Genomic DNA, 542,254 nt, shown 5'->3' with positions numbered 1-542,254 from the left:
AGAACTGGCAATACTGCCGTGAGCTTTCTCCAACGCCGGCATAGCATTGCTGTTTCAAGACTTTCCTACAAGCACCCTCTGAATGAAGCTCGGTGGCCCCGGCGGTTATCTTTTGGAGACGCCGAGGAAGCGGTTCTGCGATGGGAAGAAATAACCGAACTGTACGACGACAAGCACTTTTCCACGGCCGATGCTTTACAACAGCAAGCCAGTCTAGCCGAGTTCGCTCGCAGCCTGTACGACTCTATCGCAACCATCAAGCGTGAGGTCAATCCTTGGGTGGAGTCGAAGGTCAAGGCCGTCGATTCCCTGGACGAACACTACGCCCGTGAGCAGGAGGACCTACAAACTCTGTATTACCAGCTCAGCGAGGCTTACCATCGGGTCAAGCAGAGCTCGACGGAGCTCATTGCCGAAGAGCGGGCGCATATCACCGAAGCTATTAAGGAGGTTGAGGTTCTCGTGGCGCGACTTGAGTACGAGATCAATGGACTCGTGAGCAAGGTAGACGACGTCGAAGACGGTGTGAGGCTATTCGAGCGGCAAGTTGAGGACGTGGAGAAGCGCGCCGAGGAGCTCAAAGCGACGCTGGAAACAGAGAGCTGGGCGCACTGGTTTGTCAGAACGCTGACGGGCATCGGGACGGGACCGAATATCACGAGAGGGGCGTAGGAGATGGAAGATGGTGACAGTGGTCGCCGGGCTGCATAGCGTGGTTAATTTGGTCGCAACGGGAAATACCCATCAAGGACTTTACATCTTTATTCCGGAAATATCAGATGCTGTATTAAGGCGCAAGGATATGTATTCGTCGATCAAGAATGGCAGTGCTTCTAGAGAATTATCAATAATAGTATATTGGAGCTGTCCAATTTTAGCCAGACTTGGTACCAACCCTCTGGAGGGGTAAAAAATGAGGTGAAGCTAGGCCTTGGCATGAGTTGGCTCAACCTCTCGGACTGCCCTCCCTTTGGCCTTCCCTCCAGCCCCCCTCAAGAGAAGAACAAAAACGTCAGTATGATAAAATTTGTCACCGGAAGAGCCAAAAGCTAACCAGCCCAATAGTCCCTCCCCCAAGCCTCTGTTTCGGAATGGATAAGGCCGATGTGTCCTCTCAAAGGTGAAAACTACATTCTCCAGGCTGTAAAGTCGCAAGAGAGGGAGGAGACACAATGCGGAGCCTATGTGGTAGCAAACGCACTTATTCTTCCGGCGCTGGCTTCGACATTCTTTGCGAAGCAGCTCGAGCAGGAGCGTATCCCGAAGAAGGACCCGGACATGCTTGCTGCTGGGCCGCTGCAGATCAAGGAGGGCGAGTATGGGGAGAAAGAGAATAGGCCGAAGGCAATGCCTGTAGACCACGAAATGATATGAAGGGTCCATTGTAATAGGTTACATGCCCTTGGGCAGGGGGACGCTGCAAGCTCGGGCGGATCAGGGTTCACCAGGAAACGGCCATTCGGGAATAGTTACTAAGGTAGTTCCATCACATCACCCAGCTTCTGGGTCGACATCGATGCAGAGCCTCTGAGTAAATGCTAATACGGTTTATTTTCTCTATGCCACTTTTGTGTTCGTTTGCAGCGACTTATGACTGTGTTTGATGGTAGTCTTGAGCTTGACCACCATGCCTTCAGGTTACATGTGTACGCCGAATTCCGCATAAAAGTCATAGACGGCAAAAGACTCCCCTTGGGTTCTTCACGACCCAGGTCTGAAGAGGGAGAAAGAGTGGTCTCGTTTCATATTGTTGCGGGCTCAGCCCTCAGCCTCGTAGGCATGAGACTTGTGCTTGGGCTGGAATGTAAAGTTCGGGTGGGCAGGGCCAAGGAACATTTCACTGTCACATAGTTAGCAAATCAAGCCATTATATACCTGCTCGCCGAAAGAGTTTGCATACCTAATCTTGATCCAGTCGCGGTAGTTCTTGCTCGCAAGCAGCGTCTCCAGGTCGTTGCGTCCATTGTAGGCAGGCGGCCGGTCATTGAGGTCGGGCGGGAGGTACTCGAGCAGACCAATAGGGACATATCGGTGCGTGAAGCTGAGCCACTCCAGGAGGAAGCGGCGGGTAAAACCAATACCCAACTCGTCGGTACCCCAAGCCTCCATACCGAAGCGGCAGAACTTCTCAACGTAGGTGAGACGCTCTGTGGCCGACTTGTCGAGGTACTGGCCCTTCTCAATCTCCTCAAAGAGCCAGGGCTTGACAAGGGCGCCGCGACCGATCATGACGGTGTCAACCTTGGCCTTCTCAATGTGCTCAAAGTAGTCGACGTGGGAGTAGCAGTCGCCGTTTCCGAGGAAGAACATGCGCCCGTCCTTGGCGTTGGGAAGGGTAGACTCGTCAACCTCTTGAGCCGTGTCGGTAATCTTGTCCTTTTGCTCGTTGTATGACTTGATCATGGCGGCGCACTCGGCAATGTAGCCCCAGTCGGCCTTCTTGGTATACCGCTGCTCTCTGCTGCGGCCGTGGAGGGTGATGGCAGCGCAACCGGGAGCGCCGAGACGGTCGCGGTTCTCTCGCGAGCCGAAGGCAAGCTTGCCGATGATAGCACTCGCCGTGGGACGGTTCTGCTTAACACCAGTGCGGAGCTTGACCGTGATGGGGACATCTCCGGATACTGTGTTCATGCCGCGGACCATGCGCTCAAGCTTGCCATGGGCCTCGAGAAGGGCAGAGCCGCCACCGGCCTTATAGACCATGTCGATGGGGCAGCCGCAGTTGAGGTCGATGAGGCGCAGGTGAGGAATAAAGCGGTTGAGGAGGTCGGCAGACTTGACGCAATGCCAGGCCTGGCTGCCAGAGATCTGCGCTCCGAACTTGAGATCACGGGAGTTATCATAACCCTGGACAATGCTGGCGCTGCTAGGGTCAACCTTGGGCGGGCTAATCTCGCTCTCGTGAGCCTTCATCAGCGCCCAGTCATTCTTGACTCCTTGCACCAGGGGCATACCCAAGGCCATCTCGGAGTAGGTGAGTTCGGCGCCAAGCTCCACACAGAGACGACGAAAAGGCAAGTTGCCCTGGGTGGTCAGCGGGGCCAGAGCGGGCGTTTCCTTGCCAAAGTATAGCCTGCGCTTTTCGGAGGGCTTCAGAGGAGGGTCGACATACTGCGCCCGCAGATCCTCCTGCGTGCTAGTCATTTGGTCTTTGCGGCGCTGATGGAATTCGTCACCCAGTCTTGCCTCCTTGTTCATCCAGGTGATGTACTTGTCGGTTTCCGTGAAGTCGATGCGCTTACGGCTTAGATCGATCTTGATCTGGTTCTCCGTGTTGTTGTAAACACCTGGGCGAAGATCCTCGCGTCCGATCTCAACAGGGGCGCTACCATTCTTTGCGTCCTCGAGGTTCTCAACCAAAATGAGTTCCTTGCGGCCGTCTTCGTGCTCAACCTCCTTCATGTGGCTCTTGACAAAGCGGCACTTCCAGCCGGAGGAACAGCTGCCCAACTGCTCGAAAACGGGGCATTTGCCCTCAAAAGTGTCGAGATCCTCGCGGCGACCCTCCTTGAGGTACTTGCGCAGATCATGAAGCAAGTTGCACCTGTCGCCAAACTTGCACTCACGCGGAGAGAACTCAGCGGTGTAGGCACGACTGTTGCAGAGGCGGAGGGCATCATCAAAGTGACCGAAGCTGCGTTCCTTGTTCTGGCCTTTCTCCCGCTTCTCGCGTTTCTTCTTGTCGCGGCCGTCACGGTTGTCTCGGGCATCTCCCTTGCGGTCATTCTGCCCATCGCCTTGGTCACGGCCTTCGGCTGCATCATCATCGGCAACATCATCAGGTTCCCTCACCTGGCCCTCCTTGTAAACGAGGTACCTGAGATATAAGTCAGTTGCAAGAGTCTGTTGGGGGGTCTGAGGCGTACTCACTCAGCCTTGATGGGGGCCTGTCCGCGCCTTATGTCTCTGTCATCCTTCTTCGGTTGCGCAGTGGCATCTCCGCTTTGGGCTTCGGCAGGCTTCTTCTCCTCGGTGGCAGGTGCGTCACTCATCTGGATATCGGCCTTCTCCGAGAGTGTGGACTGGTTCGCGGCGCCATCTGTCTTCTCAACGTTCCCGTTCGCGGAAACAGGCTCCACGCGCTTCGTGGATTCGTCAACGGCAACCCGCTCTCCAGCAGCTTGCAAATCAGCGGCTTTTGCGCCGGCGTCGCCCGCCTGCAACGAGGCATCGTCCACCTTAATGCGCTTTGCCGCTCGCTGGTCAGACTCGTCGACCTGGGGTGCCTGGTTCTCCATTTTGATAGAATCTTTGTGCCAAATGCTTGATGAGATAAGTTAAAACTTGAAAACGTCTTCCTTGATGGGCGAATGACAAAATAAGTGAGAGGGTCAGTGGCGTTCGAGGTGAAGTTGACTAGGGAAAATACAAGGCGAGAGGGAACCGAACTGTTGCAAGGATGAAAGAGAAGGGAAAGCAAAGGAAAAAACTTTGCTCGCCGCTGCGTACAACCCGCAGTGTAAAAGGCAGGTGCTTTGGATGAGACTCGTAAGGTCAATTCGTCCAAGAACAATGAGTTGCCCGGGGTCTCGCTGCTGGTTCTTCAGCAATGGCAAACTCTGGGACGATTCACTTGTACCGCGGTGAATCTTTCGTGAGGTCGCGGCGGCATGAAAAAAAAGAAGTTGATGTCACAGGCTGAGCTACGTACGGAAAGTGGGGCTGCCTCCTGGAGGGGCAACTGCCTCACGCATGGTGTCTCGCCGCACAGAATTAGGCGCGTTGGCAGCAGGCGCGATTGCCTTGGTTTTAAACATTGCTATGAAATATCCTGTAATATTGTATAACGAGCATGGCGAATGGAATGGTTTATCGGATTGTCATCTCAAGGTGCCATCACTCAAGTGGGAAACCGAGCATGTAAAAAGTCAAGTCCCAGTATCCCTACCTAACTACCTTACTACTGAATGACGATAACCCTTCCCGCTGGTCCATGTCTTCATCCATGAACGTCCGTAGATGGCCTGAAGGTACGCAGTATCGCTAGCTGGTGTTGCAGCAGTCCAAGACAGGCCGGTTCCAAGAGCCACCTTCATTCTCCACCAGAGCATGGTGCTTATGCCCACCATATCGAAGAAATCCACCTGGTCTCCAGCTGCATTACGCTTTTGTCCAAGCCATGCCGAGACCTAGAATAACGAACTGCACCTGCTGGAGTTTGACCCTGCCAAGTATCCCAACCTGGCCATCACTCGACTCGGCTTTTACGCCTTTTGCAAGCATCGTCCGTGGTAACCAGACTCGAGTTGGCGCCCGTGTCCTTCGGGGAGTTCCACCTGCCGAGGGTATTCGCGATGGCGCCGGAGTCGTATTGGCCCGCCCCAAGAGCCCTGGACTGAACCTTCCGCACGGTTGCCCGACTAATTGTAATTCGTGATAATCCATCAATGAATGGAGATAATTTTGCTGTCCCTCTTCTCCCCAGCACGGCCTCCTCATCAAACGCTTCGCGGCTCGACATGTGCAGGCTATGCAAACCATTAGTCTTTCGTCTGCTTTCTGGAATATCAGATGCCCATGCCGGAGCTACTTACCGGACTGTTTAGCATGCTTTGTCTCTTGCTCCTGCCCTTCTTGATGTGGCTCTTTAGCGCACTCGAGTCCAGCGGCTTAAGCAGCTCGAAGCTGCAGAGCAACTCATTGGAGACGGACATGACGGCGCCCCAGTTGTCGAACTCGCCACAGTACTGATATCACGTGTTAGCAGAGACCACCGCAAGTAGGTCGGGTAGTACTTACGTTGGGGGCGCTGAAAACTGTTACAAGGACCCTATCGTTGAAGAATTCGTACCCGTCCTCAACCACCATATGCGCTCGGCAAATCAAGTCGAAATCGTGGGTCGCAAGGAAATCGAGAATTACCCTCTTGCCGAAACAATAGCTCACGCCTCTCTCGTTGGCCTCCCAATCTTGTTCCATATCGGCAGGATCAGACCACAGCAAATCGTTTAGAAGCCCGTAGTCGGGGACATCGGTGGGCCGAGCAATGTTGCGGATGTCATCCATGTGGCTCAGGGCCGGAGACAATCCACCGTGGACACAGAAAATCTTGCCAGCGACAACAGCAGCAATGGGCAGAGTGTTGAAACAGTCGATGAACGTCTTCCAGATCTTGACATTACAGCGGCGCTTGCATTCATCATAGAACCCGTAGACTCTGGTGACGTTAGCACACTCGTGATTGCCTCTCAGCAAGAAGAAGTTCTCGGGGAATTTGAGCTTGTAGCAAAGTAGCAAAAGGATTGTCTCGAGAGACTGCTTGCCCCGATCAACGTAATCGCCCAGGAACAGGTAGTTGGACGAGGGCGGGAAGCCGCACATTTCGAACATGCGAATCAGGTCCGTGTACTGCCCGTGAACATCACCCACAATCTTGACTGGGGCGTCGAGTTCCAAGAGAGCCGGCTGGGAGAGAAGAACTTCACGGGCTCGTTGGCAGATGGCCACAATCTCGGCATTCTTCAGGCACACGCTCTTCGTAACCTTGCCGGCGTAGCCTGCATCGAGGAGCCGCTTGATGAAGTCGTCGAGGTCGATGTCCTTGATCTCGCTCATGGCAACGCCTCCCTCTTGTCTGTCGCCGGAGTTTGTCGACACAGTCTTCGCAACCGGCGTGGCAGCACCGTCGCCGCCCTTGGCCAAAATCGACTTGCCCGGGAGCTGCATGTGGGTATTCAAACTACCTCCAGCAGATGGAGGCTGGTCTGAGACGTGATCGACCTCGCCCGAGGCTTGTGCGGCGCTCACATCGTGGTGCCCGCTCTTGATGGTGCTGGATTGGGTCGGGGACGGCGGCGGCTGGGAGTCATCGAGCGGGGATTCGGTATCGCCGTCAGGCGATAGGGGCGACGTGGCGGAGTCATTGCGGCCTCGCGAGGCACTGGACTTCGCGCTTTTCCCCGACTTGACCGAAGCGGCGTCGGACTTTTCGTCTGTAGGAGAGGTGATGACTGAGTTTCTCGGGCTGTCGGTCTTGCTCGCTCCGGGGATCTTGGATCGAAGAGCCTTGAATGAGCGCGACGAGTCTTTGGTGTCGGATCTGCCAAATGAAGGGTATGACTTGAGATCTTCGGCGGTGCGGTCACCGCCGGCGCCCTTGCCAGATGCATGGCCGCCTTCTTTGGATGGCTGGTTTCCCATAATGTAGCTCTGCTGCCGATGCAAAGGGAACGGCGGTCGGAGCTGTTGTCTGTCGGGTGTGCGCGTGTGCTGGCCTCGTCTTCGTCTGATGTATGGCTGGCCTACACGTCTCGCCGCAACAGCCGAGTCTGGCAGGGGGTCGGGATAAAAATACGATGCTGTGCTGCAATGCAGGTCCTAGGGAGGATGGAATAAACGATCGAGGATGGACAGGAAGCGGATGCGGGAGGGAGAGCGGCGTCCACTTGAGTTGTCCGTTTTGGGCGCGTTAAGGCGATTGCCTTTGATCGATGGCTGGAGAAGAAAAGGGTCGCCGGTAAGCGAGGAAGTGGGCGAGTGACGTATACGTGGCTCGCGGGCGGTTGTTGGGGCAAGCGATAGAAAATGGGTACAAGTCGGCGGCGCGGATGGAATGAGCTATTGAGGCATTCGCCCAAGACTGTGTGGTGTAAGAATTCTGGTCAGCCTCGTTCGGATCGCGTGTGCAGGAGATAAGGCGAAAGAAAGAGCCGAGTTGCCGCTGATGAGGAGTAAGAGTAGGAGTAGGAGTAGGAGGGACGAATGCAGGATGGGTGCTTAGGCGACAGGCATGGGATAAGCGGATATTAGGTTTGGCTCCGTACCTCGATGGGTGGGTAGATGCCTCTGCGGAAAGGCAGGACGCAAGTCAATGGAATGCGGGGAGGGACGAATGGAGAATAGCTAGCAAGCAAAGCGGGTAGAGCAGAGCAGAGAAGAGCAGCAGCAGCAGATGGCGAGTGAGACTTTTGTTGCTAAGGTAAGGCAAATGGGGAAAGTAAGGTTGGCCGAGGCGTAGAGCACGGCGCAGGGTGTGGGAGCGTGTGTGTGTGGCGGGAGGTGGTGGTGGTGACAAAGTTGGCCGATCAGATTCTGCAAAGAGGAAGTCCAGTCCCAGTCCAACCCAAATGGAATCTGGTGTCTGTGTCTGTGTCCCAAGGTCGTGGTTGGCGGCTGGGCTGCCAAGGGTCCAAAGATGGAGTTGGAATACTTTGGAGGGGGTAAATGGTCTCACGGAGGAGCGGTGCTGTCTCGCTATTTGTTATCGCTGTTTTCCCTGTCGACGGCGCCTGAAACTCGTGCTGGTCCACTGGGCTGGGCTGACCGGGCCTACAGGCTTGTCTTGCAGTGTCTGTGCTGTCTTTTTGACCCTGGTTGTTGTCGAGCCACCTTGTTTGCCTCAAATTGTCTCGCCTTGCGCAGTAGGGAGGTACCTTACAGGAAGCCCAAGGAGAATGGATGGGATATATTGGCCCAAGCAAATTTTAATACGGCTCATGTGCTTATCTGTGGTAACCTTGAGCGGGAAGAGGTGGCTGTGGATCGTTGTGTAACTGGGTGGTTGACAATGGCCAGACGCCCGAAGGAAGTTGGCAAAGTGCAGAGGTGGTGCTTGCTTGGACGATGCCCTTGGTGCTTGACCCCTGTGTTAACGTTGGACGATGAAAGATTCTTGGTGGACAGGGTTGAGAAGGAGACAAGAGATGTGCAGGCGCGTGAATAGAACTTGGCAAGCTGGTAGACTAGATTGGACGTCGAAAACCACAGAGTGTGGAAGAAGGAATGCTACCAAAACCCAGGTAGTGTTTGTTGTAGGAAGAGAAGAGAAGAGAAAGACGAACCCGGACAAGAGGTGAGGATGTCAACCCTCTGTGTGCGGCGTGATGCATATGCTGAGGCTGCAGTTGACGGCCAGGGTGCCTCCTGTCACGGCCACTTCATTCCCATGTTCACCAGACCCGCATCGGAAGCAGTATCTAATATTGAGGCCAATGAGATCAGATGCGGTGCAGCTCAGCACAGCACGGGGAACAACGCAGTGCAATGCAAGAAGATTAGCTCGTTCCATTCACATCGGAAGGCAGGCAGGCCCCAACATGCACTGCAGCGCAGTAGTGACTGACACAGTTCGTGCTGCTTGGGAGAAGAACAGCCACCGCCTATTGCTGGGCCCGGGCCTAGGCCTAGGCCTCCTCCGCCGTGCTGCACCGCTTGCACTGGACACACCAACCTGCCCCGCGGAGGAGCACAGGTGGAAAGAAGTACCTTTCTCTAGTATTTTTGCCCTGGAGGAACTTGTTTCCTCTTGCCACCCATCCCCTCTTCCTCCACAGTCCCGCATCCATTGGGCCAGGAATGGATTCGAGGCTCCCCAGTGACGACACTTGGCGTCGAGTAGTTCCTGTCTACCGTTTTTAGTGTGAGGGTTTTCTGGTCGTGAGAACCGCCGGCCTTTGCACTTGCATCATGTAGTTGGGACTGGTCGACTCGTGGCCACCTGATGGCATTGCAAGGACCATGGCACTGCTGGGAAATTCCCGGTCACGACATGCGCATCGAGTTTGGGCGTGGGAGGCAGCGGGCGGAGAAGGGAGGAGAGAGGGGTTGCAAACACAGGAGTGAGGTACTTCAAGGCCTGGCGCAGAGTAGCCAACGATGGAGGGCCCTGAAGGTCCGGAAGGAATCATAATCAGGTGAAGAAAAAGCGCTTGCTTGTTCCTACTTCCGCGGGGTTTGTTGACAGTCGGCTCTAACCTCCGTGATGACACTACCCGAGAGATCCGCAAGCCCACACACACACACACACACTTGTACATGGAATTCTGTTTGATAGTGTCGCCTATCACCACTTAAATCCGTCGTCGAATTACCCTACGCGTTTCCTTCTCCGTCCCCCAAACCCCAAACCCCATCTGCATCCGGCTCCAGTGCAGCGGTGCCATATGCGCCGGCTGCCCCCACCCCACAAGGCAAAGGCCACAAACAGCTATGAACTGAAGTCCTGGACGAGTGAGGGGGGGGTGAGGTGTGATGAGATGAGATGGGTACGGCATCAGATCTTTGGCTCCACGTCGCCGCGACGCCCTCCCCTCCTGCGACCTCTCTGCGGATTTTCGTCCACACCACCCGTAGATGCTGAACACTGGTAAGACCTGCCGCGACAGCCCCGCAACGTCGCCTGACTTACACCGTCGTGGCTTTGTATCAAACATCGACTGCCATATCAGGTACATACGCCCTGTCGCGAACACCTCGTACATTCCTTTGGTGCGTTGCGCTCCCCCCGTCCACGTGTGCATGTGCTGCAGCTACCGAGCGACAGTCGAGGGCCTCAAAAGAGGGGAGGAGGGGATGCTTCACCGTTGCCGGGGCCAAACAGCCCGGAATGGACAGCTGCACAAGTTCTGTTGGCTGCCATGGGACTGCAGCAGCCTTCAGGTCACAGATGCGATGCAATCCGGCGCATACAGCCAGCCAGACGGGCTTGTCGGCATGACTCCCAATGACAGTCTCTCTGACTAAGCCCGATGTACGCCGCATGCCGGGGTTGACCTCGTCTAGCCCAGAGTCGGCATTCCGAGAACCACACCATGAGCCGGCGGGCAAGAGCAAGATGATGCGGATGGGCAGATATTTTGTAATGCCGCCGCCGTGTACCGCGTGTCACCCGGCTTCGCCGCCTCGGGAGCACTGATCTGAGCCCCACCAGCAAGGACTCGGACCATGTCTTCTTGGAAAGGATGGAAGTCGGCAAAAGAAGGTTGCGTGGCTGCACTATACCCGTGTGCCGCTATTGCAGGCCTCCCCTGTCCATCCATGATTGAGGGGTCACTCTCAAATTTCGGTTTTGCCGCTGAAACGGGGGCCGATTCGAGTTCACTTTCCAGTTGAGATTTTTGCAGCTGTCATGGCGTGATGTGAGTGAGCCGGAACAACCAGAATGTTTGACGGCTTGGCCGCCTAGAGAAGTGCCGTCTCCGAGGCATTTGGTGACGGTCCTTGACAAACAGCGTTGCAGCCAAGGTCGAAACCTGCTCGTTTGTCGTCCGAGTGCCCCCAATTAAGGAAGTAAACAAAACGCCAACGGATGCAATAGGACGAGGGCTTTACAAAACACGGGACGCAAATAGCTCAAGTGCCGATATGCCATTGCCAAGAAAGTCAACGAACTCCCGTGGTTGACTTTTATGTCGACGAGCCAGGCAATGCGACGAACCAAAGCGTCTCGAAGCTGTTAGAGCCCGGTTCGTCTCTCTGCAAACCCATGGGCCAAAAGTGAGCCTGGTCGGCTCCACGCTGCCCTGCAAACGACGAGCTTGGCAGACGGAGCCACGATGGTGTTCGCAACAAAGGCGAATGCAGTGTGATAACAGCCAAATCAAGCTTGAAGTCATGGCGGGGGGAGGCTGCAACGTCACCGGACCCTAGATATGGGTTATCAACTGTCAATGCCCCTCTTTCGATATTGAAGCCCTGCCAGATGCCACCGATAAGCTGCTGGGTCGTTTACCTCGCCGAGGCTGGACGGGAGCTAGCGGGCCAGCCCCGACCTGGACTTTGAGCTCAACCGTGGTGGCGGTGATGGCTTCGTCACGCATCAAACAACAGGTTAGCCAATGACGATGATTCCAAGGTCGCTTGTTCGAGAGGCTCGGCAACCTTAAAAAACTGAAGGCCTCGGGATGGCCCCATATCGAACTGAGCCCTGCGTGGTGGTTCGTCGCCGAGGGTCGGGAATTGGTGTTCTGCCCCATAGATGGCGTGGCTCCCGTGATTGGCAGGTTGAACAAGTTGATTTCTAAATTTAGAGGGTTCCGCCTCAAGGCTCATCGGGTTTGCTAGTGGGAATTTGGTCAGGGCAGATTTTTGGAGGCGGGGGGGAGCGGGCCTGATGAGTGGGCGATCTGGCGAGCCCGAACATGGTCAGCCACCATGATTACCACCCCAGCACCCGATAACCGGCTGCGACCAAACGTACCCGTGGGGCTGAGCACCTTAACACACTGACAACTTTTGACACAAGCCAACCCGAGAGAGATGGCAAGGTAGGCACGATAGCCTCGGAACGTGGGTGATAGAAAACCCGGTGCCAAGTGCTGCACGTTGCAAGATACTAGCGCTTTTTGGTGCGGCGTGTTCTCTACAGAGGAAGGGGGGAAAAAAAAGAGGAAAAGAGCTGAGCCTCCGCAGGATGACGACCCCCAGGACCACTTTAATTGCGTGGACGTATGGAGACCGACTCGCAGCTTGGACGTGTCAGACAGCGAGACGATGCCGATCAAGGCAAATCTTGATGTCGACGCGACTTTTCGAGCAGGCGAGGTGTCTCTGGGGTGCCGTAGTTACTGAGCAACAGACCACCGATCGGCTGCCCAATGAGCGGTGATTGACAGCCAAGCCTGCTAATGGTAATGGTAGCGCAAGAAGAGAAGAGCCGCCGATAGATGGCTATTACGAACTTGGAGGAATTGAGGGCCTAGCAGCTCGTGGTTCTCAGAAGTCGTTCGTACACAGTGCACGGTGCTATGTGCCCGTCCATCTGAACTGCTGAAGTTCCCAAAGTCCGAGCGGTCCAGTTCAAGGGCGAATGGCCGACTCAAAGAGCAGGACGCGTACGATGGCATGAAGAGGCAAGGAGGCGGAGGAGACGTCCCAAGCCAAGACGACAAAGCCTCTCGGAAATAATCACAGACAGCACACTCTCCCTTTACGGCCTAGTCTAGGTCTTGCAATATGTTGGGGACGCCGTGACTTGACTGCGACGGGTCGGTCGAATGCCAGGGCACTAGTATATTCAGCTCTTGGTGTTTTTCTTGGCCCAGCCTTCGTCCTAGTCAATCTGCGGCAACTTTGCTGTAGGTAAAATTGGATGGGCTTCCTGCTCAATACCATCCACCCCCGCGTCCACCACGCCAGCGACAACCCATCCGGATATGATGAGGGGCGCATTCGTTCGTCTGTATCCGTATTCGAGAAGCAGTCGGTCTCTGCAGAGGCAGAGAGAAAAAGACGAAATGTCGGTCGGGGCTTGGAAGCTGGATGGCAAAGTTTGACGCCAGTGTCAGAAAGTACCCGTGCGCAGGCAGCACAGCCAAAGTGTACCTTTGGTTGGCGTCACCGGTGGTGTCTGCCCTATGGATGACATCCCTGTCGGGGCCTGCCAGCTCTCTCTACGCTACGGTACCTACCCAGGCCGGCCCTCCCCCATGCTCTCCCGTCTTTGCTGCCTGAGCTGCCGCCATCTGTACACAAACCAACATACCGAGTATAGTGTATCCCATCGGTCATCTCCATGCTTAAAGCCAAGACGGCACCTCGAATGCCTTGCGGATATCTGCGGACATGGATGATGATTCGAGGGCCGCGTCTGGTACAGTGCTCTCGCACGGCATGTGGGAGGAAATCACCACACAAGGCAGGAACAAGGTGGAGGGAGCACGGCGCCGACACCGTTGCTCGGGCGAGGGATTCCCCAAAGGTCATGGGTGTTCCTGGCAGGGCCGGGGGCTGAGTCGTGGCCGCTATTTGTGTGGAGGCGCGTTGCAGCCCGTCAGCTCTCGGCCGCCAGAGACACACCCAAACCAGCCAACAGCAGCCCAAGAGCTGTTAGGTGACGGGAGGCAAGTGGAGGTACCGAGTACCGTACGGAGCACCCTGATCACCCCGGTGCCACTTTACATAGTGCCACAGGCTGAGCTCCTTCACCTCAGTGTGTGTGGTTGAAGCTGTGCTGTGCCAGACCAGAGCTTGCATGGTGCGCTGCGCATCAGTCCGTCCCATCTCCACCAAATTATGTTGCTGTGTACTCGGTACTGCGCCACGTCCGCGTCCCTCCCCATGTTCCCTCCCAACCTGCCCTGCGCCTTCTGCCATGCTGCATGTATCCGCACCCGGTACGTAAGGGCACTTCTCACTCTTGTTTTTTATAAACATCAGCACTCGTCCATCTGTTGTCAGCCTCTTGCTTCTCACACTCATCACTCACATCCGTTTGCCTCTAACCTACCTAACCTCAAAGGGTCTACTTACTTCCCTTTTCCCTCGCCAACTCTTCTCACCCATCTCCACCACTACCAACAACTGTTTCTTTCCTACCTAGACCACTCTCGTTGAAGAAAGACACCGACCCACCTACCGAATCCGGCTTGTAGACTGACAGTCGCACTTGTCTCGACGACCTCGCTTTTCCATCAAACCACAGATAAATATCACACAGACAAAATGGGCGTCGGCCGGGTTATCTGCGTGGCTCTGCCATTCATCCTCTCCGTCGGCTCTCTCATCTTCCTGTTGATTGCCGCTCTCGGCGGTGTTTCCAACAAGGACTTGTACATGTTCCGCGTCAACCTCACGGACTTGGAGATTAGTCCTGCCTCGGTATCGAGTATAGTGACAAGAGACGCGAAGCCCATCAACTTCGGCAACTACCATGATCGCGCTCTGCTCACCGCCGATGGCGACAATGCCATCTCTAAGGCCGCTACCGAGGACACCCAGACGAGCAACATCACCGCCGCTGACCTCGGTCTCGACAACCTCTACGACATTACCCTCTGGGGCTACTGCACAACCGACACCAACGGTGACAAGACCTGCACCAAGGCCAAGTTTGACTGGGCTTCCGACTATCTGAACACCACCACCCTCGAGACCATTGGCTCCGTTGCCGGCCGCAAGATCGAGCTCCCCGATGAGGTTACCACTGCTCTCTCCGCCTTCAAGACCGCCACCAAGTGGACCCAAGTCGCCTACATCATCGCCTTCATTGCCCTTGGTCTCGAGGTCGTCTTCGGCATCTTCGCTAACTGCACTCGCGTCATGTCGTGCGTCACTTTCCTCGTCGCCTCTGTCGCCTCTCTGGCCGTCTGCGCTTCCGCTGCTCTCTCCACCGCAATGTCTGTCATCGTTGTCGGCGCTGTTGAGGGCACTGCCAAGTTTTACGGTGTCTCGGCCGGTTTCAACAACAGCTTCCTCGCCCTTGTCTGGATCTCCGCTGCTCTGGCCCTCGGCGCCGGCTTCTTCTGGATGTTCACCATCTGCTGCTGCGCTCCCAACCACACCCGCAAGGACCGCAAGCGCCAGAGTGACGGCGAGAAGCTTCTGCCCCAGACCGGCACCTACCAGCCCATCCAGGAGGAGAACGGCATTTACAAGCAGCAGCAGGCTACCCAGTACGGTGCTCCCCGCTACGCTAGTGGCGCCCGTGGTGACATGGCCTACGAGCCTTACTCCCACCGCTCTTAAGTTCTAGGACTTACTGAGGTGTGGTAATGTCTTTACGAGGAAGCACAGTGATTTGGCAAACAGTTTGATTTCAGCATTGTTGGCGTTGGGTAACGGCTCACTATCATGAGAACGAACGGCACGCACCGAGGTGGATACGAATGTTTAGTTTTTGTAGGGAATACGATCGTCAGGGGATGAGGACGATGACAATGCTGGATTATGGGGGATTATGGGGGATTGGAGATACCCTACCAGACTCTATGTCTATAGACTTCCCAATGTTCTTATTATTACAACAACCAAAAACATACTAGAGTTTTTTAACACACTTGTTGCAACGTGTTTGTGGAATATGTGCGTTTCATGTGACAGCTTCTCCATGAAGGGTGGCGGGATCGTGACAGCCATCTCGTGGTGTGCAGGTTCAAACAACGTGCATTCTTGACCCTATTGGCACTGTCGAAGGATTGCCTCAAAATTTCTCGCAAACGCACCAAAAAAAAAACTCCACCAAGTGGCAGAGGGTTGACTCGATCCACCGCATACACCCTGTGCTGACGGAGGATGCCCTTCTACACCAGCTCAGCCGCAAAGACTAGCATCATGATCCTGGGAGTTTAGGCAACCTTTACACAAGAAACACACTCTCTCAACCCGGGACTAGGACAACCCCTCTGGTGAGATTCTAAAGTCAGATATACCTGACTTGGGCAGGCCTTCCTCGGCTGCCGCTCTCCTCATGAACCATCACCATGCAGTTAGTCATCGAAGCACCCTTGAACCTCAAAAAATAGGATTCGCGCTTTTGCGAACAAAAACGAAATGATCTAGCTGACTGATGGACTAAAAACAGCGATCCGTAGCTGGGCCCCTACAGCGGGACCATCATCTCACCCCCGTCACCGGCCTCAGCTTCTTCAACGCCAGGGACCGTGAGACGTATCTCCTCGCAGGGGAGGACACGGGGCTGAAGGTCTACGATGACGAGGGCCGGCTGCGCTGCCAGCTCAACATCTTCCGCGCCCAGCCCATCCATGGCATCCACGTTGGGGGCGGAGAAGGCGGCCAGCGCCGCGTGCTGGTCTGGGGGAACCAGGCGGTGACGGTGTTCCCTGCCAGTGTCATCGAGGAGCTTCTCGATAGCAATGGAATCGAGGGAGACGTCCCCGCGCAGCTGGGAGTCGTAGAGGCCAAGGCGCCGGACTGGATCTACGACGGCGCCATGTCTCCCGAGGAACAGGACCGCGGCGTGCTGGTTACGGCGCACAACGAGCTTCTCGAGTTTTGGATTGGGGACGACGGGAGGACGCTCGAGTTTGGGCGCATCGCTTCGCCCTCGAGGCCGATCCTGTACTCGGCTAACTTGACGTGGATATCCAAGACCTCTGTGCTAGTGGCCGGAGGCACAGTCTTTGGCGAAATCCTTGTCTGGAAGTGCCACTTCTCCGACGTCGCGGCGGAGGCAGGAGAGGACAAGAAGCCGCTGTGCGAGGTTCTCTTTGTCTTTACAGGCCACGAAGGCTCCATCTTTGGCGTGGACATCTCGCCCGAGATTGACCTTGGCGGCGGCCAAGGAAAAAAGGCAAGGCTGCTCGCCAGCTGTAGCGACGACAGAACGATTCGGATCTGGGACATTACCGAGAGGCCCGAGTCCCCGCGCTTGCAGTATGATGCGATTGGTGACGCGAGAGAGACGGGCTTCGGCGGTACAGCCGCTGCCGCTGCAGCGGACCTCACGACGACGCAAGTCGCGTCTAGCGCACCCCTGACCATGTCCATGGGCCACATCTCGCGCATCTGGCACGTTAGGTTCCCGCAGTCGCTTGACGAGCTGGCCCGGGGCTCTCCGGCTACCGTCTACTCGTTTGGCGAGGACTCGACGCTGCAGACCTGGTCGCTGGAGGTTGACGTGGAGCAGTGGCGGCAGAAGTCTCTGGCCGCCGCGGGCGAGGATGATATCCAGGTCGCTGCTAAGATCATGCACAGGGAGACATACGCCCGCCACGACGGCAAGCATATCTGGGCCACCGCCCTCGCGCAGGTGGCCGACGGAGAGGTGCTGGTCGCCACGGGCGGCGCCGATAGTAATATCAATCTTCTTTCGGACCGCTCATGCGCGTCTACTGGGGCCGTGTCCAAGATGCAGGACTTGCCGAGCGAACTTCTCACGTTGGTGATGCGGGACGTAGTTGGCAAGCTGCCAGCCCGACACCCCGACTCTGCGGTCCCGTTGGAGACGAAGGAGGCGTTCCACCGGCTCGCCTTCATCTCCGAAGACACTCTGCTCGCGACCAGCACCACCGGCCGTCTCCTAGCCGGCTCGTTCGGGCAGGAGCTGGCATGGTCTCAAATTGAAACAAATTTTGCTACGCTGACCTCGCTGAGGCTCTGCACGACGTTGAAGAGCCCGGCACCAGGCCTGGCGCTCCTGGGCACGGCGAACAAGAAGATTCTCCTCTTCAGGGACTCCACGATCCAAGAGGTCGGCACGGTGCCCGGTAAGGTTGCCGACATCTTTTGCCTCGGCAACTCCTCAGCACTCGGCGACGATGCATCGGGGGAGGCCAGCCGGCCATCCAGGCTAGAGTTCCTCGTTACAATTCTGGGGGGCGAGGAGGCCATGCAGATTCTGACCCTTGATCTGGACACTGCCACGATAACGTCCATGGTCCCCGTCCCCCATCTAGACAGCAGGTTCGTTGTCACCGCGGCCTGTCTTGTCGACGACGTCCTGATCCTCGGCTCTCGACACGGCTACATGTCCGTCCTCCGCCGCGCCGAGGCCCACCTCACGCTGCTCCCGGCCCCGGAGCGTCGCTCTACCGATTCAATAACCGCCATCCACCCCTTCCCAAACTCATCTCATTCATCAGAAGCCTCCCACATCATTACAACAAGCAAAGACGGAAACTACCGCATCTACGAACTCTCCCCATCCTCCCCAACACCCCTCCAGCTGCGTCATGAGACCGCCCCGGCCGCAGTCTCCAACCTCGAAGACGCCTGGCTCGCCGGCTCCGACTTGATTCTCTGCGGCTTCCGCAGCAAGAACTTCATCGTCTGGAACGAGACGCGGCACGAGGAGGTCGTCCGCGTCGACTGCGGCGGCGCCCATCGCGCCTTCGCTTACACCACCCAAGGTGGCAGCGAAAACAGCAGTGGACACCATAGAATACGCTTCGTCTTCAACAAGGCCGCCACTCTGGGTGTGTACACCCAGCCCGACCCTTCCACCGCTGTCGTCCATCACCGCACCCTCAAGCGCGGCACCCACGGGCGCGAGACTCGCGCCATTGCGTACTCTGGGCGTCGCTACATCGCTACGGGCGCCGAGGATACGGCGATACGGATCTGGGAATATCAGCAACCACCGCACGCCACCTCCACAGCCCCCGAAAGAAGGGGGCAACTGCGCTGCGTCAAGGTCGTCAAGGTCCACACCGCGGGACTGCAATCCCTCAAGTGGCTCGGCGAGGACCTGCTCTTCAGCTGCAGCGGCAACGAGGAATTTATGGTCTGGCGGGCGCGGGATCTCGGCGACGCGGGGCTGGGGCTGATGCGCGAGGCGGTGTTTGCGGATCGGAGCGCGGACGGGGATCTGCGGGTCACGAGCTTCGACGTCGAGGGCCTGGGAGGGAACGCCGTTGCTATCACGATGGCGTTTTCGAACTCGGCCGTCAAGACGTACCGGTACACGCCCGAGCAGGGTTTCGAGCTGATGTTCAAGGGGCAGTATACTGGGGCGTGTCTGACGCAGACCCGCCACCTCCGCATCTCCGAGCAAGGTGTATTCGATATTATCACGACCGCGACGGACGGGCACCTCGCCGTCTGGCGATCCTCGGGGAGTGACTACGTCCTCCAGCACACAGCGCGGATTCACCAGAGCAGCATCAAGGCACTCGACCTGCACCGCCTTTCGTCGCCAGACCGCGTTGTGGTCCTCACTGGAGGTGACGACAACGCGCTGGGCATCACGACGCTCGGAGCATCCACGGACGGTGGTTTCGTGCCGTTGGCGAGGGCGGGCGTAAGAAAGGCACACGCGGCCGCCATCAACGGGCTTGCAGCGCTCAAAGAGACAGGCGGCGGACAGCTGGTCTTCGTGACGGCGAGTAACGACCAGAGAGTCAAGATGTGGCGGCTCGGATGGCGCGAGGGTGTTGAGGAGGTGACGCTGTTGGCGGACGAGTATAGCGGCGTTGCGGACGCCGGAGACGTCGAGGTTATTGGAAATGGGAAGCTGGTTGTCGGAGGTGTTGGGTTGGAGGTTTGGGATTGGGCGTCGAGGGTTTGAGTGGGAAATAGGCAAAAGAAGATTCACACCAGGTAAACTACGCATGAGGAAGATGAGCTTGAGATTATTGGTGCTAAAAGATCACGCAAGCTGCACGGTTTTCAAATAACTGCCGAGTCTGGTATTGTCGTGTCGTGAAGCTTCGAGCATCTGACTGCTCTGGGATGATGGTTTTCTTCGTCCTCTTTGTGTGCTTAGAGTCAATGAACATCGATCACGACGTCGCCGAACCAACAAAAGGACACTTTCCCGGTCCTGAACCCGCCATAGAATCGTGATATTGGTTGTCGTGGGAATGGAACGGCACAAATTGTTCTAGCTCCTACTTACCTGGAAGTCATTGGGTGAGAGAACTGGCGCCTAAGCTAGCTTCTGCAATCCTGATGCCGGAAACGTTGACGATTAATCATAATAATCATATGGCACGAGGGCATGCAACCAAATCGAAACATATTTGCGCCAAAAGCAGGAGCTTGATTACAACTATAGCTCAACACCACCTAGGCTTACTACGCCTGTTTCATTCATACAGGCCCTCGGTCTGCACTTTTAGATAGCCCGCTTCCCCTTATCTACTTTGCCTTCGTTTTGGAGTTTTCTTCTTTGTTCAGGTTGCCGAGTCGAATGACCGATTCCGTTTTTACTGCGCCTTCTTGTCACCCTTGGGCTGCGTCTGGGAGTACTGATCCGAGAGCTCGTCGTAGCTCTTGTGCAGACCGGCGCTCTGCTTCTTCAGTGTTTCAATATCACGATCCTTCTTCTCAAGCTCCTTGCGGAGCTTGGCAATCTCACCGGCGTTACCGGCCACAGCGAGCTTCTCGCTCTCCTTAGCGCTGCCCTTGGTGCCCTCGTAGCCGCGGACCTTGTCCTCCAGACGCATCACCTCGAGGATCATAACGTAGGTGCGGTTCAGGATCAGGGACAGGAAGAGGGTGAAGCCGCAGAGGTACATGTTGCGCTGGGAGTAGAACTTGCGGGCCTGGACCTCAAGGCGCTCGTGGCCCATGACGGCGGCGCTGTAAAACCTCAATATTAGTATTGCACACACCTTGTAGATATCGTTGAAAGGGGTTCGGTTTGTGGATCAAGGGAGTGCAGGGGGGGGAGGACGTACCCGCTGTTCTGCTTCTCGGTGGCGAGGGCGAGCTCAACCTGGACGCGGTATACGCGGTTGACACTGTCGATGAAGAGGATGAGGATGAAGACGAAAGTGATCTTCATCCAATACTGGACTTTGGCTACTATTGGGCTTTCGGAGATGAAGCTGCGAGACGAGACCACGTTAACATTCGATTGATGATTCGGAAGGGGAAAAGCACAAGAGGGGAAAGACATACGTAAACAACTTCCTCTTGATGGTGAAGGGAAGGGGAACGATCAGGAGCATGAATAGGCCCATCTCTGCCATGAGCAGCACAAACACCTATGGCGAAGGAAGTCAGCATTGCCATCGTCCAGGAAGGTTTGCATTCTAGTCTCGAAGGGACGAGAGTGCGAATCGAGCGCGAGAGACGTACAAGAGTGTAGTAGAGAGTCATCTTGGACGGTGCGGGGAAAGCTTCAGCTTTCGATATAGCTCGTCGAGAATGGTCGTGTGATCTCCGTCAAATAGGGAGATATGCTGTGCGTGGTGGTGAAAACACTCGGAAGCCCAAATTGACTGGCCCGACGGTGTTCTGGTTTTTGTTGAATGGGAATTTGGTGTTTGGTTGCAGTGATTTGTAGGAGAATTGTAGGTAAACTGGGCGGAGCTGACCTTTTGTAGCATGTGCGTGAGGGTGACGATGGGGCAGGTAATTCTGGCAGAGGTGGCAGGTACGCACAGCGAGGTACCCTCTTTCCACCTGAGGACCTTACGTAGCTGGACGGGAGAGAGATCTTGGCGAGAGACCAGGGCTGGGAGCAGCAAGCCGCAAAAAAAAGGACGTAAGTCAACAACGTCATCGGTGGCTCGTGCGTCTCCATCATTGAGGCACACGCAGTTCAGGGTGCAGCGGCAGTACCGGTAGTGCGCAGCTGTGCTCTGTTCGAATGCGGCAGAATGCGGCAGGTGTCGACAGATGGCCCCAGAGCCGGCACGCCCGTGCTGCAGACCTGGAGAAGACAGTCCTGAATGGGCATTGGAACAGAGAACTGGCTTGTCAATCTGACGTCAATCGTGAAACAATCTCTACGCGGAATGATAGCGGTACAAATGCGGATTACCTCGTAAGCCCACCCAGATTCTGATTTAAGCCACAGTAAATGGAAACGCATTGGCATCAGCGTAACCACACATGCTATGCCGTCAGCTGCAGAAGCCAGACTTCACGATGGTCCATGTGGTAAGAGCACGGGGCAAGGACGGCGAGTATGCAGTTTTCTTATCGTATGTGCAACCGCCGACTGTGTGGTTTCCCCGTAGATATTCATAACATATTGAGGCTAAAGTAAGATATCTAAGCGACTATATCGGCCGCTCCTAATGCCACAAGACTCATTCGTAAACCCGAACGCCCAGCTTTTGAAACCTAAAGCACGCATAAAACCCTGGAGTACGTCCTGAATCGTACATCTCTGACAAAAGAAACCTGTATAGTACCGCGACTTCATTGCTACAAAGGAGGCCGCCTCCTCCTAGACAGCGATTTTGCATCTTATTTAGTTATAGAACACACTCTTTTGGAAGCTCTCAGGAGAGACATCACCAATTTTCGAATTGATTTCCGGCGCCTTCTCGGGAGCAGCGCCAGTCAGCGAGTTGGCTCTGCTGCTATCACTCGGTGCACCCTTGAGGGCCAGAGGTTGGCCGGGTCGCTTGATGACCTCAAGATAAGTCGAGGGAAGATAACCCATACGGCCGTCGCGGGCACGGCATCTCCACCATTCGCTGGGGTTGCCAATAGGGTCGCTCTTGGAGAGGACAGCGACGAGATCACCCTTGCGCACCTCCATATCCACATCCTTGACAGCGTTGCCGGCTTGGGGTGTGAAATCGTAAATCAGGCGGCAGTAGTCGAGCTTGGATGGGTCAAGAGCCTGTTGTTCGCCGGCAAGTGCCATCCGACGGCGTTCCTCTTCCTCTGCGGATGCTGCCATGGTGTTTATCATCTTGCGCATGAGGTACGGGAGACCAAACGCAGCCAAGAGGAAGAAGAACAAAGGCTTGCGGGAGGCCTTGGGAGGTCCTAGTGGAGCGCCGTCCGGGCCGATAGGCTGTCGGCCCTCGAAACGGGCGAAAGCAGCAGGTGTGAGCGCAGTCGCGTCAGCCGGGGGTGGGCGGCCAGTGATTTTGGCGATAAGGGTGCGAATCCATCGCATCAATGTAAAGATGCCGAGGATGGATCCCAGTGTATCTCGAAGGTTGCTGAACTGCTCTGCCACTGACACCATGGCTGTGTCCATGTTAGCGATCTATGTCAGTCGTAATGGTGCGGGCATCATACCAAAAAAACTTGAGTGTGTAGCCATATAAGTGCTCTCCAACATCTGAGCAAACCCTCCAAAGGCACCAACAATGCCTTCGAGCATTTGGAACGTCGCCTGAGTGTTGTTGTTGAAACGGTTTGTCAAGCTGTTCGGGTCATTAGGGTTTCCTGGCATGCCACCCATGCCCATACCACCGCCATACATGCCTCCTCCATACATGCCGCCGCCATAACCACCGTAGCCGCCGTACATGCCTCCCATGCCTCCCATGCCTCCACCATAGCCGCCGTAGGAACCCATTCTGGAGTAAGGACTGCCGTAGGGCGAGGAGTAAGCGCCGGCACCGCCGTAGGTACTGTAAGGACTAGTCGTCGCACCGACGCCTGCTCTGCTGTATGCGGCGGCGTTCTGGTTGACGGCGGAAGAGAGGGACGCAGGTCGCTCGGGGATGGCAGGCGGGGCAGTACCGGAGGAGAGGGACGTAGTCGGGGTCGGAGTCGCGATAGAGGCCGCGGTTGGGGCTGTTATTGGTGTATCTGTTAGCAATCCTGACCTAGAGGCGTTATTGACATTGGTGGGATTTAACGCACTTGATGCAGTTGTAGTTGCACCGGCTCGTTCCCAAGGTTTTGGAGGCGAGGCCATGTCGCTTTTTCTCAATGGAACAGAAGTTTTTCTTGGATGATGCGTTGCTCGGCGTTATCTCGCAATCCGCCTATCGGTAGGTGGGTGGCGACTCGCGAGTCGTCTCTGATTGTCACCCAGGCTCCAGAAACGCGACGGCGGAGGATGGCTTCAATCAGCCGGGTCCTCTGATGAAAGAGCAATCGACCTAGATCAGTCGTGATGCCAAATGACGATGCAACGACGTTGGTGATGTGTCGAAGAGAGGGGAAAGAAGTCGGGGAAGAGAAGAGTCGCTAGGATGGCGGACGCAGATTGGGCTGCGCACTTGAATAATGGGGACGGTGGACGGGGACGCAGACTACAGTCACAATGCAGGCGGCGAGCAAAGCGACCCTGTGGCTCGTGCTTGGGTCTTGGGTGTTGGAAGCAGCTGGAGACCAGAGTTGGGGGCGCGAGGATGCGAAAAAGATGGGGTCGGGGGTCGGGCGGGTCCTCTGGGTGTGCTTTGCCTCGGTATTTCAATTCCGGTGTGCGGCCTACCTAGGCCTCACAACGTACCTTTTTGCCGCCGCTCCGCCACATACTATCTCTCAGGCCTCGGCATCTTCTCACAACAACATGCAATACCGGTATTACAAAATGCTTCCTTTGTGATGAGCCTTTACAGTGTTAAATGGCAGTGGCTTTTTCTGAAATTCTACAGCCCTTCGCTCCGTTTTTATCCCAGGGGTTTTTACTTATTTTAATTTTTATTATTTGCATCTTTTCCCACACCTAGTCCACATTGACATGCGCGCAGTGACCATACCGTTGCAATGGCACATGCGTCAGCAAGCAGACAAATGTTTGTCGGGGTCTAATGGAGCATATTGTACACAATATTTTCGAGAACAAGCAGTCAACGATTTTGAAACCTTTCAGAATTGGATAGGCTCAAACTTCCTTATTTTTATTACTTGACTGTGTATCTGAGATCCATGATGCCGCTCACTGCAGCCCAGCAAAGGCCTTGGCGTTCTTCACATGATCCTCCCATGTTGTCAACTTATCCTCGACAAGCGCAAGCGACTCGTCCAGCTTCTCGCCGCCGTAGTAGCCGAACTCGTCCAGCAACCTCATGTTCTGCAACATCTCCTCGGCGACGAAGCCCGGCATGCCCTGCCCCGTGAGCGCGCCCCGGAACTGATCGTGCGACAGCTGGTTGAAGCGCGCCGTCTTCCCGGCCTCCGGGTATACCTTCTTGAACACCTCAACGGCCTCACCCGCCGTTGTGTATCCTGACGACGCAAGAACCCGCTTGCCCAGAACCTTTTCGCGGTTCAGCACGATGCCCTTGACATACTTGCCAGTGTCGGCGGTAGCATCGAAGAAGGGGATGGGCGAGCTGGCTGGGATGGGCAGGTTGAGACACCAGGCGTTGTCCGGGGGTGTTTGACGGAACATGCCGCCGGGAAGGTTGGACATGTACAATCCTGGGAGGAAGAAGGTAGCAGGGAGAGAGGTGGTGCGGATATATTCCTCGACGGCGGCCTTGCTGTCGAAGTGGTACACATCGGGAAGGACGCCCTTGGACACTTTCCGCAATATGTCAGTAAGTTTCTCGTGCCTTGCGGTGGGATTGTAGAGATGGAGGGTGTACATACGCTTGTTGACGTCGAGGAGCGAGCTGAAGATGAAATGATCAACGCCAGCCTCCTACGCCATGTCAGTTTCCACAGAACGCTACAGCAATGGGGCCTAGGCTACGCACCAGAGCTGCGTCGGCAATATTCTTGCCCTGCTGGACCTCGAGTTTCTGGTCGAGCTTGTCCCAGTAGTTTGTCACGGCAAACACGGCCGAGGCTCCCTTGACGGCGGCTCCCAATGATGCCTTGTCACCAAGGTCGGCCTGTTTGACGAATGGTCAGCGCTGAAAGGTCCCCAATTGCTACAATCTTAGACAGCGATCTTCCCGGAGTGATAACTTACACTGACAACCTCCACACCCTGGGCCGCCAAAGCCTTGGACGAGTCCTTCGTCGTGTCACGGGTGACACCGCGGACTTGCCAGTCCTTGCTTAGCTTGGGGTCGTTCAAGAAAATGTTGACAACACTCCCGCCCTGAGCACCAGTAGCGCCGAACACCGTGATGATCTTCTTAGACATTGTAAGGGTTTTTGGGGGGTGAATTCCGTGCGTGGTCTTTCGTTTATGTCTGTTCCTTGATGTCAGAAGAGGGGAACTTGCCGTTTTATTCAAGGTGCTGACTGAGGGGTATGCTGCTACCTTGCTGGTGCTGGTATGTCTTACAATTTGATTTATGAGAACCAATCACAGTTCGTAGTACGGGTTGATATGTAGCGAGATGTTTGTTGATACTGTTGAGACTCTATCGGCAAGAAAAGCCAGCGGCAGTCCGGTCTTAATATACCTTCAGCTCCATGCCGACGGGCGTTTGATCCCATGTAGATAAATGCATCTCGACATAAGCTTCCAGAATAGGAATGGTCACGAAAGAACCCCTCATGTTTTGCAGCTCGGGCTCGCAGCAGTGCACTCTAGCAAAGATGCTCTCGCGCATACATGGATGGGGGGGACTCAACGACGTAAGCTGACGGCGTACCTACGGTGCTCGCGTCCTCCCTATTTCCCCAGCGTCCCCACCGTAGAGGGTGACACACCAAATCCTCCCCACACGCATGAGCTTACCAATGCGTCCACCGGCCTCCGACTACATGCGCTCGCTTCCTTACCGAGCCATTCTAGACGCCCGGACAAAAAGCCAAAATCCACGAGATTCTTACAACATCCAACCTCAATCCAAAACGCGAGTAGCGAAATGTCCGAATACAACGGCAACACTTACCGGAAAATTGGGCAATGATCTCTAAATCATGAATAAGCCAACAAAAACTCCATTGTAATACCCATGAAAGACAGACTGCCGTGTGCATCATGCATTTCAATATCATGTCATTTGTCAGGTACGGAGGGTTGACAGCTCGGATGTCCGTACATCCCCGTGGGTGCGAGTCGCGAGCTCTTGGCCACTAACCTAGCTATCCGACAACCATCACGACCACGACCACGACTTCAAACACTGCCTGGCCACTTTCTTCCTTTTTCCTTTGCCGTAGAAGATACCGTCTTCATCTAATTCTGCAGCGCAATTCAATCGGAAAGCCCTCTTCCATCATGTGGCTATAATTTATCTAGTTTTCTAGCTAGGCAATGCAAGCTAGTTCTATGCCATACGGGGTTATAGAGACTCTACGAGCGACGCGTACTTCTGCTGACGATGTCATCTTTCGATCATCGGACAGATGCGCCGCACCGGCTGCTTTACACGAAGCAGTAAAGCTTGGACTTTTCAAGTTGCGTCCCGCCGTCTGCATCAAACCAAGTGTCTCCGCTCGAGCATGTTGAAGTACTACCTTGGATCCCCCGAAATCCATCTCATCTCAAGTATCATGTTACATAGCAAAATGATTTATAACATTCGTGTCAATTCTGGACTGTTTTCTCTTCTAGGAGGGGGGGAAACCCCTGCTCTGTCCATCTCCATATAAAAAAAGGCGCACTTTTCCGGGGCCGGGTATAATCTTGGACGCCGTCTAAGAGTCATTTCGTTTCGCAATCACCACATGCCCCCAACGCGAGGGGTATTTGGTTTCCTCGTATATCGAAGAGAAGTATAAAAAGGCGACATTGCCAAGTCATCAGATACCGTGATCCAATGCAAGTCGCAGCTTGCTCGGCTTAGCAAGCAAGAAGAAAAGAAAGAAAAAAAGAGTCCAGTCATTCCTGTCCCATATATGCAATCATGTATTTCTTAGAACCTCATTCAAATCTTCTCAGAGACCGTTTAAGATGACAGAGCGAACAAGCTGACCTTGTTGTTCTTGCCGCTGGTGCTCTGGGTGGAGATGGAGTCGGCTGAGAGCCAGCTCTCGACCTGTGCGCGGGAGATGCCAGTAGAGAATTCAACATCGTCATCAAGAATCTTGACTGAGACCTGGCCGGAATCGCCGTCCAGTACGACTGCGACCTTGATGGGCGCGCCAGTGGGACGGTCAAAGTAGTCGGATGAGCCGCCGGGGACGTTGGAGTGGAAGGTGGACTTGCACTTGGTGTCGCCAGTGGCAAGTACCTCGAGGATGTCGAGCTCACCGCAGGCGGGCCAGCAAGAGCAGGAGTTGTACTGCGCGGTACGGGGGATACGAGCATTTAGGAACCAGAGCGCCGACATATCGGCGTTGAAGCCTGTGCTACCATCGAGAGGCATGTTCAGCTCGAAGAGCCAGACAGAGTCCTCGCCCTTGAAACCATCTATAATCATGTTAGCGGCATGGAAGAATTTCCGGTATTAGAAGTCGCTTACGGTAAGCAACGGAGCCCGGGCGAGAGTAGCCACAGCCACCGTCGTCGCAAGACTTGTCGCTGGCGATGAGAAACTCCTTGTTGGAAGGAAGGTAGACCGGGTCAAGGACCTGGGGCGAAGCGGCACCACCGGTGGCATCGGAGTTCAGGTATGACAGAGAGTTGCCAAATACGCTGTTTTCAGTCAGGACTTGCATGATCGCAAAAAAAAAAATCAGAACTTAGCACTTACTTGTCAAACTTGCCAGAGCCCTGGCCACCATAGTTGCCGAGGAAAACGATGCCATCAGCGACCGCCTTGTCAGCGTTGTAGTAACCAACGCGGGTGTAGTCGCCGCTAACACTACCGGAGCTGGAGCCTGAGCTGGCGGCCTTGGAGCTGGAAGCCTTGGGGACAGCAGCGGCAACAACGGGGGCCTCGGCCGGGGTAGGAGTGGAGCTGGGGGCAGTAGTGGGAGCGGCAGCAGGAGTCTCAGCGACAGGGGCGGCAGCAGGGGGAGTAGCCTCGGGGGTAGGACCGTGCCAGTTGTTGATCCAGGACTGAACGATGCCGTCGATGGTAGCGGTTACCCAAACGTCGCCACGCTTCTCCTCCTTGTTCTGCTCAACGTGCTTCTTGTGCAGGTGCTGGTGGCCACCATGACCATGGCGGCGAGCGTGGGTGTGAGAAACAGAGGGAGAACGCTTGGCCTTGGGCGACAGGTTGTACACGGCAACCTGCTTGAGGTTCATGGGACCACGGAAGACGGGAACAAGCTGGGATTATGTAAGTATATGCAAGTCAGACGCCATGCCTTTCATAGAAAACGCACCTCCTCATTGAAGGGGGCCAAAGGGCCGGAAAATGCGACATCCTCAAAGGAGCAGGATCCATCATCACCCATGTTGTTGACGGCCTTGTAAGTGCCCGGGTGGCCGACGTTGGAGTACAAGATCTGGCTGACAGCACCGCACCACCAGTTGCCGCCCTCCTCCTTGGCCGTGCCTGAGCACTGCTGAAGGGCCTGGCCAACAGTGGCCGAGGCCAACATGATAACAGTTGAAGTCTTCATGTTGTTCTAGTGTCGTTCGCGAAGAGATATTTGCAACGACGGGTGGAATACTGAGATCGCAGGGAAATTTGCGCAGGAACCTCTGCGTATTTGACCGGCCTCGATGAGAATCGCAAGTGGCTGGTAGAGAAAAATGACTCTAGAATGTTTCAATGTTGTATAAATATAGCCCAGACTGTCCTTTGGCTCGGCCTGGTGATGTGTGACTAGAGTGGATTGGAATGTTAAGTATTCAGTGAACCCTGTTCAACGGTGTGGCGTGTCTCTGATCTATTGTTGGTGTGTTAAGTTGGCCAATTGTTGAGTGTTGGCGTAAAGAATGGCTGGAGACGGGGAGTCTCTGGGAAGGAACGACGATGCTATTCGGGGCCGGCAGGTCGGAGTTGTGCATCAACACTTGATTGTGAGAAAAAAAAAACAGGAGAAGAGAGAAGGGGAAGTAGGCGGAGGAAGGTGCGGGAAGGTTAAGTTAATAAAGTAACCAAGGGAAACGAGGAAGTTGGAGGGAAGCGCATCTCGGGGAACAAGGTTAATGGAGCGTGGAGCAGAGCAGGTAGGTAGGTTCCAATGTGGTGGACTATTGCCCCGGCGGAGGGCAGGAGCGGCAGGAGCAACTGCGCAGGTGAATTGGCGCATGGCTATTCACACACCTCGTGCTTTTCTTCCCTGCCCTCCTCCTTTTGAGTTGGATTGAACTGGGCTTGTGGGTTATTTCCTGGAAGAGAACCCCAGGGACAGCAAAAAGCCGTTGAATAATTGGGTGAGCAGAGAAACGGGCCAGAACCGACCAATCCGGTTGTGATCTCTATGAAACACTGGCTTGGCTGTTCATGGGGTCGTACCTTGCAGGTTTTGGCCAGGGGGTGGCCAGGCTAACCCAATCTCGCCCCAGACCAGCGAAGGTACATTTCCTCACTCATCTTTTCAGCTGCTTCCTTCGTACTATCTGTGGTATGCTCACCATAGCGCTGCCTCTGTGTATTATGAGACCACCGTAAACGCCAAGGGCCAAGCCAGGCCGTTTCGCTCTTCTCATCCAGGAGTAAGGAGAGACAACCAACCATCGTCTGGCATGGAGAGATGGTCCGCCTGGGCGTTCTGGGCTCTAATCTTCAGCCAAATTTGATATCCAAGGGCAACGACCGAATTAGGCTGGCTTTTAGCAGAGCAAGGAGACGAGCCAACCCAAACCAGACCAGCAATTAACCAGGCCAGACCGGTCGAGATAGATCATCCGACCAGCATGAGCAAGTTCCATGACTCCAGGTTTGTTGGCTAGTAATGCCCAAAGTCAGGCATTCACTGATCAAGTGATACTCTCTGCATCGCATGGCTGCCGGTGGCTGGGGAATGGCTCCCCTCCCAAACAATCCTCTCTCCTATTCTCATCTTTGCTTTGCAATAAAGCTGAATCTCTCCAGGTCGACCGAATTCGCCGGCCCGGCGCTTGGGCTGACCATATTCTGGTCGTCAAAGGATCGGATCGCAGCACACTGGACCAAGCCCCAGCACCGGAGACGCCTTGTAAGGTGCCATCGCAGCGCTCTCGAGCCCCCCAGATCCGCCCGTCAAGGGATGTCATCCCCGCCTATTTTCGGGCACTTGGGGTGGCAGTGACAGCCTGGCGCTGCCCCCCCAAGGGAACTCTCAGCTTACTGCGGTGTGTAACTGGCCAGTTTTCAAGGTGTGTCCCCATCCCAAGTCGGGTGGGGGCCCACGCTCACCGTGGTTCATCCCAATCCGAGTGACATTTCGAATCCTCATCGCATCCTAGTCCATACGCTCATCCACTAACTTTCAGCCCACAGAGCGGCCTATCTCATCCGATGGTTAATCGCGCAACACATGCAGTCTACAGGCGGCATCCTAGCACTTCCGTGCCGTTCAGCCCATGCCCGACGCCGCGGAAGGACGGGTTGGCCCTCTCACCTCTGGTTTTTACTTTTACGCTTCCCCCATTCACATATAGTAGCAGAAGATGACGATCACTACCCCCCTTCTCATTAACCCACAGTGACTCCCGAGTCCCGGCCCTGTTGATCCATTCTAGATCCGCTCTATGACGGATATCCAAGGACGACTGAGTCGCAACCCAGTCTGGATAGCCGACAAAAAGCAAAAAAAATCCTGGTCCACGAGCTGTGGGACGGAAGAACTTTCCGAGCAGAAAAGAAACTTCAAACATAGAAAGCAAGAAAGAAAGAAAAAATAAAGAAGAAGAAAAAAACCGCTCATGACCCCTCTTCCAAGGCGCTGTACCACATGGCGGCTCCCCGGCATTGGTTTTTTGGACGACCACGTTTGTTGTCGTCGATGCGCAGGCCGAGTCGTGGAACTCGGCGCAACATGCTGTGGGCCTTGCGACAATGCAAAAGAGGGCCAGGTCCTTCCCGCGCCAGAGTCATGAGGCTTATCAGGAGAGGAGAGCGCTGGCCGTCAACGTGTCGCGGGCAAGTCGAAGCGGGATGAGATGAGATCGGAGGTCGCAAGAACGGTTGACGATAAAAGAAAAGCTAAACCATCGCCAACGGTCCACGACTTTGGCGTTCGCTGTTCCTGCATTAGTGGAACTGCTTGCCCGAGGAACTTCGATTGGCCGCCCTGGCTTCCATCTGCAGCCATGCACTCTATTATCAGCGTGGCGACTCCTTATTCGATAATATTACAGTTCTGGCCACCCTCTGTCTGCAGTCGTCGGTCGTAGGCGGCATGGCGGGTCAAGGACACACCATAGGTAGTATGCCGGCATATCGTCACACCCGGACGCCGGCGAGTCAATTGTCCAAGCAGGAACAACCGGAGCTATCTCATATGCACCTAGGTCCCACGAGACATTGACGACTCCATGTACTGGGCATTAGCGTTGAGATTGTGGGCCATCCGTCCCGAGTCTTGTCTTATCCCGTCCCTCCACGCAGTAGTAGCACACGGCATTTATGCGGTGTAAACTCAACCACACGTTAAAACCTACCAGAGTGATCATCACCTCCAAACTCTCTCCCACACCCCCGCCACGTGTAAACGCAAAGATTTTCCCTTCCCTCCCGTCCTATTGGGCCGAGGAACCAGTTTTTATTTTTGTGCCTTCTTTACACGTGCTTGTCCGGGAGTGACAACGTTGTGCCTGAAAATCATCCTGCTTGAAAAGCGGACTGACGCTGTGTCCATTCAGCCCTAGCCCGCTATTCCTTGATCGCCCTGCATGTCGAGCACCAAAAATTCTCTCATCTAAACCTGCGAATGCAGTCCGCTACTTCGTAAGCCTCGGGCAAGTGCCGCTGGCTAAATGTGACTCACAAAGCATTTTGGGGGCTTCCAAGCCCGCGTCTGTCGAGCACTCTCTCTTCTTCTTCTTCGTCTTTTTCCTGAACTATCGCCACAGCGGAGTTGCAACGTAGTGTGGGTTTAACAAATTAGACCAGGGATGGCGACTCGGAATACCATGTCTCTCTGAATCATTCGAATGCCCCTCTTCAAATTCACGACATCGATTCAATTCGTACAGGGGAGAATGACGAAAAGTACAGCCGCTTGCGAAACATAGTATACTATGTACATCGTACATCCATTCACTGAGATGCCTTGGCCTTCTTTCCTCGACGAGCCCTGGTATTCTGAACACTTTGCCCCGTCGTCCCATCCTCGTCCTCATCCTCATCGCCAACAGCAAATTCATCCCCTTCCTCCGCTTCCGCGGCCCTTGTCCTGGCCTTCCGCTTCCCCGTAGCCTTCGCCGGCACCACAGGTGCGGGTGAATCCTCTGGCCCTGCAGCTACCGGCTCGCCATTGACATTAGCCCTAAGCCTACTAACAACGTTGGCCATCCGCTTGCTCGTCGTGCCTTTCTGCCTCGGCGCAAACGCATCCCTGGCACCCACGCCGATAGAACCCTCAAAATACCTCGTGATATTCGTCTGCGTGCCCTCCATGTCGCGCTTGTTCATGTCCCGGATGACGGGGACGAGCACCTCATCGGTGCGCTCTTTGCTCCACCCGATCGTCGCCATCAGGAACTGCCGCAGCCCTTCGAGGTCCGGAACACCCCATTGGAAATTCTCAGGGCTGTTGTCGACTTCTGGGCGGAGGTACGCGTCCGTGACGGCCGGGTTCGGGAACCCGGCTGGTAGGAAGAGTTTGGTAGCCTGGGACTTGCGGAACTTGCGGCGGAAGGGTGAGCCAGCATCCGCCTCCCGGGGACGGTTGTTGAGCTGGATATCTTGCCACCACTCCCTAAACTCGGCGAGGCCGTCACTGCCCGGGAACTCGGAGAGGATTTCCACGGCAGTCACCGGACCAACACCAGGCAGTCCTTCTGTGTAATCGGAACCCAGTAGCTGGGCAATCGCAATAAGCTGTTCGCGGGACAGAGAAAGCTCTTTTTCGAGGTCTGAACCGAGGTAGCATTCGACAAACTTGTTGCTGTTGAACATGTTCTTGTAGATGCGGGTGCCGCCAAAGAGAAAGCAGTCGGAATCGTCGGTGACGATACCATCTACCAATCCAAGACGCACAAGCTCCGCGCATTGCGCTTCGGCCTCCATCGGCGCCGTGATGTACGGAATACCGAAAAGACGAAGAAGGGCTTGGCATTCAGTGACCATGACGTGCGTGACCTCGTCGGCATCCCGGCGGTCCTTCTTCTGTTGCGTGCGGAGCGCCTTGAGTTCCTTCTCGTACGCCTCTTTGTTCTCACTTTCCGACTTGTTGTTTAGCTCACTGGCGAATCGTGCGTGCTCCTCAGCTTCCTGGGCTAAGTTGGCAAACAGCTCCTCATCCTCGGGGTCGCTGAACTCATCGTCGCTTTCGGCAAACACATCCGCCTCAGTAACTTGCGCGGCATCGCCCGCTGTGTTGGAATCGTCCAATTCAGGCTCATTCATAAGTTCCTCGAATGTAAGCTCGGGCTCCTCTTCACTAGGTTTCGACTGTTCTACATCAACTGCGATATCTTCCATATCCGGGTCCGGGGATACTGGAAGTTCTGTAATGGTAGGTTGCAGATCTTCATCTGAATCCTCAAGCTGGGTGTCTTCAAAGCCAGATTCTTGTGAGAGCGACAACTTCTGAGATGATGCATCTGCATTTGTGGAGGGAGCAGCTGCCAAGTCCTCATCCTTTGATGATCCAGCATGGGCATCTTGGGCATTGTCTGTTGATGTTGCTTCTTTAGTAGAATCAGCTGCCTCCTGAACCGCAGCCTGCTTCGGGGTTGGTGGTACATCTAGGATCTCAACGTCGCTATCTTCATCATCAGAAGACTGTATCTCGATAAGCTGGTTTTGCCGTTGGCGTTCAAATCTTCGTTGCTCTTCAAATGCCGCATCTCTGTCCTCGGTGTTGATCTCGCTTTCGGCCTGCCTCTGCTTTTTTATCGATTCTCGAATATCTGTGTTGTCGACCATCCATGGAGGCAATGGTTTGGGGCGATCTTCTTGAGGTCCTCTCTCAAACCCGCCTTCGTTGTCGTCGTCGTCGGCAGGCTTCTCTTCTGCACCCTCGGCTAAGAACCCACCACCAAAGTCGACGTCGTCATTATCGTGCATCGGATTTTGCAAGCTTTGCGCAGGTTGGTTTCTTGGGGCCAGCTCTTCCGTCTTTTTAGACGGGGCCTTTATCGAAAATAGAGAAGGGCCCCAGTCGAGTTTGGGAAACGGCAATGGACCGTCAAATGGATTCTTGATATTAGGCACCGCTGGTTTCGGCTGAGCTCGCTTTTTCTGCCGGGATGCCTTCAAGGCTGCCTGCAGGTCCATTTCGTCGCCGCTACTACTAGAATTACTGGCGCGCCGTCTCGGAACGGCGGCGGTAGACCTGTTGTTGACGATGTGAGCCACCATGCGGCCACTCCTCGCGGCGATCGGTTTGGGCCCCTCAACGGCCCTCTGTTTCCACTCTGGGGCAGGCATTTCCACATCCTCGAACTGTTCTTCTTCGGAGTTTTCCGCACCTTTGCCATGCTGATTCTGAAGTGACATTGCAATAGCACGGTTAATATCGTCCTCCTCTTCGGGATGCACCCTCTCCTCGAGTTGGCCAAGAGGTGTGCCATCCTTCCGTCCTTCGGGTATATCGCCACCGACAAAGAGTGTGTCTTCGTCTTCTTCAAACAGCCCGTTGACATCCCCATCTTCGCGACCGGCGTACAAATGTTGTCTGCGAAGGGCCGCATCTCGAGTTGCCTGCGAGGCTGAGGCCGATGATATTTTGGGCAGCCTGTTTAGGCCTTCGACCGGAACGTCTTCGAAGTCGTCTTCATCGTCAGACACTTCGACTTTTTCCTTTTTCTGGAATTGAAAGTCTAGAGCATCGACATCGATGGGCTTGTGAGCCTCTCCCAGATCCTTTTCTTTGCTCACCACGCCCAACGCCCAGCCACCTTCTGCTCCTTCATTTTTCACCAAGATGTACTCTCTGTCCCTCTCGCCGGCAATCCTTCCACCTCCCGTCAATGTGAGATCAAGACCAGTCATGCCGGCTTCCTTCATGAGGCGTTGGGTCAAGTTGTTACGCTCACGCACTCTTTCGATTTGAAACCTCGAAAACGCCATACGGTCCGGGAACATATCGTCCAGTTGTTCCTTGCTCAGTCCCATTCTGAGACGACTCCGTAACCTCGCTGCGTTCAAAATGTTATATCTGTCGGCCGCAGGCAAGCTGCTGAAAAACTCGCCGTCGAAGTCAATCTTGCTGAAATCGTAGAGATTGATATCTTCGCCATTGTGGAATTGACGTGCATATTCTTCCAGTTCTTCAATGCTCATAATCCTAGGATCATCCGCTTTGGCCATCGATGCGATATCGCCGTCGAGCTCGGGCAAATGGTACGCGTCCTGCTTGAAGAACTTCCTCGTTCGCTGACGTTCCTGCTGCGACATGCCAACCTCATCGACGTATATAATCTGATCGTCATCGGGTATCTCTTCTTGAGGTTCCTCTCTCTCCCTTTGAATGCCCCTGTCCGCATCGCGTTTCCTCTTCTCCTCCTCTTCCTCGGCAATCCTCTGCATCTGCACAGCCAGAAGCTTCCCAGCCGTGCGCACGGCATCTTCCCTCCGACCCTCGCGACGCTGCTTCCGGCCCTGGATGGTCTGACGCTTCAGAACGGGAGCGCCACCGTCGAATACAAAGACTGGCTTGATGCCGAACCACAGAAGTTTGCAGATACGGCGGAAGAAGCCGACGACGTGTGAGTTGCGGAGCGCATTGCCTTCCTTGTCACGCACGGCTTTGAGGAACTGGTATATCCAGATGGAGGCGTCGACGGCGAGGCGCTTTCGATTGAGGGTCGCGAGGTTCGTCGGGCGCGCGCAGGGCTGCACGACTGTCCAGAGGCCGTTCACACCCATAACTGCGACGGGAGGGCTGGGGTCGGGAGGGCGATAATGTCGGTTCGGGATTCACGGAGGGGTAGGCTTGAAGGGGCGTTAGATGCTACGAGAAGCGCTCTTCTCATCTGCCGATGGGATATCGCATGATTGGAGGTGAGTGTAACTTCCTGGTCCACCACCAAAGACGTGGATCTCGGATATGCTGTCTTGAAAGCTCGGCAAGGTGATGACACTGTGAAAAGCGAGGGCGTCGCAGCTGCCTACAAGCCATTTAGCATGCATGGGAGCTCTGGGTAATGACGCGCTTGTCTCCACTAGAGGCGTTCTTATCGTGCCTTATCGATTGGACCCGTAGTATGGCGGCGGGGCAACGAGCCTCTGCCGCCGACAATGTCGCCCGTGACACGGCACAAATCCATCTGGATTGCGCCGTTCTCGTTCCCCGAAACCTTCAACGACACCCGGAGAGCGATGTGCATCGTCGCTGCCAAGGAGTCGCCATGGAAAAAGAGGATGGAAGAGATTTCTTGACTTCGCTCCTCAACAAGAACCTACGCATCGTAGCTGTTGATGGCCGCATGTTTCTGGGCCAATTCAAGTGCACCGATCCGGTAATATTGCCCGTCCTCCTCGTCCGTGACTGTATTGCTGATACTTGAACCCATTCAACAGGACCGAAACGTCGTCCTAGCCCACACCTACGAGTACCGACAACCCTCGGCGCAGCAGCGAGCCGAAGCAGCAAAGAAGGCTGTCGAAGGAACAGGCACCGCCACTATGGACATGACTTCTAGATACTTGGGCCTGGTCGTGGTCCCTGGACAGTACATTGTGAAGATCGAGGTGGAGGAGTTTGCAAGCCAGATCAAGGGGAAAAATCCATATGTTGATATCGTTGTATAAGTCATAGTGTTTTGACTGGCGTTTGTGGTATGTAACAAGGGCGAACATCAGGTTATGAGGAACCACAAACTCGTGGGCGACCATACACAATACGAAGACACAATATCATGTAAGGGCTGAGCATATTAAAACTATAAAAGATGATATTTTTCGTAACGACTCTCCATCCAAGTATACCATTGCAAGCCAGCCTCGAATAGATTACCAAGGCACCAATCTCCAAACACCAGGACTTAGCGCTATCCCTAATCATTGTTGGATTTCGAACATTACTGCAATTACGAGCTATGTGCCCAGAGTCTTTCAAGGTCGACAGTAGTACGGGAAACACGAGTGAAGGAAGAGTGTATGTGCCATGTCTTTATGCCGCAATGCTCTCGTGTTGGCGACCTCTAATTTCACCGTTCATGCCGTCGTCGGTACCGGCAACCGAATGGTGGATATCATCCTCGTCTTCCTCATCATCGGTGTATTCTGTTTCCTTGTTGTGGGCCGGCATCCACGATGAGTCGTCATTCAATGGAGCATCTTGGCCAGAGAGGTCGTGACCACCCTCCGCGCGCGCCTTGATGTTGTTCCTACGACGGGTTGATAGGGTGCGCGCACGGGTAGACAACTTGGAAGACACCGCGGCATTTGAGGTTACCCAGTTGGTCAAGGCGTCTTCGCAATCCTGAATGATGGCTTTGCTAGCCTCATAACCGTCATAGGCAGCACGGGTCTCGCCAGGGGTAACTGGGGTATCATCAATCAACTCGAGCATATGCTTCCCGTAGCCGGCGATGATGGCTACCTTCTCGCAGTGCTCTCTAAGGGCGTCGAATTGGTAAGTGTAGGCTGCCTTGATCTTTTCGCGCGTTATGTTGGACAGCTGGGCCTCCGCGACCAGCGACTCGGCTTCGGCCCGCACTAATTCCTGTTCAAGGACGACAATCTTGGGGGAGTTGGGTTCTTTGTATTTCAACTGGGCAATCTGGTCGGTGATCTTCTGTTTACCTGTAGACGAGTTTGGTTAGACCGCCATGCGATATAAGACTAAAAGGGCCTTGCTTACGGTCTCGGCTTGGTTGAACTGATGCCTCAATGTTGCGAATACTCTTGATCGTAACACGGTATTGGTCATATCGGTCGACATATTGGTCCTCAAGTTCGCCAATCTCGTAGAGTAGGACACCAAGCTTGTCGGTAACATCGGAAACATCCTCGTCACAGGCTTCTCCCCAAATAGATAGTTGTTGCTAGAGATGGAAGGGTCAGATGGTGTGAGGCATAGATGTGGTACCACTGGACAACTTACAGCAACCTCCATGCGCTCCCTGGCAACCTGTTCGAGGCTACGCATCACATTCTTCTCCATTTTCACCAGTTGAGACAGCTTCTTCGCGAGGTCTGGCCCGAAGGCGCCGGCGGATTTGTGACGGAGGGCATGGCCTGAACAACTTCGTTAGCCCCAAAGAACCGTGTGCAGTAAGCAGCGCAGGGCAATCTCAGGCAAAGAGCAGCGCAGGATATGAAAAGCGCAACGTACCAAAGCCACCACGGAAGAAGCGACCAGACTTAGTGGTGGAAGGTGGTGGGGGCGGGTTCTGTACACAGAGTCAGCATGATTTCGTGGGTTCGCAGCGAAGGGTCAGTATTGAGTCGGGGCGCATACCTGGAGTTGAGAGGCGGTAGGCGCCCTCGTCTGGCGCATGGAGTATGTGCGATGCATGTTGCTGACGGCGGCGGCGGCAGCGGCGGCGACAAGAACAACAAGGACAGGTTAAGTGCGCTCGTGGCGAACGATCGAATAGGTCGAGGGAAGAGTCAAGCTCTGATGCGATGATGGGCTGGGTGGTAGGGTATCGTGGGGTGTGACAAGGGGTGGAATAATCAAATGTCGGTCGGGATGAGGGTCTGGGGTGATGCGAAGCCGGGTGTTTATATGTAGGGTCCAGTGTGGTCTGCGGTTTCCTGGTGGATGTTGCGGAGGGGACGGGACTTGAGGTGGGCGGGCTGGCCTGGACGGTAATAGTGCACGACACACCTCGAGCGTGGTGGGAGATGACGGTTGGCTGCGTGCCCCTTCAGTGGTCGTCTCCCCTCTGCGTACCTCGTTCGCGTTGGCGACGTCATCTGTGTATTTAGCTCGTCTTTTTGGCGTTGTTCACGGCGTCACCCGGCTAGCCTGGTGCCTGCAGGAATACGCGGGTACACAGTCCCTACCCCACCGCCGTGGTACTCAAGGCGCTATTCTCAGCGGAGCTCATCGCAATGTCGTCGTCGAAAACTACAACCGCAGAAGCGCTGGTCATTGTCACTCCCTGTCCAGGCTGCACTAAGCCTACCTAAGGAACCCTACCTGAGCAATCCATGGCTATGCGAGGAGAAGAGCAGCGCGAACACTTGCATGTCCACCCGGATCCCTTCGCACAGCCGTGATGATCGCCATCCAGGATGGCACCGTCTCTTCGAACCCTTTACTCACCACAGGTTCGTAAAACAGGCGGCTGGGGATTCTTTAGACCGACATAGATCGAGCAACACGGCAAACTTCAATGCAAGCTGCAAGCTGCAAGACGCCTCCATAACCCATCTCTGTCTGTTCCTTTTCGCAGGCCGTTTATAGGTCATCCCAGGTATGTTTTTACTCTGAATTGACCTCAGCAAGATCGTCGACAGGCTATCAGCAGCAGATGAAGCAGTTCTGGTTCTGTCTTGGCCTTGTCCATGTTGTAACCAGTCCATGCAATAGATTTCTTGATAAAAGTAGCTTACAGTAGCGACCAACGTTAGGCAATAGTGATGCAAAGACTCCAACAGATAGATCCCTTCATACACAAACCGACCAACTTCGAAGGTCAGAACGCTCAGCAAATCAAGATTGTCATCCAAGGTGGAAGGGAGCCAACGCCGAATACCGTCCAGTTTGGCGCCCGTCATTTACACGCATTTCGGAGCTAAGCTCACTTTGATGGCCCGAGAAAAGGAGCCATGATTTCATCGATTACCTTTATTTACCAAACCATACATTTTAGCGCCAGCGTTTACCCCTTGGATCGAACAATAACTAATCGGGTCCAGTTGCCCGTGTCCTTGCATCACGGCATTCGGATGAAAACTTGCCGGCTGCTAGAAGTAAGCCGTCTCCCACCCAGTCATGAACAGACAGCGTCCTGGCACACGATTCAGCGTACATTTTCTGGTTTTCCAAAATCCTTACTCGTCAATTCTCCTACTTCCTTTCTCCGTTAGAACGACAGAGTTTGATTAGTTTTAAGTCAAATGAGCCAAACATTAAGCAACCCGTTCACTGCATCGATGGACACTGTAAGGTTTGGCGTCATTTAGTCTGGGTAGGCCCCCTTGGCCAAGGTATCCTACAAATCATGTGCTAGGTAGTCGTACGCACACTTAACGGACACTTTCTAGAGGCCTAAACTAGTTGCTGAAGAAATCGAGCAGTTCTTTAGTCAAACAATTGAGAAAGCAGCAGCAGTTTATTGGCCAAAGGCACCAGCACATAACAATTCGTGTTTTTTGGAATTGCGTGATCTTCCTGCATTCGAATGCCTGAGGACCGTCCCGTTCTAGCGCTTTGCTCTGCTAGGTAACACACACAACAACAACACTTAGAGAAATTTCCAAGACCCTGCACATAGTTCTGCTTGTTAGAACCCCATTCATCCAACAGACCCCTTTTTTTTACTATAGTGCCCGGGCAAACAACTGCAGGTGGTGCCTTAAGGCAGCGATGCGCCACCAAGCAAACTGTCCGGACAATCCATAATGAAACATCGATATTGCGATGCACTCTCAACAGAAGTCTAAAATATAAGAAAACTCCCTCTTTGAGATCCCGTATTTTTCCTTCATATGTACAAATAAGGTAAAAGAAGAGCATTTGTATTGGGTGTGTCTGGCCTTTCTTTCTACTTATGGAAATGGAGAGAAATGTGTTGTTGCACGGATTTCAATCGCTTTGTTTGAAGTGTAATCCTTGCCCCTCAATCCTTTTTGGGTCTAGCGCCGTGCAATCTCTCCCTCGAAGTCCTTCCGTCCATGGACGCGCTTAGCCTCGCAGTTCACCAACGCGTCTCACCATACGTATCTCATCTCTTCTCTCATCATCAACCTCATCCCAGGCAGTCCACTCTGGTGGCAAAAAACCACTCCTTCATTCATATCAGCCATCGTTTTACACCCGAACCCCTGCGCGATAGCATCGGCCTCTCATTCACAGCCGCCTGGCATGAGACTTCCTTAGCCAATGTTTACAGGCTTTGCTGACGCTGACAACGGGGAAGAGGATATGGTGAGCGACCGTGTCTGTGTTTGCGCCTGCACGTGAGGAGGATAAAGCAGCCACCAGATAGCCGGAAAGGAAGCTGTCGCCTCTGCTCCTTTCATTCACATACTTTGATTCGATATGTCTTCCTTCCCTTCCGGGTCCGACCGGGACACTGCTGCTTCAAAAGGTCCCTACGTCGACTCCTCCTTCGCCTTCTTCCATCGCGACCGGGAATCTATCGACGACACTAAAACTAAGCCTCGGTCGCAACCTCGGGAAGACTCTAGAAGCAAGTTCGATATCATCGACTTGACTCTCAATTCGAGTCCCCTTTCACGCCACCATCTTCGGGACGCCGACGGCGCACCCCAGAACAGACCCAAGGTTGAGGGCGCCCAAGGACCTTCGGATTTCTCATTAGGTTCCACGCGTTGTCTTTCGGACCCGAGCGGCGGCTCTACCGCCGTTTCCAGCAATGCTGCCTCGGTCTTGGACCCTTCACCTCCCCCTGTGTCAATTCAACCCTCGGTTTCGTCAGTCGACCTCGACGACGGCTATGATGCCGAGATGTCGCAACTCGACCGACCTGAAGGCTCTTTGAAGACCCCTCAGCAGGTGACGCCGCCATCGTCTACGCGTCCGTCGACTTATCAGTCCCCCAAGCAGAATGGGATTTCCAAGAAGCAGACCCCCAAAAAGGACACCCCAGATGTCGGGCATGTTATCAAGTTGCTGAGGGTTTATTCCGCCGACATTCGCAACACTCATTCGCAACTATGCCTCTACGCCCTCAACTCCACCAAGCCTGCCGAAACACGTGTCAAGACCGGCATTGACTTCTTCGCCGACGTGAAATTGGTTCCAGCGGAAGAGGAGCAAAAGGGGACGACCATGACGATCCGAACTAAGGTGAGTAGGACCATTAATAGCCCTCTCAAAGCCCCTAAACCGTTGATTACCAGTTGGACAATGACCAGCTGACCTTCTCACAGCAACACTTTCGTGGGAGAAAGTCAGACCAAGGCAAGGCTGCGCATTACCTGCCGGTATGCGTCAAGTCCAACAAGGCAGCCGTGCCTAGATATCGGTTTCATCATACAGAAATCGTCAAAAACGTTCTGTCTCCCAACTCCATGCTGAAATTTGTGCCTGTTATTCGAGACCTCGAACCTAATGAGGAACGAGGCTATCTGACTTGGCTGAAGGAGTTGGAGAGGATGGATAAAAGCTGCGGTTTCGAGACTCTAGGCAGTCGCGAGGAACGGGTTGTCCGAACCATCAAAAAGGAGAGGACAGCTACCTTGTCGCTATTCCTGGACTCGTGGCTCAAGAAGCTCGCTATCTACAATTGCAACCGAACCACATTAATCCGCCATATGGCGAGTTCGGGTTCCGACGATGCCATCACGCCACAACAGAAAACGAGTCTTGTGAATTTGCACAGCGATGACAACATGGCGGCGTCGCCGAGAGCCCTCAAGGCAGCAAGGGTATTCACCGAGGCTTTTGATCAAGTCTTCTTCCATGACGCCCCTAAGGGGAAGCAAATCTACCTGCGGGATGTTTTGAAGCTTGATAAGTCGGTTGATGAAATCGTCGACTCAAAGAAAACGGCCAAGGGTGGCCAGGACGACAATGAGAAAGTGGACTCCCTTGAGCATTGGATCGAAACTCACACAGTCATGGGATGCCTCATATGTTACAGCAATTCATGCGAGCATGGAGACTACAGTCTCGAAAACCACAAGCGAAACTTTTCCATGGACTGCATTGGAATGTATGGACGCATGTTCTCGGCCAACCGTGTTATCTCTTCCGAAGACCCAATCGAGCATATGGACCCTCCGCCGCCTTGCAAACGACAATGCTACCAGATCAACAACATTGCCAACTCTGTTGTTCAGTCGAGGCCATGGACTGAAGACGAGACTTTCCTGCTCCGCAGCTTCTTCTCGATCTTGGATCACAACAAGGTTCGGGTTAGGGCCCAGTGCGCTACTGCGGAAATTTTGGACAGAGAATGCTGGGAAGTACATCGCCATCTACAATCCCTGTGCATCAAACTTCCGCCTATTGTAACAATCGATCAGCCAAGGGTAAAAAACCTTACTTGGTACGATCGCAAGAAGAAGATGCTCGTGGGCGACTGGCAAGATCACACCAACTCCCATGACACGAAGGTTCGCCCGTCCAACGATCCGTGCCATCACGAAGGTCCTTGTACTGCCGACAACGAGTGCCCTTGTGTTCTCAACCATATCCTCTGTGAACGCTTCTGCCGATGCACCGAAGACTGTTGTGCGTACAAATTTACAGGCTGCGGCTGCCACTCAAGCGGCAAGACATGCTTGCAGAAGCAGAAAGAAGGCCGCCCTTGCATATGCGTGCAGTTGAATCGCGAATGCGATCCTGACCTCTGTGGAACATGTGGTGCTGCGGAACGTGCTGACCCTTCGAATCGACATGACGACGCACTCTTCCAAACGGGTTGTCAGAATATCGCCATTCAACGAGGCGTTAGCAAGGCAGTTGTCCTGGGCAAGAGCCAGTTGGATGGCTGCGGTTACGGCCTGTTCACGGCGGAAGACATTGCCCAAGACGAGTTTGTTATTGAATACACAGGCGAGCTCATTGTTGCGGATGAGGGAGTCAGGAGAGAGGCAAGACGTGGCGAGGCTTTCTCTGTGGAGAAGAGCACGTCGTATGTATTCAGTCTCTTGGATTATGAAGGCATCTGGGTCGACGCTGCTATTTATGGCAATCTCAGCCGCTACATTAATCATGCCGTGGAGAATGCCAATGTTCAGCCGGGTATTCTCTACGTCAATGGCGAATACCGCATTCGCTTTTCTGCCACTCGTAGCATCAAGGCCGGCGAGGAACTGTTTTTCAACTACGGCGAAAACTTCCCGAACCTTACCAAAAAGATGATCAAGGAGAAGGCTGACAACGAGGAAGAGGACGCAGAAGAGGGAGGGGCACCAGTGAAACGTGGTCGGGCCGGACGCCGTCGAGCACCCAACGTTTCTGAAAAGCCTGCCGCGCAGAAATTGACCAAGGCAAAGATTGCCAAAAGTGTTCGTTCAGGAGCTCGCAAAGAGGCGCCAAAATTGACAGCAGATGATTACGAGGCTTTGGCTGACTTCGACGCGGCACCGGGCCCGAGTCGGAAGCGGAAACGAGCGTCAAGGAGTGACGACGAGGACGAGGAATTTCATCCGTCTTTAGAATCCGAGGAGAATCCCGATGTGCAACGCGCAGAGAAGCGTACATCCACATCTCGACGACGAGGCGGAATCCGCCGTGTGAGATCGATTGGTTCCCACGTGGCATCGGATTCGGAGGTGGAAGACTCAACAAAGACGACGCCTCGTGGCAAGCGTGGGCCAGGGCGTCCTCCTGGCTCCCAACCCGCAAGTAACTCCCGACCGCCTGCGAAGAGTCAGGAAATGCTTGAGAGGTTGGGAGCGGATACGCCGCCCCCAAAGAAACGCCGCGGGCGCCCACCCAAGAATCCTCGTCCCCTGAGCCCAGCTGTTGAACAGAAAACCAATGTGAACCTCTCTGAGAACGAGATTCGCGCCATTCCGAGTGTGCCCCGCAGCCAAGCGACGGAGGGCGGCACGATATCTGTCGAGCTGGGCTTGACCCCTAGATCTGCCCGCGGACGTAAGGTTGCTGTTCCCAGCCTCAGCCAGCCAACTGAAGATCGAATGGACGTGGCTGAGGACGAGCCCGAAATAGACGTGACTCCCACGCGTTCCAGAAGTCGAAAGAACAATGCTGCAAACACGATTATGGCCCGGGCAACTTCACGAGGTGGCCGTACATCAATCTCGCGGGCTCGTCGTTTGACCACAGAACCGGATTCCATTATGGATTCAGATGAAGAGCCTTTGCCACGCACCCCGGCATCTAGGCGGAAACGCATGCAACGACGGACTCTGGAGCTACGGGAAGTCAATGACAGCGAATCCAGTTATAAGATTCAGGAAGCTGGCTCAGACTCGGACGATGACGATGACGATATTGTTGCTCTCAATCGTTCATCGCGAACGCGAAAAATGCCAGCTCGGTTTCGGTCATCAGACGAGGAATCCTGAGTGCGCCGGTATCTGATGTCTCGAGCAACGCTTCTACAATAAGCATTCTTTTTAATGGCGAAGGTTTATCGACCTTTAAGCTACGAAGGGAACGCATGAAATGACGGTGTGGAAAGCTGGGGGAAGGTAATCAAGGTCGATTTTCGCATCAAAATGGCATCCAGTTGGCGGGTTCACCAGAGTCTTCTTTAAGGGCTCAATTACATGGGTGACATCCGCCACTCGGCTAGGGAATGACATAAGCTTGGCGCATTCCGGAGTAGGTAGCATACATAATCCTGGTCACGGACAACACATGTGACATAGTATCTTGCAAGGACAACTGTATTAGCTTCCGAATACACAAACTTGCAATAATCGGAACCAAATGGCTATGTGTGAGGGGCCTGTGACGCAATTGTGTTTAGTTGAGCCCTGGTTTATCTGTACTACAGATAGTGCGCCCTGTTGAATTTGCTTCGAGATTGGAGACCTCTCTTTAGTTAGCTAGTCTGGCGTCAAAGCTGGTTATATAATCTGCTGTTTCTACGTCAAACAAGGAAAAAATATGAGGCATCGGGACTTGCCGGCCCTCTTCAAGGATGACGATCATAGGTTGCGATTTCTTCTACGTCTTGTTTGTATGGCGTAAACCATGCAATCGCCGTGCCTTTGCTTGGGCGTAGCATATTCTCTCCCTGCCTTAAAACATCATCAATATAAACAAATTTGCGGGCCTTGTACAACTCCAAAACACTGACCATCGATGCCCATTAACAATGAATACTACCGGACCGTCGGATGAAATCTGATGGGGTCTAAAAGCCGATTGATTCTTGTCTCCTCCGTCCTCCTTTCACTCGACTGTTGTTGTCGGTTGCAGTATTATGCGGCAGATCCCATTGTGGCCAAATAACGGGAGCGGTTGTTGTGGTTATATACGTTCGCTTGCTACGCCTAAAGGATGGAGGCCTCTCATTACCCCGACCAACTCTTCAAGCCAGTATGATTGTTGGCTATTTTAATTTAATTTAAAAAAAATTTAACAAGACCATGACATCTTTGCCATGGCGGTCTTCACCTCAGATTTTAAACAATCCTCTTTCAGAATGTTGGCCTGGCTTAACATTTTTGCTGCTTGGCTATTCGATTGTCCAAACTCGAATCGGTGGCAACCAGGGTAGACCCGGTCTTCCTAGACAACAAGGTTGAATTCCGTACAGAAGCCCTCCTAAAGCGGTAGCAAAGTTTCGAAAATAGGACTAATATACCTGATGACCTGATTTGTTCTTGAGGTTGTTACCGACCAACTCCCAAAATTTCTAAACAGCGAATATCCAGCAGAAAATATAAAATCACAAATGGGAGTTTTCATTATTATTCCTTTTTCTCTAAAAACCGCCCTACTTAACCTCTAGACGGCTTTTCAGCCACCGTACATCATTCGGCAAAGGTCAACAACGTCCCCTCCCCTAAGCAGTTGTTGAGCCCACAAAAGACTACACAGTTAAATTGGGAGTAATCCCCAAGGTTTAAAACCAGTGCGTGAAAGAATTTATACTAAGGCCTCCAAAAGCTGGCTTTTCAGGTCTATTTCATGTGGCTTGACACGTATCATTTCAGTTGTGCAAGAGACATCAGATATTCTCCCATATTTAACTACGTCACTGAAATGTGCGCAAGTATATGTAAAGCATTAAATTCCTTTCTAATGCCGAGCGAAAAAAAAAAACTCGAAGATGAAATAATTTATAGGACAAGTCTACAATGGTATACGCCCGTGTTATTCTTTGTACTCTCTATGTTGCTCCCTGTTCACAGCCACGAATGCAAGAACCAATAGGGACTGTGGGATTTGGTTTATTCCTCTAGGGGCAGCGCACACTAGTCTACAAGCGTTATCCAAAGATATATACTTCTGCCAATCTGCCTGTGCACCGTCTGCTACACGAGCAGATAGGCTTGAATTTGGCGTATTGTTGCCTGATACCAATCCCTCTTGCCTCATGGGACAAGACATAGACAGATGGATTGAATTACATGTTGCAACATACAAACCCGCATGTGACCGTTCAAAACGCCGTTTAGGTATATCGGCGAACAAGGGTCCTCCGAAACCGTGGCTGTCTTGGCCAGAAAGGACCCAGCGCATTGGTTGCCCACCATATGACTTGGATTGTTGTGTATTTGACCAAGCATGATTTTGTGCACCCATGGGTATTATGTGTGCGCCCTATCGGGATAGGAAAGCCAAGAGGCTGGAGGCAGGCAATGGTGGGATATTAGCTAACGAGTACGCGAACTGACGAGCTTGGGATATTTCCTGTGAACCCGGGGTTAGTTGACATGAGGACTCGTCGTTCGTAAGCGGGCCGAAAGTCGGTTTAGATAATCTTTGTTTTAACTCCGGTGACCGCCGAGCGGCTAATATTGTCCGATGCCAAGGAATGGCATCCACTGAATAAGACGCGAACAATGCAACCCAATCATTTTCGCAACACACGTCGCACCAACGCCCAGCAACCCAGACGCCTGTAACCCCAGTATGTACAACGAACACATCCATATAATACACTGGTCCCTCTTGGCCCCTTTGAACTACCTCTTGAAGATTCTCTTTTCAACCAGGCGTAGCCCAGTATACGAAACCGACGCAAAGCCGAACGCAAGTTCGAACCCAATGTCGCCACCAAGACTCCCACCAGCAAGCTTGCCGATGGGGCCAGTGAACCATGTCTGTGACATGCCGAGCACGGCACCCATGATGCCCATCAAGAATGCCGCCACGGCCGCAAATCCCGGCGGCAGACGAGACGGCGTGTCGTAGTCCTCAATATTGTAACCAGTCATGCCGCGACGGAAGATAACATGTTCGGTCAAGCTGATTCCCTCGTAGATGGCGAGCCAGTAAGCGATGAGGAGCATGAAGTTCTCGAGCCAGGCTTCGAAGCGGTCGTAGCCCGGAATGCTGATTGCGATATAGACGGCGGTGCCGGCAAACACCCAGACAAAGCGCGGTACCCGTTGTGTCTGTCTGGAGAGAACCTGCAAGGAGAGGGAGACGGAGTAGATGTTGGGGCAGTTGTTGGCGATGATGGAGAGGGCGAGGATGACGAGGCAGAACTGGCCGAAGCCGCCGAGGCGGGTGACGAGCACAGCCGCGAGAAGACCGCCGATTCCCGAGTTCGCATATGCGTCGGAGTACGTTGGATCGGAAACGCTGGCGGTCATGACGGCAGCGCCCAACAGCTCGGTGAAACACAGCGTGAAGAAGAGGCCAGAGAAAGTGACGAGGAAAACCTTGATCCGCGACGTAGATGCCGGGTAGTAGCACGTGTAGTCGGAAGCATACGAAGTCCAGCCCGTCGCGAAGCCGAATACGCTTGCGGAGAACGAGAGAACGGAGCCTGCTTCGGCCGGGCCTGTACTCAGGGGCAGCATGTTGTTGAACTTCCCTGACTGAGCGAAGACGCCGAGGACGATGAGAAAGATGATGGCGCAAGGAATCCAGGAGAACCGCTCGTAGGTGTGAACAATACGATAGCCAAATGTGCAGATGATCAGCGTCGATATGGCGATCACCAGAATACCTGCCCACCCAGGCATGTCGTTATTGACGGCGTGGAACAGCTGGGCACCGACAATGGTATTAACAGCCGACCAACCCAGACATGCCAGAATGTTGAAGATTGCGACTGGGGGAGGATGTCAGTAACGGCGTGGCAGAAGTTGCTGCTGAATACCTACTTAGCTTAACCGCGTAGAATCCATACCAGTAGCGGGAAAGAACCATCTGCCGAAGTCCGAATTTGGGGCCGAAAGTGGAAAAGAAGCACACAGGCATGACACCCAGAAAGTTGATGAAGATGATGGTCAGGGCTGTATCTACGTAGCCAAGGTTGAATACCGGAATAGCCAGGACGCCAATGGCGAAAGATGAGACGACCATGTTGGCCGAACACCACTGTAGAAGGGTCAGGATGTTTCCCCGGAATGAGCGCAGCCATCGGCTGGACTTACCAACGTTCCGACGTTGGCGATCGCATCGTTGATTCGTTCGTCCTCGGGGACCCTCTCAATGCCTCGTTGTTCGACGCCCAACTTGCCTGCCAACCTTTGCAGTCTCGCGTAGGTGCTGGTCCCGGTTGCGAAGTCCTCCTGATGAACAGCCCTGTCGTCTCCCAGGAAGCCTCGCTCCACGTCAGTTGCCGACTTTTTCTCCCCGCCGTTCGACCCGGCGTCGCTCTTGCTCTCGAATAAAGCCATGTTTCGGTTATAAGGGGCGGTCCCGTCTTGTTGATCCTGAAGTTGGATGAAGGTCACCGGCGGCTCATAGCTTTACTTGAACGTTGCCTTCCTAGGGAGATGGACAATCGTACGATGCAGGTTCTGCGGCGGAGACTCGGTTGAGACGAGCAGATACTCAAAGCACTGGCAAGCTGCGAGGGGATGAAAGATCCACGACGAGACCAGGACACATGGTGGCGAGCCGGGCAGTAATATTCATTGCGGAAAGTGGAGGAACCCTTATCAGGACGCGAACGGCGGCGGACCATGGATTACCCAGATTTCCGGACTCGAGATACAGCCTCACTCGTGGGGTTTTGCAGAGCACACACCAGCTTCTGACGCGAAACTGGTGGGGGACATGGAGCGATCAAGATAAGAACCGCGGCATTGAAAGCGTTTGACACCCCACCGACGCGTCCCTGACGGCGGGACTGGTGTGGTTCGGAAGTAGACCGGCACTTGGGAGCCGTTTGGGATAGGTTCGGTAAAGGGGACTGGAGCTCTGGAACTGAGCTAGAAGAAGAATTGGGAGGCAAAACTCGGGTGTTCCGGGCTGATCTGCCCAATGGCAAATTTGGTAAGGAAATGGATTCTGGGCACTAGTTGCAACAATGGATGCCCTTGGGCTGCTTTCGGAGCATGTGCAAGGCCATGGACATGCCGTGGAGGGTACAGATACCTAGGGGCCCACGAATGATTGGAAAGGAGCATTTTCTCTCGTGGGCAGCGCATTGCAGAATGCCATTCCCATAGAGAAAAAGAGGGTTAGAAAATAAAAAATAAAAGGGAATTACAAAAAGGTCAAGGGTAGGGATTGACCAGGCAACTATGCGACCTGCAAGTCCGTGAACCTGCGACGCGGGAGACAGATTAGGAGAGTATGTGCGGATACGTAAAAGTCAAAGAGGAGTGTTCACTGGTGGATCTCCGTGATAAGATAGGGAAATACACGAGCTACCATTGGTGTTTGAGCGCAGTGATTCCGCTATGGGGCCAATCTGGCTGCCGCAGAGCCGGTAGCATGAGAAGAAGAGAGATTGGTGATGGCTATCCTCCATGCACCCCATGCAATCCAGGAAGAGAGTCGGGGTTCCGTATGGGGAGGAACAGGACGGCGACCGCCCAAGGCCATGCAAACTGGGGCTCGCAGAGATAGGAACCTGCCGCTGCGCCTTTGCTGGAGTACTCAGCTCGACCAGCAACTCGCACGGCAGGATCCGAAATGTCACTGGAAGCAATGGTGAATAAATACACGTGAGGCTCTTTGCGGGAGGACGAGCCGCCCACAACTTCCAAGGTCAGGGTTTGGTGCCCGTAAAGCTTAGCTTCGGGAGGCTTAGAACTGCTATAGTGCTTCGATCGCACCCGTGGCGGTGCAGGACGGCGGCCCCTCCCCGGATGCTGGGCCTGGAGAACCTTACCCCCTAAGCAGGCGCCCTCCTTCCCGTCTGAATCGTCCCGGCCAATGGGCTATACGGAGCCATCGATCGATACCTTTCATCGCCAAGCATCACCGTCCTGCCGAAGCCCCAATCTCTGCACATTCCAACTGTACCGAGGATCCGGAAGAGCTACCTCATCCGCATTCCTCCCAGAACCTGGAAGTAAGTATTTTGAGCCTCTGACGGCATTTGATCGTCTCTCTTCCAATGTTCACGCCGACCATCCCATCCATCCAGCCTCCTCTCATGCGCGCACGTCATTTTAGCAACATCCCCGAAATACGCGGCTGATGAAGTGTGTATGTGTGTTTTTGTATTTGTCTTTGTATGTGTATGTGTGCCTGGGACATGCATAGATGGCAACGACCCTCAAATGCTCTGCAGGATTCCCCAGGAGGCGCGTGCAAACAGGCCAACCTGACTTTGTAAGATGCCCATTTGAAAGGACCACGGCGCATCCTTGACATTGCGCCTTGAGAAGGCACGCAGCAAGCAAGCTCTACCAAATGCTTCGTCAAGGCGTCGAGCCCGGGAGGTCGGTCACACGACCATCGACCACCACGTCGCGACTGTTGGACGCGACCACCACATCGCACCGTGTGTTCCAAGCACACCAGGCCCACCAACCACAGCCTGGCATGTCTTACATGAGCACACGGAGCACGGCTTGATCGTTGGGGGATGGGAAAGCGGCAGCGTTCATGTCTCCTTGCTGGCGGCAGACAGAGCGCATCTGGACACAGGGTTTGGGGGAAGCTCACGCAAGTCGAGTCTATGCACGTCGCCTCGCTGCGTGCACCATGTAGGACAGACTCATCGCCCTGAAACCCCATGGACGCAGGGAAGCAAGACTTCAATATATCGTCCGATAGCACGATTCGGCTGCTCCCTTCTGACTCTCGTGGGATACAGGTTTTACTTGCGACATTGTCCGAGCTTCCGCCGCTAGACCGCACACCTCTCCTTGCGCCAACACGGATTCTAAGTTGATTCGGCCGCTTGGGGCAGCGCCCGTTGTTGGACGCTCGCCCACCGTGCTGGATGCCGCCGTTCACGGACAGGCTCTTGCATGGACTCCGACGGACGCCAGAATCACTATTTCAACGGCCAGCAAGAGAGCGTGCGAGCAGACCTTCGACCTTCCGTCGTCGAGCATGGCGTAAAATCGAGAGCCGGTGAGATTGGGGAAGCGCGCTCAGCGAACACGAGAAGAAGTCATCGTACTCGCCAACCCACGGCCCTCCCCCCACGTCCCAGACGCAATCTTAAAAACAGGGCTCGGCAGCAAGCCACAACTCACTCAGGTTGTTTTTCCATCGTCTGATGTTCAACACCATAAGCAAGCATAAACATGGGTCACGTTTGCCGATGTTTGTTTCCTTTTTTTCCCTTTGCAATAGGGCTGAAGATCAGCTCCAGCGCCATTCGCCCATTCTGCTTCCCACGCAGCTCGATATGCCTCCGCCATTGACTTACGTCTTGTCCCCCCTCCTCAGCCACAGTTTCTATTTCTGTCTCACCTTTTCGCCGCCCCGACTGTGACTTCCGCGCCTCAGTTCCTCCTCAGTCTCTTCGTGGACCCAACCGTCCCTTGTCCTGGTCTCAGTTCGTACGGGTGGCACAGGCGTAATGTTTCCCACCTTTCGGTCCCTGCCGGCCGCTAGCCACTCTCGAGAACCTGTTCGCGACAATTGCCATTAGTCTTTGTTTTTTCCCTTTGCAAGGGCTCGGCGAAAGCGAATAATGTCGCTGTACGGTTCGAAGCGGCGCCCGCAACCCCTCCTCTTCCCACACTCACCCTTACATCCCCCATAGTCTTACGCAGGCAGATCTTATGGACCGTCGCACGCCTTGGCGAGCCCACCGCCGTCATTCTCTCCTCCGTAGAACGGAACACATGGGATATCCGCCCGCATGTGCGAAGCCGACGGTAACTGCTGCGGCAAGATTTGATGATAGCACCATGTGCCCGACAGGCTAGTGTCAAGTTGCCGTGTTTCAGTAACGCACGCCAAATCTAACTAAATATGAGATTCGGGGAGAGCTCCAGAGCGCACAATTTCTCCCCTCATCCCTTTCGCCCATCATTGCTTTCCAGAGCCCGTGTCTCTCGCCCCTAACGTCCCCCCTGGTCATACAGCCGCTCCATCGGTCTGCTAGGCGCGGGAGTTGGGCGTTGACTAATGTACGGGGCAATAAGCTGCGTGGTGTGGCGCGGACTAACGCCGTCGCCCATGGCTTCCACTGGGCTTCCCATCACAGCAACGCTCGTGTACGTCCTGTTGTTTGTCCGTATTAAAAGGCAATTCTCCGCCCGGCCATCTTCCAGAATCCGACCCACCACATTCCTTCGACTTTCCTGGTCCTATCCGGCTTTGATAAAGAAGTCTTTCGGCCTCCTACCTACCCTCTCTTCACTCGCTTCTAGACTGTTTTCTCCTTGTCTCTCGCTATCTTGAATCAAGCTTCAGCCCGCCTCCCCTCTTATCTCTCTTATCCGCCGTTGCCCACGACTCTTTTTTTGTTCTGGCATCGAATATTGGCAACTACCTGCCACCGTCAACCCACACGTGTCGACTCTGCCGTCCGGACAGGTACATACAGGGCAAATATGAAGCTTCCCACCATTCTCTCCATGGCCGCCACCATCGCGTCTCTTGGCGCCTTCGTCCAAGCCAGGCCTCTCCCATGCCCAGATGTTCGTCTCCCCATGCCTCGCATGCTCCCCTCCCCCCAAAGAATGTCGAAAGAACGCCCAGCAAGATCCTAACCCTTCACCAGTGGAAGCGCGATGATATCCTCAACGGCAAGGCCAGCCCCGAGATCTGCTGCTCATACGGCATCTGCAAAGGCGACGTTGTAGTCACAAGCGGTTGAACGAACCCCGAACCAAAACATGGGTGTCCCGGTAGCAGTACAGCTTGGCCCATCGTGACAACAACGGCGGCGGCGGCATCGCAAACTTACAACGGCGACGACTACGGCGTCGATGCCCAAGCCGTCAGCCATCACCACACATCCGCCGCCCCTCTCTCACCACATACATACAAATGCATACATCGGCGTTCAACGGGGCATATAGACGGTGCATGGGCGCGCCGAGGAAGGGGGGGTTGGAAGGCCCCACAGATTGGAGCATTCCTGCGGTCGAATGCATGCACGCATTCTAGACTGCCTTTTTGGGATTGGACGGGATGCAGAGTGCTGGCAACTCAGCCATGCCGCATCTTTCGGCATCTTGGAAATTTTTTCCTTCACCTCTACCTTTTTTTCTTTTTTCTTTCTGCGCTTTCTAACGAATGGAAATCCTTGGTCGGACATCCGCCCAAGTGTAAGAGCCTTGAGGCGGGGGGTGTTGGTGTGCAACAGGAAAGGCGACACCGGCAGAAGACAGGGAAACGTATCATGAATTTCTTAGTGGGTGACATTGACGGCTCGTCGAGGCACGCAATGTCAGACTGGGCTGAAAGCAATGGGAGACAACCAGACGATCGATCCGAGCAATAGCGTTATGAGAACACTGAATGAGGCGCTGCGGCATTGCCGAACATAGCATAGCGAGCAGTGTCATCAAACCACGAGCTCGGATAATAGAAAGAACCCCGATTTTGTTCAAGTGCACACCCCCAAGTTGCTGACTGTGGCGCCTATCGGAGACATTTCCCGCTGGCATGTTCGTCTATTGGCCACTGTCTCGTATCGCGGCATCGGGTGACTTCATAAAAAGGTAAGCGTACCGCATCTCTCACCAGCCTGGGGAACTCCGCCTCGCATCTATCCATATATACACTCGTGGTTCGAACCAACTGGTTGACTCACCCATCGGACCTTTGCATCACGAAGTGGCGGCGCAGTATCGTGTTGCCCAGACCACGCCCTCAAGAGGCTTTGCCGGCGAGGAAGGTCTCGCTAGTGATGACAAACCCATACGAGCCCTGCGATGCTTAGTGAGCGTCCTGTCCACCATGGCATCATCATGGTCGCAAGCACCATTGACGGGACAGGGCTGCAAAAGCCAACTCACAGCAACATTGTGGAGGCACACCTCTGGGGCCCCAGGCGTCTTCGTCCCGCAGCAGTCCTCGACCAGGACGCAGTCCCACCCACTATTGTAGGCATCGGTCAACGTGCCCAGGACGCACTGGTCCGTATTGACACCGGCGAAGAGCAGCGTGCGCTTGCTCTTGCCGGCGTCCGACTGCTCCAGATACCTCCGCAGCGGCTGCTCCGGGTCCCACATGCCCGACATCCTATTTTTGTCGCAGTGCACGTCCGCGGGATGGGCGCTCTGCTTCAGCGGCACGTAGATGTCGGCGTTCCACTCCCCGGCGACGAGGCAGCGCCCCATGCCGTCGCCGAGGTCTGCACCGAGGCCAAGGCGGACGACATTGTCGTCGGCCACCGCCGTACCGAGGATGAGCGATCGTGAGAAGCTGCGGTGGACGCTGGCGGGCATCTGCGCCAGGTCGTCGTCGGTCAGGCCCCAGTTTAGCCAAATTACCTGCGTCGCATCAAACAGTAAGCTAGGCTCGTTACCTTGCCCCGTCAACTTTCACCCTCCGGTAAGACGGGGGTGGTAACATCTGCCGGGTGCTTCCCCGAACTCCGACTGGCGGGATTGGCAGCCGTACCTGGATCCCTAATTCGCGGCATTTCTCAATGGTCCGCATGGTCTTCCCCACCGCGGCGAGCCCGGCCGGATGGTCTCGACAACTTGGATGCAGAAAATAGTTCTGCATGTCGACAATCACGAGTGCCGTGCTGTGGGGGGCCACCGATATGAAGGTCTCCACGGGCCCCTGGGTCGTACCGACCGTCCAAGCCGGGGACCGGCCCCGGGTGAGATTATAGGTCCGCGACGGTCTATCATAGTGCCATTCGTCGCCCGGCGGGCCAAAAGTCAAGTCTGGGCGCATGACAAAGATGAGAGGGTCCGAATTTTCTCCTCGGATTTTCTAGCACCGACTGCGGGTATGGCTAAGTAAGTGCTTTGGCCAATTGCGGGTATACGGTTTCGAGCGATTGGACGGTGTGTAGGTTTGAGAGAAGAAGGACGAAAATCATTCATGCAACACCAAGAACCACCAGATAAGAAATCCCGCAGCACAGCGCTTGTATCGGATGCAAGTGACAACCACTCGCCCTCCTTCGGGAAGGGACATGCGTCGGCGCGGCTATCGCCCGATCCCGGGCGCGCAGCCATGAGCCTACAGGATAGAGCGAGCAAGCCGGAGACTCATAACTCGACCGCATGCCGCAAGACGCTGCCTGACGGCAAATTTTCATAGATACAACCAGCTTCTAGTTGCGCATATTGGCGACCAAAGGCAGACCCATGCAGGCGCATATCGAAAAGGGAGGTGTAGGACCGAAGGGCCCAAGGCGCCGCCACTTGCGACGATCCAGACTCCCCGTGTTTAGGGCGAACGGGGGGGATTTCGGGGCCGACGGCCAGTTTGTCTGTACAGAGTAGACTGGGGGGGGTGAGGTCTCCGTAAAGCCAAGGGATCTTGCGTCGGGCACCGTCGCGATTCGTGGAGCGACATGGCCCTCAACAAGCGACGATGCGACGAGCAAGAGGGATGGAAGCAAAAAAAAAATCGGAATGCCAACGAGGCCCCTGGTTCTGATACCACGTGAACGCATGAGAAAAATCCCCGCGGAACGAGTGGCCAGGTGGTTGCCCCTCCCGGCGCGCCTGGACCTGCAAACTGCGAGACGTGCCGCTTCCAACAGCCTACAAGTAAGAGAAATCCTCGGTTTGGACAAGCGTGTCGCGGCGGGGGATGGTCGATGTCGGGTACGGATCGTCGTCGTGATTGGAGCGGGAAGTCGCAAAGAGGAAAAATCGGTCTTACAGCGACCGAACGATTCCCACATTGCGGCAGCGCCCCACCCCCTGCCAACAAGCTTCGACCCTGCGTGACGTTGCGACGTGGGGAACTGGGGTCAACTGTTTGCCTCGAGGGGTATGAGGGGCTGGATTAAAACATCGAGGGGCCGAAGAAGCTCCTGGTTGCTGGCCGACCATAGAAAAGCCCACGAGTGCAAGGTATATATCCAGCCGAGAAGACTGTCCCGACGTGTTTGCGCTCCAGTTCTGCTCTCCCTGCTTCGTCCGGTTCTGTCTCTTCCTCACATCCTGCTCTCGTAGCCACCAGCCGTCTCGTCGTCTTGCACCCACGTTTCATACCCCGCCGTGATCATCGTGGCAAAGAGATCTTCTGAACAGTTTTTCAAAGCCCTACAGAGCGCACACACACTCTCACACACTCTCACACCACACACTCAGCTCTCATAATGTCTCCCTCAGCTGTTGACCCTCCCGCGTCGGTCGGCGCCGTCAAGCCGTCCAAGGCCAACATTGGCGTTTTCACCAACCCCGCACACGACCTGTGGATCAACGAGGCCGAGCCCAGTCTGGAGGCCGTCCAGGCCGGGGAGGGACTGAACCATGGCGAGGTTACGGTGGCGGTTCGAAGCACTGGCATCTGCGGGTAAGTCCACTGGCAGCAGACGAAATTCCCCCGAAAGTGAGGACGAGACTAATAAAGACGCGCAGATCCGACGTTCACTTCTGGAAGCACGGATGCATCGGACCCATGATTGTCGAGGGCGACCACATCCTCGGCCACGAGTCCGCCGGTGAGATTCTTGCCGTCCACCCCAGCGTCACCCACCTCAAGGTCGGCGACCGAGTCGCCATCGAGCCGAACGTTATCTGCAACGCCTGCGAGCCCTGCTTGACCGGCCGTTACAACGGATGCGACAAGGTCCAGTTCCTGTCCACCCCGCCCGTCCCTGGCCTTCTGAGGCGATACGTCAACCACCCTGCCGTTTGGTGCCACAAGATTGGCAACATGTCATACGAGAGCGGTGCCATGTTGGAGCCCCTGAGTGTTGCCCTTGCCGGTATGCAGCGTGCCGGCGTGCGCCTGGGTGACCCGGTCCTCGTCTGCGGTGCCGGACCCATTGGCCTGATCACTCTTCTCTGCGCCAAGGCCGCCGGTGCCTGCCCGTTGGTCGTCACCGACATTGACGACGGACGTTTGGCTTTCGCCAAGGAGCTGGTGCCCTCGGCCATCACCCACAAGGTCGGCCGTGGAACCGCCGAGGAGGAGGCGCAGCGCATCGTCGAGTCTTTCGGCGGTATCGAGCCCGCCGTGGCCATGGAGTGCACTGGTGTCGAGAGCAGTATCGCTTCCGCCATCTGGTCCTGCAAGTTCGGTGGAAAGGTCTTCATCATCGGCGTCGGCAAGAACGAGATCAACATCCCCTTTATGCGAGCCAGTGTTCGTGAGGTCGACATCCAGCTCCAGTACCGCTACTGCAACACCTGGCCGAGAGCCATCCGGCTGGTGGAGAGCGGTGTCCTTGACCTCAGCAAGCTGGTCACACACAAGTTCAAGCTTGAGGACGCCCTCGGAGCGTTCGAGGCGGCCAGAGACCCGAAGTCTGGCGCCATCAAGGTCATGATCCAGAGCTTGGACTAAGCTGCGCAGGTGACATGGTTGGTGTTTTGGGCATAATATGGCGGTGTTGGCGATTTGGTGTCACGGATGGTTATTTGGATATATTTATAGAGGCATGTTCCCAATGAAATTCATATATAACAACTTGCGGGCGCGTAGGTCGATACTGTGCATTGTGTGAGAAGCGTGCTGAGGGAGCGAGTTGAGGGAGCGAGTGTGTGGTGATTGTGAGTCGCATTATTCATGTTGTAGACAGCCCTGTGATGGCATTGGTGACTGAAGCCGGGAGAAATGTACAAAAGGCATCTATCTAACACAAGAAATTCTCACCAGGGAACAGCTCCCAAACGCAGCTTCCATCCATCGCAAGACCCCATTCTTCCCCAGTTGCTGCTGTCAGGCTCATCTTCCCCCTTCCCTCTGTCGAAGCTCCTCCGCACTGAAATGCGGCCCCACTCCCCCTAGGGCGCTGCCCCCTATGATTGGCTCGCTATCAAAGCGGCATAGCCCGTTGGGCCGACCGGGCGCGCCTACGGATGCCTCTCTCCCCTTGGGCGTACGTAGGGTACATCGTTCCTTGTACCTGACCTGGCCTTGCCTTGCCTTACCTTAGCAATTGGATTTTTCACAACCTGCTTCGCCAATGCCCGGAAAGCACGCACGGGCCACCTGTCCGGCTCGCAACAACAGCACAAGCGAAATCTTCCGAGAGGTCGGAGGCAGAGACTGGCAACAGAGCTCTTTTTTTCAATTCACGCAAAATCACCCATCACCACCCCTTCCCATCAATTGGCCGCCAACGAAGCTCGCCCTTCGCCCCAGGAGCCACCCACATCGACGCATTCCGATCCGAGATCCAGATACCCCGATTTTAATCCCTCTTCTCCGACGTCGACGTCTTCCCTTCGGTCAAAATGTCTTCCGCCCTCGCCCGCCCGCTGATGCGGACCACCGCTCGCACCATCCCTTCCCGCGTCGCTGCCCGTTTCGAGTCGACGACGACCAAGAAGGCCACCGAGTCCGCGAAGGACGCTGCCGCTAAGGCCGGTGAGTACTCGGCCAAGGCCGCCCAGGGCCTGAGCCGCGCTGCCAGCGCCGCCGGTCCCGCCCTCTCTGGTGCCGTCAGCGCGCTCGGCAAGGTCGGCGGCCGCACCGGCAAGGTTATCGGCTTCATCGAGAGTATGTGTCACCCCGAGCGAAGGAAGTCCCGAGAAAACAAGCATTGGAGTACTGGGATGCTGGATTGAGGTGGCGACGACCAATTGCTGACAGATTGGCAATTATAGAGCAGGTCCCTTGGGTCATCTACTACTCCCGCGTCGGTCTTGAGTTGTCCAAGATTGTTTTCCGCGGCCAAAAGATGGCTCCCCCGTAAGTCAAAGTCCTGGTGAAATACATTTACCAGCTTCTGACGGACATATCAGTCCCGTCACCACCTTCCAGACCTACTTCCAGAACGCTCTGAGCGCCCTCAAGAACCCCAACGCTCTCCTGAGCTCCGCCTCCTCGACCGCCAGCTCTGCTGCCGCTAAGCCCGCCTCCATCGCCTCGCGTATCAACACCGCTACCGTGGCTGCTGGCGCCGTCGTCGCTGCTGAGTGCCTCGGCTTCTTCACCGTCGGCGAGATGATCGGCCGCTTCAAGCTCGTCGGCTACCACGGCGCAACCCCTGCTGCCCACCACTAAACGAGCGAACCCTTGAACCAACCTATCTCGCAGTGATACGAAGCGAGTGGTGGGGATGTTTGTTCCTTGTTATTAATTCAACTGCATCTAAAGAAAGAGCGGGATGGTGGTATCGGGATATAGAAATTGGGGAGGGGGTGTTTTGGAACCCATGACGTGAATTCTCGATGCCCGAGGTTGAGGTTCACGTGCCCAGTCATCACGGCTTCCAGTCGAGTCTTGTTCGACCGTGAAGGGGCTTGTGGCTGGGAACGCAGGAAGAGAACGATTCGAGGGCCTTGAATCCGGTCCCACACGGCATTCTCTCAACAGGCACCTTATTATTTCCTTATGTAGACTCTGTACATCACACGTCAAACGCAGCCCACCCACGCTGCGAAACCTGCCTCCTGCAGGTAAATAACAGGAAACCTTCTAAAATAACCTCCCGAGCGACGGTGATATCTTGGTGGGCATCTTGCCGTGTCTCTTGATGTGGGTGATTCCAGTTTTGAAGCCTATCCCCTGGTAACATTTTCTCGTTCTCTATGCAGTGAAGACGCTCACCCATGGGCGACTGACTCCCACAATCAACCAGCATGTCGAATTAAAAGGGGAACCATGGATTATATGTATTGTGCCAACGTCGAGAATAGGAATGCCGTTGCTGGACTCTACGGCTGTCCTTCAACTACTCGTGTTCAGAGTTCGCAAGCCTGGTGCGGTTTGCGTCAAACGGCCAGGGAATCTTAACAGTGTCCGGACTTTTTTATGATAGGGTCTTTGGCCTGGACCTGCAAACTCGGCGTCCGCTTTGGCTATGTCCATTGAACTTACTGTAAGCAACCCCCCCCCCCCCCCCCCCCCGGGACGGCCCGACCCTCATCTTCCACACATCTCTTTCTTTATCCAGGCTGCCTGCAGTTCTTGCCTTGCCACAAGCCGAGTCCAGGGCCTGACTTGGGTGCAGTTGAAGAAAGGCTCTTGTAAAGAAAGACAAGGCCATGTTCGTCAACCGGATACGACAAACGAACGGGGGCGGAACCTGCATTGTCCCGATGTGGTCTACACGCCAGCTTTCCTCGAAATCTCTACACGACTCTAGAGGACTCTGCCTAGCAGAGCAGCGCTTGAGACACAGAGCCTCGTCTCCGTGGCACATCTGGGTTGCCACCGAGCCACTTGGATCTGGGACCATTAGATTGGCCCCAGAAGGAGCGTCAGCCCTGCGTTTGCAAAGTCCGGTATTGGTTCTTAAAAGCCTTGCGTGCTCGTCTGATTTTATACTTCCCATGTATTCTGTGTGGTATTTTACGTTGAATCCCATGGTTCAAGGAAGTCTTCGTCCTTATTTGGGATAGCATTCCACGAATCATTGAATCATACCATGGCAGACCGGCTTAGATGGGAAAGGCGCTACTCAACCGCTTAAGCAATTTCGGATAGACTTGAAAACCCCAAGACCAATTCGATAGGCGATTGTGGGCATTGAATTTCCATGTGTTTCTCAGATTGCCTGCGAGACGTGGCTTGCCCTTAGGATCAATGGAGTATAAGAGAATCTGTCCTGGCTGCTTCGTTCAGGATCCTAGATTCGTATCCGAAACCAGTCCCACCTCGCAGGGTATCTCAACAGCAGAACATCCAAATCAGATATTGAGTGTTTGCGAGGTCGGTCCCGATAACTATGTGCTCTTCTTCTCCTCCTCCTCCTCTTACGCGGGTGCTGCTAAGGCTGTTAACAAGTCAAGGCTGTCGTGAGACCACGCGTTACCTCATAGTTGCAAGTTCAGTATTGACATTCATATTTCGGACTTTTTGAGTGACGACGCCATCTTACCTGTCACCACCCCATTTGTCGGGAAACGCCAGCAGCAACAGGCCGCCTGTTTGAGTACTGGCCTGGTTAACGTCTAAAACAACTTCAAACTGTAAGCCTCCTAGAATGTATCCCCCCTCTTAACACCTCTAAAGGTGGTAAACTGTAGTCCGCATAAACACTCCGTTGTAATCTTGATCCCTCGGTTTTAGATGATAAAGGAGGTCGTGCTGGTGCAGTTCTTTAGAGACCCTCTCAGGTGTTATGGCAGTTTCAAGAGAATTGTTAGTCGAAGCTCGATGCTTCCCTCGGACACAAAGAGAAAAGAAGGAAAGAATCAAATGAATTGAACCGAGTAGGAGTGTACCCGGGAAAGGGGGAAGAGTACCGTCATACAAGGCTGGTCGTTTCCCTGCTCACGCAGGAGAACAACGACCCTCCCTAAACGCAGCAGAAATGGGTATCAAAAACCCGCCCTCGTCCCCAACCAGTTCACTCAGAGCACGAAACCCACTCCCCTATTCTGAGCACTAGCATAGGTAGCATGGCCCTCAAAAAATGTACATCATTCGTTGTATGTCGTCTTGATTGAAGCTTACGTCACACAAGGGCTCCTCGCCTTTCCTCCCCCCCCCCCCGTCCAAGAACCCGGTCGTCGGACAAAACCCAACCCACAGTCATGTCATGCCACCAGGGGGTATCTCTGACCAAATGTCGCAACATCACCTAAGTGACGAAATGCACAGGGCGAAACAGGGGGGTTGGGGGAGGATACTTCCACGCAAGGACGAGGATCTGACTGTTTCCAACTGGGAGGTCGTAGGCTAAACTAGAAAGAGGAGGGTTTCCGCAGCCTCCCACACCTTTGGCCTTGTGACCACTCCCCTGGGTCGAAAGCAAACAGCCTTTCCTAGAGGGGAGGAAGGGTCGAACGGCCGGGAAGGTGGTGGTCAGCCACGCAGGCAGCCAGTGAAAGAAGATGGATCGGGATAGATGGAGAGGATATCGCTTCGCTAGGTTGTTTGTCCTGATCTCATATTTTTGTTGGAGCTCTCATCAAGACAAAGTCCCTGTGTCGTTGATGAGTCAATTGGTTGCCTTGGACGAAGCCATAGATACAGCCGGAGGGCTAGAACCCCCATCAGCTTCATCATACGTGTACTACTCTACGTGTTGATGTCAATGGTTGAGGTCTTGTCCTACTTCGCCGTCTCCGAGCAAGCTGGAAGAACGTACGCCACCATCTAATTGTAACAACAAAATCGAGACATGGACTGTTTAAAGGAGCACGCGGTTGAGCTCGAGGAACATTTCAAGAACCAAGGCCGGAAGGAGCATCTCCCACCACTAGTAGCCTTTACTCGGCCCCCACGCCGGCCGCCCCAAGCCTGCATAAAGCATCACAGAACAGAAGAAGAGCAAAAAAAATGTCAAGGTGTCTTAAACGCCGTCCAAGAATCGTTGGTTCACGCTGCAGCTGTAGACGGAGAGGGGTAGGTAAACAAGGCCCAAATGCCCCTCTTTGCCGCCCTCACCTAAACCCCCACCTCCACCTCACCATCAGCATCAACACAAACAAATCCTAACCTGGTACCAGGTAAGAGCGGGCTGTAGCCACGTCCCCCCCCCCCCCCCCCCACCGCCTACCGCCTACCGCCCACTTCCTCAATCCGCCCTTCCTCATTTCCAACATGCACAGCCAGTTGTTCCCGCATGAGAGAGCCCCGGGCGCAAAAGGTGACCCCGTTTCCCAAAGTCCCGTCTCAAATCGGCGTCCTGCCTGGTTGGATGGCTCACTGGCGGGCAATTTGCGAGGTCGGTCCCGCAATCTTGCATAAATCGATTCATATCCGACCCCCGCTCTCCCCTGTCACCAAGAAAAGAGAGAGAGCCCTACAACCAAGACAGACGCCTCTTTTTTACCCGGGCCACTCAACTCGGGATCCGTGTTCCCGGATCCATGCGTTATTCGCCCCGATGAGGTACAGGTATTTGGAAATGGAAAAGACCCAAAACCAAAACCAGGGGGCCACGATAGGTCGGGTTGGTGGAGAGGGGGAGGGCGCGAGGCCTTGAACCCACAAAAGAGCACTGATGACTACAGGACTCGGGGCGGTAGGATCATGTTCGTCATGCAAGCCGAGGGGCTGGTGCAGCTCGAGGCCAAACCTCGATGCCACGTTGACAAACCACCAAGAATTGCCATGGACGGACGAAAGCAAAACAGAAGAAGGGGGGAGGGGGAGGCTTGATCCGGGCCATTTCTGGGAGACATGCACGAGTGATGTGTCGAGTTAGTGACTCGCAGCCTTCGTTCCCATGACCCCATCCCATCTTGACCTGCGGGATCAGCCAACCGCATGAAGCAAGTCCTAGGGGCTACTATTCACAGACGACGATAATGCCAATTCGTTTCCTTCGGTGTATCGTCTGTTGTGCTCGTGAGGGCCATTGCTTCGCTGTTCATGGCCGACCATAGTTGTACCTTCATTCTGGTATCCTCCTCGCCTGCATGTATGCAGCCGTCGCCCAACCTGGAAGGACTGCAATGTTATCAGTACTGTTGGCGAGAGGGTACGACGACCAACGGGCATGAAAAAGATCGAATGATGCGAATGGACATGCGGGAGTAATGTAAACCTGCAGGTTGGTGTGGGGATGGAGGGAAAAATAAACCCAGCCGTTCCCAAGTCTCGAAGCGACGCGCAGATGTCTCCAAGTCAGGCGCCGGGTTGTTCGAAACCTCGGGAGAGGGGGGGGGGGCTGCATGGTAATCCTCACAGGCTGGGTGGAAGGCCATCCTCCTTGCAGAAGGGCACTACGCCATCCCGTTCGTCCATCGTAGACGACCAAAGGGGTGCCCAGTCCGATTTGACAGCATGCTTACGGTTCAACTGTGTCTTGAGCAATCACGTAGTGTCATTGACCCAGGCCGTGACGTCGACCGGGTCGTCATTAAGGGTCTCAAGTGGCCTTCGCGGCCGCGATTGGGTCATCTTCCATCCTAGTCCAGCTCTATTTACACAACTCAAAACGGAAGGGGAAAACAAGTACAGGCTGCAAATCCTAGCCAACCGCCAAATGGACGCGACTTCATCTGCAAACCAACCTCGGCCCTACTGCCATGAGGAAAGAAGAAAACATGCCACTTTGCGCAGGTCGACGTGTCAGTGCTGGTTGCTCGCTGCCCGAATATCAATAGCCGCTCCTCTATCCACACCATCTCGCCATCCCATATGCATGCATAATGATAACCAACGCCTCGGGCAAAGCCCCCTTTGTATGCCAAGAAGGAGTAGGATATGAAGAAGGCGGGAAATGTCCCAACTGCATGCTGCCAAGTGTGCGCCCTCAAGATCTTTTTTTTTTAATAGGCCCATTTCCTTCCTATGCCAAATGATTCAGTAGGAAAGAAAAGAGGTAATGCGGAGAACGGTGCGCCTGGGCCAAGACTCCATTTATCCCAAACAGGGTGGCAAATGATTTTCCGAAGTGCGAGGCAATTCCCAAGTAGGTTGGTTGATACTGAAAGTGAAAACGTCGATTTCCGAGGGGTTGGTGTGCCAAATCAGGGGGCATGGGGTTTCATTGTGACGACACAGCCCTTGCAACCGGGCTGGGAGGAAGGTTAAAAGGACCTGCTCCGTGGCGAAGGATACTCAGGCTCGTCTAACGATGTGCCTGCTGGGCGCTTAGAGATGTGGCGGCGAGGCAGTGACAGCAGGCCCACCAGAGGAAGACGAGAGATGGTGGCGTAAGGAAGAAGCCAGAACAGGGATTGCGATACTCGATGCGCTTCCAGCCGTAGTAAGTATGCAACTTGCCAATGTCTTGCAGGCGGCTCGTGGCGTTTTTCAGACAGAGAGATAGTCAACGACATGTTGCGGCAGCAAAGGTTAAGATTCGATGAGATCCCAGGGAGGCTGTGAAGCTGCGAAACGAGTTGCAGTACAAATGACCTAACCCAAACCCGCCGGTTTTGTAATGTTCGGCAGGCACATGGCCTGGAGGAAGGAAGCTGTTCCGTCTCATTCAAATGACGAGGCTAGGAGAAGCAGACGGCAGCCTCTCAAGATGCAAGGTGCCAACAGAGACCTCATGTGCTAGAGTGTCGCGTAAAAAAATTGCTGAGCTCGCCTTGTTGACAGCACAGCGCTGAAAAGAATTGGTGGCGAGCCCAAGATGTCAGAAATGTGAATGGTGTATACACAGGAAATATATCGCTATAGTGATCCAATTGATAGGCGTCGCTTCGCGAGATATCCGAGGTTGCAGGCTTGCCTCGTTTCATTTCAGGCCCAAGTGGGCTTGTAGCGGAAGGGTAACGGCAGGAAGATCACTAGCCGTCAAGGCCCATCGTGTGAGATGGGGGGCCCTCGGCAGTTTGGGGCTTCCCTCTTAAAATCATTGGCCGGGTTTTCTACCCGTCCAGACGAACCTGCGCTCGGTGGTCAGTACTTTGCGCTCAAGGAAAACTCATAGTTGCCGCAACGGCAATCTGCATGCGGAAACTCACATCCTGCAGTAGGCATGAACATGGAGCCGACAAATCTCCCTCTTGAGATCGTCCACTAGCCTGTCCACCTGGTGTTTTTGCCAGCCTTCCACCCGGATAAACGGTGCAAGAGTTAGTGCCTCCAGACCATGCGTCAGGCCAAGATTAAACCATCGACCAATCTCTTGTTCGAACCTCTCGTTGCTCCACGGGTTGATTGGTAGTTTGACAACACTCTCCGTGATGTTTGTGAAACCCGCAGCGTGAAGTTCAGCTCTTGTGTCGAAAATGTCTATGGGTTGCCTGTACGTCTGCATCGCATGTCGAAACGTGTTGCCCCAGATGACGAGAGGCGAGTCTGGTGGTAAGGTATTGTCGTCGCTGCGAAAAATCCATTCGATTTCCACTTGCTCGATACACCCTCCCGGCCTGAGATGTCTGAAGGACTTTCTGTACAGGTCTGGCCAGTCTCGTATGGAACCAAGCAGCATCTGGATGTGGACCATATCAAAGGTTTGCTCTGGGGCCGGCCACGGCCCCTCGACGTCGGCGCGCGTGAATGAAACACACGTGGGAATCCTGAAGAAAGATAAGCCGGCGTCCCCAAGACCACGGGAAAGGTGCGCAAAACATACACTTTGGGCTGGATGAAAGAAAGGTCGAGTCCCAAGACCCGGCCCTGGTTGTTCTCACCCTTGTAAAGCGAGCTGTGACAAGAACGTTAGCGATTGCAAATGCTGTGACCTGGCGTTGGATGGATAAATATGACAGGGATTCTTACTCGGCAACGTCGATGGCCCAAATACCAGTGCCCGTCCCAAGGTCGAGAACTTGGGCTCTGTCGGGCAGTAGCGCATCATGGAGTTTCTCTTTTCTTGCCAGGAAGATGAGCCTGTGGAAAATGTCGAGCCTCTCTTGCTCGTCCTGACAAGTAAGTGCGTTAGTATCAAGGTTTCTCTTCTCCCGAAGGAAAAATCCACAAAGAACTTACCGCGTCGATGGGCACCATGTATCTCCCTCGTCGGAACCCACCGTAGATGCGGCCATGATCAGAGTAATCCGATGGGGTATCGGGAGTCCCACTGTTGCGACAACGGATGGCACGTCAGCAAGTTCGTTTTCATGGATGCGACTAGAGCAATACTGCACTTGTGAGGATCACCTACCCGTTTTGAGACATTGCTACCATAAGAATGCTATAGTGGGCTGTAGAGGTTTTGTCGGCTGTAACTGTGCTCCCTGCTTGCAAATGGGTTTCATGCAAGTTGACGAGATCGTTCTCGAATGCTGGAGCTATCGCATCAATGGGGAGGGCGAGTATTGGGATCAGCAAGACGAGCCGTCACGCATCCAAGAACATGAACCGTGAGCCTGCAGAACTGCCAGTCTCTCCGACAGCCTTCGAGGCCACCTTAACTGCGATTGACGGTGCTTTGCAAGTTAGCAAGAGTGGGACATGCGCATGAGACGACCAAGAGCCAAAGATATGATGCGATGCCGGGGACCTTTGAAATATGAAAGGGGGATTGGGTCTAAAGAAGTGGGATTGAGAAGTGGGCAATTTAAAGTGTGCGTGCAGTAGCAAGTCTTGAGTGGGAAACAAAACGAAACGAAATGATGGTCGCAGTGCAGGCGGCTGCGAGTCGATGGAAGCACACGCTGATGGCATCCGGGGAACAGGACCGCCAACACGACAGCCTTTTATGGAGAATGTGACCCGAGCGAGAGCCCGTTGACGTGAGGGAGGCGGGAAAGAGGGAACAAGCTAGGGCAAGGCGTAGCAGACATCAGCAGAAAAGGGGGTGAAGAGGAGGCTGTGAGCAACCCAAGTCTTGTTTCTGTTTTGAGAAATCTGGGTAGCTTGAGAGCTTCTTGTATTCCGCGGAATGGGACACTGACACCGCTCTCTCACTCACACAGACACACACCAGCGCACATAAACAGCAAAACCACCACCGGCACCACAATAACACACAAGACACCGTCTGCACTTGCACCGACCGACACACACGCGCGAGCGCGCGCATACACAATGTTGACCACATCATTCTGCTTTCGTCTGTCAAGGGAGCCGTCGTTGCAGGACAAGGTTGCTGGCACGGCACGACAACTCACGGCCCAGCCAACAAGACGGCGGGCAACGATGCGACCAGAGACAACTAACTGCATGACGACTTTTGCCCTCCACGGCGGCATGGAGGGTGAGAGTGGCATGGATTGAGGTGCAGCAGCTTAGGGCAGAGAAGAGGGTCGGATGCTTGGCCTTGACAGCGTACCAGTACATGTACCTGCATGTAAACGGTCGCAACAATAGCCCGGGGGCTGGAGCAGCAGAGGAATTGTGCAGAATGCACATGTGCGCCTGTGCCCGTCTGTGGAGGTGCAGGCTCGCTCACCCGTCTTTGAAAGAGGCTTGCGCAGGGCAGAACAGCGCGCGGGATGAGGAAGCAGAACGAGATATGCGAGAATGTTGCAAACGCAGCAGAGACAAAAAATGCAGCAGGAGACAGCAACAGAAAGAGAGAGGCAGAGTTTGTGCATGTGTGTGAGCGAGGGTTGGAAAGAAAAAATTGAGATGAGGTTGAATTGGAAATCACCGAGACAAGACGACAGAAGGGAAAACAAACTGCAATCGACGTACATGGATGGACAGGGCGGGCGGGAGTCTTCTTCCTTGTCCTGCTGGAACGCCGAGGGTCTTGATTGGGTCGTACAGCAAGTTGGAGAGGTCGTACAGACGAGGTCCGGTGCTGCGGTAATCGGCGTCTTTCTCGTCGTGTGCAGATTGGCCAGAGGCGATAGGTTGCGAAACGATGGGCGGCGTCGCAAGAGGCGAGAAGCTGTTGGTCGGGTCAGGCTGGGTTGGGGTTGGAGTTTCGGAGCGACTTTGTTTCGATATCTTGGCGTAGACGGGTACAGAATCCAAGGCGAGCAAAACCAAAACAAGACGGAGAGATGGGCAGCAAGGCGGGCGGAGAGCTCGAGTAGCCAAGCTGAGGCGGGTCAGTATGAGTGGCAAGGCGAAATGCTGTCCAGATCGCGGTCAGGGTTCGGGTCGAGGTCGCGTTGAAGGCCGAAGTTGGAGGCCGCGGCCAATGCGAGGTGATGTGATGTGATGCGAGGCAAGACGAGACGAGTCGAGGTTGACGTCCCCGTTGGGCAGGTTGGGTCGGGTTCGTTTCGGCGGCGGGCGGGAGCGGGAGGAGCAGCGATCTGATGGGATGGGATGTATGGAGTAATAAAGAATGGGAAAAGGTCATCCAACAAGGCGACGGGTACAGAGGCAGAGCCACTGAAAGACAAGGACCTCCCGACCTGGGTACCTGGTGGCGGCAGAGGCAGTTGTGTGGGATGTTTTGTGTCCTGCGACGTTAGGAAGGGGGAACCCTAGGAACAAATCCAAGACCCGGACCCCAAGCCCGACCGATGCAAGTGAACAGGCCTAGTCAGCACCCGTCGGTCTACTGCATACGTCTCGCCTGCCCTGGCCTGCGTGGCGGCGGTGATGGTGGTGCTTTGGCCCTTGGGGACGGTATCGATGGCACAGTCGACTAGGTGCGGCGTACATGCGCCGTCGTCGGGTGTGAGGTGTCGTTGTAGTATCCGCATGCAAGGTATAGCAGCTGTAGTAGGATAGGGAAACACGGACAGGTACAGGTAGTGTAAGAGAGTCCGGTGGAGAAACGGCTGCGGCGTCAAAAAAGTGATCGGTTGTTGGTGCAAGAGGCATGAACCTTAAGGCAAGGCAAGGTATGGTAAGTAGGATATGGTATGTAGCCAAGGTACGGAGTAAGGCAGGCAGTCAGCCCTCTGAGTTGACGGGTGCTGGTCAATGATGGATGAATGACCCTCAAGATGGAACGAGCTCTGGCTGCATCTCTCCGCTTCCCATGGTTCGGGGGTATTCCGCTGTTAAGTAGAATTAGTGGGTTTCTTATTCTTCCTCCTCTTCTTATTCTACTTGTTCCTTTTTTCTTCTTCTCTCTCCCTCTTGCTCTCAAGTCCCGTCCCCCTGCTCCTTGCGCCGCGGTAACCATGTCCATCGCATCGCCGTCGTGGGACTTGGTTGGGAGGGGGAGCGCCCTCCCCCCCCTGGAGGGAACGCTCGATGGGATGGATGGAGCCTGGAGATGACGGCCTACAAAGCGGGAAACAGTGTAATCAAACCTCTGGGTTCCATTTCTTCTGGGCTTCCAGAGGCTTGCCGCCCACCGTGCTGTTGGCCTGTGCCGGCCTCCACGCTCATCTTGCCATGCCACTGTAGCCCCCTTCAATCCCAGGTATCGTGCATCGTGGTACTCGCTCACCTAGTTGCTAGCTGGGTGAAAGCACGGGAAATGCGGATCGGGACCTGGTCTCTCACTTGGCTGCAATCTTAACCCTGGGCTGGGTCCCCGAACATGGCAGCCTGGCTGGTGAAGGTATCGAGGAGCAAGGCAAGGTATACTCTGGAGTACCTTGGTATAAGAACGGAGACGTCTGTAATATTGGTCGGAAGAAAGTCGAGGTGGGAAAACATCGATGACAAGAACGACATGGGAGCGCAGGGTAGGGCATCCACCTGCAGGATCAGAATAGCGTATCCATACGTACCTCATGTACCTACCTAGCTACGCTAAGCTAAGGCCGGTGTGTAAGGCAAGGAAGGCACCCTGCGGATGCTCCAATGAAGGAAAGACGCGGTGGGCGGGCAACATATGACGAACATGCAAAAGGGAACTGGAACCCGTCTCCCGGGGCTCTGATTTTATTTTAGCAAGATTGACTTCCAGGTTGGTTGCGTTGGATTCGGTCTTCTGCCATGTTCCATCAGCCCAAGCCCAATCTGCTCGTCACTTCCCCTCTGTTTCTCTCTCTTCGCCCTCTCTCTTTCTTTTCTTTCTCCCCCCTCTCTCTTTCTCTCTGTGTCTCCCCTTTCCCCTCCCCTCCCCTCCCCTCCCCTCCCTTCCCGTTCCCCTTCCGCTTCCGCTTCTCATCCCCCTCCCGTTCCCCCTTCCCCCTCGCCCTCAGCCTGCGCCTTCCCTACCCTCCCTATTCTAAACTTCTTACCTTCCTTCGCATTCTCGCCTTCCCGGGTCTTCCTTGCCCTCGAGTCTCCTGCCTCATCCAAGCCAAAGTCCACAGCACGCCGGTCCAGCACTAGAAGCAGGTACGTACCCTGGCGTATGTCAAGGCAGGCAGGCAAGCAAGCAGGCACACGTATCGTACTTGAACAAACAGAGTGCAGCTTGGGGCTGCTTAACTTGATCGAGCCGGTTTGTCTTTTCCTGAATTGCTCTAGTGCGCGGCATCCAGCGCCACTGAAGGAGTCGTCTTTCAACCGCGACACAACACCGCACCACAAGAGAATGCCGTCTTGAGACCGCCGCATTGCCCAAGACTGCCCCGGCTCGGCCTTGTCATCACCCTACCTAGTTGCCGCCCTCTTGGTTCTGTTTAGGGACGAGGGCTGTCTCGATTGCTGGTCCTGCGACATCAAGGCGGGCCGACCTTCTTGTTGTCAGCTTTTCTCTCGCTTTGCTCCACGCAAGCCAGGGTCTGCCTCGTCGCTTTGGGTTCAGTCATCTCCTTTTGCGTGTCCAGCCTCCCTCCGTTGTATTCTACACTTTCTGTGCCCAGCGCTACTGTGCGTCTACCAGTAGGGTAGGTTTGGTGGAGAGAGTCAGGGGAGGGTATCCGCCCGCAGATTTCAGATTCCCACCCTCATGTTCCGTTGCCTCCAGTCACAGAGCTAAAAAAGACGAGACAGGGCAGCCATGGGAAGGAAGCATGAGACCTAGCCTGGATGGGAGCAAGGTGCCATGTGTCGAATACGTAGCTCATGTCCCACTCAGCATCAGGCAGCGCAGATGAAGGGTACCAAGAGTCAACAAGTCTCATTCAGGACGCTTTGTTCTGTTATATCCCCCCTCCCCTCATTCCAAGGATCCTAGCAGACATAGGTGCGGCCGACACCAACACCACCAACGGCCGCTGCCTATTTTCACATCCCGACAATTTTTCCCCCGTGAGCTACTCCACATTGCTGTCCGTCCGTCCAGTCCAGCCTAGGTATCCCAGCACATACGGTGAGAGCAGCAGTGTACATGGTGGTGGCCAACAGATTTATGTACAGGTGAACCTGGAGCCCACTGGGGATCCGACACATGTGGACGGTTCTTAGTGCCCGTCCAGTCTGTCTTGGGCCTCCCTTGCAAAGCCCAGGTTAATTATCCTGGGCCCACGGCGAAGAAACAACTGGGAGCCCTGGCAGAGCCTTGGTCCCGCAATCACCCCAGCCGCATCTTCAAAGTCCCCTGCAAGCCATCTAAGAGCTCCTTTTTCACCCCGGCCCCTTGTATTTCTTCCCGCGCCCCCATACCAATCGTGCGTTCCTCCGCTCAACCCTGGTTTGGTGAAACATGTTGTTGGACTCTCTCAAAGTCGAGTGTCGCGGCAAGGGTCGAGTGGAGGTCACCTAGCTGTCTCCCATCCTGGATCGAGCTAAGCGGGCTCGCAGTGGGCAAGGTACTCTTGTAGACGCTGAGAAACGGGACGCTCAAGTGCGTTGTCATCTTGTCAACTCACTCGAGGCATCCTTACCGCCCGCCGTGTTAAACCGGTCCACTGTGTTTCCACTTGTGCTGTTCTGGGCCATCTTTCCCAGCCACTCTGTCTGCAAATCAGAGACACGGCACGGCACGGCAGTTCCAACATCAGGTTGTAGCTCGACGGCAAAGTCCCCAAGCACATCCTGGCTCAGGTGAACGAGTTTCCGTAATCCATTCCAGTTCCTTCCGCGTCGTTTTCTCCTCGGGGCGACGGGAAAGAAAGAGGTGGGAGACTGTGGGCGGTTTCCTGGTCATGCTCACCGATCCGTACAGCTTGCCTTCATTAGCATTGGCATCTTTTTCCACAAAGGGCTTTCCAAGCCCAAGCAAACGAAATGCAGATGTGTGATTAGATAAGCGTATGGGAAAATGCGATGGTGCATGTTGACCACCTGCCATCTGCCAACGTAACTACCGCCGGAAAGGTCACCTTGCTATCGACCTGGTGCCTCTCCACTACATCGTATTCAACATGTCTCGTCCCAGCCATCGGCAGAGGTCACTGCTTTTGCTTCGTTGTAACCCATCCCATGCCGAGCACGGCAGGGCAATGCAGATTGTTGATCACTTCCAACAGGCCATCTGAAGCACTGGGCGGTGATGCACTCACTCGCCGTGCCCGGCGGCCTGCCTACCTTACATAGTAAATGTAATCGAGGCATGGAATCGAGTATTACACACAGACCGGTGTGACCCTCAAGTCGGATCTTCTCCGGGTTTTCCATTGCTTGATGCTGGGACCGCATGCGATGCGAGCCACACCGCACCCGCATTACCACCCCTCTCCGCTGCGCTGCACTGCACCGCACCACATCTGCCATGGTTCAACCGCCGCTTCCATCCACATCACAGACTTTGTCCCTACATACACCTGCAGACACGGTTGCTGCGGAGGTGGCTTGCTGGCTTTGCCCAATTGAGTGCAACGTCGACAACGAAACAAACAGACCATGTCCCGTCAACTTCCATCCAGTGGTACCGACTCACCGACCCAACGATCCACCCGATCCTACCTCGGTTCCGTCAGAAACACCACACCTTACTAGCCAGCTCTCATAATCCTGGTGCTTTGTTTCTCGCGGAAGCCGCTGGGAATTTCCCGCCAGCAAAAAGCTAGTGGACGAGCGGGACACGACGATCAGGAAACGGTCCCTATCTTCAGACGCCTTAGCGCAGAAAACGCACGAGGTACGTGCGGTGCAGCTAATCCATCTGACAAGCACACCCACCGCCTCCATTACAACGTCCCCAGCATGTGCACCCCGAGCTCCATCGCCAGCATTAGTGAGGGGGAGTTGTCACGATTCTATCCCGTTGAATTCCAGGCGTGTCGACTGCTAAGAACACACCTTTCATTCCTCATTCCCCGCCCGTTTGTTGCAACACCGAATCCTAACCGACCGGGCTAGGATTAGCGTCTGCAACACGGCGATGGTGGCCTACTCAAGGTACATCTGTCCACCACAACTCGTACCACCCCCTCGTAAGAAAGCCTCCCCCCTTCTTTGCAGGGGTGACGTCGGAGCACCCAGCCTCTCGGATCTCTCACCCACCCCTCTCTCTCTCTCCACGGCTTTGCGACTTGAGTCTCCCGTAACACCGACGAGTCCGACGAAGAGTTTAACCACTTTTGGTTGTAATGCAATGCCGATTCTCGTCCTGCCGCACCGAGGAACCCATCTGTGCTTTTGGTCCAGTCCAGATACCTCCGAGATCCTCATCAATTATAAAGACGATGTGTCTGAACCTCTTCAAGGGGACCTTCAGGGCGTTGGGGTGTTCTATGTGCCTATATATCTTGAGGCACCTCCCGCGCAAAAAACTATATTTCCATGTACTGAAGCAGCCTGCATAGCAATAGCTCGGAAACCGTTGGCATCCACCTGTCGAGGTACGGAGTCACAAAATAGCACTGGCAGCCTCTTGTAGTGTAATTGCAAAAGTTCAAAGCCGGCTGTCTGGCCAGATGAAGCCAGCAGGTTGGAAATCAAGTTTTTACAACACAGTCCACCAATGGGGGCTTGGCTTGAACTTGTATGCCCTGGTCCCCATCGCAAGATGCGAGGTGCCAGCGGCCGCTCTCTTGTCCCAGGTACCTGTCATCCGAATCCTACCAATCTGAAAGGAGGCACGCCTCAAGCCAACATCCCGTATGGCGCTTGGAGACCCAGTCCTGCTCCTCAAAGCCATTCAAACCAGGGCACCATTGGACCCATGAGATCTCAAAAGTGCTGCGGCCAGCATGCCGCTCCTTCGCGGACATTTGTTACTTCACGTGGCACGCACAATGTTACCCACGTACAGGAACGAGCACACCACAGCTCGTCGTCAGTCCCTTGGGTCTCCGAGACGGGCTTCTGGGGAGAGACCTCCTGAGCCCAATGACAGCAAGGCGCGTTCCCAACAGCCTGGCCGCATTGCATCATGCAGCCAGCTTAGTCCTGCAGCATGGCACCTCGCCTGCAGCGGTACTCGAGTCTGGACCCATCTTCAGATACATGCCCCCAACATTCCTCGAAACGGGAATCATGGGAAACTCAGGGAGGGGCATTGGAACGACCTCTGGTCTTCATCACCGGCTCGGGTCAAGCTGAAAGCTAAGGGCTGCAGCTCACAAATTCCAAAATGGCGCAGCCATAAGCCCATCTCGTTGTCTGGTGCCACTTAGAGATTGGGAGGCCTACACCCAGCCACGAAGGGACATGAAGTATCCGAGTCTATGGTCCCAACAAGCTGGCACCGATCGGCGAGAGCGGTATCATTTCCACGAGATAGGGGTGGTCCAGCGGCTAACGTTATCACCGTCTGCTAGCCCTAGTCGCCGGCCCCCATGTATTCTTTGTCTCACATGCTTCCAGCCTCGAGAGACGTGGACCCCCTTGCAAGCGAATCAACACGAGGCCACTGCGATTAAAATTGGCCTCGCGATCCTTTCCAGCATGGTATTGTTGGACCGAGACGATGGGTGGCCTTTGTCTAGGTCCCTACCAGATGATTGGCCATTGCGGGCTACAGTTCCACGCCTTTTCCGCTTCTGGTCGGCGCTGCATTCAAATACATCACAAGGTCCGTGGCGATGTCTGAGGCTGACGTCGGGGTTAGATGAGTTGGCAGCGGTGGTGACACTCGTTAACCCTTGACCCCTGAGCCTAAGGACCCGACACTCTGGTTCTGCACTTGGCCGCTACTCACCCCAGCCTCAGCCACTAGCCGTCACCTGAGTCACTACCTGGGCAAAAGGAAGATGAGCGGAACGATGTGGGCCCTGGTGTGGGCTTCTTGCGAACCGGAGGCTCCGCGGACGACGCGCATCGAGGATTCCAGGCATCTCCTATCTTACCGTGTCCCAATTTGCTGGGTTGACCTATCCTTGCTTCAACCCGGATGTTGGCACACCACCATCTCGCTCGCACAATTGGAACAGGGCAAGGCGGACCAGACACCATAGCAAAGGAAAACGCTCAAGGCATCCTCCGCCCGGAGTCTGCTGGTTTCTCGACAACGGACTAGTGTCGAGACATTGGACGGCACTGATGGCGCCAAACCTTAATCAAACATGATCAGTACAGAGAGGGACTTTTGCACTGACCAAGACCGGATCTGGGGAGGTGGCCTTGCCGCAGGACACAGACTGTCTACATTGTGTGTTGACTCGAGTCATCTTGGGTTTCCCCGCACTTTGAGTCAACCTCGAAGAGTACATCTCCACGAGTCACGGATTGGGGGCTTGCTGGTATCTCATGCCGCTCAGCGATTGCCCGTTTCGGGGGCATAGCATTCCGATACTGAGGAGCACCGGTATTTGTGTGTGTCCCGCAGCGCTGGTACGCGGAAAGGCATCCTCACATGGTCCGATCCCCAACACCACCCGCGCCCGCATCTGTAAGCAAAACGGGGCGAACATTCGCAACAGGGCAAAACTTATGACCTGAGATTCCTAGACTGGACTCGAAGCAAACACATGCCTGCACTATTGCTTAGTAACTGGTGTTGGTTACATCGTCTGACAGGCCAGGCATTCATACTGACGCGCAACTTTTAGGTTCAAGGGGGTGATGGCGGGCCCTTAGTCGCCGCAAGGGGTTTGCTTATTGGTAATGTTCATTCACGTCCGTACCTTGACTGGGTTAATCACCTTGTATACATAGTATCACCCTTCTGATTAGACACATCTAATTCTTCGCGACAGGAATTATTAGCCCTGGCTGGGATTTTGGTGGAGGGTTATCGAGAGTACCTTTCGACCAATGGGCCTGGGTTCATCCGTGCTCCGTTCAGAATGGATCACACCAATCCCACAGGGGCCACCCAAAGGACAAACATGGTCCAGCTCTGAGGAGAGTTCCCAGCCTATTCTCGGCAATTGTTGCGTATGTCAAGACGGCGACCCTTTGCCGAGGCCCATGGAATCCGAATCAAGCTGCGGCAATAACTCCTTTGAACCATTTAGATACCAAAAATCAGCCGCTTCTTAGCTGGAGAGACTTTCTCATCTACGGGATCTTTCTGGAAGCAAAAGTGGGCTTCTCGCCGCCACGAGATGCTCTAGAAATAGGAATATCAACCACAGGATCGATGTCCTGTGGAGCTTTCCGGGAATACTCAGGAACGGTACAACAAGCCTGGCATTCTCACTTTCTGTAAGGGCTGTCACAACAGCGGTCAAGGCCTTCACGGCGGTTATGGCGGGCTGCCGGTGTAATACCGCTTGCATGCCGCCGTTGGATCCAGCTCGCCGATCACAATGCACACAGCATGCGATCTACTGCGCCGCCAACGTTGGAGCAAGAGCCAAACCGAGCTCGTCGGCTTGCTACGCGCACCCCTGAATCTTGGCCTGGTTGACATTATGCGCGGTGCATAGCCCACCACGTACTAAACCACCAACCGGCCCTGGATACAATTGCATATTGTGGCTTGTCCGCACATCACGCATACTATAACGAGGTGGTCAACAACGAAATGCATGTTGCAGTCAAGTAACCTCCAGTACAGCCAAGTGCTGAAGGTCTTTTATCCAAGCCTACACTTGACTAGGCCAGTTACACTGTTTCTCTTTCGAGCAATATACGACTAACAACCGACACGAGGAGTGCTGGATAGCAAAATCTCCGAACAAAGCTGACCAACAGGGAGCAGAATCCTGGGTGCAATCCTGCAATAGCGGTTCCGGACTCTCGGGTCCAAGTTCACGCGTCAGCATCACCCCCCTACGTCGTGCTGACAAGCAGCCAAAGTATGTTCTGGGTTTAATTGGCTGGTTACAACGCCGTCGTTTATCAACCAGTCAAAGTTGATGCAGCAATCCCAAAATGGAGGGCACTCTATTCTCTCCGTGCCTACGGCTACGCCATTGGAGCCATCTATGGCCATCCAGCAAGTATATTAAAGTCTTGGGTCATGGTATTATCGCCGGTTTACATGTTGAGCTGGATGAATGCTGCCAAAAGTTGATCTCTGTGTCCAACTTTTTATACACTGGCTCAAAGATATGAGAACCCATGTCAAGTTGTTAATGGATATGCACGCCTTTGATTTATTGGAACTAAAGGTTTATGTACCAAAAAACCTCGAGGCATGGTTTGATGGAAACGGGAACGGTATTGACGACCTGCCTTTGCATGGATCAGCAGCGGTCGATTGCCCGTTGCTACCTTTCGCGCAACCTCCCAACTTCCCCAAGCCGGCGTCAATTACCAATTTGGACACTCCCACAAAAGGGAGCAACTGCGTCTGACCAGATGTGACCCGGAACCTAGGGGCCGACACGGAGTATAGACCTTGCCCATACACAACTGCCTCGTCGCCGTCCTGTTTCTAACTGCTGCCGAAAGTCGGCCATTGGTGGGCCACTGTGGTGCCACTAAACGGGCGTTTCGCTGTCGTCGTGCCGCCCAAGACTCGAATCCGTCCATGCAATGTTAATTCGAGATGGATTTAAGCGCCTTCCAAAACCATGTGTTTCCACAATTACACCTGGCTCGGGACAAGCGACGTGACAGCCTCGTCACACAGAATCCAGGCGTCTCGCCCATTCCACGGCGAGTGGGACCATCTTCTGTTGTACCCTGTTCTGTCTTGCTGTGCTACACGCACATCAGGGCCCCTCAACGGGCCGTACCAGTGCGCATGTACAAGTCAAGACTCGTGCGCAAGGCGCGTTCGATGAAACGACCGACACGATTGTCCACTGGGGTCAATTCCAGCATGGTAGTCGATCGATGCATGCCGCACGTTTTTAATTTTTTTATTGAGCAGCCGAACATGGGGGGGATGGAAAACGAAGGCAGTCTCGCCAGTGGAACACCACGAAGAAGACGACGATCGGGTCCCCATGGGCCATGCCGCCATGGGTAAATCGATGATGAAGCGGTCCTCAAACGGTCATGCAATTTCAACAGAACCCTGCTCGCGGAGAGGCGACCCTGGACGAGACTATGTCGTTGGCATTTCTGCACAAATGCCCGCTGCGGGCTCGACGAACATCATTCTGAGCAACGCGCATAAACACGCGGCTGGGTTGGGGTTTAAGTGGATGCCCCGAGGGATGCTTGTTCCCGTCAGATTATGTAGAGACCCTAGGCCCCTCGGACTAGCTATTCTGGAGAGGATTTCGTTGTCGTACGTGTTGCACCCCCGGTGATTATTCGGTGCTCATCACCGAGGGCCTTTGCTTCTTCTTCAGCATTGCAATTGCAGCTCCAGCATTTATTTTGTGTACCCGTATGCAGGATGCAACGTCGGTACTTGGTTTAGTACCCACCATCTCGGACTAAGACCGAGGTAAAGGCGGTGCTTTTCTCTTGTCCTTTTCTGGCGTAACGTTTCCTCACTCCGAAGAACAAGCGTGAAGAAGAAGTCGCGTTCCCGGGCTTCGCATCGATGCAGCTGGTGGTCTCCGAATGGCAAAGTGTCTGCACACAGTCTAGCTGACGGGGGCTTAGTTTCCTGTGTGCGCCAAGCGAGGCAGGGTAGCCGAGGTGCCAAGTCATGAAGTCACCGTCGCATCGAAGGATTTGAGCGGCCTATATCTGCTACTGATGGCGACAGGAGGTTTGTTGAGTGCCAGGAAAGCGCGGCGTAAATTATCGTCGTGGTCTGCCTCGAGAGTAGCATGAATGAAGGACGAACCAACACTGTCCGGTGTGCATCACCGTGAAGAGAGACTCTTCTTCTCAAGACAACTTGGTCACAATTACAAATATAAATAATTAGTAGTTAAATCGACCCATACTGCCGGGGTCATAGCCTCGAGGCAGGAGAGAAGAGTGATGATTAGAAGCTATACTCCCATCCCGGAATAATCTCCCGAAAACTCACGACCCAAGGGGGCCCAGTGCAAGAAACACGGGCTCTGCGATAATGAAGACGCGGCCTCTGATGCAATGGTGCAAGTGAACACAAGTGAAGGACTGTGTGCGACTTAGGCAGCTGTTATGACTTCTCAAGATGCGTTTGGGGCAGGAGCACAGCAAACCACCTCCCTCCCGTGAGTAGTATTTAGCTGCTGCACAACCCACAATCTTCCCCCCTTGGGGAGCTGCTCCGCAGGGTTGCAATTGCCTGCTGGTCCAATCTCCCATTACGCGTTTGGCGTTGTATGCGGCGTCGAAGCTGTTCCTCAATGGGCACCAAACCCCTTGGGAAAGAGTCAGCTGTGAGTTGGAATCGCATCGCGAATCCATCCGAGGCCGCTTGAGGCTGCTCGGCCAAGTCTCGACCATCAGGTTCCCCCTCCGACATGGGGCGGACAACCGTGTATCCACGCCAGGTTCAGCGGGCGGCGGACCGAAGTCTGAGGAGAGGGGTTATCCCGAGCAAATGCTGAGGGCTCCAATAGTCTCTTACCTGACGGGAATATACTCTTCAAGACGACGCGTTTTGACCGGAAAGTACAACCTGTTGGATACCTTTCACCCCTTCCAAGCCCCCCCCAGCAGAAGAGACGCACTGTCACTTGCAGATACTGGAGCTCGACAGAGGACCCAGCGCAAAGGTAGTTTTGTTTGTTTGTCGCTGCATCATGTACACGGGGAGAAGGGCACAGAATAAGTATTTGGTAGCAGTGAGAGTAGTACAATAAGGGAAAAAACAAAGGGAAGGAACATTGTAATAAAACTTCGGGCAGGATTAGATCCTGGAAAGAAATACGCGGCCAAAAAGAGACTTGCAACGGTGCAAATAGCAGCAGTGTTCTTTGCTGCTCTTCGAGTCGACGAGAGCACAAGATGAGCAGCAGTCTGAACGGCGCGAAAAGAAAGAGACGGAGAGAGAAGGCGAGGAGTGTCGATAACGGCGAGGTTAAGGAACAGCCGAACGAAGAGCCTACGGAACTAGTTGAAATCATGGTATTGTCTCTTTCGTCAACCAGTTGCGGCCTCGCCTCGGAAACCCCCTCCCCCAGAGAACAGGGTTGGTCGAGGGGCCATTCTGCAAGGCACGCCCTCTCCCTCTCTCCCCCCTTCATCTCGAATCGTTCCGCATCTCCTCGGGAAACGAGGGACATGTGATGACACCTAATGGGGCGGCAGCAGCGAGCGGGAAGGCAAGACAAGCCTCGACTTCGAGTGTGGGAGGTGTCGACAGGGGGCAACGGGCGCGGAAGAAGCTGAGAGCGTCTCCTTCTGGGGGCATGCCTCGAGATGGCAAAGGGGAAAGGGGGACGACCTGGCTGAATCGTGTCGAACATCGCGGCGAAGGGGGGTTGGTTGGCTGGTTGATGTCAAACGGTGCCCACCGGTCACGGGAAACCCTTCAAGGGCGGCTTGAGTTTGAAACAGAGACACCAAACCAAGCCTTAACATATCGATTACTCAAACCAATTAATTCCACCTACAACCTACGACCCACGGCATCGCACGAAAAGTCTTGACTATGTCTCCGAGACGGCATCCCCGAGACATGACGATGGAGTCTCACGAGGAGCTCACATTCACGAAGTACGAGGCGGTGGAGAATGTTGTAGCAGCAGGTTCTATTCTAGGATTTAAACCCATGGTTTGCTGTTGTACACTTTTTCGATTTTAGTGTCGTGAAATAGAAAGGAGGCCTGCATTCCATCAAAACCTCCCTAGTGCGCACGATGAAAAACTTTGTTCTGATCCTCCGTCCACGCCCCCTTTCCTTGAACGGACGGACTGGCTGACTGCAATGGCACCACTTTCGTCCCCTTATCAACAAAAAACTTTTTATCGTACTCTCGTTCTCATTCTCGATTCCCTGATGGGTCCGTCCAGGTTCTAAATTCTTTGGCAAGGGCAAGTCTCTTCTGTGCGTGGGATGCGGAAGCCAAAATGCTGGGATATGGATAAAAAAAAAGTCGCATCCTAGTCAAAGAGGGAAGACAAGGACGCGTAATCCAAGTTGATGCCTTGGAGAACCCTAGGCCCCCCCCCCCAAAAGAAACACCGTGTCGACGATGGGAGTGTGCAGCCGGTCCAAAAACAGAACAGCTGATGGTGAAGCTCCGGGTGAGTGACCACTTCCCCACCTATTTGCCGATCTATAATGTCGCAATTTCTGAAGCACTGAGCTCGAGCTTGATTTGCCTGGAAGGAAAAGAAACCAGTATATTTGGCCGGCTTGTCGAGGGCATGAGTTGCGCCGTCGGGCGGGCTGAATTACCACTCGTACTCGCCAGTGGCCTTGTGGAAGACGTACTCCTTGCCGTTGACGGTAAGAACTCCGTCCTTGAGGATGCACTTCCACTTGTTCTTGACACGCTGGACCTTGTCATACATGCAAAGCATGATGTGGCCTAGGCCCTCATCATCGACCTCATCCTCATCCTTGTCTTCATCAGGGTCGTCGAGATCCGAGTTGATCGCGTCTTCATCGACTTCATCATCATCGTAACCATCGTAAGGAGCAACGCCATGTTCCTTGCCCTTCGAACGCGAGACGGCAGCAGACTTGTGTCTCGTAGCCTCCTTGAGGGGTAGCATCAGCCCACCACCTTCCATGCTCTTGGCGTTTGCAGCGATCTGCGCATGAATCATGCGATCAATGTCAATACGTCCGAGCTCGCGTTGGTTTCCATCAGCATCCCGCTGAAGTAGAACGCCTTCGAAGTCGAAGTCGTCGCCAGTTCCGTCGGTCTGCGAGGGATTCACGCCTGGTTGACCGTTGCTTGGAGGGCGTGGCTGTTGACCTTGCTGAGGCACGCCAGGTCGGTACTGCTGCTGCTGCTGCTGGCCAGGCATCTGTGGGAGAGGGACTTGGCCGGCGGGTCTGGAGGTCGCCGAGGCTTGAATGGCGTTGATGGAGCCAGCACCCTTCTCACCAAACTGACCTCGGACATGCTGTGCGGCGCGATAAGCTGCGAGCCCAGCACCTTGAGGGTCTTGTTGAGCCGGGGGCATGGACACGTTTTGCACTCCCGGCTCTGGCTTGATGTAAGGCTCTTCTTTGACGGCCGGATTTCTGGCCTGCTCAGTAGGCGCCCCACCAGGAAGCGGCAAACCAGGCACAGGAAGTTGAGGACTCAACTGAGCCTGGGAGTATGGAGCAGCAGGTGGAGGAGCAGCGGTTGTCGGAGGAGGCGCCGCCGGAGCGGGGGCGTCCGGCTTGGGGTCCCATGGAAAGCTGGCAACCTCGAGCTGGGAGAGCTTCTCCTGCCAACCCTTCTTAAGTTCGTCGAGCACATTCTCATCTACTCCGCCCTCCTCGAAATCGACGCGCGAGGAGTTGATAACCTCGGCGATGATCTGCTCGTAAACTGCGCCGACAGCGTTGTTCGACATGGTGAAGTTCGTCGATCTCGATCACTCGGTACTTGTTGTAGCGTAAAGCCGGATCTGGCCTCAGTGAATGGCCAGTTGTATCACACCCGTCGTCACACCTGCTCCAGCGCAGCCCCTCCCGCTATTGGTATTTCGGTGCTTCGGTCGATTGTCGCGAGTGTTCAGTCGTCCCACTGTTCGTCGCGATTGCCGGATCAGAGTACCGTTGTTGAAGTGCCGATGGACGGGCGTCTGCCTAACCACTACTTCTCGCTGCCCAGAATGGCACGCGCACGCAGAAATAGGCAACTGCGACGTTACTGCGACGTTGAATTGATTTCTATGTAGAATTCTCTCGGTGTTCTCGTTGGGTTCGGACGGTGACAGGGTGTCTTGCTAGGCCCCTGCTTTTCGTTGGTGATGTGTATGGGTCAAGGTTACCTTTGTCCGGTAGATTTCCTTTTGAGGCTCGAAGCAGGCGCTCGCCTATTAGTCAGCCTAGGCGGCACCGGAAGGCTGAACACAACCAACCTGATGTACCTTACCTGCAACCTTAGTGATGGCATCATGCCCCACAAATCCGATAAGGCACGATAAGAGATAGATCATTGGGAATGCGGGGAGAAGCACCATACAGTGTATTGTTTCGGGCAGGAACAATCTGGTGTTTCTATACTGAGTGAAGCTTGAAGTCACGTCAAGGTTGTCTCGCGAAAACATTAAAAGCAGTTTTTCTTTATTGAGTGGCATTTTGTCACTTAACTGTTGCCGTAATCTCGGAAAGTAAGCGCGCATCCGTAATCCCTACAGTACGTTCCTTCAAAACCATTGCAAAATAATCCTTTCCCATGTCACCAGCATTGAATGGTATCGTCTGCCGTTACTCATGACCAAGCAATTTCGTATCCCATCGTGGAGAAGCCCTTTCATACCACGTAGAGTCGGATGCAGCAAAACCCAAACTCCTCGCTGAAGATGGCCCCAACCGCCGGGAACCCATGACCGACAAATGCCAGAGGAGAGATATACCTACATTTGTTGACGTCGTTGAACCGACATTCGCCAGGCTTGGCCAAGAAGCTGTTTACCGGATGGTCATCTGCTTGACCATGTCCGCCTTGGCCGATGAACCGCTACCGCCGACACCGGCACTAGCTCCTGCCTTCTTCTCGAAGACCTTCCAGAACTTCAGACTCTCATCGGCAGCTGAAGAACTCGAATTAGTACATGTCTACGGCAAATAAGAGTTTAGCTTGCTCAAAACTCACCTGCGGTAGCAAGCATCTGTCCGTCAGGGCTGAGGCAGCTGTGCAAGACTCTGCTCTCGTGCGCAGGGATCTCGACGTTGCGGACCAGGGTAGGGTAGCTCCAGATGCTGAGAGAGTTGTCCGGAAAGCCGCTGGAGCTGACAATCTCACGGTAGTGGGGGCTCCACCGGAGGCTGGTGACCTGCGAGCCGGTGTCGATGCTGTTGACGCGAGCGCCAGAGGTAGAGTTCCAGAAGTGGATGTGGCGATCATACGAACCGCCACCTGTGGCCAGAAGGTTCATGTTCCAAGGGCACCAGGCGAGGGCCTTGACCGCGGCCTTGTGGTTGGTCTTGGTAAACTTAGGGACAGACAAAGAGCGGGCATCCCAGATGGAGACGAGGTTGTCGTTGCCGCCAGTAGCAAGCTGAGCACCGTCCGATCGCCATTCAAGCCCACAAACCTCAGAAGTGTGCGAGACTAGTTCCGCTACCTTGTGCTCCGCAATACGGACATCATGGTTGAAGACAAGGCCGCTGCGGGCACCAGTGGAAAGGAGGTGCTTGTTCCAGCCCATGACGCCAACGCGGGTGTCATGGCCGAACATACTGCGAACCTTCTGACTCTCGGCGACGTCCCAAATCTGAATTTCTCCGGTGCCGAGGCCAACACCAACATACGCGCCGTCACCAGACCATTTGACACTGCTAACGTAGGTGTCAGGGCTTGTCTCGAGAAGGCAGCTTACGCTTCCCTCATCAGCTGACCAGACGTAGACGTTGCGCTCGAGACCGATAGCGACCTGGTTACCAGAGCTCCAGTCAAGAAGGTTGAGGTAATAGTCATCGATCAGACCAGGGGCATCAAGAACACGCTCCGGGGCAGTGGCGACGCGGCGGCGGAACTGAGCTGAAGTGCTACCCGCGGGCTTTAAGGGGCGATTGTATTGCTGCCGCAGGTCGATGGGCTTGGAGGACTCGGGCGGCGCGGGCTTGAACTCGAGGATACGAGTGTTGAGGCTGACACCACAGGCGCTAGCAAGAGAATCTTGATAGGCGACGGTGTTGGGGGAAGGGCGAGAGTAGGTGGCAGGCTCCTCATCGTCAATGTTGAGGCCTTCGAGGGCCGCAATGGCATCATCGGTAGCTGATGAGAGAACATTGGAGGCCTCGGTGGTGCCAGCCTTGGAGCGTTTGTCAGGGCGATCTAGCTTGCCGCTGCCAACGTTGGCGATGGCAGAACTGGCGCCACGGTTGGGAATGAATCGGTCGCCGCCATAGTTGACAGTGGTCTTGCCGGTCTTCTGTCTGAGAGATCCCTTCTTGGACTTGGCACTGGAAGGGGTCTTGGTGCTTCCGGTTCCGGCGAGGGTGAAGTCGGACACACCGAGCTCGAGGGCTCTGCGGGGAGTTGAGACGCCTCTGGCAATGTTGGACTTGGGAGAGTCTCGGTGAGACGACTTGGTCGTGGTGGATCTCGCCAGGTGTGCAGTAAGGTTTCCGCCATAAGTGGACTTGCTGGATGCCCGGTAGGTATCGTTGCCGGACTGTTTCTCAGGGGTGAAAGGGGAGGAGTTCAGGTTGGCTGAAGCAGAAGTGGAGTGTTGGCGTGGGGAAGGGGTCAGAGGCATCCGTCCGCCAGCGGTACGGGTAGAGAATAGACCCTTATGGGATTTGATGGGTGTTGATACTGATGCGGTTGCCATGATTGGTACTATATGTGGGGTATCGAATTAAAGACAAGGTTGTGAATCTCCAACGGGTGCAACTTGTGCGTCGAAGGAAGAGGTTGAGAGCTCCGGATATCAAACGAGCTCCAAGAGACTCTAGATAAAGGTTCCTGGATTTGGGTTCTATTAGTATTCTGTCGTTGTTGTATTGTTCGAAAAATCGAAGTAATGTCGTCACAAGAAGTGCTCTAAGTCGAGGAGGCAATCTTTGAGGTCTAGCAGACTTGATTGTTCTTGTGAAGATGTTTTTGTTTTCTTTTTTTGGGGTTGACCAAGACGAAAAGCTTGGGAAGCGTATTTGACGAAGTTTGAGGAGGGAAATCGGAATTGATGAGGTTTGATATGGAGAGAAGGGGACTCGAAGCTGGACAGGACCTCCATCAACTTTTATTTACTTGGTGCCCCACCAAGGTTGCGGCCGGGCAACGACGCATGGGCCAGTTCTGCGAGTTTGATGTGGGGCCTTTGACGCTGCACATTGCCAACAGTCACGTGGTTGGCTGGCCACTGCCGCCAGCCCGGACAGGCCAATGGCCGAGGGGCCATCCCCTGGCACACCATCTGCAGTTGCCACGACAGGACGCAGGCTGAAGACAGGAGGGTGGCCCGTGATTGCCTAAATTTCCCAAGTGGCCTCGGGTTGTCTGCAGGAACATCGGACCTCCACCATCGCAGTGTGCGACGACAGGCCATTTCATATCGCCTTCCGCTATCGAAATTGCCCCTCAGTGGAACAACGCCGGCGCCCTTTTCGTTGTACCCCTTTCTCCTTTCTCGGGCAGACTGCAAGTCGAACAAGCCATTTTCCTTGCGACCTCGGAGACGATTGAGATGACTTCTTAGCACCCTCCAACCTTGCTGCCCATCATGGCTCAGCCTCAGCCTCAGCCCCAACCGGCGACCCCTGGAGGTTTGTCACTCTTTGGCGGACCTGTATCTCAGGCCTTAACGCCCCCTATTCAAGCCTCGTCTACCCTTTCGCAATCGACATCGTCCCCGATGGATCAAACGCCGGCATCGGCGGCCTCGAGCAACAACACGTACATTATGCCCAACTCGCCCATCAAGAATAGAGGCACGTTGGATGGTTATCGACCCAGAGTCACGAGGACCCTTGGACAGCGACCGGCATGCTTGGTCAATGCCTCGGTCACGTATTGCGGCAATAACCATATATATGCCTTCGGGGGCTTCGACCAGTACACCGATGAAGTCTACAACCATGTTCTGAAGTTGGACTTGGTCAGCCATCAATGGAGTCTGGTGGACAACTACGGCGATATTCCCGGCGTGCGGATGGGTGAGTGGTTCAAGAGAGAGCTTTGCAATACTCCTTGTCATGATCTAATGTACACTTAGGTCACACTGCTACTCTATACCAAGGTGACAAACTGCTCGTCTTTGGCGGCGAAAACGAACATCGAACGTACCTGTCCGATTTGATCATATTCGATTTAAAGTCGGCGCATTGGACACAACCTCAGGTTTCTGGCCCCGTACCCAAAGGCCGGGCAAGGCATGCAGCGGTGCTACACGAAGACAAGCTGTTCATCGTCGGCGGTATCACCGGTCATGACAATTATGTTCTCGACGACATCTGCTACCTTGACTTGAAGACTTTCACGTGGTCCCGATCATGGCGCTTTGTAGGCCGGTTCGACCATTCTGCCTACATTTGGGGAGACAGAGTCTGGGTTTTCGGCGGCCTGTCCGAGGACATGGACAAAATTGGAGATCTTTGGTGGCTTGATCTCAAGGGTAGTCCAGCCTTCGAATCCGCGCCCCAAGTCGGCATCTACGACCGTCAAACTGGTACGAGTCGAGCTGTTGGCTCGCCACGACAACCTTACACCTTAACGCACCCTCCACCTGCCGTGGGTGCCTCTGGATATGCCGCCAATTCTCGATCGCAGCAGGTGAACCCGCCATCGTTTCAACTCAAAACGTTTGCTCCGATGGCTCCAGGGACCATTTCGTCTTTGAAGTTTGTTTCCGGACCGAACATACCCTCTCAAGGGTCAGGCATTCACTTCCATGTGTATTCTTCTGGTACATTGCTTGATTTTGTCACGCCGGCTGCGACGATTACGTCGAAAGAATGCTCCCTTTCTGCTTTGGACTTGGCGACACTTCGATGGCAAAAGTTGGCCGAGGGCCGTGAGATTTTCAAGCCGGGCTACCGCTGGCATTATTGCACGATGAATGAGGATGGCACCAAAGCATGGTTGTTAGGGTGCCCTACTGATCCAGCTGCGTCGGATCTCGGCCCTAATGGGTTTGAAGAATACCTGAGGTGAGGTTGTCCGGCGGCACTTAGTGACGGCTCTAATGCTAACATGCTTGATCGCAGCGACATTATGGAGATCGACCTCCGCCGGTATGGGTTTCTCGGCAACAATCTGTCTCTCGAGCCACGCACAGAGTCAAGGCCTACTACGCGAGTGGTTGACCAGCCTTCAAAGGGCCTTGGCTCTGATCTTGCCAGGCTCTTCGACCAACCCCCCGAAAGTGGGAGCGGTACCGACTTTTTAGTCACAGCCTTGGAGGGTGATTATGAGGATGACGACATGATGAGCCGGGCGGCCAATGCCTCTGCCGACCAAAATTGGCTAGCCCCCGACGCGCCTACATCTCAACCAATCCACGTACACAAGCTCATTCTCCAGGCACGATGGCCTCACTTCGCCCGACTTTACAATTCTCAGATGGCCGAATTTCATACCAAGAAAATGCATATTCCTGAGCCGTATACCGTGGTCAAGGCATTTTTATACTATCTGTACACAGATAGCATTCACGGCACCTCGGTCAACGAAAGCGGCGCTACTACGGACCTGTCTGACGTGGCTGGGTTGCTTGTTATGTCCAACATCTATGGCATACCTCATCTTCGGTTGCTGTGTGTGAATCGACTCTCTAAGGAGCTTGACGTTGACCATGCCTGCATTATCTGGCACTGCGCTGGGCTTGCGAATGAGGAATGGCTCCGCAAACGTGCGGCCCAGTTCTGCCTCACGCACTGGGGTCGCATCGTTCGGACACAGGGCTTCCTTCGACTGCCACGATCGGCTCTTGTTGAGTTGTCGCAGGAGATTGACATGGAAGGCCGTGTGGTAGGCGGTGACGAACTGGAGTATGTTGGCGGTCTTGCAGGGTCGCGCTTCGGAGATGGCTGCTCCATCGTCAGCCGTAAGGAAAGCGTAAGCAGCAACCATACGCAACTGCTCGATAGTGAGGCCGACGACGAGGATGGCATGGAAATGAGCTAAATCCATGCTAAACAAAATCATACCCGAAGGGTTGGCAACGTTTTCGGGTCAACCCCTACAACTCAAATCTGTCCCTCGAATGCTCGAGACAGGTCAATCAGCAAAAATTGGCGAGGCGTTTATTACAAAACAAGCTGGTGAACCCACTGGTATCGTGCCAGATCGGGAGGGACTGGCACTATATAGGATCCCTCCAACATATTACGGCTTACAGGTAACGAAGGAATGTCTTACGCGGAAATTATGGCAGCGAGAGGAGGTCTATCACACGGTCTGGTGTTGGCTGGTTTATACATAGCGTTTTGCTCTACTTGAGTACTTGGATCATGTTGCGATTGTGGCCTCGTAAATAGCGATATCCCACAAATACAATAGAGGCTTGTTTTCCACACAATTCGATTCGTTCAGTCTATGTTTTGGAGATTTTCAGACAAAAAACAACAATCAACTTTTCCCAGCCGGTCCCTAGTACAACGCCTACTGCCCAAACGCAATCATCATCAACAGAATAGCCTGTGCACAACCCTCAAAGCTAGCGAGGGGTGATCATCATCATCCCAAGAAAAAAGAGGACCAGTCGATGGCCACGATGCAAAACAGCAACCCTAGACTACTGTTTCTTGGTTCGCTGTCCAAACTCATACAAAGACCACCCAATCCAGACATATCTGCATTTCCCATGGCCTTTCTTTTGCTTTATCCATGCTTTACTGGACAATATCCTTTTCATCCACGGTCAATGGAGGCAACGCGAGACCGCCGCCCGCTACGCCGATAGCAGGAATAAAGAGAGAAGACACCCCGACGCGAGGTAGTCGACTAGTGACGAAAAAAACCTAAACCGGAAGGAGATCGCAGCAACAGTGGCAATTTCCCCGCGGCCTGTAGCTGTTTATCTTCAACCGTCGCTGAAGCCTGTATTAATCTAGAAAAGACTTTTATCGTGGTCGAAGAGTCGCAAAGCGTTGCTGGTAAGTCTATGAGGGTATAAAACGGATAAGAACAGACTCGGTTGACCTCAGAATCGAGCTGAGAACCGTCCGCAAAAGCAATCAAACGCCGCGCGATATGCCGCAAGCCACCTGTGTGGCCAAGATCTTTAATCGAAACTCCGGAGACCGAGGTCGGGGTGCCGTAGGACATTCAATGACGCCTTGACCATGGCCAGATCTCGGTAGCTACGTGGAGTTTCAATTTTGGCGAAAAGAAACCGCCAAACGAATTGGGCTGTCTCTTTACATCATCTGGTCTTCACCGATCCCAGGTAGATTGGACATCGAGTTCTCCATGAGACCGGGTAGGTTGGCAAGGTTATTGAGCCCCGCAGCTAGGAACTTGAAGTCGGGATTGCATGGTGCGGAGTGTCCTTTGTGCTGTATTTCGGTCAGACGCGTCATATGAGGCCAAACAGCAAACTTACGTATTTAAGACCGTTCAGATTCTTGTAGCGCTTGCCACAGACGTCACAGGAAAAGGGTTTCTCCTTTTCCATCCCCAGTGTACCGGGATACGGTGTGCTTGTTTCGGGGTTGACGATAGAGAAGGTTCCGTCGCCATTTTCGTGTAGTTGTTGCGTCTGATGGCCGTGTGTCTTGTGGTACCTATTTGAGTCATAGTTAGCCACACGCTCTCTGCTAGTGGGTAATTAGAAACGTACTTGAGGCCGTTCTGGTTCTTGTACGCCTTCTCACAGCCGATGACAGGGCACTTGAAAGGCTTGTGCTCCTCGGGAATCATCATTGCGCCAAATTTCTGGATAAGAGCCTTGTTGGCTGCACTGTTGGGCTGACTGGGGTCGAAGCCCATTCCAATGAGATGCGCCTGGATTGCTCGTTGCTGGTTGGTGAGCGCACCGCCGGGGCTGAACAAGTGTTTGCCAGGGTCGTTGATGCAGAACTCGGGGTTTGAGCTGGAGTTACCGAAGCTTACGTCTCCAAAGTTTGATCCGTTCAGCTCCATGTTGCCACCCATAGGCATCCCTGGCAGGTCTTCATCCATGTCGTCCATGGATTGCATTTGCGAGTTTTGGAGAAACCCATTATCAGACCGCTGTTGCTGTGGCGTTTGCTGCGTAGTAAGTGTAGGTGTATTCACCGATGATACCGTAGGGTTATGCTGCAGACCAAAGCTTGCGGCTGCTGGAGTTGGTGGCTGGGATGTCCGCAAACCTTGAGTAAGGCCCGAAGCGTTAACGTGCAGCTGCGGCCGTTGCTGTTGGCCAAACATTTGTCTAGTTTGAGACATTGTTCTCTGGCTGTCGTCCATTTCCATTGAGCCCAGAGCATCGTCCATTTCCATATCACCGACTGCATCCATCTCGTCAAGATGGGACATTTGCCCGTGCTGTTGTCCCGCCATATTCTGCTGACCAAGCTGCATCCCAAGACCCCCCATGCCTCCGCCGAAGCTGGAGCCTTGGCCATTTTGTTGGCCAAGTTGCGACATGGTAGTCGTATTCTGTTGCTGGGTCTGAGGCCTTGCACTGCTGGCTCTGGAGGATGGTTGGGTGGGTATCGCGGCAAACTGGGAAGAGAAAGGTGCGTTGCGCGCTGTATTCGGGCTGGGTTGTGTGTGCGATTCCTCATAATGCTGCAAAAGGTCGTGGAGGTTGGGCAGGTTCAGGCCGCAACAGGTGAAATCCTTCATGAAGCTGGCCTCAAGTTTTGGCAAGTATGAACCCGAGTGGAAGGATGGCGACGCTTGGTGGGCGAATGGTGATGTGCCAGCCATGGCAATGCTAACAGAATAGGTCAGCCTGGTGTACTTGCGCGCAGGCGCGGCCATGCTACGATGATGGGAGCGGTTGCTAGTCGCCACCGTGAAATGCACGAAGACGCAAAGAATCAATCAGATGCAGGGGCGCGGGGAAACATACTCATCGCGAATGAAGCTGCCGAAAGACATTCCTCCCCAACTTGCGCCGGCGCCCATGAGGCTGCCTGCAAGACTCTCACGTCGTTGACGGTTGACATGATCGCGGTTGGGGTTGGCCATGGAAATTGGCTTCGGGCCAGCGCTGACAAAAGAGTCCTGGCGACTCCGACTCATGGCCGAATCCATAGCTGGGCCAGTGGTCATATCGATACTCTTGGTTGGAATGGGAGGAAAATCGAGAGGTTCGTCGGGCAAAGCAAAGGGATTTCTGTCGAAGCTGGACTTGGCGGGGACTGAGGGGGATGTGGATGAATGGTCCCTGGTGCTTGTGGGTGTGGCAATGGTGATTGGCTTGGATGTCCAGAGGCCGGAGCGGGAATCACGCACGTCAAATGAATCGGTGGGTGTGAGGGGTTGAGGGGAGGGAGATTTGGGGGTGAGGGAGGTAGAGTTGGAGGAGCCAGGTGAAGGAGAAGCGAATGCGTTGTCAGAAGCGAATGTGGACGAGGAAGCCGACGCACGATAACTAATATTATCGGCGCTGGCGCAGTCACTTCTGCTGGGCGTACGCCTGTCCTCTCTGTGGGCGGCGGCGGTGGACCGGGTCGACGGGTCCCTTGGGTCCTCGGTACTTGTTGGGTTGAACCAGCGAAGGGCGCTCTTCATGTCAGCTGGAAGTAGCCGTTGTATTGGGTTAGGTAGGGGACCGTGGCACCCAGAACGTTTCTCGACCCTTTTTGTGGGTACTTATTAAGTCGGGCCACTTGCTGCAGCCGGCGGGTGTGCCCCGAAAAAGGAGATCGAGTCCGCGTCTCGACTAGCAGTGCTGCCGCAAGGCGTCCAAAAAAAAAAAGAGGGGTGAGGGGTGTTGCTTGTAGTCCCTTTTTTTTTTGTCTTGTTTTCTTTCTCTTTCAATCCGAGCTTTGTGTTCTTCTCGTCTTGACTCAAAGCTGAAGAAAAGAGAAAGAAGAGATTCGGCCGGTGTTATGTCAAAGCCGACTTGCTGGGGGAGTAGTGTGGCACAGGCTGCTGTGGTGGTCTAAGTACCTTGGACCAAGCTACCTGGTGGAATGGTTCACCGTAACCGTGGTCGAGCAGGGAGGCAAATAAAGGTGGGCTGGGCCGACCGAGGATGGAGGTGCCGGCGACAGCGCGTGTATTGGTAATGACCAGTAGAGAGGCGCGTTGAATGTCGGAGGCGACTTCGGCCAAGGGGCAAACGAAACTGACTTGGATGCGCAAGCCCTTACTTAGGTCTTGGTCTCAGAGGCAGAAAGACGTAAATCCGGTCTGTGGTGGTTGTGGCGATGACGGGTGATGGTGCCTATCCCCGACCAAATGTATGTACAGGGTCGCGAAAGCTGCTGCGAGAGTATTCGAAAAGGTTCCTGGCGATATGGATTCGGATCATCGAAGAGCGATGTGGTGTCTATGGAAGCGATCCGAGAGAGGATATACTGTGCAACGGTTGTTTGGGCGCTGTCGATGAGCTGACAACAGTTGTTTATTATGATTATAAGTGGTCGTCCTCTGGCCCGGACAAGGTTGCTGTGATGGGAACTGTGCAGCGGGTGTCGGTACAGATACAGTTATGAATGTAGACGGTCTGACTGCTGGGAAGGAATCGGCTCGTCAAGGCAGTGAAGTATATGAGATGGAAGAGCAGGCTTCGGGGAGTGTCGAAGTCGGAAAGAAGCAAGCAGGAGGGGAGGGGGGTTATGAATAAGAAGTTGGGCGGTATGGATGGAGATGTGCGTGTGTTGACTCGACTCAAGAACAAATCCGGGCTGTCCTGGTTACAGAGTCAAGGTACCTGTCCAGTCCGGGCGAGGTTGATCGGCCCAAGGTACGGTGAGGTGAGGAAAGGAGTGGGAGGGTATCCGTAGGGTAAGGTAGAGCACGGGAGGTGGTCCCTCGAAGCTCGGCCGATGTTTGGGGGTGTTATACCTTTGAAGGGAGGGGGGGCGCTTGCCGACTGACATGTACGGGAAAAGGGTATTGAGATGGAAACCAACCGTATTGACCCTTTCTTAGGTGCGTCAGGCACATGGATGCAACATCTTACGCTTTTGTCACTCCCTGATTGAGGCACTAGTTTGCTGCAACGGCAGTCCAATAATCTCTGGCGTCACCTCTTGCTTCTTCTTCTGCTTCTCATCCAATTGGAGCCGTAGATGCTGGGCCAGGTCCCGACCTCAGGCAAAAGGCGAGGCAGGATAGAGCAAAATGAGCACGGCCAGGAACACGGACGAATGGCACATTGGTCAACCACACAAAAGACACAGACGCAGACACAGACACAGACACACACGCGCACACACACACACACACACACACACACACACACACACCTTAACGGCCGATGACTGTGAGTGTGACTCGACGAACGACAAACGGTGGACGACGCAAGGTTGTTGATCCAGGATATCCGAGGTAGGTAGGCAGCTAAGGTAGGCTAAACAAAGTAGGCAGCCAAGTACGCCGTTTGTCGTCGGCCTTCATAGACGATTTCCGTACTTTTGAAGAGGCGGGAGTCGGGCAGTGTCCTTTCCTCTGTACAGTGTACCTGCCAACCAGAGGTACTTCCTTGCCTTCGTTGCGTATGTTCCTTTCCAACCGTGTGCAAGTAGTAGCGCCCCTACTCCGCATGAACGATGGAGGCGGCGACGGGCAGGAAGGAGGCAGGAGATGGCAGGCAGGTGTGTCCTGGGGCAAGACAACCTTGACGAATGACAAGGCAGGAGAAGGTAAGGAAAGGTAAGGCAAGGCAAGGGCAAGGGACCTCAGCCAAGGTAAGCGTGGCACGATCCACCAAAGAAGGAACAACTTATGAGGAAAAAGCAACGGATCGACTCGCTGGCACCCAGGGGACCAGAGGGAAAGGGAAAAAGAAGCAATAATTAACCGCGTACGAGGGCCCTGCCTGCACGAACACTCCCCATTCGCATCAAGGCGGATACCGTCCGTTACGTGTTTTGCGGATATCCGTTCACATCCACTGAAAGCAATAGCAGCGGCGACAGCATTTCATGCCCCTTCGATGCCGGAATGGGCAGCCATTAATCCTCGGTGTTCAACGGTACGGATACTTCGCTGCCCTACAACACACATCGTCTCTGGACACAGCACATCCAGAAACGCCTTTCGACCTATCTACCCAGCTATCATGTTGCACCGCATCGTAGAGCACCTCGCTACCTTACACCGCATTGAACCGTTCTTGGATCTGGGCATTGCCACACGGCCAGCGGCGCACATGGTCAAGTACCGGCACCATCCCGGACGGCCCCCAAAAGGTTCCATTTGGAGTCCCCTCTTTGGAGACGACGGGCGGGCGAGGGGTGTGCCTACTGCTGCCACAGCCCTGTCTGGCGCAGCGACTTACACGCTTCATCGTCAAACACCATCTCATCCGCCATCTATTTTCCCCTGTTCCCACCGTCCACAACGGCCCGTCTCAATTGCCAAAAGACGTAAGAGACAGGAAAGGAGGGGACCCAAATTCCGTGTTAGAGAAGAAAGTCTCCAGCACAGGGGGCGGAACGTGGTGCAAACCGTTACGTGATCGACCCAGTATCTTGGAGACTTTCTTGGATTCGAACAAGGTCATGGTCACTGTGTTAGATGGGACCCGTCAAGCCCGTCTACCTGCAACGCTACGCCAGGCCACAAAATATCCATTACCTCTACCACACATGACGGGTACGTATTGGCCGCGATGGGGTTATTTCATCATCTCTCACTCTCAAGACCACCAACTCGTGCACAGGCCCGATCCAGATTGCCAATCACGGAGCCATGAACCCGCCTGATTCGAGTAACCCGGAACGCTGGGCCCTGTGAGGCAGAGAGAGGCTGGCATGGCTGGCAAGCTGGTTATCCGTACAACAGACAACTGGGAGGTTGGTTGGTGGATAATGGATTTGCTGGACTGTCTTGAGACCGATCGTCGTCTTGCCCTGCCGGCTGGGACGTCACCCACGCGCAATCCAATCGTTGGGGTCAATCGTCCGATCATCGACGGTGTCCTGGGAAGGATGTGCATCTTGGACGATGTTTCCCCAATTTCTCCCCGACTTCTCCCCGACTTACCTGCGTACCGCACTCACTCGGGAGCCGAGAATGACTTTTGTGGCAGGCTTCCCACCGTTCAACATTGCCAGAAGCTCCGGCTGGCAAAACGGCCACAAGGAAACCTAACGTCAGCAAACTACCAAATTGCCCCGTGTTTTTCTGCATTGGTGGATCCTACGGTACCGACGGATGGATATTCCATGAGATGACTGGACAAGGCTGCCGCACAACCGCCTCTAAACTGCCATGCTTGACTCATAACCAGACATCTAGTGTCGGGGACAGGCCTGTTTGGCCACACCATGCTCCATGTCAATGGTTACTGCACACATCGGCCGCTGTCCGCCCTCGGTGATTGACCGTCGACGCCGACGACAAAGCGGAAGAAAATCCCGGGGCACTTCAACTGGAGGAGAACAAGACATAGAATACCGCAACACTGCTGCGTGGCAGAACGATTGGAAGCGGCCAAGGCGTCCAAATACTGGCAGGGAGGTATGGAAAGGGCGTTGAGTCTTGGATTAGCCAGCCACACCGCTTTCTGCTCATTGCAGAAGCAGCTAGATCATCCAGACGTCACCCATGAGATAAACGCCCCAAACCAAGCGAACTTCCTCCACGGACGATGACGGTTGACGAATGCCTAGCTAGTTCAACATGTCACATCCATGAACATCCAAGGAAACCTGTGAGGACGTTGGATAAGAATATGGCAGAAATGGTGCCTCTCCAACCGCGACGCCAGCAGCAAGGAAGGCGGTCTGGTTCTGATCTTTGGCCTCGCGGACCCCGGGATGGCTTACCTTGCCTCACGGTGGAGGCAACGGAACGCTGGGAACACAGTGAATACCTGCAGAAGCGGAACAGAAGCATCGCCCCACCTCCTACGTCGGCCCACCCGGGCCCTGACGAATGATGGTCTCTACAAAGGCACCCCCAAAAACGCGGCCAAGCTCAGCGTCGGGACGCCAGACCTGTACCTCGCTATAGCATCCCTGCTAGCCGCAACAACTAAAACGAGCCTAACGCTCGTCGTGCATACCCTGCTGCCTTTCCCAGAGTTCGCTCCCGTTCCGGATGAATTCACCGTCGCAAGGGTGGACTGCGCGAGGCACTTGACACTTTGCTGCTCAGGGACATGGCCCCTTAGCGTTGGCTGGCAGAAGCTGGCAACCTGGCAACCTGGCGCGCCGCCTACGACGAAGACCATTGCTAGCGCCGCAAGCCTGAATCCCAATTCCGCCGATACTTCTAACTTGTCTCAGGGCACAGGACCATTTGGAGCAAGCCTGAGAGCCTCTCGTCACTACCTCATGCTTGAAAGGCGGTGTGAGACATTGCCCACGGACACTTTACCTACCACGGTAGGTAGACGACCAGAGATCTACAGCATTTCCGTATGGATACGCATACTCCCTGGCCCATCAAATAACAGAACATGGGCTCGTTGTTTGAAAGACCGAGGCATATTCATTTCGCCTGCGGACTCACAGAGTGCGGGCTCTAGAATACATGGACCAGCGGGAAGAGATCGACCTTGTCCCGCAGCCGCGAGAAGCGAGGAATAACAAACGAAATCCGGCCATGATATTGAGAGGCCGTCGCACCGTTGCAAACGGTTGTTCTTCTGGGCACATAATTTTCTCATCCGACAAGCTTTGGATCACTCTCCCCAACCGGCATGCGTCAGCCGATGGAGGGTGGTCCGCCCTCCGCCAGGGCCTACCGTTAATCTTCCCTCAAACAAACGAAGCCAAGGGTGGTGGTTAGACGTAGGGCCACCTTTCCTGCCATGATTTCTTTTGAAGTTTAAACTTGAGAAAAAACGTGGTGCAGGGCAGTGCACCAGAGAGCCGTAGGCCCCCGAAGAATTGACTCACCTGTCGTCTTCTAACAGACGAGGTACAACACGAATTCTACCGTCGTGTCGGCAAGATACCGAATCTCTGTGCGATCTTGGGTTCGAACCTTGGTCTCGAACCTATCCGCCACGCTCCTGCCCAGTTTGCACCCACGACGACATGCCCCACCGCTGATTACGTCCTGCATGTGATGCTCATGGCTAGAAGGGATGTTTAATGGTACTTCTCAGTTGATCTTGTCAATCAAAGTCGGCATTCCCTTATCGTCTTCCCGACCCGGCCTACCGTTACGACATGCAACTCGACACCTGCGTGGGCATGGCCAGCGAGCCACTAACATTGACAACACCACCCACTCATCACCCCGCAGGTACGGAGTCCCGAACATTTGTGTTACAATTGATCAACCACCCGGCCGAGATCACGGAGACGGCAACAGTAACATCAGCGTTTGCCCACCGTTCGGCCGTCCACCAAGATGACAATACCTACGTGAAAGCCAGACACCACAGCGGGGTGTCGCCTGAAATGCCGCAATCTCGATACTGCATAGTCCGCTGTCCATCCCTCTTCACCCGCCCACCTGTGGGTACTCATGGTTCCGCATACGAGATGACATTTACCCTCTTGGCAGGACTTTTTTGCATGGAGGAAGCTTCCATGCCTTATTCCTGCTGAGCCTTGTGGCACTTTGAGTCTCTGGCTGCATCTTCCCTGGGCGTTGAACCTTCCAAAAAGCAGGCATCGAACGTTATTTGGGGGGGGCCTGGCTCGGGCATAACTAGCCTGTGCCCCGAATATGCCTTCCTCCTTTAAACGCCAAGTTTCACGAATATGACCTCAGAAGTGACGGTGTTGATTCCGCATCCACGCACCTTTGAATCGATTTCGATTCCATGTTCTTTGCCGATCACCCTCAGCTGTCAACAACTGATGAGCATGGCGAAATGGACCCGTCACGACCTCGGGATTCGTGCAGACTACATGGCACTAATGCCAGAGCAGATGGATCGGTACGTAATTTCTTCAAGGCCGGACTCGGTCCGGGCGAATGACTCGGCGCCAACCGATCTATGAGCCTACAGCCAGGTTCATCCAAGATGGAGACTTGGGGCGTATTGGGTAGAGAGGGCTTTGCTCAACTCGGTCCAATAACGTAAGGCGTTGGCCATCAGTAACCTCCGCACAACAACTCCATGATGCATGAGGCATGATTCAGACAGAGGGAGGCCTAGACCCGAGGGCCAGTGGTTCGGACGATTATACGAATGAAGAAACACTTTTGCAAGAGGCAGACTTTGGGTACTGGCGACGGAGACGAAACAGACTTGCCGCCCCAAAGACGTCATCCGGGGAGGAAACAGCTACGGAAGGCTTGCTGGTATAGTCTCATTGCCTGTAAATACAAATGCTGGCGGTCGCCGAGTGTGGTCGGTCTTTGTCGGGGTGTGGGCAAACGTGGCAGGGCGGGAGCGCACAGAGGACCCCGACTACTCTAGCAAGGATTGTGGAAGGTTTCTAGAAGACGGTTCGGGCTGAAGAATGAGGCGCACAGGAGTACCTAGCCCCTCACCTCATCAAAATACCCCGTGAGGACGGACCTTCACTAATCATCTTCATAGGGGACCTGGTCCTGGTCCGTGAACTGTTTACACACGCAACATGCGTGCCACGGAACGAGCCCTCATCCAACCAGCGGTGAGGATTACGGGGCACAGCTAAATGCAGCGCATAATCGCGAGGACCTTAGATCGGGGGACGGAAGTTGTGTGGATTGTGGTGGTGGACTGCATGACTTGGACCCTGAGTATCTCGAGGCTCTGAAACGAAAATGCATTCGAAACCTGTCGAGGGGTTAACCCAAGGTAGACTGGACTCCTATTTTGGCACCAACGCACATATGGCACCGCCATTACCACGCTGGCGATGGAGAGTTTGGACTTCTGCGGTTTTATGTCACAGGGAGCGGTGATAAGATGAGTTTCGCTCACCGCCTTTAGACACTCATCTGACCTCCGTCGAGATGAGTTGTTTGCTGTTTGCTGTTTGTACATTTACTTCGGGGCGATATTGCGAAGCACGCACGGTCGAAGGCATCTCCAAGCGCCAGTTTTCCCAACGACGCCGAAGACGGAGCCCCCGGGTTGGGTTGGTTTTACGCATTATAATCTGCCATCCGTTGCGGACTAAACCGACATGGATGCATACCCAATAATTAGCTGGATCGTTTTGCACTTTTGGCAATCTCTATTGAACATGGTCGAACCCGGGATCTGTTTTAGTGCTCAGGCGGCAGAAACGATGCTCAATGCTGTCGTCAATACGAATATTCTCTGCAAAAACAACCAACCGGCCAACAGCCAGGCCGCATGTCGGCAAGAAACCCGGCGAGGTTCATCTGGCGCACAAATCAGAGTGCAGAAGACGGAAGGAACAGTGGTGACTAAGAGGACAGGGCTCCTAGGGAGAAAAAAAATATCAGGCCATCCCTCTCCATGTTGTTCCCCCGACGAACAGGTTTCTACAAAGGCGTGAGCAGCACTGGCAAAAGGTGCAGGAGAGCCGGGCAAAGTGTTCGGGTGCGGCCGGTGAAGGACGGCCTGTTCGCTCTGCGACGGAAGAAGTGTCTCCTCGGCATGCCAGACCACCTTACGAAGATGACTTCTTCGCGGGAGCCCCGGGTCGAAAGGCGAAAAGAGGGTTCTGGCCAAGGCAGCCGGAGTGGACATACTCAGCTGAGTGATTCCCGAGGGCGACATTTCTCAGCGCCGCTTGAAGTTCCGGAATCGATTTTCGGCATTTGAATTACATAACGAGCGAGAGGTGCAGCAAACGGCGAAAATAGGAACTAGCTTGCCAAAGTGGTCAGACCGACGACCAGCTGGAAGTGCGACGCCTCGTCCGTTGTATGGCTAAAAGCGGAGATACTACCAATCAAAATCATCCTCTGGCTGCTTACTCAGACAGGGCGGAAATTTCTCGGTGTTTGCTTGGGGTGTCTCGCAGTTCGCCTAGTCCGCTGAAGGCCGCTGAAAGACCGCCTACGCTGTGCCGTGAGGCGCTGCTGAGCAAGAACCGGAACGGCAAAGGCCGGGCAACAAGGGTCCATTACATCATGCCGTAGCGACGACCTCATGGCACGATTCTGGGTCCTTTGCGACTTTTTTTGGTCCACGCGGCGTTCCATCTTCAGGTTTTCAATCGCCGTTCAGGCCTGTCATCAGCTCTCTGACATTTCAAGTCATTGAATATAAGACAACCGATCTTCATCTTCAGCCTCAGGCTTTTTCAGCTACTCAAATCTCCAATATCTTGAACACCTAATTAGCAACCTAGAGACTTGCGAAAACGAGCACCAACGAGCTTTATACGTGGCTAGCTTCGAACCCCAATCCGTCATCAACTCGTCACCAGGAACGTCGTACGACACCGTCTTCCCCACGACTCCCACCCAAATCCCGACAACACCAAAAACCACGGAGCTGCGCACATAAACCGATCTTTCCAAAGCCTCATATCTCTTCCTAGAATTCAATTCATCCCGCAACGGTCCGAACTCCCACATTTTGTTATCGCAATACGCAACCATGAAGGTTCTTAGCAAAGAAGAGGAGGCCGAGCACTATGCCGTCGTCGTCAAAGCCGGCCTCATCGGCGGCAGTGTTGGCTTGGGTGTCGGTCTCGGAGGCGTTCTCTTCGCGACCAAGCGCTACCCGTCCTTCCGCCAACTCACATTGCCCTTCCGCTCCTTCCTCGTCACCTCCTCTGCGACCTTTGGCGCCATCGTCCACGCTGACCGCGAGTCTATCCGCTTCGGAAAGGAGAAGGACCCTATGTACGGCTACCAGGACGCGACAGCGCGGGCCATCGCCGAAGCCAGGGCCAATGAGACACAGATGCAGAAGTTCAAGGAGTGGGGCCGCGAGAACAGATACTCTATTGTCTTCACCTCGTGGCTCGCTTCCATGGGCGTGGCCCTTGCCATTGTCGGCCGCGATAAGTACCTCACTGGCGCACAGAAACTCGTGCAGGCTCGTGTCTACGCCCAGGCTCTGGCCGTCGCCATGCTCGTAGTCACTGCTGCCTTTGAGATGAACGACGCCAAGAAGGGCACCGGCCGTTGGGAGACTGTCATGATCATTGACCCTGATGACCCGGAACACAAGCACCTCATTGAGAAGAAGATTCACAAGGAGGAATACGAAGGCCAGGATCTGTGGAAGGGTAAGCTCTCCAGAAACCATGCACTCTCGTTCATAGAGAGGCTTTTACTGACATTGCTTTGCACAGATATGGTTGCTGCCGAGGAGCGACGCATCGCTGCTCGCAAGGCCATTGAGCGGAAGTAAACATACACACACCTATCCGGAAACAACCTACGACACTGTCACATGATCACTACCTACCTATCTACCTATTCGGTTCTGTATGATTGCGAAATTTAGATTCGCTCTCCGTTTTCTTATGTCTAGTCAGCAGAAGCTATAGAAGCTTTACATACACATCTCTTCTCCCGGAGTTGGAGGAGAGCAACTGGTGGTTGGGTTGCATTGCTGGCGTTTAATGGGAGGGGTAAATTGGCCTGGCCGCAGGACCACCGTGGTGCTCAAATATCATGAGGGGGAGGGGGTGGAGGCGAAGCTTGTTAGAAAACCCAACACTGGTCGAAAGACCAGTACACGGGCAACTGAATAGAAATGTTTTCAAGTTCATGACCACAGTAGTCCATTGCGTCGAGTCTGCGGGATTGGCCACACCAATGCTGGCAAAAGTCGTATGGTGTACTACTTGGTGCGTACGGACAAGTCAACGCGGGCTTTGGCAACCGGCCTCCACCGTCGAGGCACTGTCGGAATTATCGCAATTTGATGTGGAAAAGGGTTGAATGCCCCTCGGGTTCGCTCTTAGACGCGGAATCGCACGCCATCATCACAAGCTTGCTTGGCTCACACAGCACCGTTGTGTCAAGCCATGCTTCGTAACAACCCACGTCCCCCTCGCAGAGAACTTTCCAAGTTGCCAAGTAAACCTACAGTCTACCCCAACTGAAGTCATGGCCCGACTCCAAATGATCACCAATTCCTTGCTCAATGACGTATTTCCCGTTTATCGCCCCCCCATCCAAAACCACACTCCTCGTTCTAGAGGGCGTGTAACATTGGCACGCGAGTCAGTTCAAGGTCGTCGATCTGGCCCAGAGGGAGATAAGCCCTTCACCCTGGCTCCGTTGAAACCATGCTACTGCACCATTTCTCACACGATCGCGGACAGACGACATGGACGATTAAGTATTTATGAAATTGGTACTGTATTCGAATAGGGAAAATGCATGCCTGCCTGCCGCCCACCGGGGTTTTATGAAGCCGTTCCATCATCAAGCATAAGTACTGTAACTAAGAAGCTTGTGGGGTTTTAACGATACAAGGTGAACAGTATAAAAAAAGAGGGGGCACGATTATAGTAGACAAGATAACAAAAGGCAGTAATAACGGAAGGGGGCCTCAGACCTCGATGGTGAAATGGCTAATTTGGGAATAATACGCATGCACGGCCAACTCCAACATCCAGACATCACCAAACACCTCGCTGCCGTCGAAGCCACCTATAACAAACAGGCGGCTGTCATACAGCACAGTACCGTGGTAACCACGGCCGCTAGGCGGCAAGCCGTAGACGCGGCGGCGATCCCATGTCATGGTTACGAGGTTAAGGAGGAGGACATCGTTGGAATACTCGTTGCCATCGTGACCGCCGACGACAAACAGGTAGGAACCTACGAGAGTGGCCGTATGCGACAGGCGGCGGAAGGTAGCGGGGATGGAGACGGCTTTCCAGATGTGTGCATCGACGTCGTAGACCCACACATCATTGAAGCACTCGCCGCCATCGGAGCCTCCAAAGATGATGAGCTTGCTGCCTACCATGTTGGCGGTGTGGTAGCCGCGGGGTTTCGGGCGCGTTTCCCGGACGCCCGGGGGCGGGGCTCGTTCTGGCCCGGAGACGAGCTTCCACGACATCTTATTCATGTCGCTAACGTCGAGACGCCAGACATCGTTGAGGGCACGAACGCCATCGCCGCCTCCAAAGACGTAGATGCCGTTCTTGTAGAGGCAAGCAGTGTGGGCACGGCGTTTGGATGGAATACGGTCGCCTATGATCTTTGGCCGGTGCCAGCGGAAATTTGTTGTATCAAGAACGTAGATATCGTTGTAGTAGGCAGGGCCATCACCACCACCGAATATCACGAGCTTCTTGCCGACGGCGGTGCAAGTCATTGCACGCAATGGTACGGGTATCTCGCCGGTGACGTGAGGTACAGACCAGTAAAAGGCATCAGCATCAAAGACGTAGAGCTCACTGAAGCAGGCACGAGAGTCGCAGCCGCCAAAGACAAAGATATTGGATCCAACTAGCGTCGTGGTATGGGCGCGGAGAGATGTATGCGGGGCACCGGAGACGGGTGCGCGAGACCAGTACATGCCTGACGAGGGAGCTGGAGGCACATCGGGCGCCGTCCGGGGGTCTTGGAGAGGAGGGAAGGGGGTATGTTGGCCCTTTGTTGCGGATCGTACAGAGGAGGCTGTGGTGGAGAGTTGGCGTGTCGACGATGATGAGAGGGGAAGTGAAGCTTTGCTGGCTATGGCGGACGTTGAGCGCATGGCAGCAGGACGGCGACCGTCGCGGTCGGAGCCTGTGCCACCAACAGATTCGAAGCCATCGCTGTTGTTGGCGGCTGAGGCATCGCCAGCGTTATTATTGGGTCGGAGGGTAGACGACGGAGGCTTGGGGGTATTCGCGGAGGTCGGGGTAGTACGGGATGGCTGTAAGGAGGACTGGGCCTGGGATGCGGACTGAGAACGTTGGCGAATGGACAGCTCGGGGGGTATGCGGCGGCGATCCTGGCTCTTGGATGAGATATGACCGGGAGTGTGGGAACGGGAGATGGGTCCGCCCGGAGCGGAGGGGGCGCGACGATGCTCGACGTCACGGTCGCTGAAGTCCTCGAGATCCTCGGGCAGGCCGCCGACGCCTAGTAAGGGACGCGGGTCGCCGGGCGAGGGGCCAGAGATCTTTGGGGAACGAACGACCTTGGTCTTGAGGGGGGACCGAGGGTTCTTGTCCGAGGACCTGGCCGAATCAGCCATGGTTCGGCGGGGGAATGGACATTGCCCCCCTCTCACGAGGATGTGGGTGGTCGTCCGGGGATTGCAAAGCGATTGCGGTTGGAGGGCAGGGAGGAAGGGAGCGATGGAGATGGGGGCTTTGTCGGTCAATTGGTAGGCCAAGGTCGTCGGAAGTGCTGTGGTTCGAGCGTGAGTCGTGAAGGATTTGTTTACTTTTCGTGGTTGCAAGTAAGATGACTCGGGATGTGTGGTTGTGGTTTGGTTGCAGATTGCTGCTGGAGAATTGGAGCCCAGCCGCAAAAGAGCCCACTTTGGACCTCCTAAGGTTGGGGTCCCAGCTTTCCACCTCCAGGTCGTAGGTGTTGCTGGGTGTGCCGGTTTGGGGAGGCAAGCCTAGGCAGGGTAAGGTGCGCCGGGTAAGGCGAGGCACGGTCTCGGTGATGGGCCCTTGTTAGTGCAGTCGGACCTAGTGCCCCATGTCAGCTACCTTGCTATGCTTTCCCTTAACTTCAACTTGGCTGGCTGGGCCCGATTTCGTCCACGTATCCCAAGCCCCCTCGCTAAACACGAGCACGGGCCACATTCGGCCCCTGCATTGGGCTGCTGTGTGCTTGAGCCTGGTGTCCCGCTGCTACCGAAGGCCAGTGTGTGGGTGTGATTGGTCGCGTGCATATCTGGGATCAAGTGGCCAGAACAAATAAGCTACTTCACATGCCCAATTCTCGACTGTTTACTTGCTGGTCTCTTGACATCGCGACAACCCGTTTAAGCCTTGGAAGATGTGCGACTATACATCAAACTCGAAAAATCAACACAATCTGATCGGATTTGTGCATCACCATGAAGTCTCATTCACAAAACAAACTGATTTCACTTATCTTCTGCCGGCAGCGGGACTATGCTATTGAATGCCACCTTGAGGCGCGCGCGTGGGCAGAATGAGGTTCTCGGTTGGCACTAAATCTGATAACAGAGTTCTCGTCTGCCATACTCCCCCCATCACACGGTGAGAAAGTGAATGGATGCTTGAAGGAACGTGCATGGCTTAAAGCGACGTTCCCTTCTTGAGAAACTTAGCCCAAAAATGGCAAGTCGTCATTATGCGAACCTTGCCCAGGCTTCAGTCATTCGGGTTTCAAATATTGCGAGGCTCGGCAATTATCTCATTTTCCTTTTACCCTTTCCCCCCCTTTCTTGCCGGAAAACCTACTTCACATCTCCGATATCATCGCAGTTGAAGAGCCCGACTTTAGCCGAAGAGCTTGGGGAACTTTCAATGAACTAAGCGGGGCCCCAGCCGACTCCTTCACCCGAGCTTCCACAACGTCATCTCAACTTAGTGGTTACACAAACTTAATCTTTCCGACCTTTCCTTATCTGAGCAGGGAGGCAATTCTTGCCGCTCCTGGGTTTTACTAATGAGACGAAAGTACTATGAGGCAACTCTGCCCTACTGGGAGGGGATGACGCAAATACATACTTCGAAGCCTGCGCCAATCAAGGAAGTCGGCTTCGCGAAATGGCAAGGGGTTAACACCGTTAGGAACCGTCAGCTCGACTTTAACGGTGATTCTTTCAAGGTTAGTAGATTCGACAGTGCCGACTTGTCGGATAAGACCCTTGTAAAGACAGCCTTTCCGGGGTGCTGAAGTTGATTTACGGGGTTTAGGAGTGATTGGGGGCTGGCGGAGTCCTGAGTTCGAAAGAATTGGTTTCGCAGTGTAACATGGAGCATGCACGGGACATGATTCAATCCCGGCTCTCTGCCAAGGCTAGGGGTCTGGAATCGCAAGACATAGTGCACGTGTATGGAGTAGCACAGGAACCACGATATCCCCATCTGTTTGATTGACATCCAGCCCATATGTGATATCTTTCTTGCGTCATAGTATTGCCAACTTTGACGGGTGACGAACAACGATGGGGAAGACATGGGCAATCGAAGCGATCGAAGCAATCTCACCATCTTTGCACGACTCAACTTCTCGCATGAACCAACCCATGCGGAACGTAACGCTGATTGTCAATGTCTCATTGGCAAGTTCAGACAGAATAATAAAACGACAAGGATAAGAAGGCAAAGCTAAAGCACAAGTATTGTGTACAAATCAAGTCAAATGCCGTATGTACCATATACTTTGCGCCCCAACAGCCGGGATTTGCAACCCAATCCATGGGAACATCCCATTCCGAGGAACGGCAAGATGATCAGCTACGTCAGACTTACCCACACTCACCCTCACCCTCCTCTCCCCGGAGGTCCAGAGCCGGAGGGGGTGTGGTCAGAGTGCTCTCGGAGATGAGAGGTCCAATAACCCGCCTGCCTTTGCGAGGTGGTTGCAGGCAAGCTTTCCGGCAGGCAGGAAACAAGGATGCTACAAAGGGGTTTCTGGAATTGGACGCGGCCCAGGCCATGACTCGCTCGAGGTTGGACTCCGTAGTTCGGAAGAGGTTCAGTCGGACGCCGGTGTTCGGGGGTTCCCCGGTGCGGTATGGTGGGTCGAAGAGGGGCTAGCGTTGGACTGGCCTGGTACTGAGCGAGCGGGGGACCCACAGTGTTGCAAGATTCTAATCAAACTCACCATAGAAAATATTCATACACATCCGATATGGTGTAGTGGCCAACATGATGCCCTCTCATCGTGGAGAGGTTAGGCATAGCCCCGAGTTCGATTCTCGGTTTCGGAATTTATACTTTTGATTTTTGTTCTGGATGGACAGTAAAGAAGGACTCAAGATGTTGACTACATACAACATCTACCTACCTACTACTACTTTCTATATTCGTGTGTTGTAGAGCAGGCTCTTACGGTTCGTCTCATATTTGCGGTGCTGCAAGTGAAGCCTACGTAGAACCCGTGAAGAACCCCGAGAAACACATGCGACCATACCCATTGGAGAACTCGGGATCCCGTCCGGTCCCCCATCGATAAACCAGTGGGGGCTGGCTGGTCCAGAGGGGTGACGGGCAGTGTGTAAAGTCGAAGTTAGGCTGCAGGTAAACTGCAGCCTTCTTCGCCATAAATAGGTACCTCTCTGATGATGATTCCTAGGGTTCTCTTCTGAACTCTTGTTGAGGCTATTGAGGTAATGATGTTTTTTGTGAACATGGAAGAGTGGAAGGTTGCCTTAGCTTTCCAAGTATTCATAACTGTGTAACATGCATAGTACACAACTACTGTGACAATAAATCAAGCCTGTTTCCTGTTATTCCGCACATCCGATGATCACTGAATCATATTCTATTTCACAACAATCGCATACGCTCACATCTAAATATTTCTACCTACATCGCTCTATCGCCGAAATAATACAAATGCTCGGTCTATCACACCATGTTTTCAACGTCACTCGGCAAGAAGCAATGGAAGCCAACACGGGATGACTTGCCTAGAGAGATCCGGCTTCTTATATTACAATACCTGGTGCAAGACGGTTGCACACTGGGTCGCTTGGCCACGGTGTCCCGAGAGTGGTAGACTGAGATCGAGCGATATAACTTCGCTCGAATCACACTGACGCCGTCACGCCTCGTCAACTTTAGTGCAATAATTCAAAGAAATCGGGCTCTCGTCAGCTACATGTGGTTCTGCTTGAAACTTGATGATTACGATTGCACCACGTGCGCACCTACCCATGGAATACTTATATGTGTGCAGTGGGGAGAGGTATTTGCGATCAGCGACACAGATAAATGTCCCATCCCCACGGGATTCCGGAATCTATTCTCGATTCTCAGCACATGGGATCTTCACGGCGATTTGATACTCGATATTAGTATCTACTCACCTAGCGATTCAGAACATTGGTTTAAAGATATGACTTTCATGCCCGACACCCCTTCGGATATGCCAGATGATTATGGTAATGAGAAAGCGATATCAAACTGAGACTATCATGACCCTCAGCATGGTTGGGTTGCCGGTTTTCGACACTCCGCCCCGCCTACATATGCTATCAGGAAAGTGTTCCATTCAGTTATGGAACAGGGGCCGTTTGATAGTGATCAGTCAGAGCTCCAATGGTGGGATCAGCTTCCACCAGTCCCAGCCGTAACCAGTTTACTCCTCCGGCAACAGAACCGCTCGAGATGGAAGCCGGCTTCACTGGCACAAGTTTGCCCGATTTCCCAGACTCCAGGAAGTCCACTACGAACCCTGGAGCGAACGGGACTTTATGCAGCGCTATACAGATAGTGGTGAGTATTGCTGCATAACCACCCTACCCTTTCAAGTTATTGCCCGCTCTGATATGTACGGGTACTCATTTATTAATAAATCGCAAACCTGCCCCAGCTGTTGGCCAGATGATCGCGCTCACCAGCCTCAAGCTTGAGCATCTCGCAGCACCCTTCATCGCAGATGCCAGCCATTTCTTCGAGATCCATCCCGCTTGGGAGTGGCCGAACCTAACTTCGCTTATTTTTACTTCAAAGTTACTCACGCCCGACGAGAATCCGATTGAGATTGGAGCTATGCTTCGGGCAGCAGCGGCAGCGGCTATGAGGATGTTATAATTAGAAACAATGGAGATTTGGAACGGGCGAAAGGGACTAGCAGCGCTCTTTAGGTATCAGGCGTTCCGCAACACACAACAAGTTGTAATTATTTGGAGAGGCACATGGAAGTTGGCTATGGAACCGTCCATAATCCAGGCTTGGGAAGCTGTGATGCATCGGTATGATGGTTGGAGACTAGACTTGGTTCAGGAACGGTTGGATAAAGGTGCTATCAAGTCTTACGGTGATGCAGTTCACTACTTGATGATCTCAAGCTAGGTCGTTCGGCTTATCTCGTTACAATAGATCTAAATAGAATAGAAAGCTCAGGAGGGCATAGATACTATATAATATTAATGAAAACATTTTAAAAAAAAAAAGTATAGCCCACAGGTAATAGCTAGTAGTGGGAGGTAGCCAAAGTAGAGTTGGGCAAAACAGCAGCGGGAATTGTATGTGGCAGCTATGGACACGGCAGGACTCTAGACAAAGCAGGATGGACAAGCTGCTAGATTAAGATTGTGGGGCAAAGCAGGGTTGGGAAGCGGTTTTAGCAGCGTCGGGTAAGGCCTGGGTATTGGGCAGAGCAACACTAGGAAGCGGTCATGGCAGCCATATCAGGATTATGGACGAAAAGGGCCAGGTAAGAAACGGCTGGCAATGACAGATGATGATCATCTCTGACAAAGCTTACATTTATGCTTGGCTTACTCGGCAGCGGTGAAAGTGGAATAGCAAAAACCCTCTGTCAATTTTGGAATATCCCGCTGGTTTTCCCTGCCTTTTCCGACCATTCACCCTGCAAAAGAAAATACCAAGCCACCTCCCAGAGTGCACGAGTGTATCGAATCCAACGCCTGTCAACCCTTTCGCCAGAGCCGTCAAATCATATCATAGCTCTCGGGGAACAATATTGCATTCGCCATCCCCACTAGTGCCTTCTTCGTCGGACCCCTCCCTTCCTCGTCCTCCCACGGCAGTAGCCCCATGGCCCTCATCCCATCATCACCGCCTGCCTCGCTGACCTCCTGCACACCGGGCCGACCCATATGCGTCGTCTCCCCCTTCCCGCCCCCAAAGTCCGGACTTGGCTGTCCGAGGAGAAACGCCTTACGTTGGCGGGCGAGGTACAGAGCGTTGGTTTGCGTCAAGGGGCAAGCCGGAATGTACATGATGGTAGCGGGTGCCGAAGACGCTGGCACCCTGTCGACGCCGTACACCATATCAGGATGCCACACGACGTAGTCACCGGGCTGAACGGGAGGGATGCGCACGAGGGACTTATCGAGCTGGAGGTGCGGATGAAGCGCCGAGTTGAGCTCCTGTGTGTATGATGGGACCGCACCCTGGATGATGCTCGTTTGGGCGAAGTCCAACGACCAATTCTCGCGCGAGAGGAAATTTGGAGAGGTAGGCGAGGAATTACGTGGGGAGAAGAAGGGCCGTAGCAGAAAATAGGCGGTGGCGAGCTGGAGCATTGGGCAGAGCAGGAGAGTGCCGTCGCTAGGGTTGATGTCGGATATGGAGAGCCAACCCTGGAACATGCGGAACATGCTGCATGAGCCCGCACCGTTGTAAAGATCTGACGTAACCTTGAGCCGGGTACTGCTTTCCCACGGGTCGTAGTCTTCCCATCGTCCTTCCCAGATGCGTTGATACGTGCCAGCGTTTCCGTAGCCATCGCTCTCCCACCGCTCAACGCTACCGCCATCCACGTGGGCATTGAGGTGCCAGGCTTCGTCCCCAGGAGTCCGTATCCGTAGGCGATCAGCGTATGCCACTGGAAGATCAACAACCACTGGGGCGTTGGCGTCTCGAGAGCGCCAAAGGCTCATCAAAAACCGCTGGGCGGCGAGAACATTCGGATGAGCCCGCCCCTTGATCTGCGCCGGAGACCAATAAATGCCGAATAGGTGAGGGTCGCGCGTCGGCCAGCCCTTGGTGTGCGGGTTCTCAGAGAGGTACGTCTCCGTCTCATTCCGCCAAGCATGGGCTTCCGAGGCCGGTACGACGTTGCGGATGACGGCACCACCTCGGCGCCGGAGCTTGGCAGCGAACTCGGTCACGCGGGCATGGTCTTGAAGCTCCGAGAAGTCAATGGTGGGAATTATGTCGGACTTCGTAATTCCTATCAACGCAATCTCGGCTCGAAGGGAAACTAAAAGACGATCCCATGATTCCACAATGGCGCGTTCCTTGCCCGCGACGAGACTCCGTTTGATTTGCGCAAACCTTGGGGGAAGCGGGATGGGCCCACCGTTCTCGGTGAAGATTTCGTCGGCACGCATAAAGCCTTGCGGATGATTGTCTAGGGCAATCGGGAAAGATTGTGACCAGAGCAGACTGGGGGTGTCAAAAGGTGAGAAGAACTGAGAGAAAAGGTCGTCGGGTATTGATGAGAAATCCGGGGGCTGTGGGGGCGGCGTGTCACCGCCCTGCCCGTATTGACCCTCGAATAATCCATCGTCCATGGCGTAGAATATATGGCCACAGAGTACAAAGTCGTACTTGCAGACGAACTTCGTGTCGTGTGCTCGTCGTGTAAACGAGTTGGGACATGTTCCCAAACGGAGGGCGTCGGGTCCGCTGCCGACTGGGTTCCGGGGTCTAGATCACGCGGGTCGGGAAAAGGTCGGGTCGCAACGGCTCAAAGGTGGAAGACACTGCTTCTTGCTGCCCATGCTGCAGCCGGGCCGCTGTGCCGCCACAACCCTCACCGGACCCTGTTCCTCCTTGTCAGGCCAATGGGAAATTTTTCGGGCGTTAAAGGCAAGTGAGTGAGGGTATGCAAACCCTCACTTACACGTCCATTTCTTGCGCAACTCTGGTCTTGGGATGCATGATGCATTGCCTATCAGCCCTTCCAGCTGTAGTTACATGCATCGCGGACCCAGTCCGGTAGATCCGTCGATCCGGAGTGGATCGTACCGTCCGGCCTGTGACTCTCATTCACCATGTCTTGAGTGGGTCCCATTCCATCCCGCCTGAAGACCTGACCAGAATAAGCTTATTATGCCACCTTCCCGCGTTTCGATCGTCTGACCGGAACCTTGTCCTCGATCATGTCGTCGGAGCTCTTTTTCCTCTTTGCCGGAACTGACTCCTTTGGCTTCTTGGGACTAGTCTCTGCTGTCTTGGCGGTTGAGTCATCCGATGTTGGCTTGGGGAGGTGACTCTCTTGCTTAAGCAAGACGTAGGCCACCTTCTCAACGTCCATGGCCGAAACACTTAATTTCTTCATGAGTTTTTCGGCCTCGTTGTTGAGGGCATCGTACTCTTTCATGTTGTACTTGAGCGATGTTTTTTGACCCTTGTTGCACAACCAGTAGTATGCCTCGTCAGAGAAGAAGAGGATTTTCTTAGGGTAGTGTACTGCAAGGAGAAGTGAAGCAGTCGCAGGACCAATTCCTTTCAGCTTGGCCAGTGTTTTCAGCGCATCTGAGAGACCCGATGCATCTTGATAGTTGTCGATGGCCTCCTTCACAGTTTCCTCAACTGTTGATGAATCATTGGATGACACAAACTTCATCAAAGTCGGGCGGAATTTTCCATGACGGCTGCAGCGAGAGTATTAGATACCCAAGTCGTTCATGGTCTTACACACCAAGCCACTCGCTCGTGATCAGCTTTCATGACTGAAACATGGCAACGGCAGATCAGGCCGAAGTTCCGCATATGTATGGTGAATTTTCGGGAACATGACAAACACAGAAAAGTAGACACTCACAGCTTCCAGTCAACGAGAGTCTTCACATCGTCGTGGTTCATGGCCCGCGTCGGGTCATCTTGTGAAAAGAGAGCGGGGGCCTTGGAGAAACGGAACTGATCCAGTTCCTGTAAGGTCTTCTGACCAGGCTTGGCTGAGTAGAGGAGTTAGTTTCCCAGGGTACAGTTCCTATAAGATTGCGGGGAACGCGATCGAGGGCCGACATACCGCCTTTGGAGGATGAGATGACGTCGATGAGAGACTCGTAGCTTGCAAGTAGATGCTGAAACTCTTTGCCGGACACCTTATCCGGTGACACGGCCGTGGAGCCTGCCATGTCAAGCACTTGTCGTTTCTGTCGACTGATGGGCAGTGATGTTGCTCTGACGGCGGGGGAGCGTGGTGAAGGATGATGGCACGTAGATGCGTGACCAGAGCGTAGGCCTTCCCCGTAGACAAGGTTAACGCGCCTGTAAAGCGAGACAACAGCCACGCGGTGTAGAATTATTGGACGCGTCCCTCGCAGAAGCAGATAGCAGGAGAAACCAAGTTAAGCTGTTGCCGGGATATACAACGATGTGGTATATGGCCGAAAGAAGCTAGGCGTGGTGGAGGGGCGGAACGATACAGTCTACGCGCAGAGACGGACTAAGCACTTCGAACGACGCGTGAAGCTGCAACCTCTTTCAGGGAAAATATGGGCCATTGAAACGAAACGGGCAGGCGCCAGACATGTGAATGAACATTGGATGAAACGGGCCCTGGAGCGAACTCGCCGGATTTGTGTATAATCCGACTTCCGTATTTCCATTCGCTGAACTGTACCCATCTCAGTCCCTCAGTGGAGACTGCCACTAAAGCCCCCGAAGGCCCGTGCCCAAAACAGTCTGGAATGCCGATCCATGCAGAAGCGCTACGGGGTCGTCCGAGAGGGAAAAAAAGTGTCAGTTCTGCGCCCGCTCCGAATCTTCTCTTTTCTCTCTTCCTAAATCTCACGAACCCCTCTGATCCGCTGTCCACTCCACGCACTCAGCAATCTCACAACAACCGATATTACCCAGAACTCTATTACTTCCGTACCAAACATTCAAAATGGGCAACGTAAGTACACGCGTCACCCCTCCCCCACCGCTGATCAGGGTCTTTGGTGGAAACAAATTGAGGGGCAGGCCATGCTGACAATTCGGGGGATTGCAGGGCGCAAAGGCACAGCAGAAGCGCGAGCGCAACGCGAAGGACAGCAAGTCCAAGGGCTCCCAGCTCAAGGTGGTACGTCTTTGCACGGCTCTATGAAGCCAAGATACAGCGTACACCGAACAATCCCGCTGACCATTGTAATCAGAACGCCGCCGCCAAGGACATTCAGTGCCAGATCTGCAAGGCCACCTTCCTGAAGACCACTAAGGCCCCTGCGTAAGTCTTTCATGTCCCGGTTTCATTTGTTTCCGGCGGAGGAAGAAGAACACATACTGACGGTTCAACCCTCAATAGTCTGAACGAGCACGCCGAGAACAAGCACAGCAAGGCCCTTGCTGACTGCTTCCCCTCTTTCGTCGCCGCATAGTCGAGAAGAACAGAACATGGAGAAATTGGAGTTTCGTGAGTGACGAGGAGTTGTGGTAGACTGGCGCGGCGTGGGGTTGAAAGAAGAGAGGCGTAGTCGGTTGAGTCGGCGCATTCAGCGAAAGGCGTAATTTGGAATTTGCTCTCTTTTATATCGGAAAACAAAAACATGAGCCCATGATTATACGCAAAGATTTTGCAACTACCCTCGAGACCAAGCGCACATGTGTGCCTATGTTGTCCAGGCTTACTTATCAACAACAACTTTCTACGCGCCCTGGAAAGTGTCACAAGACAGAAAAAGGGGCCGAGAGAGACAGCAATAGTTACTCTACGGTCGACAAGATGTTCTTCTGATCATCAAACTTTACTCTTAGGACTCTGCCACTGGCTCTCGTGCCTTGAATTCGAAAGAGTGCGACGCTGCTCATCACTATGCTTGTACAACGGCCTCATGCGCTGAGACATACAACGCCGTCATGAGCACAAGTCTCTACAAGCAATGGCCTAGCTATGTTTCCGCATGGTTGCGATGCGTGAGATGACAAGCTGTTCTGCTTAGAGGGAGCCAGAGAGTACATTCCATCCTTAATGCGCCTTGACAGGAATTGATGGCGCAACAGGAACCGCCTTCGCGCTCCCGTCCTTCACTTTAGCCGCAGCAGCTCTCGCTTGCTCCTCCCGGATCGCAGCTAAGATATCCGGATACCACCTCTCCCCGACATCCGGATGGCTCTTGATCCGGTTTCTCAACGTCGCCTCTCCCAATGTCTTCGCGACGCCGCCCTTCCTGAACGTGAACTCGACATCGTCGAGCCTCGTTCCGCCATTCTTCTCCAACACCAGCCGGCGCTGCTCTTTGATATCCTCGGGGACCTGGCCGACACCTACGGTCTCGAGGTCCTCAAAGTCGGCATCCCCGCGCACACCTTGGAAGAACGGGATCGAGAACCTCGCCCCCTCGCCGGCGGCGGGGCTCAGGACGCGATGTGTCGTCGACACACAAACACCCTGCGTTAGAGCCTCCAAGCCCTGCCCGATAGCAACGACAAGCGTCCCGTCGATGGGTGGCGCATCGATCCATTCACCTTTTACGTTCTGCACTTGCAGCCCGCGGTGGTGACTCGCCTGTAAGAGGTAGCTGCTCAGCATGCTGTCCTTATGCGGGCCGACGCCCTGGCCCTGGACGTTCGGGTCTGTGATACCGAGCTCCTGGACGTCTGGGTATTTTACGATCTTGAGCTTGTGCTGCTGGTCTACATCAAAGTACTTATTGAACGCGTCAGGCGGGAGCTTGATGGCCTCGGCGATGAGGGAGGTGAAGGCGATGGAGATCTTTCCCATGCGGTCCATGTACAAGGTGAAGATGTCGCGGAAGCCGGGAATGGCGGACTCGGAGGGCCACTGGTTTGGCGCCAGGAGGTTGTAGTATAAGGGGTCATCGGGGCTAGGGAGGGGGTGCTCAGTAGAGAGGTCGATTTGTTCCCGGTGGTCTATCTTGCCGGCTGTGATCTCGGCCGAGAGCTGAGAGTACCCCAAGAAAGACTTGGCGTTCTTCATCTCAATCCTGAGTCTGGGCATGGCGTCAGTTCATCTGAGCCGCTCAGGGTCCAGGCCCCCTAAACAGAAGCTTACGGTACTTTTCCTCGGTCGGGATATCAAAGAACGCCTTGCCTTCCGTGATCACCCTTTGGAACAACTCATCAGGTATGCCAACGTTCTTGAGATACAAGAACCCAACTTCCATGAGAGCATGGCGGAGGTCGGCTAGAAATTGGGGTTTCGTCTCGGGATCTTGCGCCAAGGCGAGATCGAGGATCGGGATCGAAGTGAACGACATTATGTGTTTCACGACGATTGTCTCACAGAATGGCTGAAACTTAACGTTCGCGACGAAAAAGTGACTTAGTCTCGGCTAGGCTGTTGAGAATGTGAGGAAGTGAAGGTAGTCTAAACAGACCACCTACTCCGCATCAATGTCTTGCGTAAGGTGTCTAAGGTGCTGTATGAGGTGGTCCGGGAGAAAGGAAGCGCGAGTTTGTGGTACAAGCACCTCGCTGTTAAGTAAGCCGGTGCTTAAGCTCCCAATTGCGTGACGGGATGACGTGCTGCGGCGGCGGGGCACTGAGCGATCGGTCTGCCCCGCAGTTCGGCGCCGCGGGGTACGGTGCCCCTCGGGATTTCGTTCCAAATCGGAAAACCACTGATAATTTACGCAAGTCAGCATTGGCCAAAATATCACGTCATGATGCTGATCCAAGTGCTTTAACAATCTTCTATTATCGGGTATAATGCACATAGATTGACAACTTTTGTTTATGCCGTTCATGACGCCAAAGGCTTCGTCGCCAATAACCCCGTAACCTTGTAGAACATGTCCTCGACGGAAGGCATGGCAAAGGCCGGCGCCGCATCGAACAACTCTGCCAACCGTTGCCTGTTGATGACGGCCGGTTGGGCATCGTCATCATCCAAATCCATCTCGTCTCCATTGACCTCTTCTTGCTCGTTATCGCTTGCCATCTCCTCGTCTTCAATGACGTCCGCGTCGTCCACGATCGCATCTTCCGCAACAGGTTCTCCATCCAACTGCATGTCTTCCAGCGGCCTCGAAAGAACGACGGCGGCAGGGTCCGAAGCCTCGGCGATGGTCCAGAGCTGCGCAGCATCATCAACGGCAATGAAGCCCGACGAATTTCCAGTTGACACGAGACTAGTTATGCGGTGGGGGATGCGCTTCACGCACAACAACTCGGGCTCCTCTGGCCTGAAGACAGCAAGTTGGGATGCTTGACCACCAGGCACGACGACGGCAAAGGTCCGCGACTTGCGGTCAATTGCCAAGTGGCTGAATTCCTTGACCGCAGCGGCGTTGCGTCCGCTGGGAAGCTGGATGCCGTACTGCAGCTCATCAGCCACCACATCGTACACCCTCAGGTCATCCGAGAGGGTGATGATGTAGGGAGAGAGAACCTGCAAGCGGCGAATGTGTCCCTTCCACAAGCTCTCTAGGGTTAACCTGACTTCCCCAGTCTTGGTGTCAATGACATAAACAGCGCCGTCGTTTGAGTTGCCGAAGGCAACGAAAAGCGTCGAGCCATCTTCGGAAAAGCATAGGCTGCCACTGCGTTCGCCCGCGGGCTCACCAGTAATGGCAAGTGCATCAGCTCCTACATTGCTTCCCAAACCAATGGCCACAGCGCATGACCACGACTGCAGAGCCTCACCAGACGTGTCCTTGGATGTGATACCGTCCTGCTGTCTTGCTCTTGATTGCCATATCCGCGCCATGCCATCATCCCCAAGGGTGGCAAATCTGTTTGATGTATGGTCCGCTGCAAGCGCAAGGACTGTCTCAGGTCGGCTGGTGACGTGGGGGCTGTTAATCCTGGAAGACAGAGCGAAGTTGTCATCTCCAGGCGTAGCACCCCAAAACTTCAGGTATACCTCGCGCCTTTCACGCACGAACTGGTCACGCGCTTCCGGGGCCACCTTCTCGAGATCACGCTTAGGTGGTTGCCAATCATCAACCGTGGCCAACCACTTGCCGTCTTGTGAGAATGCGACGTGAGTGATGCGAGGTTCTGAAATGGGGTTTCCTTTCGAGGTGATGTTGACATCTGTAGGTTGCGTCCTTGCGAGCGCCTGCTTCGAAATGCTTCGGAAGGACTCCATGTCGAATGATTGAAGTAGGGGAGCAGACTGCTGCTCGCCAGCCAACATTGCCTGCTGGCCTGTGCCAGTGCAAACATACAATCTTGATGGCTCTGCGGGGTTCAGGGCTGCAGGAACCGGGTGCCGCACCTCGTCAGACACTGACCAAACACGCTTGACAAGCAAATCCTTGGGCGTCGAAGTAAAACGGGCGGCTGACTGAATGCCAGAGATGTATGTTGTTGGCTTCATCTCGGCCGTAGAGAGGACCATAGCAGAGTTGTCATCCAAGTGAATGGCGTAGGATGCCCCAGAGGGTGACACAACGACGTTCTCGATGCTTCCTGAAAGATGAGGAAGATGATCCATCTTGCCGGTGTCCATCTGCCAGAGCACGAGGACGTTTTCTGAACCACCAGAAATCATGTAGTGACCTAGAAGATAAGTTAGTCATTGTTCATGGTATCTGCATTCGTTCCGCTCACCATCTTTCGACCACTTCACGCTGTGAACCGCCCTCCTGTGCCAATGGTATTTGCGGCCCTGCAGACCGTCCTTCTTCGACTTCGGCGCGTTGAGACTCTGCAGCTTTCGGAGCATGTCGTTGTAGTAGTAGATGGCACCTCGGGCACCGCCGGCAATCAGATCAAGAACAGGAGCTCCATCCTTTCCGGTTGTGACCCTGATGTCAAGGGAGCAGACAATGTCAGTCGAGTCGAAGGTGAAGAACTCGCATTCAAGGCCGACGTCCGTCTGAGAGATTTCAGGCGTCACGGTTCCAACAATGAGTCCCTCTCTCGTGGCTCCAACAATGGTCTTGCCGTCAACGCTAGAGCGCAGCAGGTGGATCCCATGGTCAATCTGCTTTGTCGCGAAGAGAACCTCGGAGGTGGGCTGGGTAAAGTCGGGGCCAAAGTACGCCACGATCTCGCCCTTCGACTGCTTCTTCAACTCAGATACGTATATGACTTCCGTCTTGCTCTTCTGCCCATCAATCACCGCGACGGACATGTCCAGCGCCGTTTGCGACTGGGTTCGGAACTCATCGTAAACCGTGGTTCCCTTCTTCCAGTTGACTCGCCAGACCCTGCCATCGGAGCAGGCAACCCAGAGGAAGTCAGGCTTGATTTGCGATTGGTGTGTGGCCACGATGGTGGGGGCAGCAGACTTGTCTGCATATGTGTTCTGCACCACTGGGAGCGCGATTCTTCGGATGAGGAGGGACTCGGCCACCGAGTAGATTTGCAAGGATGTGTTGTAAGTGAGAATAAGGTATCTGGACTGATGTTAGACTAGGCGACAAAGACACCAACAGGCGCACCTACTTCTCATTCTCAGCAAAGATGGGGTCGATGTCGGCCATCCGACCGCCCATTGGCAAAGAAACCTGCCATCCTGCCTCCTGAGCCTCTGTGTTTCCAAGCTTAACGAGCTCGCTCTCGATCTGGTCGTCCGTGAGATCCTTCTGGAGCTGAGAAAGCACGTTCAGGGCACTGTCGCGAAGGTCATCCGCGTCGGCCTGACCATTCTTGGAAGGCTTGCCGGTGCTCTGCTTTCCCCTCTGCCGATGGCGCTTTGCCTGTCCGTCCTTGTCGTTCGGGTCTCTCTTCCTCTTCTTGGTATCGGCGTCCCGAGATCTCGGGGTCGACGGACCGGCCATTGTATGTTGATGCAAAGCTCAAGAATCCACTGATTCAATGTCTTCGTATATGTCCGGGGCGAGGAGACAGAGAGGGGAGTTGCGGTTTTCAGACGTTCGGTAGTCTGGCTCGGATTTCCTACTTCTGTTCGCACACGACCCTTCCAGGAAAAAAAGTTCAAGAGTTTCCAGAGAAATTTTGGTCCCGCTCTGTCGCCAGGCCATGCCATTGGTGGATCTACCCCACAGTCAATATTGATAAGATAAGAAACGGAAGATTGGCGGGCCGACAAATTTTCTTTCCGCAGGCTCCCCGTCTGTAGTAGAGGGTCCAAACTTTCTTTGACGACGGCGACGATTTGCGATCGACGACGGGAGCATCAATTGCGCATCAGGCGAACTTTTGATCACCGACACGTCCTCTTTCCCTCTGACTCCTTGTCATTTTACCACGTCATTTACCTTACAATACCGGGAAGATGATTATTCCCGTTCGTTGCTTCTCTTGCGGAAAGGTCAGTGAATGCGCCACCCTTGACGCGAATCGACTTGGTGTCTGACTTTTTCCTCTAGGTCACCGGCGACCTCTGGGAGCGCTACCTCAAGCTCATCGACGACGGCATTACTGATGGGTGAGTCGACAATGTCTCCGTACCCAAGCATAACCCTGTAGGCTAACGTGCGCATCAACAGCGACGCGATGGATCAGTTGGGCCTGAAGCGTTATTGCTGCCGCCGCATGGTCATGACCCACGTCGACCTTATTGAGAAGCTCCTGAAGTATGCAGCGTCCCGTTGCAATCCGCCGTCTGAACACTTTATAAACTTACAATTATTGCAGGTACACTCCCGACGGACGTAACGAGAAGAAGATGTCCTTGAACCCGTAAACTCGTCAAGGGCAGGACAACACGAATGGAGTTTTGGGTTTACGAGCATTGCAAGGCGTTAGGGAATCTCTGAGGGGTAGAGCACTCAGGACAAAGAACAGCTAGTCTGCACTTGGCCTGTGACAGAGCTACGACTGCGACCGCGCACCAAGTCGGCTACGGTCGAATGCTCTCGTTCTTGGTCCCCCATGCGCCGCGAGACCTGCAGTAAAGGCGTGCCGAGGAAACGAGAAGGCAACAGTGATCTTTTTGGGCTACGTCAGTGCGGTTCCAGAATTGGTGGAAGCCCCGAAGAACTGCCAAGTGGTTGGGAAAGTCAGTTCGAAGGTCTCATCCTGACGAATACTCGCCGATGGGTGTGCCTCTTATCATGTGATTAGAATGCATGTCGGGTCCCGGTCAATGAAAATAACTCCGGCCCGCATTACCAGCCATGTTTGCTGGACTACCTGGATTACCAATCCAACCGCTTTATCTAATATTTTACCCCAATGGTGTATGTGGCTATATCATGCAAATTATTGGGCAGGCATTTGTACATTTGCAGCAATGCCGCGTTCCAACGTGGCTGCGATGCGTTAGTTGACCTGTTGGTGCCGTGCTTTGAGTCGACAGGGTAGGAGATCTTCGATGTGGCGGTCAAGGCAGAGAGAAGCGGCCAGTACACTCAGAGTAGCTTCATGGCTAGCTCGACCACCCACTCATTGCTGACCACCAACGTGAGCAGTTAAACCGACTTCAAGGTGTGTGGTGACGGGACGCTGAGTGACACTGGATAACGTGCACTATGGATCGACCAAAGAGCCTCAACCACTGAGCAATTGCGTCGTATAGGTTCGTTTGGGGACTGAAGTTTATCCCTGAAGTTCCGTGATTGGCCTAGTTTGGCAAGAAATCCAGAGAGAACGCGATTCGTCCTCTCAAGAGCCTAAGACGGTCAGACCATTGCTGCCTGATGTATTCTCAGCCTATTGTCATGTTTGGCATGGCCCGGTACGGCCGATGACTCAATTGCTTGTAACAAGAATTCCTTGAGCGCCACTCCGAGTATGGCTCTGCAAGACAACGGTGTAGAGAGCGTATGCGGGCCGTATGGCAATGGCCAGCTTCAGGACCCGAGGGTATGGAAATGGCGCAGCGTTGGTTTTGCCGCGAAGAGCTCCATCAATATTTCCGGAATAGGATGATATCCGCCGGCCATCATTTCGCGGTACGCGGTGATTTGTCCAAGGGACGCAGGCCAGCACCAACACGTCTTGGTTTAATGCACGACGTTCAGAGTCTGGAGATAAGCCCGCCTGGTTAACGCACATGCGTGAACAAGCAAACCACTCACAGAGACACAAGCTTAGGCCTGAGTCCCACATCTACATTGAATGAACCGTCGTAACCGCGATAGGATCCAACTTGGCGCGCATTGGGTTCTGCGAGTGGCTTTTCCTACCTGGGATGCAGGATATGTTGGCTCCCATCGGCTGCGTAAGAGGAAGGCGTCGCCGCATAGAGGTTCATGAACCGGAGACCATTCATGAAGCTGCTTGTTGGCGCCTATGCGCGTTGGCCTGCATGGGTGATGCGGTCGTGGCGTCAAGGATATGGCAAGCGGAGCCCCCTGGCTAGTCGCAATCCTGGAGGTCGACGACCGGGTCGGAAGGAATCGCGAGAGAAGACAATGGAAAAGTCGGTTGCTGCCTTGGCAATGCCTTGGCACTCTTTCTCCGGTGATATCAGAGAATGGGACAATGTATGGAGCCAACCATACTAGCATCGTATCTGATCCTTCCTTGGGCAGAGGATGTTGGATGATGTGGATGATCAACGTCTCCTATCGATGATCAGCAGCAACTGGTGCCCCGGTCACGGATTCCTGGGTGCTGGAGCTAGCACCCGCCGGGTCGCCGGGGTCGAGGTGGCTTACTTTACCAAGAGTCGTGCTAGCGCTGTGATCAGTGGAAGACACCTACATGAGCTCCAGGGTTATCACAGCACTAAAACGACGGCCGGGACGCAATTCTTCGAGGGAATCACGGCAAGGATGGCCAAAAGTAAAATATGTGCAGAGTCGACAGCATTTGGGCAAGCAAAGAGCCCGCCAATTCTGAGGGTGGTTTGCGGAGCGAGTTATTGTCAGGTGATGAACCTGGCTGCGAGACATCGACATCTCGTCCCGGAGTATGCCAGGGGGCTATCTCGAAGGAGAAAAGTTAACCGTAGAGGAAGATTGCCATTTTCCTCGCCAGGGGCCGGGGTCTCGACAATAATGAAAGGCAATTTTCTGGTTTCCTTTGATGTTGGGGTCAAAATGGCCGGGATTGCTCCGAAGGAAGAGCTTGGAAAGTGACGGGTATGACTGGGGTACTTTCGCTCTCAGAGCCATTGCGTTTAAAGCAGGAGCCCACGGTCCATCAATAACTTTGTGTTGCCTAGTCGGTTTATTATGTGGCCATGTTCCGTCAGTCCATTTGCATCAGAAAAAGGCCACGAACAAAAGAAATGCGATGGTATGATGGGCGAAGCAACACGGAGAACAAACTCTCGAGAAAGTCTCCAACCAACGATGAGGGAGGGGTACGTACCCGCCGTGCCAGTAGGGTTCGAAGCCGTTAATGGGTCTGGGTTTTCTTCCAGGCCCCCTGACGCTACGCTGGACCTTCAGACAGCAAGCCTGTCACCCTGCGTATGGCCTGTCAGACTTAGCGTGTCAGTGGAGGTCGATCAGTGTATCCACCTTGCGTTGACCGTGCCCCTAGCACCATTCATCGTAGCAAGGTAATTACTGAGGGAACCGCCGGCCCAAATTGTCGGAATTCTCACCTCCAGAAATAGAAGGAGCGGAGGAGATGCGAGTCTTCTGGGGTTCCTTTCCCAACCCACCCTACTGACCACACTCTTCCGCAGTTGGCACTCGAGTACCAGTACTCACAAACTCTCAAGATGACGGCATGCGCAGCAGCTTTGGGGGTTGAAGGCTGGGTACGTTCCCAACCTCTTTATGGCGTCTACCTGACCCAGTTGACGGGTAACACTTGGCCTGACGCCTCGAGACCTGACTAGGCGGAATCTCACGAGGCAAGCAATACCAACCGTTGGTTCGTATATCGGTGGCAGCGCATGCCTTTGTTTGTTTGTTGACCGACCGGCTCGGGCCACCATCGCCGGACCCTTGTCGAAAGTCAAGGTCGAGGCCACATTCGGTTCCGTTACGCTGGAGCCGGCAAATGAGGTTACCGCGGCCGGCGCGTGTAAAGCGAGCAACTGAATATACTGTATAGACAACTTATTTCCAACAGTTCTCCCCGCTCTGAGCCAGGCAGGCCAAGCCGTTTGCACACAGTCTCACCAAGGCGGCAAACAGGGCCCAAGACTGGCAGATGGCACGACGGACGGGCAGAGCTGTTCACGAACACGCGTGCGTGTCATTGCCCCCAAACACAAACACGCACAAGGTGCAATAACTTTCTGGTAGCGTGACTGTGTTTTGGCGTCTTCGATGACACGGCATCGTCGGATTGGTCCCAGATGGTCTCTTGATGGGGGAGAAGACGCCGTTGGGAGAGGGTTGCGAGAGATATCCGCCCATCCATCCATCCATGATGCGCGAGCGGGCACACTGCACGCAATCAGAAAGGGGACAAAAGCAGTGATCCAGGCATGCGAATGGTCGATGCCGTTGGGCCCAGCACACCGGCTCGGCCTAAGGATCTTGTATCTGCGGCCTCGTCTTGTTCGGTATACCCCCCGGGGGGGGGGAAGCTCTCTCTCTCTCTCTCTCTCTCTCTGAGCCCGGCAGAATAAACCAGCAGAAATATGGATTCACCAATACGGTAAATTAATATGTGTGCAGTACTGACAGCAGGTAAAGTTGTGTGTTGAAGTTGATGTAGCTTACCTCTTGTCCAGCATCGTTGCCTTCCCCAAACTTTCCAACCATTGAATCCAACAGCCTTCACAACTACTGCCTTATCCCAGCTGCTCGCTCCAATTCACCCCCAAACCCGCGGGCCACACCATCCTAACCCATGCCGCCCGGCCATTTCTTGGAGATTTGGAGTTGATCAAGCCATGCCCGGCCCTTTCTACCTTTCCCCGAGGTATCGTACCCTGTCACTCCTCTCTACCAGCCCGGGTCTTGTTTTTTTCTTTTTACTCTCTGGGTATGCTTCCCTTCCCTTTCCCCTCAAGCTTGAGCCCCTCCGACACAGGTGGGGCCCTTGCAAGTGCAGGGGTGCTTATGGTTCGCTGGATGAAGCGAGGCCCACCTCCGCTAAGCGCCGACGCCTGTCTGCTTCATGCAGCCCACAGCTCGACGACGCTCCTCCCACCCACCGACACCACGCTGTGCTCGCATCTGACTGGTCGAACCCGTCAGGAGGTGCGCTGCTATGCCCATGGGAGAAGACGCGCAGCTGCAGTCCTGAGTGGCTCCTCCTCATACTCGACATCCTTGCCGGTGCCTGCCCTACCCGGGCCAGGTTCGCGGAGCAAGTGAGGAAGAAGGGTAGGATGGTGGTGGTCATGTCCCGTCCCAACAGAGGCAGCTCGCGGATTGGTTCCGGCTGTGGAGCTCCCGTCCTTTAGACAGTCTTCTTCGCTGCCCTCGACAATATGGGCTGCTAGCATTCTCTTGTTGTCCTGTTGATCATGGGCTTTGATTCGGTCAGCGAACTCCAAGACGATCTGTTTCTTACACCCTTCTACCATGCGAGGTGCCTGTCCATAGGGCGGAGCGAAACTCGACCAGCCTCGCACAACACAAGCATTTCTGAATTTCTAGATTGTCTCTCTTCTATAGCACCTCAACCCGCACCTGCCCACTTCCAAACACAGAGAGCACGCAGCACATCTCTGGCTCTGGCTCTGGCTCTACAAGCCACTCGTGTTCTTGCTGCTCCATTGTGGCCTCCCCTTTCGCCTGTACCGCCGAACTACCTACCTACCCGCCCTGGGCCACTTCTGCCTGTGCAGCGGAGGCTTAACATCCACACCCGCCGCGTTGTCAACCAGCCGTCATCATTCTGTCCGTTTATTCTTTCTGTCAGCTTTCGTGTCTTGCCCGGCTGTCCGACACCGAATGGTCAACGAGAATATCGGTGGAGTCGCGCTAGTCATCCGTTTCGTCGAATCTTAGCCGCAGCTTTTGTCGACCGCCCCTCCTACACTGAAGCATCATTGCAGATACGCGCAGCTCAGCCTGATTCTGGTTCTTTTGCTGTCAACTCAGTTTTTACCGTCGAGGCGGTAGTCGCGTTGCCCGCAGGCTGATCAAATCCATCTTCCCCATAAATTTACCCTCCATTCGTCAGGTTCACTATTCTGGCACCCCTGCTGTTCGAACAGCAAGCGCAGACCCGCCATAACGCAGCGAAACCAGCCTGGCCCTGTCGATATTTCGCGTGAGCGAGGCACAGACACGGGCAGCCTGGGTTGGCCTAGAGTCCCCCGGCCCGTACCATTGCTCAACCCAGCCTTGAGGTACTAGCAGGCACAGCTCCTCTTAAACTGCTCTCCCCACCCTCTCGCTCCCGAGGTCCCTCATTTTCAAGCCAGCTGCTCCTCGTCTGGAAGCTTGGTGATCCCCAGGCCGTCGTCGACCAGACCTTCCAGCACAGCTTTGATCCTTCGCCTCATCGGCCCCCATTATCGAGACCATCAACCCAGCCAGTGCGACCCAACAGTAGGCCAAATCGACCTACAAGCGCGCTACGTGGGGCTCCCGAGGCATTCTTTGGAGCTGACAGCCGCCGACTACAAGCCTGCCGGACAGCAAAATTTCGCCTTGTGTCGGAGTTGGACGTTATCGTCATTATCAGCGAACCCTTCGGCTGATCATGGCACTCGAAGCCCCCCTTCGGTCGTCTATTGGAAGTCAAATATCTGCATTTTCCCATCACAACGATATGTCCGTCTCGTCTCCTGATAACGGGTCGTTTCAGTCGCCTTTCACCAACATGTAAGCCGTCATGATGACCTTGTGGCGCTGTTCCTATCCTTACTTACGCACATTTGTAGGTCGTCGAACGCCTCAGACTATTCCAACCGCAACTCACTCCGCCCGACATCCATCCAGAGAGTCCCGTCAACGAATCTAAATCTCATGAGTCCAAGCGACATTGTTGGTCCTTCTCCTGTCACATCGATTGGTACGGAAACAACGGAGATTGAGGACGAAGAGGCGGAAGAGGTTCAAGCTCGCTCTACCAAAGCTAATCCGCCACCACAGCCCCAGGTACTTGTCTCAACGCAGTAGAACATAGCTCTATGACTAACATAACACAGCTCATGATGCTTTCCACCAACATCCCCGATCATGTGCGTCAAAGCAGTAGTGAGGAGGCCGTATCAGTTATACATGCGCCAGAAAGCTTCCGCAGCTGGGTAAGCCATAATAGGGATAGGTGGCAGTGGCAGAGGCTAATATGAAGGCAGGCTTCGCCAGAGCCGACTGTAAGGCCAGACCAAGCTAGCGATATGCCGTCTCCTAGAACCGACACAATGAGTCTTCCATCGGTAACAGAACACACACTCAAGGTACGCCTTTATCACCCATTGGGTAGAGCAAGTCACTCACCGGCATGGCACAGTCGAGGTCTCCTGGGCTGCCCACCCCTCCACCCCTCTCCACGGACATTAGACCCGTTCGGTACAGCCTGGACAGCGCTACACCACGCGCGCAAGACCTACAGGATATGTTCAATGAGACATCCCGACTTAGATCCAGCAGCACAAGTAGCCTTGAAAGTGTGTTTCACTATTCCCCTTCCCCCGGCCGGTCTAACGCAGTACAGAAATCGACGAAGCCAGAGAAGTAGAGACCGACGTTGAAGCCTACGACGAAACATCTTTCGCCACTCCGGCTTTACCTCAAGAAGATGCGGATATCAGAGCGTTGCGAACCGCCCTTCAGGAATGTTGGACTCTTTGCAACACCCTGGCCAATCTGAGCTCAATCCACCGAACACGGATGTTCAATAGCTCAGGAACCCCCGACGCACACGAAAAGGCATGGATGGCTTGCTGGAAGCTATGCCAGCGTCTGTACGACAACAGGGACGAGGATGTTTATGACCACCATGTACGGAAGAACCTCGACCTGTGTCGTGACTTCTGCCAGTCACTCTTCGATGTCCGGCAAAAGAAGGATGAAGTCGCCGACTCCGTTCTACGGGTCAGTTTTGAACTCAACAACCAGTATGTAAATGCCGAGAGTGAAAGTGCCCCGGGGCGTGAAGCTGACCTTGCTTGCACCAGCCTATACAGCGCTCAGGATATCCAGAACTTGCCAGAACTCTTCCGCGAGCGGACATTGGACTTCTATATTACCCTTTGCCATCGCCTGATGAAGCAGCGGAGTGAGCTAGCTGATGAAACCGATTCCTTACTTAAGGCATGCTGGTCGCTTGCCGAGATGCTTTTCAGTTTGAGGCAAAACAAGCGCGACGGGAAAGCGGCCGACGAGGATTTATTGTGCTCCGCAGTACAAGCCTGCTGGGAACTTTGCGACCTTTTCAGAGACGGATGGACTCAAGTCCGTCCTGACAGAAACACGCCACGGCCAAGTCAGATGAGCTTTTTCGGCCATCAACAGCAATTTGATCAGCCTTCGGGGCGTGAGAGTAGAGCTTCAAACCGCTCATCATACTCAAAGCGAGAGAGTCACAAAGGTCTCCCCGAGGAGCGGCCTCGAAAGCCTCCCCCGGTTCCCGAAACCCCAGTGACAGAATTTGAAGACACACCGATTTCCCCGGAGAGTTCGTCTCCTAGAGTACCGAACATTCTTGTTCTAGGCACCACGTCAGATGGCGGGCGTGGAGGACGGTGGTCAAGCAGCGCTTCTCAGCTGTCCAGCTACTCGCAAAGCAGCAACAAGACATCCAGCACTGCGACGACGACCACAGCAGGCGAGGACAATAACAGCAGCCGTATCAAAGCCCTGATCATCAAGGCAGCCATGAACGTAGGCTTCACTCGAGACCCCGCGCTCGACAGCAAGGCCGAGAAAGCTGCTTTGCAGGCCTTCGTCAAGCAGATGCCTGCAGGATCTTTTGGCTCTCTAGCTTCACACTCAACGCTCCTACAACACTACAAGAACCTTGTGCATGCTGACTCATCGTTTCGCGGATCATCTTTGCTTCCAGCCCGTGGGAAGCGTATCTGGGCCCATGACCTGGCCAAGAGCGTTCACTACATGAGCCATCGTTCTAACCAGTATGTCTTTTTGCGCGACCTTTACAAGCTTGTCTTTGGCTTCCCGCCGGAAGAGGGCGAGTCTAGAAAGTCGAGCAGCATTGCCATCTGAGCATCGCCCCCCAAGAGCTTCTCCGTATTTCCGCATTCTCGGTCCATCATACATCCTTTTTTTTTTTTTTTTTTTTTTGCATTTTCGTTCATGATCACATCATTGCCGTCCCAAACATATATATAAAGAGTTGAACCAGCAGACGGGACCACCTCGAAGAATTTCAGTTTGGAGAGGCTTCAGTGCCAGGCACACACACTCACACACACAACACATACTGGGAGGGTAGCGCCGTCTGTTCGTCCCTACTGCACTTAGATACCCATTGTGGACGGATTTCGGCGCCAGGAGCTTGGGAATTGGGAGGCTAGAAAATCGCACATTTTGACATACACCAAGGAGGCTGGAGGGTTCATTCGTTCATGCGTCACAAGGGAAGCTGTGGCCAAGTTGGCGAGGAGGAATCATGCTATAGCTTACGTCGTAATGACCACCAATTTTCTGCCTTCAGGAGTCCTTCTCCCCATCTACTTCTACTTGGGTCTCGTAGGATTATCTGAAAGGGCTTGGTCCCCAAAGTAAATCTTCGCCACGGCTCTTTGATATGCCAAGTTAAGTATGCTTTTCCATATCGGACAACTTCTCCGGTGAATTACAACTTTGTTCAAGAGGAGAAGGAGGGTATAATTGAAAATTGCCGTCGGTGTTCTGTGTCTGAGTATCCAAAGAGAGCAGGATCTGCCAATCGAAGCCACTGGATGTGTTGGAAGAGTCCAATTGATCGCGTCCAAACTGCGGCGGTACCGCCGTTGGGGCAGCGCTTCCCAAGCCTTCAACGTTCCATCCATAACTGTTGGCGTCCGTCTGGCTGAAAGTGATGTTTTCGGGCCACTGAAGAGTGGGGTAGATCATATGGGCTAGCACCGGGTCTAGAGCATGGTCGTATTCCGTCGTAAGCGGAATTTTGTAGGTGGAATGATCGGAGACGTCGCTCTTGGGGGCGGCGTTGGCGTCGTTGATTAGTGAATTCCAAAGTGCTGCCGACTGGGGCTCCAAGTACCCGAGATCGGTGTTTGTGGACATTGACTGGGTATCAGAGCCGGTTATAACTGGCATTGAATGTGCTGCTGCCGCTTCCTGTGCCGAGTAGCGGTTGGAGATGTTGGTATCGGTCCCTGTCTGAGGCAGTTGGAGAGAGGCCGGCGTTGGCATCGCAATATCCTGGGTCCAGAACTCGGAATCTATTTCACTAAGAAGCTTACTCAGGGGCGAAGGGGTGCGTGTTTCTCCGTTGTGCTGGTTGCCATCGGCGTTGCCGGGCTGATCCGTAAGAGTGTAGGGACTTCGGCCGGGGGCCATGCCAAATGTATGCGAAGCTTGGCTCTCCTGTCCTACCTGCTGGTATGCGATGTCATTCGTTGACATCTCTGTTAAATCCTGGGGTAGAAGGTATGCATTAGCTGGTACCCATGGTTCAAGCTTCAACCGCTTGTTATCGTTATCTTGGACATCGTCAACAGTCGCAGTTGAGGGCATCGAAACGACGCCTTTCCCAGTGAAAGATGTGGGACACGCTTCCATATCCGGAATCGACCCAGCAGGCTGCTCTTCACGTTTCCTTTTCTGGTTCGAAGTGAACTGTGAGCAAGTATCGTAGTATTGGACGGCAGGCTGAAAACCGTACGGGTTGTCGTGGGCTACTTGGGGCAGCTGCTGGTACCCGTTGGGTATATCGGGAGGTTCGAGAGCAGCGGTCTGGTCGGGTGATATTTGCGACAGTGCATTGTCCTTAGACTGGGGCTTCACCCGCCATGATGGTGAGACTGATGATACATTGGTGGGCGTGGCTGAGAGGGCAACTGAGTAGCCCACCAGAGACTGCTCATTTGGGTGTGCCGTTGATAACGGACCAGGACAACCTATTTGCGGCTGGACTAGGTCCGGGATCGCCGCACTTGAAAGATGACTTATGCTACCGATATTTTGCACTGCTCCCCTTTTATTATTGTCAACCAACGTTTCAGCCACACCTTCGTGCAAAATCACTTACTGTTTGGGCGGCGGAACCGCGGTCTTCCTGTTCCCGCCGTTCTCCGGGAGCGTGCCATTGACCAAGGCTGTGCTGCCAAATGACAGTTAGTGCTGCTATCCTGCTCCTCGCATGTGGCATAGAAACCCGAGGGAGAGGATGAAAACACAAAAGGAGGAGCGCAGTAACCATGGAGAAGGACCGTACTTACCCAAACTCGGGGTCGTGGCCGTACTTGGCTTTCACGTACCGGAGCTGCGCTGCGGAAAGCGGTTTATCGAAGTGTTCCCGATACTTTTGCAGTATGAGCTCGCGCTTCTCTTTGGCCAGGGTAAGACGCAGGATGAATAGAATCTGGTCCTCGGTGTAAGTTATCTGGCCAACCATTTTGTGTGTTTGTTTAGTTCGATTAATAACGATGGGAGGGGTATCGTGGGTGCTTTAGTATTTGCGTTCTGTGACGGTTGGCTTGCTGATTTACTGGTTTGGCCAACACCTCGATTTGAAAAGTTGAGAAGCCTATATTTGGAACGAGCAATCATAGATTTAGTGACCGGGAAGCTTATTCTCGCTGCAGGAGCTACGATGAGTTGGTGTGGAGGTTGTGATTCAGTGACGTTCGGTGATTAAAGGCAGAAGAGGTCGCGAGCGGGATGTGATCTGACGAACAAGGTTCACATGATATGCAACTTGCGATGAATAGGTAGCTGTGAATATATCCTGCTCGGTGTTGCCGCCGTCTGTTGGTTGTTTCCGACTTATCTATCGTCCCTTTGTCTTGTCTTAATCTATGTCTGGTTTGTTTCTAAGTTCTATTTTTTCTTTCCTTTTGCAATCATGTCAAAAACACACCCGCTCGCTATTTCAGCTATCGAAGTTTTCTATACTTGCTGCTTGCGCGCAAAGATACCCCACCAGCATCTCACCAGGCTGCCCTCCTCTGCCTCGTCCCAGTCGTCCTGTCCATCGAGGTTTCCCTCCTCGATGCAAGTCAGAGGAAGCTCTTGAGTATCCATGACATCTTTGAACGATTTAAGCAGCCGCATGGTCGTCTCATCACGCAACGGGACCATTACTACGGCGCGTGCGTCGTCCTCGAGAGAAAGCTGCTCCGATAGAGCACCCGACAAAAGGTTGGGATGGTTGTCATCGTAGAGAGGATCCGCAGCAAGAACGACCTATAGGTGCAAATGAGCATCCCTGCTATTGAAGACATTACCATTGCACAAACCTTGAATTGGTTCCGCTTCTCAAATAGATCTTGATCAACTTCGTCATCCCCCGAGCCTCCCCATGTAAGGACACCCGCATCCAGCGACCCGCCAAGCTTCTCCACAGTTGCCCGGTTGGACTCGATATTGTGCCGCAAATTCGACATGATGTCTGGTAAGTCGCTCAGGATAACATGAACCCTCCACAAGGCCGCTGCTGCCAGCCCAAGAAGCCCTGTGCCAGACCCTAGCTCCAACACCGACGGCCGGGGTTGGCCAAGCGATTCGTCAAAGAGCCGGAACAGAGACGTCGAACCAATGGTCGGCAGGTGCTGAGCCAGAACGTACGATGACCCCCATGTTTTGAAGCCTAGCGAGTCTCCTGTAATGGGTGGCTCTCGGATGGTGAGCTCGAACGTCGGTGTGAGTGCGTCTTCACCAAAGGGCCATCGCCTCGTAATCTCGCCCATGGCTACACTCTGTAAGAGGCTGCGCAACCAGTTTCCGAGAAGAGCCAACTGTGTCCCTTACGTACCTGTTCGCCCGCAGCGCTCTGTCAGTCGGCGGCTAGCTTCTGACCAGATCATCTCTTTCTCATCATCGTCTTCGATCCAGGGGAGACCACTCTTGACGATGGAAAAAAGATATGCTGATACCTCACGGCGAAAGTAAGCCGTGTTCTCTTGCTCCTGAACAATCTCAGACCGCTTGCTTTTGTGACTCCATATCGGGGGGCTGAGTTCCAATTGCTTTAGTGTGTTGAGCAAGTCTTCACATGGCGGCTTCTGCCACATCTGCGGAAAATCCTTTGGTTCGAGTAACATGGTTGCTGATTAAGAGTCTATGTGCGGTTTTCTATTATGAGGTCGATTTATCCTTGAGAAATCGCAATAAATGAAGGGTCAAAAAGTCAAAGTCGTCAAACAAAAGAGAGGTGCGCGCTGTCAAGGAGTTAAAAAATAGAAAGGAAACGCGCGCTTAAAGTCACGGAAATTTTCTGTGGCGGTCTGGACTTATTCAAGGACCCCATCGCCAAAACGCACAACAGAGGCAACGGCAACCCCGATAAGAGCCCCTTATCGCGTTAAACTCCGGAAGCCCACAAAACGAGGGGTCTAGATCTGGCAGGTGGGGCTTAGACTTGAAGGGTCTTTCCCTCGCAAGGTTCTATCCTCTCGGCCTCTGATTGGGTAGCCTCATATGCAAGGCTGCCGTCAGAGATGGAAGCGACCCCACGTCACAGAAATATAAAAGGCTCCAATTTCTGCGTCAGGTTTGACTCCTCTTCTTTTCCCCCTCAAGCACCGTCCTCTTCAACGCTGCGTTTCTATGCTACAAACGGAGAGATAAGCGCGCAAGCGCGAATCTCTCATTCTATCCTGGCATATGAGAAATTCGGAGTAACTTCTTCAGTCACTACCCAAGTCGCCTGCCTAGTGCAGGATTGACGGGTCTGCCCGCGAGGGCCTGGCGTGACCTCACGTCTGCAATTGGCATCAGAAAAGCAGGGCCCGAGCCGTCCTCATGTATACCCTGAACCCCTTGGGGGGACGGGGAAGATGGGTTCTGGACTCGGTGTCCCTATGGGAGAGCCGTTGCGAAAAGATTGTGCAGAGCACTTGAGTGCGATACGCAGCGTCTGGATCCTGGCTGGCTTCGGCTGGCCAGGGACTTGACAATTCAATTCCGATCATTCTGTTGAGGACGGTGCTTCACCTTTTTTCCCCCAGGTAAGCAGTATCTCTTTCGCACCACCGCACCTGTGAACCAAGGATACTACTAACGAACAAGATGGCATACCTCACATTGGTGAAGGTTCACCATGCAATTCGCGCTCACTTCGCCATTCATCCATCGCCGCCGCTGGTCACTACTGCTCCTTACGTACATGACGAATCTGACATCGACACCATCGCTTTACAATGCCATTATCGACCACTCTGTTCACCGCTTCTGCTGCGTGGCCCTAACTTCTATCATATTCCACCTTAAATACCGCTTGACAATTTCTCTGATCGCCCTACTGGCGATCAATATCCTCGGACCCTGTTCGTTCGTTGCCTGTTGCTGGCAGCTTACCCAAAAGAACTTTCCAGTTACTAGATTCGGTGTCCGTTGAAGACCAGGCCCTTTCCAAACACGGGACCATTTCCTCGCAAGCAAGACGATCCGCGGGGGCTCTCGTGGCAAGCTCCATGACCTCCTCGACAGCACTGATCACACTCCTGAGCTCTTGCTCAATAGAATTGTTCCTCTTGTGACATCCAGGGACCGCAGGCAACCCCTCTCTCTCGGCAGAACGAAGGTGTCTCAAGCAGAGGCCAACCTGCGCCGCCACAGTGTCGAAGTCGACCGACCTATTGTTTTTGACCTTTGCCGCCTCCCTCTCTCGCTTCTCCGCTTCCGCTCGCAGCATATCGGCCCAAATCTTATCTAGTGTGTCTGTATTGGCGAAATCCTTCAGCTTTTCGGCTTGGGATTGAAAATTGTCGAAGACATCCTTGTAGACGTTGTACGCCGTATCGAGTTGCTTGTGGAGCTGATTGAGCAAAAGCCTGGTCTCGACAAGTCGCTGCTCACGGAAGAGCAGATCGGCCTTTGTATCGACGGGAGTTGAGGGCTTGCGCAGGAGGGCGAGGGTGCTCTCGACTTCCCGCTCAAGATTATCCTCATCGCCGGCTCCTTCATCACATCGCTCCTCACGTTTATGGCTGCCGCGGTTCTTTTGACGGCGCTTGTATCGCTCGGCGGTCGCGATGTCCTCGCTTGAGTACTGATCCATTGTGGGCAAGACCTCGCGGTTGAGCTGGGCGGGATGCACCGCAGACACGTAAAGATCACCTGGCAAAAATCTGTAAAAGTCGTTGAAGTGCCAATACGAGCGTGGGGGTGCTTGAGGGTAGTACTGTCGTTGCCCAGAGGGAGGTGTTCGGCTGTAATGCGACATTGCTTTGAGCAGCGGCTCTTACTGGATGGGAGCTCTGCTTGGCTCAAGCAATCTCGCTGTGGCAGATGCTCAGGTGAAGATCTTGCGAAGCTCTCTGGGGCAAGCGAGGGGTATTACACATTTATCTACGAATCCGTACACGAGGTGCCACGACCAGTCTGGTTTGCCGTCGCTAGTGGCCGATGCCTTGGTTCGTGATGTACGTGACAATGGCTGTCTAGCATTGGTACCCCGCGGTATCCTGCAGCGTACAAGGTGAATGAATGCTCTTCACCCTGCCACATTCGCTCGGCTTGTCCTCTTTCACCCGTTCACTTTGAAATCGAAGGCAAAAGAGGAGCAATAGCCACATCACGCATACAAAGGACGGTCCATGTGCAGGCACTTTGCGTATGCGAGCTCCCTTCCCCAACGCTGTGCCGCACCAAGACTGCAAACCGCCGGGAATCCATGACAATCACTTGGCTTGCTAGCCCCAAGGCAAACGGCTTGCTCTGGCATGACCGCAGGCCTTCATTTCTGCTCCAGCGCAACGGCCCTTTACCCCAAAGGAATCAAGAAGGGGGAGAGGGTCGTGGTTCCAGACATCCGCGAAGACCGTTTACGGACTGGCCACTAAAGACCTTTGGACATATTGTTCAAATCGTTTCTTTTTGGTCACCAAAGTTGCATCCGTGGAATAGTAAAAACGATCGATGCCTTGCCACCTGCGCGGCCGGGGGCAGGCAGCACGGGAGGGTAGTGGTGAGTCGGGCCCCCTCCCCCAGCCGCCGCCATCTCCAGACCAGCACCACACCCCACCCCCACCCCGGGAAAGGCTAGACAACGGCGCGGCGGGCCCGAGAGCCCGGCGGCGGGGCTTAGCTGCTCCCCTTCCTCCCCTTCCCGTCCCGCTTGCCAGCATGCAGGAAGTTGAACACGGACGGAAAGAGACAGGAAGCTTCAGAACATCCCGGCCCGCCCCCCTTGATTTCTAACTCATTTAGGGGGGAGGTATTTTTATCTTTGCTTTTGCCTTTTATTTTTTATTTTTTATTTTTATCATTATCAAGAAGAAAAAAGAGGAAGTAGGAAAACTCGATCTCAGACATACATACTCCCGATCATCCAACGAGAGGAGGGAAGAGTCGTCGCCACCAAAACCAAACATAATGTTGGCGCAGATTGGCCCGGACCCATTTTTATTTTTATTTGTTTTATTCTTTCATGGTCTTGGCTTGGGAGGGAAGGCATTCGGGGCCGAGCGCAAAGGACACACGCACGTTGCCTGCGCCATCCCGGTGTGCGTCATTCGCATGCGCATCCTTCGTCTCTGGTGAAGGAGAAGAAGTGTGACGCAGGGTAAATGAGGAGAGAGAAAGGAGGTTTTAGAAGCCAGACCTTTTGCCTACCCTTATACACCTTCAATCAAAGCACCCTCCCCCTCAACATCCTTGGGAGGGGGGGTTTAAAAAAAGAACATATTAAAAAAAAGGGCTAGAGTTCCATAAGAAGTTCCCGACCTCTTGAGAGCCCAGAAGAGTCAAAGCGTTTCAGAAACCATAGGTTTAGGCATGTTAGGGAGAAAACGGGGAAAGGGGAAAGGCCAGAAAAAGAAAAGGATGGAACAAGGAGATCAGGGGAAATAAAAAAAACATCTTTCCAAAATCCAAATGCGACCCCGTCTTATTACCGTTTACCGTTTCCCACGTTTTCCCACGCCTTGAAATGAAAAAAAAAAAAAAAAAAAAAGGGCCACTTCCAAATCGATAAAACCGAGTTTTAATGATTGCGGGGAGCTATGGTGGGAACCTAGCGACATGAGCTCATCCTCTAGTGGAGACTACGGAACGGCATGGCGGGAGGGAGAATGTTACGACGTCAGAGGGGAGAAGAGAACGGCCCTCCACCCGAAAGTAAACAAAGGGGAGCCACTGGGGGAGGGGAGGGGAAATTAGGAAATGGCTTCAACAGCCTCGAAACCCCCCCCCCCCCCCCCCCCTTCCCCATTTCCCTTGCCTCCCTGGTTCCATCATGCCTGAACAAGCGGCCGGCAAACAATGCTGCGCAATTGATTGCAAAGGAGGTCAGTACGCAGAGAGCCGCCACGCACGGGCGTTTTCGACGACGACGACGACGACGACGACAACAACAACAACAACAACAATAATAACAAAGCCAAGTCTGGACGTCGACGTCTTGTATGAACAAACGCTTTGTCTACTGCAAGATCAAACTCAACAGCGCATGTCACTACTTGATGACAAAGAAGGAGGGAACATGAAAATCATTCTTCAAGATGAATTTTATTTTTGATGTGTGACTACCGCCTGGTATCAAAGAAATGAAGAGAAGAAAAAGAAGAAAAAAAAGGGGGAAAGGCAGCTAAATCCTGGCCCGTGTCCACGGTGTTCCAGTTTGATTTTTTTTTCCAAGTCCATGCAATCCTATATGCTGGCCGCCAATGCCCGTCTGTCCTCTTTGATGCAAATGCCATCCCCAGTCCAAGAAAAAGAGAAAAATCATTTCGCTGTTGCTGATGCTTTCATGCGGCCGTCCTGTCCAGGAATTCGGCGAGATATCCCCAAGAATTATCGCTTGTAAATGAAACCCTCCAAAATGACGAATGTCTCTTCGCCAAGTCCTTTTTTCGCCGTCCCGTTCGTTTATCTGCTGCTGTTGGGCAGTCTGGGATGTCCCTCCTTGGCCGCCTTCTAAGCGACAGCAATGGCGGGCGGGCACTCCCTGTAAATTTCCGTCTTCATGAGCTTCAGCCGCGCGCGCATGTCGAGGAGATCGGCCATCTTGTCCTCGGGCGGGTGCTGCATGTCGGCAATCTCCCAGTGCAGAGCCTCATACTTTTCATAGAACATCTTGAAACGCGCGGCCTTGCTGACCAGGTCGGGGCTAAGCATGCGCTGGCGCTTGGGGGCCATCTTGGCCCGGGCGCTGTCGTTGGAGTCGGAAGATTCCATAACCTTGCGCTTCTTGGGTGGTGCCGAGTGTTCGAAATCAGATGCATTTGTGGGCGGCGACGAGGCCAAGGGTGAGGATTTGGCCGGCGAAGTGTTCTTGCTCTTGAGAGAAACGCCAGACGAGTTGCGTGATGACGCATGCGAGACATCCGCAGGACGCTGCTTCAGGCTCACGGGCGCCTTAATTGGCGCCTTGGGCTTCGCCCTCTTGGCCAGGGGGGCGCCTGAACTAGAACTGCTGTCCTCAGCCTCATCTTCCCGTTGTCTCTTGGGCGGCTGTGCCTTGGCCTGTTTGATGGACTCCCGCGGAGGCTGGGGCGACTTCTCCTTGGGCCGCTCAATCGACCTCTCCACTGGTCGTTCCATCGGCCTCTCGATTGGTCTGGACTTCGGCTTGGGCACAGCGATCTTCGGCTTTGGTGCATGTGCTGGCTCTGGCCTCTTCTTGGGTGCCGGCGCGGCTACGGGGGTTGGTCTGGGCTTGGAAGCCGCAATGGTCGCCATGGGCTTGTCTTCAGAAGACTCCGATTCCGAGTCCGAGTTGGTGACAAACTCTGCAGAGAGGACTCGGCCGCCCTTGCCAGGAGCAGGTGCTGTTTTTTCCTTGCTCTTGGTCGGCGCAGCCTTGGGTGCGGCAGGCTTCTTGTTCGTCGATAAGAGCCGCTTGGCCTGGGAATCGCTAGCCTTCTTCGGTTTCGCCGGCAACGGATTCGACGACGATCGTGACATGGTTTCGCCGCCCTTCATCTTGAGAACGTCTTCGTCGCCGGCGTCGCTTGCTGCATCGTCTGCTTTTTGGACTTTGATTTTGGGTGGTGGCGCAGCGGAAGAAGCTTTGGCAATGTTTGCTTGCAGCCTGCTGAGAATCTTGCCCTTTCCTCGTTCTTCCCTCGGCAGGAGTTTCTGCCACTCTGTTTCCGTTGTTGCCAATCGCATCTTATCGAACTGACGGATCGCGTTGTCGATCGCTCTCTGTCGGGTATCTTGGGTATCATAGTCGTATTTCCACACATCCAACTCTCTCCAGTAGTTCTTTCTCAACGCCCACATCTGTGTGTCCGGCTCGAACTGGGCCACCTTCTCCAGCGCAGGCTTGAAGTCGTCCTCCTTACCCTCCCAAAGACTTTCCAAGTAGTCATAGGGCCGCTCTTGCACTGCCAACTCGTGGACGATCATGGACCTCTGCTCCTTGAACTTCTCAACGACCTGTTGCGAAGAAGAGAAGATCGGGTTCGTCGATGGCGAGTTGACGGCTACCAGAGCCGGTGACCCTGACGGAGAAGATTTGCCGCCACCGTTGCCGTAGGAAGCCATACTTGACAGCAACTTTGACTTGGCAGACTTCCCTGTCGCCTTTTTGTTTGACGGTGGTAGCCTGTCCATAACCTGTGATCTGTTGCCCATGTTAGTTGTGCCATGACCACCGTGACCCAGTCACCGTCCACATACTGCTTCTTCGATGCCGTCGCCGCGGCGATGGAGTTCTGCAGATTTTCTATATCCGAGTCCATGCCGGACGACGAGGTTGAAGGGGCACCCTTCGCTTTTGCTCGCTCGGCATTTTTGGGAGCTTCGGAGTCGGGAAGCCGTTTCCATAACGACGAGGTTTGTGGTAATCGTGTGGCTCGTTTCGTCGATTCGAAGGGTTTCGTAAGGAAGAGGTCGTGGGAGAATGGTTCGGGGACTGGAGAGAGAATGTGGGAGCTGGAACCGTAGAGTAATGTCTGTAGAAAGAGGGCCCGTTAGTATGTACAAACGAAGGGCACTCCCGTTGACTTTAGGAAGGGGTATCGAGGGTGCGGCAAGTGCCTCCGACTGATGGCGGCACAGCGTTTGCCATGCACGTAAAGTAACTCCAGGCGCCAGTTCTTCCCGTCGGCAAGACAATGCGATTGTACAATGGAGTGGGAAGGGAGGCGGGGGCTCGGAATATCGGCAAAGACGGCGCTGGCTGCTACTTACCGGGCTGTTCCCCAGGGACAGTTGGAGGTCTTCACCACTCTGCACACACTTGATCATGTCCTCGAGGACATGGTCGGAGAGGTTGATGGTGAAGGCTTGCGGTGGTACAGGATTCCCCGAAGCTGCCGAGCTCTCAAGAATGAGGCCGGTATCCGGGACCTTGAGTGAAGGCATCGTGGATCTCTCGAGGGTCACGCGAATCGGTTGTGTTGAAGGCTGGTTGCACCTTGCATGCTCTGGCCCAGGTTGGAGGCGGGAGCAAGGGGGAGAAAGGTAGGTGGAGGGTCGAATTGGGGTATCGCAGAAGAGGAGAAGGTTGTAGATTTCGGTGGTTGAGTTGCGGCAGACTCCCGATTTGCGTTTATTATTCTCGCAGGCAGATTATGGGGCGGGTAGGCAGGACGTCACATTGTCATGGCGACTCGGAATGGGGGTTTGTTCAGGCTCGCAAGCAGTGAATGGGGAGGGGGTTCTGCGTGAGGCTGTGGCTGGCCTATCGTCGGAAGAAATATGTCAAGAAACAATTCACCACAATAGCGAATAGGTGAATAGGTTTGCCTTGGAGGCGGGAGGGTGAGGAGGAGATGAAGGTGAGGGAAGAAGTCGAGATCAGGAACAGGAGGAGAGTATGGATAGCGGATAGGAAGCACAGCCAGTCAGCCCAGCCCAGGTTTGGCCCCAGCCAAAGAGAATGGGCCAAGGAAGAGTCGGAGAGAGACAGGCGGGTGAGTGAGCCCAGCAGCCCAGCAGCCCAGCGCAGGCCGGACCGCAGCAGGGCCACCCACCGGCACTAATTAGTGTCGGTACGTCGAGGGGTACTTTGAAACGATGGCGGGCTGGATCGCTCGCTCTCTGAGAAGTCCACTGTAGACTGCTGAAGGAACTCGGGTTTACTGGGATGGTGGCAGTACCCACTTGGTGGTACAGGTAGAGGTGATGTACCTCTTCCATGCGAGACAGGGTACCGCGCCTGGCCAATAACGGGTACTTGGCGTATACTTTGCTGAGTTCATCGGCTGAGCGAAGGAAGACTCATGAAGGGGGGAGAGGGCAGGAGAGGAAGGAGGGGCCCACTCCGTGTGCGATCTCATGGGCAACGGGCGGCTCTGACTGGCTGGAGAACCGGTCGCGGCCGGGGGTTCTGGTCACTCTGGGAGTCTGGTGGACGCCTGGTGCTTGTACCTCTGGTACCTCTGCACCTTTTTGGCGGACATGACAGGGGTGGTCGGGGTGTGCGGGACCCACGAGAAGGGGACGTCTAAGTAAGGCACCCAGTCCCAGCTCGACAGAGAGCAGACAGAGAGTGGGAGAAACTCACCCCCAACCCGCAAGTAAGCCTGCTGCCGCCCAAGGACGCTCACGCTCAACGCAGGTCAGCCCGGAGAGGAAACCGAGGTGAGGCGGGAGAGACGCAACTGGATGGGACGGGCTGGGTCTGCTTAACGATGAGGTGTGATGGTGAGCTGCGTCAGTCGGGGCGAGTCACGCCGCCGTGGTGCCACATGGGGGCAGAAGACAATATGGGCGAAGACATTGAACGGTGGCCGCGAGACAACACAGAAGCAACAGCACCACTTGCGCGATAGTGTGGGCAATAATTTACTTGGGCACCATACGGATGGATGGATGTACCGGTATGGGCAAAATATACGCCAACACCCGCCTGGGGTGGAGGTGACGGGGGATAGCACCCGACAGCGGCGGTCCCAACCATCGATCCATTTAACCTTCACCGTATCCCTCTGAGCCTCTATCTCGTTTTCGTCGCCAAGGTAGTCCAAGTCACGGGGCCCAGGTCCACCTGACAGAATGATAGGGAGGGACAAGAGGAAACCGTAATAAATGAAGAAGAAATTGTTAAACACTCTCCAAAGGAGCAATGGGAAAACCATCGAGCCAAAGGCCCAAGGACCGCATCGTATCGAAAGAGACTGAGCTGCAGTAGGTAGGTAGTATTTGTATTGTATTTTTGGCTTCGCCTTTTCCCCTTTGGACCGAATGACCCCTGGGATTGATTGGATCTGTCGTTCGGCTGAGCTCCTCGTCTTGTTCCCACTCTTTGGGAAAGTCCCTGCCCCTTGCCGCTCGTCTCCCTCAGTCCCCGTTACTCTCATTTCATGATAAGAATCCCAAGGGAAGGGAAGCGACGAAAGAGAAGGGGGAAAAGGTGAGGGAAGGCGAGAGAGTGTTACTCGTTGCTCGGCGGGGCAACGGGAAACGGTAGCAGGCGGCATGTGGCAAACCCCGTCATGTCTTTGCTTCGCTGTTTCCACGGGGTCATCTTTTTGTTGAACATCTTTGATTGACGTTTTTATTCTGCGGGGAATAGAAACATGATGCAACCAACCACTGGTCCGCCTTTCATGGGAGAAGAGGAGTTATCCGTCGAGTAGCGCAGCACCTAACTCTCTGCACCCTGGGGGGGCATTCATGTTGCTTCTTTGCTTCGAAATGTTTGAACGACGGGCTATCCGTCCAAACTTGACACACGGCCGCGAACCTTAATGGGAACTGGATTGGGGGCACTCAAGGGCAAAACCGCTTTGTCCGGCCCAGCCCAGTCCCTGGTCGACCGCAGCTAGCGGATCTGCCACCCGAACGTGGCCCTCGCCGTCTCAACTGTAACATTGTTACATTGTTCCCTCCCTCAATCCTTCGGCCCCTCGCTGCCCGTTTCCTTCCGCTGTACATAGCATCTGTGCCCGTATCTCGACTCGTTTGGAGGCACACGGATATACTTGCATCCGCGAACGGGCGGTACAAAAGGATGCGACGAAAGGTACCTCACCTTTTTCGGACAGCATTGCTCGTAGGCAATAGGAAATGGCGAACTTGTTGCGTTGCTCCAACCCGTTGGCTGGATCCCTCCCACGCTTGACAGTCCCGCACGCGCACTTGTACCTATTCGTAGGGACGAGACCGATCCACTTCAGTGCAACAGTACGGATACGTACGGCGCTACCCTCAGGTGAGAGATGGTCTCCTGTCTCGTCCTGGTGCCATGGTGCTGCTGCGTTGCTCTGCTGTGTCTCCTGAGTGGGCTGAGTACCCAGCCTGTACCCGTACCATGACTGCAGAACTTGGCCTGTCCTTACCTTGCGGATACTCAGATTCCAAGTTACGACAGTATGTGGTGGGTGCACAGAGCCAGGAGCGGCTAGTGCCCACCCTGCCGGGCCTCGAACGGAGGCAAATGTCGCTCGTTTGATGATTGACAATGATTGCTGGCATTGACAACTGGGGGGGGGGAGCACCCGTCAGCCGGGTCGACCGTAAGGCGGGCATTTTTGGGGCGCCGTAGTGTGAATGAGAGTCTCACAGCAGGCAGGAGGGAAAGCCCAATAGAGAGAGGGTCGACGAGTCAGGAAACGAAACGCAGCCGTGGGCATTCGAAAGGCTTCTTCTCTACGTCTTCTTTACCTTGTTTTGCTTTGCTGGCCATGGCATGGCGTACTACTGGGTATGTAGCATGGCACGGCAGAGCGGCGGCGGGCGGACAACCGTACGTACCGTACCGCCATTGGTGCTGGCGGTGGCTGACCTCACCGGGCCTTGGGCTTCTTGGCGTGGCCTTTTGCGGCCGGAGCGTGGTTGGTGACGGATGCGATTGTTTTTTTGCTGCGCGTAACGTTGACTACGCTGTAACTGGTGCGTGCCTGCCGAGACCCCATCCCAGATCCTAAGACAGCCATGCATCACCCACGGCATGCCATCCTCGCATTCGTTCGAACTGTCACTGGTAAATTCGAACCTAGCATGTCGTTGCTCACGGCCGCTGTCGCCGCCGGCGGCTGAACGGTTCATTGCCGCACAAGGGGCAGAAGAATGAACTCGGGGCATTTGGATTCTATCATGCCCATCCAGACGGTCTAGACTGAGGACTCGGCGCAAGGGCGGAATGCGAGGTCGTGTGTCTCTTTGAAATGCGGTTGGGTGAGGGGAGAGGAGGGGAAACCACGCGGAAGCAATTTACGTCGTCAAGGCCGCCTCGTCTCTTGGGCGGAGTCACGGACGGACGGACGGTCGTACCTGACCTTCCCTTGCTGCAGCTGGTGCGGACCTCATGAGGGTCCCAATGGATCCAGTCTCGCTTGTCCTGTCACTTGCTTCCCTGGTCCGGCGCTCCATTGTTGGGCGATCGGTCGAGTTGCTTCCGCCATGAGAAACGGTTACATGTTTGTTGTTGTGCCTAAGTCACAGAGGCATGGACGACGAAATGGTTGACTGATGGATGGTGTACTGATTTGGATGAGCTGAGGATCTGGTTAGTGGGAGGGAGGCAAAGAATTACATCTCAGGACCATGACGAGAGACTTTTTTTTTCCTTTCTCTAAAAAGAAAAAAAATCCCCCCTATGAAAAAGAGAAAACATGGCAAACCTAGAAAATGGCATAGTAAAAAAAAAAAAAACCCCAAAGGAAGGGTTGAAACGAGACAAAAGTGAGCTGCTCTTTGGTACTGACGGCGAAATTAAGGCTCGTCGTCTCGTTACCTTTTCATCGCCCACCATCACGACGATGCAGCTGCCACTTGCAACCCACTCCTGCTGTTGCTCTGCTCTGGCCTTATTCCCGCTCTCGCCCAGCGTGCCCAAGTGGATGGGTGACGATGTGCCGGGGGCACGGGAGAATCACAGGTTTGGTTGCAGCCACGAGGTCATGTACCGCTGCAGTACCTGCTTGTGGAGAATGCAAGTGGATCCCTTGTGGGTGTGGGTGTACAGAGGACACGCCAGTGTACTTCATGTGTTCCTTTTGTCGCTGCAGTTCCTGAAGTATCTCTCGTACAATCACGTAGGGCGGCCACAACGCATCGTTTGGCGAGCGCGTGGTCCACTCAGCTCTTTGCTTGACAACGCCTCACCAGACTCAAAGTGCAGCTGGTCTGGTTCCCCGGAACGACGAAAAAGAAAAGAACCGCCCCCTCCCCAAATCGACGATGCTACAGACAACTCTTCGCAGAGATCGAACACTTTCTCCGCGATGTGCCCCCTGTCATTGTCACGCACATACCTGGCGGCTGCCAACAGTCACGTCTTGATGTCTTCAATCGGCGTTTCTTTTCATGTGCTCCTTGCCTGGAGACATGCACACCTCGCCTTGCCGCACCTTGCAACAGACACCGCCCACCGGGCATCGGACGAAGCTGTGAGCCATTCAGGTTCCCGTGGGATTCGAAAGAAAAACCGGGGGCAATACCAGGCCCAGTCAGCCTCCATAATAGCGTCCCCGAGGGCAGAAGGAGGCTAGGTTGGATAGTGTGGGATGGGGAGGTGCGGGATGATGGAAGATGCTTGAATCCATATGGGTCCGCCGGTTTGTCCTGGCACTTTCAAGTTTCCACCGCTCAAAAGCTCAGTAACTTTGGGATACGTGCGTGCCCTGCTTGTCCCCGTCGGCGTGCTAGGCATTGGAAGCCTCTGTGCGATGGACGCCGCCTAGGAGCTCCATCATGATTAAGAGTCAACGAAGTGATGCTTGACTTGGGAGTTCACACACCCGACCTTGTTCACTTCCGTCTTCATCCTCGATGTCGTCGTTGTCTCTGTAACAGGGGCAACGCGTCGTCGTCATTGGCCATCTCCTGTCGATTAGTGCTGGCTGGCAGTGCTGACTGGCAGCACGCTCGGTGACGGGCTGGCTACGCATGCAGACTGGTTGGATTGCCGGGGGAGACGGCTGATGGCAGCTGGAGATTGGGCTCGAACCTGAAGCTGAACTGCAAGTTTTCGCTCGCCTACCAAACAGAGCCGTTCTCCAAGTGTCTTGGCCGGTGCGTCTCAAATGTCTCAACTTCGACTGAAACACAGCCTTTCTTTCCTTGCCGTGTTCCCTGGCGACGGCCGCCGGTGAGGTAGACACCGATGAGGTACATCCCAGTTGGGAGTCGAACGGACGGGCGCTGTAAGTTCCCACTGCTTTCATTCGGTGGGAAACGCCCACCTTCCCGAGCAGACCCGTCCGCTTGCCTGCCAACCCCCCTTTGGCCGTGTCGATGCGATTCCTCTTTCTCTTCCTCTTCTTTGCAGATGTGTTCTGTTGGTAACCCTGTTCATGGTTAGAGAGACAATAAGAAACAGCCACCTTAAGCCACTCCAGCTCAACCGGCCGTCTGCATACCTAAACCCTGGGCCGCTTGGAGTGCATGTCATCTCTTGCACCAAGGAATCACCCTCTGAGTCGAGGAGTCAGGGTAGAACAGGGCGCCTGCCAGGACTACTTCACTTCGTGTCAGGTCAGGCACCTTACGCAGTGTCTCGGCCCCCCCATTGTACTACCAAGGTCTTCTTGCACAGGTTTTTGACAGCTTTCGCACACCAAGAGCCATCCCTACTATGCCGTCATCCGCCGCATTTGACCAACAACTGTTGCCCTGCCCGCCGCCGTTCGCCGTCACATTCGACTTTGTTATCCACCACCTGCACTTGAACGAGGACAGCCCAAAGAACCAAGCGGTTGAATGTCTGGGGCCCACGTAATTTGTGAGCTGCGAACACCCAACGCCCCGGTCGTTTCCTGCACAGACGGCATGGCTTCAGCCGGACTATGCTGAAGCAAAGTCCGCCTCTGCTGCACTGCACGATCCAAGACAGAACGACGGACGCATCGACGATCTCTCTGCACCAGAGGAAAGAAGCAACCAACTCGAATACAGCGCGCTCTATAGCACCCAACTCAACCTCAGCTAGTCTTCATCAGTGCCTTTCCCCGCGTTCCCGCCTCTGGGCGCGCCAGACTAATAATTACCCTATCAACCGCCCAGTGAACCCTCTGATCCTGGCCTGGCGGTGCGGCATGGCTTTGTGCATGTCTCATTCTCAACTCAATTCCATTTGCCACAGCGGAAGCAACAGTGGCAACCTAATTCGGTAGGGTGAATCGGCAGCAGGAGGCAGCAAGAGGCTAAAGGGTGTGGACTTCGTGAACAACCTTCGGGATATTTGCGCTGTGCTGGCCCATCAAGGATCCATATTACAGGCTGCTCATCTCACGAGAAGCCAGCAGCAACTTTGGGTAACATTTCCATCAAAGACAATTGTAGGTACGATTGGTAGTACGCCATGCATGTGCAGTATGCACACCAGAGCACAATGCCAAGTTCGTTCGTACGGGGACTATGGCGGTTCGGAAAGGCAGCATGAACGTCCAATTTCTGCGTCACCAAACAGCTCGCCATTGCCCCCGGGACGTCCTAGTTTATCTTCCGTCTCCGGTCGTTTGATGATGTCGGCTTCGCTCCTCGCGCTACCCTCAATATTGCCCCCATGCTTGTACCCATGTCCTGTAACGGGAAAGCAGAAACAGGCCTGGGCGGTTGGCTGATGCTGGGCTCTTCTGGGAGGAACATGGGTCAGTGAACCCCACCATCCGCGCGCGATACCTCAAGGAACGGCCGGGCGAGCGCCTGTCAACTGGATCCGACCACGCGTGTGATAGCCATGGACATGGCCGGCGGAGAGGCAATTGTCCCCCTGGTGACAAGTTCATGATCAGACACTGCCCAAGCTACACTTCCTGGCAACGACTCTATAGCGTCATACAATGTCTCGCACGTAATCCTGCGAGTCTGGTCGTCTTCGCCGCTACAACTAGTCAGAATGCGATGACAAACCTAAAGGAAGGCCGTCAGCTTACTGAGTGGCCCGAGATAGGGCCGACACTCGTGCATAGAAACGGACTTCAACGTCGGGCTGTGGGCTTGAGGAACAACCCAAGAAGAACGAGCACCTGGCATCCTCACTTATCTGATGCATGCGTCTGGTCCGAGCCGGAGCTTCTTCGTAGACCTTGAGAGCAATGATCTCGTTGGTTTTTGAAGAACCTCGAGATACAAAAAGGCCACCACCACCCTACATATGCCTCAGCGTCAAGTTCCCTACGCCTCACACCTCTAAGGATCAAGGCCTGCAGTAATGCACATTAGAACACACCATATACGCTCACATGTATGACCGGCCTTTTAACTACGCAGGCCCAACCCATCCTGTGTCGATTTAACTTTCGCCCCAGTGCATCCGTTGCGTCGGGCCCAATCCTCGTCTCATGTCTTTGCCCTCCGAATATGGGCGAGACAGACCTCCCCAGCTGCGTTCTACCCACCTGTCTGGAGGACTGGACTGGACCAGGAGACCCAAAAAGAGATTCATGGGTCAAACCGATGAATGCACGTCAAGCCGAGTGGGTGTAGGTGTAGGTACTGGCGAGGTACATGCATCGTCCCCCCCACCCGGCTGGCTGCCAACTTGGACCCTAGATGCCGTAACACAGTCGATAGACCGGTGAGCTGTATGAGTCCCAGCCCCAGGCTCATGGCTGCTCCTCGGCTGACGGGAAACGATCGGGACCATCCCTCAGACAATTGCGACAAAGACAACAGCACTGCGTCGGCCCTTTTGAGCATTCCTCCGATTTGGATCTCTGGCCGGAGGGACTGAGAGCAATTCCAACGCCCCGGGAGTTTGAAGTCAAGCCAGCCGGAGCCAGGAGTATGAGACACGGCAAGACATTTGGGTGGCACAAGGCCGCCAAACGGGGTACTCCATCCGATGACGGCGGGCCTGCTGAACGGCTGCACAGAGGAACTAGCATTGATGGGGATCCAGAGGGCAGACCAAAAAGCAGAGGAGAAACCCTCGAGCTGGGGGGACGTGTCTAGAGTTCGGACAAGTTAGACCGGCTGCTGTCCTGTGCGCCGCGAACCTTTGCATGCATGGGAAGACAGGCGGATCAGCCGACTTGCAGAGCCCGGGCTGCTTCCGCTCCGCTAACCGAAAACAGAGTCAAGAGCGAACCGAGCCAAACACAATAGAAATCGTGCCCGACGAAGAACTCGGGGTGTTCTATTCTATCGGAGAGGAATGGATATCTCGTTTCTCACGTCCCGTCCAATACGTACGGCGAGCAACGTAATTTGCAGCCAGAGGAGAGAGATGTGGTATATCCCATGTTTGGTACCTTTTTCCCTTTCTTCCGATACAACTCTCTCTCCGCCCCGGTGCTCGATTCGGGCCCTGCTGATCGTCCAGATCGTCCCCTGCAACAGGACCCTGAAATGGTTATCCCTTTCCCGAGAGCGTCCTGCTTGGTATTGGACGTTCCGTTCCCGCCAACCACACGATCCAAAACAGCCGCAACAAGCAACTTATTGCCGGATTGATTGTCCGCCAGAGCTTCTCTCTGCAACACCACCAAAAAGGTTGATGATGAATTAATTGTTCCGGCGGCGCCATTGGCCTTACCCCGCCTCCATTGACTGGTACGGGTTCCATCACACTTGGTGTACGTCACCTGTGCGCCCAGGCTTGCGGCATGCCGTGGAGAGGGGAACGACGGCATCGGCGGCAGATCAATTCATCCATCCACCATCCATGGCAAACCTCTGATCACATTCGACCCATGGGTTGCTGCGCTTTGCGGCGGGCCTGCACCTCGGGATAACATGGCGGCCGCCAAAAGAGAATTTCCGGAAGGTCGTAAAAAAAAAAAAAAAAAAAAAAAAAAAAAAAAAAAAAAAAAACCACCGACTCTTATGATTTGGTGTGGGAGGCGGTACACACACGCACGCACAAAAACGCTCTGCACCGTTTGCTAAACCCCTCAAATCTTTCCTATCCGCGAGGGATATGGCCAAATGGAAACGGTGTCGTGAGCAGCTCCGCCGGCTTCATTGTGCGGTCATCTACCAATCTGTCGCTATAAGCTGCCATTGCAGGTCTCCGTACAAGAGAAGCTCTGAAATATATATATGCGTTGCAGACAAACCAACATCAACCCCCCCTCCCCCTCTCTCCACTGCCAACGACCCCGTTGCATTTCTGCCCTTCCCGTTCGTGTCGATCCGGCAGCAGCCAGCCACCGGCTGCCCAGTAAAGCGGGCGGGCTCCTCTTCTCGCCTACACCAAAGCGCGTGGTGCGTCGGCGCCGCCTGGCCACCTCAGCTTAGCGCTGGTCTCTTGGTTCTCGCACGGGTCCTATCAGCCATGATCCAGGACCCGCGATAAGTGAGGGGCCGGCCGCTTCTGGCGTCAGGTGAGATGGATGGCTTCCGTTGTCCAGTACGTACCCTGTCCCGCAAGGTACCTGACAGCAAAATTGCCTGCTGGGTGCCTGGGTGCTCAAAGCCACTTTCGATGTCACCCCAGCCCGGACGGTGTGGGGCTCATGGGGACGAGATACATGCACCGCCGCCTGCCTTCACCCAACGATGAGTCCGTCCTGACGACGGCGAGCTTTTGGTCGTGTCCGTGGTTTAGAACAAAATAGCATAAACCCGACCCCAAAGTCTTCGCCGTGACTCAAATCCTGAACGAGTCACCAATTGCCCCTCCCAGTTGTCTTCAATATGCCCAGAGGCCCGGTTTTGTGGCCCGGGCAAGTCGGGATAGGCACACACGGGACGGTTGATTCCCTCTGCTTCGAGAGAACAACAAGCCATCCTTACTTTTTCGGCCAAGAAAAGGTAAATGAAAAAAAAAAAAAGGAGGCGGTCCCCTTTCGTTAAACTATGGTACAAAGGGTGCCGTGTCACGGAATTGGGGGGGCAATCCATAATCTACGGGAGAGCGACGAAACTTGAGACGAAAAAGCATGGGCCTTGGTTTCGCGTATGAATTAGTTAAATGGACAAACTGCAACTCTCTTGCAGGATGCCGGGTTTTGGGCCATTGAGAGTGCTGCCGCCGCTGCTGCCACCGACATTCTGCTCTGGGTACGACAAGTCTACATTGGCTCCCAAGTTCCTGGAACCTAGCTCACGGCGTAGAATCTCCCATTCGCTCCTGTCGGCTTGGACTCCGGCGCTGTTGATTCTGAGGTGGATGGTGTGTGTTTGTGATGCTGGGGCTGATTCGTCAGAAGCCTCTCCTGAAACGGCGTCTCGGCCGCGGTCCCTTCCCATGAATGTGATTTCGACCGATGTCTATTGAGGAGCCAAGTGGCAGAAGTAAGGGAGCTGATGCTCTGCTGATTGCTACCAAGTTATGAGGTCTGGTCCTCGGTGTGTCAACATCCACCCGTTCGCCGACGCTGGCCCAGGACATGGACTTGGCGCAGAATGTTGGCCGGCTTGCGCATGCCGCCGAGCATGGGCAACGGAGAGACACAGCTGATCTGGCAATAGCCACCTCTACGCTGTTGGTGGTATGAGCGGTGTATCTGAGGAGCTGTAGCTTGTGGGTTCATCGTCACGTATCTTCCAGCCAAAGACCGCCGTCCTACGATGCGAGCTATGCTGGAGATGAAGGGAGCACCACTCAGCGGCCTTTGGCTTGTTTGGCGTTCATGGAGACACCTGCCCGGCTAGGACGGCCTTGTGCAACGAGAATTGTATCGTGTTTATAGATGAATGGATTCAGTCTCGCCTGGCTGAAGCCAAACGGTAGGTTTAACTGCCCCAAAAACAGCACTTCGATACCCCCTTTTGGTTCACTCTCTCCCCGTCGTTGAAGTAATCAGCACACGCCTTTTGCACAAGTTCATATTCCCATTATTCCGTATCAGGCCCGTCGGTAGTGCCTCCCCTTAAGCTTTGTCTTGTACATCATATCTGCGAGGCGTCGTTCCAGGGGGATTCCAAGTCTTAAGACAGTGGTGGTCGGTTGATTTGTTCTCGGATAGTCGCTTCATTTATTGAGTCTTGAAGAGCAGGATTGCGCAGTGGCCGAGATAGAAGTAGATGAAGTGCTTAGTTTCTACGCGAAGGTCAGCTTCTGGCCCTCGTGCTGCCGGAATATAGGACGGGCATACCATGGGTAACGAAGCTGCCAAAGTTGCGGCCGACGATGCAGTGCCATGTAGGACCCTTGCGCTCATCGAACTGTTTAACCGAGGCCTGTCAGCAATGGCAATAGAAGCAACCGAGGGACAGTCGGGACTAACCGTTCGCTTGATGTGCTGGGCGATATCCTGTGCGTTGTCGTCCCTGTCAGTACACAGCGTCATTTGCTAGATGTTAAGCATATCGAAGATGCGCACCTTCTCGATGGTGAACTTGGCCATGGCTTCCTGGGCTGTGGAGGGGTCGTTAGTACGCGGCGGGGTCCTGCGGAGGGGCTTCCCCGGGGAATGACGTTACGTACCGACTTCAATAGACTCTTGCTGCATGTCCTCGGTCTGTAGAATTGTCAACTTCATGAATTGAAGACGTCGTCGCCAAGCCTTACCATGTCGGCGCTCTTGACTTGTGCTAATTTCCAGACTTTGTCAGCCTCGTCTGCCTAAGCCTGTATCACAGACCGCTCTTGTCTCTTGACGTACCTTCCAGCTTCTCCCGGGGAGCGGGCGAGCTGCTCTTGACGTCGGCCATTGTGGTAATCGAAAACGGTGGGAGTGGTTCTAAAGTTCACGCTGTCGTTGTCAGCCTCGGAACAGGGTGTCGGATGTTTGCGCAGCAGGTCTTCGGCAAGACCCCTTTTCTTGGTATCGCGTCCACCGCTGCTGCGCCTTCGGCAGGCTGGTAACTAACTCACTCGTTTGTTAAGTGGCTCTGAAGGGATTATTAGCAAGCTGTCGGAGCACATTGATTTGTTTACTTACATCAAGAAGCTTCAGATGTGGAATTGGGTTTGTAAGAGAATTCCGTCGGGGAATGGCTGTCGCGTGTTTTCACCAAGCCCGATAGAGTGCCCGCGACGGGAAAGGGTCCATTTGATCGAGTTGGGTTGCCATGAACGCACGGGCCTAAAGCCTCCTTCCTAATGGGACGCTACGGCAGTCATGCGCTAACGGTGACAAGGCGGGGCTGTCTATCACGTGTCGATACCGATAAGGATGGGGCGGCAGAAAAAAAAAACTTCTAGCTAAGTCCCGTTTTCCAACCTAGATGTCAACAAATCCTTCCCAACTCTTCCTCATACCACGACAGTATGGCCTTGCATTTATAGCCGCAACAACACCGAGCACTTGAGCTCATAATCTCTCTTCCTTTCACCCAGTTCTGATTTCTTTTTCTTATTTTTACTGAGATACCCCCTGTTTTTGTAATGGCTGCTGCCACAACCACAATGGAGACCTCCCGCATCTTCGTTAGAGGGCTGCCGCCCAACATCACCGATGCTGATTTTCGGAAGCACTTCTCGGCCGGAGGTCGTGAGGTGACTGACGTCAAGCTCATCCCTCAGAGAAGGATTGGTTATGTTGGATATAAGACACCCGAGGTTGCTACCAAGGCGGTCAAGTACTTCAACAAATCCTACATCCGCATGTCAAGGATCAATGTCGAGCTTGCAAGACCAGTACGTTTTGGACACCCTCCCAGCTAAACGCGCAGACCCCTAAATGCTCATGTCTCCCCCTCCTACAGATTGCAGATCCTGTCCCCCAAAAGGCGTGGGGTAGTGGTGGGCAGACGACTGTGGCAACACCGTCAGACTCTATTGCCCCTCCACCACCCAGTGACGAGAAGGATGCGAAGAAGAAGCGCAAGCGGGAGGATCTGGATGAATCGGATCCTAAGCTGCGAGAATTCTTGGAAGTCATGCATCCTGGCAAACACTCTGCAGATGAGACGTCAGATGTGATGGGCATTGCTGCCGTCAAGGAGCAGAAGAAGTTGCTCAAAGACGACGAGAGTGATGATGAATATGAGGCCATCCCGGGTCGGCCTGAGAAACGGCAGATGAGGGAGGCACCTAAGGGAGACGAGCATCCAGAGCCTCTGCTGGAAGAGGACGAGGCAATGCCGGACGCCGCTCCAGTTCCTGAGTCGACAGAAGACGTTCCTCAGGAGCAAGCTCCCGCCAACGCGGCCGCCACGGACGATGATTGGCTTCGTTCTAGGACGAACCGATTGTTGGATCTAGTTGATGACAACGAGGTACTCCTGCCTCCAGTCCAACAAGACAGTGGAGAGACAGTCGGAAGTGCACCCGCGGATCAGCCAAAGGAGCCTGCAAAGAGCCCCGAGAAGCCCAAGACCAAGACTGAAGGTGGAGCCGTGGCGAAGGACACCCCGGCCCCCTCTGAGAAGGCTGAAGAGGATGGCGCCCTCGCCACCATCAAGCGGACCTCTAGACTGTTCGTGCGGAACCTACCCTTTAGTGCCAACGAAGGTGACTTACGGGCGCACTTCGAACAGTTTGGGGAGCTTCAAGAGGTAAGCAAACATCGTCTCATTTCGCTTTCGCGCCACAGAGTGCCATTCAATCATGTGATGAATCCAGATAGGGACAGCTGACATCAATTGATGGTTGATGCGACCCTTGGATCGGTATTTTAGTAGATGCTTCGACTTTCTGAAAAATGATTGCCTTTTCAGCTCTTCTTGAGAACATCATGGCGAGACTCAGATTGCTAATCTCCTTAATAGGTACACCTGCCAGTCACTGCTGGCGGCGCTAGCAAGGGCTACGCGATGGTGTTGTTTACAAGTCCAGAATCAGCAGTCGCCGCATTCCAGTCGACGGATGGTCAGACCTTCCAAGGGCGACTTTTACACGTCTTGCCCGCTGAGGGAAAGCGTGATGCTGGGCTGGACGAGTTCGCAATCTCAAAGCTTCCCTTGAAAAAACAGAACCTGATCCGAAAGAAGGCTGAGGCTGCCTCTAGCACGTTCAACTGGAATTCGCTCTATATGAGCCAGGATGCAGTCAACGCGTCCGTTGCAAGCCGCCTGGGCGTGTCAAAGTCGGAGCTGCTGGACCCTACTTCGGCAGATGCCGGTGTTAAGCAGGCCATCGCTGAGACGTCGATCATCCAAGAGACTAAGGCATACTTTGCATCGAACGGCGTGGATCTCGATGCCTTCAAGTCACAAAAGCGGGGCGACACGACCATTCTGGTCAAGAATTTCCCGTTCGGGACTACAATGGAAGAGCTGAGAACCATGTTTGAGGAGCACGGCACCGTCCTGAGAGTGTTGATGCCACCCAGTGGTACCATTGCCGTCGTTGAGTTCCCGCAGCCCGCACATGCAAAGGCGGCTTTTGCCAAGCTCGCATACAGGCGCATCAAGGACACCGTCCTGTTCCTTGAGAAGGGCCCTAAAGACCTTTTCAAGAATGATGCCTCAGTAAACATGACGCAGGGCAAGGAGGATCGACCCACCGGTGTCCAGAAGCTGAGTGTCACGGAACTTTTGGGCCGGGATGAGCAGGGCGAAAGTGACGTTGAAACAACGTCGCTGTTCGTTAGAAACCTAAACTTCACCACGACCACGGAGAAGTTGGCAGAGACGTTCAAGCCGTTGGATGGCTTTGTCTCCGCCAGAGTAAAGACTAAGATGGATCCCAAGAAGCCAGGGCAGGTGCTGAGTATGGGATTCGGTTTCGTTGTCTTCAAGACAAAGGAACAAGCACAGGCCGCCCTCAAGTCCATGGATGGATTCGTGCTCGAAGGTCACACACTCGCCGTCAAGGCCTCGCACAAGGGCCAGGACGCGGCAGAAGAGCGTCGGCGGGAGGACAAGGCCCGCAAGGCAGCGGGTCAGCGAACCAAAATCGTCATCAAGAATTTGCCCTTCGAAGTCACCAAGAAAGACATCCGCACCCTCTTCAGTACATACGGCCAGCTTCGGGCGGTGCGTTTGCCCAAAAAGTTTGGCAACTCGACAAGGGGTTTTGCTTTTGCAGAGTTTGTCACACCCAGGGAGGCGGAAAACGCGCTCAACGCGTTGCGAGACACTCACTTGCTGGGCCGCAGGCTCGTCCTGGACTACGCGGAGGCCGAGGCGGTCGATGCCGAGGAGGAGATTGCCAAGATGCAGCGCAAGATTGGTGGCCAGGTCAACAAGGTCGCCCTTTCGCAGCTCACGGGCCAGGGTCGGAAGAGGGTCAACATCGGAGGCGACAATGCCGACGAGATGGATATGTGAGAGGAGGCAAGGAAGGGATATCAGGAACATCAACAACCCGAAGAGGAGAAAGTAAAAAAGAATCCAATCGGTGCCTTTGCAATGGCACCATCACCTCGCACCAATTTCTGTCCAGCTGTACCATTTTCGCGTCATTCTCGGTCCCGCAAGTGACAATACCACCACATGAAAAGCAAAAAATCAGGTACTGTTTTTCCCTGCTGCCCCTTTGGACGTTACTTTCTTTAACTCCAGTGGCTGTCCCCATATGTAATTCTGTACGCACATCTGTCTCGCTCATCCCTGGCCCCGAGACTTGGTCCATGCCCACCCCTTGTCACCCTTCCGATCAATTTTACCTTCCAGTCTGCCTCCTGCAAAAAATAAACCGTCCCGCTATTGGGCCCTTCCCCATACCATGCAGCGACGGGAACCAAGGAGTTGGTCAAACGGTGGGGTTCCAGAGGGCGAGTGCTACTCACTACATTTTTCGTCTTTCGTCACTGCCTTGCTCCGTGCTCCAAACATCAAGTGGCAATAGCCTCAAATCGTGGGAACCGCATCCACCATTGCCAGCAGACCTTGACAGAATGGGGGATGGCGAGGGGTACAAGAAACCAGAGACCCAAGACGCTTCTGTTTTTCATTTGCCTCCTCTGCCTGTTCGGCTACTGTTCCTGCTCGCCTCCTTGACCCGCACATCAGGAATGCATCTCTCCCCCTCCTTGGTGCTTTGTCTCCTTCTAATCTGACCAACATACCAGTGTCGTTGTACGCTACCCCCCTTATCTCCTCATGTTTCTAATTGCCTCCTCTATTCTTTCTTGCTTCCATCTGTTATCACGTATCTAGTTTTATAAGGCTCTGGGAGAGAGGCTCGGGCGCGGCCCACCGTAAGAAAGACTAAAAAGAGCACCGCTTTCTCTTCCCCTTCTAACTTTGCCTCTTCAGAGAGCAGAAACTTCAACCAGAGGAGTCTGGATGAGCGATTGTGGTGGTAGGTAGTGGGTGGCGCGTGCAGGTCCAAAATCGTAGCTTAGTTCGCCCAACTTAGCCCCCATGAAGCAAACGTTCCTCGGACCAACCCCCTTGCATGCCAGCGCCTCGATCTACCTACCCCTCCAGCTCCTTTAGCTCCTTCAATTCCCATGTGGATTGACCCTGGTCAACTTGACAGACCTCCATGCACACACTTAGGAGTGAAGGGCAAAGGGAAGTCCAACGGCCCCATCTTGGCCCTTTTTTTACTCGGGGGGGTGGCCAGCACGGATTGATGCCTTCTTCGAGTCGTCAAGTCATGTCAGTCAGATAGATTCAGGAAAGTCAGGACCAGGACGTCTTTGGATTTGCTAATACAGTCACCCTCCTCCCTCTTCTCCTCTGACAAGCACGCCCCCAGCCCTGTCCTTCTCCATGCTGCTCACTACATCCCGCCCTCTCTCTCCTTCCCTCTCACCCTGGCTAGTTCCCCTCGGAGCCTCGATCCGACCTAGCCCGCCGGAGCTTTCGGTTTACACCTACGTCTTCGTACTGTCCTGGAGATACTTGTCTCTCCCCCGCCATCCCTTCGCTCATTCTAGCCCCATCCCGCTTCAGCACTGCTGGCAGAGTGAGATCCGCTCTCCCCACTCAAGGGGTCTAGTCTCGCAGGAGTCTGGATTTTAGAGCCTCGAGCGGGGTTCACGAGCACATGTGCTATAGTTACTGTCCTAAGGAAGACAGGGTTGGGAGATGTTGACAAACTTACCCGGGGAATGAAAGAGGAGGACGATGAAGCAGAGGGCTACGAAGGGGTGTGTGTGTTGCCATCGATCTGGAACCCGGGGTGCCGAGCCAGAAGCCTCTCTCATATTTCGCCAGGTCATCGATCGCTCTCTCGGCAAGCTGCGGTGTTGCGGGCGTGCCTTTCAAGCGATCTCGTTCGTTCCCTCGCCTCCTCCTTTCAGACTTCGAGCGGGTGTACCTGAGCTCAGGAACTTATATTGACGTACGTCCCATGCCAGCTCCATTCCTTCCAACACCCTCGAGCCTGCTCTTCCATCTCCAGCATCTTTACATTTATGTGCTTGACAGCACAAGTGGGAGAAAATAGAAGACGCACCCAAAAATTGTCCCTGAATCTACGGAATCCAAACCAACGCTCCTTTATTTTCCGTTATCACAACCAGCAAACACCATATTCAGTTTCACTTTGCCATCATTCCTTTCCATTCCTGTCTTTCTCCAAAGAGAACCCACGAGGATTCCTGACCCCGGGGCATATTTCATTGGGAAAGACGCTTTGCAGTCTCTCCTCCACCCTTCACTTAGCAACAAAACCCTTGCCCGTCCCGTCACGAAATTCCTGGGGAGTCATTCCTTTCACCTTTTTTGCCTCCCAACTTTCTTCCATTCTTTCACCCAGTGGTCCCGTTCTTGTCAAGGAATCCGTTTACAATCCAGTTGGATCTTTCCCGTGGGGAAATAGAAAGAACGGACCAAGCTTGACACATCAACCACCCATACCATCATTCTGAAAGGAATCTTCAACAAGATATCACAACTACACGAGAGGCACAAATGGAGCACCCGCGCCCTGTGCTCCCTTCCCAGCCCTACTCCCCGTCGCCTATCTACAGCTACGACAGTAGACGATGTACGCCGACGGGGAGGCAGCCTCTAAGGGAGTCAACGGGCAATGCTCAGTCTGGCGGCTCTCACTTGGCCAGCCTAGCCTCGTCTTGTCGCAATAGCCCTCTCGGTCTCTTCTCGCCTGGCCTGACCAGCATACCAACTCCACCCATCGTCCCATCACAGGCGGGGGCGAACTATAGGAGCAGCAGCAGCCTCCGAAGGCCAGATGCCTTGCATCTGGCGAGACGAGGACGACATGATATCAATCCCATCTACTTTGCTCCGGAGTTCCGGCCTTACCGTGATAAGCAAGACCAAAAGGATCCCAACGAGAAACAAATCTGGCCTCGCGTGTTGGAGGATGCCTTTCTCGACTGTAAGATATCTCCAGTTCAGCGAAGTGATGCTATTTCTGACATCGCTCTTAGCTCTGCTCATTATTCCCCACATGGGGAGAAAGAAGTACAGCATGCAGGGGAAGCAGTTTGGGCGTAACATGCTCATTAGCGAGTACCTCTGGATTGCATACTGTTGCAGTTTGCAGCCTGGCCAGAAAGCAGAAGAGCGAAAAAGAAAGCAGGTGTCTAGTCACATCCAGGTTGTGAAGAAGATGTTTGAAAAGCATCGATGTTGTAAGTTCTCACTTGACGCTGACAACCTGGACGTAAACTAATATGCGACAGATCATTTCTTTTTCGTCAAGGACCCTGACAAAAGTGAAGCCCGCCTCAAGGATAACATGGAAGTTGCCTCTTTCAAGGACAATCCCGTCTTGATTGCTCTTGCTGAGGGTCGTCTTCCTGACGTGCGCCCCAACTATGAGTATTTTGCCCAGATCCTGGCCATGGACTCCCTCGTGGTCATGAGGCCGAAGACCGCCTGGATCTTCGTAGCCTCCACCAACGTTAGGATGGAAGATAATGGTAACGCATACGATCAAAATGGGAAACTTCTCGACCACGACTACTATCCCCACCTGGAAAAGAACCTGCACAAGGAGGACGGTCTGTCCCGAGGGCTCAATGGCAGCGTCCTCCTGCACGAATACAACCGCGAGCTGGCTCAAAAAGAGTCTGCGGCAGTCACCGAACTTTCTCAGGAATGGGAGGCGAAGTTCCCGCCTCTGCATAAATCGCTGGAGCATGCCATCCAAGACAACAAGTGGCTGGACATTTTGGAGATGACAGTGACACTTGAAATCCATCCCCGTAGCAACTTCCCTGCCGGCTCGGAGCTGAATGGCTTCGTAGAGCTGAGCATTTCACAACCTGCGCTTCAGAACCACCGTTGGAAGTGTATAACGAAGCTGGCAAGGCCGGAAGAGCTCCGCCGAGCTGACAACGAAGCTTGCATTGTCGAGCAAACGAGCGAGGTCGGTGTACAGTATACACACAGACCCGGGTGCCAAGAAAGCAAGTTCGAATGCGACTGCCGTAGCCGTCCCAGGCAGGACGTTCGCGTACCCTTCCCAGCAGCCGAGTGGGCCAGTATCCTCAGTACATGTGCCGGCTACCTTGAACCGGCCGATAATAAGTCTAAGACTGAGGAAGATGAGGAAAAGGCGAAGGCCTCGGAAGAGGCTGCGCTTGATGCGGAGCGCACAACAGCAGAGCTGATTCAGCAAGTCGGCATGTTCCAAGAGCTGTGGTCTTCCCCGCCTGACAATTCCGACCGACGAGTATGGACGCGTCGCGGAATCATCCTGTGGAAGTTCCGTACTATCCATGCATTTGACGACAAGTGGAACCCCATCTACGAGAAGCCGGCGCCACAGAAGGGCAGAAAGCCTGCGGACGAGGAAGATGAAGAGCAAAGCGCGTCTTCGCGACGTGGGGGCCGGTCGAAGCGGGTGTTCAACCCTCCCGGATCTACATGGCGGTTCCTGACCGCTCTGGACCCTGTCTCTCAGGCACACCAGCAGAATGTGTGCATCAACCCTGCGGCCGCACCGAGCCGCGATATGCTCATGGCCCCGACACCTCCTTATTCGCACCACCTCGCCGCTGTAATGAATGACAATCTCAGTTCCGCTTGGGAGTCAGTCACCATGCCCGGTCAACTGCCCAGCTTGGCATCTACTGGAACACTTGGACTGATGGATAACTTCTCGCACGGACTCGCAACGCCGCCCCCAACTGCATCGATACACTCGTCATACGCAAGTAGCTACGATGGCGCCCACGAGCTAGCGAGCGGGCCGCACCACCACCAACTTGACTTCCTCGCCGCAGCTTGCACCTCGTCAATGGACAACCAGAGCACGCTGGTCGCCGACATGGGGTCGGCTCCTGCTGATCCTTTCCTGTCGGCGACGGCGGGTATCCAAGTTTCAAGTGGCGTCGGTGTCGGCGTGTATGACGAAGGGGAGGTCGAAGGCATCTCCGATTGGGATACGGCGACCTCATCCTTCCATGGCATGAACCACTGGAACGGCTGGAACGAGTCTTCGGACGCAAAGACGCAGCAGTGGCAGAACGAGAACCAGCGCAGCACGGCTGCCAACGCGAACCTGTGGACGGAAAACAAGGACCACCAAACGTGGAATCAGCAGCCGTGGGCCCAGGCCGTCTCGGCAGTCGCTGCCGTGGCCGGCACAGACGGCAGATCCGGCTGGTCGCCAGTCGATCAGCAGCGCGGGCTGCCCTCGCTGGACCAGATCAGCCCGCTCAAGTCATTGGCCGGCAGGAAGAGGGCGCGCTCCAACAGTCTCGACATGGAGAATCGCGAGAACTACCCCGCCACGGCAATCCAGAAGTTAGTGCATCATCGAGCGCCGGCAGCTGTCATGGATGATGGCAATCACGGACATCGGAATTGGGAATGAAGTATCACACGATGGTTGAACAAATAAATCAAGAAGCTGGAAAGAAGGCAACTTGTCCTCGTGTAGAACTAGGAAGCAGTCATATGTAGCGGGCATCTGAGTAAGAAAAGGGGTGTTTGGGAATTTGCTGACTTGGTGGGATGACTGACGGCCGACTCATTTTATAAAACGCTCAAAAGACGGTCTCTTGAACGGGACAGGAAAAAAGTGTTTTGACGTATTAGAAAGAAACGACACCTTTGATACCATAATCATGTTATGCCGAGTGGAACTAGTATGGAGAATACTTGTAAGCTCAGGGAAAAAAAGAAAACAAATTGCATTGGTTTCCATATTGCGGTTACATTAGTCCGACAAGAAATCTTGTTTCTCCTGTCGCCGATCATGCCGACAACGTAGGTTTGGACGAGCAACTGGTTCAGAAAGCCGCTCGTCGGGATGAGATGAAACACCCAGAACGTGTTCGGGGAATGGCAGATTCTTCCTTGTCCTGTCCTTTGAACTCGAGTATCTGGCCGGTGTGGGGAGTTTTTATTGGACTTTTTTTTTCATCAGCGTTTGAGGTGATGGAAGCTTAAAGATCAGATGATCCTCATCGTGCCAAGACTTGTGTTTTGTGATACAACTGCCAGAATGTGGCTCCACGTTTCTTTGCTTTGACTATCATTCGCTTGATGCAGTTGAATGTGGACACCTTGTCGTGCCGCCCGGACATAACCACGATGGACTACCGGTACTCGATTATCGCTAGTGAGTGGGACAGGTCGTGGAGTTGCGTGTTTCATAGAAGCAAAAGGCGGATGAGACGGGCACGCGGATACCTATCGCAGTGTGTAATGTGAGCGCTCAGAAAAGGGCGATCAGTGGACAGGCGGAGGATGCTCGCAGGGTTTCCTTCTTCCCTAGGTTGGGACGGACGAGGGTTACGGATTGTGGTGTCAACAACGTGGACGGCAGGCGCAGATGAAACACTGCATGTCTGAACGTTGGTGACCGAGGTGTGTGATACTGCGAGGACGGCGAGAAAGGCGGAAAATAGGGGCTACAGACAGTAATCCTGTGACAGAAAATATGCAATCACGCAATGGCTTGTCGAAGAAGACGGCGAAGCCTCGATATCGACCCGATCGCCTGAAGTGAGGTTCGAGATAGTAGAGCAAGCGCTGTCAAAAACGCGTCTCAGCCACGATTTGACCGAAGCCGGTCCCCGAGATCTCGCGCTGGGGCAGACTTAAGTGGCAGTGGAGCACGAAGACGTAGACCGGGATGCGCACAGACAACGAGACAGGACGATTTGCGAAATCCCACCGAGGAGGATCAAATGCGATGTTTGCCGGGACAGGGCTTGATAGACGACGGATCCGGGCATGGGGCACGGGGGAATAGGTGACATTCTCTCAACGTTGAGAGGATAGACTAAGGTAGGGAGGGGCCATGAGAATGTGTTTCGCTTCGAGTTGTATTTCGCACTTCTAGACGCCGTCTCAGACGTCCAACGGTCCAAGCTTGTACTTAATCAGAAGGTTGCAGCTGCTTTGCTTGCCTGGACTTCGGTCCGTCTGGCTTGAACGGTGTTGGCTGGGGTCGTCGTGCCGATGCCCGTTGCCCGCTGGGATTAATGGTGTGGGTTGAATTCTTGTATACCCGTGACTCTGTTCGTAGCAAAAGGGACTGGGATTCTTGGTCCAAGGAGTGAGTGCACTTGCAATTGCGGATTTGGCATCAGAAAAGTCTGGCATCCATGGAGCACTGGTCAGCAGTCGCCCGAACGAAAGTGGGAACTGGACATTCCCCCCCTGCCGAGCCCATTCTCGTTGACCGTCTGGCGGCAGTCTGCGCCAACGGTATCCAATCGAGCAGGTTACCAGACCCTTGTTTCTGGCGGCGCGGCAAAGCAAAACAGAAATAAATGAAATGAGGCTGAGTCAGTCCAGCGGTGACGTTTGTGGATGCGAAAGAAGAAGCAACGACGAGAAGTGGACGACGGGAATGGCGTTCGCGGGTTGAAGGTGGAACGAGCAGAGAGCCCAGAAGCAGGCCAACTCTGTGGTGCCAATTTTGGCAGGCGCCGCAACGTGCAGGCGCTGGCTGCCAGTCAAAATGGCGGCGGACCCTTGCATCTGGAGCTCGCTTAATTCGAGCAAGGGCCGCATGGACCTGGTTGACTGGTTGAGGTGCATCAAGTCCTCTTGACTCTTCAAGAGGAGCGCGAGCCCCTTGTTCCAGACTTTGCAGTGAAGCATGGGGGCCGAGGTACTTTCCCCATATGTTTTGGCACGCAGAGATACTTGTTTCGCCGTTCGCCGCCCATCCCTGGTGCAGGACCGTGGCGGCTACTCAAGATCGGTGCCACTCCACGAGGGTCGGTACCTTACAGCAGCGGGACAGCAGCGCCGATTGGCGCATCTGGTCGCGCCCCACCCCGCGCAGAGCGTAGCGCAGGCCATCTCCCGTCAGGTTCCCACCACGCGACGACTGCCCGACCTCTACTAGTGTATGTCGTGCCTGTCGGTCTACCTCGCCAAGTCACCCACTTTGAACTTCAACCGTTCCTTGTCAAACACTACCCTTGGGTCATTCCGAGCATCGGGCTCGACTGGCGCCCAGCACCTCGCATTGGAAACATGCGCTTTCCTTCGTCCCATAGTAGGCCCCGTTCGACCCTATGGCCGGCCGCCGGCATTCGAGCGGTCCTGCTCGCTCTTTGGCCATAGCCCCCCCTGTCCGAGTGCCCATGCCCATCCAGTCCTCACCGTTGTCGTTTTGGATCGCAACTCCCACGATGCGCTGCATGGGTGTTTGCATGTCGCTTGAGGCCCCGTCTGCGTCGATCATGGCTCTCCTCCGCATGTCAAGCAGTAATGGGCGAGAAAAGTGTGAGTCTAGATGTGTAGGGATATCCAAGGCAAGGCGGCAGGTGTGAGCCATGCCACCGGGGTGACAGCCATGATATTAAACCCAGCCCGGCCTCGCATCCCAAAATGGTTTCGACCTCACCTCCTCACCCATCAAACGCCTCTTTTTCTGGCCTCGCCAATTTACCGGAGAAAGAAGAAACAATTGCATTGTTTCCTTTCCCGAGGCCCATTCTTCAGACCGCCTAATCTCCGTGGCTTTTGTCGTACGCGCTTGCGCTTGGTCTTGAGGCAGGCAGGCACCTTCCTTTATCCGTTCATTGATCCTTCCTCCGAACAAAAGTCGACTGCTCGCTCTTGCCTTGCCTTCAATCTCACCTTTCACCGCCGCCCCACGTTGACCGTTGACCGAGAGAATCGCATTGGGTCTCGACCATTTGCCCTATGTAGTTGCACAACGCGGCCGCCCTTTTTTTATTCTCTTTCTCCTTCTATTCTTGACTCAGCTGGAACCTGACTGCGCCGGTCGTTTTAATCATAACAAAGTTAACACTTCAACAAACAAACTACTTGTTCTTGTCCAGGAAGCACTCAGGCCGACAATATCTACCTTCCTCGCCGAGAATCCTTACTTAAAAGCCCTCGTGGTTTCCTAGACCAGGCTTCTTCTCGACCAGATCAGAACATCAAAACACAACAACCACACAAAAACAACAACCGCCTCACTTTCTATTCGACTCTTCTGGAAGTCTCGAAAATATTTCACTGCGCTCCTTCCTGCACAATATTCCAACTCTCTCGGTTCGTCTTACCTCCTTCTTTCCTGCTCGCAACCACCACAAACCCTAACTCTTTATTTTCTTCAGTCACTCACCCACTCTCTTTGTGACCTCTTGGAATTCATCATCCATACACAAATTCTCTCTCTCCCTCTCTCCCCCTTGGTCCTTTCGATCACTCTTCATCAGATCTTCACTTCCGTTCACTCTGCGAGTATCAAGTATATCTCCAAAAACAAAAAACAAAAAACCCCCCATTCACACAAACTCTCACATCCCATCCCCAAACAACATTCACAATGGCGCGCTTTAACTCACTCGCCCTGATTGTGGCTACCCTGCTGGGTGGTCCTCAGCTCGTCTCATCTCACACCTGGGTCGAGCAGCTCAACCGAGTCGCATCCAACGGAACCCTTGTTGGTCCTAATGGCTTCCCCAGTGGATGGACCGGCCGCCAGTCGGGAGCCTTCAACGACGCTACGTTTACCAACCGTATCCCGGGTGATGGCTTTGCGATGTGCAAGCAGACTCTGGGCCAGCAGGTTGGCGGCTTTCCTGCCCTCACAGCTGCTCCTGGTGACTTTGTCTCCCTTCGCTACCAGGAGAACGGCCACGTCACGATCCCTGACACCCCCGCCAACAAGCCTCTCAACCGTGGTACTGTATTCATCTACGGTACCACCGAGCCCAAGGGTTCTGATACCCTCTTCGATGTTCATCGACAGTGGACCACCGATGGCAAGGGCGGCGATGGACGTGGTCGACTGTTGGCCACTCGCAACTACGATGACGGCCAGTGCTACCAGATCAATGACAAGGCCATCTCTAAGCAGCGCCAGGGTCAGTTCCCCCACGAGGCTGCCCAGCCCAACGGTCAAGATGTCTGGTGCCAGTCGGCCGTCCAGCTGCCTGAGGACCTCACCCAAAACTCTGAGTACACCTTGTATTGGGTCTGGTCCTGGCCTACCCTCAAGGAGTCTGCCGTCGCAGCCTCCAAGAACGGCCAGTTCGCCGATTTCCCCTCCGGCTTCCAGGGGGACAAGCGCGCTCTTACTTCCGACGATGTCACCACCGCTGAGCTCTACACCAGCTGCTCGACCATCAAAGTCCAGGGTGAGAAGCTTGTCAGTGGTGTCCAGGGAGCTTCGATCTCGAACACTTTGGCTGCGTTCACCTTCTCTGATAAGACGGACTACAACAACAACGCCATCAAGGAGCAGCTCCAGAACCAGTTCCTTGTCAACGTCGATAGCGAGGCTACTCCTAGCAACGGCACTCAGAGCAGCGCTCCGACTACCGCCCCGACTCCTACCACCTCTGCTGGAGTCGCCGACAGCATTGGCAATGCTCGAATTGTCACTGTCACTGCCCCGCCCGTGACTCTCTATTCGATGATCACTGTGACCGTCCCTGCTCAGTCGACTCCCACCCAGAATCCTGCCGGTGGCGAGGGTGCTGCCCAGGCCAGCATCAGCCCCACTCCCTTCCTCAAGGGACGCCACGTCCGAGGCAAAGACTCTTGGAACTTCAACCAGTACAACTAAGGGACACATATTCTCAATGACCCTTTCTTAAATTGTCCTCCAAGAGTCAACATTCAAATGCCGGCCTAGCTTGCAGCGATTATCTCTGCATTCGCCTCGGCACGGCATTATTCAAGTTTCGGGCTTAACAACTTTCTTTGTTTTTCTTTTCTTTTTCTATTCATCGTCATGATCACCAATACCCAGCATGGCCGGCCACTCTACAGTCTTGGAGTTCGGGCTCTTTTTTTCCATTCAGCCATACAGCACATACAAAAGGTTACAGGCATCCGTTCTCTTCAGCTTTCCAGCATCGCGGTTACGGAATTGGACAAAAGTCATGGCAGGCGTATGAAGGCTACATTTCGGATTTCGAGCATCGCCCCGGGGGAAGATGGGCAAGGTTTTCTTTCAGGACTCAGGCATATAAACGGAATGGCATTTCCGGCGGCGTTGGAGGTTAAAGGATGATACCAACTTCTTTTTTCTTTCCTTGCTTTTCTTGTCTCGAGGGTTTTTTTCTCTCTTTCTCTCTTCAGGTTCGGTTCTTTCAAACAATTTTCACAGGTCTCCATGAGGTTTGTTCTGGAGGCCTTGAGGTATGACTCGGGGTTTTCTCCCTTGATGAAACGCTTCTATCTACGCCTATTCGGTCTTGTGTCTTCCTTAGAGTTAAGTGGCTTGATGCTGCGCTTGAGGGACATGCGATGGACTACGGATAGTATGGGACGGAAATGAGGCAACGCATCAGATGATTATGGAACACAGAGGCTACACACCAGGACTAGAGGTTTTAGTGAAATGGAAGCCAGTTCAACAACTTCCTTCGTATTCAGTATGCAACAGTGACGATGCGTGATTGTTTCGATCGTGATGTAGCAGGCCCACTGCCTGGCCTCCCTCAACCCCGTGTGCGGTCCACCTTTGCTGACGATATCTTATCAGTGACCATGAACCAAAGGGGCTGTGATGGCAGCAAAGGTAACAAGTCCGTCCCCAGGTAAAACATTGGGGGCTGGCACATAAAAGCATGTGCCAAGTGAGCACGGTGTTAATATCGCTAGCGACACGGGAGGATGAGAGGGAGAGAGTGTCTCCTCCCAATGGCGAAATCGCGGTGTTCCCCTCGACGAACTGCAGTTCTAAATTTGTCTCATTGTTGTTAAACAGGGTAATAGCCCCCTGCCGTAACGATGGCTAGGTCTAGCATTTAGATACTTGACGAGGCTGGCAAGGCTGACAAGGCCCCCGCGTGGTTAAGAAGAGCCTCCTCGGCCCTGGCGTGACCCTCTGAGACTTCTCCACCTTGAGTGCTTGTGTTGGTTGAACCCTTCCAAATCGGAAAAAACACGTTGACGGCCTAGGTGACCCTTAGCCTCCGATGACGAAGCCTGGCAGGCGTGCATTTCTTGCGTGCTGCAGTATCTGGGATTGAAGTTCAAGTTTGTACTTAGGGTGCTTCAACCGGATTGGGTGCACGACATCAGCCATGGACTTGTGACTTCTTCAACTCTCCGTTATATATGCATACGAAGGGAACGGAGATGTTACGTGATGTTCTGGTCGACGATGGCACGGGGCATTGTAATCCTGCAAGGACATAATGAACCTGGCTGTATTTGTATATATCTCTGCAAGTTCACTGTTCCCCGCTCCTTCTTTGGGGGTCAACTGGGCAAACCAAGCCAGGAACCGGAGAGCAGATGTAAACCGCAAGAAACCTGGAATAAAATATTCGGTGGATCTGAGAAGAAACAATGGCGCTCCTCTCCTTTCGTGGCTGGATTTGCCAGTCTCCGATGTGATCGTGCCTCTCCACGCACTCGGCCATGACTACCATGACCATGGAGACTAGCCCACGATCACCCCTGGTGGCCCCACGCTATGGATTTCTATTACCTTATCCGGACCTTGGAGTGCCTTTCTTTCATGCCCGCGCTCACTATCTGTGACGAGGAGGCAGCTCACATCTCGCCGCACTGCGCGATGACCACGTCCTGGTTGGGCTGGTCCTTGCCGCGATATCCCGTCTTGGTGGCCTCCATCATCTTGACGATGTCCATGCCGTCGACCACCTTTCCGAACACGACGTGCTTGTTGTCCAGGAAGGGCGTCGGGACGGTTGTGATGAAGAACTGTGAGCCGTTGGTGTTGGGGCCGGCATTCTACACGTAATAGTCTGTCAGTCGAGCATCATTACTGAAATGGAATACAGGGTGTGTGCTTGAGAAAGGGGGCTGCCGACGAGTCGCGCAGTGGAAGGGGGTTGCCCAAGGTAACGTACGGCCATGGACAGCAGACCCGGCTGGTCATGCTTCAGGTTGAAGTTCTCATCCGCGAACTTCGAGGTTCCGTAGATACACACGGAGCCGGTGCCGTCGCCGTTGAGGAAGTCGCCGCCCTGGCACATGAAGCCTTGGATCTGCAAGCATGTTAGTGTCGGGACTCCCACATCCTGACGTGGCCGAAATCGTTGCTCCGGCCGTGCGGGGGGATGGCAGAGTCAAACTCACTATCCGGTGGAACTTGGAGCCCTTGTAGCCCTGCGGCCGGCCCCTCGCGTCCTTGGACTCGCCGGTGCAGAACTGGCGAAAATTCTCGGCCGTCTTGGGCACGACATCATTGAAAAGCTCGAAGGTGACGCGGCCCAGAGGCTCACCTACGACGGGAATATGTTAGGAAAGGGTGTCAGACTAAACGGCAAGGAGGGTCTCCTTCGCCGGGGTGCTCGGAGGAGGGGAATCGAAGGCATAGGAGAGTAAGCCAAAGGGCCGAAGAGGCCACAACCACAAGGTCAGAATGCAGAGCCACGATTACCGTCATCGATGGCAGTGCGGCCATTAGGGAGTCGCTAGGGTCCCGTTTCAACGACAGGCACTTGCCTCGTGATAGCAGCCCGGCACGTAGGGCAGAACCTTTCCGACTAGGCGGTCTCTCTCGGCATATGCACACGTGCACGACCTCTGCGAATGGCTTCAACACCCCAAGGCTTTCTCGGCCCAAGTCCAAGACGTTGAAACCCCTCCCTTCCCCCGCATCATCCGAGAAAGACTGTGTCTGATAGCCTGATGAGGAAAGGTCGCTACATACCGCCAAGCGTGATATCAAAAAAGACCCTGTTGACGTGATGCGTTAGCACTGAGCTGGCGAGAAGGCGCAGACTGCAAATCGAGATAACGGGGCGCCCTTCTCACCCGCTCATGGAGTTGGGTGGTGTGGACTCGTGGAGCTCAGCCACCGATGAGACGACCACAGTCATGAACCCATGCTCGCGGGTGCGTCGATGAGAGGATAGGAAGCTGAGTGAGAGAGAAGGGCAGGAGGCGGAGCTCGATGCAGCCAAGACTCCGCAGAAATCCAAATCCGTTCGAGTGAATTGGGGCTGGGCGGGAACTCGGGGGAAAAAGCAGTATTGGGTTCGACTTACAGCGGGTTGCCGGATTCCGGGAGCTTCGTGGGAGGCATGGCTGGGTTAATCACTTGGGTATCCGTCGTGTGGGAACGGGGTTGGGAGAAGAGAACCGCTCCGTTCGTTCAGTGTTTGTTCTTGCGCGCGCGCAAGGGGGGGCTGTGTACGGAAGCGGATGGAAAAGGTGGTACCGAACAATGCCCTGAAATTGAGTTTGGGGATTCGCTGTAGATGAACCTTGGTGGAGCCGAGAAAGAGGGGACCTGAGCCGGGCTGTCGGAACGGGGGTGAAATTTGCGGAGACATCCGCCCCGGAGCGCGTCATCGGGATGCAGCGGTTGTGCGGAGCGTGTGGTTGACTGGAGGGATCTACCTAAATGGGCTTTTCTATTAATCACCTAAGAATGCCTCAGATCAGGGCCTGCAAGTCATCCTTGACCTAAGAGTGCTGTTGACTTGTTTCTTTCCTGATTATCGGTCCATCTGCTGGCTATCAAGAGATCTGGGAGGGCTTGCAATTCCAACAGCATCCCAACTATCGTAGGGCATGACCTTGTGGACAAACTCAGAATTAAAATAGTAAGTGATATTGTATGATTAGAGAATACATAGAAGAAACGGCGTAACTCGATTTTCCTCATACTATTCTACGTAGCAATTTGGAGGGTTTTGTGCCCGCCTCAGAATAGTATCTATTTGGTCGATGACTACATACTTCTTGCCCATGATACTATACGCCTGGAAATCGGGACACGTGTACAGCGGTGCGACCCTGGTTGTGAATATGTACTCCAAAGCGAATGCCACCTAATATGTTTCCATGTTAAGCTAAATTCAAAGGCAAGGCAGACATTAAGTCAGGTCTGCTTGATAGCCAACTACATTGAACTGTTTTCCATTCCGGCAACACATACTAACACCCTTAAACCACCGAAGCACCTCACGCAGATTTAACAATTGGAGAACTCGGGATTGCGTCTGCTCTCTGGTGTAGGGCTCGTCTGTACGTACACACAAAAGATGCGCCCCATTCGAGGTAAATGATGATACAAAGAATGTCAATACCGGGTTAAAAAACGCTCAGTTACTGTATCGACTCTTTCAATAAATCTACCAGATTGGCAGCGGGTTGATAGCGTCCGCAGGCTTCGCCATATATATGCTCCAGTGCTCCATGATGCAAGTGCCCTCCATACGCCAGAGGTCGACCCAGCCAAGGGGATTCGGGTTCCCATCCTGGTCGACCCGCTGGAAGATCCAGGCGTACTGGTTATCGATTCCCTTGTTGATGATGGTAAAGTTGACAGAGTTGGGTTCGAGGGTGTTGAGGAAGTCTAGTGCATTCTGTCTCCCGGAGACAACGTAAGGGTCGTGCTGGATGTAACCTTCGTCGTAGTGCCGCATGATGCCTTCCTCGTACCTCTGTTCGACGATGATCGTCTGGACCGCCTCCTCGAAGATGGCCCGCTGCTGCTCCGCGGTCGCTGGGCGTGATGGGCAGTACGACTCTGTGATGTTCGACTTAGTCGCTCGCTCGGCCGAGACGGCCGAAGCCAGTAACAGGAGAGTGGTGGCCAACTTCATGGCGGAGGTTTCAGTAAAGTCGAGTTTCTCTTACTCTACGAGGCTTAAGCGAAAGATTGTACTTGGAAATAGGTAATCGGGATGGTGGGAAGTGCCATGGTTCCTCCAGACAAAGGTCGGACTGCGCATCTCTTATGGACTTGGGCCATCGTGAAAAGCCGTCTCGCATGAAGCATGATTTGAAGCGAAGACTGCGAGGACGCTCAACGGCGGGACTATCCGTTGTTGATTATGGAATGCGGAAACAAATGCCTTCGCTAGAGTGGACTATTAATCTGTCTCGTTAAACTTCATCCGCCTTCTTCCCAGGGCCGTTAGATGACGGGTGGAGACGCTGGGAGGATTATCAGCAAACGCAACACGAACGCAGACTGTCGATAACAAACATGAGGTCAAGTCGAGCTGGGGTAGCGGTTCTTTGTCATCCGCTTACATAGATCTTCAACCCTAGCTGTCTCCTTGTCAGGCCCGCAGAGGTGCATCGGGATTGATGGATCATGTAGTACCGCGTTGCTAGCGGCTGGCGGGAGCGGGTGAGCGGCGCATGAGACAGCGAGATTGATATATTTCTTGGTGCCAAATGATTTAGAAACGATGATTGCCTTGGCTTTCACCCCACAAAGTGTGTGGCTACAGAAGGAGAAACAGAAAGAGCCCGTCAACGTGATATTATACCGGCTACGTAAATGGTTAATCTGCATTTTATCTCGTCGGTTTGAACTACTACAGGTAGCTAGTACTTGACTCTGCCATCCCACGAGGCTTAGGTTATGCGATAGACCAAACACCGACTCCCAAACCGTCTATAGAAGCCAGCAAACTTACTGTTGCAGCTGTCCAGGCCCAAGAGGTGTCCAACGGTACTCTCACATATTATTTACAGAGCGGTGTTGCTCATCCAAAGCGCGAGTGGGACCGTGATGCGCGCGCGGCTATTATTCATGCCAGAAGCTTAAATTCTCTTTAATTGCACTCAACTCCGGACTGCTCCGCAAACCACTATCATCTATAATTTGTTTGCGGAATCTTTCCCTTCGTTCCCATCAGCTGGTGACAAAGCCCGGATGCTCATTTTTGGCGATTAACATCCGCCAGTCCAGGAGAAAGACATGATAAAAAAGCAATGGAACCAGGCATCTAAACGGGTGAAAAACTGGACAGCTGGCTTACTCTCATATTGACAATCAACTCAGTTTACCAAAACTCCAAGGAAAAACCAAATAAGCATCAAAAGAAAACCAAAGCCGCAAAGATGAAGTCCTCCATCCTGTTCATGGTGTGCAGCGCCCTCGCAGGCGTGGTATACGCCGCCCCCAAGGGCGCGCAGCTAAGCGCCCCATACTGCCCATCCCGCCCAGCAACATCGGCGCAAGTCGAGCAAATCTTCTACCAAGCCGTCCAGAAGCTCTACGTCGACCGCAACGGCACCCAGTACGCCCTCGACCACCTGGCGGAGGACTACATCCAGCGCAACCCGTACGTGCTCTCCGGCCGCGACAACGCCGTCGCGGGCCTGGCCTTCGTGTCCCCGGAGACGGTCAACTTTACCATTCTCAACACGGCATTCAAGGAGAACATCGGCTTCGTCCACTTCAAGATGGATGTGAAGGGCCAAGAGAAGCCGACGGCTGTGGTGGATGTGCTCAGGTTCGAAGGGACCTGTATCCAGGAGCATTGGGACGTCATGCAGCAGAGACCTGACGATGCGGTAAACCCCTTGGAGATGTGGTAGAGATGAGCTGCACCTTCTTCAGAAGACGGTGGGGCAAAATAGGGAGGGGAAAAGAGAAGAAAGGAGGGGGAAGAAAACAACAACAAAAGGGAAGAAGAAAAAGGCCAATGTCTGGTGCCGCTGGACCCTGAAAATCTCGGAAGGGTTCGTCTCTCCTGCCGGCTCTCCCACGGACATCCCCCGTTCCGGAGCCGGGGGTCGCCGAAGATAAATTGCTGACAAGGTGCCCCGACCAGCGCTGACACTATGCGTACAACACGACGTGCAGAGTCCCTTGACTCGGGGATGTCATGGGCAACTTAGCTTGGCAAGGGCCCGCCAGACAAACAAAAATTTAATATTAAGCTTCTTCGCCTATGTTTACAAGGCAAAAAAAATATGACAGAAACCAAATAAAAAAATTAAAAAAGATTTCAAACTATACGAAAAAGCTTGGTCGTTGTTGAAACAATAGATCAGCCACACGAGCTAGTGTAAGCCCCCTCAAGAACCCAGCGGGCTGCCAGAAAATATTGATTGGCGTCGGGTTCGTCTTCGTGACCAGGGATTCCCCTCCGCAAAACCCACTCAGTCGTCCTCAAAGTGCCCCTCTCTCGCTGTTGAGCAAGGGGGCAGGCAGGCACTACGTAAGTGAAGCGACAATACGCGGTTTCTCGGCGTGCTGCACATGGACCCACGTATAGCGTGGTTTTCTCACCTTATCGCCCTGCCTTGTCTCCGAAGACTGCCCAGCTGACAGAGCGCTGCGGTCTGCTGGGGGATGCGCCGGGGACGAGGGGTTCCGGGCGCGAGGCCGCGTCACGGACTTCGGGATTGATTGCTGCCAATGCCCAGCCTCCCTTGGCCGGGGCTGGGCTCACGATTTGAAGGATTTGCCCCTCCACACCACCGGCCATCTTCTCCGCACATTTTTCAAAGTGCGCAACAATCTGGAAGGCCCGGAAAGCTTCCAATATTGGCCTTCTGGCTGAAAAAGAGGGAGGTCCCACGACAGCTTCCATCGTGTTGCCGGCGGGGTTGAAGCTAAGCGCCTGACAGTCGGGCTTAGCAGTCAGCCCATCCCTTAACCAGCTCCTTCTTGCCGTGCTGCGGTGGCATCGCACCGCCGTTATCGCAGCGAGCTAATCGGCAGGAAGCTTGCGTCCGAACAAAGCCTAGGCTGTCCCCCGGATGGCGCGGCGTCGAAGATCGACAGCACCTACAGGGAAGAAGAAGGAGGGGGGCGGGCACAAAGACTAAGAGCCATGTTGGTTCCATTATATGATCTCATCCACTCCACTGGCGGTCCAATTGGCTTCAGGCCAGCGAATCCATCCACGCTGTGATTCGCGAAGGAGTATTGCAAGACTCCAGGACATCACACAACGGGGGCCTCTGTTTTGTTTCGGACGCGGTTCCCCCACTTCATCCACGCATGGTCGGGTGGGTAGGTCGGTCGCCTGGTGCTGCCGTCCGAGGCGATCACCATTGCGACCAAGAAATGTGCTGTGGTGGAGGGCACAACGACACCAGGTCTATTGGATGCCGATGTTCGATAGTGCCTAGCGGCCAAGACTTCGCGACTTGCCATGCTGGAGCTATGATGTTGTGATTTGAAATTGAGAGCGTTCGCTCAACGCTCAATGAATGGGTGGGTGCTCCCTCCGCACAGCCCTGCGCCAGTTGGCCTCGGGCGAGGGACAAACAAGAATGCACATGATTACATTGCCGCCATTCTGCGATGGAAGATAAGCCTCTGAGCCTTCGCAGGAGCATGGCCTGATATTACGATACCGGGGTTACAAGACAGCTCATGCCTTTCATTGCCAGGGAGCCGGGGGCGAACAGCCGTTCTATTACCGCCGTAAGGCGGATGGAGAATGGTCAGATGTCTCGTAGGCACAGTTGTGCGGCTCCAAAATGTCGTGGGGTTTGGCTACTATGTACGGGGTGGTGCCCGGAAGTCCCGCAAGGAAAATCTTGTCGTGTGGTTGCTGCAAGCCACGGCAATCCGATGAGCCCGCTCCCAGACGACGGCGACGAGGGGTACCAACTGATCTGTTTGAAGCCTCAGGGTCCATCGGAAGCCGCGAGTTTGCCCAAAGACGTTTGGTGCGGTGAAGACAATGATGGCATGATCCTAGTTGCACTCGGGGCCCATCTTAATAATCACCCAGCCCTCCCGAAAACGCCTTTTCACACCCTCGTGAGATACTGCCTGCTGCTGCTGCGTCGGCTTTTTCTTTTTTCATTCTTTTTTTCTTTTCTTTTCAGTGGGCCCATTCCGCTTGCACACATGTATGGGAGTCTCCGCACCATTTGATGAGTGAGTCTCGTGCCGAACTAGCGCGGACTCACGTCGAACGGTGAAGGCGACAAGCCATGATGATTTCGCCGAGGCGCAGACCTGAGCTGACAACTGCGAACATGAAGTTTAGGGGCAAGAAAAACGTTTTGGCCAAGTGGGCGGGAGCCAAGCCGTTCTTGTCGCCGTCATCGACGGCGGGGATAAGTGGTGGTGTGTCCGGAGTTGGCGGCACTCACCTCGGTCAGCGTCATCAGTCGAAGCAGCCTGCCTCCCTGGGCGTCGGCCATCGTACCCCAGACACACCGTGAAAAGACTATTTGCTCACACTGTCGCGCTGTTATCCACGGATCAATCGGCTAATTGCGACATGTTTCTCGCGCAAGTTCACACAGGCATGTTTGCTACCGTTCGAAATGCTTCCATCCACCGAGAACCACGTATAGGTGCTAAAAAAATAAAAAAATAAAAAATAGCTCACCGCTTTAGCTGCCGAGTGTGGCGATTGGAAATGTGCGTTAACTGAGTGTCCAGAAACAGGAGTGACCCCAGCCGAGGCCAAGCTTTGCCAGGAGAGCGCCTGGGCGTTTACAGGGGGGGCTTGAAGGCCCGAGACGGTGTCAGACAGAGAAGTGTCTCCGTGAACTGGTCAGTGAGTCTCAAGGTGGCCGTGGTCTGGCATCTGATTAAATATTCGAGACATGCACACATGTGCTGCTTGCTACCATAGCGCTATTGAGCTTCCGTATTTGACATGCATCGAGAGCTGGGAAATACCGACAGAAAATATTCGCGCGACGCTTGGACTGACTATAATTGCACTGACAATTAACCAGACATACGGGCGCCCGAAGAGGACGCTGGTGCGCCTTTTTGTAATATTGACGACAGGGTCCGAGGAGTCAGTTGGACCGGACGGAGAAGAGCAGCATTGACGACGCTTGACGTATGTCCACACACTGTTGAAGAAGTCATTGTGGCAAAAAACGTCGTCCTTGTCTGTGATGCTGAAACATCGCGAAAGACGAGGTGAAATCAGTTGCTCGTCGGCCCTAGCGTTCCGGAGATGGCCATCTGAACCCAAAATGGTTGCAGCGGTAGACGGCTCGCTGTTTTTGTCAAGAACCGCCCAGCGCTACCATTTAAACGCTCTTGCGAGCTTCAGGCTGGCCGGTCGCCTTGCCAAAGCGCAATGCTGACATGCACAACGTATGATTGACCATGTGTGAGATGTTGAGACGCTGTCCGGACGAGGAGTAAATTGGACGTCGTATTCCGTGCAGCTTGGCTGAAATATTTCTTCTTTCGTATTTTGCATGCAGGTAGGTATCTGCTGCGCTTTCTTCTTATCCATGCGGAAAGGTGAGCCGTCGCCGTGGGTTGGGTGAAGACGGCTCGAAGCGCTTGCATTTGCCGGGCCGGGAGAGCCTAGTGTCAACTCGGCGGAGCGGTGCCGACGAGCAATAGGCACGGAAGAAATGTTTGATGGCGTCCGCTCCTCTCTCCTGTCAGGCACAATCTGGCGTTCTGGTCTCCAAGGTCGCACAATCCGATGGCTTGAGTCGTCTAAATCGGCCATGAGGAGGATGGATCTTGGACACTGGAAATTACCTAGGCACACAAAGTTGGAATACTGTTCGTGATAACCAGGGTAGAGCATCATAACAAACTGCCACCACTGGAATAAGCAAAAAACGCAAGTCCGACATAAACATCATGTCGAATGAATACCATTGTGTTATCAATTTGTTGGCTGCAACGGAACCGGAACAGGCGGTGCAGGCTGTTTGAATCCCGATTCAGTTCAATTCCAGGCTCAGTGGGAATGCTGCCAAATGGTTCCAGGAGGTATGGCATTGAGGAAAGCAATCAGATTCCCAGGCACGCGGCCAAGTTGGATTCGGCCGAGCAGTTGGCGAGACACGAAACCACTAAGCTGTCGTGGCCCCTGCCCCACCATTATCGGGTTTTCTTCTGGCTTCAGGCCGCTCGGTGCTTGCTTTTTCTTATTCTTTGCTGTGCTGCTGCAGCATAGGTAGTGTCGCGGCCTTCCACCCGGCGCCGCAACCCCACCTTTACCCTGCATTCTTTGGGGGCGTCATCTACACTACGTATCGGACTGGGGCGTCGGGGGCGGGCTGGCGGCGACGATGTACCTGGCGGGTGAAGCTGACCGGCGGCTTAGCTCCTCGTTTTAGTGGTGCGGGCTGTGGCTGACAAGTCGACAACGAAGACAAAGGACAACAAAGGCCAGACGATGTTTGGAGGCTGCAGTCGTTGATTTGCCCGTGTTCTTTATGTTCTTTGAACTTTGAAACCCGTCGCTCATTGTCATGCTGAGGAATCGGAATGAGCGTTGAATCCAAACCAGAGGCGGGAACGTGGATGGAGACTCGAGGCACGGATAGCTTACCAGCGGTGATATCGGCAAGGGCAAGACCCCCTCGCAGCAGGCTCGACCGGCCATGGTGGCCGTGGTGTTGGTGTTGGTGGTGGTTTTGGGATACTGGTTGCGCTGCGACCGGTTTTTTTTTTTTGGAATTCAGACACCCCGAAGCAAGGTACACAGGGGGTACCAGCTTCCCGGCGGTCTTTGGCGACGCGGGGTGGTAGTCTATCGTATCTCTGTATCTGTGTATCAAATCAGCATCACATTGCGCCCCTTGATTTGAAGTGAGATTTCCTTCAGGGTAAGGGGTAGCATAAACCCCTTGGGCCGTAGCTGGCCAGTATCAGCCTCCTTGGATCGAAGAGCGACGACAAAGAAGAACCGGCCCGGATTGTCCAGCATGGTAGGAGGATGACGGAGCATTGATCCCATTGAGAAGAAGCTGAGCTGAGATCAAGCAGCTGTGCCGCCATCAAACACCGCTGGCTGGCGGGGGAGAGCCCAGACCAGACCGGCATCTGGCCCGGCCAAGCATTTGGTTGCATGCACATCTCCCCTGGGAGTGGTGGACGAATGCAAAGTGCTTTCCCAATAGAGGACATTCTCCCAAAGCCAAGCAAAGGCAAAACATCTATTCCATTTCACACATTCTTAGCATCACTGGTGAGGGTGTCCAGTTCTCGATGGCTTCTTTGAGCCATGGACAAATAAAACAATGGGCCTTGTCTCTCTGCACCCGTCTCTCCCATTCTCCCCGCCTCTTCTTTGCTGGTTCCCCGGCCAAGCCCCCTGGCAGCACCATGGCAGCTCACCCTGTACATGGTATGAAAGCAACCACCACCCACTTGCTATGTGAACACTTAGACGAGCTGTTGCGCTAGGCCGGAAAAGGGATGGTGGTCTGCCCGAGTGCTGAGTCCACCACTCATGCTGTCTCTAGTGTACTGTTATCTTGCCCAAACGAGACTAGTTCGGCCATCCCGTGAACTGGAAACGAGGTGACTGACGGGCTTGAGTCCATGCCCTTGACTGCTCGCCCGGACTCGAGAGCGTCCATGTCAGTCACCAGCCCAATGCCTCAGACGTTCAGCTCAGTTACCTAGGCAAGTAATGTGGTGCGGCGCGGTGCGGTACCTGGTGTCGCAATGCTTGGCCTACCGCGCTGGATGTATACTGTACACATTCATTGTCTCCATCTCCCACGGCACCCTCCGGCCCCCTTTCCCTGCTGCGGCCTGGTCTCTCCTCGCAGCAGCTGGAGAGGAGGTGCGCACCAGCACAGCACAGCACAGCACAGCACAGAGTGGAAATGCCGGCTGGTCTGAGGCATCGCAGTGGCACAGTGTGAGGGCGCGAGGGCAGCCAACACCACGACCCTCGCCCGGGGCCAGGCCCACTCTTTGCTCCCCTCCACCTCCCTGCATCCAGTCCCAGCCCAGTCCAGTCCAACTCGGCCCTGGCCAATCCCATCTTGCAGCCCATTCCGTTCCATCGCTCTTCCCCGTCTTTCCTTCCCTGCTTGTGCTGCTGCACTACTACTGCTGCACTTGCTGGTTTGGGCGTCTGGGTGACTGGGTCTCTCCTGCTCCTCCTCTTCACTTACCCGCCCGCCGCCTCGCATTTCCACTTTTTTGTGTCGACCGGGCTGTGTAACTGTCCGTCAGAGTTCCATGTCCTGTTCCATACTTATCCCACTCCACCTGCACTTTCCATCACTCCGCACTCTCTTGCCTGCTTTTGTCAACCATCCACCAACCCCCATCCGACGTCGTGTCGTGATTTTCCTCTCGTTTCAATCCCCTCTGCTCACCACGCCCTCCACGGCTGCGAGTAGATTGGAAAGACGGCTTTCGGCATTCCAAACAATTCTCCTGGAGAGGGATAATTTCCCCCCATTCACTCTGCGCCTGTGTCGATTGCAGACCGCATGCGAACGGGGGTTCAGGTCGACCATTTCCGTCGAGAGACGCTGTTTTCGGCCCTCCTAGGTCCAAGGAAAGGCACCTGCCTCCCGGCAACACGCAAATAACTCCTCCATGATCTCGCCTCTCTTCCGACCGTGATTTACTCCTCGACATCACCCACCGTCGGCGTTGGATCCGTTTGACGACTTGGTCCACCAAATAACCCGTCACAATGGCTGTCATCAACCAGGTCTTGGTCGAGGTCTCCCGCTTCGTCGTGCGGCAGGTCTCCGAGTCGTCATCTCTGCCTGCTGCTACCACCGCATCCGTGGCGACTGCTAGCGAAACTGCATCTCCGACTACATCGACTACCGACAATCCATCTCCCACCAACTCGAACAATGGAGGCGGAGGCGGAGGTAATGGTGGTGGTGGTGGTGGCTCCACGAGCTCCCCGTTGCTCTTCTTCGTTGCCCTCGGCTTCGGAGTGGTCTTCACCAACCTATGGTCAGCTTAACCTGCCATTCAACCCCTGGCATGAGTCTCATCAAGTATCTAACATTTTTCTCAGGATCATCGTTGGCGTGAAGTACTGCTTCCGTTACAACGCTCGTAACAGAGCCATGCGTCTCAACGAGGATGGCGAGCCCATTAACCTGGAGAACATGCCTCGCCCGCATCGCCGTCGCCGCGAGAAGAAGCTGATGACGATGGATGAGGTCAACGACAAATTCCCCATGATGAAGTACAAGGCCTGGGTTTCCCAACGCGCGCGTGAAGGCCTACCCACTGCTGGAGGCGTCTCTGCTCCGCCAAGTCGAGCAAACAGTGTCCGCTCTGTCGACGGAATTGTTCCCGACTTGCCCTCGAAGGAACGCGAGTCCACCGATGATCGCCCCGCCACCAGTACTGACAAGGCGATCACATCCGAGAAGCCGACCGAGAATGCGGCGAAGAAGGAAGGTGACACCTCTACAACGCCTGCCAACGCCGACGTAACGCAATCCTCTCCGACTTCTGCGACTGCTCTCCAGCGCGTTCACAGTGAGGATGATGATGAAGATGACGAACATATTAACGCCGCCCTGCCGCCCGAGTTGATGGCTACAAGCGGTGATACCTGTGCCATCTGCATCGATACGCTGGAGGACGACGATGATATCCGTGGACTTACTTGCGGCCATGCGTTCCATGCTGTCTGCGTCGACCCCTGGCTTACCAGCCGTAGAGCCTGCTGCCCACTCTGCAAGGCTGATTACTACACACCCAAGCCGCGCCCGACTCCGGGTGATGGTGACCCCAACGCAGCTGGTGACATGGGCCGAACGGCATCTCGCACAAATATGCCCAACGCCCCGCCAACTGCTTGGTACAGCCTTAGCGGCGGACGCCTGAACCTTGGAGGAGGACGGAGCAGAAGTAACCGCCCTGGTGATAGCCAGTCCAACCGCCGCCGCCGCGCCCGCCAGCAGGCTGCATCTGCCGCAAACCAGAACACATCGCAAGCATCGCCGCCTGTTGCAGAGAACCAGGAGTCTCGCGGCCTTCTTTCGAATATCAGAATGCCCGCTTTCCGTAACCCTCTCCGACGCGGTGCCGCCCAGGCACAGACGGAGAGCCCGGGAGCCTCTGGGGCCAACGTTACTCCGTCCCAGCTTGAGGCTGGTGCGCAGACTACACAGGCTCCAGTCACCACCACGACGGAGGCGCGGTGACCGAAACTTTTTTTGACTCTATCGCCTTTTCGGCGATTGCGATCTTTTATTGTTGCGCTCTACTCGTGTACATCATACCCAGAGACCAATTTGCAGATCTCAGCATAGACCTGCGATGTTGACTGCATCTATACAGGCAACACGATGCCGCTTTTCATACCCACACTTACATATGACTCGTCTGGAGGAGGAAGAGGCCACACGGAACAAAAGGGGACGGTTGAGGGCTTTGCTACGATGCGGCAGAGGTGGATTTGCATCGCCGTACAGGTGGCAGGGCTTGGTTTGGTTTCTCTGGAATTACAAGGGGAGCGGCGGAGTTGCGGCGACATAGGCATCACTCGTCACGGAATAATGACAATTGACAACGTTCAAACAACTACTATCTCACCGTTCAAACGTGAAATGAACCTTGGGGCCAATGCGGTCGAAATTGAAGTGAGAAATTGCTTGTTCTAATACACGGGAGGATGAAATTATGAGTTCATATCTAACAAATGGGTATCATAGATACGACCCCTTCTGAAAACGACCACCAAAGTCTTTGGCTCTGTTGAGCAGTTCCCTCCGCTGCGCTGTCCCGATCTTGCCTCCCAACGACATGTCCTTTTCTCTGTCGAATGCCCTCTGGCTAGGGTCATCTTCCTCCTCTTCGTCCTTTTCAGGCTTTGCGCCGCTCTTCTTGCTCTTCTGATGCTCCTCGTACATGCTCCGGCCACGGGAGCTTGCAATGTTTTCGCTGATTCGTCTATCGCGCTCCTCCTCCTCTTTTGTACGGCGCGGCTTCTGCTGATCCGCCGCCGCAGTCTGGTCTCCACGACCGAGCACCGCGTCCTCGAGACGCTTGCGTTTCTGTTCCGGGGTCTCGGTCCAGATGCTGCTGATGCCCCCTCCGCCACCGCCGGCGGCAGCAGACGACTTACTGCTCGCGAACTTGCGACTCTTGAGCTGTGTGGGGTCGCGTTCGCGGTAGCCTGATTGTGTTGGCGGCGCAAGCATCCAGTCGTCGCGCTGCGGCGCTGTAGGACCAGTGGAGGCTTGTGCCGCTGCTGTTGCGGCGGCGGCTTGGGCTCGTTGGGCGGATGTTGTTGATGAGGGGAGGGCGGGGCCGTAGTCGTCATCGGAGTCCGAGGAGGAGTTGCCGTCGTCATGGTGGCCTGCTGGCGGCCGGGCGGGGCCTATGGGCTGTTTTGGTGGGAGGGTTGGGCCTATTGGGGCTTTGGATTTGGGAGCTTCTGGTGATGCTGCGGCGCGGGTGACAGAGGGCCCGTAGCCGTCTTCCGAGTCGGAGTCATCGAGGGGAATCTCGTTGGTGTTTGGTGGGTTTGAGGGAGGTAATGTAGGGCCGATGGAGGGGTTTGATGGCGTGGGCTTCGCGGCTGCTGCTGCTGCGCTGGGAGCGCTTGGGCCATAACTTCCGTCATCGGATTCGTCTTCGAGATCAATCTCATCGGTGTTGCGCGATTGCTTTATGGGTGGTGAATCTGCGCCTTCGTCATCCGGAGTGCGCTTTCTCTTTGAAAGATGTGGCGGGAGTTGAGGGCCAATTGAAGACATAGTGAACGCCTGTTTCTCTAAGCAAGATTTGGTGGAATAGAGTCAGGATATTCTGGGTCTGGTCCCGGTACGTGGGTGAGAGCTGTTCGCGACGCGCGCGCGTGGGGCCTGGATGCAGTTATAAAGCGAGAACCTGTGATGTAAGTTTCGAGGCCCACTAAGCATGTAGGCATGTACTATTATGTTTGCGACGATCAGGTTGCGGCCCGCCGGAGAAACCCCGGTCCGTACTGGAGCTCTGTGGCCGGAACCTGGAACCTGGAACTGGAAGCTGCCTGCCCTGTGTTGGTGTGGGCTGGTGCGTCCAAGCTGCGTAATGCGCTCTTGCAGAACACAACTAAACGGCTACTGATGTTGCAGCTCGCCTTTGTCTGATAGGAGCCTCAACACCACAAGTTGCATTGGAAAGGGATATTCATCTCTTCCATAGTTTTTTGTTATCTTCAGCTTGTGTTCGGATTGAACTAGCCTTCCCACAGAGCCTCCCTTCCGCAAGCGCCTATCAAGCTTCCGAACCAAAACGAACATTCTGACCTGGCTGCGACCACGAGCCATGTGCCTGATGAACTGCCATTGATGACCCTACCTTCGACGGAGAGAGATGATGGACCTGGAGACACAATGCACGATCAAGACGACCGGTCCTCCGCGGACATACCAGCCTCCAGTGACAACGAGACGGTGAAAGCTGAGAGGGAGGAAGACGGCATCGTCGGCCTTCTGGACGATGATGCCCAAGCTTCCGGCACATCACCAGCGATCGAGAATGGCGCGGTCTCGAACCGATACCGCGAGATTCTGCGTGGACAAGCCGACGATGCCTCCGAGGAAGGCTCGGTGGATGCGGTTCCCAGGCGGGCAGGGAGCCCGATTGATTCCTTGATGTCGGTCCCCGATGATTCCCCCTCTGTCCAGGCAAGTATCGCTCTCAACTCTAGCCAGCATGCACCGGCTGACCTTGGACCCAGGGCTCCGTGATCTCTTCCCCAAGCAGCAGTGTTCTTCCATCCATGGCTTCCAGACCTGGCCTCAGCAGTCCCACACCCTCATTCCGACCCTTCGACCGCCGCTTCCAGTCCCGCATCTCCTCCGCCAGCTTTATCCACAGCCCGCGATCTTCCTCCCCCGCCTTCCTCTCTGGCCACAGCCGTTCCGCATCCCTCAGCTCAGGCCTGTTGGACCGCGACGATACCGAAACCCCCTCTCCGCCATGGGAGGTTGTACGGTGGACGAGGTTGAAGAAACTCAACGGCCAGGCCTTCTCAGAGGCTGGCAAGCGCAACTTCGGCGCACCAACCTGCATTGCTGTCTCCGCTTCGATTGTGCTGGGGACCAGCAAGGGTATAATACTAATGTTTGATTACAACCAGGTCTTGAAAACCATTATTGGACCCGGAACCAAGGCTGTCGAGTCCGGTGCCATCACGGCGATTGCTATCTCGGCAGACCACACCACCATTGCTGGCGGCCATGCCAACGGAAGCATATTCACTTGGGAGACGAACCGGGCATCAAGACCTTTCTTACACATACCGCACTTGGATCAAACGCAGCTACAGAACAGGACCGCGGATGGACACCTTCCCGGAGTTGCAGTTACCCACCTTGGGTTCCTCGGGACGAGACATACTGCGCTCGTGTCCGCAGATGATCGTGGCATGGCATTCTCGCACCTGGCAACGAGAGGAACGGGGTCTCTTGGCCGGACCGTAAAAACCACGAGAATTCTTGGAAGGTACCCGAATACTGCACCTCCGACCGGCAAGTCACTCAAGCCTAGTACAGTTCTGGCTTTCAATTCCCTGCCCCTCGGCAACACTGAGAGAGCGACTGACACCATGGGTCTTACGGCCATGCTCACACCGTACCTGTTGGTCATCGTATCCACGACCCCCGTAGCTCAGACTCAGCACAAATCTGCTAGGCCGAAGGACGTGGCTCACCACAGCGCAATGACCGGCTGTTTAGCGTGGTTCCCCGCTGTCAAGCTGAAGGTTCCGGATCCTGTCACAGGCAGCGACATATCCAAAGTCAAATTGGTGTACTGCTGGTCCAACGTCCTCACTGTTCTTGATGTTGACGAAATACCGGCCGAGAACAAGGACAAACCTCCGACTCTCAAGTTTAAGGCGCGGAGTAGATGGAAGTGTGAAGAGGCCATCGTCGCGGTTCAGTGGCTTAGTCGCTCTGTACTCACTGTCTTGACCATCACACAGCGCCTAATCGTTCTCGAGGACCGAACTATGCGCATGACGGAAGGGTTCGACCTCATCAACAAATTCATATACCATGCTGACGTCTTTTCGAAACAATTGCACAATTTGGTAGAGCAGCTGGATGAAGAGGACACTTCTATGCATGGCGTTGTAGCCGACGCCTTCTACATGAGTTTCAAGACATACAAGGGCAAGATCTTTCTGCTCGGGTTCAACGATGTCTCGATAGGATCCTTGTCGAACTGGGCTGACCGCATCATTGCTCTCATGGAGAACGGTGACTACGTTGGCGCTATCCAGCTTGGCACTTCGTACTACACCGGCGATGCTGACAAGCTTACTATCGGCTTGCCTGAAGATACTGAATTGCGGCACTCGATGGTTCGCGACAAGCTCATGGAGATTATGAGAGCGTCGCTCAAGTACGCTTTCACTCAGCGGCAGAAAGATAGGACAGCTGCCGACGACAGCCATCTGCGAGAATTGGCAGAGATCTGTTTCACTGCCTGCCACAGCGTCGGTGACCTTGACTTCCTCTTTGACGAGATGTACGAGTGGTACGAGGACGCCGGCGTCGAAGGCATTTTCTTCGAAACTATGGAGCCCTACATTCTCGAGAAGAGCATTACCGTCGTACCCCCAGCCGTCGTCAAGGCTACAGTGACCTACTACGTTACCAAAGGGTGGGAGAGTCGCCTCGAGGAGATAATTGTTCACATGGACACCATGACTCTGGATCTGGACCAGATCACGCTTCTGTGCAAGCAGCACAGTCTTTACGATGCGCTGATATATGTGTGGAACCAAGCATTGGACGATTATATCACGCCATTGATCGACTTGCTCACCCTGCTTGTCCCTCTCATGAGCAACGGCGATTACATGTCTTCCGGAAACATGGAAGACGAGATATATGGCGTGAACGCTCTGAAGATGTTTCCCTACCTCTCCTACACTTTGACAGGCAGAGTATATCCTACCGGCGAGGTCATGGATGATGCAGTTGCCTCGAAAGCTAAAGCTGAAATATACTGGTTTCTGTTCTCCGGAAATAGCGTCACATGGCCCAAGGGTAGTAACCGACGCTTTCTCACACGACCTGATCAACACACCGAACCGTCCTTCCCGTATCTCAGACTGATTCTGAAGTTTGATGCGCCGAGTTTCCTTAGCGCTGTGAACGAGGCATTTGAAGACTCGTTCTTGAACGATTCGCCTGACAAGCAGGTTAACGGTGGTATCAGAGGCGACGTGCCTGAAGAGCAAATCTTCGGTCGCACAGTTGATCGCCAATACATTGTTTCTATACTTCTAGAGATCATGAACCCGTCGGACTTTGCTGCAGAAGACACGATCTACCTCGACATGTTCATCGCCCGCAATCTTCCCAAATTCCCCCAATATTTGCTTTTTCCTGGCTCGACCCTTACAAAGGTCTTGGCGGGGCTATGCAACTACCCTGGTGATGACCTCGCCGAAGACGCACAACTCAGTGCCGAATACCTCTTATCAATATACCAGCCGCCGGACGTCGGTATGCTAATTCCGATGTTCAAGAATGCCGGGTTCTATCGGATTCTGAAGAGGCAATACAAGGTTGACAAACAGTATGGCAAGCTTGTCCAGACTTATTTCGAGGACCCCGATGACCGGGACGCCGTCTTTGAATGCATCGGGGATTGCCTACGGCCACACAGTGGTCTAAATCGTCGACAGGTTCAAGAAGTCCTTGAAGCCATCAAGAATAACGCAAAGGCCCTCCTTGAGACCAACCCTCCCGAAGCGGCAAAAGCGCTGGCCGCACAGTCTGTAGACATTCATCAACATGTCCTGGATTCTGCTGAAGATGCACCGGGTTTGCAGTTCTTTTATCTGAGAACCCTGCTCGAGCCTGAAAAGCGAGATGGAGAATCCCCGACGAACCCAGATCGGGTTCTTATCGAACGCTACGTACAGCTTATGTGCAGGTATGACCCGTCTCATGTATCCGACTACATTGGGTTGGTTCAGTCTGTCAATCTCAGGCTTGATGTCTTACTTCCTGCTATGGAAGAGACCGGTGTTATCGATGCCGCTGTTGTTCTGATGGCTCGCGAGGGGCAGGTCAAGGATGCTATGGACAGACTTGTCAAGCACCTTGGCACTCTCGAGTCGGCTTTGCAAGGCGTTTTGGCGGGTGCACGATCCAAGAGCTCGGGCGGTCTGCAGTCAGGGGCCGAGGAAACCCTGCGGGCGTTGCAGAAGTATGTCCACGTAGGCATCTGGCTTTGTCAAGGTCAAACCAAATCGTCGAGAAAAGCGAACGGCGTCCAACGCAAATCAAAGTCTTCAACAACTGAGACGTTATCGCCGGATGAAGAACTGTGGCTCAGTTTGATTGACGCGGCGGTTCAGACCACACGGCAGCTTTCCTCTACCATTGACTCTTTGGGCAGCAATCAGAACGGCACTCTATCTGATGATGAGACCCTCGATGTACTGGACGAACTTGACAAGGAGAAGCTCTTGACTCTGCTCAGGTCTCTAGTGCAGCACACCTTTACAGCCCTCCTTACGACGACATCCAGCCCTGCAGGAGCCCAGGCTGGCGGCCGACTTCTTTCCAATGCTGGAAGCAACCTATCATTTCTTCGCATCCTGCGAGCTTTCCTTACCCGCGCTGCGGCCTCTTCCCCAAACCTTGCGGATCTTCGGTCCGTACTGGCCTCCATCTTTTCGGCATATGCCTATGAAGAGTCGATACTACGGCTATCGAACCGACTGCTTGAACGAAGTCTGTTCGTCAATGTCAAGCAAGCAGTGGACCTTCGCCAGCGTGGTTGGCGGCCCAGGGGATCGGCATGCGAAGCTTGCGGTCGCCGGATCTGGGGCCCTGGAGTTTCGGGCAATGTTTTCGAGGCCTGGGAGGAGAAGCAGACACACGACGAGCAGCAGAAAGCCGAGAGAAAAGCCCATATTACAGAAGGAGATGAGCGGGGGAAGGGCAAAGCTGGAGGCTCGAGCGACGTATCTCAGACCACATTCGACTCGAAAGGAAAAGGCAGGGCTGCGCCCGTAGTACCGGAGCCTCACGATGAGGGAGATGAGACAGCGCCAGAAGAGGGTACCGATGGCCAGAGCGATGCAATCGCAAAGCCCAAAGAGCAGCCGCTGGGACCGTTGGTTGTGCTGGCTTGCAGACACATCTACCATCAGAGCTGTCTGGACGCTTACCAGTCGCGACCGGATGTTGAAAAAGAGAGCCGCAGGCTCGAGAGCCATGCCAGGGAATATAGGTGCCCGATTGATGGATAGGCGAGTTGTATCTTCTGTGTACTAGGCATGTACAAATTTCACGATTTCATGAACGAAGATTTTTAGCACGGTATCCCTTGGCGGTTGAACCAAGGGGAAATATACAATTGGCATTACTTCTTCGTGAGTATATGTTATTGTTGGACTTTAATTGTCTCATATGGCGTTTACCACAGCGTGAGTATTCTCGAGAGGGAGACACGGTGGGAGCAAATGCCTATCTTGTGCCGGTGATGGACCATGATCATTGTTCACAGATTGAACACGATCAGCTAAGTTTAAACGAAGCAGCCTTTAGCATCGATTCTGTTTTCATTGCAAACCCATGTTTTTCGAGTGTTTTTCTTTCTTGGATATCGATGTGACGTTGATTTAAAGCGTGTTCATCTTGTCATCATGCAAGTGTCAAGTTTACAATATGGTAGGGCATGGCCTGGGTGATGTGTAGTCTACTGGGAATTATTTAAGCAGAGAGCAGCCAATTCTTATCGTTGGGGATGGGGGGGTTATTTCGCCCAACAAATTACCGATCAATAGAAATGCATACAGACAACTCTTTCTTTGAAATAGACCACCACAAAGCCGAGGAACTTACACGAAAGAAGCGGCCAGAGAAAACATTTACACAGATAACTGCTAAGTTCGAACCCGAATGATGGTCGGCGGAGGCGCGGAGCCGGCGGAGCCGATGAAAGCAAGGGCCTGAGATGACCAGACGGAAGGCGCTTGAGCCATCGTCCGCCCTGGGCTCTTTCCAATAATCATCTCGCGACCCTCCCGATTAGGAACAAGAAACCCCCATCCCCCTCAATTGGGAATCCGAGAATCAATTTTGTCAAGGACGTGGGGCTCTTTCATTTTACTTCAAATTCAACTTCCAACGACCAGTCAACATTTGCACTACGGAGTTTTGTTGCTTGAACCGATGGTCTTCTCTGTTAATGGAACAAACATCTTTTATCGTGGCCATGACGATGAGTTGCAATCAATCCCCTTGGCACTGAGGGGGGCTTAGGTGCTTCCTAGAGCTGGGGTTCGCGGTCTGAAACGCCGACTTTGCCTGTTTGAGGAGGCTGCATGCATACCTTGGTACGTCGATAAAAGAGTCGTCTCGCGATTGATGGAAGTCGAAGATGAAATGATGACTACCATGGCGCAATTGATTGCAACCCTTGTCATAAACAGGCTGCCCTCTGTTCAAAAGTCGATTTGTGCAGACGCGGTGACTGTCATCAATGGGGCGTCAGATCCAGTCGGACTTCTTCTCATGGCAGGAGCAATGCTCAGAGAGTTGGATGGCTTGCGCAAACCCTGCTGGACCGATACGAAGACGAGGAAAGTGTTGGAGACCTGTGCCTGAGGGGGCATGGCACAAGAATGTCGAAGTTGGACCCTGGGAGAGACATGGCGGTTTTCTTATGGCTGGAGGGCCACACCACACGGCCTCCTTCGCACAAGGGTAAGTGGGCCCATCTCATACCGAATTCACGGCCTGGCTAACTTTCTCTGCGGAAAGCTCGTTAGAATTTTGGAAACTAGAAAGATTTTGTCGGCGCAGCCACATGCAGCCCCGATAGCCCACCCACATCTAGGTTCCATTCATCCGGGTCCTCGCAAAAACCACAGTGGAGCAAGCGGCTTGCACGATACTCGGTGGAGTAGACAGTTGTCCCGGCACTCGACCGACGGTTTTTTCCTGGCGCTGGGCTACACGAATACAAAGATGTTCGGCATATTGCTGGATGCCGCGTGCCGACAGGGGACAGACGCATGTTGGCGGAGTGGTCATGACTTTTGAACACCTCGTGAATGTGACGCTCAGCCACGGGCTCGTCGGCAGCCAAACCGAGACCTCGACCGTAGTAATGTAGTATCCGTCAAGTCAAGGGATGTCGCGGGATGGTCCACGAAAGACCTTGTCGTCAATAAGCAATATACTGGATGTTACCTCGAGCGAGTCAACTACTGTAGCACCCCGAGAATGAATTACTCCGCAGGCTTGGGTTGGTCGGGTCCGAGGTTCGCACAGAATTCCACCAACCCGTGGGCGCTTTCTACCCCCATGACTCGGGCATTATTGTTCCACGATTCACTCCTTTGAACGTCATGTTTGGATTACCGAAGATACAAAAAGGGGGGAGAGGAAATGGGCTGAAAGACATTCTTTCAACACAGGGATTCCAGTCCGGCCTCCGGATATGACGGGTGGGACCAGGGTGACGGACGAAACGCCCGGTAGGGCCACTGCCGCCGAAAACCCATGAATGACAAGGGCAGCTTGAGCACGCTCCCGCTCCGCTTGCACCGCAACCCTCAATCTATTCCACCATAGACGTCCCATCAAGTGATCAAGCTTAAGGGGTTTCCAATCACGTTGTCGGCCGCTTCGCCCACGGCTTTTGAGCCTTGATCTTGGCAGGGCGGAGCGGACGAAGGAGGGCGCCAGGGCCTTTGATGCCAATATAATGGAACAGTTTCCTGCTTCCCGCCTTCTCGAGAAAGGATCTGCACGCTGTCGTTCCCTTCGTCCCTTCGTCGCTCCTTTACACCCAAGACCGCACTGCTGCTGCGGTTTCTACTTCCCTGGGACCTCAGACAAACGACACGGGCAACAATGTTGCTGTTTTCTCTCCTCTGCTCGCTTTTCCTCCTGCCGTCGGTCGTCTTCGCGGCCTTCGGTTGGACTGATAACGGCTCTGAATATGTTATCGACTCCGGTTCCGACCTGGTAATCAAAGTAACCAAGTGCTGCGGTGACATCTCGTCGCTTAACTACAAGGGCGTCGAGTACAACGGCTGGGGTGGCAAGAACACTCACGTCGAGAGCGGTCTTGGCACGAGCACCGTTAGCATCGCGAGCTACACCAACGTGATCAAGGTCTCAGTTGTCCACGGCGTGCGTACTCCCCCCCTTATCTTACCCATAATGCAAAACGTCTTCTACTAACACCACAACAAAACGACAGACCCTCAAGCACTGGATCTTTATCCGTTACGGAAACAACAATGTCTATCTTTTCACAAACAAGGCAGACAACTCAATCTCAGCCATGCGCTACATTGTTCGCATCAAGGGCGGCCTCTTCTCTCACGCATCAACTGAGTCGTAAGTGGCCACTCTTCACAATCGCACTGTAACGGACAACTAACAGGCTACAGGGACTTCTACGATGGCGGTAGCAGTATCATTGAGGCCCAGGACATCAACGTCAACAGCGCTGGTCTGACCAAGAGCAAACACTACCAAGGCTCCAACTACGGCCGGTATGTCTTTGATTAGTCTTCTCTCTTATAAGAACATAACTAACAACTAGCAGGACTATTGACTGTAATAATTCTCAACCACTAAGTCCCTATTAGAATATACTAATCCTTTCCAGATGACTATGTCGGCCGCAAGAAGACGGGTGTCGGCTTGTTCATGATTAGAAGCAACCACGAGAAGGCTTCTGGCGGTCCCGTAAGCAGCAGCCAACAGCATTCAGAAGGGTCTAGGCTAACCGCAGTGACCGACAGTTCTTCCGTTCCCTGGTTCGCAGAGCGTTCGTACCCCCACCCCTCTTGCTATACGTTAAGAGGAACCATCTGCTAACGTCGTATTAGTGATCCCACGGGTGAGGATTTGTACGACATCTACTACTACAACATGGGTCACACCGATCCCATGCGTACCGGTCTCCAGGGCCCCTCTGTACTCTCTTTCACTGCCGGCGGAGATCCTGACAGCAACCTCTTCGCTCGCAAGGCAGACTGGTCCTGGTTCGACGACAAGGGTGTATGTATATCCCCTTTTTTTGGTCTTACTCTGTAAACATCATTTGCTAACATCATGCCTAGTTGGACGGATGGGTTCCTGCTTCTGGCCGTGGCTACGCTTCCGGTGTTGGTCTCTCCAACATGAAGTCTGGCAAGACCTACGTCGTCGGTCTCTCCAACTCTGCCGCGCAGTACTGGGGCACTGCTGGCGCCGGGGGCGCCTGGTCCATCACTAAGATCATCCCCGGCACCTACACCCTGACTGTCTACAAGGAGGAGCTTGAGGTTGCCACTTCCTCCGTTACCATCAAGGCTGGCGCCGGCACCGCTGTCAACACAATCACCTGCGTGGACCCCCAGGACGATACTACCATCTGGCGCATCGGAGAATGGGATGGCACGCCCCGGGGATTCCTCAACTTCGAGGACACCCCGATGAAGCTCACCTACATGCACCCCTCGGATAGCCGTATCTCAACCTGGAATGCCGGCAACTTCATTGTTGGCACGCATTCTGCCAACAGATTCCCCGGCTACATGTGGAAGGTAAGGGACGGTCCTGCTATCTAACTCACCCCCTATATCTCCATCTAGGCTGTGTGCTAACGCTCCCGTTTGTAGGAGGTCAACAGCGGCTACCTCATCTACTTCAAGCTCACCGCCGAGCAGCTCAAGACCGCTCACACGGTTCGCATCGGTATCACGGAGGCGTACATCGGCGGCCGCCCCGCCATCACAGTCAACCAGTGGTCTTCCGCCTTGCCCGCCGCCACCACTCAGGCCAGCACCCGCTCGTTGACTGTCGGTACTTACCGTGGAAACAACGTAAAGTTGACCTACACCGTGCCCCAGACCGCCTGGATTCAGAGCACGAGCGAGTGGCAGATTCTTACCATCAACATCATCAGCGGCAGCTCCGGCGTCAAGTTCCTGAGCCCTGGTGTCAGCTTCGACGCTATTGAGCTCCTGCCTTAAGGGGACCAAGGGCGTAATACCGTGACGGCCGAGAGAGATGATTTGCGCCCTTGTTTTGCAATTTACCATTTTCGAAAACTTCTTGCACATATAACCCCATAAATAAGCTTACTGTACATAAAACCCGTATATATTACACATGAAAGCCTTCGGGCCCGAGTACATATCACTCAAGCAAATATCATACCATGCATCGTTCTCATAAGAGGATCCGTATTCGTCTAAATCTTCGACTTTCTCGCATACCATCTTGGCACCCTGCCGTTTCTGTGCACAGCTCTCCCATATCAGTTATCCCTTTCCATTGCCGACAGCAGCTCGAGTCACTGGCACCGAAAAACAAGAGCCACAAAATACAGTCTTAATCTCATGCATTTCTGTTTCTCTTAAATATCATAGGAACAATTCGCGTGGGCCTGGTTCTATCGTCGTGTAGTGAGTATGAAGTCATTATGCATCGCTTGCAATGCTTGACTTCAGGGGCTCGAAGCTCAACTGGGAACTGTCCCCACCGTCGTATAGACATGCTTAAGAAACAGCGTATTCAAACTGAGAGGCTTATCCTGGGTAATCACTAGAAGGCCTTTGAGATTTCCGCGTCTCGTTCATATTACATCCCATGTCCCAGGTGGATGGCCAAGGTTCTAGCTATCATGGGACATTCACAATCAATGATTGAATGGTCCATCCTTGAGTGCCATGCATGCCCCAACGCATCAACCGAACGAAATATGAAACAACAGTCCTGACTGGTTGGGTATGCTCGTTGCGGCACCCACAACAAAGTGGTTTTACTCTATCTAGCTAGGTGCAGCCCATTGTTTCAAGCACGGGTCCCGATTCAATATGGAAAGAATACTGTACTTAGTGGAAAAAGAGAGAATTAGGAGCCGAAGTTAAAGCGAAAGTTGGCATAATACATCCCTTCATGGTTCTTGGTAACGGACAGAGCTTGTGCTAGCCACATCCCAGACTCCCCCCGGAGCCCCTGACGTATTTGTCCACTGGTCCCTGTATTTGCGATAATACTCGGTGCCAGTGATATTGTAGACAAAATACCTTAAAAGGAGTGGTTTGCGAAGCATTACAAGGCTAATATATATCAGCCAGTTGCTGGCTCAACCACGCCGACATGACTACCAATGAGTGGTAATTGGAGGGCCTTACCTGTATCTGTGGCGAGTCTAGGAAGCAGGAGGTATATATGAACAAAGTACGCTTAACTACTGCATTATGTAAGGAGATTACGACTAGAACAGGAAATACACACCGGCTTCAAGCTTCCCTTGCCAGATGGTTGAAGACCTGGCCTTCATCCCGAACAATATAAATTGCGCCCTCTCCGCCGTCACATCTATTCAATTACGTGTCGCCGAGGACTACAGTCCGCCGACATCCTCATGATACAGTTAACGGGACCCTGGGGTTTTCAATCGGTATGACCAGCTGTGGTAGGGAATCAATGTCAAGCTGCTCAAGCATGCTTGCCCGGTGACATCCGGGCTTCTGGTCGGCCCCACATCGGAGGACGGAGCCGACGAGCACGAAGGTGCTAACGGGACAGTCGGAGGGATGATTCTGCGCCGGTCACCCCCGCCTCTTGACGAAGCACCTCTGTTAAGAGACAGACAGCTGGTGGCTGGCCAGGGGTGAGAGACAAGTTCTTGATAGATGCAAAAGCTACGTCGTTGGATTGTTGCTTCTTGATTTGCATTAGTCCGCCGCCATTGGCCAGACCCTCTTGAAGCAGGTACCAAGGCGTCTTTTGATGGAGGCGACCCTGAACCCCCCCAGTGCCAAAAAAGGGGGTTTGCCGATCAATCCCCGCCAATTGGGTTGCTCTAGAAAAAAATGCCCCGGCTTTGCGGGCAGTGCAGCTAGCCGTTTACGCGGGTACAGAATACCTTGTCTAAGCTTAGCGTAGCAGCTTGCGTCACAAAAATAACCCGTCTGGACACATGGGACGGAAATGCGAACCCGCGAGACACGAGACCTCCCTCAATCTCCCACTTCGCACCCTTCGACTTACCGAACCCCTCGAATTGCCCGGGGCTGTCAAATTCGCCCTTGCGACAGCACCGAAGAGCTACTTCTTGAAACCTCAACAACAATGAGCTAGAGCCACCATTTGTTGCCTTGTCTTTTCTTCTCTGACGTGCCAGCTCTCGAAGCTCGCCACAGCCCGCCATGGCTGCCCTCCTCAAATTCCTGAGGAGCATCTACGACCTCGACAACCTCGACACACGCTTCACGAACTCCTCTTCGGTTCCTTACAGGACCGTTGTCGAGGCACGCACCGATCCCGCGCAGAGTCAGGAGCCGCAGAACAAGATCCGCAGCAAGGCGCAGCCATCGAAATGGAAAACCCCGGAGTTCTCCTTCTACATCATCTTCCTCAGCTTCCTCGTGCCGTACATGTTTTGGATTGCTTATGATGTGTCAAGACGTGCGTGGCCCTTGGGCAAAACGTTGGAATATTGGACCTCTGCTGATGCACAATGCCTCCAGCCTCGGATCCCCGGTACCATAACTACAAGCGTTTCCTATCTGATGGCTGGATCCCGGGTCGCAAGATTGTAAGTCACACTTCCGTCGGGAGCACCAAGCCCACGACACGACAGTCTACTTACATAGAACTTGCCCATAGGATGTCTCCGATTCTCAATACCACACATTCCGACAAAACCTCCCGTACATGGCCCTCCTCCTAATTTTCCACCCCCTCCTGCGCAAGCTCTGGAACATAATCTTTCCCGTTCCCACGGACCTGCACAAAAGGTCTGCGACCGAACAGGGCGACGCCCGTCTCGAGCAGCGCGCCTCCTTCGATTACCGCTTCGCCTACATCTTCCTGGCCGCCCTGCACGGCTTTTCCGCCTTGAAGATCCTCGCGATCCTCCATATCAACTACCAGATCGCCACGAAGCTGCCGCGGCGCTACATCCCCGTCGCGACCTGGGTGTTCAACGTATGCATGCTCTTCGCCAACGAGTTGTCCCAGGGCTACAAGTTCGCTGCCATCGCGCGCCACATCACTCCGCCGCCCGAGGTAAAGAGCGTCCTTGATGGCGACCCCTTTCTCGTACAATGGGGTGTTTGGCTCGATCAGCACGGCGGCCTGCTGTCGCGCTGGGAGATTCTCTTCAACATCACCGTTCTGCGCCTCATCAGTTTCAACTTGGACTACTACTTCAGTCTCGACCAACGCAGCGGAAGCCCCCTAGAGGTATGTCCAACAAACCCGTCTTCCGCTTCCCCCCTCCATCAGCACTAATATTCCCAAGAAGAAGCAACTTGACCCCGCCAATCTTTCCGAGCGAGACCGCCTGACCATCTCCGCTGCCCCTCAAGACTACTCCTTCCGCAACTACCTCGCCTACGCAATCTACGCGCCCCTATACCTCGTCGGCCCCATTATGACCTACAACGACTTCATCTCCCAGCTTCGCCACCCGTCCGCATCCATCGAGACACCGCGCACTCTCCGCTACGCTATTCGCTTCGCCCTGGTCCTGCTCGCCATGGAGGTAATCCTTCACTACGACTACATCTGTGCCATCTCCCGCGCGGGGCCCGATTGGTCCATCTACACCCCCGCCCAGCTCTCTCTGCTCTCCTTCTTCAACCTCCACATCATCTGGCTCAAGCTCCTCCTCCCCTGGCGCCTCTTCCGTCTCTGGTCCCTCATCGACGGCGTCGATGCCCCGGAGAACATGCTCCGCTGCGTTTCCAACAACTGGTCCCCCAAATCCTTCTGGAAGGCCTGGCACCGCTCCTTCAACCGCTGGCTCATCCGCTACATCTACATCCCGCTAGGCGGCGCAAACTTCCGCTCGTGGTCAACCACGGTCCGCTCCGTTGCCACGTACCTGCTGGTTTTTACTTTTGTCGCCCTCTGGCACGACATTCGTCTGCGCCTGCTTATCTGGGGCTGGCTCATCGTGCTCTTCCTCCTGCCCGAGGTCCTCGCGCACCTCCTCTTCCCGGCGAGGAAGTGGGAGAGCAGGCCGACGGCGTACCGTCTGCTCTGCGGCCTCGGGGCCATCGCCAACGTCCTCATGATGATGACCGCCAACCTCGTCGGCTTTGCCGTCGGGCTGGACGGCTTGCAGAATATTCTCCACGGTATTCTGCACGACTGGTCAGGTAAGTGCGCGCCGGCAATGTTTACCGCATCCAGGGAAGCTTACTCTAGTCGCAGGTGTGATGTTCTTCCTGACTGCTTGTTTCTCCCTCTTTGTAGGCATTCAGGTCATGTTCGAATTCAGGGAGGCCGAGATGAGAAGAGGCATCTCGCTGAAGTGCTAGTCTCCGCAATAATGCAGTTCCGAGGGACGTTACAGCGATGTGTATTATATAGTTATATATTTGTTTGCATTACTTGTATTACCATACCACACAGCTTATGTGCTGTACTACTACTTGATGCACCCTCCCTTGCGCCTCTTAAGCCGTGATGTAGAATATGACAGTGACACCATACCGTTCTTCGGGGTATAATAACAATTCAGCGCCCGCTTCCAACCCTTATCCTGACTCCTCCTTTTATACATGCCCATAGCAGCGTACGTCGTCGACCGGGGGAGATGCGGCTCTCTCACACACAAACACAAACGCCGACAGGCCTCAGTGCTTGGAATTGATCGTGCCCAACTCGGTATCGTATTGGCCGAAGCGCTGCTGCGCAAACTTGCCGTCCATGCCCAGCTTCTTCTCCGTCACCCACTCTCTCAACCAGATCAGGCCCTTCGCAATGAGATAGAAGATGATGCCAGCGATGGCAATGCCAATAATGTAGGCCGCCACCTTGCCGCTGCCATTCGCTTTGATGTCCAAGAAGCTGTACGGATAGAAGTTCTTGGTGTAGTACGTCACGTATGCGAGCGCGAGATAGAGGGCCAGGACGATAATGACCCAAAGCATGTGCACCCATTCGAGCTGGGCGGCGCTGGTGCGCGGGATCACAATCTCGAAGAGGGCGAACACCGAGTTGAGGCCATGCTGGGAGATGTTACTCCAGGCGTTGAACTGTTCGGGATACCACGGGCCCGTTTTGATGATGGCCCAGTATACAATCGTCACGATGAAGGGGTAGGTGATAACGGTGGTGTAGTAGAAGGCGTGCAGGGCCTGCAGAGGTCGCGGGAACCGGTCGAGCAAGGGAGTGCCCGAGCGCGCGTAGGTGAAGGTGTGGATGGCCGAGATGAGGAAGTAGAAAGCCAAGCCCCAGTAGGTGAGGACGGTGAAGTAGGAGAAGCTATCGCGGACCGCCTCGCACCCGCCATACTCGGCACGAGAGCATGTCCAACCAATGATGAAGAGGCGGGTGACAAAGATGTAAAGACTCTATTGACAGATGGATGTTAGTTCCACTTCGCCGAGACAGTTTCGGTGGAGGTACGCGCGCAATGGGTAGCAGAGCAGGAGTAACGGCACTCCGAGACATGCAGGAGGATGACAATGAATGCCACAAAAGGGGCAAGACTTACAATCAGTCCGCGAAAAATTGCCAAAAGGTAGGGAGAGAGGAGCCACGAAGTCTCGAAGCGGTGGGACGGATCCCAGAGATCCTTGCCGAAAAGGAAGGCAGCGAACATTGTGTTCTGCCTGGGGTCACCCGCTGACAAGTCGCAACAACGGCGTTTCCTTCACGATGTCAAAGTTTTGGAGTTGAATCGGAAAGCGGGTGGGCGCTTCAAGACCCAAGACGAGTTTTGAACGTGGACCTTGGCGCTCGGCGCGGGTCGTTGGTCCGCAGGGGTGTGTTCCGTTGGGTGAGAAGCGCAATTACGTCGATGCCAGGGTGACCCGGCCCCAGTAGCAATGGTTATGGATTCGAAGTCGCGTGCCAAATGGTGTCGTGGAAACGAACACAATGGCGCCTCTCTATCCGTTTCGTCTACGCAGTCTACTGTAAGGGTCCCTGGGTATTTCCCAGATGCTGTTGCCGTCTGTCGAAGCTGGTTGGCGTACCTGTCCAACGCCGATCGAACTCGAGTGTAATGTTGTGATGGGCAAGTGAAGCGTGCCTTGAGCCGACGAATGCGGATACTAAAGAGTGGCCGCCCCAGACGATGTGGCTGATGCCGAGGGGAGGAGAAGCAGCCTCTTTTTTTGGCAGCGCTTTCCGCTTTGCGGGGCCAGGAACCTGGTCCAGAATGAGGGTGTTGACCGTTGCTGCAGTTAGCCGGAGATGATGTGGGGGGAAAGTACGATGCTGACGGGAGCAAAAGGGGGACGGACGATGGGGTTCTGAAAAATTCAACCCGATCCGAAAAGCTTCAGAGAAGAGGAGGATACGGCCTGCTTTTCTTCCATGTAGACTTCCATCTGGCAAGAAATCCACTCGGCTGCATCAGGTAAGACTATAATAGGGGATGTGCGCGAACCTGAACAGTATTCTAAATATGTTGTGGAAATACCGTAAGCCAAAGGCTATGCTGTTGGCGCTGACGCCCTGTAATAAGAAAAGGAATGTGCCACACGTGGCATCTCCGATCTGGGACAACACATTGCCAGAAAAGACGTCTGATGTCGAGAAGCGCTCTCATCAGCGAAGCAAAGATGCGACTGCAGAATCACCCATCCGCTGACCCTAATAGGGCGCCCAAGGTTCCGGGGCTGAAGTTCGTGGGGCTTCGTGGCTTGAAGATGGCGCGTCTTCCTATGTCTATGGTGCAGCTAGTCACGCCTTTGCCATCCATCACCATGGTGAAGGGCGTGCATGGTTGCGGGGTGAGACTCATGCAAAGGAATTCACAACTTTGGCAAGCAGATTGTAGATCGATCCCCAGACGAACCGGTCGTCGATCAAGAGGTATTCCAGGGCCGAGAGTGCCACAAGGGAACCACTTGGACGGCGGGATCGCAACCGGGACAGGCCTTGCACCTATGTGAGCCAGGCGCGCTTGTCCGATGTTGAGACGGCTGAATCTTGGACGCCCGTCATTTCCGCGCTTGCGTTGGGACGGAGAAGCGCGGTGCAAATGCGGCCGCCACTCTCCGACCCCCCCTGGGGAGCCACATCGAGCCGATGCCCGGTGGAGGATTGCCGCGGGACCTGAAAGGAGGACAACAACTCCATGCGACTGGAGCCACACACTGTGGTGACTGTGTCATAAATGACCCCCTTGGCGACGGTAACACGGAAGCTGCATCGTGCAAGTTCCACCCAAGCCCTGCAGACTGTGGCCCATCGCATCGTCATGCCCGTCATCTCGAGTGAGAAGGCTCCCCCTCTCCCCTGTCTTCCTCCCAAGTGCTCGTTTAGGCCTTGGTGTCGTATTGCAGATGTCCCGAGGTGGGTTGGCAATGTTCAAAAAAACCAATATATCGTCAGTGGAAATATCATATATTGCCAAAAACAGTCGTATGAGCCACCTGATGGGATGCCGTAATCTGACTTGACCAGGTCATTGGACCAGCAAAAAATCGTCAGCGTGCCGTTTTGGGCCATTTATTGAATTCTAACGGGATTCCAACGGAACTCGAACCAGGCCACAACGGGCAGTCTAGCAGCGGCCGCTGAGCCGTGGTTACCAAACCCAGGCATGAAGGGGAACAAGTAGTTAGGACTGGGAATCATGGCTGGACCTAACGGTCGAAGGTTTTCTGCTTTTTGGTTGTAACCATGAGACGCTGAATGACTTCCGTCCTCGCAAGCAGAACTGAAGTGGTGGTACGCACAGACTCGACTTGCGGTCAGCACCCGGGAGACTTGAACGAACCCGATGAGGCTCACTCGTTCATCTCGTCTTTTTTGTTCCTCGTCTCTTCTCATCTCCCCTGTTCCAGCCATGTCAAGGGTGTCGTAACCAATTTTGAACAGCGGTCAACGACTGGGGAAAATTGAACCAAGGGCCCAAAATGGCCATTGCGAACGGGGCCGAACATCCCATCCGATCAATACAGAAGGTATCCAGGGGCCAGGGGATGGCCATGGGGAATAAGCGGGCTCCGTTGGCGGGAGACGAGGCCGATCGATCGGGACAGCGAGCCTATGTCCGCAGATGTAAATGAGGCCGGAGATGCGAGCTGTCGATGCAACCTTCTGTCAAGCAGCGACCAAGAGACGGTGAGCATTGTTGCGCAACACAGTCGGCGGTTTGAGAGTCAGGAGTAGCTTCACTGCTCCAAGCATCAGGAGGCCGTGCGGCCGAGCACAGGTCGGAAGCTTACACGCCAAAGACAGAGCAATGGGTGGAATGACAGGTATACCGTAAATAGTTGAAAGGTCGCCGCAGCACACGCCGCTCCGCGACTCGTGCTGCCGTTGATTGACAGGCAATGACTGATGACTGACGACAAACAAGATTTTGATCGATAGCAGTGATTCACAAGACGAATCGATATTTCTCGACCATGTCGACGGCCCTCATCACGCTAGCGACTCTCGTTGTACAAAGTTTTACCTCTGCATGGACGCCGATGCTCGAGCTGTCAGCAGCCGATGAACTGTGGTGGGTGAGTGGCATTGGCCTGGCCTGGGCGACAAGCAGGCGAAGCAAACAAACACCAGGGCTTCTTGCCAGACCCTGGCATGGCCAACGAAAGAGGTAGATTCGGGGATGGAGGCTGCAGTACGTAGTGACATTATCATCTCATTTACTGTTTGGACGCCCCAAATGGAACGCCGATGGGACCAGCAACGGCAATCCGTTCAAAGAGAGAGGATTTCGTAAGTTATTACCCAATGGTATGCCCCTCTCGCCTTTCCAACCTAGTATAATATGGGAGAAGGAATCTATTAATTGGCAGGCCGGAAAAAGATTTCTGGAATGGGTTGAAGGGAAGGTGACGACGAGGTGTGCTCCGTATTCCCCAAAGTATCCGTATCCATCCATCCATCCATCCATCCATGAGAGGAAGTTGGGCGAGGCATTGGAAAATGAGACCGTGTCTGTCATCAGCAGGGATCCAGTCCTGATGGAGACTCCTTTGCTGCACAAAGTGAATAGTCTAGTCCCATGGCCCTAAGGCAAGGTACCTTATCTCCCCTTCCGTGGGGTGGGCGATGCGATGCGGACTGTGAAAACAACAGAGCAATACAAAGTGGCAGGCCAAATGTTGGGCCGGGTGCGTTCTGCTGTCGCAGGTGGCTGACGACCATCTGGCCGCTTGCTCTAGCGTGCATATCCAAGGGCTGTAAGTCGCAATGACTGCGTCAATGGCGCCCGATTTGTTTCTCGTGGTGGACGTGACGCTGGGCGCCACTTGATTGCTGCTGGTTTCTTCCCAGGAGATGCAAAAGTCAAGAAGGCAGCTAGTGGGGAAAAGCGCCAGCGCCCGCGTATTCCGTGCTTCTAGTGCGGGTTTGTGTAGTGTAGTGTGGTGTAGTGTAGGTCGTCGGCCCGCCAAAGAAGAGGGAGTACACAGCACGGCGAGATACTTGAAGGCCAGTACATATACATTGAAGGGACTGCTGCAAGAGCACGCAGGACGTGGCCACGGGCATCCCCTCGGTGCAGCAACGGCAGCAGTGTCACCGTCGAGTGCATCATCCCGGTTCTGGGCAGATGTGTACTGCGTAAGGTAGGGCCGGGAAGGAAAGTGGGTGAAGATTTTGCCAAACGGCGCTCAACGACAGAGTCAGTCAGTTCAGTGGCGTGGTGTGTACGTACTCGAAGCACCCACATCCTCACTCAGTACACGAATGCTCTGCGTCGGTTCGGTACGTACGTACACTAGAATCTCTGCCACGCCGAACTGCGTGCCAGAAGCCTAAAGATCGATGGCCGGAGACCGCTCCTCGCCGGAAGGGGGGTGGAGGCATTGGAGGGGGACTGAGTGATTGGGCGACCGGGGCACAATGGCATTGGGGCCTTCCCCTGAGCCCGAGCGGGCAGCGCGCAGACGATACACTACACCCAGGTCCCAGGTCGTGGAGTGCGTTCAGAGTGGGCGGTTCCTGGCCGAGGGGGGGTGGGGAGGGTTCCCTGGAGCTGAGCGAGCCTCGGGTGGTTCTGGGCCCTTTTCCTTTTGCCATGCCCTTCCCCGTTTTGTCCAGGGGTTCGAGGAGGGAAAGGACGCTAAGACGGAAAGGAGGAATGGCGACAGGGGTCCAAGGGGAACGATTCAACTTTCAAGGGGGGACGGGCGGGTGCTGCTGGGGCCTACCTGTCTTCCTCTGACTGGGGGACATGAGGCGCCTCCTAATTAATGAGCGATGCGACGGCCAGGAGCACGAGGGGGGCCAATTGGATGGCCTGATTGATTGGGTTGAATGACTAAGTAAATTGAAGCCGGGAGAGACGAGGGAAAGGACCGCTCGAGAATTTGAGATGGATCGCCAAGGTTCCCGTTCGGTTGCGGGAGAGAGGATAGCAAGTCGGCAGCAGAGGGGGGAAGGGGGACGGGTTTTGCAGTGAAGGCGGACTGAACAATTTACCAAGGGCGGGCGAGGGGCGATGAGTGAGGCCATGAGGTGAGGAAAGCAAGGAGGAGGAGCTCGTTTTTACAAGCCGCCAACCCAGCTACGCGACTGGACAATCCTTTCCCCCCCACAGTCCCAGCGGCGGCCGCAGGTGTCAGTTCAGTTCATTCCGACAGTTGGGGCTCCATCCAACTGGTCCAGCCACTGTCACCCACTGACTGTCCATGCCAATGTCAATATCAAGCAGCGGCAGCGCTTGCTTCCTTTTTTGCTCCGCCAATCTTGAGGCCCGGGCGACAGCCAGGACCGACACAAGACACCTAACCGGAACGGGTCAGATATCCTTACAGACGGTACTTTGACATGCCCTGCATACCACTCACTATCCTTGGGCGTCCAGGTACTTGGCCGCATGTATCCGTACACACGTAGTCCATCCACTACACTACACCACTGTGCAGTAGCGTCGTAAGGTACCTTGCCTTTCCATCACCCTCGCCTGGCCTTGCCTTGCCTTGCGTTAGTGCACTCCCCGGCATTCGAGCCATTCACTCATTCATTCATTCACTTCAGTGGTGGGCATCGGTGTCCAGGGCCACCCGTCCTGTCATCCATCCCATCCCATCCTTCCTCGACGCCAGGCACCGTCTTTGCCCTCTTTTATTCCTCGGGCCCTTTTCCAACCAGACTCTGGCCTCGTCTTGCTCACATAGCCTCAATTTCTCTTCTCTCCTCGCCGTCGCCGTCGCCTCATCTTTTACCTCCCTCCACTTTTGCCTTTGCCGGTCCGGTTAAGCCTTGTCTGGAATGCTCTCTCCTGCCCTCCCCGCCATTCTTGCCTGACTGAGCCTCTCTTTGTCCATGGTCATCGCTTGGCCCTTCCGATTCTTCTTTTCGCTTCCCGGCCCAACCTAACCCTTTTATTCGTAATACTAATATTCCACCTCGCACTATAATCTATACCGTACCCTGCCTGGCCTTACCTTGCTTCGTCCTCCCCTCCCTCCTTGCTCGCTCGGCCTTTTTACCGCTACCACCACGACGACCCCGGATCTATTCTTACTCGCCCCTTCCTCAGCCCCTCCCCTTCGCCAACCAGGGACTATCCTGCCTGTCATGTCTATTTGCGACTGTTAAACACGACATTTTTCCAACGCGGGTCTCTCCCTATCTCACTCTCAATCTCTCTGTGCGCAACCTCGCCCTTTATTTTCAGCTACCGCCATCCACGACCATCGCCACCTGCGAGACCGGCCGTGATACTGGTGGTTCTCCAAGCGCCTGTGTCGCACAGGGTCGTACATCTCTCCCCAACTTTTGGTCCTCGCCCTGTCGCATTGCACGACTCACACCAACACCCGAACCGTCTTGTTGAGCGGCTGTGGTAGGCGTCGCACACCAATGGTTACTGCCACCAATCCATAGGTACCGAGATATACAGCTTCTCTTCGCCATGGCCACCTCGACCAGCTTCCCGCGCATGTCCTTCGGGGCCAACAACTCCCTCGACCTGACGTTGGATCTTCCCATTGTCCTCTTGTCTCCATCCGACGATCTGCGCATCCCCGTCGACGAGAGTGACGATGAGGATCAGAGAACCCCCACCACGGCAACCGTGCCACAGATCCCAGAGCGGAGTACACAGCGGTCCAGCAACGAATCTCCAACACTGGACGACCCAAAAGTCCCTCGCCATCCCATTCCCTCAATGCAAGCCGCCTTTGCCGAGTCGTTGCATGAAGTCGCCGATGGTAACCCTGTCGAAAAGCCAAAACTCAAAACCGCCGATGCGAAGATCCGCCGCGAGGAACTCATCAGCCAGGAGCGGGATGACGAACTGTCCGACATGCTCTGGCGGTACAGGCCCGGCCAGCAACAACACGAGCTGCAGAAGCTCATGGCCCAGATATCCTTTGGTGTTTACTTGCTGCTCCATGGTATGGCCAACAGCGCGGCCCAGGTCGTCAGCATTCTACAGGGACACATCGACGAAGTGGACGAATTCCTTGAGGTGGTTATGGAGGATTTTGAGCAAGCCACCAAGGATCTGAAAGAGAGGATAGACTACCTTTGCTTGCCGATGGAGAACCTCGAAGTTTTCGAAAAACTCTTGGAGGATCGCAAGTTTCGACTCGAGATTGTTCAAGGAAACGAGAAGATTGAGCATATCGTGGCCCGCACCAACATGCAGCTCGAACAGTACGACGTTGACGTGCAGCAAGGACTGGCCGCCACCAAGGAGTTCGCCATATATCTGGCGCAGCAAAACGCGGGCAGTTGGCGTCAGGACCGTCCAGACGTTGTTGACATTTACGCTGCTATGAAGGGCAATACGGAGGGCTGGTACAATGCGTTTGTGGAGCTGCAGGCTCAAGGGAAGGAACTGAATGCCCTGGTCATTAAGCTCGGGAAGATGGTGGCAGAAATGAGTAAGAAGGCCGGTGAAGTCAGTCGGAGAACCTGGGTAAGACTAGAATGTCTTTGCGAATTCAATCCAGTGCTAACCGTTGTGCAGGCGAGCATCCCCCCTTTCACCTTGCCTCTGCAGGGTGCTCGAATCGACGAAGCTTCACTTCACTCCCCGCCCTCCTCACCCCCATCCTCCAGGAGCGCAAGGCGCTCAACCCTTCGAGCCAACAGTGTAAGCGGCTCTTTCTCCACCGGAGGACGGTCAAGTTCAAACCCGGTCTATTTCGACATACCTGTTCAGGGGCCATCACCGGCCACTTCTCCAGACCAACAGTCGATAAAGACATACAAGACTGCACGCTCAAACAATACTGCGCGCTCTCATACCACCACGCACTCGCACAACACCACGCACTCGCACGACACCACGCACTCGCACAACACCACGCATTCGCACAACACCACACACTCGCACGGCACAGCGTATTCGCACAGCACCACACGCACAAACAACACCGCGCGCACGAGTAAAAGTACGCATTCCACCACGCCCAAACTGACCTTGGAGGCGCCCGATGGTCCCGTATCGGATCCTGTCTGTGCTGAGGAAGAGGATGCAGCTCTAGACGATGCACCACTCTACCTCCTCCAGCCACGGACGTACACGCCACAGCCACAGGAATCCGCTCCATCGCCCACGACAACCGAATTTAGCAGATATCAACCACAGCGAGAGGTGCCAGTACCAACGAAGAAAAGCTCACTCCGTCAACGAGTCTCGTTGAAGACAACTCCTCCAGAGTCAATCCAGATACCGCCGCCATCCACGGACCTTCAACACACCGCGCGAGAGTCGTCTCGGCAATATCACGCTCCAGATTCTGCTTATGGCTCAGATATTGATCAGCGAGGGCGTTACCAAACAAACGAGCTTTCTCCGCCAGGACAATCACTCGTGCTGCCTTCACCCCGGTCTGACCACCAATACTACCGTCCGGTGCAAGCAAGCCCGCATTCCCCGCTGCAACAGAGGCCTCTCACGGCCGGTGCGCAACCCAGGTCACCGTACGGGACTGAGTCTGGCTACTACCCAACCCACCAGAGAAATGCGCCCTCCCGTTTAGGAGGCGCAAGTATGCTGAGCACGGTTACGACCATGACATATGATTCTCAGATGACAGCAAGCGGAGAGAAGCGACTGAAGAAGAAGCGCAGTGCATTTGGCTGGTTGAAGAAAGCCTTCTCCCTGGACGAGGAGGAGCGATTGGCATACGAGGCGCGAAGGCAGCAGCAAACGCCCAATATGTACTACGACAACAGAAGCCCCAAGTTCCTGGATGGCAAGAGGGTAACACCCCGGTGAAACTCGCCCACCTAGCCCTCAGTATTGGTTGGTCAAACCCAACCTCAACCTTGGTCCTGGGACTCGTGCCATTTTCGGGCAACAGCCTGGTCAGTCTTCCCGTTATGTCGGGGCCTAATCGCTCGTCCGTCATTTTGGGTCATGTCGGTATCCGGAGCATTCCTCGAATTGGTCCCTATTGCAATATTCACCCCCAGTATTCGACACAAAAGCGCGACATTGATACCCCGGGCGACCGTTGAACTTTTTTCATTTATGCGCATCTATTAATGTCGCTACCTGCATGCGACGCACACTTGTCTGCAGCAATTTGCTAGCATTCGCCACACTTTTTATTTATTTTTACATCTTACACTTCAAACTAGTCAGGAAAAAGGACTCGCAACTCGGGAAAGAAAGGGATTAACACCAGCATTGTGCCAGGTGTCGGGGAGTTTTGCTTTCAATGTAGCGATTTATCATTTTATCTGATGCATTTACAAGCCAAATTTACTATATATGCCCGATTGTGGGCAATAATGTATGATTCGATGAGAATCCAAGGCAATCATGACCGACGAATAACGTCTGGCTCAATTACAGATGAAACTTCATCTTTTTCAACGCCGTGATCTGTGTTATCATCTGCGAGTGCGTAATGGACATGTCAATACACTGACTTTCAGTCATCCTACACAAAGGGTATCCAAAGTCCCAACCCCAAAACCAGGACAATCGGCAGTCCCGTGAGATGTTCCCGACGACGACGCATCCAGACTCTGTCGACGTAGTCAACTAGTATCCAACGTCAACTCCCGACCAGTCCTTGGTCCCATTTGAGACTGGCATCCGCTGACTCCGACTGGCTTGCGCACACGAGCTACTGAAGGAGCGGAATCCTACGACCATTAGCGCCCCGCTCAGTGAGGCCCAACTCGCATTCGTGTGTTGCACCCTCAATGGAGCTTGAATGCAAGAAGGCGGAGTTGAAAGGAGGCTGGGTCGTTCTTATTAAGCAGCCGAGGCAGTTATTAATGAGAGCATGTATAGTGTCTGTACGTTTTGCTCCTTTTTTACTCTACTTTATCATTTGTTACTGAACATTTACCCCTACACCCCCGACGGAACTCTCAGGAAAAGAACAAGGAAAGGAAAGGAGTTGGGCAACTCGCATCGCATCATGACAACGCCCAAGACGTGGTTCATCACCGGCTGCTCCAGCGGCTTTGGCGAGTCTCTAGTGAAGAGGCTTCGGGCGGAGGGCGATAATATCATCGCGACGGGCCGGCAGGCCGACGTCAAGCTCGCGCACCTCCGGGAGACGGGGGCGCACATCATGGACCTCGACGTCGCGGCGCCGGAGGGGGTAATCCTGGAAAAGGTCGCGGAGGCATGGGACGTGTTCCCAGGCGGCGTCGATGTCGTGGTCAACAATGCCGGGTATATCCTCGCTGGCCTGGTTGAAGAATTGACGTGAGTATTTTCTTCTTTTCTTTTCTTCTTCTGCTTCCTCTTTCGAGGATTCCTCGGGAAGATATGACAAAGGGCCGATCGGCAAACGTGGGTGCTGTTGTTGACGAGAGAGGACGCAGGCAAGAAGAGATGGAGGCGAGCTTCAAGACTAACTTCCATGGCCCGCTCAACATCACGCGCGCGTTCTTGCCGCGTTTGAGGAAGAAGGGTGCGGGGACACTGGTGTATATCAGTTCGCAGGCGGCCTGGCATGTCGACCCCAACGCCGGGGCGTACTGTGCGAGCAAGTTTGCGCTGGAAGGTCTGTCCACCCCCCCGGCTCCCCTTCTGCCCTCCTTTACCCATGCAGCGCGGAGGCTGACATTAGGGGGCTAAAGGCGCCGTCGAGACGCTGTCGAAAGAACTGGCGATTCTGGCCCCGGCGATCAAGGTGCTTATCGTGGAGCCGGGGTACTTCCGCACCAAGGTGTTTGGCAATATCACGCCCATCCCGCCGCGCGTGCAGGAGTTTGCGGATTTCCATGCCGTTGTCAAAGCCGGGGCGGAAGCCATATCCGGCACGGAGCCCGGGGACCCGGAGAAGGCGGTCACGCGCATCGTGGAACTTGTCCGAGGGACGGGCATGGCGGAAGGGAGAAATGTGCCATTGAGGGTTGCGTTGGGGAGTGACGGGTGGGAGAGGATCAGGTATAAGTGCGAGACGGTGCTGAAAGGGTGCCAGGAGTGGGAGGAAGTCGCGAGGAGTACGGACTTTGAAGCTGGAGCCAAATAAAGCGACGCCGGACCAGTGTATATTCGTAATGTCGTGCTGGCAGCCCTTCAAAGAGGAGTAAGACAGTCATTGTTGCAGCACAATAGCTAGTCCTTACGTTCAAGATCTCCCCTGACAATAGCAAGCTGCCATGGAGTTGGCCTATACTTTGAGGACGGAAAGGCAAGAAATCAGGATATTGAGCTGTATTTGTTTACCGAGAGAGTCAAATCAACTCCCAACACCATAGCTCTTGACTCTACTGAAAAAGAAGGGCTTGTCGTTCTTCAAGCCGAACTCGCCCATGTCGTCTGTCAGCTTGTTGTAGCTGTAGAAGCCCTTCCAGGCGAGCTTGTTATTCCGCGCGCCCTTGCCGGCACTTAGAAGCGACAAGTACATCTTGTAGATATACTTCGTCCCCACTCCCTCAGTCTCTATGAAAACGTCTCCTTCTGCTTCACCCAGGGGCGCGTCGGGATGGTCCAATGCAGAGGATAGCCGCCACCGGCCGCGCAGACCGTTCTGCATGACAATGGACGGCAGATAGGCTGCGGCGCCGCCTCGGTGCTGATCGAGAAGGGCCTTGGTCATGTAGTGCACGACGTCGCCGGGCTCCGAGGTGGTGAGAAGGCTGATGGCGGTGCCATCGCGGAAGAAACGAAGATACCGGTAGTATGTCACAATATGCACAGGACTATTCCAGGCGATCGAATGTACGTTTGCCTGGCCAGACCGGATGTAATTTACAGTGCTAATGTAGCAACCGTTGAAGCGGATCCGAGGCCGCTGCCTGAACATCTTCTGCCAAGACGACGAATAGAGTTCTGGCAGCAGGGCATGAGTGTTGGCGTCGCTCTCGTCCCTGCGGCGTTGCGCCAGCTCTTCCATGCTGACAAATTCAATATCAGCTGCAGCATCATCTTCTTGTTCCAGGGGCTCCCACGAGACCCCCCTTTGCCAGTGGTAATGCATTCCGCCAAACCCGAACTCGGGACCCACTGAGACGCGACGCCAGATCTGTTGCTCAGTGGCAACGACGTAGGCAAAACGTTTGCATACGAGAGAGATTCGCACGAAGTCTCCAACGTCTATAACAGCCAGGTCTTTGAAGATGTGAACCAAGATCTCCTCGGGCAGTTCTGCGATAGGGCATGGCGGTGCCGGGTCGCCCTCCACTGGAGAGGGGGCCGCTGCAACAGAGAGACCAGAGAAGCTTGCAATGAGCTCGCTCATCGTTTGCTGCTTGGTCTCTGAGGACTTGCCTTCTACACCCGGGGCGGTAGCCTGGGTGACTGATGCCGTTGGCTGTGGTGCTTTCGCAGCACCGGCAGGAAAGTGCTTCTTCCTGTAGGCCAAATCGACTCGGTTGTCCATCTTTAGGCCGGTATCAGTCAAATTTCCGACTGGCTTCACAAAAATGGCCACTCACCCTGAATGCTTTACGGTACAGCTTTAGGCTGTCGCCCAGATTCCCGATCGCCTCCTTCTCCATGGCTTCCTCGAAATGATCAAGGGCTGATACCGGTTCCTGGACCGTTTTGGGTGCAGGTTGATCCAAGGTTCTCCCTGAATATGGAGGTGCCGGTTCATCAAACGACAATGAACGGGCATATTCCTCGTCGTCTTCTACTTGAGACCTTTTTGCGCCTGTAGGCCTTGAGCTCTCGGCAGAAGCGGATGGCTTGGAAGACGAAGGTGCTGCCTTTTTTGGCCGAGAGTCTTGAGACTCTGGAACCGACTTTTTCGACTGAAGTTCTGACCGCCACTGCTGCCGGAATGACTCCAGCTCGGAGTCGAGCTTCGGCGGGTTGCCCGCCATGGCTGTGAAGTGGGTGGCTCAGGAATACTGAGCTTCGAAGTTAAGAAAGCGTTATGATAACGGCATTGGTGAAGGCTTCAGAATGGGTGGACAATGTGACCGTGGTGGCGATTTAGGAGTTCTAGATATCTACAATCGAACCCGCGAGATGAGATGTAGTTGAAACCGACCACTCAGCTTCCATAGTGTGTTGTAAGCAAGCACGCCAAACTGGAGTCATTCGGCATGCTGGTCCACCGACCTGACGCTTATCGGTGACATTTTGTGGCGCGTCCGGGATCCATTATCGCCCCAGCCAATTGGAGCACAAGCACGGACCGTGACATCACCTAAACGGTTTGGGCTCGGCTCGGCCAGCAAGGTCCCCCGGCGCCACCCATTTCATTATCTCCGGCAAATTTTTGGTGAGGAGCAAAGGAGGTGCGATTTCGCAGTCATGACGGGCGGACTCTGGCGAACGGGGTAAGGCCAATTTTGCCATTCCACTACTCGAGAAAAGCTCGTGAAAGCTTGCCTTCCCCTCACCCACCGAACTGTCGCCCGCGACGTTTTTGTCGCACAACATACACATCACTGAATGACGGCATCATCTTTCCCAAGCTCCGAGCTCTCCGACAATGCAAGCTGGTCCGCAATGACTGCTATCCACCAAGCTGCCGGAGGCCAGGACCACGACAGATTCGATCCCGATGACTCTTTTGCGATGGCGCGAACAATCCCCGGCAAGGACAACCACGGAGGAGGCAACGACGACGGCATTACCGCGCCGCAGAAAATGATGTCGGCTATGTCGGGCAGTCTTTTGACGTCGCTTCTCGGTAAGAGTTTCTTTCGCATCGCATCCGCACCCGTAGCCTCCTTTCGCTAATCCATAACCGTAGTGACGCCGCTCGATGTCGTCCGAGTCCGATGGCAGTCGCAAAATGTTACTCCGCCCACGGTAGATTTCTCCAAGCTAGCAATGACGACCGACAACCTGAAAGCCTTCAATACATCGAACCTTGGAGTTACTGCATGCTGTAGGGAGGTATTTTTCATGAACAACAGCGCCGAATTGTGCATCGCAATGCCAAGAGCGGCGGAGGGAGTGGCGACTGCCGCTGCCGCTAACTGCGCGGTTGAGGAGGTCGAACGAAAGACAATCAGCTCTACCATGGACGGACTGAGAAAGATTGCGCGGAATGAGGGGTTCACCAGTCTCTGGCGAGGTCTTTCTCCGACCTTGCTGATGACCATTCCGGGCAACATTATTTACTTCACTGGTTACGACTGGCTGCGATACAACCACAAGAGCCCGATCGCGCAGAAGTTCAACGACGACATTGCACCTCTAGTCTCCGGCGCTGGAGCCCGCATCCTTGCCGCCGCCGCCGTCAGTCCGATCGAACTGTTCCGCACCAGAATGCAAGCATCGTCTGGTAATTCTACAACCGGCCATCTTGCCAATACATTCCGAGGCATCAAGGATATGGTCAACACTAGTGGCTACACTTCTTTGTGGAGAGGATTAACCTTGACATTGTGGAGGGATGTGCCCTTCTCGGGCCTGTACTGGTGGGGATACGAGATGATCCGGGGGAAGCTGACAGACATGCGAGAGACCCGCCGCGGCCGAACACTAGACATTAGAGGTTCTCGGACCCAGTCGCGGCGCAGATCTCAAAGTCAGGAAAACCACACGGAAACCATGAAGGACAGTTTTATTGCTGGTGCCGTATCTGGCGGTTTCGCGTCGATTGTAACTATGCCATTCGACGTCGGCAAGACTAGGACGCAAGTCTATCGCGATGTACCAGGACAAGCAGCCGGCACCAACGCTGCAAAGGCGGTGGCAGCTGAGCAGGGCTCCATGATTCGCCTACTCTGGCACATCTTCACGACAGAGGGAATGCAGGGTCTGTGGAAAGGATGGATTCCTCGAACTCTGAAGGTCGCTCCGGCATGCGCCATTATGATCAGCAGCTACGAGGTCGGAAAGCGGGTGTTCAGGGGCATTAACGAAAAGTCCAGGAGTGATATGGACTGATTTTGAAGCATCGCAACTCTTCCATTTCAAGCATTATCGGCGTTGAGCGGGCTGTTATTAAAGGAGAAAAAAAGACACTGGCCTGGAGTTTGCACACCAAACGGCACAAGTCGTGGTTGGTTTAGACATGGGGGAAACAGAAACGTGTAATTATAGTCAAAATGTAATGATACCTCCCCACAAAGTGGTTTACTGCTGTACCTACAAAGATGCAGCATCCAATGTTGAACGGCAAAGTGCGGCTCAGTGCCTGTATAGGTCACCACTTCATCCTAGATGATGGAATCTCAGGGGCGATGCCAAGGAGCTGGGGTCGCTGCAGGGCTGCAGCTCCTAAGCAGCTCCCCGCCCTATCAACCACTCAGACTCGCCAGAACGCGCCAGAACAGCGGGTCTGGGACTCGCGTTAATGGCTTTTTTTTCGCCCGGATAGCGCGTCACTACGCGACGGTCCGTAGACCGGCACTGCAGCCTTAGCCAGGGCTAAGAAATCTCGACTACATGTCTAGCTACAACCTCTTCTCCCCACTTCACCTCCTTCCTACTCATTGTGTTACTTCTTGACGTATGCGTAGTTTGACCTTTTCTCTCCATTGACAATCGATTGAAACATTTGCAACCCGAGCCCTGCCACAATTGAGCGCCTACACCTCACCAGGCTCGCAATCCTCCCAGTCGTCCGCCCTCGGCCAAGGCAAAGATCGTTCAACGTCACTACCTTCCTCCGCTTCCCTGCCTCCACCCCCGCTAAAATGTCGACGCTCAAACGCAAGGCCGGCACTCTGTCTGCCGCGGATAGCAAGAAGCCCAAGCAGGATGGCAGCATCATGTCCTTCTTCGGAGCCCCGAAGCCAGCAGCAGGCAAAGGGGTTGCGGCGGCTCCCGAACCACCTACAGTCAAGTTCGACAAGACCAAATGGGCGGCGGGTCTGACCGATGAGCAGAAGGAGCTGCTCAAGCTCGAGATCGACACGTTGCACGAGAGCTGGCTGGCGCACCTCAAGGACGAACTCATTAGCAAGGAGTTCCTCGACCTCAAGCGATTCTTGAATAGGGAAACCGAGGCCGGGAAGAAGTGGTTCCCGCCAAAGGAGGATGTGTACTCTTGGTGAGTTTCTTGGCCCCCTTAGACTGGAGTGCTCGGCATGGTTCTAATGATATCCGAAAGGTCTCGCCATACCCCCTTTAACACGGTCAAGGTTGTCGTTGTTGGCCAAGACCCCTACCATAACCACAACCAGGCCCACGGCCTCGCTTTCTCCGTCCGCCCTCCCACACCCGCACCTCCTTCGCTCAAGAACATGTACATCGCCCTCAAGAAGGATTACCCAACTTTTGCACCCCCGCCCAACAAAGGCGGCCTCTTGACCCCATGGGCAGACCGAGGTGTCTTGCTCCTCAACACATGCTTGACGGTCCGCGCCCACGAGGCCAACTCGCACGCGAATCGTGGCTGGGAACGCTTTACGCAAAAGGTCATCGACCTCGTTGCCTCCAAGCGTGCAAGGGGCGTCGTCTTCATGGCTTGGGGCACACCTGCGGGCAAGCGCGTGGTCAAGGTTGACGTCAAGAAGCATTTGGTTCTTAAGAGCGTGCATCCCAGCCCGCTCAGCGCTTCGAGGGGCTTTTTCGACTGCGGGCACTTCAAAAAGGCCAATGAATGGCTGGTTACGCGGTACGGCGCCGGCGCCGAAATCGACTGGGACCTGAGCGGTTCCAAGAAGGTCGAGACGACTGTCGTGGAGACCGAAAAGGACGAGACCGACAAGGACGGAAAAGCTGAAAAGGTTGAGACGGACAAAGTGGCGGAAGTCAAGGCTTCGCCCGAGGATTCGCCTAAGGAGGAGGCGTAATGAGAATACAAGAAGCTAAGAATGAGGCGGGCGTTTGGTCTTGCTTATGTTCGGAATGACGTGGGAAAACGCGATATGATTCAGGCCATCTTCTAGGAATGGCTTGGATGGACCATGACTTGTTATATTAGATGATGCAGCGTGCTGTGGGCATGCAAAGAAGCATGTATAGATGCATGCCGGGTTGGCGATGGATGGGATTAGTTACTTGGGTTTGGGCACTGCACACGATAGATGAAATATTACGGAATCATTTATCTCAAGACATACTAATGAACGTTACTAGGTCCGATATAAGCACTACATGTGTTTCTGAGTGGCTCAATGACGGAATGTTAGCTTAATCCTAGTGAGGTCAGTGCTGTACTCCGTTTACCAGCCGGATCACCTTTCGCTAGTCGTCCTCCCCACCCTTTGAGGCCATCTCCACCATTCTCTCCCCTGTTCTCTCCCCCCCTCTTCCTATTCCCCAGTATACCGGCGCCGAGATAACGAGAAGAGTGCATTTGGTGGAAGTGAGCGCAATGGGATTGAGTTTGTTTCTTAAGTGAAACCCATTCGCGGGATATTCTCTCCCTTCTCACCCACTGACGAACAAAACGTTATCCTGGTCCTTGGGCAAGAGACCGCTCCTTCTACTAACGTTCTAACTGTACCCGATAATAATGTTGTTGGACATGCAAACATCCCCATGGCATCAGAGTTCTGTCCCCCTTGTGCCGTAACCACACCCTCCAGGTGAGTTATGTTTCCTCGAAAGAGAGAGTTTTCAGTCATAGCCAACAATTCTAAGAAAATTTACATAATTAGGAATTGAGCTGAGTTCTGCTACGAGCAGTTACGCCAAGACAGTAGATCGTGAGACTTTATTGTATCTCTGTTTTATTCAGGCACCGTGGTTCCAGATTGCAGCCTCGAATATGACAAAGGAGGGAAATCGCCCATTCCAACCCAATACTGTACACCGCGCCTGGCGATATGGTGTTAATACAATCACTACTGCGACCCAGTGCCGCAGGCATGAATGTCGATATTAATGTGCCGGCCCGGGGAGAAAGAAGGAACAAAAAGTGGGATGCTCTGTTTCACTGGCGCCTCTGAACCAGCAGCAACAGGCCTCCCGATCTCGCCGGCAAGCCCGGCCAGAACACTCATGCCGCGGGGCGCATCTTTGACCATGGCATTGGGCCTATGAAAGAGAAATTCGATCTGAAGTGCGTCAGACTATGTATGCGACAAGACATATGTCTTGCTAGCTCCGTGTTCCCAAAGGGTGCGGTTTGAGAGTAGCCTCTTATATACACGTACACACCACCGACGGCATTGTTAGCGCAATTATATATCACAGGCCAGAAGCCAGATATAGTAGGCTCCTATCCTCAACTACCAACCGCTTTTCTACTTGAAAGTAATAATGCTAGTGCAGGTAAGAAACTAGTAGGGAGGGCCGTATGTCATATCAAGTGGAAGAGGAGCTGGTAAAGGAGGGAAAGAGGACACCCGGACAGATTCTATTGATTCAAAATAGGATCACCCCTCGTTTATTTCCCCATTGACATTATAACGAGTTCAATGTGTGGTTCGCCACATTCTATATTTGCAAATCCAGTAGATTCGGGTTCCAAGATAGACCCACTTCTCCGATTCCGGCGCCGGCCCGGGCCACAGCTCCGGCCAAATGGGAATGAGTTGCGTGGCCTTCGTTCAACAACGAAAACGTGCCATCTGCTGTAGAAATGTACTGTTACGATCATAAATATAACCTGGTATATATTGAGCAGCGAGATATACCCTATATTAGACCGGGAAACTGAATCATTTCCCACGTCGCCTCGAAACCATTAGTGTTATGTGCCATGTTTTCTTTGGCAACTTGAACCGCCGTTACCTCGTTTTAAGGGATACAGCGAGTGGTATTGGCTTATGTCATCGGTAGCAGCTTAGGGTCCTGCCATGCTTCAGCAAGATTAGGTTGTTGGGTGCAGCACCATGCGACCAGAGCTTTACGCCGGCAAGTGGAAAGGAGACGTGCCGTGGTGTTTGGTTTGGCAGCCCGGCCGCGCCGCTGCCAGAGCTTTTAAATTGTTGGTCTCATTGGAGAAGAACAGGGGTTTATTTTTTCCCTTTAAAGAAAAGGGGGGGAAAATCAGTTCTACTATGCAGAGGTATGGCGTTTGAGACAGTGCGTTAGGGCCGACTTTGCAAGTCACAACGGCTGCTACTCTCCCTTTGGTGCCTAGGCTTAGAGACATCGTCCGATAATTGGGCTGGACATGGGGTGGAGTATGAATGGGCATTTCTGACGTTAATCGATCGGCAGTGTAGCTAATGTCTGTTCAGGCAGGCCCAGCAGAGAGTTTCGCATACAAATCCAGCCACTCAGAGCATTTGGAACAAACGAGGAAGCAAGCAGGTCCTTGAACCCCTTGAAAAGTGTGTTCATGCGCAGGTGCCACGACTACCCCCAAGCACGCGGGATGAAGTGGGGAGGACGCAGCTGAGGGCGCGAGCGTCGCCGCATTCACAAATCGCCGATGAGTGGTTTGAGGGAGCCCATCATGCCCACGGCACCGTGTCATGCCTGCCAGCCAGCTTCCACGTCGTATTCTCTCAATGGCTTCATACTGGCCCGTCAAGCCGACCATCCCACAGTCGATCGTACTCGCCGATTACCCTCCGGAGATGTGGCGATGCGCAGAAAATAACGGTAGCGAGATTCCATCACTGTAACATTTTCCGAGCACCAGAGAACGGTGACGCGCATGATGCCCAATGGATGTGATAACAACGTCGCTGTTCGCCAGGCTTTGGTAGCACCCCTTGCCGAATGCCAGCGCATGTCGATCAAGCGCACGGGGCAAGACCAATGACTTGTCTCGACGGGGTGCTCGGCTCGGGGGATGTGCGAAAGACCCGGTTCTAGATGGGGTGACGACGAGGATGTGCTGGCACCGACCAACTCATGCGCGATGAAGTCTACCTCACAAAGGATCATCCTCGTCCTATTGTTGGCAATGCCGGCCAACTGGGTACCTAGCGAGCAGATTAGGTGTCGGAGGCAGATTGCTCTAAGCAAATGGCTTCCATGAACCGCCGATGTGGCGTCCTGACCGGAGCATAGTAAGCGGCCGGCGTTGAGGTCGCGAGCTTTGAACACGTCCGACGGTGCGCCCGTGTTCTGTTTGCGAGTTTCTTTCTCGCATGTCAATTGATTCTCTATTTCTTTTGCGTCAATTGAATTCCATCTGCTGACACAGAGTGGTGCCGTGTCGTGTCTAGCCGGGGCCCAAGTGGGGCGGACGGGCGGGCGCCGGAAGCCATCAAGCGACAGGTTCGAGACGCGTCTCGCCGTTCAAGCAATCATGCCTTGTTGCTTTGCAGTCGAGGGATGCTGCGAGACACGAACTCGGCAGGAGTGACACAGAAACGTTGGATAAATGAGCCGTAATACAGGCCCCCCGACGGGAAGATAGGGTCTAGATTCACACCAATTGCGGCTAGAGTGGTCCGGGTACGTACAACGCTCTTGATAGGGGCGACGAGCATCTCAGATCCCTAGCTGTGGCTTCGACAATCAAGCTTGTGGTGTAGTGGTTGTGACAGTGTAGGAATACCGAAAACGGAAAAGTGCGAAGCGAAGTGACACTGTGCAGGACATTCTTAACTGGCTACCCAGCGACAACGAGGGATGCAGGCAATGAAAAGAGGACGGCACTGCTGCGTGATGATGTGTACGATGCATGGCAGATGGCGCAAGAGCAGAGAGCAAAGAGCATCCTCCAGGCCGGGCTGCCCCCACTGAATACAGCGCCAAGTGGGCGAGGTGAGGTAATGGCCCCGGAGAGAAGGAGCGATGACAGAAAACAATGCTGGGAGGGCCTTACGGGGAAGCAGGCGGGAGCGGGCCAGCAAGGTGCACCGCACCTTTTGCCCAGCAGATGTGGATTCTCTGGCTCTAACCGCCCGGCATCTCTCGCCCCAAGCAGCAGATAATTACACTTAAAGAGAGCAGGCGCGCAGGGCGGACGGAGCTAACGGATACCGGGGCTCAATTAAGGTGCGGACGACAGATGGGGATCCCACGCTTGGCCATACCAAGCAACAAGCAACAGAGACAACATGTCTCAGGCCATCCATGGAGTCGACCAGGCATGGCCGACTATATCTCACGACGCAGGATGTCCCTGTGCATGGAGATGGAGGCCTTGGGTCCCGGGGAGCTGGATGTGATCACCTCGAGAGAAATATGGATTCGGCAAAACACTCTGACAGCATGTGCCTGCCGCGTCCACAGAAATGCCACTCTCGTCCGGCACGTAGGAAGCAGCCTCTCTCCGCTCCCGTCCCATCTGCTTCGGAAGCTGATACCGACACCGAGGCTGCTACATCGTCGTCTTCCGTCTGAGGTTCTTCTTCTTCTTCTTCTTCTTCTTCTTCTTGTTTTAGTCCCAGCAGTGGCGGCAGCAGGCATTGCCTAAGGTACTCTGCGTTGTCTGGGCTTCGATGCATGGAAGTCGGCCCTGTGTATTATTGCATCGTCTTGACTGTCTTCGTCTAGTGTTTTCTTGTCTTCGCCTTTCTTCATTCCCAACGCCCCCCTCCTTCCCCTTCCCTCCTTCTTCCTCTCATCCTTCTCATCGTCGTCATCGTCTGTCTAAGCCTTTGTGAGGCGTCCGGGCGCCGCAAAGCTGCCACCATCCCCCCCGAACGCTACTAGTATTGCCGCCTGAGATCCGGGTCCTCAGCCCCCCACCGCAATATCTTGGCCCGGTTGTCAACCAACAGCAACCAGACTCAATCGACAAACGGGCTGGCGCTACAGTGTGCCCAAGGCGGCGAGTCGGCAAGACAGTGTGGCCTGTGGCACTGGACCAGGGTCTCCGTTCCAGTGGTTTAATTTCATTTCAGGGTCTGTCTGCCCCTCCCACACCTTCCACTCTCCTTCGTGGTGCCTGATCCTCAGGTGCCACTAGCATCACCCGAAAACCCGCACACGGTCGACAAGTCAAACAACGGGCCAGCGAATTTGCGAGCCTACCAGACGCCGCAACAAGCCTCCAAGTCGCTGCCCACGGACCGAGAGAGCCACCCCTAACGCGCTGCATTACCGCTATTCCCCATCGGGGCTGTTGCATCAGGGTCGCTCTCAGGTATCTGACTGCGGTGACTGTCACACAAAAGGTACTTGTGACCGGAAAACCCAGACAGGGGATGCAATCAAAAACAGAAGAAAATAAGAAAGGTAAGAAAAGAAAAAATTAAAAAATTAAAAAAATGCCAAAAATCAAAGACAAGCACCGGCAGAGAAGCCAAGCCTGCAGGGGTGTCCCCCTCCAATATTCCCATTTCCCTCTTCTCCAATTAATAGCCCGCCGCTGTTCATTCGCCCCTGAAAGCAGAAGAGGACTGAAGCTACCTGACCTCCTTCTTTCGGTTCTTGCCCAAGAAGACCATCACCACATCCGTCCTTTCTCCCCCTCGCTTCCCTTCCCTTGCTGGAGATTGTCCTTCGTTTCGTTGATCCCCATCTTTCTTTCCCGATACCCTCAGCTCTTGTTCCCCGCTACCGCAATTTCCTAGTGGAATTCTTCGCGTACGGGACCGTTCCAACGACGACGTATTATTGACTTGCCTCAAACGCGCAGTCTCCCGTTGACCACACTTTCCCCTATCGCGACTCTTCGCGACGCCCCCGCCAATTCCCAACCGACGAGCCCGCAATTCCGAACCTTGACTTTCCTCGTCTCAGACCGGTTATACGACCTGCCATCCAACTCTCGCCGAGGAACTCGCGACATCCCATTTCTCCTTCTCCCGCTCTTCGAATGCATCGCGTCTTTCCCCGCCTCGACCAGCAATCGCCCAGATAAAGGCGATCCTTCACTGACAACATGCCTGGTCTCTTCTCCCGTTTGAAGAGCAAGGATAGTTCGCAAAAAAGGTCCAAGAAGGGTTTGAAATTTGACGCTGCCGACCAGCTGCCCTCAAAGCCAAAATGGGACGACGCTTACACGAGGAAGACGGTCGACCCCGAGGAGATTCAGGACTTGATCAGACGTTGCACCACAGAGCTCAAGGCGCGAGGTATGTCACTTAGCGTTCTTTTTGCGACTCTTCACGCCTCAGTCTAAACGATCCGTTGCGCTCGTGAACACTAACATCTTGCCTCTGCATAGCCCTTGACCATCCCTTCCTCCTGCTGCCATTCCGGCCAACCTCGGACCCTAGTGCTGTCCGTACCTTTATCCGACACTTCTTCGATGGCAACCAACCCCTGCGCGGCGAGTTCTTGTCGCAAGAGCTGCGCATGACTGAGCCTATGGTGGGTGACCTACTTCAAGATAAACTCATCAAGCAGACGCTAACATATTGCAAGGTCATTGCTGGTGTAGTAAAATGGTGTTGGAGTCGACTTCAAGGTGGTGTTGTTGGCTGGGATGCGTACGAACTCTTCAAGGTTGGCGAGCAAGGTATGGTGGACATATGGACTGGTCTCCGCATACTGCGCCGGGTTGTGGCTTACGCGCGTATCAGATTCAAACATGGCGAGAGATTCGTTTAAGACGTTTATCCCTCTCAGTGTCGACAACGGAGCTCGATCGTGCATCATTTTCGATTTCTTCGATCTGCTATCTGCAATCGCCGCCCATAGCAAAATGAACGGTCTAGGCGGGCGCAAGCTCTCTCGGACAGCCGCATGGTGGGCGTTCGAGCAGAAGGACACGGGCAGCGGCTTCGAGGGTGGTTACAAAGCCTGGGCAAGGTAAGTAATATGACACAAGCAAGTGGACAACACTAATTGGTCGCAGTGCCGCCGACGCTACTAGCCATCTGTTCTTCGCGTATCTTCGATCCCTGGCCCCCCAAAAGCAGACCCAAGGCGCAATCTCCCTGCTCCCAAACTCTCTTCAGAAGCTCCTACAGGAAACAGAATACCCCCCTCAGAAACCGTCTTTAATGCAATCGTCCACTTATAGGGTGGTTATGATCGTTGACACCGTATCACCGACTCCCTTCGCACTACTTAGACGGGCCAACCACTTCCAATACCGCGACGAGGATCGAGCACTGCGCGAGTTTTCCGAGTACGAAGATCCTGTAAAGGCCCTAACCGAGGAGTGCCGTCGCGTTCTGAAGGCTATCTCTTCCGCCAACCAGTCTCAGGTTTCCAGCTCAAAGCACTCCACGAGCCTAAGAGATGCGTCGTGGTCACGGTTCGAAGACATCGGCTTCACCAGTGCGCTTGAGGACGAAGAAGACGAGGAAGACGCTGCTGCTCGCAAGCCCCAAGGCTTAAGAAATACCCCTGCGCCCGGTAATGTGGGCCTTGCACGGCCGACTACGCCGTCTTGGGCCGACTTCCTGTCGTCTGGTTTTGTCGACGACAACCCACACAGTCCGAACATGCTGTTGCCTCCCGACAAGGTCCTGCCGCCCATTGAGACAGCCGCACGCCAACGGAGCTCTCAGTCTCATAGCCCGAGATTGGAATCGGACCGTCTGGAGCCTGGTGAGTTGGCGAGCATTGCTCGCTTCGATTTGGACGAGAGTTTCTGGTGGGTCTGGATGAGCAGTCTTGCCCCCGAGGAGACTCCAGAAAGGAAATCTGCCTTTGGCCGCTGTGCTGTCATTGAGACGGCCATCAAGACTGGACGCTGGTTGGTCATGGAGGAGATGGTTGCAGGAGCGGCTCCTGAGCCCCAAGAAGGTGCCTACATTGCCGAAAAGAAGGGCTTTTTCAGCTGGACGCGACGCAACAAGGGCGTCAACCGCAGCAAATCAACTGGAAAGCACGCACTTGAAAAGGGCAACAAAGCCTCCGATGCCAATGTCAGCAAGTCTAGCATTGGACCTGACCAGCAAGCCCGGATTCAGGCTGCCGCTGCACAACTCCAAGCGCGCCAGCAGCAGGAGCAACAGCAAATTCTCCAAACACGGCGAGGCAGAAGGGATGAATCGGCTGGAGAGAAGACAAACAGTGTGTTGACTCTCCAACCTGACATCATGCGTCAGGCATCCCCGGCAATGAAGTGGGCGAACAAATACGACAAGGAGGCAATTCGGGAGGCATATTTGGCAAACAACGCTACTGGCCGTGGCATCGGCGTTTCTACCATGCAAAGGAACGGGACTCAAGGCCAATCGGCCACTGACGAGTACACGAACGGCCACGCCAATGGGGCTGATCTTCGTCCTGATGTCCCAGCTAAGTCGCCATCACTGTTGGCGCAGCCGTCGCCATTGAATCAGAGTCCCACAGGTTTCGCCCGCTCAACATCTCCACTACCGCCCATACCGCGGGACGAGGAGCCTCGGGTCCCATCGGAGAAGGAAATGGAAGCGCCAAGTGGTCTTCACCCGGCTGACCGGTTCGAATCAGACGGTCGCAGTTCACCACTGCCACCGCCAAAGGACTCATACGACCATGGCCGGGAAAACATGTTTTCGCCAGAACCGGATACTAGCCCTAAGGACAAGAAGCAAAAGAAGCTTCATAAAGACAAAAGTGGTGGAGGTGGTCTCCGAAAGCTGTTTGGCCGCAATAAGAACCGGAGCTCAAAGCTGCCAGAGAACGCCGCTGCAGATGTGAACGGTATGCTTCAGCGCGAGACAGCAACTCCCGAGCCGCCAAAGCCTGCTCCTTCTCCCGCCCCCCAGCCCATTGACATTGAGTCCAACCTCCCCACACCAACACCCGCAGAGGCTTACACCACGCCAATGGAGACTCCTCAGCCAGCCCCTGTTGAGACCCAAGCTCACGAGCCGCAGTATGAGCCATCTGTCGATGAATCGATCTCTCGCGTCGATACCGAGGATGCCAACGAGGCTCGGAACGAATTCTCACGCTTCGATCAGGGTCCCTTGCAGGAGCAGCCTGCGTTCATCCCCGATGACGACTCCGAGGATGCCATTCCTCCTCCCATCGCTCGACATGCGAAGACACCCGAACCACCCGCGGAGACCTCGCCCGTCTCACCTATGTCACCCGATGGTGGCCCTCGATCCCCAGTCGCGCAGGACAGGTGGGCCCAGATCCGCAAGAATGCTGCGGAGCGTGCGGCGCAACGCCAGAGTGAGGAGCAAAGCCGTGGAGGATATAGCAAAACCACTGATGGAGACGATGATACTAGTGGAGAGGAGAGTAAGTACCATTGATATTTAAGAAGGCGCAGCTTGAGACCTGACAATGTGTAGCAATCGAATCTCGTGTGGCCCGCATCAAGGCGCGTGTCGCCGAGTTGACGGGTAACATGGAGAACTCTCAAGGACCTCCTTTGACGGGGGCTCGAACCCCTCCCGTTCGCCGCTAGATTGACGAACTAAACTCTGAGCCGCGCGATTTGATTTCCAGTTTATTGCGTTTGTTCGAATCATTTACAACAGCATCATCACCACGACACAAAGCGCCGCCTCTTTCCCGGTCTTTTAATTTTTCGAGATACATGGACGTCTCCGATCACCGGATCCCTGGCCGGATCTAGGCTCTCTCAGTAATTAGCCGCTAATACCTTTCTGCTGCCTTTTCCGTTGCGGGTTGTTACACAGAAGAAGATGATACCACTAGAATAGCAAGCCGGTTACGTACAATGACAATGGCAGTTCATTTTGATATTTCTACTCGAGGCGGCACAAGAACGCAGTAGGACAGTGTTGATTGTGTATATTTGATGAAAAGTCTGACGACGTGACGGTTTCTTTGCTTGACTGAAGACTTCTGGCAGCTGCCTACAAGCAAACCAAGACTTCGCCTACCCCAACTGAAGAAAGCTTGGTCTGCAATGTGTACTGCGCTTGGTTACTTTTTTGACAGAGAGTAAGGCATATGCGCGCCATATGACAAAATGTTGACATCATGTTTGGTTCGATTGGAGATATACGTCCAGGACATTGAGGAACTCTTACGATCTGGACGTCAGTGAAGATGCGAATAAAAAATAAAAAATAAAACATCATGAATTTGTAACAAGCCATACAAGAATCTGTCCCGTTCCCTGGACTTTCCTAAACGCCGGCGCTGAATATGCTTGGTGCCCTTCCCTTCCTCGGCCCCTCCTACCTATCTCTGTCTCATCTGTTATTCATACAGTAACATGTCAATGTCCGATACCTCCAGCGACCCAGTTATTCCACTCCGGGTTGCCGGGTTGCGGGAACAGGCCCTGGTCCTGCTGTTGTGGAACGGGCGCTGCAGGCTGACCCTGCTGCTGCTGCTGCTGCTGCTGCTGCTGCTGCTGTTGCTGACGTCGCTGAGCCTCTTCCTCTTCCTCCCGCCTGTGCTGCTGCTGCCTCTGCTGACGGTAGTAGAGGAGGAGCACCAGGGACAGGGCAAGGAAGACGATGATGAGGCTCTCGGCGATGCCGTCATCCTCCAGCGGGTTGCCATCGGGGCCGGTGCCGCCAATAGTGTCATCGAAGATATCCTCGTAATAGGGATCATCGTAGAACAGCTGGTCGTCCTGCAAGAAGTTGGCGATCCACTCGCTGAGGGACCAGTCCTTCTTCGGTTCTGAAGCAATTGTTCGTCAGCGTCTGGTGTGGTGTCTCAGGGGATATACGAGGGGACAATGGGGCTTACTGGGATCATCCTGAATGGAGTGGATAGGTCCGTGAGTGAAGGTATTCCATGCGCTTCTGAGGCGCAGCTTCAGCAAGCTCAAAGTGACTGGAAGGTATGCCTCCTCGTTCACTTCGAGGGCTTGGTCGTAGTACCTCTTGGCGAGGTGGAAGTCTTGGGTCAGTCCGATGCCGTTCTCATGCATCCAACCCAGATTCCAAAGGGCCTGGGCGCTCTGAGAGTAGTCCGAAGCGCCGGTATAGCATTGGACGGCCTTGTTAACATCTGGCTCGGAACCGATGCCATGAAAGTAGTAGTCGCCCATCTTGACTTGCGAATCAACGTTCGACTGCCTCGACGACCTGGTCCAGTACATGAGAGCAAGCCTGGGGTTGTTCAGCAAGCTAGGACGGGTGTGCCCGAGACCAAGCCAGTCGGCAAATGGCAACCAGTCGGGTAGCGGGAGTCTCGACTGAACTGGGTCAAGAATGAAAGCGACGTTGTTCTGCGCGCGCTCGTAGCCTTGCTCTGCCGCCATGACGTATTCCAGAAAAGCGAGCTCCTCGTCGCCATAGTAATATGCCTGGTTTGCCTCAGCCCATGAAGAAACAAGCGGTTCGGCCTTCTCGGCAACGTTCTTGTAGTATCCCAGGGCCATGGAGCACGTCTTGTCGCGACCGACGCCGTGATATACCATCTCAGCGAGATAGTAGTGAGCCTCGATCTGACCGTATCGTGCAGCAAGCTCGAAGTAGTTGTTAGCAATTCTGACGTCCTCCACTCCGCCTTGGTCTAGGTAAAGGACGCCTAATTCTATCTGGGAAGGTGCGTAGTCCTGTTCTGCTGCAGCCTTGAAGAGGTCGGTGGCCATGGCGATGTTCTTCTGCATTCCGTATCCGTGGAGCATCATGAGACCAAGACCATGTTGCGATTGAGCATCTCCGTGTGAGATACCCCGCTCGAACCATCTCTTCGCTTGATCGAAGCTCTGCTCAATGCCATCGCCCCGGAGATACATGCGACCGATGAACCCAGCCGCTTTGCTCGCCGTCTTTTCGATGCCTTGCTTGTGGTTTTCGATAATGCGGCCATCCTTCTTCCAGTACCGTTTGGCTACAGTGAAAAAGTACTTGCGGGCAAGGTCCAAGTCTCGGTCCAGTCCTCTTTGCCCCTCATAATAGATCCGTCCCAAGTTGTAGGACGCCTTCGCGTCACCCTTTTGCGACATGAGGTCGAGGTATTCAATGACGTCGTCGATGGCGGCATTGGCGTCGGAGTTGGGGCTCACTTTGATGGCATTCATACCGGCGCTGGAAGCGCTAGCACCTTCACCGTACACCCCGCCAAGCTCATCAGCAATACGGTATGACTCGACCACCCAGGCCATGCCCCCGGGAGGACCTGATCGGTACCATTCCATTGCCTTGTCCGCTACTCTCTTGTAGTACTTGCTTGCAGCATCGCAGCTCTTCGGTGTCGCGATGCCGCTGTGGTGTCGGTATCCAACCGCCATCTCGGCGCGCGTATCGCCCTGGATCGCTGCGAACGTATAATAGAGCAGCGCTTTTGCCTGATCAGGCGCAACGACATTACCTATTCCAGTCGCATAGTAGAGTCCGATCATGTACTGCGCCGTCCGATTTCCGTGGAGACTCGCGAGGGTCTGGTAGTGGTTGAAAGCGACCTTTAGGTCCCTCGGATATGTGTAATTGCCGTAGAAGTTCATGTCGGCAAGAAGGTAGAGTGCATCGGTGTTATTTTGCAGGGCAGATTTCTCCAGCAGCTTGACAGCCTCTAATAGCGGTCCGCTGACCTTCGCCTCCTGCGCTGGGGTGCTGCCGGGGACTGGAGCAGCCTTGAGGCTAGGCACGACCTTCAGAGCATATCGAAGTGCGGTCCAAACGATTGTGTAGTGACGTTCGCGTCTCGGATAGGTTCGGGGTGAGAGCTTCACCAACTGCTCGATGGCGAGATCAACCAAATCTGCTCCTGCTTGACGTTAGTTCTGAGATAGCTCTCCCCACTATCGTGTCAACATACCAGGCTGTCTTGGAGGTGGTGTGTGATGTTCTGGAGCAATGTCCGTTTGAATCTTTGCATGTATCCCTTCGCTGTCCTCACTGTCCCCCTTGTATTCATTCTCTAATACCTTTTGCGCCTCGGAACAGAGCACCGCGGCTGCCTGCAACAGCACTGTCCAAGGGTCCGTCAGCTTCGGGGCATTATGCAGGCGCTGGACGATAGAACTTACGGACTAGCCAAAGAAATGAGCGTCTCATTTTGGACGGATATTATGTGACAAAGTCGATTGCCAAGGTCCGCGACATGTTATTTCGCGGGTACAGTGGTGGGCGAAAGTTGGTTGGTGGTGCCAACAGCTGCGTTGCTTGATGCTTTCAGAACAGCTGTCCTGGCTCTAAGGTCCACGTAGATGTAATTGGGAGCTCCGGCCGACCAGGGGTTGTCCACTCTTCAAAGCGTGATTGGACAAGGTGTTGAAGAAAGGGTAATATCGCTATAAAAGGGATAGAATGTTGGGACACTGGCAACATTGCATAAACCGGGGTTCATACGAAATAGCTCGTTCATCTTCATTTTCCTTCGCCGACGTTGGCTCCAGTTCCGGTTAACTTCTTGTGCCTATTCAGGTTCGAGTATTAAACTTGTTGGTAGTATACTTGACTGCTCATCAGGTACCAGAATTTGTAAGGTTGCAAGAGCAGGGTACCGTCTGCGTATCATTTCAGCCTTACCTACAAGTTCCGCTCAGTGAGTCTTTACAACTCATATTTTCTTGTCTGAGGCCCATGCTCACAATAGCCTAGACCCCCGGCCGTCGACATGTACAACCTCTCTTGCATAGATGGCCATCACTTCTCGGGCCCGCAAGATGTCTATGTTCTTGACATTCAGAGACTTACTGCTGGCCTAGCCGCTATCTCCTCTGATCAAAAACTTAGTCTCTTCAACCCTGCACGGTTGGGCCAGGGCCCTGTCAAGTCCTTTCCGACTAGCCATGGCAACCTCACATGCCTCAAGACCTTTGACTGGCAGAACTCGATCGTCTGCACGGCAGGCGAGAACGGAGAGGTCTCGGTCTGGGATATGAGAGAGTCGTCGAAGCCTCAGGTCGCCCACTTCGGAGGTTGGTTCCTGCATCGGACACAAACGGGCTGCTTTGAACTCGCCACTAACACGCTAAACAGCCAGCCAAGCTCCCATTCTCTCTCTGGCCTGTGACTCAAGAAGCAACACAATAGCAGTCGGCACAGAGCTACAGAATCATTCCGCATCTGTTTTACTTTGGTAAGTTGACCCCTCGCACCCTAGCTCTCACCCAGGCACACAAACCCCTGACACACTGCAGGGACATTAGAGCCGGCCCCATGCAAAGACTTCAATACGATGAAGTCCACAGCGACGATGTGACGGAACTCCGATTTCACCCATCGGAGCCGCATGTCCTCCTTTCAGGTTCGACCGATGGCCTTGTCAACGTCTACGACACGCGCATCTCCGACGAGGACGACGTCGTCATCCAGACGCTTAACCAGGGCTCCGTCCACCATGCCTCTTTCCTGAGCGACACTGAGATATACGTGCTTACTCACGACGAAAAGCTCGCTGTCTACAGCGTTGCTGAGGACTGCCGCACAGGCGCTGCCCTCGTCGACTTTGGCGACGCAAGAGAAACTCTCGGATGCCAGTACATTGCCAATGTGACAACTAAAGTTGACGGCAGCGGCGCCATCGTCGGTGCTGGATCCCAAGAGTGAGTTGACTTCCGCTTTTCCTCCCGTGATATCCCGAATCACAGCTAATCAAATCGTTCAGTCGCCAGGTCTTTGAGTTGGTGCACCTATCGCGGACCACTGAAGGCGGGTGGGGCTTCGACAGGGCTAACAGTGTCGGCCTGCCGGGTGGTCATGGCGAAGAGATCATTCGGTCGTTTTGCTTCTATGACGATGAGCAGGTCGTCTTCACAGCGGGAGAAGACGGTAACATCAAGGCCTGGAGACCAAGCTAGTGACGACAATGAAAGAAAAAAAAGGTCTAAACGAACAATGCATTCTTTTTGTCTTGCATTTGTGCCTATCGCCTGGGTATCATCTCTTTCATCCCACCAAGTTGGTCCAACTACCCAATGCATTAGCCATACTTGTCGTGCTTCCCCTTGACCTTGAGCGTCAGCAGCTGTTCGTGATAATCACCCTCCCTTCTCGCCCTCTTCAGCCTCTTCACCTCGTCGTCCTCCAGCCTGCGGCCCACGGCCTCCTCAAGCTCCTTACGGCTAATCTTTTCCTTCGCCTTTTCCTCCTTGCTCGCCTTGAGCCGCGGCTTGAAGCGCGCCTGCATCCTGATCCGCCATGTGGTGTTGAATGTGATAGACTCTTCATCACCCCTGACATCCGACGTCGTGACATTGGGTTTCGGCGGCTTGATCGTTAGGAATGTGTCGCGCAGCGTCTGGATCTGGAACGTGCCGGGGGTATCAGCCGTGGCGATAATGTTGAATGATTCAAGCGGCGACACGGCCGCCGACGTCGCAGACAGCACGCCATTCTTGTCGCATGCAAGGTATCTGCAGCACGTTAGAGTTGGTGTCCCATTGGCGGCAGAGTCGCGTCCACAACACCTACTTTCCGTGATGCCCTTTGAACCTGAACTGCTCCGTCCCCGATATCCTGTTTGCAACCCACACCTGCCGCACGTCGTGCGGCTCTGCAGTCGCCGGGTTCCCGTCGACAATATTCTCGATCCCTACAGTAAAGACCTTGCCAATGGCATCGCACGCCAGCGCTGCAGGTGGCTCCGTAGGTAGGACAAACATGATGGGCCCGATGACGTCCGTTACGGCATCGGCAGCCACCCAGCTGTCGTCGTCCCCCGGATCCTCATCCACCACGGTGCCGCTGGCGCGGACAACCTCGCCGCTCGGTGCATCACGGTCTTGGGCTTCAACCTCTGTACGCTTTCTCTTCTTGGGTTTCTTGTCGCCCTTGAACGATAGGGGCTTGACCATCGTATGTAATTCGTCTGATTCGATCGGGCTCGATGAGGAAGGTGAGTGTGTTGTTGCGGTTTTCGGCGATGTCCGGCGATGTCCGGTCCAGAATGTTGGAGCTTCGAGAGATAAACTGGCAATTGAAGCTCCAATCTGGGGCGCGAAGGGTAGGGGTTTGTTTGCTTATGTAATTGAGCAACTGTGCCCCTCCCCCACCTTCACACAGATGGTCACAGGGGATCTAGTCGATACGCCCACGATCTGATTGACTTCTCTTACATTTCATTCGTTCTTGAGGAATAAGGGTTTTTCGACTCATATAATCACCATGGCTCAGATCGCACAACCAGTCGTTGTGTCACTCAACGATCTCAAACAAGGTGAGTGCAGCGATGCCATATCCTAGGGCGGCGGCTTACATGTGACAATCGTGCCTAAAGGCAACATCCCCTTCGAGACTCTTAAGGAGGCGTTTGGTCCCGACTCTCTAGGAATTTTAGTCGTCAAGGATGTGCCGCCTGAGTTTACTCATTTGAGACACCAGACACTGTCTTACGCCTCTTACTTGGGCAACCTGCCCGAGCCAGAGTTGAGTATGAAGATCACGACCGCTCTGCCGAGGACTCTCACTTACCTATGGATAGCAAAGCTCGAAAATGAGAAGGCCAAATACCTAACAGGCTGGTCGCTGGGCAAGGAGACTCTCAAGAGCGGCCAAGTGGACACGTTCAAGGGTTCTTACTATGCCAACTGCGCGTTTTATGTCGACGCAACGCTCGACTGTGCCAAGCCTACTGCCGAGTTCAACGAGGACAACTTCCCCGAGTACCTCTCGCCCAATGTGTGGCCGGCGCAGGATATTCTTCCGGGATTTAAGCCCAGCCTCGAGAGTTTATGCCGTGTCATCATCAACACCGCCGTCCTCGTGGCCCGCGCATGCGATAGATACGCTGAATCCGAAATTCAGGGATACCCCAATGGGTACCTGGAACATGTAGTCAGTACGTCCAACACGACCAAGGCACGCCTGCTGCACTACTACCCGCAGACGCAAGAAGCACTCTCCAAGATCGGCGCTGCCGACGATGACTGGTAATCCCCTCCCTCAACAAGAAAAAACACTGGAAAGACGAAAGCTAACACAACGTTGGTGTGCTACACATGTGGACCATGGATGCCTTACCGGTTTGACGTCAGCCATGTTTATTGATGAGAAAGAGACATCAGCCACGGTGCCAGAGATCACGAACGACAAGTCAGCAAGCCTACCGCCACTAGCCGAGCTCTCGGCGTCGCCCGACCCGGCGGCGGGCCTGTATATCCACTCGCGAACGGGGGAGACTGTGCAAGTCAAGATCCCACGCGACTGCATCGCGTTCCAGACGGGGGAGGCGCTGGAACGCATTACAGGCGGCAAGTTCAAGGCGGTACCACATTTTGTGAGAGGTGTCAGGGCGGCGGTGAGCGACGGTCGGGTTGCGCGCAACACGTTGGCTGTCTTTACCCAGCCCAACCTCGGCGAAGAAGTTGATATTGAGCAGCACATAACGTTTGGCGAGTTCGCGCGGGGCATCGTGGCCAAGAACACGGTTTCGTGAAAGTGTTGAAAGGAAAGAGAAGTGGTGAGGAGGTCGGCTTGTTGGTTGCTCCGATAAATTGGTTGTAAATCAAGTGAAGCCGCCTTCGAGGGGGGGTTGATTTGTCAAAAAGCCATGGTCGGAGCCACTCGGTGGGGACACCAATAAGAAAGCCAGTAAGGGCGGCCAGTTAGTCCCGTGGTTCCCGGTACTTGATTGACGAGCAACCAGACAATGAGTAATGCCCCGAAAAGAAGCTCAGAACCGTGTCAATTCCAAATATTGCTGATGGTCCTGGCCAAGGCCGCCGGGTAGCGCATGGCGATGGTCGAATTGCGTGATGCCAATGGCAAGCTTTTGGTGCTCAGTCAGCAAACAGTCGTGATCGGTTTACATCATGATTCGCAAAGTCTCGGCCCAGCAGCCATTGCTGCAAGGGCTCTGTCAAATGGAAAGCTACCCCGCCCCCGCCTGCCCCAATCGCGGCCTTTCGTCATTGCCTTGTGCTGTAATACCACCGCCAGCTCTGCATGACAAGTGAAGCTCCATGAAGCTCCCCTCGCACGCCATATTAAACCTGAGTCGGCGCCCAGTCGTCAGCTTGTCAACGATTCCGCCCTTTTCACCTTCAAACCTAAAAGTTACAAGTCGAGTCACTTCGTCAGCAGCCTACCTATTGCGCCGCGAGCTGAGCACCACTCACCCGTCCCTCTTTCGCAAAACACCGACCGCCATGGCCGTCCCGCCTAAATTCGCAGCCCACAAGCTGACGTTCGCGCCGCCCAAGGCCCTCGCCGATGGCCAAACCCCAGGCGGCGTCCCCTCGCAACCCCACACAATCGAGTTCTACCTCGACTACGTGTGCCCCTTCTCCGCCAAGCAGTTCAACACCTTCTATAACTCCGTCGTGCCCGCCATCCGCTCAAACCCGGCCTGGGCCTCCAACGTCGAGGTCATCTTCCGCCAGCAGGTCCAGCCGTGGCACCCCTCCAGCACGCTCGTGCACGAGTCCGCCATCGCCGTGATCAAGGTCGCGCCCGAGAAGTTCTGGGTGTACAGCGACGCGCTGTTCAAGGCGCAAAAGGAGTACTTTGACGCCAACGTCGTCCACGAGCCGCGCAACGACACCTACAAGCGCCTCGCGAAGCTCGCGGGTTCTGTCGGGGTGGACGAGAAGAAGGTGCTGGACTTATTGGTGGTGTCGGACAAGCCGACCGAGGACGGCGCGCTGAATGTCGGCAACGGGGTCACCAACGACCTCAAGGTGCTCGTCAAACTTGCGCGGTTGACTGGCGTGCACGTCAGCCCGACGGTCTTGTTCGACGGCTACCCTGTCAATGAGATTAGCTCCAGTTGGACGCTTGAACAGTGGAAGGAGTGGCTTCAGAAGAACATTGTCTGACTTGAAGGCCAGCGGGTAGCAAGCCGAGAGCATCGACTCTGAATAGACGTTGGCGCATTGGCCAACTGCACTGGTCGGGCGGCCTTGAGGCGGACTTTGGCATTAGCGGTCTTCAGTCCAGTTATGTTAATTAATAAATTGAGTCTCAAAGTGTCGGCTACTTGACGAATAAAACAAAATAAAAGTAAATGACCGTTGCCATTCTATCCTGTTGCGAAGAAGCATTCCCGAGAGGTATTGCAAAGGAGAGTTACAAATTGTATATTGGCGTGATGGAAGGAGGCCGGATAATTGAATCGCGTCGCGTAAAAAAAAAAACCTACTGGTAGGGTGCAGTGACCTCATCTGGCGCAGCGTCTCATCTCATCAATCCCTCCCTCCAACCCATTCAGAGCCAACTCTCACGCTTCCTCACCCCCCGGGTTGTTCTCACAATGTCCCTCCTACGCCTCCTCAGCCGGTCCACTCCGCAAAGAGCCCAAATCCTCACCTCTCTAAGGCCATGCACGCTAAGACCAGTTCTCCGAAAATCTCTTCAGCAGCAGCAATGTAGCGTGAGACGGCCCTTCGCCTCCGCCCCGGGCAGCCGCCCCCGGACAGCACCAAATCCCGCCGGCGCCGGAGGTTCTGCCCGGACCGGAGACAACCGTAAGCCTCTCATCCCATCCGTGCCGCGTGCCGCGTGCCGCCGGGCCTGCCTTCTCCCTGGGCTGAGCTTGAGATGGACCGGAGTCGAGTGAACGCAAGCTAATCACGGCCCCCCCTTTCACAGAGCTGCCAGAGAGACTGCTCATCCATCACGCCGGCACGGGCCGTATCGCCTTCCTGGCCTTTTGGAAGATCACCACCGTTTTCTCGTGCGCCTTCTTCTGCCTGGTCGCCGCGCCGAGCTACCTTCGCGCCGAGGACAAGACGGTCACACAGGCTGCGGGCTGTAAGTATACCCCTATCTGTCCATCCATCCATCTGTCCTCTCATCCCCAACCCAACCCAAATCTTACCTTCGCCCTCTCCATCCTCACCTCTCATACGTTAAACTTCCTGCCCACCTCACTAACATATTTCGCCCTCGCAACCTACCTCAATCCTCACTGACGACCCCCTAGTGGCCGCCTGCGGCATCATCCCCCTCCTCTTCGTGGCCTACACCTCGGCGCCCTTTGTGACGTACATCTACCTCCGCCTGCCCCCCTATGCCCGCCAATCCCGCGCCCTCCTGGAACGCTACGTTCGCACCCTCCCTCCCACCGCCCAGCTCGAGATCGGCACAATGGGCCTCGCGACCCGGCCCCGGGCGACCCTCGTCTCGGCTGCCGACCTCCGTCCCGTGCCCGCCTCGGCGGGAAACCTGGCGACCCGCTTCGGCATCGTCACCCACGCCCGCGACGTCTCGGCGCTCATGGCGAAGCGGTCGTGGCACCACTACCGTCCCGTGGGCCAGTTCGGCATCCGTGAGGAGGTCGGCGGGAGCGGCACCCGCGGCAAGGGCGCCAGTGGCGGTGTCAAGGATGGCTGGGTTTGGAACATCGTCCGCGAGTCGTTGGGTAAGCGCAAGTGAGAGGTCCTTCATGGGGGGCAAATGGCAGCTGTACGATTCAGGAAGAGAGGGGAGAGCAAAAGACGTGTACGTGTACGTGTACGTGTACGTGTTCCCTGCGTTGTTCCCAGGGGGGGAGTTCGAGAGCAAGAAGGAGGGGGGGGCGTGTAGAACAGCAGTCTGCGGCTGGTCGGGATGCCCATTGTGCGCGGCAATGCCCGGCGTAAACTATTTTGAGGGAAGGAGAGAGACTGCTCTTTTCTCTCGGTGTATACTATCAAAATCGATACCCCCCTGCACAACCAACCAAACAAAACAATGAAGCGCTAGTCATTCAAAAGTTGCCACGGTCCATTGTATACGGACGAGCCGTCAACCTCGGGAGCTATTTTGGCAATTGTGGCTACACAAACTTATAGTTCATACTACGGTGCAGAAGGCGACGGCCGGGGTACACCATGTCCTGGGGCGCCATCTCCATCGATACTGTGTTAAATCGACCTGGCTTGCGTGCCTCAATTAGCTTGCCCCGGTCAGCGCCAAAGCCCCATCACAGCCGCTACCGCTACATGCTTGGCACGCCCCCCACCCCCCTTCCCTCTCTCGGCCACCTCCGTCGCCGTCGCCGCCGTCGCCGCCGCGGCGGCGTTCAGACCTCACACCGTACCGGACTTGGAGAACCCCCGAGATCGTCCCATCTCACCTAGCCCTCTCGCCCAACTCAGAAAGCACCGACGCCGTGTGCCGAAACCAGACGGACGTGCATCTCCTCAAACCCCTTCCAACCCGGCGCGCGGTCAGAGGTTTGGGGGGGAAAGGGTATGTGCGGGGTAAAGGCAGGAAGCACGTAAGTGGAAGGGTGTGTCATGAAACACCGTTGGTCCCCCGCGTGCATACTCCCAAATATTCGGTCACGCCGAACTCCTTCCCTGAGCAGGGAAACCCGTTTGTCTCCAAAAGGGGGGGAAAAAAAGGATTCCAAAAAGGGGGGTGGGAGGTGGAGGGAGGGGGGGATGCGATGAAAAGAGAAACCTTGTGACAGACAGAACACTTGTATCCCACCCCCTCATCGTTGCATGCCACGCTTTCTTTGCGCACTCACTCTATACGCGGTGCAGGGACACGGTCTGAGGTTGTAGCGGAGGATGCCCGTTTACCACCCGATATGACATGCCATACCAAACTCTAAAGTCACCTCCCAACACGTTCACTGGCCCATCTTTTGTCACGTACATGCTGTGCCCTGCTTACTGTAAAGTAATTACTTGCAGCTCCAACAACCTCAACACCACACCACCTTGAACATATCCTTCTCCCCTGGTCCTGGCGGCGAAACACATCGCACAGATATCCATAATTGCCATGCTATTCTCGCCATCGCGCAATCCCGATCCGGCCATCCACGGCCTCCCAGATGAACAAACTTGGACTGTCCTCGACCCATGTAATTTTTAATCCCGCCACACGGAAGGCAAGGTCAAGGCCACGGGCAGTGGCAACCGCAAAAGAAGAAAAAAGGAAAGAAAAAAATAGCGCCTCCTGTTGCGGCGACAATGACACGCGCTCACACAATTAAGGGTCTCCCGGCCCTACGTACTGTGAGGATCCCCAATTCGTATCACCTCCACATATCCACAGGGCAACACCACTCAGCTATGGGAAATCCCGACATCCGACTCCCGGCTTCCGCGCCGCACCCTTGCATATCCGCCGCCCACGGCGTTTCCACGGCGCGGTGCCGACAGGTCGTTAGCAACATGTACCAGCAACAAGCGAGCAACAGGCGCTGCCAGTCATCACTGACGTATCGCTTAGTGCCTCTGTACATCATGAGGCCCACCGTCACTTTCCCCGCCGCCGCGAAACAAAGTTTGCCTTCCGTGACCAGAGGGGCAGAAAAGCGCTTGTGCAGTGTCCGCGCCAAAGTTGAGACCGTCGGCTCATGCATAGTGTAGTTTCCTGGTCCAGGAGTGCGGCTGAATGAACCCTGGAACATGCCGACCATCAGACGCCGCAACCAATCAGCTTGTTCATGTGGCAGTTTTTGCGCCCGCTTTTGGGACTTCCCGATTGAAACTCTCGACAGCCCTCACCCCAAACCCTCACGGCCTGCTCTGTTTTTTGTTGTCGAGCAAAAGAGTAGCAGCTAACACCCCGCCTGACGAGTTGCCGTTCGGGCACGACTCCTTGCATTCACATGGATTACATGGGTCACGTTGGTCACTTGATCGACGCTAATAGATAGAACTGTATGCGTGCACAAGGTGGTATCATATCCGTATTGTTAGGTCCAGTCGTGGAAAACGAAATCTCTCCTCTTACAGATGCTTTTTTTGCGTCTTCCATTGGTGACCCAGTGAGCAAACAAAGACTCCTCGTTCGTGATGCCAAGGTGCGCGCTGTCCATACGCCGAGCCAGATTGAGCCGCGTCTTTGGCTCTGTTGAGAGGAAACAAGCCAAGCATAGTAATACAGTCCTGAATATAGGCCAGGACACCGCCTCGCCTGGCTTTTCCCTCCATGCACCGCCCGAAAAAAACGCCTCTCGAAAGCCCCCTTTCCGATTGGCGCAGCTCTTCCTCTGTAGAACATGAGTGACGCCGGCGCCCAACATAGATCTCCAAATGTGTTTTTCCCCCCCTCATTTCCATCGTAATCGTATATATATATTCGTCGCGAAGTAACCCGTGTTCGAGGTGGACAAAGACCGTGAAACCCAAACTGCCGAGATATGTACGTGTACATTGCTGTGGCGGGTGCGCCCCATATCGCAAAGGCCGCCCCGTCAACCCGCAAATAGAATTCCTGTGTAAACCGGTAGATCGCCATCGCTATATCAGAAATGGTAACGCTGGGTAAATGTTGTCGCCGACAAGAGTGTTAGGAATTTCGCAAAGTCAGTTCATGAACAGCTCATCGCCGTTTCATCATGGGACCGCTGCTGCCGTCGTAATCCCAGGTCCGCTTGAGACCGCCCTCGTAGACACTAGCCACGGACTCCTGCCACATGGCCGGTGAGACAAAGGTCTGCACTGGGGCAGCGGAGTACTGCTGCGCCAGTTGCTGAGAAGCTACTGGTAGAGTAGCATTGACAGCCTGGATGTCTTGAAGAGACGGGGTTTCCGGTGCACCTGAAGACGGAGAAACACTAAGCGAATTGGACTGGGGAGGCAGCGTCGAAGGCTGTGGTTGGACCTGAGGCGTACCAAAAGACGTGTTCCATTGCCTGATAGGTTGTTAACTGGTGTTCTCTTTGGGGACATGTACTGAAAACTTACTCAAAAATACGCGCCGGATTCCAAGTCGGCGCGTCTGCTAGTGGCATTGATTGTGGCATTCCCGGCGCTTGGGAACCTTGGTTGGCCATCATGACGAGCGACTGTATAGCAGGCGAGTCACTCTTGGTATCCAAAGCCCCGGCAGAAATAGGAGGTGTGATAGGGTGGCTGGTATAACTGACTTGGGAGTGCTGAAGGTTTTGGGTATCCAGCTGGTGATCCAAAGAGGTGGTTCGAGCCATACCCGGCCTATAGCCCCGGGGGGGGCTGGAATGGTTGGATGATTGGGGACTGCCATAAGGGAAGCTGGGCTTGAGCGCAAAGGGTTTCCTGACATCAGCAGAAAAGGCCTCGCGCACCGCGTCGACTTGTTTCTGAAGATCCGCCATGGGCCAGACCGACATGACCTTCTCAAGGACCCGCATGTGCCGTATGAAGTATTCGCGCGCGTCAGTATTCAGGTCCGGATCAGGCGAAACAACGGCCACCTATAACATTACAATGTTAGACAGCCTCTCCCGGCAGAAAATGTAGATGATAACGCACCAGGTGAAGAACAATGCAGCAGAGTCCACAATAGACGGTAAAGCTAAACCCACGTAGCATGCATTGCAAACCAGGAAACCCGAAAGAATTCAATACCGCTTCCTGGAGTCGGCAAAGAGCCTTGGCAGAGGAGTAGCAAATCATCATGTGCTGCTTCCATTTCCCATCAACTTGGGTCTCAAGAGAGTTCAGCTGAGGTCGATGAAGCAGAATCAATGTCAGGTAATAGTAGGAGTGCAAGTTTCCGATGTAGGGCGACGACAGCCATGGGGGCGACCCATCCGGAGGGAATGTAACCGACAAGTCCGCCGGAAGATCGCTCAACCAAGAGCTCAGGGCCGGGTTAAGCTGCACAAATTCGGGGTCAACGCCCCAGTCCTTTGTCTTCTTCTTCTTGAGACGGCCGTAGACGGTGTTCATGCGGCTGACATTGCGAACGACTCGTGCAAAGTAGGTAAAGTTCCGGGTAGTGTGGTACTCGGAATCATCACCACCAGGGATAGGACGCGGAACGCTGAAATCGATGGAGTCAAGCTCGACCGCAAGATCGGTTCGCCCTGCAACGGTTAGTAAGTCCGGGATGCAATGTGGAGGTTCTAGAAGCCCACCTTGAGGAGATCCAATCATGGTCTCGCAGACAAAGATAGTCTGCCAGATTCTACTTTTCATTTGGCATTCCGTTGGAGAGGAGCCGCATGGCCGTCCTGCTTGGTGGTCTGAATGGTGTTCATCAAGGCCAAGATCCTTGCCCATTTGTACGCATTGGACAATAGTCATCCATGATCTGTAGTAGTAGCCGCGTTTCGGCGCAGCTTCTCTGGCTTTCAAGATGAGCAGTAGGGCCTGGAGAGTGCTGAGTCTCGGTACGTCCATGAAGGAGTCGGCATGCTCTGGAACACGTCAGTATGTTTCAAGAGCACAAGAAAGTATGGCCACATACTTGTTGCCAACGCAAGCCATTGCTGGCCTTGAGCAGGATCGTCGGCAAGTCTACCTCCCATAGCAAAGATGGCTTCGAGAATGAGAGGCGACACTGATTCTCTGTTGGTGTTCCATTGGTGATAGAACATGGCCTTGCTGAGAACGGGAATATAGGGATGCACGTGGCTGAAAAACAGATCGAAATAGTGCACAATGGTTTCGTCATCCGGCATCAGCTCAGGCGGTATGCGTATCTTCAGGCCGGGTCCAGAGATCATGGGTGGAAGGGCGGTCTTGAAATCCTCGGCATCTTCCACAGCCGGCTCCTCTTCATGTATGAACGAGGCTTTGTTCCTTAGATATGGCGCTAAAACAGCTCCTGTCAGTTACCATGGCTCGTTTGATTGATTTGGAAGTGATGTCGTACCTGTACCAGCCTCATTCACCTTCAAGGAACCCAGAAGGTCGGCTAGATCCGCTTGCTGGTAGGAGCCGTCTTGAGAGTAGGTGTCGGGGGGGGAATCTGGACGCGAGCTCTGTTGAAGAGGAGGTGTCGGGAATACGTTCTGGCCGGCGTATTGCTGGTCCATCATCGATACGGAGGGCGGGACCGTGGTGTAATGAAGGTTATGTTGGTTTGACTGCTGATCTGAATAATGCACAGGTGGGAAGACATTAGGATCCGAATATGCGCCTTGGGCAGCATACATGGAAGGATTGGGCTTTTGGCCTCCAGTCATCATAGACTGCTGCTGCATGGGAGCTTGCTGGCGGAAGCTGTCTTGAAGTTGAGAGGATGCGGCGGCGAAGTCGTCCCTACCGGGTTCATAGCCCGCGCCGTCGGAAGTGCCATCGTACTGGCCATTGGGACGAACACAATGAAGCTTGAGTCTGATACATGCCGAACATGGCCAAGTATTCGTTGTGGCCGCATCGCACTTGATCTTTCTTCTTCTGCATCCCTCACAAGCCCTCATCACTAAGTCCCATCACGTTAGGTGAGCTGCATCGACCAAAGCGCGAAAGTGTGGAAGCATACCCTTTAATCGTTTATGGCGATTGTGTTCATCCACGAAAACATAGTCTACAGACACAAGTGGTTGGTTAGACAAGACGACATGGGCGGCCTCATGCGGAGGCGGTGGAGGTAGACGGCGCACTCTTTTGGGTTTCCCTCTGAGGGAACTGCTGGGGAGCGAAGGAAAAGCTACCCATCTGGGAGCTTTGAGGCAAGATGCGCCTCACGGACGGGTCGTTGGACATGTCGATTTCGGTCGTTGCAAGTCGGGTTGCTGATAGCGGTGAGGTTGAAGACGTAGCCTCGGACGAAGAGCGGAGACAAAGAAGCGGTTACATTCAAGCCAGTTGCTGTGTACTGGGCATGCGTAGCTGGCGGCGACCGTCCCGTCCTGGCCGCACACTCGACGGCTCTCTCACTTTCTCTCTCTCTCACTCTATGTGAGTCTTTTAGTCTCGAAACCGTCGGTGACTAGACAGAAGTGTCAAGTTGAAGAGTGTTGCAGAGGGGAGGAAGTTGTAGGAAAAGAAAGCACCAAAGGAGAGTTGTGTCTCGAATTTCTCTCTGGGAGCGCGCTGGCTAGGAATTGTCCGGATTGGTGGGTGAGAGTGAGGGGGGTACGCGGGAGAAGGTCAAGCCTTATTATGAATGGACGACAGGTCCCGGCGTGAGGCGTGAAGGGTTGGACGTGGGTAGACCTTGACGGGAAGACGACCAGGGTAAGGAACAAGATCTGGGCTGGGTCAGGCAGGGTCATATCACTGCTCTGCTGGGGCCCAGAGGAGACCGATGCTCGATGATGGGTGCGACCAGGAGTCGATGAGGAGCCAGGAGGACCCAGGACTGCCTAGGTGGGCAGGGTAGGCTGGGACAGTGCTGCGAGGAGAGGAGAAGAGGAGTGTGTGTGTGTGTGTGTGCGTGTGTGTATGTTGGGTGTGTGTGAGAGTCCAGGGTCGTAGGAGCAGGACAGGGTTGTGTGGAGGTAGTCGCAGGTGCAAGGTAGCGTCGTCGTAGGGTGTTGGAGATGGGAGCATAGAGTGGGTAATGAGAGAGAGTGAGGTGTGGGTGTGAGTGCGGATGTGGGTGTGGGTGTGGGTGTGGGCGAAGGGTGGGAGGTCGCGCAATGCGGCGACGGCGTGAGCGGCAGCGCAGACCAGCAGGAGCAACCCAAGTAGCAGAAGCAGCAAGTTGCTGCTGCACCAGCACCAGCACAGGCCAGACCAGACCAGGGCAAACCGGGGCAGGGCAGGACAGAGCAGGGTACAGGTAGGGCAGGCAGAGAAGGGCACCTCGGCCAAGTACTGCGGTACCTTGCCCTGTCTTGCCTTACCTCACCTTGCACCATACCATGTCTTTTCTCCAACCCGAGGTACCTTACTCCTCTTCACCCTGCAAAGCAGCGCCTGGCGTAGTGGGACGCAGTATACTTCAGGACCAGACAGGGCAGATCAAAGCCGGGCCAGCGTAGCAGGACGAGAGGTTAAAAGCCCTGTCGCAGGCCGAATCTGGCAGAGAGATGAAGGATTGGCCAGGGGTTACGAGCTCTCGACTTTGCGTCTCATCCGACAGACAACCGTCTTTCTACTCTCATTTGCCGGGTTTGTGGTTGACAGGTTCCTGATGCTGTCCGTGAAATTGGATCCTAGCCGGGGGAAATGGCGACGGCAAAGAGGAGAGATGTCTCCCCTATGCAAAGGTGAATGTACCTCCTGCAGTCTCTTCTCTTGGACGCGAGGTGGTTCGTCTTGGACGAAAGGGGTGCCCGATAAATGGAGTAGCGGAAAGGGGAGGCAAACTGACACACAGACTGCGCAAGAGAAAAAGGGACAGAAGAACAAGAGATGGGGAAAATGTCTCCTGTTTCTTTTCTTGGGTCTGACGGGGAAGGCGGGGGAAGGGGGAGGTTCGACGGATGACACAGACTAGGAAGCATCGACGAAATCGAACGGTCAATCCAAAACCACACCTTCTCACGTCGCGTGCGTGCCTGACGTCGGAGAGCAGTTGAGCCAAGAGCAATGAGTGCATGGCGCTATGTAAGGAAGGGGAAGAAGGCAGGCACGTCGGGCACAGCAGGTCCCGAATACAATGGCGAGGGGAGGTACCCCGAACAACGTAGCCAGCTGGTGCATAGAGTTGAGGCAGCTCCCTCGATGAGATGGAACAAGCATCACGGCGGCGGCGGCAAGTCCAGTCTTGGTCCATCCACTCAAGGACACCCAGCACCCATTGACAAGCAATGGCCGAGTCAGAATGCGGCATGCTGATGTGAGTGATTGAGTGCGTCTGCGTAAGGTACGAGCACGAGGCATGCAAGCATGTAAGGTACTTGTCGGAAGTAAAAGGTCGGAAGGCAAAGGCATTTGAGGGACGGATATGGGCGCGACCAGTGCGCTGCGAGGAAACCCTCTATGGCCTCCCCCCCAAGTGTCAAGTTGGAAGTGTCCACCTTGTCCAGCCAAGGTGCGGGTACGCAGTGCAGTGCAGTGCAGTGCAGTTGCAGCGCAGTGGACGAAGGCGACACCGTCGAGCGTCCCGTACGAGGCCATGCCGGACACACTGTACGCAGCGGCCACCTGAGCCTTTGGCGCTGCGAGACGGCCTAGACTTGCCTCGTCGTCATCTTTTAGCAGGGCAGTGTCACGAATACAGTATTGCCCCACACTGCGCGCGAATGCTGTGGTGTACTGTACTGCCTGTACCAGAAAGCTGGACCTGCCCTCCCTCGTCCCAAGCCAGCCCAAGTACCGTTAGTAGCTGACCGTACTTTCCTCCTACCGTCCTCCCAAGAACTCAGGAACACCATAGCCCAGCCGCAATATGGAAAGGCGCGCCAGAAGAGGAGGGGCGAGGGAGGGGTTGAAATGGCGGTAGGGAGGAGCGCGGCAGGTAGCATCGTCCAGGGAATTAATAAGAGAAGGAAGAAAAAATAGTCGCAGATTCGTCAACGCCCCATGTCATCATAATAAGTGGCCATGCTCCTTCGATATTGATATCGATTCCAACTTCCAAGCCACGGGGTGCCGAGGTGCAACCAAATAGGGCCAGGCTGCCTGAGGTGTCATGCGTACTCCGTAGGGAACGGTACCTACGGAGACTCTGGCGGAGATTCCTCGCCCTCTCACTCGACTGACGGACGTACATAGTATCCATTTGCCGGGTAGATGTGTTGGGACCTCAGCTCAGCTAAGTGATTGCCGCAATTAGCCCCCCATGACCAGACGATCCGCATCTCGAGGAGGCGAGCCAGCGGTGCTCCGTAATGGCCACCATGGACCTTGGTGAGTGTCTCTAGTGTCGAAAGAGCAAAACCAGGCGGGCGGGTTGGCGAACAAGGCATGTGTACCCGTCCATGACCGTACCTTACCCGCCCTCGTGCCCTGCCTGGTAGGGCAAGTCCACCAGTTTCATCCACCCTCAGTCAACCTGGACTGGAGCTGGCAGTCGCGGGTGTGGGCTTGCACTTGGTCCTGGGACTCTTCTCCTTCCAAGAGAAGAGCGGTACCTGAGGCTTGCCCCGTCATGTCCTGCCCTGATGGGTCAGGCCCATCATCCGCGGTCCAGCGTCCTTCTCGAAGGAGTCGACAACAGGTGTCCACTGGGCTCCGTCTGTCCACGACGGGGGACGTGGAAGGTGGAGGGCTGCGAGGGTCTTAAAGCAGAAGCTCTGCTCGGGAGTCCACCCTGTCGGCCCCGGACCGCACTGATATGGGCACGAGACGTAGACACAGCACAGTGTCGGAAGCCGAGGATGCGCGTGGCCAGGCATTCAAACATGAAGCTGGCCTTCTCTCTTCTTGTCTACACTAGATACGGACCATCATTAGCTAGACGTACGTTGACAGTCAGGGCCAATACACACAAGAAATGTGTGTAGCGTGGCTAGGAGCAGCAGGCAAACGCGAAGCAGGAGATTGGCTGTAGTGCGTCAACGGAAGGATGGACGGATATCCTTCGAAAGCTTCTAGCCTGCCAGCCAGCGCCGGCACGGTGTTAAGCTGAGCGTGGGGTGCGCTTGCACAGACCTGCACTGCCGTGGCCTTCTCCTGTCTCGGTTCGTACCTTTGCTCCTGGGCTAGGCTAACAATAAAGTCTTCTCTCAAGTCTGGGTCGGTTCAAGGCCAATGCCTTCGTTGAGTTCATGATTTCCCTGCCGTCTTGTTCTTCCACCGACCGTGCCCTGTCGTGAGATACCCCGAAATGTCCTTCGGTATCCTTCGGTGCCATGCCGCGCCATGGCTTGCATGGGTGCCGGGTTGGATGTGCAGCAAAGACATGGAAGCTGGGAAGGGTTCATTGGCACGGAGGAACGGTATCTGCCGCAATGCTGCGTACCGCGGTAAGGTACCGCGGTTGCAGTCGCTGTGTAATGACCCACTCCCCGCTTACCTTATCATTACAGGCTCGCTCGTAACTGCCCTAGCCTTTTCCTCCACCGACTAGTGCCGTCCACATCAAACTTGCAAGGACTAAAGCTCACACTAAAGGGCCAAGGGCTAAAGACCCAGCTGGCTAAGGAAGGAAGGCTCCTTGCCTCTAGCGCTAGTGTAGACCAGGAATCTCAACCTGCCAATCCTCTGGCTGCTTGACATGGGGCCTGCCAAGCACTAGCATCCATTTCCCCCATCTCTTTCTGCATGCATCTCATTCTTTTCGACATCCCTCAGGTACTAGCCATTGGCTACATCGCACAAAGCTCAAGTAGCACACACTCCAAAGTACCAACCTGCCTCGCATGCGTCCGTACCTGCTGCATGGCATCTACGATGTGGAAATGCAACTCACTTCTTCTCACCTAGAAGCCGTACACACTCGCAGCGCCGCAGCTCTCGCCTACAAGCCAACAGAGCAAAACCAAAGGACTTCTTCACCTTGCATTGGTTATGCTCTCTAACCTCCCAATCCAAGCCACCTGCCTCCAAATACCCGGCGTGCCGACGTCGCCCAAGATATCCATGTAGATACCTACTCGCTTTGCCTAGCCTTAATTCCCTGCGGAGCAGCCCCTGCAGCCGTTGCCCACATTCGTCCCCTCCTCACTTCCTCCCAACTGCTCCAGGTCTCAAGGGTGCTGCTCGCATGGGAATTGGAGCTAGGCCACAGGGTGTGGTGTGCCGGGACTCAGCTCTGGAAGCCTAGACAGGGTCCGTCGTGGAATGGCTCCGGAGTACGGATACAATGTGCACTATACTGCAATCAACGCACGCCCGGTTGTAGCCATCTTCTCTTCCTCCGAGGAAAGACAACTCGTCAAGAAGTGCCGCTCGTTGGGAAGCGCCACGAACCAGCAGCGCTACGGGTCATCCGTGTCATTCGCCCTACGAAGTACATGTTCTGACATTGCGTGGTGGGAGTGCGCCACTCCATCAACCATGTCCTGGTCGGCGGACCTCCATTGATCGATTCCATCAGTCATCGAACCAGTCTGCTGGCTGCCTGCTGCATGGGACACTACACCTTACGTACGGATAGGACAAACAAAAATCGCGGGTTCCAATGTACAGGCAGCGGTGCTTGGGCACTTAGGATTTAGTTCCTGATCCAGAGCGCTGCCATGCCACCCAATCGAGTTCTTCTTCGGCCCTTCGAAGAAGGTTCTGGGCTCATCATCGCCTTATCGCACTGACAGCACTAGTCCAACTGACACTCAGCCAAGCTACTCCTCGCACTGCTTCTGGTCTCACCGGCTTCGTCGTCACCCTGCCCTCTCGGGCCCCTGCCCTGGTGCCACAGGAGGCGTGTTCTTTTCCTTCGTCCAAGGTGCCTCTTTTACTCTACATGCCTCCGTCTGATGCTTACCGAGCTCTTCAGCGTGGAACCATGCCATTGCGCCAGTTGTCCCAGCCAGTCAGGAAAGTCTAGGAGCCCTCATCTACAACGTGACAAACGCTTCCCCGTAAAAATGCAGCATCAAATACCCCATCTAGTCACCCACACGCCTGGAGGCGCTGGGCAAAGCGACATAACGCCACCAGGCCGGGTGGACCGTTGGACGCTGCCAGACGAGGCCGTGGGAAATGAATCCGAGCACTGCAGACTGCAGAGCTGAATATCGGATATCCCATACATACCACTACAACTGCTTTTTCATCTGCGCCTGCAGCGCCGACGCTTGCGTAAGCCCAAGCCAGCCTTGCTGTTCTCCTCACTAGAAAGCAGACAGTCCAGCGATAAGACCAGGGTCACTATATCACAGTCTTTCCGCCGGTTTCTTGCGTTGCATGGCCTGCAGCACGAAGCCTCCAACGAGACGTCCTGGACAGACAGCACAGCTCATGGCAAGAAGAGTCGGCCCACGAGGTGCTTCAGAGTGGCCTCAGCACAGCTTTGACGAGAGTAATTCGTCATGACTTTTGTCAACTTCAACACACCTCCAATTCGGGGATGGGTTTTGCACGCCGATCAACAGCTGAGTGAACCAAACCGACTGGTATGGAGGTTAAGCAGGATGCAAGTGCCAAAACTTCAGACCGGCTCGTCTGGCTGTCACCCGAGTTGTCAATAGAGATTGTCAATGTGGGCAAAAAGAAATGGGATGATGAGAAGCTGCATCTTGACGAGACTGGTCGATAACTCGGTGGGGACCGCGGGGTCTGATCAATATCGACCATAGCCTGCGCCACGCAAAGCTTCCTGGCGATGATTGGCAGTGTTGGCTTTTCTTGTTCTGCTCGACTCCCTGCCCTTGCCGGCTCGTGGACTTGAGGTGTGACTGGGGACCAAGGACACGTTCCTGTTGGTGAAGCTTACTCCATTGATTTCCCAGTAATGCTGCAAGAGGTGTGGCTCAACGACGCGAAGCTTCGTCGACCAGGGTCTGCCGATAGCTCGATGGTACTGAAGAAATACCTCCAGCTCTCATTTTTTGGGGCTGTTGGCAGGAAACAATACCTTGTTCTTCTTGGTGTCCCACACGGCATCCCTTCCTCCACCACCCCCTCGTCCTGGAAAGGCTGCCAACAACTGCCACCCAGCAAATAGTATGCCAGCAGGACCGACTTTTACCGGCCAACCGAAATGGAGGTCACGAATACACGGTGAGCAGGGGAGCTGGTAAAAAAAAATGGGGTTGGCAACCAGTAGTGTCATCATTCACATGCTAAAAACTAGCGGTGGCCACTTGGGTCGATAATATCGCAGGCCCTCCAAAATACCGAGGAACCCCAATGCCCACGCCAAGTCCTCCTGTCCTATTCAATCAAGCCTGTCCTCAACAAGCAGCCCAGCCTCTCTCCTTACACCACAGCAGGCCAGTCCACCCACAAATACCAAGCTTGACATGAAAGGGGCGCTTCCCGGCTCAACCTCTTGGGAGTTCATTGGATCCTTTCCCACTGAGCACTTTCGTAGAATATCGAAGGGGGCGTTTATCCGTACAACTGGCGCAATGGTGGTTTCAGGCCGCATAGCTTGCCCTGCATCCTGGGGCTGTGCGTGCCTCGGATCCGAACTCGTGCCAGTGAACCACGCGCCTAGCGCTGGAGACTAGCATCTGTCACTCTCGGTTGTTCCCTTTGGTGCAACTGGTTCCTGGAATCGTTCGTTCAGGGGGGGCTCCTGCTCTTCGCCCCCAAGATCTCGGGCACGCTGATGAGCGTGGCTGGAAAGACAGGGGGGCCCAGAGAGGGGTGGTGTTTTGCGGCACGAGGGGCGTGCCTCAAGCCTGGACGGTCCGAATGGCCATCCAAGTCGCAAAACCGGATGTCCACTCTCGTGCTCCTGATCCATGTCCGTCAGATTATGTTGGTGGTTCTCCGTGACTCGCATGTGTGCCATTTGCCGACGATTAGGCGATCCGACCATGCGAGAAGCCGACGGGAGTGAGGGCGAAGAAAAAGACAAATAGATGGTCGCAACGAAATGTGGTTTTTCAGAGGAAGATGGATGACTACAGATAGAATACGGACCAGTTTCGGGCTCTCATGGGTGCGTGGGGGCCCGGTAGCAGATGACTCGGCCGAGTGCAAGGGGTGCGGCACCTGGGGAGGGCCAGTCCCGTCCGCCCGCTCCGGGGAATCTTTAAAGAATGGGCAGCAAACCAAGACGGAGTGCCGTTCAACCACACCACTTAGCCCGTTACAGGAAATAACGTCCGACGTGGCTGCAACAAGGACATCGGTACCTGTCAACAGCTCCGACAGAAGGCAGGCCTGGGCGGGAAAGGGAAGCACAGCAGCAGCGTGCAGCGTGCGGTCTGCAGACTGCAAACCGCCTTACGTGTCTACCTACGCGCGTTTCTCCAAGGCAAATGAAATGCCGCCCAAACAAGAATGGATGGGAGGCGCGTCGGAACGGAGCTTCGATGAAGCTTCTGCGAGGCTTGACGACAAGGATCGTGCACAGTGAAATCACCTGTCATTTTGTTCTATTGCTTCCATTATGCTTCCATTAAGCTTCGAGAAGGACTCGGAAACGACAACGCCATGACGGGCGACAAATTTCCCTCGGCCCCCATATTGTCTGCCTTGCCTGTCAGTGGCTTATCGCCCGGTAGCGCATTTTACGAATAGAACTGCCCAACGTGGCTTTTGACATTGGGGTTCATTAAAGCTATCCCAAAGGATACGGTAATAAGCAAGGGATGAAGTCATAACGGGGACTGCAGGAGCAGCGTCTATCGACTTGGCCTGGAGAAGGTAATTAAACTTTGAATGATTTTTTTCCTTGCACGCCGATGCTCCTTTCTCCAGTCAAGGATCCTGTCAGCCTTACGCTACTGCTACTTCGAAAAGGCAAGGCACCTGAGATGACATTAGCTTCCAAGAGCGTATTCGTCCGAAGTTGTGGTAGCATGGGGGCGAAATAGCGGTGCAGAAAATGGAAAAGAACATCCATTCGCCTTCGTATCCATCAGCGGGATGGATCATGGATGGTATGCAGGGCCAGGCACAGACAGCCCGCAGACCCAGGGTGGGCTTTTGAGGGGTCAAAGGGGCGGGATGGAAATGGGCATCGTTCGACGTTCACTTTCCGCCATGTCCAAGACAGAGAGGTTATTTTAGATTTATTGGAAGATCATCGACAACCCTTTTTTTGGTGGATCGCTGACGACAACGGGGGCTTCCGCCTACGGGGGGGGCAGGCCGGCCCCGCAATCCACGACCGATTCCGGCAACTGAGGGGCAATATTTCAGAGTGTTGCCATCACTGTAAAATTAGTGATTCATGCGCTATACTACTCAGCACGCGCGGTCGCTTATCTAATCCTCGTCGATTGGCGGGGCACCTGGGGCAGTTGGCCAAAAATATTGATTCCCTCAAGCCAAGTCATTTCTTTCCCATCCACAAGCCATCCACAAGCCCGTCGTCAAACCCACTCCTGTAGTGACGGGGAAAACCGAAAAAAGATCGTATTGCGAACCGCAGAGACGCCATCAGCCATCTTCATCTCGTAGTCTCATCCGCCGTTACCGAACAGCAGGGGCCGACGAAAGAATACCCGATCAGGCTATCCTTTTTCTATCTTGGGACATTTGTGGCACCCGGAAAAGCACACCGAGATCCAGCGGAAAGCCCAGGTTGGGGGTCATTGATTTCGCTTACCGGGGTGGCGACAGACAAACCCAGCGACTTGTCCAAGACAAGCCAACTTCGACGACATGGACAAAGATCTTGACAACGCGAATCCGACCATTCTGAGCGCGGCCCAGCTGCCTACGCGTCAGAATAAGCGTCTAGCGCCCAAGACTGGTCCAGAGACCTTGTATCACGATATTGTTCACGCCAAACCGTGGTACCTGTCACGGCCCTTCTGTGACGACGACTCATTATGGTCTGACAGGGACGCCGTTGATGACACATGGGTTGAAGAGCCTATTGATGAGCAAGAAATCTACGGTGAGGCCTCCCCCCTTTTTTCTCAGTTTCCTTTCCGCCCATCGTATCATCATTTCCTTGAGCAAATATTGGGAAGTTGCATGTCACGACTTCCAGCTTCGCTGTCAAGCGTATTTGGGCACGGGCTCCCCAAGCAAGGCAAGCACCACAGCCTGCAGATCATTCATTCAAGAGACTGGCTCACTCGTCACGATGATGCTGCATGATTGCATTGATCTATGCTACTTGATGGCGTGGACGAGGATGCTTATTTTCATGGCATTGCTTTTAGTTGCAGTGCTTGGACTGCCTTCCTTTCGGTCTAACTCCGATATCGCCGCTCGTTCCCTGTTAATATCCAGCCCCTGGGAAGGACCACGCAACTGACGTTTCACAGACTTGATATCAACCATCTCTGATCCAGAGCACCCCCTCTCCCTGGGGCAGCTGGCTGTCGTCAACCTGCCTGACATTCATATTAATCCATCCCCTTGTTCGGGTGCCTCAGACCCCAATGCACTGGTCCAGGTCCTGGTTGAGTTGACGCCGACTGTCTCTCACTGTTCCCTCGCAACCGTCCTTGGCCTGGGTGTCCGGGTCCGCCTGGAGCAGGCGCTCCCTCCCAATTGGCGCGTGGACATCAAGATCAAGGAGAACGCACATGCCCAAGATGACCAGGTCAACAAGCAGCTGAGCGATAAGGAGCGCGTCGCCGCCGCACTGGAGAATGACACCCTAAAAGGAGTTCTCGACAAGATGCTCGAAACCTGCGTATGATTGGTAGATCAACACGGATACACGGGGCATTTATGTACGCCGGTGGGCGCGGAAAACCCCCCGTTGACATCGATTTTGTTTGCGGCATGGCAATATCCAGAGTCGAAGTTCGGAAATTTTGTCGCCAGACAGGGGGAAACAGGGGGCTGATGTCTTTAAATAAATGATCGACGTTCTGTGTCACTCTCGACCAAGGCATCACCAAGTTGGCAGGGGATTCTATCGATTTGGTTTCCATGGAAGACCGACATCCCATCCTTGGGGGGCTTTTTCAGGGGGCTTTTGAGAATTGATCGACAGGCACCATCATGGAGCGACCCGAGGGGAACATGCCCGGCGGGTATTGTATCCGGGCAAGACCTCCGCCCGCACAAGTATGAATGGGTCTCAGCGGTCTCAGCATGAGATTCATGACTCTCGCAACCCGCGGCAACATCCCGAGCACGGCTTTCCGGCGGACGGGAAGAGAGGTTTTCGGAATACTTGGCGTGTTGAGTGGCCCAAAGGTTGCCATTGCTGCTGAAACAGTCTCTCGGCCGCCACGAATCGGGTTTTTAGAACCACCGATCTGACAGAATGGTGAATAGAAACAACTAAAAAAGTAGCCAAATATTTGTTTTCACTACATGCTTCGACAACCAGATGCGAAGGGCGCAAGGCTATCACTGCTACTTTTGATTGCCGCAAACCCCCACACAACTTGACTGATATGAACGTATAATACATTCGGGACGCCACTACCGCGACAGCCGACATGCTTACCAATCGACAGTCGCTGATATGGTAAAGTTTGCCCCCTTCAACCTAGACCCAAATGACTGTTCGAAGCCGGGTTGGCTGAAATGCGGATCTGCAATTGGGCACCCTTGTCCAAGGTTACGGAGCTGTTCTGTCCAACTTTTTCAACGGCAGCAGCAAAACAGACACAAAAACTACGATGATCATGATAATAATAACGAAATATAAATCAATAAAACCTGTGTTGCGTTACATTGTGGCGTCAAAACCCAATAGCCTCCCCCTCACCACTTCCCCTCACCGCACGGGAGGGGGGAAGCGGGATTGAAAGAAAGTCAAGACCGAAGCGTCCGAGGCGTTGTAACCCAAAGCTTACCGTGCAGTAAAGCCCGCAACCCGCGTCCCCAGCCGCGCTGTCGGAGCGGTTCCCTCAGGCTCCGACTCCCCCTCACGCGAAACGCATCACGCGAAATTCTAAAGCTGGAGGGGTGGGCATGGCGGTCGGTGCGGACGGGGGACTTTGGGCTTCGCGGGGATGAGGGTGGTGCTGCTCAACGTCGCACAGTTGGCTTCTACACTAGCAGCTCACTATGCCCGGCTGCCGGTCTCGAGAACTGGTGGGTGGGCGAGGTTTGATACCCTTGGGTATCTCAGGATCTGCAACTCCCGAGAATCCCGCCGCCCAAGCTCTTCTATTTCTCTCTTTCTCTCTCCGCCTGTCTCCCACATGGTACATTGATAGTACACTCTCGGCAACTTGTTGGGCAGTTGCGCCCAGCACCCGTTTGGGACGTGTTTGTTATCAGAGTCATCTTTCTGCGCCTGCGTCTGCCCTCATGGTGGCCACCCTCAGAGCCAATGTGTTACAGGGCCATTGACAGGGAATGAGGGAAAACACCCTCCACATCGTCGATTGATGCGGTCCAGTGGGTAGGGACTCTAAGGTTGGCTTGCGTCACACGGCATGTGTCAAAGGCGACGGGGTGTCAAAGGATGCCTCAAGACAAGACAAGCAGGCGGGCATTCTTGACTGGAGTGGTTTACGAGTGCGCGACTGCGGCTTGAAGCCATCGATGCCATCGCCATGTTGTGAAAGGCCCCTCCCCCCTACCCCTTGGTCGATTCCGAGACGGAAGGTCGCATGCGTTGCGGCATTGCTGCGTCAACGCCGCCTCTCGCGCCTTCCACTGTCTTGTGATTGTGACGGAGTTTGCTGTGACGCAACTTGGCATCAGCATGAGAGACAAGAGCCCCAGAAGCAAAGATTCCCCCAATTCAGAAGCAGCCCAAACGCCCAAGAGAGGTGGCCCTCGATCTCAAGAAGGAAGCTACCAAAGGCGGCTTGCGCCTGGGGTCAGGGACGCAGTGCGACGGCACAAGCACGTTGAGAGTTGGGGTCGTCAAGGGGTACGTTGGGGGGTGGAAGGGAGGGGGGGATGTGCCGAAGGTTGTCACCGCGCGCCGAACGGGGCAGGTGAGTCCCTAGGCCCGGCAGGTGATAGTTCATGGCACTGGTGGTTGGGGTTTCTTGGGGTTGCGCAGGAGGGAAGAGGAGAAACGGGGGGGCTAGATCTTGGCAGGCGCGGCAGGTAAGTGTGTGTTGGTTACCTAGGTTGACTTGCAGGACGGAGTGACCATGCATATCGCAGAAGCGTCATGTTGCGAGGTGTGGCGGTGATGGACTGGATGGCGGTGGATGGTGGTCTGTCATGATTGCTTCCCAGTTGCCTCTAAAGGAAGGCTGGAGATTTGCTTGCCTGGCCTGGCTGGCAGGCAAGTAATTGCGTGAGACATGGTGACAATATGTGCCATTCCTTGCAACTGGGCCCCAAGGTAGTACGAAGAAGGGGGCGATACCGATTATCTCGTTGTCTCTCTGTATCCGTAGGGATCCTCCAAGGTGTAGAACCGCAAGGACAACGCACGACACTGTCGGACGGCCGGAGCCCGCCGATCCCCCTCCAATCCATGACCCTGCCCAGGCCTGCCCGTTGCCTCTCGCTCAGCCATTGAGTCTCCGAGGACAAAGATACGACGGTATCTCGGTGGGAATTACTTTTTCTTTCTATCTGGGGGAAGAGGGAAACTTTGATTGACCGGCGCCGATATCCTTCCATACTGCCGGCGGATCAAGCATTCGTAATGTTTATTTACGGCACAGTGACGCTGAAATGGCCATGCGCCGGCGTACCCATCGAATAATGTTTGCCGTTCGACCATGCATCATCACACCTTCACATCTTTGATTCTTCTTTCAGAGAACATTCCATGCATTTGCCCTACCAAGTTGTGCCGGTTATTGGGCTGCTTGGCACTGGCTGACGACGGCGGTGACGATGATACCACCTCGTTGCATGAGGCTATTTACTGCCTTCGCTACATGCAATATCTGCGTGATGGCATGAGATACATGGGAGTTCACATAAGCCCGTAAACGAAGCAAGAGAGCAAGGTAGCAGTCGCCGATAATGGAGCCGAGCCCTTATGGGGGACCTGTCAGAAGCTGTTTAGCGCGTGCCCGCGGTGCCTGAGGAGAAAGGTGACCCTTGCAAGCGGTCTCGATACCTCCGCGTAAACGCATCATAAACTTCCATTACCCATGCGCTGCTCGCGTGGTTTGGGGTTGATCGAACTTTCCAGTCGGCCAACTTGCCCCATCCACCGAGCGATTTCCCAATAGCTCGCCAAACTAGGCGACGGCAGTGGGGTGCGCGAGGGAGGCAAGGACCTGAAGGTTTTTCTGGCGGTGGGGGGTTTCTCTTCCAATTCATTTGATTGTTTGGATGAGGAAGGGGGGGGGTTCTGCAAGTTTTCTTGGTGTAGTGGATGTGTGTTGTACAGAGTAGGGTTAAGGGTTATTATCATGGCAAGGCGGCGTTGATTATGTGCACCGACTTGTTGAAGGACCGATCCTCGCCGACTAATTATAGCCGCTCCAACGGGCGGCCCTCGTTTGTTCGCGATTGACCATTGGGAGGCGTCAATCTTCGTCCGTTCGAGGAGACGAACTACACTACCGGTATTCCTTTCGGGCCTACAACGTTGGTGTGGCGTTCTCCGATCTCTTTGGTGTCTCAGACCTGGAGTAAAGTCGGTGTGTTCGTGCCAGGGTCCGGTTTGCTGGGGATGGCTGGGGCAAAGGAGGGGACCATGAAAAAAAAAGAGGGGGTAGGTTACTCTGGCCAAAGGAGGGGGGAGGGGGAAGAAAAATACTCCGTAATGAGAGACACGGCGGGGTTGCCGGCCGTTGGGTACAGAGGTAAGCTCTCTCGGGTTCCGGGGGTAGCAAAGCAATCTCAATGGAGGGAATTATTGAATTGCGCCGTTGGACCACCCCCGGTTGATCGGCGTTCCGTCCGGCCGGCGATGACGATGAGTTTGGGGAACGCGAGGGCTCGCTTGTCGGGGGAGTCGGATCGAATCCAACGCCATCATGTCCATCATCTTACACCGACTGTTCCGGCCCAACGAAACGAAGGGTACGCACCTGAGATCTCGATGAGACAATCGTCCCTCTGAGAAAGTACTGTTGGCCACGTTTATAATGCAAAGGTGTTTGCCAGGGCATGGGCGTCGTTTGCCAAAACCTGTCCCCTCCTGAACCTACAATCTCATCGGCCCTTTCAGAGGCTGAGTCTCGAAAGGTGCAAAACGGTAATGTGTCAAGTTAGAGGGACATGCATCAGGGACATGAGGAGGGTGGTACTGGTGTTTCGTTCTACTTCTGGGTTTATACGGCTGCTAAATACGACAAAGATGTTTCACGAGAGTTCGATCAGCCAAAGACCAGTTGCCCCTTGCGATTAGTTACAGTCGTGAACACCTCCGCGACTGCAGTATTGTCCTCTCACCTGGAAACAGTTTCTTGCATCGGAGAGTTTCCAGGGTTGTGCTACCGCCGTCCCAGGCTGTGCTTGTTGAACTGATTGTCCCACGTGTCGTGATATCGGAACGAAAGCATGTCTTCAGTACAACATGGTCCGTACTTCCGCCCTCTTCCACATTTCTGCATTCTTAAATAGCAACCATGTCAGTCGGGCTATAATAATTTGCTTGCAAGTCAAGCATAGCACCTCGGGAGTGTGTTCCGGCAACTTAGATCGATATATGCCAGTGTCTTATGAGCACATGGTTAACGGTGTTGAATAGGGTTGGGCGTGCTGGAGGGAAGAGCAGCACATGGCAGTTGCATTTTCCGAGAGTAGCATCCGGCGTTGACATGCCGTCGCCCTTTATGGCAAAATGTACCCGGCAATGTGACCAGCATGCCCTCAGTAACATAAAGGCGGTATGTCTATGGTTTTGCTGTCGTCACCAACCCGACATTAGGTGCTGAGTGTGTCTATCGGCAAAAAGAGACGGAGACAAATGCTCGCAGGACCAGATGTCAAGCTTGCATTTCTGATTCGGTTTGTATCTCTGAGCCCACACACCGTCGACCACTTTCGAAGAGCCAAAAACAACAGTAGAAGGTTTTATGGATCGACTGCCGGACGCAACAATGCCCATGGACGGAAAACATCACTTCTGTTGTTCCCGCCTCGTTATCCAAGCCTTTGAATACTGCTCGATGGAACATCGACGTTTGGCTTGAAACCTGCACAATACAAGACACTGGCGGCCGTTCATTCCTCAACCACCCATCTTGAAGAAGTATATCAACCTCGAAAATGAAGAGCACAAGCCCCGCCGATAACAGCTGTGAATTGAACGGCGCTCGGGATGGATACGATGCATATTTGAAGCTCCCTATCTCAGCCATGAACTTCGTTGTATCAAGGGTTACTTCTGGAAAATGAGCATACATACCCGAGAAGCCGTCATGAAGCTGAAGAGGTGCAAAGTCAGTCGCATCCGCCACCAGGTCAATGGATAAATTTTACTTTATATTCATTTTCATTTGAACGATTGGAATAGATATGTGAAGAGACTTTTTTTTTAATATTTTTTACAGACCGCAAGTGCACTCAACTGGGCCCGTCAAATGCGGGACCTCCATGCAGACTTTGCTTGATGGGTCCCTCCCGCTTCGGAAATCGTCAAGCAAGGACCCGGTTTCTCCGAGGTCCGACAGTCGCCCAGATCGTCTAGTTGGTTAGGATGATACGTTGTGGTTCTTCTATACAGCGATCCGTGTTGACGGCGGTTCGAATCCGCCTCTGGGCACGAAATGTTTTTTGCTCTCGCTGCTTGACCTTGGATTCATGTTTGGCAATACATATATATATATATATATATATATGTCGGGTTTGTCAATATGTGGTTGTTCGTGAGCCTGAGTGAAGCTGAGCTTAGACATTGTTTGAGTGGTGCAAATTATGTATTCAAAGAATGACCAAGAAAGAATATAGCGTCGAAATTAAACGAGTAGAGTATGCGCTATAGTGCTCCCTCGTCGGCCTGCTAGGTGAAACTTTATCGGTATGGCCGAGTTATCAACGTCAGAATGGCGACGCAACAATGCCTTGATTTCAGCGGACACGTCCGGCCTGGACACTAATCCGAGCTCTTCGTCAGTGCCCGAAGACAGTTAAACCTCCAAGATTGCAAATGTATAACACCAAAAGCATTCAGTTAGGTATCTCCGACATTGAACGTCGGACTACGGCCCTATTCACCACCACACTCCATTATCCAGACCTAGGGGCGCCGAACAATAAAGTACAGCAGAAGTCTACGTCCAGACACCGCTTTGCGACTGAAGAGGGAATACTTTCTCCATTTTTGTTTTTTGTCTTGGTATACATAACGACCCGAGTCCTGGCTTTCTCATGGCCGGTTCAACTATTGACTGATTCCACATCATCAATGCCTGAGCACATGCGAGGCATCGCTTCATATTCGATCCCCGATTTACAACTTGCATGACCCCTTGTCCGCATGCACGTAGCTTTCCATCCATTTTGAACAACTCAGCATTGCAGCCGCCAACCTTCTCACCTAATTCCCGCAGATTTCTATTACAACACGAGCCGACTAACTGTCCCTTACTCGCCAAGAGCGCCACTCTCCATAAGGCTTTGGTAGAACTCGGGCTCCAAGAAAGTCGCCACACTGACATCCTCGCTGAGTCCCTTTCTCCTTCTGGTCTTCAGCACAAAGTCCCTGGCCGTCGCCTGTGCACTTGCTGGCTGCAACGGCCGGATAATGACCTCCTTATCAAGAGGGTCACCCGGCACAATGCTCCAGCTGTCAAATGTCAAACTAACCATAGCCATGCCCTTCGTCTTAATACGCAGGTCTGTCTCGAAGCCGAAGGAGTCGATGACTGGAATCAGACCATTGACGCGGTAAAGAGGCGTGCCTGCCACCGGGCCATCCTGAAGAACATGACCGCGGCGCCTAGCCAGCGTCGTGTAGACTTCTGTGGCAGAATCCTCAGGTCCCGTTACTGAAACGGAGTACAATGGCTCCATCAACCGAGGAGAGGCCATCAGGAATGAAGAATAGCAGGCCCTCCGGGAAGTGGGGATGATCTGACCGCCTCCACGGAAGATGGCTTCCGATGCCAACGATACATCCGTGATCCTGAACTTGGTATTTCGAATGGCTGTTATATGCAGATATCGTTAGCGTTCGCCAACCGGTGAGTGAGCAAAGGCATGGAAATGGCCTGATGTGGGGACTGCAATTCTGCCAAAGGGCCGTGCCCCATCCCGATAAATCACAGCCCCCCAGAGGCATGGTTGTGGAATGAGGTCCGGTGCGCAGAAGCAGGTTTTCTTCTGACAGTTTGGAGTGAGGGGGCAATGGTCTCGCTGCTAATGCAAGCCATGCCCAAAACCCAACCCCAACCCCAGTTCCATGTGAAGGACCCTCCCGGGAGCTAGTCCCGCCCGATTGGCGACCAATGACGGCACTGCTGGCAAGTTCCAAGGACAATACGAAGACAGGAGGGGGTAGTGAACAAGGAAATGGGAAGTAGACACTTACGCTCTTCACACAGGGGCCCTTCTCTAGTTGCCCAGCTAAATCCTTGGCGTATGGTCTCCTTGACCGTGGTCAGGAGCTTCTTGTCGACCTGCGTCTTCTATTAGTTTATGGTTTACTTCAGTCGGGTCCGTGGAATGCCTTACCTCGGAGGGCAAAGTATCATCCTGCAGGATGTTAGGGCCCATCTCATCAGGACCGAAGGCCCAGATGCTTCTTGCGGCCAACTTGTCCCAACCGTAGTTCTCTTCAAAGTGCTTGGCAGTTGTGCGAATAGGGTCCCGAATCTTGACCTTGCCTGACTCGATGTCTTCCGAGATGCCCTTATCCAACTGCTCTGCTACCATAGTAATCTTATTTTTCTTGTTCGGGGTGATAGCGTAGCATTTGGTTGCTGATTGCTCCACAACCGTCTCGCAGAACCGTGTGACAGGGTCTGACACCTTGATCTCCATGTCGGCGTAGAGACGTCTTAAGTCGTGGAGAACACAGTCCATGTATAGTTCGCCAGTGCCCAAGACGATATGCTCTCCCGATTCCTCAACCTTGGTGGTGATCAGCGGGTAGCTCTTTTGGATTTTCCGCAAGCCGTCAAGCATTTTGGGAAGCTCTGAAGGGTTGATGGGCTCCACAGCCACCTTGAGAACAGATTCGGTGAAGTGTGTAACAGGCTTGAAGATGTAAGGATCCTCGTCATCTTCGAGCTTCAACGGAATGAGTGTCGCCGTCTTGACAATGGAGTTGTCGACTCCGCCAAGAAGCACATAGTTGCCCGCCGGCACACCGTCCGTCGGAATGTTGTATCTAGACTCGCCGATAAACACGTCGGATATCGTTGCCATGGCCATGTCTTCGTCGTCATCAAGTGAGTACCCTTCACCCAGGACTCTGACTTGCATTCCCGGACGCGCTGTGCCGCTTAGAACTCGACCGAATGAATTGAAACTCTTGGCATCAGCGGTGCTGAACAGCTTTGTAACGTGAACAACCAATGGTCCGTCCTGGTTGCAAGACTTCATTGAATCGGCAACCTTCGTGTCCAGAGGCCCTGTGTAGTATTTCTGTAGGTACTTCTCTGCAGATTCATCGGGTGACGGGACGTGGCGCACAATCATGTCAACGAATCCAGCTGAGGGACCGAAGAACTGCTCGCACACTAGTTTCAGCAACACTTTGGCGTCGGCCTTGTACTGAGACGGCTTCAAAGTGATTCCAAGGCTGCCCAAAACCTCCTTCAGGTCCTCAGGGCTGTCGCTGATGGTATGCGTGAAGATTTTGTAGATTGGCTCTAGGACGAAGTTGACGAAGGATCGGCTCGAGCGGGTCTCCAATGGCTTCCGTGTGAAGTTCCGCTTCTCGGGGTTAAAGTAGATATCTCCCCATAACCTCTTCGCGAAGTCATCTGTATCGATGCCGCCGTATGTGTCGGCGTACATTTTTGCGAATGACTGCAGGGTAAAGCACCACCCCATGTCTGTGCAAGCGAACAGAACGTTGCCCTTTTCCGGGCTAATCCGTTTCGCTTCACCCTTGCCAGGAATTGTGTTTTCAATAACAGTGTTGACCTCCTCGACCACGTGCTTCAGTTTGAAGTACGCGTCCTTGGGCGGAAGCTTGAGCTCCAAGATGAGACGATCCATCTTGTTGATGATAAGCGTCAAAGGTATATCCTCTAGAACTGCGTGTTTGATGATCTGCTCCGTGTTGACTTGAACACCCTCCACAACATCGACGACCAAGCAGACTCCGTCGGCTAATCTCAAGCTGGCTGCGACCTCGTCGACAAAGTTGACGTGGCCAGGGGTATCCAAAATGTTGACCAGATGCGATTTGCCTTTTGAACTCTGCAGAACCAAGCTCATGGGCGATGCTTTGATTGAAACGCCTCTTTCTCTTTCAACAACGTGAACGTCGGTGTATCTGAGCTGTTCGTCTCTCTTCTTGCCAACCCGGCGCTCGAGTCTATCGTTGATGTCGTGGGTCTCAAGCACCAGCATATCCATGAAAGCGGTCTTTCCGTGGTGGAGGTGCCCTGCCAACGCGACATTTCGTATTTGATCCGGGAAATTCATGAGGTCTGTCATGAAGCTACGATCAAAGAAGACCGGGGGTAGGTCGGCCTCCTCAATGTTGAACTTCTTCTGCTCGACAGGCGCAATGATCGGTTGCGTTAGAAGTTGCTCGTCCTCTTCTCGTACCAGCACCTCAACCTCGTCTCCATATACTTGTTGCGCTGTAGGGTAGTACTGCTTGTCTTCGTGCAGGATGATCGCATTCGACGGGCCATCGTCTGCTCTCCCGAGTTAGCCAGAGGCCTGATTCCGATGATGCAAGATGTACGAACCATCAATTTCCATCAGCTCCTGGCCTGAGGGCGCGGGTGCTTCGCTAGCATCGTCACCATAGACGTAGTCGCCATCCGCCGCCCGTTCAGACGCTTCTTCAGAGCCGACATCTTCACCGATGAAGTTACCGAACCTGTCATGAAAGTGTCAATTCAACATTACAAAGGCATGGGATGTTTAGGGGCTCACTCGTCGTAAAGGTCGTCCATTTTGGCGTTTGACGGTGTAGGAAGGTTTCGTCGCAGGTTGCCAAAAGGCTGTGAAGATTCTCGACCAAGGCGCGTTCGCGCTCAGCATGACGCCTCTCGCAAAGTTTCTTGCAAGGCTGCACTGTGGCTTGACCACGTGAGTGGCTGCGAGGCTGCAGATATTTAGCGGTTTCATTGGTGGCATGGAAAACGCTAAAGAAGCAGGTACGATGGGTCTGACTGGGGTGTCAATGCTCCGGGAGCTGCTGCGCCACAGCCCCAGAGCGGCCAGAGCGTGCAGGGTCGGAGCAACCCCACCAAACATCAAAAGGCGGCGAGGGGAATTAGAAGCACGTCTTTCTGATAAGTGACCTGCACCCAACAAAATTAGTTGTTCTCTTCTTCATTTTAGCTCATACAAGTACGGAACGGTCCCCGGTTCACTCTCGATTCCTTTTCCCCATCTCTACAAGCACATAAGTCGTCTAAAGTAACCTTCAAAATGGCCAACCTTCCCCCCGTCTATATCGTTTCCGTCGCCAGAACCCCCGTTGGTTCTTTCTTGGGGTACGTATGAGAGCACTCGACGGCGAAGAAGAATCCTTGACCGTTTGAACCAAGAAGCTAATGTCTATCGCATCATCCAGCTCTTTGTCTAGCCTGAGCGCCACTCAATTGGGTTCTCACGCCATTAAGGGTACGCAGATGTCTTATCAAGGGTCCGAAGCGCGGGGCAAGCTAACATTTACCCCTCCATAGCTGCCGTCGAGCGAGTCCCCCAGATTAAGCCCGAGGATGTCGAGGAGATCTTTTACGGCAATGTCCTGTCCGCCAAGTACGTCTAGCACACGAGTTCATGAAATATACAGCCACATCTTTCGCATATTCTGACCGAACTGCAGCCTCGGACAGGCCCCCGCCCGCCAATGCGCTATCGGAGCCGGTCTCTCTCAGGGCGTCGTCGCTACGACCGTCAACAAGGTCTGCGCCTCTGGCATGAAGGCCATCATTCTTGGTGCCCAGACCATTCTCACCGGCAACGCCGACATCGTCGTTGCTGGCGGTACCGAGTCCATGACCAACACCCCTCACTACCTTCCCGTCCTCCGCAACGGCGCCAAGTACGGTGACCAGACCCTCGTCGATGGTGTCCTCAAGGACGGCCTGACCGACGCCTACGGGAAGAAGGAGCACATGGGAATGGCTGCTGAGCTCTGCGCCAAGGACCACGACTTCACCCGTGAGCAGCAGGACGAGTACGCCATCAACACCTACAAGAGAGCTCAGGCCGCTACCGAGGCTGGCGTCTTCGCCAAGGAGATTGCTCCTATCGAGGTCTCTGGCGGCCGTGGCAAGCCCAACATTAAGGTCGACCGCGACGACGAGGTCAAGAACCTCAACGTCGATAAGCTCAAGGCCATGCGCCCTGCCTTCATCCCCAACGGCGGTACCGTCACCGCCCCCAACGCCGCCCCTCTCAACGACGGCGCCGCCGCCGTTGTTCTCATGTCCGAGGCTAAGGTCAAGGAGCTTGGTGTCACCCCCATTGCCAAGATCCGCGGCTGGGCCGATGCCGCCCGCGAGCCGGAGCGCTTCACCATCGCCCCCGCGCTGGCCATCCCCAAGGCCATCAAGCACGCCGGTCTCACCGAGAAGGATGTCGACTTTTACGAGATCAACGAGGCTTTCTCCGTTGTTGCCCTCGCCAACATTAAGCTCCTGAACCTCGATCCCGAGACCGTCAACGTCTTTGGTGGCTCCGTGGCCATCGGACATCCCCTTGGATGCTCCGGCGCTCGCATCGTTACCACCCTTTCGACCGTCCTCCGTGAGAAGAAGGCCAAGATTGGTGTCGCCGGTATCTGCAACGGCGGTGGCGGTGCCTCCGCCATTGTTATCGAAAACCTGCAATAAGCAAGCAAAGGTTACAAGCACACAAACCTCGGAGCTCCGAGTTGATGCGGCTCGAATCAAGTAACTGAATCGGGACGACGTGGGGCCGTGTCCCCGTCAAGCGCACAGCCAGCGGCTCACTCGCGCCGCGTGGGACGCTTTATTTTCGCTCGGTTTTCTGCAGATATTTGACGCAAAAGAGAAAAAAAAAAGGGTAGAAACCGTCACTGTGCCGGCTGTCGCGGGTCCCCCCCAAAAAAGTTAGTATACCAGCGTTTTAGATATACCGCAACGGGCAACCGTCGCAGATTTTTTTACCTAATATCACGAATCAGACGACGTTGCCTCCTCCCTCCTCCGGTCCAAACTGAACTAGTTCCACTCTGCAGCCGTGATTTGCGTCTTTTTTCGTCTTGTCCTCGGATAGATCCTGTGATTACTGATTAGATGATCTGATAAACCCCACACACGTTACATTCTCGGAAAACTGTGGCTGTGTTCCACGATCATCACTATTTCGACAAGCTTTTTTTTCATTGCATACGCGGCAGCGGCTCTGGCGCCGCGATATCGGCGTCCGAAGAGGTGGACCTTCACGGCGCCAAGGACCCAAAGCCTCTAATTTTCACCATCATGGCACATCGAATCAAGTTATGTCTGTCAGGACGTTTTTGTGCAACTATAACTATTGTACATTTCGCAAGTAGAAGTTTGAGGAAAGGAACAAGTCGCAAGGGGCATCCCGAGAGGATCAGTAATAACAAGCTCATGACTCCGCTAGACGAGCGACATTCGTCGCAGTTGAGAGGGCCACCGGCCGTTGACTCCTTGCTCGTCGTTTCAACACAAGATCGAAATGATAGGAAATGAAAGCAACGCCAAACCCATTCCACGCCATCCATGCCAACCCTTCCAACGCTTCACCGAACGTGGGAAGGGTATCAAGAGAGACAAAACCCATGTAAGTTCTGGGTAACATGACAGCCATGCCGCTCTGCACCGCTATGCCGCCTGGTATCTTCGTTATGTGAATCTTCAGTCTTCGCCCAATCTGTCTTCATCTCACACACGCCGCAGCCCTCAACGCATGGGCATTGAGGCGAAGTAATCTGCCCTCAATGCCACGAATGCCGCAAAGAGCTTTCTTACTCTGCGGTGTCCATCGCGTCACCAGCATCAGACGTCGGCACAAGGCCCTCCTTGAGCCATTTGGACCAGCCCTCGTTGGATTTCTGGACATCCGCCTGGCTCATGCCCTTCATCCAGGGGCTGTTGAATACAAACTTTTCGCGGAGCTTGATATCGCGCTTGTTGCTTGCGTTCTTAAGCCTCTCAAGATGTCGCTCCCGGCCTTCTTTGTCCTTGGGGTTATTGTCGTAAACAAAGTACTCCGACGTGCCCGCCTTCCATACCATCTTGCTGGAGTTCAGACAGATGCTGATGGAAAGATCTTCGTCAAACGAGACAGGTTTGGGGATCTGGCTGTCCTCGAACTTTTCGTCGCTGGAAGGGAGGTTGCGAGCCAGTACTGTCTTCTGAAGCTTGTGGCGAGGCACTCCCTCAGTTGGCTCGACCTGGATGAATGACGAGATGTAGTATTGCCAACGATCCTTGGCTTTCATCTCATCCATGTAGAACGTGGTGTCTTCTCGTTGCAACCACCGAACAGAGGCCTCTGACTTTTGCGGGAACTATAAATGATAAGGTTAGATTGTAATGCGTCACAAAATTGGTGTACACTTACCCAGCAGATGACAAACATCTCGCCGTCCTTCACACACTTCTCCGCATACTTCCTAGCAGCAATCTCCGCTTGGTAGTTTGTCTCGTCCTTCTCACGGCTGTGCAAATATTGCTGGATCAAGTCTGGAGTCTTCTCCTTCGCGTCGGTGCTGCTGCAGGTAAGAGCAAGACGGCACAGGGTCTTTAGTAGATCCTGAATGGTGTACAGCTTCCAGCCGCTCTTTAGGTAGTAGTGTCGCAGGACATCCTGATAACGGACTTCGTCGATATCACCAGTGATGTATTCTTCAACAAGCTCAATAGTTTTCGGCCAGAATGTCGATAGGTCGTCGTGAGGACCGAAATAGTTAAGCGTGTTATCCGCCAAGCCAATATCCTTCGCGGGACGCGGTCGGTTGACGCGGTTGACCTCTTCGATGACGCTGTCCTTGCTCTCTTTGACGTCCCTGAGGCGAGTGTAGACCGTCTGGAACACGTTGAAGAAAACAAAGATGGTTTGGTTGCAGAAGAAGTTATACCAAGGTCGAGAGAAAAAGCCATCAGCCTTTAGCTCGCCATCGGCAGTAAGGAGAGCATCGTCCCCAGTGGTAACAATAGGCTGCGGGACAATGGGCATCCAGCGCTCGTTAGACACTTCCGGTCCATTGCCATCTTCGGGAGCATCGGGCATGTCCTCCTCGTTAGCTGAGCCCATTTCAGGCGTGGTCTCTTTGCTACCGGATGCCGCGCTGCCCTCCTTGTGAGCACGGGGCTTGGAGCCGTTGCGGCCCGGATCAAGCACACCGCGAAGCAGATCACCCCTTCTACCTGCACGTCGACTGCGGCCGTTAGTAAGCTCAGTAGGAACAGTCTCTTCGGCGTCGTCCTCTTCCGAAACGTCCTGCAACCTCGGTAGGCGACCTTCAAGCTCTTCCTCGGGAATGTCGAAAAACGCAGGAATAAAGGTCTCGAAGAAATCAGAGATGCGCTCTTTCTCGGGAACGCTGTGCTGGCCACTGCTGACCGTGTACAGCATCATCAGACGAAGGAGTTCAACGACAACCTTCTTGTCAGAGAAATCCCAAACCAACTGATGACGCGGGGCTTTACCCTTCAAGCTGCGCTGACGTCTTTGTTCCTCGGCCTTTGTCTTAATAACATCGACCAGATGCTTGGCCGAGAGGTTCCTCTTGTCGGTCTGCTTAACTAGAATGCCCATGTGGTCGAGACTCTTCAGATGCATGTGCTCAACTTGAGCGTGCCAAACCTTCTCCCATTCGCGCTGCGAGAAACGCCACTCCTCGTCCTTCTGCTTCATGCGGGTCAAGACAATTGGGACGACGTTGAGTGGGTTTGAGAAAAGATCATTAACAACCTCAGGACCCTTATCGCCGTATATCTTTTTGCAGACACGCTTGAAAACCGACGTACTGTGCCCGGCTAAGGCTTGTGGCATCTGGAAGTGTTCCCTCTCGATCGGTGACATGACACTGATTTGCTGGGCAACAGGCTCCAAAAGCTGGATACACTTGAGATTTGCCTCGATATTGAAGTCATAGTCGTGACGTTCTTCTTCGATTCGGTGGAGGCCCTCCTCGAACCCGTTCTTGCGGTGGGCGACGAAGCCTGAGTCCTCAGAGGCCCAGGTCGGATGGGAGGCCCAGTCATCGTTCAGGACAGAGTTGCATAATTCATCACGGCCGCTGCACGGCTTGAGACGCTCCTGAGTGATCGTTAGCACCTGTAGCCGACGGAAGATGATTGAACTTACTCGTTTAGGGAGGAGACGATAACTAGGGCCGTAGCCGCGGCAGTTGCTCAAGGACACTTTACCGACAGGCGGGGCAGGCCGATTGTCGACAATCTCATCGTGAGGTTCATACTTAAGAAACGCCTTCCAAAAACCCATGAGTTCAGGGTTAGCGGCGAAAAACACACTGCCCTTGTGAAAAACCGTGTTCCGGTCGATGATTGATTGACTGAACAAGTTGCAGACTTTGAGAAACTCGTTGAATGCGGTCTTGTTGCTGAGGTACTTCTTGACCTTCTCGAAAAAAGCAATTTCATCTGAATTGGTGGTGGTCGATGCGGGAGGACCAAGGGGCTCCGGGAGAATGGGCGTCAATGTCGGTTCGACCGCGGGGGCATCGGAGGCAAGTGCCTTGTTATGCGCCAACTTCGCACGCTTGTTGTTGGTGCCAGTCGTGGGAGGAGCACCAGGGGCAGCTCTGTTAGCCGGGGGCGCGGATTCGACAACAGCCGGTGCGGGAACAGGCGTTTGCTTATCTGTCCTAGGCCGTTTCTTGCCGTTCTCTTTGGAAGCGCTGGGAGGCGCAAAGCTACCGAGCGGAGGCATCTTTTGGCCGCTCATGCTGGGCTGAGGAGTCTGGTTCGGGCCAGGGCCAGGGGGAAGCTCATCGCCAGGTCGTCCAGGTGTTCCCTTGGCTTGTCCAGCAGACTCAGGCAAGAACTGTTTGAAATCTTCAAGCAAATCAGGCGCAGTGTGGAACAACGTCGTGACCTGAGCGTAGACGTCCTGAATGGGTTTTTGCTCGCGCTGATACGTCTGGAGAATTTCAAGGAATTGTTTGTAAATCTCAGGCTTATCCTGAAAGCGGTTCTGCGGCGTGGTTAGTGCGCGAGGTCACTACTTGAATGGTAATGGATAAATCGCAGGTAGACTGACCTTGATTTTATTCACGTAACTTATTGCGTGGTTGAACTCAACCGGACCGCGGCGTTCCATGTTTGCCTGTTGCTGTTGCTGATTCGCGTTGCCGTTGACATTTGCGGGCCCCGCAACCGGAGTTGGCGTCTGCGCATTGCGAGGCGGCTGCTGTGCGTTGGCGGCATGAGCAGCACCCTGCAATTGAGGACCGCGCTGCTGACCAGGGCCTTGAGCTTCAAATGCTGCACCTAAACTCTGGCCTGGCCCAAAAGATCCCGGGCCATTCTGTACAGGCGTGCTAAAATTGGCTTCAGGGCTCTCGATACTGTGCTGAGGCTGCTGAGGTGGCTGCTGCTGCTGTTGCCAGTTGTTTCCGCGTTGGGGGAAGAGAGGTTGTGAGGCGCCACTGGGATGCGCGTGACCTTCGACCTGCGTACCTCTACCCGCAATGGATTGAACAGTGGTACCCATTGGCGTCGTGACTCTGATGGTATTGGGATCATTGCCGGCGCCACATTCGATTCGGTACCCAGGTGGTAGGAATGTATTGAAGCCTTGGATCAAGTTGGGATGGCCTGCGAACAGTTCCGAGACACGGTTGATAACCCCCGGAGTATCGATTCTGCCTTGGTCAGTCAAGCCATATCAGTCGCGGGTAGGTACCTACGCCTGGCTCTTGAAGTCCTTCATGATGTCGAGGAAGCGATTATATACATCCGGCTGGTCGTGAAATTGGACCTTGACTTGGTCCAGATACGTCAAGGCATCCTATCAACTATGGTCAGCTCATTCCCTTAACCATCGATCATCAACTCTATCTCAAGCTTTACTTGAACCATGCCTGGCGACGCGTCCGCCATGGCTGTTGGCGCGTATGACTCCCAGGCTATAGGCGGAACGAGAATACACAACCGGCCAGAATACAAGGGTAGATGATGGACGAGGGAGAGCAAGCGAAGTGGACTATATGAGAGTGAAGGGTGGAATATGCACGCGGGGCGGCCTTGCCTGGCTGGGCGACCTGCGCCGATACGGCGCACCAGCCCACACTGGTTTCCACTTTGGTTGGCCAAGCCACAGGCAAGAACGCCGGGGAACGACACCATGTGCTTACGCGGGGGTTTTTTACAACAAACTCAACTTACGTTCAAAATCGGTTGTTGGCCATGGGCAATGCCACCCTGCCCTTGTTGTTGCATTTGGCCCTGACCAGCAGCAGCGCTGGCGCCGCCACTGCTACTATTTCCACCGCTGCCACCGCCGCCAAACGGCCCTTGTTGCATCGGCTGTTGGCCTTCACGCTGCTGTAGCGGTCCTCCAAATACAGGAGGACCACCATTGGCAGCGCCTAATGGGTTACTGGGTGGGACGGTCGTATGCGGGATCGGTGCAAACATCTGGTGTTGGGGGTTCGGGTTGTTTGGGCCACCATGTTGTGGAGGTCTGTTGTTATCGGGTTGAAGGGGGCCGCCGAAGTTCGCGCCTGGCCCTGATGGAGCACCGAGTGACATGGGGGGGCCGGACGAGCCTGAGCCGTGGTTCGCGAGCAGGCCGCCAGGGCTGTGAATTGCCCCCATCGCGCGAGATGCGACGGGTTGGTGTATGGGAATCGAGCCGGCATTACTGTGATGGGGGGGTCCCGGAGGATAGCCATCCCGACGACGTCTCTCGGCCTGTTCTTGTTCGCGTCGCTCCATTTCGTCGGCTTCCTGGGCAAGGCGACGACGATTCTCAGCCTCGCGCTCGTAAGCGTCGGCCTCGTCAGCGGGTTTACCACCCATCATCCTGAGATCGATCGTCCTCTGCCATTGAAAAGTCAGTGATGCGCGTGCAAAGGAGGTGCGAAAGCGGAGGGATTGTGGAAGCGAGCGCGAATGCCCTGAGGGGGGCTGGATCTTCAACGGCGCAAGCTTTGCTTCGTCCACCAGCATTTGGGGGGGCCGCGGAGATTATGCGAAGTTCAGTATAAACTTACAGACTGATGCTACACCTAATATGGTGTCTACATGAGGATATAGACGACGGGTCTCGGAAAGTAATATCGTAAGCCTACGAGGTCGCCACGTAGAGAAATTTCGTGGTGGTTTGCGAGCTTGCTAGTAGCTGCTCAAACCCCTTCCCGGCTGATTGGAAAGAGAGCCCGCCGAGCGCGGAAAAAGCCGTATCACGTGTAGATAAGGTTGTTATCAGGCACGGTCCCACTCTTTCAGGCCGATTCGGAACGGAGATATCTCCTGGTGACGTTCAAGTTGGCATGATGGGAATATGTCGGTATGAGTTGCCCTTGAACTACTCTTGAGCTTAAACGATGAGCTCACTAATATCTTCAGGCTTAACTATGTGCGGGAGACACGGGCTATTATGTGAAGCATTCCGCACGTCGTAATCACCCAGTTCACGTGGCTGTCCACAAACACGAACGGTGTTGGTCGACAATGTTGCCAAACCACGGCGGCTGTCTGCAGTTTTGAAACAGCATCCAATCAAGTACATTATCATAATATATTATCAGTTCGATGTACAAGAGAACTTATGAGTTCTTATTCGGTCACATCGCTCGGGTATTCGTTTACAGTCTCGTCAATCATGCCACTCATGCCTGGGCCAGTCGGCAGGGCTTTTCACACGCCCAAAAAAGGATTAAACATAGTTGCGAACCTCCTTGATGATCCACTATTTGCAAGTTAGCATGATTTTCAGCCATGCCGCAGGGGGTTGATAGTTGAGGTTGGTTTTGGAAACATACCACTTCGCCGTTGGCGACGGTGCTTGCGACACTGACAACTTCGATATTGCCAGGCTGAATCTAAGCGTGCCGTCAGTCACCGCTCCCAAACATTGAGAAGCTGGGATAGATCTTACAAACTTGGTCCCATCTTTGGTTTCCCACCAAACGTCCCTATCGTCGCCTATCGTTCTGGCCTTCTGGTTCTCGGGCCAGGGACTCATGGCAACCATGTGCGCCTCGACAAAACGCTGGATGTTCTTCTGTGCCCTGTCCCTCCCATCGTCGCCCTCGTAGACACTCTCGCCAAGCTGTTGGTATTCCTTTGGGTCTTCCCACGGCTTCCGGGGTAGCTTCTCAACAGCCGAGTTGAGCGGTGCAAGCACAGTAGTGTTTCGCGCCTGATCGTCAAGGCGGCGGGAAGCGGATTCGATATCTCGCGTGAAACTGGCGAAGACGTTGATGCTCCGGTCGCGGCCCATGACGTCGGAGAGTCTCACGTCGTCCTGTGCCGGCGGCGGCCGGGAGTCAGAGGTATCTGACGGCGGCATGGCTGGCCCGATGGGGTTCACGAGGGGTTTCTGGCGGAAGATGCGCGGGGCGTAAGGTCCGGATCGTTCTACAGGCAATGACCTTAACTGCGCCGCTACTACGGAGCAGGTAAGAAGAAGCAAAAGGGCGGAAGCGTGTTTCATGATGCTCCAGGATAAAAAATCAACGTCTCCTATCAATATTCCTCTGGTGCACCTCACATGTGCAGTATACTGACTTGCAGCCACAGATGGCTCACGTCACTTTAACTGGCGGATGGCTAGACTGTCGAAGGTATGATGCAGTTATGCGGCTTCAAGCCCCACGAGACCGGATTTTTTTGATTTTTTGAAATACCAGGGAAGTGATTGGACATTGCTCACATGACATCATCCCTGCTCTGGCAACCCGCAGCCAGCGGTCCCTCTGCTGCCTGTGGTACCTGCGACTTTCTGCGCCGACACTAACTGGGACGAATGCAACACGAACTTGAGTTGCGCGCCGCATTCCAACCCGCGATTCTTGATGGACATGGGAAACGCTCATTTTCCGAGGATTCGGCGATGCTGTTACACTCAATTAAAGCATTATTTTTCGGGTTTCCAAGGGATGGGCGCACCCGGCGAGATGCGCCGAAAGCGACCGCAATGTCTCTGGGCCTTTTGGGACTTCGGAGCCTTTTGTCTCGCAGAAGAAGCGACTGCGGAGACGGCAGCACTCAACAAAGTCTCCACAATGCCCTATACGGCCCCAGTTTAGGAGAGAGGTGAAGATGCGCGAGGGGAAAGTCGGGATTTATTGCTGTATTCGAAAGAACCCTTGGGGGCTACTAGCAGCCAGCAGCCCGTCAACCCCGACATGCTCTCAGAACTTTCATGAATCATGAGGAGATGGAATGAAACGAACAGGTGGCAAGCCGGATGCCTTACCGTCAGCGGGGAACATCTGACCTGCCCACAATACCCGCACTTCTTCCCCAAGATTGCCTATCACATGCAAGGGCTTGCAGCATGGCTTCTCCAGGCCCGTCCCAAGCACCCTAAATGGTCCCCAGACCGGAGGTGGCATTTGGGTGAAAGGCGCAAGGAGAAAAATCTACGAGGGTGGAGGAAGCTGGAACGCGACTTGCGGCATAGGAGTGGTCGCCCAGCAGCGACAAAAGAGGGGACGGCAATGCGAGCTGGCCGGCTGGGGAAGATGCAGTGGCAGATCCTCGGTCAGCTGCTAAAACTTCCGGGCCGGGCATCATCTGACCTGTTGTTCGTCGGCCAGAAGTGTGGGGGACAAGGCGCGTGTGTGGGCGAGACTAGCCGGTGTTTGCTGCCTCGTACCTTGGCTTGTGAAGAGCGAATCTTCAGTTGCTTGACCAGCCTCAGCCCCAATGCAAGCGCACAGGACGGGGGAGGCTGGAGAAGGGTTTTAGAACGTGTCCCATGAATGGCGTCTGGGGCCCGTGAAGATTCACAAGAGGCATCTGGTTGGGTCGGTGCCCGTGGCTGCGGGGGCGGGAAGGGAAGCCTATGCTATTAGAGGACGACGACCGGATCCCTAGCCTTCGGACGGGAGACGGACAGGACTGGCTGAGCACGAGTAAAAAAGCCCGTGGCCAAGTGACCTTCACATGTCAGAAAGGGTCCAGGGAAAGCCTGAAACTGTCAACTTGAAAGAAAGAGAAAGAAAAAAAAAGGCCTTTCTGCGGCAGCTAACTCCAATTGCCTTGTGAAAATGCAGTTAGAGAGAGAGTTAGCTTGAATCGCCATCTGCCATCCCTTCTCGAGCCTCAAGTCCAACTCGGGTTTTGTCGAACGCCTTTCCACCTCTTTCCAACCCCCCCTCTTCCGTTGGTCAATAGCAGCATCAATAGCTGGGGCCTGGAGCTTGCGGTGTTCAACGCTTTTAGTCACCCCCACACTTCCCCCAGTTTTGCCTGTCGCGGTCCACCACCGAAGGAAGCGAGACCAAGTCCTCCTCGGCCAGAATTGCTGCGAGGAGCCAGAGGGCCTGTCGGGGGCCAAAATAATTATAAAACCTCCGCAGACCGGACTCAATTGCCTGTCGCGTCTTGATGCAAAGGGAAGTTTGCTATTTCTCGCCCGCAATTGGATCAAGACTATTCGACACGGCACCTCAGTTGGCAGACCTTGACGTGAATTGTTCCCCACCGTCGAGTCTAGGTGTGTAAGAGTCGCCGCTTGTCTGTTATCCATTGTTCCCTGGGACCACCATCGCTTGACCAACAGCCTCGATCTTACTGGTACGTCCGCAATTGGTGACGCCAATCCTCCCCCGGGCCCCAGACCACCCCCAACCCCGACCCAGACCCAAACTCGGCCCAAAACCCACTAGTATGGCGGGCGGCCCAGTCGTGTCCCCAGTGCTAATTCCCCTGTTCCCTCCAGCGCTTCGACCTCGGCTCACGACTCGTCGTGTCAGCACCGCACCAAGCACCAAGCAGCAGGCGCCGGCTCCAGTGCCGCACTCTTTGTACCGTCTCCCTCGGCGTAGCTACGACAACACTCCCCTTCTCGTTTTCTTCTTAAACCTCTCCATCCAAACCCTCTTCTTTCCCCTCCACTTCTCTTTCCCCATCTTCTTTGTTTGTTCTCCATCCTTCCATTTGGAGCGCATCTATACACATCAATCGAAATGGCACCCAGAGTTATCGTCGTCGGCGGTGGTCGTAAGTAAACTCCCTCTCACTCGCTCCTCGTCATCAGCATCGCCTGGTCCTGGCCGCTCACATGCTAATTTGCCACACCAGTGTCCGGCTTGAGTGCTGCGCATACCATCTACCTCGCTGGCGGAAATGTTGTCGTTCTTGACAAGCAGGGTAAGTCCTATTCTGCTCCTCGCCGCCTGTCACATCACGGCAAGCCTGACAATTCATTCCACAGGCTTCTTCGGAGGCAACTCCACAAAGGCTACCTCTGGTATCAACGGTGCCTTGACGCGGACACAGGTCGACACCGGAATTGCCGACAGCGTCAAGCAGTTTTATGATGATACCTTGAAGTCTGCTCGTGACAAGGCCCGCCCCGACCTGATCAAGGTCCTTACCTACAAATCCGCCGCCGCCGTTGAGTGGCTTCAGGATGTCTTTAACCTGGACCTCACCCTCGTCTCGCGGTTAGGGTATGTTGATCGGTGCCCTTTACTATTGAGAGGCGGTTCCTAACGCTTCAAACAGTGGCCACTCCCAGCCCCGTACCCACCGTGGCCACGATGCCAAGTTCCCGGGTATGGCCATCACCTATGCCCTCATGCAAAGACTCGAGGAGCTCGCCGAGACCGAGCCCAACCGTGTCGAGATTATCAAGAAGGCTCGTGTCACTGGCCTGAACAAGGATGGCAACAACATTACCGGTGTCAAGTACGAGTTTAACGGAGAGGAGCAGTCGCTTGACGGCCCTGTCATTCTCGCCACCGGTGGATACGCTGCCGATTTTGGCGAGACTTCTCTGCTCAAGAAGCACCGTCCTGATACATTTGGCCTTGCCACCACCAACGGCACTCACGCCACCGGTGACGGCCAGAAGATGGTCATGGCCATTGGCGGTAACGGCATCGACATGGACAAGGTCCAGGTCCACCCCACTGGTCTGGTCGACCCCAAGGACCCCGGCTCCAAGTGGAAGTTCTTGGCTGCTGAGGCCCTTCGTGGTGAGGGCGGCCTTCTCCTCAACGCCGACGGTGATCGGTTCTGCGACGAGCTCGGTCACCGTGACTACGTCTCTGGCATGATGTGGAAGGAGAAGGAGAAGAACAAGTTCCCCATTAGACTTATTCTGAACTCCAAGGCCTCCAAGGTCCTTGACTTCCACACTCGCCACTACTCCGGCCGTGGCCTGATGAAGAAGATGACCGGCGCGGAGTTGGCCAAGGAAATTGGTTGCAAGCCTGATCACCTTCAGCAGACCTTCCAGACCTACAACGCCATCGCTGATGGCAAGCAGAAGGACCCCTGGGGCAAGAAGTTCTTCCACAACCTGCCCGTTGACATCAACGATGATTTCCACGTCGCGGTGATGGAGCCCGTGCTCCACTTCACCATGGGTGGTATTGAGATCAACGACAAGGCCCAGGTTCTCAACAGCGAGCAGAAGCCCTTTGACGGTCTCTTCGCCTGCGGTGAGCTTGCCGGTGGTGTCCACGGCGCCAACCGTCTGGGTGGCTCGTCTCTCCTTGGCTGTGTCGTATATGGTCGTGTTGCCGGTGACACTGCCAGCAACTACCTCTTCCAGCAAGCCCTCAGCGGTGCAGGAGGCGCAGCATCCCGTCTGGGTCAGATCTCTCTGCACCTCGACCCTGCCCAGCCAGGCCGTGTCACGATCGACTGGAACAACGCCGGTGGTCAGGGTATCCCTGCCCAGCAGCTCACATCGTCTGCTGGCCCCACACCAGACAAGGCGTCGAAGCCCAACAACCCTAAGGCATTTACGATCCCCGAGAAGGAGTTCACACTCGAGGAGGTCGCCAAGCACAACACGAAGGAGGACCTGTGGGTCGTCGTCAAGGGTGTTGTGATGGACCTCTCCGACTGGCTCGAGGAGCACCCCGGTGGCCCCCAGGCCATCATGAACTTCATGGGTCGCGACGCCACCGAGGAGTTCGAGATGCTGCACGACGATGAGGTCATTCCCAAGTACGCACCATCGCAGGTGATTGGCCGCGTCAAGGGCCAGACACCAAGTTTGGAGATTTAAATCTGGGATGATCGACGACGGACGACGGATTGGCTTGGGTAAAACAGTGATAACCGGAGTAACGGGTGCGCAGCGGCGCACTTTTGATTTGGGTATTTCTTCATGAGTAGTCGCTATCGGGATTGTATTCATAGATACATGTTGTAGTCTCTTGGATCCAATGGACCTTTTAACTCTGTTCGCATGCAACGTTCTCTTTTTCAATGTCTTCCTCTGACGAATCAGGTGACAATACACGTGCGGCTTAAGCTCCATGAACTGGGGTCCCCGCTATGGATCCAAAGCTATCCCCCACCGACGAGCCGCGGCACAAATTTCCGCGAAAGCACGTCACACTTCACCTGTGAGCCGAAGTCGCGAACAGTTTACTACACGCAGCGAAAATGGGAAAGGTTCATGGAAGTCTCGCCCGCGCCGGTAAGCCCCCATTCTCCGCGATACGCTACCACCAAAAACATAAAAAATATTCAAGACTAATCCGCGGTTTGTGTGGGCAGGCAAGGTCAAGTCCCAGACCCCCAAGGTCGAGCCCGCCGAGAAGGCCAAGACGCCCAAGGGACGCGCCCGCAAGAGGGAGGTCTACACGCGCCGATTCGTCAACGTGGCCGTCACTGGCGGCAAGCGCAAGGTACGCGCCTAATCTACCGGAGAGGGACTCGGTACAATGTTTGCGTGGAAGTCGGAGGCTGATAGTCAATGGTCTAGATGAACCCTAACCCCAGCTCATAAGCACGTCTCATACGGGCAGGACAGGGCCATCGACAAAAAAAAGAGAGCACGAAAGACTAAGCACGAATTCGCGTAGCGTTTTGACGCGATTCCGGTATTCAGCAGCATCGCATGTTGAGGGTTTGGGGAAGAGTGAGGAAATGTGGGATGCATTAGCGACACGGCGTCATGTGCGGCCGAAGGGGCGTTCAACCCCAGGTCAGGTCCATTCGAAAATATAGGTGGGCCCCCGAGGCTCTCGGATTCTTGTTCATGATATTCCCCTTTTACCCGCCCAGTCGTCTCCTTTTTTCCAGTTTTTCATGGTCTTACAAAATGTTTTGGATCTTGGGAAGTAAGGTCGATGGCCTGAGGAAGATGAGAACACCATGGATGACTCGCCTCACTCGCTCGTAGTCATCTGTCAACCTTCAGGGGGTGCACAAAGGAATATTGCCTCTGATGGGATGCCGACGTTTGGGGGCAGCAGTATTCCAGATGGTCTGCATTTCCGGATGGGGGGAGGAATTCGTGAACCATTGAACGTGGTAACAACAATTGTCACCAGCGTCCTTGGTAGGCGAGGATCATTCAGTGCTGGCGACCGAGTGATGGATGCCCGTCAGCGTTCACACTATCATGAGATGGGCTCAACTTCCACCAAGGAGGTCTGACGGAGACAACCCCAAACCACCAAGGCCGTGAACCTCGGGGTAGTGGTCCGCCCAGGGGGTGAATGTCTCACTGGGCTACGGCCAGATCTTCCTAGCTTGCAACCGCGCACACGCAATCCGACTGCAGACCCCGCAAAAGCTAACGTCGTACTCGAAGCAAAGACCTTTCTTTGCAGAATGTGCGCCATCAAGCCAATGTCTCTACGACGAACGGCAGCCGCTTAGCCTAGGTCATAACATCTCATCGCCATCATGGCGTACGATGAGGTCAAACTGCGCCGGCGATCAGGAAACTATAGGAAGGCGATCGCATCCTGCAATGGTGGGTATGGCTATCGTCTCGAGGAGCAGGCATCGATCCATTGTGTCGGCTGTGAACCTGGCGACATGCAGGAAAGTAAATATCACACGGTAGGCTTTTGAATCGTAACATATGCTACTGGAGCATACAGCCTTGGTTACCAAAACGCACATTAGCCTCTATCAACCACATGTAGATTGAACAAACAATAAGAGAAGACGAAAAATCCCTCCCCAGACATCGCGACAGAGAGCACCGGGGTGGTAAGGCCGCCCGTGCCTTATGTTCAGGCCACAAGAATAGATCGATGAGCATCCCACGTTCGATCGCCTGTCACGATTAAAGATAACAAGCAGAGTGTTGTCGGTGTGAGCGTGGATATAATCTTTCCCTTCCCGTCACTGCTCCTCTCGGTTTCCATCTCATACTCAAAGCCTGCCGATGAATATTGCTTTGAAGATCATTCTGTCCCCCGTCGACATGCTTTCACTTCCAAAGTGCCCATATAGTTTGCTCGAGGCCTTGCTTAGAAATATTGCGTTGCTATGATCCGACATAAACACCGGTGTTCATTGTGATCAATGCCTTTCACATCATAATGCAAGAGAGAAGATGGCAATGGAGTCTTGTAATATTGGACTATTTTGATTTAAATTCGTAGACGAGAAAGCTACTGGGCCCCTCCGTCTTGTCGGCCGGTCAAAGCCGGCCTTCTCCCGCCGTCTTGTCATATCAGGCTGCTAGGCCCTTGAGATGGATTTGGTATATCGTCGGCTCCCTTGCGCCATGCCATAACAAGTGACTCCCTCGTCAAACATGGGATATTTCTCGTCAACGTTGACCGTATTTCTTTCCTCCTTATCCAAACGATCGCTGTGACATAGTGGCAATCCATTTCCGCCATAATGAACATCAAAAACCAACCGCCCATCGGTGGTTGTGGCCAGTAAACCCCCGTAAAACTCCGTACATCATGAACTCCGACGCTGCTATCCGGGATGTAATCCGAGAAACAAGAAAAGGAAAAGAGTGGTACTAGTAGCAGCAGATATAAAATAGATAATGGGTATAAATGATCAATAGCTGAAGTCCACATTGCCCATCTGGGACATAATCTTCGCTTCGGCTGATGTTGAGTTCCCGGTAGCGCCCGTGTTTGTCGATGTTGCTGAATTTGAATTTGTTTGTGCGGACTGTGTGGTAGAGTTTGTTTGTGTTTGTTGCAACTCGTGTTCTGGGGGAGGCTGGGCGCTAGGTGACCATCCCTCGTTTAGTATTTGTTGGAAGCTCCAACTAGGTTCAAACCTGGTACTGTTCCAGGCATAGTCGACACGTTCGTACATTTCGTCAATCTGCTCCAGGCTGATCTTGCTGGTCTCGAAAACCATGCACCAGACAAATAGAACTGCCAGGATACAGAAAGCACCCCAGAGGAAGAAGATCTTGGGACCAATATCGGCGTATCCGGGCCCTTGTCCGACCATAAAAGGAGTGCCGTAGGCAATGCCGAAGTTGAGCAGCCAGTTTGAGGCGGTTGATATCGAGTTGGCCTTTGCACGGACCTTTAGGGGGTAGATTTCAGAAGTAATGACCCAGCATACGGGGCCCCACGATGCTGCAAAGAAGAATATGTAAATGGCGCAGAAGACGATGAGAATGGTCTGAGCGGCCTGTTGCAGGTTCTCCCCGGCTGCCGTAGTGAAGGATGCAATGAGAAGTTGGCAAATCGCCATGCCGATTGCGCCAACCATGAGAAGTTTGCGACGTCCCCAGGATTCGATAACAAGTAGACCTGGAATAGTGGAAACGACGTTGATAATGTTGATGATGAGGGCCTTCAGGTAGGGGTTTTCCAGCTTGGCGCCATCGAAAAAGGACGTACTGTAGTACATGATAAAATTAATTCCCGTCAGCTGCTGCAGCATCTGCAAGCAACATCCAGTGAGAGTTCGTCGGCCGAGGTGTGGGGACCCATAAATGATTTCCTTGTAGGAGTCGGGCCCTAGCGTGAGTTCGTACTCATGGTTAGCAACGATTTCCTGCAGCTCATCGAGCAAGGCGGGATGAGTAATGTCGAGGCGTCGGAGACGACTAAGTGACAGGCCTGCGGCTTCTGGTTTGCCTTGCTTGACAAGAAAACGAGGCGTTTCGGGCAGGATGAGGAGGCCGAGGGCGAGGACGACAGCCCACACGAGTTGAAGGCCCAGGGGGATCCGGTATGCGGCGGCCGAGTCCAACTTCTCGGTGAGGATGTTGACAAAGGATGCAGACAGTAGGCCAATGGTGATGGAGAGTTGGTAGGCGCAGACAAGGGTACCTCGAATCCATTTTGGCGCCATTTCTGACTGATAGACGGGTACGAGTACTGAGATGGATCCAACTCCGACACCAGCAAAAAACCTGCATGTTTCATCAGCGACGCGTTCCGCGGTGGGCCAACGTGATATCATCCACCAACATACCTTCCGACCAAGAGCATTGGGATGTCGTGTGCGCAGACTTGGAAAATACCGCCAAAGCTGAAGACGCCAACGGACAAGATGAGCGAGATGCGGCGGCCCCAGGTATCGCCGATGGGCGCGGCTAGAAGGGCACCAAGGATGGTACCAGCGCTTAGGATCGCGACAATAATGGAGGACTCGGCTGGCGAAATGGCCGGTTGGTCGTTTTCGAGGTAGCCGGTCGTGAAGTCTCGTCGAAACGCCGTCATGGAGAGGATGCCGTTGATGGTACTATGATCCATCGTGAATCAGCCTCATAAATCCGCAGAGAATCCCTGTATCCACCAGCGCCATCGAGTCTATCCATCTCTTTCCAATTTGCGCATCCCTTTCTCGAATCCCAAGCGTTGCTTACCCAGTGTCGTAGCCGAAGAGCAATCCGCCCGAGGCGACGAACAAGCCGACCATGATGGCCGGGGCCGACGAGCCGGCGACATTGTCGGGCTTCTGCCAGCCCATGGCTATCGCCATGGTGAGTGGGGGGTTCGGCGACGTCAATCCAGAATGGACTCGTGTGCTATGAGAGCGAGAGTCTCTCAGATGTCGTCGAGGAGCGAGGTCGAAATGGGCCGGCGACCATTTGACTGACGGGCGGCGGGCGAGTGAAGAGTGGTGAATCGACGAAGTGTGGGTAACGATGGATGGATAGGATGGGATGGGACAGACAGGCGGGCAGGCCAGGCAGATGGGTGTGGAGAAGAAAGCAGGGAGACGGGCGAGGGAAGAAGGTCGGGCGGTCGGGTCCCGTTGGCACTCAGGTCAGCCGAAAGAAGGGCCAGAGCCAAAAGGGCACAGAACAGCGACTCTGGGGGTGTGCGATGGAGGTCAGCCAGTCAGAAGGACGAAAGGGCCGTGACAATGTGGGGTTGAAAGGCGAGAAGTAGCAGACAGGTCCCCCAAGAAGCAAATGCAGAGAAGCCAGCAGCCAGCAGTTCACAGAAGGGAACAGAGAAGGGGAAAAGGCGGGCAGAAACAACGGACGCGGGCAAGGGATCAGCGCGGTTTTTTGAGGGGCCCCCTTCTGGCTCCTCTGGACTCCTTAGAGTTAGGTCAACTGGGCTGGCTCCTCTGACCGGGCCCCAGGCAAGTGGCTGCGGCTGTGATTGGTTTGTTTCCAGGCTTGGGAGGTGCTGAAAGGTGGTGTACCCGGCCGTGCTCAACTCGTAGTCGACCACCCCTTTCTCGAAGCTATTCCTGATTTGGGCATGGCGCCTGGGCCCTTGCTCCCCTTTGGTGCAAAAAGGCGGGAAGGAATGTGGAATTTGGACGAGGGCTTTCGTACCTACTGCTTTGTCACTGCTGGGCGCGCCATTCTGCTGCGGCTCGAGGTCTCGCTACAGCAAAGCTGGAGGCGCTAGGCAAACTACGCCTCCACTGATCGTAGGCCCAAGTAGTCCGAGGTACCGGTCTTGGCTGAGGGTCCACGGCTTGTCTCTGCCTGCCTGGCAGGTAGTCTGGTGCCCTGGATTAGCACTGATCTTCCCTTCTTTTGCGGGGGCGCCGGTGGGAATTTGAGGCGGGCGGGCTGATGAGGAGTAGTCGGGAGGATGAACATCCCTCTCTTTCTCCTTCTCTTTCTCTCTGTCTGGGTGACCATCCATCCCGCATGCGTATACCTATTCATATCACATACTTCTTGCCCCAACTAGTATGTATCACTGACCAATCCTGGATGGGATGGCATTGAATGTAAGCTTTGAACCAGCGTCTGATCACCATCTCTTCCCTAGGAAACTCGAGTCTGACGGCCATAGGGATGAATGACAGCGTAGGTAGGCATTTGACCTCTGTCCGTGGATATGCAGCAGGCAGTGTAGGGATGGTCTGGTCTGGCCTGATCTGACAGGCCCAGCGGGTGTCCCGAGCGAGAGGAACGCAGCAAAGCACACGTAGTGTACGGATACATTGAAGAAGCTGAGGAGAGATAATTATGGCGCGGATGGTACGGATGGTACGGCACGGACACTATACCTATCTATCCCCAGACCATGCGCATACTTTTCTTTGTCTCTCCATGGACACTACACTACCGCAGTAGCGGGTACAAGGCCAGACCAGGCCAGCCAGGCATTCACACTTGGTACGCGCGACGGCTGAAGCGACCAGACATTTATTTCCACACTGTGCAGTTAGCCAACTGAAATGCATCCAGCCAGCCCAAGTATCGGCATGTACCTACCCTCTTCCAAATACCAGCAGTCAAGATCTGTAATTACCCAGGGCATTGTTCTCCAAGCACCAAAAATTCACCACCTCCCGAACCATAACATACACTCATCGCGCAGCTACTACCTATGCAGCCAGCCTACCTTGCCTTGGCCCAGCCCTTCTGCATATGTTACCTGCAATCTGAGGTGCTGTTTGGTTTCACCTTCCGGGAAGGGCAGAACAGCAAAGCACGCTGAGCTCGCCACTAGTAGCCAACATGCTTCCCCAGGCGGAGCGAGGAAATCAGAGCCAACATGTCTTGCTCAAGTTTGGGCGCTCACCTGTCTCATAGCCCGCTCTACGACTTTTGATTTGTGACCAATTCAACCTTTGACAGAACCTTGCTTGTATCTGCCACATTTGAAAGCGGCGGCGGGACTGTGCGTCCACGACGGCGATGACTACAACGCTGTACTTCGGTACGTAAGCTCCCCTCACCTCTCGCCCAGTCTCTCGCATGTTGTGGCTTGATTTGGCCTCTCTAGTCTTATGTGACAGTGCCACGAGCGAGTGTATGTCTGATTGCTATACTTCGGGCGGCCGTGACTAGACTCCTGGCATCTGAGTCTGACACGACGGATAATGCTCAGGGACAATGCTGTAGGTTCGTCATACGTGCTGTTGTATGATACGACGAAGCCGTCATCCCATCGAAGAGAAGCCGTGGACTGAGTGTTGAGGGATGGCGACAAGAATACCGAAGGCAGCTCAGATGGCACTACGGCTTGCCGCAGCTTTCCACACCAATGGCCATGACAAGGGAAACTTGACTTTGGGCCTTGACCTCGTCTAGCCTCGCGTGTGTCTGCGTCCTCGACATGTTCGTATGGATGCAGACCGTTGAAGTCGGCACACAGTGTTAGCTCGAGCTTATAGCGACTAGATGGCCAGATGTTTTGGTGCAGGTGTGGTGCACACTGTATTCTTTAGACGGTTCCCGATCAGATCATCAGCTTGACTCAGCGGCATTTGTGATAAGGCACAGTGTTCTTTCCCCACAGCGATCCGACAAAAGCCGGCGGCGGCAGGGGCACAGGGCAAAGGAGAATAATGGGCTCCACGCAGACAAATTGCGGGGGAGACTCCGCCTGTGGCCTGCCAAAACCAGGTACGTACTCGAGGCACAGACTTGGCTGGCGACTTATGTGAAGAGACATCGGTAGATTTTTGAGCTTTCGCAGATGTACCCCAGCGGTAGCGGCGCTAGACAAACCTGCACACTTGCACTTCCCCAACGTTCCCGTCTCCTGTTCGTCCCCGGAGACAACTTGCAGGGACGACTCGAGCCAAGCATACCAAGAAGTCATGTTCGACCGCACTTGCCTGACTCTAGCTATCCAGCAACAACTGCCAATGTTTGTTTGATGAACGACCATGTTCCTGCTGGCTCCAGTCTTTAGACTCTGTCCACTTAGAGACCCGCCCTCACCCTGCAGAGCTCAGTCACCATCCTCTACTGACGACCTCACCCCATGATCATGCCGGCGTGTGGCACAGCTGTTCTCGCTGCAACCACCACTTCCTCACCTCACCGTCAATTCGACTCTCTCTCCAACTTGCTTGGCCCCTGCGGGTAAGCTTCGTCCCATGGATGCATGTGCACGTTTTGTTTGACCTGGTGCAGCACTAGCGGCGTCCGTCTCAACTCTGCAAAGATTTTTACATAGTATCTTTTTTCGCCTGCCCCGGAGGATGCAACTATGTCCGATGCCTTAATATGTGCAGGGTATTTCCATCCTGGACCCAGACAAGGACTACGATTTCCCTATTAACCCCGATGCCCTTCTTGCGTCCCTGAATCTTGGTTCACAAGGGGACTTGAGCAATGGATGGCCAGTGACTGCCGACCGGTGATACTGCTAAGCTCTGGGCCGGGAGCTCCGCGGACTCACATTTGGAGCGTAAAAAGCGATAATGCCGACTGCCGCAGCTGCCACCTCAGCTCCACTTCCGCCAGGAGCGCCAGCGCAGCCTCGGCTTCGGTGGTAGGCTGCCAGACGAGCAATCATACACATTCTCGATGGAATTGAAACAGCCACTGAGACAGGATGATGCATTTGCCCTGTTGTCTCACCTGCACTAGCATGCCACAAGCACCACTTCACTAATCTGATATGCACACATATACGGATTGACCATACTATCCAGACGCAACGCTGGTCCCGAGGCTCGCTCGGCCCCAGGGGTCCTGCCGCCCTACGAGATGTTGCCCGAGCATTCTGCCCCGTGTCCCAGATATGCACCCTGTCATTGTCGAAGTCGATGTTCTGGAAGTTTTTGTTCGCCGTAGCGTGTTACACAGTACATTCGAAGGATAGTCGACTGGGATCGGGATATAGGTATCAAACCTCTCTCGCGCCAATCCGCCCCCTTTAGGCAAGGCTGGAGTCCAGTACTTCAGCCATTTTAACAGAAGACATTTTGCCGAAACAGAGCCCAATCCTGCTGACAAGACACTTCATGGGCGCCTGGACATCGACCCGGAATGTGTTGTGATCGCAGCAAGCAATTATGCTTGGCTTGGTTTCAGGCGTCCACTCTCACTCTTGGTGCCACCTTCTTTGACCCGGAGGCTCAACAGCCAGAGATAACAATCTTAGGTTTAATTAGCACAGTACTCCGAACCAGCCATGAGAAAGCCATGAGAAACTACTGGCTTGAGGAGCCCATGGAGCTGGTTTCGCGGTATCAGCGGTCCAAATGCGGGCCGCCCGCTGGGTCGTCCAATGTTCGATTCAAGTTTATTGGGTAACTTTCATCAAGCTCAAAACCTCTACACGGACTTACGGAGCCAGTTTTCAGTTGCCTACTCTCTTCAACAACGAAGTGAATCGGCCTTGACTAAAAGCCCCCAAACTTCCGTAGGAGTATACAACCGGAAATATTTCGCATCGGTGTGGATTTTGAAGGCTGACACATTGTGAAATGACCAATTTAGACGTTTGTCATATCTGACATGTCCGACACAAGCAACCCCCATTATCTAGGATGCAGACGGACCAGATCACCAATGAAAGCTGTCACCGCCTACACTCATCGTGACGCACAACTTTTGCTAATGCACAACTGTCCGAGCATTTATCGGTTCCCGGTGTTCAGTTTCTGTCAGCTGCACCTCTATACGGAAGGCCCAATAAGATAGAAGGCCAAAAATACTAGAATTCATCCTACCATATGTAGCTCAAGGAATCTTAGAGTGCTCACAGCACGCTCGTATTTCAAAGTCGGCACGCCCTCAGGCCGGCGTGGGGTGCAATACAATAATTGGTTCCCACTATTGGCATGCACTGGATGTAAACTGGTGATGAGCTGATCCTCGGATCGGCATGCAGCGATCGACAGCACCAAACATGGGCAGCACGCACGCCAGGCGAGCTCAGGCTCTCGCGCCAATGGACCCTGCATTGGCCGAGGGATATAAATCCGCCGTTCCGTATCATCTAGGTAAGCGTTTGTGAATGCAGATCTCGTCATTGAAACTCATACTACAGCGGCACTGCTAGCGCACGGTTTGGATGACACGTGGACAATTGCTTGCTTGGTTACAGAGCGAGACGTTTGTTGACAACTCTTCACTGTCAGTTTGGCCTAGGCTTTAACCGAGGGTAGACCATGGTGTCTATGACTGGCGCGGGACAAATCCCGATCATTGTCAAAAGGATCTGCACTCAAGCCGGCAAGGACCTTATGGGTGTTTTTTAAAGTCAATTTCATACCGCCAACGTGGTGATTGGATTTGTGTACGGGGTCACTTGTTGGCTAAAGCAAATCGTTGCTGAAGAAATGACCTTCTCCGCCTGACTTTCGGTTGACCTGGTCATTTTCTATCGTCCTCGCCAGTTTGGATCGTCTCGAAAGCCCTTGGCGTGTATTACGTATTGCTTTAAACTAACTCACTTCCTCATTCACGTTTCGAAAAGCGTATAACCTGATTGGTCTTACGCCTCCAATCATATGTAACCCTAACAGCGAAGCTCTGTTAACTAACCCATACAGGTGTGGTTGGGATGACTCTCATTTCACAGCACATTGACTACATTGCATATAATACTACTGAGAGGATAGCGCACGGTGGTTTTCTTTTTGACTTAGTCCATGTTGGCATGCGTGAGCAAGAAGGGAGGCAGACATCCGGGTATTTTGATCTGATGTAGGGGATTTCACCTTCATCAACAACTCCCGAGACAAAAAGGTGGTTGGTGGTAACCTCACTGGTGGCTGAATACCAACTATGAGTGATGCATTCACCAGGGTGCTTCTCGTAATGGAGACAAAATCACCGTCCGCACCTCGTTGTCCGTCCTCCTACCACTGACCTTTCGTCACTTGCCACATGTCTCCCAAAATATAAGCACTCACACCACATCTATGAACTTGCTCGTCTCGAGATATTACAGCCGAGGAACCCCAGAACAAATACATGAACCTCGGGAACGTTAGGTATGCACACATGGAGCACTTTCAGCGGCTGGAAGAGGACGTTGCGAATCTGATCCTCCGCCACGGCTTCCTCGACCCGGACGACCTACCCTTTGTCACACCTGGGGAAGTCGAGAACGCAGCAGCCCTGGCGCTCCAGATGGCAGATCCGGACGAGCAACTTGCGATCGCAATGAGACGGAGTACAATCAGGGACCGACGCTCGCCCGCACCCCGCCGCCCAGACAACCGTGATCCAGGTCCAGCCGCATATATCAACTGGCAGGAACGTAACCGCCTCCTTGCCGACAGCGCGGCCACAAGTGCAGCAGCCAGCGCAAACAGCTCGGAGAATGGAGAAGGGGAGGAGCGCGAATGTGTAATATGCTCTGGCGGCCGGGAGCCGAAACTTAGGCTGCCCTGCGGGTGCTGGATGTGTGCGCGGTGCTTGCGAGCTTGTATCCGCGCGGGTCTGCGGCCGGGCGGATGGCCCCCGAGGTGCTGCGAGCCGTTGCATCTAGAATCGGTGGAACGGGCAGGACGTCCCGGGCTGTTGCGATTGTACCGGCAGATTCGAGAAGAGAACGAGACGCCTGGCAATGCGAGGGTTTACTGCGCCAGGCCAGAGTGTGCTGCGTTCATACCTCCTGCCGGATTGCATGTCAGGGGCGACGAGATGAGGTGTCCTGCTTGCGGCGAGGGGACGTGCCGGTTGTGCAGAAACCCTGTACACCCCGGAAGGCCATGCCGGGTTGAAGACGAGGACGAGATGTTGATGGATATCATGGACCTGAACGGGCTTTCGAGCTGTCCCCAGTGTCGACGGGTTGTTGAGCTGAGGGACGGGTGCAATCACATCACGTAAGGGCCCAAACAAAGGCGCAACATGGGGAGAAGAAGAAAAGGGGGGCTAGGATACTGACGAAGGCTTTACAGGTGCGTGTGCGGTCATCAGTTCTGCTTCCTCTGCGGCGGGGCTTGGGTCGGGGGTTGTACCCGGGGCTGCCGTTCGTACGGGCGCGAGGGCCGCGTGCCTATGCGCGAGCGAGATATGAGATATCGCCAGGTGCGCAATACGGCGGAGCAGACTGCAGGGTTCCAGCCACAGCAACCGCTGCCGCTGCCACAGGCCGAATTGCCTGACCAGGGGATGCTCGATATGCACCAAAGGCAAATATTTGCGCAACCGCCGCCGCCGCCGCCGCTCCGAGATGAGTTTGTTCATCCACAAGCACAGGATGAGTTGTGGGTGCCAATGCCTCAAGGTTGGTGACTCTTACATAGGAGAAGGGGGTGCTTGAGGGTCATATAAAACTCAGATACGGTTCGGCGGTGTGTTATCACATGCCAGCCCGCCAGTTCGACGCTGGACGCATTATGCTTCCACCTGCTATCGTTGATGAGCCTGGGAGGCAACCTGCTAACTTGGATCTAGTAGAATTTCCACCGCCACTGCCGTGGCAAGCCTTCCCAGAGATGGAACAGCTCGACCCAGGGGCTATGGACCAAACCGACCGCATTCGAGAAGGTCGGGGCCGTTTCAGCATCATCATGTACTATCCAGACGGGTCTAACACGGAAGTCAGCCAAAAGCCACGCCCCCCCCCACTACTCTTGTTGACCAGTAACTTTTAGCCCGAGACCAGATACTGGAGACGCGACCGCAGAGCCCATAGGCAAAGACCCCGGGAAGGAGCGCGAGCCTGGCCGATATTCGAGATCCACGCCGAAGACCCGCTCTGCAGCCACCACCTACCCACATCATGGGAGGTCGAGAACATGCTTAACCGACCCCAGCCGCCGCAGTGCATCTTCTGCAGATCGAGGGACCAGGCGGTCTACTTCCGGTGCCGGACATGCGGTATCGTGGCATGCAGTATGCACAACACCATCCGTTTTGGCTTGACGTGGGGCCAGGCCTTGAGGGCCCTTGAGGAGTTGCAGAACCGGGTTTGGCTCGAGGTCCCGGAAACCAGAGGAGGTGAGTTTTGCTGTCGTTGTTGTGTATGCGCTATGTGCTACACGTGCTTGGCTAACGTGAGTAGGCTGGTTCCGTCAAGCCTTTGGGTTAAGGTGAGGGTAGATAGATGTTGAATAATCATAAGCATTATCTCCTGGGTTTTGGTAATATCATTATGGTAGGACGGGATCGGGATGGTCCCTCAGGTCATATCTGAAAGGTATCAGTTGAAGGACTTGTAACTCCGGAATAGCTGGGCTTGGTGGTACCAAACAACAGGAAACAAAATTACCTAGAAATACTGGCACGTATTGATACGTGAAGGACATCCTGATCCGTTATCGCGGAATATTCTGATCGAGTAAAATTCCCCGTAGGCCGCAGCGCATTTTGTGAAGGTGGCCTGTAGATGAAATACATGATTGATTGCGGTAACGTAGGACGGTCCGAGCATTGGCGACTCTAAATAATTCATTGAGAATATCGTTGAATGTCCCCGTTCCGAAAGGTATGAAATTTTATACATGTAGATGTATGCTTACAAGGGGTTGGCAGAACGGGCCTTCATTGACACAAAGGACCACCTTCCTCGGGGGTCTTCTTCTCTCGATGAGAGGTTCGCGAAAGCATAATATGATTTGCTCGGGAGGTCCTGTTGTCGTAAAAGTTCAAACCACACCTTTTGTGATCCTTAACGGTGAATCATTGTACAAAGGCGGCGAGGGATCATAGGCATAACTGATAATGTATGTGACCAGACCTAGCTGGCTCTCTGTTATCTCTTGAAGCAGACCAATTCCACTTTATCATCAGCTGAGTGTCTTGACGTATGTACGATGAGGAGCATCATAAAACCACTGGCATCCGCAACTTCTAATTGTCCACTAGAGTCTTACTCTTCAATAGAAACGACGTCATCAGGCTGATAATGCGACGTATCGGCTAACTGTTGTTGCCGGTCTGATAGCGTAGTGATAGATAGTATTGGATAAACACCTGCAAAATAGTCTATATCTGGGTGGCATCAGCGACGGGCAGAACAAACGAGAGATTATCGTTAGAGGGAGAAAAGGACGTCGACGTGAGTTATGTAAGCTATAGCTGCCGAGCCATGAACACGATGCGGCCCCACTACTCCGTCCACATCCCGGGAAGTGGAACTGACGGGGTCGCGTTCCATGTCTTCCAGATTGCAAATGGAGCCGACCTGGGGAAAGCGCAATTCTGCCACTTACACCAACACCACCCCATCACTGCCGAAACACCGGCAGCAGAGCCCTGACTGCTCGGGTTGCCCACCCAAAATGTCGCTCTCCTCAGACGACGAAGACCAAGCCCTTTCCGACAACCAGTCCATCGCCTCGGAATCGAGTGACGGCGAGGAGCTACCCCCGCGACCCCTGCATCACAACTATTTTGCGCCACCTTTCTATGGACGCCCACCGACCCCTCTACCACCTTCGCCGTCATTGACGTCGCTGCTTCGCCCCTCGCGACCGACGACCCCCGACGCATCAGACGACGACTTCGAGCCCGTCCCCCGCGCATCGCCCCAAGTACCGACGTACGAATACTACGGCTTCGTGCTGTACCTCTTCTCGACCCTGACCTTCCTTGTCTACCTATTGTGGTCATACCTCCCGTCGCCGTTCCTGGCTGCACTGGGCATCTACTACTATCCGAACCGATGGTGGTCGCTCGCGATTCCGGCCTTCCTCACAATGCTGGGCGTGTACATCTACATTGCGCTCGCGGCTTATAACACGGAGATCATGACTTTGCCGCTGTGCTCCATCGAGACGGTCGTAGACGACGCCTCGAAGATTGGAGTAATTGACAGCAAGGGACGGTTGAGGGATGGGCCAAAAAGGAGGAGATCGAGGGATAAGCGGGATAATCGCTTACCAGGGGGAGGTTACAACTGGAAGAATATATGGAATGAGGGGACGGATGCTGTGATGGACATTCCGTTGGCAGGGGCCTGCGAAGTATTGTACGGCGAAGGGCGTGCTTTTGAGTCAGAAGACGAGTACATTGTAACATGATGCCCAAGGACGGCAGAATGGTTGGGTTTTGAACACTAATATTATCGAGATACCCCGTGATGCACACTCCCTGGGACTCCCTTCAGAAGAAGAAAAAAAGGTAAAAAACAAAGAGAGAAAAAATTGGCCGCGAGAAACAATAAGGCTTTATTTAAGTAGGCCGGAAGGGAAGGTGCTTGCTCCAGACATCGGGCAGTTGCACTCATTCTACCGGTGCGGGCACCTTTTGGTTCGGTGAGTAGCTCACACCGAGAGCTCGTACAGTGTGTCGCGCTACAACACGGTGGAGTGTGGCTGGAGTCTCAGCCTTGCATCTTCCTCCAACCACCGCGCCAAATTTTGTTAAGACGCGACCTTCTATTAGGTGCAGCATCGCAACAACCCACCACATCGCCTCCGCATCATCTCAATTACCTCGGTGGTTTGTCGCATCACACTCCCAACCTTACCAAAAAAAAATGTCGCAACAACCGCTATCATCGTCGGTACAGCCGACCGACATCTATGGAGGAGGTGAGCAGGCGATTCCTATTTGGCATTACGCGTCGCCAACCTAACAATTGCGAACAGATGAGGTCTCCGCCCTGGTCCTCGACCCAGGCTACTGCAGCACTCGCGCCGGCTTTGCGGGTGAGGATGTTCCCAAGTCCATCTTCCCGTCCTTCTACGGTCGTGTCGGCTCCAACGATCCCCCCACCAACGTCTTTGGCGACGAGTGCCTGATCCCCCGCGCCGACCTCGAGGTTCGCAACTACATGTCGCGTGATAGCGTCGTTGAGGACTGGGACGTCGCCAACAAGCTATGGGAGCATATGCTCATCACGCGCCTTCAGCCTGCACACCCTACCAACCCATCCAAGAACGGCCTCAACGATGACCCCAAACAGGACGCCGAGGGAGGCGAGGCCAATGGCGATGTCGACATCGCCATGGAGGATGCTGAAGCGCAGGAGAAGGCCCTACAAGAGAACCCGCTGTTGATGACCGAGGCGCCGTGGAACACTGCCAAGTCCAGGGAGAAGGCTATTGAAATTATCATGGAGAACTGGGGCTGCCCTGCCTTCTGGCTGAGCAGGACGCCTGTGTTGGCCGCCTTCGCCGCCGGCAAGGCGAGCGCTCTCGTTATTGACGTTGGCGGCGCCAATACTTCCGTCACGGCCATTCACGACGGCATGGTGCTGAAGCGATCTATCCAGAAATCCCCCGTTGGCGGCCTGTGGCTGTCCTCTCAGGTTCGCAGCCTGTGGGAGACCTCGGAGCCTAAGATTGAACCTGTCCCCACCTTCATGGTCGAGAATAAGACCCCCGTCGATGCTGGTGCCCCTCCTCAATTCAAGCAGCGCCAATTCCCTTTTTCCATCACCGATTCTTTCCGCGCCTATGAGGATGACCGGCTCCTGACAGAGTTCAAGGAGTCAGTGGTTGAGACCTGGCGCGGGCCCGGCAAGTACAATGTGCCACAGAACGAGGACTTTGCCAAGACGCAGCCCGGTCGTGTCTTTGAGTTCCCCAACGGGGCCAACCAGATGTGGCGCGAGCAGCGATACAAGGTCTCTGAAGGCATGTGGGACGAGACGGCGGCACTCCCCACTGCCAACGAGGAGTTGCGCCTTACCAAGGCTCAGACAATTCCCGAACTGATCCGTGCCGCCCTGAATGCCGTTGACGTTGACCTGCGGCCCAACCTGCTCGGTAACATTGTCGTGACGGGCAGCACCAGCTTGCTCAACGGCTTCAACGACCGCTTGAATAACGAGCTTACGGCCATGTACCCTGGTCTCAAGGTCAAGATCCACGCTGCTGGTCTCTCGAGCGAGCGTCGCTTTGGTGCTTGGATCGGCGGCAGTATTCTGGGCAGCTTGGGCACCTTTCACCAAATGTGGATCTCGCGTAAGGAGTATGAGGAGAATGGTGTCAGCATTGTTGAGAAGCGCTGCAAGTAAATGCAGTCGTGACCAAAGAATCTTGAGTTGGACATGGGAAGCAGGAGTATGGCGGGAGGGTCATCGTTTGCGTTACTAGAGAAAGGGCGTATGGAGTTTGCAAAAAAGGCTTTTTCTGACCATCAGAGAGGGAGGGCGTCAAAAGATTACGCATCAAAGCCGTCGCGGAGGGGTGCTATCTGTACGTGTATGCAATTGTCCCTCGAATGGGGGTAGATAACTTCTACGGAATACACAAAAGTGTCAAATAAAGCCGACCAGGTTGCAGTTACGTGGCGTTTTGAAACCCACTTAGCAGTGGCCTCGAAATATCGATTCTCCTGGGCCAAACCCGAAGAGGCGATCTGATTTAGAGCAATCTGGGTATTTTCTCTATTGGTTGGGAGGATTGAAAAGTGTTATCATTTGTAATTGTCCGAGCTGACTGGCAATGGGTATATACATGCAACAAGTCTCTCGGAATGAATTTTATTATTACCAGGTGATGGCTCGCGCGCATAGCTCATCGTAACCTCTTTGCTATCCCGAGGGCGTTTCCCCCACGATGACTGGAGCAGAACTGCTTGACTTTGGTAGCGATGGTCAGGGCGAGAGAATACGAGGAACAGTCGGAGGAAATTGACTTGGTTCACGGGCAGAGCTTTGTGTCCCAATTTCAGGAGACAGCGACATAGTGAGTGGGCCCTGTAAATGCCAAATGCCGTCGCAGATATGGCAGACGCCTGTATAGCCTGTGGGCCCACGTTAAGCTTCAGTTTATGAACAGGTCGTTCGATATCAGACTGTGAGATAAAGGCAACGTTTTGGCAGGTGTAACAGATATGTAAGGAGGGAGGTCTTTCGTTCTTGTGACTTAGCAGTCTTGCACTAATACATCGGCATGCTGGTGATCCTGACCTAATTACCTTGGATTGCATTGCACGCTGGATTTCCATGCAAGATACATACTTATTTGCCATGTTCATTCGTCAAACGTGGCAAACACACCCAGGGTCTGTTGGGTAGTCATCTGCTTCCTTTTGTCTTGTGTGGAAGGTGCGACTGCCTTCCTTCGTTTCTGAGGACAAAGACTTGCTCTCTTCCCGGCCCCTCTCCGACGTACAAAACTGTGCTCCCAAACCTCCTCCATCAGATCTAGCCGACCTTTCCAACTATTCATGCCCCGACTATTTACCTTACAACAATTATTTTTCTCCTCGTGCAGGGCTGAGCGACTTGCCCATCAATACTTACTTACACAAAGGTCTAACGTCGCAAGGTCAATTCATCATCACTACCTGCCGGAACAAGTCTTGACTGACCCGAACGACGCTGGTCAATATCGCTACTCAGAGCCAGCAGTGTTTCTTTCCTCTTGCAGCTTTCGGCCAATTCTTATTACGCCTTTATCCTTGGTCCACATCCGTCAAACAGGACCAGTTGAATTTAGGTATGGTAGAAACAGCCCAGCGGAGGACCGGGGTAAAACGGGCAAGCACGGATCACGAACCATGGCTACCTCCATCAGCGTGCTTGATTGGCTAATATTTTGTGCCTCAGGCACCCATGCAGAAATCGCACCTGAGTCACCCAAATTTCTGCGGCTCTACGTGAACTTTCCCTCCTGCTTCCCCAGAGCCGACCGACGCGTCGCCCCATCGAGTTCACGAGCTTTCCACGAACAGCCGCTGTCGCCAACGCATCAGCAACGACATCGCGAGGCATGTTATAGGTCCGGAAAACGTCGGCGCACAGTATCGGAGGTGTCAAAGGGGGGATATCCGTGCAAGCATCGACAACATGAGCGCCGACACTCCCAAGTCCCCGCCTCCGAAAGGAGATGCCCAGAAGACACAGGAAGCTCAGGACGACGAGCAAATCGAGCGAACCCTCAGTCAGTTGCAGAACAGTGGTGATTTAGGTTTTAAACTCGATGATACACCCTTCGATCAGAGTGGCAAGGCAGACGACGCCCAAGATTTTGAAGACATCAGCGACGATGATCTTCCAGAAGAAGAGGAAGGCAACGTCGCCACGTCCTTGTCCGTTCCGGGCCTGACCGACGACGGAGGTACAAGCAACGATACCGACGATCTTTTTGGTGATGGCCCTTCGTCACCGATCGAAGCACCTGGACCGCCATCACCGGCTCCTCATGTTCACGATCCCGACAACACTACCGCGTCGCAATACCGAGACATTAACTTCGACCCCGAACCTGGCTACGAGGCTGCCAACCAAGATCCTGATATTCCTGCACCCGCTGAGACGGCGGAAGACTTGGTCAAGCAGGCCTGGCCGACATGGCAGAAGGGTGTCATACTGAAATGGAACGAGCTTCTCCCCCCCAAGAAGGCTCGGTGGATCGAGAAGAAGCCCACCAAGAAGCTGAAGACGCTCATATTCTCTAAGCTCACCTTGGATTTGGCGGCAGACCAAGAAAAGCTCTTCCGGATACCTGGGCCCACGACTGTGACTCGTAAGCAGAGGCGCATCGACGACGACGCCAAAGGACTTGTTACCTGCGCCTTGCAGGAATCTTCGGACGAGGCGGAAGCAGAAGAATTCAACCTCGAGCAAGAGTCTGATTCGGAGGCAGTGGCAGGATTTACTCTCCAGGACATCGAGATGGTATGCGATGACTGGTCAATCCGCATTGAACAGGCCGAGCAAGACTTCAACAACCAGAAAGCCCAAGAAGCTGCTGCCGAAGCTGCCGAAGCTGCATCGATCAAGCGCGCTCATGAGGACGCCTTCGACTTTGACTGGGAGGCTGAGTTCCTCGAGGAAGATGAACCAAAACCGCCGCCACGGAAGAAGATACGTCCACCGCCGCCAAAGGGTCTGCCCGAGATACCTCGATTTACTGCCCCCTCATTCGACTCTTTCGAAGACGTAACCAAACGTTCATCTAAGCGTGTCATTCTTGATCTGAACGATCCTTATCTCATCTTGGAAGAAGCCGAATCACAAAGAGGCCCCAAGCGCCAGCGTATTGAGCACAAGTTGACACGTATGGCCAACGGTCACCTGAGACCCGACCTCTCTTCACGCTTCAACATGTCCAATGATGACGCATACGAGGCGCTTAAAGAGAATCATCAGCACAAGGTCAGAGCGACCCTGGGCAACCTTGCCGTTGAACACAGTATGCCAGCCCTCAAACTAGCATGGCCGTTCTATAAGGTCAAGCTGGACATTCGGAGAGATGGATTTCATCGACCTCACTTCAAGTTCGGCAAGCATGAGCGCCAGGTAATCAGGTTCAACAAGCTGGGCTTCCACAAGCGGAAGACGATGAAGGGAAAGGCACATGAAGTTTTCAGAACCACCAAGGACTTGGGTATCACGGATAACTCGACAGCGGTACTCTTTGAATACTGCGAAAGAACACCCCCAGTTCTATCCAATATCGGCATGGGAAACCGTGTCATCAACTACTATCGCAAAAAGAAGGTAGACGATGAGGAGGCGCCACCGAAGATGGATATCGGCGAATCACATGTTCTACTGCCCGAAGACAGGTCACCATTTGCAATCTTTGGTGAGGTTGAGGTTGGACAAACATTGCCCACTCTGCACAACCAAATGTACCGGGCACCCATCTTCAAGCACAAGCCGAGGTCGACAGATTTTCTGTGCATCCGCAGCTCAACAGGCGTAGATGGGTCCAACTGGTACCTGCACAAAATCGATCATCTCTACGTCGTTGGCCAGACCTTCCCATCGGTCGAAGTTCCAGGCCCTCATTCCAGGAAGGTTACGAACGCCTCCAAGAACAGGATCAAGATGATCTCATACCGGATGATGAGGAGGAACGAGCACAATCTCGTTAATTTATCAGAGGTGACGAAGCATATTGCCGAGTCAACAGATGCCCAAAATAGGCAGAAGCTGAAGGAGTTCCTGGTTTACGCCAAGGTTGAGAAAGGCCTTTGGGGGCTGAGACCGGGAGAGACTCTGATGGATGAAAACTCCATACGCGCGATGATAAAGCCTGAAGATGTATGCTTGATTGACGGCATGCAACTCGGCATGCAAATGCTGGAAGACGCTGGTTTCGACCCTAACAATGTCAACCTGGAGGATGAAAACGAAGAGGCTGCTGAGGACGACGACGATGAGCGCACAGGCGCAGGCACCGCAAAAGGCAGCAAGAAGGCGGCCGAGAAGGCCGAAGAGAAACTGGCGGACAAGATGGCACCGTGGAAGACCAGTAAAGCCTTCATTGATGCATGCGCCGGCAAGGCCATGCTCAAACTTCATGGACAGGGAGACCCAACCGGCCATGGCCTCGGCTTCAGTTTCATCAGAACGTCCATGAAGGGCGGCTACATTGAGACTGTGCAGAAGGGTGGCTCCCACACCACAGCGGCCGATGCCATGGCAGCCCATCCCGATGCACAGCGCAAAGCAAACAACGGCCACGCTTACAATGTCAAAGAACAAGAAGCTATGTACAGAAAAGGCATCCGTGAAATCTGGGATAAGCAAAAGGCTAGTCTGGAGGACGGCGCAGAGAAAGACGACGACCTTGTCGTCCCTCCCCCGCCAGACGAAGACGACCGATTCAACCCTCAGAGAGCCCAGACACCAGCGCATGCGGACGAAGGAATGAGTCAAATTACTGGCCTGACAACCTCAACAAGTCGAAACCAGCGGAAGAAACTCAAGATTACCCGAGAAGTACTGAATGAACAAGGTGCTGTCGAGCAGAAAGTCATCATAATCGAGGACCCTGTCATTATAGACCGATACATCAAGAGAAAGAAGGAGTTGGAGTTGGAGGACTTCAAGTACGGACTTCCACCTCATTTTCCCCCACCCCACCCCCTCTCAGGTCTAGAGTTCAACATCCACGCGCTCCCCGCTCACATTATCTCGTGTTTAGTATCTACGAAGGACGACCTACAGGAGTCGCAGATGACGACCGCCGTCGCCTGGTTGAGTACGCAATATCCTTCGGTAGATGCTGAATACTTGATTGACCACCTAGCAGAATTGATAAGGAGCTCGAACGGCTCAACAGAAACAAGCAGCGACGCATCGGACGAGAGCAACAGAAAGGACTCCACCGATCAAAGAGCGGACTCGACGCCGGATCACCCGAAGCAGACAGAGCGGCTACTGGTACCACCCGCAAGTGTGCCAATTGTGGACAAGTCGGCCACATCAAAACTAACAAAAAGTATTGCTCCCTTTCCTTCTTCTCTACCTCCCCGTCCAACTTCAGATCTCCGGGATATGTTCAGGCGTGGGGGGAACCAACGATTTGTCCTGAAGCGCAAATTCCTGTACAAGCGTCAGATGAGGTCAACCCTTCAAAAAGTATTCCCGCCAATGCAGAGAAACGCCGAACCCTCCAACCATAAGGCAGAAAAGCCAACGGCGTCCAAGGGACAGCCGAGACAACCCAAGCAACCAGCGGCCAAGAAGTACAAGTACAATAAGTACGCTCATAAGCCGTATTGGCACAACAGCACCGTCAATAGCAGGGTCATATAAGGAATCCTGTAGTCTGGATAATATGCACTCTAGCAACGACGTTTTGCTCTTTGCTTTCATGCCAACCCTTTTCTATTTCCTATTATTTTGTCACACTTTGCATTTCAGCTCGCGCTTTCAGACTCGACCTTTTCGGATACACTTGGCTAACAATTACACACAAAAAGGCTATGTCCTATGCTCAATGGCACGATGAAAACCGACAATGGCATCGCAGAACACGGCGGCTTCGGTACATACAATGCACCGGCGACCGGTGCCGGCTCGCCTGGTCAATGAATGATTCACATCATTTAAGTTCGGATGGTAGTCTGTGGCAGCTGCCAGAGTCTACCACGGACCAGACGGTTGCAGCAGTGCATACTGAGATACGGCCGAGGCGAAGACACTGGAACCGGAGGGCCGGTAATTGTTTCCGGCGCTTACCAATAATCTGCGACTCATTGCAGCCGGTCGCTTAACTACCGACGAACGTTCCAGAATGGGGAAGATCCCCACACTCAACCGTCCCCGGTTGCTAACAATAGGGCTATGCCAAGTGATTCAGTCGCGCAAGGGGTTCAAGCACAACGACCAGGCTGAAGTTGATATCGAAGAACACCCGATCCATGGCGAGGGGTTGAACCAGAAAACCTCAGACATGAGGTTGGACCGAACAACCCAAAATTGGAATCATGCATTCAACAGTACGCGGGAGGGGAAATAAGGAAAACGAGCATCAACCTCGGGCGTGGGTTTCGGGTTGGTTCATGGTTGGTTCATGAGCAATATTACTGGACAGCACGAGATGGAGGGCTCTCCTAGGAAGCGGAAATTGTGGTCGATGAGGGTATGGCAAGCGGCTAAGAAGGCATATAATGATGCATCGGCACGGCGTCTGGTGTTGTTAAGTTTAGCCACAGCCGCAGACGCGAGCAGCTAATCACAAGAAAACATTCTACAAGTGACCAAGTTCCCGGCAAAATGTTTTGTAGTTCTGCAGTAGAGAGCACAGGTCTTGTTCACCGAAGCCGAATACCCTGGTCGATATGCAGCTCCCGCTTGAGGTAGTGTGTGAAGATGGGCCGAGGGGGCGGGCAACCAGGGGACTAGGAGACTTGGAAACAGCTCGAACTAGTCAACACCACAACCTTGAGGGATGGCTTGCCAGGGGACGGGATGCGGCACGATGGCATGGGTTCGAGAGACGGCCAAGATGGTGGGGGGTTCTTTGTAATGGCAGACTGGCGCGTCATACCTGCTAGATTGGCGAATCGGGGCAAAAAACCACGGACACTGACCGGGCTGAAGTGAGGGGGGTTGTTAGGGGAGGGATGCGGATTGGATGGAACAATGCAAAGACCAGACAACGAAAAGTTCTAAAGTTCGACAATAAAGACTCAATTCAGGGCCTGCAGCTCGAAGTCACCTTTGGCGAATGGTTGTAACGCTGCTTGTGGTAGACGAGAAAGGTCAGATGAGAGGGGGCATTGATGCAAGAACATGTGGTTGGTGGTTGGGGTGGTGATGGTGGTGGTGACACACAAGGGAAGTAAGGCCAAGATGTGAGAAAGAAGCAGCGCAAAAGGTGGGCACTAATTACCCACAAAAGTGAGCGACGAATGCGGGTTAATTGGCCCGGATGAACAAGTCGCGTGGCTGCGGAGCAAGGAGCATGCGGTAACCAAATGCTAAAAATAGCTTTTTATAGAAACTGTGCCAGGATGTGGGCACCGAGGTGACAGGGAGTGTTCCGCCAACGCTGCAAGTCGTTGGGGACTTTATCCAATCGGCTTGCGATTCGCGCCAGGAACGTCGGCCCTTGGCCTGGAGAAAGATGCACGTCGACCTCACACCGTCACAAGGAAAAGAGCGGACGAGAGGCTCTTTGCGGCGCATTTTCGATTCATATATGCCCACCCGAGCCGGTGTACAAGGCGCAGAGAGGTGAGCCTCAAGAACTGTAAGCTGTTAGTTCGCCCTGCCACCCCGACCACGAGGAAACTAGCGTCATGTCGTCGTGGACGCCCGGCGCTTAACTTAATGATATGGTTTATTCTGAAAGGTGGGATCACATTGGTGATGGGATGGGTTTACGGTGATAGGACCTACCATCTCGGGCGAATCCAAAAGAAGAGACGGACAACCTTGGGCTAAAACGGGGGTTATTGATATCTCACAAGAAGCCTACACGAAAGCTAATTCGGGCTTCTGTTGATGGCTCGCAAGAAATCAACATGGTTTCATGTGTGGATGGAGATCTGAGTGGCTCGCCCGTGGCCTCTTCTTGGGTCGTCTTCTTCACTTCTACTCACACAACAACAGTAACAGGCTTGTCTGGGCGAGGGGACAGCGTACCGCGAACATCGAGGTTGTTTCCAAGAAGCTAGAGTTCCAGACGAGGATTGAGGCTTTTCTGGGCCATCTATTTGATTCTTAGCCCCTGCCGTCTCGAAGCTTGACAGTCAACAAGGTTAAACTGGAGATGGCCACTGGAGGTGGGGGAGACGACGTTTCTCAAAAGTCGAGACATAGACAGCTGCTTTACAGGCCTGCACGTCCAGGGTAGGCACAGCAATAGTGAAGGCGGGATATCGTCCCCGGTGGAGAATGGATCTAATTCGAGATGATGGGCGACCGGGTTCGTCAAACAGGCGCGGGATTTGGGGGAGGGATGTGAAGCGAGATCTACAGCTCAGAACCATGGGAGCGGACGTCAAAGGCACGGCCGATTTGGCAATTGAGCACACCCTTCGGTGGGAAGGCCGCATCCTGGGCTGAGGAGGGATTCTTTTGGAGCTATCCGCATGCTGGGCTGGACCGCCGAGGGGGCGGCACCCTCCACCTCTGGAGCGGGAGGAGGGGTCGCCTGGGGGTGGACTAGCCGGGCATAGTAGTGATGGAACTAGGAAGTGTCTGTTCGGCGATAGCCTCGCTTTGTCGTCGGCCAGGGGAAAAAAAATCAGACGTGGAAAAAGGGGAGGCTGCGAGGAGAGGTGGGGGGGGGACAAAACGGGGTCCGCGCCAAGAGCCAACCCTCGGACTCAATTGTCTGACCAAAGTACGGTACTGAATGTCGGAACATGATATCGAGAGGGCTGACTGAGTCGGTTCCGACACAAGGGAGAATGGATGGCAGCTTTGGTTCCCGTGCTGTGCGCCTGTGCCCCCGTGTGCCTGAATGCAAGTGTTCGTTCCTGCGCCGGCGCCGGCGACAGTGGAGGGAGGCTCAATATGCGACCCGGGCACGTTGTTTGCTGCTGGTTGACAGACTCCATCCCCTCCCTCATGGCCTTACGGCGTTATGCGTTTGCTTGGTACATGACATGTAAGCAGGGAGGTCATCGGGGAGGGGACATTGGGAGGAGGTGGTGGTGGTGGAGGTGGAGATGGTGGTGGATGGTGGATGGTCAGAAAAGGCAAGGTTCAGGGAGGACGAGGCCGGTTCTGAGTTCCGGCGTCGTCGAGCCCACTCGGCGTCCAGGTCGAGGCTTGCGGCACGTCAATGCTCATCTCTGTCTCTTCACGATGAAGAGGTCGCCGGAATGATCCTCGGTACCCATTCTACGTGGTTAGCAGGTAGGTTGTAGGGCCGCACGCACCTCACGTCGGCTAGACGTCAGATGTCTCGTCGACACCTGCCATATGTACCTTTTCTGCAGCATCTCGCTAGCTGCAGGGCCGTCGAAAATTGGGCCGATACCTTACTCGGCTGGGTCTAGTACAAGGGGACCCACCAAACCCCCAATACAGTGCGCAGGGTGTCGGTGGAGATTGCGTTTGCACACTGTACGCATGGTGCAGCAAACGGTGCAGGGGGACAGTGCCAAAGGCCAGTCTCACCTCATATCTCATTCCCTGCCTCCTCAGGCTGTCGTTTCACGAGCGTCCACAACGGCCACCAGGACCCCCAGTCATAGAACGCACGCACCAAGAGTCCTCGCGACCTTGCCTTGTTGGTGGTAGTGAGAACGAAGGTGCTACGGCGAGGTGAGGTGAGAGGAGGTGTGGTGTGGCCCACTGCAGCCAGGGCCTGGAGACGACCTAAGGGGAGGACCGCTGGCCCGCCTGCTGATGGACGCACAGTATTGGAGTAACCCCCCCGCCCATTTCTCTTCTTTTTTTTTTTTCCCAGTCGGTCCCCATTCACGTCCCTTTTCCAGCCCGGGGTCCGTTCATCGCCATCCCTTGTCCATCCAAGCTCCTGGTTTGCTGCTGCTGCTGCTCCCGATTTCTGTTCTGCGGCTTCTCACTGGGCGCTTGCTACCATTCGCTGCTTGCCTTGCTGCTACTGTACCGCACTGCGCTGTACCTAAGTGCTGCTCCCCTCCACCACTCCCGTCTTTTTTATTTTCTTTCCCTTCCCTACTTTCTGTCTGTCTTCCCGCACCCAGAACGTGAACACGATCGCGTCTATTATTAGAACCATCCACGCCAGATTCAGCCCCATCGACCTGCACCACAACGCATGTCCATCCCAGACCTGTCGCATCTGCACTTGTAATGGGATCAATGTACGTTCTTGATGCGTCCCTTTCTGCTCTCCCCTGCTCCTGCCTCTGCTTGTACCGCTTCACATACCGTCGATCCCGGGATGCGCTGCCTTGCCCATGCCAGTTTGACTGACGGATCACCAGTCCGGAACTACAGCCCACGAGACAGGCCATTTAGATAAAAACGATCAGCCCTCCCCGGCCGACTTTTGTTTCCACTCGCTTCGTCGACCAGCCAAGCTTGTTGCTCCTTCATAAATATCCAGCTCGCCCCTCGAGCTTCAACTTGTCTCCCCGCCCCTTGAGACCCTGCTCCTAGGTCCAGCCGACGCACAGCGACTGCAACGGCCGAGACCTCGCCGCCGCGCCATCGCCAGTCGGCAATCCAGTCGCTCGCCTCGACATTATCCTCGGTCGGTACTGCCGTGCCTTGCCGCCTCGAATATCCGCAGAGAGCTCGCTAGAGCATCTGAATCAAGATGGGACGCAGAAAGATTGAGATCAAAGCCATCAAGGATGACAGGAATCGCTCCGTGTAAGATTGCTCCGCACAAAGACTCCCGCGTATCTGTGAACTCTTGGCTGACTTTCGCGTCGCGTACAGCACCTTTTTGAAGAGAAAGGGCGGCTTGTTCAAGAAGGCGCATGAGCTTTCCGTCTTGTGCTCCGTAGACGTCGCTGTCTTCATCTTTGGCAGCAACAAGAAACTCTATGAGTACTCATCCGCCGACATGCGAGAGATGATCACCAGATACACATACGTATGCTCTTTACAGGTTCTCAAGTCGCGACTGCAGAAAGCTAACCCTCGCGCAGCACGGTGGTCCCAACGAGCACAAGGGTCCTTCCGACTTCAACGGCGGCAACGATGAGGACGAAGACGAAGATCCTGAGGGCACACCGCCACAGGAGACCCAGATGATCCCGCCTCAGTTCCAAGGACAGGCGTCTTTCCCCCATATGCGACACCACACTCCTTCGGCGTCTCCTCCAATTCCTAATGGCATGACTTTTCAGCAACACCCTGGCCATCCCGTACAACGCGGCCACACGCCGCAGCCTGGGATGGGGTCGCGTCCTGGTTCTCGACAAGATATTCGCCGCATGGGGCCGAACATGGGCCCTCAACCTGTCGGCCCTCCTGGATCTCAGCAGCCTCCCGTCAACGGCTTCGCCTATATGCCTAACCCGGCCATCTACAACCCCCAGAACCAGCCCAACATGCCGCCCAACATGCCTCACGGGCTCCCTCAGCAGCATAATCCTCAATACCCGTCGTACCCACCCAATCCCCACCCCCCGCACATGCAACAGTATATGGAAGAACAGCGCCGCTCGTCCATGCCTCCCAACTATCCGCAACAGCAGGGCCAACATGGACCTGGGCCTCAAGTTTCTCGGATTTCACCGTCTCCGCCACAGCCTCCTACTCAGCAACTGCCGCCGCAACCGCCACAGATCTCGCCCCCACCACCACAGCCTCAGCAGCTGGAGCCTCAACAACAGCCGCAGCCGTCACCCCAGCTTCAGCAGCAGCAGCAACAGCAGCAGCAGCCTCACCCTTCTCCTCAACCTCAGCAGCAGCAACAGCTGCCACCGCCCCCGCCGCAATCACAGGAGACTGCTATGCCCGCGCCGATGGAACCGCGGTCTGAGACGCAAGATAGACCTCAGCCGCCTCTTCTGAACACTGATAGCGCCATCAAGAAACTGCCACAACGTAAGCAGCACAGCATCTTCACGCCAATCGACGAGAACCGCTCCATCCTGTCTCAGCATCTGGCATCATTTGCCTCTGAACAGAACAGTGTCAAGGTTGAGCACAACCGCCCTCCATTCCCTGACCAGAACAACATCAAATTGGAGGGCAATCGCTCCCAGTCGGTCGATGTCGGCGCGGTATCCAGGACAAACGGCACCACGACGTCCCCGCCTCTTCCCCAGCGCGCCAGCACTCAAGCTCTACATAAGACTCGCAATATTTCCGTGTCGTCTATTCCAGAGACAGTGTTTACTCCCCCATCTCGCACCAATAGCATGAAGCTCGGAGGTAGTGCCCGTCCCCGTTTGAGAGTGGAGATCCCCGACGAACCCTCGGATGGCGGCGGTAGCGCAACTGCTGAGTCAAATTCTCCTCGGAATTCGACAGACGCCACATCTCAGACCACTCGGCGCCATGCATCTGATTCACACTCTTCCGGCATGGTGCTACCGCCACCATCCCCGTCAGCCCAAACGCTCTTGTCAGCTGGCGCCACAGGCCCGCCAAACCCGTTTGCTCGCCCACCACCGCAGCAAAACAACAATATGAACATCGATACCCCAGTATCTGCTCTTCCGTCGCGATTCTTGAATAACGAATTTCTGCCGAGCCCGAGCAGCTTCTATCCTGAGTGGTACTCACGTGGCGGCAGCGACAGTAACACACTGCCCAGTCCCTTGAACTTTGCGACTCCTGTTGTTGGGTCAGGCCCTAGTTTCTTGAGGGAAGACAACAACATGAGCACGAAGCGCAAGAGCCCCGAGATCAGCGCCACTGGGCCGCACGACGGCCCGGAGGCCGGCAACGAGCCCAAGAGGGTGCGAGTTGACTCTTGATAACGAATTTCTTCATTCTGCCGCTTTATCTGTACCATTCATTTGCATTCTGGCCTCTTCCAGACCATTTATAGAGTGCATTTGGTTCTATGATACCTCTTCTCTTTCACTTTACGGCATTAGCGTCACGTAAGATATTTAGTTCACATTCTCTTCTGTATATCTGTGTCGGCGGCGGATCATCCTGCATTGCTAGGCGCAAACGGCCACGGATAAGGATTATTTCATTTTTATTTTATTTCATTTTTGAGTTTTTGAGTTGATGGGAGAGATGGCTCTTCATCTTCGAGACTGCCTTGGGGATGTGATGTGCACATGGACATGTGAGATGACTGGAAAGGTGGAAAACTGGCCTGCAACAGGAGGTGGAGGACCTAAGGGCGTTTGGTGTTTCACTGTAGAGTACTTAGACAGTGGCTGGCTAGTTCAAACGAATTTGTTGATCTACACTTTTTGTGTTCGTCCATAACATGAGACATGACTTGCAGATGAGCCAAGATCTTGGCGATAGTGACTTTAAGACCGTGTTCTGCAGCGGTGCGGGCCGTAATTACACGTGCAATCAATATGTATCCTGAACTCTGAATTTTAATCGATTTTTCAATGTGATGTTAATCTCGTTTTTGATTGTTGATCTGGAACATGGCGCATCATCTATTGACCTGGGATGCAGCAGGTATGACAAGCACAAAGTCCCCAGTAACACCTACCGCTGACGAACTCTGCTCGGGCCCTTGCAGCGCTTTGCACCACTGCACGCACTGAAAAGAAAAGAGGAAAGGGGAATTATACCAAACCAAGACGACCTACGAAATTGTAGATATATAATCAACCAGGAGTGGGCGGCTGATCATGTTTACGCCAACGGCAAAGCGCCGACGGGTCGACGTCGCGAACGAGACACTCCGGAAACCCTTCAAATCACCTATGGTACGGGACCGGGACCGAGACCGCGATATGGACCCCGCGTCTCGGGATGCAGCGTCATCGCCGCAGCCAAAGGATGCACCCGCGAACCCGGGACCGACCCCGAGAAGCGACGCGGTTGCGACGACACCGCGAGGGGGCCCGCCTCGCCCCAGCCCCGCGAAGCAGATGAGCACACCGACCCATCGGCCTTTCAGCGTGCCGCGGCCGCAGCACGGCGTCTCGCCGTCGCCTCTGAGAACGGTGCTTGGCGGCAAGGACTCGGCGACGAAGGGCGGGGCTTCGGCTCTGGGCGGTAGGACTACCCGGGAGGAGGAAGGCAGGGAAGAGATCCTCCGGCAGGCAGAGCGGATCCAGGGCAGGGCTGGAGGAGCTGGCGAGACGGACGATGACCTGGTCGAGTTGATTGCTAAGTGGAGGGCGGCGAGCCGGATGGCGGCGGAGGAGGTGTTTGAGGGTTCCAAGGAGAGGGTGGAAGGGATGGGTGGGCTGAAGGGCTGGAGAAAGGCGAGGAGGGAGGACGAGAAGAGGTTCTCGGAGCGGATGATGGACGAAGATTCGGCGCGGTACCGTGGGGGTGACCCTGGGGAAGACGTGGGCTCGTCACCAGAGGGAGGTGGGCACCAGCAGGATCGTGAGGAGGTTGAAGACGACGAGGAAGACGAGGTCAGTTTCCAGCGCGGGAACGAGGGACAGGCCCTCAAAGCTAACATGACACAGGAGTTCACCATGGGCACGATGCTGAAGAGTATGAACATCGACTTTGACATCATTGGCTACGACGAGGGCACCGGGTGGTGGAGGGACGGGTGAGCTACACTAGCCGCATCGCTCCGTCAACATCACCCAGCACATGGATGCTCCGTGTCGTTCTGGGCCAGTTCTGGGGTTCGGTTTTCAGCTCAGAGCTGTTGTTTATCGCCCGCGTCCGCGAACGACATGAAAAGGGCAACTACAGCGTGTCCTGCCCCCGGGAGACCAAGGGCGGTCGGTGATCTCAGGGTCCAGCACGACTGGTTGCTGAATAATTCAAGAATACGGACTATGGAAGCCAAATGCCACGGCCCTACGCCGGAAACGAAAGCTCGCAGAGAGAAGACAGTGCGTGCAGCCCTTTCGTTTTCCTCGGCAAGGCGGCGAGCCAGTTCCACTCTTGTCTGATGTTTGCTAAAAGGAGGAGAGTTTGAAAAGAGAGCACGCGTTGAAGGGGCTGATTGTACAAGGGTCTACCTAACTCGCTGTGTGCCTTACCTTAATCAAGCTTCATATTCTACGCCTGTCCTTAACCAACATGTCTTCCTCAGCCTGAGGCCCGGGTGGTTGTCGCATTGGTCATATCTGCCTGTACTGCATAGTAGTGGCCCACCCGGCATCGTTCTCGCCTGCAGGACCGTGTTTAAGCTTTAGCTGACGAGCGTTGGAGCCGATGCAGAGCCGATGATCCGATGATGCTGACTACAAGCGAGCTGCATCGTGGAGGTTTGGTTATAGCAGTATCGTGATTGATTAGTATCCGCGCCGCTATTACGTGGGGGGGGGGACACGAGAAAGAGCGAGAAGGAGGGGGTAACACAACGAACGGAGGAGAAGGTTTCCACTTCACTGCCACACACCCACCAAAGCACGAGAAGGAATGCTACGATCTGCAACCGTTTCGACGAACCTTGCAGGCCAATCACGTCGCCCGATGGGTGCGTCGACGTTGGACAGATTGGCAAGCAAGCAAGTCTGGCAGGATAGGGCGGCGACGAGTGATAGTGAAACACAGACGATGCTTCAAAGCGCGGAGTCGCCGCGCGAGCTGGTTCCAACATTGAGATGTCGTAGCTGCCTGGGGGTATAAGAAACGAAAAGAAAAAGAAGGGAGGAAAAAGGGTTCGGTGGTTGCGGGCTACGAGGAGAACGCCGGATCCACAGGCGCTGGGAATGTGTGCTTTTGTGTCGTGTTCGTGGTGGGATGTACGATGTGGTGTTGTGTGAGGCAGTGTGTAGGTCTTGGATCCCGATGTTGCCTGCACCACCTAGCTCTAAGCCTCCAAGGTCGTCGGTCCCGGAGGTGGATGAAACGGTTGTGCTGCATCAGCGGTGCCGCAGATCGCACAACCCCATCGCCTCACATCCACTCTCCGAGGAGCTGGCTGGGCCTTTACAGCCAATGGGCGGCCCCTGTCCACCCCAGCCCAACCTCTTGTGAGGAGGAGGGAGAACAGAGTTAACCATGCAGTGCCGACTTGACACCCATGTCGGAAGGAAATAAGATGGGGACGCTGTGTTTTGTACGGTGGCTGGCAGGCCTCCCTACTTTGTTACTTATCTCGTTAGGTCCTAGTTCATGTCCGTTTGCATATGGATGTGATTCAAATAAATCAACTCCCGCTGCATCTCATGGTCTTGGCAAAGCATCGTACTCCTTTTCGCACTATCTGAACCCTTGCCTGTTGGTAGTCATTTGCGCGCCATCTTTCTCGGGCCTGTCTCTCTGCTTTGGCGTAGTTGATCTGCAGCCTTACCCGCAAACCCTCTTTGCGAAACCAAACCAAACGAAGCGAAGGAGAGCCGAACCAACTTCGAGTTCGCGCCGACTGTTCAGCAAGGTGCCAGAACGGGAAAATCCAAAGGGGAAGGGCGACGGTTAGAGTCATTTCATCGTCACCATGGACGCCTTTCCGATGGCGCTGAGCGCTCGACAGACTGTCGTCAACCCAAATGATATCCCCCCTGGCTATGTCATTCAGAACGGACGGGTGATTCCCTGGTGGTACAGTCGGGTAAGTCCTCATCTCTTGAAGCAGGCCTCGTCATGGTAGTTTGTTGCCGCCCCATGCTCACAAACCCGGCAGACAGGCTACATCGTCAAGTGGTCCGTCTTTCTAGGCCTCACAACGCTCTTCGGCGCATATCTCATCATCGGCTACATGCACGGCAAGAGGCGCCTGAACAAGGGCCTCCTCCCGCTTGGCTACCACCGCTGGCTCTTCAGCAGAGCACAGCTCGCACGCGTCGATAGCCGGTACGCCTGGCCGGCGGCAACGTACAGCAACTACCGCCCGCAATACTACAACACGTACCCCCAGGCCCAGGGCGCAGGCTACTACGGGATGCAGGGGATGCCGCCGCCGACCTATGACCCCAACTCGGCGAGGCCGCCCGTGTACGCGCCGCCGGACGGGGGCTCCAAGGTCGACCCGTCGCAGGATTACGGTGTTACGCCGCCCTCGGGCCCGCCTCCTGCTGTTACTGCGAACCATACAGGCCAGCAGTACCCGTACAGAGCGCAGTAATGGTTTCTTATGTCGTTGTTGCTGCGGCGTTTCTTAGCGTTGGGATGAGGCATTACCGGATCATGGCGAGGGATACGAGCGGAACGACCATAGGGTCGTGGTTTTCACGAGAGGTAAACCTGTGAGTTGGGAGGTGTTTTTTACGCATCGAGGCTGGACGTCTCATGTAACGGGGCTGGAGCCTTGACTTATATAACTGTTGTAAATTGTACAAAGTGGCATTTCCTGCCAACACGATTCAAAATGATACCATGGAAACGCCTCGCTGATCCGGTTGAATGCACCATGGATCTTACACTCTGTTGCCCTTGTGGCGGCCGTGGGTATCGTCATATATACAAACATTACTTGCCTTGTGTCCCTTAATCCATGTCCATGGCGTCGGGGTCGTCGTCTACGGACGTCGAAGTCTCGATAGGGGCTTGAGCATTGGGAACAATGGCGTCAATATATTGCTGAGAGAAGAACAGCGGGGGCATCTGCACGGGCTCGCCCTTGCCCTCCCGTTCGAGACGCTGCCTCTCCCGCATGCGGGTACGGGACTCGACGATGGCCTTGCGGACGCTGTCTTGCTCTGGAGGTACCGTTAGAGATGTGGGTTCGTTGTAGAGGACCACCTGCATGCCAGCGAGTTCGCCTTGGTCGTTGGCGAGAATGGAGGGCGGAATGCGTGTGGCGCGCAGATGCTTCTCGATGTCCGGGAGGAAGACCAGCTTGCCATCGTCGGGCTCGCTCTCGGATGAAGATAGTTCGTCGTCGATGTCGTAGATATAGACCTTGTGCTTAGAGTCGTCAAGCTGCATCACTTCATCGGAAGGAAGTGGCCTGCGATCAAGGCGGCGGCGGCGGCTGGTGGGAGAGGCTGAAGTGGACGAGGCTGTGGGAATGACGTTCGGGGAAGGTGACGTCGCGGTTGGTTCCTCCACAGGAACATAGAGTTTCTGGCCGCTTTTCTCTGCAAATGTGTTAGGACATGCTAAGAAATCCGCAATGCTGGTGACTTACCTAAATTCAAAAGACTGAGTCTTTTCGACAACCGTTCGTTGTCCTGGGACTCAGCTTTTCTTTTGCGCCTTAGCTGCCTCGCCTGTTGGTGCTGGTGCTGGTGCTGATCCGTCTCCAGCGCATGGGAGGGAGATTGCGCCCCGTGCAGCAACATATTTCGGCGACTTTCGCTGGAACTTTTCTCTCGCTTCGCCTAACTCTCCTGTTCCCCTACCAAACTCTTTTTGCAAAGCCGACCTGACGAGACGACCAAAACCGACGCGATGCTCAATTAATCGCAAACCCGAAGCGGCCACTAGACTCGCAGGAAGGAGAGACACAACAGGGGAGCTGAAAGTCGGCAAGTACAGAGGCGCTGCCAATCGGGCCCGAGGTTGAGGTACGGTTAATATCGAATCACCGCTTCCGGAAGGGTGGGAATATCCCGTCGCAAAGCGAAGGACGCAGCACCAAAGTCAATCTGGGAATCCAGATGCACTCGGTTTTGAACTTGATGAAGTCTTCCTGTTGAGAGGGAATCGCTTGCTTTTGTGGCGAAAGCAGAGTTTCGTCCAGAGTAAGGGGGGGGGAAAGAGGAGAAGCCTAAGCCTCTTGTCCAGTCCAACTTGTCCGTCCTAGTGGTGGTATTTGAGGGGGGGAGTAATGACCAGAGCTGCTGTGCTCGTACGAGGGGCGCGGGCGCGTTCGTTGGCGCTCAGCCGTGGCGGGCGGACAGGGAGCTCTGGCGCTTTTGTACTGGCTTTGACTCATTCTTGTAGAAGTTTCTACGAAACCGCCAGAACAGACCCCTCACTCCTACCACGCTCGCTCCCGCTATCGCTGCCCCTCCTACCCCGAAGCAATGCAGCTGCCGCGCTAACAAGCTTATCCCGCCAAAAGAGTCACAGCTGCGTCGACCCTCATAAATCGCCCACCTCCACAACCACCACCACTTTTTTGACTCGAGCGTCGGTCGGATCCCAGACAAATACCCTTACGCCGTCTGGACTCATCGCATCGAGTGCTATCTTCTCGCAGAGGCGCTTCAACTCTACTTCGACATCGCCTACTGCAACCATGGCTGAGCCACAGTGGCCCGGCGCCGTCGTGCGCAAGACTTTCCTCGAGTTCTTCGAGAAGAGGGGCCACACTATCGGTACGATATCAACGAAATTCCCAGTAACGGCACAATGCAGCACGGCAAGGCCTATATCTCTACGGCCACATGCATTTTGATCATTCTGGGTCCATCCGAATTCAAAGCTTCAATTGACTGACTTCTTCTGCTCTATCTCACAGTGCCCTCTTCCTCGGTCGTCCCTCACAATGACCCCACATTGCTCTTCACCAACGCGGGCATGAACCAATTCAAGCCTATCTTCCTCGGAACGATCTCCAAGGCGGATCCTATGTACAGCCTCAAGCGTGCGACCGACACTCAGAAGTGCATTCGCGCTGGTGGCAAGCACAACGATCTGGACGATGTCGGCAAGGACAGCTACCACCACACCTTCTTCGAGATGTTGGGTAACTGGTCTTTCGGAGACTACTTCAAGAAGGATGCGATTGAGATGTCCTGGGAGCTTCTGACCAAGGTCTACGGCCTCGACCCTTCCCGCTTGTACGTTACCTACTTCGAGGGCAACCCCGCGATGGGTCTCGAGCCAGATTTGGAGGCGAAGCAGCTGTGGCTGTCTGTTGGTGTCCCCGAGGACCACATCCTGCCTGGCAACATGAAGGACAACTTCTGGGAGATGGGCGACCAAGGTCCTTGCGGCCCTTGCAGTGAGGTTCACTATGACAAGATTGGTGGCCGGAATGCTTCCGACCTGGTCAACATGGATGACCCCATGGTTGTGGAGATCTGGAACAACGTGTTTATCCAATACGATCGCCAGCCCGATAGATCGCTGAAGTCCCTTCCCGCCAAGCACGTCGATACCGGCATGGGTTTTGAGCGTCTTGTGTCTGCTCTTCAGAACACCGTCTCCAACTACGCCACCGATATCTTTACCCCGCTCTTCGAGAGAATACAGGAGGTCACCGGCGCCAGACCATACACCGATAAGTACGGCGCTGATGATGTTGACGGTATCGACACCGCTTACCGTGTCGTCGCCGATCACATTCGACTTTTGACCTTCTCCATGTCCGACGGCGCTGTTCCCAACAACGACGGTCGCGGATACGTCGTTCGACGAGTGCTGCGCCGCGGCGTTCGCTACGCCCGCAAGTACTTCAACGCCGAGATCGGCTCCTTCTTCTCCAAAATTCTCCCTGCTCTTGTCGATCAGATGGGTGAGCAATTCCCCGAAATTGTCAAGAAGCAGCAGGATATCCGAGAGATCCTGGACGAGGAAGAAGAGGCCTTTGCTCGTACGCTTGACCGCGGCGAGGCTCAGTTCGAGAAGTACGCCAACTCTGCTCTCAAGAAGGGCGAGAAGAAGCTCTCCGGTGCAGAAGTGTGGAGATTGTACGATACCTTTGGATTCCCCGTGGACTTGACAAAGTTGATGGCCGAGGAGCGTAAGCTTGAAATCGATGATGAGGAGGTCAAGGTTGCCCAGGAGAAGGCTCGCGAGGCGAGTAAGGTCGTCAAGAATGCCGTTCAAACTTTCTCAAAGCTGAACGTTCATCAAATTGCCGAGCTTGAGCAACAGCTCAACATCCCGAGAACAGACGACGAGGCCAAATTTGTCAAGGGTGACTCCAAGGCCAAGGTGCAGTTGATTTACGATGGCAAGGGCTTTGTCAAGTCAACCAAGGATGTTGCGGAAAACACTCCTTTGGGGCTGTTGCTTGACAAGACCAACTTCTACGCCGAGTCTGGTGGCCAGGTTGCCGATTCTGGACGCATTGTCATCGATGATGTCGCCGAGTTTAAGGTTCTGGATGTCCAGAACTACGGAGGATACATTGTCCACAACGGCTACCTCGAATATGGCACACTGTCGTCTGGCAACGAGGTGATCTGCGAATACGACGAGTTGAGGAGGTCCCCTATCCGGAACAACCACACTGGCACTCATATTCTCAACCACTCTCTCCGGGAAGTCCTCGGCGATGACATCAACCAGAAGGGCTCCTTGGTTGACAATGAGAAGTTGCGTTTTGACTTCTCGCACAAGACTGGCGTGACCGTTCCCGAGCTGAAGAAGATTGAGGACTTTTCCAATGCCTACATCCGGCAAAACGGCAAGATTTATTCCAAGGAAGTGGACCTTGATCTCGCGAAGGGAATCGAAGGCGTTCGCGCTGTTTTCGGCGAGACGTACCCCAACCCAGTTCGTGTCGTGTCTGTTGGTGTCGACGTCGACACGTTGCTTTCCAACCCCAAGAACCCCGAGTGGCGCAAGGTTAGCGTCGAATTCTGCGGTGGTACTCACGTCGAGCAGACTGGTCTCATCAAGGATCTCATCATTGTTGAGGAGAGCGGTATTGCCAAGGGCATCCGCCGTATTATCGCCTACACTGGCGACGCCGCCCACCAGGTGCAACGCGAGGCTGTTGAGTTCTCCAAGCGACTGGATGCCCTTGAGGCGATGCCTTTCGGTCCCGAGAAGGAGCAGGAGATCAAGACAACTCAGCACGCTCTTAACCAGCTGACCATCTCGACCCTCACCAAGGAGGACATCAAGAAGCGCTTCGACAAGATCATCAAGGCTGTTACGGATGAGCAAAAGAAACGCCAGAAGGCCGAGGCCAAGACTGCACTCGACACGGTTGTGGGTCACTTCGATAAGAACAAGGACTCCAAGTGGTTTGTTGGCCAGCTTCCCATTTCCGCCAACGCCAAGGCTATCGGTGAGGTCGTCAAGCACTTCCAGTCCAAGGATAAGGAGCGCTCTGTCTACCTCTTCGGTGGAAGCAAGAACGAGGGTGCTGTTGCTCACGGTGTCTACGTCGGAACGGTAAGTACTGGTCAAAACTAATAGCTGAACTGGCACTAACATTTGATATAGCACCTGTCCTCCCAGGGCGTGACCGCTGAGCAGTGGGCTGCTCAAGTTAGCGGAGTTGTCGGAGGCAAGTCCGGTGGCAAGGAGCCCACCCGCCAGGGACAGGGCACCAAGCCCGAGAACCTGGATGAGGCCGTCGCTACGGCGGAGAAGTGGCTCAAGGAGAAGCTCAACATTTGAGCGTACAAGAATATCCCTGCTGGTATGCTGTAGAGGCATTTTTGGCAAACAATTTCACCTTTTTTTTCACGGGGACTAGATGGTGGGCACACGGGCGGATAGGTATGCTGTGATCTCGTCGAAGATCACACTAGGAGTAGTTCACTGAGATATCAAAAGCTTGTTCCTCTCACCTCGATGTCTTTGAACAGTCTTAGAAAAAATTAAAGATCAAAACAGTAAAATGTGTCATCGCGGAAAACCTCCGCGGCCCGAGGGGTATATGTCTTTTTCTATACATGATGAGATGTTTATACAGTGACCAGCACGCTAGCGTTCTGGTAATAGCTTAGGAGTGGATTTTCCCTGCTGCGAGTCTGGGTATCTTCGAGGAAGGCCCAGCGCTGCATAAAGTCGCCATGCGACATGAGCCTCGTCAGCTTGCCCGTGATGGCCTGATACATGACTTCCATGGTTTGAAAGTCTGTCGGGAACATGATGTCAAAGTAGCCCTGGTGCACCTGCGCAACCGGTCAGCACCTCCGATATAAATGAGGGAATAAATCAATAGTTGGGAACTTACCAAGGGCGTGGTCACAGGCACCGTCTTACGCTCATACCGCGTTTGGACCACGGGCGCATTGAGACCTTGAATGGCGTCCGGGAGGGAGTGGAAGTCGCTCGTCACGAGGCGGTGGCCGGGGAAGTACTTCTCCAGCACGTCGAAGAACTGCATCAGGCGTGTTGGAATGTACTCAGGCTCTGAGAGATTCGGCATCAGCGGCATCCGCGACTTGAGGTTGCGCAGCATGCGGTTCGCCGGGTAGGGGGTCGGGTAGCGGCCTCCGGTGGCGGCGTGACGGACGCGGAGGAAACGGGCGAGGACGGGGTCGAGGTCCGGGGAGTAGAACTCGTAAAAGTCGTTGTCGGCGTCGACAAGGACGGAGCCCTGCAAGGGTTCTTCCGTTGTGAGATCGTACCGCACGCAGTCGTGAGAGAAGTTGTCAAAGACCTCCATTGCTAAGAAGAAGCAAGGGGATGGCACGCGCTCAGACCAGGCGAAGATGGACTTGTTGATGATTTCGACTTTGGAGGCGTGGCCGCGGGAGTCGGCAGTCGAGAGGAGGTGGTGGCGCTGCAGCGAGGCCAGTGCCGGGGAGATTTCGATGATGCGGTACTGCGTGCGGGCGTAAACCTGGGGGTCGAGGTCACGGATGTAGTCGAGAATGTTGAGCATGAGGGTGCCGCGGCCGGCGCCCATCTCGTAAATGATGAGATCGTGGTAGGGGTACGTCGTCAGGCGGTAATTGGAGACGAGGTAACGGGCGATGGACTCGCCGTAGTACGGCCTGAAGAGCTCCGTGGGCGTGTGCCATAGTGGACGGGCATCGTTGACACCCTCTCGCTCGTCAAGCTCGTCCTCAAACTCGGTATACCGTCGGCCAAGCTCGCGGTGGAAGTGTGGCTCGTCCCGAAAGGCGGGGAAGTCAAAGGGTTGACCCGGCGAGAAGATTACGGCCTGTTTTGAGAAATAGCCGTAGGCTGGGTTGTACAAGCTGTCCTCGATGAAATCACGAGTGAGCATTTTGACCTTGCGCGGGCGGGTGGAGCGGGCGGCCAAGTCGCTGGCGGTCAGGGTCGGGTAGGTGTCGAACTCGTCGGTTCTGTCACTTGGGAAGAGGGTCGTCCGCTGCTGCCACTTTGACTCGTTCGTACGCTCTTGTTTCTCTGCAGCGGTCTTTACGGCATAGCGCCGCCGTTGCTGCGGCGCAGAAGAGGCAGTCAGGCCTGCTGTTGCTGCTGAAGCACCAGCAGCAGCATTGCGGCGGTTGTGCTGGGTATGAGGACGTTGTTGACTTAGAGTCGGAAAGGTTACAGAGGCAGTCGTACAGTGTCGACGGGATTGGCATGCTGGCCGGCGAAAGAGCTCGCGGAAGAGGCGGGTGACGAGGGGAGAGTCCATCCCGAAACAAGATCGATCATCAGATAGACCGACTCGTGGACAATGGGTAAGTCAACAAATGCCAAAATCGCAATTCGTCGCTTCGCGGGTTGGCAAAGGTCGAGGGTGGCCCGAGCTCCCTTCAAACGGGGCAGCTGTTAATCCGCCGTGGCTTTTTCAGCTGTAGCCTGTGCCCTTTGTCCCTTGAGGCGCCCCGAGACTAAGCACTGACTGGCCGCTGCGTGCATGTTGAGGCTGAATACAGGGGTCCAAAGAGCTAAAATGACATCACCCCGTTTAGCGGGCAAATCCCCTGTAAAATAATATGGTGGAAATTCATGCGCGCACCCGCCGTTTTATTCCTTCCATTGCCAGCTCTGAGACCGCAACATCTCGGGAGACGAACGAAAGAGGCCGCGGAGAGCACGTGGACGATGGAGCACGGCAAATGACACAGACAAGATGTCCCTAAGCAATCACCCCAAGGCCTACGGCTCCGCCGCTCTGGCTCTAGCCTTCGCGGCCGGCATACTCGTCACTTTAGGCTTCAAAGACTTTTACCCGGACCTCGAGCGCCGCTACCAGCGCCGTCGCACTCGCACTCGCCGAACGACCGGAGCCTCTTCCACTGATCCCTCCCGGCGCGAAAGTCTCTTCTGGGGCCCGCCCGTGCAGCTCGAGGACCATGAGACTGCATCGGAGGCCGAAGCTGGCCAGGGAGGCGCCTGGAACCCACCCCTGATCGCCGACGGCGTCGCTGGCGCCATCGGCAATACACCGCTCATCAAGATCCGCTCGTTGAGCGAGGCCACTGGCTGTACCATCCTCGCCAAGGCCGAGTTCCTCAACGCCGCCGGCAACACTCCCAAAGATCGCGTCGCCCTGTCCATGATTGAGGCGGCTGAGGCAGCAGGCCAGCTCGTCCCCGGGCGCGGGGATACCATTTATGAGGGCACCGTCGGTAGCACGGGCATCTCGCTCGCGACGCTGGCGCGTGCGAGGGGTTACCGCGCGCACATCTGCATGCCCAACGACATGGCTATGGAGAAGGTTGATTTGCTCCGCCACCTGGGCGCGACGGTCGAGCGCGTGAATCCTGCGCCCATTGCGTCGCCAGAGCACTTTGTTAACCTTGCAAGGAGGCGCGCGGCGGAGCATGCCTCCAAGGCCGGTGACGGCAGTGTGGGCTACTTCGCGGACCAATTTGAGAACCCGGCCAACTTTGCTGCGCACCTGAATACGACGGGTCCGGAGATTGTCTACCAGACCGGCGGCAGGTTGGATGTCTTTGTGGCCGGCGCGGGGACGGGCGGGACCATTGCGGGTGTCGCCAAGTATCTTAAGGAGGAGGCCAACGTGCCGGGGTTGCAGGTCGTGCTGGCGGATCCCCAAGGCAGCGGGTTGTACAACAAGATTCGGCACGGTGTCATGTACTCCAACACTGAAAAGGAAGGGACGCGGCGACGGCAGCAAGTTGACACGATAGTGGAGGGGATCGGCATCAACCGAGTCACGGAGAATTTTGAGGCTGGCAGAGAACTGATCGACGATGCAATCAAGGTTACGGACGAGCAGGCGTGCCGCATGGCGCGATGGCTGGTGGAGAATGACGGCATCTTCGCAGGTAGCAGCAGTGCCGTCAACTGTGTCGCAGCAGTCATTGCGGCTACAAGACTGCCCGAGGGCAGCCAAGTCGTTACTATCCTTTGTGACTCAGGCACCAGGCATTTGAGCAAATTCTGGAAGCACGTGGCGGCGATTGGGTTGGAAGAGGGTGATCACTCGACTGACTTGTTCTCGGCGCTCAAGATTAGCCCATGAAAGAAATAAAATGCCATTCACGGCAATCAAACGATATGAATAACCAATGCCAACTAGGCATGTTGCACGTCTTGATTGTTCCTTGCCTCAACCTGTTGTAGGCAGCTACCCTCTGGCCATGGATCTATCGAACCCCCTCTAGAGTGCAGTTCCTTTCCCTAATGAAATCCACTATTGAGAAGCGGCGAACATGTATGCCCGAGCTTATTTGTGTTCGGGGCAATCGAACTGGTTAAAGAGTAAAATGGAGGTCCTTTCCTCATCCCCAACTCCGTACCAACCAAACCCGCATTTCCGAGTGCCAAATGCAAGACCATCCCGTGCCTCAAGAACGGGTATAAGCGAAAACACACGCCATCAGTCGAAAAAATTATGAACCTCCCCTCGCTGATTGCAAGTTTAAGAGAACTGGAATCATGTTAGTCCAACGGGGAGGGGGAAATAGAAATGGGGGCGAACTGACCTTCCAGCGGTTGCCACAGACAGTACACTCGCAAAATGTCGTCATCGGTTCATCAGCACTGCGCGTCTGCGCCTGGCTGTAGCTGACCTTCTTCTGACCGCACTTGCCGCACTTGAGAGCGTCGCTGATACTCTTCTCGGCCATGGGAACCTGGGCCTTCTTCATGTTCTCCAGCTGCAGGGCATCCTCCTTCTTGCGCTGCTCGTCCGACTTGAGTTCCTCATGGGTCATGACAACGAACCGCTCGGGGGAGATTTTGCCCTCCATGACATTAACACCGAGCTGACGGTTGCTCTTCACCTTTAGGTTGCTGAACAAAGAGCGCAGCTTCTCGCGGTACTCCTTGGTTACGCCCTTGTAGTGAGCATACGCCGCGGCTTCAACAGCAACGGCCTTGGCGAGGACGTCAGTGACAGAAGCGGTGGATCGGTACGCGAGTCCGTTGTAGATCAGCTCGATGCATGAGTTGCGAGTATCGTCGCTGGTGCGCTTGGTATCACAGCCGTCGGACTTGGCACGGCGCGTTTCGGTGTTTCCCTTGAACGGCTGGCTCATTCCGGACGACGAAGAGGGCTTCGGTGCGGCAGCTTGGGTTGGCGAAGGGGCAGCGGGGGACGACTGCTTCTTCAGCTTTCCCTGCTTCTCGGCCTCGACAAGCTTCTTCCACTTGTGGACGAGCTCAGTGGCGGCGCGGGCAATTTCCTTGTTCGAGTTCGCTCGGAGCTTGCCAACGAATACACCAGCTCGGGTAGACTGGATGAGAGTAAACGGGTCAGCTGCATCTCGGAAGGGATTGCGATATATAGCTAAGCTTGAATTGAAGGCAAAGAGAGGAGGGTAAAAAATAAAATAAAATAAAAAGTAAAACAATGTATGCGACAGGGTGGACAAAATTGCAAGTTTAATCCCACATACCCGAAGCATCTCCTCGGTTGGAGCAGCTTCCTTCTTGAGGCGCTCCAAGAGGGCGAGAGCAGTCGCAGGAGGCTCATTGGCCTGGACGATCTTGTTGAGCTGCTTGATGCTCGACTCGAGCTCACGCTGATCCATACCAGTCGACATCGTGGGCAGTTATGCGCGGGTGAAGAGTGGTGAGTTATTTTCAGCGCGCGCGACGACGCAGTTGCAAGGTTACAAAAGTGAGGTGGTGGAACGGGCGTTGGGAAGACGAGGCTAGGTAAGGTCCTTCTTCAAGATGGTGGAATCGCGCCGGAGCCAAGTGGGGCGAAGTCTCAATGGTCGTGTGCAACGTTCCCCGGATTCGGTTTTATGTTTCACCGAAAGACCGCTATGAGAACCGGGAGCTGCGTGGGGTGCGGTGACATTTGTTATCGTCCAGTCCATGTGACTGACCAGGGAAGGGAAGCTTATCATTATCGAGTCACGTTGCCACATGGCCCCTGCAGCTGCCAATTCAGCGGATTTGGCGGAGAGGCTACCCACTAGAAGCTGCCCCCCGCGACAGCTGTACATGCAAGGGGCGCACACTGGAGCCTATGACGCCAGAGGGAACGTCTGTTGTGAATGTCTGTGAACTTCCTCAATACATCTTAATGAGCTTGATCATCCTTTGTCTCTGCCTATTTTTACCAAGAACCGTTGTACCGGGTTCTGTCGTTAGCTCCCTTCTCGTGACTCACTAGCAAACATCCGGAATCTTCAATATAGTTTCTCAGCAGCTATATATACCGAGGCCGGCCGCATATCGCGACCCTTGTACTTACTCTCGCCACTGGACGCGGTCAACGCGTTTCTAGAGCGGTTGTACTCCCGCGCTCACATTAATAAGGGGCCCGACTTGCCCATGGACGATACGTCCATCGTAAAGCCAGCGTATACATACCTTTCCTTGGGCTGGGTCCTCGGTGGCGGTCTGCTGGGTCAGTAAGGTTTCACCAACACAGTGAGATACGATGCCTTCGCGACGCCAACAAGATCTGCCTGTTGAGAGCTCCTGGCGTCTAGTCGAGGGCGGCGAAAATGATAGCTTCGACACCTCTATCCTACCTGATCTCGAGGAGGAGGATGACGGCTTTTTCTCTACCGACCCGTCGCAGATCCCCTCGCAGTCGTTTAGTATTGGCGGTTCCCAAGAATCCCATCATAGCGTTCAAGACTTCATGAACAAGGCAGACGATGAGCGCGTCATCCTCCGCTCGCCTTTCCAGCCTACTGTTCGCCAAGACCACAACCGCTCTCCGGATCCGGAGTTCGTCATGCCCTCTATGCGCTTTGGTTCTGCATCTGGCAGCAGTACAAGCCCCCGACAGAGCAGCAGCCGGTCGTCACGAACTATTCGCCCAGGTGACGATCCGTTCCAGCAACAGGATGTTCGCCGCCGCGCGATGCGGCAAGCAAGTAGCGGAAGCCCTATCAAAGTGCGGCACGGTGATCCGAGGAGGGGGAGGGGCTATTACGATGACTCGGGTGTTGAGCGCAAAACAGTCGCCGAGCGACTGTCAGAGTCTCTTCCAAGCGCGGCATTCAACATCTTGGCCTGGGTGTTCAATGTCATTGGCATGGCCCTTGGTTACGTCCAAAAGCCACTGGCGTTCTGTTTGGCTGTTTGGCTCTTCTTCGGCGCCTCCATCATGCTTCAGAACATGGTGACCAAGTCGATATCAACTTCTCTCTCGCCACTCTGCCGTATCCCAGGAGCCGCGTACCTGGACCTCCCCTTCTGCCCCTCGCCCGGTTCGCCAACCAGCGGCAGTCAAAAAAGCGACTCCGCTGACGTCGAGTTCGATGATCTTATGAGCGTCCAGTCGCAGTTTGAGCAGGTCCTCGAACGTAGCGCTGACGGCGTGTCGCTGCCCATGGAAATGAAACGATCTGAGTCTTCCATACGCGACTTGCGTACCATGGTCCGTTACTCTGAGTTACCGCAGCGGGACGAACTCGTGTATGAGTTCAACGAGTACATCGATACCGCGCGCTTGACGGCTGCCGATCTGCAGAAATTCAACGTCCACGTCGGCTCCGCTGTTGACTCCGTAATATCTATCAACCGTTGGACATCCCGCTATCTGGACACTCTCTCCGCATCGGAGACTACCGACGTCGCCCTTCTCTCTCAGTGGACAAACTGGCTCTTCTATCCATTCACCCCCACAGTCACGCCCTTCTCAGAGCGCACCCTACTCGATAAGTACATCGAACACACAGCGCTTGTCTCGGACCGCATCGCAACGCTTATCGTCGAGGCACAGGGGGTGTTGCTTCTCCTTTCGAAAGCCGAGGAGCACCTGAATCAGATCTACGATCTCGTCACCCGCTCTTCGAACTCGGTCAAGTCCCGCCGCGACGAGGTTCTCTGGACGCTGTGGACACTTGTCGGTGCGAATAACAAACGCCTGCACAACCTCAACGCCCAGCTGTCCCTGCTCCGCCAGGTGGACCGCCAGCGTACTACGGCCGTGGCGCAGGTCTCGGCGCTCATTGTTGATCTCGAGAAGATCCAGGCCGGCCTGGGCGACCTCCGGGACCGGGTCGCGGCCCCCGAACTGGTCCGTGACTCCGCCGTGGCGATACCACTGACTGTGCATATTGAGACCATCGATCGCGGAGTAGAGAGGCTTGAAGATGCGCGGCAGCGGATCCGTGCCGCCGAAAACGACCGTATTCGCGAAGCACTGGCCAGGGGCGGCGCCAAAGAGGACGACAAGCTCATCGAGGGTCGACTATGAGAATTTAGAGTTATTGTGGTGGCGGGGCAATAGATGGGAGTGTCAAGACAAAGAGCAGGCGAAAGAAAGTTGAAATTACAGTTTGCAATGCCGAAGGACATTTTGTTGAGACGAGCAGGCGTTCGGCTTGGCGAAACATATTGGATAAGTGCCTGCATACTGCGAGAATTCGGATGAACTAGCAACCATAAAGATACCATGCTGAATGCTTGACACGTTTTAGAACACTTCGCATCACGACTAGGATCTGTAGCACGGACGAGTGTTATTCGCCAGCTTCATTCAGAATACGGCTCACTTGTAGAAGCCCGGCAAGGGCCTGGAGCTGTCTGTATTCCATTTCCCACCGTTCACCTGGCACGGGCCAGAGAATAAGTCCATCACTAAAGACTAACTTTTAATATCACGCGTAGCATCATGCCCACCGCCGTTGATGCATGTCCTTCCCAATAGGGTATATCCAGTCCAAGTGATAGGGTCCCTGACGGGACCCTGTGAAGAAAATATCCGTGCCAAAATATGACCGTCCGCGGACAGTTCCGAGCCCACCGAGTCTAATCATCGTGAATGAGGCGATTATGTCCCCATACCACCCCCGTCGATGGTAAATCAGGGGGCTTGCCATTGAAGAATATCATATCCATCGTATTGCCTTCAAAAAGAAAAAGAATTGTGCCCATGTGGCAGCCCATCTGCCTTGACCCATAAACGCCTTTGCACCATGCGACATGAAAATCGAGAATATACTTCAAGAGAAACCTGGGTTATGAGAAACCAGGAAAGACCTTGACAACATAACGCTTCCCTGCGATGGCAGTCAGTATAAAAACATCGAAGCCCTTCCTTCAGGACACACATACATGCTGGCGAGCGCCCATCTGGGTCGTCAAAAGGTGTACCTGCAAGCGCTCTCATACGCGCTCGTGCCAGTGCCGAGGGGCTCTTGCGCCCTTCTGGCCGTGGTGAAGTCTGCTGGGAGTCCAGGTCGGGAACATTAAGTCGTAGACCGCCAGGTTTCCGGCGCTTGTTCCGCTGAGAGTGCTGAGCCACGGCGGCTGGTCGGGACGGCTGCGGCTGTGGTGGTGATGGTCCTTGGGCTTCGGGCTGACTCAAAGGTTGGTCAGAGTCTTCTTGCTCCTCCTGGGTTGGCTCAAGTGGCCGCTGCACAGTCGATGGCAGTGCAGCCTCAATATCGACCGATGCGGGGGGCCGAGTGTTTGCTGACTCTTGGGCTGCTTTCGGAGACTTGGACGGCGTTACGGGCGTCATCGGCGTTTCTGTCGAGAGCGGTGCCGCTTTGTCCGTGCCGAATAGCCGCTTGCCCCAACCTTTGCTCTTCACCTCCCCCTCCTCGTCATCTGAGTCGTCCAGCACCACCCTTTCTCTCAAACGTCGAATAGCCCGCTCGCGCCGGACCATGCCATTGGTAATCTTTGGACAGTAGTTGTGTGGTAGCATGTTTCTCTTGCATATGGGGCATAGCGAGCTATTCAGACTCAAGAATTCATCGATACATTCAGGGTGAAAAATGTGACCACAAGGCAGCTCTCGAATGATGGAATCACGATCCACGTAATTCTCCAAGCAGATGTGACACTGTGGTTGATAGTTCGTTGCGGTGGTGCTCGTTGAGCTGTGTAGGCTGGATCTCCGAGCTCTCGATTTGGGTACGGCGGATTCGGACGAGGTTCGTTGGCTCCGCGGTGACCTGAGAGACTTCGGCGGCCGCGTGGTAGAAGGTGTGCTAATGATTTCCGGCTGGAAGCTGTACGTAAATAGCGGGAATCCTTTGACGTGGTCGACTGGTACGGTAACGCGTTTGATGCCCATGGCCTCCAAGTCGACCTCTCCACTCAGTACTCTCCTACGTAATGATATTCTTCGTCGTCGCTGTACTAGATGCATTGTGAGCGAGAGACAAGCGATGATGAACAGTACAACGCCGACGACAGTGAGAATCCAGGTCCACATGGCAGGGACACTGTCACGGTCCTTGATTGTCAACTCGGTCCATATACGAACAAAGTCGTTGTCATGGGGATCGTATACTTGTTGGATCTGGTCCCCGTAGGGTATTTGTGATATGTTCCCAGAGTAGAGGCTGAGTTGCCGCATCATCTTATTGCCTTCGGCGCCGGGGATGGCGAAGATGGGGAAACGGTTCTGAGAGCGCCAAGCATCGCCATCTTCGAGATCCCATATCGGCGAGTCGGCGCCTTGGGGTTCCCTTGTCGAATTGTTGGGCCGATAGAAGACGAAAGCGCGAATGGGGTCGAGACGAGCGGATGCGAGGTAGGCCTTGGTGCAGCTGGCGTTGAACCATGGCGCAAGGGCAATTAGGTTGTAGTTGGTAGGAGGAAGGGTAGCCTGCGTGGTGGCATTTCGGGGGATGATGTCGTACTGCTGTTCGTAGCAAGGATTGGTGGCGCTGAGGTCGGGAACATAGAGCAGACCTCGAATAATACCATCCTGGGTTTCGGAATTTGTGGTGCTCAGTGTGGTGAGATTTGCTGATATGGTGTCCTGGTAGGCCAGCGTGCTCTGTGCACTGAGGTTAGGCAACGACCTTGGACCAAGCCGGCGACGGTAACAAGACTAACCGAGAGGGAAGTGATGTTTTTAATTAGGGTCGAGGGGATGGTATTGGCACCAGACCAGACGGGATTACTGAACAGCAGACTGCATAATGTTAGTCAATACCGAAGGTGCGAGACTTGAAGTAGGGAAATGTGGGTGATGGTGGTGAGACAGACGCGCCGAAGTCTGCCCACAAAGGCGCTGTGATGTATCGCAACACCTGAAGGGGGCAGGCCTGTCATGGGAATGGTGTGACGATTGGGGACGGGAGGATCAACACCAAAGAAAAGGGAAGCGTGCGCATCAACGACGACAACGAGACGGACAGCGACGGCTGCGGCGACAAGCAAAGAGATATTGGTGAGACATACACGACATTTCGAATCTGTTCGAGAGCTGTGAGACGTTAGTGATGGGTGCCAAGACTGGGGCATTTTGGCACTTCTTGGCCGCGAAAAGGGAGAGCTCGCCAGGCGGCGGGCTAGCTGCGTTGGAGAAGCCGGGGCGACGAGGACTCGGATGCGTGCATTTGGTAAGTAGACTGAGAGTGCATCTTGTAACTTACACATGCTTCTCTCACATGTTCAACGAATAGGTTGAGGGCATTGAGACCGTCAACCTCTGATGGAAGGTTCCTTGATAGCTGGCGCTCCGGGAGGCAGATAGATGTATGAAGGCAAGGCAAGTTCAAGGAGCGGGCGAGGCGGATACGCCCGGGAGATTGGAGTTGGGAGGGACTTGGAGCGAGACGGATACAGGCCAAGCAAGCTCGGTCTGCGGCGGAGGAGCGGACTTTGCGAGATCGAACTGGCCGCCTTGACTTTGAGAACTCAAAGACGGACGGGTTAGGTTGCGGTCCAGGTCGAGGCGGGTGGAATTGGGAAAGAAATCAAGACGAGCTGAAAGAGAATCGATCAAGGCCAGCGAGCTGGGGCGGGCGCGATTTTCAATGCCAAGCGGGGTTCAAGTCAGGTCGATTCCCAGTGCGCTCGCTGCAGGTGCGCTTTGCACAGTGACCGGGCAAGCAGGTAGCAAAGCAGGTAGGTGGTGGGTGGTGGGATGGCGGGTGACTTTGGACCGGCGGATGAGGTGGTCTGCAGCTGGGCAGGCTGGGGGGCAAGGCAGGTAGGTAACCGAAGGCAAAGAATGGGGAAAAAGCACAGGTGAAAAGCGTGGGAGAGAGGCCTGCGTAGGGGAGGAGGTCCAAGTAATATCAGCAGTCTGCAGGGTCGGGCGCTACCTATGGATGGAAGCGTACCGCGAGGTACCTGCCTCCTACCTCCCTTCCTTGCCTTTCCGAGCATTTCATGTAGGGGCGAGAGCAGGTGCACAGCCCACACAGCCTCCCTGCCCTGTCCTCGTCCTCGTCCTCCTCGTTGCCGTCGCCGCAGTCCCCGTCCCTGTCGGTCCAGTCAGAGAGCGGGTGCCCAATGTCCATCCGGTCTCTGGCCAGTGTGATCAGCGACCGTTGCTCCGTCGTGGCCGCCGGCTGTTTATACCTCGACTGCTGCTATCAATCTCTCGTCGTCGTCTACCTCTTGCCCGACCATTGTGGAATTGGCCACTCTTTTGGAAGCCATAAATAGCCTGGGGTAGCCCCATGGTTTAGACTGACAGATGTGCGCGGTGTGGATACGGCGCACCCCAAGAGTCCAGATGGTCCAGAGAGCAGAGGTGAGGTGAGAGAGGGCGACTCGGAGAGAACGAGGGGTCCCAGCGAGGATGTGAAGATGCGCCAACGTCGCGGTGTGGTAGGCGGCGGAGATGGTGGAGTGGGGTCGGATGGAGATGTCCAGAGTTCCCCGGTAGCCATTGAGAAGCCGACACCCGTTGGGTGGTCGCCGTCGACAGGATGGATGGGGGGAAGCGTGCGCTACACCATGTAGTGTAGAGCATGTACCAGAAGTAGCCGGCAGGTACTTTTCGGGCTTTGGGACAGTGGAGTAGCAGCGTTCCTGGACTTGCTCACCTCAGCCTGCTGCCCCACTGAAAGAGATACCTACCCGCCCGCGTATTGGTGCCGGACAAGCGCAAAGATGGAGTCATCCCAGCGCAGTTGGGGCCGACCAACCGAGGGGGGACATTGGATGCCAAAACAGAAACCAACACCACCAAAGCGGCGCTGTTCCCCCCCAAAAGGCAGAGGCCCCTCTCTGGTATGTGGTAGTATACCTAGTGCCAGATAGAACCTGCACCTGCTTGCACGACCGCCACGACCGCCGCGTCCTCCACCACCCATCACTACCGCTGCCACCGTTCTCGTCCGCACAAACAGCGACGCCATTGCCGTTCTTGCCGGTCTTGTTTGTCACAGCATGCACAATCCCTTAAACAGGCAAACAATCTCATTCCATCTCCCTGCATCACCTGCGTAGACACGCAGTCAGTTACCCCTGGTAGATGCTCGCCCGACAGCCGTCGAATCGTGTGTCATCGTTGCTAAGCTTTTGTTGCCTCGAAAGCTTGTCTGATCTGTTCAAGTCCCTCGTTCCCCGTTCCCCGTGCCCCGTGCCCCGTGCCGGGTCCCGTCCTCGTCAGATCGGCTCAAGTCTCTACGGGACACAATCGTTACTCCTCTGAACCATGCTCCGTTTGATGCTGAAAAGAAAAGACCCCCCACCGAAAAGCACTCTTATCAGGTCAGTGCTGCGAATTTTGGCGCCGAAGGGGACAAAATGGGATCCCGATTTCCCAATGCACGACGCCGCCTTCGGGTCCAGACACCAAATCCTCCAATGCAGACAGGCCAACTACGCGTTGTTGGGTCAAGCGTCTGCAATGTCGAGCAAGGCCCGATCTATCAGCACGCCAGGCCCAGCGAGGAATACGCGTGTGCCCTAGTCTCCATTTGCACCCTCTCGACAGATTCGAGGTTTCTTCGTCCCTGCGCCCATTCCACGGCAACTTGTGCCGACTGTTCCAGACTTCACTTGCATCGACCGATGTGCTTGACAGTTCGACCATGTCTGATGGTCGTTCTCGGCATTCACTCGCTTGGGTTTCCCAACCATATGGCAACCCCTCGCGTGTTGCTCCATGCAAATAAACTCTCGCCATGCATCCCCTCCGTTCACCCAGCGAGCACATGCCCCCATTTTGCTTCAGACTGCACTCTCCCATTCTATTGCCACACATTCTCGCATTGGCAGTCTTGGGACAAGTCACAAGGCAGTTGGACTGTGTTGGTCCTGGAAACAGGATGGCATCATATCATGTGCGCAAACTTCGGCTTGCGGCGCTACAAAGACGCTGCCCATGCAAAACAACGACCGCGGATGCAAGACGTTCAACCGCACCAGGCCGCCTAATCGCCTGGACGCCCACCACCCCCAGACCGCCCTTGACGCTCAGTTATCCGAAGCGCATGTTGCGTGGCCTGCATCCCACGCCCCAGTTGGGCCAGTCCATTTCCGGTACCAGTGCCAATACGGATACTGGTGCCAAAATCAGCGCCAGGAATCAGTCCTACGATGGATGTCCCGCTGCAAGGCAACCCGCGGGAAAAGCTTCTAGGCTCGATCATTCGACCGCCATCTGGGCTTGGCGCACCTATCTCAGATCTCATCATGTCCAAGATTTTTTCCGATGTCATTATGGCTCTGGATCGGTCACCGTCAGCCGTAACCCCCAAGTCTTTTGAGCCCTGGCTGGGCGACTTTAGTCACTGCGATGCCACTATGCAAGCATTCTCCGGCTGCTGGAACTCAGGCACTCGAAGGGGAAAGGTACATGGGAGTACCGACGCCAGGTACCCCCTCGCAAACACAGTGCCCGAGCAGACGTCATTGAAACAACGCCTACCACCTCCCGCCAGCCAGATCCACCGGGGAGACATGGGGCCTGATTTCCAGCGCCTGAGACTGGAAACATGCCGTTCTATCCTTGCTGACAGAACGGCGCATGCTTTGGCGAAACTGATTTGGTCTCGTGTGGATTTCTGCCTGCCTCAAGCATCCGGATAATGTGTTTTCACACAATCGTTATGACATTTGGGGGTCTTGCTTCTTCTTCAAGTTGGCCGAAGATGCCGGACTACCGCAGTATTTATCTTTTGCACCGCGCTCGGCATCTTAACGCCGCGGGCTGGCGCCGTCCCCTTGTCTCAACCGGCAAAAAAAGCCGATCATCCCTACGTCATGTGCATACCTGACGTTTGATTCGCTGCAGCGTCTTGGTCGACTGCTGTGACGCAGATACGCCGCCCGACAAGTATGAGAAGGGTGGGAAAAAGGAATGTCCAAACGACTTGTGACTCGATCGTACCCCGACCGCGCGTCTGTCTGCCTGGTCGTCGACAAGCTTCCAGTGCAAACCGGGTTTGGTTTGCTCTTGGGGCTGTGTCTAATAACCACTTCTTGGGTGCAGTATCGCTCTCAGGTGAATATCTTGGCTCTGTCTTGGCCGGTTGGTGTTCTTGCTGGGAATCGCGGTGCCTGTGGGTGGGCCTCAAAACGTCAAGATTGCCCGTTATTAGCCCAGCCCACCAACCACGGATCACACCTATCTTTGTCAACAAGGCTCATATCGGTAGGCATCAAAACAGCTAGTGCATCTCTCGCTCTGGGTCGCCAAGATGTTTTTCGGCTACCATTGCTTGCCTTGTTCAGAAATTGCAGCGTTGGATGAAGAAGATATCCATACACGTCTTCACTCACGTGGATTGCCACGAACGCTATTTCATTAAACCTTGGGGGAGAACCGGGCCAAGATTCTGGGCGCTGACATTGTGGGCAGTGCTCTAAAAAGTTCGAGCCCCTCATCATAACCAAGACACAGTGCACTAAACTACTTGCCGAATGGTTTTTTTTTTCTTTTTCTTTTTTTCATTCGCGCGCGGCCGACGGCCTAGCCTGCTCAGGTCTTTTCTGGATCCACCAGGCTTACGAGGCCGAGGACTACGGACGTAGAACCACTATGCCTACTCTCCTTTGTTCCCGATCCAAAGAGTAACCCCTTCGACTCGGCCACGACCCGGCAGTTCTGTAGTCGGCCGCCCAGAACAAAGGCATGCCGGCTATACGAGGGCGGGGCGGGGGGCGGCAAGGTTGGATCTAGCTCTGCCGCCTGCACCCGCTTTTGGTGGTGATTTCCGTCGGGCACGTCACCTGCCGGAAAGTCACGCTCGGGTTGTCGGCGCCCTTGAACCAGTCGAACCGCCAGTAGCACCCGGCCTTGAGCTTCTCCGGGAACCCGTCGCACTCGGAACGGGAGCTGATGCCGCCGTACCGCTGGCCCCACCCGTTGGCCGGCGCCCCGTACTGCTCCGTGCAGGCGTTGAACTGGCCCACGCCACCGCCGGGGATCTGTTTTGGGGGTCCTGGTTAGCGTTCCTTTTTCTCTCCCGTAACTCCTTTTTGGTGGTATGTTTCTTCCTCGCTGGGCCTTATCTCGGGGTTGTTCCCCTTTCTCATCTGAAGTTCTTGGAAGTATTGCTGCCAAGCCTAGTAGGGTCAAATATCCGATGTGCGGGTGAGCCCCTCTAGGAGGGGGGAGGGTGTTAGGGGTGTGAGCAATATCGGCTCCGGGCATCAACCTCCTCCGCCCCACGCGCCGCTGAACCCCGAACCGAAATGCGAGGCAGGGAAGAGGAAGAGGGAAGAAGGAGAGGAGAAAGACGAGAGGAAACCCAGAGTCCTTCCCCATTAGTCCCCTCAAAGAAAGGGGGAGGGAGTAGGGGGGGGAAGAAAAGAGGAAGAAAAAAAAAGCCATTCCAAAACTCACAGCAATATCGAAGTGATTCTGCCCCAAGTCGCCCCCTGTGTTCGTGGCCTGCACCACCATCTTCTTCCCGGCCACGGGCCCGCTCGTGAAGGTGAGCTCGTAGCACGCGCAGCACCACTGCGCCTCGGTCCCGCCGGCGATGCGCACCGCCGCCCACCCGTACGCCAGCGCGTCGCTGACGGCCCAGGGCGAGTGGCCGCTGCACATGTAGGCGGACCCGCCGGGGTCGCACCCGGACCGGGTGGCGCCGCCGTCGGCGAGCGGGTTGTCGCCGCGGTCGCAGGTGCCCACCGGGCCCGCGGCGAGCTGCGCCTTGCCGGGCCAGGCGCACGAGGGCTTGCAGCAGTCCCAGTAGCGTGTCGTCGACCCGCTGCCGGAGGACTGGGCCGCGGCCCCCGGGAGGGGGAGGAGGAGGGCCGGGGAGAGGGCGAGGAGGGCGGCTTTTGTTTGCATCTCGGGCTGGTCTGTTCTGTTGTCGTCTCGTTTCGTCTTGTCTTGTTCTGTCTCGGGGCAGGAGCAGGAGCAGGAGCAGGAGCGGAAGGGGAGCCGTGATGCGCGAGCTGCCCTCCAGACGTCGACCTCTCACGGGATGTACGCGGCGCTTTATATCCTACTCGGACCCGCCGAGTACTACATCTCTTTCTCTGCATACAGCTAGACTTTCCCTCTGGTTAATGAAAAGAGAGTGAGGGAGGCAATATATCAAAACTCTAAATGACGGCCCACCCTAGACATTTCTCCGTCAATATCTCATAACCACTTCTGTACGATCTCTTTCCCTCTCTCTCTCTCTCTGGGTGCGTCTCGTCCACGCTCACTCCGTTGCCTCCTTTACCCCTCGGGGACCCGGAGGGCCAGGCTAGGAATGGGTAGTCATCCGACCAGCCGGCGATATTAACCGTACCGAAGAAAACAACGCTCCAGGCCCCTCTTCGGCAACGAGCTGAAAGACGGGGAGGAAGGGGGGGGGGATAAATCCTCTCACAGTACGGTGTATGTCGTCCCCGGAACGCGGCACACACGTCGCCCCTCTCCCATCAGCTTTTCAACAATAAGAAAAAAATGAGAACATCACGACTACTAATCCTAATCATAATGATGAAGCCTTGGTAACAACCGGGCGTGGGCGTGTGGGAGCCGAGCAGACAAACGGCCACCAATTCTGCAACTCACCAAAAAGAAAAAAAGAAAAGAAAAAAAAAAAAAACCTCCAGCTATACAACTCACGAGAACCCCCTCTCGTCTCACGAGAACGGCAGTCTCGTCAGGAACAGCCTCCCCCCCCCCCCCCCCCCCCTCCTCTGGTCCCCGTCGCGGGAGACACGGCCCCGGGCACGCGGCCACTCGCCCCGAACTAATCCCCCCCGGCAGATTTTCCTACCATGCCGTCGAGGTCAAAGTGGGATTCGGAGCTGTCGAAACGTGCCTCTTTGCGGCAAAAGATCAGCCGGCTCCCCGGTCCCGTGCCTGATCCGGGCATATTGACAACATGTCACCCGGCTAAGAACAGAACCCGGAAGAGTGTAAAACAAAAGTACGACCGCCAAATCGTGCCGGAACACACATTGGCCAACCGTGATTTACAGCGTTGCAAATGCCGAAGACACAATTCATTTGCCATATACAACCTCGTATGCTGCTTACTGCAGTTGCCCAAAACTGACGCTCATTCGATAAAAAGATTATTGAAAAAAGGACTTTTCGTTATTGCTCTTCGTTAACCTATATCCGTAGCTACCCCCAGCTACCTTTGCCATACTCCGGTCCTCATCATCTAGCAAACGACAGCCACCAGCGGCCTTACATGAAACAAGGGCCCAAAGTTACCCGCGACGTTACTACCATCTGCGGTTGTTGTTGTTGTCGCCGAAGCTCTCCGCGACCTTGCCAATGAAGTCACCGAAGCCGCCACCACCACCGCCCTCACGACGCTCATCGTCGTCGTCGTCGTTACGGCGGTGGCCACCGTGGTGGCCCTCTCCCCGGCCCTCTCCACGGCGTCCGTAGTCTCCCTCGTCATCACGTCGACCGCCGTAGCTCTCTTCCTGACGGCCACCGCCAAAGCCGCCACCGAAGCCTCCCTCCTCCTGACGGCGTCCACCACCGAAACTTTCCTCCTCACGACGGCGTCCACCACCGTAGCCGCCTTCGTCACCTCGACCGCCTCCGTAGCTGCTCTCTTCATTACGGCGACCACCGTAGCCACCCTCGTTGTCATCGCGTCTGCTACCACCGTAGCCACCCTCGTTGTCATTGCGTCTGCCGCCGCCATAGCCGGACTCGGTGTTGCCCTCGTACCGGTGGCTCTCAGTGCGCTGTTCGTAGCCACCGCCGTAGGAGGGGCGAGTCTCCGTGGTCTGTTGGTACTCGTAGCCAGCCGCCTGGCGCCCGCCTTGGCTGTCCTCCTGCTCGTACCTACGGTACTCGGAGCGACCTCCACCACTAGGGTACTGGGTCTCGCTGTACTCAGCCTGACCATACTTGTTTCCGTGGTGACCGTACTCGGTCGTGGTCTGGGTGTAAGAGCCGTCATCATCACGGCGGCTGCTATGCTGAGTCTCCCTCTCGTCCTTCTTGAAGACACCGCCAAGAATGGATCCGATGAGGCCGCCAGCACCGCCCTTCTCCTCCTCTTCCTCCTCCTGGTGCTTGTACTTGGGAACCTTGACACCAGTCTGCTGCTCCACAAGGCCAGCGATCGCCCCGGAGGCACCCTCGAGAATGGCACCGGCAGCCTTGTCAGCAACCTTGTCTTCCCAGGTCGTGGGCTCGCCGAACTGCTTGCGCATGTGGAGCTTTCCGCTGCAACCGTGGCCGTGGCCGGTGTCGTGAACACCTTCCTTGTGGTTCTCTCCGCGCTCAACGCCCTCGCGGCTGAGCTTGCGGCGGTAATCATCCTTCTGACGGCTGTCCATGGCGTTCCACCACTCCTCGACGAACTGGAAAATCTTTTGACGTCCCTCGCGGGCACCGTCTTCTCCCATATCACGCTGAGCGGGGTGGTGCAACACGCCATAGATGATGCGGTTCAAAGTGCGGGTGACATCGACATTCTCATCGTCAATGGCCTCCATGAGCTGGGGCACGACCCAGTGGAGTGTCTTGGCAGCACAGCGGCCGGCAACCTCGTTCAGGATCTATCGCATGGTTAGGTTCTCCCTAGGCATCATCGGAAACGTGTGGCACTTACGTTGGTGAAGTGGTCCTTGGACAGCATGGAGTGAGTGGGGTCACTGCTGCGGTCATCCTCAAAGACAACGTGCTGCTCCTTCTCACTGCTCTCAATGATTTCGGCAGAACCGGTACGCAGCTCGTTGCGGATCTGGCTGATGACGGGGAGGATGAAAGGAGCAATGAGAGAGAAGACAAACTTGGACAGCTGCTCCTCGAGCTGCGCCAAAATCTTGGGCAGCACGGGGATCTTCTCAATGGCCTCGGTGATTCCCTGCAAAATCTCGTCGTGGAACTCGATGGCTGGCATGATCTGCCTGAAAACGTCCTGGATGTACCGAGTGTACTCCTCAGGCTCTCTGGGAGAGACCTGCATGTTCTGGAGCTGCGACGAGGTCGCGTTGCTCTGGAGCTCGTCCACCCGGTTGCTCTGGTGCTTTCCGCCAAAGATGCCATCGGGAATCATGTCCAGCAGGTTTCGCAGGATGCTGGTATCATTGTTCTTGCTCTCCTGAAGGGTACCCTCGAGCTCCTCGATCTCGTTCTGGGTCAACTTGTCCGAAACTGTCACTCTTGTCAGCCATGATGCCGTGTCAAGTGGTTGCGCGTTACACACCTTCACCGGTGACGGAGTGGAGGAAATCAACTCCACCGAACGTTCCAGTGACAATCGGGTAGACCTCGTCTCTGGCTCCGTTGAGGCTGATCCGAGTGTCACGGCCGACGTGTGGGAAAATATCACGCTCACCCATCTCGATGAGGGCGAGCTCGGTGTAGTTGCTGTGGGCGAAGTAGTCTGTATACCATATTGTCAGCGACTTGCCAGGGCCATAGTACCGGGAGTAATGGAGAGCTCCCGTCTTGATTCTGCCGACGTACCTTCCAAGCAGTGCAGACCAGTGCCCATGAGACGCATCGCCTCGTAGAGGTCGGCATTGTTCTTGTTGCGGGAGTATCCTCGGGCGAGCTCAATGCAGCGAGCGAACAGGTTGCGGACGTGGGCGGCAGAAGTCATGATGCCGGCTTGCTCGTTCGCAATGTAGTTCTTCATGCCGGTCTCGCGGTCGATGCCAAGCTCGACGTTCTCGTCGACAGGGCCTCTCAAGCGACGGTCGTAGTTGCGAGCATCTTCGTTGTCGGCGTAGTTCTTGGGGTTGTCGATGTGATCTTCGGGGCGGTAGCAGCCCAGCCTGTCGGCCGTGACCTCGAATTCCTTGGATCCATAACCAAAGGTCAGGAAACCCAGGACACAGAGAAGCAGGCGGATAGCCTCGGCAGAGACGGTCTTGACGGTGCCGACATCGATGGCCTGGGAGTAATCTCTGAGCCAGTTACCGAAGTAGACACGGGAGACCATCATCTTGCTGAACTTCTTGCCGTTCATGGCGCGAGCCATTGCGAGGGTAAGGAGAGCATCCTCGATGTCGCCATGGCGCCCTACATGACCAACACGTTAGCTCGCTCGGTTCTTCCATCAGGTCTCGGGTGGGAACAAGCTCACAGTTCTGGCCCTCAATCTTGGAGATGCTGGCAATGTTGCCGGCTCCGAAGGCATAGGTTGGCTGGGCAAGGCAGACCAACACCAGCAGGCCGACCAGCAGCGGGTAGGACCTGGCGTCGAGCATGATGACTTATAACTCGTATCCTCTCTCTCTGTATTTGATATTTCAAGTGTGTTGGTTTGTCGTGGTACTGTAGAGACAGCTTAGTAGTGACTAGGTGAGGGCGATGTGGGGTTTTGCGTGAGAGCAAAACAGAGCGTCGATGATGGGAGGGAGGGAAGGTCATGAAATAAGGAGGAGGGAATGACACAAACAAGCAAGGGGCAGTAAAGAAAAGGAGGGGCATTAATCAGGGCTGGAGGCGGTGGAGGGGCAACGCAACAGCATACTGCGTTCTTCCAAGCTTGGAAGGCATGGAGGGGGGAGGGGGTGGACTGGGAAGTTGGAGCTATCAGAAGCCAGAAACTCGAGCGGCTTGGGTGAACAGGAGGGTCAATAATCAAGCAAAGCGTCGCCTGTGGACGCCGTGTCCAATCTCGGCCAGCCCAGCCCAATCCGCAACGCGATGCTTCTGGTGCTATGTATCCCTCCCATCCCATCCACCTTCCCCCTCCCACCTCGTCCCTCCACACACGGTTCTGAGGTGTTCTGTGGTCCAAGCCCCAGGTGCCATGGCATCATACTACTGCGCAATAGCTGCCGCCAAGGCGTTCCCCCCACCAATGTCAGTGGCCAACGATGGAGGGGTCTGTGGATGCCGATTGGGAGCTTGAATTGAGACAGGGGGGTGTGGTTGCTGGTAGCGCCGCAGTGCTAGGGGATCGGTACCTGGGAATCAGAGAAATGAGCGGGACACACGCACTAGCACAAAGTATCGGTGACGGACGGGAGATGCAGGTCGGATGGGGCAGGGGTCTGCATCAAGCTCAACGCAACTGTGGATTCGGTAGGTGATCGTCGGCCCTCGGGATGCTGCTGCTTGCTAACTGTCCGGCGGGCGCGCCAGACCTTGGCCAGCTGAAAATGAAAAGCCTGTATGGGGATCGGTGCGGTGCGGTGCGGTGCAGTGCCTTCCCTGGGGTCGCTTATCCGATGTTCTCTGCCGGGGCTGATTTGATAAGGTGTGGGAAAGGCCTCCAGACGGGTGAATAGGCGATGACGCAGTTCTCGCCGGCAAATGCTTGCTCTCTGCCCAGTGGTGATTCTCTGAGCACCGGTAGGAGGCGCGCTGGCAGGCAGGCGGGTGCGGACACATTAGGTATCCGCACGCTGGGTGAAGTGGGAATGCACAACTGCGGGCACGTAGTGCAGCGTACGGAGTAGATGTGCGTCCACTTTCCCGACCTTAACTAACGAGAGGGGTCCATCTCATGAATTTTTAAATTTTTCTTTACAACATTGCATTGCGGATGTGGATACGCGGCGAAGTCCAGCCTCGGACGGGCAGTTGAAAGCTAGCGCGCTGGCCATCCTTCAGAAAGCTGAGGTGAACTCCATGAACCGAGAAATAGGCCACTCACTGGAAATGGGAAGCTTCGCCTTCCCATCGGATAGTCACGTACCCTGCCGCTGGGGTGGAGGGGTCGCGGGGCCGATCCGCTGCCAATGGGCTGCCTCCAGTGAGCTGAGGCCCCCGTCAGTTTTCGATGGGGGTCTCGTTTCAAAGCTCGATGAGACGGTTGGCGGTCAGGCAAGCTTCCGGGGGGGCCTCATCTTGTGTCACGGGAGTGGGCGGGGGACCACCTGGGAGGAGAGGGGTGAGGGGCAAGCTGTGGGACGGGGGACAGCTTCCATTGGAGACAGCTCCAGTGTCAGAGGGCGTCCATCTCACAGGTCCCAGCAATGGCGCGTATCAAGCGTAGTACATAGCCGTCACCGTCATCGACGCTGCGACGACAACAACAACCACCATAATAATGTAGAATGTGAGATTGGCGAAGCGCCGCCAATCCTTGATTGTGTTGTTGTTCGTGTCACGACATGCACCGGTGCAGAAGCTATGTGCACCGGCTCTAATTATGATTGAACAAAACAGCAGCAGCGTGCTTGGGTCGCTTGTCACACAGCTAGCTCCCCGTCGTGGGTGAGGGGTCTTGCGAGAACGAGAGCGCCATGCTGGGAACACCTGCACACGGGGCCAATTGATATCGACGATTCCGAGTTGCATTCTGTCCCTGCTCAGGCGACCAGTCCCGTATGTGTGCTCATTGAACCAAACACCTACCTCCCCCAAGAGATAGAGGGAGAGAGATAGAGAGACAGTGAGACACGCCGTTGCAGATAAGCGTTGTGGCTACAAAGTCGCGTCGCAATGTTATGATTAAGCGAGAAACGCGTTAGCGGCAGCCAACGCTCAGGACGGGATACAGAGTACACCACATGGATCAGCTGCAACACACCGGGCACACCGGGCACACCGGTCTAAATTGATCTCTTCACAGCGTTGTTACTACAAGGCCCATTTCGGCCATTCTATTGTCCTTGGGAAACCGTCGTGCGGCCCGCTTCTACCTTCGTCTTCGGAGCTACAAGACTACGATTACGCAAGTAGGCACTCCAAGGCCGGCCAGTATAGGCTCAGGCCTGTCTGGAATACATCGTCCGAAAAGAATGAAAGATTGAGAGCAGTCTACTTTCGAAATGGTCTTCGACCATGTGGTGCTCCCTTCCCCAGGGACCGACTGCCAGTCGCGGTGAATCGTTGCTGGGAAAGACTGCTCGGTGAGAATTCGGTGTGCTCGGTGAAGCTCACACATCACTTTCGCGAAACGCGAGAAAGTTTGGTTCTGCCAGCGAGTTTACCCATGAGGATGTGGACGGTCTCAAAAAGAAGCATATGCATGTCGGCATTGGATGGAAACGTGACAAGTTTCCCCGTTGTGTCGCTCTGCCGCTGCCATGGCTTCCAGTCAGCCGAGTCTTGTCAACCTTTGGGGAAGCGAATGAATCACAGCAGTGGTCGAGATGGAATGCCATAAGCCTTGGTTTGCTTCTTTCGCGAAGCCTCCTTGCCCCGGGTGTTCGGGCACGAGCAGACATAGGGCCGTCTCCCCAAATCTGCACGTCCCAAATGCTGGTGGTAGCCAAGGGTCGGCAGGGCACTCCGAGGCAGCAGTATGCCTACAAGAGTCGTCGGCGAAGCCAAAGCCTGACGTATTTCACCACTAGGCAATGTTATCGGGCGTTTATCAGTCATGAGCAGTTTTCACAGGAATACGGGGCCAGGAGTGAGCACAGGTTCAACCCCCCTCTCTCTCTGCCTAGGGGCATTGGACGTAGCACCCATTGGCAAAATGCAGTTTCGGCCCATGTGCCATTTCTCAGAGGGCCGATGTTGGAGGTGAGTGCTGGGGAGGCCCGAAGGCTGCCGAGCATAGTCACTCCAGAGGTCTGGCCCGGTGTAACGTTTCTCGGTTTCCGAGCACCTAGGCATGATAAGGTAGGCCGTCGGCGACAGCGTCAACATGGCAGCGGAATGGGCTGAAGGGAGTAAGGTTCCAAGCTGCCGCCGCGCCCGCGGGGAGGGTAGATTCTATGGGCGGGAGGGGAGGTGCCTTGGGCCAGGATGGCTGATTGAGGAGAAGCGCTGGCTTCAGAGGGCGAAAGGGAAGAGTTTCCTGCCCTGGGGAATGCGATGTTCGCATGTGAGAGAGAGGCAGCGAATGCTCCAATTGACGGCGGGAGGACACGCCAGTGCTACGTGGGAAATGGCCTCACTCAGCATTGAGACTGAACTGTGAGCTGGGCGGCGCAGGCGCGGATGGGGGGAGACCCCATCCGAGCTGCTCGGTGCTGGCTTGGAATGGGCAGAGAGCTGCCTGCGACCCTCTGTTCCTCGAGGCCACGGTCACTCTCCTCAGCTGCGGCAGACGGGCAACACTGAGTGGAATGGAAGGTCGTGGCCGAGAATTTCAGCACCTCAGTGACAACCGGCCCAGGTCTGGATGGGGACGACGAGGCCCTTCGCCGAAGGTACCCGCGCTGTTCCAGAGTGAAGGAGGCACCTCGGCTGGGAGCCCGTCTGCAGCGCCTCAAGAGGCGAGATGACTGGCACGAGGAGACGGGCAGGCCAGCGTCTACGGTCGTTAAGCTCTCAGCTGCGATAACGGTGCCTCCTGGGCTGAAATTGGTGAGAGACCAAGGGGCCGACAGGCAGAGCAGTGGGGAAGGGCACCAGAACTGGGCCGCTGTCGGCCGCTGTCGGGATAGAGGACGAGAGGGAAGATTTTGCGGGTGAGTGGTGACGATGGCGAACTCAGCAGCTGCCCAGCCAGTTTCAGGCAGACACAGGCGGGGGCAGGCACCCAGCCCTCTCCAGGCACCTTGCTGCTTTTAACACTGGTGGGTGAAGGAGCAGGTGGAAGGAGATGGGGGGAGAGGAATAATTGTCGCTGTTGCTGCTGGGGGGGTGGGCAGTGCAGTCCCCGTCTGACGCCCATGCCCCCCGGTCATTGTTTTTTTTTTTCCCTCTCCTCGTTTGTGCTGTGTTCTTTCCGAAGCCACGCAGAGGAAGGTGCCCCAATTGCAGCGCCCTCATTGGGCAACAGGCCCAGGACCGCTAATGAGGTGTGTGATGGGTGCACACACAGAAAATGTGGGCGCCGAAAAATGAGCAGAGGGGGGGGGAAAAGGCATCCGTCACCATTACCACTCCGCTGAAAGTCCAGCGGAGGTATCGCCAGAGCATCAGGTCGAGGTCCAGCGCGACGGCGAGCGCGTTCAGAGAATAACAACGTCAGCAACAGCCGCGACTAAAGCATGCACGGGTTTGGAGCAGTCCACAGTTTCCAGAAATGACCCGAAAACTATACCGCCGCTCCCAAGAAATGCGAGTAATCATCGGTCCATTGCGAGACTTGCAATAGAAAAGTACAGCAAAGAGACAAGGCTCGGCATCTGGGTCCTGGGCGGCAACAGAGCACCAAGTGCGCGGAAGCCGAAGGGCATGAAGAGGAGGGGATGGGACGTGAGGTGAGGTGAGTTGAGGTGAGGTACTTGCTTCAGGTACCTTTTTGTGGTGAGGTAAGGGAAAGGCAAGCAGGGCAAGGTAAGGCGAGGCAAGGCGAGACGTGGAAAGCAGAGGGAAGGCGTGCAGCACCATGTCTCCTATCCCACGCGGTGGTGCTGCCTGCAGTGCGGGATTCGCGTGTGTTGAACGTGAGGTGAGGTGTCCTCAATGTTCTGTTGTGTGCTGTTTAGTGCCAATGACCCAGACAGGCAGATGCCGCCGTGATTTGTTGCAAAGCCGGCCAGATGGCTCTGGATGGGCGCGTCCCCAGCGGATGGCTCTGAGGGCGCTGAGAATAAAGGCCACCGTTCCTTCCATTGCTTGTGGTGGAGAGCGTCTGCCATTTTTGCAGAAAAACACTATGCAGAGGGGCGCAATAGCTGGGGCGGGTTAGCTGGATGAGACCGATCGGGCGAGGGTCGAGGGGTCGAGGGATTTTTTTTTTACTGATTAGCAGCGCTGAGGTGGATGCATCTCCTTGGGGGTTGCAGGGGTGTTAGGCACTTTTTACGTGTCGCATGATGTGATTGAGCTGAGGCCGGCTGCGAAACTTTGCATTGGGTGGGAGCAGTGAGGAGCCCGTACCTCATCGGGACCTGGTGCAGTACCGGAACGCCTGGGACTGGCTGCTGGAGCCCTGGGCGAGCAGGCCCCAAGTCGTTTAGATTTTTTTTTTGGGCGGGCACCTCGCACCTGCCCGAATTTTTCTCCCCTTCCCACTTGGCCCCCCCCCAGAAAAGGTGCCAAATCACTCCCAAACCCCTCCCGTCCAGGCTGCACTACATATTCGGCCCAGGCCCTCCCCCAACCTCCCAACCCTTCCTCTCTTTTCCCCCATTTCTTCACTTTCCCAGGCACTCGACCCCCCAAACCCAACACCATTTTTTCAATCGCGCCCTTCAACCCAAACCTCTACCAAAAAGCCCTCGCTTCTCCCCAGCGAAGACCATCTCCCTCATCGCGTCAAAGCAATCGCTTATAGCGCCTACTGGCCCTGAAAACACCACCCGCTCACCACAACCACCAAAACACCATCACAATGCCCCGTCCCTCCAAGAAGGCCGCCGCCGAGGCCCCCAAGCCTCCCGTCGCCGCTGTCCCCGTTGCGCCTGCTCAGCCCGTGCAGCCCCTCCAGATTCCTCAGAGACACATTGATGTCGAGGGTTTCATTCGCGTCCGCGACTCGGTAAGAGCCCATTCCCTTCTCCATCTCACCTGATTCAAACTCGCGTCATTTTGTTTCCCCCCAACTCCAACTCCTCCCTCCAACCCACCGCCTATACGGGCAAGATGCTCCGGGGTCGAGTCCGCGCCGGCTTCAACACTGGCATACGCGTCTCGGTCACCATCGACATCCAGTCACCCCATAGCGCACAGGATGCGCTGCTACGTATTGCTGTGTTTGAAAACCATCTGTCTAGCTGGTCCACCCAATACCAAGCGAGCGCATTTGAGCAGTCCTATTTGCCTCGCGCCAAATCGCATCTGCAAAACACGTTGCCTGCCCTGCTGCACCTTTTGTTTACATGGCCCAATGTGACCCCGCGTCTGCTTGGGAGCTGTGACCCACAGAAGCTCCTCGGGCTCGGCTTCAGACTGCTACACTTGCACTTTCTCTTATCGCTCCTTATAAATCAAGACACACTTGACACAGCAACATGCTAACAACATGCTCAGGTCCACCAGCGCCTCATCACCATCCTGGAGCTGATCAAGAACTTCTCTGAGGACTACTACCGCCAGACCAGCTTGCTTCTTGGCGAGTCAGCCAATGATGGCATCCCCGGCATTGACCACCCCCTGGTCAACCTTGAGCACGCTGTCGCTCAGAACATTGCTCCCCTCGGCCTGGGCCTCCCCGCTGGCGCCGCCTACCTCCCTGCCCCTGTTGAGGAGAAGAAGGAGCGCAAGAAGCGCACCCACGACCCCAATGCTCCCAAGCGCCCTCTGACCCCCTACTTCCTTTACATGCAGACCGCCCGCCCCATCATTGCCAACGATCTCGGCGATGCCGCTCCCAAGGGTGCCGTCCAAGAAGAGGGCCAGCGCCGCTGGAAGGCCATGAGCCCCTCCGAGAAGGCCGGCTGGAACAACGCCTACCAGTACAACCTCCGTCTCTACCAGGCTCGTGTCCACGCCTACAAGCAGGGCGGTAACCTCGAGGCCAGACTCATGGACGACGAGGCGGCTCTCAAGTACGCTGAGGAGCACAACATCCAGATCAACCCCGTTGACGTTGTCCCCGATGTTGAGGAGGCTATTGCCGAGCAGCTTAACCAAGCTAGCACCGTTGATGCCCCTGGTGAAGATGAGGAGGAGGAGGAGGTCCCCGCCCCCGTCAAGACCCCCAAGAAGCCCGCCTCTACTCGCAAGCGCAAGACTGCCACTCCCGCTGCCGAGCCCGAGGCCAAGACGACCGGTACTCCCGCCAGCCCTGACAAGAAGCGCCGCCGCACCTCTACCAAGGCCGCCGACGCTGTCGAGCCGGCCGAGCCCGCTAAGAAGAGCAGAGCCAAGAAGGGTAAGAACTGATTGCCTCGCTTCTTGCTCTTATCTTCGTCTTCTTTTTTCTGGGTTTCTGGTTTTATTTTGCAAAGATGATACCTCATTGCGCGGCTTCTTGTCGTTGACCCCTTGGCTGTCCTATTATGGGCGCAGATGTACCAAGGGGCCTGTGGACTGGGGGGAAGAAGGGACCATTTCTGCTTCGGTCCTCCCCAGTCATTGCGTCTGCGCGCGCATGGTGTGTATGATTTCACAAGGCGTGGTTTACGGAGGGGCTCAACGGATATGTGCGAGGGATACAAAACGCCCAGCCGGAGGCAGGCGGAATGGATCGATGGCTTCGGTTTGGGCTGGCTTGTTTGCTGTTTAGTCCTGTATGTATAATGATGGACATGAATCAACAACATTCTTGATCGTTACCTTTGTGTGTGTGTGTGTGTCTTGTTGCCGTGACTGAGTTGTGTTTAAAGTCGGCACTCGAAACACGATCGTCGTCTTCATACTGTGGATGATGGGGATTATACATCGTGGCGACTCTAGATCTCGTCTCGCAAAGTCGATTGCCTCGTACAGTTCAGTCAGAGGCCGACATTCCCCTGCTGCTGCGGTGACCAGAATAGCCGGATTTTTGTTGCTTCACCTTTGTAAGACCCTGTTCTTTACATCTACGCCGTAATAAAGTCATGCTGTATTGCTTTTTGAATGAATCATAACTACTCATATGTCATTAATGCCCACCCCGGACCCCCCCCTCCCCAGGTTCTCTCCCGCATAGGGGCGTCCCGTTCCCACCGCCGAGACTTCCCCTCACAACCCACCCACCCATCCCATACTTGAACAATTACACATCCTCCTCCCTCCCCCTTCAACCACTTGCTACTCTCTCTCAATACACGTAAAATGCCTGCGTCAGAGGCAGCTCCTCCGCCGGCTCGGCAGCGCACACCACGCCGTCCGCCTCGACGACGTAGCTCTCTGGGTCGACACGCATCTTGGGCATCCTGTCGTTGAACCGCATGTCCTTCTTGCCGACGGTGCGGCAGCCCCGGACGGCCTCGACGCGCTTCTTGAGGCCGTAGGACGCGATGGCGCCGGAGCTGATGGATGCCGCCGAGACGAAGAGGACAGACGACTGGGGCACGAGGGGGGCGAACATGGGGCGCGCGATGATGGGCTGAACCGTCGGGATCGAGGCGTTGGGGTCGCCCTGGAGCAAGTGTCAGAGAGACCGACTGGCGTCGCGGGGAGGGGAGAGAGGGAGAAGGAGAGGGAGAGGGAAGGACTAACCATTTGCGCACTCGCGATGAGACCGCTCTTGATGACCAGGGTCGGCTTCGTACCGAACCACGCCGGGTCCCAGACCACCAGGTCCGCGAGCTTGCCGACCTCGATGCTGCCGACGAGATGCCCGAACCCCTGGGCCACGGCCGCGTTGATGGTGTACTTTGACACGTACCGCTTCACGCGGTAGTTGTCCGCGCCCGTCCCCTCGTCCTCGGGGAGGAAGCCGCGCTGGACCTTGTTCTTGTGCGCCGTGTTCCAGGTCCGCAGGATGACCTCGCCGCAGCGGCCCATGGCCTGGGAGTCGGAGGACATCATGCTGATGGCACCCAGGTCGTGGAGCACGTCCTCCGCGGCGATGGTCTCGGCGCGGATGCGCGACTCGGCGAAGGCGACGTCCTCGGGGATGTTCTTGGAGAGGTGGTGGCACACCATGAGCATGTCCAGGTGCTCGTCCAGGGTGTTGCGGGTGTAGGGGCGGGTCGGGTTCGTGGACGAGGGCAGGACGTTGGGGTGTTCCACCACGGAGATGATGTCCGGCGCGTGGCCGCCTCCCGCGCCTTCGGTGTGGTAGGTGTGGATGGTGCGCCCGGCAATGGCGTTGATGGTCGACTCGACGAAGCCCGACTCGTTGAGCGTGTCGGTGTGGATGAGACACTGGATGTCGAGCTCGTCGCACACGGTGAGGCAGGCGTCAATGGCCGCGGGCGTGGTGCCCCAGTCCTCGTGGAGCTTGAGGCCGCAGGCGCCGGCGAGGACTTGCTCGCGCAGGGCCTCCGGCGCAGAGTCGTTGCCCTTGGCCGTGATGCCGATGTTGAGGGGAAGGGTGTCACAGGCCTGTAGCATCTGGCGCATGTAGTTCTTGCCGGGTGTGCAGGTTGTGGCGCTCGTGCCGGCACTGGTGTGCGTGTTAGTCGAGGACGACGAAAGATTGGGTACAACCAGAGGAGGATGCTTCTTACCTAGGGCCGGTGCCGCCACCAAGCATCGTGGTGATGCCTGATGCGACGGCCTCGTTCGCCTGCTGAGGGCAGATGAAGTGGATGTGGGTGTCGACGCCGCCAGCCGTGATGATCTTGCCCTCGCCGGCGACGACGTCCGTACAGCTGCCCACTACCATGTTGGGCGTCACGCCGTCCATGACGTCCGGGTTGCCCGCCTTTCCGATCCCCACGATCAGCCCGTCCTTCACGCCAATATCGGCCTTGTAGATGCCCGTCCAGTCGACGATGAGAGCGTTGATGACCACCATGTCAAGGGTTTCCGAGTCCGGCCGGCCCGTCGCCTGGCCCATGCCTTCTCTCAGGGTCTTGCCGCCGCCGAACTTACACTCGTCACCATACACGGTGAGGTCCTTCTCGACACGGATCCATAGGTCGGTGCTGCCCAGCCGGACGAGGTCGTCCGTTGTCGGCCCAAACATGGTGGCGTAAGCCGCCCTCTCCATCTGGTACACATCGGGAAAGTTCATAATGGCCTCCGGCTCCGGCGCGTGAGCGAAACCAGCCAGCTGCAGCTTTTCAACAATGTCCTTGGCGCGCCAGAGCTCAACCCCTCCCGAGGCCAGATTGTTCCCGCCGCGGATGACCTTGTGGCCTCCAATCTCAACGAGGGTGACCGTCTTCACGTCGCCAGGCTCGAAGCGCACCGACGTCCCGGCGGGGATGTCTAGGCGGTAGCCATACGACTTCTCTCGGTCAAACTCCAGTTGCGGGTTCGTCTCAATAAAGTGGTAATGTGAGCCGACCTGGACGGGCCGGTCACCCTTGCTCTTCACCCTGAGCCTGATCCGGTTCCTGGTCTGGTTGAGAGCAACCTTCTTAACCCCCGTGACGACGGCACCGGGAGCCTTCTTGGGCTCGTACGCCGCAACATCGGGCATGGAGAAGAGGTCAGAACTGGGCACGGGGAGGAAGCTCCCGTATAAGGCGCGTGCCAGGTCTCCATCGTCTGTCGAGATGGGGTTGTGGACCGTCACGAGGTACGTCCCAGAGGGAAACGTGCCCTCAACCTGGATTTCATGAAGAGTACTGCAAACAGCTGGCAGCACGTGGCGTCTTCCCAGCATGGTAGCCCCCAGGCTCATGAGGTCGGCGACGGTGTGGTTGCCATCACGGATGAGCTCTTGCAGGTTACTTGCTATCAATGCCTTTGAGGGGGCTTATGTTAGCGCAGGCGGACTTGGACATGAGCGATATGACCGCGAAAAGAGGGTTTCGTACCGTAGCTTCAGAGTGGTTCAACTTGACGCCCCGGGCGAGCCGTCGCTGGGCGAGAGAGCCCAGTTGAGAAATAACGAGCTTATCGAGCTACAGTCACGGCGTCCCACGTTAACACTTCTTTGTCGAATTTTGCCAAGCGACAGGGATGTGTAAGAGGGACACAGGCTACAAACCTCTTTTGGTACGAGATGCATCCTGGCGAAACGTAACCTCGAGCAAGAATCTCTCAGTATACGGGTGCTGTAGTTGTTGGTGAGAGGGTTAAATTAGATGTTCAAAAAGTTGGCTGGCGCCAGAGACATAGCACCCGTTTCCCGTCCTGATAGGGAGCGGCCGTCGAATCGCCCTCGGGCGCGCTGGACCGCCGGCCAAAAGGTGGGATGATGATAAGGCCCGGCCCCTTGGGTGCGTCCCGCGAGGGGATAGGCTTGATTGGCCCTCCACTACCCCGCACAAGGAAGGTCCCTGAGAAACAACGGCCAAACCACCAATACGTGATGCTCGTTTGTCTAATAGGCATTACGTCCAATTTTAGGCGATAAGCTAGAGAGACCTGTCAATCCTGGCCGCTGCAACGAGCCGCTCCGAGTGCTTCTTCATGCTTACTTAGCTCGACGTACACATTCATAGCCGATTCTCACGTTTCTGTCTTGGCATCGAGGACTCCCGGCTCTGAGCCATAACTCCCTCGAGTTGACTCTCTGCAGAAGCAGTAAAGGAAGGTATCGTGATGGAGAGAGCGTGCCGTGTTGTGAGAGAGGGGAGTGACACCCCAAGGGAAGTGACAACACGAAGCTTTTAGAAAGAGAAATCTTTTCATACTCAAACCAGATATGGAGCAAGGAAAAAACTAGACCAGAAGATCAACAAGACACCCATGTTTACTTTTGGCACCACGGGTTGTCTGCCAGCAGCCCTACACAAATGCCAGGCTCGCAGAAGCAGCAAATACTCGAGGCATGATGTTGGACGAATAATTGAAGTCACAGGGTGTTGAAAAGTGGAATGCACCGCAGGTGCATACCTGTATAGTAGTGACCTTGTTGAACGCCAGCGAGCTCGCCGCGGCATGGTGCTTGAATCATGCTTGCCAGCACTATTTTTCTTGTCCCTCGGCAATTCGAGCTAGGTCCGTAAAGAGAGCCAACTTGAATAGGTGGTAATAGATACCATCGACCTAGAGCGGGGGTATTCAGGGTGTAGTGATTTGTACAAACGAAGCTCACCTCTCCAATCGCAGGTACGAAGGGGTTATTGAAGCCTTGGAGAAAGTCGATTCTCACTGATACGCCAACGGCTAGACATGTCGGCCGAGTTTGACGCTTCTACTACCACATCTGCACCATATCAGCACAAGTTCGGACAAGGTGAGAATGGCCTCGAAGGCATGTGTGTGGGGACCCAAACATAACCAGGCCATGAAGCAGAAGAAAAGTAAAACGATATAGGTATGGAATAATCCCGGTGCTAGCCCCCAGTCTACTTCAGTCTGTTTCGTTTACACCCAGTGGATTCCATGGGTAGCTTGAACAAGATACGGGCACGCGACACCTCAAAGTTGCCAATGCTGGTGGGACCTTCGAATGCACGCGCTTGATTGTTGAACCTAGTATCCAGTCGAGACTGGCACCGGGCACCAGGAACATTCACCAAGTACCTTATTGAAGACATTTCAACGGCAATCAGCCGAGCATCGAAAACGGTCAAGGTGGTGGCGGATTGACAGGCTGATGCGAAAACGAGATTGTGCCTCGACAACGTCCCCTATCCTGCCTGGCGCCTTGCCCGGGCTTATATAGTGCAAACAGAAACGAAATGTTTAGAGAAATTGGTATTTCAGTTCATCATTGACACAACCTAGCGGTGGCCTGATCACCACCCTGCATATCAAGTCCATGGCGATACCTATGCACAACGAGGCCTCTATGCTATCCCCAACGCCGTCCGCCGAGCCGAGTCAGAAGGTTGACTCTCGCCCCAAAGCCCGCCGCCCAGAACCAAACCCGAACCGATATATTTTGCCAGTGCTAGTCGTATAAAAATCACAATCATCCGTTATCCTTGACAGTGCGTGCTGATTACTCCTCCTCGACCTCCTCGTCCCATTGCTGCTTCTCTCTCTTTATCAGGTCCGACATGACATTAGACTTGAAGATGGATGAGTCGGTATCCGAACTGCGCGGGACCTTGCCCAGGCTTTCATCGTCGAACACAGATCCTATCGTGTCGATCCAACGCTTGCGCCGCTCCATCAATGTCTTGGTCATGTCGCCGATGCCCGGCCTGGCCATACCAGCCGCGCCCCCGACTGCATGACTGCCACCCCCGGCTCCGCCTGGACGCTTGTTCTTCTTGCTCTTGCCCATTGTGCGCGTCCGCTTGAGGTATGCGGCCTGTACCTGCGTATCGAGATCCTCGAGAATTGTCTGGTACTCTTGGTGCGCCATACGCTCCTTGACGAGCTCCGTAAGCCGAGACTTGCGTGCACCGTTGATGAGCATCTGCTCTCGCAAACGACCCTGCAGCAATCGTAATCGGGCGGCCACCTCATCGTCGAAGGCACCGTCGTACTCGCCCTCGAAATTGCCATCCTGCGGGAGGAAGCCGATGTGTCTCAATTCCTGCTTGATGCGTTCATCGACTTGCGTGTACTCCAGCTTTGGATGCGAAGCCTTTTTCCATGCTTCCGAGTTTGACTCCGGCATGAACGATGCTGGCGGGACCGGTGGCGCCTTGTCATCGTTGAAACTTTGCTGTGTGTCTCCATTTTCGCCGTTGACGCTGCCGTTCATGGTAATGTCGCCATTCGTGACACCGTTAGGCCCTTTATCCTCATCCGCCTGTGGCCGGTTCTCAGGCCGCATGGCCTGCATCAACCGCGACAACAGCGGGCCGACGGAAAGCTTGTCCGTCTCGGCGACCTCGTCGTCCATGTTGTCGATCGCGCCGCGGGCTTGGTTGGGTGCAAGCTTTTCGCGTGCGTTCTGGGGATTGTCTAGCGCCATGGCACCGTCGTCTTCGGCCCAAATCTCGGTATAGTGTTTCTTGCCTCTCTTGGGCATATGGAATGGGGCGACGCGGTCGCCACGCTCTCGAAGAAATGCCAGGTCTTCTTCGGCGAAAGGACGGAAATATGGTTCGATGTACGTCGAAAAGGTCGAAAAGCTGATTTGATTCGTGGGCTTGGCACTGCTAAAATCCTTGTCGGGCGGATCGCCAGCAATCAGATCAGCCAGGTCGCTCTTGGGGAAAACGGCAACAGAGTAGATCTCCTGCAATTCTTCGTTGGGCATGCCGGGATGTGTAGGGCGAATCTCGTAGACGGTCGGGTCGGGGAAGGTGGATGGGTCGTCGCCGAACGTGTGCGCGGCGGGTTGCGCCTTTTTGGGCGGCGCGCCCTCGTCTTCTGAACTTTCCTCCTCCTCATCCTCATTGTCCTCTTTTTTGGTCTTCTCGTCGACTTCCATTGCTGATGGTGTGGCTGGCGCGACAGGTGACAGGGAAGAACTGGCCGAGTCGTTGTCGCGCGAAAGCTTTCGTGGTTTAGTGGATTCCCTAAGCGGGGATGATCGCTCTGCGGTAGCGGGTGAGGTCAGTACTGTGGTGAATACGAGAATTACTCGCCGTGACGAAGTGAGCTCCCGATGAGCATCGCATGCCCCACGAACAAACCAAGTAAAAAAGTGAAAGAGCACTAGGCCGCACAGGGCCAAGAAAGGGTAGGGACCTACCGACTCCCCCGTCCTGGGGGGGTGCCAGGGTATCGGCAGCCTTCCTCTTCTTCTTGTTCGTCTTGCCGGTCTTCTTGCCTTCTCCTTCAGCCTTGCCAGCGTCATTGGTGCTTTCTTCGACGTCGTTGACATATTGCTTGCGCGTGCTGGCTAATATCCGCATACCCCTATCGCAGAAGTTGCTGCGTCTGTCGATGGTTTCCTGTAGGCGCTGGAGGCGAGCTATCATGCCGTCGAGGCTCTTAGAGTCGGGCATGACGGCGTTGGATGCGCCCTGGTCGACGAGGTCGTCATAGTTGAGGTTGCGGAACTGCTCCACGCGCAGCTCGAGATACTCGGTGTCGACGGCCTCGATGGGCGGCAAGCTGGCGGACGGGACAACGGAGCTGGGTGTCGTGTTGCGGCTGCGCTGTCGCATGGCGCCAGGCCCAGCCTTCTTGCCGGTGCCTTTTTGGCTCGCTGCAGGAGGCATCGCGGGCTGCCTCTGGTCGAACTTCACAGGTGAAACCCAGCTCGGGATGAGGTTGGAACATGCGCGTCCTCGTTGTCGGGGTTTGGGATGAATCAGAGATGTTGAAGTGTAGGTTCGGTATTTGACGTCGAGGGTCACTGGCAGTCGAGATCGCGCCGCCCTGCACGCCAAACCTGCTTACTGGATTGGCCGCTGGTCGCGGAATGTATGGGTCGAAGCGCCCCTGCTTGTCTGTGATGTGCGCACCCTGGGGTCACCCGCGGAAGTCTGGGGGATGTACGTACTCCATTAGCGGTAGTATTGGCTTTAAGGCCCACGGTCACCCTGTGACACCTAGGTATCCGTACCAACAACCTGCATCTTCCATCAGAAGCCTCGTCCTCTCTGCCGTGTTGCGGCGTTGCGTCTATTTATTTCCCTTTGCAATACAAAATGCCCAGAAATTTAGAATTCTGTGCTTCTCATTCCACACACAGGCATCTTAGCAGTAATGCATGCATCACACTATAGTGTGGCTTTACAACACGGCGTCTGGCCAAGGTTATCCAATACTAGCTAGTGCCACGGCTTCCAAGCAGCTGGGTTCATTGAGGAGCTGTGTTGAAGGTAATTTGCACAATCACATCAGGCACTCCGCCCTCATCCCCAGTACAGCGTTGAGATTTTATAAATGTACCTGTTTTCCTGCCATGGCTTTTAATGGCCAGACGCTGTAATAATTCGCGATCAATGATATTTTGGCAGTAATTCGCCCTCTGGATATATTGCTTGCGATCTGGTCTTCTTTCCACTTGTGACAGAGAACTGCTACAGCTTTTGAAGTTTGAAGAGTGTCCACGACAACAAAGCAATTCCGATCCATACTGATGGTGGCAATGGAAATTCTTGAAGATATCGCCAATAGCCAATGTGGCAAATCACTGAAAATGAAGATACCTCAACGCCCAGAAAACCCGGTGATCTCCATGCTATTCAAAGTGAGATACGAAGAAGCCACGCAGACAAAGGGCCACCAGCTGGATTGGGGATAACATATTGGCAAGTGGTAGTATGAACAGTCATCGCTCACAAAAGAAAAGGAAAAAAATCAAGAGGCTTGGATGCCTTTCTTGTACCAATTGACTTGCCCCCTGGCCGACTTGAAAGCCGTTAAAAAGGTCGCGGGCATATCCGCCCCGCTGGAGACCGCAACTGACACCGGCCAGCATGGCTCCACCACCGGCTTCTGCCGAATTGACGGACCCGACTCGGGAGGCTGTCCTCACTCACCTTACGTCCATTAGAACATCCTGCTAACCGAATTTTACCCAAATTACAAAGAAGAACGGATGCTGTCCAGCATGTCATTCCCCCAAGCCCGGGCATCGAATCCACGGTGCCACGGTTGAGAGTTTCGGAGCCGGAGCCGGCATCGTCGCATTTACACCGACAAGAAAACTCTGTTTGGAACTTCATCTGTTGGATATTAGAAAATCGTTTTGGTTTGAAGCTGGCTCAGAACTTGAACAGCGAGCGGCAATATCCCTCCGCATTTGCAAGGGGCGATTGTTTCCTGTCGCCCTGGCAGATGGTAGATGCCAAAATCAGCGGCAGTGATGTAACGATAGTTTAGAGGGCGATTCATGTCGTTTAGATAGCAATAAATTGAAATATGCGATTGGATTTTGGTGAAAAACAGGTTTGAGTTTTCAAGGCGTCGAGTTTCATCACATTGTGTCGAGAATGTACTTGGATTGACTTTCCGATTGGGTTGCAATGTTAAGTTTGCAGTTTTAGTTATGGGATAACAAAGAGGCACATAAAGTGCTATCATCGAAACCCGAACACGTTTAGTCAGAATGAGTTACGGATATACTTGTCCAAATTGTGTTCAAATATATGTGCCTTTGATGCTCGAAAGCCATGGTATCGGAAACACCGCACACTGAGGAAGCCCTGGGTTTTCTAGTGCTGATAGCTTTGAGCTAGTCTACTGAACTACAAAGAGTCAGTTTGCGTATAACCTATGAATTTGCAGTATGTTATTTATCAATCTCAAAATAGTCTGATGTGCAACATATCAAACTTCTTACAATCGTGGACTTCATGATGTGAGTGTCAAGTTTACATTGGGCGCTCCTGGCGTGAAGTAGACGGGAAGGGTTCTTACGCCAACGTGCTGTTCGACATAGCACCTAATTACACAGTGAGCTAGGGACATACGGTACCTGTGAAGCAGACGCTGGGAGTTGATGGAAATTGTTCGAGCTTTAAACCTCTCCGAATGCAGTGTTCATAGAATTCATATCCTTTGCTGCTGCTTTTTGGCTTCTATAGACCATGACCGCACTGTCTTTTAAGGCAATGTGTTGTGTTGTCTCCATCAGTCACTGACATTGCATACACTGCTTGTTTGATAGATCAATGTACACAATGTGGCATGCGCGCCGAGATGGTAGTAAATAGTCATCTATTTACACCCCATCTAGCAGCTTGCTGACTGCCATTGCAGTTGTAGTTTGAAAGCTTCAACGTGATTCAAAGCATCATGTTGGTATCAGAAGAGTGATTAGACAAGAGTCATCACCAGAAACAGGTCTGCCGTGGGCGTGGCCGTCTTTGAACCCGTCCGGGTTGTGGGGGTTGAGGATGGTTAGGCACCTTTCAAAGGGTCAGCCAAGTTTGGTAGCGGCTTCGATGGGAGGGGATAAATAAATGTTATATACAACGCATCCTTATTCAGGAAGTCATGGATGTGTTGGTCTTCCCTAACAGTAATAATGAGCACGGCTGGTTTATTTATGCGAAGCCAATGGCCACCTTCTCGGCTTTTCAGTGAAAGATTACTCCGGCAAGACTCGGCTGTCGCGTCTTCTCCTCCTAAAGTCGGCATTGTCTCGACGCGAGGAGCTTGAACCACCCTCCCGGATGCTCTTCCGTTAACCATTGACCAACGAAATCCACACAAGACTTATCTCTTGCGTAGGATAGCAAACTCTCTTCCACTATGAAGATCTTAGGGGCTGTAGAGGGTGCCATGTGCTCCAGGTCCCTTCTCTCATTGGCATCGTGCCTTGGCGGCCCAATCCTGGACAGATTGCATTCCAATTGTGGTGGTATGCTACGCTACAGTTATGCATGGTAGCAAGCAAATGTCCTAGCTAGGCGGACGGTTTGCCGCTCGTCGATTGACAGGCTACAGCTAGCCGTTCTAGACTTTTACTCAGTCGCACAAATTTCACCTCGTGGCCAATTTTACCTCCCGCGTTTCAACCATCAATAACTCCTTAATGGCATGGATTGTTTGGTCTCATTACGCGGTTAACGCGACTCACATAGAGGCAAAGTCTACGTGGCTTGTCCTTTGATGGAACCTGAAGCATCGACGTGATGAGAAGCTTAGGCAGAGCACAAGGTTCGCCCATTGGCTCTCACATACAGGACCGGCACCCCACAGGCTCGGAAGAGGGAAACTGGCGCGTCTTGTAGTTTCCCGTGCCATTAAACTAACAAAAGATTGGCGCAAGGCACAATAGCTCGGATAGTTTCGATTCACCAGCTCAGTGGTTGACATCCAGATGGTTGACCCATGTGCTCTGGCCATTGGTCGACACGAGTTGGCCCACAGGGGCTGACATGGGCATCCGTGTTTGACTTCACCCACGCTAGTGCTCGACAACGAGCTGGCGGGGTTGGATCAATTGAGATGCTTTTGGTGGGGTTCTTTCTTCAGGGTCCAGGACAGCCCAGGGCCTCAACTGCGATTCTTCCCTCGAGCAGTGCGGTTATGATGACAACATGTCACATCTCTCTGTTAGACCTACCTGATATGCTACGTACTTGCTACCTCACTACCCAGCAAGTTGCAAACATCCGCAGGATGTAGACGATACTTGTGGACGGATCGAGTGATCTCGTATATACATCGCAGTCGTTGGATATGGGAGGTCTATATATCACTGGCGGTGTCTCTCGCATTGCGGATGTTCCCTCTCTTCGGTCTTCTTTTTCTGCCTCGTTATATTATCCCATTGTTGTCAATTCAACTTGCCAAGAGCACCAGAACCGCTTCAACGCACCTTCTCTACGCCCAGAGCAATGAGAGAATACCATGGCTTCTCTTGGTGGTAACATATTGCCCCTCGACTTTGATCTCAAAACAACGTTTGCTGGGCTCAGCGCAGTAGCTCTTAGCGGCCTGCTCTTTTCCAAGCTCCTCTCAAAAAATGAGTCGGAGAGCAACGAGGCTCCTACCCTCCTCAAGTCTTTCTTGCTCTTTTTCTACTCCTGCTTCATCAAACCGCATAATGGCGACAAGAAGGGCAACCAACAGGACGCCCTCGAGAGCTTCTACAAGAAGCAAGCCGGCGCTTACGATGCAACCAGGAAGGTCCTTCTGCAAGGCAGAGAGGACATGCTTGCGCTTGTCGCAGCACAGCTGAAAGCCAAAAGCCCAAAGAAAGGCGACAAGGCCAAACGAATTTGGGTTGATGTGAGTCGCTATACCCGTTGCAATACATCCAAGTTTACGCTGACATGGTAAACAGGTCGGCGGAGGAACGGGTTGGAACATTGAGGCCATGTCTAGCTTTGTCAATGTTCCCGAGTTCTTCTCCAGCGTCTACCTCGTCGACTTCTCCCCGTCCCTCTGCGAAGTTGCCCGACAGCGCTTCCAACGTCTTGGCTGGAAAAATGTCAAGGTCGTCTGTGAGGACGCAAGGAAGTTTCGACTCGAGGATTATGAAAATGATCTTCCAAGCAATCGTCTGCCGCCGCGCTCGCCTGTCTTGAGCTACTTCTCCCACAAACGTGCAGAGCATGGCGGAGCTGATCTCATCACCATGTCGTACAGCTTGTCTATGATTGTAAGTTTTCTAAAGCCGCACTCTTCAAGCCAGCTGTAACTAAACTCTGTGAAAATAGCCTGACTACTACTCTGTCATCGATTCGCTTACCTCGCTTCTGTGCCCAGACGGCGTGATGGGAGTTGTCGATTTCTATGTTCAGTCCAAGACTGACTTTGCTTTCCGCAACTACACTGGTGGACTTGTCGGCCGTCATGTCAATTGGTTCTTGAGAACGTTCTGGCGCGCTTGGTTCGACCTCGACCGTGTCGGTCTTGAAGCCGGTCGTCGGGATTATCTCGAGTACAAGTTTGGAACAGTACTCACTGTCAACACCCGCAACCACGCTCTTGGTCGCATTCCCTACTATGTTTGGGTTGGCTGCCACAAGAAGCCCTTCTCTTCTTCGAGCCTCCCACACGAGATCATCGAGAAGATTGATGCACTTGCCACGGAGTCGCCTTACCTCTATCCCGCCAACCAGGGTGATGCTCTCACTCGTGCGATCGAAAGATCTGCACCCGAGATCCGCTCAAAGGCTTTCATGGCAGCAATTCAGAACCTCTCGGCGACCTTGCCTTTGCCTTCGTTCTTCTACCAGAACCACCATTGGCGCATTTACTATGACGACCAGCTTCAAAAGCATACTCAGTTCAACGACGAGTACATCTACGCCTTCACTTGGGAGGACTCCCGCGTGGATGAGCGCCTGCTCAATCTTGGCTCGGACGACGTGGTGCTGGCCATCACCAGTGCCGGTGACAATATTCTCTCATACGCGATGCAGAGCCCGGCCAGAATTCATGCTGTCGACTTGAACCCCACACAGAACCACCTCCTTGAGCTCAAGGTCGCCTCTTACACAGCGCTTCCCTACGAAGACTTCTGGAAGCTGTTCGGAGAGGGCAAGCATCCCGAATTCCGCTCGCTGCTTATCACAAAGCTTTCCCCTCATCTCTCCAGTCGTGCCTTCCAGTACTGGCTCAAGAACGTTCACGTATTTGCGAACACCAAGGGCTATGGTCTCTACGACACTGGCGGCTCCCGCCACGCCATCCGTGTCTTCCGCTGGATATCGCGCGTTTTCGGTTGCCGGGCTGCCGTTAAGGAGTTACTCTCCACCAAGACTCTCAACGAGCAGCGCGAGGTCTGGCGCAACAAGATTCGACCCGCCCTTCTCTCCAAGCTTGTTTGCAAACTAGTTGTCAGCCAGGAGAGCTTCCTCTGGGCCGCCCTTGGCGTCCCCAAGAACCAGCTCGCCATGATCGAGAACGACCACGCCGAGAGCGAGGCCGTCAAGGGTCCAACCCCGACGGCCCGCAAGGTCCGCTCCCACGCCATCTGGCGGTACATGGTCGACACCCTCGACCCCGTCGCCGAGCAAACACACATCGCTGCCAATAACCCCTACTACCACGTCTGTATGACCGGCGACTTCACGAGGCGCTGCCACCCTGACTACCTCTCTGAGAAGGCACACGCTAAACTCTCGCGCCCTAACGCCTTTGATGGATTGCGTATCCACACGGACGAGATCGACGAGGTAATCAACCGCATCACGCCTGGCACACTGACCGTCGCCGTCATCATGGACAGCATGGATTGGTTTGACCCTGGCTCCCCGGCGGCGGCGGCACAGATTACGAAACTTAACCGCGCGCTCAAGATGGGCGGCCGGGTGCTCTTGCGCTCATCAGCTCTGAGCCCCTGGTACATCAAGGTATTCGAGGCTCACGGCTTCTCCCCTAAGTGCGTTGGTGCCCGGACCAATGGTGCCTGCATCGACCGTGTCAACATGTACGCGTCATGCTGGATCAATACCAAGGTTGAGAACCTTCCGCCGCCAACCCCCGAAATGGACCGCATGGGCGGTTCTGAGATCACGAGCTTCTCCCTCTCAGCTTAGAGCTGCGTTTTTAGTCACTAGTAAGACGTATCTTTATTAGAGCTATAAGGGTTATTATGATGATGGGGTTGGACTTCAAAGGTTGAATATGGGATCTGTGAATATGACGAGAATGGTACGATGTTTTGGAATTTGCTTACAGGATGGCACATGTATTCGCCTCCATGGAATGTGTTGGAAGTTAGGAGATAGTAGTGATGTTATTTAGCGTTGATGAACCACCCAAGGTTTCCTTATCACTCTGCTGAAACTCAACGTGAACGCCGCGGTGACACTTGACTTGACCAGTTGACCAACTCAGTGCTTGGCTGGCATGGCCGATCTGACAGCACTAGCGATATCGCAAGGGCGTTTGAATCAGGGTAGATTCCAAATATGGCCCAAAAGCACAAGGCCGCTTATAGCACCTGAATTACTTTGGGGTTGGCTGTTTTGTATACTTTTCTTTTCATATCATTAAGGCCCAAAGACAACAACATCAAACGTTTGGCTAGCTTCAAACCTGCGAACCCCAATGGCCAATAACTAAACGTGTCGATTGATCGATTACGACAGTTGGACACGAGGCAACCTAGATCGCGCAGTTGATCACAGCGGGGACAAGGCCTCCCGTAGAGCCATGAGTCAGTGATATTGAGAATGTGCTTCTCGCAAGGTGGGTAAGGTGTTCAAGTTTGCTTCCCCCCTTTTCACCAAGGCTCTTGGCCCGATCTGCTCCGACATGCCAAAGATTCGTCATGATAGCGCAAGTCCACCCCTAAGCCGTGAAATTCAAGTGCCTCGAGTGGCATGTTGTTTCAAAACTGGCCATGGTTACAATTGACGAGGCAGCGTCAACGAGACGATGGCTTCAGCCGTTCTTTTTCTACTAGCGGATGAAGCATTCACTTACATTGACCCCCGAAAGGTGCCATGCTGAGTTCATTGACAAAGAATCCAATTTTGCCTAGACTGGTGATTGTACACTGGCCATTCCAATTCTAAACCCTGGCGCCCCCGAATCACACATACAACTAACTGACCCCCGTGCCGTTCATCGGCACCGGGGTCTGGCGAATTCTCTTTCCCGCTGCATCCTTCCACGATCTACCTGTCGGTGGAAGGTTGCTGCTCGGTAACGATTTCGAACATTAACCTTTACAGGCGCTAACAAGACAACGAAATCCACCCCATCTAAGCCTTCCAGAGACGTGCGACAGCCTCGGTGACACCGACGTCGCTAGTCTCATACTCGTACAGCCCAAGGCCGACCAGGGCGGTCGCCAGGTTCAGGCCCCACATGGTAGCCTTGCGCAACTTGGGGTAGTGCTTGGTGGGAACGTAATCGATGATGATGTTCTGGAAGCCGGTGTGGGAGTGGATGAGGATCAGGGCGCAGAGGACGGCGTCCGTCGCGGGGTTCAGGGAACCGGCAGCGAAGGGGGTGATGGTGATGGGAACGAGGCCGGCGGCGAGGAGGCGGTCGAACGTCCAGTGGTAGGAGCCGTGGGAGGGACTCGGGGGAGGAACAGGGGCAGGGTCGTTGACTAAACATCACAGATTAGGTTGGTTCGCACTTCAATATTGACTTTCATGGAGTTGTCGTACCTCCACCCTGAATAACCTCTGTGGAAATAAGTTAGTCATGGTTCGCGGGTAAATTCAGGAGCAAAGACTGATACGTACGAGGTCCGACGGGCAACAGATTCCTCTTGGCGGTGTTGTGGAAGGCCGCGACTCTTATCGAGTTGTTCACGAATTCTTTCTGGGCGGCCGGCTTGATGAAGGCGGAACGAATCGGGGAGGCCTTGGCCATACGGGCCGCCGTGGCGGTTTGCCGGAGCAGAGCAGGTCGCACAATCGAAGCCATGGTGATCGCGGGGGTTCACAGGCCGTCAATTGGGGTTCGGGGAGAGTGGGCTTCGTTCTTGGGGGTTTAGCTGGGGAAGAAGTTCAAGTGGATGAGGCGCTTGATCGGAAGCATCATCGAGGATTCCATTTACCGAGGATGGGCTGAATTGGAATTCCCAGTTCCGTGATTGGTCAGGTCTTCTCCGGTCGACTCCACGTGATTCCGCGATGAAAGATCGGACGGATGTCGGACTAATGTAGACGCGTACCAGCTCTCTTATCGAGTTTGCGATAAGCCGGGAAATTTTTGGAGCTCGGCCGATTTGCGACAGCTGGGTCTTGGGTGTAGCCATCCTGAGTGAGTCGATTGCAGGGTTGATCTCTAACTTGGGGTTCATTGATTGCTGTACTTTTCGCCCGTCATTCCTTTCAATGTGTTGATAATAAAAAAATTTGTTTTCTTATTATTTAACTGACGAAAAACCCTCGCCATGTCGTCGACATTGGGGTCGCGCCTCCCTGAACTGCGGCGGAATATCTGCAGACGATGCGCCGCGCTTCCAGCGACCCATTTGCAGCAAGCCCGAGCAAGATGGGTGTCACAGAAGGTCGTGGAAAAGCGCAGGACCGGGGAGGAGGAATGGGCAAAGCGCGCCGAGGCTATCCAGCAAGGTGACATTCAAAATATTTGGGACGTCTTTGAGGAGCGAGGCTACGTCAAAGACATCGCAGGGTGAGCTTCGCAGCGCCGCCGCAGGCCCCTCCTCTTCGAGGCAAATATGCTGATGCGACCACACAGGCGCACACCACAAGTCAAAGAGCTCTTGCGAACCAAGCGAATAGGCGCATACGTCGGGATCGACCCTACAGCCGCATCTCTCCACGTTGGCCATCTTCTCCCCTTCATGCCCCTTTTCTGGATGTACCTCCATGGTTACACGGCCGTGTCGCTGGTTGGAGGCGCAACAGGCAGGATAGGCGACCCGACGGACCGGTTGAAGACCCGTGAGGTTATGGCGAATAGCGAGGTGTCAATGAACATCACCAAGATCCACTACCAGTTGAAGAAAATTTGGGCCAATGTCGAGACGCTTGGGCGGAAGTATGGCACAGAGCCGGACTGGGCGGCCAAGAGACACCTTGTGAACAACAACATGTGGTGGCAGAGCCTGCCGATGTACGATGTTATGAAGAGACTGGGCCGATACATGCGGATAGGGCCGATGCTCGGCCGCGATACGTGAGTTCTGGTTGTTAACCCATCCTCCTCGGGCTAGGTTACTGACAGCATAAACGAACAGCGTCAAGAACAAGATGGAAAAGGGAGACGGCATGTCTCTCGCGGAGTTCATCTACCCGCTAATGCAAGGATGGGATTTCTGGCACCTGTACTCTAAGTTGGGTGTCCAGATGCAGATTGGAGGTTCCGACCAATTCGGCAACATCGTAACGGGCATTGAGGCCGTTAAGACAATCCGGTCTTCGGAAGAGAACCCCAATATGAGACTCTCCGAGACCTGGAAAGACGATCCCATCGGCTTCACCGTGCCGCTCCTGACGGACAGCGCGGGCGCCAAGTTCGGCAAGAGCGCGGGTAACGCCGTTTGGCTTGACTCCTTCATGACCAGCGCCTTTGATCTCTACGGATACTTTGCCAGGAGATCGGATGGCGAGGTCGAGAAGTTGCTCAAGCTCTTCACCTTCCTCCCCACAGCCGATATCGAGAGGCTGATGGTAAAGCACGCGCAAGACCCGCCCCAGAGAATTGCCCAGCACACCCTCGCCTTTGAAGTCCTGTCCCTGGTTCATGGTGCCGATGTCGCCATCAGAGAACAGCAGCAGCACAAGTTCATGTACAGCAAGGGCTCCGGCACCCAGTTCGTGGGCGTCACCCCCGAGGCAGTGCAGGACACCTCGGCCACCTACAAGGCCGTCGAGGGCCGCCCCACCACCTTGAACAACGCCCCGAAGATGGACATGCAGCTCCCCGAACACCTCATCTACAACCAGGGCATCGCCCGCATCCTCTACGCCGCCGGCCTGGCATCCTCCGTCAGCGAGGGCCACCGCATTGCCCGCGCCTCGGGGGCCTACGTCGCCGCCGCCCCCGGCAAGGACATGCGCGGCCTCGTCCCCGGAAACCTCGATTGGACGCCCGTCAAGCTCTGGTACCCGCAGGATGTGCCCAAGTTCTTGATCGACGGTCGCGTCCTCATCATCCGCAAGGGCAAGCACAACGTGCGCATCATCGAGGTCGTCAGCGACAAGGAGTGGCAGGACAGCGGCAAGGCGTACCCTGGAGAGCCGTTCAAGGGCAAGACGCGCGTTATGATGCAGCAGCTGAAGGAGATGGCCGAGGCCGAGGGCCGAAAGCTGTCGCGTCGCGAGCTCGAGGAGATGCTCAAGGAGAAGCTGGCCGCCGAGGAGGAGGAGGTTACTGTTGTCAACAACCCAGACATCAAGTTCCCCAAGAAAAGCGAGCGGCAACAAGCGTTTGAGGAGGTTCAGAAGTCGCAGTAGAAGGGGAGCGGCGGGAGCCCTGGCCTCAAGGCTTATGTATCACGCGATACCATGTACAACTGTCTGTTACAATGATTTGTATATTACCACTGGAACAACTGTAAAAACAAAATAAAAACAAGAAACCCCGACTATCTCATCGAGGTAGAACTTCTCTCAAGCCATCCCCCTCCCCCACACACAGACCCATTGTCATCTTAGCGATAAAATACCGTCAAATCCCCGGTCGGTACCGGCAAGCTCTTGAGCTTCTCCATAATCTCCGCATCCGTGAGGTTCTTCTCCGTGATGATCTGGTCAAACGAGTGGCACCCGTCTGTGTACTGCTGCAACGGGTCCCCCCCGGCCTTGGGCCTCGCCTGGCCCGTCGCCAGCGCCGCCAGGTACTGCTTTGAGACGACGTACTTGTGCACGCGGTATAGGCACCCCTTGATGACGCCAAACTGCACGAGCCTCCTCACGTCGACGTATCGCAGCACGTCAAAGCCGGCTTCCTGGTGCGTCCGCAGCCACTCCATCACGCTCTTGCTCATGCAGAAGCTCGTCATCAGCTTGACGAGCATGAAGTTGCTCACGCGCTGGCGGGCGTGGATGCACACGTACGCGGCGCACTCGTCGACGATGCCGTCCCTGTCGGCGACGAAGTCGTGGATGCCCGGGCGGGGCGCGTAGCAGCTGCTGAAGAAGAACATGTCCAGCAGCAGGATGGTGTCGTAGTAGAGCAGGTGGCGCAGCGCGAGCGTGGCGAGGTCGAGGGAGACGTCGGCGAGCCAGGCGATGCGGCGGACGTCGTTGACGCCGTCAATGTGCGCGACGACCTTTTGCATCGTCAGGTCCCACGTCTGGTCGACGATCTCGGCGAACTTCATCTTGGCGACGGGGACGTGCCAGCCCCTCACCTGCGGCGGGTTGGCGTGGTGCGGGAAGAGCTTCATGTTGATTGTGTTTGCATCGTCTGCCCTTTGAGTCAGAATATGGTATGCCACATGCACATGTAAAACAGGACGACACGGAGGGAGCAAGAGAGAAAATAGACTTACCGACGGGAATCATGCACTCGCCATAGTTATTCAAATCTTCCTTGACAATCTCCAACAGGATCTCAATCGGCCTCCTATCTCCCCCGCTCCCGCCGGTGCCCTCCTGGCTGAGGTACTCATTCTGCTTCTCCATCTCCTTGAACGTGACCGCCAGCCTCCGCACGACGGGCTCGTACTGCGCAAGGTCCGCGTCGGCGTCCAGCACAAGCCCGAAGTTGAAGATGAACTCGTTGCGCTGGTACTTGGAGTGAGGGATCAGCACGGGGAAGCCCAGGACCGCATACTTGCCCTCAGGGTCCTGCACCGTCATGTACCGGTTGAAGAAGGCCTTGCGCGGTACAATGTACTCCTGCATCACCTCCCAGTCGATCAGCGGCGACTTCGTCGCGCCCGGTGAGGAGGTTATGCATCCTGGCGGGGACTGGGCCACGATGTGCGGGCCTATAGAGTGGTGGTCAGCGATGATTGCCAGAGTGAGTGAATGGAGTATGTGTGCGTGCGATGTTCATTAATGAGTCGCTTTGAATGAGGCGTTGAGCTGTGGGGGCTGAATGAGACTATGACATACCCTCCTTAGGAAAGAATCGAGCATAGAAGATGCCTTGAATCATGATGGCTACATCTTCCTTCGAATGAGTTTGGTGTCGAGTGGGCAGGGTTAAGCCATCGCCGAGGGAATGGAGAGGCTGATGGCGAGCTGTAGTGGACGGAAGCTAAACGTGCACGTTTTCTGGGCCGCCGGTTTAATTGCCCCATCCGAGCCATATCGCGTCCTGGCATGGAAGCCAAATGATAAACACCAAGCCGCAACGAACATATCAATGCTCTGCAAGATCTTTGGTTGTTGGAATATGTTTATTTAAACTTCCAGAAAAGTGTGCTACAAGACTTAGGTGATTGAGTAGTCAAACGGAAAAATCCCTAGCTTATGGTTTCTCTCATTGCCAGACATCCCATGGAGACTTTCATAAGCTGTCATAAATATCGTGCCAGTTCAATTTCCTGTCGCCTCGAAAACTGCCAGAGACAAAGTCTCAGGCAACTAGGTAGGGTATGTGCTTCTCTCGTGACCAGCCTACCAGCTATTAAATTGTGCATCTCTCTATGACGCAAATCATCCTACCGAACCACCCCCTGCTTCTCTCGACTTCCCCGTCTTTCCGGTCATGCATTCAAATGTCAACATCAGCCGCTGAGAAGATGCTCAATCGCGCCTTGCACGCTTCCACCACTCCGGCGCAGGGCCGCCACGTTTCTGTCGAAGTCGAAAAAGCCCATATCGTTGAGCTGGCGCAATTGCTCGGCGTAGCGCTCTTCGGGAGGGCGGTTGTCTGGAGGAGCCGGAGAGCCACCGCCGCCACCATTGCCACCTGCGCCGAGACCCCACATGTTCATCATTTGCTGCATCATCTCCGGGTTGATCTGGCCAAAGGGGGAGGCAAAGGGGTTTGCCGGGGCCTGTCCTTGGCCCTGTCCTTGACCCTGCGCTGCGTACGGAGGAGGAGCAAAGAGAGCAGCGAAAGGATTGGCCGGGGGTGGGCTTGATGTGGTGTTTGCGCCCTGGTCGTCCGTCGTCGCTCCAGTAGCTCCTGCAGCTGCCGTGTTCTGCGCATTATTACCAGGCGTTGTGCCCGCGCCAGCACCTGGTTGCTGAGGCGCAAAGGGACTGCCGGGGCCAAAGAGCGCACCCAGGTCACCCAACCCTTCCATACCGCCGAACCCCGGGAGGCCGCCAGGGAAGCCAAACGGCTGTTGTGCGTTGTTGGGGTTGGCACCAGCAGCGGCAGCCTCAGCCGGAGTGGTGTCGGTGGCACCGGGTGCCGGGAAGGCAGCATTACCACCTCCTCCGGCCATGTTGCGCTGCATCCGCATAACATTGCGGAGCATGTCTGGGTTTGTCATCATCTGGCGCATAAAAGGTGACTGGATGATCTCTCGGGCATTGGGCACATTGCGCAGGTGAGGGTTGCTCTGAATCATGTAGTTGATGAAGTCGGGGTTGTCGAGGGCAGCATTCATGGTCTGCAGCATGGAGGGGTCGGAAAGCATCTGGGCCAGCTGGTCGTCGGATGGCGGGGCGCCCATCTGCAGCACGTAAGGTTAGATGATGCTACGCAGTGGTTGAACATGGTCATGCAGAGACTCACTCCTCCGTCAGCTCCAAATGTCTCGCGGCTTGGCAGGTTAATGTGGCCAGCATATCTGGCTCCGGTCAGGCCAGCAAGAATGTTGTTCGCGGTGCCCGCAGCCATGTTGGAAGGGACGGCGGGGGCGGCAGGTGTCGAGGCAGAAGCGGCGGGCTGGGGCGCCGGGTTGCTGGCGGCGCTTTTGACCATGTGGATGGTGTTATTGGGCTTGATCTTGTAGGTTCCGAGTGTGTCGTCGTTCTTCATGACGCGGCCAGAGTAGATAAGACGCTGGCGCTCGACAGGGACATTCTCAAAGTCTTCGCCGGACAATTTGGTCTTGAGGTCCAGCACGGTGGCAGCCTCGGACATGGTAATGGTATGGTTGCTGTCCTGGCCCGTCTTCACCTTGAAGGTGACCTGGGCATCGGCGGTGCCCTCTGCATTGTCGGCCATGGCCTCGTTTGGGGTGGATGAGGTAAAGCGGTCGAGGTGCTAAGGTATGAAGTAATCGTCTTTGGCGTCGTAATGCGACGGTGGATGCGAATATGTCAAGGGCCAAGAAGCGGCTTGTGGGCGTTACGGAGGAGAAGGAGGAAAGGGAAATGTTGAAGGAGAGGTGGACGTTGTTGGGATTTTGGAACGGGACGGCCGAATGCGAGGTGAAGTCAGGGTAGAGGTCAGTTAGGCAGGTAGGGTAGGTGGCCGGTCGGTAGCTACGGTCGCAGATTGGATGTCTGTCGTGACGGTGGGCTCGACTGGAGACACGGGGAGGGGCAACTGGCGCCGGATGGGCCAGACCCTGCTGTTGGATATCCGTCCTGGTGCAGCGGCGGCTGCTGCAATTGTTAAGCCCGAAGGAGGCACTGCAGCGGTCGTCTATAGCGTGCGAATGGAACCTCGCGAATTAGGTACCCTTTGCCGCAGCGCGCTAACGCCGGTGGGGGTGGGCAGGGTGCAAGGGTTCTTCAGCCAAGTACTAGTGAGGTTTGCTATCGCTTCTTGGCCGAGCGCAATGGAACTCCAAGCGCACTGTTGACAGTGTTGTTGCAGCACTCAGGCATTCCACCGATGACTGTTGGCTAGATGGAAGCCGGCAGCAAACTTCTCGAAGTCTGTCATCTTTCAAGTCACTCAGACGAATCTTGTGTGGAGGAATGCACAGTAGGTAGTAGTGGTTTTAGGAGTTCTCCAACAGCTTTTGCTAGAGGTGCACAATCGAATTAAGGGACCCTCCACAAACAGGCAGCGAGCACCCTGGCTCCATATCCGTAAGCTCAGGACTCACTCACGGTCACCTCGTTCTACCGTCATCCATCACCTTCCATCTCAAGGTCAGGGTATTTTATGCAAGCTGGCGCCAAACGACACGCGACCTTGCGTTCTTGCGGTTGGGAGCACATTGATCATCAATGAAGTCATCCTGTTCCAGCTGTTATTTGTTCGGATGGATCATAACGAGTACGAAAGTAATCAGCTCAACCAACCGTAAGCTCCAAGAGAGACTACGGCCTGGATTGTGGAGATGCCATTGACGCAGCACATCGCGACTCTAGCATCGAGACTGGGCTACTGAATGTTACACGAACGAGCCCTATTGCTGTCGAATGCCGTTCAGCAATGTGACATTACCATTGACACTGACCACGGGGCAACCTGTTCGCCAGTTCGCGCCATCACCACGCCACAGCTGGAGCGGGAATGACGACAGCAGCAGCCCCCCTCCCCCAGTGGCGGGAAATCTGGGTGCTCGGGCCAGGTCTCTTCCTCACCGGGCCCCCTCCACATTGCCCCAGATTCGGAGTTCAAATTCGGAGTTCGCACACCGAGAACCCCCAAACTTACCAACCAATGAGCGACCGTCTCTGACCCTAACCATGCCGAGGTTCCAGCCCAGGTTCTCCTCCCTCGGCGCCCTGGTGAGACCGCCCGGTCCGGGGTAGCAACGCGCTGCGAGCTGTAGACTAAAGAAAGCCGTGAGCTCTCAAAAGTTTCAATCCCAACCCCTTACAAACTCACTGTAAACACCTCTGTTTCAACAACTCATCCGAAGCTACTACCTGCCTTATTGTGTTCATCTTTGTCAACGTCCTTTGTTACCTTCAAACGAATTCTAAATCTGGCAGGCAAACTAAAGAAGATATCATCACAATGCGCGGCATCCAACTCAAAGAATATGTCAAGGTAAGCATCTCTCGATACCATGGCTGCTCCCATGAATAGAAACCGAAAGCTCATCATCAAAAGTCCCCCAAGGAGCTCCGTGTGACAGACCTCCCGGACCCTGTCCCCAAGAAGGACGATGAGTACCTCATCCAAGTCCATGCCACCGCCGCAAACTTCTTTGATATTCTCCAAATCCAGGGGAAATACCAGACACAGCCTCGTTAGCACCTCTCATCCCTCACTCTTACACAGAACATTGCTTGCTGACACTTATAAAAAGCATTCCCCTGGACTTCCGGCTGCGAGTTCGCCGGCATAGTCCTTAAAGCACCCTCCTCCAACCCCAAATATCCCGTCGGTTCGCGCGTCTTCGGCGCAACCCAGGGTGCCTTCGCATCAAAGTGCGTCGCTCGCGAGAAGGAGATCCTTCCCGTCCCTGAGGGCTGGTCCTTCCAGGAGGCCGCCGGTCTCTTCATCACCGCACCCACTTCCTACGGCGCCCTCGTCGTCCGCGCCGGCATCAAGCCTGGCGACATCGTCCTCGTCCATGCCGCGGCGGGCGGCGTAGGCCTAGCCGCCGTACAGGTTGCAAAGGCCTTTGGCGCGACCGTGATCGCGACAGCGTCCACCCCCCGGAAACTCGATGTTGCAAAGGCATTCGGTGCGGACCATGTCGTCGACTACCGCGAGGCGGACTGGCCTGCAAAAGTCAAGGCGTTGACCCCCAAGGGCAGAGGTGTGGACATTGTCTACGACCCCGTGGGCATGGTCGACGCCAGCACAAAATGCACGGCGTGGAACGGTCGCATCCTCATCATCGGCTTTGCGGCCGGCAAGATCGAAAAGGTGGCCATGAACAAGGTCCTCCTCAAAAACATCAGTCTTGTGGGCATTTTCTGGGGCCAGTACGCCGTTAGGGAGAAGGAGACGGTCGTCAAGGTATGGGAGGGCATCATGAAACTGGTTGCCGAAGGAAAGCTGCGCGGCACTGAGTTTACCGACGAGGAGTTTGTGGGGCTCGAGCGTATCCCAGATGCGTTGATAGCCCTAGGCAGTCGGGGTACCTGGGGCAAGGTTGTTGTCAAGATCCCGCAGGACGGCCAGAGTAAGCTTTGAAAAAGCTGTAAAGTGACCGTAGTTTGCATTTAGAGCACCGTCACCCTATCTACCACCAGGACCAGCAATGTCCGGATCCTATTGAGCCATATGGTGAGTCAGTTAGGCACGCCTAGCGTTTCGTCATCATCAATCGTTTCTTCCATACTGATTCAATGTCATTTTTATTCATATCCACCATTGTCTGGCGATGGGGCATGCAACACCTCTATTCCGCAGCGCTGTCATGAAATCATAATCGTTTCCTCCATGCCCAAAACAGGTCAAATCACAACCGGCCCTCAGTGGATGCGCAGAAGCGCTCATTGTGCGCCCGTGACTTGGGTCAACGCCCAGAACTTCTGCAAAACATCCTTGTCGACGTTGATGGCCCATTCTTGCTCAAACTGCAGCTCGCCACCCGAGCGCTGAACGATATCCTGAAGCCTCTCCTTGACAAAAACCATGGCGTTGACCGTGTGTATCGGGTCCTTCCGGGCAAACTCCGTTTCCTTGATGCTTTTGGGAGTATCGTAGTCGGTTGGTTCCAGTTCTTGCCAGATCAGTGAGTCGGTGCCATCCGTCATGCCGTCCTGAAGCTCGGCAATGGTGCCCGTCCAAAGTGTGAAGTAGTCTTGCAGCTTGTTGAGAGACAGGTTCTGCATTGGCTGTGGAAGCTCCAAGAGGCGGGTCAGAGCAAGAAGTGACAGCTTCTGCCTAGGAAGATGGTCCAGGCCGTCGAGATGGGCGAACCACTCGTTGCTGAGCCAAGCCCACACTTGCTCCAGAGGGCCGAAAGAGGTGAGCATTGTGACGAAAAGCGCCGGGTCAGCGACGACCAGTCGGGAGAGAATTGCGAAATAATCGCGCTCCGTGATAGTGTTTAGTTTGCTGACCTTTCTGTTCGGCCCGGTCGTTTGGTGGGCATCCCAGGCATCATGAAGAGCCTCCATAATCTTCTTTAGGAATCCAGTCTCCAGCAGGTCCTGCATAACTACCTGCGAACCGCCGAGTTCAGAAGCAGCTCGGATCATGTACTCGATACAGACTGTGCCAAGTCTGACCTGCTCTCGACTTCTAGAATCAAGGACGCCTGACAAGGCATGTAAGAAGGGGCGTCGTAACCTATCCTCCATGACCACCTGAGTTCCCAGCAGGATGTATGACTCAACCACAGAAAGTGCCTGGGCAGCAGTTTCCGTTTGGTATTCCAGAAGAGGAAGAGACAGCTCCGCGATACTCATGATGTCAGCAGACAGAGGCGGGTTACTTTGCATCAGCACAGAGTTCCAAAGCTCCAAGACCTCGTCAATCAGGTACGTATGCAGATCGGAACCAGGCTTTGCTGCTTCTGACAACAATGGGACCATCACATGCTGATATCTTTGGGAATCGCTACCCATGGACATGACCAAGGCAGCAAAAATGGCAATTATGGCCTGCTTGATCATGTACTCCTCTGTTCCAGAATTTTCCCAAATGCCTGGGAGATTTGTCATGATGAAGTCTGCAAATTGAGAGACATGGTTCTCTAGTCTCGTAACCAATATCCGCATAGACTCCAAGACGGCGAGCTTGGTCTCGTCGACATCGACATTCTGGATAAGCTGCAGAAGCTCGTTCAGTACATCGGCAGCGTAGGGTAGGAATGCTTCTGCGCTGAAGGCAAGCTCGTCCACGATCCATCGCAACTGACGTGCGGCAGTGATTCTGACAACAATGTCGTTGGTCGGGTCGGCGGGGTTAAGGAAATGTCGGAACATTTCGTAGATGAGCGGTCTGCTGTTGTCGGCGATCTTGACAGTGACCCATTGACTAACCATAATTGCGATGCGTCTGCGCAGCACTTTGTACAAGGCTCCTTGCTGCTGGGCATCTTGCAGGACAGTCGAGATCAAGAGACTGTCAAAGTCGAACGCGTTCACCACATTGGGTGCGGCCAAGCCCATAGCCGTATACACTGCCTCCTTGGTAGCGATATCGGACTGTGCGTTTGTCGCAGTCTGGAAGTATGACAGTAAAGGGGGTATCATGAGGTTCTTGAAGTTAACAAGTAAATCCAGAAAAAGCTTCTCAGCGCAGGGCCGGACTTCCCATTCGTATGCGTTACCCTCGCTTTGTTCTTGCTGCTCCCATTCCTCGGGGTCTTCTTCCCAAGCATCCAGATCAGCCTTTCGGAAGACGAAGAGATGTGTGATGATGATGTTGGCCATCTGGACCACGAACTCGTCCTTGAGGAGTTCTTGCTTAATGAGCGCAACGGCATCGTTCTCGTCTTTCTTGGCGTCCGCGCTCCGAAACTTGAAGGTCTGCTTGGGATAGAAGGCAATCCTCAAGCATGCTCTCATTAAGAGCAATCCCCTTAGCGCTAGTCTTTCTAGCAAGGGCCCTTCAACCTTTGACTTTGATTCCGAAGGTCCAGAATCGCCGGATGACTGCCGAATACCGCCCGATTTTTCAAAGACCTCTGCAAACTTCGCAACCAGATCCCAGTAAGCATGAACCAGGGGTAGAGAATTTGGGAGAACAGCAAAGCTCGCGGGATGTGCCTCGGACATGTCGATGTGTAGCTTTGTGAACTGCAGGAGATGTTTTCCAACCGTGTCCTGATACGGTGCAGGAACGGGGGAGTCGTGGCTGACGAAGCCGAGGAACTGTCCGAAATGGGATTGAGATACTGTCCAGAATTGTTGGACCGTCTTGTCGTTGTGAGGGGCCTCGTAGCCTACCACGAGCAGGCGTCGCAGAGTCTTGAGAGAGATCAGGCTGTTGAGCATAGCCAGGTCGGCCTCGTCATCATTGCCGTGCCCATTCGTGAGATATCCGACCCAGACTGCTGACCTTTCGGTGTATATCTCCCCTAGAAGATATACCATCTCAGGTGTGACGGATTGAAGGGCGGTTTGAGATCGCCTGAGACGAGCAGTGCCAAGCTCCTTCACAACACGAAGGAGGATCTGAAGAGCGCCATAGAGGTGCTGCTGATTACCGTTCTTGGAGGATCTGACCAGGCCAATGATGTTGGACAATGCATCTGGCCAGTGTTGCGGGTAGTCAATCCTGATGACTTTGGCGGTGACTAGGGAATTGTGCAACGAGAGGCCCTTCTCTTCCTCTTCGAGTGTGCCCTGGAACAGGCGTTGCCGAATAGCATTCTTCTCGTCTGGATCCAATCCGCCCTTGACGGTAGGAAGCAAGCGCCAGTACTTGTCAATTCCATTTTTGAGCTGAATCACGGCAAGGAACCGAATCTCGAAGGGGAGGGACTTGTCGAGGAAGACGGTCTGGAGAAAATAACGTTAGTGACTAGCCTGGCCGTACGCGGCATCCAAGAGCAGAAACGTACCTGAAGAGAAGAGAAATATCCCTTCTCAGTCTCCCATGATGACAGCTGCTGCCCGGCTGCCTGTCTACGCGCGTAGTCGGTGGAGGTCGCGGATTCGAGAACGCGGCAGAGCTCCTGCAGGCTGAGGGGGTTGGCGTCGCCAGGCACCTCAATAGCGAAGCTCATTCTGTGGTCTTCCTGGTGAGCGACCAAGGCGTCTATACCGAAGTCTTCGATCCCAAGGAGGTCGGAGGGAAGTCAAGCACCGAATCGGCAATGGAAAGTTCGTATTCAAGAAGCGGCTGGGAAACGAAGAAGCGGTTGGAAATTTACCTAGACAAGCTAGGCCTTATCGCTGTGGCGGGGCACACTGGCTGGCAGGGCGGTCATCGCGGGGTAGTGGGGCGCTGAAGAAGCACTGAGGTACCTTAGGCCTGAACTCAACCAAGGAGGCAGGCAAGGGGCATGGAAATGCACCGTGCGTATTGCCATAAGAAGGTTGATTGATCTTATTCTCAACTTCTACACTCAACACCAAGCAAACCCTTAGCGTTTGTATCCTTAATCACATATAGATGAACTGTAATTTTTATGCTTCTAACTGACCATACTTCAGAAAATGCCTCCTCATGATAAGTTAAATCTCAACTGGATATAAATTTTAGCCTCCTGCAAATTCCTGGCCGGGCCATCAAGTGATCATGAAGTTGCCGCTTCGTTCATAACAATGTAACCCCAGCAATCTCGGAATTTCTTCCACCGTCATCACAATTATATTTTAACTGAACATGGCTGTGGGGGTTTCTCACCATCTCCATAGTTCTTGATTGTATTGTCTCTGGAAATGTCATGTGCCCGAACCAGTTAGGCCGGCAGTCCATGGAAACATCTCCTCTGCTGCTCTTGGCATAGGAAAGGCATAAGTATCTGCTTCCCCAACGCTTCGAGATGATGCCATGTCGTTGATGAACGCATGAAAATTTGGATCGAACTGTGGCATCATATGGCGGTGATTGGCAACGTTCAGGTCCCTGAGCACGTCGCTGACCTCGTTGCCGATGCTCTTGGCAACAGGCCACATCTCGCCAGCGACCTTCAGCACACCGAGAAGGAGGTCTAGCTTTTCTCGCAAAGCCGGAGACTCGACACCTCCGTACATTCTTGCATCGAGCAACGGGAGAGCAGCCCGCCTGAGGCCGATTATACACGCCGGACTGTATCGCGCCGGAGGAAGAGAGAAGTTAAAAAGACCGATGGTGGAAAGCCCTGCCTGAAGCGCTGTTGAGCATTCCAGCCACGGATAAGGGGAAGCAAATGATCGTGGCGTAGTAGAAGACAATATATCGTGCGTTCTGAAAAGCGGTCCAAGTGTAAGGAGGTCTCGAATACCGAATCCCGATGCTCCAACAGGTAGCTGCATCATTATTCTCAAGCTATTGTTGAATCAGCATGGAGAGCTCGCAGACCTAGGTAAATGCACAACAGGGACTCACCTGTGAGCGTATGCCATCGCGTGAAACAAAATCATGTCCACCGCACCACCTGCATCCACGAGTTGCTGCTTCCATTTTGGCAGAGTGATGAGCCAACTCACAATTCGAGAATCAGCTCTATCGATGGTGTTCGCCAGAAGTTCAGGGGGTAGTGTTGGCATTGGTAGAACCAGCTCTCCGCAAAGCCGGCACAGATCTATCAAATAAGTCCAGGACGAATAGCTCTTATCGTCCATTGGGTCCCTGACGTCGTACTGCGCCAACGAAATAGGCAGCGGAATCTCCTAATGTTGGATCAGCATGGAGTTCGGAAATCGAGTTGATTATAGTAGGAAGGTGAATAGCTTACCCCTGACTGGTATTCCCATTCTTCACAGGGCAGTTCCGTAGTTGCGATGACTCCGAACAATGTAAACGTCGGTGAGTCCTCACGCATCGCTCGCATATTGCCATGGAAATAGAGTGCCCAGTAGGTCCTCCGAAAACTCTCTGCCAGAAACGGATCGGATTCAGCATCTGCGAATGCTTTTTCTTGCATGCCAAGATCGAGGGCTATTTGAGTTGCGGTGTCCATCCATCCTGCACTCAGGTCCATTCGGCCCTCACCAAAGGCTGCTACACTCAGAACAAGAAGACCCTGTACTGTCCAACAGGAAATCGGTAAGCCGCCGCTCGCTAGGCTGAACGCCTTCTCCCGCAACTCTTCCGAGGAAATGGCTTTCGAGAAGAGAGATCCCACATAAGCGATACAGCTGGCAAGAAAATGCAATGGTTCAGGATCAGACCGGATCCTGTTCAGAAGTTGATTCTTTGGGAGTAGCCAAGGATGCGTATCGTGGAAGTTGGTAAAGTAGAGATCGAACAGGAACGAAGTCGGCGAAGCAGCTCTTGGGTCGGGAAATTGTGAACTTTTAGTGAGAGACCACCCTCCCGGTAGTCTGTCAATCACATTGATAGGGATGTCGAAACTCGCCACCTCAGGCGACGGGAAGGATACGGGCGTCTCAGATGAGACCGAAGGGGGTCCGATAGGGTCGTTGATGAGACTCCGCTTCTTGGGATCTCGGATTCCTCGACGGGACTTTGCATAGTAACATGTCTTTTCCTCCAGTCGACATCTGAGGCAGGCGGGTAAGGCTGAGTCGCACTTGACATGCTTTGATCTGCAGGGGACACATGCCAGAGACGCTCGCATAGTAGCTTTGGACCTGGTAGCGCCGGCTCGTTGTTGTGTATCTTCCGTCCCGCTGGCTTCCCTTGGACTGGCGGTAGTGTCGTGCTCCATCATATCGCGATATTCTCCACGTTGGGTCTTGGTTGGCTTTGGGACTCCTGAATTCAGTTGCCTGGATCCTTCTCGCCAGGTCCGGTTCAACCAAGGAGATCTGTCGGTGTTTATGTAAATCTGCGCCTAAAGAAAGCGACTGTGGGCGACTAGTTGTGACCCTGTCAAGAAACGGGATGCCTCAATATTACATTCACATATTGACTGGTCGATATGGATAAGCGACAAAGTGACGCGAGGGCAGACAGGCGAAAGAGAAACGACATAGCAAAGTCAGTTCAACTGGGCTCAACTGTGGTGGGCCGTCTAAGCCACCCGCCACTTTGCTGATTATCCGCGCTTGCTCAGACAATGTTCCTAAGTTTGAAGCTCAAAAGGGCGACTGAGGGACGACTGGGACAGGCAAATTGAAAATAGAAGCAGCTTGGTAAGCGCGTCGTGAGGTGCCGGTGGGGGGTCAGGGTGCGTCGAGCCTTGTTAAACGACACCCTCGTCCCGATCCATTGGGCAAAGGATGGTTAGGGTGTACACACTTGCCAAATTGAGTGGTAGCTGCCATGCAAGTACAGCGGTTCCTATTGAGCCTGCTGCACGTTGCCTAGTCTGAGCCTCCCGTTCTACCCGTCAGCCCTAGAATGTGCTCCAAGATTATCATCTAGGTGATGACAGACTTTCGCGAACCCCGAGCGGGCTGGGAGTGGCCAACAATGTTCTGCCAAGGGCTTCTGGTGTTGAAGTTGCCGCCATTTTAACATATCGATATTGCACTAGAAATGTTTTTCTCTGATAGCAGATCAGCAGGTCGCGATGCTCCTCCCCTCGTAAAATCACATAGCAAAGGGAGCAGTATCAAGGTGATTGAATCTTTTCGAGCTAACCAAGCCGGCTGGTGAGTTCTGAGCCCCTGCTGGAAGTGACATTCCAGGACCCTCGTCACTGGCAGTGCGTTCGACGTTCTTGTCACAGGCGAGTAACGTTACCATGTATGAGATGCGACGAGAAGCGTAAAAGACAGACAAACCCACGACCTACGTTATTGTTGTCGCTCAAGTCCGTTGGTAAGATCAACACTAACCGTATTTGATACTGCGTGGTTGAAAAGAGCCGGAGGCTACAATCCATCGCAAGAAAGACGGAAACGCGAGCCGTCGTACCCCATGGATGCTCTACAAGCAACTTAGAGAGTTATGACCATACATAAGAGGCGTTGACGCTAGCCGACATAAGCTTGACTTGGACCCTTGGCTGTATGACCGTGTCTTCGCCAATCATGTGCACGACTACCTGGTTCCTGTCCTTCATCACTAAAGTGTGTGAGCCAGTTTACGGGGTTTAGCAGGGGTCGGTTGCCTCTTTGAGGCCGGTGGCAGACTTCGGGATGCGGGGACGTGTGATGGGCGACGGGGTATCTCTTGATCTTCAAAACCAGCGGTGGTGATGGAGGTAAGGAAAAGTGGCCTTTGCGGCCGTCTGTATGTGAGTTCATCTCGAGCAGACGGCCCCCCTGCAAAAGCTGACAGGGGTTCTGGCCACACCGTCTGATGTAAGCCTGTACTTTTGCAGCATTTCTGCAATGCACATAGCATGACTGCGTGGTTTGTAAGATATCTGCCAAAATGCCCAGTTTAGAGCTGCTTTGGAGTCATTACCTAATTACGGGAACGTATATTGCAGACGCCAGGGTGGCTCGTGCGCCGCGGTATGTCAGATGCTCCGCCTACCGACATTTCGGCCTAGGCCACCACCGCCATTCCCAGCAGTGCGGCAGGTAGTACCTCAGACTCGTGCAGGCGCCCATTGGCACAGAATGGCGGACCTCGGCTCTTCTAACACACGCCCGCCACTACCACCATCTGCCAGGTATCATCAACCACCTGGGTAGAGGTGTGATGCGTAGCATATTGCACCTCACCAGCACGCTTCACCGCCCAATGCCGCCCAGATGACATCGACCAACTTTGCGCAAGCGCAACAGCGCCTTGCAGCCCGACGACAAGCCCGCGAAGCCGATAACGCAGCCCGACTCATCGCGCAGCGCGAATCCTCACGAGCACGCACCCAGGTTGACCGTTTGCCATTTCCCTTTAGCCGCCTCGGTTCGGCCTGGGACTCCATATCATCGCAAGATGGAACACGCCCGGCGTTCAGGGTCGGACAGGTCGATGCGGAACTGCTAGATGACGAGTTGTTGGAACTCCTCCGTGGTCAGGTTGGTGATGCGCTCAAATATTTCGCCGGCGGCAACCTGAAAGACGACTGGTCGGCCGAGATACACCTAGCACTTCGTGCCATTCTTTTCAAGTTGACGGTCTGGGATCACGATGCGACCTACGGCGCCGCCTTGCAGAACCTGAAATACACAGATGCGCGCAAGGATGCTTCGGTCCTAGTCGCGCCATCCAAGTGGCAGAAGTCATTGTATGGACTAGCTACTATCTTTGGAAAATACGGCTGGGAAAAGTGGGAGAGCTGGCTACTGGACCATGACGACGGATATAGTGATCCCAATCCTCGTCTTCAACAGCTGTCGCGGATAACGTCACGGATAACGTCCCTCCACGCCGGCGCAGCCTTTGTCTCGTTTCTCGTCTTTCTGTTGCAGGGACGGTATCGCACCCTCTTGGATCGAGTGTTGCGAATGCGTCTCGCTCCACCGACAAGCCAGGTGAGCCGAGAGGTATCTTTCGAATACCTCAACCGGCAGCTTGTGTGGCACGCCTTCACCGAGTTCTTGCTCTTCGTCTTGCCTCTTATTGGCATCAACCGATGGAGGAGGTGGATCTCCCGGACATGGCGCAAGACTAAAGAGATCATCACTACGAAGGGAGACGAGGACAAGCCGGCAAACGGAGAGTACGGCTTTCTGCCCGAGCGTACCTGCGCAATCTGCTACCAAGACCAGAACGCTTTGGCGACAACAGAAACGGAGATCATGGCTGCGGCCGCATCAGGTGGTGTCATTGGTTCGGCCCAGACCGACATTACCAATCCGTACGAGACCATCCCTTGCGGATGCATTTACTGCTTTGTCTGCCTTGCAACTCGTCTCGAAAGAGAAGAGGGCGAAGGCTGGACATGTCTGAGGTGTGGTGAGCTCGTCAAAGAGTGTAAGCCCTGGAGCGGGGATGTTCTGGAGCCACCCAAAAAGTCACCCACTGCCAAGGTCGTAGCCTTTTCAGACGATGCCAAAGAAGTCGATAGTGACGCTGGCATTCAGACCGATGCTGATGCCGAAGGCAACGGCTACCCTGACACCGATTTTGTCGACGTACCTCAGGATAAAGAATATTCAACCGACGATACAGATACTGGCGACTCAGAGGGCTTCGAGGAAACTATGGACCAGGATGAATGAAAATAAAACACTTTACTACAATGTACAATATATTAGGGGCCTAGATTGAGAGACTTCAACTATAACGAGTCGGTATCTAGACTACTGGATTCTTGGCATGCCACAAGCAAGCGATCATTATTACACGGAGGAGTTTTCGGGGTTGGCCAGAGGCATGGACACAGTTACGATAGTTTGGGGTGTAAATAAACAACATCTGCATTCTCAAACATGCCAATATCATCATACCTCTTTTGTCTCGTCATACTCATCTCTCTCAACTTATGCGACCTCCGGGTCGGGGAATGGGCATGGCCCGGAGCCCCCGCTGCCAGCTCACCCCAAGCTCCGCTCAAAACGCACTAGCGCCCGCTGCGCCAGGGGGTCGGATCCGCTGTGTCCGCCGAAATTTCAGGGACCGTCCCAGGCCTGCGGCGGCCTTAGCGTCATAAGCCACTTGAATCCCAATTTACCCTTGATAAACGTCCGGGATTCCTTCACCTCACACCGCGATCTTCGACACACAAACATCCCAGCCGCAGACCCGCGTCCTTCTCGATATAAGCGACGGAGAATTTCCAGATTAGATACGCCTTCGCCTCGGTACAGCACAAGTTACCTCTTCGAAGATAAAGTCGCGTCGAACAGCTTTGAACACGAGAATATACAAAAGCCTTCCCTCGAGCGGAAGTACAAAACAACAACCCCAATGTCGCAAAGATAGTAGAACCGACCACCAAATCCCAACATTCGAAGCAATGCCGAGCTTCTTTCAATTCACGCAAGGGAACGAGTCTCGCACCCGCTTCTCGAGCGACTCCTCCCCTCTGCTTGGCCGCTTCCGCGCCGTACCTCCGCAGTCAGACGTCCCCGGCCGCCGACGCCGCTCCAGCACCCTCGACCTCTTCACGTCAAATAACCGTGGAAGCGTCCACGTCGGCTACGGCGCTCTTTTGTCCGCATCTGGCCTTGAAAACTACGATAGCGACGCTGCTAGAAGCGACTTGGAAGATCTGGGCGTGTGGGGGCGGTTATGGCGCAGGATTGCCGATGTTTGGGTCGAGCCAACGCAGGTCGCCGTCAAGGGTGTTGTCGACGTATGGTGGAGTCGGTATGGGGTGTTGGTGTTTTTGCCCGCTGCTCTGGTACGTGAAGTACAAACCAAAAACGGCAAACAATCGACGCGTGTGTAGAGACACATCTGACAGAAGGATGGCTAACGTTGGGGATTAATACAGGCTATTGCGTGGTGTGCGATACCGTTCCCTCGTTACCCATTTCCCGGCGACGACGACGATGATCGAAGTGATCCCGTGCCTGGATCCGGGCGTAAGATACCCGGTCACGGCGAAGCAAGAGTCCAGATCAACTTTTGGTTCTTCCTCTTCGTATACTATGGGTTCTACAACATCACGGCCCTGGTATGGATCACCAAGGTGTTCAACTTGTACAGCTTGAATTGGTATTTACCCCACATCAACTGGCGTAAAGCTCCTTTAAACTTACATACACGCAGGTGGCCACAGTCTCTCGGCTTTCCCGTCACAATGTCTCTTATAGCTCTTGTCTCCATAGCAGTCCCGATCCCCATCTATCTCAGTCCCGAGACGCGTTTTCTCACCGTGCACAACACCGCCTGGATATCCTGGACCTTCATCGTCATGGCTATGCCCGTAACAATCGCCTTCTGCATCCTCCTCACCTCACAGCGTCACCTCAAGCTGCGCCAATCGTTGTCCGAGACGCAGCGTATCTTCACCTCATCCTGGTGGACCGGCGATACGGAAGGCAGCATTCCCCGGCGCGATAACCGGCGCCGGCCGAATCTCAGCAGCGATTCCTTCAACCCGGACGCCGCCTTACAGGTCTCTTCACAACAGTCCCGGCACATGGGCGGCGTTAGGATGCGCCGTAGGTGGCTGCCCGCCAGCTTTGTCCGATTTGTGTGGTTCTGCCTGGCCCTCTTCGTGGGTCTAATGGCGTACGTGATAGGAGAGGCTTACGCCGAGATTTACTTGCGGACACTTCCTCACAACAACCTGGAGACCATCGTTTATGTCTACAGCTGGATTATAACGGTTCACCTACTAGATGCCCTCACCGGCTGGTTGCTAGGTATTCGCGAGGGTGAACGAGTCGGGAGCTACCCCTTAAGCTGGGTCTTCAAACTGTAAGTGCTTCCTCGTGAGGTGAGAGGACTACTGCTAACCCGCTCTCTAGATACTTCATGCTCACCTACCAAACCTACGTCCGCGCCTTGTATGCCCGTCTCCGCTCACCTGAACAATTCGTTTACCTCCAGATCCTCTCCAGCAGCACCCTCATCATTCTCACCCCGCTCACCATGTCCCGCCTCTACCATCGCATTACCGTTGCCCTTAATCTGACGGACCAGTCCTACGCTTCATATCAAAAGGTCTGCACCCGCAACGTCTTCATCCGCTTCCTGGCGGAAAACGTCTCCATGGCCGCCTTCCTCGGCAGCGTTTTGGTCCTCCACTTCGGGCCCAACAAGGATGTCTACCCCTACTTCGCCTTCGACTTGAAGGAAAAGGGCGACGACTACGACTTTGGTGTTACCTTCTGGGCCTCCTCCGTGACCTGGGCCTGCGAGCTTGTCGCCTCCGTCTGCGTCCGCGCACTCATTCGCTGGATTTTTGGCGTCGATGTCGGCATGGAGGGCAAGCTCGACCTCGCTGTCTGGCCTGAGCTCCTTCCGACGAGCGTGGCTGTCATGTTGCATGTGCTACAAAACATGTTCTTCTCCATCATCCGGTTGCAATTCCATTGAGGAACCAACGAACGGATCCTCGCTCAACTTGCTCAACTTTGCTTGTCTTTTTTCTCGGCACATCTAAGCCGACATTGCCCTATCTTATCACCAGCGCATTATCTTTCCCCCTCCCTCTGGCATTATCCGAGATTTGGTGTTGGTTCATTTGCCAGCGCAACGCCCCTTTCTGGGTGTAACACAACATCCTGGATATCTATACTGTCATCGATAAGAGAGATGTCAGAAGCTCTTGGATGGATGACGTTTCCTTCTTGTCTCTCTCTCCCTCTGTGCGTGTGTTTTGGCTTGTTTTACGCGCCTGCTCTCTTGGCAACCGTCGCGGAAGACAAAAACGAAAGATACCCCGTTCCCCTTTTTAACACTCACGTTTCCCACGCTATTAGATTAGATACCAACTTACCCCTTGGCATGATGTACGAAGTCCAACCTCATTACAGAGGTTGATAATAATAATACATGGATTTAACGACGATTGTGAATTAGACGCGTTTCCCTGCCCTCCTACTTGAATTGTCTCCCGACATGACGCGCCCTGATAGTGAAATCTCCTTGGCAAATGCACATCATCTGCATCTGCACGTCTGCAGGCGGATGGTAACAGTCAAAAAATGAGCTGGTCGATGCAAGCGACTGAAAAATGCAGATAGGCTGAGTAGTAGAGCACCACACTACACACATTCTACGTCTACCCAGTACTGTACATCTCTCCTAGTTATGCCATCCTTGTCGTGACGTCTTTCATTGCTACCGGTAGATTCTGTATCCTGCTTGTTTATGCAAAAGGGGAACGTTTTTAGGACAAAAGAGAGACAGAGCGACGAAGGCTGACGCCGGCCCTTTGGTGTCCCGCCCCCGGGTGCCTGCTATCAGTAATCTAGATTTGGGCCGTTGGCTGATCCGGCCACCTGCATCATGCTGTCTTACCCACCCGCCCTGAGCCATGACACCCTCTTTGGACGCGACAAGGCTGCTCAGCGACGGGGCAGTTGGGCTCTGTGCGGCTCGGATTGCCAATAAGGATAAATGAGTCGCTGAGCGGTTCTGGGGATCTGCTGGTGGAATTTTCAATCAAAATTTAAAAATTGCGGCCACTCCGAGCTGACCGGTCGATTCGACGCCGTACGCCGTACACACGTCGTATATGCCTGGCTTGTAAGAACTGGCCGAACTGGTCGATAAGCAGGCCAAGTACATCGTCACCCCAAAGGTTGTCTGTTTGTGAACGAGCTAAGATATGTTGCAGCCGACAATTGCGCAGAGGCCGGGCCGCCCACTGCCAACTGGCACGAATAGGACGTCGAGCCGGTCTGCATCTTGTTCGAAATGCAGCAACGTCAGCATATAGTTACCCACATCTACATGGCCTTAGGACGGGGTTTTTCTTCTTCATTCCGTGAGCCAATGATGCCGGACCCGGACAGTAGCGGTGAAGGACAGCTGCTCGATGCCGGGTCATTGAAACTGACTCAATGCATCGACTACCTCTTAGCGGCGCCGGAGGCACGGCATCTCTGACTCCCAAGACCAAACGGGAAATACTCAGGCCCGTACATAATTGTTAGGGCCCTAGCTGAGAGAATTGCTCCCGGGCAGGTGCGTCAACGGGGCCGTTTCCACCTGTACCGAAGCGTTGTGAACGCCGCTAATGCATCAAATCTTGATGTCCCCCGATGGTCCCGGACATGCGAGCTTGCTCCATTGCCGGTTGCGAGATTCTCCGGCTTGCATAGAAATAGGGATTCCGAAAGTTTGGCCCGAATCAAGTCGCATGTTGTTGCGAGGGGTTGTAGTGACCCCAGACGACCTAGCAGAGCCCTCTGTTTCGTTGGGAAAGGCAATTGTACCTAGATTTTGACATAGTATGGAAAGCCAGTGAGTTTGTAAACCCTACAAGGCAAGGTTGCATGTCAAGGACAACAGGGTACCGCGGTTGGCGTCTCCGTCCGAGCCGCCCGAGGTCACACATAAACCTGCGTATAATGGATGCTGCCGGGTCTGATTCGTAACTTGGATGGGGGCACAGCGGTGAATTCTATGACACAAAGAAGATGGCTTCGACCACTCAGCAGAGACGCCAGGGGTAACTCTGCTTCAAGACGAGTCTGGCGGAACAACTTCCGGGACCCCTCAAGCGGCCTGGGATGCAAGTATGCATGACGGGAACATGGCGATTACAAGACCTTGTTTGCTATTTCACCACATTTCACCACATGGCATCCGGTTCGTGGCTGAATACCTGCGGAACGGTTTGCCAGGGCCGTACAGTAGCATGGCAGAGAGGGCGACGGTCGGTCTCCAGTCGGAAGGTTACAGAGCCGGGCCGGGTTAACGCCTGTCTGACAGAGTGGCTGTTGCGATCCAGACCTGATCGACCGGGCATATGCTCATATGTCCACAAGCTTTCCCAAACTTGATTCGGAAGGATGGATGGGCATCTGGGGAGGCTGACAAGGAACGTAGCCGAGAAAACCTAGAGCCCAAGGATGGTTCATTGGCGGCGAGCTAGAAATAGCCACGATAGGTTCCGGGATGACGGTTGGAGGGGGGTCGGATAAGATGGTCTCAAAGCATTCAGACGGAACCTGAATTATGGGGTCGCCGAGAAGATACCGCTGTCTGTGGGAGGGCAAAGCGGATGCTGTACTACTATGTAGGCACCCAGTTACCTTGGCCCCAGATATCGGTTCACTGGAGTCCGAATGAGTTGTGGGATTGGCTCATGCCCAAAATGTGGTGTGGTGGTGGGATGGACCGGTGTGATTTGTTCAAGGTTCAATATGATCAAGCCAGCGGCTGGGTAAAAGAGGAAATCCCGTATGAGACGGTTCACTTCGTGTCGAGGCGCGGGGGCACCAGGCGGTTCACAACGGAACCCTGAGTCCTGATTCGACAGGCGCCCTAGCCGTGACTCAATGCGACGTGATGGCAGGATGATGCGATGGTTGTTCGCCCGTTTCTCCAGACTCTCCTGGCCCAGGAGGAACATACACAGGCAGGAAGGTCGAGATGTTGCGACGGGATGAGTGGGGTGTGATTTGATAATTGACGGAATGTCACAGTAGGCCCCCATCACTGCCGAGGTGGGCCATGGCCAGCCGGCGTCAGCAACCAGGTGGGAAGGCACCGGACGGGTGGGCCAGGTGCCTGCCTGTCTTGATGTCTATCTCTATGCCTGTCTGTCTGTCTGTTCGCTTGTCTGCCTGCCTGCCTGCCTGCCTGCCTGTACGTTTGCATGCACATACCATGCGTAGCTGAGGCATGTACTGAACGATAATGGGGCTTCTCTTATTCTCCCCAGGTGGGGTTTTTTGGGGTTCCGGTTTGGCCCAAGTTTGAGCTTTGCTGGATCCGGGCATTGCTGTTCCGATGAGCCGTATCATGGCACCATTACATGGACAGAGCAGGTTTCCGTAGGCGAAGCATGGTATTTGTGAGGGCTGAAGGGCTCGACGAAAGGCTAGAGGTCCCGGGATCACAGCCAAGACGTTGGGTTTGCTTCGCTGTCCCGTTAATGGCCCCGACTAACAGGGTGGTGCATGGGCTGAATGCATCTAGAAGCAAAACAGGAGAAGGGGCGTTCTAAAAAGATGTTGGGTAGGGCGGAGGAGGGATAATGGATGCCTCTGGGCCATCGAGCTTCCCTTTTGGCTCAAGTGAGAGCTGGCCAGGGCGTACATGGAGGGAAGCCAATGCTAAACAACTCCCATGGCAATGGTCCAGCCTAGTCATTTCATCTAGTATTGCAACGTGAAGAGGCAAAGCCGGTATTTCTGTCATGTTGGAGTGGATTAGGACGGGTGGCTGACCTGTTGGGTAAACGGCGTGCGGTGAACAGGTACATACGGTGTACGAAGTAAGGCTGTAGTCTCATAACAAGTGCCGTCTCTTCCTGATGAGCAATGCATACATACACTACGGATACATAGCATCAACTCAGAAGGCAGGCGGCATGCAATACTTGCTTGCTTCCCTTCCCCCGTACCTACCTTACCCTAGCTTGTGGTGGGTTCTGAGCTTCTGGTACATGCCTTCCGATGAGGCACTTTCCCTTCCCTTGCCTTCCCGTGCTTTGTTTCACTCCTCTCCACTGTTAATTCCGCCGCACACTCTCCACCTCTCGTCTTCTGCATCGCCAACATTGCACCTTTCATGCTAGAGTTGTTTGTACCTCTTTCACACCCTTCAATTGCTCACACGGACCACGTCGACTTCGGATGTTTGAAACGAGCTATATCGGGGGTTTTTTTTAACCATCAGATAGTCAGGGCCTCGTTGCACTGGGGATACCATCCGAGTGCCCGCTCAACTGGAAGGTTGATGAGGCGATACAATGTCATGGGCATTGGCCTCAGCATCAGCCTCAACATCAGCAGTACCCATTGTTGCCCTCGTAAACCAGGCGTTCGCTATCGACATCGTCATAGCACAAACTGGCTCTGCAACCGAGCCTATCGACTACCTTAATCAAGCAGCTTGCATTACCTACCTTATCCGTACGGGGAACGAGCACTGACGAGGTAGTGCTATGGCATGGCATGGTTGTACCACCTACATGCGCATGCAGGATGCTGCACTGCATCATCCATCGCTGCATTTCTATTCACCAGTGCTCTGTATCGAACAGGGAACGGGCAAGGTCCCTGGCCCAGCTCCAATGGGGCAAAGTCAGCCAGTCCTACTGCTTCGAGGCAAACACGTTCACACAATGAAGGCTCTTGTCGACATGCAGGCGCCTGGAGCTCCTTTCCCTTGCAGCGCTTGTTGAATTTGCACCACCGAGGCGGTCTCATTCCCTACCTTGCCTTAGCTCCCTAGACTCTTCGTGTACCCCGTATACCGCCATTCCCCTTTGGCATGGCAGGGAAGAGAGGGCAACAACACTATGAGTGGCGCCATGCGAGTGGTGGCAGCCAGAACCGCGAACCTCTCACCATGAACCATTCATGCTGTGTGACATGCTACATTCAGAGGCTTTGACCGCGTTGTGCTGGGCTGCCTGGAAAATGAGACAGGCGACAGCTTGCATCCCGGTCTATTTTTCCCGGAGATGGTGGCATGGTGGGGTAGTGCCTCTTTACTCCCTGGTCCGTTCGTCCAAGGTGCCCTGCCTTGCGATATGGAGGGGTCGTTGTCGCGTTTGGAGGGGCAGTTTGACTGAGAGACATCCCACCTGCGCCGTTGCCGGCTTACCATTTGCTATTACGGTCAGATACGATATCGCGCGACACACGAGGCGGCCGAGACGAGAAACAGGCCAGAAAAACGAACCAGTGCTATTCTCCCTTGACGGTTGGTATATGGGGTCGTCTACAGTACCTCTGCGTTGTGTTCTCTATCCTGTGGTTGACACAGTGAATGCTGAGTTGGGCGGCAACAAAAGGGCCTCAAGGGAGAGCCCGGAGGGCATCAAGGGAAAAGCAAAGATAATGGACGCTGGACGGCCTATCTGGGCATATCCCGAAGCGCATTTGATGGGCTTTTCCTATCAAAGCCATAGACCAGCTAGGCCAAGTCCCCTCATCGCTGTCGCTTTCACGGACCACACAAATCGACCTGCCCACTTCGCACCACACGTAGTGACACCCTACCCGTATCACAAACTCTCCACTCCCTAATCGATGGCGCGCGTTCACTCTCACCACTTTTTTTTTCCTCGTCTCCCTCCGTCTCGATTGCCTTCATGATCCTAGCCTGCACCCCTTCTGCGCGCCATATGCCAGCCTGCTTTCGTGCTTTTGCACTGTCTCACCCTCCCCCCGGCGAGCCGAGCTGGACTAGCCTCCCATTCCCACAGTCTTTCTCACACACCTCATTTCCAACGGCACACACACCTCTCCCAGTTCGGTCTGATCCATGGTCAGTGTAAGGCACGGTACCCAGTACCTCCGTAGTAGCAGTAGCACACAATACCATCTGCACGTACCTTAGCTCCTTGTCTACCAACCTTAGTTAGCTACCTGCCAGTTGTCGCGTCCCACACCCCTCATCCCTCACTCTCTCCGGGATCCGACACCAAAAATTTCTTCTGCCAACCTAGATACATACACATATCGCCTCTAACCCTCCCAAAAGTGCTTCTTAACCCTCCGCCTCCTCCCTCTTCTCTCTTCATCATGTCCTCCGAACAGCTCCCCATTTCAAACGACGCCTCTCCGGCACCAATCAACCCTCTGGCCGCCCATCCAGTCCGAGGCACTGCCGACCTGCTCCAGTCCAACCCCACGGACACCAACAACTCCCAAGATGCCCAGGGACGACAGCCCGCCTCCGCCTCCGCCGCCTCCTCCGAACTCACCAGTGGGAAGGTAGCGCTCAAGAGCGCCCTGCGCCACTTTGCCGACTTCCCTATTAAGGGCATCGACTTCGTCGATATCATGCCCCTCTTCCTCGACCCCACCGTTCACCAGACTCTCGGCGCTGTCCTTGAGTTGCAGGTGAAGGAGGCTTTTGAGCAACGCGTTCCCGACGTTATCGTCGGTCTGGATGCCCGCGGTTTCCTCTTTGGACCCGGCCTGGCCCTCCGTCTCGGCACCGGCTTTGCCCCGGTGCGCAAGCAGGGCAAGCTGCCCGGCCCGTGCGTTACCGCCGAGTACCTGAAGGAGTACGGTTCCGACTTCTTCCAGATGCAGGAGGATGCCATCAAGCCTGGCCAGAAGGTCCTGATTGTTGACGACATTATTGCCACTGGTAAGTTAAGAGGCAGAGTTCTCTAGTTGCCCCTCCTCTCGCGGCGATATTCCGCAGCCCCACTAACAGGCGACAGGCGGCTCCGCAAAGGCTGCGGCAGATCTCGTGAAGAAGCTCGGCGGCGAGATCATGGGCTACCTCTTCATCCTGGAAATCCCTGGCCTCAACGGCCGCGAGAAGCTCGGCGACACCAAGACCGTCATCCTCCTCGAAGACGCATAAATAACTCTCGATCGATGTTCGGCCCTAGTGTCGGCCCTTATATGTGCCCGGCCGTCATCGTTACCTACTTTGATGGACCGGCCGGCGTCTCCCATCCGACTAAACATGACCTGGGCACTCGAAAGTACATAGGATCCTACTGCGGGGCAGCTTGGTCTCGGCACCAGATGAAGTCACGGGTCGCCGAGCGATGGACTGCTTGAAACTCAACTTCATTTTGGTTCCTTTCCACCAGGAAGACACGCGTGGAAGTGGGCATCGCGCTGGCGTTACGGAATACAAAAAGTTGGATGGTATCCTGATTGAAAAGATGACATACATAGACGTTATGGAATAAGAGGCTTCGACCCGTCTCCCGAGTCGATATGCGTAATCTGGGTTCATAACAACTCGAACGCATTCAGTACAAAACCCTTGGGTTAACATAAACGGTTCACTTCTGTGATGTTTTTGTCCGCGGAATCTCTTCGACTCTCACTCCACCTGCGTTGTGAAGTATAGATAGCTGAAGACATGACAGCATTGGTTGGTTCGCGTGAATCTGCTGTGTAAGTCTACTGTGCTCATTTCCTTGTGTCCAATTTACTAGCAGCCTGCGCTGAGCGCCAAGGTTCAAGCTGTGGAAGTATGCTCGGGTGAAAATTGTCAACAATAGTGACGGGAAGTGATAGTGTATCCTTAAACCCAGTCGATGTGTCCTGGTAAAGATCTTATAAAAGCTCTGGTTGGGTTGTATGTACCCTTACCCGGACCATTCAGAGACATTTGGTACAAAACACTTCGGCAGTTTTCACCTACGGACTTTTTGTCTATGAGATACTGAGCGGTTGAGACACCAGGTGCTCTTACAGCTTGACTCACAGCTACTCCGGTTCTGGCGCCATTGAATTCCGATAACGCCGGCTCCTGTATCTTTGCCGCCAAACTCCGTGAAGCTCAATTGAGGAACCGTCGCGGATCGTCAACTCAGATATAAAGGACACGGAGTGTCCACACGTGAACGCAGAAGTGGTGTGCAATTGCCGTGCTGCGTCAAATATTGCGTGCCTGGGCTTACTGATGCCCGAGGTTCCTCTGCACGGACAATATGCCGTATACAATCCAACCACAAGCGAAAGAGCACCAAAAAAGGCGTGATGATGACCCATGATGTCACACCTGCAGACCTGCCCCTCGAATCTGCTCGGGATAACCCCACCTTTGTCACACTCTCACTCACCCTCGTTGACATCAGGGCCTGTCCAATGTTGGAACCTCGCTGAATTTGGGTGGCTTTTGGAACGGGGAAAAACGGGGTTGCTGCCGTTTGAATTAATAAGCTTTGGTGAGCTTGTAAGACATTATTGTTCTCTCAAAGTTCAGCAATTGCGGGGTCTCTATACATATAAGCTGGGCAGGGTGCACTTATAGCTTTCATCGCCATCGAGCAGATATAAAGAACGATAATCTTCCTCGATTCCTGTAACATTCCATTCACACCGATAAACCACGATAATTGCCAAGATGACTCTAAAGATCTTCCTGTAAGTAGTATCGACCGCGTAGTTAGTGTCATATGGCCTTTTTCTAATACAATTCGAAGGACGGGCGTGACCGGTACCAACTGCCATCCCTCATTCAACTCTATCAAGTAAAGGAAGCTTGTCTGATATGCAGTTAGGCTACATCGGCGGCGATGCTTTCTACTCCCTCTATAAAAAGCACCCCGAATATGAATACTCCCTCCTCGTGCGCAGTGAGGAGCGCGCGGCCCCTGTAAAGAAGGCCTACCCCAACGTCCGAATCGTGGTCGGGAGCCTTCATGATGCAGACATCATCGAGAAGGAGGCCGCCGCAGCGGATATTGTTGTCCGTATGTGTGACCCCGGGGTCTCTTTGCTATCTCCTTTTCGCCGTCTCAAGCACTGGGCCGCCTCTGTGCAAAAACAATAAGAACACCACATAGACTAACTCATCATCTAGACACGGCCGAGTCGTCGGACGATGAACCCTCGGCGAAATCCATTGCAAAAGGCCTCGCTGAGGGCCACACCCCTGAGAAGCCTGGCTTCTGGATTCACGTGTCGGGCACTGGTATCCTGCAATTCGTGAGACCTCCCCTTTCCTCTTCGTCTCCTACCCCTCGTGTCTTACCTTTCTCTCTGCCCTTCAATTCACAGAGATGCTATCCCCGAAACCGGACTGAAAGACGACCTCGCTAACATCAACAACCCAGTACGACAACAAGCACCAACGCTACGGTGAGGCCCCCCTCCCCGACCAAGATTATCACGACATCCGCGACATCGACCGCATTCTTAACCTCCCTGACGAGGCCCTCCACCGCAATGTTGACAAGGTGGTTCTCGCCGCGAACTCGCCCGCTGTCCGCGTTGCCATCGTCGGCCCGCCTACAATTTACGGCGAGGGCAGCGGACCCGTAAACCGCCGCTCGATCCAGGTCCCCGCTCTGGCGCAGGCGGCGCTCGAAAAGGGGTTTGCTCCCATTATCGCGCCTGGGAAGACTGAGTGGGACAACATCCACGTCCACGACCTATCAAACCTCTTCGTCACGCTTGTCGACGCGACACAGGACAAGTCCAAGAACTCGGACCCGGAGATCTTCGGGCCCAAGGCCTATTACTTTGTCGAGAGCGGCACGCATGCCTGGAGCGAGGTCGCTAAGTGGGTTGCGGAGGAGGCGCATAGGCAGGGATACCTCCCCGCGCCGCTGACGAAGGATGTCACGATGAAGGAGGCGCTGCAGAGCGAAGGCGTGTCGAACAATAGCTGGGGCCTCAACTCTAAGAGCAAGGCGGAGAGGGCGCGCAAGTACCTCGGATGGGAGGCCAAGGAGAAGAGTTTGAAGGAGGAGATTCCCGGCATCGTATCTTGGGAGGCGACGAGATTGAACTTGCAGCCTCATGAGAAGAAGTAAGGCGCCTGCTTAATATTTGGTGATGTGTAGAGTATTCATCATCAGCATAATCAATGTATGTCCTCATTCGTATTGATGGCCCTTTCCGTCCAACAGATCCCACCAACCCTAGTTTCATGCATCAATCACGGGAGCAAAATGTCTATGCCTCCCCGTCCTGATAGTGATCGATACCGAAAATGACCGTCACCTCCACCTCGTTGCTCCAGCCAGGGCGTAGGCCCATCTCCTGCCAAGCCTTTTCAATATCGACCTCCAGAACAAAGTCGTCGCTTTTGCTAACAGATACCGTGTGCACTGGGATCACCTGGGACTGTATGGTGATCAGGAAATCGTCTTCTATGGTCAATTCGGGTAGTGCTGAAATGTAAAGACCTTTCGTATCTTGTTAGCAGGCGGGCTCTCGTTCGCGGGCATCGGGGTGCTTACCAAGGACGCCGAGGGCTTTGAGACGAGTCTTGAGCTCAACCTTTCCATCATGCCGCAGCATAAAATCGCTGTTGAGTATTGCCGCCGCGCCCGTCATCTTCCCCAACAGGCCCAGATTTCCAGTCCACACCTTACCCTTTGTCTCGCTATCGAAGCTGGAGAGCGGATACGCAGTGAAGATTTCGTAGCCCCGCACGTCCAGGGACACGGTCAGGAAGGACGCAGCAGAGCTTGGGGAAACGGGCGGGCTGACTTTTCCGGACGAGTGGACCCTGACGACGTAGCGCATTGAGCGCAAGACTCCAGAGAAGGAGGCGAGGGGTATGATCTCCGTTAGAGACCGGGCAGAAATATTGAAGACGCCAAGGATCGGCGTGCCCGTCACGGCAGCGCCGTGGTAGCTGCCGACCTTGAGCAAACCGTCGTCATCGTAGCCCGTGTAAGGGTCGATGGTCTTTCCGACCACGCTCGGTCTGAAGATGACGGTCTTGCCGTGGGTGGTTGGCCCCGTCATCTGTTTGATGAGATCCAGGTTGTGCTGTCCGGGGACGTCGGTGATGTAAATCGGTCCTCCACTGACACAACGGGCCGCGGCGTGGAAGCCAGAGTAGTCATGCACTGTCTGGAACATGTCCCAGTCGGGGAGGATGTTTAGGTGCTGCGTGAGCAGGCTGTTGTGGGCGTTGGTCCAGACGTGCCATGGGTGGGAAGCTGGGATCTCCGGGAAGAAGTCGTCCGAGTTGCGGCAGAGGATCGCGGGCCGGTTTCGCGGCAACTGGTTGTAGAAGATGATTTGCGGCGTCTGTGACATGCAGGAGATGGTTTTGATGCTAAAGTGCCGGAGGGACGATATAGTCCAGGCGTCGAGATATGCGTCGGTCAGCTCCCGACGAGCGCTTGCTGAGACCCATGTATCCATCATGAACTGGGCATCGGTCTTGACGCCGTCAATGCCGCAATCGACAAGGAATTTGTAAAAGTCGTTGTAGAACCTGTCCACATCCTCTTTGGCCACTACAGTCATCTTCCCTCCCAGGGGCAGATTTCGTCGCTCGGCATCTTCTCGAACGACTTCTATCGTCTTGTACTCTTTAGCAATCTTTCCGTCAGGGGAAATGCCAGCCCAATAACCTGCTTAGTATTAGCTTAGTTCTATTTTCGGGACTTTCTATAGAAACGAACCTAGGAGAGCATGCCATACAGCAATGTGCTGGATGTGTGGATGCTTCGCTCGAATGTGCGCCACTGTAGCCTTCAAACCCTTCGGAAATGCCTTAGGCTCGGCTTCAAATTCCACCCAGCCATGCTGAAACTGGCCATGGCCCTTGTAGTCGATAGTCTGCCAGTTATCGTCGATGATAAGACTGGTAACCTTGATGTTGTTCTCGGCCAGTTTGTCGACAGCATCAAACACCTTTTCATCTGTGAGGCGTTGTCCAATTGCATTCCAAGTGCCTGGCCAACCATGTTAGCCAGAAATCATTCATGAGCAAAGACCCGGAATAAGACCAGGAGGAGATATCTTTCACTCACAGAAGCCAAGCCCGTCATACCAATTCTCCATCCACTCTGGTTTCACCCCTTCCTCCATGGCCTTCATCTCCGCCGACAACTCATTACTCATCTTCTTCTCCTGAAGAATGTAGTTTCTGGCCTGATACATGACGGCAGCGTTCGCGCTTTCGAAGTTGTCTCCGGTGGCAGCAAGGACTGTTGCAGATCCAGATACAGTGCCATCATTGCGAGCCTATAATTAGTCAGTGGATAGGCTATGAATTCGGTGAGGGCTAAAGAACGCACGTGAACAGAAATTTGCCCAGAGTCGTCGCTGCGGAATACAGAAAGAACGTTGGTGGCCCCGCTGACGGCTAAAAACACTAGATGCTTGCCTTCGGGACTCAAAAACGAACAGAGCACGGCATCTTTGTCGAGGTAGAATGATGCTCTTCCGTGACGAGGCGCCAACCAAGGTGTCCAGGTACGAATGAGAGCGAACCATCTATCATCGTCAGTAATTCATTGTTATGTTGGTAAAATATAGAATAGGGAAGCAATTCTTGTTGGATTCCTCTGTATCACCGAGGATTTTGGTGACGGATAATCGCGATCTTACCTCAGGAAGCCTCCCCAAGGCAAGCCCAACGATATATCAGCAACCTTCGACTCATCACCATCAACAGCGTCCACGGCAGCCTCTAGGGACCAAAGCCGAGTTCCAGGACACTGGCTCAGCAAGGATTTTACTTTCCAAGCAGGGTTCAGACCTGCCACCATGTCTTCGAAGTCTGCGGAAATGCCTCCAAGACCGGGCTTCGTGTTCACGACCACAGTCCCATCACTGACTCCAAGCTCGTCACGAGTCCATCTCCATGGTTCACTCCCCCCGTGACGGAACTTGAGGGTGAATCGGAACGATTTGTCGAAAGTGACAGAAGCGGAAAAGAAGAACCGTCGGATATGGTCTGGAATCATCTGTAGGGTCGTCGGGGCATCTTCATCTGGGAGACGGGAGAGAGCAACCTCGGCCCACTCAGTTTGATCACTTGACTTCCAGAGAGCAATCTCCCAGAGCTCGTCCGCGCGTGAAGCAGGTATCTCAAGGACGGCCGTCACAGAAAGGCGCCCGTTCGAGACCTGTGTGAACTGGCCCAGAGGAGGATAGCTTTGAACAATTGCCTTCATTGCATCGGCGATGGGTTCTGGAGCTGGCTTTTGCTTTGGGACGAAAACAGCCTGGAAAACCTCGGCAAAACTGTAGTTGTCTGAAGGCATCGTGATATCATACAATTCAACGATGAAGGCTCCCGGGAGTTAAGGGGGTAGAAATATAGAAGTCTCCGAGTAGCCAACCTGAGAATAGAGGGGTTCCTGGTTGACTTCTAAAGACGAAATACAGTAGCACACAATGGCCTATGTAGGAGTATGAGAGACATCTACTACGGACGAAGCCTAAAAGGCAATCTTGTGACCTATTGCACTAACAGCTCAACACAAGTCTCAGCTGCACGAATGGGACGTAGACTTGACGCAACAGCGGCTTGCCTGTCGCCTGGGCACGGGCAGGATCCGCTTAATTGGCCAATTGGAATTTGCAGCTGCAGACCGAGATGAAAAATGATTGATGCATCGATGCTGGTATATGATGGCCATGCAGCGAGCGGCCCACGGTGATTGGCAAGCACGGGGAATTTGGGTATCTAACACGGCAAAAAAGAGTCGCGGAGTCGCTGGGTGTCGGCGTCGTGGATTCCGGAAAGAATATTGCTGTTTTCGAGACGAACAATGAATGACAGACTAATAAATAGAATGTATGGATCTGTAGTGGTGTCAGATGTTGGGGCCATAGATTAGATACGTACCGTCTCTGATTGGCTCCGTTGCTGGGCCGGGGCATTCCGGAAGCCGACCTTACGCCTTGATTTCCAGGCATTAACAGCCTTTCGAAAGCGAAAGCTTTCTGAGCCGAAACCTCATCGAAAGATTTCATCAAACACCTCATACTACTCCCTATCCTCCACAACTCCGCCATGGCGTCCCGGAGACTAGCTTTGAACCTCTCGCAGGGGCTGCGAAGCCGGGCTGCTCTTTCCAGAGCAAGCCCAATTACCCGGGGCTTCGCCACGCCTTCCAACACCCCCTTCGGAAAGACTCAGACGACGACGTTGAAGAATGGACTGACTGTACGCATCACATCCGCTCATCCGCCCTGCGGCCCAATTGGCTTCAAAACCCGCGTCGCGAACCGTATCTAACTTTCTGATTTTAGGTCGCCACCGACTACTCGCCGTTCGCCCAGACCTCGACCGTCGGTGTGTGGATTGATGCCGGCTCAAGGGCTGAGACCGACGAGACCAATGGCACCGCCCACTTCCTCGAGCACCTTGCCTTCAAGGTAGGCCACGATGCGATGACGATACGATGATCCATCCCGCTGACCTAATTCTTAGGGTACCGCGAACAGGACGCAGCAGCAGCTCGAGCTCGAGATTGAGAACATGGGTGGCCACCTGAACGCCTACACCTCGGTTTGTTCCCGTCGGCCGAATCCATCAAAGTTTCCTCCCATTAACATTGTCACAGCGCGAAAACACCGTTTACTTCGCCAAGGCCTTCAACTCCGATGTTCCCCAGACTGTCGACATTCTCGCCGATATCCTCCAGAACTCCAAGCTCGAGGAGTCAGCCATTGAGCGCGAGCGCGACGTCATCCTCCGCGAGTCCGAGGAGGTTGAGAAGCAGATGGAGGAGGTCGTTTTCGACCACCTTCACGCTACTGCCTTCCAGCACCAGCCTCTCGGCCGCACCATCCTTGGCCCCCGCGAGAACATCCGCGACATCACCCGCACCGAGCTTACCAACTACATCAAGAACAACTACACTGCTGACCGCATGGTCCTCGTTGGCGCTGGCGGCATCCCCCACGAGAAGCTTGTCGAGCTCGCCGAGAAGAACTTCAGCGGCCTTCCCTCCACCGGACCCCTGACCCAGGCCTACCAGCTGTCCAAGCAGAAGGCTGACTTCATCGGCTCCGATGTCCGTGTTCGCGACGACAACATCCCTACCGCCAACATCGCCATCGCCGTCGAGGGTGTTAGCTGGAACAGCGACGACTACTACACTGCCCTTGTTGCCCAAGCCATTGTCGGCAACTACGACAAGGCCATTGGCAACGCTCCTCACCAGGGCAGCAAGCTTAGCGGTTTCGTCCACAAGCACGACATTGCCAACAGCTTCATGAGCTTCTCCACCAGCTACAGCGACACTGGGTAAGCCATCATTACTAATCTGGTCTTGACCATTGCTAACATTTTGAAGTCTCTGGGGTATCTACCTCGTCACCGACAAGCACGACCGCATTGACGATCTCGTCTACTTCGCCCAGCGCGAGTGGATGCGTCTGAGCCGCAACGTCAGCGAGGCTGAGACCGAGCGCGCCAAGGCCCAGCTTAAGGCTTCCATCCTCCTCTCCCTTGACGGCACTACCGCCATCGCCGAGGACATTGGCCGCCAGCTGATTACCACCGGCCGCCGTGCCAACCCTGCCGAGATCGAGCGCACCATCGACGCTATTACCGAGAAGGATGTTATGGATTTCGCCAGCAGGAAGCTTTGGGACCAGGACATTGCCATCTCCGCCGTTGGAAGCATTGAGGGTCTCTTCGACTACTCCAGACTGAGGGCCACTATGAAGCCCAAGTACTAAATGGGGTTTGGTGATTTCGAGGAGATTAGGGTATAGAGTGTATGAGATACCGTTACAGGCTAGTGTATCATAAAGACTTCCCTTGTTCATATGTCTGTGACATCCACAAGCTTAGCAGCTTGAGCGACCTAATTCTACTTTGTTCCCTGGACGACAGGATGTACCGAACTGTCCACATCTCGTCGTCCTCAACATACCAGACAGTGAGGCTATCTAGCAAAGGGGGAGTTGACGATGGCTCGGATATGGAAAGCCAGCCAAGCATGACAAAACTTTACTATTACCAACGACCATCCGTCGGTTTTGATGTCTGATTCAGACGATAGCAGACCGGCAAGTGCGTTGCGTGGTCTCAGATGCTATTCATCGTAATCCCACCTCTCACATATATGAGGGACCATGACCACATCAGGGTGTTGTCAAGTTATCGCAAGGCCGTGTGCCATGAAGGTGAGAGCATAGAGACCAAAAAAGCAAAATTTTAAAGGGGGGAGAAGAGTGACAAGTAACTGCATCAAACAAAAACCCCATTCCCTTGCCAGAACATGTTCGAGTTTTTTTCTATGTATCCGAAGACTGGTATAACTACATAAAATCATGATTCACCTCCCATCCCCACCAACTTTTCTTTTCCCATTCTGTTGTAACCGAGAAATCACTTGCGGTTCATGTAGTCAAGACGAATTTCCACGGCTCTGCGGTGAGCCTCCAGGGCCTCCGTCTTGGCAAGCTGCATGACGGCGTCGCCGACGTTGCGCAGGCCCTCGGCCGTTAGGTTGGAGCTGGTGATGTGCTTGACAAAGGAGGCGAGGTTAACGCCCGAGTACTGCTTGGCGTATCCGTACGTGGCTGTAATGTTTTGGTTAGTTTCGGTGCGTATTGGTGACTAAGTGAATGTGTGTATAGAACTAAGAGAGATGGGAGGAAAGGGGGGAGGTAGCTTACGCAGAGAGTGGTTGACACCAGCAGAGTAGTCGCCCACACTCTCGGGTGTCCACTCGCCGATGAATACACTGCCGGCATTCATGACCTTCTCAGTCACCTTCTCAGCGTCCTTGATCTGGAGGATAAGGTGCTCGGGGGCGTAATCATTGCTGATGCGCATGGCCTCGTCAACGGTCTTGACCTGGATGGTAACCGAGTGGGCAATTGATCCACGGACGATGTCCACGCGGGGCAAGGCCATGGCCTGGTTGTGAAGCTCATCCTCGATGGCCTGTAGCTGCTGCTCATTCAAGTCGATGGCAATGAGGATGACCTGGCTGTCGACACCGTGCTCGGCCTGAGAAAGCAAGTCCGAGGCGACGAATGCCGGGTTGGCATCTTTGTCGGCAACAACAAGAACCTCGGAGGGGCCGGCGGGCATGTCGATGCTGACGCCGGCGTTGGTGTCATTGCTGACAAACATCTTGGCTGCTGTGACGAACTGGTTTCCGGGGCCGAGAATCTTGTCAACCTTGGTCACACTCTCCGTGCCGTAGGCCATGGCAGCCACTGCCTGGGCACCGCCCGCGAGAACGATGCTCTCGGCGCCGACCTTGTGAGCGACGTAGACGATCTCCGGGGTGAGGCTGCCGTCCGAGCGGGGAGGCGAGGCGAAGACAATCTTTTGGCAGCCGGCAACCATGGCGGGGACACCAAGCATCAGGGCCGTAGAGGGGAGGACAGCGGTTCCGCCGGGGACATAGAGGCCGACGCGCTCAATTGGGCGGGAGAAACGACTGCAGATGACACCGGGCATTGTCTCAACCTGCAGAGGCTTGTCCTCCTTCTGAGCGGCGTGGAACTTGCGGATGTTCTCGAAGGAGATGTCAATGGCCTTGATCGACTCGGGTGACAGTTGCATGGCCTCCTTCGGGAAGGGAGCCTTGAGAACGGGCGAAGTCAAAGACGTGGCCCTCTCGAACTTGTGAGTGTATGACAGGACGGCCTTGTCGCCTCCGTTCCGCACCTCATCGATGATGGGCTTGACAATGTTCAGAATGGCCTCGGGCGACTTCTGCGAAGGGCGCTTCAGCACCTCATCAATCTCGGAGGCCGAGGAGTTCGTCAGGTCGAATCTGCGCATCTTTATCCTTTCAGACTTGTTGTCCTTGGCTGCGGCTGCCTGTGCAGGCGCAGGTGCAGGCGCAGGCGGCTGGTTAGTCTTGATGCCCTCCTTCTCGGCCCACTTGCCCTTAGCATCACCAGTCCTCCTCTTGACCTTGAACGCCTTGGCGTCCAGGTTTCTCTCGATGTCTGCGAGGCTGACGCCAGCACTGACAGCTTTGGCGAGAGCAAAGTAAATCAAATCAGCAGCCTCAAAGGCAACCTCCTGGGGCGTCTTGGCATCGCACAGCTCCTCTGCCTCCTCCATGATCTTGGCTCGCAGAAGCTTCTCATCAGAAAAGAGACGAGCAGTGTAAGAGCCCGCGGGTGCGGACTTCTTCCGCGACTGCAGGGTCTGCTCCAACCTGGGGATGCCGTTCAAATCGCCGAAGCAGCCGTGCTGATCCAGGTGGCAGAAGCCACCCTTTTGCCTGACGACAAACTTGAGCGTGTCGTTGTCGCAGTCCAGGGAGATGCGGAGGAGCTCCTGGGTGTCACCGGAAGTGGCGCCCTTGATCCAAAGGCCGCGCTTGCGGCTCTGGTAGACGCCGGTACGGGTCCGGACGGCCTCGCCGACACTCTCGGTGCTGCTGTACGCAAGTCCCAATGCCGTGCCAGACTCATCGCACACAACGGTGGGGAGGAGACCGTCGGGCCGGTCCGACTTCCAGAATGAAGAAATGAGCTTAGAGAGAGGCAGCTTCTTTGACTCCTCCTTGCTGGCCGTCAAACCATCGGATGGCAGGACGGGGACGGCATTGCACTGCTTAGCAATGTCGACAAAGTGCTCCAGGTTGCTCTCGGGGATGGGCTTGATAAAGAGGTTCGGCAGCTTCTCCACCTTGCAGTGCTCAATGAAGGATCCCAGATCGCACGTAGTAGAGTCAAAGTCCTTGACAAGGACGGCATTCTTGGAGGCGGGCTTCGTCGAGACGTCGGCGGTTGAGAGAATGGAGCCTACGCGGGACCCGAACTCCTCGTACTGCGCCAGGTTCTCGGGAGAGACGAAGACCATCCTGGCACCGGCGTCGAGCAGGGAGATAACATCGTCTCTTGACGAGATACCGGTGACGTCAAAGTAACCGCGGAACTCTGCGTTGTGCTGCTTCAGGAAGGTGTGGAACTGTTCCAGGGTCTGGTCGTTGGCCTCAAAGAAGGGGGCACCGAGTATCGAGACCTGCTCGCGGTCGAGGCTATCCAGCGTGGCCGGGCGGGAGGGGTCGGCCACGCTGATAAGGAAGGGGAAGGGTAGTGTTGTCTCCATGGCCGCTTTTGTTTGTTTTCGTGAGGGATGTCTCTCTCTCACACTGCCATGCACATGAAAGAAGTCCAATTGATGGTCAAGAAAATGAGTCAACAAGAAAGTTGCTTGCAGTTAATTGGGAAAGCGGAATGTCACTCTAAAAGGTCAAGAAGCAATCCACTGTGACTCAATTCAGGGAAAGACCGCCACTAAAAGTAAAAATCCTCAGAGTGTGACACCACCACTTTACTATGTCCTGCATCGGCGGGTGTTGTGGTGGGGCAACTGCCCCTCCATGCAAGTTTTTGGAGGTCATCCAATCCACGCCCTGCCGATTTGCCCGTCGGAGACCCATGTCCATGTGGGATTAAGCTATGGTCAGTGCGCTGTCTGAGCCCTCCGGAGCGGAATTATATGCCAACCGTCGAGAATTCGCAGGCAAGACCTCAGACTTAGTCAGTGGGAACGATTAACGCGCCTGAGCCTTGTGGGTAGCTCTTTCCACGAGGTGACCTAGCCAGCCCGATCAAATACTTTCAGCGACCAGGTTCTGCCTTTCGTTTTCTTCACGATACCTGCCAACGACCTGTCTGTGTTTTTAGCCTGCCCTCGCACAACGCTTCGGTTCCAGCATTACCACCCCTGGCAATTAGCTAGGCCAGTCGCGTCGGCCATCTCCAACCCCGATCGCAACGAGGAGATGCAATCACTCCATCAAATCACAACCAATTAACACCACCATTCCCACTCGCTGCCAACGCAGCACCACCAAAGAACAAAAAGATGGCCTCGCAAGCATCTGAGCCGCCAACGAACGGCGTGCCCTCCTCTTCAGGCGCCTCCGCCTCGCAAACAATAACCAACACCCAAGCAACCGCGACGACCTCGACAACAGGCTCGCAGCCCCCGTCCCAAACCCAACCGACCCAGTCCTCTTCCACCCAACAAGCCTCACAACAACCACAGCAGCAGCAACAGCAACAGCAATCAACACCCCTCGCCCCCAACGCCTCGGCCCCCCGCCCCCGCGACTCGCGCATGATCGAGCTCCTCCTCACCTCCCAGGGCGTCACATCGTACGAATCCCGCGTGCCCCTCCTCCTTCTAGACTTCGCCTACCGCCACACCTCGAGCATCCTCTCCGACGCAATCTACCTCTCCGCGGACCCTTACACCTCCCAAGCGGGCTCCAAGGCCTCCGCCTCGGGCGCTGCCGCCGGCGCGCTCCCGGGCACGGCGGATGCATCCGTCAGCGCCAACGCCGTCAAGCTCGCCATTGCCGCGCGGCTGGGATACCAGTTTCGCGGGGGCGGCGGCGCGGGCGGTGTCTCCAAGGACTGGCTGCAGGAGCTCGCGCGTGAGAGGAACAAGACGGCCCTACCAAAGGTCGCGCAGAACGAGTGGGGCCTGCGGCTGCCCAGCGAGCGGTTCGTACTCAGCGGCGTCAGCTGGGGTCTTAAGGATGTGTGGGAGGAGGCCGGCATCGACGAGGATGAGGACGAGGATGACGAGTCGGGGCCCGGCGCGGACGGGAGCGGCGCCATGGAGGGCGTGGAGGCGACGAACGCGACGGCGGACGAGGACATTGGAGGCGATGGCATCGAGGGTGGCACGATGGAGGATGTATTTGGCAAGGATGTGGACGAGGATGCGGAGATGGAGGGCACGTCTTAGCAGGGCTGTATTCCGCACATGTACCGTCCGGAATCGGTCGACCAGCAATGGTGGAGTGGCCAGAGGTGGTCCGGCTGACGTTGAGCTGGCATGTATTATTTCGGCCTTCAATGCTTATTATGGAAAGGAAAGGAGTCGTAGGGGAGTTCACGAATTTTTTTTAATTTTTTTGGGGATGCGCGGGCACGATTCGGCATTGCCAAGCTCGGCCGTCCTGAGCGATGCCTCGTACGTTTAACTAGCAAGCTAGCTAGGCCAGGGTTCGTCACAACAAAAGATGCGAGAGCAAGAGAGAAGTAAAAGGGACAAAAAAAAAGCCATCATCGGCGACTTTCGCGCGCAGCTTCGGTTGGTGTCATGAATGTGGGAGAGTTGAATACTGTAGTTTCATTTCGCAATTCCACTACGAGTGAAAGCACTAATTCCAGACGCCCCTCGCTATGCAACATGAACATTCATTTCCATTCCCAACAACACCCCATTATGCTCGTATCCCCCCAAACCATTTCTAGAACCCCAGGTACAAATAGTAGAAGCGCATCAACACGGAATATTAGTTCGCACCTGCTTTAACATTAGGGTTATACACGGTGGCCTGTTCCTCCCTTTAGCACACTATTTCCGCACACCTTTTTCAAGGGTGAGATGATTTACCCCAGTGATTAACTCGGCGCCGACGTCTTCTACGATCATCTTTGGCGCAGGTGAAGGCTTGGTTTGCTTGTTGCTGGGCTGTGGAGTCCGCTCGCGTTGGGCCCTCGCATTGAGGTCAGCGTCGTCGTCTGCGTCGTCGTCTTCATCATCCTCGGCGTCTTCATCATCTGCATCTTCATCCTCCATGATGGAGGCTGCGAGCGGGTCATCGCCGTCGACGCTCCCACTGAGGATGCTCTCGCGTTCGTCACCGTACTCGTCAACAGAGTCTCGTGAGATGTAGCTCTGGCCCATCTCGTCGCCAATTTCCTCGTCATCGTCAACGTCCTCCTCTAGGTCGGCCTGCTCATCTTCTTCATCCGAGTCGCTTGCAGAGAATTCGTCCCACTCCAATGGAGTGTCTCTCCAGTATGTGAAATCCGTGTACTCCTCTCCGCCACCCTTGACCAAGGTGCTCACAGGCGGGAAAAAGTGATCCACGACCTCGTTGATGTTGATGTAGCTTAACTTGAGTTTGTTCAAGCTGAGCAAATCGAGCGAAACCTCGGCATTGGAGTTGATAGTAAAGATACGGTTCCTTGGAACATCCACTGTCCTGTACGAGATTTGGTCCGTGAGACGGTTTCCGAATCCAGCATAAAACGGCGTGCGGTCTGGGCCGTACAAATGCCGGATGTCGCGGAGAGTGGCCATCTTGAAAACATGAGGTTTTCTGAGGTAAACCTCACGACGAAGCGCGGCCATTGTCCTATCCGGAGATAAAATTGTAGGCCCGCGCGGCACCCGGTATTGCCCTTGCTGGATGCCAGCCAGGTACGCTCTCGTAGTGTCGGACTGCCCCACTGATCGACTGGTCAGGTACATAATGTTGTATCCGTTTGCGACAATGTCGCTGTAGAGTTTGGCTACACCGGCGTGCGTCCAATCACGGCCAATCATGTTGAGAACGTGGCCCAGCGCATCCGACTTGGTGATAGTGCCGTCAATGTCCGAAATGACAACTGGCGTCTCATGCTTCCAGAGGTACATGTTGGCCTCGCAAGTCGCTCTGTTGACAGTGAAGCTCATAGTATTCTCTCCAGGCTTCAGGCACAACTCCTTCAGCTGATCACTAGTCAACCGCAGTGTCTTGGCGTAGTTCAGGTTTGGGTTACCGGCCGTCGACTGAGGAGGTGTGCTGGGAGGTGTCTGCATGCCAGAAGCACCAGCGTCCGACTCCGTCCTTCTGTGGATTGGAGAGGGCGCGGTGGTTGTCACATCGCTACCATCACTCTGATATCCAGGATCCGAGGCAGCATCCGCCGCAATGAGTGGGGACGGGCGATAGCCTGCTTCCATGGTCTTCTTCTTGGCCGCCTCCTTAGCCTCTTCACTGCTGTAAATCCAGATGTTACCATGCTCGTCCATGCCAAAAAGCGAACCGATGTCGTAGGGACCCTCGAGCTCCTCGGAGAGAATCTTCCGCGCGAGTATTTCGGCGCGGAACACGTCCTCTTCGTTGCTCTTGAAGCCGGTCATGTCCAGCATAAGGTCGCCGCTCTCTGTGACATGGCTCGGGATGTTATTGGCCGAAAGCTCTTTGGATAGCAAAAGCGCCCGCTCGAGTGCTTCCTTTGGAGGCAGCGGAGGAGGGCTCTGCGATCTTTCGGACAAGGCGAAATCGGCAGAGCTTTCGCCAAACTCCCGCTCGCTCGCACGTGCTGACTTGCGGAGTATATCGTCGCTGTACGGCCGCTGGGCGGCGGTTGCCCAGTCTTCTGATCTCGGTCGTCCGTGGGAGAGGTCTGGAGAGGTGGAAAGAGGGGTATTTAGCCCTGCGACTGTTAGCATGTGTTTGCGCAAACGGGGCTTCTCAAAGATAGGCATGGGACAAACCGTGATGGGGCCCGAACGTTGCGGCATGGATGACTGAATTGGGCGGACGGCGAGGCTTTCTAGAGTCGGAATCCAGGTCCAACAGATCTGGTTCACCAAGACCGGGCGACGAAGGGTTCTCCGGGTTCAAGGGAGGGCTCGACGCTGGGGAGACCAAGGGCGACGTTTGCAGATCCCTCGGGATAGTATCACTGGTCTCGAAAACGAAGAAGGCCTCGCCCTCCTCACCGAGCTTCATGGAGTAGTCCTGCTTAACGCCATTGACTTTGAACTCGACCTTTTTCTCGTAGGGTCGCAGCAGGGAGAACTTTCCGAAGCGGACGTGGAAAGGCGAACATGTAAGAGAGCCATCCTCTTGCTCAACGACGATGACATCAATGGCGCCGCTGAGAGTGGCCGGGTTGATGGAGTTCCATGTCGATGAGACGGACGCGCTGAGGTTTCGTACGTATTGCATGGTGACCGAGAAGCTCCGTCTTTGTAACGGGTTGAAGCTCACGAATGTTCGAAGGGAATGGAACCGGACGCAGGGACAGGAATGCCAGCGGAGGACTTCCTAGGACGAAGTGCTGCGGCTTCTCGAACCTGAGGAAGGCCGGTAGTCGGGAGCCGAGTAGAGCTATGCCGCGATGTCTGTGGAGGCGAGCGTAATTGTTGGGGAAGGTAGTAATTAATATTGGGATACAGGGTACGAGGGTGGGAGTGGGAGGGGTGCAGGAGAGTCTAGAAGCTGAGTTTGAGAAGCGCAAAGAGCAAGGGAGTGGGTTTTGGTATGTGGCGGACTGAGAATCACGGACAAAAAGATGTAGTCAAGCCGGAGAGAGAACCAGGAACACCGGATCTAAATCACGATTAAGGTTTCGGTCGCGCGGTGTCGGATGGGAAGAAGGGAACGGTCAGAGGTTCAATAAACCTTCGGCGGTACAGTACATATGTGCTCAGGGACGGATGGGATGGGGCAGTATGGTGCAAAGATGACGGAGCTGATTCCTTTGGGGGAAGTCCATCAGGCCGGGGAAGCAGAGGAAAGACGACAAACGGGGCGGCCATGGACGTTGGATCCGGTCAGTGAGGTACGGGCGGGAGCAGAAGGACCTGGCGAGCAGGGGGGAGCAAGCAGCCACCCCTGCTTGTTGGTCGAACCGGCCCAACAAGCTGCGGTAAGCTAAGGAAGCCAGGCTTTTCTTGCCTGGCTTAGTTGACGCTGCCACGGATCATGTGAAGGTGGACATTCCAGTTCCCATCAAAAGCACCCAAAATGCGCTTGGTGAGCGCCATGGGCGGCCAGCCCCCGTAGGAACCCCTGGCCGGAGCCATGCCACGGGCTGCTCTCACTGGAATGGCCGCTCATAACCGCAAATACAATGCACACTAAAAGGGCCAATGCTGGCATGAGGGTGAGGTGGCCTGCCTCCGTGTGTGGCACGAGGGCCGGTGGGCTTGCATACGCTAGGCCGCCGGCCGAGGTCCTTGGTGAGAAATCTACATGCAAGTCGACGCTCAATGCCCCAGGAGCTCTCTTTTCATTGGAATGTAAAATTTTTACGAAAGAGATTTTTTTCCCCCTTCCCTTTCCCCATTTTCCTTGCTATTTTGGCCTTCTTGGCCCGTGACTCTTTTCCTCCCCCCTCAATATTTTACATCGATGGTGCACGGCTTCGAGGCCCCAGCATGACACCAACAAAAAAAAAAAAGCACATGGGTCCATTGTCACCAATCCAAGCCCCTAAGACCATGACCCGTCAGCTGTTTTCTCTCAACGTCCTCGCCAGCCTCCTTCCTGCATTGTGCTGTGCTGTTGCAGCCAAGGGTGTATTCTGCACACAATGGATACGACACCCCACACTCTCACTCGCCTGAACTGGGCCAGTCGGCTGACTCGGTCGTGTAACTGAAAGTACTCGTGACACCTCATGACTGGTAGGATAACCCAAGACCTGCACTGTTGCTTCGTAGCCCTGTCAAGTCTTCTCGCCCCCTCCGGAGAGGAAGGTAGAAAAAAAGTGACACCAGCCAATGCTTCGTTGCTGATGTCATTGTCAGGCCAAAATTCACCCCTCCATCGCCCATTCTCGATTCCCCATTGTCTCGTAATTCTTCACCAGATCTAGCTACAGCCCAGACATGAGAAAGGGAAAAAAATAAAACAAACACCCCCACCCTTTCTGCCGTAAACACCCTCCAAAAGGCTACGCATTTCGTTACTGTTCTCGTCTCCTAGCTCTCCTCCTCCGTCATCCTAACCTTACCGGGCCTTTTTCCGTTGTCATTGACGAAACTGGATTATCTGCCGTGGCTATCTGCCTGGAATCGCTCCGAAGAGCCGAGGTCACATGCGCAGGTGGGCGCATGAATCACAACCCATGCTGTCAACTGGGCCCAGCTACTTTCTCTATCTTTCTCTCTCTTTTCTATATTCCGTCTCCATAGAAATAGGAGTTACAAAGGGGGGAGGGGATAAATAAAGGATAAAAGTGGTTGGTGTGATGAGGTCCAATCCAGAGTCGGGCATTGGCGGTAGGCTCAGGCACAGTGTGCGATCAAGGTTGATTGTGCAGGCATACCCAGCCTTAAGCCAAGTCAGATGCCCGTAAGATCTGGATTGCAATTCTTGGCAACAGCTCAGACGAAGAGATAATTTTCCGGTCTGCAGATGTTGCGCCTCCCGCCCGTGCCTTCTTCCGGCGTAGACGAACTGCATTAGTCGTCCAACAGGGCTTTCCCCTCGAGAACATGTCATCAATCGTAGCAGCAGCAAGGGGTATATCGTTCCAAACCCACTTGTGCCTCTGACGGCGTACCAATGAGGAGCGACAACCAACCTTGAATAAGTGATCCTTTGGCCAACAGCTGTGATACCTGATAATGCTGCAAAATGCTACCAAGTAGGTGCGCCCGAGGCTGAATTGCGTGCACACGGCCATCCCACTTCGTTATAGCCTCAAAACATCAGAATACATCATGACATCCACAATTGATCAATAGCGTTGACAATTGAAATATAACTTTTCGTATCTAGACCTTAAATATTCAAGGTTTCACGGCTTGCTGCCCAATATTTGACCCATCAACCAGGATGGTATTTTCAGAGCTCCTGGTCCTGTCGCAAACGCCCACTATCCCGCATCATCAAGTTTCGCACACTTACTCAACTTCCAAAACCGCGGGGGCCTTGACCTCCTTTCCACTGAGCTTCTCCAATCCCTCACCACCCTATGTAGGCCGTTAGCATCTGTCTTATGAAGCCGGATAAAGGCAATGACTTACGTAGCTGAAGAGGGGCGAAACCTCGACGCCATCATCGGTGCTCTGACTAGTGACGGTAGCGCCGGCAGCCTCAAGCCAACGCTTGCCCTGCTGCATAATATCACGCTTGCTGGTATCGGGGTCATCCTCACCCGTGCCACGGGCGTTCTTGAGCGGCGAGAACTCGTCTTCGCGCTTCACCTCCATGGAAGCAAACTTGCTGAGCTCCAGCATGGGGAACACATCAAAGACAAACTGCTCCAGCTTGATTCCGTTGGGCTTCTCGGGCTTGACAGTCTCGCCAGACTTAAGATCGGCGTAGGGAATCTTCTTGCGTGCAATGTGGTGGGGTAGCTTGTGCGCCCATTGAGGGATGCTCTCAAGAAAGCGGAAGGAGTAGTAGTGGTTGACGATGTTGGCTGCGCGGAACTTGAGAACACCGGCCTGCTTAGGATCCTGTGCCTCAGCCGTCTCCTGATCAATTTCAGAGTACTCAACAACGTCGGGCTTGCCGTTCTTGAGAAGAATCAGACCGACGGACTCGGTGGCGTTACGCTTGCGCACGACCTTGGTGGTAATGTCGACGTTCTTGGAGGCAGAGAAGCCGATAAAGACGGGGTCGGCAACCTTGACGAGGCAGTTGTCTACACAGTACGCGTGGATGTGCTCGATGCCCCTCTTGCGCATGTCGCCCATGACGTCCGAGACAACGAGCGCCTGGTAGATACCTCCATTGCCATCAGGAGCAACGGCCACCTTTCCCTTGGACTCGAGCAAGATCTTGCCATCGTTGGAAATGCAGGGCAGGACACCCTGCTCAAAGATGAAGACGTTGGCCTTCTCCAGGCCGAAGTAGTTGTTCTCCTGGAAGTACTGCTCCGTGGGGCCGCGGGTGGGGCCGGATGTCATGACGTACCACGGGACGACAGCCTTGCCAGTGCCAGCCTTCTTAGCCGCCAGCTCCTGAACCTTGCGGATACGCTCAGCCTGGATCTGGAAGAGCGACTTGTGGCTCGGAAGACCGATATCATAGCAGCCCTTGGGCGCCGAGCTACCCAGTCTCGTACCCTGACCGCCCGCCATCAGCACAACGGCCACCTTGTTCTGTCCAATCAGGTCGAGACCTGACTGGTACCACTTCTCAATGTCTTCGGGCTTCGAGTCGAGGATACTGGCGGTGGCAGACTCGGGGAGAGGCTCGAGGCCGGACTGGGCCGAGGCATCTTCTGTCTTGGGGGGGTTCAGGGCGCGGTCGGTGATCTTGTTGATGTGCTCGGGGTCAAAGCCAGACAGCTGCTGAAAGAGAGCTGCCTTCTCTGGGGTAGGGAGGTCATCGTAGAAGGTGAAGACCTGATCCTGCCCAGCCTTGGAGTACTTCTCCTTGAGCTGGGAAACCTGCTCGGCAGAGGGCTCGGTGACAGCAGGCTTGCTGGTGCCGATGTTCAGAACAGACTTGATGGCATCCATGATGGGCGTGGGTATCTCGATGGGGTAGCCTTCAATGAAGTCAATTGGAGCTGTCGATGCTCAGGACGGAGGTTGATGGGATGGGATGATTAAAGAATAACGATGGCTAGGAGCTGAAGCAACGATAGAAGCAAAAGGCGGAGAGGAAGTAAACAGATGAGGTCTCCAGGCAAGGTACGGACAGGTAGGTAGCTTACCTTACTTGTAGTCCCCGCCAAGGACCCCTCAATGGTCCAAATATAGTGCCAAAGTGGGAGCTGCTGCTGGGTTGTCAAGGTCCCCGCCAGTTGTCAGGTCAGATCCATTGGGCAGTTCGCTTTCAGATGGGATGGAACCCCCCCATTCCAGGACCGCAAGACGCCTTCAGGGGGTGATAGGTCGCTTTCAGCTGCATGCCCCTCACTCCAATTCGTTTTCAGGGGATCCTCAGCAGCCAGCCACCTCAGCACATGTGCCCGGAGGCGTCGTCAAGGCCTGCATCCTGTGGGAGAGGTACAGGCCCGGATACGAGAAGTTTCGAGGACGAACACGCTGAATCCTCGGCTCACGTAAGAAACTTGGTACCATGTTGCGATCATCGTGGCACTGCAGCCACTTCGGCCGTGGGAGTCGGGGCTGTGCGAAGTGGCGTTAGCAGCCTAAGGTCGGTGAGAGGCATGGTGACTTTTTTTCGTAGCCTGGTGGTGATATTAATTTGAAAAGTCTCGAGTAAAGTAGAGCAGCAACTTTGTTCCTTCCGAAATTCTGTTGACAGCCTAATCAGACAGATGGATCCTCCAAAGTCAAGACAAGGCGAGTGGGTGAAACCAGGAGGCTCTCAGCCTCAAAAACAAAAGAAGAAGGGAAGGTGGGGCAGGTAAGGTACCGGCCGTGCTCTGGACGCCCGGATTTGCATCCGTACCTGAGGCCTTCAACGATGATGACCCGACGACATCTCCAGGATTGAATTTCATCGCACCTCAGCACTGTGAGACAGGGCTCTCCTTCATCATTATTGTGGCGACTTGTGAGAGAGAAGAATTGGACCAGTAAAACTCGGGTCAAAGCAAAGACTAAACAACAATAACAGAATTACCACCCGTAACTTAAACTTGGATGTGGCTTTGGGTATGTAGAGTCTGTCAGAAACTCCAAACCAAAACTTCGGCGTCCTCAATCATATGAGGTACTCGAGCAGGCCATCCAACCGCGACTTGTCCTTGCAACCTGACAGACCATGGGGGTGGTAGCATGAGCTTGTCTACTCCTGCAGAGCCTGCAAGGTGTCTATCCCAACGACATTTAGGCTTTTCTTTTCAAGCAAATACTACGAGTTTAAAAAAGAGGCGATGTGATAAAGATTAAAAGCCAAGACGCTCTCTTATGGCCTTGCAAAGACCCTGTCCTGCACTGCTCTCTCTCCAGCTCTTTTTTTCTCCCTCCCTCGTCTTCTTCTTCTTCTTCTTCCAGGCTACTTTGTGCGCTGCAGCGATCCATCCGTCATCCTCACCGGGAAAAGGACGGTTGTCGTGCTTCGTCCAAATGTCATTCCCTCCTTCCCGAGGTGACCGGCACTGCCTGCCCAGCCCGCACTCGCCCTGCCTTGCCGCCCCTCCCTAAGCCTCCAGCTCCCCCTAGCCGGTCGCTGTCATGCGTGTCAGGCTGTCCCCGATCGCCCGCGTCCACACTGTGCAGGCCGCTAGCCGCGATACACGGTGCAAGGGCATTGGCGGACAGACTGGGCCTGCTACTAGTGCTGGCACAGCAGACTCAGGCAGTTGCGGTCGCAGTCACAGTGGCACTGATCCTGGCCATGCCCGTCGTGGACATCGCCGCCGCAGACAGAACACAACTGCCGAGATTTTCTTCCATCCTTTTTATCCTCTTCTTGACCGACACCTGTTCCCTCCCACCAGACTCCCTTTGAGAGGACAAGCGAACGGTCTCCTCCTTCGCTTCTCTCCCGCCGCTCCGCATTTCTTGTTTTCCTTTTGTCCGAGTCTTGACGCGGCGATGTTATGGACCCTGTTCATGAAAATCCTCCTCGTCAGCTCCCTCATCGCCTGGTGGCTTAAGCGACCAAACAGCCGCTTCCAAAAGTTCGTTCTGTACGCCGCCACCCTCGCAACCTTCTGGGTCGTCGCTCCTCTCTACGCCTCGCTCTGTCTCGCCTGGTCTGTTCACTACACCCGCGAAGGGATTCAATACTGGAGTCTGGATGAGTTGCTTGTGCGGCATGCCAGTATGCTCGTGACACTTGCCGCAGTCATTTGGTACGTTCCGCCCGCGCTCTGCTCCCCGCGTTCTCCTTCCGTCCCCCGCGGCTCTATCTTGCCCGCGCGACTAACCTGGCCATTTTTAACCCCCTTTAGGCTGCTTAACCGTGCCTGGCAGACTCTCTGGAAGCCGACGACCGATCTCATTAGCATTCTCGGGGTCGACGTCCCTGAGGCCCCCGACGTATCCCTTGCTGGTATTCGACCCGACGCTGCGACTCTTAACTGGACGCGCCCTTCACATAATCGACCTGTGCAAAAGTTTTTGATTCAGGTGAATGGTGTCAACGGTTAGTGGCCCGCAACATTTATCCGGTGGCTGTGGGATCTGGTTCTGACAGTTCCTCGTAGTGGGCGAATCGAGACAGGAAGAGACTGCCATTACCGTTACGGGATTGAGGCCCAATCACTGCTACAATATTCGAGTTATTGCCGTCGGCCCGAATAACTTTCAAGCCGGCAGTCAAGTCATACGATTGCGAACCTATCGATCCGATGGACGACCAGAGCTGGGCAATTCCCGGCTTCCTGACAGTTTCCAAGACCAAGATCCGAGACCCGGACAGTCCACCTTCGTTGAAGAAAATGGGAATCGCAGTCAAGTGCCAACCATCGAGGCGGCCCCCTCTCTCGAGAGCGGCTCCGCCGCCGCCCGGGATGGGCCTTCTAGCCAGAGACGAAACACTGTCAACCGAAGGCATTCGCCGTCCATAGCAAGCCAAGAACAGCCGTCAATCAAGGATTTGTCGAGTGACTCGCCCGAGACTTCGCTCAAGGACCTAGCCGACGCCCTAGAGAGGACTAGGAAGGAGATTGACGAGACAGCGTCCCTGCACGCTTCTGAAGAGAGCGAATTCAAGCAGCTTGAAGAGCGACTCAAAAAGGAAAAGGAGGAGAAGAAGAAGCTACAAAAAGAAAAGGACGACAATACCGCGCAACTCAAGCAAAAAGTCAAAGCTACCTATGAGCAGATGCGGCAAGCCAGCAAGGATAAGGCAAGGAAGGAGAATTTACTCAAGGAAAAGCAAGACAAGCGCAAAAAGGTTAGCGATAATGTCGACAAGTGGACTACCGAGATCGAAAACATGCGGAAGACGCGCAAGGGATTTGCGTCCGAAAAGGAAAGTCTGGAGCAAGATCGTGACCTCAAAATTAAGCACCTGGACGAGGACAACTCGGCCTTGCAGGAAGAGTACACGCAACTCGAGACTGAGTACAAAGAAAAGAAGGAACAACTCAAGGAGCTTGAAGACGCACGCAGAAAGCTCCCGGGTGGAGAGGAGGACGACACTTGGCGGGAGGATGACCGGAAGATGAAAAGGGATTTCGAGATGAAGCGACGCGAGCTCCAGAGTCAACTTATCATGGAAAACAGGAAGGCGCAGCAGCTCGACGGTCATATACACGTCCTCCACGCTCAAGTGTACGCCCAAAACCAGCAGAATCTCCAGTTCTATAACCAGGCAAACTCATCCGGTGTCGACTTCGACCAGAACGCCGCGGCCCAAGTAAAGCACAGAAGCCGCACCGGCAATTCGCTTTCCAACGCCGTCATGTCATCACCGACAGGACCTTTCCCAGCCTCGGATTCTCCATATGAGCCTCCAATTGGTTTTGGGAGCCGGACAGCTTTCTCGCACTTTCTGGATGTATCTGCAGGCGACGGGTTCGGTGCAGACCACTTTTCGGATGCAGACATAAGAGCTCTCACCGGAAACGCTCCACTAAGTCCGACGGCGGCGGCTCTGCTGCCCTCTGGCATCTTGGGCGATGACGAATCTGCGAGCCCTAGCTCTTTCTTCCGAAGGAGCCCCTTTGCACCAGATGATGAGGACGATGCTCAGTCGCCGGGGTCTTCCGGGAGGTCAAACAGTGCACACTCAAGCCCCCCAGGATCCTCACATAACACGGCATTTCCATCATTCGCACCGGATGACGGTGATCATGCGTTGTTGAAAGACATTACATCGTCGCCGGGCGGGCAGCCGTCGCCAACTGCACATCGGTTTACGAACCTGCTCTCGTCTTTTCAAAGGGGCAAGGGCGCCAAAGCTGTGGACGATGGAGGCCCGATGCTGGGCAGCTTAAAACACGGCCAGAGTCAATCCTTCCCTCGGCAGACCGATGATCCAGAGGGAACGAACCGACGTAGGACCAGCTTCTCCTCTTGGACACAGAATCGGAACTCGGCTGGGCCCGACGCTCTTGATGGAGGTGGATCCTACCTTGGCAGGAGCATGTTCTCGTCGGCACGTCGCTTGATGCCATGGTCTGGAGTATTTACGGACCGTGATCCGAGTAGTCCCAGACCTGCTTCTATGGCCTCGGCAGACTTGCCACGACCGTCTACTGATAGCGGATCTATTTGGAATCACCCAGGCGACAAGAACCGCCTGTGGTCACCAGATGGTCTTTGGACGTCACGAGCTCCATCGAGGCGACCCTCTATTCATGGCTCTCCTGCCGCGTTGAAAACTACGCTAGCATCAGCCGAGGACGAAATTCTGGACCATGAAGCATTGAACGATCCACAAGTTTCCCCTAGCCAAGTCGGGGTTATCGGAAGCAGGCCTCCTGCCAGTAAGCAGAATTCGGATTCCAAATCCTTATTGAATCAGCGTCTCAATCCAGCGGCGCCGACTTTTTCTATTGGCGGACTATTCCGCAGCAAGGATAAAGAAAGTGACTCGGGCAAGGAGAAGGACAAGGCGAAATCAAAGGATAAAACCAAAGACAAGGCCAAAGACAAGGAGACGAGGGAGAAGGGTAAGAACAAGGACTTCTCCGCGCATAGCCTTGATCTACCACAAGGATACGACGCATCCCCGACAGATTCACGAAAGTCCCGCGATGCCTTTTCCGTCCATACTCAAACTTCTGTCTCCGAGTCTCGGGAGTCTTTGACGCTTGACCGAGCAGTGTCGAGCACGCTGTCAGACTCCAACTCAAATGCCAAGGACCAAGAAAACGCTTACCGCAAGCTTTTTAGAAAAGGAAGCTCCAGCAAGTTCAGTTTGTCGTCTCGACTAAGCAAAGAATCTGGTCTCTTTAAGAAGGGGCCAGGAAGCACCACAAACTCGGACAAGAATATGTCAGCCGACCGATCAAGCTTTGGTGACATTGATGACCTTGGTGAGGAAGCCTTATTCGGCCGAAGTTACGAGAGTGTCATCGGAAGCCCTTCTTTTGGTCCGTCCAAGTCTAGGGAGTCCAAGGAAAGCAGAATGACCGGCTGGAGCAGCAAGTTTTCAATGAAGAAAAAGGGGAAGGACAATAAGGAGAGTCTTGAGCTGCAACGACCCACTCCGGATGGGGACCTTGAAGAAGACAAAAAGGACGTATAGGTCTAGCTATGATATCGAGACAAGGCTGCCTCTGCGATGTAGTGATCTTCCATAAAATCAAAAAAGCAAATTCAGGCGTTTAACAAATCATGGCTTCATACGCTCTCTCACGTAGCTTCAAGTTCCCTGTTCTGACTGAATGAAGTACAGTAATTCATAGCAAGAAACTAGTTGCATGTTCAAACAGAAACTCATCCCAGCCTGGTTGGGAATTGACAGCAAGAGTCCATTGGTATATTCAGGGACGGTGTAGTCGCACAAATATTTGAGCCATTGATCATTCAGTTGCTTTGCCCGGATGCCTATCACCGGCTATCCAATCAGAAAAGGCAGGCGGTAAGAATTTCAATTGGCAGAAAGTCTCAATTAGCAAGCTTCGTCCGAAAGCACGGAGCACATTTGCGAGAGTAGAGCGAGCTGTAGGTTTACCCACCCAGATCGGACCACCCACGCAAACCTACTTAGCAAACGGCGACGACAACGACGAACGAACGAGAGACCCCCTCCCTCCGACGCACTCCGAATAGACGGAAATCGATCTCCTTCCACACGAACGACTCCTTCGGTTACAGCCCGAAAACGGAATCCCGGGGGGCCGCCCAGAGCATTCCCGAAGCCTCCACCTCCACCTCCCCTCCCCCCCGTTGATGGCCGCAATGGCGGCTCAGAACCCGACCGGCGGCGCCGCCCAGGGCCTGCCGATGCCCTCGCGCAACCCGCTCCCCTTGTCGGCCTCGCAGGAGGCACAGATCAGAGACATCTACTACGCGCGCGTGAGAGACGCCTGCGCGCCCGAGATTAAGGGTACGTCTTGACGCCTCTCCTCTGCGCCGTCCACCGTCTTTGGGCGTCCACCGTCTTTGGGCGTCCCCTCTCCTCGGCCATCAGAAACCGGCCACTAGCATCTCTCGTTCCGCACCTATGCTTTATCTCCACTCCTCTCCTCATACCTGTTGGGCAACGCCCAGATGGCTAACGGTTGTCACGTGTTTTCAGCCTTCGCAGACTGCGCCCTGAACCGGACCTTCACCGTCTCCTTCGTCTGCCGCACGCAGCTCCGCGCGATGAACGGGTGCATGAAGTCGCACGCGACGCCGCAGGAGCACGACGCCGCGCGCGAGGAGTGGTTCGCGAGGCGCGTCGAGAGGCAAAAGGAGCGCGAGCGCAAGGCTGTCAAGAAGGCGCAGCAGGAGGACTTCATCCGGGAGTGGTGGGGCCTGCCTGAGAAGGATGCCGAGGCGAGGAGGAAGGAGGAGGAGAAGCTTCGCATGGCGGAGCGGGTCGGCGGGTACGCCGCGAGGGATCGCAAGAGTTTCGAGGAGCAGCAGGCGGCCGCGGCGGCTGAGAAGAGATGAGGATGGCCTTGAGCGTCTGTGTCAGGAGCTCTGGTGAAATTCTTCACGGGAACACTGACGCTAGGGGGGGAAAGGTTTGCGGAGGTCAGATGCATATGTTGGGCGTTCTGGATTTACGGTTTGGGACACCCTGCTCTATGGCGCAGACATTCAGCTTGTATAAATACAACATTAAACACCATGTAGACTATAACAATCAAAAAGAGGCGGAAGCCAGGGGGTGGCGGTCAGTACCATCAATGATTTGACAAGGCCTTCCGATGGCCCAAAGCCTCAATTCTACCAGCGCAGTTCATCACTAAATGCCGGCCTATAGTCTAAGCTTTTCTCTATGTAGCATTCATCCAGAGTATTGTGGGCTCTGGTGTGCCCTTTCATCATCAGATCCTCCCTTAAACGCCAGAGTTCATTTTAGAAACACAGAAACGGCCGGATAGGGGCCCACTAGACCTCTCTCTTCTGGAGCTCGGCGGGGAGCGTGGTAGCAACCTTGTCGCTGAACAGCTTCTCGGCGCGAGCCCAGACGGGGTCGTTGCGCCAGTCCTTGAGGGTCAGGAGAGTGGGCAGCAGGTCGTTGCTGAAGGCCTCGGAAGCCTCGCGGGGTAGCAGACTGGGAAGGTGGTCAATGCTGATGACGCTCAGGGGCGGGTTGTCGAAGCCCTCGACAGGGACAGTAGGCTTGTCGAAGGTGGTGGCCACGGTGTAGATGGGGACTGGAGTGATCAGGTCAGTGATTGTTGTATATATCTCACAGATTCGGAACTTACTAGGGTTGTGGGGGTTGGTGGTGTCGGCGGAAACGTCGCAGACGACAGACAGGTTTCTGCCAGGAGCCTGGAGCGACTCACGGTTGACAAAGTCTAAAGAAACACACAAAGTTAGCCTACGTCCTAAGAGCTCTCATTCTTCGCAGGAGTGCCACGATGAGTTCCAGGATGGAGACCAGGAACCGGGACGTTTCCCTGCTAGAGAGCGAGATCTCCGAGCGTGGAGAGAGACTGGGGGGAATGGGGTACGAACGAGGAATAGGTTGGCTAAAGCAAAAGAGGGTTAGTACTGCGTATCCTCTGTGCGATTGCTTGCTTTGAAGCAGATTCCCTTCAGGAAAGGAAGCACACTTACCTCAGGTAGATGCAGTTCACAAAGACGTCTGACTGTGTGATCTCAGGGAATGGACCACCCTTGGCGGTCTCGTTCATGTCCCAGCGAAGGATGTTCTCATTGGGAATACCAGCTCTGAGGGCCAGGTCGACAGCACCAGAACCGCAGCGGCCCAGAGCACCGATGACGATGAGGCGGGGCTTGCGGCCAGCCTTGGCCTCTCCTTCGGCCAAAGCCTTCTTGACATCCGCAATCAGGGCATCCTCGTTGGGGTAGGACTCGACGCTGGGGAATGGCTCTCCAGGGTGGGTAAGCTGCCAGGCCCAGTTCTCAAGGGCCAGGGCGGCGCCAGAGAAGCCTGCATGGTAACCGAAGGCAGCCACGCGACGACCGGAATCGTTGGTCAGGAATTCGAGATCGAGGAGGGTGCCGCCACCGCGGGGGAAGCGAGACAGTGTCTTCTCGAAGCCGCCTTGTCCCTGGTTATTGTTAGCTTCGTCGATTGATTTCCGTGACCGTACTTACCTTGTAAACGTGGAGGAAGGTGACATGGACGTGCTTGAGAGGGAATTCCTTCTCCTCAAGCTCCTTCAGGCCAACAATAATGTGGTCGACGGGAACGTTCTCCCAGCTTCCCTCGGGCACAAGGGTGCAGCTTCAAAAAAGTCAACTCCCGCTGTATTTGAGGGTATAATAAGCCGGCTTACCCCACGGCCTCGAATTCAGCATCGTCGAAGATACGAACAGGGCTGCGCTCGACGTTGACAGTGTAGCCGGCCTCGATCAGAGCCTTGGCAGTCGTGGGAGTCAGGGCAGAGCGGTGCTCGAGGGGCTTGGTCTCGGACCGGAGGTGGAGGATGGTGCTGGCCATTGCTGCGATTTCAATTGACTCAATTTGGGAGAAAACCGCGGTGTTGAAAGATGGTGTTGAAGGAAGGAAGCTGTAAGGGTTTCAGGCCTGAGGTGGTTCCTTGACGTACGTGGGGCAATGACTCTACACATCCCACCATGTGTGACTCCTCTAGGGGACCTTACACCGCCCATCGGAGCGCGGGGGAGGGGTGGTGGGATGACAGTCACCCAAACTTTTCCGCGTCTCCCTCCCTGCCGTCAAGGCAAGTTAATTTTTTCCCCTTCTCCAACAGCTGTCAAGATTAAGATTTTTTTTCCCGCCAAGCTCAGATTGACCACTTAGGCGTCGAGTGACGCCATGCAGGTACCAAACCTGCAGCCATTGAACGGTGCCCCAAACCGGCACGTTCTCGGCACCGCCTAATAATTTCGGCCGATATCGCTTTCATCTCTTTTAACGCATCGGACGCGGGCCGAACAGTCTGGACATTGAAACAAGGTTATGATATCCAGCCTAGGATCCATGGATCAGCATACGATACAGTGAGGTCCTACGAAAACCGAAAATGAATAGATAATTACAGACGCGCCATGTCAGCTTCCTGTTGTTTCAGTAGTTCAACAACCCCTTCGGCTACCCCCCAAGATAACTCAAATCCCCTACCTCCAAGACCATAGGCATGGATGATAGTCCAGCGGCCTCCAACGTCTTCTCTTTCAAGCCTCATGCCTCCCTTTCGAGTAGGACGCCGGCCCACAATGTCTTTGAGAACATGGAAGACACCACTGTCACCCAAAATAGGAGGGTAGGTCGCAGCGAAGTTTTTCAGGATCTCCTCTCGCTTTTCCAGCGACGGCTCGGGGTCCCAGTCATTCGGCTCCTTTGTGCCACCAACAATCGTACCGCCATCAAAATTCCTGGGTACGCAAAAAATCCAGGAGCCATCGGCGTTCTGCCGTGTCACTGTCGCCGGACTTAAGTTGGCAACGGCACATGTTTGTCCTGTGATCTTATATCAGCCACATTGGGAAGTCGGACCAAGCCAGAAGAAGCTCGCGTACCTCTTGTAATGAACGAGTTCTGGTCGCCAAACCCGTACCCGGAGCAGTTGATGACGGTTCGCACATCCGCCAGCTCCTTGATTGCGAAAGCTTCAAGCGGGTCGCTGATTTCTCTGCGAAACACCTGGCCACCGTTGTACGAGAACTTACGAAGAAGGAACGAGCAGTACACCATGGGGTTCACACACCATGTCCGGTACTCGCATCCCCATTTCACCTTGTCATCTGGGAATTCGCTGGACTCCAAACGCCGAAACTCGACCATCCCTAAGCTCTTCGCTTTTTCTTCTGTGAGAGCTGTGTACTGTGCCGGAGGATCTTCAAGGTACTCAATGCCGGGCATGAAAGTGATGCCGGCCTCAGGATTGCTCTTGCTCAGTGATTCCATATGTTGAAACGTCTTGAGAGCCATCGCATGATCGCGCTCATCGACCTCGTTCGTTGGTATCACCCAACGATTATGGGCCCCGCCCCATTGCGAGGTGTAGTTGATCAAGGCTTTCGCATCAACCGTCTCAAAAGGACTTGGGAAATCCTTGGCTACAATCGCGACCTTGTAGCCATTACGTTGGAGTCTCACGGCTGTGCTCAGTCCGATCACGCCGGCGCTGTATCGTGTTAGTAAAGATACGATGGAGCCAGGATTGGATATAGGTAGTTACCCGATCACTGTGATTTGTGTCATTTTGTAAGCTGGCAACTAAGGCTCTTTGACCATGGGATTGTGCACACCGAATGACAAACACCGATTTCACAAATATTTAGTAACCAACAGGCACTAAGTCCATTCGATTACTGAAGATAATACACATCAAAAATCTATCTTTTCGGGATCCTGATCTCCATTTTTTAGTGTTATTGATGCCGACCATCGGAGGAGCTATCGGCCACACACGGACCTTGTCACTATTAGTCTTCGGCCATTCCGGTCAGCGGGCCGACGGAACTGTTGTCAACAATCCGACCGAGGCCGGCCTCCTGCTCCGGGTTAAACCCCATCTCAATAGGAATAAGCCCCAGGTCGGCGTTGGCCTCTTGGCTGTCATAACGTCAGTTGGTTTGCGTATTCACCCGGGGTCGGCAGCGCAGAGTTGCCACTTCACGAGATGCGACACCGAAACGCGAAAGCTGCTTGATAAGCAGGTTCTTGCAGGCTCATGAGTTCTTACGACCAGAAACTGATCTTTTGTCGAGATAAAAGACGAATGTGGCCCGATGTTGCTTACTTCGAAACTTCATGTAACGCGGTCATGTGTTCCAAACTCTTTTGTTCGGCGGCCAACGGACGCTGGCCGCCATCCTACTCCTCTACACGGACAAGGGCGGCAGGCGAGGTGCCTAACCGGCCAGCTAGCCACCTTTTTTTCCCACGTTACATTTTGCTGCGATGCCCGAAGGGCTGCACAGTCGGAATCTCGCCTGCTGAAGGCGGTCAGAGTTCAGGAGTCGCACCAATTTGGGAGGCATAGCCAATGGCACGAGTCTCACGTTGAATCAACCCCGCGCGCCTGTCTCTCACCACCCTAGTCCCGGCGCCTATGATGCAGTGTGATGGTCGGGCTGATTGGCCCAGCCCGCATCTCACAATCTATTTTGGTCGGGCACCTCGACCACCCCCCTTCTTCCGGCCCCTCCATCCTTCTATTGCTTCACCACTCATCGCGGCCCGCCTGGTAAGCCAGCGCTTACCAGGCCTGCCGTGGGTGACCTGCTGTTGAACCAGACTAGTGCTGCTCTTCTAATGACAGGAGAGTATATACTCTGTCTTGGTGTCGTTGAAAATGGTATGTTTACATGCCTCTCTTCTTCCCACATCTGGTTATTTCGACTAGTACTGCAATGATAAACGAAGTCTTGTTTATTATTAGGTGCTAGGCAGTTGAGACCATGCATCGGTAGTAGTTGGACTATCATTTCTTCATTCCACTGCTGCGCTCGCTTTACTTGTTAAGCTTGTTAAGAGTCTGGAAGGCGTTGATCCAACGGGAGACTCCAATATTATATTCGGGACGCTGCACTGCCCAGCTCAGCATGTCAACACAGCCACCATCTGGAGGGTATTCACTCTTCCCGAACCCCAACTCCAAGCCTCCAACTATACGGAGGCCCGCATCCCGAACCCGAAGATCGGAGTCGCGCGAGCGGACCCGTGCTGTGTCTCCCGAAGCCGTCCAGCCTGTTGACACGACGTCTCCACCCCGTCACGGTAGACAGACGCCACAGCAGAGAGTGCAGACTCCCGTTGAGCGCTCGCAAACCCCGCAAGACGATCGCCAACCTACACCAATCGAGCAGCAAATCTCACCAAGTAGGCGTGAACTACCAGCACTGCCGACAGCGACAGCAGCGCCCGTCCAACGGCCTCATCCTGTTGCCGATGTACCGCCTCGTTCAGATACTGCCTTTTCTCAAGCACAAACACTAGTACGGAGCAACAGCACTCGTTCTCGGAGCTCGATAGCCAAACTACCATTCCCGGCGGAGCCATCATCTTCGCAAGAGCAACCTGCTCTCCGATCCATCTTTCCCCAGTACAACCCAGGTGTGCCACTCAACCAGCAGGATTACTTCCCTACTCAAACCAGTCCGACGCATATCCCGCGGGCTGTCATTAATCGAACAACATGGTATCCGGATCCCGAGGACGATGGTCGAAACCACCAGCACAGGAGTCCCGTGAGGAGTCCGATGAGCGGTGGCTCAACACAAAGGTGGCCGAGGAGAAATATCGAGCCTCCTATCATCCCCACCGTCTCAACAATAGAGCACATGAAAAGCCTGTGGAAGGTTTCCAATGGCTGGAAAGCCGCGCCCTCAGAAGGCAGAGTTTACTGCATGAAGCTGTCCCAAGAAAAGGACGCCCCCGTATATACCCTCTCTTCAACATCACAGCCATTCTACAATCTCAGGCTCGATCCCACCTCCGCCTCCGCATACGTCACCCTCAGCCGCCACGATCCTAGCAAGGTCTACAAAGCCCCTAATCCCACGACAAGCTCTTCAGCAAGCAGCATCCTCAGCGGTGTTGTTGGCCACAAGGATAACGGCAAGAACGCTGAGAGTAAGCATTGGCAGGAGGTTCTCACCACGACCCTCGAGGAAGAGTCCCGCAAGCACCCGCCCAACGACGGTCTCGTTGCCCTCCTTTATCCCCAGGCAGCCGCCAAGATGGCACTTGACAAGCCAGACGACATGAACGCCGTCATGACAGCGGAGACGGAATGCGCCCGCCTCGTCTGGGACGAAGACTCAGGCTCCCACTTCCTCGTACACCCGGCCCTCGCAACGCCCTTCTGCGTCACGATTGAGCGCTCGCCCGCCTGGAGCCGGGTCGAGTACACGCTCGAGCACCACGAATCACCGCAGCATCTCGCTAAGCTAACTCGTGACGGCACGGGCGGCGGTTACCTTGAGGTGGACACAGCCATTGCCGCCAAGATCGACAGCTTCTTCCTCATTGATGTCGCCATTACGGCGCTCATGCTTGTCGCAGTGAGCGACGAGAAGAATGCCAAGGTTGAGGCTTTTGAGCCGCCGCCGGTACCGCGAGAGCCAGCCGGAGGTGAGCGTCGGCTGAGCAAAAGGGAGGAGAAGAGGCGGGCCGCCGCGGCTGCCCGGAGAGGCAAGATGGAGGAGTTTGAAATCGACGTCGAGAGCCAGGATAGCAGCTTTGCGAAGCTAGAGCAGGTGGGCAAGGAGACGCGCGATAGCCTGCCGTGGCCGCTGAGAGCTCTTTTCAAGATTGTGGGAGGGCTGTTCAAGTGCTTCGTGTGGGTGCTGACACTGGTTTTCAAGGCACTGGCTGCCATTGTCAAGGGCCTCGCGCGATGTGTGGGCGTCAAGTCGACGTGAAGAAAGTCGAGTATGGATTGAATGCGACGAAATGAGATACCACTTTGTTGATGCTTTTTTTGTTTTGGGGTTTCCTTTGACGATGGGGGTGTTGGGTGTAATGGGATTTCCTTTCAAGACCTTGCCCAGGGCTAGGACAGGAGCGATGATATTCCTTCTTTGTACATCTAGATCTATACTCCGGGGGCCTGGGTATCGCATGACGACTCCGAGCGTGGGCTTTTTTTCATAACCGCTCAGATATTAGGATGAAATGAAGACATGAAAACACAACCAACTTTTTGTTCGCCGACCGCCATATTTCGAGACAGAACACACAATTACCGCTTGCGCGTCCGTACCATAATCTTCTTGCCTTTCTTCGTCACGCCGCCCGAGGTCGCCGTCTTGGCCATCTTCGCTCGCTGTATCTCGAGGCCTTCCTCCGCCTTCGCCAGAACCTTGAGTTTCTTTTTCGCGTTTTGGAGTTGCAGCCGTAACCGTTGAAGCGCCTTCTCTTTCTGTGCCTGGGCGTCATCATCGGCGCCTTCCTTCTTGTCATCGAAGCCCTCGAACTCGTCCTCATCGTCGCCTTCGTCGTCATCCACATCCATCGCCTCCTTCTGGCCAGCCTCTTCCCTCGCCTCAGCGCCGTCCAAGAACACAATCTTCCTCGGTATCGAAGGTCTCGCATCCACGTCGTCATCGCTATCGTCATCGTTGTCGCCGTTGTGGTTTGCCGCATCGATTCCGCCGACAAGCACGATCTGCTCCTCTAGGCGCTTCACCTCCTTGGAGATGACATTGCGCATGGTGCGTACGTAGCCAACGTCCTGTGTCTTGAGCAGACGCACCATTTCCATGTCCATGGCCTTGTTGCCGCGGTCGCCGGCGACGGTACCGGACCATTTCCTGCCGTCCTTGAGGCGGGAGCCCGGGCCGGAGCGGCTGAGCATGCCGAAGTAGAACTCATCCTCATTGCGCTCGGCAGCTTTTTGACGGAGGGATTTGATCTGAGATTTCTTCTTGTTGTAGTCTTTCGCACGAAGGGAGTAGTCCTGTAGGTGAGAAACGAGTAGTCAGTATCCATCGAAGACGGGGAAAATACTTGAAGGTGCTCGGCGTACCTTGTGCTTTTCGAGGAGGCCAAAACGCTGGCGCTCCAAAGGTTGGGCACGCTCCCTGTGGGAGCGCCGCTGGACGGCATTGCGCATGGAAGACATGGTTGTTTTTGTTCTGAGCGGGCAGGCAACAAGGTGTTCGTGACTGCGTGTTGGACGCTCCGAGATGGCGGCAACTGCACCGGCGATCCTGAGAGGTGGGATGCGGCAGAAATTTGAAAAATTTAGGCGGTCAAGAGAAGCTCCAGCCACACAGGCTACAAGTGTGGCTTCCATGCATGGGCCCAAATTTGTCTGTCTTCGTCGGTTGAACCCAAAAAGCTCAGTCCGCAACTGGGCTTCCCCACCTGTCTCACTTTCTGGGGCGTCCGCCGTTTTCAGTACTTCCCCACCACTTTCCATCAACCGAGTTCAGTCAGCTCTGTTGAAACATGTCAGTTGCCATGAAACGGCACGCTCTCAAAGGCCCAGGCTGTTATTCCGGTCTAATCCCCTTCCAGAATTCGGTTCACGAAAACGCCATCATGGATGGTTGGAATGGCATGTATCCGGCTCTACAAGCCAGTCAACGATGCATTGTGATATGAGCAGTCCACCGTGAAGATTCCCCCGTTTCCCATCGTTGCATCCGTAACCCCTCTGCATCTAGCGCAACGGGGAGAACTGAAGATCCCACCCCTCTGCGGCGTTGACAGTTGACAGGAGCCATCAACGTTAGGTCTGATCTCAGCCAAGCGTCAACCCAGCCTCCTCAGAGGGTCCAATCGCGAAGATAGCATTCTGGCACAGACAACCCAAAGACGGCCAACCACCAACCACAAGACCATGGGTCTCCCTTCGTGTTTCATGGAGGAGACACACCAAAGCAGCAGACCTTCGAGACGTCAAACGCCGCATATAGTAAAATGGCTGCAATTCCACGGGCTTCGCGGTTGAGCTCCGATGACAAGAGATTCTACAAAATGACCGGCGCGTCTGCTCCTTCGAGACGTCTTGTCCTCCCTATGTTACTCCTGCCTCATTTTCATCCGTCCTTCATGCAAAATGGTCGCGAAATTCCAATTACGAAGCAACTCCCTGCCAGTCTATCGGGTGCTCGCGGTGCTTTTCATCTTTATTGTATTGACAGTCGTTCTTCTGCGAGACGATACGGTGCAACTTGAGAATATTCGCAATCTCGAGTCCATCAAGAGTAGCTATGACTGGTCTTCACATCCGCAGAAGCATCCTATTCCTCTGGCCGAGATGGCACGACTCCCAAACGGACAGCCCTTGAGCCTCCCCAGGATTCAATACGAGTTCGAGGCAGACCATTCAGACAGCCTGAAGAGAGATATTGGTCTCATGAGCTCCCGCCGGAACGAAGTGCGTAATGCCTTCAAGAAGAGCTGGCGGTCCTACGCTCGACATGCATGGGGATACGACGAGCTGCAGCCCTTGTCTCTGAGAGGAAGCAACCGCTACAACGGATGGGGCGTCACAGTTGTTGAGTCGCTCGATACCCTCTGGCTAATGGGCATGCACGATGACTTCGACAATGCTGTCCAGTATGTCAGTACGATTGATTGGAACAACTCAACTGAGACGAGGTGTAACGTGTTTGAGACAAATATCCGATATCTTGGAGGACTTTTGTCAGCGTACGACCTCAGCAAGGAGCAAGTGCTTCTCGACAAAGCAATTGAGCTGGCCAACATGCTCTACGCGGCCTTCGACACGCCGAATCGTTTCCCTCCCCAAGCTTTCAGCTTTGACGAACTCAGAGCCGGCAAGGTTCAGCCCGATCCCTACCAAAGCGCAGCGGCCATTGGTAGCATGTCTATGGAATTCACCAGAGTTGCTCAGTTGACGGGAGACTTCAAATTCTACGACGCTATCGAGCGTATCAAGAAGACATTCGTTCACACTCAAGACAATACGTTGCTGCCAGGCATGTGGCCAAACTTCATCAACGTTCGCGACGACTTTCAGACCGCCAACAATGTTTTCAAGCTGGGAAGTGCCGGTGATTCGCTCTACGAGTACCTGCCGAAAATGCACGTCCTCCTTGGTGGTCTCGACACAGCCTACGAGAAGATGTACAAGGGGGCTGCTAAAGCGGCCAAGGCTCATCTCCTGTACCGGCCAATGGCACCAAGAAAGGATGATGTACTATTACTCGGCACCGCTATCGTCAACGAAAAGCTCAAAAAGATTGACCAGATTTCGGACCTGGAGCATTTGTCATGCTCTGCGGGCGGGATGTTCGCCATGGCCGGCAAGCTATTCGGCGTCTCAGACGATGTTGAGGTTGGCGAAAAGCTCACTCGAGGATGCGCGTGGGCATACAGGTCATTCAAGAGCGGTCTCATGCCAGAGAAATCCCAGGTCGTCAAGTGTGACACCATAGACGCCTGCGAGTGGAACGAACAGAAGTGGGTTGCGCAGAGCAGTCGCCACGCTCCCCGAGGTTTCTGGCGCATCGACGACGGCCATTACAACCTGCGTCCCGAGGCCATTGAGAGTCTCTTTATTCTGTACAGAATCACCGGCAAGGACGATCTGCTGGGTATCGCGTGGGACATGTTCCAAGCCGTCCAGAAGACAACACAGACGGATGACGCTCACGCCGCTATCATTGACGTCACCTACGCCCAGTCGAGACAAGAGGACACAATGGAGAGTTTTTTCTTCGCCGAGACGTTGAAGTACTTTTACCTAATTTTCTCGGATCCTGGGCTGATCAGCTTGGATGAATGGGTGTTGAGCACGGAGGGTCACCCTTTCAGACGGCCCACATCATCCTGAAGAACAAACAGCTTTTCACGAAATCTTCTCGTTTGTTTCAAATACCTACTAATACTAATAAAACTGCAAACCGGCAATCATACCGAATACATGTCACTGTCGCATTGCTAGTTTCCCGGCCTCTGTGGTCTATTAGAGCACGGCACGGATATCTCGAAGCATTAAATACCCGCATTTTCACAAATGGCAGAAGTACCTGTTTTAAGGAGTTTAGGAGTTTGAGTTTACAACCACTTTCAGCCTTGGGAATTTCATATGTCTAGTCTTGGTGTGATTCGTGGAATTCACGGAGCCAGATGGATGGAATGAATGATCGCTGAGCCTGGCAGACAATGTCGACTTGGTTTTGGGCACCTCTTTACTTTGGGAAACAGAGGTAGGACTCTGCAATGTAAAGTGCGTTGATGTTCACCGTTTCCGTTGGAGCTTTGATTTTCTTTGTTTGCTATTGTACATGTCTTCCCCAAATAGAGGGCAACCGGGAAATAGAATTATATCCATCCTGCTCCAGCATTGCACATTTTCGTCTTTGCTGAGCCGGGAAATGATCGCGGGCTATATGTACACCCTGTGACTATTAACATGTAGTTCCAAGGCGAGCCAGGCAATGGGAACCAAACCGACGGTTTGCGGTACCATAGCTGGCTCGGGAATGACTGTGATGGAGGTGAGTGTGTAGTTCACGATGCTAGCATCCAGGCCAGATCAATGTTTCAGTTGCCAACCAAGGTGGTTGGCTGCAAAGGTTGAGCTTATTCAAACAAGACCCTGCCTAATTGAAATATGTCGGATGAACAGCTTCAAAATATGCGATTTGTTAGCTTTGTTTTCAGCACAACTTAATGTGTAAAGCATCTTATATAGCTAGGATTGACCAAGATAGCTCAGGTTTACGCCGATGCTTACCCTAGCCTCTTGCGGCCTTTGGGCGTTGTCTGCGGCATGGAAACACAGCATGAAGAATGGTGTTCCACTTGATTGAAGCTTGGGCAACCTGTCGGGCACTGAACTACCACTGTGCCCCTGACCCGAGAGTGCGAACGAGATTGGTGCTTGGCGTTTAGAAGTTTAGCCAACTTGACGGGCGTCGGAACCCATTCAGTCACGGGGTGCTGAAGCCAAGAAAAAAACAGGTAGTCGTGATCTTTGTACGTCACCTCCAGGTGCGTCACTCCTCATTGTGAGGGACTTGGGTATGTAGCAAGCCGCTAAGTCATTATGTACCCATCTCATTCTTCGTCACCCTCGGCCTCTTCTTCCTGATCTTGCTTGAACACCGCCCTCTCTACCAGCGCCAGCGTCTGTCTCACGGGCAAGCCAACCACGTTATCAAAGTTGCCCTCAATCTTCTCGACGAGCAACATGCCGCCGATACCCTGCACCGCGTACCCGCCGGCCTTGTCCGCTCCCTCCCTCGTCTTGACATACGCATCAATAACATCGTCCGGCAGCCCGTTGGACTCCTCCACGAAGTAGACCTTGGTCTCTTCGGTATGGCTCGCAATCTCGTACCCCGGTGACCTGGCGTCCTCCCTGGGCGCCACCACGCACACGGCGGTCAGCACGCGGTGCACGCGAGTGTCCCTCAGGTGGCGCAGCATCTTGACATGCTCTGCCTCGCTGCGCGGCTTCTCCAGCACGCGGCCGTCGCGCGTGACAATAACGGTATCGGCGGCGATGACGACGTCAGGGTCCGGGATCGAGGCGAGGTGCGTCGCCAGGGCGGTCTCGTATACGTCGAGGCACTTTTGCCGCGCCGTTGCGGAGACGTATTCGTAGGGCCCGTAGGCCGTCTTGTCGAGGTCCTCGGGTTTTGTCGAGGGTGTGATTTCGAGGCCCGTGAGGCCGATCTGCGCGAGGAGAGCTCGCCGCCGCGGGGAGGCCGAAGCGAGGATCACGCGCTTGGATTTGAGGTAGGAAATGACGGGGAGGTTGAGGGGCAATGGCGCGCGGGTGCCGGGTCCGGCGCCGGCGGCGACGGTCGGTGGTGGTTTCGGGACGCCATGCTCGGAGCCCTTTGGGTACTCCAGTAGGGGATCGGAGGAAGTCTTGAGGTCGGACATTTTAGTCTCTATTTCGGCGTGAAATGAAGGGAAGCCCGTCCGGGTTGGAATGGAATCGCCGGGAAAGTCGAGGATCCGGAACTCGAGCACGTCTTGGATGGTTTTCTAGATAAGGATCGAGTGCTCTCGGGAAGAAAGGAGGTTTTGGCGGGTTGTGGGCCGGCACCTCCAGAATTCTGGATGAGCAATCACAATGCCAATGAGGTCACAGAAGCTTGGAGCCGGGACATGCCAACCCCCGCTGGATCCATTCTTTCTTATCTTATCTGTTCCCTCAAAGTCGTCGACATTCAGCTGCCAGCCAGCCAGCCCTGCGGACGGAAACAAACGTGCTGCAGGAACCTTACAGGGGGGTTGCGAATCCCATGTGCGGAGGGGGGAGATCTGATCTCACAGACACCCGTTTTGGTGCGAAACGCATGTGATCGTGCGCGCATCCAAATACACCCTCCCCTTCTCAACGTCAAAACCCAACATCATACGTTTGCCCATGAATTGATCCTGAATACAGAAATCCTCTCCAATTAAAGAGACCCCAGTCACGCTCTCGCCATGTCTTCTCCAAACAAATCCAACTCACCCTCTGCTCCCGGGGATGCCGACCAGCCGGATGAGAAGCCGCGCCTCACAGAGGCGGAGAAGAAGCAGAATCATATCGCGTCTGGTAAGCAAGACTTTAACTCAATCCTTGCAGACGACAAATTTTCCGTTGCAAGTTGCATCATACGCGCGCTTGCGCACCAAGACGATGTCTGCTGCCTGGCGCATTTGTCACTTTGGATCTAACACATGTGCCAAATCAGAGCAGAAGCGGCGTCAGGCGATTCGTGAGGGCTTCGACCGCCTGACGGAACTGGTTCCGGGGCTGGAAGGCCAGGGTCGCTCCGAGGGTCTCGTGTTGAAGAAGACGGTAGAGTTCATGAGGGAACAGCTCAAGGACCGCCAGGAGCTGGTGGATCGTATCGAGAGTTCCGGCGGCGAGGTTGACGAGAAGTACAAGCGGTGAGTACAGGCGTTCGGGTGGTCAAGCTGGCCCAAAAGAGCCGCGGTTCGCTAAATATTCACCTCCTCCTTTGCGCAGCCCACTGTTCCATCAACAGGCAAACGGTGCCTCGAGAACTCGGTAATAAACTAGGAGACGACGAGACTGTCGGTTTGGAGGGTTTAATGGAATTACGGAATACTAGCGCAGAGATACCTACGGCAAAGAGTTGAGATGGTACTGCATTGTCAAATGGGCTTTGCAGGAGTATTAATTGTGGAGGCCGGCCTGCTTTGTATCATAACTTTTATTCACAACGCCAGGCCAGCGTGGTTGTAGGAGTAGTGTACAATTCTATATTTTGTTATACACGGGGCGGCATCTATTGATACGTCGCCACCATTTCCGCCATCTTTTCTCGCAAATCCACTGGCGTCATATCGTCCCGTGCGTTTCCCTTCTTGCCCCCAGCCTCCTTGCCGGACGACCGCTCGCTGACATCGACGGTCACGGTCCCGTTCTGGACGTTCTGCTTCCCCACCACGGCGATGACGCCGTACTGCTTCTCCCTGGCCTCGGCCAGTTTCTTCGCCAGCGGCCGTGGGCTGGCGTCGATGTCGACTGCGAAGCCCGTTGGATTCGGTTGCCTCGCGTTGTTCGGGTCCCGCACACGATCGTGGCCCGTGAGGACGTCTTTGATCTCGGACGCCCACTGGACTACGGGTTCCGTGTCGTTGAGTGTCAGGATGGCACACTGGCGCGGGTTGAGCCAGAAGGGCCATTTGCCCTTGTACTCCTCGATCAGCAGCGCCATCAGGCGTTCGACCGATCCCAGGATGGCCCGGTGAACCAACACCGGCGTCACGGGCCCGTAGTTTTCCAGCTCTGCCGCGTCGACCTCTTCCAAGGGCACGCCTTGCGCCTCCAACTTGGGCGCCGGTGCCTGGTATTCAAGGTTGAATCTCTGAGGAAGCTGGAAGTCGAGCTGGATCGTGCCGGCCTGATGGGACTTTCCGTGAGAGTCATGGAGCATCACATCAATCTTTGGCCCGTAAAAAGCGCCGTCCCCTTCCTTGATGGTGTACTTCAGCCCAGCCTGCTCCAACGCACCCCGCAGCTGCGACTCCGCCCGCTCCCATTCGGCATCGGTCCCGATGTAGTGGTCCGCCGGCCGCGTGGACAGCGCGAAGTCGAAGTAGTCCAGCCCCAGCGCGCCGTACACAGTCTTCATGAAGCCGAGCGTTTTAAACACCTCCTCCCGGATCTGGACCGGCCGGCAAAATATGTGGCCGTCGTCCTGGTGGAAGCGGCGCACGCGCGTCAAGCCGCTCAGGGCGCCTGAGATCTCGTTGCGGTGGAGCGGGCTGAAGTCGGCGTAGCGGACGGGAAGGTCGCGGTAGCTCCGGTTCTTGGAGGCGAAGATGAGGCAGTGGCCCGGGCAGTTCATGGGCTTGAGCCCGTAGTCGTCGTCCTCGCCTTCGGCCAGCCGGGCCTCGCCGCTGCCCTCGCCCTCGTGGGGAGGGTCCCTGTCGCCGCAGCAACTAGCGTTCTTCTCGGGCGCGCGGGCGCGGCTGGTAACGGTGTACATGTCGTCGGCATAGTTTTGCAGGTGGCCCGACACCTCCCACAGAGACTTCTTGTAGATGTTTGGCGTGATGACCTCGTCGAAGCCGTAGTGGACGTACTGCCTGCGCAGAAAGTCCACCAAGCGGTTGAAAACCCGCGTGCCGTTCGGGAGGAATATCGGCGACCCGGGGCTGTAGACGGATGTGGTGAAGAGCTCCTGCTGGATGCCCAGCTTTCGGTGGTCGGGGAGGTCATCTTCGGCGGCGGCCGGTGCGGCAGCGGGTTTCTTGTCGGAGTACCATCTTCGCGGGAGGCATTGAGGTCTCAGCGATGGGCTTCGGAGGCTCGGTAGGACGCGGAAGGCTGGTCGAACAGCCCGTGCGGGAAGCATGGCGCAGAATGTCGCCGACTCGGAGTCATGTCATTGACAAGGAGATCTGGAGCGTGAACTCGAATTTGTGGTGCAAGGATCTTGAGAGCTCCCTTTCAGAAAGAGCTTAGCGCCAAATATGCCGATGACCTTACAGGGTGTGCACGGATCCACGTATCTCGAGTCTACCATCAATCCTATCAGTTCAGAGCCCTTCAACTCTCACGAACCCCACTACCGGGCATAATCGAGTGGTAACGCTCTGGGGCGAAGAGACATATGTGATCGCACAATCTCAAGCATGCATAATCAACACGAGACTGGTGTTATGTTGCCAATGGTCGAATAGCAGGGCATTTGGGAGATTGAGCAGAGTGAAGAGGGGTTAGTTGCGATGCTTCTTTCAAGGCCTAGGAGTCCCCCAGCAGGTTGAACTGTCTCCAGCTAACTCTATTGAAACAATAACAACAACCAGAAAGGAAAACTTTGGACACATTCTTTCTATTTTGCTTTCGAAGAAGGCCAGTAAACCGCATCGCGTCAGAAGCAAGCTTCACATTCAGGCTTCAGTCTAACCCGCAGCAACAGGTATTCCATCAAGCCCTCTCTTTGGCGCCAGATGTTCGCACTCAGTTGTTCACCTAGAGAGACCACATGAAGCGCTTTCGTGCTGTACCAGAGGACCAAGAAAGACCTGGGCTGAACTACGTCATAATGCGCAATTGCCCTGATTTTTGGCAGGTGATTAAGTCTTGTTGAAACATAGTAGGCCAGGCATAACGCTATCTATCAAAAGACCTCAGTTCCGGTAAGTAATAGTCTTCGTCCTCACCCATTCCTCCAATCCTGTGGAGCCGAACCTGCCAAAGCCGCTAGACTTGACGCCGCCGTGAGGCAGTCCGCTCTCATCGTGAACAGTCATGTTGTTTATGTGGACGGCCCCCGATTCGATCTCTTTAGCGAACCGAAGACCTGTGCGCAAATTCTCTGTGAATACAGCAGACGTCAGTCCGTATTCTGTGTCATTGGCGAGCTCCAGAGCCTCCTCCTCAGTCTCAATCTCGAAGAGGGAAACAGAAGGCCCGAAGGTCTCAGTCTTGTAAATATCCATCTCGGTGCTGATGTTCTTGATAACGATCGGCCGCATCCTTGTGCTGGACGATTCCTCGGCATCAATGTTGCCGGCGACGACCGCGGCTCCTTTTTCCAGAGCATCCTTGAGTATTTTCTTGTTCTTGCTAACTGCAACCGAGTTGATGAGAACGGGCGCGTCGGATTTTGTCGGGAAAATCTTTTCAATCGAAGCCGCCAGCTTGGTCTGGAATTGCTCGCTAACTTTCTTGTGGACAATTATCCGCTCTGTGCTCATGCAGATTTGTCCTCCATGAAGGAAAGCACCGACCGCGCATTGGTCCGCGGCCAGGTCGAGGTCGGCATCTTCCCAGACAATAGCCGGGGCCTTGCCTCCAAGTTCAAGCAATACAGGCTTTAGGTGCTCTCCCGCCTGCTTGGCGATGATACGTCCGACGTTGGTGCTGCCAGTAAAGTTGACCTTCTTAATTTCCGGGTGGGCAATCAGTGCAGTTGTGATGGAGGCGGCGTTTTTAGGTTCGTGAACAATCATGTTCAAGACACCTTTGGGCAACCCAGCTTCATGGAAACATGCCACAAGCTCGTAAAGTGTCCGCGGGGAAAACTCCGAGGCCTTAAAGACGGCGGTATTGCCAGCCGCGATCGGGAATGCTATTGACCTTGCCCCCAAGATGTACGGCGCGTTCCTGCCTATGAGTTAGCTCTGGCGTCAACGACTTTCACTCTCTGTTACTAACCAGGGCGCAATAGCTAGCACAACTCCGTAGGGCTCACGCAAGACCAAGGCACTGACATCAGGATCCGCCGTTGCTGGGGCCGAACCCTCAAGCGTAAGGAGGCGCCCGGCGACATCCTTGACGCAACCGATGCCCAGGCCCAGGATAAATTCAGACCAGCCTGCAGCACCGCCGGTTTCCTCAGACATGATGTTTACTAGCTCTTCCTTCCGGCTCTCCATAATGGCAGCGGCCTTCAGGAAAATATCTCGGCGCTGAATTGGCGTCGTCTTCCGCCAACTCTTGAAGGCTTTGGCTGCCGCGTCAACTGCCGCCAGGGCATCCTTCTCAGTGGCGCTTGCGCATTTGTAAAGGACTTTCCCAGTCCCAGGCGACACGACATCGAATGTGTGCTCAGGAACCACTTTCTCCCCGTCAATGAGGAACGGCACAGTAAAGCCGGCTTCCGATAAGGAGCCGTTGGTTTGAGTCAACATGGCGGAACAAGTCAGATAAGTAGAGTGGGAAGTGCTCGACAAGGGGGTATATGGGGCAGATCAAGAGCGTGATTGCAAAGAAGAGGCTGGTGTAACGAGAGATTCCCAACAGATGTTGGCTTCGGGTGTATTCTTATAGTCCTGTAACAAGGCAGCCACGGGCCAAGGTAGCCACTGGTGAACGTGGAGCACTTGCTAACTCCAGAACCTTGCCCTTTCGAAATGCCGAAGGTCAACGCTACGCTCTTTAGTGCACGGGACCCCGCACTCGGAAAGTGGGTGTGGCCAAAAACTATAGGACTACCCACTGCGATAGTCACTGATCTCCATTCCTTCATGGTCGTTTTCTTCTTGCAATTGATAATTGCTTTGAAATCTGGATTGATAGGTGGCCGGCTTTACACGTCTTACCCAAGAAGAGTGTGATCCGGGTTGGTTCCGGACAGCAACCGGGGGATGGGTACCTCAATTGTCCTAGTCGGGTAACACCGACGCCCGAAGCCCGGCAGCCGGTGCCGTGCTGACAGGTAGGCCATCCGTTGCCCTTCAGGTCCAATGGGTTGGCGACGTCTGTGCAGTCGCAGACCTTGTTGACTCACAACTAGTGATGAATATTCTCCTTCGTCCATTCATTGGCAGGAGGCGACTTTCGAGCGAGGTGAAGGATGCAGTGGGACTCGTGTGCGATCCTGAACTGACCATGCGAAATATATGCCGTGATCCGATCCCGAGGATTCAGCCTAGTGTCAATCCCTGACGCTGCCCTCAATTGAATGCACCAGAACTCATGGCAAAGCAAAGCAACAGTTTAGAGTAATCCCGAAGGTGCCGTATGATACCCCGGGTTTCTACCTTAGCCTCCAGAGTGGGCGACATTGAGCCGCGGGGTCGACCCCTGGTTGCTGAGATGCCGATCTAGGCAACCGGAGGTTGCACGCGTGCCCTTTCCTGATTGCACTGTCTCTTGCAATATGCATTGGGCTTGGCAACTGGCGGGCAGTTCCAGTGCGTGCAAACTCCACACCCCTAGCGATGACTCGTGACGGTTGCCACTGTATAAAGCGCCCAAAGAATCCCCATCCAGTCCATGTTAGATAGCGGCGATGCTAGCAGACACTAGCCTTGCGCTGCTGAATGGCACCCTTCAAAGGACGTACGCTTCGTTTGTTCTGATGGCTTCAGGACTTGCCGCGCCATTTGTTGAAAATAGAGGGGTCAACAAATGGCTGAGGCACCGCCGATGAGTCCACTTCAAGCAGTTCAACTGCAAGAATCGTTAGCTGCGACGACCCTATGCCCCCTTGGAGAGACATGAAATCTCACCAGGCCTCGGACGCGATCCTGGCATAACGAATTGGACGTCACGGACCCCCTTTGGGCTTTCGGTATATGAACCGTTGCCCTGATACAGAGGCGGCAAAGCAAGCAAGACCTTTGCCGGCGGCCTGGTTGCGCCCTTCCCCTGTGGTCCAGGCATGACTGAGTCGGCAAAGCTGGCAGAGCGAAGTAGAAGGATACGAAGTTTGCCGATTGAAGATGACAGGACTGCTCGGGCGGAAACACCAAGACTTCTATGTTTCCAGACGCCGCGATTCAGATGCCCTGGGCAGATATCGAGATATAATACTTGGGCGTTCGCCTGATCTGATTGTCGGCAGGTCGCGGCCTGACACAGACTGGTGAGGATCCCAAGTTGTGATTAGTCACAGGCCCCACGCCTTTCAACCACCTGCCAGCCACTCACGCTGGCGCTCACCCGCCTGCGTTCGCAATTTTGACCTACAATTTCCACTTTTGGTTTTTGGGTTGTCATCAATGGAGCGCTTGCGCTTGGCAAGACTACCAGAGGCGGCGGAGACGTGGAACTGTTCCCCAGCTGCAAGGCAGGACATGGTGGGTAAAAGAAGGGGACGAGAACGATATCGGACCAACATCTCTCACTGTCAGTTCCGATATCTCTCGTCCAAATTGCCATGTCCTCAAAGAATGCCGGGGTTTGGCCCGCGTGTCTGTGCACTATCTGACAGCGGCCACGATTCGGCTGCGCAAATGGGCTGGGCGAAGAGTCAGGTCGGTAACCTCATGCACCTTCCCCCGTTGGGCAGTTGGCATGTGTGAACGGCTTGCCAACCCCGCCCGCTGCAGAAGACGCAAGCGGGGAAACGCCAAGGGAGACAGCCAATGGGATGGCAGTCCCCAGCCATTCTTCCCCCCGTTCGTCCCCCAAAAAGACCCAACGGCCTGGCAGGCGCAGAGACAGAGGTCCCTTATCCACCGCAAATCTTGCCTCGCTCTTCAGGTCAAAATTGTAAACTTCCCCGCCCTCCGCATTCGGCCACACCAGCTCCCACCTCACATCAACATTTCCAACACGCACGTCGCGACACCGGACCGCCGCCCCAGTGAGTCTCGCTCACCTTCCAAGGGATCTCCGATTTCCGAGTTCTTCCTGCGAGCTCCGTTCGCTCCTCACGCCACGCCCGGCCCGGGAGGGGTCCCCCGATCCCGCCTGTGCTGTGTCTTGTCGTGTGTCTCACCGCGACTGACCGTCCGCCGTGCCCTGCATGGACGGTCCGGCCATCATATCTGCCGGCGGGGCTACGCCTGTCTCGCCCACCAGTCCCGTGAGCGCCCGCTATGCACCCAACGGACCTCCTAAGAGGAAGCACAGCAGTATGGCCCTCGACAGCAGCCCGGGCAGCAATGCCGGTCACGACGACGAGAATGGCGAGCCAGACTCGAAGAAACGTCAGCCCGGCGTGAAGCGCGCTTGCAACGAGTGTCGACAACAAAAGGTGAGTCACCTCGTGTTCCACAACATTGGTACGAGTCTCCGGGCTAACAAACGCCTAATTGGAACAGTTGCGATGCGATGTTGTCCAAGATCCCTTCCAGAGCTGTTCCCGGTGCAATCGCCTCAAGCTTGACTGCAAAATTGAGTCAAATTTTAAGCGCATCGGCAAGCGCTCGAAGCATGCCGAAATGGAGAAGGAAATCGACAGGTTGCGTCGCAATATTGTACGCGCCCAGAACCAGGGTTACACCGTCGAAGACGACGACCAGGACCTCCAGTCACCGGTTGCAACGAGCGTGTATACACACACCCGGAATCCCTCCCTCATGGGCTCTGACGAGGCTGTCTCCTCGCTGCTGCACCTCAAGAGGGGCGGGTCGTACAGCTTGCCACGCTACACGCATGAGCTGGAAAACGTGCGCCTGACCGAGGAGTCGGTGAATCAGCTCTTCCACGAATTCTTCGCATACTATCATCCTTTCCTCCCATTCCTCAGCCCCCAACAGAGCCCAGATCAGTATTTCCAACAACACCCCTTGCTCTTCTGGTCCATCATCTCGGTCGCTGCTCGTCGGTATAGCGCCGATCCGACGCTGTTGACATCGATATCCGGGCCCCTGACAAGGTTGCTTTGGTCAACTATAGGAGACGTTCCCAGCAGCTACTTCGTCGTCAAGGCCCTGTGCCTGCTGTGCACATGGCCTTTACCAACAAGCACGACGAGTGCTGATCCTACGCATATTCTTTGCGGCGTCATGATGAAAGTTGCGACGGGCATTGGCCTTCACAGGCCGAACCATAGCCAAGACTTCTCTAGGGTATCAGTTGATCTCAACAAAGAGCAACTGAATGACCGTGTAACAACGTGGGCGGTCTGCAATGTAGTTGCTCAAACCATAGGTACTGGCTACGGCCAGCCGGCCTCCACACTTTACGACTGGACTTTGGCTGTTCGTCGAGGCGAGGATGGGCCTTTCCGATTGACTCCTGAGATGGAGGCCAGGCTTCAGATCGAGCGTTTTTGCGACAAAGTGTCCAAAGAGATGTACAGCAACGCCAGTGACCCTAGAGGGGTAGCCGGAGATGAGCACCGAGCCATGTTGATGAGAGTGTACCGGAAGGACTTCAACGAACTCCAGGCGTCAATTCTCTCCCAGCATTTGGGGCCCATCGTCAACCTCCATCTGCGAGCCGCGGCACTTCACCTGCGGCTGGCCGGCTTCTTTGACTCGAGTACAACGCCTGGCTACATCGACGATCTGATGGGCCTGTGGAGGGCGACCACAAGCTTTCTGGATAACATTCTCGAGGTTGACAAGGTCACGTCACCTGGTCAGAACTCCCCAGGACAAATCCTGCTCTACGCAACGAATTACATCCAACAGATGTTGATCGCGGCAGGGTTTGCTCTGCTCAAGCTCATGCGGTCGTTCTTTGCAAAGACGATCGACTTCGACCGCGGCCGCAACCTCTTCCATCAGACAATCAATGCCATCCGCGCGACAAGTGTTGTGAACAACGATCTTCAGTGGCGGCTAGCCGAGCTGATGGTGCAAATGTGGAATGGAGCTCGGCTCGACAATAGCCAGGCATCCTTCGACAATGACGACTCCCCGCTACACATTGACGACACGTTGCAGCTCAAGGTGCGGTGTCGCCACAGCATGAGCCTCGTGTTCGACTCCGTCTGGCGATGGAGGGAAGAGTATCAAGCCCAAGGTAGAGGCTCGATTGACGGTAATTACGCACTCCCACCCCTCCCTGTCCCGTGCCCTAGCCATTGCATCCACGTCTCTCTTCGGTGTGACTGTGATGACTGACTTACGTGCCATCACAAATAGCCATGAAACAACCTACTAATCCAGACTCAGCGAACGAGTCCTCCGCGTCATCGACCCATCTCGACAGCACGCTCATGCCGGCAACCCAGGGACTGCAAGCGAACAGTCTCCTTGCCGCCAACGGAGCTCTGACCCCGGGCGCCTCGGGTGCCTCGGGCACACTCACCAGTCAAGCGCCGCCCAACAGCATGCTGAACGGCATGAGCTATGGCGAGACGAACTATGACTTTTTCGACCCGCAGCACTGGATGTTGGACGGTCTCTTGGACTTCAACTACAATTTCGTGCAGCCCCTCGAAGGTGCATAGGAGTCGCCCTGGTGCATGGTAGGGCATATCAAAATGAATCTTCACAGACGGCAAGACGAGGAAAAGCGGCCTACTGGTTGGGGGCGAGTTTCAAAGCTGCAAACAGCTTGACTTGCAGCTTGCCTTCAAGGGGTGAGTGAACACCCCTCGGCAAACGTTGCGTTGGGCCCCGGTTGGGGTCCGGGGATGAGTGACAAGGTGTGCAGCTCTCGGCGATTCTTCAAGTCCTGAGGTGAGCGATGTCGTCTTTCGCGATCTTTTCTGTAACCCGAACATCTTTAGGCAAGAGGGCAAGTCTTCTATTGCGGTATACGTCTGCTGTTGCCATTGTGGTCTCCCAGAATGGAAACATTTCCCCTAACAAGCGGCTCTCGTTAGTACATTATATTCTGTCTGTTCTTATTCTGGTTTCTTTAACGGTCTGTTGTTGATGACGGCATAATCACGCGTTTTCGACAAATGATCTCCACGACATGATGAGTCGATGTCGGTTCACGGCTTCGTTTTGGGCGGTCATCTCGTACGTTTCATTTCCATTCATCATCGGGAGGCTCTTGTGTTTCTTGTTTCCGTTCTGGGATCCTCAAAGCATTGGCAACGGCGGGTGCAGGTTTCTTCGGGGGCACATATACTGTTCAAAGACACTGTAATTAGTTGTAGCATTGTCGAAATTCCACAGTGTTTTAATTCGGTGACGCTTTTTAGCCACATGCTCTACTACGTGTTGCGCCATTTTGGTCTATAGCACGACGATGACCGTGTCTGACGTTCATGGGCCAGGTGTGTACGAAAGCGCGAGGCCTCGTCTATTGGATGGTGGCATAGAGAAGGACAGCTGGCGAAACGGAAGATGTGAGGAGCTCACGACGGCGAATCACGACGGTTGGCGAAGCCCTCGCTCAGGAGTGTCAGAGGGAAGGGGCCTCGCTGCCATGGGCATTGGATCGTTTCTCGGGTCCAAATCGTGCGCTTGAGGGAAATTCTGACAATGGTTCGCCTCAAAAGACAGGCACCGGCAGGCGTGAACCAGCGGAGCTTTCACGTCATATGCCAGAGCGCAAGGCGGACTTTGTCCAGTTCAGGAGATTACCTGGGCAAGGGCCGACGATGGGGCCATGTGCGAGAGCACTCGAAGCCCTCGTCACTTGAAGGCAAGAGCCATCGTCAGTCGATGTTAGGGAAGCGGGTTGGCCATCAGCCCCCTCCCTTACTCCTACGGCTTTCACGTCGAGAGAAGTGGCGACGGATGGGGTCCTGGAGCAACCCCCCGTATTCCATTCCCATTTGCTGGAGAGCCGCGGGTCGTCTGTGTGATGGCCCAGCAGGCGGAGTGTGACAGTGGTAAGCCATTTCGGCATGTGATGTTATTCTCTTCAGCGGACGGGGCCATGACGGCTCGGTGCGCGACCGGATGGTGTGGGTTTCTCCAGGCCTCGAGACGGCGCTTGTATCTGTACGAGATTCAGAAGTATCTCGTCCCTGTACTCTTTTCTTGCGCTTGTTTCATCGTGTAGACACGGTTAGGGCCGTTGGTGGCGAGGTAATGTGCGGCTGCGAGGAGGGGCGCGGGGAGGGGGATTGGCCCATCTGTGTGTGCTCTTCACGGCCGAAGTGTACCTTTCCATCGCGTGTTGGACGGTTTCAGTTACAATTGGATGGGAGATATACTACAGTGTGGGCAGGAGAATGCGGGCTAGACGCACACCTTCGTCTACTTCCAGAAACACCTCCGGGATGGGGAAGGGAGGAAGGGAGGAGAAGGGGGAGGAATGGGCATGACAGCATAGAGCTGTCGATGTGATGATTCGATTCGTCCGTTCTCCATGTTGCCATGGCGAGGCTGTTCAAGGCTGAGGTCGAGATCGCGGCTGATTCGTCGCAGGGGCCGAACGAGCATGCCGAAGTAGGGTGAGGGTATCCCACAACGCAGGTCCGCTCATCACCGATGCGCAACGGTGATGATCTCAAAGATTTCATGTCCTGCGCCGCCGTTGCAGCGGGAGTGGCGGCCGGGAGCAACCTTGAATTGCGGGCTCTTGCTATTCTCGATTGCATGGGGCTGAGTGGACGCACAAACGACGTCGGAAAGAGGACCTGTTGGGGGGGGTGGTTGGTTATTTTTTTGGTTCGTTTCTTGCTTCTTGTTTCCTTTTTCTTCTTCGCACTCTCCTAGCGCGTTGTTGGGGACATACTCCAGAGAGCTCGTAGTTTCGGCCGTCTATTGTTGGTGAAGAGACGAAGGTGTTTGCGCATGGCGTGGTTGTGGGGGCCGTTGGTATTCGTTCCTGGCAGAGCTTCACAGCCTCATGCATGGGGGGGACGGTGCTCCGCCACTTGAATGCCTGCATCTCTTGGAGGACTTTTGGTTCGAAGGAAGCAAGACGAATGACGAAGGGAAGAGGCCTTTTGTGTGCCTTATTCGTGCAGATGGGCTGAAGAAGCCAAGCTTGGTGTTGAAACGACCGACCGACGGTTTGGGTATGCCAGAGTCGTTGACAGGGATTTTTTAATTTTTGTTTTGTTTTTTCCCCTTCTATTGCCAGAAGAGAGCGTATACCGCCTTAGGTCGAAGTCGGTTCCCGAACTGCGGCCGAAAGATTGGGGTATGGAAAGAGGCACAGCAGCAGCAACAGGACATTTGCTTGGTGAACGCTCCGAGTAGCGGGCCCAACGAGAGGGTGGAGGTCCCCACGAAAGCTGCTGTGGTCATCAAGAGATTTTTCGTCAATTACACGCAAAGGCTTCGAAATATTCTACTTGGAGAACGAGACCTTTTTTTGCCAACATTCGGGGCCACCGTGGAAGCGGGCGGAGGGGCTTTGCAAGCACTTGGCCGCCTTTTCGGGCCTCTGCTGTGGCTTCGTATGCCGAGGGCCAGTCAAATTAACGTGATTGGTAGGCTGTAAGATGGCAAGCCAAATCAAATAGAACGCCTTGCGAGGCATTATCTCCTCCATAAGCCATCATCGCCAAGAAAGTCGATTTGAACAATGCTGGAACATCCTCGTGCGGCGGGGATTATCCCCATGATGGCACTAGGTGTGGACCACGCTTAGAGATTGGTTCATCAACACTGCCCCGGCCGTTATTCAGAGTCAGGGATAATTTCTCCAGCAATTCGCTCGAGTTTCTTGTCCAGATTAGAGTGCCGATTATCCCAACAAAGGCGTAGTGAGAGTTCACACACCAACGGCGGCTTTGAAACGCACAAAGGATACCTTTACGGCCGTTGGCTAAGTTTTCTCGCCCACAGCTCGGGCAATGGCAGCATCTCGACGAAATGAGCAACGCTTGGGGGCTGAAATTGAATTGCCGAAGGATTTGGATTGCTTTCCCTCCCCTTCTCGCATGCCACCACGCAGGCGGGCGAGGCAACGGCGGTGGCTCCCTGCCCTTTCCCCCTCTCACACTTTGCAAATATCCTCTTAATATTGTCTCATTGGACATTGCGACGCAACCACAAAGCTTGGCTTTGGAGGTAGGGGGCATGAAGGAGTTCTTCCTCTCCCATGGGCCGTTTTGCCACTGTTCCAGATGCGACATGGAGAGAGAGAAAAAAAAACGTATTTACGGGCGCAACTGGCGAGGGGCCTAATGCCCGCCTAGACTAGGCCAGCCATGGCAGCTCTTTCGGTGGCCAGTATTTTCTCACCCCCCCTCCGTTGTTGGCAAGGAGTCGAAGAAATTTGATCCATGGAAAGTGCAGAATCTCGTCACGTCGCGGGCTCGATGTGCCGTCTATGATTCGTGGGTGTCAAGGATGGTAACGGCAACACTACGGGGACGACTAGCATCGCTGAAGATGGATGGCTTGTCTCGGAAAGGTGTTGCTCCAGTGGGCGGGGGTGGTGAGTCCATGGAAAGGAGGTGTCGTGTCCCGAAAAGTATATGGGTGCCTCAAAACTACTCGCCAGTGCGGGAGGGCTTGTCACCCCCCGATCCAGGAGAGGTGTGGTCGAAAGCGAAGGTGAAGCCGTCTAGCCGACGGCTATCACTACTGCAACTTCCTCCGGAAAGGGTAGCTTCGATTGCGTTCGTTGAGCAGGTTTTCAGTGAGGGGAAAGCTGCCACAGGCCCAGTATCGTGAATTGTCCCTCAGGATACATGCCACTGGGCCGGGATGAAGCCATCCCCTGCTCAGAGACTTGGGCGTGGAGCATGAGCCGCCCGCATGAGGCCAGGGAAAACACAGGAGGGGAGAAAGCTGCCTCGTACTGTATCTTCTTGTACCTCCGTGCTGTTCTACAGTCTATAGGTGCCTCAGGGATCACCATCCAGTGTCCATTCAGGGGGTGTTATACTTCATTGATTGCAGAGGGTGGTGGAGTCTCAGGGTCGCACGGGGCAGCGATGGAAAGCGTCATCGGACCATTTCCCACTGGGATCCTCAGACGGAGAGCTCACAGGGCTATGTGGAAAGATCGCCGCCAGTGCGGGCGTGCTTCGCTACCTTCGACAGAGTTGGCACTTGACCAGGGTCTACTTTTTGGCTTGGCTTCGCAAAGCAATGGTGGGATGCCGTCTCTGGGACATTGTGACAGCGGCTCCCGATCGTCTCCTTTGACGCGAATTTGACGCCGACAGTGGTTGGCCTGTACCTCCGCAGACAAAATCAGACGACGAGCTGCACCGCCAGGGTTTGGCGGAGGATGCGGCGCTATGGAGACTTGATTTGTAGCATGTCCAGTAGGACTTTTGCCGGAGGGCAGTTTGCGTGGTATTGACCCGACAGACTGGAAGCGCTCAATGTACGTGAAAATGCACAATGCAACAGCAGAAAGGAGTGTTCCAAGCGAAGTTGAGGCAGTGTTGGCTCGAGGTCGACCAAGGCGCGATGGCAGAGGCTCGTAACCGCGTCTGAAGACTGGTGACAGACGCGAGCAGCGGCGTGATGAGGTAGTGACGGCCAATGGGGGCGACAGAATATGCGACCCGGGCGCTAAAAGCGCAGAGTACCAGAGGGTTGAGGCTGCACTCGGTTCCCCATCAGGCTGTTTTCGGCCGGTTAGAGCTTTTTCTTGGGTCGGGTCGGCGGCCACCAAGCATAGACATGAACGGAGAGCCTCGGGCCTCGTGGGTCGGTCAAACTTGCGACCCAGCTGTCCTCTTGCTCCGCCCTCGTACTCATGCCGCATCTTGGTCCTCGTCACTTGGTCGCTTCAACAGCCGGTCGGCAGAATTGGACGGCTTAATGAGTAGTTGACAGGGGACTGCAAGGCTAAGGCGGCACAGAAAGGTAGCCATTGTGGCACAGACCCAAGGCTTAGAAGGCCTAGGTTCAGACCATAACTCAGCCCTCAGTTTCGGCAACTATCCATAGAACGGATCTGCAAGGTACCATCGGTTCAAAGGCCATGAGGCAGGGCCGGCACAAGAAGGCGGGACGGCATCATCTCCTCTTCCCCAAGGCAGCACGGCGTCAGCTGGGACTTAGCTTATCAGGGATGTGACATGGCCTGGTACCCGCATCTGGGACGATGAGATCGAAAAAAACGGCGGCCAGGAGCAACAAAGTTGGGGGGAGGGGGGACATTTCTGCAGCAGGCCGGGTGGTGTGAAAGAGTGCAAGAGGCGGAGACGGCGTGTGGACAGAATGTGTGGGTGGGCGTGAGATTCGCGGTTAAAACCTGGACAAACTGATGTTTCTGTTGGTATTGCTGTTGGTGATGATATTTGTTTGCTCGTTGGTAGTGGGAAAGCTGTGTCTAGTCGACAGCTGAGTGGTTGACTCCGCTTAAGCTTCCCTTTGGAAAGAACAGACGCGCGCTAACCCCGAAAGCTGGCACTGATCTCCAGCCAGTGAGGTGTGCGCCAGGAAGCGGGGGGGAGGGGGGGGTGTGTGTGTGTGAGAAGGAGGAACGACGTGTGTGTGGGAAGGAGGCGTGTGAGGTGTCTCGGCCTTAGGCTTTTATCAGGCCCCCTAGTCCTGACCAAGGGTTTCGAGGCGATCCAATGATGGCCTCGCATGAGCCCGCACTCCACCGGCTTTTTGCACTAATTTAGCGCGAACCAGACTGTCGGGACGCGCTAGTAGGGAATATCCCTGAGGGTCAGAGAGATGAGAACTGAGCGTATTGGCTCAGTGTCTGTCTGGCCCCCCTCACCTCCCTCTCTGCAGTCCAGTCGCGTTCTTCTCCTCTCGGTTCGTAGAGAACCGGGAACATTGTTCTCGTCTGCTCAATCAAAGAGTATGAGCGAGAGCCTCGGAGCTGCATGCTTCCTGGTCAATGTCAGCCCATTTCTCCCTTACTCTTTACCCTTTTGGAACGGGGTCCCAGGGGGCGCAACTCGGGCTGTGGGGGCGGCAGGCGTGGCATCAACCGTTTCTTCAGGATCTGTATCGGGCCCCCTCATTTTGGCTTCCAGTTCCATAATCCGGTGCCCGTTATACAGAGGGATTCACGCAAGAAAACGTCTGTGCTAGCCAGCCAGATTATGTAGCGACCCTCTCGTGGCGCAAAACGGATCTGAGATCGCGGCGGACAGCGGCACCACATGGGCCCTCCAGGCCGAACGGCTCCCGCCTCTCCTCTGCCTTCCCCTCATAATGAAGCGCTGGTAACAGGGAGCAGCATAGTGGGTGCCGCTGAGTCGAATAAGAGCAGCCCATCCTAGCCCGGAATGAATGGCATTGCCTGTTGGCCTTTGATCGACAGTGGCTTGATCGCCATGACGGGTGCCGTGGCCAAGTAATGGGAACAACGTGGGGACTCGATGTCATGGTAGGAGGCAAAACAATGTGTAAATTCTTTGTCCGGCCGGCCCAGTCTGGCGCTGCACAATCCCGTGTCTACTTTCTTCTTCCAAGGCAAAGACCTGCCATGAATGCTTCTCTAGATGTCAAGGTACTCTGTCCATCCATGACGAATTAGACGACGAATACCTAGTTGTCGGGTGACTCGATTTCGAAATTCAAGTCTGGAGTCTGGACAGTAACCAATCCAATCCAGTATCCACTCAAGGGACATGTCCCGGTCATGCCCACTGGGGAGGAAACTCGACCATACAGCACTCTACTCTTACTCGAGTGTTTCCCCAAAAACTCGTAGCCGCAACGCCCACACAACACAGCACATCTTTATGTAGACCCCACCACCCCTGGCTCCAAGATTTGCACCTGGTGCTGGGCACTGGCTGTTCTGTTCCGTGGGTCTTGGCGTCGGCCCAGGGCCCTGAGAGTTTGGCAAGGCAACACAGACTTCGGTACCCTACCTACAGTGCATGGCCTTCCAAGTTCCCGCTCGCTAGGTTGGTGCGATTCCAGTTGGCACTCTGATCGAAAAGTAAGAAACAGAGAAAGGCGTTTAAAACCGCAACCCAAGAGACGGCCACCCGAGACAACGGCACTGTGGGCGGTCAGAAAGATGCTTGGTCGCCGGAACACACAAGTCATGGAACCGCATAATATATGTGTACAGACAGATAAGGAATGGTTGACTCCAGAATGTACCGAATGAATGGACAAACAAGACACATAACTTACAAACCAAGGGCTGGGAACAAGACTGGAGCTGCACTGGAGACGGCCAAAGGTACGTACCGCAAGATGACCCGCCCCACAACGGGTTTCCACCCCGGTTCACCGACCCCGTTGAGCACTTGTAGAGAACCAATCCTAATGAAACTCGACCGTTTCTCTCTCTTCTGGCGGGCCCCCCCGACCTCCACGCTCACTTCCTCTTTTTCCACCCCCAATTTGAACCTGAACCTGAACCGGAGCGTCGACAAGGCAAGGGCGAGAAAGGCCATTCCTCCTACCCACCTTTCTGCTCTCGCACTTTGAGCCCCGTCTCCTCCCGTTGTGCCTCCCTCGCTCTCTTCTCTGCCTCGCCTCTGCTTCCTGGGCTCATGGCCTGTCTACCTTATTCCCATTGCCATTTCCACCTCCAGCTCTGGGGTCCTCGTCATCTCGAGGGCCCGTACACAGATAGTACTACGCATTGCATATGCGCAGTCAGTCGCCGGCGGACACTGGCCTCCCTCCCTCACATGCTGGCTGCCCTTACCATCCCGAACTCTCTACCTTTACTCTCCCCCGTGCTTCCCTCGCTTTACCTCTCCTCAAGGGGCCCAAGTGGAATCATTGCAGAGGATTCTGTCCCTAGCCTGACTCAATGAAGGAGTTTAATTCCTCTTTTCTCAATTTGCAGCGGGAACCGTGCCAGCGCTATCTCGGGACAGCCCCGTTAAAGACGATCCATGCTGCTCTTGGCACCATTGGGTCCGTCCTTACGTGCGTAACTACGTCCGTAATGTACGTGTGCACCTCCCATACAGGCAGCATTGATAGCCCCCAAACGTCACAGCACATAACGTCCGCTCCAGCGCAACTACTACCCAATGTGCATGTATGCCGCTACCCTCCCCGGATGCAGATATTCGGACAGCAGCACTTCTTCTGACGAAAGAATACCGCACATCGTCAGCACTTCACTTGGGACTCCTAGCCTATCTGTTATATGGGGCAATACCAAGCACAAGGGCACACGGGGGAAAGGCATGTTGTCCCCAGCTCGCCATCCACATGCCTGCCATAGCCAGCCCTCCTCGGCTCGGTTACTCGAGTGCTCCTCCAAGGCCAGGGCGTCGACGGGTCCCTCGCCTCTTCTCATTTGCAGTTGGACCCGGCCTACCCATTAACATTATCTATGGCGGGGGGGAAGATCATAGCAATACCTCGCAGAATTTATGTCCATTCCCTCCGAGGATTGCCCCGTCCCCAATCTCGACCCCTGCCGTGTCCTGCCCTACAAGAAGCTGTGTACGGGTGCACGGAACGATCCAGGGTTCAGAAGTCTTACGCCGCAGACGCGCCGCCGTTCAACGCCCATCCGTGCCCCTCTCTGCTTCACTTGCCCTCAACGGAGCCACTGCAATCAGGTGCCTCCCTTCTCAGTGGTCGCTTAATATATCCAAGACCCCATCTGCCTGCCGGCTCGCACCATTCACCTCAGTGTAAGCGAGCCTGGGTGCCCTGTATATCTTGTTTGCGAGACATAGCCGAGTAGAGGGGCGAGGAACAGCTGGTAGTCGTGGAGCAGCAGAATTGAGACGAGCAGGGAACGTGTGGTCCCGTCCCAGATCGACCAAGCCAGACAGCACCGGCCGCGGCCGCCGTACTAAAGATGGAGAGAGGGCACGCAAATACTCCAGCTCTGCAGTGCTAAGCTATGCAGTGCTGTGCTGTGCTGAGCCATGCTCATCAGTCGCTTCTTTCCCCACCCGTCCCACACGTGTGATCGATTTAGGCGCTGCGAGGCGGCCGCATAGCGAGCGAGCGAAAGTAGAGCAGAGGGAACGCGTGTCTGAGAGAAACCTCCAGCTACTGTAGGCGGTTTGGGGGGGATGAACCGGGCTGGGATGCATCTGCAACTGCAACTGCAACTGCAACTGTGTGGCCCTGCTGGCATTGGTAACCTCTCAGAGTCTTTAGCTGTTTCCCCTGCTCCTCTTTTCCCGTCCCATGGAGTGGTGGATACACGCCCCATGCCTTCCTCTCTCTCTCCTTCTCTGGCTCTATCTGCCTCCCGCACGCACACACCCCCAAAGCCTCCTCGGCCGTCCAAATCGACCCGCATCTGGCACTACCCGTACAAAACAGCCCCGGGCGGCTATCGCCTGCGAGGAACTACCCACACCCATGCCCCCGCATGCGACTCTCTCTTTCTTTCTCTCATGGCCCGTGTGCTGAATGAATACAACTGCTTCATGTACCTCGTGTACACTCTCCCCCGGTCGCCTCTCGAACCCTGGCATTGGTCCCGCTACTCTGTATCCTGGAGAGTGGCACTTGCTCTAGTCGTCTTGCCTGGCAGGCTCCCCATGCAAAAAAATACAAACCTCTGATCGGCACCATCGCTGTCCCCTTCCCTCGTCATTAATAGACCATGACCTCCCGTAGTCGCGAGGCTCTCTTCTCATCCATCCCACTTTATACAGGTCTCGGCCAGGAAAGGCTGACTCGAGTTATTACTTCTGATCCTTCATATTCAGCTCTTCTCCTCCTCAACTTCACATACAAGACAAGACAAGACCCATTTCCCACAACGCTACTACCCACGTAGATGCGCATACAACACCTCAAAGAGCAACATTGTCGCCGCCAAACACCTCTCCCAGACTCCTATCGCTAGACTCCCAAGTTCAAACCCCCGGCCTCAAGTGTTAGGAACTCGTTCACCACCCACTTGACCATGTCGGACCAAAGATTTGTCGACCAGAGATCTGTTCAACCAGACGGACTATCAGACCCCATGCCCAATAGGCGCCCTTCGGTTGCGCAACCTCCCACCACAGTCTACCCAGACCTCAAAAGCCCTCCATACTCTGTAAGTCAATGCAAATCGCACTCGGTGGCACCCCCTCGAGACGGTACCTAACAACTATTAGGTCACAACGTTTAGTCAACCGCAACTTAATGAACCGCACCTGTTGACCCCCATCTCTGGTGGCGGCTCGCCTTGCATCCAACAGACAGCCAGTCTTCCGTACCCCTCGACAGTGGCTCCCATCCATTCACAAGCAAGCCCATCCAGCCATTCAAGAATGTATTGGCACAACTCCGTAGACATGAGTGCGCCCCAGAGCCAGGTCGGCTCTCCAATGGCCATGAATCCGGCAACGGCAGAGAGTCATTTCGAAATGAACTACATCCAGGCGGAAACACAAATCAACGACGAGATCCCTGAACCTCCCGCGGTTCACTACTTCGGCAGCTACACAGTCTCCGCCCAACCAGAACCAGAACAAGGCTCTCTTTCTCCTCAGATGCCACCTTACTACATGCACCAAAACCCCCATGTTCTGAATTCGTACCCGTCGATGGTCGATATGCCCATATCTCAACTGCCAATGGAACAGCACAACACTCCTGCTTCCCACACACCCTATCACGCTCACCCACAACCAACCATGTATGAGACGGAAAACGACGTCATCCAGGTGAGAAGCGATTCCCTTAGGAGACGTCAGTACGGATACGCCCTGCCGAGCACACACTTTAGCCGTCCTGAGCCCAATCGTCAACAAAACAACCCTTTGAAGCCCAGCCGCAACCTTTCGCAAGGGCGGGTGCAGAGAGGGGCCCGCATGAGGAGGCGGCACAGCCAGTCCCTCAGTGCCTCTGACAATGAGCTTGTTGACATTGCTCAAGCTCGGCCCGAGAATATGCTCCCTGACGAGTTTATTATCAAGCCCGACTGCCCAGCGGAACACCGCTTCCTCTTCGAAAAGCATCGCGAGCTTGCAGCGGCGGGCCATAAGGGGAAGGGAATGTGGGAGCCCATCCAGAAAGAGTTCAACGAAAAGTTCAAGGTGGAGAGCGACATCCCTCGTCTCCAGATGTTGGTGACTAGGGGAAGATATCGATTCTTGGAATGGTCGCAAAAAGATGTAAGCCCTCTGTCCCCTAGAACAGCTTGAACAAACGGGCTAACTCGAAACAGCAAAGCATTCTTTACCAGTCCATGGCATTCTTCGAAGCGCAATACTGGAAGATGGTCCTCCGCAAATTCAAAGAGTTAGGTGGTGGTCAGACGACCGCGTGGGGCATGAAGGACATTGAGCACCGCGCGGTCGAGCTGGGGTTGGTAGAAGAGAGCTACGCGCCGCTGCCAAGCGACCCCAGCTTGAACACACGGAGGAAGAAGAAGCTCAGCAACAGACTCAGATCCGGCGCCTACGACAGCATTGAACTGCAGGAGGCGGCGAACAACGGGCCATTCGCGCATAACCCAGATCTGCGCGACCATGTCATGAACGATATCATCACCTACAGGGGTGAGCAGTCCGAAGACGACGAGGAGGCTGCTGTCCTTGACCAGTTTCATGAGACGCGCTTGAGGGATCGTCAAGTCGAAATCAAGTACGAGGACGAGGGGGATAAACTCGAAAAAGCCACCTCCAAGGCTAACAACAAGACGACCAAACCCAAGAAGCTCCCGGCGAAGGCCAAGGGCCGGGGACGGTCTGCACCAAAGTCCAGAGCGGCTTGAGATTACTTCCAGAAAGAGGGGGGGCAATGCAATTCAAACTACAACACGTGCCAAGCGCACAGCTATCGTGGTTGTCTTTTTTTCTTCTTTTCCCTCTTTCCATTGAGCAATTTTTTTCTAGGGTTGAGGTCTTGTTGTGGTTTTTGGAGCCAAAGAGCTCATATACGACGCATAGATTGTTCATTGCCATTTGCACAACATCTGTCCAGGAAGGATACCACTCATTTCATCGGGAAAGCCTAGTCTTTTTGGGGGGGGGGGAGGGGGGAGGGATGGGCGGCATTTGGCTATCTGCTGGGTCTGCATATCATCGTTCGCACACGCACCTACACTTCTCTGTACATATCATTTTGTGGCTTCCAAGAATTATTCAACACACAAGACATATCTTCACACACACACACACGCATCCCCTTATCATCAGGTTTGTTTGTCACATCTCCAAATGGCCGGCCTACCTGCCTAATTGACCCGTTAGAGACATCGCGGGGAAGGGAAAGCTCGCCATGCTGCCTGTCGAGAGAACCCACCACGCAGCGCGTAAAAAGACTCATAGTTGTCCAATTCAGGCAGAGGTTCCCAAGCTCTCGGGACCAAGGCAGCATTCTCGCAGTCGCCGACGCGCCGATGTAACTGCCCCACGCACACACAATAGTCTCATGACTCCAAGACGATCCAAGGGCAGCAAGCAAACGGCCCTCGTCCACTTTGCCCGCCCGTCCAGGTCCAGTCGTCGTCTTGTTCCGTCATATGTTGCCAAGACCGTGGTCCTCTTGCATCCTCTTCTACTGCTACATACCACAGGCGAAGATGAGCAGCACGCCTTCTTCGTTACGCAGGCCGCCCATGCCCTCTTCAACGGGCGCCCCGTCCGTGCCCACCCCGATGCCGAAGGGGGGGGAGGATTCAGAGGCCAGAAAGGCAGACAGAGTCTGCGGTTGTGGCTCAACGGTGGATACCGCCCAACCTCATACGACGCAAACACATCCACAGCCAGACCGTGTCTGCGGCCCTTCAAGCCCGGATGCGACCTGTTACTTTTCCGCAGTCCTGGCAGTCGAAGCAGTTACCCTTTTGAATCGAAACAGTGGGTATTGCAAGGGCAAGCAGGGCAGGGGGACATGGTAGGAAAAACCCCCCCATCATGGAAGGGGGGTAAGGAAGAGGAGGAGGGAGGAGCAGAGAGAGAGGAGAGAGCAAGCGGGCAAGAAGGGTACTGCATGGGTAGTATCTCCAGCGCGCGAACCTGACAGGGCAGGCAAGGCAAAAAAGAAAAAGGAAGGAAGGGCAGGACGGGGGGTGCCAGGCCGAAAGGTGAGAGGGCGCCGCCTGTCCTGTGTGTTTTCCCGGGGCATCCCCGTGCCCGCCCCCTCCGCCCCCCCCTGGCAGGACGATACCCTAAGGAACCTCAAGTGGGGTGAGAAGACAATAGTGGAGCACCAGGTCGACGGCCCCGCATAGCGGCTTCCGCGCACTGTGATTGTCCCGCCAAGACAGCTTCGGCTTCCCGGGGTTTGCCTCGCTGGCTCACGTGAAGTGGGAAGACTGTGAGGAAAATTCCGGGGCTTGACTGATGTGATGGAGATGAGATGGCAGATAGAGAGAGGCAAGCAAGGAGACACACACACAACCACATACACACCATACGTACCTTACACACTGACGCGAAATAAATGTACCTTTTGGGGCATATTCTTCGGAGTAATCACATACATAGTAGTGCCCTGGCAGTCGCCACCTCCGAGCGTCACGGAAATCTCCGTACGGAGAAGCTGACAGCTATCTCTCTCCCTCTCCCCTCATCTCTCTTGCTGCAGACCTTGAGAAATGACGAAACTCACTGACAACGACGCCGGAGTCAATCCATCCAAGTTTGTGCTACAGGGCTCATCGCGTTTCCTTGAGGCGCCGTCGACAGGATGTTGTGCGCTGTCCGTCGGACGGTTCTACCTCGTCTCGCTCGTTATAGCCGTTCTCGTCGAGTCGATCTTCTGAGTGCGCCAAGATGCGCTCACGCACCATATAGGATCTCAAATCCCCCAATCGCATTCTTGCCATCCGTCGTCTCTTCTTGTCGCAGGCTCGCTCCCTGACGAATACCTCCAGGGAATAACAGACGGATCGGAGCGAACTCCTCTTCCCCCTCCCCCCCTTGCCTTGGGGCCTTGACCGGTGTGTGATGGGTTGTGATTGCGGACCTGTGATTGATCCCAGGTTCCGGGAAGAGAGGACTCGGCCAGAGACCTTCATGGCTGGGGGGGTAACAAGGTGATGGATCCCTGCTCGTAAATCACACCTGGGCTGGTGCGAATCGGCCCTGCTGGTACGTGCGTATTCCGGCCCTTTCCAGGCTCGCAAGGACCAGATATTCCGCATTCTCCCCTTGTTCATGCCTGGTGGGGCCTCACAGCACCACCCCGTCCGGTCTGCAGAGACACTTCATCAACTGTCCCGGAAACTCGGTAAATTGTGGTGGACAGCGTGAAAAAGCTAGCACTCATTTTGTCAAGTGGTACGGCTTGGGGGTCTCTTTGGGGGAAGCCGCTGCTGCCTCCCCCCCGTCCCTCAACGGATCCCCGCGGAGCCGGTCTCGACGCTAGAGACCCAATTGATTTGCTCTCTCGTAATTGCGACTGCTCGGATGCCGTCCGTCGTTGCCCGCTATGCCGCTGCACTCAAGGCAAGGAGCTGCCGCCCAGAGATGGATGGAGACGCACGATTCCCCGCTCACCTGCCCGAGGGCGTTGATCAATTGGGGGTTGACTGGGCTGGGCGGCCACCCGTCGAAGCGATGTTGCGGTTTGCCGTACCTAGACAGGCTAACCTGGTCCAAATGCACCCGCAAATGTCGACCATTTTGCTTTCCCGCTGATCCCTCCAGGTCGTGGTCGCGGGTGGTTTGTTGCTTTACGCCATCGACCCTCTCGTCTTCGTCAGGTGCCATTCAGCTAAGCAGGGAAGCCAATGATCAATCAAACTCCTCGTCTATCCGGCCATACAATGCCAGGACCTCGTGGGTCGTGTTAGCGGAACACGCGAACCCCGGGACCTGTTCATTGTCAGCATCTAATTCGCTTTGCGCCTGTCCCAACCGCTGTTCTGGCCCCAACAACAACGAACGTGCGAAGCGCGAAGCGCGTGTGCCAGCCCGACAGGCGATCATGCCATCCATCACGCCCGCCATGCACTGTATCCGGAATGAGCTGCCAGATCATCGCTAAACGGGCGAAGAGGTGGCCGGTAATTCACTTATGCAGCGGCTAAGCCACCTCACAGCGAAGCAGCCAGTAGCATCGCTATCCAGTTCTTCGGGACGAATCACCTTTGCAGAATAGAGCCGCCTGCCGGGTCTAACCTTTCCCATGCAGCAGACTTGCAGTGCCAGTTGAGTCAACCAGTGCAGTGCAGAAGCACATCCCACCCTCTCTACTTTCCACCAGTGGGCATTCAGCAAATACGTACTTCCTCCGCAGTGCTTCCGCTGCAGCAGCTTCATTTCCTGCTTATTTGCAGGCATCGATCCAGAGCATCGGGTTAATAGTCGGTGAAGACAGGCATGTTCTTCTTCCAGGAAGGTCTCAGGGCCGTTGCTCTCCTGCCTCATTGGGACATCCAAAACAGCCCCGGTACCGAAAGAAATGGTTCGCCTTCTCGACGTCGACATGCCGCCTGATACCCTCCCGAGCAAGGGGGTCAGGACAGCATTGCGCCCGCACTCGAGGCTTCTGCCTCTTCGGCAACCACGGCACGCTCCGCCGCTGCGGTGAAAAGTCAGGCCGGTTTTCTGGAAGATTTGTAAAAGGAAGAAGAGTAGAACACCTGCGCCACAGACTAGAAAGAATGCTGGAAACTCCCACCCTAAGAAAAGGAAGATCCCCGCGACCTTCAGCTAGAGGGCTTAGCTTCTTGTCCAGCAGGGGGCGGGCAATGGCAAACATTTCATGCTGCATGTGCCTTCGAAGCTCCAGGTTTGGGAGGAGACTGTATGCGAGGGGCGAATCCCGGATTGCGGGCGTTGCAGTAGAGCGATGACAATACGTAGTTGACAGGGGCTTTCGCTACAAGTTCGGTGTTCAGGCAGCGTCGCTTCAATCGCGTATCAGAGCTGGCGCCAAGCCGCCAGTTCTTCGTTCACTGGCAACTGAGAGCATTGCCCTCACCAAAGAGGAGCCGTCCATACCAACAGTCTCGGCCGACGTTCTGAACCTTAGGGTAGTACCAGAGCTGCAAAACCCAGAATGCATTGCCTGAAACCCCTTACGAGTGGTCGGTTTGCGAGTGCTGAGCTCATGATTTGAGTCCCCAAAGCTGAAGCCATGGCCTTCAAAACGGGCCGCGTACTGCCAGTCCGTTTTGTCCACTTCTGGTTCAGCCACAAAACACCCGGGGGTGGTTTTCAGTTGCGACTTTGGTGGACCAGGTGCACGTCACAGCCGGGCGGTGGTTTTGCCGCAAAGAGAATCCTTCCGAAGTGAGTCGACATCGAGAACCATTTTCCCTTGAGGTTGCCTGAAACTGGGTAGGGAACGACTCTGATCGAAGTGGCTTCATGTTATGGGTATGAGAGCGGCGTGGACCGCTGCACTGCGACCGTGACAAGCATCGTGTCCAGGGGGTGAAGTCAGTGTACTTGCTGGCGATGTTCATCCAAGGCAGACAGCGGCGTCAATTTTCGAGGAACCACATCATCCACGGCCCTGACCATTTGCGCTTATGCGTCGCGCCTGTTGCTCGTGGCTGTAAGCGCTTCGAGGCATTGTGGCATCTGATGAAGTTGAATTGGAGGGGTTCGGCACTGTGGAGTTGACAGGAAGCTCCAGTTAGCGCCCGAACGCACTGGCCGCACCTTGTTCTCGATAAGATTGGCTGATAAGGAAGATAAGAGAGTAGCTGGAAACCTTCCGCGTCGAAAATGGTAGGGAGGTGAATCTTTACTTCCAACACAACTCAAGGGTGTTTCTCCTTTTTCCTCTTTTCTATGTTCTTTTGCAGTAGATTTGAGGGCGTCGAGAAATAGGTCTGTTTGTAAATTCAACTCGATGTTGTTGAATTAGCGGTCAGGTTGACGACTTTGAAACACACAAACACACCCCTCCTCAGATAACTTCCAGGTTAGGTCAAATTCAATCCAAACCAAAGCCCAAGATGGCTAATACCACCTCATTCAGCAATTCAGCATTCTCCCTCTTAACGTCGCCAATACTGAAATCTTCCGATGATAAATATCACGGCTGTCCCCTTTTGATGAATATGCTTGAGCTATTGTTGGCTCTTGTGTTGGTACAGCGCCGCTACGTGAACGGGAATCACATTGCTGCAGAAAAGAAGAAGGCAGGAACGTGGCAGCCCAAAATAGCCCGATATCTTCCGATTTTCTTTTGTTCTTTCTTGTATTCCAGAAGCACGTTACTAACTCAAACACGTTCGTCCGATCTACTCGAACATAAGAAGTTGAGGTGCAGTGTCGACACGCCTTGCTGAGTCAGCAGCTCCACCAATCGCAGAAAGATGACAGACATCGCATCCCACTTCGAATTTCCACGTCAATGAGGCACGAGACCTATCAAGGGAAGCCGAATTCCCCCCCCAAGCCAACACTCCTTTCTTCTTGTCTTGTAATCTTTCTCTGTGATACCCATGGTCTTTTCTTGAATCATCGTCTGCTTAATGACCCAATCCCTATGAAGAATCCCGTTTCCAGTCGCGCATAATCGAGGCATCTGCCGCTGGCAGCCCACTGATTGATGGGAACCCTGTCCAGCGCCCAGAGTTGAAGAAGATAGCTTCACCATGCTATCGCAGCTTTTTGTGCTGGTTTTCCTGTGTCTATCATGGCCCCTAGCCGTGTCTGCGATCAGCGCTGCTCGACTCGCCGAACTTCGCAACGCCACTACCCAAGTCTTTCATCATGGTTGGGACAACTACATGCGAATTGCCTTCCCAGAGGATGAGGTTTGCGGCCTTCAAAGTTTCATCGGAAGACGGATATCATACTAAATTTTGCTCATAGTTGCGCCCGATCTCCTGCACCCCATTAACGCGCGATCCCGCGAACCCCGGAAACTACGACCTCAACGACGTCCTCGGGAACTACTCCCTGACCCTCATCGACAGCCTATCGACTCTGGCGATCCTCGCAGGAACACCATCCGATGAGAATACTGCTGTTTGGGCTTTGCAAGAATTCCAGGAGAGCGTGGCGGCTTTCGTCAAATACTACGGAGATGGGAGACGCGGGTCTTCTGGACAAGGACTAAGAGCACGGGGCTTCGACCTTGACAGCAAGGTTCAGGTCTTCGAGACAGTCATCAGGGGTGTAGGTGGACTGTTGAGCGCGCATCTGTTCGCCATTGGAGAACTGCCCATACCAGGTTACAACCCAGGCCACGTCTTCAACGAGGACGAGGAGTCCGACCCGCTCGAGCTGCCCCCGATAGCCTGGCCGAATGGGTTTAAGTACGATGGCCAGCTTCTCAGGCTAGCGCTTGACCTCGCGGAACGACTACTGCCTGCTTTCTATACAAAGACGGGGCTACCATATCCGAGGGTTAACCTGCGACATGGTATCCCGTTTTATATCAACTCTCCACTGCACAAGGTCTCGCGCGATGACCCTGATTCGCCTCAAGCCACGAACGAAAAGACAGATACATGCAGCGCGGGGGCAGGAAGTCTTGTTCTGGAGTTTACCGTGCTCAGTCGGTTGACGGCCGATCCTAGATTCGAGCAGCTGGGTAAACGAGCATTCTGGGCAGTTTGGAAAGCCAAAAGCGACATAGGACTCGTTGGAAACGCCATTGACCCCGAAAAGGGCGAATGGGTCAGCTTCGACTCGGGCATCGGTGCTGGTATCGACAGCTTTTTTGAATATGCTCTAAAAAGTCATATTTTGCTGTCGGGCCATGAGCTGCCCAACATCACCGTAGCTGATCCGCCTGCGGATCGACAATGGCTTGATCCTAACACGTTACACGATACTCCTTTGACGCCCGAGGAGAACTCTGCGGGTGCTTTTCTGGAGGCCTGGCATCATGCGCATGCAGCTATTAAACGCCACTTGTACAACGACGCACACCATCCGTACTACATGACTGGACACCGGACCCGTGGATACGCTTTCACGAGCTGGATTGATAGTCTGGCAGCCTTCTATCCTGGTCTACTTGCTATGGCTGGCGAAATCGAAGAGGCCGAGGAAGCCAACCTGTTGTACACAGCCCTCTGGACTCGCTATGGAGCATTGCCTGAGCGATGGTCGGTCCGCGAGAGGCAGGTTGACTCTGGCATAGGGTGGTGGCCTGGTCGACCTGAATTCATCGAGTCGAACTACTACCTGTATCGCGCCACAAACGACCCCTGGTATGTGCACGTTGGGGAAATGGTCCTCAATGACATCAAGCGACTATGTTACACAAAGTGCGGTTGGTCTGGCCTTCAAAATGTCGATACAGGGGAAAAAGCCGACCGCATGCAGAGCTTTTTTCTTGGCGAAACCACAAAGTATCTCTACCTACTCTTCGACCCAGATCACCCTCTGAACAAACTTGATGCGGCTTACGTTTTCACGACGGAGGCACACCCGCTCATAATTCCTCGACGAAGGACAAAACCGAAGAAGAAACAGAGGCACCGCCAACAAGTCAGGGATGTCGACACCTACTACGACGAGAACTTCACAAACACATGCCCTGCTCCGAAAAGACAAGTTCCTCTAACCGGATCGGTTCTGGCAGCACGGCCAGATGTCTTCCATGCGGCAAGTTTCGTCAACCTACACACCATCTCCAACCCACACAGTGGAGTTGAGTTAGTCTCCGCCGGCAAAGGAAGCAACGGTTCTATCTCTAGATACAAGGCGAACCATGCTTTCTTCCCTTGGACGTTGCCGCGTTCCATGATACCCGACAACGGTACTTGTGCAGCGTTACCTTTCAAGCCCACGCTCATCATCGAGTTTCCATCCAGCATTCAACAGGGCAGTGTCGGGAGCGCTTTCAACAATCTTTTTGCCAATACTGCAGCGTTCAAGACACCAGTGGGCGTCAGGATAGCTGCTCTTAGTGGGCTGAAAGTCCATTTCGTCCAGGAGGATTCGTTCGACTCCACATATGACCATACCTGGCGGGTGACCCAAGTCAACCACATGCCGCTTGGACGGGACGAGCCGGTCCACATCGACGCAGACCTGTTGAAGGGCATATCCGATCCCCTTTTCAATCGTGTACGATACAACGGGTTTGTGGAGCTCATCATGGTGCACGGGGAACCGGAGGAGCATAATGCCAGCGCACCGTTGCCTGCTGAAGGGTTGGAAGTTGAGATTGGCAATCTTGAGGATCAGGTTCAACTCACTGAAGAGGCCAGGTCTGAACTCCAGGAGGACCAGGCGGCGGCTAGGAGCATTAACACCGCCTACAGGTCCATGCTCAAGTCCATGATCCGCGCCGTCACATCGGTATTTGATCCAATAAACACCCCAGCGCCCCATCCCACAGGTCCCCAGGCAAAGTTCCATGTCGAGAGTTACATGGGGTCCATAGCCGTGGGGAAAGGTGCTGTCCCGCTTCCCGACATTCCGGACGCTTCGATTCCCACCGAAGACACCGCGCCAAACCTCTCCTGGCACACCGTCTATATCGCCGGCTACGGTTGCGACAGCCGCCTGCCCGACGAAGCACCCCGTCACCACCAGGTCATCGTCATGCGCCGCGGAGGCTGCTCATTCAGCGAGAAACTAGCCAACATCCCCTCCTACACACCGTCAACACGCTCCCTACAGCTCGTCATTGTAGTTGACGAAGAAGAGCTTGAGAACAACTATGTTTTTGACGCTCCAGACATGTGGGAGTACGAGATGATTAAGCCTCATCTTGACGTCGAGCAGGCGACACCGGCAGGACTGCGGCGACCGCATCCTATCGCTATGATGATGATTCGCGGCGGCGGGCCCGAGGCGTACGAGAAGTTTGGCAACGCCCTGGGCGTGGGAATTCGCAGAAAGTACTTTATCGAGACTCAGGGGCGGAAAGTCGACAACATCATCGTTCTGTGAAACAGGCAAGCATATTTCAAGGTTAGGGAGGCTTTCTCACACCAGGGGTTCATGAACTTTTGCAAAAGCATAGCGTGAGAGTGTATATACAGGTCTGGAACTAGGATGCATGATAGATACCACTTATGGAGGAGTTGCGCCGTCTTTGGAAATAGAATTGCATTTTTCGTCACATCGAGCTTCTGTCCATTGGCAATTCGTCCAAAACAAGGTTCTTGGCGCTGTGCGACATGCTTTCTAACAGTAGCGCGCCCAAGTTTCCTAATGACTGCATCTATAGCCGTCTACACCCAATGATAGGGTTGAGAATGAGTAATCTCTATCCCACGTCAGAAGAGTTCAAAGAATCAGCTGAACCTCCCCTCTGTTAAGAGTGTCGGGAGCTCTGAGTTCAACTTATGTGGGTCTCACATTACTCTGATGTCTCTAAATTTTAGTTTGACCGCACCCAAACGGCCTGTAGGGACGCGGATTTCCACCCCTCCAATAAAAACCTCCGGCGCAGTGGCAATACCGCCATAGCTGGCAGCTCCTTGTGGACTGCCTCAGGACTTGCCAATATCCAGCTTACTTCAGCTCGCCTAGCTTCCCGATATTTACTTCCTCCTCATTCCAAGAGCGCTTTGCTGCCTGCGGATGGTCTCCCCAGCATTCGCCGATAGATAGCCCTCAACGTCTCGTAGGCCTGTTATCAGCGGAGGCCCTGGGACAGCTCATCCCAGCCGCAACCCAAAACAACTCCCCCCTAACCTCGCCCGTGGCTCCAACATACCTGGGGGGCCGTCACAAAAAAAAACCGAGAAAAGTCATGGAATCACCGTTTTTCGACGGAAGGGGGCCTCGCCCTGAGAGTCAGCCCCGCGTTGCAAGCTTCCAAGGACGTTTGCAACTGCAAGAGTACATGTTCAAACCGGCATCCACACAACCAGGTCAGGCTCTCCCAACCACCACCACCGCCGCCGCACCTCTCCAATCTCCATCCCCGGCGCCGCTCCGCCGCAGCCCCCGAAAGGCGACCCCACTCGGTCCCGTCCCGTCCTCGGACCGGGTCGCCAAACGCCGTGGCGGCAGCGGCGGCAACCCCGCCAGACCATCCGCATCCTCATCCGCACCAAAATCAGGCTCGCCCTCGGTTTCCCCGAAACTCGAATCCCCAGAGCCAGCCGGCGCCGCCCCCAGACGGGAGCAGAAACCAAAACGTAAGCGCAAGGCCGCGGGCTACGCCCCGCCGGCGACCTACGCCCACCTGGACCCCCTCGTCGACATCCTCGCGCCCAACCTCCTAATCCTCTTCGTCGGCCTCAACCCGGGCCTGCAGACGGCGCGCGAGGGCCACATCTACGCCCACCCCTCGAACCTCTTCTGGAAACTCCTGCACTCGTCCGGCATAACCCCGCGCCTGTGCGCCCCCGCCGAGGACAGGGAGCTGCCGCGGCTGTACAGCCTGGGAAGCACCAACATTGTCTCCCGGCCCAGCCGCAACGGCTCCGAACTGTCCAAGGCCGAGATGGACGACGGGGTCGGGGTGCTGGAGGACAAGGTCAGGGGCTGCAGGCCCGAGACGGTTTGCATCGTGGGCAAGAGCATCTGGGAGAGCATCTGGCGCGTCAGGCACGGGAAGGGGATCAAGAAGGGGGAGTTCCGGTACGGTTGGCAGGACGAGGGGGAGAACATGGGCGTCGTCGGGGGTAAGGCTTCGGGTGGGAGTGAGGCGTGGGCTGGTGCGAGGGTGTTTGTGGCGTCGAGCACGAGCGGGCTTGCTGCCACGTTGCTGCCGGCGGAAAAGGAGAGGATTTGGCGCGAGTTGGGTGCCTGGTGTGAGAGAAGAAGAGCAGAGAGAGTGTTGGAGGCCTAACTGGTGCTAGCTGGCATGCCAACAACACCTGTACCGACCCGGGCCAGTGTTTTCACACATTATTTTCACGCTGAAAAGGAAGAAAGCAATCAAAGAGCGAATGTTTCGTTAATCAATTCCTTACTCTCGTTATTCAAAATACTTCGTTCACCCTGGTGCCCAGTGGTGGATCTGTCCTGTTTCATAGAGTCCAGCCTACCCTCGAGCGGCCCTTCGGGTATCATGTCTCAACTCCCAAGAAAGCCAAAAAGAAAATTAAAAAAATTCATACAGCCAGCCCATATTTGCGTTCCCGTTTTCATTAATTGTACAACGCAGGCATACTGGAGCCCTTGCATCCGATTATGCCGCAAATACCGTCACCAAGACTACCACTGCCATGGGCCAGAAACCGATGGTCTCCACGGCAGTCCGGAAGGCGGCAGATCCGACATCGTCGGAACCACCGGCAGCAGTCGTGCCATTGGGAAGGGTACCGTTGATAAGGATGGTTTCTTTGCCCTCGTACTCGCCGATGTTGACGACGGACTTGTTCAGGGCGCTGTAGCTGCCGTTGCCCAGAAGGGAGTTCATATAATCGGTGCTGTTGTTCTCGTCGCATCCGCAGGGTTGATGATCGGCGCAGCCGCAAAGAACTGGTTTCGTCTGGTTCTGGCGCGCCGTCTCGTTATAGTACCGGTAAGGGTAGCCGTACGGGTACATATGTGCGCCGGCGAGCCAGAGGCCAGGCCAGAAGGCCAGGGCACCACCAACGAGCAGGAATGGCACCATGTTGCCTCTCCTCGCGCCAGCTTGGTAAGGGACAGTCGCACCGCCGCCGTAATATCTGCCGCCACCGTAAGCTGGCGCAGGTCCGCTCCCTGTCTTCGTCGACCCGCCCGCACTGTCGCGACTACCACCTCTCGAAGTACTTATTATGCTGTTAGCCTGGCTGTTGGTTCAAGAGCCGGATCGGAACTGTCCAAATGACACATACCTTGAACTGCCGCCGCTGCTGCCACCACTTTTTGATCCGCCTGAACCTGAACCGCGTGATGAGCTTGAGCCTGAGCCGGAACCGGAGCCAGAACCGCCAGTGCGGCTGCCTCCTCCTTTTGACCCGGACCCACCTGATGAACCTCCGCGTCCTCCGCCGCCGCCGCCGCCACCTTTGCGCCTCCACAGCTTCTCGTCTTGCTGTGTGTTTTCGCGCTCTTCTACAGGGGCGAGGAATGCGACATCTGAGCCGTGAAGTCCGGGCTGGACGGCTGCGGTCCAAACGGGGGCGGCCAGCGTCACCGCGAGAATTGTGAGGTCTAATCTCATTTCGTTTGACAGAGGTGTATTGATGTGAATTCGGTAGTGTATGTGGTGATGTTCGGATGCGATGAAGTCCGTCGCGACTCGATAGGCCGAATTTCGATATTGGGAGCTTAAGATTTGCAGAAAAGTGCAAAAAGGTCAAGTGGAAGAAATGGCGAAGCGGGAGCGATGGTAATTTTGTCTCCTTCACGTTTCAAGGTAGTGGTGGTCAGGCGTGTCAGGTGCCAAGAGATCCCACTGCTTGCTCGCCAGCAGGGATGCTTGCACAGGCGAAAGTCCCGTCAGCCTATGTGTAATCGACTGAATGGTTGCCACCGACTATGACGGAAGGCCGGGAGGAATTGGAGCACCCCAATTGAATAGTAGTCGGACTTCGCCCTTTAGCCCTTTCTCACTCGTTGTTCTACCGACTAGCCTGTACACTGGTTCGGCCTTGGGTTGCCAAAGATCGGCGCCTGGGGAATGTTATGTGTGCTCTGGTGAATGCACAATGAAGTCAGGGCCGTTGAAAGAAGGATTGGCGTGGTGCGACCTTGTCAAGAGGTATCTTTTTAGGTGGAGGATGGCCGGTCTATGATGCAAGCAGGGGGGGCCTTGCAAGGTCTTGATAGGCGTGTGTTTGTTTTTTTGTGAGACGGCAACCCAAAGGTGGTCGGAATGATGACGAGGGGAAAGTCTTCATATTATATTCGGACGGACTTCAGCTTTTTTTATTACATCCAAAGTTCCCATAAGCTACGTAAAAGGCGGCGGCACAGCCGTAGCGATCATTCTTTCTAGGACGGGTTCATCGAAAATTGTTCCCACCCAGCTGTTTGCCCTGGAGCAACCTATGACTGCGCCTTGGCGTGTTGAACCCACGCACGGTAAGGCGTTGAGGTCCGTTCGGGGGTGTACTATCCATGCGCTACCAAATCCATTATTTCGATGTTTGCGGCCAGGAATGTCATTAGACAGGCTGCAGCCTTTACCGCTGGTGGAACAAGGCTCCGCTGTTGGTCAACCACTTTAGGTCATATGCAGCGCTTTGGCCTGACTTCTCATAAAAAGTGATGATACATAAACAATTGCTGACGGTGGGGTTTTGGGAGAAGAGTGAGCAAACTCGGGCGATGCCAAGGTGACGACACGGTACGGAATACAGATGCAAAGTACCATGAATTGTTGGTGGGTACCTTGATACACAGCCACGGGCACGCCAGGACGCAGGTCTCTGCCTAATGGGATCACAGTGATGCTAAAGCCCCTCGCTTATTATTCAAGCTTATTTGGTGGCTAATTGCATGGCTGTGCAAATAGTACGCCCCAATGAAGTGGTTAGACATCTCCATCTCCACCACTCAGCCCAATCAGCAGTGCACCTGTAGTCAACGAAATGGCGACCTTCGGACCACGCGGAGACCTTGTTCAGTGCACATCTCGCGCAGGAGCAGTCTTATTCCCCGTTTTCTTTACTGGCTCTCACTTGCCCCTGGTTGCCTTGCGGTTTGCCTTGCGCCCCTTTTCGGGCCGCCGCCGGCTTCTTACCTCATTGGTCACATTCGACAATTGGGTCTTGTGACTTGGGATACTTAGGATATGTTCCAGTCCTGGGGATTAAATGTACTCGCTACTAGTCCTCCCAAGATACATTTGTTGATATTTGTATGTATGTACTGCGCTGTCATGATCGCCAATGCCTGCGTCTTCCTGACTATGTCAACTTTTGGTTTGATGGCCTCTGATACATTTCTGACGGAGGTGTTGACTACATGGCGTCGGTGTTCCCCTTGATAGCGTATATTGCTGGACGTATTCCCTGCAGTATTGATTCCCACCACATGCTGTTCGTGGCCTGAACAGTGTCTTTAGTTAACTGCATTTGTATATATGTGTGTCATTGTATCTACTTGGTTTCGCAGCATGTAAAATAGAGGTCAAGTATTCAGGGGGCGGAGGAGGCAGCAGGGCAGTTGAGAAGTAGCAGGCATCATAGCTTCGAGAGAGTAAAACATACATAGCATTGTTCGAACGCTATTATTGAGAATCTTTCTAAGCGGCACGTATACTACAGAAGCAGTCGACCTAGATCGCTCATCAAAGGACTCAGGTTAATGGTGTGTGCCATCAGCCTGGCAACCGCCCATTAATCCTCCCGGCATATCCATACCCGGGCAGCGCTTGCTAAAGCTTGCCCATCTTAAGAGTCGCGAAAAGTAGAAAAACTTGGGGATGGGCGAAGTATTACATGCGAGAGCGGCGGGTCGTTGAAGGGGCTGGTTTGGTGGGGTCCTGAGCCTCTCTGAGCATCCTTGAGTACCATGGATTGTTAGTGCAGCAGCGGCGATGCTGACTAGCCCAGCTGGGACGTGGGGTCGCCCAAGCTTCGAGGACGTCTACCTCATCAATCGGGCGTCCTCTGCCTGTCAGGTTTGAAAACCATCACACCGCAAGGGTAAGGGTTCACTCTAACCTCGATCCACCTTCTGGCCAAAGTTTACTACTGCACCCTCGTCTCTACCGGCTCAAAAGATCATCGTTTTCGGGTATGAGCGGCCCCAACAAGAGTCTGTTGGAACGCCTGAGTGCGTTGAAGGGGGGCAGCCCTGGAGTGTCATTAGACCGATCATCAAAGTAATCAAAACCGAAATCCGCCCATGGATCTCCTCGTCGGATCCTGAAGGGCCAAGGGAGCAAATGCTAAGGTTTCTCAAAGTGCACTGAATGCCTCCCTTACGGGCATCGAGCCAGCAAAGCCGCCCTCGAGAGAAGATGCACTGGCCGCCAGGTTGCGGTCCCTAAGAAACACACCCGAGCGCGAGGAACCTCCGCCGTCGCCACAGCCCACAAAGGTCACAGCGAGTTCTCTCGGTCAGCAAACCGCTCACCGCAGAGACGCCGCGAGCTTATCACCGGCCCCTCCATCTCGATGGTCCCACACGGAGGCACCGCCCCATTTGCAGCCCCAGCCGCCCTCGAGATCGCCCGCTCCGACAGCGGCAGTGGCCGGTGACGTCGATCCCCTCTTGCAAACGGACGACAAGACCCTTGAAGATCTGCTGAGCGATGAGGATCTCTTGCTCGAAGACTCCGCCCCGCAGCATTGGCAGTTTAGACCCCGGGTTGAGGCTGCCAAGGTGAACGCCCTTCTAGAAGAACTCTCGAAGGCTTCAGCCGGTCAGCATGCGCCGACCCAAGAAGATTCCAGTGGCGGGGTCCAGAATACTCGCGACGATCACGACGACGATGATTCAGACGGCGAAGAAATGACCAGGGATGTAGAGAACCTACTCTCCCAGGCTCTCGACGAGGCGAAACTCAACCCCCAGCCCGACGACGCGCCCGGCCCACCAACACCAGGCAGGAGCCAAGTGACTCCCAGCCACGGCGATCAAAATGCTTCGCGAGAGTATGATCAAGGTGACGGCGATCCAGGACTCACCCTCCCATCCGTGCCCTCAACCATTGCGGCTCCAAACGCAGGCGGCGAAGGCGGCCTCTCCAGTCTGTCGCTCCCGTCCGTCCCCTCTGCCGCACCAAAGCATGACGCTGCATCAGACTTTGACAACGACATTGCGGCGCGCATGGCTGCCCTAAGCGGTCTCGGCTCCTCGTCCGACGGCATGGGATTGCCCTCGGTCCCAACCTTCCAACCAGCCGATCGCGCTGTGAAGCGGTTGACCTCCAAGACGGGCTACACCGACGAAGACGCCGAATCATGGTGCACGGTATGTTTAGAGGATGCAACGCTTCGCTGTTTGGGCTGCGAGGACGTTTATTGTGCAAGGTGCTGGCGGGAAATGCACGTAGGGGCCGCCGCCGCCTTTGATGACCAAACACACAAGGCCGTCCAGTTCGTCAAGCCCAAGAAGGATCAGCAGAAAAGGGTTGCGCTGGGAGCGTCGTGAAAATAAAAAGACGAAGTAGCTTAAGCAATTTGTGTCACTAACGATATTATCAATCCTGATTCCCCCGTCGCCGTGTGCCATGACCGTGATACAATACAAAATTCCAAACTTTCTGCGAAACCATTTGTTTACATGCAATGTGCTTGTTTTACAACCCTCGCATATGCTGGGCACTATGCCCCCAACGTTCTGAAATGTCCTTAGTCACACTAAACCTCTGACGAACCGGCACCGTTGTTTCCCTCCTGCGTCCCGTAAGTACTCTTTGATTTGGTACGTCCCGTAATGTCTTGCCACGTCGCACCAAATCGACGGCCGGTGCTCGCTAGCAAACCCTCCTCCTCGTCTTCCTCGGCGTCCTCGTCTATTTCGGACACATTGAGCTTTGGTGCTCTGAACAGTCCAGTCACGAAGATGATGAGGAAAATGCCAAGGAAGGCGAACTGGGCCCAGAAGTCCAGAGCGCCAAAGAAAGGCCATGTAATGGCAATGCGGTTGAGGAACTCCGCCATGATGGAGGGCGTGCATACTTTCAAAGCCTCCGCATCCAATGCTTCGGAGCATTGCACGAGATAATCTGGCCTATCCTTGCAGTTGGGCGTCTCGCCCGGATGGTGAGGAGCTGTGCAGAACGTTTGCGTGCCGTAGATCGAGTACTGAGGTGCCACCATGTTGACGATGGCATAGTTGATGGCTAGAATAATGAGTGCCAGCATGACCGTTGCGATGAGCAGAGCCTGAGGCGCAGTTCGCCCTTTGCGGATCTGGAAGATGCGGACCCAGAGGAACCGGATGCCAATAGTTGCAATACCAGAGATCGAACTGCTGAAGAGAAACAGAACAAGGAGAGCCATCAGAATGTAGTCAACCGGGAAGGCTTTGGCAGACTGCAAAAAGATCCAGTTGATGGGCTGAAAGATGTTGATGTGACCCAGAATGTAGCCGCACTTGCCCTTGCAGAATGAGTTCTTCGCCTTGTCGATTCCGGTTATCAGCATTGAAACCCAAATCAAGACGGAAAGCAGCAGCAACAAAATACCGCCAAGTAACTTGATGGGTCGGAAGACGGCACAAATCTTCAGCCACACCTTGTAGATGGTGCTGTGTCCTTCTCCAGAAGCCTCGGCTGCAAGCCTTTCCCGGCGCGTCAAAGTTCGCTCCTCGCGCACAAGAGCCTCAAGTTCACGCCTGTCCTTGGACGACATGCCCTCGGGGTGACCGGCGTTACGCATCTCCAGCTGTCGCTGGCGCTCGCGGTTCTGTTCCAATGCCGATGCGGTGCTTTCTGTAAGCTGGGGTGCGGATATTGAAGGTGCGGACTTGATAAAAGACATCGGAAGCAGCGCCAGTCCAGCTGCTGTGTAGATAACATAGAGTAGAACTCCGAGGGTAACGAGGAGACCAAGGGCGAAGGACAATGCTTTTTGTCCGTTGTTTTGAACGAGAATGCGCTTGAAGTAGTCCAAGTCCCAGTTGGCGCCCTTGTGGTCCCCGGCAGCTGGCACGAAGAAGCCGACAAGGAAGAGGATCACGACCAGGACGACGAAGACTAGCGTGTATTTCAGCGCGCTGATGAGGCGGCTGCCGAATGATCGGCCTTCCTCAACTTCGATTTCGTCATATTCCTCGTGCCAGAAGTAGGCAAACGGAATGATCAGGAGGCACAGTAGAGCATCGAAGCTGTACAGGGAATAGTAGACTACGCGCAGAGTCTGGAGGATGTCGTAGACTCGTTCGTCGGTAGCCCAATCCTTCTTCACACCAAGCGATGCGTGCGTCGTCGATGAAATGAGGGCAATGTCAACAGGAAGGAGAAGAACAGTAGCCAGCAGGGCCGTCAGGCTGATGGTGGCGACAATACTGACTATGGCAGATCGTTCCCGGGGTGTCTGCCAGGTAAAGGTAGTGATGATAGCGGCCAGAAGGCAGAGGCCGACAGCGACAGCGTACGCCACCCAGATGAGACTGGTCTGCAGTAAGCCTGCGTTGGCCATGATGCGTTGTGATTTTGCAGAGCTTGCGCAGTATCGCGAGAAGATTTGGCTGCAGAATTTGTTATTGTTTTTTGAAGAATTGGGACTGAAGAGGAGCCGTGGGCATCGTCATTGTTTCACTGCTTAATTCCATCTCTGGGTTGGGGGAGCTCTAGCTTAGCGTACCTAAGGTGGTGCGCGGGCGGTTGCGCCGGGTGACGTAGCTCGGGTAGAATCATTACCTGATAGCTCCTTCATTCGCGACAAGTTTCGGCAGTCTGAGCGGCCCTAGCTACGCCTGCGCCCGCGCCTGCAGCTCCCTGCTGACGGGGGAGGTCCGGTGGGTCTCATCAATGCAGCTGCCACGGAGCTTCGGTTCCTTCTTTGTTCCGGTTGATTAATTCCTGCCAATCAGGAGCCGTGTCGCGTTCAATGGGCTATTCTTTCTTGTTTAGAGCTCCTGAAGAAGGAGCTTTCGATGTTTAGTTGCGACGCTCTTTGCGATAATCCTTCGCGCTCTCATCCTCGCGACCGTATACTCCAAAAACTAATGACAGCAGGCGGCGCAAGGGCAATTGCCTGAGACTGTCAAGATGCAGTGCTATACGGAACTCACGCCGCCGACTGGTGTGCAGTACAGTCTCAGTCTGCCGTTCCTCTCAGCGCAAAGCAACAACTTGGTCGTCGCCAAGGGCTCTCTGCTGCAGATCTTCACTACAAAGACGATCTCTTCAGAGGTTGACAACTCACAGACTCGAGAAAGGCAAACTTCGAGGGCCGAAAACTCGTACGACCGCCGATTGAACGACGATGATGGACTCGAATCCTCCTTCCTTGGCGGCGACGGCATGTTGGTTCGCGCCGATCGAACTACAAACACCAAGCTCGTGCTTGTTGCCGAATACCCCATATTTGGTGTTGTGACGGGTCTCGCAAGAATCAAACTGCAACACTCAAAATCAGGAGGCGAGGCTCTTTTAATTGCTACCAGAGTGGCCAGGCTGAGTCTGGTCCAGTGGGATCCCGAGAAACACGCACTCGAGGACATCTCCATCCACTACTACGAGAAAGAGGAACTTGAGGGCTCGCCATTCGATGGCCCACTGAGCAACTACCGAACCCATCTTGCTGCCGATCCCGGCTCGCGATGCGCTGCTCTCAGATTTGGACCCAGATACATCGCCTTTCTTCCCTTCAAGCAAGCCGATGAGGACATAGATATGGATGACTGGGATGAAGATGTAGATGGGCCTCGGCCGGCAAAGGAGCCGTCAGCAACAGCGGCCACAAATGGAACTAGCAGCATAGCAGATGTACCATACTCAACATCATACGTCCTCCCTCTACCGCAGCTTGATCCCAGTCTCCTTCATCCTGTGCACCTTGCCTTCTTGCATGAGTACAGAGAGCCCACCTTTGGCATCATCTCTTCAACACAACGCCGCTCCAACACCCTACCTCGAAAGGATCACTTCTCCTACAAGGTCTTTACTCTCGACTTGCAGCAAAGAGCGTCTACCGCCATTCTCTCCGTCAACAATCTCCCGCAAGATCTCTTCAAAGTTATTGCTTTACCAGGACCTGTCGGGGGTGCTCTGCTTGTCGGCACAAACGAGTTGATCCACATTGATCAGTCTGGAAAACCAAACGGTGTAGCTATCAACTCTTTCACCAAGGAGACGACCAACTTCCCCCTCGCGGACCAGTCCGATTTGGATCTGCGGCTTGAGCATTGCTACATTGAACTAATGTCGGCTGAGAATGGGGAGTTGCTGATGGTACTCAGTGACGGACGACTAGCCATCATCGCCTTCAAAATCGATGGACGCACAGTTTCAGGGGTCAGCGTCAAGATTGTGTCTTCAGAGGCTGGCGGCAACATTGTACAGTCCAGTGTTTCCTCTATATCGAAGCTCGGCAGAAATGTATTCTTCGTTGGAAGCACAGGCAGCGACTCGCTTGTTGTAGGCTGGACGCGAAAACAGGCACAGAATGCACGCAGGAAGACAAGATTGGTCGACGACTCGTTCGAGTACGACCTGGAAGACGAAGACATGGATGACGATGACGATGATGATCTCTACGGCGAGACGACGACAACGACGATTCAGGCCGGCGCGACGGCTAACGGAGTTTCCAAAGGAGGGGACGTGACCTTCCGTGTCCATGATTCCCTACTGAGCATAGCACCCGTCAAGGACATGACCTCGGGCAAGCAAGCCTTCATCCCTGACAGCGAAGATGAGAAGAACTCGGTCGGTGTTGTGGCTGATTTGCAACTTGCCTGTGCTGTAGGCAAAGGCAATGCTAGTTCCATCGCTATCATGAACCAAAACATCCAGCCCAAGGTCATCGGTAGATTCGAATTTCCAGAAGCGAGGGGTTTTTGGACCATGTGCGTCCAAAAACCGATTCCCAAGTCCTTGCAAGGGGACAAGGGGGCCAATGCGGCAGTTGGCAGCGAATTTGACGCATCATCTATATACGACAAGTTTATGATTGTTTCCAAGGTTGATCTCGACGGATACGAGACATCAGACGTTTATGCTCTTACAGGCGCTGGTTTTGAAGCTTTAACAGGAACAGAGTTTGATCCAGCGGCAGGCTTCACTGTTGAGGCAGGCACCATGGGAAAGCACATGCGTATCATTCAGGTGCTCAAATCTGAAGTGCGGTGTTATGATGGAGGTCAGTCATCTTTATGCCGTTCTTGTATCTGCCTTAGACCGTTGCTTACTGTGATCTAGATTTGGGACTTAGCCAGATTCTGCCGATGCTCGACGAAGAAACGGGTGCGGAGCCTCGAGTCATCAGTGCCAGCATTGCTGATCCCTATCTTCTTTTGGTTCGGGATGATTCCAGCATTATGGTGGCCCAGATAGACAACAACTGTGAGTTGGAAGAAGTCGAGAAGCAGGATGACACCATTCTGGCGACGAAATGGCTCGCAGGGTGTCTATACACCGACACAACCGGCCTCTTTGCCCCTGTTCAAACAGATAAGGGCGTACCGGAAGGCCAAAACATATTAATGTTCTTGCTGAGCGCTGCAGGAGCTCTCTATGTGAGTTACCTCTTCCTGTTACTGATATCAATGCTGACGCTTCCTAGATATACGCTCTTCCCAATCTCTCTAAGCCTGTCTATGTTGCCGCCGGTCTCACCTATGTTCCCCCCTTCCTTTCCGCCGACTACGCCGTCAGACGAGGCACCGTTCAGGAGACGCTTGCTGAAATATTGGTGGCCGACCTCGGAGATACTACAGCAACCTCACCATACCTTATCGTAAGTGTCGCTTTCCTTGGACATATGTTTCCTCATACTGACATTATACCTCAATAGCTTCGCCATGCAAACGATGACCTCTCAATATACGAGCCCATTCGTCTCGAGACACAAGACAAGTCTTTGGGTCTCGCGAAAACTCTCCACTTCCAAAAGATCACAAATTCCACACTAGCGAAGAGCCCAGTAGAAGTTGCCGACGATGACGCCAACGAGCAGCCGCGCTTTATACCGCTCCGGCCCTGCTCCAACATCAATGGCTACAGCACCGTCTTCTTACCCGGCGCTTCGCCATCTTTCATCATCAAGTCCGCCAAGAGCAGTCCCAAGGTCATCGGCTTACAGGGTATCGGCGTGCGCGGCATGAGCTCGTTCCACACGGCGGGCTGCGAGCGCGGCTTTATCTACGCTGATTCAGAGGGCCACACACGTGTCACTCAACTACCTGTGGATACGAACTTTGCTGAATTGGGTGTTTCAGTACGCAAGATCCCAGTTGGTGACGCCGTCGGCCTAATCGCCTACCACCCACCGATGGAGACGTACGCTGTCGCATGTACCGTGACAGAACCCTTTGAGCTTCCAAAGGATGACGACTACCACAAGGAATGGGCCAAGGAGTCAATCACGAGCTATCCTCAAACTGAACGTGGCGTCATCAAACTCGTCAGCCCGACCACATGGTCCGTCATCGACACCGTCGAGCTGGACCCCCACGAGGTCGCCATGTGCATGAACACCCTCCACCTGGAGGTGTCCGAAGAAACCAAGGAGCGCCGCATGCTCATCACCATTGGCACTGCCATCAACCGCGGCGAGGACTTGCCCATCCGCGGCCGCATTCTAGTCTACGATGTCGTCCCCGTCGTGCCACAACCTGGTCGACCAGAGACGAACAAAAAGCTCAAGCTCGTCGCGAAGGAAGAGATCCCCCGAGGCGCGGTCACCGCCCTCTGCGAGGTCGGCTCCCAAGGCCTGATGCTCGTGGCCCAAGGGCAGAAGTGCATGGTCCGCGGTCTCAAGGAAGATGGCACTCTCCTGCCCGTCGCATTTATGGACATGAACTGCTACGTCACAGCGGTGCGCGAGGTCCGAGGCACGGGCTACTGCCTCATGACTGACGCTTTCAAGGGCGTCTGGTTCGTTGGCTATGCCGAAGAGCCGTATAAAATGATGCTTTTTGGCAAGAGCGCCGGAAAGTTCGAAGTTTTGACAGCTGACTTTATTGTCGATGGAGATGAGCTGCACATCGTCATCTGCGATAAGGACGGCGTGATCCACGTGATGCAGTTTGACCCAGAGCGTAAGTCTCTTCCTCTCCTCCTTACCGTCTTCATCAAAACACAGCTGACATCCTCCAGATCCCAAGTCTCTCCAAGGTCACCTCCTCCTCAACCGCGCCTCCTTCTCCGCAGCCCCTAACCATCCAACCGCAACCCTCTCGCTCCCCCGAACCTCCGTCGCCCCCTCAATGGCATCCGCCTCCAAGAACCCACCGACAACTCTCCTCCTGGCCTCCCCAACCGGCGCTCTTGCTTCCCTGGCCCCGCTCTCTGAGCAGGCCTACCGACGTCTGACGTCTCTGGCAAACAGCATCGCCGCGGCCGTCCCTCACGCAGCGGCCACGAACCCCAAGGCCCATCGCCTTCCGCCCCTCGACGCTCGCCTACCGGGCGTTGACACGAGCGCCGGCCGAAGTATCGTCGACGGCGGCCTCCTCTCGCGGTGGAACGAGTTGGGCGCGGGCCGCAGGTCCGAGGTTGCCGGTAAAGGCGGCTACGGCGACGTTCTCGAGGTCAGAGGCGAGCTGGAGGGAGTTCTCGGTTGGAGCGGCATGGCTTACTTCTAGATGGGTTGGGTGGGGATGGATGACGCAGGCGTAAGTCGGCCATTGGAGTTCCAGAGACTCCAGTGCCGACGTGGGGATGCTATCTCAGCATCGCGTGCTGACTTAGCCTGAGGCAAACCGGGACGTTTTGTAGTATAGTCATTTCAAGGCATATCAATCGGAAGAAACCAAATCACCTCCAAGAAGAAGATTTACCAGATCAGCATCATTTAGTTTATGTTGATCTATTTGGAGCCAGTCTTTGGGGAAATGGGTTTTGTTCTATGACTATGAAACTCGTTCCCCTCCTTTCGAGGAAGCTGTATATGATCGTATGGATCTATTGCCCTCGATTCTTCAAAGCAATTCTCAAGACCAGTCGCATCATATTTTCGTTGCTCATTCGCGTTCGGCCACTGCCACGTTCCACTCAAACGATACTTCCCTCCCGAATTCGGCATTGTTAACTCCATTGGAGGGCTTGCCTTCCCTTAGTTCGCGTTTCCCCAATAATTCCTAATCATACACTCGCTGAGAAAATAGTGTTCAACTCGAGAATATCTCGTAAAGCACGCCGTGTGGGCGCTATTGAAACATTACGTCACGAACGCCGCCCTAATACATAAGAAACTGTGGACCTCGATGACTGGGAACGTCATCTACGCCGCGGCATGGTTCTTCCGTCGCATGCTCCCGAAGCGACGCTTCAGACCTTCGCTCAATCGTTTACCAGTGCTGTTGTGACGATGGATATCGGCACTGTTCGACTGTCCGTTGCGCATTTCAGAGGGACCAGGCCTTCCATCTGCGGCGTTACTGAAACTGCGCTGGCGTACCACCGCACCGTTCTTACGCGATTGGGCGTTGACACCAGAACGCATCTCAAATTCTGCGGGGCTGTTGCCGAGAGACGCCTTACGCATACGCTTCTTCTCCTTAAGATCCCTTTCATAAGTATAGGAAGGCTCTCCCTTTCCTTTGAGATCGTCCGGGTGATAGGACTGCAAGAGGTTAGACAAAGCGAGAACACCAAACTCAAATTCCCAGAGGGCCGAGGACTTACAACTCCTTCCCATCGCTTATAAGCGCCCCCCTTCGCATCAGGCTCACGCATCAGATCGGCTCCCTCTTTGTAGCTCATAACATTGCCACTCATATCGGTTCCGCCTGCCGGAATGATGCCGGTTCCTTGCAAAGGAACATGCCTGGTCAGAGAGTCTTGGATGTATTCACGGGGTGTAGCTCTCAGGGCCTCCATATTGGATTCCCTCACGGCTTCAACTGGCGCATACATCTTGTGGCGGTTGCGGGAGGCCAAAGTAGCATCATAAGGGCCGCCATGATGGTAGATGCCGCCGATGCTGTCGAGCGAGTCAATGGTGTCTGTCATGGGTCCGTTCTTGCGTGTTCGGAGGTGAGGGGCGCGGTCTGCAGCGCGCTGCTCACGCTTGATCATGTCGAGAGGTCGATGAGACATATCGCCGGCAAATCTCTGACTCAAAGAACCAGAGCGATGAAGACCACTGGGGCCGTTATAGGTGTCGTTGTGAGTGTTGACGCTCTTGCTGCGTTGGATTGAGGAATCAGAGTGAGGCTCGTTCTCCTCAGCGATGGAGCGGGTGCGGGCACTGTAGCTCCGAGTGACGCTGGTGCTTGGTGGGAACCGGTTGCTTGGAGATGATGGGCTTAGAAGACCGTTATCGCGAATGCTGTTACTATGACTTAAGTGCCTGCTTGAAGACGAGGGTGATGCTGGTGAGACAGGCTCTCTGTGAGAAGGCAGAGAAAAGCGTTTGTGAGTTGGCGAGAAGGGGTTGGACGAGTGAAAGCTGGAGCGGGTTGGGCTTGCGGATGCAGGCGGGGTGGGATATGACGACGTCCGACTGTGACTTTTGTGACTGTTGTTGCTGCTTTGGATTGATTCTTTGCCTCTCTTTTTTTGAGAGAAAGTCCGGAGTAGCGGATCGGGGTTTATGAAGGAGCTTCCGGGGCCTGTTTCTTGACTAGGCTCGGGTGCAGTGAGAGGATCAAGCAAATATGCCTTTGCCTAAAACGATGGAGTCAATTGATGGGTTCAAATCGATGTGAGTCAAGTTTGGACGAAGACAAGGCAGAATGGGTAGATAAGAACTCCAACATCAATGAGAGGACGCGCATGCGTATGTGGATGGACCCGTATTATTTACGTCGTCAAGGGCTTAGCTGCAGTACGAATGATGCCACGCAGAGCCCAGGAGTTGTTCTTGGAAATCCAACAGGTTGGATGGGCAGTGACGCAAGAAGGGACTCTAAGCCGCCGTAGCTTGGTGGCTTGAACCGTGCAGTGCAGGGGACCACCCGTCTGTACCTTGCCGACCAGGTCATCTAGGGCGACAAGGGTAGCTTGGACATACTCGGTGGCTTTGAGCCAGCCTGGGTGCAGAAAGCTGGGGCCATTGGGTACCCTGACGGCATAGACGGAAGTGTAAGACGGGACGATCGGCTTCGACCATGTTGGGTGATAAAGAACAAGGCGACTAATTGGGCCTCGACTTTGCTTGGGGGCGGGGGCGGAATGACGGAAATGCATGGAACATTTGGCACGGGCTAGTGTAGATGGTGACGGATCGGCATTGTGGAAGGTGAGGGCACAGGAAAACGCGGGCGATGACGAAGGTGTGTATAGGGGAACAAGCCAAGGATAATAATAACAACAATAAACGTCCGTGGCGCAGAAAGACAAACGGGAAGAGATAAGGCGAAGTGAAATCGGCCGCGAAACACTCACCCACTGCTTGTCGCTGTTGGACCCGCCCATGGCTGTTGATGTCGATGCCGCGGGACGGCAGTTGGACGAAGGCGGACGGAGGAGCCGGGGTTATGTATTGACGAATAATAAGCTGAGCGATTCTCTCTCTCAGCAAAACAGGTACTTCGAACGTTTCGGCTGCAGTCCTCGGTCAGGGCAATTAAGTGAAACCGGTGAAGACAGAATCGCGCGACACACCGACGGTGGGTCGACGGGTGGTGGATGGATTGTGGGCGGATGTCGAAGTGGCTGGGCGACGCAGAGCAAAGCAATGCAATGCAGAAGAATGACAAGAGTTGAGAGGACACGAAAACCGGGGGCACAGATGCAGGCGTGAGTGCCCTTTTGATAGTTTTCAGCTTCGTCCGTTCTTCCGTTTGGTGGGATGAGTGAGGTGCTCCCACGGCGGCAACGGAGTCATGAGGGCATGAGGGTGGGCAAGAAGCCGACGAAAGGCACAGTCAGTCCAGGCCCCTTCTAGACCTCTTCCCTGTAAGGCAGGTGCAAATGTGAGGGTGCGAGTGCAGAAAGCGCAGAGAATTTTGCGCGTACTGGCTAGGCTTCCAGGAACATGCCAGGTCGGGAAGTGGTCATCATGGGACCTGCACTGGCTGGAGCGGCCGAGCTTTCCATTGGTGAGATGTCTCGTGGTGTTCTTCTGGCTATTCGGCAAGGGCAAGGAGGGAATGGGGGGGAGGGGAAGGAAGAGGAGTGGATGGAAGCATGAAAAACGGGTGATGTGTGAGTGCGGGGACAATGTAGGTACCGCCGGACGGTGTAACTTGTGCATGCTATTTGCTGTGTTGGGCAATTGTTAGGGACGGAGGGATTCGCCGTGGCAAGATAGTAAGAAGCAGGAAGTCGCCCGCCGTTCGGTTCCTTACTAAAGGATGCCACATTCTCATCCTCTTCGGACCTAGGCATAACTGACCGATCTCTCAAGAGACATTTCCTGACATTCCCCTCCGTTGTTCCGTTGTGAAGAGTTCGTCTCGTTCGCTAGGTCCTACGTTGGATCGGCGCCGGCACCTCCTCTCAGCCCCTTTGGCGGTGGCCCTTCCAACATGCATTATCCATTCGTACCCTCTTCCCCTCAATGGCTCCGCTCGGAAAGCGCGATCCCTGCAGAACCGAACAACGGCATCCTCGGGAGAGAATAAGGCAAGGCGAGAAACGAAACATTTGCCCGCTAGATTGACTTCGCTCAGCCACAGTACCTGATAACGGGACACGCGGGCTTCTTCAACAACGTCTAATAGCGCCTCGTATTGAATTGGATATTGGATTGGCCCTTGGGCTCTACGTCATGCCACCAAGAGGATAGGGGAGGGGGAAAGGTCGAAAACTACTTGGCCAGTGGACCGCTAGCCAAAGCATCCCATCTCACCATTACATTTTTTACCGCAACAGTCACAGGGCTGATATTAACGACCAAATTACCAAGCCAGTCGCAGGCCCTGTAGTAAAGTCGCAATACGAGCATATGGAGCCCATGCACCAGCACTTGCAGCCCGATTCCATTGACCCTCTGTGGCCGAGTTGTCCACGTATGCCTCCGGCTCCGCCTTTTACACTCTGCTGCCAGCATGTAGGGTCTTACCAGGTCTACGGGAAGGGTTCGGTCCACCCGACGACTTATCGCCCCTCTAGTCAGGGCAATGCTTGTTGCAACACCTGACCGAGCCACGTCGTCCGACCAGGGACGGCCATTCACCGCCAACAAGTGGGAGCCATAAGCTTAAAATTATGCCCCGTCGGTATTTCCTGGACCGGTTATGAGCGAAAATGAGCAATGCATTACTCATTTACACTCCCTCATGCCGACGTTGGCGCACTGAGCGTTCCGGGCTCGGGTTGTCTCCAAGGAAGAAAAAAAATGCTATCGAAGCCTCATGCGTTCTAGAGTCTGCTACAAGGGATGTTGATCGGTTGCATAGTAGACGGCGGGACGCCTTGTGCAGGTGGGCAGAGATGTTGCGTGCCTGAATGTAGCCGATCGAGATCTTGCTGGAAAGCTTCGCTCGCATGCTGCTTCCCAAACACAGGCAGATCACCCCTACCGTGCGGCTGATGTTCGCTTCGTTGTCCTTCGCCTTTCTTATGATGCCTTATAATTTGAACACACAATATAATTGCGTTGTCGATTAACCACCGTTCAACGCTTCTAGGCGTTCCGGCGTTGCAATGTCTTAACATTCGCGTGCTGTTGAAGAAAAATGCGCTGAACCTTTGCGCAACGCCTATTGGCTCGATAAACACCGTTCAGACGCAAACCCACATGCATACCGCACCGGATATTCCTCTCTGGACTGTCTGGCCGGCTCACCACCCCCGGCAATGGCTCTAGTGGACTATTCCTCGTCCGACTCGGCTTCTGAGGCGGGCACACCCCCGGCCAAACGTCGCAAAGCCCCCGGTAGCGAAACCCACGGCCCGGTGGCAGGCGACGAGGCTGCCGGCACCGGCACCGACAAGAGCAAAGCAGCCAACGCCGAGAACGGGCAGCTACCGACCAAGAAGGAACCTAGCAGCAACTCCGCACTGCCACCCCTCCCGGACGAGTTCCATGACCTTTACGCCTCTAGCGTCCGAGCCAGCAAGGCCGACGACCCGGCTCTGCATCAAGGCCGGAAGAGAACCATTCCCCACATTGCCGGCAACTGGCCGTCTCACGTCTACATCGAGTGCAAGTCTTCAAGCTGGAGGCCCCTTTCCTTTATCCCAGCTAACTTACCACAGGGCATCCTACCGCAGAGCAGCACTCCCTTCTCTCCGCCTTTCTGGACAGGATCAGGCCGCTTCTTGCATCTCAGAAACTGTACCCGCTCCTCACTTCCGACCTCAACGCCCCCCTGCCCCTCCACATCTCTCTCTCACGCCCCCTATCCTTGACCACCGCACAGAAAGACGTCTTTCTCTCTTCCCTGACGTCCTCGTTGTCCTCTGCCACGGGCGGATTCGCCCTCTGCGCAAGGGGCGTCGGCTTCTTCAAATCCCCCGACTCGGACAGGGCGTTTCTCGTCCTCCGCGTCGCCAATGCGGCTGCCTCGCAACACGACGCGGGCGGCGGCGGCGAGAACCCGCAGCTCCGCACCCTGCTTACCAAGTGCAATGCCGTCGCCCTCCGCCTCAACCATCCGCCCTTGTACCAGGCCCACGCCACCGAGCTCGTCGACGACGCCTTCCATGTGAGCATCGGGTGGACGTTCGGTTTGCCGGCCGAGCACGCGTGCCTGCAGACGTACGCTCTGTTGAAGCAGCCAGAGTTTCGCGACATACGACGGTGGACCATCAAGGTCTCGGGGGTCAAGACTAAAATCGGAAACGTTGTTACGCATATTCCTTTGAACGACCCGTCAAAGGATAGGAAGAGCGCCACCGACGGAGGGCTGTTCAAGTGAAAAGATACCGACAGGGTTTGGCAGGTATAGTGGAATAAGAAGCAACAGCAGTTTCGAGTGATGTTGGTTCACAAAAACATGCCATCAGGCACGTTACAGGGAATAGGTGGGTGTGAGGCGGTGGTATCATTGTGTTATGTACAGCCTGGTCATGATACTTGTGTGAGGATGCCTTGAGTCTATAAAAACGGATGAAAACGCCATTTGCCCCGCCCAGGCATGCAGAGTAACTTTCAAATATGCCATGCTAACTGAGATAATGTAATAACCGAAAACAAGGGGCCGTCTATTTACAACTCGTCCAGATTCGGTCGCTCAAAGGCCCAACCCCTGGGAGTCACAGGCAGACCGACGAAGAATTGGTAAGCCCGGATCAACTCGACCGTCATGATATTCACACTATTCACGGCAAGTTAGTCGGGCACGTACATAAATAAGTAGGCGCCGAGACGTGGGATAGGGGCAAACTCACAAAGTCCTGGGGAATGCGAGCCAGCGACGGAACACGAACTTGATGGCCTTGAAGATGCGGACAATCTCATCATCGAATACATCCTTGAATTTCTCCTCTTGTTGAGGCTCATTCTCGCGGTATTCGTCTCCCGCGCCTCCCTTGTCGGTCTCTGCCTCTGGTGATACAACCACATGATGCGGCTTTTTCGCCCTGTCAGAGATGGGTGACTCGGCTATAGTAGAAGAGGCAGCAGCAGCAGCGAGTGCTTCTTCGGAGTCTACCATGGCACGGAACTTGTTAATAGCCGCAAGCGAACTGCTGATCCGGGCATACGTGTTGAAGAGAGCCACAAGCTCTGTGCGCTTCAGTATGGGGATATCGTCACTGTCGTTGTCGAATTCGAAGAGCACCTTGAGCGCGGTGCCGTAGCCGGCGGTCTGTAGCTTGCCCCAGAGACGGCACTTGTCGCAGCCCACGCAGTCCATGACGCGGCTGACGTTGCGGAAGCGATTGCGGAAATCCTCCTTCAGGGACGGACCCTCTCCGTTCTTAAACATGAGGCTCTCATCGAATATCTGGGGGACGGTAGCTGCGCCTTCGGTGACCTCAAGAACCTTGGACCGGGTCGCGGCGTCCTGATCTATGTCGCCCGAGCAGAAGGTGTAGTCGCGGCCTTGTAGGTAAGGTCCCAACTTTGCAACCGCGCGGGTGACTAGGGCGTAGTTGAAGTACAGGTTACTGATGCGCTCGGGGTGGGTATGCAGGCGGCTTTGGTAGCAGGCCACATTGGGCGTCCACTGTCCGGTGGTCTGGTTCAAGAAGTCCCAACAAAGGTGAGTGCTGATGCTCGCGTGCATGCCGGAAATGACACGGTAGAAAACTCGCTTTTCTATGCATTCATCCTCTGCTTCGAGACCGGATTGCGCCACAAACGGGGCATTGGGCTGAGTCTCCCGCGTCTGCTCCAGCGCTTGCTGTCGCCCAGCTGCTGCGAGAACCTGTCTGAAGTCTTGCGCCGCGGGGCCCTGGTGGCTGACCTGTGTCTGTCCCAGGGATGCTGAGTGGGGGAATGAGCTCTTCTGGAAGCAATTTTCCCGATAAATGGCGTCCCAAACCTGCGCCGCGCCAAACCCAGCATATCCGGTGAATCGTTCGGGGTTGCGTAGAAGGCTCACGTAGTCTCCCTTGGAGCTCGCGCTCTCGTCCTCGGGTACGCAGTAGTCTCGTTCGTCGCACTCGTCGTCATATTCCACCACGCAGCTCTCGCCGACCTCTTCGCCCAGCTTTCCTTGCAACGGTCGTTCGGGGCGCTCATGCTGCACTTTCCTTGGGGGGTGTTTCGCCAACGGGCCTTCCAGCTTTCCCAGCTCGCTCGCTCTCCAAACCTCGGGGATATCCTCCTCATTGTCGAGCGTCTCAACAGCGCAGGCAATGTTGCCGCACATGCCATTCTCGTCGTTCCAAAAGGGACATTTCTTGTGGAAGAGGTTCAATCGATAGTGCGAAAAGAAGTCGGTAGATCTCGTGAGGTCGTCAATGAGGGGCTTGACCTTGGTGTTGAGTTTGTCGAGGGTAGAGTAGGAGGCGCATGCGTCGGAGACAATGGCCTTGGGGGAGATCTGGTATGACGAGTTAGATATCGAGAATTGGTATTCAGTCACTGTGGCAGCGACATAGGCCCTCAAGAGAATAATAAAAACGGCGGCATACCGCACAATCATCTTGGGCGCGCTCGCATTGGACTGGAGAGCCCCAGAGTGCAAACACAGAGAGGAAGAATAGTCTGCTGGCAGACTTCATGTTGATCGGATCGCCTTGGGGAGGGACGGGTTGTCCGGATGATTTAATAATGTAGCAGTAAGCAAGAATAGATGGTCGCGAAAGAGTATGTCAAGAGTAAGAGGGAAGTTGCCAAGTTTCCAAAGGTCGGCTGAAACGTCCTGAGTGTCCGGGCTCTGAACGACGGATCCGAGGCTGTCTATGCTGCGGCGTCCGGAGCTGTGTAAATGTGTCGAGCGCTCAACTGGGGTGGTCAGGTAAGGTTCGATGAAGTTCGTTTCGGAGAAACTGCCGAGGGCGTTGTAGGTTAATTAAAATGGGCTGGTACTTCTTCCCCCAGTCTTGTCTCAAGCATTACATCAGATATGCAAAGTGGTCCTCTGCTGCCAGGCGTCCCGGCCTTGAGTGAGCTCTTGTAAGACTGGTAGAAAAGAAGGCGGGGTGGGCAAAGAAAACGAAGATAGGGCAGATGAAGAGGTGTCTTGGAAGAACGGGATCGTTGGACCTTTTTGGATGTTGCCTGCATCAGAGAAAGTCTATGGGGCCATGTGAATCTGTCCTCAACTCTCAGACAATCATGGAAGCAACAATGGAACCCCCCCAAGCTGATTAATTTGCAGCTGGGGGACCCGAGTATCGTGTTACTTTATCTGGCGAGGATTGGCTGATCCTGGAATGCGACCAGCACACCAAGGTACCCCGGCTGCCTGGGCACAGCACGAGGGTACTTTGTTTCCCAACGCTGTCTTACGGGGGGGCTAAGGCTAATTGATGAAAAGCGTTGGCGAAAGGTGTCCTTCTTGGTGGAAAATCAGCAGATGCAGGAGCCAGTTGGAACCACTCTGGCGCCAAAATAAGTTTTGGCCGTTCCAGATCGCCTCTCGGATACCGCCGCCGCCATCCAGCTCATTCCGGTTTGGTGCATCCTGGAACTTGCCAATTGTAGACCTCGGAGCCTCTGCCATACGCCTGGTCTACGGCTATTCCCTGCAGCTTTGCACATGTCTACATCAGATGCCAAACACTAATTAAATTTGTATGCCGTTCATCGGACAGTGGGAATAAAAATAATAGGCGAGCTTCGGCACCCCGCTATGCGCCAACAGGCCGTCCATAGCTCATCTTCGGTGCGTTGTGTTTGCTGCATGCCTCGTAGGTAGTACAATCATTCAAGTCATGACATGGGTGTTATTTCTGCCCGTGTGTATTCGCGTTCCTTAGCATCGCCTTGTTATGTCTCATATCAGATAAACAGACACTTCGTCGCACACCGACGAGACTAGGGTGTCGATTAGTCCCGGGTCCAAACTTGAGCCTCTGCAACTCTTGTAACACGACATTAGCTTAATGTGTCTATCCCATGGTTTCTAAGCTCCGTTCAATACTGTTGTCGGCCGAGCTATATAGGCACTAGCCAACAGTGACTATCTACACAACCAACGCGCTGTCCCTTCTTTTCCAGACGTTGCATGCGCTCGTTGGTAGCCCATCACGGTCTCATCATAGGCGAGGCTCAGCGGCAGCGGCAGCGTAGCAAGAGACGATGGCCGTGTCGCTGGGCAATAGACCACATCACATCCTCAACTTCCAAGACATATAACAGACAGCAAACAGTCCAACACGAACAGATCCCCGATGACTCAAACCGCCCAAATAAATGCAATAACCGTAGTGGTATGCGCCGTCTTTATACCATTGCCGTGGTCCGCAAAGACGAGGTATTATTATCTCTCAACCTCTTCTCCTGAATTTCTAAGAGAAATTTTCCATCATCATTGGCCGTCATTCGTGTCGTCGAGAGCATTGCCCAGGCAGCAGCCTGCTGGGCGGGGGGCGGGGATATGTTCTGCGTTTGCAGGGCAACAAGGGAATTCTTCTCGCAATGCGAATCACTGAGGGGGCTGGTAGTTGAGGGGGCGCCTGTCGTGCTTCGCGTTAGATAGGGCAATCGTGGAGTTTGTTTGCTTGGGGGGTAAACCAACTTGAATAGCAGAATGTGCGGCTCTGGCTCGTGCACCTCGTAATGTTCCCAGCCCAAGCTCTGGAAGCAATGTCAGTACCTGCTCCGAATCGCCCGAGGGGCTACAATAAGGCATACCTGAGTGATACCAAGTGCCCGCCATTCCTCTTCCCAGAGCAGCTTCAGTGTTCCGTGGGCAGCATCGTGGTAGTCTTTGGGGATGGCTTTGAGCATGGCCTTGGGCAGCTGCACATGACGGTACTCGTACTCGCTGTCGGAGTATCTGAGAAAGACGAACAGATCAGTTCCATGTTCTTATGTGTGCGGATGCAATGGCACGGGAGCAATGAGTGGCATACCGAGCCGAGTAGTGAATCGAGTCGATGAACTCGTCCAGCCGGGCCTTTTCCGAGTCGGACAAAGGTCGCGGGACCTTGTTACGGCGGCTCATGTCGATATCCATGGTGGGTGCGGTATCTGTGTTTGTCTGTCTTGCGTGCGCCGGGCGCTGGTGTCTGTGGGATGGACGGTGGCGTCGAGTCTCGGTACCACGAAGGTAACCGGCGGGGTAGCTCGTTTGGTGGAGAGGTCAAGTGACGGACGAAGCTGTCGGGAACCTGCGATTTGCTCTCGGACGCGGGAGGAGTCTGAGGACGCGATGGTCCAGTTCTTCCTAGGTCAGGCGACCACACCCAATGCGAAGGTAAACAACGAAGTAGGCGGGGTAGGCAGGAATTGACGCTGAAACAAATGGTTCGGCGGCACCGCTGACTCGGAGGAGAAACGGGAAGTAACGAGGGAGCTTGATACCAGAAATATGATGGGACAGGAAACCCGTCGCGCAAGAACGAGGGGTTATTATTCAGAGAGTGGGAAAAGATACGGGTAGTAAACAAAAGTCGGATCTCAGTAATTCGAACCCCAGCGCTGCCATCATTTGGCTCCAGGGTCCGAGGCGTTTTTGCCGGCAACTTCCGCCCCTGGTCCGATCTGGCCTGGCCGCCTGCACTCTCTGCCAGGTGTGCTCGTGGTGTGTGTGCACTGCACTGCACTGCACTGCAATTCAGAAGTAGCCCCTCACTGAAAACCGGCCTAGGTACCTGCAAACGCCGAGAGCGGTGGATTTTTTTTTTTCAACGTCTCTACTCATCTATCCGCCTACACAACGGCCACGTCCCACTAAAACAGCTGCCACCCGGCAACAGCTCTGACCAACCGTCGAATTCCAGGCTCTTGGTAGCCCCATTTCTTTCCACTCTCACTGCATCCCACGATCGACATAATTTCGTGTTGATTTGGTGCCTCACAAAAAAGGCGCCTGCGACCTGAGGCACCGTCCGGCCAAGGTACGGATACCTCTTTCCCTCCAACCTTGTCAACCTTTGACTGCGAGTGGGCGGTCAGCGCAAAAGCCAAATCAGTCAGACCCTTCCACCAAAAATCCAGCGCACCCGACGCCCATCTCCTTTAAGGAACTCCCCCCAAGCAGCCAAAGGACTTCACAGCCGTCGCGCAAAAGAGTGCCCTACCCATATTCTCCAGCGCCTGGGGTTTTTTTCTCTCTCGTTTTTGGCAGACTTGAAGCTACCTAGCATCCATCCTGGCTCGACAACGTGGGGAGAGCTGCAACGTACCCGGGGGCCTACCTTAGCTTCTATGCCGCGTGAACACGCTAGCCATCTCAGCCTGGCCCTGTTTGCGAATAACCTTGCCCAGCTTACCTTCCTTACCTGACCCTATCTCCAAACCGACGCGTCTACGCAACCCAGTCGCAGCACCACCATCGTCACCCACGCTCAAGGTCGCCTCTTGCTGCCAGCCATTGCACGCGCAACATACCCAGCAACACACCGCCACTTGTCCGATCAGTAGCGCATGTTCCCGCGACCGTTGTCCACGTATTTTTGATGGACAACAAACGGAAGTCGTCCGCCGCAAATGGCGCGGTCGAAGCTGATGAGCGCGCAGCCAAGCGGCAGAGACTGACCGAGGTGAGTGTTTGCCGTCCCTCTTAATAAACCGCACTTTTTGTCCTGTTGGCGGCAGCTTTGGTGCCTGCATCCTTGCTTGCAGTCTGTTCCTTTCCCGTGCCAGCTTTCACCAAAAAACGACGGCGCATGTGTGCACAGTCGAACGGACAAAAGACCACTCGGACAGCACTTGCCTATCGTCACCCATCCCACTCTTCTCCTGGTCCCTTGAGCTCTTAGCATCCACCCTCCACCTTTATGCCCCCCCCATAGCCTGCTAGATGCTGTCACCATAGGCCGATGCTGACTTTACCACCTTGCAGAAATACGATCTGAGCAAGCACGAAACGGTTGAGTCCACCACCGAGCATGGCTTGTTTTTCCTTGAGCAGATCCGTCGGACAGCGGACAAGAAGTGAGACCATCCCTACAACCCCTTCCTTATACTCTCGCCGTGCTGCTGAGGCCTGCTCTGCTGCATCTCTACCGATACCGATCGCAGTGCTGCAATCTTGCACGCGCCATCTGGCTCCATGCCCCTTCAACAATATCATTGGCAAAAGCTGACCTCTGAAACCTCGCAGTGGACGCAAGGTCGCAGGCTATTTTGAGAAGCTGCTGCCAAGGGAAGACAACCCCGACTACTACAAGAAGACGCGAATGCCGATATCACTCTCGATGATCGAGAAGAAGCTCAACAACGGAGACTTTGCAACCCTTACCGACTTGGAAAGCTACTTCAAGCGCATGGTCTCCAACGCCAAAGAGTTTTACCCTCGCAACACCCAGATATTCGAGGATGCGGAAAGAGTCCGGAAGGCATTGAGCAACTACATGACAAAGACCAATCCTGCGTACGCTAGAGGCGGTTATACTGCTGTGCCGACCCCGCTGCCCACCGATGGCATTGTAGACGAAGCTGAGGAAGACGATGAAGACGTCTCTCAACCTACCATCGGCCGCCGCAAGTCTCAGGGTACCACAAAGTTTTTAGAAGACCAGGACGATGTCGAGAATGACGAGGACGACGAAGAGGATGATGGCGAGGCAGACGAAGAAGACGAAGACGATGAGGATGACGACGATGCCGACGGAGATGAAGACGACGACGAGGGGAGCCAAAGTTCCAAGCCCAGGGCCATCATTATTCGCCGCAGAGGGCCAGGAAGACCGCCCAAGGGCTCTACACCGCGCAAAGTAAAGGCGCGCACTGTCACGCCCAGCCGCCCTGACTGTGAATATGAGGATGTTCCGTACAAGGGCCTTAGTTTCCAAGCTGCCCAGGAAAAGATTGTGGAGGAGATGCTTCGGAAGAAAGAGGAAGGGTACGTGATGGCCTCGTATCCTTGTGGTCAACACCAGCTAATTCGATATCCAGTGGCCAAGAACCATACTTCGAGCCTTTCGTCAACCTTCCACCGCGTGTCCTGAAGGACTACTACAAGGTAGTTAAGGAACCCATCTCCATCAAGAAGCTCCAGAAAACTGTCAAGGGGGTCAGAGGTCGCAATGAGGCAACTGGTACCAGCGAGTTCAAGAACTGGGGTGTGTTCGAGGAAGCATCTAGCTTGCTTTGGAAGAATGCCTTCTTTTACAATGAAGAAGGAAGCGAGATCTATGAACTGGCCCAAGAGCTTCAGGTACGTTCTGTGCTTACGCCAGCAAGCTGCCGGCTTCGCAGTCCTAACATTGATACAGGAGTTCTTTGCAAATGAGTTGAAACAGGCCAAGGCAGTTGTTCAAGAGCCTGCGCAGCCTAAGATCAAGCTCAAGGTGCAGCAGCCAGCTCCTGAACAGCCTACGACATCCAAGAAGATCACGATCCACGTTGGAGGCAAAAGTGATTCGGCGGACTCGCCTGCACCGTCAGTTTTTCAATCAGCTGGATCTCAAGCCAATGAGCCGACACCGACCACGAGTGGCAGCACCCGCCGGACCATCCCGACTGTTATGCCAGCTGCGATGGACAGACTTCGGAGCACCTCGGCCGCTTCTCCAAGCCCTTCGGTAGCGAACAACATTAAGCGAGAAGATGCTGCGCGCCCTTCGCCGGCAGTGACACCCGGCCACGTGGGTACGCCTTCTGGATTTCCTCCGCCCGCCCAAGCTGCGGGTTTGTCTAATGCGCACTTTCAACCTATTGGTACCCCGCAACCTCAGCCGCAAGCGAACGGCATCCAGCAACCTCAAAAGCCACTTTGGGACCAGAAGAACCGTGCCCCAGGCAAAGGTACGTGATATGTGATGATCCAAAGAGTTCTGTTACTAACGAGGTCATAGGAGCCACCGATGCTTTAATTAGCAGTCTCAAGGTCCAAACCCACCCGCTAATTAATGTTGACCGTCGCTTTGAAATTACTCTGTTGCCTTTCGAGAAAGAGGCACAACAATCCGCGACAGTCCATATGCCCGCCAACCAGCTGAGGATCCAAATTATTCCTACCTTGCCAGCTTTTCTCGAGAAGGACGGACGCCAATGGAGGCTCTGGGTGCTCGTCAACCGACACATCATACACCCGGCCCATGCTGTCCCTGGCCAAGTATTGCCTCTTGGCGCTAGAGTTTTTGAGGCCCAGCTCCAGGCTGGAGTTGTCAACACCATTGAAGTTCATGTTGCCGCCGCATTACCCAAAGGCCAGAAGCTGCCGAGCGGTGCGGACTTCGAAGTGGAGCAGATGACGGTGCTTGCCAACGTGGTGAGGAATTAGGAGCCTACCACCGACACCGGCCAAGTCTACAGACACCACTCGGCCGTCCATGACATCAACAAAGTGCATTGGGGGGACAATAATATCAGCGGCGTTCCTTCTGCACTGGCTGAAGGTGAACCCCCAGTAACCTTGCAAGATGTCTTTGACCAAGCTAAACTCGGAAGAGCCCCGTTGCCGCTCGCTGCCGCTCACCCACTCGACCGACATCCTCAAGAGTTCCGAACAGAAGAAGGAAAGATTTCTCGCTATCCGCCCATATACCCGGCTCGGCATCTCCCACTGCAAACCAGCCAACTCTCGCCATCCATCATCCCGCAACACTTCAGCCAGCAAGCCAGGCAGGACAGATCACTTCCAGCTGGACAACAAGGGCACCATTTGCGGCAGAGCCGCTCACAACAGGTTATTGCTGAACGGCAACTCCAAGACACGGACCACGGCGAGTCAGCAGCGAGCTACGTTACGCCACGCCGCTTGGCCCCTCGTTCTATTGATGAGCGGGACATCTTGTCTGGACTTCCTGCCCCACCTCAGCAATTCTCGAATCCTTTAGTTGGTCTGGGTCGACGCTATTCTCCGGTACTGCAATCTCAACCTCAACGTATGGGTACTCGTGGCTCGGATTCACAGCTGGCTTCGCCCTCAAAACATGCGTCTTCACGTCAGCAAATACTTGAGCAGCTTCAACTAGAGCAGTTAACGCAGCGGCATAATGTCCAGGATAGGGAGTTGACGCAGCTTCAACATTATATCCCGCACCAACAGCTCCCTCAGCAACTCCATCAACACAAACAGAGTGGTGTTGGGTTAGATAGGGCAGAAGCACTGCTGCAACGAGCCCGTGATGACACGGAAATCGACCCATTTGACTATTTCCCTCTAGATCCGGCTCTTTTAATCGAAGACTGACTCTGGTAACCATTACCCGCAACATCATGAAGCTGACATCCAGGAGAGTGTCGGCTACGTGGGCAAACTGCTGCCGGCTGAACAACGAGCTGTTAATCGATTGACATGTGAAGCGCGGCATTGCGTATCCTGGCTCTGCGCCTTGCCATGATGCATCCGTCAACAACACGAAGTCGATGAACAACCAAAATGGTCCTACCAAAGAATAGGTCGCGGAATGCTCGGTCTTATCTCATTTTGCAGACTGGCCCGGATTTGTGGAATTGCTTGGCACTGTCTTTCGGGACGATGCAGGCCAACCTCTTGTGGCTATTTTTCTCGTTCTATGGACATTGTTGCGCTCTGCGTAGCCTGGTTTTGCGTCTCATCTGGTTACTCGGTTCCGAATCTGGGCGTGGAACGGCGTTGTGGATAACAGGGTATCGCCACGGGATCGTGATTGTAGAGTCAAAAATACGCGTATGTAGAAAATAAATGTACCATCACCAAACTGGTTTTTGGGTGCGAAGGTCCTACGTCTTGAACTGGTGCTGAAGCCATTTGTAGCTCCAATTCATTTGTTTTGCAGTACTTACGATGTTCGGCCTAAATCACAATCTTGGAATATGCAAGTAAGTCGGCCCTCACCTCTAGCCCGTCCCATGCTACAGAATCACGTACCCGGCAAATAGTTGAAACCCACCACGAAGACGCATGCTGATCAATTCACCACCCCTCTTGCGATTTAAGTTGAATTCAATCTGACCAAGACGTGCGACTCACGCCTCAATATACGAGCCCTCCATTGAAGAGTGGTATAAAGAGATATGCATTTCCCCACATCCCTCTTCGCATTTACTGTTCTCTCCTTTTAGGATCTTGGATAGACGAAGGGAGATAGCTCGGATTGTAGTCATACTTGCATGACGTCGTCCAGGGATCCGCTATTCAACTGTGGGCCCTGTGGGAAAATTGGAGTAGTGTCTACCCCAGCAACCGGCACGCAAATAATGTCTTGGAGGGCGTCGGCAATGCGACCGGGGGCCCGTCGGAGGGTCCGAAGAAGCACGCACCCAAAGTGTTTTGCGACGGACGGCAGCTCGATGGGGAGCTCTCCTCCCACAAGTGTCTACCTGCGCGCCATCACATCATTTGTCTCAGACGTACTTTGTTCAGCAGTCGGCGAGCACGAGGATGATATCCCTTCCCCTGGAACGTTTGTCGAAATGTTTGACTTTTGTCCAACTCAAGCGCGGCAAAGCTGCATCACTATTACACTAGTAGCGGCCGGGCCGGTGACAGGTCGCCTGATGTTTAATGCGTGCGAGCTGGTTGGCACAAACTACGTCGGTTCAGAGAGGGCTTCCACTCTCACTTGCTTTCGCTCCTCGAGCATCGTCGCATTTACAGGTATATACACTAGGTAAACCAGAAGAGAGCGTGAGTCGGTCCGCAAGGCCAGGTCAACTCTACCGAGTGTCTTCCTCCATATTCGGGGGATGAGTCAATGAACCTTGGGCGGACTCTAGCTTCCGAGACCAGCATGGAACATTTTGCACTACGTTGTACGGATACTCTCTCCTGTCCGTTGCTGCAGGAGGACGGCGCTAGTACATAGCTGACCTTGCAGCTCTAAGAACCTTGTCGACAAAGACAGCCCCGGCCCTCCTCCCGGCGCTGGAACCAGCCAACAATGGCTGCAGAGGCACCATGGGGAGGAAAGGCGGTGTCTCTCTCCCACGCAGGGCCCTGGCATCGCTGCAAGACCATCAGCAGGCGGCAGCATGGCAGTGGCAGTGAGTGACACAAGGAGGCACGGGCCAAAATCTGGGCAAGCTGCAGCATGTGGAATTGCTGCTTGAGGAATAGCGCTGCTACACTGGGAGATCGATCTTCCGATAACGGGGGACTGATTGGCCGGTATGAGGTGTGGAGATTGGTTCTGCCAATAGGGAACGTCAAATTAAGCCCACTTTTGGTGGCATCTAGCGGGGTACAGAGAGGACCGACGTAAGGACCGCCCTTGAAATTTGTTAATCGGGAGTCAATGGCAGTCATGGCACAGTACTGCAGTCGGGGATGTGTCTGGAGCGGGGCCAAAGAGTGGGAAAAAATTCTTCTTTCGCCCATTGACTGGTTGACATTGGGAGCAGCGAACGCCGTCCTCGGTCATCACTGGCCATCCCGCCCAATCCACACCTTGCTGCGTCCGCCTCGCCTCGCCCGGCTTGCTTTTTTTTTTTTTTTTTGCTTCCCGTTTTTCCTTACATATCTTGGTCTGCCGTCCATCCTCCCAAGTCACTCTTGATTTTGTGACTCAACCAACTTCCCAGAAATCTTCTATAAATCCCGCCGTCGTCCAAAGTTTGGATACTCTCTCATCAGACAACCCCATCAGCTACACGACATACGGTGCATGACTATACACAATGTGCCCTACTCCTGACGTCCCGGCCTCCAATGGCCACTCCAATGGCACCAATGGCCACGCGAACGGCTCCAATGGCGCTGTCGACAAGAAGGGTGCGTGCCGCAAGCTGTTAATTGACTCTCGTGCCGATGTTTGCTGACTCTTTTCGCATCCAGATCACCCCGGCTACACTGCCATTCCTGTAAGAACCAGTCTTTGCCTCCGAAACCGCTCTTGTTACCATGACGTCCTTTTCTGACATACGATGATACAGACCAAGCAGAAGCACAGCAACCCCTACCAGCCGGTTGGTGACTTCCTCAGCAATGTCGACCGATACAAGATTAGTATGTTCTGCCATCTACGTTTGAGTCACACCCACTGACGAGTGACGTACAGTCGAGTCCACTCTGAGAGAGGGTGAGCAGTTCGCCAACGCCTTCTTCGACACCGAGACCAAGATCAAGATCGCCAGGGCTCTCGATGACTTCGGCGTCGACTACATCGAGCTGACTTCGCCTGCTGCCTCGGAGCAGTCCCGCAAGGACTGCGAGGCCATCTGCAAGCTCGGTCTCAAGTCCAAGATCCTTACTCACGTCCGCTGCCACGTAAGAAACTGTTCCATCAATCCAGAAATAAGGGCAAACACTAACTTGTGTAGATGGATGATGCCCGCCTTGCTGTTGAGACCGGTGTCGACGGTGTCGATGTCGTCATTGGCACCTCCTCCTACCTTCGCGAGCACTCCCACGGCAAGGACATGACTTACATCATCAACACTGCCATTGAGGTTATCGAGTTCGTCAAGTCTAAGGGTCTCGAGATCCGGTTTTCGTCCGAGGACTCGTTCCGTTCCGACCTTGTGGACCTGCTCTCTGTCTACAGCGCCGTCGACAAGGTTGGCGTGCACAGAGTTGGTATTGCCGACACCGTTGGCTGCGCCAGCCCTAGACAGGTCTACGACCTTGTCCGTACGCTGAGAGGCGTTGTCAGCTGCGACATCGAGACGCACGTGAGTCACACTCTTGCGCAGTAAACTTTACAAGAAACTGGCTGACTTTCAACGTAGTTCCACAACGACACTGGATGCGCCATCGCCAATGCCTACTGCGCTCTCGAGGCTGGTGCCACCCATAGTGAGTCCCCGCCGCCGAATAGGTTTTCACGAACTCAATTGCTAATACTAGATTCACAGTCGACACCTCCGTCATCGGCATTGGTGAGCGTAACGGTATCACCCCCCTGGGAGGTCTGATGGCCCGCATGATCGTCGCCGCTCCCGACTACACCAAGTCCAAGTACAAGCTGCACAAGCTCAAGGAGCTTGAGGACCTGGTCGCCGAGGCCGTCGAGATCAACATCCCCTTCAACAACTACATCACTGGCTTCTGCGCCTTCACCCACAAGGCTGGTATTCACGCCAAGGCCATTCTCAACAACCCTAGCACATACGGTACGTAACTTGAATGCGGTAGTTCTGCCCAAGCCAAGCTAATATTTTGACAGAAATCATCAACCCCGCCGACTTCGGCATGAGCAGATATGTCCACTTCGCCTCAAGACTGACGGGATGGAACGCCATCAAGAGCCGTGTCGAGCAACTTGGTCTCACCATGACTGATGCTCAGGTCAAGGTCGTTACTCAGAAGATCAAGGCCCTGGCAGACGTTAGGCCGATTGCCATTGACGACGCAGACTCGATTATTCGTACTTTCCATTTGAACATCACGGAGGGCGGGGAGAAGCCGCTGCTGCCGAACTTGACCGCTGAAGAGCAGGCCAAGTTTGAGAAGGCGGAGAGAGAGCTTGCTGGCGAGCCGGAGAAGCGTGCACTGGATGAGGCTGCAGAGGAGCCTGCTGCCAAGAAGGTTAAGGCGTAATTTGTTTTCGGGATGCATACGGGACACCAAAAAATGGGGCATCAACTGTACAATCATAGAGGGGAGAGCTGCAAAAGTGTTTAGTTCAGATACCTCACATCAACGAAGAAACGTTCAAACTACTTTCGCAGCTAGTCTTAACGTCAATGGACAAGTTTCGCCACTCCTTTGCGTCCGTTACTGATGGCCGGTGATAATTATTTGAAAGAGACTCCACTAAAGGTGAGAGCGTTGCGATTTATGTACGAGATCCCCTCTCGAACTATTTTTTGAATACGCTTTGAACTTCTATTGTGATCATTTAAACAATTAGAATAAAGGTACAAGCAGCTGAGGAGACTAGGCTCTTGATGTTAGTGGGCGGACAAGCTAAGATAAGATAAGCGCGGCAGAAAGAAAAATTACAGTTCACCGACCACTTGCCGCAGCACCTCGTCGCAAATCCTACCTCTACCTCCATCGACGCTGGCCGAGCAAAAGGATCGAAAACTCCTCGACCATGAATATTCCTCCCATTCGCTCATGACACTATAGAGCCGTTCGACAGCCTATTCTCTACCGATTTTACGAAGAAGAAATTGAGAGGAAAAAGAAACCCCCGCACCGTCCAAAAGACGAAGAAAAGTCGGTCGAACCGAAACGAAGCCTTCACCATAAGAAAGATGGATGCGCACGCCCTCCTGTCGGCGCAAGGATGGCGCGGAAAGGGTCACTCCCTCCACGCGACCGACGATGCGATCGGCCTCGCCAAACCCCTGCTTCTTAACCGCAAGGACAACACCAAAGGTCTGGGCACGAAGGCGCACTTCACAAGCGACACCTGGTGGATGAATGCGTTTGACGAGCAGCTCCAGGGGCTGGACACGTCGAAGAAGGGCCAGGTCGTGCAGACCGTCACGCAGGGGCGGCTGAACCAGATCGAAAAGGTCTCGGGGGGCAAGTGGATGCTCTACGCGAGTTTCGTGAAGGGCGGGTTCCTGGAGGGGACGATCCAAGAGGAAGAGCGGAGGGGGAGGGAGGAGAGAGCTGAGGAGAGCGGCGCTTCTACTCCCGAGAGCGAGGAGACGGCGACAAGCTCTGGGAGTGAGAGCGATAGTGGGGCCGTGAAAGTGAAGGTGAAGGAGAGAAAGGAAAAGGGGGAGACGAAGGACGAGAGGAGGGCGCGGCGGGCTGCTAAGAAGGCCAGGAAAGCAGCAAGGGAGGCGAGGAGAAGGGAGAGGGCAGCGAGGAAGGCCTCAAAGGCATCCTTGTCTGGGGACAAGACGAAATCGAAAGATCGAAAAGAGACCAAGGAGGAGAAGCGGGCGAGAAGAGAGGCTAAGCAGGCGAAGAGGGAAGCGAGGAAAGCGAAGAAGGGAGAGTCCGGTTGAGGCCACTCGCTTCAGATACGGCAACCCCGCCCCTCCAGCAGGCCCGAGACGACGGTTCTAAGCATAAAAAGAGACACGCTCATAATGCCTTCGTACCCCTGCTGTGCGGCAGGTAGGCATTATGGGGAGGCTTCGAAATCACATAAAAAGATGATGAGAGCATTGTCAGCGATTGGTTATTTCGGCGCAAGGAGCCTTCATGAGAGATGGCATAGAACGAGCGGCTCGCGACACAAGTCGCAATACAGAGCTGAGCTACAAAAGATGCTCAAACCCAACAGTGGCTGCTGGCATAAATATCTTGCCATTCTGCCGCCATAATCGAAACTTTTTTTTTTTTACTTCCGCACAAATGCTTCCATCTCTGTCGATTCCCGTGCGCGTTTATTCCAGCTCGTCGTGTATTGATGGCCTTCCTTGCAAGAACACACGCAAAGCAGGCCATAAGTCCGCTTAAAGCTCACCCATCCCATCTGTTCTTTCTAGGGAATTCGGATAAGGTGGGGACACTGACGAGCAGCGCCGTTTCAACCACGTTCAGTCGTGGAAACCTCGACGAGGCCAGGTCTGGTATGTAGCGAGAGTCCGACTGCATACGTCCAAGTGGCGGCATGTGCGCCGAGACTCAAGGCTCCTTGGGAGTCTTCCCGGGCTTGTTGGAGAGAAGCCACGGCCTCCTATCCCAGAAGTCGTCCTTGATGATGTCCAGGTGCTCGATGACGACGCGGGCCTTGCCGCGCTTCTTCTTGTCCTTTTCCGCCTGCGTCTTGCTCTGTTGCACTGGCTCTGCGAGAGCGTCTGCTGCTTCGGCAGCGTTGTGTGTTCCTGGCTCGACGAGTTCGTACTGCTAGGCTATCAGGGGTTGTCCCGTATGTCGGGGAGAAACGATGAATAACTTACGTCCCGGAATACTACGCTGCCCTTCTTGTATATCTCGGGTTCATTGTTGTAGTTGATCTTGAATTTTGAGAAGAGGATCTCGTTTTTGTCACCGGAGACGGTCCCCTGAATGAGGTTAGGGGGCGTCAATATGAGAATGTGGTCTGCTTGAAATCTTACCGCGAGGAACTTGTCTGCTTCTCTGTTGTCAAGACCACCCAACTGTATGAGAGCCCAGAAGGTTGTGTTATACAGATTGTTGATGTGACCTCGAAAGATTGTCAGCCAATAACTCACGCATGAAGAAACATGATATTTTAGAATTTCTCACAATCAACTTGACGCCAGCTCATGTAGTCTCTGAGGTTTAACACCGTGGGATAGCATACTGCTCGGCCATCAAAACTCGGAAGGGGTGGCGAGAGCGGGGTATCAGGGAAGTATGTCGACCACAAGTAGATGTAGTTTGCTGTGAACGTTGAGACCACGGTGCTGACGATCTTGCTGAACAGGGTGAGCCGTTGTTTACATGAGCTATAGGCGGAAGGCATCATCTTACCTGGCTCTTCTTTCAAAGAGCATGCATGACTTGTGAAACACGAAGCTGTATTCGTCACTCACACCGTAGGCGACGGTGATGTCTGGGAGTTCGGTGACAACTACCCTGGCAGCGGCATTCATAAGGTCGAGTGCCCTCTTATCATTCGGCTTTTCGAACGCATACTTGGCGCAGAGCCTGTAGTAGTGTTAGTGTCGTCCGGGTACGCAGTTGACCACTATCCCTACTTCGTGAAGCCTCTTCCATCTATGCGAACCACAATCCAGGTGTTTGGCAGCAAGGTGTCGGGTTGCTCGAAGCTCTTTACGTATTCAAATCTGAGTCGAGTTAGATGGAACCTCACGCAGATGAAATAGTTGATGTCCTACTTGGAGTTTGCCATGGTGAAGACGTCAATACCCCTTATGAATGTAAAGGCAGCATTGGAGTTTACATCCGGTAGAATTCATGTGTAAGGCGGGATGGTGGGGGAGGGGTTGTTGCTGCTTCAGTGGGGTCTATCGCTAAACGCTGTGACCTGGATACCTAAAATTGCGGGCTTGATCCCTGTAACCTGTCAGCCTCGCAGGCGCAAGAAAGGCAGTCGCACGCGCACGGCTGCAAGTCCATTAATTTGTGAATCTAGAGCATGAGCTTGCCTCTGCGTAAATGTCAACGCCAGCCCGCTCAATTCAAAGGGCGCAGCTCTCCCCCCGACTTGCAGATCTGGAGCAACAGTGGCAATCATGAACTTCCTTCTCAGCAACGAAGAGAACGAGGCCATCGCCGCGGTCGAGGCGATCAACGCCATCAACAACACAAACACGATCCGGTCCGGCCACTCAACATGTTTGCGCTTCAACCGAACAGGTGATCTCCTGGCCTCTGGTAGAGTCGACGGCACAGTGATCATCTGGGATATCGAAACGATGGGCGTGGCGAGGAAAATGCGTGGTCACCACAGAAGCATTACCTCCCTGAGCTGGTCAAGGTGCGGCCGTTACCTGCTGTCGGCCTGTCAAGGATGGAAGGCAGTCTTGTGGGATTTGAAAGATGGTAAGCGGTACCGCGAGGTTCGCTTCCGAGCTCCGGCATACATCGCGGAACTTAACCCTTTCAACCCGTAAGTTGATGAAACCCCTTCGAGCAGCGAAGCTCCGCTGACGCGCCAAGTCACCAGTTTGTGGCCTCCATATTCGAGGAGCAGCCGATTCTCGTCGATGTTTCGGGCGTCACCGATGTCAAATACCCCCTCCCTTCAGCACCGAAACGCCCAGACATAGACGGAGAGCCAACAGAGAAGCAACTGAAGGACGATGCAAAACAGATGACGACAGTTACAATTTTCACCTCTACGGGCGAGCATATTCTAGCGGGCACGAACAAGGGGTGGATCAACGTCATCGATGTAAAGACGAGGAAGACGATATACTCGGAGAAGCCTTGCAGCGGTGTAATTACGACGTTGCGCCTGAACAACTCAGGACGAGTGCTTCTGATTAATGCGCAAGACCGTATTGTCAGAACCTTCCACATCCCCAACCTCGTGGCCGAGGACCTCGATCTCGACACGATACACTTTACAGAGGAGCACAAATTCTCAGACCAAGTCAACAGGCTGTCGTGGAACCACGTTACGTTCAGTTCAGCCTCCGAGTACGTCGCAGCGTCAACATACAACAACCACGAGATATATGTTTGGGATAGGGGCATGGGGAGCACAGGATTAATCAGAATACTGGACGGCCCCAAGGAAGAACAAGGAGTTGTGGAATGGCACCCAGATCGGCCTTTCATCGCCACATGCGGTCTCGAGACGGGCAGGATATACATCTGGTCCGTCATACCTGAACAGAAGTGGTCAAGGCTTGCACCCGATTTTGCGCAAGTAGAGGAGAATCAGGAGTACGAAGAGCGGGAAGACGAATTCGACATCTACGGGCAGGAGGAGTTGCAGAAGCGACGGCTGGACGCGGAGGACGAGGACGTGGATGTCGTTACCTCAAGCAATATCAACGGGCACACTGGTGGAGGTGCGGCGTTTGGTATGCCGATTCTCTTTGACCTCGGAGAAAGCGATAGCGAAGAGGAGTTCATCGCGGTATCTACCGGAACCATGCGGAGAAGGAGTCCAGGTGCGGACGGAGAGATACCGGATACTGAGGTTGTAGAGGACAAAATCCCGTCAAGAAAGGGAAAGACGGGTAGAGGTAGAAGACGATAAAAAATAAAAATCCCTAGTCGCTGTTCAATTGTTTGTCGGTAGTTAAGCTTCCAGATTCGTAGGGGAAGAAGCGTGGACGCCGACGCGTGACCTGGCGTTGGATCGCGTAGCTATGGGACGAGCTTCGTTGGCGTTCAGACAGACCCCTGCTAAGTGATTAGCGCGACGGGGCTCTCAGTGATGTGTAGGATTTTGAGAGCTCTTCGTGCTGCTTAATAATTTTAAATTGTAAACAGTGGATGGGCAAAAGCCGGTCAAACGATTCCAAGACGAAAGTCAACGGCGGAGTCCCAGCAGTCTCAGACATCTAGCCATCAATGGCAATGTATTTGTGGTTATCCCGCTGTAGATGTTTAGTAGGGAATTTTTTTATTTAGTCATCAGCCATACGCAGCCTGAGAACTTTCTTCCAGGCCTCAGCCGGAAGGAGTGGACAGCGGCGGCGCGCCCATCAAGCCTTTCTTCTAGCCTCAGTGAGTCAAAATACAGATACATAGGTTCGCGCGCTGGTACTGGTGTGTTTCATTGGATTTATGGGTACCGAAACCTCCAAAGGCTTTGGGCACGCGTAGCAGGCCTGAGGAAGGTAAAGGAGGGTGATTGCCCAATCCGGTTAGCCCCATTTGGCTGGCTGCGCCAGCCGCCTCAAGGCAAGATTTGTTTCTGACCTCGCTCCTCACTTTCGCCTCCACGGTCTTCACCTCTACAACTTCGTCAACCCACGTATCATCATCACCACGCGCGTCGGAAATCGCGCCCCCGGAACGCACACTCATTTCCGACTCGAGGCACGACTCGTTACGATCGCGATTTTATTCGATTCTTCGACGCTCTGAAGGTGGCGGCGATTGGGAGGATCAGTGGAACCTTCTCCTGGGCCGCTGGCCGGGGACTGGCGTGGTCAAGAGCGCCATCGTAGAACGACACGTTCCGACATTTTGCATCTCGAAAAGCGTTTCGCGCGATAGATTCCCGCTCCCCGATTTTTTTGCGCCTTGTTTGCGACGCCTCCGGATCGCGTATCGATTATCGGCGGTTGTTGCTTTCTTCCGACCCTCGAGCTCGTGATTGCCCTACGACACTTTCCTTACCAACCACATCGAAAATTCCGTCAAGATGGCGAACCTTTACTTCACGCACTCGAGTGCGCCGATCAAGACGGTCGAGGAGATTCAGTTCGGTCTCATGTCCCCCGAGGAGATCAAGAACATGAGTGTCTGCCACTGTGTCTACCCAGAGACTATGGACGAGACGCGGACAAAGCCTCGTGATGGCGGTCTGAACGATCCTCTTCTAGGCTCCATCGATCGGCAATTCAAGTGCAAAACCTGCGGTCAGGCGATGGGCGAATGTCCGGGACATTTCGGCCACATCGAGTTGGCAAAGCCCGTATACCATCCTGGCTTTATCAAGAAGGTCAAGAAGGTCCTGGAGATTGTCTGCCATAATTGCAGCAAGGTCTTGGCCGATAGAGTTAGTCTACTCTACGATGTTTGACAGCCGCCTTGACTCGATTGTGCTAACCTGGCTTTTCAGAGCGACCCTGAATTTCTCCAAGCAGTGAATACGAGAGACCCCAAGGTTCGCTTTAATCGCATTTGGAATATTTGCAAGAAGAAGACTCGCTGCGAGAACGAGGTCAAGGAGCAGAAGCCCGATGATGGAGAATATGGCCTGAACATGAAGCAGGCCCCAGTCAACCACGGTGGCTGTGGCAACATTCAACCCAGAGTGCGGCATAAAGCTCTGCAGCTGATCGCGAAGTACGAGGCCCAAGGCGAAGACGGCGTCAAGAAGAAGGAAGAGCCTCCAATCACTCCGGAGATGGCTCACAACATTTTGCGCCGAATCAGCGATGAGGACCTGAGAGACATGGGTCTCAACCTCGAGTACGCGCGACCGGAGTGGATGATTGTTACCGTTCTCCCCGTTCCGCCTCCGCCTGTGCGACCCAGTATTTCCATGGACGGTACCGGTCAAGGTCTGAGAAACGAAGATGATTTGACATACAAGCTCGGTGATATCATCCGAGCCAACAGCAACGTCAAGCAAGCCATCCGCGAAGGCTCGCCTGCTCACATCGCCCAAGATTTTGAGCAGCTGTTGCAGTATCATGTCGCAACCTACATGGACAACGACATTGCCGGACAGCCTCGCGCTTTGCAGAAGAGTGGTCGCCCGGTCAAGGCTATCCGCGCCCGTCTCAAGGGTAAGGAGGGTCGTCTTCGTGGCAACTTGATGGGAAAGCGTGTCGATTTCTCGGCACGTACTGTCATCACTGGCGACGCCAATCTTTCTCTCGACGAGGTCGGTGTTCCTCGAAGTATCGCAAGAACCCTGACGTACCCCGAAACGGTCACTCCTTACAACATTGGAAGACTCCACGAGCTTGTGCAGAATGGTCCCAACGAACATCCAGGTGCCAAGTATGTCATCCGGTCCGACGGCACGAGAATCGATCTTCGCCACCACCGCCGAGCCGGCCAAATTTCGCTTGAGTACGGCTGGAAGGTCGAACGTCATTTGATTACCGGTGATTATATCATTTTCAACCGTCAGCCATCTCTGCACAAGGAGTCTATGATGGGCCACAGAGTCCGCGTCATGCCGTACTCAACCTTCCGTCTTAATTTGTCCGTCACTTCGCCGTACAACGCTGATTTCGACGGTGACGAGATGAACCTTCACGTCCCCCAGAGTGAAGAGACGAGAGCAGAGGTCAAGGAGCTGTGTCTGGTCCCCATCAACATTGTTTCTCCGCAAAGAAACGGTCCTCTGATGGGTATTGTGCAAGATACTCTTGCCGGCGCCTACAAGCTTTGCCGTCGTGATGTGTTCCTCTCCAAGGAGCAGGTCATGAACATCATGCTGTGGGTTCCCAACTGGGACGGCAATATCCCCCCACCCGCCATCGTGCGGCCTAGGCCAAGGTGGACGGGTAAGCAGATCATGAGCTTGGCTGTCCCCAACATTGTCAGCTTGCACAACGCTCCGGATTCCAAGGAGGACAACCCTCTTAAGGACGAGGGTCTCCTCATTCAGTCCGGAGAGATCATGTACGGTCTGCTTTCCAAGAAGAACATTGGCGCCGCCAGTGGTGGTATCGTCCACATCGTCTACAACGAGCACGGGCCGGAGGCGTCCATGAAGTTCCTTAACGGGGTTCAGCAAGTCGTCAACTACTGGCTTCTGCACAATGGTTTCAGCATCGGTATCGGTGACACAATTCCCGATAAGGTGACCATTGAGAAGGTCCAGGTCCATATCGATGAGCACAAGGCTGAGGTCGAGGAGTTCACACGGCAAGCTACTGCTAACGAGCTGGAGGCTCTACCCGGTATGAACATTCGTGAGACCTTTGAGAGCAAGGTGTCCAAGGCTCTCAACACGGCTCGTGACAAGGCTGGTACTACGACCCAGAAGAGTTTGAAGGACTTGAACAACGCCGTCACCATGGCCTCGTCGGGTTCCAAGGGTTCGTCCATCAACATTTCCCAGATGACTGCTCTCGTCGGACAGCAGATTGTCGAGGGCAAGCGTATTCCCTTCGGTTTCAAGTACAGAACTCTCCCCCATTTCACAAAGGACGACTACTCTCCTGAGGCCCGTGGCTTCGTGGAGAACTCCTATCTCCGTGGCCTTACACCCAGCGAGTTCTTCTTCCACGCCATGGCAGGTAGAGAAGGTCTGATTGATACTGCTGTCAAGACCGCCGAAACCGGTTACATCCAACGTCGTTTGGTCAAGGCTCTCGAGGACGTTAGTGCCAAGTATGACGGTACTGTCAGAAACTCCCTTGGTGATATTCTTCAATTCCTGTACGGCGAGGACGGTCTGGACGCCATCTATATCGAGAAGCAGCGCATGGATCATCTCAACATGTCGGACAAGAAGTTTGCCGACCGTTTCCGCCTAGATATCATGGATGAAGTCAGACCAGAAGAGCTGGAGTGGCTCGAGTACGGCAACGAAATTGCCGGCGATCCATCCGTTCAGCAGCTTCTGGATTCGGAATACGATGCGTTGCTGGCTGATCGCAAGCAAGTTCGCCAGATCAACTTCAAGAGGAAGGACGACGAGTCGATGCAGCTGCCGTTGAACATTGTCCGTCTCATGGAAACCTCCAAGAAGCTCTTCGCAGTCGAAGACTTCCAGAGAAGCGACTTGCGGCCTCAAGACGTTATCCCTGCTGTCCAGGCCATGCTCAACAGAATGACCATCGTCCGTGGAAACGATGAGATCTCCAAGGAGGCTGACCGCAGTGCCACGATCCTCTTCAAGGCACAGATTCGTTCGCGACTTGCCTTCAAGCGCATTGCTTGCCAGCAGCGACTGAACAAGATGGCCTTCGAGCACGTCTTGGGAGAACTGGAAGCGCGCTGGGACCGGGCATTTGTCAGTCCTGGTGAAATGGTTGGTGTCATTGCGGCCCAGTCCATTGGTGAGCCCGCCACCCAGATGACACTGAACACCTTCCATTTTGCTGGTGTTTCTTCCAAGAACGTCACTCTCGGTGTCCCTCGTCTCAAGGAGATTCTCAACTTGGCTCAGAACATCAAGACCCCTTCCATGGTCGTTTACCTGAGCGGCGAGGACAACGCCAGTCAAGAAGCTGCCAAGGTTCTTCGAAGCGCTGTGGAGCACACCACGCTGCGGTCCGTCACTGCTGTTACTGAGATCTACTACGATCCGGAGATTACGTCGACCAACATCCCAGACGATCTCGACATGGTCGAGTCCTACTACCTTATTCCTGATGAGTCTCACGATAAGACGGAAGACCAATCTAGATGGTTGCTTCGTCTCACATTGGACCGCCAAAAGCTGCTTGACAAGGAGCTTACAGTCGAGGACGTTGCTAGACGTATCAAGGAGGAGTACCCCAACGATCTTGCTGTCATCTTCAGTGATAACAACGCTGAGGAGCAAATCATTCGTATCCGCCCTATGCACGCTGGTAACGATAACAAGGATGAGGACGGCGAAAAGAAGATTGAGGACGACGTCATGCTGAAGAGACTCGAGACTCATTTGCTCGACACGCTTTCCCTCCGTGGTGTGAAGGGTATTGAGAGGGCTTTCTTGAACAAGGAGACCAAGCTCATCGAGACTGAGGACGGAGCACTTCTGGCTGCCAAGGCCGATGAGCGCTGCTCGGAGTGGTACCTGGACACCTCTGGAACCGCCCTCCGCCAGGTCTTGTCTGTCGACGGCGTCGATTCCAACCGTACCTACACCAACCACTTGTGGCAGGTCGTTGAGGTCTTTGGTATCGAGGCAGCCCGTGCCGCTTTGGTCCGAGAGTTGACTCAGGTGCTTGCCTTCGACGGTTCTTACGTCAACCACAGACATCTTGCTCTTCTTTGCGATGTCATGACGTACAGAGGTACGATCTCAGCAGTTACCCGTCACGGTATCAACCGTGCCGACACTGGTGCTCTGATGCGTTGCTCCTTCGAAGAGACTGTAGAAATTCTCCTCGAGGCCGCAGCTGTTGGTGAGCTTGACGATTGCCGTGGTATTTCCGAAAACGTCATGCTTGGTCAGATGGCGCCCATGGGAACTGGTCATTTCGACGTTCTCCTTGATCCCAAGATGCTGGAGACCGTCATCAGCGACAACTCCCGCATGGGGCTCATGCCTGGCATGCCGGTCAAGGGTGGCGAGGCTGGCGGTGCTGCCACCCCGTACGACTCGGGATCTCCCATGGCTGATTCTGGATACATGTCTCTCAGCTCGCCCGCTGCCGGCAACTTCTCTCCCATTGTCGGTGCTGGCTCGGACTCTCCCACTGGCACTGGCTTCGGCACCGACTATGGCGGTAGCGGCTTCGGCGGCATTGGCTCCGTCAATCCGTACTCGAGCGCCAGCCCTGGACGGCCGACAAGCCCTTTCAGCACGTCTCCAACCTCGCCATTCAGCAGTGGATACGGCGGGTACTCGCCGTCGTCACCCAACGCTGGCTACTCGCCCACATCGCCGCTCATTGATGGTGCTGGCGGTCGTTACGCTACTTCTCCGCAGTTCAGCCCTTCATCGCCGTCTTTCTCGCCAACATCACCGATGCTCCGGCCTACCAGCCCTGCCAGCCCCAACTACAGCCCGACGTCGCCGAGTTATTCGCCGGCATCTCCCTCCTCGCCCAGGCATTACTCGCCTACTTCGCCGGCTCAGTATGCCTCGCCCACCTCACCAAGCTATTCGCCGGCCAGTCCCAACTACAGCCCGGCTTCTCCCAACCTACACGGGGCTGGTCCTACGTCGCCGTCGTACTCTCCAGCGTCACCGACATGGTCGCCGACTTCACCAGCTCAATACTCACCCACAAGCCCGAGTTTCCAGCAAACCCCGGGAGCGCAGCAGTCTCCGACCAGCCCCAGCTACTCGCCAACTGTAAGTACCCCCGTTGTTCAATGATTCCACTTGGGTCGGGTCTAACATGCCATCGCAGTCGCCTTCTTGGTCTCCACGAACCCCTGGACCCGGTGGTTCCGGAAACTAATAGTGCGTCGAATGACGACGATGCATCCAATCGCGTCCTCGGTTCGCCACTATCTCTCACTTTCCTAATATGCCGACTAATGATTCTACGGCTTAACTGGTTCTGGTTGATTGGAATATCGCGTCTCATTACAGACGCAGGCTGTCACTGAGATCTACTTTCGTGTGGAGGAAAGGTATATGCATCATAGAATTGCTCTCAGAGACAAACGACACAAAAAAGATTGCTACATGCAAGATGGCTAGAAGAACGGCACTGGGAAGCAGGACAGCAACATACCCTCGTACACCAACAAAAGAAAACCGATCAAAAAAACACTCGATGAAGCAAAAAAGCTTGTGGTGGTTTCTGTAAAAAGCTGATTTTGTACAATACGCGACAGGGGGAAAGGGGGCAGCACGAGAAAGGAGAAGAAGGCAAGGGGTTGCTGGCTTCGTGGTTTATAAGTGATGGTGAAAGGCAATGAGGAAGGACACCCCCCAAGGCCCCCTTTTTTTATTTTGAGGAGAGGATGAAGACACACAAGACACAGATTGTAATTTTCTCGTGAACAGAGGAGATTGAGCTTCCTATTTTTCCCCCCCTCTTCCACGCAGAGAGACGTCCCAGAAATGGACCAGACTGGTTTTTTGCGAAGCTGCGTGTGTCAATTCTGTGCCTCTACTTCGTGACTCTATCAAACTGCCAAGTGAGAAAGACGCTGCTGCTGCCTACGTTCATGTTGGCGTCACACGCCATCGCTTGTCGCATCGCATTCGACCCATTCCACTTGTCCCGCTTGGCGATAATATATGTCCCCCAGCTGGTGCAGCTGGTGCGGCTGCTGCCTTGCCTTGTCTGCCTAATCTCGATCCGCTGCTGCTGCTGCCTCATTCCCAACTCGACGGCCAGCCCAACATGGCCAACAGAGTTGCAATGACGATGGCCCCAGTGTGGGTTCTTTGCCCATAGGGCACGGTTGGGGAAAGAAGAAGAACCCTCCCCCTTCCCCCTCCTAGCCAGAAAAAGGGGGACATGACAAATGTGACGACGCAACGCCCGACCTGGATCTGCGCGCAATGTCAATCGCCCGACTCAAGCCCAGTCAGTTCCAGTATCTGTCCGTTTGTTGGTCGCCGGGTTGAAAAAAAATTACACGTCACATTTTTATTTTTATTTTTTTATTTTTTATTTCCTGAAAATGAGCTACCCATGTCTCTCCTCGTCAAACAGGATAATTGACCTACGTTCGTCCATTTGGACTTCCTCCAAGACACCAAGACGCAATGGGAAAAGCTCGCTCCAAGTTCTCCGGCGACGGGCGGCGGCGACAGCGGCGCCACCCGCACGCAAGGCGCACATGGCCTTTTTTCTTTCTTTTTCGGTCCGTCTTCTTGTTGTTCCTCCCTTGTGATGTGCATTACGGGTAGGCAGGTATGCAGGCAGGTAGGCGGAAGGGGGATATGATCAGTGATGCAAAGGCGGAGACGCACTTTGTGTCCTTCCGTAGACGAAAGAAGGGGGGGAGGGAGGGATCACAAGGTTGTATCATGGATATCATGGGTACGTCCAAGACGCGTCTTCGTCGACTCCTCTTCCGGCCGGCCCCCCCTCCCTTTCTCCGTCCAGTCTCCCCCCCCAGTCTCATCACATCAGCTGCGACTCGTACCCGACGAGTCAACATCCATACATTTTACGACTTGGTTCTGGACTTTTTACATAGTACATCGTGGTCGCATCGTCAAACTGAAAAAGGCGAAGCCGGTGGGGAGAGCGCGCCAGTAAGAGAGCCGATGACGATGATGATAATGATGGTGATGAGGGGCGGGTGGGTGAACGGTCGCTCGCTTACAAGGCCGCACCAACAAGCCGAATGAGTAGCTGGGCTATTTTGTTTTATTCGCTGGTTCGAATGCGCTGGGCGCGTGAAGCCGCCAAGCCGCGTCTCCTGGGGTTTAGTTCCAACATGCGCCCATGCAAAGGCTTGTGCCACACCCTTTGCGAAACGAAATGAAGGAAAACTGCCTTACGGGTCGCGGCCGACGAAAGCTGTGCCGTTTGCCCCGAGGCCTGAGGAGGACCGGGATGCAACTACCAGGTAGTTGGGGCGTTGGCTTGACGAGGTCGAGAGGGAGAAGAAAAACGAAAAGTACCGCCGAACTGGCCGTTTGGGTCGGCCTGTCCAACGTTAACAGGCAAACAGAAGGGCACAGCCGACATTGTCTTATCCGCGCCTCTTTCTTCTTCAGCTGCTCTCGACAACAAGTACTTTTGCTCAAGCGCCTGTGGCGACCATCATGTAATGCAAACTGTGGGCTCCCAAATTTGCAGGAAAAAAAAAGGGGCTCGACGGTCTGTCCGTTGTGTTCGTTGGTCTCGGGTCGTACAAAAACCCGGTCGACGGGCCAAGGGAGCCGGAGCCGGCGAGCAGGGACCCCGACAAGAGAATGGACAAGGAAGGTGAAAATAAAATGATCTTCGGTCATGGCGAGGGAAACGAATCGTCAGAGATTATCCATGCCACACATAAAAGAAACAAACCCAAGTCTTGCGTGTCCGCAATGAGGCGGCTCTCGTGCGTTGTCGAACCAACACTGTCCCCGGTCCTCTTCATCTGTTGCTGGTTTTCTATCATCAATCAGTCGTGGTGAATGAGTGGGACCTCGAGCTGGCGCGGGACACGGACGAAGCGCTAAAACTTCGAACCGTGGGCCGCAAAGATCGATCAAAACAGGGGCTTACCCTGCCCCTGGCTAGGCATGGGGCATTGAGGATGAAGTGAGGTTCGCATGGGGGCGAAGGATTGCCGCGGGCTGGGTTCCTGTCAAGCACCCTTCGTCTGTTTCTCGTCCGTCCACCATCAGAGCTTGGACCCATGCAAGGAAGAAGGGGAGAAGAAGGAGGAGGGGGAAATAAACAGCTAACCGTGCCACCCTCGCACTTCGGTCAGCCGTTAGCGGCCGAGTTGCGGGCTGGTTTCCGCCTCCCGTCGCCGATTTGGGCTCGGTCTGGCGAGAGGTCCTGGGATTCGCCTGCTTGGCTTCGGCCCCCAGGACTACGGGCTTGTGAGAAGCAGGACTGCACGAGAAGAAGAACGGGAGTGTGGCGGCATCGCGGGTCATCTGCTGCGACTCTTGGGCGGCACAGTTGGTCAGATTGCGCTGCGGCGGGATGTGAAGTCAAACGTGCATAGCTGAGGCACAATCAAAGGGGTTTGTGAACTTTCTGAAGGTAGATGATTGGTCTTATGCAGGATGGAAGCGATGTGCATAGCCGCCGACGACCAGGCAGGCGGGCGCGCTGGGCCTGTCAGCATGCTTGCTCCGCGCCCCCAATGCACATGGGGATTGAGGCAAAGGGGGGGGGTAACTGGTGGTGGCCGATGATCCGTGGCGGGTGGGAGGTCCTGGGCAAGACGTTGAAGATGGACGCAACCCCTGGTTGCCTCGTCTGTAGGTAGCCGTGGTGGTGTTGCTGGTTCGACCTTGACAAGAGAACCGGACTGGATCCTAGTGCTCGCTCATTCATGTTCTTGCGTACAATGAAGTGAACTGGCAGGCCGAAGACGAAGGCGAGGGAGAAGAAAACAGAGGTGGCAAACTTGTCGTCTGCTCTCCTCGTGCTGCTTGATTTCAGGCTGTTGGACAAACTTTTTACTGCCCTCCCGTCTGCAAACATTGAGTATGTACATGTGAGATGGGAGCCCAATATGTATGCTTACCTTGTGTCAAACGCGCTGATTAGTGCCAAAATCGATAGTTCCCGTCGGGTTCTTGTCGAGATGTGGGCATCTTTTCGGCCACGACCACTGCCAACTCCGCTTTTTGGTGCAAAGGTCCGCCAGATTGACAGAGCGAGCAAGCAGATTGGGAAACCCGCTTGCACCACGGTCACCCATTGTCATTGCCACCCCTGGATGCCGTCTTATCAAGCCTGCTTGGATTCCCTGGCCAAAGCTCAGCAGCCAGTGGGGATAGAGAAGTTCTTCCTGGCACAAAGTCGAACGAATGTCAAGCCTGTGGACGTATCGCGGAGCTGCGTCGGTATGACGCGGGAACAAGATTGCATCAGGTCGTTGGGGAAGGGCACTTGTGCAAGGTTGCACATAACAAAGGCGTCTCGACGGGTACCGACTTACATATCGCGTGTTTGACGCGGATAGTCGAGCTGGCAAGACTGTCGACCGGAGGTGTGAAAGTGCACTCGTGTGCTCCGCCGTCGCCCGTTAAGGCGTGCGGCGCATGGGGTGCTGTGCCACTGGAATACAAGCATAAAGTAGAGTTCGTGCATGCGTGACCTTGCCTTACCTCGAGCTACCAAGTCATGGCATCCATCTCATGGCGAGGCAAGGTAAGGCGAGGTGCGGCCGGACGGGCAGCTAGCTGGCCACCGCGCGTTCTCCTCCGCGCGCGCTGCTGCCCGCTCTTCTATCCACCTCGAGGAGAGATACCTTGGGTCGGATACGAGGGTGAGGGTCTCGAGTGAAAGCTAAGGAGAGAGTCTGCCAAACTAGTAGAAAAGGGCCTTCCAAAAACCTGGTCGTCGTGCTCTCAACGCCAGGTACTTGGAGCCACGCCGGCAGGGGCGAGGGATTCCATCAGAGGTGATGCTCGAGTTCCCGGTCACCGGTGAAGGGCACTTCGTCCGAGCTTTGGCCTGTTTCCTGCCCATGCCAGAAACAAGGTGAAGGGTCCCCCCCCCGGGCCTAGGTCGCGTAGAAGGATGGAGGTGAGGCACTGTCCTGCCTTAATTACTGTGCACTTCTATGCAGTCGGATGCAGTGCAGCGCTGGTGATGGAGCTGGTGCCGCCTGTCAATCTCCCGGTTCACTTCACGGATATGGAAGACAGGGGTCACACGCACGTACCTTACCTTAGTAGAGCTCCCCCCTACCTCTTCCTCATCCTCCTCCTTCCCCTGCTCCTGTTCCTCCCTCCTCCTTTCTCTCTTCTTCGTTTTCCCTCCTTCTCCTCGTCCTTCTCCTGGTCCTACTGCGCTCCCGAAATCGTCTCGTGTTCCCTTGCCCTGGGGGTCTCGCAGTACCCACGCAGTCGACCGTCATCTATGGGGGCTTTTCTGTAGGAAGGGCGGGTTACATTCGGAGAGCCTGTCCTATCCTGTCATTTCCCGCGGTGCGTTGCCCTGTTCACTTGTGTCCTCCAGGGTCATGGTACTCAAAAGTTTGAGCAGAGCATGGCGTGGGTACAGCAATTCGACTTGCCGAAGAACCACCCCCCCGCTGGATTTCCCTTGCTGCCCGCCAACCCCCCAGTGCCTTTCCACCGGCTTCGTCAGTCGCACACAGGACACGCCGCCCACGCCATGACAATGACCCGAGGTGCAAAAGAGGCATCTCATCTGCCTTCGTTGGTGTACATGGGCGGTTCAACACTAGTTAGTCCCCGCCGTTACGCTAACGCAGCATAGCGTAACATCACCTAACGGCGCTGGCATGGGCATGGTGTGGCTCGTCCTCCTTGTCTGCCCTACAGAGACGGAGGTGTGAAATCTGACAGCTGCGCATTGACTTGCAAAATCCGCGTTAGTCCTCACCCTTGGCCGACTTAAAGTGGTCGGCTGTCGTTTCGAGCGGCTCTTTGTTGGTGGGTTTTACTTTCCTCTTCCTCCATCGATTCGTTTGTTTCTCGGGAATTTCTGTTATATTTTTAAAGGCGAGGGGGGGCTTGTTATTATTGCTTTTTTTAAACCCTGGATTTTATGGCAACAAGCAACATCCATGGCTTGCTCAGCTTCCCTCTGCCTTTCGAATGGGGACGAGACGGGCAGCTTTGCGCAAACATCGACTGTTTCTTGCTCATCCTCGCTTGTCGCGCGTGTGCCTCGCGTTAACAATTTTGCGTCGTAAATTTGAGCAGGCTATTTGCCTGCCATCACATGACGCAATGTGCATGCTGGGTCGGGGAAATCCTACCCGCCATGCACCGAAAACCACGACTGCTTTCAGCTTTTGCGCCGAGTGGCTTGTTCATTGGAATTGCCCACGCCGCTGAAGGAACACTCATGTCGTTGGCAGGCGCAGGTTTGGGGTTCAAGACTGGGTATTTCTGCATATTATGTCTTGTTGGCCATTGTGGGTGTGGGTGGATGTGTGTGTGTGTGTGTGTGTGTGTGTGTGTATGTGTGTATGTGTGTGTATGCAAATGAAATCTCATCCTCCGGAAATGACGGGAGGGACCGTATGTTGAGGCCAAATCCGCCTGACGGGATGCCGTTGGCCGTTGGCCGTTGGACGAGGCAGCGTGCTTTTACAGGCGGACCGTTCCCGTGTGTTCACTGCCGTGCTACCTCGAATGGGGAAAAAAATTTGTCTGACAGGTAGTACCAGCCTCCATCGGGCCCTAACATGGGCATTCTTTTCGATCGCATTCTCATTGTTGCCGCCCCAGCCCCATTTCGAAACGCCCTTTTGGGGCCCAAGCTTAAGCCAACTTGAATGTGACCCTACAGCAGGGTGCAGGTAGCCCGAGTTGGCCTTGTCAGAAGCGGGAATTTGTGCGTCAGATGCTGTGGGCTTGTCTTGCCCTCTTGCTTGCTTATTCTGTACCCGTGGGGGTGGCTTGTCCGTCTATCACTGGAGAAGGGTGCGCCGGGTTACTTGTCACTTGCGGAAACGACACGAAACGGAAGGATCAAAAAGGATTGAATTAGTTCCTCCGGAACGGAGGGCTATTGACAGAGAAAGTGTTGTCCAGAGTCGAAGCCAACCCGGCAAACTTGATGGCTGCCCAAGAAATCTAAAGAAAACCCCATGTTTCATATCCCAGAAAGAGTCGATTGTTGCAAACGAACCAGAATTTCAAAGAGAAGCAACATGTTGACGAACAAAATGATGGACACCAGAATCTGCCTTCATCGAAGCCGTATCCTGCTAGAGTCGTCTGCGTCATGCTGTCGTAGAGAAGAAGGGAAATGGGAGGCGCGAGCCTCGTGAATCGAGCGAATTTAACAAGGGGGACTTAGAGTCTCTCCTTTCGCTCTTTGTCTTGATTCAATGTATCGTAGAATCTATGTCGCATGAGCCCGTTAGTCCGCACATCGTGGAGCCCGGAGCTTGTAACTGACCTACGATCGTCCTTGCCTCTGGCATGAGAAGCACGGGCCGGGCCTGTCTTGCGGCTTGTCAACTACGCCCGCACACGAGCCCTTTGCACTGCAAGAGTACGAATCCTCTGTCGTAACGTGGCCGCATGACCAGGTGATGACGGGTCTGCTGCACATTTTGACGGGTAGGTGCTGTTGTGGCTTGTGAGGAGGGAATGGGACAGAGTTGCGAGGAAGGTGTCGTGGTCCGCGGGCCGATGTTTCCGATGTGCAGATTCTCCGTGTAGACCTTCGTATGAGAAAGTCTTGAGGATAAGAGGAAGGTATTTGGAACTGATGGTGCAAGAGGCAAAGAGAGAATATGGGTTGTGGCGTTGCTACGAACGAAGCTGGTGTGGAGGAAGTATTGCGGTTGTGGTTGTAGGAGACTCCAGAGGAAGCCCGTAAGATGGTAAGCTTTTGTTGTGTTGAGTTGTGTGTTGTAGTTGTTGTCCTGTCTGGATGGAGAGATGTCTTTTTTGAGAACTCAGAAGGGGGAGATATCGTCCGTCTTATATCTCTTCGTGACACGAGCTCAAGGCAGTGGTTATTGGTTTGGAATTGACTGTCGGGAGTGGGCTGACTTGTTTGCCATCATCAAACTGCTAACCAAACGAAGTAACGAGGGCCAACAGAAAGCTATCACACCGGTGATGCCAAAGGGAAATAGACGCAGCTTGGCTGTTGGTTGTTTGCCAATCTATCCGCGTCTCTGGTGTTGGTAGGTCCAAGTCGGGAGATGTTGGTGCGTGAAGCGTCTTGCAATGTTGCCGCAGGGAGGGCTGTGAATTGGTGGAGGGATATAATGTAGAAGGTGCAACGGGTCATGACAACCACTTGTACCTTGTAAGTCGAGGTACTTGGGGGAGATGCTGGCTGCGGGTGCGGACCGGGCAGATGGGTTGTTCGATCCGCCCCTTTGCAGGAAGTGGCCGACAAGCTGCCTTGATGTGGAGATGAATGGGCGGCCGTGGAGAAACCAGCCTAATCCGACCCAGCCCAGGCCGTTGGTTATCCCGCACAAGGCTAACTACCACCCGCGTGCTTCCAACTCGCAATGTGTACTGGTTGGCTGTGTAGACCATATGCTGGGCCACCTTTTGACGAGCTGTGCGCTAGCTCAAAAAGAGACGTGATGGCCGGGTGCTGTCTTGTTGTGTTGGTAAGACCAGGGTTTCACACAGAAGGCCTCTCTGGAAGACTACGATTGTTGGATGTGATATCCACCATGGATGAAGGGCCCCCAATATGCACCTCAGAGGCGGCGGTCCACCAAATTTGGGTCTGTTGACGCAATGCCTCGTTTTTTTGGTGCTCCGGAACGATTGCTGTATGGGCAACGCGTGACCCAAGGAGTTGGCTTTGCCGGCACGGGACTTGAACCAACGCTTGACAAGGTATTCTTCCGAAAGGTTCAGGCGATTGGTGCCTAGATAGAGCGGACTCTGTAGAGATGACCTCGGGAGGCTTGAAAAGAAGAACTGAAGACGAGGAGAGAAGAAGGAAGAGCGAGAGCAAGGATGAAGAGGAGTGGAAGATGAAGACGAACGTCCTAAGCCGCCCCGCCCGATTCAATGACTGGTGACGGGCAGCCGGGGCAGGGTAGGGCAGGTAGGTGCGCTTTTCGTGCGTTCCCAATGCCGCATGACACCCGCTGGCCACACATCCCATTAGGGAACGTGAAAAACAGAAGGACTGCCATTTGGGCCGGGGAGAGATTGGCGTGGGTAAGTAGAGGTGGCACAGAGGCATGCTGTGCGATGGCCACCTCCCTCAGCATGAGGTAAGGCAAGGAGAGAGGGTACTCACTGGACGGCCTACAATGGAAAGGATGACCCATGCCCTGGCATCAATTTTTGCTGGACATGACCAGATGGTGTCGAGAGACCCCTCGTGGGTTGGTCATAGTGCATCCCAGGCGGACTGACAAGCGTCGAGATGGTCCGGTGTGTCGAGTGGATCATCCAACGATGTCGCACATGGGGGATCCGCGTCAAGCCGTGTTTAGTCCTGTTTGGGCAAGGTCGTTGCTTGATGTCCTTTGTATCCGTTCAACTATCTTCCGCCTGGCCACCAATGCCTCGCCGTATCTCTGGCATCTTGATGGCGAGCTCGGACGAGCAGCCCCGTTGCCGATTTAGCACTGAAGCATCGTGGCCGGTGGCTTGATCTAACCAACCGGGGACGTAGTCACGGCGTGGAGGTGCCAAGTTGAACAGCAAGCCTTCCGAACATGGGCATTTCACGCCAACCCGGCGACAACACAGAGAGAGAGGCCTGAAGCCATCGACATGTCACACCCCCGTCTCCGGGATTGGACGGCGGGGAGGGAGAAGCGAGGGTCCTGAGGAGCAGGCTGAGGCAGCAGACGGTTGGCAGCGTAATGAAGAGCGTCGCAGCAGAGCCAAAGGCCAGCCCCATGCGCCTTGTTTGATTGTGCCCCGTCTCCCTATGTCGAAAATTGGACCAAAGCAGAGACCAAATCAGTCAAGCAGACGGTCGATCGGCCGGTCGGTCCATGTCCACATCGACATCCACATCAATGTCCCTGACCAGATTGCTAACCCTGTCCCAGGCATATCCAAGCCCAGGTCCGGGTCCAGGGGTTGGGTTCATCAGGCTAGGCCGGGCCCAGCGTGGAGTAAAAGAAGGTTGGTGGGCGGCGGCGGCACCACCCATCCATCAAGACGCAGTCTGTGCAAGGCCATGTACAATGGTCAGGCCCACGAGGGTTTGCCGGCAGCAGGAGTTGTGAATCAGTACAAGTTCCCCCAAGTAGAACGGGCGTTGGCATAGCTCGCGACAAGCGGACAGCGAGATCATCGACCAGGGGTTCACGTAAAGAGTGGGGTCGACAGCCGAGGCGGTGGCTCTGTGGCACGGAAGACGCAAAGAGGAAAACTCGTCACGTCCTCCATCAGACCCTTTCCCACGAAGAAAATGACTCCAGCCAAGGCCAAGACAGCCCAACGGGGTTCAACAATGGGCCGGCTGTGTTCAATGGTGAGCAAAGTCTAGCACGGTTGGGGAGGGAGAAGCCAAATCCGGACACATCAGGGGTGTAGTGTAGTGGTTGGAAATGTACAGGTAAGGGCGAGGGCGAGGCCAAAAGATTCCGTCGAGAACGACAAGTGCAATGAACGCAGTGCAATGCAGTGCAGTGCAGCGCGATGCAGTACAGTATAGGCAGGAAGGGAGGGATGGAGGGATTCGGTATGCAAATCCGAACTGCCCTGCACAGAGGGGGGAAAGCAGAGCTAAGGAGGCCAAGCCCTGGACGTGGTCAGCAGCAAATGTGCAAAGGGCCCGGTCGGTCTGTCGGGGAAAAGAGGCGTCGTCCCCTGGACTGGAAACGTCCTACCTACACGTACGTCCTGCGATGGATGGGAGGATGTATCCGTCCGTGTGGGAGATGAGAAGCAGGCGAGATGAAGCTCTAGGGGGGCTCACACTACGTACTGTGTCGTTGGTGGTGAACAAGCCATCGTCACACGGTGTGAATTTTGCACAAAGTCTTGACTGGAGAGGGCAATTGAGGCAGGCATTGCCAGCCAGGTTTGGGTTGGGCATTTGCCTTCCTTTTTTTTTTTGGTTTTTTTTTGCCCTGTCTTTCTTCTTCTTTCCTTTCCTCTCCTCGCTGCTTCCCTCTACATTTGTCTCACACGCTCTCCCAACAACTCTCGTTCCTTCCTCACCCATGGCTGCCTGGTTGGCCGCTCACATTTCCAACACAACGTGCCTTCTCTGAGGCTCAGGTCAATGACATAGCGTGTGATCCACACATCTGGTTCCAACAAGCAAGATCTGGGCTCGGAGCAGGCAGGCGCGCCGTCGTTGGTCTCCGTCTCTATCTCCCCCTCGCTAACACCTACCATACCTGTCTAGGTGTCTGGCAGTAACTCCAAGTTTGGTGTAAGTCGTTTTGCGTGTGAGGGAAGTTGGAACTAACTTTTTTCTTCCTTCCTTCCTGTGTATGCCCCGTCGTCAAGTGCTAGCGCAAATACGTACTTTGCCCGTCCTCTTTGTGTGTCTGAGGTAGCGAGCCCTACCCCGAGGAATGAAAGCCGCCTCTGAATAGCAGGTGCCTTTCCTACTTGAGTCTTAGGCTGCTTGCCAAACTTGTCCGTGTTGGTCGAGTCAACCAAAGGTCACCGCCCGGTCAAACTAGCCGGCCGAGCTACTTTAGTATACTTGGACATACGTCCGTATGCTAAATTGACCAACTCCATCACCGAGCTAAGGTGCCCAGTCTTGCCTCCAGTCTTCACTTCTTCGAGTCCAATCCAATCCCGTGCCCGGGAGGCTTCAACCTAACTAATGCAGTACGGCCGTTGATGCATTGTCCGCTTGCTGGCCTGCTCCTCCGCCTCAAGTCAAGCTTGGCCTGTACGTTCTGCGTTGCTTGGGCACGTCGTTGCTTGCATTTCCAAGGCCAACGGTTCCGTCTCACCCAACACAGCTTACCCAAAACGGCCACACCATCACAGTCATTCATTTCCTGCGCGTCGCGGAAGCCGCAAGGGAATTCTTTATCGGCGTGGCGTACCGGTGCCTCAGATCCCCTTCGTCAACGGCGTCCTGCTCCAAGGCACGATGCGACACGACATAGCATAGTTGCAACGGTGGCGCCCTCCAAGCCAGGAGATCCAAAGCGTCAAAGTACCCCGACTCTTCAAGCCACGCTTGAAGTCTCGTAAATCGAACCATTAATGCCTGCTTCTGCATTGCGGGCAAACCGACGTGAGGGGTGCGCTTGATCGCCTAGTGCTCTGCTTGGTCGGGAAGCGACGTAGGGGGGTGAGTATCTCGGCAGGACCACCTCGTCCACCACTGATGGGGATGGGTATTGACTTTACAGATGCCATGTATTTGCATTACCGGCTTTGCGTGACCGCCTACGGGAACGTCATCACAAGCCCTCCTGGCCCACCGTAGCATTGTTGCGTTGGTTCATGTGCTGGGGTTCCAAGTCCAGATGCCTTACCACCGGACCGTGGTGGCATCCAACACACCGCATCGCCCTCATGCGGCCTTGCGTGCGGCCTATTCTCCCGGCAGTCTTTCCACAGGCAAGCTTCTTCGAACGCCCCAACACTTCTGTCCGCCCGCAGCACACCTCGCATGCCCACCTGGCCAACCAATCATGGAGTCATCACTGCCCCTGAATCCTGGCCGCCTCACTTCTTCTATTGGCATTCTATGGATACCATTTGCCATCCTCTCCTCCAGGAGGAGAGCCAATGACAACAGGAATTCGACCCCTCGAAACTCTTGGAAATTTCTTCAACATCACCGACCCTGAACCCGCATCTGCCCCCTTATTTCGCACACCAACTCGTGTTATAACACTTGGAGTTGGAGTTCCTGCCGTTCCGCCGGGCTTCTCGCCACCTCATGGGTCATCTCCCTTTCGGAAAGGAGCTGGTTTGGCGGCCTAACTTGCCTGGGCTCCTGCTAGATGCAAATCGGACAACAGGCCTTCAGACTTGGCTGTGGGCCCTTTTGGCCGTAACCTGACGTCTCAACGAGCGAATATCTCAGCCATTACGAAGACCCTTGGCCTGCGTTCTTACCGATGAGGGGTGGGGTATGCGTCTGTCAATGGGAGCATTGATGCTAGACCGCCATGAAGGCTCCTCGTCAAGACTGATGCCTCACAGACGCATCCCTGGCTACAACAGGAAAGGGCATGGTGCCATCTCATCACTTCGCAGCCACGCTCCGCAACTTCTTCTTTGAGACTTGGGCAAAGACGACAGGGATCGAATGCAAATTGCTGCTCATATGCATGAGTCCGGTCCCCCTTTCACTCGCGACTTGTATCGAGCTGAGTGTTGACAAGCTGCGCCAACATCCCTGCCCAAGTCAGCGGTTGGCGGCTGGGTTCGGCTCATCCAGGATTTACGGATACCATCACCAACACCCGACTAGGCGACCATCGCGGCATACAAACACGAGGGCGCGGCAGGCGCCCTTGTCGCCTTCCAAGAAAGGCCACCGCGGGAAAGTAAGCAGAACACCCAACGAAGTCGAGCCTGGCGCAGACGTTGGTTGTTGCAATGTTCTCTCGATAAAGCGGGCGAGGTGTGATTGAGTCGCATTGCGCGGTGCTGTCAGCCAATCAGCATCCGTCTCCCCTGCTTTAAGCGCTCCGCGAACCTGCGGCCTGGCCCGACTCGACCGACGACCACTCATTATTCCGGTAGCCGCCCACAACGGCGGCTCATGTTGATGATAATCGGCAGACAATAAACGATTTTGACCACACGAGTTGGCGGCATTCAGCATTTTGGGGAATCCGCCAGCGAGTTCTGCGAGGATTTTTCCCTTTCCGACAGCATCGGATACTCTCCCTGCTGACTTTCAAAGCAACTATTGGACAAGGATGCTGTATGAACGATGCCTATACTGGAGAGGGTGGAGGAAAACCGGGCAATGCCCAAGACCTCGCCGTCCTTGACCAAGTATACGAACATGGCCTAGATGACATCTGCACCTTGTCATTACTCGTCACCAACAGGACCGCACAGCTCAGGCATCAAGGGGCTAGCGTCGAGAACCGTATGCGGACCGACCATTCCGTGAATGACGGGGTCCGAAGTTGCTCGTAGTCGATCTGTCCCCGGGGTCTTGGTCACCTTGGAATTGCCTCAATTGTCATGGCCCCTATTCGCACCAACACCACAATCAGCATGACCCCAACCTTGACGGTGGACATTGCATTCATGGATGGATATACGTCCCTCCCCTCCCCTCCCTTCCCCTCCCTTCCCCCCTGGACAAACCGTCACACGGTCTTTTGAATGTGGAAACATACCTGAGATACCATCTACATCCTTGGAACTACCTCTGCAAAGTCTCATTTGGTACTGTACTTGAGCCACCCACAAGCATCTCTGCGTCAGTTGTCCACTAATGCATGCCCGAATCACCAAAGGTGTGTCGTACCTGTGGCCAAGTTGGAAGAAATTAGCAAAAGGGCCTTCTAGCGTTGGTGATGACACTTTGCGCATGCGACCACCTCATGTGAATGTCACCGCTTTATGCACACACAGCCATGCTGTGCCACCCAACGCCCAGAGGATCACATCACCGGGGTATACGATGAGTCCGCGGGCGGCCCGCGGGTCGCATGCGAGGCGGGCTCGCCACCTTCTCACGGACTGCCTCGGCGATTTGGCTCAGTCTTGACTGGCCATGCCGCATCTCTTTGATAACTATGGCCACCCTCGTCACAAGGCATGGGCGATAGATGACCCCCCAGGGACCGCAGAATGATATGGCGCAGCGAGTTGGGCGACATGGAGGAGCCCTCCCCTCCTCCTGCTTGTTTTTGAAGAGAGCAGTCGACTTCTGGCCAGGGACATCGACGGACCTGCCTGTCGAATAGTGTGAGGCAGGTCATCTCGGATGTTCCCTGCCAGAGTCTGCAGACAAAAGTCAATCCCCGGTGTGTTTTCAAGGCATTGTTTACGGCCGTATTAAGGAGAAGGTGGAGCACGAGGAGGCACAGAAACGGCCGCTTCTGACATGGCTACGTTTGCTGTGATGGCGCAAAGAGAAGAAGCGACAAACATACGAGGCAATGATGCTAGAGGGTTGGCAATGCCTACAAACCAGCTGTCAAAAGTAGACAAGACCTGTTAAATCGGGCTTGTTCGTCTCATCCAGAATAGAGATTCTCGCTCAGGAGCATCGGTGGATCAATCGCATGCTCTATTGTTTGTATTACGTGGTTTGCTCAGATGCACCTCAACTCCAATGGCGACGGTCGAAGAAAGTGGCAACGCGGGGAAGCACTAAATACTCGGCAGGATTTCACCCCGCAAAAGCAACAAATGCAAGCAAGATGATCAGGATTGATTTCCGAAATCCTACGAACTGCAGCACATGGCGAAGGAACGTGCCGTGGCATACCATGGCTCCCGCGTAGCCAGCCAGGGAGCATAGCAGCCGGCCACTCTCGGGAACCCACTCTGCCGCAATATCGGCCGAATCGAGCCACGACGAGCAAATGCAAAGGTAGGGTTTGAGTGGAAGTTGCCGAAGTTTACGGCTGAGGGATGCTGCGAAATGCGCTGCAGCGGCGACCCCCGCTTTCCCCACCACGCACCCGAGGCTCCCTTCTCCCGGTGTCCTGTGCCATGGAAAGACCCAGCAGTGCCGATTCTCGTCCTTCCGAGAAATCCTCTTTGGCCTCCGACACGTCCAATGAGACACACCCGGCGCTCCGGGCCCCGGCAACTCGGTCTCGGGCTCTAGGCTTTCACTTCTGGACCTTCTGCAAGTACCCCAAAGCCGGTTCTCCACCTTTTTCTCGGGTTCCTGATGTCGCATTTGGAGATGGGTTGTCAAAACTTCATCATGGCAAGCCTGCCTTCAAGACGCAGCCATTTTGCCTACCGCCCACTCACCACTACCCACCACCCGCCCGGCCCGGCGAATGCAGTATTTTTTTTTTTGGCGCGTGTCTCGCTTTGAAGCGCACCAACCCCACGTCAGCTGCGGGTAAAAGAGGCAGAATCGAAAGAGGCCTAGAAACCCGCGCGACCGCTTTCCCTCCCTTTCCATACCCTTGTTCACCGTCCGTCTGAAGTCTCGTTCTCTCTGGCCAGTTTTGATTCCACCCTTCCTTTTTTTTTCTTTCCTTTCCCTCTCCCTCTCCCTCTTTCTCTTCGTCTACGTTGCCCGACATGAGCTCAGCCAATTATGGACCCACGTGCGCATGTTCCCCTTTGGAGCTGAGCCATGAATAGACTGGTCCAGGTCCTGGCAGAGCACCAAATTAGAAAGGAAAAAACCGCCCAAACCCAAAATTCAAGCTGGCCAAATATGATACTCACTTGGCAATGCTGGCGATAAGGGTTTCAGAAACTCTCACAGCGGGGGCCGTGTTCTATTGCAATTTTTATCTCGGCTCTCTTGCTCCTTGGCAGTTTGGCCCCCGTTGAGATGCACGAGCGAGTTGCATTCCCCTAGATTGAAACGCTCGGTACCCAGTTGTGCAAAACAGGGAGATGGAGAGCAACCGGCAAAATTTAGATCTCTTGGATGTGGCTTGTTTTGGATCACTTCACATCCCAGCCGGATAGTTATCCACCACCATATGAGCATCTCACACACGTGAAGGCGCAGCAGGAACACATCATTGCCCGTGCCGTGGGAAACGCAAAGCCAGCACAGCATCCCGGCATCCCTCTTGCCTGCCACCCCAATCGCAGCCTTTTGACGCGTAAAACATGGCCCGGGCAGATGTTCCGCTGCGCCTGAGAATGCACGTCGGTGCGACGCGCGCCATCCACGTCTTTGGTACAACGGCGATATGGTGCATTGCACCCCCCAATATCTGGAGAACCCGGCTTGACGCGGGACTGTGTGACCGGCAACTTGCCACTTCACCTCGCTGCCCTTTCTCGACTCGACCGTAGGCCGGGGGGAGGGGAGGGGTGTCAGGCCAGCTCCCCGCGTACTCCGGAGCTCGACATATAAAGCCGGACAAGCGTCCCCTCCTCATCTCTGCCTTTCCCTCTCGCTCTCCAACGCTCTCATCTTCTACTGAACTGTCGCCATCCATCTACTCATCACACATTTCATCTCTCGCCGTCCTCTTCGTCAAGTTCGAAAGCAGTTGATCTGTTTCGCCCGCTCAAACTCCCGCACCGCCCAAGGCAACCACTTACACACAACAACCAAAATGTCTTCTCCCGTCGACAGCTCCGTCTTCCTCTCTCTCGCCCCCACCACCTCGTCCTCCTACCCCTTCAGAGCCCAGCAGCAGGCCGCCGCTGTCACTGAGCCGGCGCCTCTCAAGCGGCGCACCTCGAGCGTGAGCAGCGCCGGCAGCAAGGGCGCCGCAACAGGCCTGCGCTTCCTTAAGCTCGGCCCGGTCCACTACGGCGAGCACCCCGACGAGCACAAGGAAGACTGGCATCCCGCCCTTCTGGGCTAGAGGGGTTTCTGCAAACCCCCTTTTTTTTTTGATTATTTTCCTTTCTTTACGAGAGCGGTCGCGTCACTAAAGCACTGTGGTCATTGAGGCCATGTCAAGTGCCACACACACAAAGGTGCAGGAAACCAAGAATTACCAAGCAAGCGAAATAGATGAGGGATCGGGAATTTGGCGCAGAAACGGGGCTCTTCAAATTGTTTCCCATTTTGATTAACCCCTCTTTACTTTTTTTTTCGGGCACATGGGCGCGGCATCATCATTATACGAGCAGAAAAAGGGCCGCCTTTTTTCGCAGGGAAGGAAAGTCGGGGAGATTGTCTCTTGGGAACCTTCGGCCCCGTTCGATGTAGAGAATGAGGGCCTAGGAACGAGCGAGGCGAACGAATCAAACACCCGCAAGGAAGCGAAACAGAAAAACAAGTAGCATTTATTCATTTATTTGCAGAAAATAACAATCAGAGAGTGTTTTGCGGATTCAACTGCGCGCCCTTTTTGTCTCGTGCCACTAATGGTTTTTCTCCCCTGTGCACCTTGGCTTTGCGAATCCTGCGTGTATTATCTGGTACGATGTTTGCTTGGCCTAGTCCGCGATGGGCGATCCGCCAGCTGAAGAAAATGTCGTCACGCGAAAAGGTGGGTGGACGTGGTCGGGGATACCGCATTGGGTCCGATGTATACACAGCCGGGCTAAGCGGATTAAGGGAACGACGGAGAGAGAAGGGGAGAGAGAAAGGGAAAGAGGGAGATGCATGTGCAAGACCGGGGAGGCGGGCTGGCACATCGAGGATCCTTCTCTGTCGCTGCTGACTATAGCGGGAGAAGAGAAGAGCCAGGGGAAAAAAGAAACCAAGCTTCGTGGGTGGGCCATTCATGCAATGATCTGACATTCGACCCCGCTGATCAATAGGACGATGAGATGGGGGGGGGTATGGGGGATGGGGGATGTGGGATGGGAGAATGCAGTGCGCATGTCTTGTATTGTGAACCCGGTCCGGTCTGGCAGGATAGTCTTTTTGTTTTTGTTTTTTTTGTTGAAATGCGCAGGTATCCAGCCCGGTCTCCCCCTCCCCTCCTCGATCTTTGAGAATACCCCAAGCCGATTGACAATGATACAGTCATACAGTCATACAGTCTTACAGTCAGACAATCAGACAGACAGACAGCCCACCCTCACCCCTCTTTGCGCGAGACCTGTTTGGACCCTCTACGGAAATTTGGGGGAGGGGCCGGGATAGCCACTGGACAGAACGGGCGGAATGGTGTGAGGTTACGGGTTTGATTGGAGCAAACGACATTGGGCTTTCGGTTGCGCATTTTGGGCTGCTGCTCGCTGGTCAACAATCGCGGTTTTGTCCTCTTGCGGCATCCGCAAGCCCGAGGTCACAAAAAGTTGTGGCAGAGCAGGCCGGAATGGAGGGGTTGATGTTGACTGGGGGAGAGGTGAGAGAGAAGGGGGATGCGATTCAACGAGACACGTGGGGTAAAAGAGGCCCGGCATAACAACCGGGATTGGTGCTTGGGAGTTATGCCGAGGCTGAGCGGGATTCGATGGCGGGCGGTACGTTTTTTTTCCCTTCCTCTCTTCCTCTCTTCCTTTGCCAAGTCTCCTGATTGATTTGCGTTTGAATTCCAATCTCTGTGGTTCGTTGGCGCGGCGGCCTTGTGCGAGGAATAAGATTATGACGTGCGCTTGGCGGCAGTTGGTTTCGCTTGGGTTGAGTCTCTTTGGCGCTGGAGTTAGTCGCACACAAACAAACTCCGAGTTAGTTTCGCATAATACTGCTTGCTTACTGCAGAGTTTCGGGGGGGCTACGCATTGTATGGAGCCGCCACGCCGGCTTCCGTCCTACCCGCCCTGTCATTGTTGCCGCCGCTGTAAGCTCGGGCTCTAGTTGGGCAGTATACCGGTACACAACATAATATACGACGGACTTAGGCGGGGCCGCCCTTGCTTGTTGCCGAGCTGGGGCTGAAGCAGGTAGAGGAGCTGCATCTCTTGCGCTCGTCAATCTCCGACCTCTGGTCGCTTCTGAAGTAGATGAGTGTGATCGACAGATCGCATGTGGCATGTGACCTTGCCCAGCCGAAGCTCCCTGCCCTGCAGTTACCATATATGGAAGCCCTACCTGAGTCGAGTCGGGTCGATACAAGGTGGGGGGGGGGGGGGGGGGGGGGGGGGGGGAGGAAGGGGGAACAGCTGGCAAACACATCCTTCCTAAAAGAGGCCGTCGATGATACAGCCGACGTCTCCATTGACGTCACGTTATCAAGACAGTAGGGTGAAGGGGGAGGGGGGGATGGGTTTGAGATGTGGTTGTGCTTTGTGACGTTGACATGTGCGAGTTCCCGCTTAATTCAAGGGAGCGAGTCTGCGTGCCCCTATCCCCCCGAGATTTTGCACCTCGAGGCGGGCGGGCAAAAGGCATGATCAAACGCGGGCGCCGGGCCGGGCCCCAGCCTCCTTCCTCCCACGACACGGCGCCAAGATTGGACGGGAGCGATGATGTGCAACGCCGTCGCTTGTCATCCCAAGTGACTGCCGCAAAAGCATGTTTGAGCATCCGAAATAGTAGCGACGTTCACACGTACATGGCCTCTCCCGAGATAACGGGCTTGCTGCTGCGGTCCCCGGGAGCGAAGCCGATTCGAAAAGTTTCACGCCAAAGCTTGGCCGTGTTCGAGGGGAAAAGAAATGAAGAAGAAGAAAAAAGATGGGATGAAGCCCCAAACCATTGAACCGCCCCCCTCCCCCCCCCGGGGGTTTTTTGGGCGTGGGGGGCGCATTTTTTATTTTTATTTTATTGCTGGGGGGGAGAAGAAGGGGCGGGGCGGTTGTGAGGCAGATTCGTGTCCTCGGCGGTTTGCTGTGCTGGCCTGGGCCATATGCCACCTGCGTTGAAGCGGCCCTTGCGCAGATTTGTTTCTATGTAAAGATCTTCCCGGGGCGCCAGAGGCGACGTAGCACCCGGGGCTCGGCGTGAGGCTCGACCGCCGTTTCGGCGCCATTCTTAGCTGGATCAAGAGTGGGAATCGGCGGGGGGCGAGAGACAAGGGTTGCGTTTGGGGGATGGGGAAGGCGTCCTCCGTGCCAACCCCCTAGCCCCCCCGGAGAAAGATCACGGCCCCACTCGGAGCTTGTGTGTAGGTGTGGGGCCGTTGCTTGTCCCGCAGAGCAGAGCTCGAACTGCCTGTCTGCTCTGAGCTCTGCCTCCATAGTGTTCAGCCTAGCGTATTAAACTGACTTCGTAGCAACAGGTATTGTTGAATGCGTAGAAGTGTGCGTCAACCTCTAGATTGCGCTTGGTATCCGTGCTCTCATTTCTATTCCAATAGTAAACAACGCACATAGCAAACAACAAGCGCACAATCCAACAAGAGAATGGCATTGATCAATCTGGGTTCGACCTCTGCCACTAGTTATTTGCTCTTTGACCGTTTCTTTCCCTTTACGCACTTTCATCTCTCTTGGCACCAGCCACCCCCCGTTTATTCTTGTGACAATACCAAAACGACGTAACAGGTGGAAGGCGAAGTGGAAAACGCGGCCCCAGGAGCAGAGTAGCAGAGGCCAAAAAGTCAAGAAGTTTGCGGCTATGCGGATGGACGACGTCCGTAATGACAAGCATTGTCATTTACTGTTTTTTAGAAACCCATCAAATGTTGTCTTTTGATGTTTTCGACAACCACCACCTTTCCCGCGTGTCAAGGGTGTTTGGCAAAATGCATCATTCCTAGGCCAAATTGGCTGTCAGCACGGTGACGTTTCTCTTGCGGTAGGTAGCGAGCGTCGGCCAAGGCGACTATTTGGTTTCCCTCCGTGGGTTTGTTCTTGGCCCTGCAGATACAACTCACTGCATGGCTTGGAGCGTACATATGGGAGCTGGTGGTGGGGGGCTGTCGCGGGATGTCCGATAGCACAAAACCCCCAAGGTTTACGTCAAGTCCGCCAACGTATGACAGGGCCTTTGACAATACTGATAAAAATACTGTTTGGATGGTATGGGCCCCCACTCATCCCACAGGAGACAATGATTAAGAAAGCGTGGTTCCCCAAACAGTCTCTCGGTTTCAACCTCAATATCAGGTCCTACTTTGCCCCCAACCTGGACGTATTTGCTGCAAACTGCATATCTGGATCTCGATACGGGAGCCACAAATGTTCATCAAAACTGTGTGCCGCGGGGAAGGAAGCTGTTTCAGGTTAATGCTGCAACTGCCGTGGGGTCCAGCGTCAGTCTCTTTCTCGGAGGGCTGTTAGTCTCGGCTTAGAGAAGCATGTCCTGGAATCTCTACCGGTTTGAAGTAGCCCTGTTGGGTCTCCAGTGAATATCCACAAACGACCAGGGTTGGATGGGGCTGAGACGCTGGGCTTCAAGCTATATATATATAAAGCGAGAACGGCAAAAAATAAAACCATACAAGTGTCACTTCAAATGTGTCCAACGGTGTCAGCATTAGCTGTAGCAGGATAGATTTGACTGTTCTCGGGGTGATTATCAACACTGACTGGATATTGAGTGGAGATATAACCTCCACCTTCCAAGCCAGCAAAAAACAAGACTGTAACATTTATACATTTTAGCTCTCTTTCCAAGAAACGTCGTCTTTAGAAGCTAGTCGTTAGTGACCAAAGGTCGACTGTAGTTACCAATTACTAATACGGTCCTGAGAGGCTCAACATACGGCACATTGTCGTCAGTGACTTTTCAAATGAGAGGCTACTCCTTTGCCGGATTATCCTGTGATCCCCGTAGTTTCCGTTGCTTCCCTCTGCCAATTAGTCTGCCCATGTCCCTCGAGTATTACAGCTTAGCACAACGAATCATCCGAGTAACAGGAAATCATGATCAAAGAACTTCACAAAGGGTTTCATCGTCAATTTTACTTTGTGAATCGGGGTTCTTTCTCGCCCCACCAGCGATCACTGTTGTGTGCAAGATGCTCAACGGAGACGTTAATTGCCAGTAAACAATCAGGTCCCCACACGGACAATACTGAGTTCATGGTCCTGACCGTAACTGGAAGCCAGTCTTCGCCAATCGATGGGAATAAGTTGCCACGGCCCCTTGGGACGGCCTTTGCAGCACACAACACCCTCGTGGAAATCACACCAGAAGTCGCGGTGGATAGGGTCGACATAGAGCTCGGCCGTCTCCAGGTCCGGGTCAGCCAGTAGTCGAAGGAGAGCTTTGAACGGGTTCGAGTGGGCGAAGGCGTCATCACGCCGCGTTATGGCAGCTCTTCTCGACTGGGCATCAGCTGCGCTTTGGTTGAAAACAATCTTGTCGGCACTTGTCGGATAGAGGACGAGCTTGAGGTGCCGTAGGGAACCGTTCAGAATCATGTCCGCAACCGCTGGCGAGATGTGACTCTGGAAGACATTGCCTAGGCGGCCTGGCGAAAGCTCGAGGTATTTGATGCGGCGCCGTGCTCTGGCGTTGCTGAGAAGCCAGGGGCTGCCGTCACAGATGGCGCGTTCGACGGCGGCCCGGGGCCCGCTTCGGAGGTTGAGAATGAAGCGGTTCTGCTCATAGAAGAGGGCAGAGCCGGGCGCGTAGATCAGAGGGTGGGACAACAGCAAGTCGTGTGGGAAAGGAATTTCCGAGGCCTCTATAGGTCCTACTTGAATCGGATTCGGGACCAGGCACAGGTATGATATGATTTGGTCTCGGATCTCAAGGGGGAGGTCAAAGAATTTGTCGAAGTTGCGGTTAGCCATCCCAGCGCGAGGCGATCAGCACAGTTGAGGTGTTGAGATGGGAGAATTGGTGTAGAATATACAAGAGACAGAGGTGGGGTTGGCCGGTTACCTAATTCATGTTGTTAAGCCCCACTGTGGCGATTCTGTTCCGCACCGTCCTCTTGCCTTTGCCAGTTCTAATCCAACTTCACCTTGCCTGCTTCCCTATCTGCTCCTTTCTTCTCTATCTCCTCTTTCCTCTGTCCCTACATTCCCTTCTCCTCCGTCTTATACTTACAGTGTACTGAATATACATAATCCAACAGAAAAAATGATGGGGAAATAAAGAAAACAGTACTGCCGTTTATCTAGGCCGTACTCATACCCGCTCTCCCCTGTGCTTTTGGTTGGATATTATTATAAATCAGCACTGTGAATATTGGAAGGGACTTGCCACATCGGCCTGTATGCTGTCGCCTGCCCTCTTTCGCAAACAGAACGGACAAAGGTGGTCAAATTTCTTGCTCATCCACAACCCGAAACGATTGGTCATTGATATTGGACCTTCTATTCATTCTTAATCCAATTAACCGGCGTGTCGCATCAGTCTGTCTGCCTGCCTGCTTGGCTTTACCTAGATATCAAAACATCATCGCTGTATTCACATCACGGATATTGCATTACACATGGAACAAGATTGAAGTAGACGTAATTTCATTTCATGTCGCCCTGATCCTTTCTACAGTATCTATGAAAGCCGTAGAAGACGGCACCCGGAAAGCATTCCTTCTCTCCCGAGAGTCATGCCAGTGTCGTATTGCGTGTGTGAGAGGTTGTTGAGGTATAGGGGGAAGGCGGCTGGAAGAAAAGGAGGAACTTTTAAGTGCCTTTTGATATCACCTGACCCAAATTATTCGCATCCTGCCTGGCCGTAATCTGCTCGGCCACCCAAACGCAAGAAAGTTGAACCAGATACACCGCTATGAAGCGGCCTCGTCAAGCCGTAAACATCCTCCGCGCCAAAACACAAGATATTCCTTGTTTGTTTGGCATTTAACGGGAGGACATGGCCTTGGTCACGAGACGCTTAAGAGCGAGCTCCTGCTTCTTGAGGTCATCGGCGCCGGTGTCGCTGATCTCAAGGGCGCTCATGGCCTCGCTGACCTGCTGCTCGATCTTGTCCTTCTGGCCACGCTTGAGCTTCAGGGACAGAGTGGGGTCGGAGATGATCTCCTCAACACGGCCGATGTAAGACTCAAGCTGCTGCTTGGCCTCGAAGCGCTTGCTGAAGGCCTCGTCGTTGCTCTTGAACTTCTCAGCGTCTATCGGGGATTCGTTAGTATTTGTTTACATCGTCAAGGAGTCGTGGTGGACATACCAGAGATCATGTTCTCGATCTCGTGGGAAGAGAGCTTGCCAACGGAGTTGGAGATGGTGATGTTGGCGCTGCGGCCGGAGGTCTTCTCAGTGGCGGTGACCTTGAGGATACCGTTGACATCGACCTCGAAGACGACCTCAAGGACGGCCTCACCGGCTCTCATGGGAGGGATAGGAGCAAGGGTGAATTCACCCAGGGAGGTGTTGTCCTCGCAGTTGACACGCTCACCCTGGAAGACGGGGAACTGAACGGTCTGCTGGTTGTCGGCAACAGTGGTGAAGGTACGCTGAGAGATGTTAGTTATTTGAAGAAAAAAATCGGGAAAAATCAGATGAGAGGAATTAGAGTGCTGCTGACCTTCTTGATAGTTGGTACCGTGTTACCGCGGGGAACGACGGGGGCGAAGATGTTACCCTCCATGGCGACACCCAGGGACAGGGGAACGACATCGAGCAGGAGAAGGTCGGCAGTCTCGGCGGAGGTGGCCTTGCCGGAGAGGATACCGGCCTGGACGGCGGCACCGTAGGCGACAGCCTCGTCGGGGTTGATGCTCTTCTCGAGCTTCTTGCCGTCGAAGAACTCGGACAGAAGCTTCTGGATGCGGGGGATACGGGTGGAACCACCGACAAGGACGATCTCGTCGACGCCAGACTTCTCCATGGCAGCGTCCTTGAGGACCTGGGCAACGGGCTCGATGGTACCGTTGAAAGCCTTGGCGTTCAGGTCCTCGAAACGAGCACGGGTGATCTGGGTGGTGTAGTCCTCACCATCGAAGAGAGAGTCGATCTCAATGGTGGTCTGGGCACCGCTGGAGAGGGTACGCTTGGCACGCTCGCAAGCAGTACGGAGACGGCGGAGGGCACGGGGGTCGCCAGAGAGGTCCTTCTTGGTCTTGCGCTGGAAGTCCTTCTTGCAGTGGTCAAGGAGGTTGGTGTCGAAGTCCTGGCCACCCAAGTGGGTGTCACCAGCGGTAGCCTTGACAGTGAAGACACCGCCCTGGATGTTCAGGAGGGAGACATCGAAAGTACCACCACCCAAGTCGTAGATGAGGACGTTGCGCTCCTTGCCAGACTTGCCGGCACCAAGACCGTAGGCAATGGCGGCAGCGGTAGGCTCGTTGATGATACGGAGGACGTTAAGGCCAGCAATGGCACCGGCGTCCTTGGTAGCCTGACGCTGGTTGTCGTTGAAGTAGGCAGGGACGGTGATGACGGCCTTCTCGACCTTTTTGCCGATCTTGACCTCGGCAATCTCCTTCATCTGCGGCGGGGGTCAGTAGGACGGACGTGGTACCAAGTTTTGTGGTGTATCCGAGAGGGAGTCTCCCGTTACACCGCCCGAGCAAACGCACCTTGAGGAGGACCATGGAGGAGACCTCCTGGGGGGAGAAGGTCTTGGTCTCGCCGAGGTACTCGACCTGGACCTTGGGGTTGCCACCCTCGTCGACAACCTTGAAAGGCCAGGACTCAATGTCCTTCTTGACGGTGGGGTCATCGAAGCGGCGACCGATAAGACGCCTGTTGGTGGACAGCTGGTCAGCAAATTGTCGATGGATAGGAAGTTTTTTTTTTATCCCGCCACCCCTGCTGAATTCTACCCCTCCTTGAGCGGGGAAAATTCTCCCACTCTCGGGAACGGTAGATATCGTAAAACAGCAGCGCAGATAAATAGGCAAGGCTACTCACTTGACATCGAAGACAGTGTTGACGGGGTTCATGGCAGCCTGGTTCTTGGCGGCCTCACCGATCAGACGCTCCTTGTCGGTGAAGGAGACGAAAGAAGGGGTGGTGAAAGAACCCTGCTCGTTGGCAATGATCTCGACATTGGTACCCTCGTACGTGGCAACGCAAGAGTAGGTAGTTCCTGCATTGAGAGACAGATCATGTTAGCCTGATGATTCTCAGGAGATGATTGTGGTATGTTTTCGTCGAAGAAAATTGAAGGTTGCTGATAATTGCTGGGGTGGCGATGGCGCTGGCGAGGCCCAAAGAGGGAAACACACAACACACAAAATCGGCCATCATCAAAATCATCAGCAGAACATTGCGTGCACTTACCCAAATCGATGCCAATGGCACCATCGTAGACCTCGTCCGCCATTTTGAAAGATTTGATATTGCACAAGACAAGACGACCTGTGTGAAAGGGGGGAGGAGGGAAGGTTGGAGGTTTGCGCGGAGGAGAAAGATATGTGAAGGAGGGCGGGCGGGCGACGTGGGGTTCTTTCAAGAAGAATTTCTCTCGCTCCGTCTCAACACAGGATTTTTGTGAAGGCCGAAAAAAAAATCAATTTCGACTTTTTTTCTGGGTCCCCTAGCCCCACCAACCCCCCCTCTAGCGTGAGACCGGGCTAGCGCCATGCCACAATTTCGAAGGCGGCGAAGGAATTTTTTTGCCCTTTCCCGCCCTGCTGGTGGGTTATCTTATCGGACCCTGGTCGGTTCTTTTTCGCTTCGCCTCTGGCCTCTGCTGCGGCGACTGACTTGACTTCACTGTTTGAGAGAGTATCTGTGCCCATCCCAGGGTGACTAGCATTGATTGCGTTGCCCAAGTTGTTGCTTTGTCTTGGCTGCCCTCATGTAATGGTTTGCTAAAGCAGAGTCTGCCACCGTCATCCAGACAACGTATTGGCACAAAGACTGCAAGTTTTCATTGTGTCTAGTCCCCCCCGGCTACTTGTTGTATTTTGTTAATCCTGCCACTCGCGCTCTCCTTCTCTCTCCCCCTCTCTTTTGTCCTTGATGCCGGCGCTTAACACTAAGAAGGGTGCTTCGGCCTGACATTGCTTTTCTCACCGCCTGACTCGACTTGGACAAGTGCTGTAACCCAGATGCCTGACAGTGGACTCCCAACCTTCTGTGGCAATACCGCGGAGGACCCTTCCTTCCCTCTCGGCGGCAAACCGGTCTCAACTCCTGTCATCTAGTCTTCGTTGCCTGAAGGCCTCCATGCAGACACATCGGGCACCCCGAGCCGGTTTCTCATTTAGACGGCATCCCCTTTCTGGTGCTTTGCACGTGAATTGTCCGGTTCCCTCTCAGCTAGCTTTGAGGGGTCCTCCCAGACTTGTCAATGCCCACCAGACGATTGGCTCGCCTGCAATGCCCTCGTCGCCTTTCAGACGAACGCCCAGCGTCTCGCAAAACGCTCCGACGTCGTCGGCCGAGAGTGGACTTTAGAGGCAAGGCATTCATAGGCTAATCTGACTACGGGAATCTCAAATCCGTGCAGGCTGAGCCTGGTCCATGAGAGACGAGTGGAGTTACGAAAGCTTTGACGAGGTTGACGCCGTCTGAGATAGTTGTCCGGGGAACACAACCCGCAAGACACTTGAGCCCTTATTACCCCCACCATTGTTTGCGCACAACCACGTCGCTTCTGAATATAACCATCTTCCCCAGCTCAAATCTCAACCCAGTATCCTGGCTTTGGATCATTGCATCCTTTCTAAAGCGCCGATGGTTTAGTGGTAAAATTCTCCGTTGCCATCCAGCAGCGTCGGGGAGCCGGGGGTTCGATTCCCCCTCGGCGCAATTCTTTTGTTTTTTCGGACTATTGAGACCTGTTGTTGTTTGGTTCATGACTTGTTTTTAGTCAACGCCTAAAATGGAAGCAATATAAAGGCATATATATATATATATATATATATATCATCATCATCCCGATGGGCGTTCCTGAAGTCATCAAAGGAGTAGAAGGACGTGTGCAATATATCTCCTTCTGAGCGGTATAATGCTTTTCGTTTCAGCATTCACATTACTGTTATGCCAGGTGCTCACTGATCAGGTCCTGGCCATTGATGACGGCAACCAAGCACCGCCAACAACCTTCATCTTGGACAACCGAGGGTTGCTGCATAAAAATCGGCGTGAGTTGGCTTGTTTCTATACAATCTGCCACGGTCTGCCGCAAGATAGATAGTTACTCGCAGGATCCGTTCATGCCTTCACACTGGCCCTGGTTTCGTAAACTTCCATGGCAAATCTGCAAAAGTAGGCAAGTACAGGATATGAAAAAAGAATCATAATTGCCCATACCATCAGATTTGTCATAACCCTAATGTCAGGTTGTCGTCTCAGCTTCACTCTGCTCGAGTAGTCAAGCAGGGTTGTACTGAACTGGGCCATGTCGTCTTCCTCGTTATCGAGTCCATGGTAATAGACGACTCGGGGATCCAGCAGAGTTACTCTCTGAAAGCCATAGGCCCCTTTGTCATCGTCATCGTCTACAAGCCTGAGCCTTTGGACGAGGGGCACGACAGAAATCATCACCCTCGCAGTCCTTGCTGGACCTGGCCTTCCAGATCTGGAAGATCGCACTCTAGTGAGAATCCCATCAAAGCCACAATTCAAACTACTAGCCCGAGACTCGGTGTACACTTCAGGGTATAGTTCAATCTGTTCTGGGAGGTAACGATCGCCAGGTTGGTGCCATTCAAAGTGGAAGACAGTAGGCGAGAGCCGAACATTGACAGCGAGCCATGCGGCGTAGGCAAAATCGGAATGCAGCATTTGGAAGATCATGTGGACCGGGCTTTCGGCATTCTCTGTCCATGGTCTCCCGACCCAGATAAGTACCGGGAGGAGGAGTTTGAACATCCTCGTGGCGTAGTTATCCACCTGTGCCCAGAACAGTGGCGGAATACCATGTGTTTCGGTGAGTATCATTCTCACTGTCGTCGCCCTCAGTTTTGCCCGACGGAATCCTGGAAAGAACGATTAGTGCCAACGATTTACACACGTTTAAATTCGGAACGGACGCTCACCCTCATGGCCAATGAACTGTTCATCCTGACGCAAGAGCGTTCGACGTTGCTTATCGTCTGCCCCGAAAAGCTGCAGTGCGAACAGCTTTTGCGAAAATATGTTTAGTATAACTGCACGCATCACAGCCAAGCGCTTTGATTTGCAGGCCATCAGATCGTCCCAGGGGTTCGGGTCCAAGGGATCCGGCCGGGCAACCTTTCCAACTATAAATTCCAAGTTTAGGTCGCTGTCGCCGGTGTCCAGAGACCAGACGGAGTCCTGCGACGGGATACTGTCAGCTCCGAACATATCGTCAACATGCAATTTCACATTCGACACGATATTGGCATAATGATGCTGGAAAAAGTCATCGGTGAGCTGACTGTCGGGAAGGTCCCATTGGAGATCGAGACGGCTGGGTTTGAATCCGTCCAATTCCCTTAAGGCTCTCAAAGCCAGTTTCTTGGGTGTTAATGATTGTTTTGCGGACGGCATCGGCTGCGACTCTGTCGAGCGGGAGCTCTGCGCAGGTTGTCTTTTTGTCTGACCGTTACAGTATCGTCGACTTAGGAAGTGCCCCGATAATTGTTTCGACTTTGAATCTCAGGGAGAATGCAGTAGAAACCAAGGTTCTTGAGAGGGCCGTAGAATTCCATGGATCTGTGGATGGATTGGAGGTTGTTATTGACGTTGGAGATGGTGCTTGCAACTTGCCAGAAGCATGTTCCATGGTGGTTGCTTAGACATATGAATATATGCTGGTGCGGCGAAGATTCGATTCTTTAAGTTCAATAAACAGACTCGACAAAGACTATTCGTTTTGGGAAGACATGGTTTGACATGGCCTTTCTGTACAAGACTGATGGTCGCTGGACAATCATATCTTTGACGATACACGCATCGATGTGGAGCAGTTTCCATTGCTGGCTCTATAAACCGAGGCGGACATAATGTCGATAACCATGAGAATAAATATACAGTTCCTGGGCAGCAAAGCAAAAACATCGCTTGGTCTTCTTCCGCCCTGCATTCCATGTCGTGCACTCGTCTGATGAAAGCAGAGCACATCTCAACGAACGAGGCAATTGTCATTCACATTGTCGTGCAATGTTCTTTCTTCAGGAACAAAGGAAGCTCGAAAGGGATATGGCTTCAAGTCAACCAGACCAACTCGGTGCTCAGGCAACCTGGGGAAGCCGAGTGAATATTTGGTTGAAACATGCAGGGCAACCTGGCTGAAACAAGCACCCCAGCCTTCACTCCAATTCCGGCATCGACTCACTCGACCTCTCAATTGCAGAGGTGTGTTCAATGACAATTGAGTTGCGCGCTGCTTGACTCGACGCTAGGATGTTATATCCAGATTGACGTGGCCTGTGGAGGGACGGGAGAGACTAGCTTTTCAGCTAGTCAGATATCATTGGGGATGAAGATAAAATCCTTCTGGAAGATACCCTGCCAAGCGAACCCAAAAGTCCAGATATCGGCCTCGAAACCCAACAAACGGTGCCATCCCGAAACAGGGATGCGTCCTTGAGCGTAACAAGGGGAAGGGGAAGGGGCAAGGAGTCGACGCTCGGTTCAGGCCGAGTGTTTTCTTCTTGGGCAGCTGACAAGATGGAAACAGAAAAACGGAACGATCCGGATGGCAGCGTTGGTAGGCAGCCGGAGGCACGGTATTTAGTTGAGGCCACGGGAAGCCTGGTGAGTAGCTGCTGGCCGTTTGCCAATGAAGGTGGCCGAAGACCAAGAAAAGAAACATGGGCAGGGAGGGCAGGGTACGGCGAACACAACAACCAGACCGCCAGTCGGGAAAAGAATGGAACGGATTGGACAGCATCCCGAGTGAACTCGGAATTTCTTCACCACATAATACAATTTGCAAGGTTATGAGTCGACAGGTGCAATCATTGGAGCACAAGACCTCCACTGGGCTGCTTAAACTTCCGCAAACCTAGTCTTGACCGGGACCAGACCTTGGGTCTTTGTAGGTGACCACATTCGTCAGGCTGGACTCACCTCGCTATCGGGGCTTGCCTTCGCCCTAACACGGCGGGCCCTCGCTGGGTGGGCGGTACCTGCCTTACGTGCTGGACCGGCTTACTAGGTATTGCGCAAAAAAAGCTTCACCTTCGCTGAGGTTCAGCCCAACCCCACTTTTATCAAGGCCTTTCTCTCATTCGGTTGGCGGATCAAGGGTCGTCCGCTTGGGCATTTTTTTGCGACTGGAAAGGCTCTCTGACTTTCTGTTGCTGCGCGCAATCCTTCGCAAACCCATCGCAACTTCCAATCCGACCTCGTCGTCACCGAGAGAACGTCACCGCCCGTTCCTATCTCCTCTAATCCGCCCTTCTCGATCCTCCCGTTTTCGCTGACTTGCCTGGCGCAACGTCGGAACCTCCCACATTGAACATCTGGAAGGAAGCAATCGCCCTCCAGTACTTCCCCAACAGTGAAGCGAGCACCCGTCGTCACCACCACCACCACCTCCAGCCACTTCGAGCGGACCCTCCTCCCACTTTCCAACCCTTCCACCTCCATCTGCGACTAGCAACCTTGTCTCCCTCTCGGTTGCCCCCACCAAGTCGAGATATCTCCTCGTCTTTTTCCTCCAGAGTCAGCTTTTCAGCCTCTCTGCCCTTCTACCCCTCATCGGTCCGAGCCTTGACCAGCCCCACGTCCTCAACATCACAACAACCGTCACGATGGCGACCACCGTGCAAACACCCACGAACCCCGACCAGCAGGTCGACCTCTCCACCATTCCCATTTCCCCCGAGGGTGGTGAGAAGAGCGAGACCAAGGAGAACGATGCCGAGAAGCCCGTCACCGTCTTTCACGACAAGGAGAACTTCAACGTCAAGCACCCTCTGCAGAACAAGTGGACTCTCTGGTTCACCAAGCCCCCCAGTGGCAAGGTCCGTTCACCCTGCTAGCAATACACATGAAGGAACAACATACTAACTTGGAGCAGGGCGACAACTGGAATGATCTTCTGAAGGAAGTTATCACCTTCAACTCGGTTGAGGAATTCTGGGGTGTTTATGTATGGACGGCTTCCTTCCCGTGACCCCCCTCTTCCCTTGCTGACCATCCATCAGAACAACATCGCTCCCGTCTCCGAGCTTGCTCTCAAGTCCGACTACCACCTCTTCAAGGCCGGCGTCCGCCCCGAGTGGGAGGATGCCCAAAACAAGCACGGTGGCAAGTGGTCTTACCAGTTCAAGGAGAAGCGCAGCATCCCCATCGACGACCTCTGGCTCCACGTCATGCTGGCCGCCATCGGCGAGACCCTCGAGACCGAGGACGACGGAGAGGTCATGGGTGTTGTCGTCAACGTGCGCAAGGCTTTCTTCCGTATCGGTGTCTGGACTCGTACCATAGGAAAGAGCATTCCCGGCCGTGGGGATGGAGATGTGGCCGGTGGCAAGGGACGCTCCCAGGATAAGGGCCGCGACATCCTCCTGAACATCGGCCGCCGGTTCAAGGACATCCTGAACCTCCCCCCCAACGAGGCCGTCGAGTTCTCGGGTCACACGGACAGTGCGCACAGCGGAAGTAGCCGTGCAAAGGCTAAGCACACTGTCTAAGGGACGGACTCAGATCTCAAAACACGACATACGACACACCACTGCATTTTATCGGACTTTACTGGCTTCCTCTCACTCGAGGACGCTGACTACGTCTGCATGATATCACTCCTCATCGCATTTCTCAGTCGACCTTTTTTGCCTGATGCCAGTGGGGAACGGGTAATGCTATGCATCAATGATAACGCATCTCTGGGGCGGAAAAGGTTCTCTCATGACAGTCTTTGGAGCTCTTGACGAAGGCGTTGCTGAGAGAGAAAAAAGAGATTCATGGTTTTGAACTTCTAGATGGCCATGATTGATAGTACATAGGCGGATGCGAAAATCCGGAATAGATACCTAGGTTTTAGGCCAATTTGCCCTGGTGCGTGCCCCGCCCGAAAGTGAAGGGGTAATTTTTTCAGCATTTTGCCCATCTCACTTCTATTATCCCATCGCTCTTCCCCTCGATTCTACTTAAACAGGTGTGCGTATATTTCCACGTATCTACAGAATTTGCCGCCCATATACTCATATTATTACATTTCGTCACCGCTAAATTGATCCTCGAAGACGGCCTGGACAAGCTGCTTCTTGTTGATCTTGCCCATGGCGTTGCGCGGGATGTGGTCGACGACCTTTAGGACCTGGGGGATCTTGTAGTTGGCGAGCCGGTCCCGGAGGGCCCTCCGCATGGCCATGGGCGACCAGTGCGGCACGACGTCCTTGTCGAGGATGACGACGGCGCCGACCTTGGAGCCCCACTTGCCCGAGGGGACGGCGACGACGGCGGCCTCAGCGACCTCGGGCAGCGAGAGCAGCTCGCGCTCGACCTCGAGGGCGCTGACCTTTTCGCCGCCCGTCTTGATGATGTCGGCGCTCTTGCGGCCCTGGATGAAGTACATGTCGCCCTTTGCCCAGGATGCCTGCGCGGGGTTGAGGCCCGCGTTGGGGACGGGGCGGCGGACGGCGACGTCGCCCGTCTTGAACCACTTGCCCTTGCCGTCCTCGCCCTCGACGAACTCTTTGGAGGTTGCCTCCGGGTTCCGCCAGTATTCCCTAAAGATTGTGGGGCCGCGGAGCTGGATCTCGCCGGAGCGCTCGCGGCCCGTGGCAGGATCGACGTCCTCTCCCGGCGGGATGACGGCGCCCGTGTCCATGTCGACGAGGCGGGCCTCTACCCCGGGGAGGGGCCAGCCCACGCTGCCATCGACGCGGTCGGCGAAGTCGAGGCCGCAGGACAACGCCATGCCGACCTCCGTCATGCCGTAGCGCTCGAGGAGGACGTTGCCCTTGCTGAGGGTCTTCCAGGCCTCCTTGATGGGGGTGGGCAGGGCGGCGGAGCCGGAGATGGCGAGGCGCATGTGTCGCGGGGAGACGGCCTCGCGGGTTGGCTCGGCGGGGTCGAGGGGGAGGGATTTGTGGGTCGCCAGTAGGCGGGAGTAGACTGTGGGCACGACTGTGAAGAAGGTGATTTTCTCCTTGGGGAGGGCGTGAGTGCCGTTCGCGCCGTTGGTGCCGTTGGAGGTGATGAAGGGCGCGGCGAGGCGCTTCCACACTGCGTCTGCGTTGAAGGGGAACATGAACTCGACCGTAGAGCCGGAGAGGAGAGGGGTGAGGACGGCGTTGACGGTGCCGTGGATATGGTGGAGGGGGAGCACGTGCAGGAGGTGGTCCTTGGGGGAGTAGTCCCATGCTTCGATTAGAGACTTGGACTGCGCCGTCAGGACGGATTGTGGGAGCAGAACGCCCTTCTGAATGGGGAGATTAGTACCATGCACATAAGCTAGATAGAAGGGGCTTGGTGGGTGCGAACCGGTCTGTTGGTGGTGCCCGAGGTGTACAGCATCATGCCCGCGCCGCCGGGGTCGGCGTCATCGAGCTCAACTTGCTCATGCGCGCCGCCGCCGAGGTGCTTCTGGAGCTCGACTTGCGCAGGGTTCGAGACGAGCCCCGTCGCGAGGACCTCCTTCGCCTTGTTTGCGAACTTTGTCGAGGACACGAGCAGCGAGGCCTCGCTCTGGTTTAGGATGTACTGAAGCTCGGCGGCGGGGAAGGCCGGGGAGAGAGGGACGGCAATGGATCGGGCGGCGAAGGCGGCGAGGAGGGTCACTAGGAGCGCAAACTGTGTCAGCGCCGGTGCGCATTACCTTTTCACTAGCGGGGAAAGCGCCGGAAGCTCTGTTGGGGGTTATGCGACTTGGCTTACCTACATAGTCGTAGCTGTTCTCTACCAACATGGCGATGCGCTCGCCGTCGAGGTCCGTCTTGCCTGCCGACTCCAGCAGCTTGTTCCGCGTGCGGCGCACGTCGCCAAGCAGCTCCCCGTATTTGAAGCGGCGGCCGGAAAGCGAGTGGATCACGGCGGTGGACTCGGGGTCGTGCCGGGAGATGGCCTCGAAGAGGGGGATTCTCGGGAGCGATGTGGACGCCATTCTTGCGGGTTGCGGTGTGCGCGCAAATGATCGGGATCGGGAGAACAGACGCGGGTGAGGGTAGCTTGAGGGAGCTGTAGCACCGGCGACAGCGGCGGCGACGATGGCGGGAGCGGCTGAGAAAGGGGATGTTCGGCAGCAGCAGCCGGGCCGTCGAGCTACATTCCGTAAACCGGAGGCCAACATGGAGTGTGGGGGCGTGGGATGGGAGGGGGATAGATATGCGTTATCAATGGCGTTATTATTAAAGGGTTGGAACACGGAGTGACGGAGTGGATATGGGGGGGACGCGCCCCTCGATGGCTGCTCTCGGATCTGGTAGGTGAAGTGCGAAAGCGTTGAGTGCGTGCGGGTGTTTTTTTTTTGCTTGGTTGCTGTCAGGTCCCGGATCGGACTTCTCCCTGCAGGACAGCCGGCAGGATCTGCCGAAGACCGGACGGAAAACTTGGGTCGTAGTGTGGCTTGCCCGGCTGCCCTAGCTGGGGCTTGCTGGAGCTTGGTGTGGTTGACAGGAGGAGTTCGGTCGACGGAGAGTGTGGAAATGCGTGGTGTGTGCGCGCGCGAGCCAGTGCGTTGGACGTTGGTGCGGGTTGGGTCGTGGGATATCCAGCTGGTGGTCCACGTCCGATGCCATGTACCCGGCCCTAGCGGGGAGCGGTCGAAGCGGGCGACGATTCCCACGATGTACCTACCCGTCCCTCCATTGCATAGCGTCTGGATACGTCAAGCACGAGGAACAAGTATCTTCGCCGTACTATAGCATATCTGCTTCCTCTGCCGCCGCCGCCGACCGTTGATGCTACGGTGCCACACGTCA

General features: G+C 54.5%; 140 protein-coding genes across 140 annotated transcripts in view; 73 read left to right on the top strand and 67 right to left on the bottom strand.

Moving 5' to 3' along the window:
- Positions 1-672, top strand: part of EsH8_VII_000797 (uncharacterized protein) — a gene marked incomplete at both ends in the record, with an annotated part of 2,737 nt that extends 2,065 nt beyond the window's left edge. Inside the window, one exon of the mRNA XM_083270930.1 lies at positions 1-672. This exon is cut by the window's left edge and continues 1,780 nt beyond it. Within this exon, the coding sequence (XP_083128487.1) occupies positions 1-672 (672 nt within the window).
- Positions 673-936: 264 nt separating this feature from the next.
- On the top strand, positions 937-1,374 carry EsH8_VII_000796 (uncharacterized protein; the record flags this gene model as incomplete). The annotated part of the gene is made up of 2 exons (XM_083270929.1): positions 937-1,011; positions 1,066-1,374. 2 exons carry the CDS (start codon positions 937-939, stop codon positions 1,372-1,374), a joined length of 384 nt encoding a protein of 127 aa, XP_083128486.1.
- Positions 1,375-1,758: 384 nt separating this feature from the next.
- On the bottom strand, positions 1,759-4,238 carry EsH8_VII_000795 (tRNA dihydrouridine synthase DUS3; the record flags this gene model as incomplete). Its single annotated transcript, XM_083270928.1, has 3 exons — positions 1,759-1,840; positions 1,901-3,817; positions 3,871-4,238. The coding sequence occupies 3 exons, from the start codon at positions 4,236-4,238 to the stop codon at positions 1,759-1,761; spliced, it is 2,367 nt and encodes a 788-aa protein (XP_083128485.1).
- A 1,200-nt stretch (positions 4,239-5,438) lies between these two features.
- EsH8_VII_000794 (Metallo-dependent phosphatase-like protein) lies at positions 5,439-7,140 on the bottom strand (the record flags this gene model as incomplete). The annotated part of the gene is made up of 3 exons (XM_083270927.1): positions 5,439-5,468; positions 5,535-5,687; positions 5,740-7,140. The coding sequence occupies 3 exons, from the start codon at positions 7,138-7,140 to the stop codon at positions 5,439-5,441; spliced, it is 1,584 nt and encodes a 527-aa protein (XP_083128484.1).
- A 7,020-nt stretch (positions 7,141-14,160) lies between these two features.
- Positions 14,161-15,183, top strand: EsH8_VII_000793 (SUR7/PalI family-domain-containing protein; the record flags this gene model as incomplete). The annotated part of the gene is made up of 1 exon (XM_083270926.1): positions 14,161-15,183. The coding sequence occupies one exon, from the start codon at positions 14,161-14,163 to the stop codon at positions 15,181-15,183; it is 1,023 nt and encodes a 340-aa protein (XP_083128483.1).
- A 721-nt stretch (positions 15,184-15,904) lies between these two features.
- EsH8_VII_000792 (WD40-repeat-containing domain protein) lies at positions 15,905-19,462 on the top strand (the record flags this gene model as incomplete). Its single annotated transcript, XM_083270925.1, has 2 exons — positions 15,905-15,922; positions 16,019-19,462. 2 exons carry the CDS (start codon positions 15,905-15,907, stop codon positions 19,460-19,462), a joined length of 3,462 nt encoding a protein of 1,153 aa, XP_083128482.1.
- Positions 19,463-20,102: 640 nt separating this feature from the next.
- Positions 20,103-21,000, bottom strand: EsH8_VII_000791 (B-cell receptor-associated protein 31-like-domain-containing protein; the record flags this gene model as incomplete). Its single annotated transcript, XM_083270924.1, has 4 exons — positions 20,103-20,478; positions 20,577-20,726; positions 20,800-20,885; positions 20,980-21,000. 4 exons carry the CDS (start codon positions 20,998-21,000, stop codon positions 20,103-20,105), a joined length of 633 nt encoding a protein of 210 aa, XP_083128481.1.
- Positions 21,001-22,102: 1,102 nt separating this feature from the next.
- EsH8_VII_000790 (peroxin PEX13) lies at positions 22,103-23,515 on the bottom strand (the record flags this gene model as incomplete). The annotated part of the gene is made up of 3 exons (XM_083270923.1): positions 22,103-22,836; positions 22,888-23,391; positions 23,461-23,515. The coding sequence occupies 3 exons, from the start codon at positions 23,513-23,515 to the stop codon at positions 22,103-22,105; spliced, it is 1,293 nt and encodes a 430-aa protein (XP_083128480.1).
- A 969-nt stretch (positions 23,516-24,484) lies between these two features.
- Positions 24,485-25,642, bottom strand: EsH8_VII_000789 (NmrA/HSCARG family protein; the record flags this gene model as incomplete). The annotated part of the gene is made up of 4 exons (XM_083270922.1): positions 24,485-25,071; positions 25,141-25,192; positions 25,248-25,385; positions 25,466-25,642. 4 exons carry the CDS (start codon positions 25,640-25,642, stop codon positions 24,485-24,487), a joined length of 954 nt encoding a protein of 317 aa, XP_083128479.1.
- A 1,699-nt stretch (positions 25,643-27,341) lies between these two features.
- On the bottom strand, positions 27,342-28,908 carry EsH8_VII_000788 (putative TOS1-like glycosyl hydrolase-domain-containing protein; the record flags this gene model as incomplete). The annotated part of the gene is made up of 4 exons (XM_083270921.1): positions 27,342-27,805; positions 27,858-28,030; positions 28,089-28,612; positions 28,669-28,908. 4 exons carry the CDS (start codon positions 28,906-28,908, stop codon positions 27,342-27,344), a joined length of 1,401 nt encoding a protein of 466 aa, XP_083128478.1.
- Positions 28,909-32,477: 3,569 nt separating this feature from the next.
- On the bottom strand, positions 32,478-36,254 carry EsH8_VII_000787 (ssDNA endodeoxyribonuclease RAD2; the record flags this gene model as incomplete). The annotated part of the gene is made up of 1 exon (XM_083270920.1): positions 32,478-36,254. One exon carries the CDS (start codon positions 36,252-36,254, stop codon positions 32,478-32,480), a length of 3,777 nt encoding a protein of 1,258 aa, XP_083128477.1.
- A 482-nt stretch (positions 36,255-36,736) lies between these two features.
- EsH8_VII_000786 (LSM domain-containing protein) lies at positions 36,737-37,139 on the top strand (the record flags this gene model as incomplete). The annotated part of the gene is made up of 2 exons (XM_083270919.1): positions 36,737-36,847; positions 36,909-37,139. The coding sequence occupies 2 exons, from the start codon at positions 36,737-36,739 to the stop codon at positions 37,137-37,139; spliced, it is 342 nt and encodes a 113-aa protein (XP_083128476.1).
- A 361-nt stretch (positions 37,140-37,500) lies between these two features.
- EsH8_VII_000785 (Eisosome component PIL1-domain-containing protein) lies at positions 37,501-38,850 on the bottom strand (the record flags this gene model as incomplete). The annotated part of the gene is made up of 5 exons (XM_083270918.1): positions 37,501-38,135; positions 38,194-38,377; positions 38,437-38,570; positions 38,668-38,725; positions 38,794-38,850. The coding sequence occupies 5 exons, from the start codon at positions 38,848-38,850 to the stop codon at positions 37,501-37,503; spliced, it is 1,068 nt and encodes a 355-aa protein (XP_083128475.1).
- Positions 38,851-41,547: 2,697 nt separating this feature from the next.
- On the top strand, positions 41,548-45,512 carry EsH8_VII_000784 (uncharacterized protein; the record flags this gene model as incomplete). Its single annotated transcript, XM_083270917.1, has 2 exons — positions 41,548-42,318; positions 42,402-45,512. 2 exons carry the CDS (start codon positions 41,548-41,550, stop codon positions 45,510-45,512), a joined length of 3,882 nt encoding a protein of 1,293 aa, XP_083128474.1.
- Positions 45,513-48,089: 2,577 nt separating this feature from the next.
- EsH8_VII_000783 (uncharacterized protein) lies at positions 48,090-49,757 on the bottom strand (the record flags this gene model as incomplete). Its single annotated transcript, XM_083270916.1, has 3 exons — positions 48,090-49,186; positions 49,239-49,455; positions 49,512-49,757. The coding sequence occupies 3 exons, from the start codon at positions 49,755-49,757 to the stop codon at positions 48,090-48,092; spliced, it is 1,560 nt and encodes a 519-aa protein (XP_083128473.1).
- Positions 49,758-55,101: 5,344 nt separating this feature from the next.
- On the bottom strand, positions 55,102-56,139 carry EsH8_VII_000782 (cysteine hydrolase family protein; the record flags this gene model as incomplete). Its single annotated transcript, XM_083270915.1, has 3 exons — positions 55,102-55,158; positions 55,248-55,724; positions 55,855-56,139. 3 exons carry the CDS (start codon positions 56,137-56,139, stop codon positions 55,102-55,104), a joined length of 819 nt encoding a protein of 272 aa, XP_083128472.1.
- A 1,384-nt stretch (positions 56,140-57,523) lies between these two features.
- Positions 57,524-58,716, top strand: EsH8_VII_000781 (NAD(P)-dependent alcohol dehydrogenase; the record flags this gene model as incomplete). The annotated part of the gene is made up of 2 exons (XM_083270914.1): positions 57,524-57,720; positions 57,786-58,716. 2 exons carry the CDS (start codon positions 57,524-57,526, stop codon positions 58,714-58,716), a joined length of 1,128 nt encoding a protein of 375 aa, XP_083128471.1.
- Positions 58,717-59,609: 893 nt separating this feature from the next.
- EsH8_VII_000780 (ATP synthase subunit g) lies at positions 59,610-60,381 on the top strand (the record flags this gene model as incomplete). The annotated part of the gene is made up of 3 exons (XM_083270913.1): positions 59,610-59,874; positions 59,982-60,066; positions 60,120-60,381. 3 exons carry the CDS (start codon positions 59,610-59,612, stop codon positions 60,379-60,381), a joined length of 612 nt encoding a protein of 203 aa, XP_083128470.1.
- A 6,202-nt stretch (positions 60,382-66,583) lies between these two features.
- Positions 66,584-67,863, bottom strand: EsH8_VII_000779 (methyl transferase; the record flags this gene model as incomplete). Its single annotated transcript, XM_083270912.1, has 6 exons — positions 66,584-66,617; positions 66,696-67,253; positions 67,310-67,381; positions 67,456-67,598; positions 67,666-67,756; positions 67,841-67,863. 6 exons carry the CDS (start codon positions 67,861-67,863, stop codon positions 66,584-66,586), a joined length of 921 nt encoding a protein of 306 aa, XP_083128469.1.
- Positions 67,864-82,884: 15,021 nt separating this feature from the next.
- EsH8_VII_000778 (transcription initiation factor IIA large subunit) lies at positions 82,885-84,006 on the bottom strand (the record flags this gene model as incomplete). The annotated part of the gene is made up of 1 exon (XM_083270911.1): positions 82,885-84,006. The coding sequence occupies one exon, from the start codon at positions 84,004-84,006 to the stop codon at positions 82,885-82,887; it is 1,122 nt and encodes a 373-aa protein (XP_083128468.1).
- A 1,063-nt stretch (positions 84,007-85,069) lies between these two features.
- On the bottom strand, positions 85,070-86,937 carry EsH8_VII_000777 (WD40-repeat-containing domain protein; the record flags this gene model as incomplete). The annotated part of the gene is made up of 2 exons (XM_083270910.1): positions 85,070-85,191; positions 85,254-86,937. The coding sequence occupies 2 exons, from the start codon at positions 86,935-86,937 to the stop codon at positions 85,070-85,072; spliced, it is 1,806 nt and encodes a 601-aa protein (XP_083128467.1).
- An 891-nt stretch (positions 86,938-87,828) lies between these two features.
- On the top strand, positions 87,829-90,230 carry EsH8_VII_000776 (uncharacterized protein; the record flags this gene model as incomplete). The annotated part of the gene is made up of 3 exons (XM_083270909.1): positions 87,829-88,261; positions 88,321-89,254; positions 89,312-90,230. The coding sequence occupies 3 exons, from the start codon at positions 87,829-87,831 to the stop codon at positions 90,228-90,230; spliced, it is 2,286 nt and encodes a 761-aa protein (XP_083128466.1).
- Positions 90,231-91,465: 1,235 nt separating this feature from the next.
- EsH8_VII_000775 (zinc-coordinating transcription factor SFP1) lies at positions 91,466-93,770 on the bottom strand (the record flags this gene model as incomplete). The annotated part of the gene is made up of 4 exons (XM_083270908.1): positions 91,466-91,603; positions 91,651-91,831; positions 91,888-92,967; positions 93,106-93,770. The coding sequence occupies 4 exons, from the start codon at positions 93,768-93,770 to the stop codon at positions 91,466-91,468; spliced, it is 2,064 nt and encodes a 687-aa protein (XP_083128465.1).
- An 8,857-nt stretch (positions 93,771-102,627) lies between these two features.
- On the top strand, positions 102,628-103,389 carry EsH8_VII_000774 (HIG1 domain-containing protein; the record flags this gene model as incomplete). The annotated part of the gene is made up of 2 exons (XM_083270907.1): positions 102,628-103,264; positions 103,331-103,389. The coding sequence occupies 2 exons, from the start codon at positions 102,628-102,630 to the stop codon at positions 103,387-103,389; spliced, it is 696 nt and encodes a 231-aa protein (XP_083128464.1).
- A 1,152-nt stretch (positions 103,390-104,541) lies between these two features.
- EsH8_VII_000773 (Kelch repeat-containing protein) lies at positions 104,542-106,185 on the bottom strand (the record flags this gene model as incomplete). Its single annotated transcript, XM_083270906.1, has 1 exon — positions 104,542-106,185. One exon carries the CDS (start codon positions 106,183-106,185, stop codon positions 104,542-104,544), a length of 1,644 nt encoding a protein of 547 aa, XP_083128463.1.
- A 5,358-nt stretch (positions 106,186-111,543) lies between these two features.
- Positions 111,544-113,133, bottom strand: EsH8_VII_000772 (DUF1479 domain-containing protein; the record flags this gene model as incomplete). The annotated part of the gene is made up of 1 exon (XM_083270905.1): positions 111,544-113,133. One exon carries the CDS (start codon positions 113,131-113,133, stop codon positions 111,544-111,546), a length of 1,590 nt encoding a protein of 529 aa, XP_083128462.1.
- Positions 113,134-113,672: 539 nt separating this feature from the next.
- On the bottom strand, positions 113,673-114,705 carry EsH8_VII_000771 (uncharacterized protein; the record flags this gene model as incomplete). Its single annotated transcript, XM_083270904.1, has 3 exons — positions 113,673-114,219; positions 114,390-114,522; positions 114,597-114,705. 3 exons carry the CDS (start codon positions 114,703-114,705, stop codon positions 113,673-113,675), a joined length of 789 nt encoding a protein of 262 aa, XP_083128461.1.
- Positions 114,706-115,460: 755 nt separating this feature from the next.
- Positions 115,461-115,932, top strand: EsH8_VII_000770 (At2g23090 like protein; the record flags this gene model as incomplete). The annotated part of the gene is made up of 4 exons (XM_083270903.1): positions 115,461-115,469; positions 115,566-115,637; positions 115,711-115,781; positions 115,860-115,932. The coding sequence occupies 4 exons, from the start codon at positions 115,461-115,463 to the stop codon at positions 115,930-115,932; spliced, it is 225 nt and encodes a 74-aa protein (XP_083128460.1).
- Positions 115,933-116,519: 587 nt separating this feature from the next.
- Positions 116,520-117,771, bottom strand: EsH8_VII_000769 (isopenicillin N synthase family dioxygenase; the record flags this gene model as incomplete). Its single annotated transcript, XM_083270902.1, has 2 exons — positions 116,520-117,504; positions 117,572-117,771. 2 exons carry the CDS (start codon positions 117,769-117,771, stop codon positions 116,520-116,522), a joined length of 1,185 nt encoding a protein of 394 aa, XP_083128459.1.
- Positions 117,772-118,256: 485 nt separating this feature from the next.
- On the bottom strand, positions 118,257-121,245 carry EsH8_VII_000768 (uncharacterized protein; the record flags this gene model as incomplete). The annotated part of the gene is made up of 3 exons (XM_083270901.1): positions 118,257-120,019; positions 120,071-120,861; positions 120,911-121,245. 3 exons carry the CDS (start codon positions 121,243-121,245, stop codon positions 118,257-118,259), a joined length of 2,889 nt encoding a protein of 962 aa, XP_083128458.1.
- Positions 121,246-121,703: 458 nt separating this feature from the next.
- On the top strand, positions 121,704-122,114 carry EsH8_VII_000767 (DNA-directed RNA polymerase core subunit RPB10; the record flags this gene model as incomplete). Its single annotated transcript, XM_083270900.1, has 4 exons — positions 121,704-121,739; positions 121,798-121,856; positions 121,918-122,004; positions 122,066-122,114. The coding sequence occupies 4 exons, from the start codon at positions 121,704-121,706 to the stop codon at positions 122,112-122,114; spliced, it is 231 nt and encodes a 76-aa protein (XP_083128457.1).
- A 5,828-nt stretch (positions 122,115-127,942) lies between these two features.
- EsH8_VII_000766 (uncharacterized protein) lies at positions 127,943-130,410 on the top strand (the record flags this gene model as incomplete). The annotated part of the gene is made up of 7 exons (XM_083270899.1): positions 127,943-128,064; positions 128,124-128,340; positions 128,391-128,489; positions 128,541-128,642; positions 128,696-128,852; positions 128,900-129,302; positions 129,363-130,410. The coding sequence occupies 7 exons, from the start codon at positions 127,943-127,945 to the stop codon at positions 130,408-130,410; spliced, it is 2,148 nt and encodes a 715-aa protein (XP_083128456.1).
- Positions 130,411-130,962: 552 nt separating this feature from the next.
- On the bottom strand, positions 130,963-132,766 carry EsH8_VII_000765 (uncharacterized protein; the record flags this gene model as incomplete). The annotated part of the gene is made up of 3 exons (XM_083270898.1): positions 130,963-132,322; positions 132,401-132,472; positions 132,591-132,766. The coding sequence occupies 3 exons, from the start codon at positions 132,764-132,766 to the stop codon at positions 130,963-130,965; spliced, it is 1,608 nt and encodes a 535-aa protein (XP_083128455.1).
- A 494-nt stretch (positions 132,767-133,260) lies between these two features.
- On the bottom strand, positions 133,261-134,414 carry EsH8_VII_000764 (putative methyltransferase-domain-containing protein; the record flags this gene model as incomplete). Its single annotated transcript, XM_083270897.1, has 3 exons — positions 133,261-133,557; positions 133,611-134,062; positions 134,126-134,414. The coding sequence occupies 3 exons, from the start codon at positions 134,412-134,414 to the stop codon at positions 133,261-133,263; spliced, it is 1,038 nt and encodes a 345-aa protein (XP_083128454.1).
- A 1,196-nt stretch (positions 134,415-135,610) lies between these two features.
- Positions 135,611-136,537, bottom strand: EsH8_VII_000763 (uncharacterized protein; the record flags this gene model as incomplete). The annotated part of the gene is made up of 1 exon (XM_083270896.1): positions 135,611-136,537. The coding sequence occupies one exon, from the start codon at positions 136,535-136,537 to the stop codon at positions 135,611-135,613; it is 927 nt and encodes a 308-aa protein (XP_083128453.1).
- Positions 136,538-153,077: 16,540 nt separating this feature from the next.
- On the bottom strand, positions 153,078-153,756 carry EsH8_VII_000762 (dynein light chain DYN2; the record flags this gene model as incomplete). Its single annotated transcript, XM_083270895.1, has 7 exons — positions 153,078-153,142; positions 153,198-153,267; positions 153,330-153,356; positions 153,426-153,460; positions 153,530-153,563; positions 153,614-153,636; positions 153,708-153,756. 7 exons carry the CDS (start codon positions 153,754-153,756, stop codon positions 153,078-153,080), a joined length of 303 nt encoding a protein of 100 aa, XP_083128452.1.
- A 697-nt stretch (positions 153,757-154,453) lies between these two features.
- Positions 154,454-157,260, top strand: EsH8_VII_000761 (RNA-binding ribosome biosynthesis protein MRD1; the record flags this gene model as incomplete). The annotated part of the gene is made up of 3 exons (XM_083270894.1): positions 154,454-154,684; positions 154,753-155,544; positions 155,758-157,260. The coding sequence occupies 3 exons, from the start codon at positions 154,454-154,456 to the stop codon at positions 157,258-157,260; spliced, it is 2,526 nt and encodes an 841-aa protein (XP_083128451.1).
- A 2,538-nt stretch (positions 157,261-159,798) lies between these two features.
- On the top strand, positions 159,799-162,676 carry EsH8_VII_000760 (uncharacterized protein; the record flags this gene model as incomplete). Its single annotated transcript, XM_083270893.1, has 3 exons — positions 159,799-160,228; positions 160,281-160,484; positions 160,536-162,676. The coding sequence occupies 3 exons, from the start codon at positions 159,799-159,801 to the stop codon at positions 162,674-162,676; spliced, it is 2,775 nt and encodes a 924-aa protein (XP_083128450.1).
- Positions 162,677-166,609: 3,933 nt separating this feature from the next.
- EsH8_VII_000759 (uncharacterized protein) lies at positions 166,610-167,854 on the top strand (the record flags this gene model as incomplete). The annotated part of the gene is made up of 1 exon (XM_083270892.1): positions 166,610-167,854. One exon carries the CDS (start codon positions 166,610-166,612, stop codon positions 167,852-167,854), a length of 1,245 nt encoding a protein of 414 aa, XP_083128449.1.
- A 1,943-nt stretch (positions 167,855-169,797) lies between these two features.
- Positions 169,798-171,298, bottom strand: EsH8_VII_000758 (cyclophilin-like domain-containing protein; the record flags this gene model as incomplete). The annotated part of the gene is made up of 5 exons (XM_083270891.1): positions 169,798-169,998; positions 170,118-170,255; positions 170,347-170,492; positions 170,924-170,949; positions 171,261-171,298. 5 exons carry the CDS (start codon positions 171,296-171,298, stop codon positions 169,798-169,800), a joined length of 549 nt encoding a protein of 182 aa, XP_083128448.1.
- A 1,054-nt stretch (positions 171,299-172,352) lies between these two features.
- EsH8_VII_000757 (uncharacterized protein) lies at positions 172,353-172,826 on the bottom strand (the record flags this gene model as incomplete). Its single annotated transcript, XM_083270890.1, has 1 exon — positions 172,353-172,826. One exon carries the CDS (start codon positions 172,824-172,826, stop codon positions 172,353-172,355), a length of 474 nt encoding a protein of 157 aa, XP_083128447.1.
- Positions 172,827-174,078: 1,252 nt separating this feature from the next.
- EsH8_VII_000756 (nuclear transport factor 2 family protein) lies at positions 174,079-174,558 on the top strand (the record flags this gene model as incomplete). Its single annotated transcript, XM_083270889.1, has 1 exon — positions 174,079-174,558. The coding sequence occupies one exon, from the start codon at positions 174,079-174,081 to the stop codon at positions 174,556-174,558; it is 480 nt and encodes a 159-aa protein (XP_083128446.1).
- A 6,809-nt stretch (positions 174,559-181,367) lies between these two features.
- On the top strand, positions 181,368-182,850 carry EsH8_VII_000755 (E3 ubiquitin-protein ligase RNF103; the record flags this gene model as incomplete). Its single annotated transcript, XM_083270888.1, has 2 exons — positions 181,368-181,642; positions 181,707-182,850. 2 exons carry the CDS (start codon positions 181,368-181,370, stop codon positions 182,848-182,850), a joined length of 1,419 nt encoding a protein of 472 aa, XP_083128445.1.
- Positions 182,851-183,354: 504 nt separating this feature from the next.
- EsH8_VII_000754 (GPALPP motifs-containing protein 1) lies at positions 183,355-184,407 on the bottom strand (the record flags this gene model as incomplete). The annotated part of the gene is made up of 1 exon (XM_083270887.1): positions 183,355-184,407. One exon carries the CDS (start codon positions 184,405-184,407, stop codon positions 183,355-183,357), a length of 1,053 nt encoding a protein of 350 aa, XP_083128444.1.
- Positions 184,408-185,028: 621 nt separating this feature from the next.
- Positions 185,029-189,917, top strand: EsH8_VII_000753 (CORVET complex membrane-binding subunit VPS8; the record flags this gene model as incomplete). Its single annotated transcript, XM_083270886.1, has 2 exons — positions 185,029-185,322; positions 185,376-189,917. 2 exons carry the CDS (start codon positions 185,029-185,031, stop codon positions 189,915-189,917), a joined length of 4,836 nt encoding a protein of 1,611 aa, XP_083128443.1.
- Positions 189,918-192,531: 2,614 nt separating this feature from the next.
- EsH8_VII_000752 (uncharacterized protein) lies at positions 192,532-194,648 on the top strand (the record flags this gene model as incomplete). Its single annotated transcript, XM_083270885.1, has 9 exons — positions 192,532-192,813; positions 192,884-193,023; positions 193,077-193,181; positions 193,235-193,245; positions 193,298-193,377; positions 193,434-193,459; positions 193,521-193,692; positions 193,755-194,219; positions 194,295-194,648. 9 exons carry the CDS (start codon positions 192,532-192,534, stop codon positions 194,646-194,648), a joined length of 1,635 nt encoding a protein of 544 aa, XP_083128442.1.
- Positions 194,649-196,835: 2,187 nt separating this feature from the next.
- On the top strand, positions 196,836-198,956 carry EsH8_VII_000751 (MBOAT, membrane-bound O-acyltransferase family-domain-containing protein; the record flags this gene model as incomplete). The annotated part of the gene is made up of 5 exons (XM_083270884.1): positions 196,836-197,094; positions 197,157-197,224; positions 197,296-197,874; positions 197,933-198,794; positions 198,850-198,956. The coding sequence occupies 5 exons, from the start codon at positions 196,836-196,838 to the stop codon at positions 198,954-198,956; spliced, it is 1,875 nt and encodes a 624-aa protein (XP_083128441.1).
- A 318-nt stretch (positions 198,957-199,274) lies between these two features.
- On the bottom strand, positions 199,275-200,245 carry EsH8_VII_000750 (uncharacterized protein; the record flags this gene model as incomplete). The annotated part of the gene is made up of 2 exons (XM_083270883.1): positions 199,275-199,994; positions 200,138-200,245. The coding sequence occupies 2 exons, from the start codon at positions 200,243-200,245 to the stop codon at positions 199,275-199,277; spliced, it is 828 nt and encodes a 275-aa protein (XP_083128440.1).
- A 6,228-nt stretch (positions 200,246-206,473) lies between these two features.
- Positions 206,474-208,792, top strand: EsH8_VII_000749 (uncharacterized protein; the record flags this gene model as incomplete). Its single annotated transcript, XM_083270882.1, has 2 exons — positions 206,474-207,484; positions 207,536-208,792. The coding sequence occupies 2 exons, from the start codon at positions 206,474-206,476 to the stop codon at positions 208,790-208,792; spliced, it is 2,268 nt and encodes a 755-aa protein (XP_083128439.1).
- A 1,159-nt stretch (positions 208,793-209,951) lies between these two features.
- EsH8_VII_000748 (uncharacterized protein) lies at positions 209,952-211,016 on the top strand (the record flags this gene model as incomplete). Its single annotated transcript, XM_083270881.1, has 3 exons — positions 209,952-210,244; positions 210,364-210,545; positions 210,622-211,016. The coding sequence occupies 3 exons, from the start codon at positions 209,952-209,954 to the stop codon at positions 211,014-211,016; spliced, it is 870 nt and encodes a 289-aa protein (XP_083128438.1).
- Positions 211,017-211,226: 210 nt separating this feature from the next.
- Positions 211,227-212,814, bottom strand: EsH8_VII_000747 (SCF ubiquitin ligase complex subunit HRT3; the record flags this gene model as incomplete). Its single annotated transcript, XM_083270880.1, has 2 exons — positions 211,227-212,369; positions 212,425-212,814. The coding sequence occupies 2 exons, from the start codon at positions 212,812-212,814 to the stop codon at positions 211,227-211,229; spliced, it is 1,533 nt and encodes a 510-aa protein (XP_083128437.1).
- A 634-nt stretch (positions 212,815-213,448) lies between these two features.
- Positions 213,449-214,840, top strand: EsH8_VII_000746 (mitochondrial carrier domain-containing protein; the record flags this gene model as incomplete). Its single annotated transcript, XM_083270879.1, has 2 exons — positions 213,449-213,632; positions 213,696-214,840. 2 exons carry the CDS (start codon positions 213,449-213,451, stop codon positions 214,838-214,840), a joined length of 1,329 nt encoding a protein of 442 aa, XP_083128436.1.
- A 752-nt stretch (positions 214,841-215,592) lies between these two features.
- EsH8_VII_000745 (uracil-DNA glycosylase) lies at positions 215,593-216,693 on the top strand (the record flags this gene model as incomplete). Its single annotated transcript, XM_083270878.1, has 2 exons — positions 215,593-215,948; positions 216,009-216,693. The coding sequence occupies 2 exons, from the start codon at positions 215,593-215,595 to the stop codon at positions 216,691-216,693; spliced, it is 1,041 nt and encodes a 346-aa protein (XP_083128435.1).
- Positions 216,694-222,584: 5,891 nt separating this feature from the next.
- EsH8_VII_000744 (DUF1708 domain-containing protein) lies at positions 222,585-226,004 on the top strand (the record flags this gene model as incomplete). The annotated part of the gene is made up of 6 exons (XM_083270877.1): positions 222,585-222,777; positions 222,870-223,015; positions 223,070-223,163; positions 223,228-223,456; positions 223,503-225,835; positions 225,889-226,004. The coding sequence occupies 6 exons, from the start codon at positions 222,585-222,587 to the stop codon at positions 226,002-226,004; spliced, it is 3,111 nt and encodes a 1,036-aa protein (XP_083128434.1).
- Positions 226,005-226,787: 783 nt separating this feature from the next.
- EsH8_VII_000743 (ubiquitin ligase complex subunit HRD3) lies at positions 226,788-229,527 on the bottom strand (the record flags this gene model as incomplete). Its single annotated transcript, XM_083270876.1, has 4 exons — positions 226,788-227,200; positions 227,270-229,237; positions 229,289-229,441; positions 229,500-229,527. The coding sequence occupies 4 exons, from the start codon at positions 229,525-229,527 to the stop codon at positions 226,788-226,790; spliced, it is 2,562 nt and encodes an 853-aa protein (XP_083128433.1).
- Positions 229,528-230,089: 562 nt separating this feature from the next.
- EsH8_VII_000742 (WD40-repeat-containing domain protein) lies at positions 230,090-231,275 on the top strand (the record flags this gene model as incomplete). Its single annotated transcript, XM_083270875.1, has 4 exons — positions 230,090-230,393; positions 230,464-230,554; positions 230,616-231,020; positions 231,083-231,275. 4 exons carry the CDS (start codon positions 230,090-230,092, stop codon positions 231,273-231,275), a joined length of 993 nt encoding a protein of 330 aa, XP_083128432.1.
- Positions 231,276-231,397: 122 nt separating this feature from the next.
- EsH8_VII_000741 (FRG1-like family-domain-containing protein) lies at positions 231,398-232,271 on the bottom strand (the record flags this gene model as incomplete). The annotated part of the gene is made up of 2 exons (XM_083270874.1): positions 231,398-231,830; positions 231,889-232,271. 2 exons carry the CDS (start codon positions 232,269-232,271, stop codon positions 231,398-231,400), a joined length of 816 nt encoding a protein of 271 aa, XP_083128431.1.
- Positions 232,272-232,581: 310 nt separating this feature from the next.
- On the top strand, positions 232,582-233,851 carry EsH8_VII_000740 (uncharacterized protein; the record flags this gene model as incomplete). Its single annotated transcript, XM_083270873.1, has 4 exons — positions 232,582-232,633; positions 232,694-232,846; positions 232,898-233,254; positions 233,451-233,851. The coding sequence occupies 4 exons, from the start codon at positions 232,582-232,584 to the stop codon at positions 233,849-233,851; spliced, it is 963 nt and encodes a 320-aa protein (XP_083128430.1).
- Positions 233,852-234,563: 712 nt separating this feature from the next.
- On the top strand, positions 234,564-235,232 carry EsH8_VII_000739 (thioredoxin-like protein; the record flags this gene model as incomplete). The annotated part of the gene is made up of 1 exon (XM_083270872.1): positions 234,564-235,232. The coding sequence occupies one exon, from the start codon at positions 234,564-234,566 to the stop codon at positions 235,230-235,232; it is 669 nt and encodes a 222-aa protein (XP_083128429.1).
- A 434-nt stretch (positions 235,233-235,666) lies between these two features.
- EsH8_VII_000738 (uncharacterized protein) lies at positions 235,667-236,790 on the top strand (the record flags this gene model as incomplete). Its single annotated transcript, XM_083270871.1, has 3 exons — positions 235,667-235,880; positions 236,005-236,166; positions 236,339-236,790. 3 exons carry the CDS (start codon positions 235,667-235,669, stop codon positions 236,788-236,790), a joined length of 828 nt encoding a protein of 275 aa, XP_083128428.1.
- A 2,892-nt stretch (positions 236,791-239,682) lies between these two features.
- Positions 239,683-242,777, bottom strand: EsH8_VII_000737 (uncharacterized protein; the record flags this gene model as incomplete). Its single annotated transcript, XM_083270870.1, has 8 exons — positions 239,683-239,995; positions 240,048-240,535; positions 240,594-241,150; positions 241,202-241,483; positions 241,534-241,881; positions 241,942-242,493; positions 242,554-242,598; positions 242,675-242,777. 8 exons carry the CDS (start codon positions 242,775-242,777, stop codon positions 239,683-239,685), a joined length of 2,688 nt encoding a protein of 895 aa, XP_083128427.1.
- Positions 242,778-252,131: 9,354 nt separating this feature from the next.
- Positions 252,132-253,125, top strand: EsH8_VII_000736 (iron-sulfur cluster assembly protein CIA2; the record flags this gene model as incomplete). The annotated part of the gene is made up of 2 exons (XM_083270869.1): positions 252,132-252,369; positions 252,746-253,125. 2 exons carry the CDS (start codon positions 252,132-252,134, stop codon positions 253,123-253,125), a joined length of 618 nt encoding a protein of 205 aa, XP_083128426.1.
- A 6,725-nt stretch (positions 253,126-259,850) lies between these two features.
- On the bottom strand, positions 259,851-263,347 carry EsH8_VII_000735 (P-loop containing nucleoside triphosphate hydrolase protein; the record flags this gene model as incomplete). The annotated part of the gene is made up of 5 exons (XM_083270868.1): positions 259,851-260,413; positions 260,797-260,884; positions 260,940-263,083; positions 263,138-263,271; positions 263,328-263,347. 5 exons carry the CDS (start codon positions 263,345-263,347, stop codon positions 259,851-259,853), a joined length of 2,949 nt encoding a protein of 982 aa, XP_083128425.1.
- A 481-nt stretch (positions 263,348-263,828) lies between these two features.
- Positions 263,829-265,240, top strand: EsH8_VII_000734 (acetyl-CoA C-acetyltransferase; the record flags this gene model as incomplete). The annotated part of the gene is made up of 4 exons (XM_083270867.1): positions 263,829-263,893; positions 263,974-264,023; positions 264,086-264,161; positions 264,229-265,240. 4 exons carry the CDS (start codon positions 263,829-263,831, stop codon positions 265,238-265,240), a joined length of 1,203 nt encoding a protein of 400 aa, XP_083128424.1.
- A 1,124-nt stretch (positions 265,241-266,364) lies between these two features.
- Positions 266,365-271,393, bottom strand: EsH8_VII_000733 (transcriptional regulator SIN3; the record flags this gene model as incomplete). Its single annotated transcript, XM_083270866.1, has 6 exons — positions 266,365-266,910; positions 266,964-268,664; positions 268,713-269,561; positions 269,628-270,231; positions 270,277-270,377; positions 270,755-271,393. The coding sequence occupies 6 exons, from the start codon at positions 271,391-271,393 to the stop codon at positions 266,365-266,367; spliced, it is 4,440 nt and encodes a 1,479-aa protein (XP_083128423.1).
- An 856-nt stretch (positions 271,394-272,249) lies between these two features.
- On the bottom strand, positions 272,250-272,885 carry EsH8_VII_000732 (uncharacterized protein; the record flags this gene model as incomplete). Its single annotated transcript, XM_083270865.1, has 3 exons — positions 272,250-272,282; positions 272,356-272,415; positions 272,472-272,885. 3 exons carry the CDS (start codon positions 272,883-272,885, stop codon positions 272,250-272,252), a joined length of 507 nt encoding a protein of 168 aa, XP_083128422.1.
- Positions 272,886-275,511: 2,626 nt separating this feature from the next.
- Positions 275,512-277,568, top strand: EsH8_VII_000731 (FAD binding domain-containing protein; the record flags this gene model as incomplete). The annotated part of the gene is made up of 4 exons (XM_083270864.1): positions 275,512-275,545; positions 275,627-275,695; positions 275,760-275,997; positions 276,053-277,568. The coding sequence occupies 4 exons, from the start codon at positions 275,512-275,514 to the stop codon at positions 277,566-277,568; spliced, it is 1,857 nt and encodes a 618-aa protein (XP_083128421.1).
- Positions 277,569-277,951: 383 nt separating this feature from the next.
- EsH8_VII_000730 (eS30 family ribosomal protein) lies at positions 277,952-278,297 on the top strand (the record flags this gene model as incomplete). The annotated part of the gene is made up of 3 exons (XM_083270863.1): positions 277,952-277,985; positions 278,066-278,196; positions 278,274-278,297. The coding sequence occupies 3 exons, from the start codon at positions 277,952-277,954 to the stop codon at positions 278,295-278,297; spliced, it is 189 nt and encodes a 62-aa protein (XP_083128420.1).
- A 2,030-nt stretch (positions 278,298-280,327) lies between these two features.
- Positions 280,328-282,223, bottom strand: EsH8_VII_000729 (and other transporter-domain-containing protein; the record flags this gene model as incomplete). Its single annotated transcript, XM_083270862.1, has 3 exons — positions 280,328-281,651; positions 281,714-281,983; positions 282,108-282,223. 3 exons carry the CDS (start codon positions 282,221-282,223, stop codon positions 280,328-280,330), a joined length of 1,710 nt encoding a protein of 569 aa, XP_083128419.1.
- Positions 282,224-288,380: 6,157 nt separating this feature from the next.
- EsH8_VII_000728 (uncharacterized protein) lies at positions 288,381-290,456 on the top strand (the record flags this gene model as incomplete). The annotated part of the gene is made up of 3 exons (XM_083270861.1): positions 288,381-288,758; positions 290,015-290,360; positions 290,425-290,456. The coding sequence occupies 3 exons, from the start codon at positions 288,381-288,383 to the stop codon at positions 290,454-290,456; spliced, it is 756 nt and encodes a 251-aa protein (XP_083128418.1).
- A 1,187-nt stretch (positions 290,457-291,643) lies between these two features.
- EsH8_VII_000727 (uncharacterized protein) lies at positions 291,644-292,384 on the top strand (the record flags this gene model as incomplete). The annotated part of the gene is made up of 1 exon (XM_083270860.1): positions 291,644-292,384. The coding sequence occupies one exon, from the start codon at positions 291,644-291,646 to the stop codon at positions 292,382-292,384; it is 741 nt and encodes a 246-aa protein (XP_083128417.1).
- A 458-nt stretch (positions 292,385-292,842) lies between these two features.
- EsH8_VII_000726 (actin family) lies at positions 292,843-294,327 on the top strand (the record flags this gene model as incomplete). The annotated part of the gene is made up of 2 exons (XM_083270859.1): positions 292,843-292,897; positions 292,955-294,327. The coding sequence occupies 2 exons, from the start codon at positions 292,843-292,845 to the stop codon at positions 294,325-294,327; spliced, it is 1,428 nt and encodes a 475-aa protein (XP_083128416.1).
- Positions 294,328-304,762: 10,435 nt separating this feature from the next.
- Positions 304,763-306,881, top strand: EsH8_VII_000725 (MEF2 family transcription factor; the record flags this gene model as incomplete). Its single annotated transcript, XM_083270858.1, has 3 exons — positions 304,763-304,818; positions 304,888-305,044; positions 305,100-306,881. The coding sequence occupies 3 exons, from the start codon at positions 304,763-304,765 to the stop codon at positions 306,879-306,881; spliced, it is 1,995 nt and encodes a 664-aa protein (XP_083128415.1).
- An 852-nt stretch (positions 306,882-307,733) lies between these two features.
- On the top strand, positions 307,734-308,803 carry EsH8_VII_000724 (uncharacterized protein; the record flags this gene model as incomplete). The annotated part of the gene is made up of 3 exons (XM_083270857.1): positions 307,734-308,474; positions 308,529-308,617; positions 308,659-308,803. 3 exons carry the CDS (start codon positions 307,734-307,736, stop codon positions 308,801-308,803), a joined length of 975 nt encoding a protein of 324 aa, XP_083128414.1.
- Positions 308,804-310,462: 1,659 nt separating this feature from the next.
- On the top strand, positions 310,463-311,089 carry EsH8_VII_000723 (resistance to Congo red protein; the record flags this gene model as incomplete). Its single annotated transcript, XM_083270856.1, has 2 exons — positions 310,463-310,576; positions 310,649-311,089. The coding sequence occupies 2 exons, from the start codon at positions 310,463-310,465 to the stop codon at positions 311,087-311,089; spliced, it is 555 nt and encodes a 184-aa protein (XP_083128413.1).
- Positions 311,090-311,451: 362 nt separating this feature from the next.
- Positions 311,452-312,248, bottom strand: EsH8_VII_000722 (uncharacterized protein; the record flags this gene model as incomplete). Its single annotated transcript, XM_083270855.1, has 2 exons — positions 311,452-312,044; positions 312,095-312,248. 2 exons carry the CDS (start codon positions 312,246-312,248, stop codon positions 311,452-311,454), a joined length of 747 nt encoding a protein of 248 aa, XP_083128412.1.
- Positions 312,249-313,150: 902 nt separating this feature from the next.
- EsH8_VII_000721 (alanine--tRNA ligase) lies at positions 313,151-316,212 on the top strand (the record flags this gene model as incomplete). Its single annotated transcript, XM_083270854.1, has 3 exons — positions 313,151-313,229; positions 313,373-315,984; positions 316,036-316,212. The coding sequence occupies 3 exons, from the start codon at positions 313,151-313,153 to the stop codon at positions 316,210-316,212; spliced, it is 2,868 nt and encodes a 955-aa protein (XP_083128411.1).
- Positions 316,213-316,502: 290 nt separating this feature from the next.
- Positions 316,503-318,174, bottom strand: EsH8_VII_000720 (type II protein arginine methyltransferase; the record flags this gene model as incomplete). The annotated part of the gene is made up of 3 exons (XM_083270853.1): positions 316,503-316,712; positions 316,775-318,025; positions 318,082-318,174. The coding sequence occupies 3 exons, from the start codon at positions 318,172-318,174 to the stop codon at positions 316,503-316,505; spliced, it is 1,554 nt and encodes a 517-aa protein (XP_083128410.1).
- Positions 318,175-318,595: 421 nt separating this feature from the next.
- On the top strand, positions 318,596-319,954 carry EsH8_VII_000719 (tryptophan synthase beta subunit-like PLP-dependent enzyme; the record flags this gene model as incomplete). The annotated part of the gene is made up of 1 exon (XM_083270852.1): positions 318,596-319,954. One exon carries the CDS (start codon positions 318,596-318,598, stop codon positions 319,952-319,954), a length of 1,359 nt encoding a protein of 452 aa, XP_083128409.1.
- A 399-nt stretch (positions 319,955-320,353) lies between these two features.
- On the bottom strand, positions 320,354-321,479 carry EsH8_VII_000718 (transcription elongation factor DST1; the record flags this gene model as incomplete). Its single annotated transcript, XM_083270851.1, has 3 exons — positions 320,354-320,362; positions 320,418-321,170; positions 321,333-321,479. 3 exons carry the CDS (start codon positions 321,477-321,479, stop codon positions 320,354-320,356), a joined length of 909 nt encoding a protein of 302 aa, XP_083128408.1.
- Positions 321,480-322,330: 851 nt separating this feature from the next.
- On the top strand, positions 322,331-324,103 carry EsH8_VII_000717 (uncharacterized protein; the record flags this gene model as incomplete). The annotated part of the gene is made up of 1 exon (XM_083270850.1): positions 322,331-324,103. The coding sequence occupies one exon, from the start codon at positions 322,331-322,333 to the stop codon at positions 324,101-324,103; it is 1,773 nt and encodes a 590-aa protein (XP_083128407.1).
- A 764-nt stretch (positions 324,104-324,867) lies between these two features.
- On the bottom strand, positions 324,868-328,118 carry EsH8_VII_000716 (E3 ubiquitin-protein ligase RNF103; the record flags this gene model as incomplete). The annotated part of the gene is made up of 5 exons (XM_083270849.1): positions 324,868-324,908; positions 324,964-326,644; positions 326,704-326,782; positions 327,052-327,065; positions 327,960-328,118. 5 exons carry the CDS (start codon positions 328,116-328,118, stop codon positions 324,868-324,870), a joined length of 1,974 nt encoding a protein of 657 aa, XP_083128406.1.
- A 3,613-nt stretch (positions 328,119-331,731) lies between these two features.
- On the bottom strand, positions 331,732-332,854 carry EsH8_VII_000715 (uncharacterized protein; the record flags this gene model as incomplete). The annotated part of the gene is made up of 2 exons (XM_083270848.1): positions 331,732-331,983; positions 332,402-332,854. 2 exons carry the CDS (start codon positions 332,852-332,854, stop codon positions 331,732-331,734), a joined length of 705 nt encoding a protein of 234 aa, XP_083128405.1.
- A 1,385-nt stretch (positions 332,855-334,239) lies between these two features.
- On the bottom strand, positions 334,240-337,197 carry EsH8_VII_000714 (heterokaryon incompatibility protein Het-C-domain-containing protein; the record flags this gene model as incomplete). Its single annotated transcript, XM_083270847.1, has 5 exons — positions 334,240-335,538; positions 335,592-336,136; positions 336,189-336,368; positions 336,452-337,009; positions 337,074-337,197. 5 exons carry the CDS (start codon positions 337,195-337,197, stop codon positions 334,240-334,242), a joined length of 2,706 nt encoding a protein of 901 aa, XP_083128404.1.
- A 5,924-nt stretch (positions 337,198-343,121) lies between these two features.
- EsH8_VII_000713 (uncharacterized protein) lies at positions 343,122-344,614 on the top strand (the record flags this gene model as incomplete). Its single annotated transcript, XM_083270846.1, has 2 exons — positions 343,122-343,268; positions 343,760-344,614. The coding sequence occupies 2 exons, from the start codon at positions 343,122-343,124 to the stop codon at positions 344,612-344,614; spliced, it is 1,002 nt and encodes a 333-aa protein (XP_083128403.1).
- Positions 344,615-345,473: 859 nt separating this feature from the next.
- On the bottom strand, positions 345,474-348,284 carry EsH8_VII_000712 (uncharacterized protein; the record flags this gene model as incomplete). The annotated part of the gene is made up of 5 exons (XM_083270845.1): positions 345,474-345,794; positions 345,875-346,766; positions 346,831-348,017; positions 348,091-348,177; positions 348,264-348,284. 5 exons carry the CDS (start codon positions 348,282-348,284, stop codon positions 345,474-345,476), a joined length of 2,508 nt encoding a protein of 835 aa, XP_083128402.1.
- Positions 348,285-350,168: 1,884 nt separating this feature from the next.
- Positions 350,169-352,293, bottom strand: EsH8_VII_000711 (histone acetyltransferase NGG1; the record flags this gene model as incomplete). The annotated part of the gene is made up of 2 exons (XM_083270844.1): positions 350,169-351,664; positions 351,822-352,293. The coding sequence occupies 2 exons, from the start codon at positions 352,291-352,293 to the stop codon at positions 350,169-350,171; spliced, it is 1,968 nt and encodes a 655-aa protein (XP_083128401.1).
- A 4,090-nt stretch (positions 352,294-356,383) lies between these two features.
- EsH8_VII_000710 (class I SAM-dependent methyltransferase) lies at positions 356,384-359,022 on the top strand (the record flags this gene model as incomplete). The annotated part of the gene is made up of 3 exons (XM_083270843.1): positions 356,384-356,764; positions 356,820-357,137; positions 357,196-359,022. The coding sequence occupies 3 exons, from the start codon at positions 356,384-356,386 to the stop codon at positions 359,020-359,022; spliced, it is 2,526 nt and encodes an 841-aa protein (XP_083128400.1).
- A 1,173-nt stretch (positions 359,023-360,195) lies between these two features.
- On the bottom strand, positions 360,196-360,871 carry EsH8_VII_000709 (CybS-domain-containing protein; the record flags this gene model as incomplete). The annotated part of the gene is made up of 3 exons (XM_083270842.1): positions 360,196-360,548; positions 360,610-360,627; positions 360,688-360,871. The coding sequence occupies 3 exons, from the start codon at positions 360,869-360,871 to the stop codon at positions 360,196-360,198; spliced, it is 555 nt and encodes a 184-aa protein (XP_083128399.1).
- A 472-nt stretch (positions 360,872-361,343) lies between these two features.
- Positions 361,344-363,372, top strand: EsH8_VII_000708 (tyrosine--tRNA ligase MSY1; the record flags this gene model as incomplete). Its single annotated transcript, XM_083270841.1, has 3 exons — positions 361,344-361,585; positions 361,652-362,092; positions 362,154-363,372. The coding sequence occupies 3 exons, from the start codon at positions 361,344-361,346 to the stop codon at positions 363,370-363,372; spliced, it is 1,902 nt and encodes a 633-aa protein (XP_083128398.1).
- A 197-nt stretch (positions 363,373-363,569) lies between these two features.
- EsH8_VII_000707 (nitrogen permease regulating protein NPR2) lies at positions 363,570-365,023 on the bottom strand (the record flags this gene model as incomplete). Its single annotated transcript, XM_083270840.1, has 3 exons — positions 363,570-364,327; positions 364,413-364,853; positions 364,981-365,023. The coding sequence occupies 3 exons, from the start codon at positions 365,021-365,023 to the stop codon at positions 363,570-363,572; spliced, it is 1,242 nt and encodes a 413-aa protein (XP_083128397.1).
- A 574-nt stretch (positions 365,024-365,597) lies between these two features.
- On the bottom strand, positions 365,598-366,994 carry EsH8_VII_000706 (ubiquitin domain-containing protein DSK2; the record flags this gene model as incomplete). The annotated part of the gene is made up of 2 exons (XM_083270839.1): positions 365,598-366,497; positions 366,560-366,994. The coding sequence occupies 2 exons, from the start codon at positions 366,992-366,994 to the stop codon at positions 365,598-365,600; spliced, it is 1,335 nt and encodes a 444-aa protein (XP_083128396.1).
- A 1,695-nt stretch (positions 366,995-368,689) lies between these two features.
- Positions 368,690-369,820, top strand: EsH8_VII_000705 (NADPH:quinone oxidoreductase family protein; the record flags this gene model as incomplete). Its single annotated transcript, XM_083270838.1, has 3 exons — positions 368,690-368,722; positions 368,786-368,924; positions 368,985-369,820. The coding sequence occupies 3 exons, from the start codon at positions 368,690-368,692 to the stop codon at positions 369,818-369,820; spliced, it is 1,008 nt and encodes a 335-aa protein (XP_083128395.1).
- Positions 369,821-370,122: 302 nt separating this feature from the next.
- On the bottom strand, positions 370,123-373,310 carry EsH8_VII_000704 (karyopherin KAP120; the record flags this gene model as incomplete). Its single annotated transcript, XM_083270837.1, has 2 exons — positions 370,123-373,083; positions 373,146-373,310. The coding sequence occupies 2 exons, from the start codon at positions 373,308-373,310 to the stop codon at positions 370,123-370,125; spliced, it is 3,126 nt and encodes a 1,041-aa protein (XP_083128394.1).
- Positions 373,311-377,844: 4,534 nt separating this feature from the next.
- Positions 377,845-379,257, top strand: EsH8_VII_000703 (Pex12 amino terminal region-domain-containing protein; the record flags this gene model as incomplete). The annotated part of the gene is made up of 1 exon (XM_083270836.1): positions 377,845-379,257. One exon carries the CDS (start codon positions 377,845-377,847, stop codon positions 379,255-379,257), a length of 1,413 nt encoding a protein of 470 aa, XP_083128393.1.
- A 737-nt stretch (positions 379,258-379,994) lies between these two features.
- Positions 379,995-382,027, top strand: EsH8_VII_000702 (uncharacterized protein; the record flags this gene model as incomplete). The annotated part of the gene is made up of 4 exons (XM_083270835.1): positions 379,995-380,381; positions 380,475-380,698; positions 380,753-381,406; positions 381,457-382,027. 4 exons carry the CDS (start codon positions 379,995-379,997, stop codon positions 382,025-382,027), a joined length of 1,836 nt encoding a protein of 611 aa, XP_083128392.1.
- Positions 382,028-388,143: 6,116 nt separating this feature from the next.
- On the top strand, positions 388,144-388,939 carry EsH8_VII_000701 (adenine phosphoribosyltransferase APT1; the record flags this gene model as incomplete). The annotated part of the gene is made up of 2 exons (XM_083270834.1): positions 388,144-388,717; positions 388,794-388,939. 2 exons carry the CDS (start codon positions 388,144-388,146, stop codon positions 388,937-388,939), a joined length of 720 nt encoding a protein of 239 aa, XP_083128391.1.
- A 1,503-nt stretch (positions 388,940-390,442) lies between these two features.
- Positions 390,443-391,856, top strand: EsH8_VII_000700 (uncharacterized protein; the record flags this gene model as incomplete). The annotated part of the gene is made up of 5 exons (XM_083270833.1): positions 390,443-390,462; positions 390,522-390,535; positions 390,600-390,791; positions 390,902-391,026; positions 391,155-391,856. 5 exons carry the CDS (start codon positions 390,443-390,445, stop codon positions 391,854-391,856), a joined length of 1,053 nt encoding a protein of 350 aa, XP_083128390.1.
- A 142-nt stretch (positions 391,857-391,998) lies between these two features.
- EsH8_VII_000699 (glycoside hydrolase superfamily) lies at positions 391,999-395,057 on the bottom strand (the record flags this gene model as incomplete). The annotated part of the gene is made up of 6 exons (XM_083270832.1): positions 391,999-392,231; positions 392,286-393,416; positions 393,468-393,740; positions 393,819-394,032; positions 394,086-394,284; positions 394,399-395,057. 6 exons carry the CDS (start codon positions 395,055-395,057, stop codon positions 391,999-392,001), a joined length of 2,709 nt encoding a protein of 902 aa, XP_083128389.1.
- A 755-nt stretch (positions 395,058-395,812) lies between these two features.
- EsH8_VII_000698 (mitochondrial processing peptidase) lies at positions 395,813-397,488 on the top strand (the record flags this gene model as incomplete). The annotated part of the gene is made up of 5 exons (XM_083270831.1): positions 395,813-395,965; positions 396,052-396,177; positions 396,233-396,310; positions 396,366-397,051; positions 397,101-397,488. The coding sequence occupies 5 exons, from the start codon at positions 395,813-395,815 to the stop codon at positions 397,486-397,488; spliced, it is 1,431 nt and encodes a 476-aa protein (XP_083128388.1).
- A 655-nt stretch (positions 397,489-398,143) lies between these two features.
- Positions 398,144-400,840, bottom strand: EsH8_VII_000697 (trifunctional histidinol dehydrogenase/phosphoribosyl-AMP cyclohydrolase/phosphoribosyl-ATP diphosphatase; the record flags this gene model as incomplete). The annotated part of the gene is made up of 2 exons (XM_083270830.1): positions 398,144-398,337; positions 398,434-400,840. 2 exons carry the CDS (start codon positions 400,838-400,840, stop codon positions 398,144-398,146), a joined length of 2,601 nt encoding a protein of 866 aa, XP_083128387.1.
- Positions 400,841-401,602: 762 nt separating this feature from the next.
- Positions 401,603-402,493, top strand: EsH8_VII_000696 (chromatin modification protein; the record flags this gene model as incomplete). Its single annotated transcript, XM_083270829.1, has 1 exon — positions 401,603-402,493. The coding sequence occupies one exon, from the start codon at positions 401,603-401,605 to the stop codon at positions 402,491-402,493; it is 891 nt and encodes a 296-aa protein (XP_083128386.1).
- A 553-nt stretch (positions 402,494-403,046) lies between these two features.
- On the bottom strand, positions 403,047-405,479 carry EsH8_VII_000695 (phosphatidate phosphatase PAH1; the record flags this gene model as incomplete). Its single annotated transcript, XM_083270828.1, has 3 exons — positions 403,047-403,088; positions 403,148-404,961; positions 405,023-405,479. The coding sequence occupies 3 exons, from the start codon at positions 405,477-405,479 to the stop codon at positions 403,047-403,049; spliced, it is 2,313 nt and encodes a 770-aa protein (XP_083128385.1).
- A 2,687-nt stretch (positions 405,480-408,166) lies between these two features.
- Positions 408,167-409,735, bottom strand: EsH8_VII_000694 (UDP-N-acetylglucosamine diphosphorylase; the record flags this gene model as incomplete). The annotated part of the gene is made up of 2 exons (XM_083270827.1): positions 408,167-408,235; positions 408,290-409,735. 2 exons carry the CDS (start codon positions 409,733-409,735, stop codon positions 408,167-408,169), a joined length of 1,515 nt encoding a protein of 504 aa, XP_083128384.1.
- Positions 409,736-411,364: 1,629 nt separating this feature from the next.
- EsH8_VII_000693 (uncharacterized protein) lies at positions 411,365-415,334 on the top strand (the record flags this gene model as incomplete). The annotated part of the gene is made up of 3 exons (XM_083270826.1): positions 411,365-411,987; positions 412,087-412,280; positions 412,342-415,334. The coding sequence occupies 3 exons, from the start codon at positions 411,365-411,367 to the stop codon at positions 415,332-415,334; spliced, it is 3,810 nt and encodes a 1,269-aa protein (XP_083128383.1).
- A 656-nt stretch (positions 415,335-415,990) lies between these two features.
- On the top strand, positions 415,991-416,689 carry EsH8_VII_000692 (cytochrome c oxidase biogenesis protein Cmc1 like-domain-containing protein; the record flags this gene model as incomplete). The annotated part of the gene is made up of 2 exons (XM_083270825.1): positions 415,991-416,138; positions 416,331-416,689. 2 exons carry the CDS (start codon positions 415,991-415,993, stop codon positions 416,687-416,689), a joined length of 507 nt encoding a protein of 168 aa, XP_083128382.1.
- Positions 416,690-417,133: 444 nt separating this feature from the next.
- Positions 417,134-418,661, bottom strand: EsH8_VII_000691 (saccharopine dehydrogenase (NAD+, L-lysine-forming); the record flags this gene model as incomplete). The annotated part of the gene is made up of 6 exons (XM_083270824.1): positions 417,134-417,402; positions 417,457-417,549; positions 417,710-417,723; positions 417,812-418,269; positions 418,316-418,445; positions 418,498-418,661. 6 exons carry the CDS (start codon positions 418,659-418,661, stop codon positions 417,134-417,136), a joined length of 1,128 nt encoding a protein of 375 aa, XP_083128381.1.
- Positions 418,662-419,220: 559 nt separating this feature from the next.
- EsH8_VII_000690 (FAD-dependent oxidoreductase) lies at positions 419,221-420,389 on the bottom strand (the record flags this gene model as incomplete). The annotated part of the gene is made up of 3 exons (XM_083270823.1): positions 419,221-419,645; positions 419,705-420,312; positions 420,367-420,389. The coding sequence occupies 3 exons, from the start codon at positions 420,387-420,389 to the stop codon at positions 419,221-419,223; spliced, it is 1,056 nt and encodes a 351-aa protein (XP_083128380.1).
- Positions 420,390-422,473: 2,084 nt separating this feature from the next.
- Positions 422,474-423,556, top strand: EsH8_VII_000689 (uncharacterized protein; the record flags this gene model as incomplete). The annotated part of the gene is made up of 1 exon (XM_083270822.1): positions 422,474-423,556. One exon carries the CDS (start codon positions 422,474-422,476, stop codon positions 423,554-423,556), a length of 1,083 nt encoding a protein of 360 aa, XP_083128379.1.
- A 320-nt stretch (positions 423,557-423,876) lies between these two features.
- On the bottom strand, positions 423,877-424,758 carry EsH8_VII_000688 (rRNA-processing protein UTP11; the record flags this gene model as incomplete). The annotated part of the gene is made up of 2 exons (XM_083270821.1): positions 423,877-424,593; positions 424,663-424,758. The coding sequence occupies 2 exons, from the start codon at positions 424,756-424,758 to the stop codon at positions 423,877-423,879; spliced, it is 813 nt and encodes a 270-aa protein (XP_083128378.1).
- Positions 424,759-425,700: 942 nt separating this feature from the next.
- EsH8_VII_000687 (glycoside hydrolase) lies at positions 425,701-427,443 on the top strand (the record flags this gene model as incomplete). The annotated part of the gene is made up of 1 exon (XM_083270820.1): positions 425,701-427,443. One exon carries the CDS (start codon positions 425,701-425,703, stop codon positions 427,441-427,443), a length of 1,743 nt encoding a protein of 580 aa, XP_083128377.1.
- A 1,229-nt stretch (positions 427,444-428,672) lies between these two features.
- Positions 428,673-429,506, bottom strand: EsH8_VII_000686 (nucleotide diphosphatase; the record flags this gene model as incomplete). The annotated part of the gene is made up of 1 exon (XM_083270819.1): positions 428,673-429,506. The coding sequence occupies one exon, from the start codon at positions 429,504-429,506 to the stop codon at positions 428,673-428,675; it is 834 nt and encodes a 277-aa protein (XP_083128376.1).
- Positions 429,507-430,058: 552 nt separating this feature from the next.
- On the top strand, positions 430,059-430,762 carry EsH8_VII_000685 (uncharacterized protein; the record flags this gene model as incomplete). The annotated part of the gene is made up of 3 exons (XM_083270818.1): positions 430,059-430,170; positions 430,310-430,508; positions 430,699-430,762. The coding sequence occupies 3 exons, from the start codon at positions 430,059-430,061 to the stop codon at positions 430,760-430,762; spliced, it is 375 nt and encodes a 124-aa protein (XP_083128375.1).
- Positions 430,763-430,870: 108 nt separating this feature from the next.
- EsH8_VII_000684 (threonine--tRNA ligase MST1) lies at positions 430,871-432,445 on the bottom strand (the record flags this gene model as incomplete). The annotated part of the gene is made up of 1 exon (XM_083270817.1): positions 430,871-432,445. One exon carries the CDS (start codon positions 432,443-432,445, stop codon positions 430,871-430,873), a length of 1,575 nt encoding a protein of 524 aa, XP_083128374.1.
- Positions 432,446-433,223: 778 nt separating this feature from the next.
- Positions 433,224-434,729, bottom strand: EsH8_VII_000683 (aldehyde dehydrogenase domain-containing protein; the record flags this gene model as incomplete). Its single annotated transcript, XM_083270816.1, has 2 exons — positions 433,224-434,202; positions 434,254-434,729. The coding sequence occupies 2 exons, from the start codon at positions 434,727-434,729 to the stop codon at positions 433,224-433,226; spliced, it is 1,455 nt and encodes a 484-aa protein (XP_083128373.1).
- A 1,178-nt stretch (positions 434,730-435,907) lies between these two features.
- EsH8_VII_000682 (uncharacterized protein) lies at positions 435,908-436,206 on the bottom strand (the record flags this gene model as incomplete). Its single annotated transcript, XM_083270815.1, has 2 exons — positions 435,908-435,993; positions 436,053-436,206. 2 exons carry the CDS (start codon positions 436,204-436,206, stop codon positions 435,908-435,910), a joined length of 240 nt encoding a protein of 79 aa, XP_083128372.1.
- A 1,087-nt stretch (positions 436,207-437,293) lies between these two features.
- On the top strand, positions 437,294-439,672 carry EsH8_VII_000681 (uncharacterized protein; the record flags this gene model as incomplete). The annotated part of the gene is made up of 3 exons (XM_083270814.1): positions 437,294-437,524; positions 437,592-439,260; positions 439,395-439,672. 3 exons carry the CDS (start codon positions 437,294-437,296, stop codon positions 439,670-439,672), a joined length of 2,178 nt encoding a protein of 725 aa, XP_083128371.1.
- A 10,193-nt stretch (positions 439,673-449,865) lies between these two features.
- EsH8_VII_000680 (uncharacterized protein) lies at positions 449,866-451,665 on the top strand (the record flags this gene model as incomplete). The annotated part of the gene is made up of 3 exons (XM_083270813.1): positions 449,866-450,000; positions 450,062-451,063; positions 451,117-451,665. 3 exons carry the CDS (start codon positions 449,866-449,868, stop codon positions 451,663-451,665), a joined length of 1,686 nt encoding a protein of 561 aa, XP_083128370.1.
- Positions 451,666-457,455: 5,790 nt separating this feature from the next.
- Positions 457,456-460,717, top strand: EsH8_VII_000679 (alpha-1,2-mannosidase MNL1 domain-containing protein; the record flags this gene model as incomplete). The annotated part of the gene is made up of 2 exons (XM_083270812.1): positions 457,456-457,617; positions 457,676-460,717. The coding sequence occupies 2 exons, from the start codon at positions 457,456-457,458 to the stop codon at positions 460,715-460,717; spliced, it is 3,204 nt and encodes a 1,067-aa protein (XP_083128369.1).
- An 808-nt stretch (positions 460,718-461,525) lies between these two features.
- EsH8_VII_000678 (uracil-DNA glycosylase-like protein) lies at positions 461,526-462,572 on the top strand (the record flags this gene model as incomplete). Its single annotated transcript, XM_083270811.1, has 1 exon — positions 461,526-462,572. One exon carries the CDS (start codon positions 461,526-461,528, stop codon positions 462,570-462,572), a length of 1,047 nt encoding a protein of 348 aa, XP_083128368.1.
- A 342-nt stretch (positions 462,573-462,914) lies between these two features.
- EsH8_VII_000677 (uncharacterized protein) lies at positions 462,915-463,877 on the bottom strand (the record flags this gene model as incomplete). Its single annotated transcript, XM_083270810.1, has 2 exons — positions 462,915-463,482; positions 463,549-463,877. The coding sequence occupies 2 exons, from the start codon at positions 463,875-463,877 to the stop codon at positions 462,915-462,917; spliced, it is 897 nt and encodes a 298-aa protein (XP_083128367.1).
- A 2,524-nt stretch (positions 463,878-466,401) lies between these two features.
- On the top strand, positions 466,402-467,761 carry EsH8_VII_000676 (B-box zinc finger protein; the record flags this gene model as incomplete). Its single annotated transcript, XM_083270809.1, has 2 exons — positions 466,402-466,487; positions 466,570-467,761. 2 exons carry the CDS (start codon positions 466,402-466,404, stop codon positions 467,759-467,761), a joined length of 1,278 nt encoding a protein of 425 aa, XP_083128366.1.
- Positions 467,762-467,970: 209 nt separating this feature from the next.
- Positions 467,971-469,755, bottom strand: EsH8_VII_000675 (uncharacterized protein; the record flags this gene model as incomplete). The annotated part of the gene is made up of 1 exon (XM_083270808.1): positions 467,971-469,755. One exon carries the CDS (start codon positions 469,753-469,755, stop codon positions 467,971-467,973), a length of 1,785 nt encoding a protein of 594 aa, XP_083128365.1.
- Positions 469,756-470,327: 572 nt separating this feature from the next.
- EsH8_VII_000674 (cleavage/polyadenylation factor CFT1) lies at positions 470,328-474,868 on the top strand (the record flags this gene model as incomplete). Its single annotated transcript, XM_083270807.1, has 5 exons — positions 470,328-472,422; positions 472,482-472,798; positions 472,846-473,019; positions 473,077-474,322; positions 474,381-474,868. 5 exons carry the CDS (start codon positions 470,328-470,330, stop codon positions 474,866-474,868), a joined length of 4,320 nt encoding a protein of 1,439 aa, XP_083128364.1.
- Positions 474,869-475,506: 638 nt separating this feature from the next.
- Positions 475,507-477,644, bottom strand: EsH8_VII_000673 (uncharacterized protein; the record flags this gene model as incomplete). The annotated part of the gene is made up of 3 exons (XM_083270806.1): positions 475,507-475,848; positions 475,911-476,894; positions 477,615-477,644. 3 exons carry the CDS (start codon positions 477,642-477,644, stop codon positions 475,507-475,509), a joined length of 1,356 nt encoding a protein of 451 aa, XP_083128363.1.
- A 2,328-nt stretch (positions 477,645-479,972) lies between these two features.
- Positions 479,973-481,036, top strand: EsH8_VII_000672 (phosphoric diester hydrolase; the record flags this gene model as incomplete). Its single annotated transcript, XM_083270805.1, has 2 exons — positions 479,973-480,321; positions 480,375-481,036. The coding sequence occupies 2 exons, from the start codon at positions 479,973-479,975 to the stop codon at positions 481,034-481,036; spliced, it is 1,011 nt and encodes a 336-aa protein (XP_083128362.1).
- Positions 481,037-481,326: 290 nt separating this feature from the next.
- On the bottom strand, positions 481,327-483,290 carry EsH8_VII_000671 (ER oxidoreductin; the record flags this gene model as incomplete). Its single annotated transcript, XM_083270804.1, has 3 exons — positions 481,327-481,435; positions 481,509-483,109; positions 483,201-483,290. The coding sequence occupies 3 exons, from the start codon at positions 483,288-483,290 to the stop codon at positions 481,327-481,329; spliced, it is 1,800 nt and encodes a 599-aa protein (XP_083128361.1).
- A 1,868-nt stretch (positions 483,291-485,158) lies between these two features.
- EsH8_VII_000670 (cyclin-dependent protein kinase regulatory subunit CKS1) lies at positions 485,159-485,692 on the bottom strand (the record flags this gene model as incomplete). Its single annotated transcript, XM_083270803.1, has 4 exons — positions 485,159-485,189; positions 485,252-485,310; positions 485,368-485,512; positions 485,589-485,692. 4 exons carry the CDS (start codon positions 485,690-485,692, stop codon positions 485,159-485,161), a joined length of 339 nt encoding a protein of 112 aa, XP_083128360.1.
- A 1,444-nt stretch (positions 485,693-487,136) lies between these two features.
- On the top strand, positions 487,137-489,907 carry EsH8_VII_000669 (Bromodomain-containing protein; the record flags this gene model as incomplete). The annotated part of the gene is made up of 6 exons (XM_083270802.1): positions 487,137-487,220; positions 487,523-487,614; positions 487,784-488,524; positions 488,578-488,839; positions 488,898-489,429; positions 489,480-489,907. The coding sequence occupies 6 exons, from the start codon at positions 487,137-487,139 to the stop codon at positions 489,905-489,907; spliced, it is 2,139 nt and encodes a 712-aa protein (XP_083128359.1).
- Positions 489,908-490,046: 139 nt separating this feature from the next.
- On the top strand, positions 490,047-490,463 carry EsH8_VII_000668 (uncharacterized protein; the record flags this gene model as incomplete). Its single annotated transcript, XM_083270801.1, has 1 exon — positions 490,047-490,463. The coding sequence occupies one exon, from the start codon at positions 490,047-490,049 to the stop codon at positions 490,461-490,463; it is 417 nt and encodes a 138-aa protein (XP_083128358.1).
- Positions 490,464-493,227: 2,764 nt separating this feature from the next.
- Positions 493,228-495,088, top strand: EsH8_VII_000667 (homocitrate synthase; the record flags this gene model as incomplete). The annotated part of the gene is made up of 8 exons (XM_083270800.1): positions 493,228-493,321; positions 493,385-493,410; positions 493,483-493,555; positions 493,608-493,816; positions 493,870-494,220; positions 494,278-494,344; positions 494,404-494,661; positions 494,715-495,088. 8 exons carry the CDS (start codon positions 493,228-493,230, stop codon positions 495,086-495,088), a joined length of 1,452 nt encoding a protein of 483 aa, XP_083128357.1.
- Positions 495,089-495,750: 662 nt separating this feature from the next.
- EsH8_VII_000666 (uncharacterized protein) lies at positions 495,751-496,458 on the top strand (the record flags this gene model as incomplete). Its single annotated transcript, XM_083270799.1, has 1 exon — positions 495,751-496,458. One exon carries the CDS (start codon positions 495,751-495,753, stop codon positions 496,456-496,458), a length of 708 nt encoding a protein of 235 aa, XP_083128356.1.
- A 625-nt stretch (positions 496,459-497,083) lies between these two features.
- EsH8_VII_000665 (tRNA(His) guanylyltransferase) lies at positions 497,084-498,278 on the bottom strand (the record flags this gene model as incomplete). Its single annotated transcript, XM_083270798.1, has 6 exons — positions 497,084-497,302; positions 497,359-497,606; positions 497,669-497,841; positions 497,897-498,073; positions 498,124-498,213; positions 498,265-498,278. 6 exons carry the CDS (start codon positions 498,276-498,278, stop codon positions 497,084-497,086), a joined length of 921 nt encoding a protein of 306 aa, XP_083128355.1.
- A 343-nt stretch (positions 498,279-498,621) lies between these two features.
- EsH8_VII_000664 (WD40-repeat-containing domain protein) lies at positions 498,622-500,099 on the top strand (the record flags this gene model as incomplete). The annotated part of the gene is made up of 2 exons (XM_083270797.1): positions 498,622-498,998; positions 499,049-500,099. The coding sequence occupies 2 exons, from the start codon at positions 498,622-498,624 to the stop codon at positions 500,097-500,099; spliced, it is 1,428 nt and encodes a 475-aa protein (XP_083128354.1).
- A 1,116-nt stretch (positions 500,100-501,215) lies between these two features.
- EsH8_VII_000663 (DNA-directed RNA polymerase II subunit RPB1) lies at positions 501,216-506,601 on the top strand (the record flags this gene model as incomplete). Its single annotated transcript, XM_083270796.1, has 3 exons — positions 501,216-501,572; positions 501,636-506,492; positions 506,551-506,601. 3 exons carry the CDS (start codon positions 501,216-501,218, stop codon positions 506,599-506,601), a joined length of 5,265 nt encoding a protein of 1,754 aa, XP_083128353.1.
- Positions 506,602-523,375: 16,774 nt separating this feature from the next.
- On the top strand, positions 523,376-523,630 carry EsH8_VII_000662 (uncharacterized protein; the record flags this gene model as incomplete). The annotated part of the gene is made up of 1 exon (XM_083270795.1): positions 523,376-523,630. The coding sequence occupies one exon, from the start codon at positions 523,376-523,378 to the stop codon at positions 523,628-523,630; it is 255 nt and encodes an 84-aa protein (XP_083128352.1).
- Positions 523,631-528,602: 4,972 nt separating this feature from the next.
- On the bottom strand, positions 528,603-529,349 carry EsH8_VII_000661 (uncharacterized protein; the record flags this gene model as incomplete). Its single annotated transcript, XM_083270794.1, has 1 exon — positions 528,603-529,349. The coding sequence occupies one exon, from the start codon at positions 529,347-529,349 to the stop codon at positions 528,603-528,605; it is 747 nt and encodes a 248-aa protein (XP_083128351.1).
- A 1,014-nt stretch (positions 529,350-530,363) lies between these two features.
- Positions 530,364-532,788, bottom strand: EsH8_VII_000660 (heat shock protein 70 family; the record flags this gene model as incomplete). The annotated part of the gene is made up of 6 exons (XM_083270793.1): positions 530,364-530,632; positions 530,689-530,974; positions 531,046-531,948; positions 532,040-532,205; positions 532,374-532,551; positions 532,746-532,788. 6 exons carry the CDS (start codon positions 532,786-532,788, stop codon positions 530,364-530,366), a joined length of 1,845 nt encoding a protein of 614 aa, XP_083128350.1.
- A 5,350-nt stretch (positions 532,789-538,138) lies between these two features.
- EsH8_VII_000659 (translation initiation factor eIF 4e-like domain-containing protein) lies at positions 538,139-539,023 on the top strand (the record flags this gene model as incomplete). Its single annotated transcript, XM_083270792.1, has 3 exons — positions 538,139-538,351; positions 538,408-538,479; positions 538,535-539,023. The coding sequence occupies 3 exons, from the start codon at positions 538,139-538,141 to the stop codon at positions 539,021-539,023; spliced, it is 774 nt and encodes a 257-aa protein (XP_083128349.1).
- A 518-nt stretch (positions 539,024-539,541) lies between these two features.
- On the bottom strand, positions 539,542-541,437 carry EsH8_VII_000658 (acyl-CoA synthetase; the record flags this gene model as incomplete). The annotated part of the gene is made up of 3 exons (XM_083270791.1): positions 539,542-540,756; positions 540,819-541,114; positions 541,212-541,437. The coding sequence occupies 3 exons, from the start codon at positions 541,435-541,437 to the stop codon at positions 539,542-539,544; spliced, it is 1,737 nt and encodes a 578-aa protein (XP_083128348.1).
- Positions 541,438-542,254: the final 817 nt, after the last annotated feature.

The sequence above is a fragment of the Colletotrichum jinshuiense genome, chromosome 7, assembly GCF_051148585.1.
Source record: "Colletotrichum jinshuiense chromosome 7, complete sequence".
NCBI lineage: Eukaryota > Fungi > Ascomycota > Sordariomycetes > Glomerellales > Glomerellaceae > Colletotrichum > Colletotrichum jinshuiense.
This window is presented reverse-complemented; position numbering and strand designations above follow the sequence as displayed.